Genomic DNA, 562,683 nt, shown 5'->3' on the forward strand with positions numbered 1-562,683 from the left:
ATCAGACCCTCTTTAAAGAAGAAGACTTTCTCCAGGCTCCCTTAGAACTGCTAAGGGGCAGGAGTGAGGGGACTTGTTGTCTACTTACGCTGGCCTTACCAGGAGGATTATACGCAGAAAACACTCAGAGATCCTTTGGTTCCAGGACTAGAATGGAGTGGATCTTCTTGGCAGAAGAAACTGCCTTTCCTTAGAGGACTTTTTTCTTTCTTTTTTTTTTTTTTTTCTTCTTCTTCTTTTTTTTTTTTTTTTGAGATGAGGTTTCACTATGTTGCCCAGGCTGACCTTGAACTCCTGTGCTCAGTCAAGCAATCCTCCTGCCTCAGTCTCCTGAGTTACTGAGACTACAGGCACATGTTGATGTTTACATCTGCAAATACGGAGGGATATTTAAAAGCCACACTCCTCTCTTCCCATAGAACAAAGGGTCTTCCCAGACCGGCCACAGTATGCCTTACCATTCCAGGGGCTGTACATTTTCTCTGAAATAGAATGTCACAAAGCAGCGCAGGATCCCAACCAGCCCTCCAGGTGCTGGACGGTGCCCCTGTTGGCAGTGATATCACCCAGGAAACAGGAGGCCTCAGTGAAAGGTTCCACAGTGAAAGATTCCACAATCTCTGAGCGGTGCTGTAGTGTCAGGGATTATTCCAGAATCCTCTCAAAGTGTTCATTGACATTCAGAACAAAAGGTCTGGAGATGATACCATAGGCTACGATTGTCTACCATTGATTAATTTTCTCGGGAAGCAGAGCTTTTGTTCTCTTTATGTCTCAATTTCTTTACCTGCCCGACTGTAGTTATGTTACATTTCTTTGTTTAATTCTCCAAGCCCCTGCTTAACAGATTGTTTTTCTAATGCTGAAATGCAGTCTGCAGAGACTAAAAGTTACATGGTGGACATATAATTTATCTAACTACCATAGTTTGATATCTCAAGGGTAAAATAAAATGCAACTATTTCCATCAAATGGAACTTAGGAATTCATGATAACTTTTGCTTTACCTTTTAAACACCTCTGAATAAATTATCAGTGTCTAGCTTTTTCCCCTCTCCCTGGGTCATCTTTTCCCTGGAGGCCGTTGCAGTCTCTGTGCAGAGAAAGGGCACAAGAGCACTCAGGCATTGGTGAGAGGGTTTCTGGCTCACCACTATCCTCTGCCTTCCTTTGGCATCGACTCACCCGAAACTTGGCATGTCTTCCTTTTAGTCATGTGTTGGCATCTACCATTCATGCTCCAAATCTCACCATGGCCTCTAGTCACCAGGCCCACATGCTCTCATTTTTTTGTTCCCAGTCTCTTTGGCCCTGAAGCCTGCAGTGCTTAGCTGCTTTCTGCTCCCCCTTTTGGGGAGTGAGGTGTGGGGGTCCCCTGAGCTGGCCACATCCTGGGCCCCTTGCTCTGCCCTTGTTGGTGCCTTTTCAGAAGAGGGCTTCTCAGATCTGCTTGCAGAGGCCCTGGCTAGCTCCCAGGGAGGGGAACCATCATTCTCACTGAGCCTAGTTCTCTTGAAGAATATGGGTTTTTATTGCCCCAATAAATAATGTAGAGTAGATGGCAAGGACAGGGTTTGAGACCCTCTCAAAGACCTTCTTTAATGTCAATCTTTTATAATTCTCTCTTCTCAGATGTACCAGGTCTTGGATTCTGTTACTTAAAATAGAAAGATGTCAAATATCCTCAAATTAATTTATAAATTTAGTACAATTCCAATAAAAAATATAGCTGTAGGTTGGGCGTAGTGGTGCACTCCTGCAATACCAATGGCTCAGGAAGCTGAGGCATGAGAATTGCAAGTTTAAAGCTGGCCTCAGCAATTTAGTAAGGCCCTAAGCAACTCAGTGAAACCCTGTCTCTAAATAAACTACAAAATAGGGCTGGAAATGTGGCTCAGTGGTCGTATGCCCCTGAGTTCAATCCCTAGTAACTACACACACACACACACACACACACACACACACACACACGTAAATTTGAGGGGGGAGAAACTTGATATGCTTATTCTAAAATGTATAGGGAAAAATAAGTTTCACCAGTAGCTAAATCAATCTTGAAATGGTAGAGCAAAAAGAGGGCTACTGCTTCTCAGATGCTGAGACACCTTACAAAGTGTCTGACTTTTGTTTGTTTGTTGCAGTACTAGTCATTGAACCCAGGGCCTTGTGCATGCTAGGAGAGAGCTCTACCACTGAGCTACATCCTCAACCTTTTAAAAAAATTTTTATTTTGAGAAGGGGTCTAAGTTGCCCAGACTGTTCCCAAACTTGCAATCCTCCTGCCTCAGCCTCTTGAGTAGCTGGGATTGTAAGTATGCACCATCATACCTGGCCAAAGTTGTTTTTCATGTGGCAGAGATATGGAATATAGAGTTCACAGGTGGACTCTGTTTACCTTTTGCTCCAATTTGGATCTATAATGCTCCCCTCAAAGCCTATGTATTGAAGGCTTGGATTACTAGCCAGTTGCATTATTGAGATTCCAAGGTTAAGGGTAGAATCTAGTGGGAGGAAGTTAGGTCACTGGGAGTGTGTCCTTGAAGGGAATGCTGGGACCCTGCCCCTTTCTCTTTCTGCTTTCTGTCCACCACAAAGTTAAGTCTCCTCTGCCACTTACTCCTACCAGGATGTACTGTGCTGCCACAGGCCCCAAAATAATAACCAAGTGACCATGGACTTATATCTCTAAAACTGTGAACTAAAACAAACTTTATAAGTTGATTTTCTCAGTTGATTTTCCCACTATCATTCTCTAAACAACCCATTCACCCCCTAGTAAACTGAGGTACCAACAGTTTAATGGGGGGGGGGTGAATGGGTTGCTTAGGGAATGATAGTGGGAAAAGAGGCAGGGAAAGAAAAGATGAAGGAAAATAAAGTTGAATCTCTACCTAAACAAATACAAAAGATATTTCCAACAGATTAGAAAGCTAACCACAAAAGATAAAATTATAAAGTTAATAGAAGAAAAGAGTTATAACCTGGGATGAATAAAAAAATTCTTAAAGGAGATTTTTAAAAGTACAAACTAGAAGGCAGGTTGATAGTTCTGATTACATCAAAATTAAGGGTTTCTGTTAGAAAGTGACACTAGAGTTGAATTAAATTTCAGAAATAGGCAACAGATTATGACGTCTGAAAGTGACAAAGGATCAATAATTAGAATATACAAAGAACTTTGGGCACTCAACAAGAAAAGACAGTATTCCAAAAGAAAAATGGGCAAAATATGCAAGCAGATAATTTACAAACAAGAAATGTAAAACCTAGCAAGAATAAGCAATAAACTGCAAATTAGGAATCAAAGAAATGCAAATTAAAGCAATGAGGACAGATCACCTTCCACTCTAAGGCTGTCTTTCTTGCCATAAGGCTATTATATAGCTTTTCGCCTGGGGAAGTTAGAAAGCTGGATAATGCCAAGTGCAGGCAGGCGTGTAGGGCTAAGAGCATCTTCCTGACACTGGTGGCAGACAGGTGGGAGAATGATCTGGCACAAGCTAATGAGGTAAAAAGTATAGGACACCTGATGGCCCAGCATTTCACCCAGATGCCTTAAAAAATCCTCACACAGGTCCATTGAAGGGATATATGTAGGAGTTGGGGGTCGATTCAGGATTTGTGGAGCTTGGCATTAAAATAATAATTTGGGGAACCCTGGTGTGATATTGTGATATTAATAAGAAGTATATATTTGGTCTTGGACACTGGTTTCTGGCTAAAACCCTAAGATCCTTAGAATCTCCTTAGGGACAAGTGTCTTTTTGTATGTGAATGAGATGACTGGTGGCTAGAGGGCCGCAGGGAGACTCAGGATGGGGGCTCCTCACTGGAAAAAGCAAGTCATGGTTAGAGGGTCACTCCCTTTCTGATCTCCAGGGAATGCAGAAGAGCTGAAAGTCAAACTGATCCCCAGCGGCCAATGACTTAATCAATTATATCTACATAATGACACTTTCATTAAAAAAAATATATTAAAAACTCCGAAGTGCAGAATTCAAATGAATGCCTGGATTGCAAAACAGGTGAAGGTGTCTGGAAAAGGCATGGGGGCTCCTGGCCCCTCCCCACACACCTTGACCTATGCATCGCTTCACCTAGTAGCCATCTTTAGCCTCTGATTTCCTTTGTAATAAATAGGTGACCTACGTAAAGTGTGCTGAGTTCTGTGTGTCACCCTAACAATTAGCCAGACCCAAGGAGGGACCATGGGAACCCCAATGTGTAACTGGCTGGTCAGTGTTGGCTTGTGATTGGCATCTGAAATGAGGGTCGGTCCTGTGGGACTGAGCATTCAACCTGTGGAATCTGATGCCGTTGCCATGTAGACAGAGTCAGAATTGAGTAAAATTAGAGGATACTAGCTGGTGTCTGCTGGAGAGTGGCTGTGTGAAGAAGGAAGCAACATCTGGGCAAAGAAATTGTTTTTTATTGTGTGAGCACAGCGGGATAAAGTAGTTGTTGTATCTGTTTAAGAAAAAGAATATAAATTATGAATAATATGAAATTAGGTACAGAGAGTTCCAAGGAGCTTATGCAAGTGAGGAGCCCCAAAGCTCAACTTTATCAGCCTCTTGGTGAATTTGCCTCTGCATGTGGCAAGGTCCACTGTGAGGTTGTATGTAGAGAGTCGAAAACCTCTAAGCCAATTTGGTTGTCATATCTCTTGGGCACTTTGGAGTAGATAATGGGTGACATTATTTCAGCATTTCCTTTAATAATAAGACATTCACCTAAACTTTACACACACACATCAAAAAAAAATGTGAGCTGGGGCATAGCTCAGAGGTAGAGCACATTCTTAGTATGATGTGCAAGGCCCTGGATTTAGTCCATAGCTCAAAACCAAACAACACACACACACACACACACACACACACACACACACACACTCCCACAGAGGCACAAACACACATACACAACAAAAAGCAAACAAAACCCCAATTTCCCATAATAGGAATAACTAACTCAAAAATCTCCGGTAGTGAAGGCTGGGGGCTGCTGGTATAAACTTACGAATGGATTTATTCAAAGTATAAGTCAGGAAGTCCCCATGCCTCTGGCATGGCAGGAACTTATTGAGAGAGAATATTTTGCAATACTTCCCAGTTTGTTTATTTTCAGACACGCCTGTCTACTGCGGAGGGCTTGAAGTAAGAAGCTGTGTGAGGTTTGCTGGGGTGTGCTGGGGCCTGCCCCACTGGGCTGAGGGTCAGCCTGTGCCCCTGGGCAGCACGCTAAGTTTACCTGCTTCAGCCAGTTTTCTGGGAGGTAACTGTCAGACTCTCTGTAATGAGAGAGAGTGGAAGCTGGAAATGCTGGGCTCCCCTGGGAAGCAAGGTACCTTGAGAAAATGAAGGAGCCAGAGGACCATCAGTCTCCACTAAGTGAAGCCAGCTCTAGCCATGGCTACTGCAGGTCAGAATATGCCACCTCCAAATACGCCACTTTGGCATGAAGATTATTTTGAGCTGAAGATGATTGAGAAACAGCAGGCAGCCAGGTGTGGCGGTGAATGCCTGAAATCCCAGCTCTTGAGGCCAGCCTAGACAATCAAGTGATGTCCTGTTTCAAAATAAAAATATAAAGGGCTGCGGATGTGGCTCAGTGGAGAGTGATTGTCTAGCATGTGTGAGGCCCTGGGTTTGACCCCCAGTGAAGGAAGGAAGGGAAGGAAAAGTGGAAGGAAGGGAGGAGGGGAGGGAGGGAAGGAGGAAGGAAAGAAGCAAACACATAAAAACTCTCTGCCCCTCTTCCCTAGGATTTGCCTAAAAGCTGGCTTGGACTCCTAACACCAGACTCTGATCATCCCAGAGACAGAAGGAGACAAACCTATATAACAAACTCATTAAAACAACTCTTCCCTTCCACGAGTTTCTCCCAAGTATCTACCTCCAGAAGCCTGAAGTCCTTTCCCTTTGTCAGGTCACTTCCCTACAAATTTATTGCTTTGTTAAGAGGCTATAAAAGCCCCAAGTTCGCCCCTGGAATTGCTGGTCACTGAGTCTCTCCTGTGTGTATGTGTGCTGACATGTCAAGAAACTGTTTTTCTCTTGTTTGTTTGTTTTTGTTTAGGCTCTTTTTGTGTTAGTATTATTTGCAAGGCCCCATCTTGAGAACCCAGGAGGCGGAGGGAAAGAGCCTTCTCCTGTTCTTCTTCCTTACATGAACGTAGGGCAGGAATCAGGCAGGGCAGGCAGGTGAAGGACGCCAGCTGCCGAGCAGGGACAGCCCACACCGATGAGCAGACAGGGACTTAGCTTCGTTTCAGTGACTGTGGCTGGTGTGTACCTGGCTTATTTGATACCCAGAATAGACCCATTTCTGTGAATCCTCATTTGTATGACAAAATTATCTTTAGTAATAATCATAAAATAGCACAGATAATAATGATATGATCAGAAAAGAAACATTCAGTGATCTTTTAAATTGAACTTCGTATGTAGAGTCATGCCAATAAGGAGTAAAAATAAAGAGAATGGATTATACTTTTATAACATATCTGTGATTTTTGAAAAAGGGAAAAAAAATCTATCTATCTGCTGCCATACAGGATGATAATATTACAGTTCATAGCAAATAAGAATAATAAGAGTAAACCAGGCACAAAGGCACAAGCCTATAATCCCAGCAGCTGGGGAGACTGAGGCAGGAGGATTGCAAGTCCAAAGCCAGCCTCAGCTATTTATTGAGGCCCTAAGCAACTCAGTGAGACCCTGTCTCTAAATCAAAAGGGCTGGGCATGTGACTCGGTGAACCCTAGGTTTAGTCCCTACTCTATCAAAAAAAAAAAAAAAAAAAAAAAAAGAAAGAAAGAAAGAAAGAAAAATAAGAGTAATTTCTATTTAAAAACTAGTCAAATGTTTATGTAAGAACTAAAATTTGTAGTTACCAATGGAAACAGAGGGGAAGTAGGGAGGGAGTGCTTAAAGGGTACAGAGTCTCCCCCGGAACAATGAAAATGTTTTGGAACCAAATAGAGGTGATGGTGGCACAACATCAAGAATGCACCGAATGCCTCTGAGTGCCCTTTAAAATGGGTAATTTTATGTCATGTGAATTTTACTTTAAAAAGGTTAAAGAAAAAGTATAGCTGGGAGTTCATGCTCTATTTCACTACTAAATTTCTGAATGCAAATGAAAACTCCAAGTGGTTACCTAGAGTGAAAGTAACTCAATTCCATGTCTTTCCTCTTGACCACTATTGTGTTCCTGTCTGCTTCAACTCTACTGTTGAAACACAGATATGTGAAGGCCCCAGGAGTTGGACAGATTACTGCCTTGGTGAAAACCCGGAAGGATTCTGACCTTTCTGGACTTTTCCTGCTGCAGTGAGACTGTGTGAGGTGAGGGTATGATTGGGAGTTCTGTGTAGAGAACAATGCACAGCAATGAAGAAAGAATACAGTTTGGAACTCTGAAGCATATGTATATTATTAGCTTAAAAATCACTATAGAAATTAGAATTTTAGACCCCAGAACCATTTTGTGAAAGAGGAATATTTTATCTCAGCCATTGTGCACAATCCACTATTGGTGGTGATAGTTAAAGGCAGCACTTCTGTCATCTCAGCAACTCAGAGGTAGAGGCAGGTGGATCTCAAGTTCAAGGCCAGCCTCAGCAACTTATCGAGGTCCTTAAGCAACTTAGCAAGACTCTGTCTTGAAATAAAAATATAATAATAAAAAGGACTGGGATGTAGCTCAGTGATAAAGTGCCCTCTGAGTTCAATCCCCAGAACCAAAAATAAGTGAAAACAAAACAAAACAAAATAAAAGCAGGTTTTTTCTCTTTCATTTTATAGACCTAGGGATGGAACCCAGGGCTTTCCACATGCTAGGGAAGCATTGAACCACACACTCCATATTTGGTTTTATCACTGCTTTTCAATTGTCTATGGTCAATGCTCTCCCTTACTGCCTGCACCTGTGACAGACTATGTCTCTGGTTCACACCCCTCACACACACCTTGAAGCACTACCAGTTGTGGGCATCTACCTGCAAAAGGGGACACCACTGAGTTGGTTGTACTACCCTTCAGGGAAGACATCACACTGTCCTTCCAACCTTTCCTGACATGACCGCCTTGGGAAGGTATGTTTAGAGAAGCCATGTTGGAACAGGTAGAAGAAAACAGTAGGGCCCCCTCCTTTTTATCAATGTCTCTCCTTGTGGCCTCAGTTACTTGTGGTCAATTGTGGTCTGAAAACATTAAGTGGAAAGTTCTAGAAATAAGCAATTCTTAAGTTTTAAATCATGTGTCATTCTAAGTAACATGATGGGATCTTCTGACAGCCTACTCTATCCTGCCTGAGACTCAAGTACACCTCTTTGTCTAGTGTATCCACACTGTATAGACTACTTGCCCTTTAGTCACTTTGTAGCTATTTCAGTTATAAGACTGTCTGCACAAGTATTGCAGGGCCTTTGTTCAAGTATCTCTTATGTTACTTCATAATGGTCCCAAAGGGCAAGAGTAGTGATGGCAGAATTTGGACATGACAAAGAGAAGCCATAAAGTGCTGCCTTTAAGTAAAAAAGAGAAAGTTCTTGATTTAATAAGGAAAGAAAAAATATTGTGTGCTGAGTTTGCTAGGGTCAATAGTAAGAACAAATATTCTGTCCATAAAATATCAAGGAGGATAAAGTTCATGCTAGTTTTGCTGTTCCTCTTGCAACTACAAACATTATCATCACTGTGCAGGATAAGTGTTTAGATAAGATGAAAAAGGAATTACATTTTTTATATATAAAAATAGTATATTTTATAGGGTTCAGTATTCTTCATGGTTTCAGGTAGCCACTGGGTCACCCTAGAATGTATCCCCACAGATAAAGGGGATCTAGTGTGGTACGCATCTCCACATTTACCCTTCCACGGGGCTACCTTAGAAAACCAAGCACCAGATAGTGGCAAGAGTTGGGGAGAGGGCACGTGACAGGTTTTTAGAGCCTATTCTTACCCTTTTCAGAGAGAGTTAAGTGGATCCCACTATAGAAAGGAGGATCCATGGAGACTGCCTGCAGTGGTCATCTGTCCTAGGGGGTCCATAGAATTACAATAGTATGATCCAGGGCACCAAGGAGGCTCCCCTGGCCATACTGGATGAGTTTAAGAGGCCCAGTGACAAGAAAGAACAGCATGCTTGCCCGTGCTCAAGACACAAACCCACCTTGTTGAAGGCTACCATAGTGTGTTGTGAGTCTGTGTGTGTGTGTGTGTGTGTGTGTGTGTAGGAGATAATTTGAGTATGTTGGGGGTGGCCACTGTTGCTTCACCTTCCTGGGCGCCTTCCAGGATCAGAGCACAGGTCTGGTAAGGAGCTTAACCTGCAACTGCTGATCAGGACTGGATTGTTAACCAGGGCTAGAGAAGTAGAGGCATCCTTTGGCATCTGTAGAGGGTTGGTTCCAGGAACGCCTCTGCCCCACTCCACCATCAGGGTCCCCAAATTCGTGGTTGCTCAAGTCCCTTGTGTAAAATGGTGCAGCAGTTGCATATGCACATGCTCCCAAGTCATCTAGAGTTTAATCCTAGTGCGGAGAAGATGAGGAGCCAGATCAGTCTTCAGATAGAACCATAGGGACTACCGTGAGGCATCCACCAGCACCTCACTAAGCATGTAGACAAGAACATCGTAAAAAAGATGACACCTAAGCTGTATCTAAAGGATGCTGCAGAAGGAGCCAGGCAGGAGGGCTGAGAAGAAGGCACCTAGCAGAGGGAAGAGCTTGTGCAAAGGTCCAGAGGTCCAAGAGAGCAGGAAAGAAATCTGCCATGTGTGGTTCCTGAGTGGGGTGTGGATAAGAGGCTGACTCGCACAGGGTTTGTAACCCCCACTGACTGGTGTGTTGAGGGAAAGAAGGAGCCATTGAAGGGGTTGAAATAGGGGTCTGCACTAGAGAAAGCAGGTTGGGGCAGAAAATACAGGTGAGAGGGTCATCATAAGCAAACCTTGGTTCAAAAATGGCTGGAGGAAAATTCTCAGATTTATTTCCTCTCTGCTCTATACTTTGAATTTTATTTTATGCAGCATATTTACTGGTATTTTTTCCTCAATCTAGATAACTGCTAAGTGTATGGTTTTTGCCAATATAAAAAGAATCTGTTCTGTGGCGCAAACCACTTGTCCTAGTAGCCCCCACCCATAGAAGTTTGCAAGATGTGCTGAATTTAGCCCTATGCTAAGTCTTATGGGCTAGTGACCATAAACTGAGGCTGAGGAAGAGAGTGGTTCCTTCCCTGCAGTCCTGAGAGAGGCGCAGGCAGCATTGCTTCCATGGGCCCGGCAGCTCTCTGGGTTGCTCAGAGGGCAAAGGGTCCTGCTGGGGCAGGATCATGATAAAGCAGTTTAAAAAGTGAGAGGGAAGGAAGGGATGATCTTAACTTCCTGCCGGTTCTGCACTGATGGTATTAGGCTTATGAGATGAAAAATAATTTTCCAGCCCACAAAACTCATATTCACTGAAAATAAGAAGAAAGAGAGAGAGAGAGAGAGAGAGAGAGAGAGAGAGAGAGAGAGAGAGAGAGAAAACAACTCACCTTGGCATTGCTTTAACAAACTTCAAGTAGACTCCACATCCCACTGGAACAATCTAGAATGCATGTGCTAATTTCTTCTATATTTCAGGTCACATTCTCTGGCAGCCCAGCCCCACTTGGCAATAACACATTTAAAGAGAAACTACTTGGTGCCTTAGGCTTGTCATAAAAAAAGGAATAAAATTTAAACAGGATTTGAACTTGTAAAGACATTGACATTGCTGGTTCAATTCAGATTGGCCCTCCTCCGAGTATTGTTCTCTACTCAAGAGTCACTGCTGGGAACCCATGGTAGCTGTCCAGTGTCGTCCAGATTCGGTTAGATAAACTTCCATTGCTCATCAGGGCTCTCCATAAGTTGTCTCTTGGATTTCCCCTCAGCCGGCTGTAAACTTTGAGTCCCGAGTTCTAGCTCAGTTTGTAATCTTACTGGAAGCCCTGTGCTTGTTTCCGTTTCTGCATTCTATTAGGATGTGTCTTTTGCAACATAAAGAATGCAAAACTAACGAAATGCATTTCTATTCTTACACTCTACTTTGCATTCTTGTTTATGAAATTTCCCCTCACTGCCTCCCTTCTTTTCCACCTGCCCAAATATGTCAATGATTCAGATTTGGATCTGCCCTATTATATTGGTGGCCTCCTCTTCTACTTACCAAACAAGACCTCAGGGCTGGTTAGGAGTCCAGCTCTCTCCTACTCAGCAATGGTGTCCTGACTCCAGGTAAGTTCTGATGAGTAAGGTGATTAGGGTCACCGTGACTGGTTGTGGTGAACAATTAATTATAGGGAAGAAGGTCTGCCTGGAGACCTCTGGCAAGGCTTCCTCTTATGAAGCTGTCCCCTTTCTTTCACTGATTCAGGACATTGCCACATGGGTGCTTCACTAGGAACCTGTGTAGCTAACTGCAATCAACTGGGAAACCAGCCTACAGACTAGAGTGGCTAAGAGGGAAGACGGAAAGTACCTGGGTTGAAACAAAGCATCCATCATTAGGTAACGTGATGCATTTCTTTTTTGTTTAAGCTAATTTGAGTTATGTTTTCTAACAGCCAAAGGTTTCCTAAGTGATCCAGGAGTTCCTAACCTAAGGTACACAGACTGTCAAGAGGTGTGGTTATAGAATTCAGAGGTCCATGAAAGTTACCTATTAACTGCAATTTAGCATTTCCTTCAATGATGAATATAGGCAACAGGCTTAGCAAATTAGCAGAACCCACGGCTTACAGGAAGTCATGGATAGAAAGCAAGGACATTTTCATATTATATTTTGGTTGTTAAAAGAATCTTGAACAGTATTTTCTTTCCCTATGAATGATGGTTCATGTTCTATTACTTGCATAAATTAAATCTCCTCCTGTAAGCTCTTTAATCGCCATGTGGCATCCATTTCCTTGTACCCAGTAGTACCTGTACAGCACTAGTCACCCAGTAGATGCTCAATAAATGCTTGTTGACTTGACTTTTCCTCTGAGCATGACCCTAAGGGAAGTGGCTTGCAAGGAGATGGTTGTCTCTTGTGGCATCAATTGACAGAGGCCACAAACATTCTACTTTTCCTTAATCTGATTTGCAGGCTCAAGGGCCTTATGAATTTCCCCAGAGCAAGATGTATTATAGTTGAGCAAAAGTTCAATGTTTAGGATAAAAAATATAGAAATAGGAGGGTTAAGACGGGAAGAAAAAATAAGAAATCTCCCTTTGGGGAGGTAAGGAGGAAGAGGTCTTCCTGAGAGCTAAAATCAACCTCCTCGTTTATGTAGGGATGCAAGGTCACTCAGGCCTTGTCCAGAGTCTAGCCCTACCTGTTTTCAAATGCTCACCTCCAGCTAGAAAAATAGGGAGGACCCTAGAAGAGGAGGCTAAGGATAAAACAGGCAAAAGGGAAGCTCCCTCTGCCTGTCCTCTGTTCACTAACAATAGGAGCCTCAGTAAGGATGATGTGCACAACTGACATGTGCTGTCCCCACGTTCCTGACCACAACCCAGTGAAGGGGTTACATTCACAAGTTCCAGATGAGGACACAGACCCAGAGAGGTCTAAACACACACCCATGATGGATTGGTCAGGGTTGTCCAGAGAAGCATAGCCTATAGGATCTGTCTCTCTGTCTCTTTCCATCTCCTACTGATGGTGTGAATGTGTGTAAGCATGCTTGGGTGTGGAGAGAGAGATTTATTATGAAGAATTTGCTCACTTGATGATGGAGGCTGAGAAGTCCCACCGTCTGCCACCTACACGCTGGAGACTCAGGAGAGCTGTTGGTACAATTCAGTCTGAGTCCAAAGGCCTGAGAACTAAGGGAGCTGATAGCATAAATCCCAGTCTTGGGGCAGGGTAAGAGGAGAATGGATTTCCCAGCTTCAGAAGTAGGGAACCTTGCTTCTGTTCTTTTTGAGGCACTTTAGTTTTGGATGTGACCCTTGAAATCTCTATTGTGATTCTATGAATAATTAGATGTCAGTGACCCTTATTCTAAGGGTTCTTTGTAAAAAAAAAATAAAATTAATTAATTTAAAGAAGGAAGTTGTATATATTTTATAGTCTGGGTACTGAATTTATTCAGCCCATCAATAAATGTTAATGATTAAAAAAAAAAGGAAAGGAGGAAACAAAAGAAGCCATCTATGAGTCCTCAGACTCAAATTCCAGAAGTAATGTTTAATCTGGGCACCCCGTGACCTGGTCAAGCTAAAACACAAAATTAACTATTACACCTAACTTGTACAGAGAATATCTCCAAAAAGAGCCATAACTCCTAGAGCCCTCCACAATGATGGTACAATCAGTAGGGTGTTGACTGAGGAAGGTTAGTATTCATAAAAAGCTAGCATCTAATGTACAGTTCAAGTTCAAATTTCCTCATTCTAATAATGACCTTCACGCATACACACATATATTTTAAACTTTCCTTTCAGCTAAGATCTAGTCAAGGACCACACATGGCATATAATTGTCACATCTCTTTAGTCAGTTTCCTAGCAGCAGCAGCAACAGCAGCAGCAGCAGCAGCAGCATTTTGGCCTAGCATTATAATGATATTTTGTAGAACATCCTTCAATTTGGATTTGCCTAATTGTTTCCTTATGATTTGATTCAGGTTAAACAACTTGGGGCAGGAATGTGGGTAATCCACTCTTTGACTAACTGAGAAGATAACCGGTGTTGACTGCTTCTGGATCCTTCTAAGTGTGAGGAGAGCCACAGAACCCATGTTCTTGGGGGCATCCTGTTTATGAGTGAGTTTCTCCAATACATACCAGTCTGGGGGATCCTGTGATTTTTGTACAAATTAGTGAAGCTACTTGTATCAAAACAGGCCCTTACTTTTCCAGACTCTTGACTGTCCTACATCACCCAGGCAGTGCCTGAACCTAGGGCCTGAGGTTGGGCTTGAGCGGCTGCCAGAGGATTGCTGTGGGTGGAGGCAGCAAGGGGCTGACAAATGCCCTTGCTGTTGTCACAACACCCAGAGAAAATTTCTCCTTCCTGCCTGGTGGCTCCCAGCCCTGGTCCTGGAAAGGCTCACTAGGGAGAGGAACGGGGCCAGGCACCTTTATCAGGTGGGCACAGGAGAAACGCAAAGATCCTTAGTGAGAATGGGCTGCTTTTCAGATCAAGGCCATGAAATCATAGAGACAGGAGAAGTAAATCCAGCAGCGGTAGTGTATACTTTGAGGATTTTGCTGTTGTTGGTTGTATGTTTGTCTTTGCTTATCAACATTCTGGAGCTTTAAGCAAAATTACAAAGGACTTATTACTGTTTGGCGCCTTTAAGCCTCTCTCTTTCTAAACTCCCATAGTTGTCCTCCCTTAGACCCCTAGAGCTCAAAACCCATCAGAACTGTTTCGGTTTCTTTGTTCACACTGAAGTATAAAGGGCTAACTACACTTTAAATAGTTATTTCTCTCTCTTTTTTTTTTCAATAGTTTTTAAATTGTTGATAGATCTTTATATATTTATTTATATATGGTGCTAAGAATTGAACCCAGTGCCTCACACATGCCAAGCAAGTGCCCTACTGCTGAGCCCCATCCCCAGCCCTTAAACAGTTATTTCTATAAAGATTCCTGTATTGGCATTTTTGCCAGGCTCAACCACCAATGAACGAGATGTGGCTTAAAATGGCTTTACATGTGCCAGATGGGGAAAATATATGAGTTTATGTATAGATGTTCCCTAAAATCCATTTACTTGTTCAATAAATATTTAATGAGGCCACTATAGCAATAAGGGATGTATATAAAAACAAGGGAGGAAAGAATTCACACAAATGGGGAAAATGTGGCATGGAACATTAAATGTCTTGCCTGAAATTACCAAATTTATTTCTTCCAATCAATCTATGAATAATTCAGATGTTTATTGATAATTTCATGATGTGCCTTTCACTATGCAAAGAACCATAGAAGATACTGAATTTGCAATCTCATTTTTGTAGCATGTACACATGAAGCAATCTAGCAATGAACTGAATATTTGTATGCCCCCCCCCGAAAAAAAAATTGATGCCAGCCCCCATTGTGATGGTATTTGGACATAGGACCTTTAGGCAGTAATTAGGGTTAGATGAGATCATGAGGGTCGGCCCTCATGTTGGGAATAGTGCTCTTATAAGAAGACAATCTGCTCTTTCTCCCTGAGGGTGCACAAAGAGGTCTTCTTTTGGCTTGTCGACAGTCATCATGATGTGTGATGGTGACTGTTTACAAGCCAAAAGATGACCTTTTTGTGCACACTCAGGGATTATCTTCAAGCCAGAAGAAGAGAACACAGAATGAAACCAACCTTGGTAGCACCTGACCTTGCACTTCTAGCCTCCTGAACTGTGAGAAATAAATTTCTGTCATTCAAGCCACCTGGTTTATGATTTTTTTGCTGTAGCGGCCTAAATTGACTAAAACACTAATGAAGCAAAATAATGAGAATTGTAAATTAAACTCTGATATAAAAGTTAGGAGTTTTAGTAAAGAAATAAAAGGCCTTAATATGGGATCTTTACTGCCTCTGCTCACACATCAGATACTGGCTTGGTTTTATTTTTGGAGGAGGCTGCATAATTTTTAAATACCCCAAACTACAAAAACTGTTGTTGCAAGCCTCTGTGTTCTCATTATCCAGACTTAAAAAGTTAGCAATTTTTAACTTTTGTTTCACATATAAGTTCTGTATAAAACAAGAACAGTATCTTAGATGAAGTTAAAGTTCTTCATGTTTCATTCCACAGCCTCATCCCAAAGGCTTCTTTTGTTCAATACAGTCCTTGTGAGATTCATTGGTGTGGTGTGAGGCAGTGATTTGTCCACTTTCAGGCTGAACGATGTTTTGCTGTGTGGCTGGACTAACCGTGTTCATCCATCCTATGACTGATTGACATTTGAGTTGTTTTCCTTTTTTTAGAAGGAGAGTCCACGGAGGCATTTTATTATACGTATGTTTTACATTCCTAGAAAAAGAATCCCAGGATTTTTCTTCCCCCTGTGTGTTTTCATCTTGCTTCTTTGTGATCCATGATGCAAGATGAGGTTGTCAATACAATGAAACCAAACTGATGGGATGGGAGCAGATTTTTCTGCCATTTTTCTAGGTCTTTGAGCTGCACATCAAATCTGGGGCTTATCACTTCACACTTATTTAACCAGCCTGTGATGTTGACAATTTTCCCAGCTCTGTGATCATCAGTGATTTCAAATTCGCCAATGTAACCATGCTTCATCAGCACAGTTAGAAACAGGACAATGACTTTGGAGAACAACCTAATAAGGACCTGGTGTTTGCTTCTCTTTTCAGCATTGTTGATGCTCTTGAGACCATCAGCCAGGACATTCATGCACACCATTATGGTGGCACAAAAAGATGGCGGAAAGAGCTGTTTTCCTTTTTTAACTATTACAAATAATCCAGCTAAGAATCCTTGTACATGTCTGTGGGTGACCAAATGGGCCATTTCTCTCAGGTAGGTAGCTTGGAATAAAACTATGGTATCACAGTGCATATATATGTTCAGCTGTAGTCAATAGTACCAGTTTTCTAGAGTAATGGTACCAGCCAGGCATGGTGGCACATACCTGTAATCCCAGTGAATTGGGAAGCTGAGGCAGGAGGATTGCAAGTTCAAGGCTGGCTTGAACAGTTTAGCAAGACCCTGTCTCAAAATAAAAAGTGGAAAAGACTGTGGACATAGCTCAGTGGTAGAGCATCCCTTCACTCTCCAGTGCCCCTATAAATAAATAAATTACATTAAATTAAATAAAGTTGTTGTATCAGTGGCTCCATATCTTTGCTAATACTCAGCAAACACCTTTTTAAAACTTTATCCTTTTGCTGGATATATAGAAATATCTCACTATGGTTTTAATTTCACTCTCTGATGTCTAAAGTGGCTCAGCCCCATTCATACATTATTAGCCATTCAACAGGGAGCTGACAATTGCCTGACCTTCCCTCATTTTTCTCTTATGTGATTTTTCTACTCGTTGATCTGTGGGACTTTATGTGGCTTAAATATAGAATATTTGTTTAAAATGTCACAACTTATCCCTTTCTGTGGTTTGTTCACTTAATGGTGTCTTGTTATAAACAGATTCCTAATTTTAGGTGGTTATCCAATTTATCCATCTTTTACAGTTAGTTCTTTACAATTGCCGATTAAGAAATCCTTGCCCATCCCAAGGATAGAAAATTATCCTTTTGTAGTTATCTAGAATCTTTATTGTTTTTTTTTCCCTTTCAGAATTAGATCCACCATCCACCTGCAACTGATTTTTGCATATGAAGTGAGACAGAGGACAAGTTTTGCTTATTCCCCATATAAACATCTCATTGACCTAACATTATTTATTGACACAACCTCTCTTTTTCTACCACTCTTCAGTGCCACCTATATTATAAACAAGTGTCCATTCCAGCATGTGTCTGTTTCCAGACTCTTCCTTCTGTTCTTTTGACCTGCTTGTCCTTGGGTCTTAACTGCACTACTGATTCATCCCCAAAAGTCTTGGGAAGCTGGGGTTTCTGCACATCAATTCCTAGTACTCACTAATTAAAGTTTGCTTCTGGGGACATTGACTCTCTAGGACTTCTACTCTTCTCCATCTGTGCACAAGCCAAGAACAGTTCTATGACAGGAAATGTCTTCAGGGCCTCCTTCTCCACTCACAAGTTTCTTGTGGGCAAAGGACTGATTGGTTATTGGCCAGATTCCTAAGGGATACAGTTCTTTGCCACTTAGGATTACTCAACATGGCCACTTGCAGTCAGCAAGAGAAAGGAAGGCCCTAGCAACAGCCACTCCATTTTATGGAACACATGTGCACAGAGTCACACTAACCTAGCTTTGTTGACTTCATTCCACTCATATCACAGGTCCCACACTACTGAAAGTGGAGGGCATCACACAGGAGTGAGGATAACAGGAGGCAGAAATCATAGAGGCTACCTTAAGCCTGCAATCTGCTACAGCAGGCCTGGGAACTAATCACCAAGTCATAGGTGATTAGTTTGATGCTGGCAAGACAACACCAGGGTCTGCCATGTGTGTCTGTCTCAAACCTCTCTTAAATTTCAGACTTGTATATCAACAGCCTGCCACATCTTCTCCCAGACAGCTAACAGGCATCTTGTTCTTAGTGTGTCCCACGCTGAACTTCATTCTACTCTAACGAACAGAAAACATCCCTCATTCTTCCTGTTGCAAAAACCCTAGCTCTGTCTTTGACACCTCTCTTTTTCTCATAACTGTTGGTTTTGTCCCCTTGATTTATCTAGAAACTGACCACTTTTTACCACCTCTCCTACCACCCCAACCTGCTCTGAGCCACTGTCATCCTTGGCCTTTTTATTTGTTCTATATCCCCTGTAGCCTGCCACCAGAAGGATTCTGCTTCCATATCAGTCCACGGCAGTTCTCAGCTCAAATAGCCTCCAGTGGTTTTTCCCAAGTTTCTCAGAGTTCAAGCCAAAGACCTTCCATGCTTGTATCCGGCCCCAGCCTCTCCCCCACCCCGCCTCCCCCATTCCCCCACCCCAGTTCCATGTACCTTTCTGCTTTGCTGCAGCATCAGAGGCAGCCTTGCTGTCCCCTGACCAAGCTAAGCACATTCCCATCTCAGGGGCTTTGCATTGGCTGTTCCCTCCAGAAAACACTCCCCGCCCTGAGAAACACACTGCTCGTACTTCCAGCTCCTTCTGATCTCAGCACAAATGTCCTTTTTATTAGTGAGGCCTTTTCTTCTCCAATATAAAACAGCAGTCTCCCTCCTTTCTCCACTTCATTTCCTTCTGTAAAATAATATGACAGATCACGGATGCATGTAAGAACATACTCCTTCTCTTCCCCCACTGGAGTGTGGTAGGTTCCATGAGGTTGGGGACATGGTCTCTTTTATTCACTACTGTATCTAGTCACAACCCAGAACAATGCTTCACATGTAGCTAATTCTCTATAAAAAACTGTTAAAGGAATGACTGCTACACCCCGAAAGAGACCTTAGAGGTCCTCTAGTCCAGTCTCAATTCAGAGAAGGGACCAGCTATTCCGAGTTGAGGGAGCACTTGAGCTGGGACAAGAGCCTAGGTCTCTTTTTCTCTCTGACTCATTGCTTTTCTTATTCCACTAATTCCTCTATATAGAGGAAAGTTCAACACCAGCAACTGATCACATTTAGTAAAGTAATAGGAAATTGTGCTGAAGGTGTTCCTGAAGATTTTGCCAAGTGAAACTATTCTGGTTTTTTTTAAAATTTATTAGTTTATTACCAAGCAAATGTCAACAGTGAGTAAAAGGGAACAAAGCTGGAGTTGTTATAACTGATGAAGGAGAAGATTATTGATCTGGTGAGTCATCGTCCTGTCCCAGGGAACAAAGGTCTGAACTGTCTTCACAGGTAAATGATTCTGGGGAAACAGCAACAACGACAACAATAACTCAGTTTTCTAGGAAAATAAAAAGTATTAAGTGATGCACAGTAAGAATTTAACAACAATAACTAGTAATAAAATGAGACAATTATTAAGAGAAAGAGAGAACTCAGTTTGTTCCTTGGATGAACAGGTGAGGAATGATCTTAACTCTTTCAATGGCATTTTCCACAATGTTCTTTACTGAGCAGTGGCTCCATGAACTACTTTTAAATAACCAGTGTCTGGCCTGTAAATCCCAGGAAGGGAGTCTCTCCTCTGTGCGTGGCTTGGGCTTTTTTTGTAGAGAGGGTGTATGTGGAGAAAGATGCCCCTTCCCCAATCTTTCTCCTATTCCTTCCCCTATCTCTTCTCTGACTCTCCTTTTTAACAAACACTGCTTTCCCAAAATAATTTAATTAAGCTAAAACAACTTCCTAGGTTCCTAGGTTGTTTCTCTCCTCACCTTGTTTTCAACTGCCTTTCTTACTCTGTACTCTGTTCAAACATATTTTCTGCAATAGACATTGAGATGGAATGCAAACTGAAAATAATAATGTAATTTTATTGGCATATTTCTATAATTTCTTCTGCAATATGTAGGTAGGAGTGGTGGACAGGTTTAACATGTCAAAAATAATTAATTTGGCTTTTAGTTGACAAATAAAAATTATATTTTTCATGTACAATATTTTGAAATATGCCTACATTGTAGAATTGCTAGATTAAGCTACTTAACATATTCGTTACCATATATACTCGCCATTTTTTATGGTGAGAGCACTTAAAATTTATTCTTAAAGATTTTCGAGAATATAATATACATTGCCCCTGATTATAATCACTATATTTCAAATCATCATGTTTCAAATTTGTAGGCAGAAGATGCCAGAAAGTTCTCTGTGAGTTTAAAATGTAGACACTATGATATGTATGATATATATGTAATATATTTCATATGTACATACATAAATGTACATTTGCTCTAATAATCACTCCAGGGGGCATGGATAGCCTTTGAAGGAACCAAATTAGGAAAGCACCATCTAGACATGATTATGGAAACATTATAACAATTGTTATAACGTCTATATGGGAGGGTGTATCAATTAGCATAAGTGATGTAAAGAAGGTTTTCCTTTAATTGGTAAAGAATGGTCCAGTTATGAGGTTAGATAGAAGACTGCACTAGGTCCCACCATCCTGGTATGGGAGAGCACACCTTTGCATTGAGTCCAGGAACCTCACACTTTGGGCAGTTCTCCAGGGCCAGAATCTATCTGTACGAGGGCTTTGCAATCTGATCCTACCAGAAGCCCATCTGAGCCACTGCCAGAATATTGTAATGTCTGCTTCCTTCTCATGCAAGGTGCTTATTAGTATGTGAGTGTGGGGACTTGACCGAGATGAAAGGAAAGTTTCCATGATGATTTCCATGCCTGTTTTCTAATAAAGTTTTGCAGGCTTGGCAGAAACTGACCTAAGACTAGTTTTCATCTAATAATGAACCACCTGGGGCCAAGGAGTTGGTAGAATGGAATGTAGAGTCTCTACCCTCCTCTAATGTCAGTTATTTGGCACAAGAACCTGATAATTACTGAACAATCAAATTGACTTAGGTCAATTCTCATCCCATATACTTGACCATATTTTATTTTTATTGCTCTTGGTGAAGAGGAAAAACAAATAGGTCCTAGTTGTTAGTGAAGGGTAGCAGATGTAAGATGGTCTCAAACTGGTCTTTTCATTGATTTAAGTTTTCTAACATTCTGGACTTCTTGATGCCTTTCAGATATAAAATGGTAGGACTTAGGTTTCCTAAGGTGATAACAGCTGTTTTTTTTTTTTTTTTTTTAAGAAATCTCTTAATAGTTAATGAAAGAAAGGACGGGGGAGTCTAGGCCAGAGAATCAAAATATCGTGTCTGCCGTGATTTTGGCATAGAGGCCATGGTACCTGAGGCCAGGGGGGAGTTATGGAAGGAAGAGAATGAGAGGAGCATTCTCTGCAGGACACCCCAAGAAGAGGGCCAAGAGCAGCCTCCTATATCAGTGGTTTGGGCTGAGGCAGAGTGGGTCCCAGAAAAGCAGTCATGACCCTGTTGAGGAAGTCAAGTTTCCTAAGGACTGACCAGACGCAGAAGGGCACAGTGAACTCTGTGCCGACTGACTTTATAATTTTAAGGAACCAGACAGCTCCAAAATGCAAAGAGATAAGTACCTTTGCCCTTATTCTGTTCCCTCCCATCCAGCCACAAAACTAAACACACACTCAGAGTCAGCGGGGAGGGAGGCCCGGTGTTCTGTCTTCTGATGTGTGTGAGTGTGGAGGGGGAGGCAGCTACAGACAGGTTTTGTCTTTCATTTTTTTTAGTTTGAAACATTTGGGGCCAGATGAATTAGCATAAAGCAAACATAATTATATTAACTTCAGAGATGGAAAATACCATGTATGTTAAATTCTATAACCTTTCATAAAGGAAATTATCTATGTTGATCTGATTGCACTTCTGATCTACTTGCTGTTGTTTAGAATAAAAATGTTGGTTGGTTTTATGATTCAGTACCTTTATTGGAAAATATTTTTAAATGGAAATTTTATATATATATAGTGAGTGTGGAGACTTGACCAAGATTAAAGGAAAGTTTCCATGATGATTTCCATGCCTGTTATATATATATATAAATACAAAATAAGTATATATATATATATATATATATATATATAGAGAGAGAGAGAGAGAGAGAGAGAGAGAGAGAGGCCGAGAGAGCATGGGATACTAAAATTCTGTAGTATAGAGCAAAATACCATGGTGATCATTAAAAGTCCCCTGACTTTAAAGATAAAGAAATTGGCATTGAGAAAAATGCTGTTTGAGAAAAAAATCGCACAGCTTAGCCAAGGTAGCATATTGGGTTGGTAATAAAGATTTATTTAGAACCTAAAATCTCATGAACATGTATTGCCCCAAGTACTTATTTTGCATGTAGATGATATCTATAGATAATAGGTGCCTATTCTGGTGGAGAGAATTTTAAATCTTTTTAAAAAGAAAAATTGTAGTATTAGTCATTTTTGACTATCAAATTTTTTGTCTCTCATTCTGATCATTCATTTACCATTATTAATCACCATCTACTTTATTATTTTCATACATTGATTCAACCTAGCTTGTGTCTAAATTTTCACAATTCTGGGTCATTTCATTTTAGGTGTTAGGGAAGACACTGAAGAATTGAGATCAAAGAATCTTGGTAAACATTTAATATAATCTCCTCATTTTAAAGATGAAGGTCAGTGCAGTGGCACATGCCTACAATCCCAGCTACTCAGAAGGCTAAAGCAGAAGAATTGCAAGTTCAAGGCCAGCCTCAGCAACTTAGTGAGTCCCTAAGCGAGTTAGTGAGATCATGAATCAAAATTTTTAAAAAAATTTCAAAGGGTTGGGGATGTTGCTCTGTGGTTAAGTGCCCCTAAATTCAATCCCCGGTACCAAAAAACAAAGAAAGACCAGCCTGGGCAACATAGTGAGACCCTGCCTCAAAAACAAATAAATGACACCACTTATTCAAGATTGCTGAGACAATTAGAAGCAAAGATAGATTTAGAACTCAAACCTTATGACTCTTGGGTTTGGGGTCCTTTACCCACACTACACTGCTCCCAATTTCCCTCTGTTCTATACTTTAGAATTCGAACTCTTCCTTTTCCTTTTGAGTGGATGTAGACTGCTTTAAATTGTGTGCATCAAGATGGACTGTTCATATCTTACCCCTTACCTTTTCTCCTCCTCTCACACCTTGTGGCATCTTTGGTGGGAATTAAAAGGAGATGGGAGGGGGCACATTTAATAAAAGCCAAGTAAGACAGTCAAACAAGAGTAATTCTGTTTTAGATTGGCTTGTAGATAATGCAGTCTGAGGAATCTGAAAGACACAAAAACAATAAGATAAGATACATGGTCCCAGGTGGGAGGACAGGACCCATAGGTACGGCAGAGAATAACAAGGGGATGCTAAAGGTAGAGTCATGAAGGAAAAACTTGAGAGAGAAAAGAGATCTTGTACCCAACAGAGGAAGCACCTGTGTGAATTGATAGGAGACTTAGTATTTTCTTTTAGGCTTCATGCAGTTGATCAAATATCCTAAAGGTTATATAAGATTACACATTGTACATGTATAGCTATAGGCCTAATCAAAGGGTACTTAAAAAAAATAACAGGAGGCCATTGTTCTGGTCCAAGCTCCTGATTAGACTAGGCTAAAAATCAAAATGGAGTCACTCATGCTAAGGTTCCAGTCACCAACATGAACCTAAGCTGTTCCTGTGAACTTCTGAGAAATCAGGATTAGTGATAACAGCAAAATTTCTCAAACAGACATCTCAATTGGCATGATACTGACATCCTCCACTTTAATTCTTATACAAAATAAAATACAAAATAAGTAATCTGAGTACAGTGGGATGCCCTGGGTAAATCCTCAGCACAAAAAAAAAAAAAAAAAAAAAAAGAAAAGAAAAAGTTTAACTAATTAATTATTTTCCTATTATTCTATCTCCCTGACCCAATCTTATAAGGATGGTAACTTTAAAATAACCAATCCAGACTGCACAGGCACTTCACAGAAGAAGAAATGCAAATGGTCAAAATACATGAAAAAAATGTTCAACATCTCTAGCAATTAGAGAAATGCAAATTAAAACTATACTGAGATTCCAACTCACTCCAATCAGAATGGCAATTATCAAGAATACAAGTAACAATGAATGTTGGCAAGGGTGTAGGGGGAAAGGTACACTCATACAATGCTGGTGGAACTGCAAATTGGTGCAACCACTCTGGAAAGTTTTCAAAAAACTCGAGATGGAACCACAGTTTGACCCAGTTATCTCACTCCTTGGTGTATACCCAAAGGACTTAAAATCAGAATACTATAGTGACACAGCTACATCAATGTTTATAGCAACTCAACTCACAATAGCTAAGCTATGGAACCAAACTAGGTGCTCTTCAACAGATGAATAGATAAAGAAAATGTGGTATATATACACAATGGAATATTACTTGGCCATAAAGAAGAATGAAATGATGGCATTTGCTGGTAAATGGATGGAACTAGGGAATATCATGCTAAGTGAAATAAGCCAGTCCCAAAAAACCAAAGGCCAGATGTTGTCTCTGATATGCAGATGCTAACACACAATAAGGGGGTGGGAATAGAAGTTCATTGGATTAGACAAAAAGGACGGAAGAGAAGGGAGAAGAGATGGGAATACGAAAGACTCTAGAATGAATCGTACATAACTTTCCTATGTTCATATATGAATACATGACCAGTGAAACTCCACATCAGGTACAACCACAGTGATGGGTCTAATTAGAATAAGTTATACTCCATGTCTGTATAATATGGCAAAATACACTCTACTTTCGTGTATATCTAAAAAGAACAAATTTTTAAATGTAATTTAAAAATCAAAATGACCAATCCACTTTTTGTTTCAGTTTCTGCTTTCTTCATCCCTTTTCAGTTGATAAAACCAACCCCTTCTGCTTTACCCATCAGAATACTTATTCTACTTTATGGAATGAGTGTTGTTCAATTCTAGAATTGAAAATAAGATCTTTCAAATACATAGCTGTAATTTTGCTCTTTGACAAGAGTACGTTGAAAATGTGGACAATACGGTTCTGCCATTTAGATCCCCTCCTGGCCAATCTCAGCAATCCTAAAACAGCTCTTACTGATATGCCAAGCTGACAGGAGACAGACAGACGTGGGTGATGGGAACTGGAGGTTAAAGGAAATAATTCTATAAAATGGGCCCATCGTGCTGAAGTCCACCTGCTTTCACTTTTAAAAAGCAATTTACCTGCAGCCCTGCCTGGCTTAAGTATGTAGGATATATTACATTCCTTAGCAAACTACCTGTTATCTGCAGGAGAGATGGGGGCTCTGAAATGCTTTTAAGAAGAAAACAAACTTACTCTGAAGGAGGGGACTTTTCGACCCTTGCACAGACCGTATCCCAGAACTCAGGGAGATGAGGATAATTCCCACTAACCATAAAATCAATAAGAATAGGTTCCAATTAGAACCAGTCAGCATGGGCCAATGACCTAGAGTTGTCATGGCAGTGGGGACTCGAAAGTCTGAAGTCATCCTGTTCTCATTCGAAAGTCAAGAGGTGCATCTGGGCGTGAATCTCTGGAAACTTCCCTGGGACCACACCCCCACCAAAAATATTAAGAGAGCAGAAGAGGCATGCTGCTGTCCCTCTCCTCTCTGAGAGGACCCACTCTCTCCCTTAAGAGAATCCCCTTTATTCCTGTCTTGTTCCTTCTAATGAACTCCTGTCTGTTCATCTGAGCGACATGTCTAAAATCTTTCTGGCATGATTGCAAGAATCCAGGTTTGAAGTAGAGGCCTCCAGGCTAACTCAGTTTCCTGGAAGGTCCCAGCGTTGTAACAGAGTTATTTCATAGGGTATCAACTTAAGAAGAGTCAAGGGAAATGCACAGGATGTGTAACTGGAGTGAAACTGTGGTACTTTTTTGTTTTGCTCAAGTCATGCCTGATTTCTGAACTGTTTCGACTGATATAAGCAGGATATGGTAATGTAGTAGAAAGGTTGGAGATTTGGGCCTCCAACAGATCTGATATCTAGGTACAGATCATTCTTTCCTAATTTAGGACAAGTTCTCTTTAGTGATACCAATTCAAAGTTTTCTAATTCTAAAATCATAGTAACAGTATTCTATGCTTTGTAGGGCAGTGGGGAGAATTCAGTAATACGGGTAATGCACTTAGACAGTGATTGACTTGCAGTTGTCAATAAATGGTGGTCTTTATCTTCATGGCACTACACAGGAAGGGAGATAAATGTCTGGAAGAAGAAAGGGCAGGAGTCTTTTTCTCATTTTTGAATGGAGGTGGGTGGGGGGAGAGCAGAGATCAGGTAGGAAAAATGAGGTGGTGGGAAGAAGGATGGAAGAAGACAGGAAAAGGATTGGAAAAAGTGAAAGGCTAAGATAGAGAAGAAAACAGGCCAAGCCTCCAGAAAGAAATGCCATGAGCAGGGATGGGGGTACATCTATCACCCCTCAGTGTGGTCTGTGCGCCAGCAGCCAAGGCATGGCCTGTGAGCTTGTTAGAAATGCAGACTCTCAAGGCCCTCCCCGACCTGAATCATCATTTGCATTTTAACAATATTCCCAGGTGATTCCTATATTCATTAAATCTGCAGAATTGATGGTATTTTTTTTTTCTCTCCTGGGGGTTGAGCAGATTCAAATCAACAGGAAGGCCTCTGGGGCTTTTTATTATGATCATTATGATTATCTCTAAATGTATCAGGAAGATTTCCTAACTGAGTGGGTAGGATCCAGGATGGGACACTTCTTTGGGATTTCTGACCTGGACAGAGGATCTTCAAGTCAGAGGCAGGCTGTGGGTTCTGAAGAGATTCTTGGAATTTCTCTCCTGGATCCAAGGTAACAGATGTGTAGGAACCAGGAGAGTTGGAGAGGTGAATGTTTTCCCTCTGTTGAGGAGACAGGAAGAGGTTTAGGATCGTCCTTCTAGACCCATCTGGCAAGGGAGGCAGGAGCCATGGCTGGCACTGGTGCCTACTTTACCTCTGGACAGTAGAAACACTTTTGCCCATGGCCTGTGTATAGGTCCTTCATCAGAGGTGCCTGGAACGACCGATGGAATAATGCCCCTGGGCAAGCCACTTGACTTCCCTGGCCTTGGGCCCTGACACACGACAAAGGTCTAGAATTGTCAGGTGAGGTACCCAGTGTTTCCCAGTGTCGTAGGGACTAGAATCGTGGCTTTCTGATGACTTTTTCTCCCAGACTGCCCTCCTAAGTCAGCAGTCAGCCGGGGGACCAAAATGGGAGAATGTCACTGTGGATGTGAAGAGCATGGCGTGGGACAGCACTCGCCCCGTCTGACAAGGACAGTTGCTGTTCAGTTCTGCCAGTGGCTGCGAGGGATTGGAGCCTACCACAGCCCACACCCGGCCTCAAGGAAAACAAAAAGTTCAGATCTTTATACTAAATATTCTGATTTTTAAAGGCTGACAGTGAATTCATTAAAAACAAACAAACAACAACAACAACAAAAATCCGCTGCTCATACAAGACAAATCTGAGGGCTGATACAGTTCACAGGCTGCCAGTATGTGACCTCTTCCCTTGAGTCTTTCAAAAGAGGAGGATTGAAATTTTTATCAAACAAGGCAAAAAAAAATTCTTGAATTTGCTGCTTGTCCCAACGTGGTAGGACCTGGTGATGCCTTCTCAAGGGAGATGAAAACACTTCTCAAAGGACACAGTTTGGATGAGACACTGTGACCGCACCTCTTCTATCACAGCTCCATGTGAAAATACAAACTCGTTCAACAAGCTGCACGTACTCGGGAGGGAAGCGCCTGTCATAATTAGTTGATTAATCACCGCCAGCCAGTCTCTTGTCGTGTGCTGATACATGAGTAAATGGATGTCCAGGGTATTGATCACATCCAGGCTAGGATTCCTCTGAGGCCATCCCCTGAAGGACATGGTGACCACAAAGGTCTGCCTCCAGTTACTGCCTTTTGCAAAATGATCACAGGGTGCCCAGCCGGGTGTAATCCAAGCACCTCTTCCTGCAGGCAGTGAGTGGTCACTGCTGAACTACGGTAGCTGTATTGCTTTCAGCCCTAATGGGGATCTTTACTGAAACAGAAACCTAATTCCATCTAGGTTAATAATATGCCCACTCAATCTTCCTTTCCAGAACTGGCATGATCTTGACACTTTCTGAGTGGGCCCTGGCAGTGATTCCTTCTTGCAGGTAGGTAGCTGATCAGATACTGCAGGGTTAGGAAAGACTTCCATTCTTACTCTAAGCCATTTTGATTTTTAAAAAATTTTTTGGTTGTGAAAATGCAGTAACTCTTATCTCTCATGCAGTGTTGTTAAAAATGTGGTGTAGACCCACAGTAGTTGGCATCTGTCTCCCCAGTGCACCAATCTGGTGCTTGGGAGTGGGAAGAGATGGTTTTTAGGTCTTGATCGGGGACTCCAGCAATTTACTCGCACTCTGCTCTTTCAATCCAGGCTCCTCTTTGTGATTAATGGATGTGGAAATAATTCATATGGGCCAAAATTGGATTTTGGGAATATGATGTTCTGGATGCAATTTCCCTCTTTCCCACCATAAACTCCAAAAGTTCTTACTCTTTGGAGTAACTGAGAGTTAGTAGCTGCTAACTCCTCTGAGTGGCTGAGTGAGGTCTTGTGCCACAGGGGTGTTCAATCAGCTTTTCATTACTGTAACAAAATTCCAAATCAAGTTAAAGAGAAAAAAGGTTTCTCTTAGCTGTCCATGGTTGGTTGCCCCACTGCTTTGGGGTCTGTGGTGAGGCAGTGCATCATGGCAGGAGTGTGTGACAGAGGCAGCTGTTCATCTCACAGCGATCAGAAAATGAAAGAGAGAACAAGGTCAGTGTCCTGATAGTCCCTTCAAGGGCACAACCCCAGTGATCTCTCTTCCTTTTGCTAGGTCTCATCTCTTATATGTTCTATACCTTCAAATAGCGCCACAGGCTGGGGACCAACTGTTTACCTTGTGAGCCTTTGGGGGGATATTCCATATCTAATTATGGCAAGTGCATTTCATTATTTGACAGATTGGGTGAGGTTTTTTTTTTCCTCCTAGAGGACTGGGCAAATGATTTGAGAATAATGAAGCACAGAAGTCATCAAATCCTTGAAAGAGTTGGGCTATCAAGGCTAAAGTCAATGCAGACCCAGTGTAGCTTTGCTGGTTTTCTTACCAAGGCCAAGCAAGCGCTGAATGGGGGACTGGGTACTCGATTCGGAAGCAGGGGCAGCGAGAAAAGGTGTGAGCAGAGTGCTGGCAGCTTCTGCAGCTCAGCCTGTGGGGACTGAGATCTCTTCACTTTTATCATCTATGCGCCCCACATCACTTAGAACACATAAACACTGTTCCCTGAGACCTAATGAGCCCACATGGGAAAATAACATCCCATTTACAAAGGGCCAGCAGCCAGAGTCAGGATAATCAATTAGAAAACACAAAACACATCCCAGCAAAATAGAGCTATAAGAGGAGTGTCTGAGTGGGGAAGGACAAAGAAGGATGGGCGCTTAAATGGAAAACCAGCAACATCTCTAATGGAGGGAGAGAAATAAACAAGAGTCCAAGGGTCTAAGGATGGGAGGAGGAAGAGAAAGGAAAATGATTCTAAAGGTCCCTTCTTGATGGAATGAAGGGGCAATCAGGAGGAAGCTGCAGCATCTCAGTGGGGAACTGGGGCTTATTGGTGGGGATGATGCTGGTTGGGTATCCCTTATCTGAAATGCTTGGGACCAGAAGTGTTTCGAATTTCAAAATGTCTTCATATTTTGGAATATTTACATATATATAAAGAAATATCTTGGGAATGGGCCCCAAGTCTACTCACAGCATTTATTTATGGTTTATAGACACCTATACAAATAGTTTGAAGATTTTTTTAAACAATATTCTTAGTGTCCCTGCATCTTGAATGTGACTGTCACCTGAGTTCAGATGTGCAATTTTCCTCTTGTGATGTCATATTGATACTCAAAAAGTTTCAGATTTTGGAGCATTTCAGATTTTAGATTTTCAGATTAGGGATGATGAACCTGCAGTTAGTATCATGTTTTCAAATTCTACGGGAGAAGTATGTGTCAGAATAGAACAAGGAAGGGAAAATTTGCTCAGTAACCAAAAAGAAAATAACAAAAGAGAGAAAAAAAACAGAACAAAAAATTACAGGAAAAAAGTAATTTGGAAGAATATAAATATCAATCATAAACAAAATGTGAGGACTGAATTCTTTAAAAGATAAACTATAAGTTTGGCTTAAAAATTAAAAAAAAACTGTATATGTAAGAAACACATCTAAAACATAGTTTTAAATTTTTCAGCCAGGCGTGGTGGTACACACGTGTAATCCCAGCAGCTCGGGAGGCTGAGGCGTGTGGATCTCAAGTTCAAAGACAGTCTCAGAAACTTATTGAGGCCTTAAGCAACTTAGTGAGACCCTGTCTCAATATAAAATATAAAAGGGGATGGGGATGTGGCTCAGTGGTAAAACACCCCTGGGTTCAATCCCTGGTACCAAAAAAAAAAAATTTTTTTTTTTTCAAAGTAAGGTTGAAAATCAAGAATAGGCCAATTCAAACAAAAAATTAAACACAAGTAGAAATATTACTACTTCTATTACATGTGATGGAATATTAGAGGAAAAGCATTATGAGAGGGTTATTATGTAACAGTAATATAAAAGACACTGTTTATTAAAAAACAAAACAAAACAAAACAAAACAAAAAACCACAGACCTGCAGGATGCATGCCTCTAATCCCAGTGACTCAAGAGGCTGAGGCAGGAGGATCACAAGTTCAAGGTCAGCCTCAGTAACTTAGCAAGACCCTGTCTCAAAATAAAAAATAAAAAGAGACCTGAATTTTAACACAGATAATTCCTGTTACTTAAACTACTCCAGAATACTCTAGTCTTAGTGGTAAAGTTCCCTGAGTTCAATTTCTAGTGACATAAAAAATAATAATAATAAAAAGTAAAAGCCTACAGGTAGCAAACAAAATAAAAGCCAAATCTAAAGCAAAAACAATCAGCAATACAATATATATAAAAAATATACATATACATATATCTCTCTATATATAAAATGGTAGGAGACTTTTATATATTCTCCCATGATTCAAAAATTTAGTAGATTAAAAAATAACTTAGAGGGAAATGAACAATATGATCAGTAAAATTGATTTAATAACTATATTTAGATATCCTATTCCTCAGACAATATACATTTTATACATTTTTTTGTGTGTTGATGAAACACTAAGCCTTGCCCCTGATAATACAGCAACAAAAAAACTCAATCCTGTATCAGTCAGGAAAAAAATATATATTTTCTTAAAGAGGTGAGATCTAACAGATCAACTGATTGTAAGTCAACAGAATTAGTTATATATTATAAAATGACAAAAATACTTATTTACATGGCAATCAAGAAATATTTACTAGACAGAAAATGGATCAAAAAGAAAATTTAAAGCAAAATTGCAAGCTACAGAGAGAAGAAAGGAACAGCTAAGACTAAACCTAGGGCACATAGTGAAAGCTTACTCAGAGGATAATTTATAGCTTTATATAAATTCATTTTTAAGGAAGAAAGATAAAAAATAAAGGAACTAAACATTCATCTTAAGATATTTGAAAAAGAGCAATAACCAAAGAGAAAAGGAAATTAACAAAGATACAAATTTACACAGAAAACTAAAAAAATAGAAAGGATAAATCAAAATGTGGCTCTTCAAAAGACTAATAAAATGGAAAAATATAACCAAAGTTTTCTAAGAAAAAAGAATAAGAGAAGAAAGCTATCCAAGGGTTGAAATGAGATAGGAGATAGAATACACATAAAAAGTAGAAGAATTTTTTATAATATCTTTATTTTATTTATTTTTATGTGGTGCTGAGGATCTAACCCAGCACCTCACATGTGCCACTCAAGTGCTCTACCACTGAGCCACAGCCCCAGCCCCAAATTAAAAGAATTTTAAGAGACTGCTACAAGAAACTTAGGAATAAGGTATGTGAAACCCTAATGAAAACAGATGATTTTTTTGTAGAACATAAATTAATAAACCGATGCAAGAAGTAGAAAACCTGAACAGGTCAATTGCTGCAGAAGTGACTGGAAATGCAATTAAAAATCTTCTCAGGTTGACTTTGTAACCATGTTTATCTGAACTTTAACACAGATAATTCCTGTTGCTCAAACTACTCTAAGCTATAGAAAAAGATGAAGGGCAACCATTTTGTGAACCAACAAAACTGTAATACTAAAACTTGATGAAAGAAGAATAGAGAATCAAAACTGAGCATAATGGTGCACACCTATAACCCCAGCTGCTCCAGAGGCTGAGGGAGGAGGATCGCAAGTTTAAAGCCAGCCTGGGCAACTTAATGAGGCCCTGTCTCAAAATAAAATGAAATAAAGGGCTGGAAGTAGGTCTCAGGGATAGAGTATTTGTCTAGCATATGAGAGGCCCTGGATTCAATCCCCAGCACAAAAAATAAAAAGAATAGATAATTATAAAGTAATCTTACTTATGAATGGATGCAAATTTGTAAATTAAATTTAACTTTGGTTAAATTTCACGTAGTGACAGAAATATTTACCACTATCTTCTCCCAAAACCATAATAAAACTACAGCAAAATTATTAAGGAGGCATAAAGCTGAAGGACAAAAGAAACAGGAGTGGCGGGGCTTAGTACACGTGAGGTCCTGGGTCCAATCCCCAGCCCCTTCCTCCACTACCACCCCCAAAAGAAGAAAAGCAGAAGAAGCAATGGCCCCACAATCTTGGTAGTTTGAAAACAGTCATACAAATGAAAACTGGCAGGGCAGACCATAGAAAGCCGGAATGCAGACCAGAAGTGAGTTCACCCCCAGAAAAGTTCAGAACTCACAGGAATCAAGTGAAAATGGGGGCTCCAAGAGGAGATAAAAACAGGAAAATTAACAACAACAAAAAAAATTCTATACAAGATTCAGAGTTGGGTGCTGTGGTGCACACCTGTAATCCCAGCAATTTGGGAGGTTGAGACAGGAGGATTAAAAGTTCAAGATCAGCCTCAGCAATTTAATGAGACCCTGTCCCAAAACAAAAAATAGATAGATAGATAGATAGATAGATAGATAGATAGATAGATAGATAGATAGATAGATAGATAGGGCTGGGGATGTGGCTCAGTGGAGAAGCACCCCTGGGTTCAATACTCAGTACCAAAAAAAAAAAAAGGCTCCCAACCTCAACCTCACTTTACAAATACAAAGTGGCCCTCTACTTTTTCTTGGCAGAAGACTCTGGAGAGGTAGAACTAGAGGGATGCTGGACCAGGCATGCTGAAGCAAGGAATCTAAATGAAAAATGGATATTAGGTGGAAGATTAATTACAGAAAGGTGGGGCCCTTGTTATCTTCTGTGCCTTACTTACTACTTTACTAGAAGCCATGTTTATGCCTCCACAGAGGGAAAGGAAGGAATTCTTGTGTGACCTGACCAACCCAGAAGAAAAAACCCCTAAATGTACTGACAGAAACCCTCAAGGAAACAGTGGTGCAGGGAGACCAACCATAAACAGGTTTCCCCACACTTGGCGGAACTCCCAGTGTGCTGTTTAGTGCATCACTTAAAACATAAGCAGACAACCAAGGATCACAGACATGTTAGGAAAGGTAATGTGTGTGTGTGTGTGTGTGTGTGTGTGTGTGTGTGTGTGAGAGAGAGAGAGAGAGAGAGAGAGAGAGAGAGAGAGAGAGAGAGAGAAGAAAAAAGAAGTTTGTAGAGGGGAAAAAGCAAAAAGTAACTGGGTATAATTATGCATGTCTATAATCCCAGCTTCTTGGGAGACAGAGGTAGGAGGATTGCAAGTCTGGGCAATATAGCAAGACCCTGACCCTGCCTCAGGAAAAATAAATAAATAAATAAAAGTTAAAAACAAAATAAAACAACACAACAACAACAACAACAAAAACATAGAAGGGTGAAGCCAGAGGATTGATAAGCTCAAGAGAGAGAGATTTTAGTGTGCTATGCTGCTGTCCCCACCAACTAGTGGAATTTTAACTATGTATGGCCCACACTCTAATCTAGGCAACACGGTGAGGCCTTAACTTTTAAAATAAATTTAAAAAGAAAGAAAAAAGAAAAAAAGCTGCCAAATTTTTTTTAAAGAGAAATCTTGGGGATTAAAAATGATAGTAGAAGAGAAAGATTTGTAGAAGAGTTGGAAGTATTATTATATTTAGCAAAGTTTAGGACTACTAGTTTAATTTGAATTTCAAACAAGTAACAAATTACTTTTGAATATAATATGTCCTATGCAAAACTTAGTTTGAAAGAAAAAATTTCCTGGGTAGCCTACTTCAGGGGGTGGGCAGGTACTGGGGTTTGAACTCAGAGGCACTCAACTACTGAGCCACATCCTCAGCCCTATTTTGTATTTTATTTAGAGACAGGGTCTCACTGAGTTGCTTAGCGCCTCACTTTTGCTGAGGATGGCTTTGAACTCAAGATCCTCCTGCCTCAGCCTTCAAAGCTGCTGTGATATAGGCATGTGCCACTGCCCCTGGTTTTTTTTTTTTTATCAGCACCCTACTTAGAAGATGAAATTGATAAAGAAAACATACTGAGAGAAAGCAAGACATACAATTCAAGAATCAGTTGAAGAAGACTAATGATAAGAAGTTCCAAAATAGAGAATAGAGGTAATAAATTATCAAGGAAATTTCCCCAAATGAAGAAGTCTATCCAGAGCCAAACTCAAAGGATAAAAATTCCCTGTCACAAAACGAAGCATTGTGAAATTACATGGCACTGATGACAAAATAATGAAAGATCAAGCCACATACAGAGAAATGAGAATGGTAAGATATCTCTGTAGGAAACATGGAGTGATGCCTTTTGAATTCTCAGAGAAAATTGCTTCCAATCTAGAATTCTATACCCAGCTAAACCGGCCATCAAATATGGAGACAGAATAAAATAAATAAATAAAAAACTTTTTTTCAGGCCTCAGGATCTTAAACTCTAACTTCCATAAGCCTTTTTGTTGAAGATATTCCATCAAAATATCAGAGTAAACCAAGAAAGAAGATAAGAACTGAGAAAGAGAGAGATATGAAGGAAATCTCTGAAAGAATGATAAAGGGGAAGATGACAATTGTACCACAGGCCAAGAGAATCACCAGTCCTGATTGGAGCAGTACAAAGGCTCCAAGTGGGATATCCATTCCAAAAAGAGAAATTTGATAGAGTATATGATGTCTGGAAGCATTGAAAAAATGAGATATTTTTAATTCTGTCAGGGAATTTGATTGTGAATTAGTGATAAATATAGAGGAAAATCAAGAAAGCAAAAACAAAAAAAAAGTGAGAAAATTATTATTGCTAGAGAAAAACCAAAAGTTGTACAGGAGGAAATTTAGTAGAAGTTCATTGCATGACTTAGTTGGGAATATTATTTACACAGTCGTAATAATGTAAACTGGATATTAATCAAACAAAAGTATGATATAACTACATGGCATGAGGAAGAGTATGAGTCCCTGGGGGCATGTGGGTGTCAGTGTGTGTATATGTAGGGTATGTGCAGGAAAAGAAGCCAAGTTCTATAATCCAAAAGTTTGTACATAATATCAAATACAGAAATATCAAGAAAGAGCAGAATAAGTACACCATTAAAGAAGAGAAAAGCAGGACTGGGATTGTGGCTCAGCGGTAGAGCGTTTGCCTAGCGTGTGCGATATCCTGGGTTTGATCCTCAGCTCTACATAAAAATAAATAAATAAAGCAAAGGTATTGTGTCCAACTACAACTAATAAATAAATAAATAAATAAATAAATAAAAAGGAATAGAAAAGCAAATATGTAGGGAGGAAGCAAGGACTACTATTAGGTGCTACACATTTTCTGGAAAATTTGACTTTTAAAAACTATTTACCTTAATAAAAATAAAATTAACCATTCTAAAAGATAACAAATTTTATTTTGAGCAATATACTCAAAGAATAGCAATCATGACCAATGCAGGATTTATTCTGGGAATTCCAAGATGAGCTAATATCAGAAAATCTATTGATATAATTTATTACATCAATGAACCAAATTTTGAAAAACTATCATATCAGTGTTGAAAATATTCTGTAGAAATTTTAATGTGTAATTATACATTTCTAAGTAAACTAGAAATAGAAGAACATTTATAAAATATATAGAAGACTACCAAAATTAAGAACAAACATTCCAAATGGCTGAAGGAGAACGGTAAGAGGATGTTCTTGAGGGGTATTAGCTTCTGCAACATGAGGAACCTTTTCCTGTGAAGTTATGAAATGTAAGCTCTATCTTTTCTGAAATTCCAAAATGTGAAGGGCCACATGTATTAGAATCACTTTTTAGAGTCCCAGGAATCTACGTTGCAAATAAGAGCTCCAGGTCATTCTGTCTTATATTATCATTGAGAATGCTGTTTAATACAATGGAAGTGACCAGAGTATTTGAACTGAGAAGCAACAGAATCAGATTTCCAAAGACCTTCTCCCCCCACCCCGCCCCCATTCTGCTCCAGTCTACCCTTCCCTGGGTCATTGCAATGGAGGCTCCATAGAGTTATTTTTATAAATCGACTGCACTGTTTCCTATGGAAGAGTTGGGTCATTTGGCTCTCATGCCAGAAAGTTAGTGGAAATGGCCCTGGTTCCTGGAGCATCATGCATTATCTGATTCACAGCAAGATAACATATTTCTGAGACAGGGAGAGGAATACATGCTGGGTCTCATTTGACAAATCTTGAAACTTGGATTTGAAAATGTGTTTGTTTGTTTGTTTGATTCTGTAATAACAAAACTTAAAATAGCTCTTAGAGGTAGTCAGTGCCAGTTTTGCAAATGCTGGAGAAAGGAAGTAGGATAAAGGAATTCCTCTGGGTGGATCTCAGAGCCTTCCTGGAGCCATTTTCTTTCAGACTTTGGTGACATCAGTCTAGAGAGGCAGATGGGCTTTCTGGAGAGATCCTGGGGAGTTAACAGCCAGAGGACTCTCAGCAAACTTAAAATAACATGAAAACCGGTCCTTCTCACAACCTGGGTCTAAAGAACAAAGGAAATGACTGAACAACCCACAGAAGCCTTCCCCAGCCCTGGGAGACTCTGAGCACAGAAACACAGTGCTTCTTAAAGTCAAGCATGCATAAGAATCATCTGGAAGGCTTGTAAAAATGCAGTTGCTGAACCCCTGGCCAACACTGCTGATGTTGTAGACTTGGTTTCAGCTTGAGGTTTTGCATTTCTAACAAGTACCCAAGCAATGGAGCTGCTGCTACTCAGTGGAACCATGTTTGGAGGACCACAGCCCTGCAGTAGGCAAAGAAAAACCTCTCATCAAGATCTTCTTTGCCTCGACCATGACCTTGTGACCCTTCTGAGGAATAAGAAAGAATGCCAGTGGGAAGGATGCTGGGGTCACACAGGTTTTCAGAGGTGTAGTAAAACAATTGGCTTGAGGCCAAGAAATAGACCTAGGGCTACTTGACTAGATGCTATGCACCTGTTTGTAGCACTCAAATCACAAACATCTCATGAGTGCCTATCATAATTACAGCTACCTGCTCTGACTTGAGCATAGTTTGTTCCCCAAAACTCATGCAAGACGTTTAACTCCACATTCATGTGTTAATTATACTAAGAGGATGGAAACTTAATCCAATGAGGGTGTCTAGAAGTGAGACCTTTGGTAGGTAATTACGATTACAGAAGGTCATTAGGATTGAATCCTGGTGGCTTTATTATAAAGAGGTAAAGGCCTTAGACACACAGATATGGACATGCCACTCTTATCTCTTCTATATGACGTTCTGTGCTGCCTTGGGACTTTGCCAGCAAGTTGACCATCACTAGATGTGCCCCTTAGACCTTGCATTTCTAGAACCATGAGCCCAAATGAACTAGAGATTGAATTCAGTGATGCTCTCTCACTGAGTTTCATCCCCAGCACATGTTATTTTTTAAAAATTTTGTGATAGCATCTTACAAAATTGTCCAGGCTGAACTCAAACATGTGATCCTCCTGTTTCAGCCTCCTAATAGCTGGGATTTCAGACATGTGCCCCCATGAGCGTTGCTAAAATGAGCCTGTATTCTTTATAAAGTATCCTATCTCAGGTATTTTGTTATAGTAACAAAAAGCTGACTAATACACTACCATTTATTGAATGCTGTCCATATGCCAAATACTTCATAAACATTTAATGTTCACAGCAGCCCAATCACTACCTCTACACTAATCTTGCTAACATATTCCCCATATTCCCAAAGGTTGACCCTTTGGCCTGTGTATCTGTCCTTTGGCCTGTGTATCTTTCCTTTGGCCTGTGTATCTTAAGTTCATGGCTGAGATCCCTGTAACAAAAGAAATATTAAGAAGAGAAAAGCATAAAATACTATTTAGCACAAGTTTTACATGACATGGGAGCCTTTGTTAGGAAATGAAGACCTGAAGGAATGGGTATTTTTTGTGTGCTAGGCTTGATGAAGAAGTGGGTAGTCATGGTGAAGTATGACTGGCCAATGTATAGTGTAATGATAATGGCCTTATGGTCACTTAGCTAGGCTTCTTTGTCTAGATTGCTCTCAGTGTCTCTGTTTCTTCAGAGATACGGGTGTTCCTTTCCTTTGAGTATAGGGGGTGTACCTCTTAAATGAGGGTCTTGGGACCTACTTCAGGGGAAGACCAGAAAATCCTTCCTAGGTTTTAGGACATGCTGCAAGGGAGTTGGGGGAAGGTAAGCTGACCTAAATGCTTCTTCTCTTTTGCCCCCATATTTTGAGGTAGTATGTCCTGAACCCCATCACCTGGAACATGCCTCTCCCATAGCTCTAAGGGCTTGGCATAAACACCCACTTGTCAGAGAATCCTTTCTGGCCACCCCACCCAGGATCTCAGCCACCATGGCCATACTTCCTGCCACACTTTGTGCTGTTTTCTCTCCTGGGCATTTGTCACAAACATTCTACATATTTTGCTTGGTTTGTTTATTATCTGTCTCCCTCGTCAGCACCCAAGTACAAGGACAAAGACTGTGTCATTGTTATGACATAGTCAGGTACATAGAGCCTAGATCTTTCTAGTATGCAGAATCAGTCATTAATGGGCAAAATAAACAAATGAAACTTTGAGAGGGTCGAGCCTTGTTTTGCAGGGACATTCAGAATTTGGTGACATGATGATTAGAGCCTATCAGTTAAAAAGCAACACATCTGGATTGGTTGAAGCTGCTTACATATATGGGGAAAAAATAAGTAGAAATTAAAACAGAGGATGAGAATTAGGGGCAGGGTTGGGAGCAGGCTGAAGGGAGAAGCAGCTCAATTGGGACACCACTTACTTTGGCCCTGGGGGCAATTCTCCCTCAAGGCCAAAGGTGGCTCTGAGCCAATGGGTGTGTCCCTTTGGCTCTTATTGGGCACAAAATACAGCTGCTGTAGTCAATACAGGGAGAATCCTGCCCAGCCCAGGCTCTGGAAAGCAGGATTCATTTCTGAAGCACAAAAAGTTTGTTGAAAGAGCAGCTTTCAAATAGTCAAACCATCTGACTCTGGAGGGAACTAGAACCAGGTGTCCACCAGGAGGTGGGGTCAAAGGGAGGAATCTGCATAGGCACCAGCTTCCAGCCAGCAACCAGACAATCCTGAGGCAAAAGGAAGGATCTAGACCTAGGGTTTAACTGTGCAAACAGACTTCTCGTTGGGTTGGCCCCATTATCTGACATAGTCCTTGCCACATGGAAAAATTAAACATTTCTTTTCTCAGCACCCGATTCTAACAGACAGCCTGGAGTGTTGACTACTTGGCAATGACATAAATTCATTTGTTAATGAACTCCAAGGACAGTCCACGTGTCCTGGCCAGCAAGGCCCGTCTCTTATTTGAACATAGAAAAAAAACCAGGGCTTGAGCTCTTGAGTTCATTGTGCACACACAGACAGGTGCTCTGTTATGCTTCTTAGTGCCATACCATGTGATGAGAGAAAAAAAAGGGATATAAAATAAAAACCAACAAACAGACTTCATCCACAGAGATCAACTGACCAGCCACGAGATTGAATCCAACTTAATGCTACAAACAGTAGTTGCAGAAATCAACCTAGACTAGGAAATCCTCTTTTCTAAATAAAGGCTGAGAAGAGAATGTGACGATTGCGCTTCCCAGGTTGAAGGTTCTCAAGACATGGAGTAGGGAAGTGATAAACCTTACTTCCTTCTCCAACAGGAAGCGAGAAGGATCTACTATGTGCTATTGAGTGAAGACTGTGCATTGTGTAACAGCAGTCCCAGGGCAAACTGTGGGGAGCCTAAAGAAGGAGGTGTCAGGCTAAGGCCTGGGTCAAGGGTAGTGGAACTGCTGATAAAGTTTACTTAACAAAGGATTTCTAGCATAATGCTAAGTGAAGTTAGCCAATCCCAAAAACCAAATGCTGAATTTTTTCTCTGATATATGGAGACTAATTCATAGTGGGGTTGAGAGGGAGAGCATGGGAGGGTTAGAGGAACTCTAGATGGGGCAGAGGGGTGGGAGGGATCATGGGGGTAGGAAAGATGGTGGAATGAGATGGACCTCATTACCCTAAGTACATCTATAAAGACACCAATGGTGTGAATATACTTTGTATACAACCAGAGATGAAAAATTGTGCTCTATATGTGTAATATGAACTGCAGTGCATTCTGCTGTCATATATAACAAGTTAGAATTAAAAAAAAAAAAGGTTTCTAGGTCAAATGTATTTGGGACCTATTGAGTTGAACCAAGTTAAACTCATCTGAGGACTGTGTTCTTTCATAGACTAATATGCACTGGGCATCTACAAAAGAGGATGAGGAATAAAGTGTTTCTCAAATATTTGACTACTTGTGCCTCTTTTTGGAGCACCCATATTAGAAAAAAAAAAGCTGCTCTAAACTCATTTATCCGCATGTACACGTGCTGGGGAAGAAGGCTGTGGTCTGTGTCCCATTTAATAGGTAAATTCATTAGGTTGGTAGGGAAAGGTTTGGTCACAAATGGATTAGCGAGTTCTTGAAATGGAAATTAGATTTAGGTCCCCTTCCAGACAAGACTCGAGGGTGACCTTCCTGGATACACCTCACAAAACTTCAAATCAGACCTGCTGTTAGATCCTCGTTTTATTTGTGTGTATTTGCTTTAAAGGGCTGTTTGCAACCTACCCAACTGATTTTATTGACCTCTAAAGGGTTGGAATCTGCAGTTTGGAAAACACCAAACTCTATCTAAACATAAGCATATTAAAATGTTTATACCCCTCTTTCCAAAAAATTCTGTGCTCATTATTTTATGAGATAAGAGAAGAGTAAAGTGGGAAGTAAAGGAGAAGGCTCCAGGCCATATTTTTCTTTTAGGAAAGGTAGTAAGTAGTTAGTACTGTACCTTCTTCATGAAGTACAGGATTCTAAGTAGTCCCTGGTTTGGAAAGAGAACAGGGAGAATTATGGTAAAAACTGTCATTAATATGCTGCTTTCAAATTTTACATGTAATTTCACATTCTAATCTTATTTTCATATGAACAATTCACTTCTAGTCCCTATGTTAGTTCTAATGGGGATCATAGATGAGTCCCCAGAAAATGGGATTGATAAGGTCTGCAGCACACCTGCAATGCCTCTAACAGGTATAGGGGAGGACAAATGTCTTTCTTTTCCATCTCAGGTTCATGGCTGAGGCTCCTATAACAAAAGACAGACTAACAAGAGAAAAGCATAAAGATTGAGCTGATATAAGTTTTGTGTGACACAGAAACATTCAGGAATAAAGACCCAAAGAAAGAAGGAAAGCTGTGTATTTTTATGCTAGGTTTGAGGAAGACGTGGAGAGTTGTGGAGCAGGATGATTGGACAACAGGGGTTTGGTGTACAGCTGATGAGCTGGGGAATTTAGCAAGGTCTGTGTGTTTGGCTTCTTCTCCATGCTGCTTATCTTCAGAGATGAGGATGTTCCTTTCCTTGGGGATAGGAGGGCATCTCTTGAATGAAGGTTTTAGGATGTGCTTCAGGGGCAAAGGGCGAGGGAGAGGTAAGAGAAGAGTGAGCTTCCTGCTTCTACTCTTTTCTCTCACATGCTCTGGTGCCATGTTTTGGGGTAGAGTGTTCCAACCCCATCAAAGACAGCTACAGGACAGATTGGTCTCCTATAGATGCTCTTTTCTTTGCTTCACCATGAGAGTCTAAATGTCAGCCCCCTGACCCTGAACCCGGGCTCAGTTGCTGACAGACAGGAGACTCCAGACTCAGGAATCCACAGTCTCCTGCTACATGAAGAAAAACAGGAAAAATTAATGTTAAAAAAATTTCTGTTAATACTTTTTTTACCACATCAGAAAATCCCTGGCCTTGACCTTGGGGTACAGTTTCTAAGACCAGTAAAAACCTCCTTCTTTTCTTACCCCTTTGGTGCACAAAAGAGCATGTCCAGAGCTTTTTTTTTTTTTTTAATCTAGCAATCAAATGTGATATTTTACAAAGTACTGTGGTTTTTCAAGCCTTCGTTTCAAAGGGTCTGGAAAATATTTGTATTTTCAGTTTTCCTTTTCCACTGTCTTCTCTTTTTGATTCACTTGGTTTCCTTTTGTGCATGTTGACTGTGGAGTTCCTCCTTATTGTCCCTTGGAGTAATCTGTGAAATATAAAATGCAGTCTTGTTTGGAAAATTAAAAGGAAAATATAAGGGCAGGTAATGGGGCTTGAGGAATAGCAGGGGGGACGTGGGGTGTCAGAGGCGCCCAAGGGACTGTAGTCCACTCAGAATGGTAAATGATTTGATGTAATTTCAAGACAGAAAAAAAAAGTGGATTTTACTGCCCTAAATCAATTTAACTGTTCAAATGATTATTTCTCCCCTGGTGTTTATAAAGATATGGAATGAAAGGAGGCAGACTCAAAAGAGTTTTCAGAAATTATTAAATCCACAAAGTCTGTTTGGATTGTGCCTGATGTTAGGAATCCTAACCGATCAATTTTACAGTCTGCACAAAATGGACAGGAGAGCGTTGTGGTATAGAGGGTGGCGTTGAACATGCATCTGTGATTCTGGCTCTGCCGCTGACTCTCCGGGTGACCACGGATGGGCAAGTCATCTACCCGGCCAAGCCTCAGTTGCTTTCTTTTTAAATGGGAATCATTCACAAATCTACTAACCACAAAGGGTTATTATCAGGATTTATTTAAGTAATGTACAAAACATTTACTAAAAAAGTCTGTTGTATGTGAACACTCAATATTTTGTTATGAAACTATATGAACAGAGTTGCTTTGTTTAAGCCAAGATTTGGGCCTTAGCAGAGAGTGTCATGAAAGCTATGTAAAACAGGCCAGTTTGGTAGGCTTTTTCTTTGACTCCCAAGCAAAGCAAATTTCAGTCTAGAAGAATTTGTCCTCAACAGGAGACCTTTGTGATGTTTAAAGATATTTTTGGTTGACATACTACAGATTCTCCTTGATTTATGATGGGATTACATCTCAATAACATGAGTTGAAAATATCATAAGTTTAAAAATGCATTTAATATACTTAATGTATTGAACATTGTAGGTTAGGAAAGGTAGTAAGTAGCTAGTACTGTAGAGCATGGGTTGCTTCCCCTCCTGATTGAATGGCTAACTGGGAGCTGTGGCTCACTGCTGCTGTCCAGCATCATGGGAGAGTATCATGCTGCATCATTATCATTAGCCTGGGAAAAGATCAAAGTTCAGAGTTTGAAATACGGTTTTCACTGAATGCATAAAGTCAAATCATAAGTCAAGCCATCTTAAGTCAGGGTCTGTTTGTAGTATGTGGGGGTGGATGTAGGGCTCTTGGCATCTAGTGGATACAGGTCTGAGATGCTGCTTAACATCCTATATCACGCAGGACTCTCCCCACAATAAAATGTTATTTGTCCCCAAATACCAATTGTGCAGAGGTTAAAAACAAACAAACAAAAAATTGACCAAGCATAATCCCTTTAATATCTTAGGTCCAGCAAATGCAGATATTATCCCAGAGGTTAGCACTAGAGTCAAAACCCTGACAATTAACCACAATCTATCCCAGGTTCTCAGTGTAAAGAGGAGTGGGTGGGAGCCCAGGAGGCCCACGAGAAAATGAGACCAATGAGAGCCTGGGTTCAACTCTGATGGATTTAGTTTGGTGGGTGAGAAAATAATCTGGGTCCTGAGATTAGAGCACAGATATGCTAACTCTAAGCGACATGTCTTGACATATTTATTAGTCAAGGAATGACTGAGGCCCATTTGAAAATAAATATACACCAGGGTGACCCTTCTGGAAAGGCTTGTTTTGATTCAAACCAATTCACTAAGTCGTGTTATGATTTTCCTGGATTTGTGCAAATCAAACCCAAAGATTTCCTGGATTCTTGTTGACAAAACCTCCCAAGAGGGAACAGGATCAGAAGGTCTTGGCAACTTCCTACCTTCAATTTGAGATCAAAGAATAATAAGACAAAAACAGAAAAATGGGCTGAGAAACGTTACCGTCAGGGTGTAGCCATTTCCCCTGTCATCCCATAAGCAGGTATGTGTCTCTCAATTAAATGGAAGATAGATTGTTCTGTTAGTGAGATGGAAAGCTATGCACTTGAGAGCCACTCCTTGCTTTTATCCAGCAAAGAGGACACAAGGCAGCAATTCAACATCCAGGGTGCAAATGGTAGCCCAGCAACCCTTTTCTACGAAGCCCCTGGGGCATCAGCCTGATTGTGTAAGAGCTAACCCTCAGCTCGGTGCAAGGAGGTTGGAGGACGGCATGCCTGACTGGAAGAGCTGAGTAGAAAATCCTTGCAAAATGGCACATTGACCTTCCCATGTCAAACCAGGAAGGCTGGAGTGCCACTTGAACTGCCATTAGCACTTATTTCTATTTATGAAATCCTCTTGAACTTTTTTTTTTCCAAATTTAAATCTCTGCTGGAGCTTCATAAAGCGTACATCTTCTCCAATGACAATTTAAATCTGGAAAAATTTCCAAAGGAAAGAAAAATTGAAGAAGCCTCTTGGTTTGGGGAGAGAATATAAGGAATATAGGACCTTGTCACTCTTCGAGTAGGCAGGTGTGAGCTTATGAAATAATGTCTCAGAATCTCCATAGGAAGTGAGTAAAAAGCACCCAGTTGTCCCATCTGAATGTTTTGCTACAGCTAAGAGTGCCAAAAACTTTGACTATAGGATCACCTTTGTGAAGCAGGGAAGTTCAAGCGATCTTCGTAATGTTGGTGAAAGTGGGTTCAATAAAATATTTTCAAAGCTAGAATGCTCCTCAGAGCACAGAAACTCTTGGTCATCAGAAATCATGAGCAAGCATATGACTTTAGAATAATCCCTATATTTTGAAGAGCTCCCCAGCGGACTATGATATCATAAAGACTCCTCTCTTCAAAGCACTTTGCCCCAGAAAAGGCTGTAACGGAACCTGGGGGTCAGTATGGCCAGAAAGAAATCAACCTGTGACACCCACATGAGCAAAAAGGGCAACAAGACAGAATATGCAGTGGTAGAGAGAGCCCTGGCCTGTGAACCTGAGGACCAGGCCAGCTTCCTCCTGCCTGTGTGATCTCAGATGTCTCCAGACCCTTTGAGAACTCAGTAAAATGAGGATGGATGATGGCATCTGCTGTGTGCTTCCCACTGGGCTGTGAACATTTGAGAGAGCTTCACGAATCGTTGACTCAACAACCAGTGTCTTACTGTTCTCGTCCAAAGGTAATGAGAGTTAGAATCAAATTGTATCCTATTAAGGAAATATGTTTATAACCAGATTACTTCCTGAGAACTTCATGTTTCCTGGCATGGTCTTTCATTTCTCTCCTAACATAAAATCTGTCAGGAAACCTGTGTTTTCCTGAGTAGAAAATTGCATAGCCAGTAAATATATTTTAAAACATTTTGTGATCTCCTTGGGTCATCCAGATGGGATCTTTGGGAGGGATTCCTAGACAGATTTTTTTTAAAAACTATAAGGGACAGAAACCCATTCAAATTAGTACAAACAAGACGGAGTTATTACAAAAACAAACCACAAAATATTTTTTTAAAACCCGGCAGGTCATCTCCCATGCGCCTCAATCAAAGTAGAGGCTCTCTTTGTGCAAATGCCACCACAAGCCCATAAATCATAAACCTAGCCCAATAGATGCCCCAAGCCCTCAAGTCTATCTGACCGTACTCTGCAGTTTCTGTGTCTCACTCTAATCTCTTTCCTTCTTCCTTCTTCCTCCCTACAGTACAAGTGCTATGCTGTTTTCTCCAGCTCAGCTTCCTTTTTAGCATGCAAAGTTCAGAGCAAACGTGTCACTAAAGCGGTAGAGTGACAAGCACTTTTGGAAGTGTCCTTATACAGAGCCAGATTTGGACGAGTGCTTAATCTCTCTGTGCCTCAGTTCCCTCATCTGCAAGGTGGAGATATTATTCCCAATCATAGTGCCTGGTCCATGATGCTGAACATTAGCCTTTATTATTATTAACGTTTGGGAGAATTTATAAAACTGAAAAAGAGCAAACATAGGATTGTATAGCCAAACTCAGTATTAAATGCTAAACTAAGATCATGTGTATTGAGTTTTTTAAGTAAATTTCCAGAGAAGGTGATTTGACCTAGGTTTTGAAGTAAGTGGTTTGAATAACTTGGTAGAGAGAGATGTTTTGATTTTCAATGGCTATGTAACAAATCATCCCAAAACTAGTGGCTTAAAACCATACTAATGATTTATTTACTCATAGTTTTCATTTGGGGAGGGCCTTGGCAGGGATGGCTGTCTCTGCTCCATGTGGCATCTACTGGTTGGACTGTCTAAAACCTCTTTACTTCATGCCTGACATGTCGGGTGGAGCTGGTCAGGAATCTGTATGTGCATGTGGCTCTTCCTTGGGCCTCACTTGGACTTTCTATCATCCTGCTTGTCACAGGCTGGTCAGCCTTCTTACAAAGTATCCAGCTTTCCCCAAATACAAAAGAAGCAGCTTCCAGACCTTCTCAGTGTTTGGGTTCAGAAGTCCCAGAATGTCTTTTCCACCAATTTGTATTGGTCAAAGTAATCACAGGACTAGTCCCAAGAGGAGGAATATGTTAGCTTTCCATCACTACAACGAAGAGATGAGATAATTTATAAAGAGAAAAGGCTTATTTTGGCTCACTGCTTTATAGGCTCAAATCTGTGATTGGTTGTCCTCATTTTTTAGGTATGTAGTGAGGCAGGACATCATGGTGGAAGTGCATGGTAGAACAAAGCTCCTCGCCTCATGGTTATAGAGCAAAGAGAAAGAAAGAAGAAGGAGCCAGGGCTGTATATACCTTCCAAGGGCGTACCCCCAATGACCTATACACCCCCTGGGCCTCATGTCTTGTGTGTTTGGATTCTTGTGTGTTGGGAGGTCCTACCACCTCCCAACAGCACCACTGTTAATACATGGGCCTTCTGGAACATTTGAAATTCAAACTATAGCAAAGGGACTGCAGAAGAGTATGAGTATCAGAAGCATGGTTCATTGGGGCCACCATGGCAAGAAGTTAGCACAGTCTTAGCCGCAGAAGATGGTAGATGCAAAAAACCCAAACAAACAAACAAAAAAGTCAAACACTAAAAACAAACCAGAATCAGCACAGATGGGCATGAGCATGAGAATTATGAAAAGAGACTGACTTAGTTGTTGTTTTGAAAGATAGGATAGAATCTGAGTGTTTATTTGGATCTAAAATAGTTCTGGGCTGGGGGTGTAGCTTGGTGATGGGACATTTGCCTAACATATGTATGGCCCTGGGTTTAAATCTCAGCAGTGAAGAAAGAAGAGAAATGAAAAGTTGTATCAGATACCACATAATATACAAAATTTCAAACTAAGGAGAAACAACACTGCCCTCCCGTCCCCCCCTTCCCAGTATCCCTGAAAATTTGAATAATTTCTTCCTTCAACTTCAGAGCAAATTCATTTGTTGAACTCACATCAGGATTTTTTATTTTATTTTATTTTAAAAAGCATAGATAGATATTTATTTAGGAAAGTAGATACATATACAAGGGAATCATGTCAGGATTTCAAATTGGCATATGACAGTGACAAAGTCTCTGAGTGGGATATTCAATAGGAAGTTTATTCCCAGGCCTGCTCTTGTCATCTCTCACTGTCAGCATTTTTCTTCTCCATTTCCCCATTTCCTGAAGCAGTAAAACCCTTAGTTTTCTATGAACTGATTATTTTTCATGTGAGTAGATCCAGAAAATTTCCCAAAGAAATGGCTTTGGCTTTGGCTTTGACTGATCTTGAGTATTTGTCTTATTCTGCTTTCTGTTGCTATAATAAAATACCTGAGACCACATACTTTGTAAAGAATAGTTTATTTGGCTCATGATTCTAGAATTTCAGAAGGCAAAGTATATAGTATATAGTTCTAGCATCTGGTAAGGCCCTTCTTACTACATGATACTTGGTGGAGGACCTCAAATGCTAGCAAGCTAGTTCAAGTTTCTTTCCCTTGTTACAAAATCTTTAGGGCAATGGTGGGGTGGGGGAGGGGGGAGTGTCCCACCCTGAAGCTATCAGTTAATCCTAATTACCTCCCAATGGCCCCACTTCTAAATACAATTAACTTCTAAACTAGGGGATTAGGTTTCCTGTATATGAACTTTTGGGGACATACTTAAATCAAAGCAGTATTGTTAGAGGAGCTATTCTCTGCTCTGTTGTGGGGTGTATGAGATTTTATATAGGGATGGGTCTGAGGTTGGTGTGGGAAGAGTGGTATATATTCATGGTGGTTTCATAGTTGGGATTTGCAATTTATACACCCATATATCTCTCTCCTGTCCCAGAAATGGAAGGTTCAGCCTTCCCTTCTGACATTCCTTCCTTCTAGCATGACCCCCATTTTATTAGCTTTCTTTCACTATAACAAATACCTGAGATAATGAACTTATGAAGAGAAAGGTTTATTTCGGCTCATAATTTTGGAGATTTTGGAATCCACAATCTATTGACCCTGTTACTATTGGGTCTGTTGTGAAGCAACACACCATGGTGGTAGCTCAAAGCAGGGCAAAACTATTCACCTGATGGCTGGGATGTGAAAGAGGGCGAGGAAGGAGCTAGGATCCCACTAACCCCTTCAGGGCTCACCTCCAATAACCTGAAGGCCTCCCACTAGGTCCCACCACCTCCCAATAGCGCCACCTGGAGGACCAAACCTTTAACACACAGACCTGCAGGAGACATTTAAAATCAAACTCTAGGCAGTTATTTTAATTAACCCAAAGGACTAGTCCAACTTCACATCTCCTTGCCAGAAACTGTGCTAGCATGGGGGAAAATGCCAAGAAACCAATCATAGTGAGCTGGAGCTGACCCTAAATTTAGAGCTGTGAGAAGTCCAAGGCTCCTTCCATCCACTAAGTCGCCTCTTCTTTAGCCCCTGTCTCCTGTTTGCCATTGTCTCTGCCTCCTCAGGGGACAGCTGTATCACTCTACTTGGACACTTAGCTCTTTGGAGATTCCATCCCCACTCTCTTTCTTCATTCCAACCCCCAGATTTCTCTGTGGTGCCTTCAAAAGGTGAGATGTTTGTTTCAAAAAGCACATGATTGCATTTTAAAGTAGTATGAGTTGCAGGGTTCGTTAATGAAGACATCCTACTTAACTAGAATGTGAGTTTGTTCATGGTTAATCCTCAGTGCCTGGCACAGAGTAGGAGCTCAGTTCACAGCTGTTGAATGATGCATGAATATCACCCTGCAAGTAATCGCACCCTGCTTGGTATTTTCTATTTGGTTTCCAAAGTTTGTCCTTTGGGACTTTTCTCCTATCACAGACTGTATCCAGGGAAAACAAGAGCTGAGTTTCTTAGAAACAGCTCTGACAACAGCCTCCCCCCACCCCACCTCCTCTGCCAGAAGTGGTGAGGCAGTAAACAGCTTTTATCAGAAAACTGGCACTTGGAAAATGTAAAAGCAATTAGGGATCTGTGAAATGCCTCAGGAGAGCATTATTAGGGAGTTAGAAGGGTGAGTACACACATATTGGACAAGACCTCTAAGACATAACCTTTTGGAAGACAGCATTGATTGTAAATAGTCAAGCTTTAAGTTTAATCGTTTGGCAGTTACTGAACTTTATATACATCCTTTTGTGTTTTGTAAGATGTTGGATTGAAGGGAATTATCAAGGGGAAAGTCTAGATATTTCTTCAGGGGGGCATTTTATGTGATTTTCTTCTGCTTTGTGGATTAATCTCCTCCAGCTGCCATAACAAAGTACCACATCCTGGGTGACTTAAACAACAGAAATTTAATTTTCTCACAGTTTGAGAGGTTGCAAGCCCAAGATGGAGGTGTTGGCAAGACTGAATTCCTCTGAGGCCTCTCTCCTTACATATGGCCACCTTCTCACTGCTTCTTCACCTGGTTGTCCCTCTTTGCGGGCTTACCTCTGGGGTTCCTCCTTAGGACACCAGTCCTATTGGATTAGGGTCCATCCAGATGATTTCATTTAACCTTACTTACCTCTCAAAGTCCCTTCAGCATAGGGATTTTAGAGAGCCACAATTGAGTCCATAATACTTACTGTTCGTGTTGGATAAAAAATAGCATCCTTTCTCCCCTGCATGTACTCTTTCTGCCAGTTTCTGGAATTGTTAAACCAGGAATGGGTTGCAAATAAGTGTGAGGACGTGCGGGGGACATCAGGAGGAAATGTGTGAACGTGCCTGCCATTGTAAGCATCTTTAGTCCAGTCATTTTGATTCTTTTCTTTTTCTGCTTGTCAGAAGATAAGAAATTAGTTTGGGGTGGGAGAAGACATTTATTTAACTATTAACATTCTTTTCAGAAATCTTGGTCATGTACTACTGTAAAAACCCAGTGGGAACTATCTATTGGTTTTATTTTCATTAGGCTGAATTAGTCTGAATTTTTTGGAAGCTCCTATTGAACATGCCTAGACATCTGTAAATATAAAAATATTAAGTTCATTAAAAGTAAACATTGCAGTATGGAAAAAAACAGTGGGGAGGTTACATTATAATATTTCCATCAAACTATAAGACAAGGAACCAGCCTGTGAGTTCTAGCTCCTCCCCAGTCTAGGAATGTATAATATTTCTAGTCTTTGGTCTTGGAAGGGTCTTATATACCATTAGAAACCAAAGCTATTGACAAAAGAGAGACTAGAGCAGGCTGTTATGTGACACATCAAACTTGCTAGGTCTAGGCTTGATTGCTGCATAGCTGGCTACTGGTGACCCTTAATTGACCCACAGAAATGACATGATGGACTTTGCTTTTCAACAGAAAGAGATCATGTCAGAACCTCTGATATACTAGTTCAATGATAGAGCCCTTGCCTAGCATGCACAAGGCCCTGGGTTCAATCAAAAAAATGGAATGAGACAGTGGATAGGACAGATGCTATTTTTTTATAAGTTTTCCTTCCTATATTATATACATTTTCTAAGGGACATACAATAGCCTAGAAGAATATATATTATAGAAACAGGTCATCCATGTTTTCTTGAAATGACAGGATTCCAGATGTCTTCTTTTAATCCACCTGAATTTTATAATTTTTTTAATAAAGAGATTGATATACTTAGTAATAATTTAAAAGTTCTCTTTTGTTCAAGGATGGGAGAATTTTCAATTAGCTATTTTAGTCTCTCATTTGTTCCCTAGTATTTGACAGGATAGACATACATTTATTCAATGAATTTGCTCATCAATGCCATAGATTAGAATTTAATGAATTATCTATGTCAATGTCACAGATGAAAATGACTGGAAGGGATGATATTGGCATAGCTGTGGGAAACATTTTCTGTGTCACTAGGGTTACAGGGGCTATGAATTTAGCTTCCAGGTCATGGTTAGACTTCTTTTTCTTTTCTTTTTTTTTTTGACACACAGCAGACTGAACCCAGGTCTCACATGTGCTAGGCAAGTGCTCTATCAACTGAGCTACATCCCCAGCCCCATATAGCTACACTTGCTAACATCTCACAAAAGGAAGAAACTTCCTGAGAGTTTAAAATTGATTGAATCTTATCAGCCAATATCTTTTATTTGAAATGCAATTGTTCTTACTTTCTTTCATTATGGGAACGGGAAATGGCATCAGTGAGAAGTGATATGGTATATTTTGGCCTTTTACGTCAAGAACTACTTAATAATCTAGTTTTGCAATCATTTTATCTATAATAAATGCTACAGTGACTGAGGCTTACATTTCCTTTTCAGGCTAGCTAAATACTTTTCTCATCAAATAATAGCAAATGAAATTATTTATTAAATTGAAGCAATTATTTAACATTATTTATAGAAAGTTATCAGGTTTTGCCTATTGACTTATTTACCTTGTGTTTTTGAGAACTGTGGGGGTTCTCCATAAAAAAGAACACATCTGAAAATGTCAGGGCAGTAAGTATATAATTTTCAATCAGATTTAACTTTTATAGAGGGCAGCTTTAATTCAATATTTTAAAACATTGTTTACTAAAAGGGAAAATAGCTTGAATTAAAATCAGAAAAAAATCTTAGACAATAAATTTACAAATTGTTCCTGAAAGCTTTACTTTAATTTCTATTTCATTCAAGTTCACGAAACTTCACCAATCTTATGTTGCAAAGGTATGCAAAAGTCTTTCTTATAACCACATGTTTGATTCTTTCACTTAATTTTTTTCCTTCACAGGAAATGTATTAATTTCCCCAAGTCCACTGAAAAAATAACAAAGCTAAACCTATATGTTCGTTCTTTCTCTCTCTCTCTCTCTCTTTCCTTCCCTCCTTCCTTCCTTCTTTCCATCTTTCTTGGTGGGAGACAGGGGGTAGATTAAACCCAGGAGCACTATACTAGTAAACTATATCCCTAGTCCTCTTTATTTTTTATTTTGAGACCCAGTCTCACTAAGTTGTTGAGGATCTTGCTAATTTGCTGAGATTGACCTTGAACTTGTGATCCTACTGCCTCAGTCTCTGGGTGGCTGGGTGCCACTGTGCCTGGCAATTTACAGATTTTTTTTAAATTTATATATGACAGTGGGATACATTACAATTCTTATTATACATATAGAGCACAATTTTTCATCTCTGGTTGTATACAAAGTATATTCACACCAATTCATGTCTTTATACATGACTTTGGATAATAATGATCATCACAGTCCACCATCATTTATAACCCCATTCTCCCTCTCTTCCCCTCCAATCCTTCTTCCCTATCTAGAGTTCATCTATTCCTCCCATGCTCCCTCTCCCTATCCCACTATGAATCAGCCTCCTTATATCAAAGAAAAACATGTGGCATTTGGTTTTTTGGGGATTGGCTAAAATGAGCCAAGGACCTGAACAGACACTTCTCAGAAGATGATATACAATCAATCAACAAATACATGAAAAAATGTTCATCATCACTAGCAATTAAAGAAATGCAAATCAAAACCACTCTAAGATTTCATCTTGCTCCAGTTAGCATGGCAGCTATTATGCATACAAACAACAATAAGTGTTGGTGAGGATGTGGGGAAAAAGGTATACTCATACACTGCTGGTGGGACTGCAAATTGGTGCAGCCAACATGGAAAGCAGTATGGAGATTTCTTGGAAAATTGGGAATGGAATTACCATTTGATCCAGCTATTCCTCTCCTCGGTCTATACCCAAAGGACTTAAAAACAGCATACTACAGGGACACAGCCACATCAATGTTTATAGCAGCACAATTCACAATAGCTAGACTGTGGAGCCAACCAAGATGCCCTTCAATAGACGAATGGGTAAAAAACAAAAACAAACAAAAAAAAAACGTGGCACATCTACACAATGGAATATTACTCAGCAATAAAAGAGAATAAAATCATTGAATTTGCAGGTAAATGGATGGAGTTAGAGAAGATAATTTACAGGTTTTTAATGCTGTTTTCTACTCTAGAACAATTTCTTTCTTTGGTGCTAAGCACATGCTCTACCATTGAACCACACTTTTATCTACAAAAAATATTAATTAACTTTATAAAAATAGTTTTATTCCATTTAAATAAATAAGTGGGTTTATTCATGTGTCAAGTACTTCATACAAGTATTATAATGTGTGTGTGTGTGTGTGTGTGTGTGTGTGTGTATTGCTGGCGATGGTAATAAGGTCAGTTGAATCCAGGGCTTCACACATGCTAAGTGAGTGCTCTACATCTGAGCTACACCCCAGTCCCAAGTGTTATACTTTTAATTGAGATGCTGTAACAAAATACCAAATACATTATATATACAAGGTAAACTTCCTGTTGTCACATGGCGCTTTTAGAGAATGACAGAGTCTTTTCTCTGGAAGGAACAGAGTTTGAGTACAAACTAAATAGTCTCTATTCTATGTTCTTAGACTCAGCTACTTAAAATCCTCTTTATTGGTGACTTATTGGGTTTCTATCTTAAGATTTTGAGTAAATGCAGCAAGTCCTAGGTCATCTAACTTCATTTTAAGCGGACTCCACTGTCCAGAACAAGCCAATGAGAAATGCCAATAACTCAGAAAAGTCTGGTAAGTTTAAACAATAATGTATGGAGGGGTAGAAAGGGCTGCCAAATGTCCTGCACAGAAATTCTGGTCAAATCTTATGAAGACAGCTATTATGCAGCTATTTTTACATGTCAACTGTAGTTAATGCTATCTGCAGCTTTCATTTATGGGTTTTTAAGTTTTTAAAAATAACTGCTTATCTTCAGAACAATTTTATACAATGTTACGAAAGATACAAATTCCATTTCTAGCTGATTTCACCTGCATTGTGTTTAGTTCTTTGGTTAATGTATTCTTTCTAACACTAAACATTTGCCTATACCAGTATTAGAGACAGTAATTAACATACTTTTAACAAATATAAATACAGATGTCGCCATGTAAGTTCTGGTTAGATGAACCAGTTAAACAATTATGTTTGCTATCTCTCCTTGAAGAAATAACTCTTAGATAACAGTGAAAGATTTAAATAGGCATAAAATCACAAAAACAAAAGGAATGGGAGAAAAAAATTAGGTAACATTAAAAAAACTGGAAGCTGGAAGCCTTTGCACTAAATGATTTGAGCAAGGTTTCTGAGCCTTGGTGCTACTGACATTTGGGGACATACACATTTTTTTCCCTATTCTTTTCTGCAGATGCATTATAGGATGGTTAGCAGCATGCTTGCCTGTACACTGAATGCCAATAGCACCCCCTTCCAAGTTGTAACAATCAAAAATGTTCCCAGTTACTGTGAAATGTTCCCTGGGGAAAAACTGCCCCTGTTAGAGAAGCACTAATTTAGGGAGTAAGAAAAATCATGAAGTATCCCTAGGGAAAGTCCAAAAGTAAGCTTATGCTGGTGAAATAACCTCCCCAAAGCTCAAGAACTAGAGAAAAAAAGAAAATAAGGCAGAAAATAAGACCGGCTAAAACTCTGTAGAAGAGGCAGGCTGAATCTTCTGTATCCCCTATGCTAAAGAGTCCTTCTTTGGAGAGGCTGAGTTTTGGGGACTCCAGACTTGAAGGCACAGTTGAGGGTACAGGTTCCACACTGAACATATTATATGGAAATCTAATGAGTGGGATCCCAGCTCCTTGTTCCACTCAGCTCTAAGAACATTGGTTCTCGGGTGCCTATTTTCCAGGTAGGAGACTGGCGCATTCTTCCAATTAAAAAAACAAAACAAACAAACAAACAAAAACTGACCAAATCACATAAAAGAAAAAAGATTTATTGTTATTCAAATTAAATGAATAAACAAAAGACCCTAAAACCCTAAAGTTCATGAATTATCTCTCCTTTCCTTCTCCAACACAGCTTCTAATCAAAGGTTTTCAGGGCCTCACATAATATGCAGACAGCCAGCCAAAGAGGGCCAAGTATGGGAGAAAGCCTCCAATAAAAAAGGAAAAAAAAAAAAAAAGAAGGAAGAATACATTTAGAGAGAAAAGCTAGGTATGGAAGCGCATGTTTGTATTCCCAGCGGCTTGAGAGGTTGAAGCAGGAGGATGGTGAGTTCAAAGCCAGCCTTAGCAAAAGTGAGGTACTAAGCAACTCAGTGAGACCCTGTCTTTAAATAAAATACAAAATAGAGCTGGGGATGTGGCTCAGTGGTTGAGTGCCTCTGAGTTCAATCCCCAGTAAGAAAAAAAAAAAATTAGAGGAAACAAAAATATTGTGGAGAGTTCATGAAAACTTCCAACAAGTTTCACATAAAGGTGTCCTTTCCGGATCTGGTTTCTATATACCCTTCTCCCCTGGGTGGGACAGAGAAGCAGCCTCTTGTGTTGCAAAAGAAAAAATCCTCAATGAAGAAGGAGGTCATGAAAAAGAACACAGGTGACAGACTGAATGGGTGTCCCCTGGCCAAACTGAGGGCAATTTGAGCATAAAAATAAATGGTAAGAGTATGACATTGTAATTCTTGATTAAAATTGGAATCCATGAGTCCACAATGGCATAAACAAATCAGACAAAGAGAAAGAGGTCATCAGTGGATACTATGTCCAGTGGGTAGAGGTTTGGTGAGGAACAGGTACCAGCAAAATCTCAAAATGTTCTCCATAAAATACCAGTCATTTACAAAGAGAGAATTGTTGACTTTACAGTGGGAAGAAATTGGCAGACTCAAAGTAACAAGTGATAAAGGTTAATATCACCAAAATGGATGGGTTGACATTATATACATGATGTGATGCACTAAGAAAAGGCACAGCATATTGTTGTGGAATTCCCTGCAAAATCTATGGCTCTAGACTGGTGATGGGGAAACATTGAACATTTAGGATGGTCAATCATTCTATGCAGTGAAAAGCGTGTACTCTGAAGATATTAGAGACAGGGAAAGACCGCAGAAACAATGACCTAATGATGCAATGTATGATTCCAAATAGGAGTCCTAAATCTTATAAGAAAAAGAGGCGTTGTTTGGGCAATTGGTAAAGTTTAAATGGGATCTGGCAAAGATACCACCGTTAGCACAGCTGTTATAATCAGAGCTCCTTCTTGGCTGAGTTTTTGTTTTCCTTGTTTTTGTTTGTTTCTTTGTTTTGTTTTGTTGTGCTAGGAATCAAACAGTGTGGGATATGTCAGTTTCAACTATCAGAGACCAGAAAAAGCTATGGATGGGTCTGCAGAGTCAAGGGACTCACTGTCACAAAGGCCAGAACTCCATTCCTTATTGAACTCCATTGCTCTGAGTCCAAGACGAGGCAGAACAGCATGGCGGCAGAAGGGTGTGGCGAGGGAGCACTGCGTCATTCATGGTGGCCAGAAAGTAGAAAAAGAGAGGGAGGGACGGGGCTGCAGGGAAGATGAACCTTTCCAGGCCATGCCCACAGTGACCACCTCCTTCAGCCATGCCCCACCTGCTTACAGTTACCACCCAGTTAGTCCTTTCTAACTATGGAGGACTGATTAGGTTACGGCTATCACAATCCCATCATTTCACCTCTGAACATTCCTGCATCAACACAGGAACCTGTGAAGGACACTGTATATCCAACCGTAATAACAACTCTCCGCAGGTCAAGCCGTTGGCCTGTCGTTCACACTCTACCACTCATTACAATAATTGTATCCATCTGGCTTCTGATGGTTAGGTACTAACCTGGACTCTATTTAGAGTAAGAGAAGGTGCAGATGGGGTGGGAGTGGGTGGGAGATGTCCTATGATCTTCATTACTATCAGGAGCCCAGTTGTGTAAAGACAGAACTTCATCCCTGGTCTACAGAGGGAAGTTTTCATAGAATTCTTAAGAGCCGATCTTGCCAGCTCGTTCCCTATGAATGGTCTATCCACTTTGACCTGCCTGCTTCTCTGAGCTTTGCTGTCTGTCTTTTACCATCTGCCAAGACAATTCTCAGAGTGGATCATTGCTTTCCCCTGGCTTCTTGGAGCTATCCTAACAATACAATTATACCATCTCCTGTGGACCCTTGTCACTCACTGAATAAATTCAATAAATAAACATTTCCAATAAACATTATCATTGAAAGTAATGCTTTGCCTGCCTTCATCCAATGCCCTCAGAAATCCTGTGCCATGTGTTTTCTCCTGGCTCCTGCCAGTATCTACTGCTGCAATTCCTTGTCCCTTTCCTCTCCAGTTAAGTATGTTGTGACTTCACCTAGGGATTGGCCTAGAGACCGGGATAGGAGGTTGGGACAGATCTGAGGGGCCACATGTTTTGTAGGGATATGGCCTCTGCATTGTCTTTCAGAAGAGGAGAGAACTGGCCCAAACTTCAGCAAGGATGTAGTGCTGGCTCAATTCTGCAGGCGCCTCAACCCAGATGCCACCATCCTATCATCAGCCTCTTATTCTTTGTCAACAGGGCCATGACCTGGGCATAGCAAACTTGCCTAATTTGAGAGATTAACCATTTTTGGAGCTACCCTCATGATAAGTTCTGAGTCTGGTTCTCAGCTTTCTCTGTATCTCTGTTACTGGAAAAAAGAGATTTATTCTGTATAACCAAAAAGGCCCTCTGGCTTTAACATTTAGCTTTGAAAGTTAATTAATCACTCTTTGTCTTTTATCTTTTTCCAAAATATCAGTTGAGCATAGCAATCGTCACTTTTATTATCCTTGTCGTTATTAATTCCTCCACATTGCTCTGCACCTTTTATGATACCCCAATTAGAGCATTTACTATCACCAAAGCAGGTTTAACATTTGTGTTGATGCCTTGTGCTCTCCCCCAACCTCTATTAATGGCATCTTCATTGCTGACAAGATGGCATGGGACACAGCTCCAAAATCCCATCTTACCATTGCATTCTAAGACCATTGCTGGTACCAGATTTTCATAGGTCGGATTCCTCAGCAAGAAAGATACTGGCAGGCAGGAGATTGACTAGGGAATACTCTGGGGGTCAGTACTCATAGTAGAAAAGGAAAGGCAAGGAAGCAGGACTGGGTAGAGAGAGAATGTGGCTGATTACACAGGGAGCTCAATAACTGGGCTCCTTCCAGAATTGTCCCCCACTGTAGCAAGGGTCTCCCCAGTTCCCTGTGTCCTACAGTCATTGATTGATGGCCACTCTGGGAAGGGGTCTTGACCATCTCTGATATTCCCAAGCAGGCAGATGATGGAGAACTACCTTTCAACAGCACTTCAGTGGCTGCGGGACCAGTCACTCAGGAGGGACTTGGTGGCTCATCCCAGTATCCACCATAGCATACGTGTAGTAACAGGAACACTCAATTTGATCTAACCAGAATGCATGCTGTGATTGGGAAAAGAAATGTGTGTGTTTGTTTGTGTATGAGGTCCAAGAGTATAAAAATGAAAATCTTCTTTTTACATGATTAGTTCTCAAATGTGGTTCCAAAAAGATATTAAAATAAAAATCTACTATGAAACAAGCTGCATAAATGTTGTAATTTACTCAGGCATTCCTGTCTTCCCTTTATGAACAACCCCACTTTTTTTACCCACCAAGAAAATGTTATATTTCTAAAATAGTTTTTTCCAATTAGATTTTAATAGCAAAGAAAAGCATTTTGCATTGAGTTTTTACATTTTTGTCTTTCTGGATGGAAGCTAAACTATCAATCCAGTGCTAGACCCCTGACAACCTTAGTGTCAGTGAAGATGAAAAGTATTTACTAGTTGTCTCTTTATTTTTTTAATTTAATAAACTTTTCCTTTTCCAAATGTGTAATCAGTTTGACTTGTTCCTGCACCTCCACCAGCAGCTGGGCACCTCCACCCTGATGTTTTCAGTGTAAATTACTTGAGCTTTGTGCTTCCAAACCAGTTTGATGAGTCCTTTAGTAAGAAGCTGCTGAGGGCTGCAGTGGGGACTGTGACACTTCTGTCTCTCAAGACAACAGCTGGGATTATAAGCTTATATTTGGAGTTTCCTTATAGGAATGGTCAGAAGTAGCTTTGTGGGTGAGTCACACAGATCCTTCTTGATGAACCTGTTGTGAACTTGGCCTTTGGTCTTCTTTTGGCCCAGATTTGTTCATTGAGTCTTTTTCTTGTCTTACTGTCCTGATTTGTTTCCTGATCCTTCTTGAGTGGGACTGTGAATCTTGGAGGACAGTTGTGACCACTGCAGCCTTGCTAAGATGTTGGGAAAAAAGCAGTTACCTCTTTTTTAAAAAAAAAATATATATATATATTTATTTATTTTAGTTTTAGGTGGACACAATATCTTCGTTTTATTTTCATGTGGTGCTGAGGATGGAACCCAGTGCCTCAAGCATACTAGGCAAGCACTCTACCACTGAGCCACAACCATAGCTTCTTTTAAAATAAGGAATAATAGTCAGTTTAAAACTGTTGGACGTCTTTCAAATTCTGTTCACATCTTCAGTTCTCATAGTAATTCGACAGTGTCAATAAAGCAGACATTATCCCATTTGGTGGATAAGGAAACTGAGGCTCAAAGGGGCTGTGCTTCAGAGATAAGATCTGTATATAAATACTGGACAATGATTCAATTAACAGAGTTCCTTTGTGTTTCAGTTAGTTGTCTAGAATCTTAAAACAACTGGTGATAAAATAAATCATTTATGGTAAATTGCATTAACAGGGAAGGTATTTATCCAAGTGTTTTCTAGGGTACTTTTTGTTAGAAAATAAGTTTGTTCTAGAATAATTTCATTTGGTTTCAAGAACTTTGTGTTAAACAGTTATTCTGCCTTTTAAAAGATTTAAATTGTTGGGCTGGAGTTGAAGCTCAGTGGCACAGCACTTGTCTAGCACGTGTGAGGCACTGGGTTTTATTCTCAGCACCATGTAAAAATATATAAAATGAAGATCCATTGACAATGAAATATTAAAAAAAATTTAAATTGTCAAACAGTGAATGGTGGAATTAGACAATTCCATTTATATTGGTAAATGCTATATGACTTTTGCTGGAGATTGTTTGGTATAAGTTTAGAACCTTTAAAGCAAAACAGAAGTGGTGAGGAAGATGGAGGAGGTGCCTGGGGCTCAGCAAGATCTTAGCAATGGTAGTCACAGAAAGCACCATCTACACATGTTCCTCAGTATCCACGGGGGACAGGTATCAGGATCCCCCAAAATTATGCTCAAGTCCTTCCTACAAAATGGCATGGTATTTGCACATAGCCTGTAAACTTTATCTCTATAATACCTAAAACAATGTAAATGCTATGCAAATAGTTATGCTGTATTGTTTAGGGAATGACAGGAAAGAAGTCTGTATACATTCACTACAGACACATTCTTTTTTCCAAATATTTTTGATATGTGATTGATTTAAACCATGTTTGATTGAATCTGGAACTCACGGATCCCAAAAGCTGATGGTATACTATATTCAGGGGAGAGCACTGGGAACAGTTGAGACCCACTCTGAGAAGCACTCCTCTATGGAGCATTCTCTGAACTCATTTAGCAATTTGTCATTTCACCCATTTTCGTTTTTTGCACTATAGGCTATTTTGGCCCCTTGCTTTTGCTATAAAACAAAGAACCCATTTTTTGTTTGCTTTCTTTTTTGTCTTCTTTAAATAATATAAAATTACATCTGAGCAAGCACTAAGTGCATTAATGTCAGATCTCCATTACGTGCTGAACACTTATTAAGTAGACTGCCAAATTCTAGCCTTCCAGACAAGTTTATTGCACTGAAGCCTGAAATCACTGCCCATAGGCTTTTAGCAGCTTATATAAAAAACTTAATGAACTTGGGGCAGGGGTAAAAATAAGGAAGATATATAATTTAAAAAATAATAAGTTTCAGGGTTTGGTTTTTAAAATAAACTATTTGACTTGTTTTAAAAATAGTTTATTCATATATATTGTGTAAATTCAATGGCACACAAAGTGATCGCTGAAAATCAAGTTTGCTTCCATGACATTATGATATATACTCCTTGGTTTTTGACCATGGTTCCCGGCTTATGGCTCCCTCCCCAAGACAACTGTGGGAACTAGAATTTCCCTTCCTCAAGGCAGGTCGTAGAAACTCTTTCCCCTAAGTAGTCTTGGAGCTCGCCATAAAGAAATTCTCTCATCTATCCTTGTCCAATGGTGGATCAGAAGAGAAACCACAGGGGTCCTGCCCCATTCCCTAGAGGAAGGGATGCTGCTGCCCAGAGGGACAATCTGAATAGACAGGCTTGCTGAGTCCCCACCCCCAGAATTCTCAGCAATCATTCCTATACAATGAAGTCTCCATAAGAACCCCAAACCAGAGGGTTCAGAGATTTCTGGACAGCTCAGCACTTGGAGGGTCCAGGAGGGAGGAGTGCCAAGCCCCTGCCCCCATTCTCTGCCTTATGTAACTAAGCCCTCAACTTGTAGGATTGGACTTGGTCTCTAGTGTCAGAACTGACTTGAAATGGAGGACACTCAGCTCGAGTCTGCTGCTGCTGAATTAATGGCTTGTTTGCTACGTGAGGAAAACTCCCATACATAATGACTCAGAAGTCTTTGTATTGTGGTGTGAGAGTAGAAGAAAAATAAGACACTGGTTTTCCCCAACACATCTTCTCACTATGCCCCAGAGCTACCAGTTTTCCTCTATAGAGGAAACAAATTCCTTGTATTTTCCTTTCCAGAGAAATCTTCTGCACAAGCCTGCACATAGATTCTACACAAATGTCAGCTTGCTACATCTACTTTTCTTCAATCCATATCAGAACATAATACAGCTACAAAATTTCTTTCCCAATGGCTAAATTGTATTAAATGGAAGGGACATGCCATAATGCACTAAATTATTAAAGTGCACTTAGTTTGTTTTTAATCTTTGTTTCAAGCAATGCTGTAACATCCAGTCTTGTGCCCCACAATGATATTTAGGGCAATGACAATCAAATATATGACAATAATCCCATAGTTATGTTGTCTAGTAATGTCATAACTATCTTAGTTTGATGATGTTTACAGAACAAAAAAAAAATTACCTAACAATGTATTTCTCACAACATCTCTGTTATTGACATGTAGATTTCTCTTATGTTTTAACCTTTGCTACACTGGAACTTATTTTGGAATAAGCAATGAGGTAGGGATCCAAAAAACTTTTCTACATGGCTACCAAGTTAGTAACAGAATAATTCATCTTTTACCACTGAATTGAAAGGCCTCTGTTACAACCAAAATTTGGGGGAGTTGGAGTAAACTTCTGAAATTTTTATTGCTTTATTTATGTCTGCCTGTGGAAATATTTTAATTATTATTGTCTTATAACATGTTTTAATATCTTTTAGGATATTTTCCCCTTATTATGATTATGATTTTTTAGAATTTTCCTGACTTTTACTATTTTTTTCATATGGCCTGTGCAAAATTGATTTAGATTACCTATTTCCCCTCAAATTTCAAGTGTACATCAAGGATTTGAAATGTGGCTAATGTTGCTAATGAACCAAATATTAAATTTTATTTATTTTAATTTATTTAAATAGCTAGATGTGGCTAATGTCTACTGTGTTAACAAGGTAACCCTAACAGGTTCTTGTTTGCATATGTATTGATTTCTGAACATGAATTTTGTAAGCAGCCAATTACTCAAGTTTTCTATTAATTGTAACTCTTTTAGTTAATTCTCTTGGCTCTTTCAGGCACAGGCACAGAATTATATAATCAGAAAGTGACAACTTAACCTCTTTCCTTCCAATGAACATAACTGTGTGTGTGTGTGTGTGCGCGCGCGCACGCATGCACTGGGGATTGAATCCAGGACCTTGCACAAGTTTGGAAAGTGCTCTACCACTGAGCTACACCACTGGACCTTTTAAATTTTTTATTTTTGGACAGAGCCTTCCTGCATGGCTCAGGCTGGCCTTGAACATGTGATCCTCCTGCCTCGGTCTCCAGAGTAGTTGGGATTATAGGCATGCACCACCAGCTCAGTCCCAATTAAAGCAACTTCTTTTTATTTATTTGTATCTTTTAGTCTGATTGAAACAGTGGTACATCAACAACTTCATGAGATTAATTAAATCATTCAACAAACATTAATTGCCTTTTAAATTTTAAGGGACTTGAAAGAGACAAAATAACTAAGAACTTTTTGTTGCCTTGAAGAATTTGTATGTAGTGTGGTAGATAGGATCATCTCAAAAGAAAATTTAATATAAGCCAGGTACGGTGATGCAGGCCTATAATCCCCACTACTCAAATGACTGAGGCAGGAGGATCATAAGTTCAAGACTAGGCTTGGCAATTTAGCAAAACCCTGTTCTCAAATAAAATAATAGAGTTCAGTGGTAGAGCACTTGGCTAGCACGGGTTCAATCACTAGTACTACAAAAAAGAAAATCAAAAAAATAGAGAGGTGTAATAGAGTGCGATAAAACCCATGACAGATATATGTAAGGTTAAGGTTCTTTGGGGAAGCAATGGCATAAGAGAGAAGAGTTCCTAAGTGGTGAGTGTGTGTGTGTGTGTGTGTGTGTGTGTGTGTGTGTGTGTGCGCGCGCTCGCGCAAAGGTGGAAAAAAAGGCAAGGATTTGACAAACTGATCTATATGTAAATATATTAGTATTTTTCTTTTTGCTTAGTCTTTATATGTGGTATAGACATTTGATAAAATATTTATACAAGATTGATCAAATATATTTTAAAATAATATTTATGCTTGGAAACACCTTACCACTGAGGCTCTATAAAAATAGTACATGAGGGGGCTGAGGATGTGGCTCAAGCCATAGTGCACTTGCCTGGCATGCGTGGGGCGCTGGGTTCCATCCTCAGCACCACATAAAAAATAAAAAAAGATGTTGTGTCCACCGAAAACTAAAAAATAAATATTAAAAAAATAGCACATTGTAAAAATAAAAGTGATATTTTAACTAATATTTCAAGATCCCTGCTTATAAGGATGGCAGTTAATTTAGCTGGTAGGTTAATTTCAAAGTTAATTTTATAGCAGTCTTAACTTTTCACTAGTAATTATTTCACACTGGAAATTCATTATGCCTCAAAACGTATGATCTTTTCTCAGTAAAAGTGCCTTCACACCAGGAGGCTTTATGTTTCATACAGAGTTGAAGGGATGAACTTAAATTTCCTTTGAAATACTTAGCTGTATTGTTTCTTCTAGAAGAAAAAATTCTAATTAATCATCTAGCAAAACAAAAAGCCAGTGTGCATTGAAACTCTTTGACACATGATGCTAAACCTCTCTTTTTCTAATATCATCTGGGTCATGATCATGAAGGCTCTAGTATTATAAAAACTCTAGGTTAAGATGTCAGTTTGCCAAGTGATTTACCAAATTATATACATACCTGTTTTTAAAATTAATTGCTTATAAACCATGTACCAATGGGCTAAGGCCTCGGTGTTCAGTGTATTTGGAAGATGGATGTATCACAATTGTTAGGGGTTGTAAATGTCCACCAAATAGAAGGCCGTGGACTGGATTGAAAATGGTATAATTCTGTCATATCTGTCAAATTTATCAAATGAATCCCACACACTTTCTTTATTTACTTTTTTTTTCAGTGCTGGGAATCAAATCCAGGGTCTTGGCACGGAGGACAAACATTCCACCACTGAGTTATATCCCAAGTTCTCACATTTCTTTACAGTGATCTTTCTAGGCTGGGTTGAATGTTGTTATTGTTTTCCCTGTCTGTAAGTTAAGGATTTTTTTCTTTTCTTGTTGGTACTGGGGATGGAATCCTGGATCTTATATATCCTAGGCAAGCACTTTGCCACTGAGTTACACATCCAGCCTCTTTCTCTGTAAATTGTGGATTTTCAATGGAACTAAATAAAATGCTTTATTTTTTTTACAGAAATATTATTTTTTCAGGAATTTCTGAACACTAGAGTACTTCTGAAGCACTCAGCTTCTACAGAGGGCTTACGCTAACATGTAACTGGAGTTGTGTCTGTGAGAAGGGTGAGGATACCAATGGATCTCACTTCCAGGCCCAAATTCTTCTTGTTCTTGTTCTACCTGTAACTCTTCCTTGATTTCTCCCTCAAGAAAGCAGACCAGTGGCAGAGCACTTGCCTGGAATGTATAAGGCCTTGCAAAACAAACAAATAATAAACAAAAGCAAAAGAAGAAAGACCAGCAAACAAAGAGACATAGGAAGGATGGTATTGGTGTGTTGGTCAGATAGGCACTATGCTATGCTTTATCAATATTCCCTCCCAAATTTCAGTGGCTTAAAACAAAAGCTTTTAATTGTTTTATTTCTTGAATGCTAGCTATCCATTGGATTGACAGAGAAGCTCTGTGAACTTTAGTGACTCAGGAACTTGGGCTAATGAGCAGCCACCATTTTGAACATTGCTGGAGACAAGAAAATTCTAAGGCATCAACCCAGACTTTTAACTCACAACACATGGGCTGGAACGAGGCCCAAGATCCCACCCTACCACTGAGGCTCTGAAAGTGGAGAGAACTCAAACTATCTGATAAAGGAAACCAATGATTACTATGATTGTATTGAAAATGCGGAAAGAGCAGTTTGGGCAAGAGCAGAGGTGACCTCAGCACAAATGGAACAATGAGAATGAAAAGAGAGCACAGTGTCCGTTGGTCTGTGCTATTCACACTTCCCCCTTCAAATCTTTTCCAATTCAATTCGATTTTATCAACATTTACTAAAAGCTTCAAAGTACAAAATACCTGCTTATGTAAAGGTGGAAGAAGCAAAACTGTGGATATCACTTTTCTTTTGGATGTTACACTCAGGCTACTTTGGGGTTAACTTAAGAAAAACCAACATAAATGGAACAGTGGCCTCCAAATCAAACTTAAGTAGGAATAAGCACTTGGATTATAAAAATAGTGTGGATAAGTATTGGGTTGATTGGTACTTGAAAAGTTAGATTCCTTCCTCATATCATTTACTAGCATATACTACAGATACATTTGGCATATGACATGAAAGGCAAGAGCCACAAAAGCAAAAATGGATCAATGAACTTCTTCCAAAGAAAAAACCTCTACCAGCTTTTAAGAAAAATCTTTATCTCACAGAATGAGAATAATTGCAAACCATATATCTGATAGGGGATTTATATTTAAAACACACACACAACGCCCACATTCCCCAACTTAAGATGGATTTACATCCTGATTAAAGTCACTGTAAATTGGAAATATTGTAACATGGAAACCTAACTTAAATCATAGTTAGCAACATAGTCCTTAAATCATGAACCTGCTTTCTCTTTCATCCTCTTATTTTTTGTGGTGCTCAGGATAGAATCTAAGTGCTCTACCACTAAATTATATCCTAGCCCAACTGGTTTGCTTTCTTGAATGGATGGTAAAGAAAGAGTTTCAGGTAGCATGAATAAATTGGGCCTGGAAGTGAGTTCACATCTTTCTCTTCACCCACCCTTCTCATAAGCATAATTTCAACTACATGTTAGGGGAAGCCTACCACTTGTATAGAAGTTAAGCGTTCCACACAGAAACACTCCAATGTTTGCATGGTGGAGTGGGAGCTGCAGCTCACTGCCACTGCCCACACTGCCCAGAATTGAGAGAGAGGAAGAGGGATGGGGACAGGGACAGGGGAGCAGGGGAGAGGGGGAGAGTGAGACAGCACAAGCTCAAGAGCATAGTTTCTATCGCTAGCTCCAGGAAAGTTCAAAATTAAAAAAATATTCAAAATCAAAATTTGGTCTATCATCTATTGAATGCATATCATCTTCACAGCATCATAACATTGAAAATCATTAAGAGGAATTATCCCAAGTTAGGAGCCATCTGTATTTAAAAACCTCTTAAATGCAATGGTAAAAAGACGACCCAATTTTAAAATGAGCAAAGGAATCTCTGAAGAATATAAATGTCTGGTAAGCACATGAAAAGATACTCAACTTCATTAGTCATTAGAGAAAAGCAAATCAAAACCACAGTGAGGTGCTACCCATACCCCCTGGGATGGGTAGAATCATAAAGCCAGACAAAAAAAAGTGTTGGCAAGGATGTCAACAAACTGGGAGTTTCATATATTATTGGTGGGAATGTATGATGCTACAGTTTGGCAATTCTTCAGAAAAACTAAATATATGGCCCAAGGGATATAGCTCAGTAATAGGGTGCTTGCATAAGGCTCTGAGTGCCATCCCCAGCACAGGAAAAAAAAAAAGAAAGAAAAGAATAAAGATACAGAGTTACCATGTGATCCAGCAATTCCACACCTAAGTACCTATCCAAGAAAATGAAAATGTATTCACAGAACACTTGTATACACATGTCTGTAGTGTTAGCAGCAAAGCCAGAGAAACTGCCTTATTCCAGCTGGCTGGATTCAGTTGCCCACCTGCATAAAAAACAAGCAAATGACGTAAAAGGAAAAATGAATTTAATGCAGTTTGGACAAAACTGGGGAGAAGATAATCAGTTTCCACTGGTCTTAAAAAAGTGGTTATAATTCATAAAAACAAAAGCTGGGAAATATACACATGTAGACTTAGCTAAGCTGTGTAATCAGAGAAGAGGTCACAGTTCCTGTTTTTCAACCTTTGCTGCCACCATCTATACTTGGTGGGCAAGTTTTTTTTTTTTTTTTAAATCTCCCATTGAGAAAATAACAACTAGTAAATTGTGGGAGCAAACAACTTGGGATTTTTAACTTCATTGGGGCATTGTTACAACAGCAGCATACTTTTAAAAAATATATTTATTTTTTAGCTTTAGGTGAACCCAATATCTTTATTTTATTTTTATGTGGTGCTGTGGTTCGAACTTACTGCCTCATGCATGTGAGGCAAGCACTCCACCACTGAGCCACAACCCCAGCCGAGCAGCATTATTCTTAATGATAAAAGCTTGGAAACAATCTAAATGCCAATCAACTGATGGTGAATAAACCCTAATATATGTCCACATTGGAATATTACTCAGCCATAAAAAATGAGAAATTGATATATGCCACAATGTGGATGAACCTGGAACAAATTGTGCTAAGCAAAATAAGCCAGGCACAGAAAGTCACATGCTGAATAATTCCATTTGTATAAAATTTCTGGAATAGGCAAATCCATAGACACAGAAAGTACATCAGAGGTTGCCAGGAACCGGGAGGAGAGGGGCATGGGGTGTGACTGTTGATGTGTATGGATCTTCTTTGTGGGGTAAGGGAAAAAGTTCTGGAATCTAGTGGTGATGGTTGGACAACTGCTAAGTCTAACACCAGTTTTATCAATAAAATACATATAACTACATCCATATATGCACAATGTTAATCAACACAGGAAGGTCTTTGGCATGGGTTCCTTCTGTACCCAGAGCTGTTAAATAAGCATATAAGAACTTAACTCAGAAACAATTCTTACAATGAACCTGATTTTAAAAAAGACCCTCAGCCAATTGCAGGCAACCAGTCAGCTAGTTCTGTATTAGGGATCTCCCTTCAGAACATACTCCAATAAAGTCGAAGCTCCACCATACCAAGCCCACATAAGGCAGAAGCCTCACTGGAGGCCATCAGGTAGGTGATTTCCCCATTTTGCTTCTGGGTTCAGCCTATGGAAACCCAGTGCTCTGCTGCAGGGTGGAGCCTTCCGGACCTCTTCTGGTTCCAAGTGCTGCTTGATTCATGAACTGTTCTTTTCTCAAATAAATTCGGTCAAATTTATTTTGTCTAACTAAGAAGTGATTTTCATCTTTCCTCTCTCTAATCTTTCATATCATGCCTTTGTAATTAGTAAAAGAAAACCCTGATAAAACAATTTAGATCAAATTCAAAAGCTGAAATCTTGCAATTCCCTAATCATTTTTAATGATATACAAAGTTATATATAGAATAAGCAAAACTAAATTGTGCTGGGAAAAATTTCTGGAAGAGGTGGTTTCCTCTAGAGGGACAAGGGAAGAGATTAATAGGAGAGGGCATTGGGAAATCTGCTGGGGTGACAGAATTGATAGGGCTTTGGGTTAACAGATGAGTGCATCTGCTAAAACTCAGGGAATGTACGTTTAAGATTTGTGCACTTTACTGTATATCAATTTCACATAAAACCCCATAAACTTATTGAATTCAAGTTAATAATAGGAATGCCATACTAGTTAGAAAAGTGTACTTTGAGGTACATATTTAAATAATAAAGTAGGTTAATGGATGAATAGAGGTACAGTTACATGATAAAGCAAATATTTTAAAATGTTAATAGTAGAATACAAGTGGTGGGTGTGTGGGTGTTCACTGCATTATATGTGAAACTTTTGAATAAAACATTGGGGAGAAAGAAACCCAATATAAAGACTTCATTATCTACCCCTTGATTCCCCAAACACCATCTTACTTAATTGCCTATTCTCCCTATTGGCATTTCCATTGGTTATAGAATTCATCTTCAGCACCTACAAATTATTCTTGCTTTCTTTCCCTTTTTATTAACGGTAACATCATTTATCAAGTTGTGAACATTTCCCGGGATAAAAATCATTCTTTACTCCCTTCTTTCTCCTGTATCCTCCAATCCAATTAAGCTCTATTTTTTTTCCTGATTTTCACTTTTAGTATCTCGTTTCTTTTACCATTAGCACTATCTAAATTCTGCACCAATTACCTGCATTCTAGTGGCTGTTTCCATGGAGAAATAAAGTAGTATCCTAAGAAAATAATTTGCACATAATTTTAAAAGACGTAGATTTTTTACATGCTTGCCTTTAGAATGGTTCTGATACTGTATTAGAATTAGAATATCCGGGATTCTTGGTAAGTCTTCAAATTCTGAATTCTAGCCTTACTTCCTTTTAGTTTGTATGCTAATGACTTGAAACCAGTTTTGGATAATTTAGATGTGTGAACTCACCACACAAAGCAGAATGATAAGCATTATGTATGATTAGCTTCTATAGATAGTCGGTCCTGCTAAGTGAACTTGCTATCATTGTCAGTTATCATTTTGGTGAGTAGATAACCTGCAGGCCCATCTTGCAACTAATTTATCTAGGAAGCCACACCAAGGAGTGAAATTGCTTACAATTAGATGTCCCCTGGGTAATTCATTAACTTCTTTTTCTTGATGGATACACAAGTGGGCCGTTGGTAACATCTACCTTACAATTTTCCCTTATTAAAATAATTACAGCTGAGATACAGTATTTGGGAGCCTTAATTATCTGACTGCATGTTGGAATGAAACTGATTTTTATGAGGAATAACAGCTCTGTCAAAAACATTTTCCTGTCAGGCACAGTTGCACACACCTGTAATCCCAGTGACTCAGGAGGCTGAGGCAGGAGGATCTTAAGTTCGAGTCCATCCTGAGCAACTTACTGAGACTATGTCTGAAAAGAAAATTAAAGGGCTGGGGTGGTAGAACACCCCTGGGTTCAATCCCCATTACAAATAAATAAATAAATAAAAAGTTCCCCACAGAAATATGGTGTGGCAATTTTTGAAGACACTTCCTTTTATCTTTTTGATAAACTTCCTATTTTCTTTTTGCAGCACTGGGGGTTAAACCCTTGCTCAAGCCAGGCAAATGCTCTACTGTTTGAGCCCAGCAGGGTCTATGTTCTTAAAGGAGCCAGTCAATCCCACGCTTCATTTGGTTGTCAGAGTCCAAGTGCTGTTGAAGACCTCCAGATCGGTAGCCTATTTTTTAAATCAAAAGTTCATGGAAAATACTTAAAAAAAAAAGTGCAGTCCTGCAGTTCTTTCAGATATTTTAAACTTTATCTTCAAAGGAAGCCAAATCACTGGGGAGGTTGGTCTCTAGAAAGGCATTTAGTAAATTACAGGAGCGTCATATGCCATTAGTTTACCATAAGATCTCTATAAGAAAATGAGTTAAATTCATGATTGCACGCACTGATGTACAGCTTCAAGTTATTGACTGCCTGTTTTGTCCGGGATCATGCCAGGTACTTTCCGAGCACCATTTAAATTTAATCTTACTCCATGGACGAGATGTTACCTTTATTTTACAGATGAAGATACTAAAGCTAAGTTACACAGCTCACAAATGGCAGTAATAGGATTCAAACTTGGGTTTGTCTGATTTTTAAATCTAGTGAGTTTACCCCAGTAGAAATGCCCCATTTTATCACACTACAGCCTTAGCATCTGCATAGGCACCTTCACAAGCGTTTTTGCTTTTCATCTTTTTCCTGGTTTTATAACCAAGAAGTATAAACTTCTTCCTCACCTTTACTATTGCTTTGCTTCACTGATTTCCTCCAACTGTTCACTTTTATACCTTCATAATAACATTTTAAAGAAACTGCCTAAAATCCTTGTGGATTTATATCCCATAGAAGTATAAAGAAAAGTAAATTTTAAAAGCCCCTATAAAACCCTGTAGTAATTACTTTTACCTAATGTTGGCTGGATTTTTCTTGTATTATTTACTTTTATCAAAATTTCAGTTTCTGTTCTAGTGTACATGCTGCTTCAGTTATGAACTAACAGAGGAAGGCCTTCTTTATTAAACTGCTTCTGATGTTTCTGAACACAGTGAATAAACTGTACCCAAGGCTTACTTAACATGCATTCAGCTTGGTACAGATAATTATATCTGAAGAAAAGAGAGGAGGTTAGAGTAATTAATAAATAAATGTTTATAATAAAAGCTAGTTTTAAGATTATAATTATTTGTCACTGGGTGCAGGGGGGCACATCTGTAATCCCAGAAACTATGGAGGCTGAGGAGGAGGACTGAAAGTTTGAGGCCCACCTTGGCAATTTAGCTAGACTCTGTCTCAAAATTAAAAATAAAATAAAAAGGCTGGAGATCTAGTTCAGTGGTAGAGGACCCCTGAGTTTAATCACCAGTAAAAAGAAAAAAAAAGGTATTTTACTTCCTGCTTCAAATGTGACAGAATGTGACAAAGCTTGCTGAGTCTACTGATTGAAAAAACTGGAACCAATCTTCTTCTTTTCACTGTCCTTCAAGTTATTCTAAAATTCTGAAGATACTTGCTTATGTCAGAAGTTACAGTTTATTTCCTAATAGAAACCTTTTTTTTAAAGAAACTCTTCTTCTGTACTATCCTGCCTTTTTCTAGATGGCCCAAGCTCATTGTCATAACAAAGGATGTGATGTCAAATAGGCATTCAAAGGGAACATTCCACCTCCTGGTTTCAAGTGATCTTCTTGGTAACAGTTCGCCTGGCTTGACAGGGAACACTGGTTTTCTCATTTGCTCCTCTGACTGTGTGGTATCAGAATGCCAAGTTCTGTGACTGCATCACATTTTTTTTACCCTGGCATAACTTTTCCTCTTTTCTGTTTGTCTGTTTCATTTGGTCTTATTAATAATATTCATCTTACACTTGAAGCCACCTTTACCTTCCAGAAGCACTCTGTTGCTGTCAATTTCAGGGGTTAATTAGGTGAAGCACAGAATTTTTGTCACTTGAATTTCCAGTGACTTAGCAAAATGAGGTCTACTAGATTTAGGGTCAAGATGGAGGAGAGACACAAATTAGGTATCTTTCATACTAGTTTGATATTATTACATGTGAACAGTAAATGTTGCACTTCCCTGTTTACAGATTCAAATCATCAGCTCAAGTTGAGATATGGGAACAACAGTAAATATTCTTTGAAGATTTTTCATTTCAAATTACACATACATTAAAAATAGATTGGGACAAAGATTATTTGTTTGCATTTTACATCATATTAACTCCTTCAACTAGATGGCTTCCTCAGTGTCTCAGGTAGACTGGCTCCAAGATCACCAGATTCCAAAACTCACAGATCTCAAGTGCCCAGGATCACCAGATTCCAAAATTCACAGATCTCAAGTGCCTTTATAAATGTCCAAGATGCTTATAATCGACACAAACCACCCTATGTATATTAAATCATCTTTAGATTATATGTCCTATCACTTTATTTGCATGGATTCATGAAGTACTCCATGCAAGCCAAAGCTTTCAAGTTCAGCGTTTTGGAACTTTCTAAAATTCTTTTTTTCTGAGTATTTTTGACCCATGGTTAGATTTACCTGGAGAGGAGGAACCCATGGATATGGAGAGCCAACTACAATGTAATTTTCTCTGTTATGGACTTCTTCTTTCAGGGATTTGGAGTCAAAATCAGTAATATAGAGAACCCAGCTTAAAAAGTGTGTGTGTATGTGTATCAGATCATTTGATAGTGGGAGGATCTCAAGGAGGGGAAAACTATTAATAAGAAGTTACAGGCAGATCAAATTCCTTTGATAAAACGTTCTAGTGGTTCTCTTATTTTTTTCCTCATGGACTTTATATTTAGAAAATAATTTTTCTTAATAAAGTGACTTTATTAAATAATTCCGTTTTCTACATTTATCAAAAAATATGTAAGTGCCAAGTCAGGAAGTCTGATCAACCTGAGATGACAGTAGTGTCCTAGCAAAAATAAAGATATCTAAAAATGAAGCTTCACAGTGAGTAGACATTGGTTTCCATTAGATTTGGACAAATACTGAATACAAATCTCCATTAAGTCTCTTTGGGCTCAAGAGAAATAGAGAAAATTTATAAAGACAGTCAAGAGGGTTAGGAAACTATGAGGAAGAGAGAATCTGGGTAAAGCAGGCTCTTGCCAGGGCCTCTTTGGCATCCTCACCAGATGATCTGCAAGTGTTTCAGATGATATGTTAACTTACACATTTTGAATCTCACTAAAACCATGCTCCGCCATTACCAACTTTCTAGTCCAATATGGTCTGATAGATTACAACAAATGTTTCTAAGACCTCAACAAGCTCAGGTGTGATCAGTAAATAGAATAAACTCAACACAGCACGGAGTTGTTCTGGCTCCTAAGCACAGGCTCTGGGATAGCAGAAGTAAAAATTTAACGGTAAGAAAGAAAGGGAAAAAAATTCTCAGTCACTTTAGTTCTATTCTTAGAGAAATAAACGGAGTGTCTGCACCTGGGGCTCCTCCCTAGAGAGGCATCCCCCAAAGTTTTGCATGACTCTGGGTCCTGGCGGGTTGCACTTCCTCCTCTGAGCAGAACTTCTCTCCCACCTGCTTTGTACAGTACTCAAAAGAGAATATATTGCTTGATTGCTTTTGTGTGGTTTTTAACGCTCCCTCAAGCAGCCTCTACTGCTTGAGGAGAGGTCATGTAGGTTATCTCTGGAGGTACAATTACCGTTTTTGTTAGTGCTTTAGTTATAAAGATACGTGTTTTGAGAGGTTTTTTCCTAAGCTTATTTTTACTATAAATTCTGTTCTTTTTAATGAACATTTTTGCAGAATGTATTGTTTTTCAGGAATATATATCTGGTGTTATAGTAGAAATCCTGTACTTTACACTTATCAGATATTTAATAAATGTAGACAGATTATTATAATTAATTAATTATATCAGAGGAATTTTAAAAATGATTCCAGGCAATGACTGTGTTGACAATGAACCTAATTACTAGAATCATTTGATTCTAGAATCATTTTATTCTCTTGAATTAGAATCTTTAAGTCATTTTAATTTGCATGATACATTTATTGTTACTGTTTCAGAGAAACAGAAGCTAACTTTTCATTTTCAAGGCTTAATGAACAATCATCCATGAGCTGCTGAAGTTGAATAACAGGAAACTGTACTTGTTTTTCAAACCATTTAGCGACTGAAAGAAGCTGCTGATCACAAAATGCACGTCCAATAAACTGCAGTCCTATTGGCAACCCTTGGCTTGAGAGGGCCATAGGGACATTCACTGCAGGTAATCCTGAGGAAAAGAAGAAACCCATTAGTTGATTAATTCTCCATCTTAAGAAACAGAGACATCTTCTATTTTCTAGTGCTAGGAGGTAAAAGCAGAATAAAGTTTAAAAAAATAAATACTATACTCTGTATTTTGCACAATGCTTTGTTTACTTAATAATGGGTCTTAGAAATCATTCTTTCAGTTTATAGAGACCTTCATTCCTTTTTTATACTTGTATAGGATTCCACTATGTGGTTTTGTCATAATTCAACCAGTCTTCTATGATTGGGCATTTAGGTTGTTTTTAATATTCAGCTATTTCATATAATGCCCCAGTATATAATAATTGTGTACATGCTTTTTGCTATTCTTGAAAGTTTCTTAGATAAAGAGGGATTGCTTCATCAAAGGATAAATGAATATGTTATTAGAAATCCCACTTCAAAGTAGCTGTTCCAATTTGAATTCCCATCACAAAAAATACATCTTCTTTGCCTATAGTCTTGCCAACAGAGTTTGTTGTTGAGCTTTGGAACTTTTTTCCCATCCATTAGATAAGAAAGTAGCTCAGGGTAGTCTGAATTTCAGGTTTGAAGCAGAAAAAGTACAAGATCACAGAATATCCTGTTATGCCATTAAAAAAGTTTTTAAAAAAATGGGAAAGGGTTTAAAGAACACCTATAACTTGAAGGGATCCCTATTGGCCAAATTTAGGACAATTCAAGTATCAAAAACAATGACAATAATTGTTTATAATACATTCAGTTTTTTAAAAAGAGGAAAGCTCTTATATAGAGAAATTTGCTAGTTAATAAATGGATGCTAAAACTGGGTTCAAGATTATCGGGGAAGAATATATTCACATGGTCCCAAGAGTATCACTTCATAAGTTGCTTACAAATCATAAAAGGAAAAACGTACCTTATCTACTTAACCAAGTGGGACAAAATGATAGTAACTCTTTCCTGATATGAAAAGTGTGTACTGTTTGTGCCCAAAATGTTTAACTTGACCCAATTAGAAAGAAACAATGTGACGAAATCCAGATTGTGAACGGAGTATCCTATAGGACAAGTAGACTAAACTCTTCAAAAAAACCCCAAAAAACTTATTAAGAGAAAACATTTTAAAGATGGGTAATTTCTCATTAAAAACTAAGCAGGACAGAAGAAAGTGGCATGACATTTTCTTGTGCCAATGGTAAGAACCAGTGAACCAGAATCCTATTCCTGCAAAAGAGTCTGCAAAAGTGAAAGGGAAATTAAGACATTTTTGCAAATCTGAGACAATCTGCTGCCATCAGGAACTATCTTAAAAGAATGGCTCAAACAATTTCTCTAAACAGGAAGAATGTGTTAAAAGAATCTTCATACTTTAGGAAGGAAGACTAATTGTAGACACCAGAAATGTGGGTAAATAAAATAGACTTTCCTTTTTCTTAAGTTTTCTACATGTTTGATGATTGAAAAAAAATTATAACAGAGCCTGATATAGTGTCAAAACATCAGACATGGGGTGGGTGATGCTCTAGATTTTAAAAAGATTATCGTAAACAAATACAATATGACCAGGGAAAAAACAATATATGAAATATTTTTTTGGTACAAGTAGGAAAATGTGAATAAGAAGTATAATCAGATTATTACTGAATTGTTAGTTTTCTGAGGTGTGTCAATGGAATTGTGGTTATGTATAATGTCTTTATTATTAGAAGATTCATGCTAACTTATTTAGGAGTGAATTGTCATAATATCTGAAACTTTCAAAATGATTCAGTTAAAAGGTGTGTGTGTGTGTGTGTGTGTGTATAGACAGAGAAAGAAAATGAGGTAAAATGTTAACAAGGATGAATCCTGGAGAATGGCATATCAATGTTCATTACATCATCATTTTTCACTTTTTGAAGGTTTTAGTATTTTCAACATAAAAGTTAAAAAATACAAAGTATATTGGTTCAGAAGGTGTGTGTGTGTTTGTGTGTGTATATGGTTGTGTGCATAAGAATGCATGCACACACACTTCTAAGTATTTCAGAAGGATAGGCTGTTTCTTTATGGGAACAATCTAGCTAGAACCTAAATCGAAGACCAGGGCACCTGCCTAAGAATTTGAAGAAAACCACAACACTCTTGAGGGACTCTCACCTGCCATGTTTACAGCCTGTGTAAAAATATCATCCTGGGCACTTCGTGTTCTGTTGTCTTCTTTGATAAACTCCAAGTATGATACTGCCTCACGCAGGGTGGTGGGGGTTAGCAAGACATCCACTCCAGAGTTAAAAACATTCACAAAATCATTGGCAATGAGGCGCCTCACCTTCTGTGCTTTGATGAAATAATTCTCATAGTTTCTGTGGGGGGAAAAAATGATACTTTAAGGACTTCATCATTTTTAAAAAATCAATTCTCTTATATTAGGCTTCTTAGAGAACCACTGGATTCTTGGCTTTTATGAGTGAGCATCATTAAGATTCTTAACACATAAAGATGAGTTTTGTTCAACTCTGCTGTTTCTTTGAAAATTTATACATCCGGCATTTAATTAATCAGAATTCACAACTAGGTGCAATTTCACACATATAATCACAAAATATCAGTACTTCCAGAGACATTGCTAAACAAGAACATTCATTTGGGGGTGAAGAAAATCAGGTGCATAGTCATTAAATAAATTTCCAAAAGTCAGAAAGCCAGGCAGTGGTAAAGCAGATAAGAACACAGGTCTCTAGAGGCTCACCCAAGCTTCTTTCTATTATAATGTCTCATTTCATCTATTGTAAAATGATTCATTATAAGGACTCTCAAATTTTTAAGATTCTTGTATGCTATCTGAATTGGACACTGGGAAACACACCTAGAAGGAAGGTTCTACGAACAAAAACTGGGAAAAGCATGCAGTGTTGAAATCCATGGATAGTGTAGTTAGAGAGTAAAGATATGAGATTCAAATAAACATGCTTAATTTACTGAAAGATTAGGATAAATGCTACATATAAAAGCGATCTTACGTCAAAAAGCAAAGAAAGGAAAGAAAACTTTTCAGATCCTTCTGAAGTTACTGAAGAAGGCTGACAAAAGAACTGTTTTAAACTTCAATTTCCTCTACTGTAAAAATGGATATAATATCTCCAGGCTCACCAAGGACCAAATAAAATGAGATAAAAATGTGAAATCTTTCTTACTCTAGAAAGATTTACAGAGTGCTGTAAAAATAAGATTCCTTACTATCTCCATCTGACTACAGTGTCTACAGAGCTATAAATACAGGTATCACATGGAATTTACACAATATTTGGGGCATGGTGGCACATGCCTACAATCCCAGCTATTAAGAGGCAAAGGCAACCTTAGCAATTCAGTGAGACCCTGTCTCAAAATGAAAAAGAAAAAGACTGGAGATACAGTGCCCCTGGGTTAAATCCACACTATATCAAACCAAATCAAACAAACTGCACAGCAACAACAAAGAGTTATTGTTTTAAATATTGTATTTGGGCTGGGGGTATAGCTCAGAGGTAGACTGCTTGCCTAGCATGTGCCTAGCAAGGCCCTGGATTTGAGCCCCAGCACCAACTCCAAGTACACACAAATTAACAGCATTCCCCAAACCCAAATTTTATAAAACTAATATTTTCTATTAATTTCCTTCCCATTTCATTTATTTATCTTTTTGGTACTGGGGATTGAACCAAGGGTGCTCAACCCCCACTGAGTCACAACCCCAGCCCCCCATTTTTTCTAAATTTTTAAATTTTGAGACAGGGTCTCACTAAGTCGCTAAGGCTGACTTTCAACTTGCCTCCTCCTGCCTCGGCCTCCTGAGCCTCTGGGATTACGAGTGTTTGTCAATGTTCCCAGGCCCTTCCTACTTTAAAAATGGTTGAAAAATAGAACTGCTTCCATACATGATAGAGTACAGGGATGAGATTTATCCTGTCTTCTTAACCCCAAAACTGAACAAAATATGTGAAACAACCATTTCCAGATATTAGACAAAAGGCATTTGGGAGAGAGTGCACTGAGAGGAGAGGCAAATGTTGTTTCCCCAGCCTAATGCCTGGAGGTACTTTTCAGGCCTTAGTCCAGAGAAGAAGGACATATACACAGACAAGGTGGATGAATCAGAAGTTCAAGGAGAAAAAGCCAGCAGCAATTTTCAAGGCAGTATTGAATTAGAGAGTGGCACACAGAGAGTGTAAGAGATGTGCTGAAAGATTCCCTCAAGTCTCTGGCCCAGTATTGGCCTGTGCATGAATAAGAAGACACCCACAAAGTTGAGGAAAGAATCACCAAAAAGCAGGAAGTCAAACAATTCCTAAGCTCAACAGAGCTGGAAATAGTGTGTGTTCTTAACAGCTAAAGTGGAAAGACCTCAAAATACACACAGCACCTGGGAAAATCTTCAGGATATTGCCTTAGAGTTAAATTAGCCCTACTCTAAAGGTTTTCTGGATTTACACTATTAGAGCTTAAAAGGAAGGCTTGAAAGGATCCAAAAGATTCCAAGTAACCACATCTTAACCTAAATACTGTTTAAAAGAAACAACAAAAACCTAGAACATGACAATGTAAAATTCAATGTCTAGTCATACAAAGAAGCAGAAGAAACATGATTCATAAGGAGGGGGGAAAATAGTTCATATAAAAAGGAATCTGAATAGAAATGACAGAAATGTTGGAAATAATAGCTGAGAACATAAAAAGGCATGTTCTATATGTTCAAGATGGTATAAGAAAACAAAATGATAGAGAAACTGAAGAACCAGGTGTGATGGTGCACGCCTATAACCCCAGTAGCTCAGGCGGAGGCAGGATGATCATGAGTTCAAAAACCAGCCTCAGTCACAGTGAGGTGCTAAGCAAATCAGTGAGACCCTGTCTCTAAATAACATACAAAATAGGGCTGGGGATGTGGGTCAGTGGTTGAGTGCCCCCGAGTTCAATCCCCAGTATCAAAAAAAAAAAAAAAAAAAAAAAAAAAGAAAGAAAGAAAGAAAGAAAAGAAAAGAAACTGAAGAGATAAAAAGACTGACTTGGAAATTCTAGTTCTAAAAAGTACAAAATATGAAATGAAAAATTACACCAGATGGAATTGACAGACTATTGATACTGCAGAAGAAAAGATCGGTGGATCTCAAAATTGTAATGGAAACTATCTAAAAGGAAGCACAGAGAGAAAAAGACTGGGGGGATAAGCCATGAGACAACACCAGCAGATTAACATACATATAAATGGTGTCCCAGAGGAGAGGACAGAAAAAATATATTAAGAAATAAGGGTCAAAATTTCCCCAAATTTATTAAAACTATAAACACACAGATCCAAAAAGTTCAAAGAACACCTAAGCAGAAGAAATATTCAAGAAACCACACCAAGGCACATCTTAAATTCCTAAAAACCAATGGTAAAGTGAAAATGTTAAAACTAATCAGAGGGACAAACAAAGTTACATTATACATAAGGAACTAAGATAAAAAAAAAAAATAAGACCTCTAGAGTGGAACAAAACCTTTAAAGTACTGAAGGAAAATGATGTCAATTTAGAATTTTATATCCAATAAAGTATCTTTCAAAAATTAAAGACAAAACAAAAACCTTAACATATAAAGCTGAAAGATTTCACTGATAGCAGGACTACACTGTAAGAAATGTTAAAGGAAGTTCTTTAGGCATAAATAAAATGATAACACAAGAAAATTTGGATACACAAAACAGAGGGAAAAGCACCAGAAATAATTATGTAGAAAAATAAAATGACCCTTGGCTGAGTGAAGGAGTATATGCCTGTAATCCTGGTGGCTCAGGCTGAGACAGGAGGATCATGAATTCAAAGCCAGCCTCGGCAACTTATCGAGGCTCTAAGCAACTTAAGGAGACCCTGTCTTTAAATAAAACACAAAAAGGTTTGGGGATGTGGCTAAGTGGTTAAATGCCCTTGGTACCAAAAAAGCAAAACAAAACAAAACAAACAGCCCTATTTTTCCTCATTTTTAAAAATATCTCTTTAAGATAAAAATTTATAGATTAATGAAAGAAGGCAGGAAAAGAGGTTAAGGGAAAGAAAGAACACATGGAATAAATAGAAGACAATAACAAGAAGTAGACTTAAATGTGGTTCAAAAGTAAATATTTATGCAAATAATAAAAAAAAAAGTTGGGCACAATGGTACACACCAGTAATCCCAGCTACCCCAAAAGCTGAGACAGAAGGATCTTAAGTTTGAGACCAGCCTGAAGACCCAATTTCAAAATGAAAAGGGGTGGAGGGTGTAGTTCAGTGACAGAGTGCTTGCCTAGCACGCACAAAGCTCTGGGTTTTATTCCCAGTACAGCAAAATAAATAAATAAATAAATCTGGGATTCCTAACTCACAGAAGTAAAAATGTTAAGACTTTTTCTATATCTTTCTTTCTTCTTTTTTTTTTTGAGAGAGAGAGAGAGAGAGAATTTTAATATTTATTTTTTAGTTTTTGGTGGACACAACATCTTTATTTTGTTTTTTTAATGTGGTGCTGAGGATCGAACCCAGCGCCCCGCACATGCCAGGCGAGCGTGTTACCGCCTGAGTCACATCCCCAGCCCAAGACTTTTTCTATTTCTGGACGTACAAGTTGACTTTTTAAGACAAAAAACAAGTGCCTCAAATACTATTTTTTCTATCACTCATGTTCACCTTTACCCACCCTACAAAACAAAAACAAAAAAACAAACACGTCAATCCAAGAAGCTACGGATACTATCAGTAATTCTTCCTTTTCTTAATAACCCCAGCTGGTATTCATGGAAGCAGCTTGCAAACTTCTCTCCTTCGATATTTTTTAATGCTTTTACAGTGACCTATGCAATCAATCAACTTTTGCCTTGATATTCAATATGATTCTAATCAGTAATACATGGCAAATGTAACATCTTTACCTTAATAAAGTCTCTGCTTAGAAAACTTCTTCACAATATTTCATTTTTCCTACTCCTAAGTCATTACAAATGTCTGGTCGATATGGAAAAGAGTCTTTTAATATGAGATATAATTAAGTAATTTGGAAAAAAAATGATCTTAACTTTGGTTTTGAGGGGATGCACAGATGAATAAAATGCTTTCTGCCCTTGAATACATAGAGAAAAATTTCAAAAAGCTACTCATTACAATAACCATTCTTGCTTATTCATATTTCTCACGTCCTCTAGACTCTATTGTGAATCCTATTCACAAGATCTTGAATAAACTTACATTAGAGAAAATTTAAGTAAGGGTCACGGTATTTTGGAATTCTTTTTTGAAGTAAACAGATAAATTTTTCAAGAGATCACACTGTAAGTCTACGTTTAAGTCTCTAACAATAAGCCAATGCACAATAACAGCCAGTAATGAGGCTAAAATCGGAGCTCAAACCAGAGCTTTCTGTTTAGTTTGTACCTATCATTTAGCTAGTGCATCAATTAAAAACATTTTTTTAAAAAAAATAACTAGGAACCAAAAGTGCCACAAGTAGTTCTTTTCTAATTCAAATCATAAGGAATTTATTTCTTTAGTAAATATTTTGGCTTATAAGACCTGACAGACATACTACTACCTTATTCTTCAGCTTTCAAGAGTGAGAAAAATGCTTAAACTCATTGTCTTACTCTTTTAATAAGAAAAAGTTTCCTGAGAGAATTCTTCCTCGAACTACATCATTGAACCCTTCTCTTCTGGTTGCAGCATACATGGCTTCAGTAGACACATTAATGTCACATCTGTGGCCTGAAAACAAAAACAAGATATACAATACTTGCAAAAGAAGTAAAGTTTTGGCTAAAAACTGGCAAAGATTCATACTTTTAAATACTGAAATTTAGGGAACATGACCTTACTAGTTCCTTTTCTCTATCAGTCACAGGACTGATCATGGAGGGAAAAGAAAATAACCAAGAAAGAAATTTCATTTGCTTCCTCCCTCAGCCATCCATTATCCAGTGTCCAAATATTTAATGAGCTCCTCCCCTGTTTCAGGCACTACATTAGATGAGTTTAACACATAAATACAAGATACTATCCCTTTAAGATATTTAAGTCCAGAGAAGTAAAATGAACATCCTGAGACATTTAAGATGAATAGAATATGTACAATGTTAAAATGATAAGGAAAAATGATTCACTGATTAATTTTCTGAATCATTAACACTATCTCAGGCAATAATTTTTTATTACTGTAAGTTAAATTTTCAAATTTCATAAGCTGGGATTGTAGGTACTGTGGTACATGCCTACAATCCCAGCTACTTGGAAGACTAAGGCAGGAAGATCGCAAGTTAAAAACCAGACTAGGCAAAGTACTGAGACCCTGTCTCAAAATAAAAAGGGCTGGGAAGGTAGCTCATTGATGAAGCATCCCTGGGTTCAATCCCTAGTACCCACCCTCCCCCCCAAAATAAAAAGCCCCACCCATCTTACCATATTCTAGCCCATCAAATCTTGCCATATTTGATGCCACTTCTGATGTGCACAATATATGGTAGCAGACAATTGAATAACAGGTGTGGGGCAGGGATACTTCTATTACTTTGGCTCCTTCAGATTCAAAGAGATCAGCAGCTTTGGACCAGAGAGATCGTACTTCACTTGATAATTCTGGTACAAGATATTCCTTACAAGAAAAAGCCAAGATACAGAAACTGGAGCACTGATAATAGTTTTATAAAAATTTGTATACCAGGACTTTTGGAAATTCCCTTGCAAAATGGATTATATTGCAGGCAGGTTGCTAGAAAGACCAAACTAAGATTGTTTAAAACATAATATTAAATATTATGAGCTGGATATAACAATTAAAAAATTGGAGATCTAGGGCTGGGGATGTGGCTCAAGCGGTAGCACGCTCGCCTGGCAAGTGTGCGGCCCGGTTCGATCCTCAGCACCACATACAAAGAAAGATGTTGTGTCTGCCGAAAACTAAAGAATAAATATTTAAAAATTCTCTCTCTCTCTCTCTCTCTCTCTCTCTTTAAAAAAAAATTGGAGATCTAGTTGGGGAACTCATATCTGTTAAATGTACATTATGTATCAGGTATGCAGCTAGATGCTTTTTGAAAGTTCTCTTTATGAATTTATGAAGGAAAAGTGTTGAAACTAGAAAAGTAACTTTCCTAATGTTATATAGCAGGTTAGTAGAGGATCCTAGGATTCTAAACTAGATCTCCTTCTAAAGCCTGTAAGTTCTCATTCTTTTAAAAGAAGGTCACTTGAATGGAAGACTTTAAAGAAAGTAGCATTTCTTAAAAGTATGGGTCTCACCTGGGGGCGAGTTTTGTCTCCTTTTCCCAACCAAGAAACATTTTATAATGTCTACAGACATTTTTGGTTGTTGTGTTGTGGTAGAGGTAAGGAATGTTATTTGGCATCTAGGGGTAAAGAGACCAGGGATGCTGCTAAACTCTCAATGTAAAGGATAGTTACCTACAACAAAAAATTATTCAGTCCCAAATACTAATTGTGCTGAGATTGAGAAATAGTTTTTAGTCTTCTGGGTAATTTATCTTTCTAAATAATTTTTGAAAGGTTTTTAGCATTACTATGTTGTTAGATTTTTTTTTAAAGGCCAGTAATTTAAAATTATCATATCCACAATATAATGACTTACTTAATTGTTACTGTAATAGGTATAGTAGTAGTAGGGATAATAATAATAGTAAAGATAACATTTAATAAGGTTTACTATATTGCAAGGCATGCCTTTGGGCTAAGTGTTTTACATTAGGGATTAGCATGGACTGTGAACCAGATGTGACCAGTCAGCTATTGTGTATGTGTGAGGCGGGAGGAGGGGATGGGGAGGAATGTTACTGGGAATTGATGCCAGGGTTGCTTTATCACTCAGCTATGTCCCCAGCACTTTTTACTTTTCATTTTGACACTAGGTCTAAGTTGTTGAGGGTCTCACTAAATTGCTGAGGCTGGACTCTAATTTATAATCCTCTTCCTCAGCCTCCAGAGTCTCTGGGATTATAGCTGCTATACCTGGCCAGTAAGCTAGTTTTGAAAATAAAATTTTATTAGAACCGAGTATGGTGGTACATTCCTGCAATCCCAGTGACTCAGGAGCTGAGGCAAGAGGACTCCAAGTTCAAAGCTGTCTGGGCAACTTAGTGAGACCCTGTCTCAAAATAAAATCACAAAGGGAAGGGGAGGCAGCTCAATGGTAGAATGCATGTCTAGTACATGTATAGTCTTGGATTCAATCCCTAGTATTGTAAAAAATAACAGAAGTTTTATTAGAATGTAGACATACTCTGTTTACATGTTTTCTATGGCTACTTTTTCACTATTTGTCTTCTTTTTTCTTTTCCATATCTGGCTTTGCTTTTTATTATAATAGCTGAGTTAAAAACACTCTCTAGTCCACAAAGCCTAAATTATTTATTATCAAGCTTTTGACAAAAAATGTTTATAGACCCTTGTTTTACATGATAATTTAATCCTCACAACTCTTTGAGGTCAATATGTTTATTATCCCGTTTTGCAAATGAAGAAATTGGATTTAAGTCATGTACTCAAGTCACATGGCTAATAAAAATGGCAATACAGGAATTCAAATCCAACCAATTGCCTCTCAAGTCTATGCTGTATATTTGACTTGACAGTTTTTATATGAAGTGATGAAAGAAACAAGTTACCTTTGGAATTCCGATACATAGCTTGCTTACATCTATCAAATTGGGAAGCACGAATGATTTCACAGGATCCTGTACTGTGGTAGAATCTTTGGGGTCATGTCCAGCCAGTATACCTGTAAGGAGAAACACTTATGAGTGACAGATATATTGTTTTACAGTAAAATAATTTCAAGTGATATGGAATCATATAAATACCCAACACAATTGCTGTATCATCCACATATCTGGTTAAGATTCCTGGCACATCCATCGAATTCACCAGAGGAATAAGACCGTGACGAGATACTAAGCCATAGCTTGGTTTGAAACCAACAAGCCCACAGTGGGCAGCAGGATTTCTGGTTGATCCTCCAGTATCTGATCCTAAAGCCCTGGAATTTAAATGGAAGAGTGACATATTTCTAGCTATATTTGGTATCTATCCTTTTAAAAGTATATTTTTACAGTGTCATTTCCCTTTATTATAAAAAGTAATACATACTCAGAGAATTAATAATGTGTAGAAATCTGTAAAGAAATAACTAAATATTCTGAAGCAAACACTGTTAATATTTTGGCATATTAACTTCAACTGTTTTAAAAAAACATTTTTTAAAATCATAGCTGAGATCATTCTGTAATCATAAGTTTCCATCTCTTTTTTTGCTTATCCTGAGCCTTTTACTATGTCATTAAAATTACTAATATTCCATCATATAAACTGATGATTACATGTTTTATCAAGTATTTTAAAGCACAACCTGCTATTGATACACATACAAATCTTATACCCTCCTTTGATGCTACTTCATATTTAAAATAAATCAAATTAAGGCAGTTTTATAACATGCTTCTACAACCTAAATTCAGATAGAGCCCTTTTCCTACCCTACCCTACGTAGAATCACAAATAGAGATCAAATTTATGTAAACATTTATGTCATTTCCAACTGAAATAATAACTATGTAACAAATGACTGTAATGAACATCTTGAAACATAAACATTTGCCCATATGTCTGATTAGTTTTAGGCTGGCTTCCAAGAAGCAGAGTTAACGGATAAAAAGGATCAGTTTCGTGTTGTACGTTTGTGATATATATGATCAAATTACTTCTCAGGAAGATTTTGTCAATTCATATTCTCAACTGGAGTGAATCCAATTGTTTTAATGTTTCAGTACCATCACTGAACACTAGTAGTTTAAAAATTTTTTGCTAACTTGATAACTAAAAATTTTATAAAAGCACATTACTGAATATTTTTTCACATTTACCTGTATTTGCATTTCCAACTATGAAAAAGGACTATTCATTCCTTTTTTTCCCTCCCATTTCTTGCAGTACTAGGGACTGAATCCTGTGGTATTCTACCACTAAGCTACATCCCCAGCCCTTTTTATTTTGAGACAGACAGGGCTTTTATTTTGCTAAACTCCAGAGGGTCCTCCTGCCTCAGCTTCCCAAGCAGCTAAGATTACAGGTGTGTGCCACTGTGCCCACTTGTACCTGTTCATTACTTTAGCCACTCACCTACAGAGTATGTACTCTTATTATTTAAAAACAAAAACCAAAAAACTACCCTTGAGGATATTATGCTAGGTGAAACAATCCAGTCACAGAAACACAAATACTGTATGATGCCATTTATACCAGGTACCTAGAGTAATCATTCTCACAGACAGCAAGTGGAAAGGTTGTTACCAGGGATTGGTAGGAGGGTTAAGGTTACAGAATTTCCATTTTGCAAGATGAAAAGGGTTTTTATTTGTCCATGACTGAACTGCACATTTAAAAATAGTTAAGATGGCATATCTTATATGCATTTTATCATAATTAAAGTGAAATTTTAAACAATTATATCAGAAAATGTTTTTCAGTAGAAAAATAGTACTTATAAAAATTAAAATATAATTATATGATAGAGAAAGTAAAATTTCTCTTACAACAGCCCCTATAATAGTCCTGTTACTACCTTTAACATACTTTTCTCCAGATACTTCCAGATAATAACTGATATCCATACTAGGTGATTATTATTTTAATTGAATCAGGGTCACACTGTACATACTATTCTGTAACTTATTTTTCACTTAACAATACATCTTGGATCACTTTCCATGTTACTACATATAGCCCTATCATTCTTTTTTAGAGGCTATGTATTATTCCAAGAATCTTTTTGTTTTAAAAACTATGATAAAAGAAACAAATCAAGAGGAGTTGGGGAACAAAACAGAATACTTTACAGTTTGGAACATTCAATCTGTAGTTATTTTTGGTCAGTGCTTCTACGGATTATATTTAAAGTCAAGCATTGGGCTAAGTGACATTCCTAACAATAACATGACACTTATGCTCTGCAGAAAATGGAATTTATATTTCCTTTCTCATCAAGTCCATTTAAGCCTTAAAATCAGACTGTTGCTTTCACAATTTTAAAAGATACATTCTCTTATTAGCACTCACTGATGGCTGTGTAAAAGTAAAACTTACATTTCCATAGGAATTATGTGTCAAAATGCCATCTTCTTAAAGCACATTCAGAAAGATGAACACTAAGTGGGCTGATGAGGATAGAAAAAAAGCACCTAATCCTGCAATTCTAACTTGTCAGAACTCTCATTAATATTAATGTAATGCTATAAAATTCCACAGAGATAAAATGAAATGGTTCTACTTGTTAACAAGATTTCAGGAAAACTAAATAAAAAAAATGGAAGAAGCTAAAGCTCTATAGTTAAAAAAATATAAATAATTTATTGAATGCAATGTTTGTGAAAGGACTTAATTTTAGTGGATAATTAAGGAGAGAGAAAATACATATAGTATTACTGAAGAAACACATTCAATTTGGTTAAACTGAGACTGGTAAAATAAATAGCAGCCATATTTTAGATGGTTAAGAAATGCTTTAAAAATGGGACTTAAAATGAAAATGGATGGATTCTTTACAAAATACAAAATATGACAAATAGAATCAGCTCTCAACAAAGTTAAAAAAATTTACCTAATGATATGTTTTGAATTCCAGATTTATGAAAATAATATTTTAAATATCCTATTGATATATATTAGGAACTTCTTCTCTTTTTAAAGTCAGATGTAGCTGAAGGATAAACCATTTCTAACAGGTCAGCAGCACTGAATTAAAGTAATGGAGTACCTAAATATTTCAAGGAGCAAAAATTAAAATAAATTATTTCAAAAATTAAATTCAATGTAGTCCATTTATACTCAATTCTTAATTCTGTAAGATCCATAAAATCCGGTTTTTAAGAAAACCCGGTATTATAGAGTTTAAATATTATCTTAAGTTAAAGTTAAATGTATAAAGAACACATAGTGTGAAATATAGTTGAGTATGTTCAAAAGATATAATTTTGATATATGATTTTTGAACACAAATAACTGACTGAAAAGAAATTCAAATGCCAGGGTATGAACTGCTCCATTGCTGGGTTTTGCATATGGTTTGTGATTTTTTGTATTTGGATGGGTTTTAAAGTACACATAAAAGCATCTTACGCAAAGCATGTGAACGCAGATACGGCAGCTGCGCTCCCGCCTGAGCTTCCTCCAGTTATTAGCCAATTTGAATCCTCACTCTCACCATGGGGATTCTGCTGCTGCTTTTCTCTGTATTGTTTTGAATAACTCCAGGGGTTTTTGACTGGTCCAAACACACCATCTGTGCTTCCAGATCTGAGGTGAAGAAGTGAAATGATTTACCTTAGTAGAAGTTCATTTTATGTGAAATTCTCATCTTCTGAGACAATTTTTTGTTTCTGATACTCACTGAGCTTTTAGTTATCCAGTGTGGCTTGAACTGGAAAAGTAAGAAGCCTGCTCAGATGTAGCTTTCACTATTACAGTTAAAGAGTTGGGAGATGGGAAAGGAGAACATCTGTGGTATAGAGAAAATTAGTGTGCTCAGAAAGAATTTTATCCCAGTTGATCCTCCCAATCAACTAAAAATGATTTCCCTTGTAAATTAAGGTTTTTCAGTTGAAAAGAGACATATTCAAATAGTTAAGAAGTCTTTTGAAGGGATCCCTCCATTAACAAGTTTTAAGAGACACATTATATATGGAATATTAACTTATTTTTAAACTAATCTTATTCTTAAATTACAAAAATAAATGTGAAACACCTGAACCCCTTACTCAGATGCACCTATTGTTAATATTTAGTCCCATTTGCTTTATCACTTGCACAGTCTGTGTATATGACATGTATTTGTCATACACACACATATTCACAAAATGTACATAAACACATTTTTTTTCCTGAACAACTTAGAGGTAATTTATAGATATTGTGACCTTGACCTTTAAATAGTCTAGTATGTATTTAGTATGCATTTTCTAAAAATAAGGACATTTTGTTATACAGTAACATTATAGTTATCAATCACAGTAAAATTCAGATCTATAATAATCTACTATATGTAATCCAACTTTGTCAGCTGATTTAAACTGTACTTTTAGCATTTTATCCCTTTCCAAGATCAAGTCTAGAGTCAGGTATTACATTTAATTGTCATTATCTCTTTAGCCTCTTTCAATTTTCTTTTTTTACTGGTGGTGGGGGGGAGAGCAGGTATCAGAGATTGATCTCCGGGGCCCTTGGCCACTGAGCCACATCCCCAACCCTACTTTGTATTTTATTTAGAGGCAGGGTCTCATTGAGTTGCTTAGCGAACCTCACTTTTGCTGAGTCTGGCTTTGAAGTCATGATCCTCCTGCCTCAGCCTCTTGAGCCCCTGGGATTACAGGTATGTACCACAGCACCTGGCCAGCCTCTTTCAATTTTCTTTTGTAAAGTCCTTTATCAGCCAATAGTCATTGAGTATTGAGTTGTTTCCAGTCTGGGACAATTATGAATAAAGCTACTATAGATACTGTATTTAAAGGTTCTATCTAGTGCTTTTGTGTACATAAAAATCTCTTGGGTAAATATGTAGGGCTGAGACCAGGGGGTCATATGGTAAGTATACATTCACTTTTACAATAAACTACTGAACTTTTCCAAAATGGTTATACATTTTGCCTTTCTTACCACCATATGAGAAATACAATTGCTCTGTATTCTTGCCAGTAATTGATATTGTCATTTTTATTAAGACATTCTAATAGGTGTATGTATCTCAGTGTAGTTTTAATTTGCCCCTAATAACTAATGACATTAAGAATTTTTTCATGCATTTGTGAGCTCTATATCAACTTCAATGAAATGTCTATTTAAATCTTTTGCCCATTTTGTAAAAAATTGAATTTTTTTCTTATTGTTGAGTTGGAAAAGGTGTTCTATAACTTGGATACTATTTCTTTCACAAACATACATTTGGAAGAGATTTTCCCTGTTGCTAATTTTTTTATTCTTTGGTGGAATATTTCAGAACAGAGGTTCTTAATGAACTAATTATTATTATTATTTTGTGTGCTCGGTATCAAACCCAGGGCCTTATGCAAGCACTGACCACTGAATAATATTCCAAAAACAGACGTTCTTAATTTTAATGAAGTCCAATTTATCAAATTTTTAAATAGATTTGGTCATTATGTGCCTTAAAAAAATCTTTGCATACCAAATTCATTCTATGAAGCCAGTAACACTCTGATATCAAAACCAGATAAGGACACATCAAGGAAAGAAAACTACAGACTAATATCCCTGATGAACTTAGATGCAAAAATTCTTAATGAAGCATTAGCAAATCATATTCAACAACATATTAAAAAGGTTGTATGTCATGACTAACTTGGTTTTATTCCAGGGTTGCAAGGATATGCAAATCAATAAATGTAATTACCATGTAAACAATAATCATAGTCATCTTAAGAGATGCAGAGATTTTTGGCTAAATTCAGCATCCTTCATGATAAAAACACTGAAGAAATTAGGGATAGAAGAAACTTACCTCCACATCATAAAGACTATATATGACAAACCCAAAGACAACATCATAGTGAATGGGGAAAATCTGAAAGCATTTCCTTTAAAAATCTGGAAAAAAGACAAGGTCCACTCTCACTACACTTCTATCCAATATACTACTAGAAATTCTAGTTAGAGCTATTAGGCAAGGGAAGAATATAAAAGGGATTAAAAAAAGGGCAGGAAGAAGTCAATTTATCACTGTTTATAGATGATATAGTCTTATAGTTAGGAGATCCAAAAAGCTCCACCAGGTGACTGCTAGAGCTAATAAACAAACTCAACAAAGTTGCACATTACAATCAACTCAAAGTAGATCAAGGACCTAGGAATTAGACCAGAGACCCTGTACCTAATAGAAGAAAAAGTAGGCCCAAATCTTCATCGAGTCGGATTAGGGTTTGACTTCCTTAACAAGACTCCTAAAGCTCAAGAAATAAAATCAAGAATCAATAAATGGGATGGATTCAAACTAAAAAGCTTCTTCTCAGCAAAATAAACAATCATTGAGTTGAAAAGAGAGACTACAGAAGAGAAGCAAATTTTTACCACACACACACATCAGATAGAGTAATAATCTCCAGAATATATAAAGAACTCAAAAAACTTAATATCAGAAAAACAAACAACTCAAAAAACTTAATATCAGAAAAACAAACAATCAATAAATGGGCTACGGAACTAAACAGACACTTTGCAGAAGAAGACATACAAGTGATCAACAAATATATGAAAAAATGTTCATCATCTTTAGTAATTACAGAAATGCAAATCAAAACTAAGATTTCATCTCACCTCAGTCAGAATGGTGGTTATCAAGAATACAGGCAATAATAAGTGTTGGAGACAATGTGGGGGAAAGGTACACTCATACATTGCTGTTGGACTGCAATTTGGTACAGCCACTTTGGAAAGCAGTGTGAAGATTCCTCAGAAAACTTGGAATGGAACCACCATTTGACCCAGCTATCACTCCATAGACTATACCCAAATGACTTAAAATCAGCATAGGATAGTGACATGCCTACACTAATGTTTACAGACGCTGAATTCACAATAGCTAAACTGTGGAACCAACCTAGATGCCCATCAATAGATGTATGGATAAAGAAACTGTGGTATATATACACAATGGAATATTACTCAGCATTAAAAGAAAATAAAATTATGGCATTTGCAGGTAAATGGATAGAGTTGGAGAATATTATGCTAAGTGATGTAAGTCAATCCAAAAAACTAAAGACTGAATGTTTTCTCTGATTAATGGATGTGAATCTATGGTGGGGGAGGATGGGAAGAATGGAGGAACTTTGGATTGGGCAAAGGGAGGGTGGGAAGTTGTTCTAGGGGTAGGAAAGATGGTGGAATGAGATGAACATCATTATCCTAGGTTCATGTAAGACTGCACAAATGGTGTGTCTCTATATCATGGACAACCAGAGAATTGAAATGTTGCGCTCCATTTGTGTACAATGAATTAAAATGCATGTACAAGTAAGTAGAATAAAAAAAGAAACAAACAAAAAAATCAACATACAAAAATTAATAGCTTTCCTATACACCAAAAATGAATCTGCTGATAAAGAAATCAGGAAACTCATTCCATTCACACTAGCCTTAAAACAGACAAATAGTAGAAAACAAAAAAACCCCAACAACCTAGGAATAATTCTAACCAAGGAGGTGAAAGACCACTACAAAACTATAGAATACTTAAGAAATTGAAAAAAAACATAAGATGGAAAGACCTTCCACATTCATGGATAGACAGTATCAATATTGTTAAAATAATCTACTATCAAAAGCAATTATAGAGATTCAATCCAATCCTCATCGAAATACCAATGCCATTCTTCACAGAACTAGAAAAAAATAACAGTACTTAAAAATTCATTCATACATAAAAGACCCAGAATATCTAAAGCAATTCTAAGCCAAAAAAAAAAAAAAAAAAGGCAGTGCTGGAGGCAATACAATACCTGACTTCAAATTATACTGAAGAAGTACAGTAACAAAAACTGCTTGGTACTGGCATAAAAATGGACACACAGATGAATGAAACAGAATAGAAGACAAATAGACAAACTCACACATCTACAGTCAGTCACCTGATCTTTGAAAAAGGTACCAAAAATATATATTAGAGAAAAGAATGCCTTTTAAACAATGGTGCTGTAATACTGGATATCCATATGTAGAAGAATGAGACTAGATCTTCATCTCTCATCCTACTTAAAAGTTAACTTAAAATGAATCAAAGATCTAAGAATTAGATCAGAAACTATGAAAGTCCTAGAAGAAAACAAAGGGTCCACACTCCAATATTTAGGTACAGGCAATGACTTTCTCAATAGGATCCCTAAAGCTCACGAAATAACCCCAAGAATTAATAAATAAAATGGCATCAAATTAAAAGCTTCAACACAGTGAAGGAAACAATTAAGAATGTGGAGAGAACCTAAGAATCAGAAAAAAAATCTTTACTAGCAACTTTTCTAACAGATGATTAATGTCTCAAAGAACTCAAAAAATACACACATACAAATACACAAATCCTTAATTAACCTAATTAGTAAGTGAGTAAACAAACTAAAGAGACATTTCTCAAAAGAATATAAATGGCCAATGAATACATGAAAAATGTTCAACATCTTTAGCAATTAAAATCACCCTAAGGCCAGACATGATGGTGCATGCCTATAATTCCAGCAACTAGGGAGGCCAAGGCAAGAGGATTGCAAGTTCAAGGCCAATCTCAGCAACTTAGTAAACCCAACAGTATAGCAAGACCCTGTCTCAAAGAATAAAAAGGGGTAGGGAGTTGGCTTAGTTGTTAAGTGCCCCTGGGTTCAATTCCCAGTACCAAAAACAAAACAAAACTTATACTAAGATTTCATCTTACTCCAGTTAGAATGGCAGCTATTAAGAATACAAACAAAAATAAATACTGGAGAGGATGTGGAGAAAAAGGAACACTTTTATGCTGTTAGTGGAATTACAAATTAGTAAAATCACTACGGAAATCAGTATGGTGGTTCCTTAAAAGACTAGGAATGGAACTACCATACCCCAGCTATACCACTCTTTTTATATTTATCCTGAAGAATTAAAGTCAGTATATTATTTCAATAGATGCATATATATGTTTATAGCACCACAGCTCACAATTGCCAAACTATGGAACCAGCCTAGGTGTCCATCAGGGGATCATGGATAAAGAAAATGTGTGTGTGTGTGTGTGTATGTGTATGGAGTTTTATTCAGCCATAAATCATAAATAAGAATGACATTATGTCATCTGTAGGAACTTAAGAACTTTTATGTTAAGTGAAATAAACCAAACTCAGAAAGTCAAGGGTGATGTTTTCTCTTATATGTGGAAGCAAGAGAGGAAAAAGTAAATTAAAGAATTGGGGGAAGGGGCTAGGGTGGCGTTGAATCTCAAAAAAAAAAAAAAAAAAAAAACCTAGCGAAAAACCAGAAGGGAGATCAGTAGAGTAAAGGAAAGGGTCCAGGAGGAGAGAGGAGATGAAGGAAAGAAACTATTGGGAAATCATATTGACCAATATATATTGTTATATTGTATATGTGATTATGTAATAATGAATCCCACCATTATTCATTATAGTTATAATGCACCAAAGAAATATATGAAAATGGTAAAAAATATATATTTTTTGCCTAACTCTAAGTCACAAAGATTTTCTCCCAAGTTTTCTTCTCTAAATTTTATAATTTTAGGTTTTACTTCCTATAGCCTCTTTTAACCTGGAGCTTTTCACAACCTTCGTTTTCATGATATGATGCTTTAATAGAATGCTTCTCATTATGGATTTGCCATATGTTTTCTTTTTTTTAAGTCAATTTGTATATTTTTTAAAAATATTTATTTATTTTTATTTTTTAAAGAGAGAAATTTTTTTTTAATATTTATTTTTTTTTTAGTTTTTCGGTGGACACAACATCTTTATTTTACTTTATTTTTAAAAATTATTTATTTATTTATTTATTTTTAGTCATACATGGCAGCAGAATGAATTTTGACATATAATACATACATGGAATGTACATACATCATGTGGTGCTGAGGATGGAACCCAGCACGCCACGTATGCCAGGCGAGTGCGCTACCGCTTGAGCCACATCCCCAGCCCCATATGTTTTCTTTTTTATCAGACTCACATTACACATTCTCAGTTGGAACATCATATAGGTGATGGTGTATCCTTAGAGAAGCATATCTGGAGACACACGAAGTCCACTTTGCCTTCACTCACAGTGTTTATTTTTGTTTGTATTCTTAATAGCTGCCATTCTAGTCAGCTGATAAAAGCAATGGCCTAAAAATCTATGTTAAAGTTTATTCCCATGGATTAGATCATTAAACATACATCTACTTAATAGCAAGAGGAAGCACTGTGAACACAATAGTCAAAGGTTCTGTTTCTATGAAACAGAGCACATAGAGCAAGCAAATATCACAAATGTGACAAGTATAATAAAAGGAGAAATGTACAGTGCTTTTGGTGAAAGACTGAATACTTTTCCCCCAAGATTAGGAACAAGGCAAGGCTCTTTTCACCACTTACATTCAATATCAAACCCAAGGTCCTAACCAGTCCAATAAGGGAAGTAAAAGAAATGAAAAGAAATAAAGCTATCTTTACTTATAGACTAGATGATAATCTACATAAAATATCCCAAAGAATCCACAAGGATCAACTAGAACTAATAAGTGAGCTTTAATATGGACATGAAGTCAATGGAGAAAAATCAATTATATATCTATGTATAGAAATAAACATTTAGATATTGAAAAATGCTTCACTTTTTATAGCATTAAAAAACATTAAAAACCTGGGGCTAAATTAAACTATATGCAAAACTTATATTAGAAGTCCACAAACACAATTCTAAGAAAAAGAAAACAAAATCACAATTAATGCAGAGATATACGGTGTTCATGGATTAAAAAATAAATATAAAGATGGTAATTCTTTCAAGTTGATCTAAAGTCAACACAATTCAAATATCATCAAACTTCTTTGCAGAAAGAAGCTGATTATAAAGCTTATATAGAAACAGAAAGGACCTAAAATAAGCAAAATGTTTTTGAAAAAGAACAAAGTTAGAGAATTCTTCACTGCCTAATTTCAAGACTTACTATAAAGCTACAATCATCAAAATGGTATGATATTTGAGTAAATATAGAAGAGTGCCCAGTAGACTTAGATGTGCTTGATTTCTGACCAAAAAAAAAAAAAAAAGTAATTTAATGAGGAAAGGATTATCTTTTTTTTTTAAACAAATAATGCAGTCATTATTGGATACCCATATATTAAAAACAACAACAACTTTATTTACACTATATACAAAAAATTAACTCAATGTGGATCACATGTCTAAACATAAGAGCTAAAATATAAAACTTCTATGAGAAAAATCTTTGTGATCATAGTTAGGTAAAGATTTCTTAGGACACATAAAATATGAATCATAAGAGAAAAAATTAATGAATTGGACTTGATCAAAATTAAGAACTTCTACTCTTTGAAAGGCATTTTCAGAGAATGAAAAGATAAGACAGATACTTGGACAATATAATTACAAATCACCTATTTGTAATGGACATAAATTCAAAACATATGAAAGACCTCTTATAATTCAATAAGATTTTAAAAATATAATTTAAAAAGTGGGCCAAAGTCTTGAGCAGATACTTCACTAAAAAATATATATGAATGGCAAAATAAACACATAAAAAATATTTAAAAGCATTATTCATCAGGGAAATGCAAACTAAAACTAAAATGAAATATTACTGTATACCTATTAGAAAACTGAATATAATTTCATAGTGGGACTAGGAAACTGGAATTAGAATCCTCATGAAATCATCTTACTAGTTTAGGTGCCTATATTAATGAAATTAAAAGTACAGATATACGAAAAACAAGAGAAGAAAATTTCAATTTTATTTACTTTACTTACCCCATAGCAAACTCATCTAAATTTGTTTTTCCCATTAGTAGAGCTCCCTGATCCAATAACTTCTGAACTACTGTAGCATTATAAGGTGGTATATAACCTGAAAAAGTTTAGTTATTTTATCATAAGAGAGAAAACAATGCACATGTAAATAAATCATATTCAAGAAACAAGATTTTAAACCACAATTAAACAATTAATATTGACATGGTGAATTATTCCTAATCTGAGTAGCAGTTGTGCTTTCTTCTAAGAGTTAATTTTTTTCTCCTGCTAACTGTACAAGTTTTCCAAAGACAATTGAGTATTCACTATTTTTATAATTTAAAAACATTGATTTTAACAGTAATACAACATATTGCATGGTAGAGATGTACTCAATTCATTTGAAAGTAATTTCAAACCATTATTTTACTTTGACTTGATGTTTTCTTCTTAGATATTATATCAGAAATTTTTATGTATCTTATCAGAAAGAGCTCCTTATTCTCAAATAAAATTTCTTCTACCTTTTGAAAAGCTCTAGTATATATTCCCAAACATCTAATAAGAGTCCACCTATTAGAAGACCCTGAGGCGTATTCCTTATAGAATATTATTTTTAGTGTGCAGTAGTCTGAATAACCTTTTTTTCTTTTTTTCCCCCTTCTAGGACCCAAAATATCTTAATAAACATGCTTCTTCTGACCTATTGAATTATAAACAATAAAACTAAGCATCACTATTCTGTGCTACAAGAGATGGAGGAGTCAGGAAACAAAAAATAACTTAGTGAGAAGATGCTAATGAATTTTCACATCATCCATAAAAGAGGGATAATGACAGCTCATACTTACCCCACATTTTCAATGAGCAGGAGATAGAGGTCATTTAGTGTGTTTGTGGTCAGTCACTGAATCTTCCTAAATAGGATTTCTAAAACTTTTAAAGTAGCATTCATTCATAAACTGGCCTGCCTCTAAAAAAATAATTCTGCATTGTGAAGGAGCAAATAGTAAAGAAGTAATAGACTATCCTAAGTATTTCTGTCAAAGATATAATTAGGTTATCTTGGTGCTTAGTATCTAAAATGCCTATTTCAATAAAATTATTAATGCTTCAATTATACTTTACCTTTTAACATATTTGATGCACATGTTGTCTCAATGCCAGATGTGCTAAAGTTGTCTTTTACTGCAATAGGTATTCCATCTAAATCTCCAAGTGATTGACCTGCATTAAAAAACCAACAGAGGCTTATGAGAGATAACAGTTCAAAATTTAAAGTTGTTTGTAATTTTTGGAAATAAAATTTCTTCAGAGATAAAATTTATGTTAGAAATTATTCCAGTTGGATATTACAAAGCATCACATACCCACTTACCTCATTTTATTATACTTCTCTAAATAAGAGTATGTTTTACGTTTATAGCTTCACTTGCCAAATGGAAACTGCTATATTCAATTAAACTCTTTCTCTGGTGCTAGACTTAAGCATAATTGGAAGTAGTTTACCTTTCTTATATCTTTTCTCTGATTCTTCAGCTTGCTTTAAGGCCACCTCTTCTGATACAGTTATATAAGCATTTAGAAACTTGGTCTTCTGGATAAGGGAGAGACATTTCCGACAGAGCTCTGTTGGTGTAATCTGGCCTTGTTTCAGTGCTGTAGAAACCTATCATACATACAATTCAAAAACCTGTTACTGAGTCTGTGGAAGTTCAGCTATTATACTGAAGGGGCAACAGAGTAGTTAAACATAAAATTTCAAAGTTAGGCTTTGGTTCAAAATCAAGAGAATCTATCAACCCTATTTTTAAGAGAATGAATGAAAAGTAACATGTTGGTCAGATTGAAGGATGAGTTAGGAAACATGGCATTCTCCTCCTCTCTTTTCCTAAGTTAGGCTTAAGCAAATGATAACAGTGTAGTTAAGTTAACCTAGACAGAAAGAGTCTGGGTGAAGATAACACCTAAAGGACTTAGTTAAAAGGGAAAGAAATGAGATAATTTTAAGTGGGGCTGATCTTCATTAGGACCACTTTTAGGAACTCTAGATTTGAGAAAATCAGTAAGGGAATTGGAAAAAAGAAGTGAAAACAAGGATGCTAATTAGCTATCACTGAGCATGAAGAGAATGAAATGTACATTGAATAGCTCTCCTGGGTCAAAACTGCAGGTGTTATATCTGAATATAAAATAAAGTCACTTTTAAATTTGTCATTTAAAAAAAAAAATCTCTCTCCTGGCACTTCTTTTATCTCTAATGGAAACTGGGCTTTCCCTTGAGGCCACAGCTTCCCCCATTTTCATGTATCATAGAATTTGATGGGGGAGAACAGAATGCAGGCAGGTGTCTTCCTAGTTCTTCAATTCCTTTCTCTTTCCCCTTCTTTCAAAAATCCCAAACTTATGTGAAACATATACCTTGGGGATTATATGACCCTCCACCCTCTTCCTCCTCCTATTGGCTTTCAATCATAGACAATTTTAGCACTCAGCTCTCTGTCATCTTAGTTACTATTGTTCCTACTGCTATTCTTGTTCAATTCAAACTTTAGGTCCTTGTATACTGACACCCAGCCTTTCTGTCCCTTGATCTCACTTTGCACAAGCTTCTCCTTTTCCTTATTACCCCAGTTACCCAGTTTGCTTAGTTATAGCTCAGACTACAGCATTATCCATAGCCATAAAATCTTTCAAACCTTAATTCTTGCCATCCCACACATTCTGCCCACTTAGCTCATTTATTTTACTACCCATGAAGCCAGCAAGGAAACAGTGACCTCAGTCTCACAATAAGGACATGGATCCTGTGGACAATCAGTGAGGTCAAATGAGGACCTACCTGCACACTGCTCCAGATGAAACCTCAGGCCTGGCCAATGTTTTTTTTTTGTTGTTGTTGTTTGTTTGTTTGTTTGTTTTTTTGGTACTGGGGTTGATTTTAGTCTTGTGATACTGAGCGAAGAACTCAGCTATTCCACATCTGGGTACCTGACCCACAAAACTGTTGGATAATAAGATTGTGATTTTAAATTGCAAAGTTTATTCTCATTTGTTTTGTATTCAGCAATAGAAAACTATTATATCTCCTTAGAAAAATTGAGAAATCTTCCTCAGGAATCATTCTTAAAAAGTATAGAAAGTAGAGTAAGGGAAAATTGTAAATACTTAGCATTTTTGTCCTGTAACAAACTTAAATTTAATAATAGTTATTTAACATTTCGATCTAGGCATCACCCAAGATGCTTTTTATTTCATCTTTACATTCACACTGAGGGGCTTATATTATTTTCTCCATCTTACAGATAAAGAACTGATTTCCTCTTGAGGTCACATAGCTAGAAAGAGGCAGAGCTGAGATTCAATCAAGGCCTGATCTTGTTTTCAAAATCCATGCTCTTAAAGGACTATAATACTTCTCTCTCTACACAAGGCATTGAAGTATTTATTTCTAACTGGATAACATTATTTTTAGAAATAACATCAGAGGTTCACTTAGGAAAGTACTGTCTTGATAAATACAGGTTTAAGAGAGCTTTTCAGGGCCGAGTGTCTAGTGGATGGGCACTCTTTCTCTCTTTTGACACGTTCTGTCTTCACTGCCCCATGCATGTCAAGGTCACCAGCAATGTGCACATTCCTAAATCTAGAAGTCAATGCTCAGTCCCATTTGACAGCATTTCTCAGCAGCATCAACACAAGGCACAGTTTCCTCCTTAGAACACTTCTCCACTTGTGTTCTGGCACTTGCCATATTGGTTTTCCTCCTACCTCTATGACCATTCCTTCAAGTTTTTTTTTTTCCCTTCTTCTTTTTTTCCATCAGCCGTTCTTTCTATTACTGACCTCTAAATGTTGGAAGTTTTAAAACTGAGTGCAGTGATGTATGCCTGTAATCCCAGCTGCTTGGAAGGCTGAGGCAGGAGGATCACAAGTTCAAAGCCAGGTTCAGCAACTTATCGAGGTTAGTCTAAGCAATTCAGTGAAACCCTGTCTCTAAATAGAATAAAAAAAAAAAAGGGCTAGGAATGTGGTTCACAGGTAAGTGCCTCTGAGTTCAATGCCGGAGAAGGAAGGAAGGAAGGAAGGAAGGGAGGGAGGGAGGGAGGGAGGAAGGAAGGAAGGGAGGGAGGGAGGGAGGGAGGGAAGGAGGGAGGGAGGGAGGAAGGAAGGACAGTTTTAGGCCTTCTTTAATTTTATACTGAACTTCCAAAGTGACATTATCTAGCCACACAGCTTAGTTATCTTCTATATTCTGACCAATTTATATCCTCATATCCAACCTGTTTCCTAGGAGAGCTCTAAATTTATCATCTACTAGCTGAAGTACCATCTTATGTATCTAGAAGCTATCTCAAAATTAACATCTCCAAAAAAGATCTTTTTTTCTTTCCTTCTGAGACAGGGTCTTACTAAATTGCCCAGGCTAGTCCTGAACTTGTGATCCTCTTGCTTTAGCCTCCCAGGTAGCTGGGATTACAGAAATGTGCCACCACACCCTGCTCTAAAAGAGAGCTCTTGAGAACATCTTCCTTCCAAATATACTGCCTTTTAAAGCCTTTCCAATCTTGATAAATGCTACCATTTTAGTCAATTGCCAGGCCCCAGGCCCCAAGTATTCTCTTTGATTCTTTTCTTTTCCTCAAACTCCACATTCAATTCACCAGCAAACCCTAACATAAAAAATAATACCTATTTAAATATCAGCCAGAGAAACCTTCCCTGACAGTTACGCTAAGTCATAAGCAAGCCAACTAGTTCTCCCCCTATAGCCTGCTTAATTTTTCTTCATAGTAAACTACCTGTAATTATGTAATTTACTTTTGAAAACTCTTACTTAATGCTTGTTTTCCTACCAAAAGATATGTAGGCTTCACAAAAGCAGGAGTTTCTGTCTAATGCTAACTCCCAGTTCCCAGAACCCAGAGGTACTCAATGAATGTTAGCTGAATAAATGAATAACTTGAGTTTAAAATTTGGAACCTATTCCCCTAGAGAACAATGATTAAATCTTCTTAATTAAAACCCAAGAAGTCAACTAAATATATAATTAATTAAGCTTTCAGATTAGTACAGCCTAGTATCTGACCCCTAGAAACACTGGGATTATGCCACAATAGAAAGGTAAAAGTGAGTCTTCTCCACCTCCTGAATGTACTAGAGTAAAATCTGCAAATGGGCATTTGACCTCCTTTTAGTACATCTTTCCAGTGCTCCTCTGTTATTGTAAGCTTCCACTTACACCTCCTAAATTGTCTCAGACATTCAGTGTTTAGCCCCTCATCCTAACTTCTTTCCCAGCAAATTTTCTCCTACTTCAATTGGTTGGTTATCTCAACAAGGGTATTACCTAAGGAGGGAAATGTGATTTAGAACAATGAAAGAAAAAATTGTATAACCCTTCTGGACATCTGTACTACTTAAAAGAGAATGTATACTGAATTAATTAGTCTCCAGTTGGTAGAATTCGGGGCATCATTATGAGAATATGGGAAAAAAATGAGTGGATAAAAGATACCTTGGGGAGAGGGAGAAGAAGATACTTTTTGGTCTGGGAAAATAACCACCAAATGTATTGCATATAGTAGGAATAAATAAATATTTGTTAAAATAGTGATTAAGTGATCATGCCAAGATAACCTTTTGGTCTTCCCTTGTGTTTGTTCTCCTAAATCGTTCATTTTTTCCCCCATAAGGCAAAAGTTATTTCTTACAATTACTCAACATCAGAAAGGGATCATGCGAAAAATAAGGTGCATATGAGGAGGGTGGGGGGACAGAAAAAGGAGACACCATAATTTTAAAGGTTTTATTTTATTTTAAAACAGTTTTGGGGTTTGTTTAAAGAACAAACTTGATCTTTACTGACAGCACTATATGTCAGATACAATTTCAGATGGTAAAATTATAATATCATTTTTGGGAAGAAATATTTATTATTTAAAATATGTGGATTTAAAAGTCTCCTAATTGATAGCTTTCTAAAAGGCTGCCAGCTAGCCTTTTTTTTTTTTTTTTTTTTGTGGCCAATCTTTCCACTCTCCCAGGGTGCCCAGAAGAAAAGAGACTGCTTAGGTGGAGATACCAAAGGAAAATGGAAGAGAGAATAGGTTCTGAATCTCAGAAATTGCCTGGAGAATCCTTTCCACACAGATCTGATTTAGAGTGAGAAACAGTTGTAGTTCTAACAAGGGCCCTAAGTGACTGTGATAGCAGTGGGATTCCGATAATTGTAAAAGTTAAGCTATCTGGGCCAGAAAACAAGGAGACCAGAATAAAAGTCATAACAGCAGGAATATGAGAACAAATTCTAGCCATATTTACAAGACGGAATTAACAAGACTTGGTGATTTCTTGGATGTTAAAGATGAAGAAGATTCTAATAAGCAATAGGATAAAAGATATTCTATTTAAAAGACTATATTAAGGATTCAGAAAGAGCAGGGGTTTTGTTTTGAAGATGGGGGTTGAAAAGCTATGGTACTGTTACAACTTGGGTTAAAATTAATTCGCTGATGAGATATTTGGAAGAGATGTGCAGAAGGCATTCACGAATACACTTTAGTGTTCAAAAATGATGTCCAGCTCATGGAGACTGAGGTAGGGAATCGTAGGTATCTTGGCGGTAGTTGAAGCCTAAAGAATAACTTTTTAAAAATGAAAAATCAACAATTATTCATTTTAATTCTGTAACCTACAAATTCGCTGCGCCCTTCAGCAGCAACTGCTTCTGTTGGGACACAAAGATTGAAGTGGACCAGCCAAATGCTCCTCATCTGGCAAAGCCCACTCTGAGAGACCCTGGGTCTGGGCTTGACCAAGACCTGAGCAAACTTCTAGTACAAAGAAGTCGATGGATGCACATTTCCACTCCATAATTCCGCGGGTGCAGACATCTTCCCTAGTGAGGTCCTCCCTCCAGAATGGGCAATGCACGTACAGCCTAAGGACCACAAAGTCTGGATACCCACATTCAATTCAAAGAAAGAAGGCGTCTAGCTGGAACAAGATCCTCAATCAGGCGCCGGGACTCCTTGTCCACCGAGTCCGCGAATATTTCCACCCTCCCGGGGTCCCCCCCTCCAAGGCCAATTCCACTCACTTCACGGAGGGTTCGGCCCAGCATGGTCTTCCCGCTCGGCCTGCCACCACAGGGGCCAGGTAACAGAAAGAAACAGAAGGTCAACAGCCGCCACCAGGGCTACTGGGCGCAGCCATCTTCGCTCGTCACGGTACTCTTCTACACCGAGCACTTCGATTGGTCGAATTGCAGCCCGGGGGAAATGATCTTCGCACGCGATTGGATGTCGCCACATGGCCTCCCTCCCGCGGCAAGGAGAGCCGGCAGGCAAGGAGAGTCCGGGCTAGGGTCGCGGCGGTGTTCGGGAAGTGTTGGTTTTACTTGGCATCAGGATTGTTGGCACTGTCTGCCCATTTCAGGACAGCATAGGGATCTAGGGAGGTTGCACATCTGCTTGTTTGCTATTTTCTTTGTGTTGCCTTTTAAAGGACTGTCCGTGGTTGGGGGAGGGAGGAGAATGGACAGAACACTGACTAGAACGTTACTGGAGCATTTCTGATGGGAAGAGCACGATAACGAGTCTGTATTCCTTCATTTGCTCCACTAGGTTAATTTCACTTTCGAGTGCTCAATTTTGAAATAGGTTAGTGTGTTTGGCAGAATTTGATTGAATTTAAGAGAGCTTGAACCACTTCAGTTGCATCTTATTGGAGCACAAAGCACACTGTTCACGATGGAAGTTTTGCGGACTTGTGTACTGAGAAGAAATGCATGTACTGCTGCCTGCTTCTGGAGAAGCAAAGCCGTACAAAAGCTTTCATTTAGGAAGATTAGTACTACCTCTCCAAGGAACACTGTCATGCCCGCTTGGGTGATTGATAAATATGGGAAGAATGAAGTGCTTCGCTTCACTCAGAACATGATGTTACCTATCATACACTACCCAAATGAAGTTATTATCAAAGTACATGCTGCGAGTGTAAATCCTATAGATGTTAATATGAGAAGTAAGTTTTGAAAAGACTTTTTCATCCTTTTTCAAAGCCAGAATTTCATTGCAGTTTTAAAAGATCTATTGCATTTGACTACATTTTGGTTAACACAAAGGAGTCATTTGGGTTTTTATTAATGCCTCTGCAAATAGTTTTACCAAAATTTTAAGAATCTCAATGGTAAGGATATACTTTAATCTTTTACAAAATACAAGTTTGTAAATTGGTACTTGTGAATTGTGTCTGCAGCAAACTTGCTGTTATACTTTCCTGGGAACTTTGTGGTAAACTGTGATCTATCAGAGGCTTCAGAGGTATGGTTATGTTTCCACATTAGTTCAGAATTTGCATTTTTTTGTAATTATTCCTGTCCTCTTTGCTCTCCCCTTACAACTTCCTTTATTGGTCCAGTAGACAAAGCAACAGATTGTATACAGGATATGGATATTTTATTCATTTCTACTGTTACTTTTCCCCCTCAACAGTGAAAATACACGTTCCTGTTTGCTCCTTTCTGAATCAAAATGTTGTCCTATTAATTTCTGCTGGGATGGGGCTGACAAAGCTTGGAAAGAACTATGTTCCTTTTTGTTTTTTATTTTGGTTCTGGGGATTGAACCCAGGGGCACTCTAACACTCCCAGGAATCCCCCTTCCCCACTTTAAAAAATTTTGAGACAGGGTTCTGCTAAATTGCTCAGGCTGAGCTAGAACTTGTGATCATTCTGCTTTGGCCTCCCAAGTAACTAGGATTACAGGTGTGGGCCACTGCACCTGGCACTATATTCCTTAAATACATACTATGTGTTGATTATATTTATTAGAGTGCGAAAGATTGTTTAGCATTTGTGAATTACTTTAACTTTGGAAGTTTTGACCAAAATGTTAGTCTTATGTGTCTTTTGAAAAAATTAAGAAACATCTTTTGTGATCATTAACCTCAGTGTAAATTATAGGGCATTAACTTCAGTGTTTTAAGTTAATGGCCATATCCAGTTTAATTTAACCAGGGACAGGTGTTTTGAGGGTAGACCTACAGTTTTTACATTCAACAGATTGCCTCATTAACAATTCTCGTATATGACCTATGTTTGATGAATTTAATTCTTTGTTTTTATGTAAATACAATTACAGAATTAAGATTAATGACACATAATCATTTTGTGGAATTTATAGAGTTGTGGAACTTATGAAACTGTTGAGACTTCATTTCTTTCTCCTCCTATGGAGAACTGGTGTGACGAGTAGCAATTCTCAAATTTTTTAGTTTCAGGATTACTCTGTGCTTAAAAATTACTGGACACTTAATGTTAACTATAGCTATAAATATTTACCTTATTGGAAATTAGAACAAAAATTTAAAATATTAACTTATTTAAAAAAACAGTAACATTATAAAATTAAATCAGGAGAAAATATAAAATGAAACAAAAATAACAAGGAGGAGACAAGTATGTGAAGCACTGAAACAGTAGTAGTTGATAGAGGTTATATTGAAAAGTAACTATTTCCCAAAATAAGCCAAAAAGTTAGTGAGAAGAGTAGCTTTGTTGTAAATTTCTGCATCTCTCTTTGCTGTCTGGTTTAATAAGATAGCTGGATTTTCATACATACTTTTGTAGTCAATCTGTTACAGTATGATATTTGAAGTAATGAAGAAAAAACAGCCCACAAAGATAGATTGCTGGAAAAAAAAAAAAGGAATCTCATAGATTCCTTGAAAAGACTGGGAACATAGTTCTGAATTAGGGAAATAAAGTCCAGATTCACTGGTGTTAGGTCATTTTATTCTAATTTTGAAAGCTGCTATTTTTAACTTAACTGTTTAGACCAGTGCTTTTCCAGTATGGTAACCACTAGTCAAATGTGACTGTTGAGCAGCTGAATATGGCTAGTCTGAATTAAGAGTGCAATCAGTATAAAAGACTTAGTGAAAAAAAGAGGAATGTAAAATGTCTCATTAAGAATTTTAAGTCAGGGGGCTGGAGTTGTGGCTCTGCAGTAGAGCACTCACCTAGCACGTACATGCAAGGCCCTGGGTTCAATCCTCAGCATCACATAAAAATAAATAGGTAAAGGTATGTGTCCAACTACAACTAAAAAATAAATATTAAAATAAAGAATTTTAAATCAAGGTTGGAGGTATAGCTCAGTGATAGAACAATTGCCTACCATGTGTGAGGACCTGGGTTCAATTCCCAGCATTCACTCTCCAAACCCCCAAAAGAATGGTATATTAATTACATGTTAACCCAGTAATATTTGCAACACTGATTTTGGTTGTTTCTCTTTACTTTTTGAATAGCCACTAGAAAATTTTTAATTATGCATATAGCGTGCATCTGATTTCTATGGACAACATAGATCTAGACAATGTGATGGGAGTAACTGTTACACATTTCTTTCGGTGACGAAATTTGGCCAAAGGCTTTGGAGTCTTAAAAGTATTTGTGGCTAGAAAGCTTTATTAAGAATGAATTGAAATGACTTGGTTATAATTGTCTCATTAAATTTACATTTGTTTTTGTTTTGAAATAATAATTGCTGTGACTATTTGGGCATGTTGTTTTACTTTATTCTTTTATTCTTTATTCTTTTTACTTTGGGCTTGAAGGTAATTTCATTTTGCAAGATGTGCATGCACACTTTGTTGTATACATATTTATTTCAGTACAATGCATCTGGACCTTTCTTAGCTGCTGTTTAATAAAATACTGTAACACATTTTACTTTTATATAGTATTCTTGAGACATCTTAGTGTTTTATGACTTGACTGAGTAATATTATTTGCAAGTTCTCCTCCTGCCCATGGATTTGTTTTGAGCAAGTGTTATTGTTGTTGCAGAAGATATCTGAAATGGTGGCTTGGGGAAATAAAATAATGAGTAGATGATTGTAAACTTTCAGAAGCAGTTATTTCCCTTGATAAGAAAGCAAGAGCCACGTCTGTTTTACTTTGAATGATGAAGACTGGCTGTTTTTCTGAAGATGGCCACTACAGTTAGACATAAAATAATAAGTCATGGAAATGGCTAAGGCAATGAATAATTTTAAAAATAGGAAAATAATACTACCAGCAGCATTATATTCACACTGTTTGTTTTTTTTCCCCCCAATAAAGTTTTTAGATGGGATTAAAGTCTTTGAAACTGATGACAGATTTAGGATTTTATAAATTGGCCAATTTCTCTGAATAAGTTGAACTTTTGTAGCGGGGTGGAACTCTGAAGGCCCACATTCATTTGTGTCATCAGTAGGTTCTTCTTTACTAACTGCCATCTAGCTGCATTCGGGGCCACTTTAGATAGTACCAGTGTGCTAGGGCTACTCACCTAATACATGGGCATACTAGGGTTACCAAGAAAACTCTAAAAACAACCTTGAGCTGCCAGCTCTGTACCTCAGAGAGGACCAAAACCTATCTGCAGCCCTGAAACAGCTAAACTTTGACATGGCTAATTGCCTGCTTCTGTTGCTCAAACCACATAAGTGTTCAGTGAGTAATTGTTGGTGTTTTAGCAGTGGAAAAGAAATGTAAGACAGAAAAAGAGAAGCATGCAGTATTTATGTCACATGTGAAGTTGTTGTTTTTCCCTCTGATAGTGTGCAATTCTACATAGCCAGTTGGCAGATGTGTAATGTTAGCACAATGGCCAGTAGCTAAGATATATTTGGAACTATCCCAACTTTCAAACACTTTCCTGCGTGTCTTGATTTTCATTAGGAAACCAGCTTCTGCAAACTGTGTACCTGTAAGGATCTGTCCCTGTATCTATTTTCCTTCCTGCTGTGATGAATTGTCATTGCTCCCAAGTCTAACCCTCTATTTGTGTTCTTGATGTCATCCCCTCACTTACTGGAGTTTCATTCCAGAATTGTCTCCTGCATCATCAGTTTTCCCCTTTCTACTGGATCATTCTAATTGGCATTCAAAATTGCTATAATTTCTCCCTTTTTAAAAAGAAAAAAAAAGTCACTGAAAAATCCTATCTCTGTTGCTCTGTCCAGCTACTCCTCCATTTTCCTGCTCTCCTTTATAAACACAACTATTTGAAAGAGTTGATTCTTCTCACTTGCTTCAATTCCTTGCTTCCCACTCCCTCTCAAGCATACAGTGTCACAGGAACTGCTTTTACCAAGGTCACCAAGGTCTCCATGTTGTTGGACAAAGTCTTGTTAAAGCCTCTAGCAGCTTCTGACCTTATTTGAAAATCTGTCTCTTCCCTGTCAGTAGAATTTGGCATCTTGAAAAGACCTTCTTCCCTTGGCTTTCAGGGCACCTCCTACTTTACCAGCCAAGTGTTCTCAGGATCCCTTGCTGGATGTTTCCCATAATTGAGATGTAATGTTGCCCCCAACCCCAGCTCTGGCCAGGAGTGGCCAAGGGGCAAGGGTAGACTTGGAGAGGGTTGGTGATTCTGCATACATGTTCTGTGGCAGGGAGAGGTATATGACACTGAGGGCATAGGGTTAGACAGGATACCTGTCTTGAAGAACCTAATATAAGAGGAATGTTCTCAGAAATAAGTGAGGCAGAAGAGAGGGTAACAGTTTTGTGTCTTAGAAAAGGTATTTTATAGATTGATGCTTTGTAATGAACTACATGGGATTATTGCAGATAGAATAGCCAATTTATTTGAACCAAAAATTATGATTGTTTGTAGTTTTATGTAGCTGATATTTATATAAATATTCTTAGAAATTAAGTAACCAACCTGACTTAATGTATCAGAATAGATGCAGCTTAGAGTCTCTGTTCCTTTTTAGGATCTCTGTACTTTTTCCAAAATTGTTTTTCTAGGAAGATTTTTTTTAGGAGATAGGGACTATCACTCTTAGACCAGTATCAGAGTTAAGTACTTTATAGCCATGCTTTGTGTGTTTGCTAAAATTTTTTGTGTCTACCAGTATCTTCTGTTTATTAACTTTTAATACTATTAATGTTTGTTGTCTTCACCAGACTTGGCACCAAATGTCTTTATTATTTACAAAGTGTATGAATGAATAAATGAATAAAGATACTACCTTCAAAGAGCAAAATATATAAAAAACAATACTAAAAATACTGAAGATAGTTTCAAAAGTTGAGTTTCGCTGGGTGTAGTGTCATTGCCTGTAATCCTAACAACTTGGGAGGCTGAGACAGGAGGATCATGAGTTCAAAGCCAACCTCAGCAAAAAGTGAGGTGGTCAGCAATTCAATGAAACCCTGTCTCCATATAAAATACAAAAAAGAGCTGGAATGTGGCTCAGTGGTCAAGTGCCCCTGAGTTTAATCCTCGGTACTACAAAACACAAACAAACTTGAGTTTCAAAGAAATTTTGAGTAATGGTGGCTTTAGTTTCATAAGCGATTGTGATTTTCCACCTGATTTTCTTTGAATGGAACAGCACTCATTGTTTTTATATTTTTTCATAATGATTGCAGAATATTATAAAGTTTTTGTTTCATAATCTTTATCTTGAGACTCTTAACATTTTACCTGGGTTGTTATCTTATGTTAGTTTTAAAATCATTCTGTCCTTAGTCTTGGAGAAAATTGATAAATTGTGTTTTGTAGGTGGTTATGGAGTGACAGCTTTAAATATGAAGCGTGATCCTTTACATATTAAAAGGGAAGGAGATGAATTTCCTCTTACTCTGGGCCGGGATGTCTCTGGTGTGGTGATGGAGTGCGGGCTTGATGTGAAGTATTTCAAGCCTGGAGATGAGGTAAGTTAATCCTTTTCTTCCTTATTTTTTATTACTTTTCTAAATGTGTATATTTTATTGTGCCTTTTTTAGAAGTATATTCTACACCATTGACTGGTTTTCTTCTCTTCAATAAATGTTCTGACCTTTGGCTGGAACCCTCATTTCCTTCGTTCTGTTGTTACATTTTTTTTTCCAAATAATGAAAAAATAGCTTGACTACTTGAGTTTTCTAAATTTTGTGCTTAAGAATCATAAGACTTCCAGTGGCTTGGGAGGCTGACGCAGGAGGAACGCAAGTTCAAAGCCAGCCTCAGTAAAAGCAAGGGGCTAAGCAACTCTGTGAGACCCTATCTCTAAATAAAATACAAAATAGGGCTGGGGATGTGGCTCAGTGGTTGAGTGCCCCCGAGTTAAATCCTTGGTACCGCCCTCCCCACAAAAGGAATCATAAGACTTGAAAACACATAGGATTGGGACTATTTTTCTTATAAAGTTTTTTCTTGAAAGAACCTCGAAATGACAATTACTATCTTCTGGATTCAGTGGTAAAATATCTGAAATTTGATGTGATCTGTCATCTGTCATGTTGAACATTTGTGCCAAGAAATTATAGCTAGTGATGTCCTGATTACTTTTCAAATGATAACTATTCCCTGTAAGATAGGTACAGGTAGGCCCAGGGTATAGGAAAAAAAAAGTCCCACACCTAGTAAGATTAGGGCCAGGGTTCAAATCCCAAAGATTGTGGACTCTCTAGAACTCTTAGTAGTCAGTCAACACTGCAGGATACACTGGCGCCTGCCTCCAGTGTGGTTTTACTTAATTCAGAATCGTACCAAGAAATTTATCACATGAAAATAAGTCCTTTGCTTGGAGATAGCTCCTATATCAAAGGGCAGATATGTATCAGGGAATACCTTCATGCAAAACTTTGATAAGAACATAACCATGTCTCCAGTGAAGCTGTGTGTCTGTGTGTATTTCAGGTCTGGGCCGCAGTTCCTCCTTGGAAACAAGGCACTTTCTCAGAATTTGTTGTGGTCAGTGGGAATGAGGTAACTCACCATCTCTGTCTGCAAAAGTGCCATTAGAAAGTTTAAACAAAGACTGACAAATATCTCTGCAATAATTGGTTGTTTTTCAGATTGGGTTCATGTTTTATGGGCAATTTTGAGAAAGTTAAAATAAACAATAGGAGTTTTTGAAAGATTGAAAAGTTCTTTGGTGTCATTTAATAACACTGCTTGCCAGAGCAGTTAGCTTTGCCTCATGGAACAGGGATTTGGAATGAGGTCTAGAACCCTGCTGTGCTTCTTTGTTCTTTGCAGTATAAATAGTTGAAACCAAATACACCCAGAGGGAATTTGGATTAATCATAAACAGAGGCATGGAAGTATCAAGCTGTTTTGAATATCTTTAAAAACAAGAGTCTAATCAAATATAATCAGAAGACCTGACAATTTGAATAGAGAGAAAAGGAGGAGTTAATGTTGAGAAAATTGGCTACAGAAGGGAGGTTAGAAGGGAAAAAGGGGGTGTTTGAGATTGGAAAAAGCCTAGAAAGATTACTTTGGGAGTAAGAGAAGCAGTCGGTTAGAATATGTTTACAAGGGTTCAAGGTTTATTTGGGATTATATCTGGATATGATCAGGACTAATGAGATTATTGCTTGTGGTCTTTTTATAAACAGTGAAGTAGCTATATCTAATCATGTAGCCTAAACATTATTAAACTGCCTCTGTGAGGCAGCTAGACAGCCATTGGGATAAGATGTTCAATAAACACTGAACCTGGAAGACTTTTCCAGCTTTACCTTTGCAAATAGTTGAATTTCTATGAAGGTCAGTATGCTTTATTGTGTTCATAGGTATGCAAGTCTTTGCTTATTTTTGACTGTTGTCTTCAAATCTAGGTCTCTCACAAACCCAAATCACTCACGCATACTCAAGCTGCCTCTTTGCCATATGTGGCTCTCACAGCCTGGTCTGCCATAAACAAGGTTGGCGGTCTGAATCACAAGAATTGTACAGGAAAACGGTAAGTGTCTTAACAGTGGCATCTCAGCTTCCCTTCTTTCCTGCTATTTGTAGTAAACCTGTCAGAAGAATTATTTACATGACTGGAGTGATGCTAACATTTCAAATAATTTCCAAAGAATTCTGTTTTGGTTTGTACTTTTTAAACCTCATTTTGTTGATTCTCAGTTATAAAATTTCCAATCAATTGGGAATTTTTAATCTGACCTACACAAATGGGCTTTAGGAGTCTGAACCTTTCAAAATAATACAGATTTTGTATGTGAACATCTGGGATAGACAGCCATAGCTTTTCAGATTCCTAAAAAGGTTAAGAATTACTCCATTGCTGAGAGTGGTGGTACATGCTTATAATCCCAGAAACTGAAGGTAAGGCCGGAGGATTGCAAGTTTGAGGCCAATCTCCGCAATCAAAATTAAAAATAAATGAATAATGAAAAGGAAGAGGGATGCAATTCAGTGATACAGTCCCCACCCAAGGAAAAAAAATCAAAAAAATGAAGAAAAAGAAACGAATTACCTCATATGTTTTTTGGAGAATGATGTCAAGATAGAGATTTTTTTTTTTTCCTATGTCTACTAAGAGTTGCTCCCACATTTGTATATTTCTAATCAGATATCAAGGGACAAAACACTATTGGATATTCTTGAGTTCTCTTGGGCTCAATGCTTAATGTCCCTCAGGTTCAGTCCTGATGCCGCAGTGACTTGAATGTATGCCTGTTTAAGTTAGAAAGAATACAGGGACAACTCAGTCTCAGAGTTGTCCCCACTGTCTGTGGTTTCACCTTTTGGAGTTTCAGTTACCTGTGGGTAATCATGATCTGAAAGGGTGAGTACAGTATGGAGAGAAAGAGAAAGGAGAGACCACACATTCACATAACTTTTATTATCATGTATTATTTCTTCTTCTTATAAGTTTTTACTAATTTCTTATTGTACCCAACTTATAAACTAAATTTTATCAAAGGTATGTATGTATGGGAAAAAACATAGTGAATGTAGGGTTCATTACTAGCTGTGAAACTGGTCTTGGAGATCAGGCATGGGTCCTTATTCCCCAGTGTTGAAGATTAAACACCTGAGAATGCAGAGGCAAGCACAGGAAGCAACTTTTATTTAAGAAAGTGACAGCAATAGACTTCTCCACAGAGAATGGGCCCCGGAGCTAGGTGTCTGTGGGAGGGGGTGGTCTTGTCTCTCTTATAGATCTCAGGACCTCCCTTTTAATCATGACCTGTTTTTTCTTCTCTGTATATATGCCTAAGGAGCACAGGGGTTAATCATTAGCAACCCAGTGTGCCAGGGAGTGTAATCTGGGGAATATAATCACAGGAGGGTAACTGTTAGCAATATTGTCTTTTCTTTGATAACCATTCCTCATCCTCTCCACTCAATCATTTATTACTATACCGACTACCTGACCTTTACCCTGTCTCAGCTGCAGATTCAGGCATCCCTTGGGATTTTGTAATATACCTCCTATGGATAAGCAAAGGACTATTGCATCTGAGTACATATAGATTGAGTTCATATCAATTCCCAATTTATAGCTGTGTGACCTATTCAGTTGATTTTTTTTAAATGAGTTTTGTGTTGAAAATTAAGTGAAATCACACACACAAAGCTGGTGGCACAGATAGTAAGAGGCATTTAGCAGGCCTGGCACAGTGGTACACACCTGTAATCTCAGGGACTCAGGAGGCTGAGGTAGAAGGGTCACAAGTTCAAGGCCAGCCTCAGCAATTTATCAAGGCCCTAAGCAACCCAGTGAGACCTTGTCTCAGAATAAAAAGTGGGTGATGCTAGGGATGTGACTCTGTGATAAAGCACCCCTAAGTTCAATCCCTAATACCCCCCCCCCCAAAAAAAAGAAGAGAAAGAAGGCGGCACTCAATAAATGGTGACTACTATTGTTAGCAAGGAGATTATATTGTTTTTGTATTTTAGAAAGTTGCTATCATAGAGAAAAACCAGTGTTTTTGTTTTTTTGTGAGAAAAGGAGGTACTAAGAAACATTTAATGATTTTAAGAAAAGAAAGAGCTATAGGTCAAATTATAATAAATTAAAATAATGTTCTTTTTGTTACTAAGGCTTGTGCAAGTAAGATAAATGAAGTCTGTGTCATTCTTATTCCTATTGTTATGAAATATTGAACTTTACATTTAATGTGTTGATAGAGCATTGAATTCAAAGAAAGTTTAAGCTGTATTCCAAAACATTGTGAGGTTATTCATCTAATGACTGCTACCATTGATCTTAAAATTCAAGGCAAATACTTATTCTAAAGGTCAACCTTGTTTATTTTTTAAACTTTTGTGGCCTTTTTTTGAAGTTGCCATCTTGGTCAAACACTTTGTTTAAATTAAATTTGTTTTGTCAGAGAATTTTCTAATGGTCCTTCTTAGTTAATAGTCCTACAAAAATTTCATTCCAGAGTTTTAGACAGGTTTTCTATGCCTGCATGGTTGTATACATACTCTGTTAGAGAATGCTTATTCCTTTTGCAGGTTCAGGGCTGTCTGGGTATTTTAGTATACTGTAAAAAATGATTTGGAGACAAAGTTCTAGCTGTTTTTCCTTGGATACATAGATGTGAACTCTTAATTTATTGCTAGCTTTGTGGGTAATTCTTTAGTACACTGTTATCGTCTGTTTAAACAGTAATGGTCTGAAACTGAGAAATTGGAGCCCTGGGTCCTGCTCTTCATTCTACCATTAGCTAACCAAATGACCACATGCTGTTCATGGTCACTTTGCAGTTTCCTCTTAGTTACTGAGTGTAGGACACTGTAGCTTTGGGCAGTAGATAATTTTATATATGTATTATATATGTATGTGTGTGTGTTTATTTATTTTATATTGTATTGGATCTGTTTATTGATTTAGTCACATGTTAGCCAAACTAGAGTGAAATCCATTGTAAAGCACCTCAGTAGTCCACACCATGAACTTCTGCATTCTCATCTGCATACTGACCTGTAGGATGCCTATGTCGTGAGCCATAGTCCTTTTAGACTGCTACAACAACACAAAAAATAAAAACAAAAACCATAAACTCATGGTTTATAAATAACAGAAATTTATTTCTCACAGTTCTTGAGGCTGGAAGGTTTAAGGTCAAGATGCTGACAGATTCAATCTGGTGAGGGCCAACTTTTTATTTCATCAAGAGTTTCATGTCCTCACATCCTAGAAGCGGCCAGAATCTCTTTGGAGTCTCTTTTGTAAGGGCACTAACCCCATTCATGAGGGCTTTACTGTATGACATAATCGCCTCCCCCAAAGGTACTCCCCCAATGACCTACTTCTTCTGTCACTGCCTATGTGCCTGCAGTTCCACCCTTTTAATCCACATTAGTGCATAAATCCACTGATCAGGTTATATCTCTCATAATCTAATCATTTCACCTCCAAAAATTTTTGCATTGTCTTACACATGAGCTTTTGGGGGCACCTCATATCTAAACTATTACAAGCTACATCCCCTCTCAAAATAGTTTTAATGAAGAATCTATTACCATCACTTGGGGATTAGGATTTCAATACCTGAATTTTGCAGGACAGAAACATTATAAATATTTAGACCATAGACTTGCACTTGGTGCTCTCAGAAATGTCAGTTAAATTTAAATTACTACCCATGGGTTATAATAATGGCCTCTCTCTCCAGTTGCTTATTTGTGAGACTCTCAAGCAATAAGAGCACTTTAAAATGTGTAAAAATACATGTGTGTATGGGGGGGTTACTAGGGATGGATCCTTAGACCTCTTATATGCTAGGCAAGTGCTCTATCACATAAGCTGTTTTAGCTAGCTTTTCTTGTTGTTGTTGTTGCTGTGGCAAAAAAGACTTGACAAGAACAAAGTAGGGGAGGAAAAGTGTATTTTGGCTTATGGTTTCAGAGGTTCAGTCTATGGTCAGCCAATTCCATAGCTCTGTGCTGGTGAAGCAAACTGTCATGATGGAAGAGCATGGCAGAGAAAAGCAGCTCATGACATGACAGCCAGGAACCAGAGAGCTCTGTTCACCAAAGACAAAAAGTAAACCCCAAAGGTACACCCCCAATGACCTACTTCTTCTGCCACACCCTATGTGCCTGCAGTTCCACCCTTTTAATCCACATCAATGGTAAATCCACTGATCAGGCTATATCTCTCATAATCTAATCATTTCACCTCTGAAAATTTTTGCATTGTCCTACACATGAGCTTTTGGGGGCACCTCATAGCTAAACTTTTACAAGCTACATCCCCTCTCAAAATAGTTTTAATGAAGAATTTATATAATGGGATTTTATATTACCAAAAACTCAGAGGTTCTAATGTCCAAAGTGGATTTTTTTCAATTTGATAATTCATTGTGATTGACGGAGCACATTTTGGCTTCTCTAAGCAATAATATTCTTTTCTGTTAGCTGTTAGCATTAAGGCTTGCTTTAGTTTGCACAAAGCAGGTCAGTGTTTGTTATTAAGGACTAATAGTCTATTCTTTTTCTAACCACCTAATTAAGGGGGAAAAAAAGCAAAATTAATAGTAACAAAACCACCCATCAATACCTTGAAAGATTATATAGGATTTCTTTGTTACTAACAGCTTTTTTAAAAAATTAAAACAAAACTTTCTAAGGATTCAGTGGTGTTTGCGTTTTCCTTCATTGTTATCTAATTATATTTCTGCACCAACTGAGTGTCAGTGAACCAAGGGGATGATTCAGTCTTGGTATTGCATGCTATTATCAACTTTGGCCACACTTGGGTGTCACCAGAAATGTCAAGTGAAAGTATTCCTTTTCTGTCAGCCCATCTATAGTTTCTTTATGATTTATTCATAGAAACACATATATAATTAGGGCTCTCAAGGTGAATAGAAAGTAGGTGATTTATCTCAGTGGTAGAGCACTTGCCTAGCATATGCAAGGCTGGAGGGGGAAATTAATAGAAAAAGAAATGTAAAATTGTTATACCTGATATTTTTTTGAATATGGTACAGTCTGATGGTTTTGTTGTTGTTATTGTTGTTTTTTTGTTTGTTTTTTTGTTTTTTTAGTGGTAATGTCCTGGGACTTGAATATTTCATGCTCTGCCTGCGAAAGTTGTACTTTTCATGCTCTGCCTAGGAAAGTTGTATACATTTGAAAATACAGTAAATTTAGGCACACTTTTCAGTTTCTTTCGTTCATTTTTTTTTTAATATACTGAGTATTGAAACCAGGGGCACTTTACCACTGAGCTACATGAGCTACATTCCTGGCACTTTTTATTTTTTACTTTGAGATTAGTTGCCCAAGCTGACCTTGAACTTGAAATCCTCCTGCCTCAACCTCCTGAGTCAAGTTGCCAGAATTAAAGGTATAGGCTCTGTGTCCAGCTTCAATTTTTTTTTTTTTTTTTTGAGATTAGACTCTACCATAGTGAAATTTTATCAGGTAAGTATAAATTGGGTATCTGATTAATTCTGTTTATACAGAATTAGATTGTACTCCACAGCAATAGCTTATATTGAAGTTAAAATTATTACCTGGTAATTCTAACGGCTTCCTTCTTTCAAATGCCTTTTCTTGCCCGTTTTTCAACTCACCACCCATGTGTTTCCCCCCACTCTGCTCCTGCCTCCTCTGTGAGCTTTGTTTTTATCTGCACCTGACTGGGTTGTATTATGAGAAGAGCAAGGCTGGAGTATTGCGATACAAATGCGTCTTCCTGAATTCTCCTCTGTTTTCCAGGGATCCTTCTGAAGAAATAATAGGAACCTCACTCCTGGACTTTTACTTTAAAAAAAAAAAATTAAGAGATTAGAAGCATTTACTCTTCAGCACCTTGTAATCTAGCTTTCAGCCTTGCCATGTAAGAGACAACAGTTCCCATGGGGTCATAGCAGACTAAGTGGCTAAACCCAGTGATGCTTAACCGTTTTTTATTTTAACTGATTACTCTGAAGTATCTGGCACTGTTGGCCACTTCCTTAATACTCACTTTTTCTGTGGTTTTAGGGACACCAGACTCCTTTAGTTTCTTTCTTGCCTTTTTGACCATTTCTTATTGTTTTTTAAAGGCATTCATCCTTCTAACCCTTTAAATGTGTTTTCACAGTGTTCTCGGACATTCCTCTATGTCTCCCAGGGTTATCTCATGCACTCCCAGCTTCTATTTAGAGTTCAGTAACTTGCAGATCTATTTATCTAACTCTAACCTGTCCACTGAGTTCTAGTTAGACATTCCATTTGAATGTCAAAATCAACTTGTAGAAAACAGAACTTAACCAAGTACCACCCTGACTCTTCCTTTATATTCCCTGTGTCATTTAAGTGTGATTTACCTTAAACCTGATATTATTTAAAGCAACCAAAACCTGATATTGTTCCTAAACACCACTCCCTCTTTTTCCTCTGCTCAACTCATTACTGTTCATGCCATGTAAAATTTAGGTTTGTTGTCAACTTTGGAACAATGACTTCCAGGTTTTTCTTTTAAATGAACTATAAGATTTCAAGGCATTTCGAGTTTTCTTGTGTAGCAAGTAAGCCAAAAAATACTACTGGATTTTACTTAAGAACACTTATTAACTAGTACATTGTTATGTTTTTCCTATGGTATTTTAGAACTTTTTAAGTGTTCTAACTGGAAGTATGTTTTGAAGACTGGCTTCTGGTCTGTACATCTCAAACCTTGTTTAATTTAATCTTGTTTGTTCTTCTTCACTACTCACATAATCCAGTGCTAAATGCAGTTATACTGGCCTTGTTTTATTGGTGCATTATAGTTGTACATAATGGTGGGATTGGTTGTTATATATTTGGGCATGTACACAATATAACAATATAATTTGACCAACTTGGTCTTATCTTAATAAAATATCATGAGGTTTAAGTAGGTTGATTTCACAAGAACTAGGAAATACTCTTAGATGGCATTTTAAAACCAGGACTGCTAGCAATAATTTAACTCTGTGCAAAGAGTGACTGTGAACCTTATCAGTGTTTCTCTCTAAGTGTAAAACAAATATACAATAGTCCCTCTTTATCCATCAGGGGATACATTGCAGGATGCCCTTGGAAGCCTGGAACCACAGACAGTTTTGAACCCTATATATACTGTGTCTTTTCCCATACATTTATACCTATGATAAAGTTTAATTTATAAAATAGGCACAGTTCAAGATCAACAGCAATACTAATAATAGAATAACTGTAAAATATACTTCAATAAGAGTTACTTAAAACAAATAAATTATTTACTTGTGTACTTTTGTATTTAATATTTCTCGGCCACAGTTAACTATGGGTGACTGAAATGCATGGATTTCAAGTTAGCTTCCCCTTAATCGAACCTAGTATCACCTGACAAGAGGGCAAGTATGTAGAGTGTAGGAGTGGAAAGAGAGCCATATTAACAGATTGTGATGGATATATCTTTTTTTTTTTTTGCAAAGTTTACAAAAGAATATGTCCATGAAACTATATTGCTAGGGTTCCTCCCAGGACCATGTGTAAGAAAAGGGCCTGAAGCTGTAGCTTCATTGGATCCATGATCAGTCCTTTGATCAGACTACTTCTCTCTCTGCCCTATTAGATCTGCCCTACTGTCACTCATCAAATGAATTTCTTCCCTCTAGCAATTTCTGTGTAATATTGAAGAAACTACTGATTTGGAATAGGTCCTGCTGCCTCTTCCTTTTGGAAAGATAAATTTCAGTACCTTGAAATTCTGAATAGATCTGAGATAATAGAACTGTTCTTATCCCGAGTTTGACATTCTTGGCCTGTTATAGGTTAGCTAAACCTTTAGAACCAACTACCCTGGGCACCTTGCCAAATGTATAAATAACTTTGTTTTCATGGGAAATGTGTTAAAATTCCAAATATCCTATTCACAAATGAACTCTCCTGTAAATTGGGGAAATGTCAATATGAATCACAGAGGCTTAGAAGAAGAGGTCATACAAATCCAGGCTACATTGGACACATTCGATTGATTTGTTTTATAGTTCCATTACTGTATTCATTGAAATTATGCTAACATACTTTCACTCATCTCTTCCCCCAGACTTAAAAGCTGAGAAATGAGATGCACTTTCAGCATCATTCTTATTTCTTAAAGACCATTTATTTCTACTAATGGAAGATTTAGCTGTATTTAAATCATCTTTGTTTCTAAACCATTAGGACAAAATAGATGGCAGTCTAATCTTTGCGATTGTCTTTTTTTCCCCTCCATAAATATATGGTCTAGGAAGAATCATGAAGATCATATGGTTCTGTTAAAAAGACAGAAAAATGAACTATAAGCTTAAATTGGCTGAAAGCACCAATTGTTTTTCATTGACTCTCAGATTATGCCTCTGTGGGCATCATGTCAGAGGTGAGGAATCCAAGGCCTAGGGGTTCCATTAGTGAGAGAGCTGAAACTAGAGCCTGAATCTCCAGAGAGCCAGCCCTGGCATTCAAGGATTTCTGGAGCCAAGCCAGAATGTGGAAATTTGAAAGGTGATTCCCTCCTGGTTCTTCTCCTATTTTGTGATGTCATATTTTTGTTTGTTTGTTTGTAAGGCAGTTGATAACCTGCCTCAGAAGATTATAATACTAAAAACTGTGATTTTAAAGGACTTAGGCTCCAAATGCTAAATAAAAAGTGTCTAAGACATGAAAAAGAAGCCAACATTGCTTTAGTACCTAAATGTTTGTTTAGGGAGAATTCAAAGAATAAATAGAAGTGTCAGAATAAGATGAAATTTAGGGTTTAAGAATGCATAGCAGTATAATAATGATTCACATTTTCCCCATTTTTTTCTATACCAGTCACTATGGCAGTCTCCACTAACTTCAAAGGAAGCTTTCTGTGTAGACTAGGAAATAAAAGAGGCATGTGATTAAACATCATGACAATTTTGAATTAGAGTGCTTTTTGCAAGTATAGTATTTCCTAGGTACTTTTAAAATATAAACCAACAAACAATACAGCACATTTTTACTCACTGTAACAAGTAGGCTTCTACTTCAATGACATTAGAGTGTTTAGTGTGACCATTATGCAAGCTAGGTAAAAGATGTCCCCATCTCCCCATCATCTCCCAGCAAGAGCTCTTTTTAAAATTTTTTTTTATTCTAATTTGTTATACATCATAGCAGAATGCATTACAATTTATAATATACATATAGAGCACAATTTTTCATATCTCTGGTTGTATACAAAGTATATTCACACCATTCGTGTCTTCATAGATGTACTTTGAATAATGATGTCCATCTCATTCCACCTTCATTTTCCAGCAATAGCTCTTAAGTGAAGGGCCATTGTGAGATGAGCTCTGAAAGAGCTTTGAAGAGTCCTTAGCCACAGGACTTCAAACCTTAGATGACGAATCAGTTTATTGCTGACTTAAAAATTTATTTTGCCCTCTGTCCTTTTGGGAACTTACTTTGTTCAAAAAAACTATGAGCCCTGGTTGACCCTGCCTAAAACTGAATTTGAAAGGACCAGAGAATGAAGCTTCCCCAAGGCTTCTTTATGAGAAAACAGCACTTCCTTGGGCCTGCCCCTTGCCTCTTCTGCACTTTGGGGGTGCCATCAGGTGGCAACATCAGGAATTGAAGCTGCTAATGCAGAACCACTCCCTCTTCTGCCAAGTCCTGCTGAGAAACATTTTGCTTTTTTATATCAGGAAATGAAGCTGCTTTGAATTAAAAGTTACGGCGGAAGAGCTGAACTGACAATAATGAAGCCAGAGATGTGTCTAGCAGTTAAGTCCTTAAATAGCCATTAAATTTGGTATCCTTTAATTCTAGCCTTCTCTGAGAGAGAACTAGAAATTAATTTCATGCTTTTCTTTACTGGAAGAAACTATAATGCAGACTTTCAAGTAGCCAGGTGACCCCTCATTCAAATGGTAAAATTTCATTCTTGCCCTGATTGTAGGAGATAGTGCTGACTGGATGCTTTTTAAAATCAAGAAACACCTGCTGAGGCATGTGCTAGAGTAGAGCCAGCGTGGGGCATCATAGAAGGTCCTTGAGTGCCTGCAGAAGAGCTTGGGAAGCAGAATGTTTGTGTGAGGTAACTGTATGGCAAATGCCAGGATTTGGTGCAGATATCAGATTGTGGATTCTACTAGAGGTATTGTAGAGGAAAACTGGCACTTGGGCCTTTAAGGGAAAAGACATCTTAGCAAGTAGTGAAGGCATTTTGGAACCTGGAGGAATGTGTCAATATGCATAGGGCTTAGGGTAAAGAGTGAGGGGACCAGGGTCATAGTGAAAGTAAAAGCAGAGATTTGAGATGGTTTGATTGTGAAGAACTTGAAGAAGAGTTTGACTAGCTACATTGCAATAAGAATGAGCAAAATTGAGAGGACTTGTTGGGTAAATGAATTTTTGTTGTATCTCTGAGGCAGTTTTATTGCATTTTCCCCCATGTAGGAAGTACTAAAGCTATAAATTGTGTGAATTGTAGGGTCTTAGAAGAGTGGATTTTCAGTGTCTTCTATACTTCATAATTGATAATTCTGTGAAATTGAAAGTAACTCTTCTAAAAGGAACATAATTTGCAAGGAGACTTCTTTTAATTGTATTCAATGCTATTAATTTCAAAGGAAAGAGCTGGCTTAGAAATTTTAGTAGTAACTTTTAAGATATAAAGGGTAATACTCATCTTTCTGTGATTGGGTAAGAAAGAAAAAAAATGAAATGAAGCTACAGTTGAGATTGTAGACAGCATGCATATTCCAAGATTAATGTACTTGCTAGAGATAGGTGGCAGAATTCTTTGTACTTTGTAATAGCCAAGACAAAAAGGAACTACAACTAACAGTTGTACAATTTATAGTGACAGATAAATAGTACAGATACTTCCATCAGTCTTCAGAAAAATATTTTTCTGTGGGTACTCAGAATTCTCATGAAGAATTTTCTCAACAATATTCCCTTAGCTAATATAGTGTCAAATACCATGCAGTTAATTTTATAATGTTCCTCAGCCACCATTGGTAGCATAGCACCAAAGTATAGTTCAGTAAATACTATTTTCTGGGCACCTGAAGCCTTACAGTTCAAGGGTAATTCTGTGAAACTGTAGCTTAATTCAAGAGTAAAATAGAAGCATATGTAAAGCACTGTTTTTTTTTTTTTTTTAGAGAGAGAGAGAGAGAGAGAGAGAATTTTAATATTTATTTTTTAGTTTTTGGCAGACACAACATCTTTGTTTGTATGTGGTGCTGAGAATCGAACCCAGGCCACACACATGCCAGGCGAGGGCACTACCGCTTGAGCCACATCCCCAGCCCTGAAGCAGTGATTTTTAACCACTGAATCTTTTATAGATCACAAACTTCTTTGAGAAACAGATGATAGGTGTAGATACCCCTCTTTGCCAATACATCTGTGCACCAAGTTTTCAGTGTTATTTTAGGAGATTTGCAGTTTTAAAGGGATCAGTATCTCACCCTTCTCCTGTATCCCCCACTCATTTATAAACTTGAGTAAACATTTCTGGTCTCAGGAGGCAGGGAGGCTACAGTGAGTAGACATGGTAAAAGCCTGGAGCACAGGTTGATTGCACTGATAGGACATGTTCATCTGCTTTAACAGGACGAATGAGATTATTTTTGTTTATGACAGTTCATGAGCTTGGCAGGACATGTCTGAACACAAGATGTTTATACCTCTTTGGCAAGAATGTGGTTAGGAATGTGATTTTTTTTTTTTTTTTATAGAAAGCAGCTAAGTCTAAAACTAAAAAGTGCCCAAATCTCCCTCTTGTAGAGGAAACTATGGTGATTTGGGCCAAGAAAAATTGTAAGGCAATGGTAACTTACTTTTCTCTTAATCTAAAAAAATTATTAATAATTTTGATATTTGGAATTCTTGACAAAAAGTTCATAAATTGTTTTGATCATATACAGCTTCTGGTTAATATAAAATAAAAATCCTTTTGTAATCTTGGGAAGCTAACTAACTTTATTTGCCTTGAGGATTGTCATTGAGCCAATTACATTTTGAAAATATTGATTTATCCAGTTATATCCACTAAAGATTCTCAATTGTGGCTTCTTTTTTGCTTTGCAGTATTTTAATCTTGGGAGCTTCAGGTGGAGTTGGTACTTTTGCAATCCAGGTAAAACAATTTTTTATTTTATTTTATTTATTGTGAATAGGAAAATTTTGTTTACATGAATTTGTAAATTTATAAATTCACATATTATAAAAAAATTACTTTCCCTTAAAAGGCAAGAAAAAGGTAGGTTTGGTAAATGTCCTGTAATTTTACTTGCTTTTCTAAGAGGAAAATGTTCTAATATGGTAGACAGTGTTAACTTGTCCACAGGTTTAAAGTGAGTGAGTGGGTGGTTATCTCATAGAATAAATAAAGAATTTTTATCAAGGAAGACCATGCACAGTGCAGGTAGATGGAAATTTGCAATTTAGTAGGAAATAGCCAATGCCCAAAACCAAGGCTGATTTCCAGTCAAATTTCTGCAGGATTTTTTGTAGAAATTGATGAGCTAATTCTAAAAATAGATAGAAACACGGTAGCCAAAATACTGTTAAGATGTCAACACTCTCTCTAAGTGATCTACTTATTCAATGCAATACCAATCAAAATACCATCTGTTTTTCTTGCATAAATGGACAACCCTATTCTGAAATGCATATAGAATTGTAAGGGACCTAAAATGCCAAACAATACTGAAAAAGAACAAAGAACACTCATACTTCCCAACTTCAAACTTACTACATAGCCACAGTAATCAAAACATGGAGTGCTAGCATAAGAAAAGACAGCAAAAGAAATAGAATCAAGCATCCCAAAATGAACCTATACATCTTAGACAATTTTTGGGGGGTGGGGGATACTGGGATTGAATCCAGGGAACTCTACCACTGAGCTATATCCCTAGCCTTTTATATTTTTTCTTTGAGACAAGGTCTTGTTAATTACCCAGGTTTGCCTTGAATTTGTGATCCCCCTGCCTCAGCCTCCTAAGTCTCTGGGATCGCAAGCCTGCACCACCTCACCCAACTTGATTTTTGACAAGGTTGACACGATCTTGTCAAAGGTAAAAATAGTCTCTTCATAAATACTGCTGGGGCAAATAGCTATCCACCTACCCTACCATATGTCATCTATACAAAAATAAAAATTAAAAAGTAGATAAAAGACCTAAATAAAAGAGCGAATACCACAAAACTCTTAAAAGAAAACAGTAGTAAATACCCAGCTCCTTAGATTTGGCAAAAGATTCTTAGATATGATACTGAAAGCACAGGCAATAGAGGGAAAAAGTGGGCAAATTGAACTTAATTAAATTAAAACTTTGGTACATCAAAGGGCACTAAGAAAGGGAAAAAGCAGTCCACAGAATTGTAGAAAAAATTTGCAAATCATTGATCTGGTAAAGGTTTACTATCTAGACTATATTTAAAAAACTTTAAAAACTCAATAAAAAGAATACAAACAACCCAATTTAAAATATAGAAAAAAAATTTGAAATTTTTGAAAGAATATATATAAATGGTCTATAAGCCCATGGAAAGATGCTCAATATCATTAGTCATCATGGAAATATAGATTAAAACTATTCTAGTACTAGAATGGTTGAAATTAAAACAAAAACAAAATGATAAATATTGGCAAGGATGTAGAGAAATTTGACCCTGTATTCATCAACTTTCTGTTAGTTAACATATATCTGAGACAATAAAGTTTCACAGAAAAAGTTTATTTTGGCTCAAGTTTTAGAGGTTTTATTCCTAATTGACTTGCCCTGTTGCTTTTGATCCTGTGGTGAAGCAGCACATCATGGTGGCAGCATGTAGTAAAACTTTTCCTCAAGGCTAAGACATGAAAAAGGAAGAAAGGAAGAAGAAGGAACCTGGGTCTCATGATCCCCTTCAAGACCACACCCCAGTGACTTGAAACTGTCTGTGAGGCCCCAGCTCTTAGAGTTTTCACCAGCTCCCAATAACATGAATCTGGGAATTAAGCCTTTAACACAGGATTGTTTAGGGGACATTCAAGATAAAAACTACAGTCAAGTGCAGTGGTACATGCCTATAATCCCAGGCATTCAGGAGGCTGAAACAGGAGGATCACTTGAGCCTAGGAATTCGAGGCCATCTTGGGCAACATGGTGAGATCCCATTTCAAAAAACAAACAAAAAATGTTAAACATCAAATTAATGTGTGATCCTTTCACTTCATTCACAGGTATATACCTGAGAGAAATGAAACATACTCTCAAGCAAAAACTTATATACCAATGTTCATAGATTATTCATAATAATGAAACAATGGAAATGGCTCTAAAGCTCTAATGTCTATCTACTGATTAGTGAATAAACAAAATGTGGCATATACATATAATGTATTGTACAGTCAAAAAAAGGAATGAAATTCTGATGTGTAATACTAACCTGAATGAACCTTGAAAACATTATGCTAAGTGAAAGAATCCCAATAAAAGGGCACATATTATGTGATATCGTTTATATCATATTTCTAGAATAGGCAAATCCATAGAAATGGAGAGCAGATGAGTTGTCTGGAGGAGGTGGGGAGATTGGGAATTACTGCTTAATAGGCATGAGGTTTACTTTGGAAGTGATAAAAATATTCTGGAATTAGTGGTGATGATTGTATAGCATCATGAATGTACTAGAAGCCACTGGTTTGAATACTTTGAAATGGTGACTTTATGAGCTTTATAAGCTTTATCTCAAAAAATAAGACAAAACAAATCAGTGCCCCAAGCCTCCAAGAATAGATTGGGGCTGAGTGGCTGTTGCTGTTGAGGTCAGATGTCCAACTGGCTTCCTCCTGTGGGAGGGAGCTTGATGCAGCCTCCCTTGGAATGGGGAAAGGGTCTTTTTCCAACATTAGACTTAGTAAGTGCCCTAGGAGGCTCTGCTGCATCCCTTTCAGGGAGGAATGCTTTCTGTGTACTCCTGAGCACCCTGATAGTGTTGTTACTTCTTAGGGAATAAGGGTGTTTTTATTGGAAGGCTCAGGAGTATGCTAGTTTTCTAGTTCTCAGTCTTAAACGATGTTTGCTTTGCAGTAATTTGTTAAGCTGTACCTTTTTATTCTATACATGTTTCTATGTATTTCAAAACAAAAATATTTAATAAAATGAAAAAAATGAGTAATAGAAGGCAGGTGCAGTGGCACATGCCTATAATCCCAGCAACTGGGGAGGCTAAGGCAGGAGCATTGCAAGTTCAAAGCCAATCTCAGCAACTTGGCAAGACCCTAAGCAATTTAGCAGGTTCCTGTGTCAAAAACTTAAAATTGTTTTAAAAAAGGGCTGGGGATGTGGCTCAGTGGTTAAGTGCCCCTGGGTTTAATCCCTGGTGCCAAAAAGAAAGAAAGAACAATAGAAAATATCACGGTTAAATCACATAAAGGGTATTATGGGGAAAATGAGAAAAAAGGATAGAATAACATATCTGCAGACAATGAAAGCACATCAAAAACATGTTCCCAACGCAGTTCAAAATGTAACTTACTACTTCAAAACAAGTTAAAGACATTAAGAATATGATACAACCATGAAAAAAAAGTAAATCAGAATTGGAAAAATTCATAATGAAACTATAAAGAATTCAGTGACAGGCACAATGCATAATATCCACATATAGATAAATAGAATGTAGAAAATGAATTACAAAAGAAAAAGCAGATTTAAGAAGAAAGTATCAAATATTGAAGACAGGCAAACAAGATTGATACATGGAAAAGCAAAGTACAGGAATAAAACAGCTGCTAAAACCTATAATTAGAGAAGCTCCTAAAATTAAATGATTGGAAACTATGTATTACATAGCCTCATCACTGCTCTAAGAATATGCACCACAATGAGTATTACTGGTGAAAGTTACAAGTAAACTTTCTGGCCTTTAAAAAAAAAAAGAAAAATATTCTTTAGACATCTGGAAAACAGCATATGAGTTATTAAAGAAATAAAATTAGACAATCATCAGACATTTTTTTTCCTTTTCCTTTTCTTTTTTTCTTGCTGTTCTGAGGGTCTAACCCAGTGCCTCTCGAATGAGAGGCAAGTGCTGTACCACCGAGTTATATCCCCAGGCCCTATCACCAGACTTTTTTTTAAAATTTAAATATTTTTTATTTTATTATTTTACTCAAATGGAGCACAGCGTTTTATTTCTCTGGTTGAACATGATGTAGTGTCATACCCTTCGTGCATTCATACATAGGGACAATAATGTCCATATCATTCTACCATCTCCCCCCCTACACTCCGCCTGACACCTCTCCTCCCTCCCCTCTACTCAATCCAAAGTTCCTCCCTTCTTCCTTTGCCTCCTATCCATTATGGGTCACATCCACTTATCAGAGAAGACATTTGGCCTTTGGTTTTTGGGGATTAGCTTACTTTGCATAGCATGATATTCTCTAATTCTGTCCATTTACCTGTAAATGCCATAATTGCATTCTTTTTTAAGGCTAGTAGTATTTCATTGTGTATATATATTACAGTTTCTTTATCTATTCATCTATTGAAGGGCATTTAGGCTGTTTCCACAGTTTAGCTATTGTATTGTCAGACTTTTTGATAGTAATACTTTATTTTTTTTTTAAAATGAAGTAACATATGTAAGATACTCCAAGAAAAGCAGAACAAGCATTTTGTATATAACAATACTGGCCTTCAGGGTAAAAAGGACAATTCAACATGCATCGACTTGGAAAATACTGTTCTTCTGATCCCTTTCTGAGGAACATGCTAGAGAATGAGCTTCTAATAGCAAATGATGAGAGAAACACTTTAAGGACTAGTGGCAAATGTTAAATGTAGAGTCATCTGTGGAACAAAACTAAATGGGGGCTTGGAAGGTCAGAGTATAGTGTGTGTTACAACTGTGTGCTTTGAAAAACAAATATAGTGCAACTATTTTTTTTAAAAGGGGAAAATAAGAAGAACATGTTAAAATTATTAGTACTATTATTCAGTACTGTTATTTGTGTAATATACAATTGAAAAAAATATAGAGTATATTTTATTATTTTTTAGATTTAATTCTCTCTCATATCCTATGTCTTTGAGAAGCAGAATTCTCAAAGGAGGTATAAAAGAAAGGAGATACAAATGTAACAGAAAAGAGGTTAAATAAAAGCTTTGTAGTCTCAAATTTGAATTATAAGTTTTAATATGAATCCAGGAGGTAGTTTATGTGCGTTTGTATGTAAAGCCATCTCTTGAAATATCATTTCTCATTAAAGGAATTAGGGCTTCTTGGAGAAATGGCAGAGTTCAGATCTAGGGCACAGATGTACAAGAATAAACCCAGAATATATTAAATAGCAAGGAAACTATCAAAGACTAGTCTGATCACCTCAGATGAATGAGCCAACTTGAAGAAATCCCCAAAGATGTGACAATTTGAGCTTTAAATAATAATAATTAAATTCATGAGATTATGATAATATTTCTTTTAAATGGTTACATTTAGAAGATGATAAAGAAGCAATTTATTATAAACAGAAAAATAAGGGGAAATAATTAAGCTTTTGTTCTGCCTCTTCTATATGAACTGTACAGCTGAGTAAACCCAGTAGCATATGAGGGGAGGTGTTTCTCTGTGAAATATTCCAACTACTAAGTGAAAAGAAAAGAATTTGAACCACACTGTTTTGCAGTCACTAATAAACAGATATAGATATTGAGCATTAATAACTGCTGAGATTATAAAAAGAGTAACAACCAGACGTGATGTGCCTTGTGTAGTTTTGCCAGACACTTTCCATGGTTTGAAACTGAATCTGATCCAGTCTCCAGATCCATCCGCCAAGTAGCAAAAAATACAGAAGACAGAGCAACATGCAGAACTGCCCTCTGAGCGTACAGTCAGATATTCCAGTGGCAAACTCTGCAAGTCAAATGGCCTGGATTTTTCTGTAGATAAAATGTAAGAAATCAAAGGGATAGAAGATAAGCCTATAATTTAAGAGAGATTTAAAAGGCATCACATTTTTAAAATGCACAAGACTAAACTATAGCAACTAGGAAATGCATATTTGGTTGCGAAAACTTTTTTAAAATGCAAGGAGTGATTACTGTTAAAATCAAGGTCATAACTTTTGAGAGAAGCAGATGAGGTAGTGGTTTATATTGGGAAAGGTCACTTTAAAAGAACTTTTAGAATGCTTGCTGTATTCCAGTTTCTTTTCTTTTCTCTTTTCCTCTCTCCCTTACCTCTGCTCCTGGCTTCCTGCCTCCTTCCCACCTTCTCCCCCACCCTCCTTCCTCCCCTTTTTTTTGTATTTAATAGGTATTTTTTGTATTTAACAAATGTTTAGTTAGTACTTTTGGGTGCCCTGACCTTTGGGTGCCCTGGAGTGGAGATTCACAGTTAACAAAACACAATTCTCTTATATTCAAGTGACCCTTAGCAATTTGTCTGAAGGAAACTCAGGAAATTGATACTCAGGACAAAGTTGAGAAAACAGCTGATCTGTTATGATCTGCAACTATCAGCACACAAATTTCTTGATGAACTTCAAGTAACCATTCTCAAATTAAAAACATAATTATATGATGCTATAGAAAATAATTAGAGGAGTTTTAGAGTAGGATGCTTTTTGGATACTTAATCCTGAATAACATTAAAATTTAACTTTCTTTTTTATTAAAATCTAGTTATTCCTTATTTTAAAAATTAAGTCATCTGCATTTTTAAAGCCTGGACACATTTATTTAGGTTTTCCTACTCCAGAGGAGATCCCTGATCTGTGTTTTAAATATAAAATAGCCATGTTTTCTTTCCCCTTAACAGTACCTTTTCAGATATTGCCAAGCATCTGATAGCTGATTACTTTGATACACTGATTTAAGACTGCATTAATACTTTTTGGAAATGCAAATGAAGAGGTGTTGTACATTAATTTTCTGAACACATTTAAAGTAGTCATTTTCTGAGGACATGCAATTTTTCATTTCAGCCATTTAACTTTATCATTGAAAATGCAAATTTTTAGGCGCTCATCTCTGTCTTTCCTGATCTTGGTGAGACACTGAGCTCTTCTCCAGGTGGATGGATAAAACTTTATGCCAACAAGGTGACTAGCTGTTTTGTTTAAATGAGATCTCTTTCTTGGGATTTTTCTTAGTAAACAAAAGTTAAATCATTTTCACTAATATTTGACAGATGACTTCCTATAGTTCTTGTTAAGTTGAAGTTCTTGAAGTTCCCTAGAGATTAGTGTGATATATGTATACATGGTGCCAACTTTTTTTTTTTTTAATGCAGTCCATTTTTCCACTCCCTTTGGCAGATAATGAAAGCGTGGAATGCTCATGTGACAGCAGTTTGCTCTCAAGATGCCAGTGAACTTGTGAGGAAGCTTGGGGCAGATGATGTAATTGATTACAAATCTGGAAGCGTGGAAGAACAGTTGAAATCCTTAAAACTGTATGTATTACAGCAATGTTCTCATTGGGAAGGTGGGCATAAGGCCCACTGATAATACAGGTCTCAGGTTATGTGATTGCCTCACAATCATATTGGAATCTTCGAGAAGAATCTGAAAACATTCTACATCATTAGACGTCATTTAGATGGGTTCCATTTTAATTCCAGAGGTTAATACAGCACAGTGACATGATGTGATGTGTACTGAGGAAGTTATTTTGCTTACATAGCCTTTTGCTAATTTTCAAGTTAATGTACTTTTATTGTTGGTTTACAAGAGGGCTGAAGGCAAAATTGGAAGTGTGTTCCCTTCTCTGGCATCTGTTGCTGCAGGAAGAATATAAAGTAGTACTCAAAAACACATGCTTAGCACTACATACACTTTAAGCATTCAATAAGGTTGTGAGAGCAATACTGGTAATAGAGCACTGTGGATGCCCTCAATGTGTCTGAATGCCAGGTTTGGTCTAGCCTGAGGGACCAAACAGGGCAGATTCAGGACACAAGCCCTATTGCTCTGACTATAGCTCCAGTTTATTAATCTGATCCTCATTAGCCCAGGCAAAGCTGAAGCTGATAGTGCAACCAGGAGTATTTGGAAAGCTAATAGGAGAATTTTACTGCTGCTATTTCACAGGCATCTCCTTTTTTAAAAACTAGTTTCCAGAAGCCAATTATTCTTGTACACATTGAATAGAAGTATATTTTCATAGATTAAAAAAAGAAAAGAAAGGAAAAGGGACTCTACCTGACACTGCCTAACCTTTCTCAGCCAATACCTCCAGCTCCAACAGCAATATGGCGCTGCTACTGGGAGCAGACAGCACACTGTTACTCCTTTTGCTCTTTATGAATCTATACTTGCCAGGCACCATTCTAAACACTGGGTACAGTGGTGAACAAGACACTTTCCTCTCTTTATAGAGCTTACATTCTGTTTGAGAAGGTTTTGGTCATTAGTACTCAGAGGAGAATTGATGCAGGGAAAGGGGAGGGTCAGTGATTGGAGAGGAGGTTGGCATAGGTGGAGTGGTTGAAGAATGCCTCTTTGAGGAAGCAACAGTTAGACAGAGGCTTCAGTGAACAAGCCATGGTACTAGGATTTTTTTTTTCTTTTTCTTTCTTTCTTTTTTTTTTTTTTTTTCCTTTTTTGGTGCTACTTGCTGCTATCTCCCTCTACCTGGAACTATAGTGCAGTAGCACATAATAGGTGCTTCATAATATTTTTTTAAATATATTTTTTAGTTGTAGATGGACACAATATCTTTATTTATTTATTTTTATGTGGTGCTGAAGATCAAACCCAGTACCTCAGACATGTGAGGCAAGTGCTCAACCACGCAGCCACAACCCCAGCCCCTTTGTAATTTTTTTTTTATTAATTATTGAGGGAATATAGAAGAACACTTGTTTCAACTAGAGTTAACAGCAGATAGTAAGCTCTTGCATAATAAGCAGGTGTGGCATGGTTGAGGACTCACAGCTACCCTCCTGATGTCAAAGTCTAAGCCCATGTGGAGGTGAGGATGTGACAGGTCTCCGAAACTGGGCTTCTGGACAGTGATAGTTCAGGTTACCTCATATCTGCCACTGCTAGAAGGAGCAGAATGACCCTGAGGCCACGGCCAACTCGTTCCCCACTATCTACTGTAAGTGTTAGACATGTCTGGAATTTGTTTCCAGAGAACCTGGTTGATGGAAGGCTGGAGGACACTCAATCTAGCCCCCCGGCGTGATGCTCCAGTTTCATCCTCAGTATCTCTGACAAGTTGCCATTTTCCTTTTGCTTGTGCTTTTTCAGTAGAGAAACCTCACTGTCTTATAAATGCAGGCCATTACTAGGACTACTACTACTTCTTTTCTTCCTCCTCTACCTCTTTTCCTCTCTCTTCCCTCTTCCCCTCCCCCTTCCTCCTGCTCCTCCAGCTTAAGTTAAATTGATCTTTATAACTTCTGCCTGAGAGTTTCAACTCTGAATTTACCTATAGTAATTTGTTCTTCCTTCTAAGTAGCAGCTTCTTAGAATTTTATAGCAAGAAGAGGCTTTGAAGTCCTTCAGTTTACCCCTATCATGCAGTTGAGAAAATGAGGGACAGAGGATTGATAATTTTTTTGCATGTTCAAAGTCATGCTGTGAATCCTAAGTGAGAGAGGTGGGTCTACAACTTGGCCTCCATAACTCCTTTTCAGACAGTGCTTGTTCTGTAATATCGGACTACCCTTAAATTTTCTTTTAATAGTCTCATACATTTATTTAATCAAAAGTTTGGAACAAAGTAGAAACTTTTCTTATGAGAAGAATGATCATCTGGTAAGGTCATTGTACATTTTATATCGGTTAATTTTTATTCGTCTTTCTTTAATTTAATCCCTTGAAAGACTCAAAAGTCTCAAAGTTGGCCAAAGCTGGTTTTAGAACCTTTGATGTTTAACTTTATCCAAACGAATTGGGAAGTGAAAAAAGATTTATCCAAGAGGAATTCATCAATTGATTTACTTAATTTATACACATGCATTCTCTAAATAGATCTTTATTTTCAAAAGTATTTAAAAGCTTTAGTGGGTTTTTATCCCTTTTAAGTAGAGTTTAGGGATTATAGCAGTTTTAGGTTAGATTTAAGCATTTGAATATCTGTCAGTTCTTTGGATTCCAGTATGATGATTTTTTTTGACATGTTAGAACAGAATTGAAGACAAGAAAGGCTGTTGAGATTTATGCATTCCCTTGATGCTGTACATAAAACCAAAATTCCAGAAGGTAAAGAGGATGCTTCTACAAGTGTTTCTGAAGATGGCAAGAATAAAATCAAATTGTTCTTATAGATGAGACCCTTTCAAGTACTTGTGTGCACTAAAGAATACTTTGGGCTGGGGATGTAGATCATTGGTAGAGTGCTTGCCTCATACTCCTGAGGCCCTGGATTCAATTCCCCAGTGCCACCAAAAACCAACCAAACAAAAAAGAATACTTTGACTTATAATGAATGGATTGCTTTGTGGTTTTTTTTTTTTTTTATAAAGCTTAGATCAGGGTTCCTCAACATTTAACAGTAAGTTCCTCAACTATTGATATTTAATTGATACATTTTTGGTGTGCGGTCTATTGAGTGCATTGTAGGAAGCAAAATCACTCCTGGTTCAGAAACACTTAGGTCATTCTAAAAGTATTAAAAAATGATATGATTTTGATGACAAAAGAAGGTTAGTCACATTCAGTTTTACTTTGGAGACAAGTCATCAATTCAGGGTGTGGCTTTGTCCTTTCTGTCAAAGGAGCCATCCTGGGCTAGTGACACAGTGCAGCATCGTTTGTGAACTGTCTCTGAGAAAAACTCTGTAGCCAACTTGTGATGCGAGTGAAGGGGATCAGAGCCTAGAGTGAAGACTGACAAGGGTGTTTTGATTTGATTTTTTCCCTCCAGGTTTGATTTTATCCTTGATAATGTTGGTGGATCTACTGAAATGTGGGCTCTCAATTTTCTCAAGAAATGGTCAGGAGCCACCTATGTGACTTTGGTAACTCCTTTCCTCCTGAACATGGACCAACTAGGCATAGCAGATGGCATGCTGCAGACAGGAGTCACCGTGGGCACCAAGACATTAAAGGTAGGAAAGAGTCTCGATGAGAGCAAGCAGAAACCTCAGGTGACTAGAAATTGGTTTGTCACCTGGCCCTCTCTTCTCTTGGTGACAGCATAGCGAAGAGACTGCCAGCATGGTCTCTGGAGTCACACTGACTAGTTTGAAATTCTGACTTTACTTAGTGGCTGTGCCACCCTGTACAAGTTACTTAATATTTCTAAGTCCAATATCTTCACCTGTAAAATGAGGCTAATGATTCTTCTACCTTACTGCATTGTTGTGAGGATTAGATGAGATAATCCATGTGAAGAATGTGGCATGATGCCTAATATATAAAAAGCTCTAATTAAATGTTAGCCTTGTTATTAGATGTTATTACCTTTCTTGATTTCATTGGCTAAACCATCTGCTTCCTTCCTGCCTGTACCTGATAGCCCTCTCCATTTCACCAGCATTAACACATATATCCTCTTATATGTAAAGGTGGAAACTTCATTAAAACCGCATATGGCTGCTGTTGGGATATATCACTGATTCCTAGCCTTCTGACCTTTAGAGGTCTTAGAGGCTTTTTTTTAAAATTTCAGAAACCTGAAGGAAATTATGCTGTAATTTCAGTGAGGCTACAAAGGCCAATGGAATGATCATGCTTTTGCAGGATTATGGCAATTTGTCCTAACACTGCATATCCCTGTGAATATGAAATTCTCCCTAATGGTGACATTATGAAAGTTTCTGGTACTCAGTTAGTCAGACTGACCATTGATAAGCCACTGTTACCAGGGCTGTTTGGAGTTATATAACTCACACTGAAGGTACCTGATGAGTGGGAGATTAGTATATATCAGCCTTGGTAATGGCACTGATTGATATCATAGCCTGTTGTCATCACAATTGGGACAAAGGCTTATGAGCTTTCAGATTATGAAATTTTGATAATTACAGATCATTGAATTAGTGTTGAAATAGAACACATGATAGAAAAAAATAAAGATAAATTCTACTCTTTTAATTAGACAGAATACTTCAGACTCAGGAAAAAGGCGGTCCTCCCACCCTGAAGTCTCCCCCAGTCCTTTAGTAGCTTCTTCATACTAGGAAATAGTTTAGCTTTTTAGGGGGGTAAAATTTAGGACTTTGGTTTCTTGAATTCTGTACATGAACTAAGTATTTAGAAGTAGTATTGAAAAGCTAGTTATGATAGAGCAAACCATAAAACAATTCATATGAAATATGTATGGGTCACAGAGATGAGCAATCCAAACTCTGCTTTCTGGTGTCCTCCATTTTGGCTTGATTCAGATAGCAGCCAGAAACAATGCCTCAGGATACTTTGTAGAAAGGAATCTTAACTGTCATTTATCTCGTCTTTCTCTTTGCACAAAGCCTAGACTTTCCAGTACTTTAAAGTACAAGTTTTCTGTAAGATTTCCCAGTTTGTACTCCAGTGAGACCTCTCTCACAAGTTAACATTCAGAGTTGTCCTCAGAGAGTAAAGCAGGTATTGCTTCCTTTGTTTTCTACTTTCCACCTGCTTGAAAGACAATAATGGTCATGCCAAGCAGTGTGTTTCCAACAGTTTCCACTGTCTTTCTGAGACTGTGCACAAAGCCTCACTGTCATCTTCCGGCTCTCCTACCTGGTTTACTTTCTGTCCTGTAAGGCCTGGGAAAAAACACACAACCCTTAACAGAATATAAAAATTCGGCTATTACAGGCCAAGTTTCACTTTGCAGAGTAACATGCTTGTAAAGAATTATAGATGTGGTAGTTGTGACCATTTCTGTTCCTTCTTTAATATCCTAAACAATTACCAGAATATTTTAATTATAGCCTATGAGGCCAGACCTTAGGGTGAAGTACTTGAATAGTCTCCTGAGGTTGTCATTAACTGGGCCCACTGTCAGCTTGGGCCATTTGCATTGCTTCTGCTATCTAGCCACATTAAGTATTCAGAGGCTGTTCCCCAGCCTCTCTCATGTCACAGCACACAGAAAATGATAGTATTTGAACAACATATTGAGGCTGCTCTGAGTTAAAAGCCACCTACTTAGAGACTTCTACTAGCCCAGGCTCTGTCATGTTACCCTGAGGATTAACAGGAGTCTGTATCTCATCACACCTATTATAGAGTAAGCTTGACTCTTCCTACCTGTTGTCCTGGGGTAGACATTTTGGTGACTCTTCACTCACAACTTTTCCAGATTGGATGATAAACTATGTAGTCACTCAACTGGTAAGCCACTGCCAGCACATTAGGTGGGAAGCTCTGCCTGGGCAGCAGCTTAGTTTAGTTTTTATTTTTTTCTTCCTACATTCTTAAACTTTGACTTGATATTGTCCCATTCTTTACTTTCAGTACTGAACAAATATTTATTGAACACCTTTTATGTGTCAGGCATTTTATATGCATCCTTTTTAAAAAAAAATTTTAGATGTTGATGGACATTTTATTCATTTAGTTATATGTGGTTCTGAGAATCAAACCCAGTGCCTCACATATGCTAGGCAGGTGCTCTATGATTGAGTTACAATCCTAGCTCCATTTTATATACATTCTTATTTTATCTTTCCTACAACCCTGTCAGCTAGGTGGTCGTGGTACTGATGCTCTATAGGCCAGGAAACTGACTGAAAGAGGTAGCTTGACTGAAATAACAGTAGTAGCTGAGCTAGAGTAGCAAGGAGTTCCATTGCACAGCCTCATGCTGTGGTGATTTATGCCATGCTGCGGGAATGTCAGACTGAGAGTGAGCTCAGTGAAATAGAAGTCCAAGCTCACCTAGCTGTTACAGGTCAATGCAAGGAGGGCAGCAGCATAGTACTGACTGACCCTCACTCCCTCAGCAGTTTGGTTGGACGGGTGCTTGAGATATCATAGAAAACCTCTGTTTATTTCTGTATTGGTAATGGACCACCTACCTCTGACATAAAGAATAACAGTTACAAGTGGTCATGGCAGTAACTTTGAACCTTCTCAGTGTAAGATTTTTGCTCATCTTGTCTCATAATAGATGGGATGACTTGGTATTTGCCATAACTGTAGGGAAAATCCAGCCGTGGTGTATGTGGAACTTTACATTTTGTTTTGCCTTTAAAACTGCCAAGTTCTTGTCAGAGCCAGGAAAAAAAGAATGCAATTGGGCTTTTTGTCTAAGATCATAGTTTTGTAATTCATTGCCCCTAGAGCATTATTGAATTTGGTAAAAATCTCTTCTGGTACTTCAGAGATCCTTTCAAACCTTATTAGAGAAAGCATAGAAGTCCCAGCCCCTAATTCTCCTTTCAGAAGCAATCCACTGTCAAAGACTATTTAGACTGTCATTTAAGGAATGCTTTCCTGTGCTTACTTGTTCATCAGTCACAGCTTAGAGAAGCCTAGGTTGACATGGACATCTCTGTTCATTTATTTCTTAAACATTTTGGAGCATTTGTTCTCTGTCAGTCACTGTGCTAAGGTATTAGGCATATAGCTCATGTGTCAGCAAGAAATGGGAAATTGGTTTGTCTTATACATCCAGAAAATGCCTTTACCTGAATTTGCATTTAGTCAGATTTTATCCTTTTTTATACCTGACATCTTTTTTTCCTTTTTAGCATTTCTGGCAAGGAGTCCATTATCGCTGGGCCTTTTTCATGCCCAGCGGTCCATGTCTAGATGAAATTGCAGAACTTGTGGATGCAGGAAAGGTAGGTGTATCAGTAAACCTTTTATTTGGAAACCTTTGTATTGGTGGAGCATTTCTGGGAGACCTGCCCACCAAGTCTCATCAATGGAATTCTTCAGAGGTAGGCTTGGCCAGGACTTACAGTGCCTTACATAGCCAAGTTTGTATCTTTGTCTCTATCATCCTGGAAATCACAGATGTAGACTGTTCAGTCTGGAAAAGAGTTTACCTATCTAGTTCACCCTCCTTGGCTTGCAGACAAAGAGACAGACTTATGGAGGTTACATAATTTTCCCAAAGACGCTTGGTTAGATAGTGGCAGAGTTGGGATTTACAGTGGATGTTGTTATTATTATTATTATTATTATTATTCTGGAAGTAGTCCTGAAAACATGGCACTTTGGGATGGCCATACCTGCACAAAGGTGAGAACACATCTGTGAGTTCAGTAGAACTGCTCATGGAACTGACTTAGTCTGAGGGCAGGTAAGCTGCTTTCCAGATGAGAAGGGGAATCTCAGTCCCAGCACAGCTGGATAAGAATTAGATCTCCCAGTCTCCTGATTCCCAAATTACTATAATAAAGTCCAGAGCAAATAAATAGTATGTCTGAGGTCAATGGCCAGGACACAGGTAGGGATTGATGAGGGTTGGGTTGTAGACAACTAGTATTCTCAGGCTACTAGTGTCTCCTTTGTGGAAAGGAACTGGTGCTTTGATGCTGGTTATCCCTTGCAGGGATCTTGGTAACTGAAAGTTTCCTAAGCTGACACCTGCTCATTTGGGCTCTTACACAGCCTTAACTGCCCTAACTTTCCATCACTGGAAGAATAACCCAGAAAATAGACTCATATTCTGGTGCTGATATTTGTGATTTTATTGAGAGATTGTATGGAATTATAGGATGGAGAACCTTGTATATCTTAGAGGGTTGCATGAGATCATAACTACAGTGATTCTCATTTTACCTGGTATTAGATAAGAATACTAGCTCAGGAGAAAAAAGGATATGCTCAGCTTGCTAAGTGGGAGCAGAACTCAGTGCTTTCTCCCCACCAATTCAACTACCTTCTCAGTGCTTGGGACTGATTTCGACTGGGTTTACATTGTCTTGTCCTAGTCATTTTATAGTAGCAGAGAAAGGGATTGGAGCAGGGCCAGCATTACCATCACATGATTTTCACTCTCACGCTTGGAAAACCCTCCTGAGAAGTGACACCCCTACTTAGAAATCTCTTGCTTCCCCTGCCTTTTCATGGATGTCTAGGTTTTCATGTGTGCTGAATAGAAACAGGGGCTCAGCATTATTGTGATTGTGTAAGTTCCTCTTTGTAGGGGTCTCTCGCATCCCATGGGGATGTTTGTTTCTAGGAAGAAAGAAATGAACTATCATCAAATAAATAAGTGCTTCATGTGACTGAGCCCATTATTAGAGAGGTCTCTATCTTCCAGAAGTCCATCATGTGATTGTGCCTGTCCTAATATCTGCTCCAAACTGTCCACATGCTTACCATTGCTCTTTTGTGTTCAAAATATTGTGACTCTCTCTACCTGGAAATTACTATTTACCCAACAAAGATGAGAGGTGCCTTGTATATATCTACCTATTAAGTTTGGCAGATAACTGGTAGAATGGCTGAAAGAGTACATGATAGAAAAAGATGTCCTTGAAATATCCTTAAGTGATGGTGGCCAAGTAGATATTCCTCTTGCCTTCAATCCTGCACTCTCCTACCCACAGGCTGTTGGGTTTAGGAGTTGTTTCTAACAGTGAAGGATTCTGGGACTGTGCAAGTTGAGAGGTGACGCCCGATGCCATAAAAGGTTGGCCATCCTTTTGTATTCCTGCTTCTCTGTGGTTGTGAGAAATCATTGTTTGTCTACCCTGGGAAATTGGGAAAAATAACAAAGCAGATTTTACATATGTGCAGTTAGTAGATATTTACTCTACTGGATAAAGACATTTAAGTTCTTCAAGCTTTGGCTGGGTGCTTAATGAGTCTAATTAGCAGGTGTCTGATAGAGGAGCGGTATTTCTTTTTTGATAGTGTAAAGTCACGAAACCACAGAGCCAGCTATTTTAAAATATGTTTACGTTTTTAGATAAAATATTTTTCCAGGATTCAAAAATCCAAGAAATAGGAAAACTTATTTCAAGTAATCATCCTTTGACTCCTGTCCATCAGTCACTGAGATTCTGTATGTCACACACAACCAGTGTCACATTTCTTATGTATTCCAAAGACATTCTGACTCCAACAGGAAAATTCCTCTCTCCCTTTCAAACACAAGTAGATAACATGTTGTTCTGCAACATTTTAACAACCTATTTTGAACTTTGTTTTACATTAGGATATAAATACTTTCTTCATTCTTTATAAACAGCCACATAGTATCCTTTGTACAGGTGTATTATCAATATCATTCCAGTCTTTTTGCAGATAATGCTTCAGTGGCTAATCCAGTATTTATGTTAATTACCTAATTGTGAGTATATCCATTTCTATTCATGAAAATGGAATTGTTGAGTCAAAAAAGCATATGCATTTATAATTTAATAGGTATTACAATAACCAGTTTTGAAAATCTAGTTTTTATATTTAGTGTCTGGAATTTTCCATGAGGCCTACCTTCCAGACTCCTTTTCTCTTTATTTACCTGTTGTCTTGCCCTCTTGCCGGTTTTATTTCATAAGAGAATTGTTTCTGGAAATATAAATACAATATGGCACTGGTCATTTATGACTTAAACTGTTCTGATTAAAAAGTAGTATCTGAGCTGGTGTGGTGGCACACACCTGTAATCCCAGTGGCTCGGGAGGCTGCGGCAGGAGGATCTTGAGTTCAAAGCCAGCCTCAGCAAAAGTGAGGTGCTAAGCAACTTAGTGAGACTCTGTCTCTAAATAAAATACAAAATAAGGCTGGGGATGTGACTCAGTAGTCAAGTGCCCCTAAGGTTAATTCCCGGCACCAAAAAAAAAGTATCTGGATTAACAAGTATTATGGTAGATTCTTGTTAGCTCTGTGTGCCCCAGTAAAAATGGAGAAAGCACAGAATTAATACCCATAATAATGAGCACTCTCCGTTCACAACAGTATCACCCTCACACTATTGTAAACACCAGCTGTGACTTTGCTTTCTCTCAGTAGCACTAGCTAAAATAAAATAAAGGCATGCTGTTCTTCTACAACTACAAAAAGCAAAAAAATTTAGTGATAACAGTTAAATAATAAATCCCTCATATAGCTTCAGTGTTTTCTGCTTGTGTACATAATCATCCAAATGTTATAAGGTGGAGTTTGAATTTATGGTATTTTATTATATCTTCTTGTGTTTCTCAGTATCCTTGAGGACTTTGAAGAGGTGATGAGACAGATTCATGAGACCATAGTCTGCTCCTGATAAGAACGACTGTGTTTTGAGGGAAAATATTTATACATATTTGCCTATTGCTTTCCTATTGCTATAACAAATTACCACAAACATGGTGGTTTAAAACAACACAAACTTAGTATATTACAGTTCTGAAGACCAGAAGTCAAAAATGGGTCAGCAGCACTGCGTTCTTCCTGCAGGTGGGCCGGAGGGGAGAAGCTGTTTCTTTTCCTTCCCCAGCTTCCGGGGGCTGCCCCTGCATTCCTTTACATATAGCTATATCAGTCTGACCTCTGCTTCTGCTTCTGTCATCATATTTCTTTCTTAACCCTCCTGCCTTCCTCCTACAAGGACACGGTGATTCCTTTGTGCTCACTTGAATAATCCATGATTCCCCTATTTGAGGAACCTTACCCATCTGTAAAGTCCATTTGCCATGTAAGGTAACATATTCACAGGTTTGGGGAATTGGAATGTGAATATTCTTGGGGACCATTATTCCACCTTCCACAAATATCTCCAAAGGATAGGAAAGGATTTTGAAATATTGCCCTGAGAAAGAAAACTAGATGCCCAGGGATAAAATATGGGGATATTTTTCATTTTACCCTTTTATCTTTTTATTTATCTCACTATGTTGCGCATGTTAGTCTTGAACTCCTGGACTCAAGTGATCTTCCCAGCTTATCCTTCCGCGTAATAGACTTGGAAACACCACACCTGGCTCCCTTTTACTTTTTATATTTGTGCATATATTCTTCATATATTTTCCCTTTATATATTTGTACATATATATTCTTCATAAAATTATTAAAGCCTTTTGATGCCATGCACTTAATGACTTAATGTTCACAGATCTCTTCAAAATTCTAGGTGACCAATCAAGTTTCTTGGTTGAGGAATGATACAGACTTTGTTTTATTTTAGCCAGTATCAGAAGAGTTTCTATGTAACTTATTTAAGTTCAATTCAGAATATTCACAAAGGGCCCCTAGAATTCTACTTCAGCCAATAGGGTGTGGAGAGATTGGTTGGCCACATAGAGTTACCCTTTGAACCGTGCTGTCCACTAGAACTTTCTGTAGTGATGGAAATGTTCTCTGTCTGCAGTCACCAGTCACACGTGACTATTGAGCACTGAAATGTGGCTAGTACAGCTGAGAGACTGAATTTTTCATTTCATTTGCTCACTTTTGGGGGTTTCTGGGGATTGAACTCAGGGGTGCTTTACCACTGAGCTACATCCCTAGCCTTTTTTATTTTTTATAAGACAGGGTCTCACTGAGTTGCCAAGACTGATCTTGAACTTGAAGTCCTCCTTCCTAAGTCTTCCAGATCACTGGGATTATAGGCTTGTGCCACTGTTCCCAACTTGTGATTAAGGAGCCATGTCTGTCAAGAGGCTACTGTATTGGGAAACTGACAGACTAAGAATGTGTGCTCGCGCTCGTGTGTGCGCGCGCGCGCGCGCTCTCTCTCTCTCTCTCTCTCTCTCTCTCTCTCTCTCTCTCTCTCTCTCTCTCTCTCTCTCTCTCTCTCTCGTGCCAGGATTGAAACCAAGGTCACTTAACCACTGAGCCATATCACCAGCCCTTTTTTTTATGTTTTATTTTAAGACAGAGTCTTACCTAGTTCTTAGGGCCTCCATAAATTGCTGAGGCTGGTCTTTAACTTGCAATCCTCCTGCCTCCTGCCCAAGTCTCTGGGACTACAGGCACACGCCACCACCCTTGGCAACACTGCCACTTTAGAGGTAAACATAACGAGTTCTGAGGTAGGTGATTTCCCAGGCCCTTCTTGAATGGCCTAATTTAGGAGAGGACTGTGTTTTAAGCTCTTAAGTTTCATGTTACAACTGGATTTTGCTCCATGGACAGTGTAATTATTAGAGATTGAATCCTAAGAACCATTAGAAGATGGTTAGCTTGCCAGATATGGCAAGTATCTCATGAATCTCTTAACCTTGATGCTTCTGAAGTTTTTCTGGTACTGCTGAAATTGTTTCTATGTATACTGAGTTTTTCCTCTTACCTTCTAACTGGAAGGAGTGTCTTTTCTTAGGGAAATACCTAGGGACAAGTATGGGTTATTTTCAAAACTCCCTTGGTGAGCACCCTTATCTGCCATCTCCTCCTATCTTACTACCTATCTTGCAGCTTTGAGTTTTCCATATGGGGGCAGGAAGTGTCTAAGAAATAGCAAATTGGAGCAAAACTCACCTCTTCCTTTTGTCCTCTTCTTATCTCAGGAGACTTAGTTAAAGTTGTCATCTTCCCCTTTACACCAACCAACCCTGGACACTGAGCCTATCACAGAGGTCAGGGCATACCTGTCCAAGAAGGGGTGCTGGGGCTGTGCCTGGTGCCCATCCACAGGTGTGTGGATTTTTTGACTCATACCAGGAGCCCTCAAGTCCTCCTTGGAGTCTGTCACCTGTCAACCTGTCCTCACACACTCCACCCTCAGATCTGCATCTTCTTTGCCTTGTGGAGGATGAGGCTGAAGGGTGAGAGAAAGAAGTAAGCAGAAAGACTTCCCAAACCACATCCATCCCATTTGACAATGAAATCAGGGGTCCCAGGTCATAATTTTGGCTCTGTTCCTGACAGCTCTGACTTCACATGTACTGCTCAGCCACTCACACGTCAGCTTCCTAATCTATCAAAACAGACTTGCTCAGATATTTAGATCCATTTTTGTTCTGATGTTTTATATTTCTTGTTGGGAAAATGGGAATGGAGGGAAACCCTCTTGCCTGCTGCTAGTGCTATCTATGCTATGTCCTCTGTCCACCAGCAATCCCGTTCTTGTGGTGGTGAAAAGTCCTCCTGAACCCTCCCTTCAGGGGGTGAAGAGGGTTTCTGCCTCAGATAGGAGGCTGGCCCAGCAGCTGGTAAGGCCATACTTAGTGAGATCCCCTTTGTCCCTGTTTTGTAGAAGAGGTATCAGGCAGCAGGTGCTAAATCTTGGGGTCTGTCTGGGCACAGCCTTTAAGGAAGGTAAAGTATACTCAGGAGACCCACAATTGGATCCAAGACTGATCAAGGGCTTCTGCAGTGGACATCTCCCAGTCGACTGTGAGCCCCCGGTGTCTATGTGGCGAGAAACCTGGTATTGAGGCTGCCTGCTTTATAACAGGGCTCCCTGTGCCAGGTGAACTATAGCAGTGTCATCACATAAATGTCCCCACTTTACTGTGGGTAACCTTTCTTTCCCCTCTCTGGATTTTAACTCTGATCCCTTTGTTCTTAACAAACAAGCATTGGCGATCTGATGTGAGGCTGTGCACAGACACTGTCTCATTATCCAGTTAATCTCCATTTGCTGTCACATATTCAGCCAACAGTGGCATTTGCCTGCCTATAATTCGAAAGCTTTTTTTTTTCATTGTCACTTATGGGAATTGCTGAATGACTCATTATGCCATGGTCAGCCCTCCTGGGTTATTTGCCACAATGGGCCTGACCAGCCAGATCAAAGTGTGCAGTCACTGCAAGCTGCCTGGGTCATCAGTTCAGCCTCTGTGGCTCTGGGCAGAGCTCTGAAGTGAACATGGCTCAATGGCTTGGGCAGCTCATTCTGGAGTGGAGCCTGTTTTGTGTTCCTGCTCTGCATTATTCCTAGCACTTAGAAGGCAGGTACTTAGTCAACATTTGCAGAATGGATGCATGTGTGTCTGATACAAGTTCAGAACCCTGAGAATAGGGCAGAAAGCAACAGCAATTTCACTGTAGTTGTATACACACATTTCCTGGGAAGCTTATTTAAAATGCACCATCCTCTTCCCTACCCCTAGAGATTCTGATTTTGTTTTTCTAACAGGAGACCTAGGACTGTGGAGTTTAAGCATGCATTCAGGTGGTTCCTTTTCCAGATAAACAGCATCCCCAAAACAACATCCCAGGTTCAGAAGGTTTCCTGAGGGACATACAGGAATCAACCTAAATGACTTCCCTCCTCTGACCAGAGAATACAAATAGGTTTCATCTAACATACCAGGCAGATCAGTTCTTAGTGGTTGTGGTGTTGAAGAAGGTTTTGAGGTCATGCTCAGCACCTTGGGGAATTATCAATTAGTGATGTCCTCCATAAGCAGATGGAAGTGTTGGCACATGTTCCACACATCTGTCATCCTGGTGGCCTAGACAAAGGATCTAGAGGCCACATTCTCAGCTGGCACAAGTAAAAAAGGCCAAGATGCAGGCTATGATGTCATTATTATCCTTGGCTTCCTTGCCCTTCCTTCTAGGTGTAGAGGTAGAAAGCTGCAGATGATAATGAAAAGTTCAGCAGGTAGTGGTGAGAGCAAAGATGATGCACCAGATTGAATCCTGCCTTATCACTTAGGTGTGGCTTTAGCAATTTATTTAATTCTGTGCCTTGATTTCTTCTTTCATAAAATGAGAATAATAGTAATACTTATCTCAGAAGGTGGTTATGGGTTTAAATGAGGTAAAAAATATAGGGAGCCCTTAGAAGAGTCCCTAGTATGTAGTAAGGACAGAACATACCAGCTATTGCTTTTATTTTGAGCTTATTGTGATTCATGGATACAGAAGATTTAGATCTTTGGAGAATATTTGGAGTTTGAGATGATTTTGGGGTATCTGGGTTCTACGAGTCATACCAGGGGGGATTGCACTGGTTGCATTTGAATGTCACAAGAACACGTCTTCTCTTGTAAAAATAAAATGGTTGTCAGTTGTATGAGTTGACTTGTGCCTCTGACAGCTTATTCCTGCCGCTGGAGTTATGGGAGGAAGGCCAGTGAAGTATGCAGTGGATACTTCTGCTTAAAGTTTTGAAAAGGAAGAGTATAATTTCATTTTTGTATGGGAAGAGGGTGTTACTTGGAACCTACTTTCAGAAGGAGGTTGCTGGCAGTAGTAATGGTATGTTGAAGAGAACCAGCAACACTCTAACCATCAGTGAGCTGGTTGCAATGGCTTTCCTGTAAATTCTAACCAACTGTGCCACTGTTTAGCAGAGCTTCCCAGGGCAACTATAACCTGGGACAGTTTCTCTCGAAGCTCAGAGAACTCACATAAGACTTCTGCTTCCCACATTTCGGTTTTCACCTAAGTAATATTTATTAAGCTCCTACTATATGCCTAGCATGATGCTAGGTGTTGGGGAGAAATGCAGAAGAGGTGGTTTATACCATAAGTGCTTTACACTCTGGTTGAGTGGACAGTCAAACATTAACAGTTTAAAAAAAAAAAAAAACCCTCTACTTAGTCTGCACTATCTGTAAGGGGACCCAGGGAATAGATAGAGCAAGGAGCTTGGGGCATCAGGCTCTTTTGGTATTTCCCTTACAGCGTGGCCTAGATGTGTTCTCGGCTATGACAAGTATAGCTCTGAGAAGGGCCCCCTGGTCCCTGGAAGCAGTTCAAAGGGAGAACACACTGCAGGCTAGGGGATGAGGAAATGGAGTGTGGGATCCGAGCTGTGTTCAGAAAATGGCAAGGAATCCATTTTGGTGAAGCATGGCATCTGCATGGGGCTGAGGTCCGGAGTAGTGGTCTTTGAATACCTGTCTTGGGGGCTGTTGCAGGGTCCTGAGTAGAAAAGCGACATGACAGCATAGAGCAGAAGTCAGATGGAGCAAGGTGGAGCTGGGTCACTTCAGAGAAAAGAGAGGCAATGAGGCAAGGGTGGAGGCAGCACATATGGCTGGGCATGAGCGCTTCACTTTGGCAAAATGGAGAGAGACCTGAGAAAGACCAGCCTTGAGGGATATTGTGAAGAAACTAATTAAAGATGTCCCCTGCCTGGAAAGATTTCAGTGTTCTGATCAGTCAGTCTCTTCTTGTATTTTACAGATTCGACCAGTTATTGAACAAACCTTTCCTTTTTCTCAAGTTCCGGAAGCTTTCCTAAAGGTGGAAAGAGGACATGCACGAGGAAAGACCGTAATTAATGTCATTTAAATAAATACTGTATGTGGTTTAGTGATTGTTGGCTTTCTTATTTGGTGAGTGCTTGTGGTCCATACTTTTTCTAGCCAACCCCCTCAAACATTTTTCCATATTAGGTTATAAGTTCCATGATAGGCTAAAAAAATAAATAAATAAAGACACTTTTTTTTTTTTTTGCCAATGACTTGCCAGTGGTTGATACAAACATCAGCACTTGGACTTATCTGTAGTCAGTGAGAATTGCATATTCTTTTTAAGCTGTTCTTTCACAGCACCTTTGCAGATTGCTATGGTACCTTCTCTTCTAGCAACTCAAACCTTGTTTTATTATGATAATGTTTTTAAGGTCCTAAAACTTGGAGTTTGTGAATGGATACCATCATGAAAAGTTATTAAAAAGCTTGCTCTGGACTGGGAGCATAGCTCAGTGATAAAGCACTTGCTTGGTGTGCATGAGGCCATCCCTAACATCACAAAATAAATAAGTTTGTTAATTGAATAAAATAAAAGCTGGTTTCTTCTTTAATTCATCAGTGAACACTTTCTAACTGGCTGCCTTGGTTTGGATTTGGATGTCCCCCAAAGACCATGTGTTGGAGCTTGGTCTGAGCTTGTGGTGTTACTGGGAGGCAGTGGAACCTTTAAGTGGTAGAACTAGTAGGAATAAGCTAGGTCACTGGGGGCATGCCCTTGGAGGAGATACTGGGATCCTGGTCCCTTCCTGCCTTCTTTGCTTCCTGGCTGACATGAAGTGAGTATTTTCTTTCACCATTTGCTTCCACCACGATGTGCTGCTTCACCACAGGCCCCAAAGCAACAAAGCCAACTGATGTGAACTGAAACCTCCAAAGCTGAGCCAAAATGAACATTTCCACCTTATAACTTGATTATCTCAGTTATTTGTTACAATAATAATCTAACACAGAAAATTGGTACCAAGAAGTGGGACCATTGCTATGACTATACTGATTTGATTCAGAAGCCTTTAGAATTTGTTTGCAGAGAAATTTAGAAAAGTTTAGAGAAGCAGATGATAGAAAGCCTAAAATGCTGTAAATGGAATTTAATGAGTGATTCTGGTGATGGCTCAGAAGGCTAGAATGCTGACAAGAATGCAGACAGTAAGACTGCTGATGAAGCTTCAGATATATGTAAGGACACTATTAGGAATTTGACCAGCAGCCATCTGGATTAAAAGTCTAGCAAGTTATATTTTGTCTGTTCCCTGAGACTTTGTGTAAGGCTGAATTTAAAGGTGACAGACTAGTTTATCTGGAGGAGGAAATTTCAAAGCAACATAGTATTCAGTTAGCAGCGCAGGTATTACTGGCTGATTTAGCCAAATTCACAGTGAGAATCAGGAGCAAAGAGGAGCAGTGTGGAAAAATTAGAAAAACCTGCAATTTGGCCAGAAAAGAAGCTCATTTCTGGGGGTGACAAGGAGGATACTAAAGAGATCAGCATAATTAAAAAGAAGTCAAGTACTTTGCACTTGGACAATAAGAAAGATTCCTTCAGGGCATCTCAGGAATTGATTAGTTTTTTGTTTTGAGGAGAGAGTCCTGGGGGCACTCTGCTTACACAGAGCTACCTAGGGAATTATCTCCCTGGGATTTGTTTCTTGTGTTTAGCCATAAAGGCACTCAGGACACTTTAGCAGTGGTTTAGACCAGTGGCTGTCATTGTCCTCATGATGCCGGTTTTGTAGATATGCAGAATGCAAGAGTTTCTGGGTCATTGAGCATTCTACCAAGATTTCAGAGGAAAGCCTCGGAGGCTGGGCAGTGTGTGGCAGGGTCAGAGTCCCTGCAGGGAGCTCTTAACAGGGAGATACAGGAAGCTTAAGAATGAAGCTGAAATCGTGATGGAGATCCCAGGAAGTTATAAATGCCAGGTACATGGAATACCTGTCAGGAAAGAGAGCCTAAGAGAGTGGTCATGTGGGTTGCAGCCAGTAAGGCTGTAGGGGTGGTGCTGTCCAAGCACTTTGGACCTCACATCACACCAACTGTCTTGGTAGATATGAAGCTATGGGATTTAATGTTTGCCATGCTGGGTTTCAGTCTTGGTGTGTTCCAGTCCTCCCTTTGTGTGCCCCTATTCCTCCCTATTGGAATGGAATATTTACTCTGTCCCATTGTACCCTAGAACTATATGTTCTTTTGATTCTTACGGGGGCTCACAGCTTAGAGATTGTCTTGAGTCTCAGAGGAGACTTTGGACTTGGATTTTTTTTTGTTTTTGTTTTGGTGGTGCTGGGGATTAAACCCAGGTCCTTGTGCATGAGAGGCAGGAACTCTACCAACTGAGCTATGCCCCTAGCCCTGGACTTGGATTTTTGATCAGTGGTGGAACTGTTCAGATTTTGAGAACTCTTAGAGATGGAAGGAATTCATTTTGCACTGTGAGGTGGAAATAAGTCTTTGGGGCTAGGGTGGAATGCTATAGTTTGAATCTGGAATGTTCTCCAAAGGCCCATGTATTGAAGACTTTGTCCCTTCAAAGTCTGTAGCCATCTTGGGAGGTGGTGGAACCTTTGGGACCTAGTGGAAGCAAAGTAAGTAGGTTATTGGAAGCATGGCCTTGGAAGGGTTATTGGGATCCTAGCCCCTTCTTACCTCCCTGTTTCCTGGCCTCCATCAGGTAAGCATCTTCCTTCACTGTGCCACCCCAATGTGCTCCTCACCACAGGCACAAAAGCAACGGATTCAACGGACCATGAACCAAAACTTCCAAAACCAGGAGCCAAAATAAACATTTCCTCCTTATAACTTGGGTATTTCAGGTATTTTGTCACAGTAACAGTAAGCTAATACACTTTTTTATTCCCTTGCTCTACTGTGGTTATCACAGACTTATTAGTTTTGAATCTGTTATTGTCATCTATAAAAATCTAGCCTGATTTGATTGCTTAATCTCTTAATATACAAAGGTAAGGCTAAAGTTTTTAACTTTCTTAAACCCTATTTTTCATAAGGGCTAGGTCTCTTAGCAATTGAAACATGCTTCTTCTCTGGGGATCTTTCTGGGGAAATTGCCACCATTCCAGTGGAGTCTAGTTGGCCATTATCTGACCTCACATGACTGCATTTAGGTACAATACACCAATACACCCATCGAAGCATGCACTTCAGAATCTCCATTAATGTGAGTGTTTTATATTGACTGTTGGACTCACCTCCATTATCAGGCCTTTGGTACTTGCTTTTAGTTTTTGATGCAGACTTGTTTTGAGAAGATTTCACTTTGTATTTTCCTGTTAGACACTTATTTGGTAGCATGTTGGATATGGGCTTTTCTCCAGAGTTGTCTTAGCACAAATTACTTCAAAAGAAAAAGATGTTTTTCTATTTGTAAAAACTAGCTGCTCTTAATTTCCACCTGGAGCAGTCTCAGCTCTTGTCCCTGAGGGCAGTAGTGAGGAGTTAGGTACTTGAGAGAGTAGATAGGCCAGGACCTCACTTGTTCTCTTATGCAGTTAAAGGTGGTCAGCAAAACCTTCCCTGCTGTCACACCAAGACCCTGAGCTGGCCTCATCCTACTCCGTGTCAGACATTTATTTCAAATTTTCTGACTGACCCTTAGAAGTGGTTAGATGAGGGCTTCTGAATGGACTGTATAAGATTTCATCAATATAGTTAACCAGAAACAAGTTTATTCAGAGAGATAAATTCAGCACAGGTTATTATAGAATATCTTACCCCACCATTCTGTAATGATATACACAAAATGCCTTCAATCAGACCTCTACATCTAAGAATGAGACCGACATCTTGGAGCTGTTGTACATGTGCAAACATTATTTTAAAACTGAAGGTAAATTATTCTAATGACCACAGTTGCCTACATACTTCAGGGAGGATCACATTTCAGAATTGGAAACACCTGAACTGATGAAATGGAAAGATTTGTTCTACTTGTAATAAGAGCACCGGTATTCAGGAACAAAGACAGGAAAAAAAAATAAAAGAGGAAGGATGTATTCAAGGAAACATTTAGCAGTTTAGTTCAAAACTAGAACCAACAGAGCAGCAAGGGAAACATTTCCTTTGCATTTTTGAATTGCTTATGGCATTCACAGGTGCTCAGAGCTGTAACCTATGGCCAACACCAGCCTTCAGGGTCTCTTCTCTTTTACTTTCTGGACATGAGTGCTGATCATTCCCTGCAGCTTTGCACACCTCTCTGTTACTAGATGGAAGTGATATTAGGGCTGCAGTACCCCCAGTACCTTCAGACCTGAGCCTGTCCCACTCAGTAGTGCCTGGAAGTTAGATTAGCAAAAATCTATAGAACATGGCTTCAGTACTTGCAGACCAGTAAGGTTAATAAATTAGGCCATGATAATACTGTTCCAGTAGCAGCTATCGGAAAGGCATTAAACATTCACTTGTGATATCTAGAGCAGCCCCTAGAATAATCCAAATTCTGCTAATAAATGTTAGCAGACATGGACATGAAGTTAATCAGTTTACTAATTTTTAAATATTAACTGAAAGAAAATAATATTTGTTTATACTTATAATGTCTCTGAACACATAAGGCTTTCGCTCTTTATTATCAAGCATAATTAATGGTTCCAGAAAACATTAAGGCCAAGGACCAAAGGTACAGGCCTAATAAAGCATGTTTCTCAGATGCTCAATAATCTTCTACCTTACAAACTTAGGCTTTTATCCTTCCCTTTAAAGTAGAAGGGATTTTTAAGTCCACAAAGTAAACTTGATCCTGTTCTCTCCATTACAATCTTTGGAAATAAATTTAAACATTCATAATCTTGAAGTCTTCCTATCACATCTTTAAACACCCCCAAAGCTGCTAGTGATGCAACCTGTTTAAGTAGCTACTGAGAGAAAATGAAAGGCAAGAAATGAAAGGAGGACAAAGTATTGGTTTAAAATTATTGCAGTCTTTTGAAAAGATGAGATGATTCTCCCAGCCACGGCAGTGTCATTCAAGATGGAAGAAGTCCATCCACTTTCCACTTGGCTCCTCCATCAGTATTGTCCTTTGTGTTTCTTAAATAAGGCAGCTGGAAAGACCTCCAGAAAGGTTCCCTCTGTATCCGTTGTTCTGGCTCATAGAACCATGGCTTCCCACACTTGTGTTAACTTCTCTTTGCTGGCTGTGTTGAGGATAATGTGATTCTGATCATACTGTGCACCCCCTGAAAGAAAGAAAAGAGGAAATATGCCCAGGGTGAAGGGGCAACAGCAGACACAATTTATACCAATACTCTAGAGCAAACACACAGGGCGTGAAACTGCGTGCTCCAAGGAAACAGCAGGAAGGAAGCCCTGAACTCCTGTGGGATGGGAGGCTCAACCTATCATAGGCCAGTCTAATGAAATTCATCATGGGGCCCCGGCAGCTTCCCATGGCATAGCCTACCTCATGGGGCTCCTTTTCTACCTGATTCTTAAAGGCCAGTGTATGGTCCCTCTTACCATGCCTGAAACTGGGGGCAACAGGGAAACATCTAGAGGGGGAAAAAAGCAAAGAGACACAGTGGAGTCAGTGGTGAGATCATGAATTTGAGCTCCTAGTGAGGAATAAACAGACCTACACTGGCAGAAAGGCAGTGGGAGTGGCTATCAGAGGCAACAGGTTTCTCGTGAATAATGAAAAAAATGGTGATATTAGGTCCAAGGGGAGGATTTAATGACACCCAGAAGTATACACGGAGACAGGAAGCACTCCCACCACTGGGAACTTGGCATACAAAAATACCCAGCAGTTAAAATGCTAAGTACCTTTGTACTGTAAAAGTAGTGTCATGAACCCCATAACTTTTCTTCACCAGAATGTCTACAAGAAGACTTTCCAAGGATACTTATTGGAAACTTTTGATACTTTGTTAAAACCACCTTCTTTCAATGGAGAAGTACCTTTTATACCCCTGATGGTGAAGTATCATTAACCCAATAAAGGCTTTCTGATTTTCTTTCCATTATGAAATAAACGTCCTTTCAGATACCTTATTTTATTTAGCATAAGCCTCTGCACCAAGGTGTAGTACCAGGGGCTTCAGGGAAATAAAAATCTGTGTGTCTGGTTGCAGGGTATTGAAATCATGCTTCATCATCAGGGCAAGAAGAAATAAACTTCTTCTCTCCCTTAAATCATTTGTAAAAGGTCTGAAAATTTATATGATAGACCAAGGCAGATGGGGAAGGAAGTCATCTCTTATACTTCTGTAAGAAATAGATTTGTCATCACTAATAGTCAAGAGCCTCTCCAGGTACGTGCAGCATGGAAGATAAGGTACAGGGGCAAGGTACCTTGGGCCTTTTGATATCCAAGTCAGAAGTAGGGACTAGTAAATCGTACACTCTCCACCAAGAAGCAACATGCCCCACTGAGGTTTCAGAAAGTAGTCAGGGCACAGGGCCTTCTCTTTTCAATCTTCAAGATTATAGAATTTGTCGTCGTTTTGTGATACTGGGGATCAAATCCAGGGGCTGAACTGCTAGAGTCCAAGATAAGAGTATCTTAATATACTTTTTATGTATATTATACCAATTCTAACTGGACTCATGAAGACTAGAAAGATCTTGAAAATAATCTGAGTCATTAATTTGCCCTTGGGAAGAATTTAATCATTCTAGACTTTTTTCTTCTCACTTTTTAGAAAATAGGTATATTTCAGGGCTAAGGGAAGAGCTCAGTGGTAAAGTGCTGGATTCGATATGTGAGGCCCTGGATTCAATTCCCAGCACCACAAAAATACAAGTAAAAATCAGGTAGATTTCTATTGGACTATGTGATACAGAAGATAGTGTGGGATGAGTAGAGAATATAAATGACTAAAACTGGAACACAAACACCTTTAAAAAAAAAAAAAACACATATTTGAGGACCGGAAGACACTGCGTGGGTTGTTTGTTTGTTTTAACTTACCTTCCCATACAACATGTATAAATGGTGTAAATGAGGCCACCTGTTGTCCTATCATATCTACACCACCTGTGTACTGAGATCACACACATGCCTGCCATGTGTGTGAAATGACTAAATATCCTAATTTTTCTAACATTTCCAATTCCATCACCTTTCTTTGTCTTCCCTGGGGGATTTTGAAGCTATCTTACATTGAGGAGTGCTAGTGCCACAGAGTTGATCAAATAAGAATAAAGGCCAATGACTCTTAGCCAGTTACATCTGAGTTCTTGGCAAATAGGATTGAGGAAGAGTAATTTGGAACAAATTTTCCATCCTCTAAAGAAATCAGTAATATTAACTTAAAACACATAACAATAGAAAGATATTGCCTGAAAGATATCCTTTCTACTTTGGTTCATTTTTAGTTTTTGTGATATACAGTTGTTTCATTCATCTACTAATAGTATAATCCTGCCAGACTTTTGATGTTTAAGTGCGCATGAATCGGCTTCCACTGTTACCATAAGATAAGTCCTGGAATAATACGGGCCTATCCAAACAACTTCCTCCCCAAACAGAAGCACAGAGGAAAGACACTTGATCTAGTAAGTGTTACAGCAATTTTAACAGGTTCTGGCAATTTGAATGGTTCTGGGGTAGCTCACGGAAACCACAGGCTCCTACTAAGTGCATGGAAGAGGACAGATGCGCTTATTATTTTCCTTGCATTGTGTGGTCAGTGCTCTACACCTCCCTGTCCAGAAGATGGCATCATTCTCCCACATGCTGAGAAATTTAAATTCAGTATAACAAGAAATTAAGTAATTATTGCAGCTGCCATACTACATATTGAGAGTTCACAAATATACAGGCCACTGTCCTTACTCATGAGGCACTTGACTAATGTATAACCTATTCTAGGGAAGGGGCTTTGAAGCCCTAGAGAGGAACCTCCTAGAGTCCCAAGTTCAGGTCAGAGCCAAGGCAGTGGTCACCATTCACTTTGGTATTCCACAGTTCAGCCGAGAGCCTGCCACCTGGTGGGTACCAGTGAATACTGGCTGTTGAAGGAACAAAAGGAGAAAAGGATTACTGGGACCTTAATCCTGGACATAGGGCATTGATGGCACCTGTAAAAAACATGAAGGTTTGCCTAGCCTTCTTTTGGGGACTAAATATATCTGAGTTTTTCTAACATTTCCAATTTTGTCACATTTCTTTGTCTTCTCTGGGGATTTTGAAGCTATTTTATATGGAATGAGGAGTGCCAGTGCCACAGAGTTGACCAAAATAAGAACAAAGGCCTGGGTCAGTGACTGTTAGCCAGTTTGAATTTTGAGTAATCTTCTCAAAATTGTAAAATGGGTATTTTTGCCTGTCTGCATAGTGAGAGAAATCTGTTATATCAAATGTGATATGAGGGATGTATGCTACATAGTAGCTCATTTTCTGAATGTGAGACTTATTTTCTCATATGCAAGGATCCTATGCACATTTTACATGATTTTCTTGTCCCCATCCAGCCTGCAAGCACATTGCTTAATTTGTGCTCAGCCTCTGCCTTCATTCAACTTGGTCTGTCTGCCTGTCTAAGCACCTTTCCAAATTCTCAAGTTCTTTGTGATTTTAATTCCACTGTTAAGTGGATTGGCCACTCTACCTACCTGGAGATCACAGGAATTGATAGGCACTTCTATCCCTAAGCAGTTACCAAAACCCCTGATAAAAAATGTTCTTGATAAGAAGCAAAATCAAGAATCAATAAATGAGATGGTATCAATCTAAAAAGCTTCACAGCAAAGGAAATAATCTACAGAATGGGAGGAAAATATTTGCTACCCGCACCTCAGATAGGTTGTTAATTTCCAGGATATACAAAGAACTCAAAATAGCAAAACAAAACAAAAAAACACCCCTCAAATAAACAAATAACCCAATCAATAAATGGGCAGATACTTCCTACAAGAAGAAATACGGATGGCCAACAAATATATGAAAAAATGTTCAACTACACTGAGATTTCATCTCACTCCAGTCAGAATACAATTATTGTGAATACAAGTAAGAACAAATTTGGCGAGGATGTGAGGGAAAAAGTACACTCATACATTGCTGGTAGAACTGCAAATTGGTGCAACCATTCTGGAAAGTAGTATGGATATGCCTCAAAAATCTAGGAATGGAACCACCATTTGAACCAGTTATCCCACTACTAGGCATCTATCCAAAGGAGTTAAAATCAGCATACTACAGTGACACAGCCACACCAATGTTTATAGCAGCTCAATTAACAATAGCTAAGCTATGAAACAAACCTAGGTGGCCCTCAACAGATGAATAAATAAAGAAAATGTGGTATATATACACAATGGAATATTACTCAGACATAAAAAGGACTTACTTTATGATATTTGCCAGTAAAGAGAAGGATCTGGAGATTACCATGCTAAGTGAAATAAGTCAATCCCCCCAAAATCAAAGATTGAATGTTCTCTCTGATATGTGGATGTTAACACACAACAAAGTGGGGAGGGGATGAATAGAAGTTCAGTGGATTAGACAAAGGGGAATAAAGGGAAGGAACAGGGTATAGGAATACGAAAGACAGTGGAATGAATCTAACATGACTTATGTCCATATATGAATCCATTACAGTGAATCTCCATATCACGTACATCCACAAGACTGGGATCCTAATTAGAACAAGATACATTCCATGTGTGTATAATATGTCAAATATACTCTACTGTCATGTATAACTAAGAATAACAAATAAGGGGGAAAAATTCATGTTGTATTTTCCATTGTCCAGAAGTGTCTTAAAAACCAGACTACAGTTGTTTTTTTTTTTTACTTTTACATCTTAGTTTTTAATAATGGCATTGGCCTACATCCCTGATTAAAGTAAAAATCGAACCAACTTCTAGTGGTTAGAATGGAGTACAGAGTAAAGTATGTTTACATTATCACTGGTTTACTGTGTAGCAAAACAATCATGCCAGCTCTCTTGATAGGAAATAGAAAAGTGCCCATTAATAATTTAAAACAAAATTGCCCCAGATGACATGAATACTTGGTCTTCATTTGCTTGTAAATGGCAACAACAGTAATTCTCTGAATTCCATTATAATATTAGGTCAGTTTTGTTTTCCATTTTTTTTTTTTTTTGAAGTACCATCAATGGTTCCCCTAGTTTGGTCCTCAGACCAGCAGCATCAGCAGCATCTGGAAACCTGTTAGAAAAGCAAATTCTTGGGTATCCCTCCAGATCTATAGAATCAGGAACTCGGAGGATGAGACCCAGCAGGTAATTCTATAACAGATATGCTTTGAGGACCACTGGCCCAACTCACTCTTCCAAGAAGCACCATCCGTTTACCCTGGATAAACGGTATTGAACACATGTTTTACTGAAATCATCCTCTGTTAATTCCTTTTGATCTTAGATCTTTTCCATGAAAGGCTACATGTATATACATGAGAACCATCAACTATACTATGATCACAGCCTTTTAGATTATTATTTTTATAATAAAAACAGGGTAGGGGTTGTATGTAGCTCAGTGATATAACACGTGCCTAGCATGCTTGGACCCTGGTTTCCATCCCTAGCACCTAAAAAAAAAAAAAAAAAAAAAAGGTTTGGATATGAGCCTGTATCCAGATCCAGCTCAGCACTCACAGGTGTGAGATCATGGCCAAAGTGACTAATGCCTCTGAGCCTTAGGATTTGGGGCTTAAAATGGGGAGAGAAAGAGGAGGGAGGAAGAGAACACAGACCTCTTAGGGCTGCTATGAAGCATGATCTCACAAGCTAATGTGTGTGACACGTTCAACACAATGGCTGGCACCTAGTAGGGGCTCTCTTACTATGATAGAGGTAAGGTGTTCTCCCAAAACTCCTGTGTGAATGCAGGAATGTTTGGAGGTAAAATGATTAGATTATGAGAGCTATGCCCTAATCAGCCCATCATAGTTTGACTGGGTGCTAACTGAAGGCAGGTGGAGCGTGGTTGGAGGAGGTGGATACTGGAGGAGGTATCCCAGAAGGTGTGTCTCTCCCCCACCCCTTCTCTCTCTGCTTCTTGGTCCCTCCCCTCCATGAGCTGAGCAGCTTTCCTCTACCGGGCCCTTCCCCCATGATGTACTGTTCACTAGGACCCAAAGCAATGGAGTCAGCCATCTATGAACTGAGACCTCACACACTGTGAGCCCCCCTAAAAAAACTTCCTCCTATAAGTTGTTCCTATCAGGTGTTTTGGTCATAGTGATGAAAAAGCTAACAAAAACACTTACCATTCATAATGTACTTATCATTTTCAGAGGAGATTTTTCCTTAACTGAAGCAAAGGTACATTATAATAAAGGAAATGATCCTTACCTTTGATATCTAAAACTAAATTGGGCTTCAGTTTGCTGTGGATCCTGCCATCTGGCTTCATGCACCAGAGCTGACTGTCAACACTCTGGTCGAGTGCCAGGCCCAGCTTTGAGCCAGATGTTACCAGGCTGCCCACGATTGTCAGGCAGCAGTCCTCTGCTATCTGTGTAGTGGAAAAAAACAAAGCATTAGAGAAGGAGACATATTCAAGTCTCACAGCAATTATTCCTCCAGTTAAAATGATTTTTTAAATTATCATAGTTCCTGACTTCATTTATCCCACATGAGGCCTTTTAGCTTTTAGCCAGAATAACTAGACTCAAACAACAACTATTTATGCCCTTTATTTCAGAGGACATGAGTAATGGAAAGTTCTCAATTCTCGTCCATCATAAAAAGACTTCTGCCCTTGACAAGACTCTGTATTAATCTTAAGATAAGTCTCAGGACATTGAAACTCCCCATTGTGATATTTTTCTCTGTTAGAAGTGACTGTGATCTGAAGCTGGGTCTGTAGCTCAATCTCTTCCCCTCACCCCCACCACACACACCTGCCTCTGCTTGGCTTGACCTTCTAGTATATGACTGTACTTCTAATGCTATAGGGGGAGTGGCTACAGGGCATTTTATCATTTTAATAAAATTGAAATTGCATTTATTAGCTTCTCTTGTCTTTCCTTCAGGAGAAATGTCTAAAATTTCCTAAATAGGCATGCTATCCACTATAAAAAGAGAAGAAACTACAAGCTCACTAGAGAGTGTTTTAATGCAAGGAGTTTAAGAGTCTTTCCCTGAAAAGAATTTACCCTCAATATATAAACATTGTATTACAGTCATAAGTTCACACACCACAGTGCTATAAAAGTAAATAAAAAGTTTTTCAAAAGCTCAGTAAAAGTGTACTATTCTAGGCTGGGGATGAAGCCCTGCTGGGTTCAATCCCCAGCACCTCAATCAATCAATCAATCTTTCAGTCAGTGCCTATTCAGTACCTATCAGTCAGTACCTAGTCTAATGTACCTATTCTATGTCCAGATAAAAGCGAAGGAGACATATTCAAGTCTCACAGCAATTATTCCTCCAGTTAAATGATTTTTAAAATTATCATAGTTCCTGACTTCATTTATCCCACATGAGGCCTTTTAGCTTTTAGCCAGAATAACTAGACTCAAACAACAACTATTTATGCCCTTTATTTCAGAGGACATGAGTAATGGAAAGTTCTCAATTCTCGTCCATCATAAAAAGACTTCTGCCCTTGACTGAGATCAGTTGTGACACTTTACTTATTTCATTTACCTAATGAATTAAAAGTTTTTTAAACAATATCACTGAAATGTTGTTAGAAATAACTGCTGGAAGCACTACTTTATTGCATTAAGATAATTCCAAGACAGAAATGGGTTTCTCTTCATGCTTCTATGCTACAGCTACTTCTGTTTCTCATGCCGCTGCTTCTGTGCGTGTCTAAACAGTGCTTCTGTTTTCGAAAGGCTGATTCTCCCTCAAGCATGGCAGATCCAATGAGCAAATGTGCTCCTCCCCATGATACTTTGTGCCTTCTGCTGACTCACGAACACCAAGTTTTTAAAATACCTGGAGCCAATAGTCAAGCCCATAAAGTTAAGGAGTAAAGAAGAGACCTACAATAGAAGCATGAACTTCTCTCGTAAAATCTGTCTACATTCAGCTTTTAAATGTCTATGGGGACAAGAGTGATGCAAGAGGGCGATGGGCCATCCTCCACTTCACGGCATGTGACCATTAGGAAATGGATCATGTGCACCCAGGGCCCTCTCTTCACCCTTCCTCCTGTACTGTGTGTTCTCCAAAACAGAAACAAACCAAGAGTGATTTTGGTTGATGCACTGGGGCCAGAGTTTACTTCTATAATAAGTAGATTAAGGAAAAGAGAAGAATAACAACCATTTCCTTTTTCTATTACAATATAAAAGCCGAGTATAAATAGAAATACTCTATCTTGGATCAGAACTAAATTTACCTCCCATTTTAGGTTCCTAAGACTGGTTCATCAGAGCTGAGAAATATTTTCATGAAAAAAACAAAAACAAAAACAAAAACAAAACACTTTCCAATTTATTTGGAAAGTGCTCATGACTCCAATCATGAGTAGTATCTACTTGAAGAAAGATCAAAGGCATGATAAAGGATGAATTACCTCCTGGCAAAGGTATTCTAGACCCCTGCCTAATCCAAAAAGCTCACCCTGCATTTGATGCATCCTTCTTGATAAATCCAAATCTGATCATCAGCACCAACATCTTCCATGACCTGTATTCTAAGAAGCTTCAAATCCTCTAAGTTGCCATTGGTTGACATGAATAACCCTGTTGCTTTGTTTCGAAGTCTGAAACAAATTCGTTTCTAGAAGACAAAAACCCCAGCAATAGTCACATACAAACTGTGCTGTTAGAAGCACTGAATAAGCATTAATATTTGGAAGAAGCCAAAGTGAAGTATGGATAAGGGATAATTATTATACTTGAGAGCCTCAGAGGTTTCAAGATTTTCTCAATGATAAGAGTTGTCAAAGTGCCGAGGGCAGGGAGCCTGCCTATGGACACACCAGAGCTTGGAACGTACCATGTCTGATGTTGGTAGCATTTCTGAAGCAGCCACACCTCATGTTGCCCAAATACTGAGCCTAAATACTGAGGGGGTGGGGGAGGAGCCAATTTCAAACTTTAGAAACTCAAAGTTGACTTGTACTTTCAAAAAAGAAAAAAATTTCAGAGAAGATTCTACACAGCAGGAAAAAGGAAAACATACCTGAACAAAGGGTCGTAGAGAACCTATTTGGCGACAGCCACTGAATTCATACCAACTAGGTACTTCTGCTGGTGACAATAGGAACTGTCGACCTCTGTAATTTCCATATTCATAAGTAATCCATCTGGGCGCGAGGGGAGAGGAAAGGAGATAACCATAGGAAATGGAAATTTTCTTTGACAATGGGCCCTAACAATTACATCTATTTTTAGAATGCTTTCTCAAATTCTGGACTGAACTTTATACTTTAAATATACATTAATAGGGGGATGAAACTATTTTCTAGAACACTTAAGTCAGCCTTTTTTTTTTTTTTGACAAATAGCAGATTTGGTAATAGGTAATCTTTTCCTCCAATAAAACAATGAAATAAAGATGATCTTTTTGTAGGACTCCACAGTCCTTCCTGAGAGTTGTTCTTAAAACATCCTCAGTTTTAGATCTTTATTTAAATAGTTAATATTTGCAAATTCTTAATATGAAGCATTAGTTAGTGTTAAAGATTAAATAAAAAATAAATTTTTGTTTAAAATGAGTAAAATCAATAAAAATGTTAAAAAGATACTCAGGTTTCTTCCCCCCAAATGCTGGAGCTGGCACACCAAAATGTTACTTTAGCCATCTTATCATAAAATATTTAATAGAACCTACTGAAAAAAAACACCCATAGTTCTGATTTTTAAAATAACTACAGTCCCCTCACCCCAACATTTGATGTATACAGGTAGACCATACCTGTTATTTTATAAATAAAAATGTACTACATTAATGATACTACTACTTTTTTTTTTTCTGATACTAGGGATGGAACCCAGGGGTGCTTAACTACTGAGCCATATCACTAGCCCTTTTTATTTTTTTTATTTTGAAACAGGGTCTCACTGACTTGTTTAGGGCTTGCTAAGTTGCTAAGGCTGGCTTTGAACTCATGATTCTCCTACTTCAGCCTTCCAATTTGCTGAAATTATAGGTATGTGCAGCAGTGCCAGGCTACTTATTCATTTGTATGTCCTGCTCAATTTCAAAATCAAAGTTAGAAAAAAAAAATCTTCCCATCTGTTAGTCACTTCTAGTCAAAGAAAAAGCTTAACCTTTAGCTTCCAAATCAAAGGACTTGGTCTTTCAAAGGAATAAGAAAAATCAGCTTTTCTTCTTTGCTAAAAAAGGTGCCCCATAAATTTGCTGAGCACTGTATGCAAAGCATTCCCCTGGGGACTTCAAGAGGTGTTAGAGACAAAGTCCTTATCTGAAGCTAAAAATTCAAATAAGGAGACAAAGATGGTTTACATATGGCTTTTCCGACCAAGAAAGGAAAAGCTATATGTCCATTCATTTAAGTAAGGAAGGAAAGAGGGAAATCTGACCAAGCTTAATTTTTATAGTCAGGCACAGAGAAACAAATACCACATGATCTCACTTCTTTGTGAAATCTAACACAGTTGAACTCTTAGAAGTAGACAGCAGAAAGGTAGTTACCACAGGCAGTGGGTGGAAGGCCCCAGGGTGAGACATTGCTCAATGGATACAAAGTTACAGTTAGGAACAGACAGGAGGAGTAAGTGTTGTTCTGCATAACAAGGTAACTATAATGAAGAATAATGTATGTTTCAAAATAGCTAAAAAAGGATTTTAAATAGATTTTCTCAGCAAAGAGAAATGATAAATATTTGAGGTGATAGATAAACTAATTAATATTATTTAGTCATCCCACAATGTATACATATGTCAAAATACCACTTTGTACCCCATAAGTAATACAATTATCAGTCAATTCAAAATATTTTAAAAACTTAATTTTAGGGTTGAGGTTGTGGCTCAGCAGTAGAGTGCTCGGTTAGCACATGTGAGGCCCTGGGTTCGATCCTCAGCACCACATAAAAGTGAATAAATAAGTAAAATAAAGGTATTGTGTCCATCTACAACTAATAAATAAATAAATATTTTTAAAACCCTAATTTTAAATATTATATTTTTTGCCTGGGGTGGTGGCACATGCCTGTAGTCCCAGCTACTCAGGATGTTGAGATGAGAGGATCACTTGAGCCCAGAAGTTCAGGACCGGCCTGGGCAACACAGTGAAACCATGTCTCTCTCTCTTTTTTAAAACTTTTTTTTTAAGTTGTAGATGGACACAATATCTTTGTTTTATTTATTTAGTTAGTTAGTCAGTTTTATGGTGTGCTGAGGATTGGACCAGTGCCTCATGCATGCGAGTCAAGGGCTCAACCACTGAACTACAACCCCAGCCCCAAGAGACCCTATCTCTTTAAGGGGGTAAAAAAATCTATTTTATTGGATTAACAAGTAGATAACTCACTTACATGCCACCAATAACCTGAACAGAGCGTATTTGTGTGTTAAATCCCAGGGATTGGAGATTAACTGTCTCTGCATTAAGTTCAATCTTTTTTCCTTTGAAGTTTTCTCTTTCATAAAGAATAATTGTTGGTTCAGAAAATTCCTGTTTGGAAACAAAAATAGTGTTCTGTTATTCATCTGTTAATAATTGGAAGCTTATGTGAAAATGATCTGAGTACAAGGACAAAGCACAAGACTGCCAGATGTGGCTGATTCATAAACTCCCTTTCCTGGGAAGCCTGGTGACTACATGCTACGAAGTGCAGGGAAAGGATAGAGGGGCTGCAAGTTTCCCCACTGCACATAAAGGCAGGTCCACGCCAATCATGTTAAGTAGCAGGGAAAAGATCCCAGCCAGAGAAATGGAGACATACGTGGAATATCAACACTTTTGACAGAATTTATTTTCACCCTAGCCTTTTTCAGTAGTATTCCTAGTTAAGGAGATGTCCCTTTGCAGCTATTTTCAAATGTTTTTGTTTCTCCTGTTAATAAGATTAGGATTCTATATACTCACGCTCCCAAATCTTCCTGTAGGATCATTGTCTGGAGGAAAGAAAACAGGATGGAAGCCCCAGTTTCAAACTGTTAATCATTTTAAAGAGAACAACAACACACAAGTTCACTGAATTTCAGAAAAATGAAACGTTGGAAGCTTATGTTTGTTTTCAAATTACAAACCCTTATGACCCTAGACTAAGCTCTAATGATAATACTCCTAAGATCATAAATGATACATCAAAAAAGTAGGTGGGGATTGCAATTATTTCCCCACCTGCTTAAAGTTCTGTGGCAAGGGTGCGGCACTTTACAGCTTCATTCATGTGGATATGTCCTGACATGTAGGAAAGATTTTGTCCACCCATCAACAGAGCAGATTAATACGTGGAGGTGGTTTGCATGTTCTAGGAATTAGGTTATATAAAACACACAAGGAGGAAACAAGACAAACATTGTAGTCATCTGACTACTTTGCATGTTTACTGCAATTTTCTCTAAAATGGCATGCCCAAAATGTTTCCAACACTCAATATTAATATCAAGAATCAATTAAACAATTCTGAAGTATTAAATTACAATTAAAAATATATAGGGCTGGGGATGCAGCTCAGTAGTAGAGTGTCTAGCCTGCAACAAGGCCCCAGGATTGATCCCAGCACCGCACATCCATAAAAATGTCTATTTTTACTAGGGGCAAAAATGTCTGTTCCCTCACAATCAAAATTTAAAAGGACATCACAGATGATATAGACACTTACAGGTAAGTGTCTGAGAGCTGTGAATATAAATGCCAAGCTCTGATTAAGGAATGGCATTTGAAAACCTCAAAATATATACTTGAAGATAGCCTTTAGAATTTTAGGCAAAAGTAACTATCAGAAAGTCTTATTCCATTACTTGTAAGCTAATGAATCTTACCTCATCATTCCATGTTTCACCAATACTATTTTCATGTCTCAATAGCATTTTGTTATTTAAACAGGCAGACATGGATAATAGAAAGCCGACTCACATGTTCTTCCTATCTTTAAAATCATCATGTACATATGTTTAAAGCTTTTTATGAGATCAGTTACCAAGAACTAAAAAAATTTTCCAGAACTGCAGACACACTTAGACTTAAATATCGGAAAATTATCTTACAGTTGTGTTGTTCTATTACTTGGACTATGTCAAAATGAAAAATTTCTGTCCAAAAGGGGGCACTATAACCTGGATTAACACTTACAAGTCATTTGAAAATTTCTCCTACAAGAGTCATAATAGTCTAAAAAACTACCAGGAATTTCTGCAAATCAGTAACAACTCTAAAAGATACAAAAAAATAAATAAGGAGGGGGACAAAGGCTATAAATTGGCAATTTACCAATCAGAATATGACAAATAAATTACATGAGCTACCAACCTAACAGTGATGTACAAATCAACCCAACAATGACACAATACTTCCTACCCATTCCATCAAACTGACATGAGAAAGAGAATACATAGTTGTGACAATGTGGGAAGCAGGAATCGGAGTGCCCCACCAGTGGGAAGAGGTGGATCTGGCAGCACCAAGTGAGACCCAGCACTTCCACTCCCTAATCATCCCCAAGAGACTCCCACATGTTCCAGCAGGATAAACATATGAGGATCCAATAAGTAACACAAGGTGTGGAATACATGTATAGTTAGCTAACAATCTACATGTACATATAGCAAAACGGATGGCTCTTGCAAATTTTAATGTTAAGTAGTTACATTTATAAGCACAAGAATTGTAGCATAAGGTTTATATAAATTGAAAGCCTAAATACAGACCTTTCAAAAACATACATTTTACAAGACTATCCAAGCTATATTCCAAAAACACATTAGAATGGGTGCCTGTGAAAGGGAGAAGGATAGAATTATGGTAGGAAGTAGGGAAAAACAACACAGGAGAGGGTCCTTAAATTATCCCGTAATGACAGTGGCCTGTGACTAACCTAACACCCTGCCCCAGAAGTCTGAGAAAACAGCAAACAATTTATACATTACAGACATATAAAGACATCAAAAGTGACAGGATGGAGAGCTCACTGCAACTGTTTTCTTGTCTCCAACGTTAATCCCTAAGTAAGTTCCAGATGCTGGTTTCCTGCTCTAATCATCAGCTATGTGGACCATACATTTCTGAAATCCTGTGTTCACACTGACATACTTACCACATCTATAAAACGAAGAGACTTGAAAGTTGCTCCAGGCAGGCATCCCATTGCAGAGAGACAAGGATAGTGGCCTTCTTCCAACACATACTGATTGCCGGAGAAGTTTTCTCCATCGTATGCAACCCAGCTACAGTAGGAAAACCACACACACAGGATGCAATTTGAGCATTTCTACTCAATAAGTCTGAATTTTAGAGGCAGACTGCCATACCATAAACATGAGGCTTATGGCCAACTTTTCTTTCTTCAAAAATATCTAAATATATTTACTTCATTTCATCTCATGACAAATTCATATTCATAAGTTATATAAATTATATAACTTATGAATATAATATATATATAATTCATATAAATTAACTTTGCATTTTGGAAACAAAACTTTCTTCTCTGTGCAATGACCTTTGGTTTTACTTCCCCACCTACCAGCCTTCCTTGCTTCTCTCATAGGGGACACCTATTCCCAGCTCATGCAGCTTCAAGCCTAGGAGTCCTCTGTTATAATTTTTCTTCAACCATCAAAGCTGTCAGTCACCAAGATATATTGATATCCTCCCAAAATTTCTCTTACACTTCCCTTTACTCTTTACCCTCATTTCTAATAGCTCTGGCCTGGGCCAGGACTCAAAAATATCATAGTGACTTAGATGAATCACTTGGCATCTCAAGGCCTCAAGATTATTGATAAAATGGTGATATATCAGGCTTCCCTAGAAGTTTCCCCCGCCCCCTTAAATTCTACAAATTGAGGAAAATTACATGTCAGGCATTTTCCTGATCTAGAGACACAGGAGAAAACAAAACAAGTCCCTACTCTCCTTAATTTATGCTTTACAAAGAGTAGAGACAGGCAACAAAAGCAGGTGTATGTCTGGCAGCACTACATGAAGAAAGTGGGGATAAGGAGGAGCCAGGTTGAGATGGAGCCATGTGCTAAGCAGCTCTGAAGCCTCACCATCAGTGTGTGTGTTTGAACAAGAAGCCAGTGCTCTTTCACTGTGAGATGCTAAGTGATATGGTAGTGTGGCTTATAGGATCAAAGGAACCATTACTATTATCATTAGACTTAATTCCTCATCAATTCTTATGCAGACTGCTCCAACATTTTCCTGACCAAGTTTCCCAGATCTTAGACCCTCCCCTTTGGTAAAACCATTGTTTTTCAGCTTGGCTCCTTGAGCCCAAGGCCTTTCCCATCTTGGGTTTCCTGTGGCATTCAGAGAAACTCTTATTGCCTAGGGGGAGTCTTTGCAGTGTGAGCTCACCCTCCCAGTCCAAGCTGGCTTGCTTCTTTCCAACAAGAGGCTCCAGCTAAGAGGGATGGTGTGTTCCTGGATCAGCATGAACACCAACCCCACCCCAACCAGGTACTTTTCTTCATCTGCCCAGTGTACAGAATGTGCCTATTGTATTACTGTCTGCCTATAAAACAATCTACTTTGTGAGGTACCTTGGAGATTATCTAGGGTCCAGCTCTCCTTTTATAGATGAGGGAGCAGGTATTTGGAGTATGGAATTTGACATGAATTCCTCGCACACTGAGGTGACCTTCAACTTCTCTAACCCACACTGATGTCCACATCCTCTGGCATCTAGCACTCAGATGCTGCAGAGTATACTTCTAAACTAAGATGGTGGTTTCATAGAGTGCCAGGCACCTGATGACTATTGCAAAATTGATTTGTGAATTGTATTTTATCCCAGTGGTCCCACTCTGCAACTCCATTGTTTTGCTTACCTGCCTCCTAAAACTCGGCAGGACTTGGTAGAAAATGAATCATCAATGTGATCTGTTGTTTCTTCAAATCTTTGACTCTGACCTTGAAACTGTGGTTCTGAAAACAAGTGAATCTTTGCAAAAGTAAACAGAACACACAAAATTATTTCCCTAAAACATGTTAACACATTCAGCTTTTGAATTGATGACCCAAAACTGACCTGCTAACTTGTTACAGTAAACTGGTGTGAACTTTACAAATCCTTTAATTTTCTACTACTGTATTAATGATCAATTAGAAACACGTTGGCTATACCATTCATGACTATTTAATTCAGCGGCATCAAAGGACAATCCAACAACAGAGGCAACTTTCTATAGAACACCCTATTGTTAACAAGCTATGAGGCATTTTAAAGCTTTATTGTGGCCAAAAGTAATTATTCATCTGTTCTAACATTAACAATAAACTGCATTTTGGAAATATATAGTATAGTTTTCCTCCCTCTCAATGGAAGATACTTGCTGACTTATTGGAATCATTCATATGCCAATAAAGGAAACTACAGTGATGTTTGTACCTCTGTAATTATGGCTGTCTGAACATTTCCATTAAAAAGCTTAAATAACAAATGCAACACTACAGTTGATTTGGGAGTCTGCAATCATCAAAAGGCTTGAGTGAGACCATATAAAATGTCTGTCTAATGCAGACACAGCAAATATGAAAATTCATTCTACCATTTATCATGATAACTATATGCTATTGTTTGAAATATTTATCTTAGTGTGTTAATGTAAACTGATTCAATGTAATGATATACATTTCAGCTTTACGTGATAATTTACATGATAAGAATATAAGAAAAATTTAGACATGGGTCAGTGCTACCAATTAAGCATTAAAGTTAACATCTTATTTTTAAAATACAACTGATGAATTATTGTATAATGGTGTATTAAGAATTGTAATGCAAAATAAATAAATAAATAGTACAATTGATGAACATAAAGCCCTAGGTTTAATCCCTAGCCAAAAAAAGAAAAAGAAAAGGAGGAAAGGAGTAGAGAGACAAGGATGAAAAGAAAATAAAAAATACAATTAGGTTTTCCAGCATAAAAATGGGTGAAATTAACAAAATGTCCCACATATCTGACACTTAACACATAAGTCAGCTTTTCAGTGAAAGATCCCTTAATTATTAAAAAAAAAAGAAAAGAAAGAAAACAAAACTGGAATATTTTTAAAAATTACCTGGTTTCGTCTCCTTGGGCCAGTGAAAGAATCCTAAAAATTTTAAAAAGGAAGAGAAAAGGAAATTAATAGAGCAGACATGTTGAAGAAATTTTCTCTTTCAGACCATTAGCAATTACTGTTAAAATAACCTCAGAATATTTCCTGTAGCAGTCAATAGTGAACCAGAAGATTACATTATGAAAATCCCAAATTGATACAAATATTTTTTAGTTCGTTGATAGATTTTTATTTTATTTATTTATATGTGGTGCTGAGAATCGAACCCAGTGCCTTACACATACCAGGCAAGTGCACTACTGGTGAGCCCCAGCCGCAGCCCCAGTTAAATATTCTTGTACAAACATATATAAGTCCTTACCAAACTTATGGGTTGGACAGAAGAGATCTTACAATTTTTGCCTCCCCAGTCCTCAAAACTGGTGTAAAAGCCTTTATCCAGAATATACTGTTCTCCAGTGAAGTCAGGATTTTCATAGGCTACCCATCTAAAGAAACAAAAACAGTGATCAGTTATCACTCCTATTTTACATATAAAACTGTCATATAAATATGGGTGAACAGGTATCATATGGAGACCTTCATTTGTTTTACCAATCAACAACCATAATATTTCTGAATCTCCATTAATCTTTAGGAATGGATTTGTCCACATGACAAATCAAAATGGTAGGCAAAATCTAAAAAGTCCTAGCTACTCAGGATGCTTAGGTGGGAGGATCACTTAAGCCCAGGAGTTCAAGACCAGCCTGGGCAAGACAGTGAGACTTCATGACCAAAAGACACACACAAAAAAAAGTATCTTTACATTAACTTTGTGATGTTCTTATTTATCAAATCCCTATTCCTTGAGGAAGCTCCAATAAGGGTATTTCTTTGGTATATATTGTATTTTCCTAATTCTCTTCTAAGGAAACAAACTGAACTTTCAAGAAGAACCTATTCCTTTTAATAAGCAAACAAAAATTCTTTTTGTTATCAACATTAAAATATTTCTGCAGAAAGATTTTAACAGGAAGTTATGTCCCTATTATACAATAAAACACATTAAAAAAGTTAAATGCTAAAAAAATGCAGCTAATTAAGATTTTGTTTCAAACATTATTTCCAGCATCATAGAATGGTATAATAAGCAAAACCAAACTCACAGAAATACTCCAATCTCTTGTGAATGTTTTCATTTGTTATCTTTTCAGTGATCTAAACTTGGAGAGAAAAATCAACAAAACTAACTATTCCTATGTTATTTCCTATCCAAAGATAAAGTCTTTGAAGGGAAAATGGTTTTTCAGTTCTGTTGTGTTCAAGAAAGATTTGGTGTCTACTCCTTAGTTAATTCATTGCTCTAATGAACATCCCATAATACAATATATTGTATTCAGAACTTTCCAAAGTGCTCTCACATCTAAGTTACACTTATCAAAGGAAGTACTGGTGTGCCCAATTTACAGATGGGAAAATCTAAAGACACAGAAAAGTTAATTCATTCATATACACTGAGTAAACCCAGACTGCCCTTTTGCCATGTGCCAGGAACTAGACTGGCACTAAGAATACAATGAAAAACACAAAATCCCTAAGTTCTTAGATGAGTAAGAAGCATGACAAGGAATTATTTGTTGCTGTTTGTTCTGAATGGAAAGTGACCTGTCCAAGCTGACACAACCAATTAGTGGCCAGAGCATGACCAAACCTACATCTCCTGAGGTTTACTGGGCTCTCTTTGCGTTGCCACCCACCTGTCATGTGTCTTGTGAAGTTTCCTTCCATTTACTATTCTATTAAAGCATTCCTAAAACAGTCTGTGTCGTTCATGCATAAATCAGATTCAGATTTTACCAAGGGCCAATTTAAACAAAAACATGAGCCCAGACATCGCCAGGAAATGAACAGCCACCAAGGAGAAAAAGAACGCTGCAGAAATCTCAACTAGTAGTTAAGTAGCTCCAACAGTTTACATTTGAACACTCACCTCTGGCCATCTGACGGGAACTGCTATAAACACCAATCCCAGTCTCTTTCAGAAAATATGGACACCCCATTTCTGAGCTTCCTTAGCAGTTTAAAAAACCTACTCTTTGTCATGATGAGTAACTAGAAGACCTTGTTCCAGCTGAGGTCAAGACATTAACTTTCAGGTGACTTTGAAGAGGCCCTTTAATCTTTGTGAAAGTTTGTGTTTTCCTTTATAGGTAAGGGAGTTGGCTGAGATCCCGGCACTGACCTGGTGAGGTCACAGGCACATGGGTACCTGTAGTACTGCCTCTGCACATGCAGCCTGTGGCTAACCACATGCTGAGCAGTGACAGTGACAGTAGCAGGGTGCTGTATGGTGTGTGTGTTGAGGGAGGGGGATGTCTGCTTAGCAAGGAGATTAAAAAAAAAAATAGGACTTTTAAAAAGGAAAAATTAAGTTAAAAAGTCATATCTCAAAAAAGGTGTTCCCAGAAGGGCCTTGTAACAAGTTAAAGAACAAAGGGCTAAAGGGCTTTTTATCCCACTTCAATGTATATAGAGAGAAAAAGCCAGTAAAGAGCAAGAGATGAGAGATAATGCTCCCGAGGTGAGTGGACAGCCACTAAGTGAGTCTGGGAGAAGCATCTCAATCCTTCTTTTTAAAATTTTTTTCCCCTTTATTCTTGAACTAACAAATATGGGTACTCCAGTTCCCTATAAAACTAAAACAAACTACAGGCAAGTAAACACACAACACCCAGTTAAGCCCATCTCATTCACCAAAGTTGAGACAGGAAAACAACTTATGAAGATGCTACATGAATTCAGACTGCTGCTGTTCTCCAAGATGCAGCCCCAACTGGATTCCATGAATTGTGTGTTACAGAGGGGGTCCTGGAGGAGGGAGAAGAAACCCAAATACACCATCTGAGGTGAGCATCTATTAATACTTGGGACTCAAGAAAACCCCATATTCAGGCTGGGGATGTGACTCAGTGGTAGAGGAATGTTTGCCTGCATGTATGAAGCCCTGGGTTCAATCCCCAGCACCACCAAAAAAAAAAAAAAAAAAAAAAAAAGATATGTAAGTATTATTATACTAATGAAACGAATGTTGCAGAGTTTCTGTTTTATTTTAGATTGTATGCCATAGTGGCCCAATTCAAACGTTTTCTGTACATGTGAATCAGGATGCTCTGTGTAAAGGCTGGCAAGGGCCGGGAGAGAGGCATGTACAAGTGCTAGCAGGTCCTGGCCTGGCAGTGTAATGGCTCAGAATTACCAAACCTGCCCTTCTGTGGTAGGCCAAAGGAAAAAGAATTTAAGATAATGGCCCAGTTATTTTTATCTATGCTCCAGAAAATTTCATTCTGCTCTTTATTTAAAAAAAAAAATTAGCCCAGTTTCCATTATTTGAGGAAGAGTATAGCTCAGACCTAGAAATTGATAAGCAAGAGTTGTGTAAAGGAGTTTCTTCTGATTTTCCAATAAGAAATGGAATGTAGTTCCTCAAAACCTCAACTCTGGTCTCATAAGCATGCTTCCTGAAGGCTGTTTCAGGAAGTTTCATCACAAGTTTGCTCCCCAGGGAATTTATTACCTGTGAGTTTCCTGGGAGATACTTTCACAGAACAAGAATTTCAAAAAATTTTTATTTTTTTTCCTATAACTAATAGAAATAAAGAACAAACTAAAGAAATAAAGAATCAGCTAAAATGCTTATTAACCAATAAAAATAAAGCTATTAAAAGTAAAACCAATTTTCTTTGAAACTAGTAAGACTGAATAGTCTTCCTCATCTTGGTATACCTTACCCTTCCCACCCTGCAAGGCCTAACTCCAGTCCAAACTCCTCGGGACCAGAAATTAATCTCTCTCTGCTGTGGAAAACATTTAATCTCCATCTCTTTTGTAGCAATAATTATATTTTATATAAATGCTATAACATTTGTAAGGATATAATATAATACTTTTGCACACAGTAGACCTTAATAAATATTTTTCAAGTGACAAAGGTGCATGAAATAATGAGGAGGCAGCTGGTCCTGGTAAGTATAGAAGCCCTGCTTTATCCAAAGAATTAAAAGGAAGTGGTGTGTGCGTGTGTACCTCTCTTCAGCTTCCCCCACACCAAAACTCAACGGCTGCAATGAGAAAAAAAGCCCAAGCCAGGAAATACAACTAGAAATGACTAATAATAGAAACATATAAAAGCCGCATTTTATAAAGGAAACCAATTCAAGTAAACAGGGGCTGGGTAAAAAGGAAAGAAGAATGGCTCAGGGCATAATAATTCTACCTGTGTTAACAGCATAATCTACATAGATGCATAATCTACATAAAAGGAAATGCTATCCAGCATTCTTTGACCTCCTTTGCTAGGTTGAATGACTGACTTATGACTAATCAACACACCAGATGAGTATCAAAATACACAACTGTTTTGCCAGACTGAATTGGTCTCTCTGTTTCCCACCTGACTAGCTGTAAAGGCAATCTAAAATACCACAGAGTCACAGCACCAATTCAAAGGATTTCTGCTATACATTTCAGATGTCATCTTTCATAGATGGTCAACTGTGATTCTAAAATACAAGGGCTCCAGGATAGGACACAACAGGACACATTTTCTAAGACTGCTAAGATCCAGAAGCAGCTGATATTATTCTGCAAGGCTGGCAACACAAGCAGGAACCTACACAAGAATCTAGTGAGCATTTCTAATAGCAAAAAGTACTGTACATTAGGAACATCTCAAATATGCAGGGCTATTGTGGGAGGCCCCATGAAATACAACAGGTTTGAGGCTAGACTGATGCAAATAAGTTATGTCACTCATGACACCAAAAACTTAACATCAGCTGGGGTGCACTGGCACATGCCTGCAATCGCAACTGCTCCAGAGGCTGAGGTAAGAGGATAATAAGTTCAAGGCCAGCATGGACAACTGAACAAACCCTGGCCTTAAGTTTTAAAAATTTAAAAAGGGGCTGGCAATGCAGCTCAGTGGTAGAACATTTCCCTAGCATTTCCTGGCTCACAGTCACTGGCAGGAGTCCGACCATTAACAATCCTCAGTACCACGAAAATTAAAAAACAAAAACCCTAACGTCAAACACTTTCAATAACAATGGTGTTAAATTATTTCATATAACCATTTATAACAAATTAGAACAGACATCAGCCTGGATTACAGGAATAATTTCGGGGGGGGGCTAGGGCTATAGTTCAGTGGTAGAAAGCTTGTCTAACATGCTCAATGCCCTGGGTTTATCCCAAACACTGGAAAAAAAGAATTCTACAACTCCCTACAATCACACCCGCTGTTTCTGCACATCTGGTATCTATCCTCACTTCTTATGTTCCAATAATTTCCTAAGTGGCTCCTGCAGGATGGAGGAGCCACCTACATCTCAGCTCTAGGGATCTGCACATCACACAGGCATGGCCATTGTGTGCATGTGATCCATGTTTGGGAAATCAGAGACAAACCTGGAACTTGTGAGGGAAAGAGAAAACCTTTCCACTGTGATCAATGAGTTGGGAAAATAAAAGCCAGATGTGACCAAAGGATGCCAGGTGACATGGACTTGCCTAGAAACAGAGCCAGCATAGAAAAAAGTTTAGGCAAGAGACAGAGACCAAATTCTGATGACAGTGTTTGATCCCCTACATCCAGCCATGCCTGAAGCAAAATCTTCTCTAGGACTTTTCAGTTTGCTAAGCCACAGAGTTCTATTTTTATCACTTGAGCCAACTGAGTTTGGCCCACAGTCACTGGCCTCTTGACTGGTCATCATTCAATAAAAACTTGATTTACCATTAATAAAGCATTGAATTGCTAACTCCAGGTAGATTGAAACAATTATTTTTATGACCAAATAATAATGAAGAAACCTTTGGGAGCAGGTGTAGGAACATGGGAAAACATTCGACTTTTGTTCCACCCTTGGGTTTTCAATGTTAGATTACTAATTATTTGATTTTCATCTTAAGAAATTAATGATATTTCCATGAAGATACCCTGAAGCTTACTCCAACATTTTATTACATGTTATAACAAGTTTTTGTTGTTGTTGTTGTTTGTTTATTTTGCAGTACTGGGGACTGATCCCATAGATGCTCTACCACTGAAGTACATGCCCACCCCTTTTCATTCTGAGAGAGGGTCATGCTAAGCTGTCATGGCTGGTCCTTTGGGGGCAATTTGCAATCCTCCTGCCTTAGCCTTCCAAGTGCCTGGGGTTACAGGTGTGCACCATGATGCTTGGCTATTAGAAATATTTCAAATCAGTTATGAAAAGGCATGGCAGTAAATATTAAGTGCCTGAGTTAAGGGTGAGCTGTTGATATATTTACTGAGTAGCCTATTCTGTGTCACAGTCTTATTAGTTTAACACAAACCAAGGCAGAACCCATGTTTAAGATCCCAAATGGATTAATTCACTTACACTCCACTCAGTACATTAATAGACTGTGTCTTCACTCCATATCCAGTCTCCTTTAAATTAGCAACAATTCCTAATACATCAATACTGGAACCTTTGGATCCAAAGTTTTTGTCACTGTACATTATCATGTGAGCATTTGAAAAATCCTGTTGAAAAAAATATATTCAAAATTTAAAGAGTAGCCATTTATTATTTAAAAAAAAATAAAACTAAGAACAAGCCATTAGCTTTCCTTCAACTTACCCCTAATATAGGTCGTAAGGACTGAAGCTCTCCATTATAACCTCCCCAGTCTTTCCAATCCTTGTATTCTCCTTCTTCTAGCAAATACTGATGACCCACAAATCCAGGCTTCTCATAGGCAACCCAACTGCAATTGAAAGAACAGGCATCGAGCAGTGATTTTCAGACATTTAAAACTGTCCTTATGCACACATCAGTTTAACTGACAAATACCTATAGTTTTAAAGCTAGATTACTAAAGTGCTCACTACTGGAATTCTCTAAAATTTAGGAGACTATGTTGAAGAACACAACCTAAGACACAAGCTCCTCAGAGGACTAAAAGGGTGTGAGGGTATTTGAGATTATTTCAGCTGACTCAAACGAACCCCAGCAAATAAAACTGGATAGGCTTTCCTAAAATAATAATTCAAATATTTTGAGTTTTTGGCTATTTTTAAGACTAGTTCCAGGGTATACATCTATAGTAAATGGGTAAGATCTAAAAATTACAAAAGATCACACAAATTAGAAAGCAAACTATAACAGTTCAGTATAATTTGGAGCATAATTCTAATAAACAAGTCTGCAGATTTAATTAGTCTGGATGGTCAATTCCAAGTGCGGGTCACAATGGGTGAGATACAGGCGTGGGTAAAGCCATTGAAATTCATCATGCCACAGAATTGGAAATAACACCTTTGGCAGGGAGGAGGACACATTTACTGCTTGTTTAAAGGAAAAAGAAATCCTTCCAGTGATGCCTGTCTACTTACATGCCTCTTAGAACTTTCATGGACCCCACTGATGTAAGGGGCAAGTGATCATCTCCAGTCACTTCTGTCTCATCAGTGACAATGCTACACAGGTCTGTTTCTAGTTCCATACATCTTCCTTCAAAGAAAGGCTTTTCATAAATAATAACCTACAACAGAAATAAGATAGACCAGTGATAATATAGTTTTTTTTTTAAAAAAAAAGCAGTAGGTCTCCCCACCTCTACCCACTGACCTGATGTGAAATAGCCCAGAACCAGAGCATAAAAGACAGTTTTTAAATCACTTGATTTTGTTCAATGTTGAGAACTGATATGTAGAACTTTGCTTAGGACAGACTGTTATAGTTTACTAATTTACTTAGGACAAACTTTGCTTGTTTGCTTAGAAATCAGAATTCTAAAGTTGCTTTGAATTTTTTTTTAAATCTATACCATCAAAGTATGTGGCATAGATGTGGGAAATAGGAATAACAGCATTTGGGAGTAGGGAGAACTTGTCTTGAAAAAGTTTCTTCTTGGCTAACTGGCAAGCAGCAACAGGCCCTGCAATTAGTAAATACAACCAAAAATTATACATTGAATGCAACCATCAACCTTTTGAACCAGGGCTCCACATACAGTTAATGATAATTGTGCCATTAGCAGTATTTTCCAGCCCGGAGGATGGCACGTGTAAGTTGGGACATCTTCCTTTGGGGGCAACTATGTGTGGCGAAGCTTTATAGGTGAAGTCACACAAGCATTATCTTCATGGAGGTGGAGTGGAATAACACATGCACACACGCTCATACACACTTACCTTCGGATCTGTTGGGAATTCAACTTTACGACCACCCTGAAAAGAAAAATAACAGAGAAAAAGGGTTTTTCATTGATTCCTTACCATTTTATATTACCCATAGAAAGTGAATCTCATCGTGTGATTACATTCCACTTTGTTTTAATGTATGTGAACTAGTGCTAAAATTACCAACAAAGCAATGAGGATACAGGAAGTCTACCTAGAACAGACTCACACAGTGGTCTGTATGTTCAAGGTGCACATAGAGTGTGTTTTTGTTTTTATTTAACTGACAAGATTTCTCATTAAGAAAAATCTGTATTTCTCATTTCTCTTGAAAAACAATCCTAAGATCTGTCATCTCGGGACCTAAACTCTCACAAGCATCAACCTTCACCTTCTGCACTCTTTGATCCTGCATGAAGTTCAGCCTTCTGCAGGATGCAGGCTGGGGTTTGCTGTCCCCACCACTCCCTGTGGTTGAACTCCCAGCCAGCCTCATTTTTATTTCTTGCCTGGCCATTGGAGGCATTTGATTTTGCAACCCACCACCTACAAAACTGTTAAAGTTATAAAATAAACTATTAGATTAAATATAAAAAATCCCAGCCAGGCATGGTGGCACACACTTATGTATAACCCCAACAACTTGGGAAGCAGAGACACGAGGTTCCCAAATTTGAGTCCCACCACAAGTGTTTAGTGAGCACCTACTACAACACGGCACACACCGTGTCCCATGAGGGGACAAGAGAGTCGCAGCCAAACCTATAGTCCCTCCCAAGCAGAAGAGACAAAGACCAATGCAAAATATAAGGATAAGGTAGAGGAAATACAAGGCTAAGGCAAATCTTTAGGAGGACATCCAGCCCCAGGCCCTCCCTGCCCAAGTGCCACCTAGCTGAGTCTCCTGTCATAACTGGCTTGTCCTCGGTGTCCTGCCCTTTCAGAACTCTGCATCCTGGCGCACACAGTGCATTCTCTGGCACCTCTATCTACAATAATCCTGCTCATGGTTTAAGACTCAATCTGATCTATCATAAAGCTTCCCCAATCATCCCCCTCCTCTGTCACATCAGCCACAAGTTGGAATTTTATTTGTCATTCCTCCTATTTTTTTTTTATTGGTTGTTCACAACATTACAAAGCTCTTGACATATCATATTTCATACATTAGATTGAAGTGGGTTATGAGCTCCCAATTTTACCCCAAATGCAGATTGCAGAATCACGCCGGTTACACATCCACAATTTTACATAATGCCCTATTAGTAATTGTTATATTCTTCTACCTTTCCTATCCCCTACTATCCCCCCTCCCCTTCCCTCCCATCTTCTCTCTCTACCCCATCTACTGTAATTCATTTCTCTCCTTGTTTATTTTCCCATTCCCCTCACAACCTCTTATATGTAATTTTGTATAGCAATGAGGGTCTCCCTTCATTTCCATGCAATTTCCCTTTTCTCTCCCTTTCCCTCCCATCTCATGTCTCTGTTTAATGTTAATCTTTTCTTCCTGCTCTTCCTCCCTGCTCTGTTCATAGTTGCTCTCATTATATCAAAGAAGACATTTAGTATTTGTTTTTTAGGGATTGGCTAGCTTTCCTCCTATTTTTTCATGCATGTTTAATCCTTCACTTTCTACACTAGGCTGGTACTTTGAGCACACATCTGCAGCTCTGCAAGGCTGAGGCTGCCTTGAAGGCAAAAGACAGTCTTCTCGACTTTTTAACCTGTAGCACCTAGGACATTATCATTTCTATTATTTCTATCCAGCAATGGGCCTCGTGCAGATGAAGCACTGGGTTTGATGTTCAGCACCACATAAAAATAAATAAATAAAATTAAATTATTGTATCCATTTACAACTAAGTGTGTGTGTGTGTGTGTATGTGTGTGTGTGTGTTTATTTAACTGACAAAATTTCTCATTAAGAAAAATTTGTATTTCTCGGGACTCAACTCTCATATACATACATATTTTGTAAAGCCCATTTGTTGCTTCAACATCACATCCTGTGAATTATCAATGTCAAGCTGACAGAGTCACTGCCTTCAAGAACACCACATTTGATTTTTACCATTTTCAGAGGCCGCATGGATCCAATGTAGGCTTCCTCTGTATCCCAGAAGGATAAGTCAGGGTATTCGCCCGGTTCCAAGACGAAAGGGACACCTTGAAATCCAGGTTCTTCATAAATCAGCCAACTAAATAAACACCAGGGAAGGAAAGAAAGACAACTTGTCATTTATTTCAGTGTTTCCTCTCTGATAAAAAAAGGGCTCCTGTGACAAGAGGGGAAAGGAACAGAGGATGTGGCCCCATATGACGACGGTTACACTTAGCTGCTAGAGTCAGGAGGAGCAAGCTGGGCTCCCCTTCCTCACCTCCTACATCTCTCCTTGGCTGGCTCTGCCTACTTATTTTTAATTCATATGATTAACTGCTTCTAACTGTAAACCTTTCTATTACTTCCAAGTAATAAAAGGAGTTCTCTTTTTGCACTGTATTTGGAGAGGCCCTCTTGGGAAATCTCAAGGCCTGTTTTAAAAGGAAACACCTCATTTGTAACCTAAGACTGAGGAGTGCCACCTAATCATTTTTCATGCTGTCAAAATTAATAATAGCTAACATCCTCTTCAAGCTCACAAGGAGTGCTGCCCAGAATTTCATCTAATCCTCACAAGAATGCTACCAGGGAGGAATATTTTTGTCCCCATTTTACAGATGAGATTAAGTAAATCACCCCAGGCCACACAGGGATGATCAAAGCTGACTCCAGAACCATGCTCCCAATCATTTTTTTATGGTATTTTTTTTTCTCATCGCAGAGAGTGCACCAAACATTCATTTACTCTTTTCATAGTTACTCAGGATCATCACCATGAGCATACTTAATGCATAGTGATGTCCCCGGAGGCTCTGAAGGTCTGCAGGGCTGCTTGTTCCCAGGCTGCAAAGCTTTTTGAGGTCTTGGTTCTGATTTTAATGACTGTGCAATACCACACCCTTCTACCAAGCTTGTCAGCTGTCACTTCTGCTTCAGTCAGGGAGCCAGCGGCCCCACCCTCCTCTCCTGTGCTAAAAGCAGGAAACCATAAAATCACGCCTATTAGAACTGCCTCTAAAGACTTCAAGGTCTGGTAAATTTGCTCATTCCAGGCAAGGTTCCGGGAAGGTGAGGCTGCTGGAGAAGTGACTTTCAGATGGAAGGTGTTAAGGTACACCCCCTTCGTGAGCCAAGACTTCTTGGAGATCACATAAACTCTCCAATCTGTTAGTGTGGTTAAAATGTCTGGCTGTGGTCCTCCACCATGTTATACGCCTCCCCCCACCCCCACAAGACACCATCAAAGGCAGGATGATCCTAAATGAAACCTTCTACCAGCAAATTGGGACTCTTAGCTTTTTTCTTCTTTGCAGTTGGGCCTAAGGCATGATTTTTAGTAATGGTTTCTGTTAAAGATTCCCTTGGGTAAATCAGTAACTTCTTTTAGACTCACTAATTACACAGGGATTTACAACTAGAATCCGACCCAAGACCTGTCAACACACACCAAGGAATGTTGGGAGGCCAGGGGAGGGTTTACTAGTGGGGATCAAAGCTAATCTACAGTGTTAGAAGTCAGGAAAAGAGCAGATGTGGAGGTGAGCAGGGCTGGGAGGGGGCAAGAATGGGGGAGCTTCTGACATGCTAGAATGTTCTACTTCTTGATCTGGTGATAGTTATACTTATGTATTCACTTTCTGAAAATTCACTTAGCTTATTCACTTATGTGTATCTTTTTGTACAAATGTTACACTTGAGAATAAATTAACTGAAGGAAAAAAGAGGCCTGTCTTTTGAATACCACTGTAATGCCACGAAACCACATGCAAACAGAGGCTAAGAAGGGGATACTTTCAACTTCCTTATGTTTAAAGCATGACAGTTAAGGATGCATTAAGTATTTTTGGAGTTCAAAGCTACATGTGGATTCTGTACCTTAACTAATAGGAGTTGGGCAATAAATTCTGTTATTATGCTAATAAGACAAAGCCTTCAGAGTTCAACTCCTTCACAAGTGAATGGGCTTAACTCTTCATAAACAGGATATATGGCTCATGAACCATTCTGAAATTCTGAAATGATATTTACCCAAGCATCTTTTTTACTAGGTCTTTCCTTATAGTATTTTTAAGTTCTGAAGGAATTTATTCGTCTAAAACTAAAATTTCATCTTCCTGGAAGCATGTGGGTAAGTCATATAACATTTATAGAAGGAAGGCAATTTGGGGTAGAGGGGAAATTGCTAAAGAAAAAAACAAAGATACAAACTGTTATATTTGAAAAGGCCACATTCTAAGGGCACTTCTTTGGCAAGGGAGCCTGCTGGATAACTCAAACAGACGTTTACAACACAGTGTGACTCATTCTGTGCCAACATGATACAGTATTCATGAGGTTATCAGGAAAGGGGGAAATTATCTTCAGGCAATGTTATTGCAGTCTCTAAAGGTACTCTTTCTCTTTTCCTGTGCACTTAGGTAATGAGATTTTGCCAATATACAGAAAGAAATACCATATACAGAAAGAAATACCACTTTATAGTTGTGCTTAAACTGTGCAACTATAAAGCATGAGCTTCTTTTTTAACAAACATAAATGTATGCAAATATATTAATGACAATACATATGAATATTGATGAAGAAATAACAATAGTCATGCATATGCATATGAAAAATATCTATGGGATTACTTTTTTAGAAATACCCTTTGAGTCATCTAAGAAAAAATTCAGTCCTGTCTTATCCACTTGTTCTTAAACAAGTTAACTTGAAAATACCACCTAGCAGGCAAAGCTGAACTTACAGCATTTATAGCTGGATCCTTAAGACATGGTTGAACATAAGTGATGGCCATTTATAGAAACCAACTATATACTTGAAAGATTAAATATGAACGTGCCAAGCTTCAGATTATTCAAAAGAAGATGGGCTATGAATCTCAAAGGAAAAAATGCATGTTCTCTAATACAGCTAACCTAAGTTCTTTAAAAAGTCAGTAGCAAGGGAAATAGAGATTAAAAGAGACTTACAGAGACAGGACAGTCAAACATATTAATATGAACTTTGACAGAATCCTGATTTTTAAAAAAGAATTTAGCCCTTATTTTTTATTTACTTACTTTTATGGTGCTCAGGATCAAACATAGTGCCTCACCCATGCTAGGCAAGTGCTCTACCACTGAGCTACAACCCCAGGCATGAATCCTGACTTTACAAAAATAAAACAACTCCTAAAAGATATTCCTGAGGCAATTGGGAAAATGTGTTTATGGGCACAGACTACATATCACAGACATGGTGCTAATTTTCTTAAGTATGACACAGATAGCTAGGCAGGAGAATGTGATTACAAAGAGATTCAGGCTGAAGCCAATACAGTGTAGGGACATGATAGCTGCCACTTATTGTCAAGGGCTCAGAAAAAAGATAACATGAATATGGCAAAATAATGAGAAGAAGATTAACATTAAACAGGGAGGAGAGGTGGGAGGGAAAGGGAGAGAGAAGGGAAACTGCATGGAAATGGAAGGAGACCCTCATTGTTATACAAAATTACATATAAGAGGAAGTGAGGGGGAAGGGAAAAAAACAAGGGAGAGAAATGAATTACAGTAGATGGGGTAGAGAGAGAAGATGGGAGGGGAGGGGAGGGGAGGGGGGATAATAGAGGATAGGAAAGGCAGCAGAATACAACAGTCACTAGTATGGCACTATGTAAAAACGTGGATGTGTAACCGATGGGATTCTGCAATCTGTATTTGGGGTAAAAATGGGAGTTCATAACTCACTTGAATCAAATGTATGAAATATGATATATCAAGAGCTATGTAATATTTTGAACAACTAATAATAATAATAAAAAAATATGGCAAAATATTACCCATCATTGAATCTAGGGGTGATATGTGGGTGTTTTTTGAACTGTTCTTTCTACTTTTATGTACGTTTGAAATCCTTTGTGAAAAAACAAAACAGCAACAACAAAAAAACCATTGGGCTCTGAGGGCTAGGGATGTAGCTTAGTGGTAAAGTACTTGCCACTAAGGCCTTGGGTTCCATCCTTAGTATTACCAAAACAGAAAAACTGAGCTTCAATATGGAATACTCCACAATGAATGATTACTGCACAGTAATGAAAAAGAACAAATTGACATACTCATCAACATAATCTTAGAAGAGTAAGGGTAATCTTAGGAGAGAGATTAGGTGCAAGAATCAGGGACTAGGACCAGGGTGGGTAACAATTTTCTGCCACAGTGCTGATAATGGTCTAAGTTATGAGCTGGCTGGTAGGCCCATTATTGGGCTCCATCACTTATACACACACACACACACACACACACACACACACACACACACACACATATAAATGTTTTCTGTTTATATCAAGTATTTCATAGTAAAAATACTCAAAGACTACCCAGGGAAAAACGTCCCCTTCACTTCATAATATCTGTTTTCTAGAACATGTTCTGCTAACAACTAACCCTATCCTAGAGAAGGAGACCAAAGCCTATCTTCCTTGCTTAAATGATGGCATTAGACCAGATGCTATATACCCTATGAAGTTCTAAAGTTTTCTGTTTTTATTAGAAACATGCCAAAAATAAGTGTGTGGGGGATGCATGTGTATATGTCTACATGGTATGTGGCTGTGTGTATATGGTGTATAGTGCATGTGTGTGCGTGTGTGTATGCACACAGCAAATGCTGTCAGTTTTACCTTTAAAATGCACCAAAATCTGCCCATTTCCTGCAAATCACATTATCTAAGCCACCATCACCTCTTGTCTCTATGATTACAATTGCTTCTTTACGAGTTTCTTTCTACTCTGCCTTTACAGTCTATTTGTACTCAGCAATCAGAGTAATCATTCTAAAATACAAAGTCCATCAAAATTCTCCAAGCATCACTGGCGCCACTTTGAGTAAATGTCAATTCCTTCCTAAGGCCTAATGGCTTGCCAGGACAGGAGGCCTTTTTCCTCACTCTCCTCCTAGCTTAGCACCTAGGCCTCTTAGCTTGCCCTGAAGGGCTCCCCCCACAAAAAGACTGTGCTTTCTGCCTAGGGCATCCCCTGTCCCTTCTCCTTCAGCTGACCCCATGCAGACTTTCTCACTTCCTTCAAGTCCCTGCTTAAATGTCACCAGAAACCTTTCTTCACTACCTTATCTAAAATGGCATTGCACCTGCCCTTCTCTGTAACATTTCCTGTAGCCCTCACCATCTGACACATTACACACTTATTTGTGTTTGTCTGGTCCTATTGAATGGATAGCTCCATGACAGAAGGGACATCCAATTGGAAGTCATACTCCCTATTAAGTTACCTAGAAGTTTTTTAGTTTCTAATTTCTGAGAAACAAAATTCAGACTCTATAATCTCTAATTTACCCAGTTTGTACTTTCTGCAAAATCAAATCATTATTCCAAGATAGGAACAAGAGTAAAAGAAGACTTTTAGTACTCAACAAGATGCAAACACCATGATGAAGGACTGCCTTACCATTCACTGAACAGATATTCTACATCACTTTACAGGAGAGACTACATATCCTACTAATAAAAACTTATGCATATTTGCTGAATATGTAAATATTTCTAAATAATATGCATTAACACTGAAATAATATATTATGCACATTAGAATACATAAACAAAAATAAAATCCTTTTTTTTCTTTCTCCACATTTTTTATTGGTGTATTATAGTTGTAAATAATGGTGGGATCTTTTGTTACATATTAGTACATACATACAACAAAAATAAAATGTTAAAAGTTTTGGTGGCTTTTTCTCCCTACATTCAGTGGCTGCCTTTCACATGCCTTGGGCTCTGCACTCCCCTTTATGTGAATTCTTTAGCTCATTTTTGTGGTATTTTAGGGATTGAACCTAGAGCCTCATGCATGCTCTGCTGCCTGAGCTACACCCCCAGCCCTATGTTCTCCACTTGAATTTTTTTCTCTTTTTTAAAAAATTTGTTCTTTTTAGATATACATGACAGTAGAGTAAATTTTGGCATATTATCCATACATGCAGTATATCTTATTCTAGTTAGGATCCCATTCTTGTGGTTGTACATGATGTGGAGATTCACTGGTTCATATGTGAATATAGGACAGTTATTTCCAATTCATTTCACTGTCTTTCCTATTCTCATCCCTTCTCCCTTCCCTTCATTTCCCCTTTGTCTAATCTACTGAACTTCTTTCTATTCTCCCTTCCCACTATCCTCTACTTTAGAGACCACATTCTTTACTGCTGCAGTCTGCACTTTTTATCCTAATTTCTCCCCTATCTGAGATAGTCCCATTTCCTTCAAAATATTCTTGCAGTTTCCTGTGATTTGTGACAACATCCTAGAGGCTTCTGACAGAATTGTGTGAAAATATGAAAGGAAGCGCCCCACATTTTGGCTTCCATCCCGCCTGAACTATTGGGGGTACATGCTTCAGATCACCACCTTTGAATTACCACGAAGGTATATCTGCTACTCAGCTTTGAATGCATCAGATTCCTCTGACATGAAGGAAAAAGGCCTATGTTAAAAATCCATTTTCCTTCACACTTCCTCTAATAAATTGTTATTGTTTATAAGAGAGGTGAATCATAGTAACACAGGTGCAAAACAATCAGGACTTCATGTATTGTATTAAAAATACCATTCAGTCAATAATTACTTAGCAAGAAAACAAATCAGAAACCAAATATTGCTAGTATTATCTCTGATAATACAGGCATAAAAAAGATTCATTAAAACTATATTTGAAATATAACACTTACGTGCCCCAATGCACTTTAATGGAACATGTCTTCTGCATGACACCAAATCCCTGCATTTCTTCCGTGTCATCAAAGTAGGAATTCTGGAGTCCTAACCCCTCTGGTTCAGTAAATAAGTCAATTTGACTAATTCTGTAATCCTGAAAAAATATATATACACACATATATGATATAGATACAACAATTACACCATGTATTTAACTCTACAGTACGCTTGTTATTCTCTCTCTCTCTCTTTCACTCTCTCTTTTATTTTTTGCAACCAATTAAAATAAGTTTAAATGTACACTTACATTTCATAGGGTGCCTGCCATTTTATCCCTATCCTATTTGTACCCACGACTTCATAATATGCCTCTTTCAGGGTAGACACGCTACTTTTAATCATATATCTTAACATTACATTAAAAAATTCAGAAATGCATTTTTTTAGCATTCTGGAACATCATTCTCACATCCTCTCTTGCTTTCCTTGGTAACAGGAGTTCTGGCTACTTTGCTTAAGAGGCAACTCTCCAAGTCCAGAGATCTTGGTCTATAGAATGGTTGCCCTTCTCTTCCTCAACTATTGTTTTGTGACCACAAAACCACTGGGGTAACTCTCCATGACTGTGACTAGACCGCTATATGTTGGTTTGGTCCAAAATGTAAAGCCAAAACCCACATTCATGGTGACTTATGAATCTCCACACTTAGGTTATTGTTCCATGCCCTGCATAGCCAGAGTCCATCAGATACTCTTCAAAGGGCCTCTCCTGGCAGAGTGTGCTAATCAAATATTTATCAAATCTCTTCTATGCTGCTGAGCTGTGTGAACTATAATACAGAAGAAAGAAAGCTCATGCATGCTTTGCTGCCTGAGCTACATCCCAGCCCTATGTTCTCCACTTTAATTTTTAGGGGGTCAGTTCAGGTGAGGCTCTTTTAAACATTACCAAAATGAGGAATTAATGAACTAAAATGGTAACTCTCTTGAATATATGATGTGTTTCATGTTTCAAGAAACCATGCACACAATCTCTTTAAAAAAAAAAATGAATTCCTGCCTTCCAACATGGTATAATTCAGAATGATTTAACCCAAGGGACTAAATCAGAAAATTAGAAACTGTTAAACAAAAAAGGTTCACACATCATTATTTAAAGTAGTAAAAAAGAAAACCCAGAAACAACTTTAAGATCCACTGAAAGAGGAAATAATAAATGATGACATCCAATTTATGTAGTAAATGATAAATAATATCATTTCAATGAGATACAACACAATATAAGCTAAACCTCAAATCACATAGCAACATGAAAAGCTTTCCTCTGCCAAAAATTGTTGATTGTTCTAATTTTGAAGCCTTTTATTGCACTTCATGACACCCATATCTATCATGCAAACTTGGAATTTTAATTTTCTTCTTGGAAGACCCAGGAATCATGTTTTTAAAAATTCCATGAGCCAAAAAGAATGATGTTGATTATACCTTGCTCAACAAATAAGAAATCAGAAATATTATGCAATCCATAAAGTGACTTCAAATATCTCAAATGACAGTTTTTAAATCCACATAAAACTCCAGAGTTGAACTATCAACTGAATTATTTTTAGATTACGTTTCCAAAATACAGTATCTGTAAACTACTCAAGGTAATCAGAAATCATGCAGTGGCCAAAAAGACTAAGTAAAGGGAAAAAAAATCTGTTCACATAGAACTTATTACAACCAGGTTACTACAAAAAGTCCATTTGAGAGATTGGAACTGGGGTTCAGGGGTGGAAGATTAGTCTTAAGACAAATTTGTCTTTGTTTATTGTGAAAAAAAATCTAACCAACTGAAAAGTCTTTCTAACTCATTTGAAATGTACAATACATTTATAGAACATTTATAAAGTACCAAATTTTCCCCAATCACTTATTTAATAAAATGAATACTTCCTCAAAGTAAGAATCAATAAACATTTATTCAATAAATGTTTGCTGAATGAATGACATTCAGATTTACCATAACCTACCTGGACCACATGTCGGATTGAACCAATCACTACAGGTTTATCAGATTCTGCCTCCTCATTTCTTTCCAAAATATCTTCTATACCCCAGAGACCAGAAAGTTCCAGTTCACCTTCTTCTAAGGGGATGGAATGTCCTTCAAAATTTGGTTTCTCATACAAAATCCAACTAAGAATAAAACACAGCAAAACCATTAGCTAGTTTTGGTGAGAGAGGTTTTAATTCTAAACTATTCTGGTGTGTGTGTGTGTGTGTGTGTGTGTGTGTGTGTGTGTGTGTGTAAAACTATTTATTATTATTACCATTATTATTATTATTATAATAATAATTATTATATCAGTGACCAATTCTCTAGCAACGAAAATGGCACATACTTTCCCTAAAACAAACTTTACTAGGTATAATGAAACCTTTGATGATTCAAGAACAGTATCAGGATCTTAGAGAAATTGTGGGTTATCACGATAAAATTACAGAGCTATCAATATTCTATGGAATCACTAGTTAGTGGAAATTTGCAAATGATATGTCAGATAAGTGGATGTTAACTGTGCTGGGTTTTTTTTTCCTTAGATGTGTAAAAATCATGTCTCTTAAAGAAATTTTAACATATATTGGGGTCAAATCAATGAATATTACTACAAAGGACCACATGCATACTAATGGGAAAAGCATCTTATAACTATTCTTCCCAATAACAGTCAAATGCTTCAAAAAACTACATGTGGATATATGACACTGCTGTTCTTAAGTGTTTATACTTTCAAGAAAAGAAATAAGCCAGCAAGCTGGGCACAGCGGCACACACCTATAATCCCAAGCAGTTTGGAAGGCTAAGGCAGGAGGATCAGGAGTTCAAAGCCAGCCTCAGCAAAAGCAAGGCACTAAGCAACTCAGTGAGACCCTGTCTCTAAATAAAACATAAAATAGGGCTGGGGATGTGGCTCAGTGGTTGAGTGTCTCTGTAACCCCCACACCCCCCCAAAAAAGAAAGAAGCCAACAAAATCTGCAAAAGAAAGAAAAAAAGCACTGTTTGATTAAAAACAAAACTTATGCAAAATTTGTTTTACTATAATTTTCAGTCTTCAAATTTAAGAATGAAAGAAAATTTATTTTTCTAATGTATTCATTCTAATGTATTTGTTGAATACATAGAGAAATATGTTAAAGTGTCTAAAATCCTAACAGGAAAGCTGTTATACGTTTAATCAAACAGAGGCCAAAAGAAAAGCTTACTAATTTTTAAACCATAGACTAGAGCTCTACCCTCTTTATTTCAAACAAGTTTATAAATAGGTACCAGAGATAAGTATGCCAGATCAGTGATTTTTTTTCAGTTGCTTTCTATTCAACTTCCTGTGCATTTGCAAAAGGCAATTAAAATGGTAAAACAATTTTAGAAACTGTCAAAATGTTTATATTCTCACCAGTCTCTTTATTTAATCAAAAATTATTTTTGTCAAAATTATAAATTAAACTTTAGTTAAATTACTGAACTGTCATGTATTTCTTAAAAGTCACATGTGGCCCAACAATATGACTAGTGTGTACATTTTGGGTTGGAGGGAGGGTCTGGAGATTGAATTCAGGGACACTCTGCCACTGAGCCATGCTCCCAGACCTTTTTATTTGATTTTGAGATAGGGTTTGGATAAGTTGCCCAGACTGGTCTCAAACTTGTGAACCTCTTGTCTCAGCCTCCAAGTTTCCTGAGATTATAGATGTGCACCACCACAGCCGACTGATCTTGCAATTCTTCACAACTTCATTTAAAACTCATCAGCTAAAAGTATATTATGGGCTCTGATGTACAATTAACCCAAAGCAATGTTGTGTGGGATTTGTGTTCTACTGCATGTTTTCTAAATTTTCTATAATAAACATGAATCACTCTTATAATCAGAAACATGTTTAACCATATTTCTTGAATACAAATTCTTTATCTTACTATACATACTATTTTCTGCATTGTACGTTGATAAAGACATAATAATAAATAACTACTGAGAACCAAAAAGATGCTTAAGAAGGTAAAACACAAGCTATACATCAGGAAGCCCAAGGGCCACTCTTACCATCCTCTAACGACTTTCACGAGTACTACTGGAGAGAGGCTCCAAGAACTGCAATCCTGAATATCCCTGAAAACTTCAATGCACTTCTCCGAGACATAGGGCTCACTGAATATCACCACCTACAAGAAAGTGGAAGTGGTAGCACTTTGCCTATCAGATCAAGATAAAAAATCTAGACTAGAAATAGAAAATAATCTTACCTTTCCAGGTCGGGGATTGAGTTTATTTTGACTACTTCCTCTCAGTGTCTGTAATGACATGAATAAAAACACAACAAATAATTACAACTTTACATAGCAGTCCTCTTTTTCCCACCTATAATTCTTTAAGTACGATCAAATTTACCTCATGGTTTAACAGTTTTGAAACATGTCCATCTTTATGCCAAACTTGTATTAAAACTCTTTTGAGTTTATATTATTAAGAGCTTCCCCTAGCCAGTTTGGTGGCACATGCCTGTAATTCCAGCAACTGAGGAGCTGAGGCAGAAGAATCACAAGTTCAAAACCAGCCTCAGCAACTAAGTGAGGTCCTAAGCAACACAGTGAGACCCTGTCTCTAAATGAAACATAAAATAGGGTTGGGGATGTGGCTCAGTGGTTAAACGCCTCTGGATTCAATCACTAATAACCCCCCCCAAAAAAAGAGCTTCCCCCAGCCCCAACTGTTTTTGCCATTTCAGGTTTTCTTCAATTAAATTTCTAGAATATTTCTACCAATGCTAGAAACTTAGGGCCCAAAAGTCACACCTATGTTTTATGTCAATTCACAGAATAAGAATCAACTGAGATTCAGATCATCTCCATGTAATCCCAGATACATAAAAAGAGATTGGAATGTACTAATCACTTATCTAGAAAGAGTTGAGTCAGTTTATGTGTTCAGACACTTTCTACCAGAATCTGTAAATATTGTGTTTTCATAGTAACATCTACTAGTTTAAATAAAAATGAGTATAGTGTATTTCATAGAGTACATTGCACATGGTATATTTAATACCCCCTTTCTGATGAACAGAATACCTTTTATATGACTTTGAAACTAATTATTTTCAAGACTATCTGACAAGACAAGTAAAACCAGAAACACAAAAGATAATAAAAATAGTAATTATACATGTAAAAATATTACAAAACATGAACTACTTTCAATGCTGACCAGAATGCCTCTTCTAGACTAGCCTTTGATCTGACTGCTCTTACATCATACCAAAGTGGGATCTGTCCACAAGATCACAAGAAACCCCACTGGAGCATTATTACAAATCAAAATAGCATATACTTATGTTTTTACATGCATACATTAGAAGTGGACAAAGGAAATACCTACAATTTAAAGCAAAATAATTCTATAGTCAACAAAGGACAGGACCTACAAAAAAACTTTTTTTTTTACAAAAATTATAAAAAGTCCTATGAAAAAACCCCAAAGCATTTGGTTTTTCCTTTTTACTCCATCTGATTAGATTTTCATAAGGAAATTTTATATATGGTGTTGTCAGACATGTCAGATTGTCAAACAACAGAAGTGATCTAAGAATAATTGTAAAAGAACAAAGTTACAATGAATGGGAAGTAGACTAGCAGAAATTTTGTTCTTGAGAGAAAGAGTTAAGAATCTTATGATTTCTCCAGTTTTTTTTTTTTTTTTTTTTTTTGTACCAGGTATTGAACTCGGGGGAACTTGGCCACTGAGTCACATCCCCAGCCTTATTTATTTTATTTTATTTTATTTTATTTAGAGACAGGAATGCGCTACCATGCCTGGCTAGGAATCTTATGATTTCTGACTGCTATAGGCAAATTCAGTTTTCAAAGTATGATCCAGATGTCCCTAGTAGGTTCCCAAGATCCTCTCAGGCTGTCCATGAAGTCAAAGCTATTTTCAAAATAACATGAGGCAATTACCCGTTTCCATCTCTCTTTTCTCAGAAGTGTACAGAAGAGTACAAGGCTCTGTGACATGTGACAATAGATTGCTTTGAAGGTTAAGGAAATGTGCATTTGTGTTTTCTGGTGTTTCAATTTTTCTCTCAATGTTAATTTCTAATATACTAAATTCTGATAGGCAGAAACCATATTTTATATAACTTTAAAATGTAAATGCATCCTAAGACCAAAAAGTCTGAAACCCACGGATTTACAAAATCACATGAAAGAAGGGATCTGTACCACTGTGGAAACCCATCTCTACATTTCACAAGAGCTTCCAAATCACAATCTCTGATGGGATTGTTGCAAAAGCCAACACAACACACTGAATCATCTTGCAGTGCCTTGGCCAGATGAGGAGAGAGCGAGGTGTCTTCTGCCTGGGCAGTCTGTGGTGGATCATGGTCCACGCTTGCCAGGTAGCTGGCTCACAGGTGGACCACAGAGATTCAGTTCCATTCCTGTTTATTCAGTTCCACTCTGGTTTCTAGGTGAAGAAAGCTGAGCTCTAAACCTGATATTCTGCCTTCCTCTTTCATTGTCCTCCCTCAACTTGAGTATCAAGCTTGGTGGCAAACGGCACAAATTCACCTGAAAAAACCGAGGAAAGAAAACAACCTCTGGGGACGGGGCTAGGGCTCAGCAGTAGCGCTCTTGCCTGGCATGTGTGAGGCACTGGGTTCGATTCTCAGCACCACATATAAATAAATGAAATAAACATCTATCAACAACTAAAAATTAAATAAAAAAATAAAATAACTTCTGGCTGGGATATTGCTCAGAATATATGTTTAGCATGCACAGGTTCTGGGTTTAATCGCATGCACACACACACACAGGCAAAAGGGGAAAAAAGAACTTCATACAGTCAGGTGAAGAAGATGGAGAAATCATAATTGTCCCTCAAAATCATATGTTGCTGTCCTCTCTATAATATTTAAGGAAAGATCTAACGTAAACCAAAAATTTTCTGCCCTAAAACTCTGCAGGAAAACATTTTTTTTCCTTGATGAAAACTTATTCCTAGTAAACAGAAAATGCTTTCTCAGCTATAGGGGATAAATATATTACTACTTATAGGAAGAATAAAAGTAAAATTTCACAATGTAAAAGAAGGAAGAAAGAAAGGCTTTTGTTGGCTGGGTAGGGCTTTCCCAATAGAGGAAGCTGCTTCACAAATCTTCAGAATTCTAAGAATAGTATGGAGCGTTTTTACACCGAAGAGGTAAGAAAAAAATGTCTTATCTGCCTCTGAATTTTCAAAGCTTTTTTTCTATACTTGTCATATTACAAGTTGCAAATTCATACGTGCCATAAAATATGTAGTTCACTTGCCCTCCTAGATCACGCAATGTCTTGAGAAAAGAGTCTTGGTACCTTTTTTTCTTGGGCCCTGACAATTCCTTCTACATAGAAGGGTTTCCAACAAAGGAATCAAAACACAGAATCAAAACTTCTGTGTCCGAGCATGACCATTTCTAAAGAACAACATGAACTGCTCATCATCCCTCTCTCCTCTAGCTTTATCAATACTCCAAATAAATGACACCATGTTGGTACTTACCGTGGCATCTGACAATGGCATTCCAGAAAAAGAAATGCCTGGGTCGTACAGGCTTGATTTGAAAAGACCCATGAAGTCGGTATCACTGTTTCCATGGTTTGGCAAGTTGGATTTAAGAACACTTTCAGTATGATTACCCTTTTCCATACCATCATTGTTTTTCAGTTTGGAAAATTCTGAAAATTTCGATTCTGGCAAGTGTAGATTGCTTCGTGAATTCAGGTCTTCTTTGTTTTCCTCTTTTGGCAGGTGTTTTTCCATGTGGCTTGGACTCTTCAGATCTGAATGAGATGCATTTGCCGAGTTGAAATTGAAGACCTTTAAGGAGTGGTGAGGTGGAAGACTTGGCTGCTCTTTGTCTAAGCCACAGGGCGGGGCACCTTCCTTCAGGGGCTGTACCACTGAAGACCGAGACAGAGAACTGTTCTGAGAAGTGCTGAAAGAAGTGGTCATACTGTTGACTGATGTCACAGAGGGAGAGAAGACTTTGTCTTGTGGCAAAGAAGATAACATGCTTGAGAAAAGCGCACTCTTTTCTAACCTTGATCTCTTAACTCCACCATTGGTAATGTCCCTGTTCTCTTTGTCATTTTTTTCTAAAGTGGGCTGAAGTTCACTTTTTCCATTAGTAGTGTTAGTGTGCAAAGACTTGAAGAGGACACTCTGCTCGGTGGATGCACGTTTGGGTCTCAGTTTGGATTTGGGGTCGAGGTTCTGCATCAAATGTAAAGCAGGTGACATTTCTGTCTGGCTTTCCTTCTTCTTCCCCAAACCGAAGGTGAACACGTTAGGGTCAAACACCTTTTCTAAATTGTCCTCATGAATAGGAGGCATAGCGAAGTGAGGGGCAGGGGAGTTTGGCATCCTGGTCTTCTTTTTCTTCTGAGGCACACAAATTGTGCTGTCCATATTTTTTATAATTTCCGTGAATTTTTCCATATCAGAGGAAGAATCGAATACACTATCATCACTACCAGCAGAAACATTCAAAAGACTGGTAGGGGTGTCCTTGCCATTCACCATGTTTTGATCTGGCATCGGAGGAGTTTCTGAATGATTCCTGCTGGTGGGAGAGTTGACGGGGCTACACTCAGCCACTGGGTGTTTTTGGCTGCCCTGACTTTCAGCCTGGACAGGCAGAGCTTTCTCGCACTCTGGTGGTGTGATGTGTGGGACAGATTTTGCCACATGTTCCTCTTTGCCATGAGTGCGTTTGGGTGATGTGCCCAGGACTTCCTCTTGCTGGGGAGCACAACTTGCAACGGAAACCACTTCAAGTTCATTATTGTGACAACTTGGCAACTGCACTTCTTTAACTTCAGAGTTTTCTGAAATGATCTGGGAGCTCACATCCTGAGGGCTCTCCACAGGAAGAACGAAGGACCTGACCTGGACAAGGACCTTGGATGGACATTCATTTACCACAGCTTCTGGGCTGGGCTTTGGGGAAGAAGGAGGGTTTCCTTCTCCTCCTCCAAGTTTGGACAGGGGAATTTTCTCACTGTGATGAGACAGGGGCAAAATACACCCATTATGGTTTTCTGATGCTTTTAGATCAGTGCAGGCAAAATTGCTCATGGGAGCTTGAGCACATTCGTCTTTGGGAACATCCACAGGCAGAGGAAGAGAAGGCTTCTTGAATGACTCATCCTGGGGCTGTGAGTCAGGCAGTGTACCCTGGGGCTTTGGAAGTGAATCTTTGGCATCAAGAACGGTGGGGGTGTCTTGTGCTGTATCAATCATATTTTCAAGTCCAGGTCTTTTGCTTTCAGCAGCCTCAGAGTTGTCCTCTCCTAAGAGCTTACGGTCCTTGACAGGAGTCACAGCAGCAACCACTGGTTCTGAAGAACAGCCAGCATCTGTTTGCACATCTGCTTTGTCATCTTGGTTAGACTGGGGACCAAGAGCTTGACCTTCGGTGGGCTCCCCTCCCATTTCTCTGGCTGCTGAGAGAATCCCTTCTTTAGGGAGAGTGACTTTGGTTTCTACCGAGGGTTCCTTCACCACCACACCATTATGGTGACTATTTGGCATTATTCTCTTTTCTGGTTGCTCCATTTCCTTGGCTTTTTTGGCTAAATTCAGCTTTGCTCTCCCAACAAATGTCTTATTAGAGGGAATGTTCCGTGTGCCTCGAATGTCAGTGTGTCTTGGACTACTGTTCACCCGTTTGTTTTCAAATAAGGAGATTTTGGTAGCAGTGTTTCCCTTATGAACTGGCTGGCTAAATGAGTTATGTTCATTTGCTAAACTGTCAGGATTCTTCGGGCTTTTCAGGTTTAGTTCCACGTGTTTGGGTTTGGCAGGGCTGTGAGAAAAAAGAAGTAGGGTAGTTACTGGCTCAGTTTTAAAAAGCAAACACACAAGCCATTTTATTAGAAAAGTATGAAAAGCCAATATCTTTCTGATAACATTTTTAATGAAAATTTTTAAGCAATGCTAAATATGCCATCATTTATTTTTAATGGATGTTTTGCTTGCATATTAAGAATGAAAAGATTACACAGTTAAGAAATCCTAAGGGTGAGGGGCTAACAAGTTTAATAAATGCCCATATATTAATGCTTGGCACTAGAGTCAGAAGATATTACAGGATCTGAAGAATAGTAGAACAAATTCAAGTGCTTAATGCATTCCTGTACCTAAAATACATAAATTATTTCCCCAAACATCAATGGCTTTTATCTTAATTCTCAAAAAAAACTCAAAAGATTAGATTATGAAAAAGTTCATCTATTATTGAAGTTTGTTCAATAGTATTTTGTTCCCATCCTTCTTTAATAAAAATTTTTATTACATTGTGTTCACTATAGGAAATTTGAAAAAGACTTTTATAATCATTCATAATCTTACCACTCAGAAGATACCCCTGTTAATATTTTAGTTCATTTCCCATCTTTTTATATACATAGTTAAGTATTTTTTAATAGAGCTGAAGTAATTCTGTTCATAGAGTTTGCTATCTTGTCTTTTTTTTAAAAAAAAAAGAAAGGAAGCTTCACCTTTCTGCATTAAAGTCCATTATACATTAACCATAATTTAGTTGTTATTTATTCAATTGTTGGTTTTGTTATCACTTACCAGGCAAAAGGGCTCCCTCTCTGTCACATTTCTTGGATATGACTACTCCCTAATGGAAATAATGGCTTTGGATGTACACAGTGCCTTCTTTCATAAAAACAAAATGTGCTCTGTTGGGCATGTGCTGGCTCTAGTTCTGGCTCTCACACTAATTATCTGTATGAACTTGGTCAAGTTACTTTACCTCTCTGGACTCTACCTTCTCTATCTTTAAAGAAAAAAATAATAACACCTAGATGGTTTAAACAGACTTGTTTTTATTTTCCCCTTGCATACAGTTGAAAGAATTCTTAAAGTCCTCTTTAAGTCCTTGACTGAGGTCAGTAGAGACTGCAGAACAGGGATGCCCACCTCCTTTCAACCAATCACTTCCTGCTTACCTGTTTTATATATTGCTTCTATATGGCTTTTCTAGAAGAAAGGTTTCCAAAGATTTTTTTTAAATTGCTATAGTGGTTTATAAAGTGGGAGAGAGAAATAATAACCACTAACAGTCACTGATTGCCAAGCACTTGAGAAATGCTTGGTTTACTTAATGTACAGCTTTGTATATTCTGTTTTAAGGTGAGGAAGTAGAGGCTTATCGAAGGTAAGTAACTTGCCTGAGGCTGCACAGCTAGTAATTGACAGAGCCAGGAAGCAGGTCTTCTGCTCCCAGACACCATACTCCCATCCACTATACATGCTGCTTCCTTTTCAGGGTCAGACTAGACTGGCCTGAATGACTGCTCCTCTTTCCATCTTTATCACTTAAGGAGTCAAAGAGTTATCAGGAGATCTATCAGATAAGTTGATTAGATAGTGTATTCTCATAGAACACAAAAGTGGAAAAGCACAGAAATTCTTTGCAGGTGGAACTTCCAGAAGGAACAGGCAGAATAACTCTGGGGGAGACACCTTATCCTTCTAGATAAAATGAGAAGTCTGGGCTAGTTGCCAGCAAGTCCTCCCCAAAAGAGAATTTGGATTTTGATTTTTAAACTTTTATTTAAATACTAAATTTTATATATACTCATAGCTTTCTTCCAGGCATTGCTTTCCCCATTGACTTCATAAAATAGTGAGGCTCTCTTATTTTTAGGCCCACATCTTAAATTTGAAAGCAAAATTTACTTATAAGCATCTCTTTAAAGATTAAATTGTAAAACCAGTGAGATGATTACAAAAAGTTTACAAATGCTATCTCAATCAATGAGGGAGAGCCACATAACAGGGAATATACATTTTTTAAAATTCCCACCAATCAGCTCAAGGAACAGTCCTCAAGTCAAACATCAAAGTGTACCTTTGCATGTAAATGGAAAACACCACAGGTTAGCCAACAGCTAAGGATAGGAAACATCTGCACATTAAAGATTTACACCAGATCAAAATACCTTTTACAACTAGACTTTCTGTGCTATTAAATTCTGCTACCAAGAGTCACTGCAATTAACCTAGTTCAGACTGATTAAAAGGAAGGCTCCCATAATTCATGTTGTAATGCCGTCATTAAAATGTGAGAGGGGAAAAGAATCTGAAGTCTAAAAAGTCAAAGTTATTCTAAGAGGAAAATTCTCCCTTCTTTTAAACTTAACATTTTAAGAATTTCAACATTCAGTATTTGGTACAGAACTTGAAAGAAGTAATTTCTCTAACCGTATAAAGAAGCATTCAGCTTCTTTATACTGTCATTATTTTTCAGGGAATATACAATGGTTTTTCTAACTCTTCAGTCTCAAATTGTTTTTTTAAATATAACCTGATTAACATCATTACTTGCAGTATAGCCACAGGAAGAATTAAAAGGGTCTGAGAACCCCTTTAATTTGACCCTCAAACAGAAATGGGTCAAAGGACTAGAAAGAATTATTAATTTTCCATCGCAATAGTTTACCAATTCACCAAGTGCGAGGCACTGTGCAGAACAAAATTAAATAAACCGAGTGGCAAAGAAAAGTTTTAGGTAGAAGCTAATCAATTCCGAGAGAAAGACAGTTGGTTTAGTTCAATAGAAAGCAACAAAGGAAGAAGAGTTCCATTGTAAGATCCACTTCCTGCTGTTTGTTCACCCTATTCCTAAACAGTATAACTTTTCTGGTTTTTTCACAGCTCTCTCCTGATTGGAAGACAGGTGAAGCGTCCTTAATCTAGTATACAACAACTTCTCTAAACTCACACTTAGGAGGTTTCAGTGTTGGGTCACACTGGTCTTCTGCAAATAATGAGCATCATTCACAGCTTATGTCTCCAACTCTACTGTTACAGAATAAATAGCTGACTATATCAAAGGTCTCTAAGTTGGCAGCTGGTAAGGTAGCTCATGTTATTCATTAAGCAAATCTTCCTCAAGTGTTTACCAGACTTTCTACTCCAAAGCTTACTTCTCTAAGAAATCAAACAGAATGAAACCATTCAAGAATGCTAATGTGAAAATACCCGCTCACTTAACAAATGTGTGAATGTAGGAAAAACTAGAGCACCGTAATCATTTTTCACCTGTGCTAACTGGAGTGCGGGATGGGAATGGGGGAAGTTTTACATCATATCCTGATCCTGCCCATCTATACAAATCACATTTACCCTCAAGGCACCAGCCTCAGTTCCTCCAAAAATCCCTCAGTGATTTTGTCCTCCCTTGCACTCCCCCAGCCTTCACAGCAACAACATGCATTTGGCAGTTTTATCAGATATCACCTCACGTTGTTTGATGTGTGTGCTTCTTTTGTGCCAGAGGAGGCCATAAATATTTCAAGGGTGGCATGCTGAATCATATTTATACTATTTTCCTCCCATAGTACCTAGAACAATACTCCGCACAGAAGGTACTCAAAAAATATTTGTTAAATCAATTAACTAACTACACATAGTTACAGTCTGTTGTTTTGTGCCTTCTCACTCAGTAAATTATTTTCCAGTAAGAACACTTTTTTCTTTGCTTCAGTAACTGAAAACTGATTTTCAACCTGGGAGCGAAAATAGTAGGCTCTCTAACATCAGAGAAAGAGGCAACCAAGATCCTTGTAATAGGAAATTGTTTTGTTGTTGTTTTTAAGAGCTTTAGGGCAATACACTAAGTTCCGCAGTGATACGCCATAAGTCAGAGCTACTGAATATATTAGTGTTTGCTCCATATATATTTCAAGAATGTCTTACAGGTATGCCCGTGTACATTTTGAATAAAGGCTATAATTAGCTCGTGTCACATCATTAAGTCTTATCTCCATTATTCACATAAACAGTGAGCCTCAAGGGATATCCTAATTTTTATATTAATTTAACTTAGAACTTATATTAATAAGAATTATTAAGATGTCTCCCCCATCTTCTTAAATCTTAACTCATGTTATTGATTAAGGACTGGGTCCTTTACTCTCAAAAGTTCAACGCAGAGGAGAAAATTCAGCACACAGACAATTCTTCCACAAATGCAAAGACCGTGAACTTCTCAGAGCTCCCCACCCCCAGCACGTCTGCAGACACACAACTCAGGACCAATTCCGCAGCTACTTACAGGGTCACTTTAGTGGTCACCGTCGACCTGCCCACACCGAAATGGTTCCTGGGCTTTAAGCCTTCGGCTTCCGAAGCTCCGGACGATCTGCCCAGGTCTTTGCTTCGGCCTCCCTCTGCCCGGCCATCGAAGTGGTTGGGGAACGGACCCCTCTTGTGCTCGGGCTTGATCTCTGGCAGCAGGGAGCTGCTCTTGACCGTGAGCTCACGAGGAATGACCCGGGCCGCCTCCTCCCCGCAGTCGGCCGCGGTGCTCTTGGCTACCGAGCTGGGGTCGGACGCCGGCGCCCTCTTGGGTGGGGACTCCTTGGCAGGAGACCGCGGGCCGCTGGCAGGCTGGCTGGGCACAGCCTCCGGAACGCGGCTCCTGCCCTTCCTCTTGGTGGGGGACGAAGCCGGGAGTGGGTGTTTGCTCCGGTCGGACTCCCCTCGAAGCTGCCCTTTGGGGCCAGGGCTGGGCTTGGACTCGGAGCCGGCAGCGGAGGCAACGCCCCCGTCGAGGGCCGCCCGCGGAGATTTCACTTTCTTTTCCGCAGAGACATTCTCGGTGGCCGCATGGAGCGCCACCTCGTCGTCGAACACCGCGTCGTCTTTCGCCGCGCTCTCGGGCAGAGTGGCGTCTGCGCCAGGAGAGTCGGTGGATTTCTGAGATTTCCTCCGCCTGCCCGATCTGCGACCGCTCGATCTCCTCTCCATGTCCTCAGAATCGCCGCAATCTTCGGCCCCGGGAGTAATCACCACAGGTTCTTCCACCTCCGACACCTCAGTCTTACTCAAATAGATATCCAAAGTCAACACTTTGGCGGGGTGGGCGCGATCGCCACGCGCGGCTGTGCCGCTGGCCTGCCCAGAGCTACTCCTATTCTCTGTGCTCTCGGGAGGACAGTCACCTGGCGGAGCAGATGCGCCTTCACCTGGCGGGATGCGCGTGTCTAGGCGCAGCAGGGAACTTTCTTGCGCACCCACTCTAGGGGCTTCCTCAAGTCCTCCGGCGGATTGCTCCCGGGTGGGCGACCCCGGCACACCCCTCGCACCTGAGGCAGTCTCCTGTTCACCTCCAGTGCCAGGCAAAGGGTCCGCCCCCAGACTGCGGGAGAGCGTCTCTGCGTGCTCTTGCCTAGAGGAATTCCCAGGTGTGGAATGCGGCTGCTTGGCATTGGTGGTGGCATCTGGGAAAGTCTCTCCCTCGACCTGCAGAGGTTCTAATTGGGGTGAATCACTTTCATGGCACTGCTGCACAGCCGCGGCACTGCTGCTTGAGCAAGGTGACGGTTCGGCATCAGAGGGGACTGCCTGGACACAACTCTCCGAATGCTCGCTGTCTGCCTCCAGAAAGGATCCCTCCTCGCTCCTGTCTGTCTGCTTTGGTTGGCTGCTCTGAGACTTACTCTTGTCGCTCTCGCTTTCAGGGAGTTTAGAAGAGGTTATATCTTTGGGAGAGACTGATTTGACACTTGGGCTGGTGGGGCTCTCTAACCCATTTCTGATACTCCTTTTCTTTCCTGACGTGAATAGAGTGCCAAGTTTCCCCAAAACAGGCTTCCTTCTGTTGTCTTCTGGTGGTTGTGCTCTGGACTGGAAAATAAAATGAAAGGGAAGAGAAAATATAAGAATCTGTTTTTTCCCCTTTAGTAGCATATTACAGAACTACTACAAGCTAAATGGAAGTAGAGTTTCTAATGGAAAATGCGAAAGTTGTGTCTTTGTTACGTTTTTTTCCAACAAAATTCTCATTTTACTTTTTGAATTTTTCTTAAAACACCATAAGTTTTTCGGCAGTACATTACTTAGATAGCATTTCCTTTTTTTTATATTCATGTTTTTTTAAAAAAATCGAAAGGTCCAAATAATCATATAGGCAAATGAAACAACTCTCAGTTTTCACTAGCTTGTTTTTTTTACCTCCTTCCTCAATAAAGATGCATTTTCAAAACAGCCATACTGTTTAGTGTATGCAGCAGCAGTACACTACTAAAGTATCTTAGGAAGTTTTTCCAGAACACCGTTCTTTATTTATTGGAGGGAGGAAGGGTTAAAAAAAAATCATAGCCCTTCTCCAGAAGGTTTAAAAAAAAAAAACTGGGTTCCACAGACTTGCAAAATGAAAACTTTAAGCAAACTTGAAATCAAGCACCTGGCCCCGCCCTTAGCAAATCAGCGGCGGGGAGAGGCGGGCGCTACCCTCCAATGGGAGATGCGCGCGAGCATTCAAACTCCCGCAGCGTCTACCCCACCGCCGGTCCCGCCTCTTCCGGGCTCAGTGGAAGGTTTCTCCCTCCTCCCTTTCCACCGCGGATAGTAAATAGGAGGGACTTTGTACCAAAAGGGCGCGAAACCTCCTCCATACACCTGTCCCCTTGCCAAAGGCACCGAGCTGCGCGCAGGGCTCTGCCCACTCAGCCCGCGCGCTCGGACCCGCCTCTCACACCCCGCGATGCCCCAGGTGCGCACTGGCTGCAGTCCCTGGGACCCGCCCTCCAAGGGAGAGGTCCGAGCCGCCTAACTATGCGCCTGGGTCCCAAGAAGCAGAAAAATCTGCGCTTCTAACATTTCCTGGAGCAAAACGGCCGGTACCAGGCGCCTCTGCCGGAAGCCTGGAGAAACCTCAGAACAAATAAACAAATTCGCCAGTGGGCGAGGCGCTCGCCTGGATTCGCCCGCGCTGGAAAGGCGGAGGTTGGTGGAGCCAAAGGGCGACCAAGGAGAGGAGGAGGCCGGCTGGGAAAGGGACTGGCGACCTTGGCTCCATAGGAGGGCAACCTGTGCCGGATAATCGCCCCTAGTGACACCGAGCTCTCAGGTGTGGTCACAATCACTTCAGAATTAACTCATACACTCAAAACCCAGATGGTAGCTGGTGAGACGGAAAAGATCACCTTTTCAGGAAGGTGAACTACATTGACTACAGGGAGATTTGTAAATCACCCTAAAGCAATTCCATTTCATTTGAGTTACAAGCAGCCAATGGAGTTTGAATATGGCGGGAAATTAAAAAACAAACAAACAAACAAAAAAAAAAACTGAGCATGCAATGAACAGGGTCAACAAGCAAATCTTCTAAGACAGTCCTGGCAGTGTAACATCCTGTAGTTGTGCTACCTACAGCCTAGTGAGGTAATGCTGTTACCTCACAGAGGGACGAGGGAAGAAAACTAGGAAGACCAAGAGACTGTAATACAGTGTATTTGTAGGAGCAATAAAGTCGGGAGTCAAAACCTAAGTCCCATAGATTTTTATTTTATCTTCCCATCAGCCCTTAAGGTAGGGAGTCTTTTTTTATGCCCATCTGCCAAGGTTACTTATCCCTGTCCATGGCACCATGTCCAGTAAAGTCTTTCTGACTCTGAATACAGAGTTCTTTGTTTTACTGCTGGACTGGCCATCAAACATCCTGAAGAAGTAGCTGGAGAAAATAGGTTTGAGTCTATTGGTTGAATTCCAGTCCCTGTCAAAATAAAACAGCTAAGTGTGTTACTCCATCCTGCCAATTATGTCGAAATTCATTTTTCCCATGCTGTGAAGGTGCCTAATCAGCATTAGAATTGGCATTTCCTCCCATTTTTAGCTGTTGTGTCTTCACAAAACTAGTTGCTTACTCTTCAACTCGTCTATAACTATTTGACTAACCCTTGGCCACCCCAGGGGCAGCCTGTTTATCGCTTGCCAGATTGTTCAGTTGAATTTTCTAGGTTTTTAGAAGTTTGTTTATACGCACATCTTCATAGCAACTTCATTCATAATGGCCCCAAACTAGAAACAACTCAAATGCCCATCAACTGATGAGTGGATACACAAATTGTGATACATCTATACACCAAGACTACTACTGGTCAATAAAAAGAAACAAACTTTTGAAACATGTTACTGAGATAGATTCACTCTCCTGGAAAAGAGAAAAAAAGACCCTTGGTAGAAGGAAACCTGGATCCATGAGCTTTGAAGGATAAGGAAAACAACAACCCCCAGAGGAAGAAGGGGAGCACTAACCCCCAGGGAGAAAAAGGAGGACAATGGGTCCCAGGGAGAGAAGGAAAACCATTGGCTCTGGACTTCTACCATTTCCCAGCAAAAATGGGCTTTGAACTTTCACAACTGTTCCCTCAGACTGTCCAACTGACGTATTCTGCTATGATTCAAGTCTAAATGAACCCTATAAAACTCAGGCCCCTCTTGTAACCAGTTGCCATTTTCCTCCTGAAAATGTGGCCCTCCAGTGCTTAATAATACATCACTGGTTTGTTCCCGTTTATTTTTGTTTTTGAGCATGACCAGTCATGCTTGTCTCTTTAGTTAGATGAACAAAACCTTCAGCATATGGCTGTACCAAGTCAACTAAAACAAAAACATCATTGAAATGCACCAGATTCAAAGACTTAACACAATGTGCCTACCACAGATTTATAGGTAGACTGCTTAACTGAAAAGAAACATTCTGAACTCCAAATATTAGCTGATTGACATGGGGTTTTTCAAAGTAGATTGCTTGAGAACCTGAACATTTCTTCCAAGGAAAATCATACACACAGTCACAGAGCTCAACCCTAGTGTGTCACTTGTCTTCTCTGCGAGACAAGGGGCACCCACACCCTGGCTTTCGGGTATGTATACCCTTGAGGTCCTCAAGTAAATCGTTGCTTGTGTCTTGCTTTTGACACATTCTGGAATTATTTTCAGCAATGTAAGTTAAGACTGCTGAGTTGAGGTCTCTTTGCCCTCTCCTCTAAAATACCTGTCTGGTGACATGACAACATGGATGAATTTCAAAAGCATTACTACACTAAGTGAAAGAAGCCAGACCTAAATGGCTGCATACTATATGGTTGCATTTATACATCTGTGACAATTCAAATCTAATATAAAATTATAGAAAGTAGATCAGTGGCTGCCTGGGATCATGGGTAGTAGGTGGATTGTGACTGGGAAGAGATAGAAAGGGAATGTGGGGCAGTGGAAATGTTCCATATCTTGATTGTAGTGATGATAACACATGAGTGCATATGTTTCAAAATTCGCCAAACTGTACACTTATAATAGGTTTACTGGTCAGGTGTTGTGGCACATGCCTATAGTCCCAAATACTTGGGAGGTTGAGGCAGGAGGATTAAAAGCCAGCCTGTGTAACTGAGTGAAACCCCATCTCTTTATTTAAAAAAGAAAACTGGTTGGAAAAACAGAGATCATATAATAGGCAACCTTAAATAACTGAATAACAATTTGTAAATAATCTGATAATAGCAGAGAGTCACTAAAGTTTTCTGAGCAGCAGATTAAGAACACCTTATATTGGATACCAACAGTGCCCTATAGAGGGCCAATGGATATCACTGTGGCTTTTATGACTGTAATCCTTGGTCATTGCCCCAGATAAAAACCTTTCATTGGAAAAAAAATAGTTGGAAATGGTGGCACATGCCTGTAATTCCAGCTATTCAGGAGCTGAGGCAGGAAGATTGCAAGTTTGAGGCCAGCCTCTGTCTCAAAACACAATTTAAAAGGATGGAGATGTAGTTCAGTGGTAGAGCATCCCTAGGTTCAATCACCAGTACTGCCAAAAAGTTGGGGGTGACGGGGGTGGGGTGGGATCAGTGATGGGGATGAAGCTCGGTGGTAGAGTACTTGTCTAGCAAAGTGCAAAGCCCTGGGTTCAATTCCCAATGCTACACACACACACACACACACACACACACACACACACACACACTATAATTTGTCATATAAAAATTATATCCATCAAGTTTGAAAAATAAAGCTTTCACTAAGAAATAGCAGAAACATAGTGTGTGGCACAGTCTGGCTTGGGTACATATTTCATGGTTCTTAACGTAGGGAAGTGGCCCTCAAATCATTTCAAGGATGAACCCATTTACAGAGAATTCAGTCTTCTCCCAAGGGAAAAGTGGATCTCCAGTAGCATGGTATCTCTGAACAGGATCATCTGAGCAGGGCTCACAGTGCCCCATTTCTCCTTAGTCACATCCTCTGGCAAAACCCCTTCCTGAACAGGATATACCTTTCTTTTCAAACAGGGATTGTTTGTTTCCACTGTTCACAGAGGAAGTGTGGCAGTTGAAGAATGAATTAGATGGCCTCATGATTGTCAAAAAGTGTACTTTATTGTTCTTTGGGGTTTTGTTGTTTTGTTCTTTTAGGTTACAAAAAGTGTTAGTAAGTATGAGCTTTTGGTTTTGGAGTATTAAACCTAAAATAGCAGGCCACAGACCCAGTACCGTCTCCCTCAACCTTGATGATACTGTATTAGAAAGGGGAGGGTTTTGCAAAGAGACCATCAGGGTCCGTCAGGCTGCTTCATGCTCCCCAGATCCCCTCCCAGCACTGCAATCTCCACTGGACCTGGGCAGGACCCTGACTGTTCTCAGGCTAAAAGCTTTCAGAGCCTATGCCATGCTGGGACTTCCTCTGTAGTTATCTTTTGACCATGTGCCTTTTGCTCACCTTAAGGCACACCTTAAGGCACACTATGCATAATCTATACTTGGCACCCTCGAATCCATCACCCATGCCCTACAGGATGGAAGCAATCTAACATAGAACTGTTTAAGAGATGGCCCAGGAGTTGTGTGCCAGATCTGTTCTAGAGTGTTCTTGTTGGCTAATATTAAATGTGGCTCATTAAAGGACATCATAAGCATTCTCCTAAGATGAAACTCCAGCAGTGTGTAGAGGCCCAGGCAGTACTGGCTGCAGTGCCATTCTGTGAATCTCAATCTTTTTGGTATCACAGCATCTGCTATCTGCAGATGCCACTTAGCGAACATTACCTTTATACTGTTGTGTATAATTTCAGAAATTTGTGCTACCTCTCCAATTTGTGAAGAACTAAAGGTTGGGACATACACATGCCAGGGTAAATTGTCAGTATGCTGCAGTATATCCACGATGTCTAGGAACACAGGCAAATCATATTTATTGTACTTTGGTGTTTTGTTGTTTTGTTCTTTTAGATTACAAATTGGAGTTATTGCTTCAAATTTAGAAGCATCAAAAGTCATGTTTGAAGGTTGAAGAAAAAATATGTTGAGCACATTATTTGAAAATTTAACTGTTTAAAAGGAGTTTTTTTTTATGTGTTCTCCTTTTTCCATTCCCTGGTAGAATGTAAGCCCAGTAATAACGAAAACTATCGTGTGCCTTCTCAATAGCAAGCACAGAGATTTCCAGCTAGAAGTGAACATCAAGGGTTTGCTGCTACTAAAGAATTAGGAGCATCCCTCTTTTCTTCCAAGGAGTTAACAACATTCATGGAGATAATTACAAACACAGGCCTATGCGAAATAGAATGAAAATCTTTTCTGCACAAGTTACTGTAGTCAAGAATTTGCAGTTTCTGCAAATTAGAATCTGCCCATGGGAAGATTCTGCACATTGATGTGGCTGCTGGCACACAAACTTTGACTTCTTTGGGTTCACTTCTGGCTCCCAGCCCAACTCTGACTTGAGAGAACAGATTCAGATCTGTATACATGTCCTCACCTGTGCATCCTTCTAGAATGTGGTCATCCATGTACAAAAGAACTCTTTTTAAAATATCAAGAGTTCACTTGTTGATTTCTGAAAGATACCTTAGTTCTTAACTTCAGTTTAGCCATGGCAAGGAATGTGTCAGATGGATATTGTTTTGAATGATGATTGACCATTTTGCTTTAAGACATTAGATTCACAACATATTTGGATGTAGACTCCGCCCCTCACCCTTTAGCAAGGGACTTTTTTTTTTTCTGAATAGATTTTAAAAATAGTTTTAGTGTGTAGCTTCAAAAATATAAGATTTTTATTTTATTTATTTTTTAATTCTGGGGACTGAATCCAGGGCCTTTTTCATGCCAATGCCACTGAGTTACAAACCCAGCTCTCAAAACTGAGGGATTTAAACTGCTTCACTCTTCACCTTTTAAAAGTAAGAACAGGGATTGGGGATGAAGCTCAGCTGTAGAGCGCTTGCCTAACATGTAAGAGGCCCTGGGTTCAATTTTTAGCACGAATGAATGAATGAATGAATGAATGAATGAATGAATGAATGAATAAAATAAAAACAAGGATTAGAGCCATGTGACAGCTAACAAAATAACAAAGATGGAGAGTGGGGGGTGCGGGGGGGGGGAGAAAGTTTAAAGCTGGGGTAGAAAACCTGATGCAGAGTTATGTTGGGAGAAAGAGAAACATAATAATGGGGGAAACTGACTCTTATTATACTTCCAAATACTTATTCTGAAAATGTTTAGAATTAAATTCAAAATTACATTTTCCCACAGCAAGCATATAGTTGAATATAATCTCAGTATCAGGAGCAACAGAGATAAAGTTAAATTTAAGGGAGTATCTAGATATGGATCTCTGATCCCACAGACCTCAATTCAGAATAGGCATCTAAAATCAACTACCCTCCCAACTCTCTGTTTTGTCTTATCCTTATCTCTGTGCTTGTGCTAATATAAATGGCTCACTCTCAATTTACACACACAATGCAAAGGACAAATAAAATATTCACATCAGCCTTGATCAATTAAGCACTGGAACTTGTCATTTTAATTTTAAAATAAATATTCTCTATTATATGTAATTCAGTTCCCTCTCTCAGAATATACTAGATAAAGTTTAGCTAATTGTATTCCTTCCTTTCTCCCCCTCCCTCCCCTCCCCCCCCTCTCTCTCTCATCTTACTATTTGCCCAGGCTGGTCTGGAACACCTGAGCTCAAGTGATCCTCATGCCTCAGCCTGGGAGTACCTGGGACTATACTTAGCCACTTCTTCATGATTCTGGAGACAGAACTAAGAATCTCTGTTGTTACATTTGTGCTATAATAGTACTTTCTTCCAAAGTTATTACTATGAGTGAAAACTAAGGCTTGTACTCAATGACCACAGTCTGTAACACTAATAAACAGTAACAAACAGGCCTTTTTTGAAAAGCACACAAATTTGCTACATTGACCATTTTTGATGGCCCAATTTCATATGGTGAAACAAGTAACACATTTAGGCCACTCTGGAACTCCATTATCACTCCTAACATTTATCACCTCTTGCCGGTGTCCACAACACCTCTGCTATTTTATTTTTGCATTAAAAAAGAAATCTATTCTCTGTGTTTTTTGTTGTATGACACATACTTCTCTACTTATACCTCAGTATGTTTGTTTTTACTCACACCTCAGTATGTTTGGGTTTTTTTCCCCAATGCTACCACTTCAGCCTGAACAACAATGACATCCCACTATGTAAAGTCAAAGGCATGCCATCAAGTGAAAGAATGGTGGCAGACCTTTTTCTTCTAACCTTTAGGTTTAATGGCATCCTACAAAAAAATAAACATTATTGAATATGAAAGCCATCATTTGTGAAAGTTCAATTTTTATTATTCCAAAGAGTTTATTTTAAAAAGCAAACTCCTGGTTTCAGATATTTTTAACAGTGTGAAACCTAATTGTTTAAGGTCACTCACACTTGATCAATCAGAAAGGAAGATAAAAAGGCTGGGAATGTAGCTCAGTGATATAGCACTTGCCTAGCATGTTCAAGGCCTAAGGGTTCAATCCCCAGTACCATACACACACACACACACACACACACAAAAAAAAAAAAAAAAAAATATTTGAATTGTGGGATCATTTACTCATTCATTCTGCTAATAATTGAGCATCTAAGGTAAGGTGCCAGTAGTTTCTCCTTACCTTATCATAAGGAGATAAATCATGGACCAAGGAATCTAAATAATTTTCCCATGATAAAGTCATGCTTTCTAAGTGTTAGCTCAGTAATTTTTCCCATTTTAGATTATATCATTAGAAAAATAAGACTTTACTAATATGAGATGATATCTGTACTACTCTATAGCTGCACCGATTGCACGGAGTGCATCACACCTCTGTGGCCTGCTGATGGAGACCTGGCCGTACAGTGGGTGGGACAGGGTAAACAGCAGCCAGCCTGTCCCGTGTTGCATCTCTGCTTTAGAATTCAGTTAACTGTGTAAACAGTGTGTGCTGGGTATTTTGCTGGCTCACCCTTCTCTGCCCTTACCTGTGTGCCAGGCCCCCGACCAGGAGGGAATGTAGAAACTGACCCCTTGCCCTTTGGTTTTGGTAAGGTTCAGCCAGGCGGGGTGCTGACAGGAGATCAGAGAGGGAGACTGGAATGAAATCAAGGTATTTCCCCAGAGTCCCCTCTCCTAGTTAGGCTCTGAGTGTGGCAGGCTTCTACCAGGCAGCCCTGGACTGCAGCTAGGGTCTCTTTCTGACTTCCAGTAATGACTTCCCTCTTGGTCCTTCAGGCCTAGGATGATAGAGTCTGAAGACACCTGCTAGGGGGTGCTTCACTGGTCTTTGTCTGCTATCCAACCAGATTTCTTAGGGCTGAAGCTTATATAACTCCGAGAGTTTGTTTTTGCTTTTGTTTTTTAAAAAAAGCACCTAAAATCCTGGAATACAGATTTAGGCACAGGGCCTCAGAAGATGTCATATGAGTGAAAAACTGTTGAGCTTAAGTGTAATTAACCACTTGTGGTTTCCTTAAAACCCTGCCCATAGCTCCTCATTACTTTCCTCAATTTCCCAAATTACTGTGCAATCTGCTTCCTGGGCTGGGACCCCAACCAACACTGTGTGCCTAATTATGAGAAACAAATAACCCAGAATGTTTCTCCACACATAAACTGAACAATTTCCCTAACACTTCCTTTTTCTCACAAAGATAACTATCAGGCTGAATTAATTTGCTTTATAATTAAGGTGTGTAATTCTTATCTGGTGATTCTTTTTTTTTCCCCTTATGTGTAATGTGTAACTATAAGGAAATAGAGGAATTTGAAATTTAGAGCAAATATTTTTCTTATTCTACCTCTGATGTGTGTATATCCTGATTAACATAATCAAATGACTACCAAGTTTCTAATTAAAGTTTATACAAACTAGAAAAGGAAAATGTACTCATTGGGAAGTAGTTAAATTAGTTTCTTTGTATTGACTCAGAACCTAAAAAGCATGTTATTTATGCAATTTTAAAATAATGATTTTTGCACAATAACTCAGATTAAGGATCTAGAATAATTACTTTTATATACTATAAGCCATGAGTGCATCTCAGAATCTGAATACTAAAGGACTCAGGACTTATCTTCAATTAAGTGATGCATGTATAAATGACATGGTAAGGAAAACCCAGGAATATTGGGGAGAAAAAGAAGGAGTGGCCAGGGAGAGGACTAAAACAGGATGCCTGCTTTCCCATCAGGCATGGATATTGGCCAAATTGGCAGCTCTGGGGACTGACTGAGACCAGAAAAAGAGAATGTATGAGGAGGGAGCAGAATGGGCAAGCCCCTCCAGCATAGCACTACTGACTCCAGGCTGCCTCTGTAACAGTTGGTGATCTCAAGACCTCCTAATTTAAAGTCAGTTTAACCACATTTCAAAGTACAGCAGAAAACAGTGGATTTATTTCTAGAAGATGGAGTAATTTTTGTATTTTGAATTAATATACACTGCCTAGGAATGTCCCTGTTTCCTGTAATTTTTTAGTAAGAATTATTGACTTTCTAGCAATGTTTTTCAAATGAAGAAGCGAACGCATGCTTTCATGAAGAGAACTCAGGAATATTACTAAATAAGGATCAAATCATTCATCCTCTCAAAAATTACACACCTGTCATACAGGGTATTGAGAAATTCATATAAAATGATACATGTGAACATACTTTGCAAAGTACACAATGTCCTGTGACAGTGATTATTAAGAGTCTGGGATTTTGTGGATGTTTTATAGCCCAAGTTAAAGTTACAGACACTAAGTAAATAACTAATAAGATCTGGTCACTAGATGAGATGGAGATAAAAATAGCAGCTGCATCTAGTACAGTTTCTATAAGAGTTAATGTGTCTGCAGAATGAGGTGTACTGTTGTTCATGAACACTCACCTTTAATGTGTCATGGCTGGAAAAAAGAAAGCAAACAAGTCTACTCTTTTGCTAACTTTAATTTTTTTTTCTTTTCTTTTTAATAGACCTTAATGTTAGCAGATAAGTGGTTAGGTTGAGTGAATTCCTTGAGCTCACCCTGTTCACCCTATGTTCACTTTCTATAACCTTATCTTCCTTTATTTTTTCTTTATTTCACTTATCATTACCCAAAATGTATTGCATGCTTATTTGTATACAGTATTTCTTTATTATTTTTTTTGTCTCTCTTCCCTTACAGACAACAATGTAGTCCTGTTCACCTCTGCATCCCCAACCCTCTATCAGTGATTGGTGCAAATAAGCCTCAATAAATATTTATTTACCAAATGAATACAAGGTCAATGATATTTTTCAGAAATATTTCACTCTCCCATCTATCAATAAGCAAGAGCCAGACAACAGTATATAGTGGAACACCTAGTAGTTGGGCGCAATCGTTTGTGACAAATCCTAAGGGCAATTTTCTGACAGGGACAAAGACCGATCTCTAGCCTTCTTCTCAACTGATTTCCCCAAACCAGTTTCTGAAATACTTGTCCTCTCAATTATCTTAAGGATCTAATAAGTTGTTTGTAAAACACCCAACACATTCTCTAGGGGAAGAGATAAGGAGAAGAGAAAGAAATTGCTGTAGTACGTATCTGGAACCTCCCTAAGACCCACATGTTAAAGGCACAGTCCCCAGCTTGGTGGGGACTAGGACTAGAATAGGTGGGGCCTAGTGAGAAGTCTTTGGGACATTAAGGGCATACCTTCAAAGGGAATTGTGAGACTCAGGTATTTAATTCTATCCCTCAAATTCTGCCACAAAGTGACTGACTAGCTTCATTTGGCCATGTGCACCCTACCCCGATGTACTGCCTCAACACTGGCCTAAAAATAGGTCCAACTGATCATGGGCTGGAGTCTTCAAGATGGTGAGCCATATAAACCTTTCCCTTTCTGACTGTCTCACATATTTTTAATAGTAACAGAAAGCTGACTAACACAGAAAGCAAAGTAAATATATATTCATATTTGAAAGTCAGAATGATGAATAAGTGCAATGAAAAAAATATAAATTATACTTAATGTTTCTACCCCAATACACCACTATTGCAATTTTTTTCTCCCTTTCTTTTCTAGGGCATTATACAACATCATTTTATACATACTAATTGGTATATTCTTCTTTCACTGAATTCATGTCATTAATACATGTCTATATTAATATTTTTAATGGTTGCATTGAATTCCATCCTGTCACTGTACCACAATTCCTGCAGTTGTTCATTTGTTACTTTTGATATATTGCAGGTTGCAGGAAACATTTGTAGATAGTATCTACATATAGCTTTAATTATTTCCATAGGATACATTCTTGCTTAGTAATCAAGGGAATGAAAAAGGAAAACCACAATAAAATACAGTTATATGACTAGATTGGGAAATTTTAACAGAATAATAATTCCAAATATTAGGGAGGCTGTGGAGAAACAGAAACTCTTATTCACTGGTGATCAGAATGAAAGTTGGCATACATGTTTTGGGCAACAGTTTAGCATTATCTACCAGGAATGAAAACATGCATTTATCCCATGAGCAGGAAATCCCACCCCTCACTATATCCCATTGAGCAGCAGGATCAGTCCTAATATTTAATTTCACTTATATCAAATTCAAGAGCAGAAAAACTAAATTGTATTGTCCTGGGATATAGTCATAGGTGGTATGACCACAAGGAAAAGCAGATATGTGGTTATCACAGCAGATATGTGGTTATCACAGTTAAAATAATGGATACTTCTTTGTGGTTTGAATCCTGAATTTCTTTAAAATTTTGTTATTTTTCCTGTCATGTATTTTTTTGCATTAACTTTTACTCTTTAAAATATTGCATTAAAATATTATGTATCTCGACTACTGAGTTTTTTGGTGCCTCCTTAAATTTTGCTTCTGAGGCAAGTGCCTCACTCCCCTCTCCCTAGTTCTGGCCTTGGTGGTGAGAGAGGAGTGTGATCAGAGACCCATGGGGGACTCATTAAAGGGACAGAAGTATCCTATTTCTTGACCTGTGTCTAGTCATATATTGCAGCTTACGTTATGATTATCCATTATACTCTATAATTATATTTATATTGTATATACTTTTATGGTTCAAACTGTATTTCACAAAAACTAGAAAACATGCATTTCTTTATTAAAAAATGTTTTTCTAAACTTTTTGTGTTTGGTGGGGAGGGGAATTGAATCCAGGGCTTGTGTATGCTAGGTAAGCACTCTACCACTGAGCTACATCCCCAGATCTTTTTAAATTTTTATTTTGAGACAGCATCTCAATAAGTTGCTCAAGCTGGCCTTGAATTTGTGATCCACCTGCCTCAGACTCCTGAGCAGCTGGGATTACAAGTGCTCTGCTTGGTAACATGCATTTCTTTGGTTGATCAAGGCATTGAACATGTTTTATATACTTATTGGCCTTTCATTCTTCTTCTTTTGTTGTATATTTCAGCTAATAGTTCTTATCAACCTACTATTTTGCCGGGTGCCTCATGACAATCCTGTGAGTGGGTAATTGTTATCCTCATTCCATATCTGAGAAAATGGCAGTGTGCAAAGAAATTCACCTAGGTTCACACACAGCTGGCCAGACTCAGAGATGCATTGCAATGTGTGTGTGCCATTTCTTTCCTAATTCCTGTTCTGTTTATTTTGGCAACATTGACACAAATACTCTCTTTCTCTCTCTCTCTCTCTCTCTCTCTCTCTCTCTCTCACACACACACACACACACACACACACACACACACACACTTAGACAAGATCAGAGAACAAGGAGGTAGGTCACATCAGACACAGAAAGAGCTGAGAAATGAAGCCTGCTGCAAAGGAAGGTAGAGCAGGAAGGGAGGAAGGTAAGGCACAGGTGCAAACAGACCCTGGGGGGTGAGGAGCAGCTCCTGCAGAGCCCAAAGTACCACACTGGAACTACCAAGCAGGGAGATTCTGACACTTTAACAGATTAGGTCTATAAAATTATGCTTCTAAGGGCTTTCATTTAACATCTCATATCTTTTTCCCCCTCCACTTCCTTTCTACCCTTAGGAAAATGGGCTTGTTTTTCCCTCCTATGGAATTGGGTTTTATTCTTTGCTTCCCCTGTGAGACTCTGTCTTGGGGCAGGTGGGATAGGGGTGGAAGTAGCAGAGATTGGGAGTGGGGAGACTGTGAGAAATCTGTGCCCTTTCAGTTTTGAAAAGTAAAACATTTCATCACCTTTCACCACTCTATTCCTGGCAGCAGCTAGAGCTGGGCTGCCTCCTCTCTGCCTCAGCTTGTGCGTTTGGATTGCATTTTGCAAACCCCACTCCTGTACAGGCTTGAGGCGGACAAGCCTGCACACCCAGGTTTTCCTGCACTACCCTCGTCCTCATTATGCCTGGAGACACAGGCAGCAGCTCTGCCCATTTCAACATTTTGAATTAAAATTCAAATGTCTTTCTCACTAGCCACTACACTATTAGTACCTACAGCATAATTACTAACACTGTATACCTTTCCGTGTACCTTTATTTCATAGCACAGAGAAACTCCAGGGAGAGACAACCTTCAAAATGATCAGCCTGGCTAGTATACCTCCTCCTGCAGGTCTCCCCACCCAAGCCCAACACTCTTTACCCCTGTTCCTAAGCTATCATTCAATCTATCTGCTTAGGACACATCTAGATATTAACAACTAGGCACTAATAAAATTATTGACCAAAACATCAAAATTTTACTTATTAAATCCGAAATGCTTTTGAAGGTTCATAGTCACAATGCTCTTGATCCTACATGTTTAATTATTTTTTAATTTGGCAAATAATTTTAAAAAGGCATTTAAAAACATGTTGTGAATTCTGTTAAGATTTCTAGGTACCAATCAAGAGCTCACACCTTCGTGTAGAGACTATTTATCAGTGTGGTTATTAAGCCATTGTGTCTGAAAGAGCAAATGATGGGGAAAGTGTTAAGGATTAAAGCTTGAATAGAGAAAATGAAGGCAATAACGCCCAACACTTACTCGGGGTTTTATATTTATGCCTCTGTGATCAAACTAGTGAAGCGAAGTTTAATATGTCTTATATAAACTTCTTTTTCTTAAAAGTTTACAAGATTGCTTTTTTCTCTTCACTTATTTTAATTCCCAGCACTTCTTGAATGATAGGGTTGTAAGAAGCTGAGTTGTTCCCATAAATTTCTGTGTCCTAATAAATCTCGTTTGGGGAAAGTATGTGCAATACATAATAACTCGTTATACAGCGGCCCGTGAGAGCAACAGGCAGCCAACGCCCACTGGAGAGCACATTTGAAAGATAACCTACATTTTAAAAGAATGTACTAGAGTTCCAAGTTCTGCTACCATGAAGAAAACTGAAAATCAACCCTTCTTCTCAAAACAATGTTTCTCCACTAGTTCCATCCTCCACCCCTGCCCCCAAGGGGCTGGATATCAGTTTGCCTTTAAAATTTGAAAAAGGGGTGGAGAGAGCCCAGCTGTTTTTAACTCAGAGAGGAAAAAAGGACTAAGTTCTTTATAGCACACTCAACAACAGGTCTATAAAACCGAACTTATTGGGATGGCGATGGAGCTAAGTCAAATGCATTTAACAAGAGTAGCTTGGTAATGATCACCTGTGGGATTTTAAAGAACGAGAACTAGCAAACAGCAGAGATGACAGGCAGGGTGTTCTCATTTCCACTTCAAGTCCAAGTCTCTGAGGGTGCTCAGCCTCCCACTCTATTTCCTCTATTCAAAAATTGCTTAAGATTTTTAAACCCAGAGAGTTTGCCAGATGTAGACAATAAATACATTGTGAATTCAGTGATGTTATTAATAGCAGTAATAGTACATAAATTCAAAAACAAGGTCTTAAGCAATAAAGAGATAACAAAACTTCGGTTCTTTCTTACCATGCTGTCGCTTCTTTTTGATTTCTATAGATACACCAAGAGGATATAAGAAGTAAAACGCAGTTCCGCCGGCATTACCAGTATGGATCTTCCTACTTCTCAGAACAGCCTGGCCTGGTTCTCAGCCTTATGGGGCTTAACTCTCGCCAGCTCATCTGCCAAGGAGCTGCTGTCTCCCCGAGTCAGAGCTGAAGGACAGATGCTGACTGTCATGTCAAAAGCGCTTTTAATAAGGGTGTGTTTGACTCAAGAGTTGAAAGGGTTAAAGAGGTGCGCCCTTTCTTGGGTGTGACACTAAACTAAAATTGCTGAAAAGACAACAGAGGAAGTAGTAGTAGGTGGTTCGGGGAAAGTTGTCCTGAATATATTAAATTAATATGAAAAAAGCCTGATTACAGGTGGATGGGAAGGAGGCATTTGGAAGGGTATCTTAGCTCTGATTTTCAATCTCTGGTGAAAAAGGTCAATTGTCTTTATTGCTGAGTTTCTGTTCTGTTTTGTTTTCATTTCACTTTTTATTTACTTCTGCTGTTTTCTCCTACCTAGGTATAAATTATATCCAACAAGCCATATCCCATGTAACATTACTTAAAAATGTGTGTCCATGTAACAGGAAAGGTGAAAATGATGTACATTTATTTCATCAGTACCCAAATAATGGACACCTATAATCATCAATCCATATAATTCTGTAATTGTAAATTATTATCCCATTTCTAGCTTGGTTATGTCTTGTAAATTTTCAGTATTCAGCAAAATTCTTTTGTTGAAGTTTTATTTTTCAACAAATAGTGACACTATTAATCGACCTCTTAATTACTTGGCTTTATTTCTAGGTGATATAAATTAGAAGAAAAAATGCTCTCCTGTTTCTTTTATCATGACCACCCTTATTAGGAACATTTATTAAGGGGCTGGTGTCGTGACTCAGGGGTAGAGTGCTTGCCAGGCAGGTATAAGGCATTTGGTTTGATTCTCAGCACCGCATATAAATAAATGAATAAAATAAAGGTCCATCAACATCTAATATTTTTTTTTTAAAAAAGAAACATTTATCAAGCACCTACAGGCTCATTGGTGTGAACATGCACTGATGATGATGTTCTTGATTATTATGATTATAATTGTGGCTGAAAGCATATAACACAAAACCTGCCCCTTAATGATTTTTAAGTGCTCAGTATTCACCATATTCATTGTTGTGCAAAAGCTCTCTAGAACTTTCTCATTTTGCAAAACTGAAGCTTTATGCCCATTAAGCAACTCCTCATTCTGCTCTGCCCCCAGCCCCTGGCAATCACCGTTCTCCTTTTCGTTTCTGAGTTTGACTGTTTCAGTCACCTTATAAACAGTATTCATCTTTGTGTGACTAACTTTTATCACTTATAGCACAACATCCTCGAGGTTCATACAACATGTATTGATTGCCAGCTCTCTGGCAGTCTCCCGTCGACTCAGGGTTCTCTGACATCAAGGAACTCACAGTTTGGGGTAAAAGGAAAGGAATGAAGACAGATATATGAAGACTATATAAGGAAATACTGTTGTTTAGAGGATGCTATGGGCCTATAATAACAGCTACCACTTACGGATGCCCTCTGTACAAAAAGTAGTTCTTCATTGGGGATGGGGGTGTCATTTAAACTAATACTTAAAATACACATACCCTAGGTCTAAGTGTTTGGTTTCTTCCCTTTTTTTTCTAAATAAGTATTATGGCTGATATATAAAACCTTTATAGTCTAATATTAATTGATTGACAATCAATTCTTTAGTAATCATTTATATTAAAAACATTTTCTGGCACTATGACTATTCAAGGACTTAACAACATAATCTGAAATAAGAATTCTTTCTCTTTCTCTCTCTCTCTCTTTTTTTTTTTTTTTTTTTTTTGAGATGGTGTCTCACTAAGTTGCTTAGGGCCTAGCTAAGTTGTGCTGAGGCTGGCTTTGAACTTGTAATCCTCCTGCCTTAACCTCCTGAACTGTGCCAATGCTCTGGCTTGAAAATAAGAATTCTTCTACTAACCTCCCTGGCACAGAAAAGATAGGAAACAGTTAATATCTTCCACGAGTACCTACCTGAACTCACTGTGTGAGGGATAGAGAATACAAGGTTTATTTTTACTTTTAGAAGCTTATAGACTTGTCTATAAAGCAACCACCTGTGTGCAGGCAGGCATATAATTAACTGCTAAAATATGTGCTGTAGACATTTGTGATGCTTTCAGAGTTCAAAGGGAAGGAGACCAGTGAGGGTGTGCAGCAAGGGTCCAGGAAGACAAAGGACCAACTCTGAAGGACAGACTTAACAAGGAACGGGGTAAGGGAAGGCACTCCAGGCCAGGGCAAAGCCTGAAGACAGGTAAGCCGTGGCCATGGGCATAAAGGCCTCACTGCAGTTAAGGGGCATGATGAAACCTGGTGGAATTAGTGAGGGGAAGGTGGAAGGTGGAATAAGGAAAGTAATGTCATCTGGGGAAGGCTGGAGAATATGGACTCTTCACAGGTTCATGAGCGGGGAAGTGACATGATTGGAAGGGATGCTGGTGGAAGACAACCATGGCAGCCTCTGGTGGACCCCATGGAAGGGGAGTTGGGGTTAGTGACCCGGAGTGACCACAAGTTGTGGAAATGGAAGGAAGAAAAGAAAATAATGTGGGAAAGTAGAGACTGAGAGAGAGTGAGGTGAACTCAAAGGAAACCATGATGCAGTTTTGCGGCCTGGAGAACCTCATGGAGCTCTAGCAGAGGGCTGGGAGACTGGCATGGGTCATGTGAACTTAAGGGACAGTTAATATTGCCAAGTAGAAATGTCCAAAAACCATGTAGGTTTCACTCTCAAAGTTATACGTCTATACTTAATCTGAACACTAAATCGGTCTCTTAGAAATCACAATTTTATAGGAAAAACAGAAGCGATGCTCCATAGATGGCATTATTGGCTCTATTATAGGGCAGCGAGTGCTACTTATTCCCTGTAAAAAACAAAAGATACATTTACTGTCTTGAGCCTCCTTCAGCATCTGACAGTTTGGATCAGCAGTTTGTCTTTATGTGTCCTTTACAGAGGTGGCTCCTGCTGAATGGGCTTTGTGGTCAGGATTTCACTAATAAGCTTAGGTAATGACTACTCTGAATGCCTGGACAGCATTTCTTCATTTTGTTTAAATAAAGTGTCTGAAGAAAGGCTACTTTTTGTGATTATCATAATGAATGAAATAAAAATAGCTAGACTGTAGTTCTGTTTTGCAACAAAGCAATAAAATCCTCTTGTAAGAGGAAACTTCCTTAATTTAATTATCACATGGAGGGGGCCGGGGTTATGGCTCAGCTGTAGAGCACCTGCCTGGCACGCGTGAGGCCCTGGGTTTGATCCTCAGCACTACATAAAAGTAAATAAATAAAATAAAGGTATTGTGTCCATCTACAAATATATATATATATATATATAGATAGATAGATAGATAGATAGATATAGATATATAGATATAGATAGCGCGCACACACACATATATGTATTTATTTATATAGTAAACAACAACAACACAACATGGTGATGAGAGGCAGCCGTACCAATCTTGTTTATTTCCAGGCTTACTCAAGGTGTTGCACTTTCTCATTAGTATACTTTTTTTTTTAAGTGCAAATTGAAAACTGATTACATATTCATTACTAGCATCAGGCTTTTCACAGAGGATAGAAAAAAGAAGGAGAATTCAGTATGCCCTTTTCTTCCCATCCCCTCAGCCAAATTCCCCACGGATGGATTCTAGCTGGGGACCTTCCTCACATGTTCACTGTTGCTGCGAGCCTTACTTATTTCTGCCTCTGACTGAGACTGGGTTTCTGCAAAGCCTAGGAATATGGCTAGGTGCAAAGAAAGGTACATTCGACAACCCCTGACTTTCTGCCCACATTTGCTAGCCCTGCCCATCCATATCATATGGGAAAAAGTCACATAGACATACTTCAGCTGGGAGTCCCTGGACCCCCCACCCCCGCCCTGCCTGTCCCCCAACAGAGGACACAATTTTAAGAGGAAATGATAACTGCAGAGTGAGCAGATTTATTAAACGGAGGACTCCTTTATAGTTGTTTTTTTAAAAATTCCTGCTGGAGGCATTAGTCCCTTCATAGAATACAAAATTATCTCAAAGTTCTTCTCCCCCACCACCTTTTTTTTTTTTTTTTTTGAAATGGGACCTCACTATGTTGTACAGGCTGGTCTGGAACCCCTGGGCGAAGGTGATCTTCCTGCCTCAGCCTCCCAAGTAGCTGGGACAAAAGGGACAGAGAATTTTAAAAGCATATACATTTATGTATTTAAAATAGGCTCAGTCAAATAGGAAGTAGAGAGCTTCAGTGAGACGGGGGTTCAGGGAAAGAATGGAAATTCAATCCATCAGTTTGAAGATTTATTATCTCTAGAAATAGTGAGAGATTGGGACTCAAAGTAAAAAGGCCAGTGAAAAATTCCTAGTCTGTGGAATGACCAAGCAGTGACAATGCTGTTTTCAATTCTCTACTGCACTGTGCTGAGCTGGTCAAAGTTCACTGTGTGTATACAACTGCACTAAGATGATGGTGCTTTGGGGAAATCAAGGAGGAGGCTGGTTCCAAGTATAGGGGGACTCCTGGCACAAGGAAGCACAGGAGAAGAGGTGAGGGGAGTGGTCCTCAGAGAGGAACCAGAGCCAGAGGTAATGGGGAGGACTCGGACCTTGATTTTGCATGTAAAATGGGGGCATCCATCTTTTTTTTATTTAGCTGTTGAAGTACAGGTGCTCTCATATGGCTAGAAGTCTTGGAGGACACCAGATATCTATATTACATTTTTATGAACAGTAGCCTTAGGGTTAATTATGTCCCATGAATTTTGCTAAGCACTTTACATTCATAAACTCATCAAATCTGAAGAGGAACAAATTATTGTCACCATTTTACAAATGAGGAAAGTTCAGGCAAGGAAGGCAAGCAATTTGTCCAAGGGCACAGGATTAATGAATAGTGCCCAGGTTCAAACCCAGGACTGCTGGACTCCAAACCACACAGTCTTCACCTCTTGTCTCTAACATCAGCTTTCGCCACCCCCTCTCCAGAAACCATTCTGTCTCTCTGTGGTCCCTGGTTTCTTCCCTTACAGCCTTCTTGGTATATTTCCCTGCCATAGATACCACGTCACATTCATTTTCAAATCAGATATTCAGCTTCCCTGAAGCTACAGGACTTATCTGAGGGCCACACAGGAAGAGGCAAGGCTAGGTGCTTGCTAGGGGCCCTGGTGACACCGATGGTTCTGAGATTGGGAGTGACCAAGATGGCTGCCAGAACCCCCTCACCCATATTCCTGACATTCCTGGGCTGTCTCAGTGCTAACTACTTCCTGCTTCAACTTGTACTCCCTTCAGTCTGTTTTACACGTGGCAGCTCAGGTGAGCATTTTAAAAGCAGAAGTCAGAATCCCTGGTGGCTTCCATTCAGTTCTGATTGAAATTCAAACTTCTTATAATGACCCTTAGCTTCTGTGTGACCTTGTCTACCTTCCTTGTCTACCTCTCTGCCTCAACTTGTCCTCCTCTTTGCCTCATTCACGTCCCTCCAGCCTCCAAGTTCTTTATCATTCCTACCATACCAAAGGCTGCTGCTCCTTCTTCTGGATGCTTCTCTCAGATATCCACCTCTCTTCAGTCAAGTCTCCCCAAGAGGCCTCTGTGCCCACACAGCCACCTAGACCAGGGCTCTCCTGTCCTCATCTCGACTCCCTTTTCTGTGCTATTCTTCCTCCTAGTACCCGTCTCTAGCTCACAGTCTAATGTGTACCTCTTGGTCACTTCTGTTTCCAGCTAAAATGGAAGCTCCTGAGAGCAGGGATTTTATCAGTATCCTTCATCCTAAATCCTTAGCACCTGACAGGTATAATAGCATTGCAGTCACACAGTAGGTGCTTCAGAACCACATACAGAATGAACAAGTGCAGTTCACAGACTTCTGTTAAAGGGAAAGGTTTCCAATATGGCCTGACTAGGAGAGAAGGTGTATCAGTTAGGTCCTGGGAGAAGGAAAGAACAGGAAAAGTGGAATGTTTGGATGAGAGGCTAGAGGGGCAAAGGAGCTGTACAAAAGGGATTACAGGTACATGATGGCATGTACCTGTAATCCCAGCAACTCAGGAGGCTGAAGCAGGAGGATTGCAAGTTTAAGGCCAGCCTCAACAACTCAACGAGGCCCTAAGCAACTTAGTGAGACCTTGTCTCAAAATAAAAAATTAAAAAAAAAGGGCTGAGGATATGGCTTAGTGATAAGTACCACTGGGTTCAATCCTTGGGACCCAAAAATAAAACTAAAAAATAAAATAAAAGGGGCCAAGTTATGCACAGGACTAAGGGATCTTCTTAAGAGTAGTGTCCTAACCTGAGACTAAAAACACAACTGAATGGCAAGGAGGGAACAGCTGCCAGAATAGGCACACAGAGGATAGTGCCAGGGGTTCTGGCAGGGGTGGAGGGACACAGCCAGCTGGCACTGTCCTGCAGGGAGGGATCCTAGAGAATGAATGCCTGGCCTTTTTTTCATTCCCTCTCTAACCTCCTGCCAAGACCCTGCTTCAATCCCAGCAGAGAGCCAGAGACCAGCCAGAAAGACCTTATCGATGTCCACGCAGGACATGGAATAGGATGGAGGACGGAATGGGGTCTGGAGGTGCAAAGGAAGGCGTCCAGGTGCGAATCTATGGGGGTAGGAGGAAGCTGATTAAGGAAAGGAAGAGTGGAGACCTGGGTCACCAAAATGACCAAAATGGAGTACTGCAGACATCTAGGAACTTTCTTTTCCCCTCACAGTATTGGAGATTAAATCCAAGGGTACTCTACCAAGCCATCTCCCCAGCCTTCATTTTCGGTTTTGTTTGAGATGGGGATCTCACTAAGTTGCTGAGGCTGTCCTGGAACTTGCAATCCTCCTGCCTCAGGCTCTCAAGTCTGAGACTACATGCATGCACCACCACACCCAGCAGCAGACACACAGGGACTTTATTTAAGAGATGTCAAGCGTGTCTAACCTCACCTCTCAAGACTTAATTCTATGTCCAATAAGGTTTTATAATTGTTCTCTTCATAAATTTAGTATGTCAGAGACATTGTAAGTTAAACTTTCACCTCCATCATAGCAGCCAAATTTCCTTTAGCACAAAATGCTCTTACTAACTCCCGGCTGCAGTGAGCAATTCTAGTTTGGTCACAGGTCAGCCAGGCCCTCTTCTGGCCTGTATCATGTTTGTCTGCCATGCTGTCCTAAACAACCACTTAGCCTAAAGGGTATGAACTTTAAACTTCTCTTAAACTCTGCAGTCAGTTCTGCAATGATGTCTTCCTTAGCATCATGCCATTCAGAAAACAGACTGCATTTCTAGCAAAAAGGATGATTGCCCCTGTCTCACCTTCTATGACACCTATGGCACAAGCAACCAATAAATAAATAAATAAATAAATAAATAAATAAATAATTGAAATTACTTATAGAAATTGACCATGCTGATACTTGACCTTGGCCTTCCAGCTTCCAGAACTGTGAGAACCAAATGTCCTGTTTTGTAAGTTACCCTTCTATGTTATAGCAGCCCAAGCTGACCAAGACACTCAGAAATCCCACTCCTAGGTACATACCCAAAAGGACTGAAAGTATCTGCCCACAGAAAAATGTATGTATGAATATTGGTGGCAGATTTATTTACAAGAGTCAAAATACACCAGCAACACAAACGCTCATCAGCTGATGAATGGAAAAACAAAACGTGGCATTATTGGTCATCATAGGAAACGAAGCACTGAGACACGCCACAACAGGGAAGAACCGTGACAACATCTTGCTCAGTGAAAGTGCCAGACACAAAACAATAAACATAATGTTTACTTCCATTTATGTCATAAATCCAGAATAGGCAAATCCACAGAGACAGAGAGAGTAGATGGGTGGTTGCCAGGTGCTGGGGGAAGGACTGAATGGAGGGTAACTACAGAATTTCTTTGGGGGATGACAAAAAGATTCTGGAATGAGATCGTAGTGGTGGTTGCAAAACCGTGTCAATATCCTAAAACCCACTGAATTATACACTTCAAACAGTAAACTTTATGGCATATGAATTAGACTTGACTTATAAAATGGATGATGAATGATAATGAGGTGAGGCCATTCTAGCCCCCTTATTTCACCACCCCAAGGAAACTGATGAAAGTAATTTTAAAAATCTGAGGTTATAAGAAAATCTATGGTGTCCTGGGACAATGCAAAGACCAAATCTATTAAAGTAGCAGGGGAGTCCTCTTCACTATTATTTTAGGGGCAGTTGTAGAAAAGGAAGTAGAAAGAGAAATATGGGAAGACTGAGGTCTCTAACAAGGGGCAAAAGGCCTCATATTCTCAGGGGTCCCAGACACAAATTTGTAATGCTAAATGACATTAAAGATTCAGGTACAATGTATTGATTTCACAGTGGTACAACGAGGCAATGGCAGGAATTTTTGTTAAATATAAAATCACATCTCATGTATAAATGAACATTTTTTAGTACAAATACACAACATACAAAATTACATTGAATTTGTGTGTTGAGAATATTCATTTGTTAAACATGGAGATTGAGAATTTTTATCAGCATTTTCATGGCTCTATTGTATTCTATTCTTCAGTGCTCTCACTTGGAAAAATAGAAACAGGAATTGTATATATCTCACCATAATTTTTTCTTACAACTTCAGATTTTTTTTATTGCTTTCATCAGTTTCCTTGGGGTGATGTAATAAGGAGTCTAGAATGACCTTACCTCATTAATGTTCATCATCCATTTTACAAGGATTAAACAAGTTATTATTTGTATTCAGAATAGTGCCTAGTGTGTACGCAATAATGTATGTATAAGCTTTTGCTATTAATATTCTCTACCATTTCTCCAAATCAAACATTATAAGATACTGAGGAGGTATTGTGAATTGAATGTTTCTAAATGTGTTTCTAAATGTAGTCTTCTCAACTCTCACGTTGAAACCGTACCCTGAAATATGATTTAGTAGGATGAGAGACCTTTGGGATGTGATTAGGTATTGAGGGTGGAGCCCTCATGCATGAGATTAGGGCCTTTATAAGTGTCACAAAAGAGCTTGCTTCCCTTCTCTGGTCTCTGCCAAGTGAAGAAACAAGAAGTTAGCCACATACCACCCAATTGAGGCCCTCACAAGAACCCAACCAAATTGGTATCCTGCTCTCACACATTCAGCTCTCAGATGTATGAGAAATAAGTGTCTGCTGTTTATGAGTGACTGACTGTGGTACTTTGTTTTAGCAGCCTGAACTTTGACAGCAGGGGATGTAAAAATCTCTCTCTAAACATATGTAACAGAAATGAGTGCTGTGTGGCTCAGTGATAGAGCACTTACCTAGCATAAGTGAAGAGCTGGGTTCCATCTCCAGCACCAGGGGAAAAAAAGAAATTCTCTCTGTTCATTTTGAGCTAAGCTCTCAAAGGGTTAAGGCAGGTTCAAATTAGGGGTCTAGCTTGAAGAGGTGGCTTGGACCCAAGAAATGCACAAATGAGAAAAGAAGTATTTCTAGATTTTAAGAGAAGGAAGTCTGAGGTCGATACAGAATGTAGTGAAATCCATATAACATATTAGAGCTTTTTCTATGTTGATGTTGTCCCCCTTCTTTTGGAAAATGAGAAGAAGAAAATGAACATGCAATCATTGAATAGGTGTAAAAGACCTTGGAGACTCATTTAATTGGTGGAAATGATTTTTAAATAATATATATGCTCTTGATAGTATAGCCCATGAGAATTGTGTTCATTCATTCATGGAAACATTTATTGAGCATCTTACAAGTTTTCTCTTGTCACAGGTTTACTTCTACCAAGAGGCACGTACTGATTAGACTAAGCCTCCTTTAACTGTAAGTGTGGAAAGGCATGGCCTCCTCAGTGACTCAGTCCATTCAGACTACTGTATCAGTGTCCCAGATCAAGTGGCTTATAAATAACCAAAATTTATTTCTCACGGTTTGGGTGGATGGGAAGTTCAAGGACAAGTGCCGGCAGACTCATCTGGTGAAGGCCTGCTTCCTCACCATCTTCTCACTGTGTGCTCACATGGTAGAAGGAACTACATAGTTCTTGGGGTCTTCTATTTTGTAAGCAATAATCTCTTTCATGAAGACTCCATCCTCATGACCCCATAACCTCCCTAAGGCCTCACTTTCTAATACGATCACATTGTGAGGTTGATTTTAACATAGGATTTGGGAGGGACACAGACATTAGTGTATATCACTGTCGTTAGTATTCCAAGTAGAAGGTATGTGAAGCTTCCATGTACTCTATAGCAATGGTATGTATGGGGTACAAAATGCATTTGACTTGAACACACTTTCCATTGATTTGTGCTCTGCCAAATGTTACACTGCCCTTAGCAGATGTATGAGAGGCACAACCCAAGCCTTCAGGCATTATCCTATATGGCAATTACTTTCAGCGGAGGACTTCAAAATTGAGCAGGCACATCAACTTCTAGATTGTAGCCGTCATCAGTCTCAGCCTAAACCACAGTTTAACTGGCTACGAACATAATTGGAATTAAGGTTTAGAAGGAAAGATAAGACAGATCTAATCTGCACACAAGAGCAAAACATATACACACTCATTATCTCATTGTAATTTTTGTGCACCCTCATTATTGAAGAGCTTTCATGTGGTGCACAGATCTAACCTAATAAGGCAGCATATGAAGGATTATCCCACATTCCTCTAAAGCTACAGGAGCAGTGGTGAGATGGATGCCCTTCCACAGCTGTCTCACCCAGTGGTGAGATGGATGCCCTTCCACAGCTGTCTCACAGCTGCATCCCAGTTCCAGGGCACCGTCTGGCATCCAGCAGATGGAGGGCTCTGTGCCAGCAAGACCAAGAGCTGTGCTCTCCTCCTTTGTACAGGGATGGGAACTTCTGCCTAGCCATCCTGTGCCTGGGCACACACTTTCTGAATGGTCACATACAGCTTCCTACTCTGGATCAACCAGGGAGAGTGAAAAGCCCTTTTTGTGGTTTGAGATCCTTCAGAAAGGAAGAAAACCTACATACCACTTCTGATGAGCCACACAAAAATGGTTCCCAATAGAACAAACTTGAAGGAAGGCTACCAAAGGACCCATTGTCATATCCCTCCCTCTTTTTCAGTTTTTTTGGTTAATCTTTAGTCACAGCTCATCTCACCAGGGGTAACTGAGGAAGATGCTTTGCTAGTTTGCTAAAGGTCAAATAAATGAAGCTTAATTTGAGATGATATGAAGTAATTCCTTAACTATGACCAATGTCAATTTGTTATCTAAAAGGAAGGAGCCTGAATTGGACTAGTCTTGGAAACCTTGACTCCTTGCTTCAACTGCCCTTACATTCTAGTTCCTCAAATTACAGCCCAACTTTCGCCAGTAAACACCCTTCAAGTCAATGTTCAGTATCCACTGAAAACACAAAGGGAACTTGTGAAAAGATCCACTTCCTTCATTTGCTTCTTCCTGCACTTCAGTATTCCATTGAACATTTCTCCTTAAAACTGGATATGTGTGGGGCTGGGGATGTGGCTCAAGCAGTAGGGCGCTCGCCTGGCATGCCCAGGGGGCTGGATTCGATCCTCAGCACCACATAAAATAAAATAAAGATGTTGTGTCCACTGAAAATTAAATATTAAAAAATTCTCTCTCTCTCAAAAAAAAAAAAAAGTGTATATGTGAACGCCACGCTAAGTGAAATAAGCCAGACTCAGAAAATCAAGGGTCAAATGTTTTCTCTCATATGTGGAAGCTAGAGTGAAATAAGGGGTTGGGGGCAGCTGGATATCATAAGAATAGAGAAATCAGTGGAATAGAAGGAGACTGAATGGGAGGGGGAAGAACATGAAAGGGGAGTAAGTGGGGAATGAATTCAACAAAAGTACACTATGCGTATGTATAAATGTACCATGATGAATTCCACCTTCATGTATATCTATAGAGCACCAATTGAAAATAAAGAAAAGAATGACCAGTAGAGTAGAGGAAGGGGAATTGGGGGAGGGAGAAGGGAAGGGAAGGAGGAAGCACTAGGGATTGAAATGGAGCAAATTAAATTCCAATCATATATGATTATGTCATATTATGTCCACACATATATGTCATACATTATGACCACTATTACGTACAACTACAATGCACTAATACAAGCCAAAAAAGTGAGTAGGAACCTTAAACAGACATAAATAAATAATCACATTGATTAAAATGAAAATATGATGGGGCAGTGATTGGAACAATGTCATTTTTGTGGCTTTGAAATTACAATGGGATCAACACCGCAAAACATCACCACAATAGCTTAAAAGACATTGAAGAAGAAATGCTGGGTCCACATAATTATGCTGATGGCTCTTTATGCCTTGACAGAGCTAAATTCATAATTAAATATCTCTTTCTTTGCTTCGTTCAATAATGACAATGCTATACCAAATGCTTATGGTGGGTGGTATTCTAAGTGCTTCACATGTAATAAACACATTGAATCCTCATGCTGACCTGATGAGGCTGATGAGCATTTGAAGTAGAAAGAAACCCAAGAATGCTTATCTATCCAATGGTAGCTTGAATTTGTACCTGAGCAGGTGGGATTCAAAATCCATGCTTTTAACCAATTCATCATACTTTCAGACTTTTCAAAGGTGCTTGTGGTTCTGCATAAGGAACTAACCTCACTTTATGTCCCTCCCACAGACAGTCCCTAAGAAATTCATAATAGGACCCAGTACCCTTAAAAAAAATTACAAAAGGAGATGGGTACGGTGGCAAATGCCTAAAATCCCAGCGACTCTAGAAGCTGAGGCAGGAGGATCACAAGTTCAAAGCCAGCCTCAGCAATTTAGCAAGGCCCTAAATAACTCAGTGAGATTCTGTCTTTAAATAAATTATAAAAGGGTCCAGGAATGTGGCTCAGTATTTCAGTGCCCCTGATTCAATCCCCAGTATCAAAAAACCCAAAAGGAACATCGTCCATTAGATGATGTTCTATAAGGTAGCCTATTTTAAGTGTGATTCACAGAAGGAAGGGAGATATAATTTCACACACTGAATGACCTAGTAAACTTGATACTCAATCAACATTGAAAAAGAAAAAAACTTCCATCTCAAGTTTCCCATGAATTAATCACTCATAAGTCCATTGCTGCATCATCCTCGGGTGTCACAGCCGCCGGGAAATTTAAGCAAAGAGTCTGACTCAAGGTGTGTGTGGCAATCCATAGTATTAAATGATCTTTTGGTGTTAGATCTAACTTACATAATCGTAGAATGGTGGAGATGAGAGGGGCCTGGCAGCTTCTGAACTTACTGTGCTTAAGTGATCCTGCCCAAGAAGGATGAATGAGATGCCCCAGGTCCTCAATCCAGGCAGCAGAAGGAGCATCATGAGATGATGATCACAGACTTTCCAGTGTTGGATGCCTTTCTGCACTTTGCATACTGCTCACCCACCCCTGTGGTTTTTTAAAAATGTGTTCTTTTTAAATATACAAGAAGTAGAGTGTATTTTGACACATTGTGTATAAATGGAGTATACACAATAAGGATATTGTGTATAAGGATCCCATTGTTATGGTTGTACATGATGTGGGATTACATTGGTCATGTGTTCATATATAAGGACAGAAAAGTTATGTCCCTGTGACTTTTTTTTTTAATACAAAAGTAACATGTTGGGCTGGGTGCAGGTAGCTCAGTGGTAGATCACTTGCCTAGCATGTGTAAGGCCCTGGGTTTTCTATCCCCAGCACTGCAAATAAGAAAGTTGCATATAATTTTATTGTGGTTAGTGAAATCTACTTAGCCCAGCCCTAAGTTCATTAAAAAAAAAAAAAAACTAAAATGTTCTCATGACCTGGGATTAAGGACACTTTCTTATTCTCTGTATAGACAAAGTTAACATAGTTATATTTACTAGTTGAATTTTGGAACTATATTTGACCTACTTGAAATAGGAGTTCAGTGGTGCTTACCTGTTCTTCATTGAGAGAAGCAGACAGGTAGCATCATAAAACACTAAAGCACCAGGGAACAGGAAACAGGAGTGTGGAAAGTGGAAAATGAGCATTCTTTTTTATCTTGTGTAGGAACTCATTTTCTATCATTCCACTATATTTCATCATTAATCACTTGGTCCCTGTGGAAATGGTTGGGGATATCTCTGAAAAACAGACAGCCGGGCCCTGTGGCACATGCCTATAGTCTCAGCAGCTTGGGAGGCAGGAGGATTGTAAGTTCAAAGCCATGCTCAGCAGCTTAGTAGGACCCTAAGCAAATCAGCAAGACCCTGTCTCTAAATAAAATATAAAAAAGGGCTGGGGATGTGGCTCAGTGGGTAAGTGCCCCTGGGTTCAATCCCCAGTACCAAAACAAACAAACAATCAAACAAAACAGAAGATGTTTCAAGTTCTGGGAACAAGGAAATGTCAGATTTTTGGCCTCCTCTCCAGTCCAGGTGCTCAGAACCTCCTCTGCCCGCCTGCCTCTTGTCTCCCTCACCAGTCACTATATACAAAAACCTTTCTATATCATAGGTTTTATTCCATCACCTATTTCTTTAAAAACATTTAGTGACTGTCCACTCTGTTCAAGAGAAAGCCCACACTTTCATAACCCTGAGCAGAATAGCACTGTTCCTCTTTGTAGTCATCCCGCCTCCATGTGCCTGTGCCAACTGTCCACTAACCAAATTCGAATGTTCTCAGTTCCACAAGCACACCACCTGCTTGCCTGTCTCCTTATCTTTGCTCATGGGGTTTTTCCTCTAGAATGTCGCCTCACCCTCTGTGCAATCCAACTCTGATTCACACGGCAGGGTCCAGCCTGGAGGCTTCCTGCATAGCCCAAGTGTACTGACATTCTCTTAAAGCACTCATTATTGGTAATGCGGATTTCTCATTTGCTGGTCATTTTTCCATGTACATTTCTCCTACATTCTCATTTGTTTTATAATTTCCTTTAGAGCAGGATACATTGCTTAGACTAAAAAACATTTCCAGTATGCCTTAAAAACATAAAGAATTAAGTATCAGACAATGGATTATTTGACAACTCTCCCCAAACTCTCCTTGAAGAGCTGACACTTAAAACACTTGAGATAATTTTTTAATAATTATTCTAAAAATCTAAAAGCTCATGAATAAATCTTTAAGAAAGGGCTTTTACCTATAATTCATGGTGAGATTCAAAGATAACTGGTTATAGTGTATTTATTAATCAATTAAGAGAATTAAGAAAATGGGAATAAATAAACTCACTTTTTTGGTTTTGTTTTTTAAAAACCTACCTAAGTTTGTCTCAACATTAAAGACAAAAAGACAAGAATATAACTGGAGGCTCACACACCACATGTTTAAGTATTTTGACGTTATGAATCAAGCTCACAAACTATTAAATAATGTTCTAATATTCTGCCTTTTAAAAAAATGCATCTTTGAAATGACCTGAAGCTCAAGTTTACCTTCTCTTCCCTCTCTTGCCTCCATTCTATATGACCAGTGGCCTCCAAAATTACCCAGGACATCTCAGCCTGCACATCTGAATGTGTTCCCTGCATAGGGCCTCCCCTTGGCCACCTGTTGGGCCTAGTTATATCTCCTGGCCCCAGGGTCTGCCCCCAGAGAGACAAAAGAAGAGACTTTAGAATTATACCAGAAACTATGTAACTTCTAGAAGAAAAGTTAGGGCCAATACTCCAGGACATAGACACAGGCAACAACTTTCCCAATAGGAACCCTAAAGTGTTAATAAATCATATTAAAAAGCTGCACAGGAAAGGAAATAACAAAGTGAGAAGAGAGAGCCTACAGAATGGGAGAGAATCTTTTCTAACTATTTTTCTGATAGGGGATTAATATCCAGAATATGTAAAGAACTAAAAAAACTTGACACCAAAAAACCAAATAACTGAATTAATTAATGGGCGGATGAACTAAATAGACACTTCTCAAAAGAAGAAATACAAATGATAAAAAAATATGGCTATAAAAAGATGTTCGACATCTTACTAAAGTAATTAGGAAAATGCAAATCAAAACTGCATTGAGATTTCATCTCAATCCAAACAACAATAAGTGCTGGAGAGGATTCAGAGAAAAAGGAACACTTTTACATTGTTGGGATTGTAAATTAATACAACCACTAAGGAAATGAGCACGAAGATTCTTCCAAAGACTAGGACTGGAACCACTATATGACCCAGCTATAATTTTGTCATATGATACTGATACATACATACTCATGTTTATGGTAGCATGAGTCACAATAATCAAACTATGGAACCAATCTAGGTGTCCATCAATAGATGATGGATAAAGAAAATGTTTTATATATATATATATATGAATTTTATTTATTTCTAAGGAAGAAATAAACTAATTATATGTTGTTTGCAGGAAAATGGGTGGGACTTAAGAACATTATGTTAAGTGAAATAAGCCAAACTCAGAATATCATGGGTAGTATGTTTTCTCTTATATGTAGAAGCTAAAGAGGAAAAAGGAAAATAAAGTGTGTGTTGAGGGGTAGATCTCATGAAAAGTGAAGGGAGACCATAGAGTATAGGAAGGAGATGGAGAAGGAGAGAGTAACCACTGGGGAACAATATTGACCAAATTACATTGTAATATCATGGACATGTATGGGTGTGTAGCAATGAATCCCAACATTATAACTATAAAGCACCAATAAAAAATGTGGAAAAAATCTGACAACACAAAAAATCTGACAACTCAAAAAATCTGACAACTCAAAAAATCTGACAACTCAAAAAATCTGACAACTCAGACTTAGGTGACATTTTCAAGAAGCTCAGTTCAGATAGCTTCCCACCCCAAATGAGAAATCATGTGATGTCTTTCCCCTCTATTTATCCCTGCTATCCCACCCTCCTCCCAACATGTCCCTCTCCTCCAGTTCCCAAACACACCAAGCAGAGAACTGTCTCTCTTCACATAGAAAACCACAAAGATCAGGTGAAGTTCTGCAAGCACAACATGTCTTTGGATTATTTCCATTTGGTTGTCTTCAATGGTAATGAATATTGACTCAATGGTCCAGGAAACCCAAGTTCAGGCTGAGAGTCAGGAATTCCAGAACTCATTATTGAGCCCAGCAACATAGTGCTTAGAGTCTAGGCACTAACATCTTTGCTTTTCCTGATTTGCAAAGCAAGGATAATGATACCCAACTCAGGGCTGGAGTATGGGTTAATTAATGATTGTATGATGCTAAGTATAAGGAGGCTTCGTGGCACAGGCAGGTAACATGCCTTGTAGGAGTGATACATATTAATAATATTGTATTAGACCCCAGCACAGCTATGTCAATCACTCTGAGGAATGTGGTCTAAGCAGAACTCCTTTATTTCATTTTATGATTATATACTAGCTTTTAGGTTCCTGCTCTAAATTCATCTTTATAATAATACAGAAATTGTTTATTTATTTTCCTCCATTAGTTCTGTAAAGGAAGGGCAGGCTGTGAGTTATTTTGAATTCTGGGTGTGTCACAGTGTTGCTTTTACCAAGCTATTTATTGGACAGACTGGAAAGGAGAGGACTGCACCCATGCCTTGGGCCTAAGGGGAAGAGAGAAGCAAGAAGCTCCCTTGTGCCCGAGGAAAAGTCAGGACTTGGCCTGGCTGCCTGAGTGCTCAGCACACCCTCACCCCAACACGGGTGACAGCTTACTGTCTCTACATCACCAGACTTTGTAGACCTTGGTGCAGAATTGCCCAAACTGTACTTTACAAAACTGCCTTCAAACAAAAAATACTGACTTTCTGCTATATAAGATAGCTACAAGGAAAGTCTTTTTTTTTTCTTTTAATTCTATCAACTGGAGCAGTGAATGAAAAAAAAATTATACTATAGCAGAACAAGAAAACTTTAGGACTTGACTTTTAAGAGACCTCGAAGGATTAGTTAATCCTGACAGTTACAAAACTAGAAAAGAGAAGCAATTGTCCCCTACTTACTGTGTCAAATTCAAATTAATACATTAATGCAAGTTTGAGGCCAGCCTCAGCAATTTAGCGAGACCCTGTCTTGAAATAAAATGAAAAGAACTGGGGATGTAGCTTGGTAGTAAAGTGCCCCTGGGTTCAATGCCCAGTAGAAAACGAGGGAAGGAAGGAAGGAAGGGAGGGAGGGAAGGAAGAAAGAACGAAATCAAACCAAATTTTAAAAATTGAACTCGAGGGCTGGGGCTGGGGCTGGGGCTGGGGCTCAGTGGCAGAGCGCTTGACTAGCATGCATGAGGCACTCACTGGGTTCGATCCTTGGCACCACATAAAAATAAACAAATAAAAAAAAGGCATCTGTCCATCTACAACTACAAAAATAAAATAAAATAAACTGAACTCAAATGCCTGAGTGTTAAGAAGTTTTTGAGAAATAAAATAATTAAGGATATGAAGTTGAAAGCATAAGATACAGAGAAAGCCACTTATTCATTCACTCCATAAACATTTACAAGCACCTAGTACATGCCAGACATTGTGCTAGGAAGAGAGATATAGCAGGGAACAAAAGAGACAAGAATCCCTGCTTCGTGGAGTAGATGTCGTAGGAGAGGACACGGATAATAAACAAGCAAACAAGCCAGCAGGGGAACAGGATATAATGATATGTGCTGTGCAGGTAACTCATGTAGGTGGAGGTGATAGTGTCTGAGTGACCTTTCTGCAGAGGTGACATTTAGGCTAAGATGTGAAGGACCAGCAGGAATCCTGCCTCTGAGGACCCGGGTAAGTGTATTCTAGGCCCCACAAACGGGTCATGCTACATTCCTGAGGCAGGGAAGAGCTCAAGCAATTGCTTCAGGATGGGGGTGAGCAGTGGGAGATGGGGCAGTGAGTCAGGGAGGGGCATGGTCCATTCACAAAGGTCCTGTAAACCCGTGTGCAGCCCCTTTTCAGATTTTATTTAGAGATAGGGTGCCACTGAGTTGCTTAGGGCCTCCCTACGTTGCTGAGGCTGGCTTTGAATTCACCATCTTCCTGCCTCAGCCCCCTGAGCAGCTGGGATTACAGGCGTGCACCACAGCTCAGACTGGAGATTTCTAAGAGTGGTGGGGAACCCTTAGGAGAGTTATAAGCAGAAGAGTAATAGGATCTGATTCATACAGGAAAAGATGATTCTGGCCTCTCTCTATAGAAAACTGTAACGAGGAAAAGGACAAAAGAAAGGGGGCAGAGAGAATGAATCTGGCCAAATTATATTGTTACACTGTGTGTATGTTTGACTATGTAACAACGAGGAGTCCCAACATGATACACAACTGTAGTGCACCAATAAAATATATGGGGAAAAGAAGAGTGGGGAGCAGAGAAACCAGCTAGGGGACTATCACAGTTAGTAGTTACGTCTTTGTCCTGGAATCAGTATTTGCTCATTCTTGGGAAAACTAATGACAAATGATCATTTTGTGTGTTTTATTTCATATGTCATTGGGAAAATAAAAAGACATAATTTTTTAAAAGGACATTCCAGAACATGTTGAAAAAGTAGTCATAGCCAAACATTACTTTGCACAATCTGGATTATAGATTTATGGCATTTAGTTCTTCCTGGGCCTTTTGACAGTCAAAGTTACCTGTTGATTTCCTTCCATACTTGTGTTAATGGTTGTTCCCAAACTACAATCTTCTCAATCACAAATTCTCCCCCAGACCTAATTTTCTTTTTTGGGGGGGCGGGGGAGGAGTATACCAGGCATCGAACCCAGGGGCACTTAACCACTTAGCCATAGCCCCAGTCCTTTCTATGTTTGATTTTGAGCAGGGCCTCTCTAAGTTGCTGAGGCTGACTTTGAACTTTTGATCCTCCTGCTTCAGCCTCCCAAGTAGCTGGAATTACAGACATGTGTCACTGTGCCAGGCTCTAGACCCAATTTGGGGGAATCACTTTATCTCTCACTCCATAAATAATGTGACTCTGCAGCATGAATTTCTTGTGCCAACTTCACATTCTGAACTTCCTCTTAGTGTAGCAAGAAGTATACTCTCCAAAATGTTTACCTATCTGTGCTCAAAATCCTCTTCTCAACCAATGTGCATCTTCCCAACTATTCCCTCATTCTGAAGTGTTTTTTAGTATAGTCCCATCTCCTTTTTGCTCCTTTCTGCTTCTACAACTGCCTAATTTCTTAACAAGTCACCCTTCTTCCCTTACCTTTGGCAGCCGCTAGCCTTCTCCTCCTAGGCTTTGCCTCTCCTTGGACTTGTAAACAAATTTTGGGCTCCCTCTCCAGTTGTACTGCCCACCTGCCTATCCTTCAAACACTGTACAAATTCAGCAATGTTTTTCTTCTTGCCAAATCCAATATCCCTTTCACCTATTTCTTGAATTTCCTCATCTGGGTTTTGTTTTCTACTTGTGTGAATATTATTTTTCTCTTTTTAGGTTCCATCATTCATTATAAGTCTCTCATCATTTATTCAACACTTAATAGACAACCTCCAGTTCTACGGGATTCTGTAAGATCCCTCACTGCCATTCTTTCTTTACCTGTCCACAATCTCTTATGAAGAGCTCCATGAAACCACAAGTATTTTTTTTTTAATCTTCAGATTTTAGAAAGATAGTGTCTACTTGTAGCATTATACACTGATTTTGTGGTGGCAAAATGTAGCTATTCACCGTAAGTGGAATAATTAAAGACAACAAATTGCCTCTTATCAGCGCAAGTCAGATTTTGTAGCCAAATTTTAGTACCCTCCTCCCCCATATTGATGATTGAACTCAGGGATGCTCTACCATTGAGCTACATCCCCAGCCACAAAACAAAACAAAACAAAAAAAACCCCAAAAAACTCAACAGGATTTCACTAGGTGTCCAAGGTTGGCCTTGAATTTGCCCAAGCTGGCCTCTAACTGAACTTGCAATCTTCCTGCTTCTGCCTTCTGAGTCGCTGGGATTATTAGGCATGTGCCACAATGCCCAGCTGCCAAATAAGTTTTGATGTTAATTTGCCCCAAACAAAAACCTTTGAAAAATCTTCAGCTCCTAATTTGTTCTGCTGATATTCCAAATCTATTTCTCTGTCCTGCTCTCTTGTCTCTGTGTGTGTACTTTGTCTTTCTAAAACTTTCTAGCTAGTTTTCAAGTCATTGCTTCAATGCCAACATTTACTAAAACAAACATACATATAAACAAACAAACAAAAAACTAGATATCCCCCTGAAAACAGTTTCTTTTCTGAAGAATTTCATTGGTTACCCTTCAAAAGTAAAATCTTTTTGGGGTTGGGGGCAGGACCAGGGATTGAATTCAGGGGCATTTAAGCACTGAGCCATACTCCCAGCCCTTTTTAAAAAATATTTATTTAGAGACAGAATCTTGTTGAGTTGCTTAGGGCCTTGCTAAGTTGCCGAGGCTGGCTTTGAACTCACAATCCTCTTGCCTCAGCCTCCTGAGCTGCTGGGATTACAGGCATGCACCACAGTGCCGGGCCAGAAGTAAAATCTTAATATCTTTTGGTTCCATTCATTTTTGCTTGCATGATGCATGTGATCTATCATCCAATCTTTTGGCTTCATTCCATTCAACAAACTCTGTCTCAATTCAAGCTTGTATTGCTTAATCAGCCACCAGGGCAGTTTCTGGAATTCTGTCCCTATCTACTTTCAAATTTATTATTATTCAATCCTTCCATCATGTCAGGAAGACCAATGCCACTGTCTCTGAAATATTTCATTTATTGTGAAATACCTATTTTTGCTCAAGACTTTATAAAAATTTTTCTGCTTGAATTTAATGACTGGCCCCCACCCAAGGCTCCTGAAAAAAAAATTCTACTTCCTAAGCTTCCTTCCTGAACTTTTCTCTCCAGCCAAACACATTCTTCTTAGGTTACTTTATCCTTTCATGTGTTCCAAGTGACACCTGGATCCTGATACCTTTCTTAAGTATAAGATAGAACAATGTAGTATTAAATGCTACTGATACATTGTATCTTATTTTGTTGGTAATTTATATAACTGAATTAGCCAGTGTGGTTCCAGGAAACGCCTTCATTCTTTCCTATTTTTGCTAAAGGAAGAAACTCCCAAGGTACCTCATTAACAAGTAAGAAATGAATAAATAAATAGGACATCTACTGAATAAGGAACAAAGGATAAGCCATTGGCAGAATGTTAGCATTAAAATTGCAGAAGCACTAGGGATTTCTGGTGTTTTGAATGAATGCTGAGCACATAGATATCTAAATCTCTTCCTTTATTTTATGTACTTGACATTCTTGCACTTCTTTCATTTTCTCCTGTAATCCCCTCAGTAATTCTTTCACTGCTATTTATGCTATAAAAATACATATGACTCCATTTAGTTCTTCAGGTGAGAGTCAATGAATATTTACTCACAATCTTGAAAACATTTGCTATTTCAAATATCGTTTTTTAAAAAGATGAAGCTAGAGAAGACAACTCATTGCAAGATCAGCTAACAAGAGAGAAAGCTCAACATATGAACTTACTCAACAACTCCCTATCCCAGAAATTCCTGCTTGGATGTCACTCTATTCCATGACTTTACAAATGGCTATAAGGCAGTTATAAATGTAGATATTTAAGGTTGCTAATGTACAGATAAAAATAAAAATGCAAAACAATTCATTAAATTTAAGAGTGATTCTAAAACTAAGGGAAAGAAAAATCCAACAGACATAGCTAGGTCACCTGTAAAGAATATGTACAAAATATAATAGATAAGTTAGACAGGTAAAAAAAAATAGAGCAAAAAAAGAACTGTATGGGGAAATGATATAAATAACAAGTTAGTGATAATCAACAACGTGATAAAATTCTATTTATTTATTTGGTGGGCCTCGCACATAGTAGGCAAATGCTCTACCACTGAGCTACAACTTCAGCCCTTAAGATTTCTTTTAAAATGTAAAATAATAAAGAGATGAGTTAGTAAAACTGTTCCATAAGAAAATAAGAGGTAGAAGAATATTATTCATTATACATAAGCTAGTATAGTTGTTTTCATTTTTTTCAGTACTATAATTTTTTATTCGATAAAAATCTAAAGATTTCAGTCACATGTCAAAACTGATATGAGCAAGCATCTCTTATCCTGGAAAACATGATGTGAAGCTCACAGGCTCAAGCTCCTTTTCGATCCAGCTCCCTCTTTCCTCTTGCTGCAGTCTCTGATGCACCTGCCTGGAAGCCAAGGGCTCCACGATGGCGGGGAGGGGGCTATCTACTCTAACTCCCCTCTAACTCCCATCCTCTAATTTCCTGATACAAAAGCTGACACCTAGAATGGACAAATGACTTAAAACAGCACAAATGGTCTACAGAAGAGCCAAAATCAGAGCTCTGATCATTAGCTATGTTCAATGCTTTATAATTCTTTTTTTTTTCAGTCTTTGTAATAATCTGAGTTGAGTGTCTTTTACATGCCAGGAACGTGGTAGGTATAATAAGACACATGTTCCCTGCTCTAAAGAAGCTAACTGACTAGGAGAGCTGTAATTTCTAAATAACAATATGGTGAAATTACTTGGGATATTATAAAATTCCATAAGAAAATGGAAGATTTCAGACAACACCAAATGGGAACTCAGGAAAACTCTTGAAATAGGATATTAAATTAGAATTTCAAAGATAAATAAATGTTAGGACTAGTACAGTTTAAAAATAAAATAGAGGCTGGGCATGGTAGCACACACACCTGTAATTCCCGCTGCCTAGGAGGTTGAAGCATGAAGATTGTAAGATTGAGGCCAGCCTGAGCAATTTTGCAAGACCCTTCCTCAAAATAAAAAAAAAAAAAAGGTTGATATGTAGCTCCATGGTAGAGTACCCTGGGTTCAATCTCTAAGACCACACACATTTCAAAAAACAGAGGAGAAGAAAGCCAAAGAAGGTGTTTTTTTTTTTTAAAAAAACATTTAAAAAAATTTATAATATATTATTATTTTGTAAAATATCTGAAAAAAAAACCTTTTGAATTAACATATACATTCTGGTGAAGCATTACCTAACTCCCTAACCTTCTGGAAGTTAACACTTAGAAGAAGTATTGATATTCTTTTCAGTTATTTTAGGCAAAGGTTAGGAGAGAATCCAATGGCACTCATTTGAATAGCATCATAATTAATAGGGAGATGTTTTAAATTAAAAGTTCTAAAATTCTAGCATCAATATCAAAACAGTCCCTACTTCTCTCATTTTTTTTTGAGGGGGGGCTGCAGGTCAAACCCAGGGGCCTGCATACACTAAGCAAACACTCCACAACAGAGCTACATTCCCAGCCCTCTCTCACTTTTTAAGTTGGGCAATCTTTGTTTTAAGATTCTAATAAAGCAAAATCAAAGAGTAGAAATGTTCCTCATTATTTAGGGTTCCTATTTGGCTCATCTTGGTGGACAGCATATTAACTTTCATGTTTCTAAGATCTTTATTCAAAGGCAAGCAGGGCATTAGGTTAGACAGGTCTGATGTGTACCAAATCACACAGGTGGCCTTGGAATTACTCCTGTTGGTTTCATTTATTATAAGAACTGAGATTTCTCATGATCACAAGTTGTCACAAAGGCTCTAAGCATTTAAGTTAGAGTTATGGGCATGTCTTCTAATCACAAATTTTACTCCCCCCGCCCCCAGTTCTTCTGGACATTTTCTTCTATGTTGCTGGTTGAAAATCATTAAAAATATCCCCTGGTGGCTGATAATTAACCAATAATTAGAAAAGAACATGAATATTGACATTTGGGCTTTTCTGTACATGGTACTTGACTAAAGCTTCGAAAAAAGAGTGTCGTCAGGCACATAGGCAGAGGGAAATCAAACCAAGAAGAAATGATGGTCAAATCAATAGTCATGAGAATAAACAGAATAGTTAAGATACTAAATCCCTTGAATACAAGAAACAACTAAAAGGGTCTAAATGATGCAGTCAACAAACTGTCAATACCAAATGCTTTATTCCACCTTCAACTGTCACTTCCCCATTTAGATAATTTTCAAAAGTGTGTTTATGTATATCTGCCTAAACACACGCAAGAACATGCAAACATATATACATTCTGAAATCAATTACCTTTTTGGCTAAATTATGGGTTAGATTCTAATCAGTACCCTGAGAGGAAAAAATAAATAAAAGGAATAGAAGTTTACAGGGATGCTTTTTCCTGAGAGCACATTACAAACAAGGCTGACACACATTCTACACATTCCATCCAATAGTTTCAAAGATATTGTGCACAGGACAAAGCAAATATATGGTATTACAGGTAAAGAGGGATGAACAGGCATCAAAGGTGTGTTCAGGCTGGTGGTGATGGACACCTCACATTGTGCAGAGTGGCAAGGAGATTTAACACTAAAACAACACACTGGTTTTACAAACAGAGTCTAAGATAATGAGAAACCATCAGGATGAAGAACTTGGTTTACTTCTCAACCTTAGGACCTGTCAAATCTGGTATATGAAAGGTAATTCTGAGCTGTTGATTGGGAATTTGAAAGTAATCATTCTCTTCTCAAGGCATCTTTTAAAAAAATATTTATTTATTTATGCATCTTTAGTTTTAGGTGGACACATTATTTTGTTTTTATATGGTCTTGAGGATCGAACCCAGTGCCTCACGCATGCTAGGCGAGCACACTACCACTGAGCCATAACCCCAGCCCCTCAAGGCATCTTTATGTTATTTATTATCATCTAATTCATTGCCAAAGTCGGTATACTGCAAATAAGCCTAGGCCAAAGGAAAGTGGCTTTTGAGAGAAGTTTGGTTGTTTTCCTAACACTGGAAGTTCCAAGAAGCCTTATCTAGAAAGGGCTAAATTGTGGAGAGCAGTAACCAGCAGGAACTGTATTATCTGACATTTACTCTGTTGATTAAATGCTAAACAATGGTGAGGGGTGCTTAATGAGGGGGGAGAGAGCTAAATGAATATACTAACAGACAGTGGTCAGGATACTCTCAAGTATATGATACTGAAATAGTCAATAGGTTATCTAAAATAGTAATAGACACTGATCCACAATCAGATTCAACATTATTACAGAGATATTGGAAAGATATCAATGACTCAGAAGGATTTTCTCAGCAATGACTTACCTCAAGATCCCGGTCATAGTACCTGTTTCTGGAATTTTCGTATCTATTCCGGGTGTCAGCACACCTACGCCGAGAGTCGAGGCTCCTGCTGCGGTTGTTGGCACACCCATTACACCTGCCACAGCCACAGCCACAGCAGTTTCGACCCCCCATCGAGGTGCTGGATTGGATCAGCCTTCAGATTCTCTCCAAAAGAGAATAGTAAGTATTGTAGAAGGCAAGTAGTATCCCCAGCTACATAAGCAGCCAGAATAGCCTTCCAATGGTCCCAAATGGGCACAGCCAGGGACCTGTGTTCTTGACAAAAGAAGGAACCCTCAACAAGGGATTTCTGATCAAAAGAAATATTCTATTATAATGAGGAAAGACCCTCATCAATTCAAAAGAAGACAAACCCTGACTTTCTCATCTCTCCAGCCAAAATGATGCAAAGAGCCTCTCCTGATGGACTCAGGAAAGCAAATGAGCATCACTGTGGCTAGTGACTCCTCTTTATTATGGGGATGATGTCACTAGAGCTTTAATTTTCTCCCGATTGCATGAGCTAGTAGGAATTCAGCTTGAAATTTAAGGATGTCAGAGAACAATAACAATAATTACCACTTACGTACAGCTTTGTATTTGCCCTGTGGTTTAGAATCATTAGCGATTCCTTACAACAACTAGGCATGCTGGTCACCACCTAGGTGTTCCTGGAGGAGAGGGACCTGTCTCCACTGGAACTGGACACACAATCCTAATTTAATTATTTTCAGTCCCTGATGGTTTAAGTCTAAGAAAGTTGTGGATAATTTTAGTTTTATATGCAAGAAATTAATTTGAATATAAAGGAAGTGAAACTAGGGTGAGTAAGGAGGAGACTTTCAGTTTTTCTTCTGAGACCTTCATTTACTCCCTCTGAGTAGAGTGACCATAATATTAAGTCAGAGTTCTATTCGTGCTCCCTCTCTCCTCTGATACCCCTTCTAGAGTAAAGGCAGAGAAGCATTCTCAGTATTGGGCATCTCTCTCTCTCTCACTTAACCTCTTGTCTCCCATACATACACAACAAATTTAAAGGTGATTGAATAACAGAGAGTTAAGGTGTAATTCAGGAGACAAGAAGAATACAAAGAAGATGAAATAGGCCAGGTGTGGTGGTGCACGTCTGTAATCCCAGCAGCACAGGAGGCTGAGACAGGAGGATCGAGAGTTCAAAGCCAGCCTCAGCAAAAGCACAGCACTAAGCAACTCGGTGAGACGCTGTCTCTAAATAAAATACAAAATAGGGCTGGGAACGTGGCTCAGTGTTCAAATGCCCCTGAGTTCAATCCCTAGTAACCCCCCCTCCCAAAAAAGATGAAATAATCCATATGAAAACAGAACTTTTATCTACTCTAAATACCAATAATTATACTTTATCAGAATACCTTCAGCAATACAATCCAAAGTAAAAACCCACAGAATAGAAAGATAATTCACACACACACACACACACACACACACACACACACACACACACAGCCAATAAGCATAAAAAAGAGTTCAACCTCATTCTTAAAAGAAGAACTGCAAATTTAAATAACAGGGTGCCAACAGATTGGCACAAGAAAAAGACGGACTACAGATAGCATTCATGAAGTGACAGGAGAGTAGGTTCAGTCATTCACCATTGGGATCCTTAAGCCGATAAAACCTTTTTTATGAACAAGTTGATAATATCTACAACATTCTAAAATATGTATACTTTTAATTCAGCAATTCTACTTTTAGGGAATTCAGTCCACAGAAATAAATGATCTAAAAAAAACATAGAGACAGTGTTGTTTATGAAAGGAAAAAAGTAGAAACAACTTATATGTGTATAATTAAAGACTGGAAAACAATGATAGTGTATCTATCATATTATATATATGGGATACTATTTTAGCAATTGAATAAAGGCATAATTATAGATACTAAATAGAATTGATAGTCACAAAGATTTTCTTTTCCTTCTTTTTAAATTTTTTTTGGGGGTAATAGGGATTGAACCCAGGGGTGCCTAACCACTGTACCACATACCCAGCCTTTTTCAGTTTTTATTTTGAGACAGGGTCTCACTAAGTTGCCTAGGGCCTCACTAAGTTTCTGGGCTGGACTTGAACATGTGATCCTCCTGCTTTAGCCTCTCAAGTCGATGGGACTATAGGTGTGTGTTACTGAGTCTGGATAAATGTTTTTTTTATATTGGAATATTGTATACAGTGTATAATCCTTTCTAGTTTAAAATCAAAATGAAACAACAACAAAAACCCACAAATGGACTGTTTCTGCTTATGTAGATGCACAGGAATAAAGCACTAAAGGACAGATACAAACTAGTTACCTCTCAGGCTGTGGAGAGATTTAAATCTTTATTTTGTATGTTTCAATATAGTTGGACCATTTTTTGCAGCAAATATAATAATTAGAAGAAAAACAATAATAGAAAGTCTTCTAGTTTGAGTTAGCACAGGAAATGGGCTAGCTGATATATGTTTATATTCTTATTCATACATATGTAAATAATCAGCACCCATAATCACTACTTCAAAGGAAGACAACATGTGGACTTGAGAAGGAAGGAAAATCAAATCAATCCCTAAAATCTCCTTTTCATCCTGGTGACCTCCAAGTGGAAAGTATCACTGGTCGATACAGATAACCTGGATTTTTCCAAAGCCTGCTGTACATAGGCTATCAACCTTTTTTTTTCTTAGAAGATCAGATAGCTAGCCTTTGAGAAAAACAACTTGGATACCAAATCCTACTGTTTATAATGCTTATACTCAGTTCACCAAAACAATATCCTGCAGCACACACGATGCCCAACCACAACACTTCCTATGTATGCAAAGGCAGCTCTGCTGCAGCCATGTCAGGCTTTTTCAGAGACAAAGAAGTGCTCCCTGTTTTCACCTGGATCTTGGCAATCCCACAGCAAAGTGCTGGAGGAGAAGGGTGTGGTCATAGTCGCAAACCGCCACATTCTTTTTCTGGGGCCCACGCACCGCTTATTTATGTACACGTGTATTTGTTGAGATATTTTGCTCTACCTGTGAAAACCTAAACAAAAATAATATTCACACTGGAGCTGAAATTGTGCCCATTGTTTTCTTCTAAAAACAAACAGACACACAAAAAAAACTGAACAAATGTATCTCATTCATGCAAAATTTATAAATCATGTTCTTATCTATAAATGCCTACTGACCCTGGGGCCTCCTAATCTAATAAGAGTCTAGCGGGAATAGAGACATAAATCAACATAATAAATGCTGAGTTCCAGGCACCCTCAAGGTAACTGGCAGGGTATTGAGGGAAGAACAATTTTGGGGGGTGGGGCGGGCAGAGATCACAAAGAAAAAACTATCTGGACAAGATCTTAAAGGATGAGTAGAAGTCTGCAAGTATGCAAAAAGTAGAAGAAAGTTTTTAATTTTTATTTTGAGACAGGGTCTTGCTAAGTTGCTAAGGCTGGCCTGAAAACTGCAATCCTTCTGCCTCAGCCTCCCAAGTTGCTGGGATTCCAGGTGTGCACCACCACACCTGACACATGGAAAAATAAAGTGGAAGGACTTTTTGCCTTTACACTTTCTAATGTGTGTAAAGGCAATAGAACTATTAAGAAAACGGGAACAAAAATAGCCCTTCTAGATAAGCAATCAGGACTATTACAATTTATAACAAAGCAGATAATTGTAAAACTATGCATGCATACCTCAACCATTTTTTTTAAGGTTGATGTGATTTTTATACCTTTATTTATTTATTTATTTTTATGTGGTGTTGAGGATCAAACTCAGCACCTCACACATGCTAGGTGAGCACTCTACCACAGAGCCATAGCCTAAGCCCCTACCTTAACCATTTCAATTTAACTTTAATCACAATATGGTTCAAATTGCTTCTCCGTCTTCAAGAAATGTTTTGAATAGTCAATACTTTCAGAGAGCTCAAAAATGAAAATCTGAAAAAGTCCACAGTAAAAAGCTTGTATCTCTGATTTGTGTCCTCTACACCATCACAGACATTAGGTTACTAGTTCTTTGTTGTTGTTATTTAAGTTGTAAATGGACACAATACCTTTATTTTGCTTATTTATTTTATGTGGTGCTGAGGATCAAATCCATTGCCTCACTCATATGAGGCAAGAGCTCTACTATTGGGACACAACCCCAGCCCCAGGTTACTAGTTCTTAATGTATACTTCCATACTTTCTTAATGTAACTACAAAAAAAATGTATGTTTTATTTCCCTGCCTTTTTATACAAAATATAAAATGCTTACACATTTCTTTCTCTCTTTTTTCCCTTCTCTCCAACAATGTATTCAGTAGAGATAGAGCTCAGAGGCTCCTGCCACACAGACATTTATGGCTGAGATATTGAAGCCAGGTACTGGACCTATCTATGATGACAGGACAGTGGAGTGAGATGAAGGCAAGATTTGACTGAATGAAAGCAGTCATTCAGGACAAGGTAGGCCAAAGAGCTCAGCCATCTCTGATCACAACATTAGAAGGTACAGATAATTTAAAATGAAGTCCTAACAGGAAAATGGAATGTTGTGTTGGCTGTCCAGAAGGATGGTGCCCATAAGTCCTAGAAATAAAAGTCACCATGAGGAATGTTGAACCTTATTTAATAAATGCTTCAGTCTCAGCACTAGGGTTGGGATTGGACTTCAGGAGGTTCTACTTCTTACAGGATGATTTTAGAACTGTCCTTGGTTAGATTAGCAGTGTGGGTGACTAAGAGACAGTGTGGGAACCTCTTGATCAATGGTGTGGTACAGAGTCCTGGGACAGCCCATCAGTGGAGAGGATATACCCTATGACCCGTGAGATAAGGCAGGGATGGGGCAGGACTAATGAGTCTGAGGCTTCTTAAGTGCTTTATATTTGAATGCACTTTGTTCAAAGAAATGAGATGTGGTTGGGTATTGGACATTCAGTGATAAACCAGGGGACCTATGTGTAGTAGCTATGAAGAAAGAAAAAAGAGAAAGAGAAATAATGAGAGTAGGAAGGGAAATAGAGGAATAAAACACCTCTCATAGGAGTCAACTACAGGCTGGGGATACAGCTCAGTGGCATAGCACATGCTTAGCATGGGTGAGGTCCTAGTTCCAATCTGAAGAAGAAGAAGGAGGAGGAGGAGAAAGAGGAGGAGGAGGAGGAGGAGGAGGAGAAGAAGGAACAATTATAAGGGAAACATGAAAAATGAAATTATTAGAAAATGTTTATGTCTTCTGCTATCTCTAAAATGCTTGTCAAGTTGAATTGTTACACTTATGGACTAAACTAGAACAACCAGGCTAGAAACTGGAGAACACACCTCTTGGAGATTAATTGGGCAATGTTAATGTTGGCAAACTCGATGGTAGTAGGACCATCTTGGAGATAGCTGAGAATAAAGCAGATTTAGGAGCATCCCAATCTCAAGAGTGAGACTGGAGATTCACAGATGTCTCCCACATCACAGGGCAGAAATACACCACAGAAGACTGAGATGTAGACAAGTGACTTCTGTAAAGTGTGACACTAGTGGCAACATCTCTCTTTACCACAGAGTCTAGTTACTTGCAAGGTTCTGGGGATTGATCCCAGGGCCTTGTGCTGCTAGGCAGACACTCTACCACTAAATCACATCCCCAGCCCTTACTTTTGTCTTTTGTCTTTGAGGGGAGGAGGGCTTACCTGTCTTTTAAAATATACACTTATACACACACACACACACACACACACACACACACACATACACACACACTTGTAGAAAATGAAAAATAGAGACATTTTATCCAGGCATCAAGAGGGAAAAGGTCCAAATGGCTAAAGCAAAAATAGGGTTTTTGCTTGAATTAATCAAATAATTGCCATTTATTCTATTGTGGATCCACAAAGATTGAAAATTTGACAATTTCACTTATAATCACTACAGTCACATACAATTTTCTAGATCAAAATAAGTGATTAGAACTGAAGAGGGATTAAAAGATTTTTATGCTAGAAATCATTGAAATTCTCATTAAGATAATTCCACTCTTTGAAGATGCTACATTTTAATTATTAATACAGTGCTCAGTATGCTTGTTTATCTTTTTAAAGACATGCTTTAATTAATAGAGAGTATTCCTTCATGTCCTGGAAATACCTCCAGAGTGGAATTAAGATATTTTCATTACCAAAATGAATTAAACAATAAATGTAGCAGAGTAAGTACATATATGAAAATAAATATAATGAAATACAAAATAATCTACAATATTAATTCTTTCTTATATGCAAAGAGTTATTCAATTCATGTTTTCCATACATGATACATTATGTATTTTCATTTAATGAAATCACTTCTTTATGCTTTTCTCTCATATGAAATAAAATAGAAATAAATAGAAATAGAAATAAAATACTTAGCCAGATTAGAGGTGTACACTTCTAATCCCAGCTAATCAGTAAACTGAGGAGGAGGATCTCAAGTTTTTGGTCAGCTGGACCTTATTTCAATGTAAAATTTAAAAGGCTGGAAATGTAGCTCTTTCCTAGCACGCATGAGGTCCTGGGTTCAATCCAGGAAGGGAAAAAAAGGGGGGAGAAAAAAAGAAATATAAAAAATAAATACATCTTCTAATCTAAAATTGACTAAATATTTAACACAACCACTTAAAGGAAAAATTATTTTGTGTAAATAAATTTATAATCCCTGATAACTTTTCCTATCTATGACTTAAATTCTGGTAACATTCTGATTTGTAGTTATACTTTTTTTCCTAGTTGTTGTATTCAAGAGACAATATTATCTTTGTAATTATAAATCCTATTTCTGTTTACACAAGCAAGTATATTAAATGTCTTCTCATTTTAATGGAATGATTCTATATACTATTATCATCTTCAAAGAATGCTGTTACAACATGTTAAAATTAGAAAAAAAAATAGATAAACAAATACAGTAACAGAACAGATATAAAGAGCAGGTAAAGTCTGATTGTTTGGGGAAATGTTAATTATTTAACTTTAATGCAAAAAAATTGAATATTAATTTTAATAGATAGGTGTAACTCAGAGGACTAGATCAATTCAAAGAAGAATCTTAGACCAATTTGTGGCTTTCTGCCCAGGAAGGAAGGCCGCAAGTGGCCCCTAAAAACTGTCTCAGCAGATCTGAGCTTTCCAGAAAATGATCAGGTTCACTGGGAACAGTGGACTAAAAGAAGGGTAGTTTGGAAGGTATGGATAGTTTCCTGGCACCTTGGCACTCATCATAGTTACGAACCAGGATTTAAGCAGAATCAACTTTTGTTTCTTAGTAATATTGGCCACGGTGGTGATTTGGGGGGATCTGGCGCTGCTGAACTAATTGCCCAGTTGCCCCTGCCAGCCAGGATATTAAGAAATATGCAATGGCCAACATACCAGTGGGGACTTCTCACTTCTCCAGCCCTGGAATGACAGCAGAGGGGAAAAGGTGAAGAGAGTCAGGTATCAAGAGAAAGAGTGAGGGAAAGGGACAGGTGGAGGGATGCCGGAGGGGGTGGAAGTGAGGGCAGGGCCGGAGAGGAGACAACAGGCAAACCCAGAAGCGACCTCAAAGCCAGTTCTTCCTGTTGCCGGTATGTAGACCATCCCCGAGGGGGAGGGTGTGAAAGCAGCCTAGATAGTAGGGGCAGTTTCTGGCTGACCTATTCCAGGTGACTCTGGGAGTCAGGGTAGCCTGAACACCCTCCACCTTTGTCACTTCTTTCATGGAGTCCTGCCCTTCTCTATCTGCTCTGGCTCCTTCCTGCACTGGGATCCCGGTTCATCTCTGTGTAGCTTCAAGCCTCTGCCATTTCCAGGTGTTTGACTCACAGATTCAACCCACCGGTGGCTGGTTTCGTTGCTATGGGCCTGTGGTGTGGCAGAGCATCATGGCAGAGAGGGATGCTGCTCACCTCATGGTGGCAGGAGAGCAGAGAGAAAGGAAGAGGCCTGGGATGAAATAGTGCTCCCCCAAGGACCCACCCCCTCCAACTAGGTTCTACCTTATGGAGTTTCCATCACCTCCCAGTAAAATGCATTCAGCTATGAATCCCTGAATATATTAATCCAGTGATGGGGTCCAAGCCCTCATGATCCAGTCACTCCCCCAAAGTCCCACCTCTGAACAATGCTACGTTGAGGACCAAGGCTTCAATACATGAGACTTTGGAGAATGTTCTAGACCCAAACCTGTAAAGGTAAAATTTCTAAGCTGATTCTAAGCTGCAAAAGTCTGAGTTAAAGTGTAAAAGACTGGGCTAAAAAGTAAAGACTAGGTATTGTTAAAATTCTTCTGCTACCTCCGGAACCTGTAATCTCTGTAGCTGTTAGGACAATACCTGAACTGCCCAGTAAATATTTCTCCTGGTCCCCTGGTTGTTTAATAGCTAAGGGCTCCAGGTAGCATGGCACGTAAGCATCTAGGCTCCAAAACCAATCAGTTTAAATTTGTACCCGCTTAGAAATGACCAATCACCCCTGCCCTGATTGTTCCCGCCCATGAATGTACTAATCCCGTCTCAGAGTTGTTGTTCAATTTCCCCGCGCCTCATGATGATTTGTTCTGATGTATGCAAAGCCTACCACCCTCTCCAGAAAGTGTACTTAAGCTCTGCTTGACCTCTGCTCTGGGCTCTGGGCTGTTCTCCCTTCTTGAGTGAGCATGGAGCCCCAGCGTGCTGGAATGGATCCCCAATAAATCCCCTTTTGCCAATTGCATGGAGCCAGTCTCTTGTGTGGTCTCTCCCTCTGACGCTTCGCCAGTCTCCTTTAACAAACCATAGCACAAGGTATACTTACTGGCCTCCCCTTCCCCCGCTCCCTGACCTCTAGGCTCAGCCTCAGAGTCACTCCTGTGCATGACACAGCAACCAGGGTTGTTGGCTGTAGCCAGGGAGGATGACTCCGGGCTGAGACTGAACCCACATTGGTAGTGTGAAGAAGAGACTGTGGGTGCCTGTGGCTATACTGACAAACAAGGCAGGGGGTACTGCAGACCCTTGGTTGCCACTCTCCTCAGGGATTTTAATTTTTACCCCAATTCTGAATGCTGCCACAAATTACTTCTTGCTTTTCAGCAAATAACAGGAAATTTAATTGCACCATACCTACTGAGTTATTTTATTTTTCCTAAATGATAAAAGGAATAGTTATTAAAGGACAAATATAAGAATTAACTTGAAACCCTAGCAAGGGCCTGTGACTGGGTTTATCAAGGTTTTTCCCTCCCAGTTTTAAACTACTTCTTATAAAGAGAGAAGAATATAATAAATCAATTTGAAAGTAAATATAAAGTGCAGGAAGGCAGGTTTTTAAATTTTTTTATTTTAAATTTTATTTTTTTATTTCAACATTTTATAAAATTTAATTTCCCATTTTTAATGCTGTCCTTGAGATTATGCAATTTTAGTTAGAAAGCATTCTGTATTGGAATTTCCCTATCCACTTTCATCAGGTTCTATTGAAACATAAAATATGAGCTAATAACCTTACCATGTCTTTTTTCTTGCTTCCCATTACTAAATAATTTTCTAAAAACTATTTTTTCATTTTGGTGCTGGGGACTGAACCCCACTGCCTTGCACATGCTAAGCACACATTCTTGCAGTGAGCTGCACCCCAAGCCTAATTTTCATTTTTTAATTGTGGAAAAATAACATAAAATTTACCATCTTAACTATTTTTAACTGTATAGATCAATAGTCTTAAGTATATTCCTATCATGCTACTGATACCTACAACTCTTTCATCTTACACTAAGTAATTTTTTTAACTCAATAAATAGCATTACTAAAGCAAATGTCTTTTGCATGCATGGGGGATTTCTTTCATAACAAAATACCTTTCACTACTAACCCTTGTTGATCTTATAAGCTGAAGAATAAAGATGTTAACCTTCAAAGCTTGGCAGCTCTCCCTCCCCCTGTAACTAGGAAATCCTCCTCCTCTCCGGCAGACAGGTGAGCGCGCGAGTCAATGAATGCAGATCATATGAAATGCACTGCTCCACCTCCACTTGGGGAGAGCTTTTCTTTTAAGGCAGTAGAGTTAAATCAGAATCAGATGTTTCTGTGCAAACATCTAGATACTTAGAAGTAAACACTGATAATAACATTTTTACATGTGTTATATATAATAGGAAGAAATGTAAATGCTTTTTATGGGAAAGAACCACTAATTCCAAATATTGATGTGGTATTACTTCATGTGCCTTCAAGTTAGAGCATAGCTTGTATGGAAAAGTACATAGTAGTTAAAGGGCACTCAGGATAGTGAGAAAGAAGGCGGGTGGGGTGGTGCAGCAAAGTGCAGATTGAACTCATCCATTGGTATATATGAAATAAATCTTATTGCTGATATATAATAAATATATAATAAAAGTGTTATCTTATAATAGTCTTATTATGTATAAATAAATTCTTTTTTTCTCTGTCTTTTTAGTACCAGGGATTGAACTGAGGGACACTTAACCACTGCGCTACATTCCTAACCCTTTTTATTTTATTTTATTTTGAGACAGGATCTCACAGGTTACTCACAGTCTCATTAAATTGCTAAAGCTGGCTCTGAACTTGCGATCCTCCTGCCTCAGCCTCCTGATCAACTGGGATTACAGGCATGTGCAACCACACCCAGCTTGTATAAATAAATTTTATAATAATTGTACTATAGATTATCAAATATACTAAATTATATAATAATATTACATAATATTTATTTTATATATGAGTATACTTTATATATATACATACATATGCATATATATAAAATATTCCTTTTCAGTACATGTTTTTTCACTCAGGGGTTATCTTATAGTACTTTAATTTTTTAAAGTGTTTGTTTCTGGGGAGCAAAATATTGGAAATGAAGTCTTACCTTTTTAAACAGCCCAGATTCTATAGGTGAGGGACCAGCCATTTCACTGGCAGTGTGCAATGTAAGTTCCCGGGACTCCTGTTGGCTTTCATCAGGTATATTCCAAGCTCTATAAAAACAGTAGAAATAGTTATGTCATTGGCATACAGCGTGCACCGCCATGCCTGGCTTCTAATAGATGGTTGGTTGCTTACCCCAAAACTATTTCCTTTATTGAAACCCCCATCAACCTCTCCCCCCACACATTTCTTTTTGCTAATAACTGATTTTGTTCAGAAACCCATCCTTCGTGCGTCAGAGGAAACTCTGTCCAGCCCTCGTAGTCAACCATGATTGGTCTAATTTCGAGATCTGTTCCTCATACCAGTGACTGATTTAAGCATATGCCCATGCTTGTCTCTCTTGCTGACATCACCACATTGATGCCTGGGTCCCTGACCCTCTGGTGTTCATACTTTGCTCCACTATCTGGTGCAATTTTGACCAATGAGACGTGAGGGACAATTGCTGGATGAATCCTGGAAAAGTCTCTATCTTAAAAGATGATTTACAGGAAGAAACAGGTTCTCTTCCCTGAAGGCTTGCGTCATGCCTGCGCATACTGAGTATGATGGCCATCTATGGCCATGAGTGGCATTGGCCTAAGGAGAATAGTCTAAGGAGAAAGCAGGACGGAGATCTGATGGCAACTTGAACCTTTGAATACATTGTTGAGGGATTGAATTAAGCTGTCCTAAACTGCCCTGCACCTAAAGTTCTTGCTGTGTTAGATAGTAAATGCCCTATTCTTTAAGGCACTTGGAGTTGAGCATCATAACTGAATGCAATTGAGCATCATAACTGAAGCAATGGTTGATAGATTTTTGTTGTTGTTGTTCTGGGGATTAAACTCAGGGTGCTCTACCATTGAACTTTATCCCAGGCCATTTTAAAGATTTTATATTTTGAGACAGATACTTGCTATGTTGCCCAGGCTGATCTAGAATTTGTAATCATCTGCCTTGGCCTCTGGAGTTGCTGGGATTATAGGTGTGTGCCACCATGCCCGGCTTGATAATTTTTTTAAAGACCAATATAATTAAGGCTGGAATAAAGATACTGGAGCAAGATCAAGGGCTTCACCTTTTTCTTTTTCTCCATTCTTTTTCTTTCTTTTTTGTCAGTCCTGGGAATCAAACCTTAGTCCTCACACATGCTGGGCAGGTATGAGCTACATTCCCAAGCCTAAATTCAAGGCTTCGAACAAGAATGCCAATGAAGTAGAAAGAGAATTAAAAATTGAAGACCTCAATGTTTCACAGGAGAAACCGAATATTTTATGGAATATCTACAATGAGCCAAGGCAGAAAAAGATAAAGAGGGGAAAGTACTAACGTTTCAAGGCAAGGAGATACAAATCAACATGGTAATATCACAAAGGGAGTTATGGATAAGCACTATTTGGAGAATTCTATCTTCTGTATCTTTATTTTAAAAAATACTATTCTTGCCAATTGTGGTGGTATATGCCTGTTACCCCAGTGACTTGGGAGGTTGACACAGGAGGATCACAGTGTAAGGTCAGCCTCAGCAATAATTAGGGAAACCTGAAGCAACTTAGAGAGATCTTGTCTCAAAAAACCAACAAGCAAACAAAAAAACAAACAAACAAAAAAAACAAGCCACAACAAATGAAACCAAAACAAAACTAAACAAAAAAACAGGCTGGAGATGTAGTTCATAGAGATGATGATAGAGTACTCCTGTGTTCAATCCCCAGTACCAAGAAACCAAATCAAAACAACAAAACCCAATACAACATCTTTGCATTATATAAAACATGAAGATACGTTAACAGCAATATGCTATATTTTGTCTTTCTCCAAATTTTGTACTATAAGAGGAATACTTACACAGAGTAAAAATAATTTGGACAGTATAGATGAGAATTAAAATAAAAAAGCTACACAATTTCATTCTTCCTAAGTAACCACTCTTAAGAGCTCACTTCTTGAAACATTTTATATCCTAAATAAGCACTCAAGGGAATTTAGGTAACAATTGAGAAGTACCTTAATGTTGGAAGGTATTATAGACCCACCATGGATATATCTATTTTCCTTCTTTCTTTTCTTGTTTTTTTTGGGGGGGGATGGGTGGGGGTGGTGGGAGGGTGAGGTATTGAACCCAGAAGCGCTTAAGTTACATTCCCTGTGACCCTCCTGCCTCAGCCTCCCCAGCTATGGGGATTATAGGCATGCGTCATGGCACCTGGCATTAAAATCTATTTTTGTTCATTGTTCCACTAACCCTAAACCACAATGTTCATCCGTCTTTCCACCCACAGATGTGCCAAGAGAAACAGTAAGCAAGAGAAGACCCTTTGAACTTGAAAGTTTATTCCAACCACTGTGGACTTATACATTTTAAAAGTAAATGTGTGTGTGTGTGTGTGTGTGTGTGTGTGTGTGTGTGTGTAGACTGCCATTCTTAATATTTTTTCTTTTTGAAAAAAAAAATGTGACCATTGAATAATTCAAGAGACTGCAGAGATGAAAGGGATCCACATGGGCTTCCTAAGCTTTATCGTGGAGATGGGCACTTAGAAAAGGAGTCCTCTTCCTACTAGATATTTCCACACTGAATGATTGGACAGGGTGCTCTTTCTGCACATTTTACTTACTGTGATTCAACCCCTACGTCTATTTTAGGATCTTCTTGCCTGCAAATATTGCCAAGTCCAACCCAGAGAAGCATGATAAAACCAAAATCTATTAATACATATAAAACAAGAAGAGGGATTGAACTGGTTTAATCAGTTTATTCAGTTGCTGATGAATTCAGTGGTGGCTCTGGTTCGAGATATCACATAAAGGTAGGATAATTCCAGAGGATATATCTTGTTTAGAAGTGATTCAAAATCTTCCCTAGAAGCCATTGCTTGTCATGAAGCCACTTTTTGTCATGCCTATGCCAAACCAGTCACTGGACCTATTCTTTTGAGGCTGGGGTCCCAAGGACCCTGCTGTCCTAAGAGTGGGCACCTGAAAAAACTGGGCTTCCATTAAGAAAGAAGGAACAGGGAACAGGTGGAAATGCTGGTGTGTCCTGACTCCTTCCTAGATCTGTCTTGAAACATGTTCCCCACATTTTCTACACTGTTAGTGGAGGTGGAGTTGATACATAGAGATGATTGAATTGGAGTTGTCAAAGTAGATTTTTATGACTTTGAAATCATAGCATATTGAATCATGCTTACCCGCCTGACTTACAGAGTAAACAAGACTCGCCTCTATCCAAGGGACATTTCTTATGCTTTTCATTTTCTGAGATGGGAAAGTACAGATGACACTGGGGGTTGGTTTACTTCATCAGTGGTCAGAGAGTTCCAGGGAAGGTCCTTGCTTCACCATGATTCTGAGATAAGAAATGCCATGGGCGGTGTATTCAGTAACCCTTAGCCTGCCTTTGAGGGAGATGAATGCCAAGGTCTTGGCTAACTTCCCTTTCCTAGTGACCCAGATTCTGGCAGTGCTGCCGGGCACCTGGTCACAGCTGCCATTATTTCTGTTTGTTCCAGGACTTGGTTGGCAGGTGAGGCAAGGCCAAGAGATGCGTGGGCTGAGAGCACATCACAAGCAGAACTCAGTTTCAGGAGAGCCAAGGGGCTCAGGCCACTTCTGAGCATTTGCTTTTATTTTTTTCCTTTTCCTTTCTTTTCTTTTTGTTTTGTTTTGTTTGGTACTGGGGATCAAACCCAGGGGCATTCTACCACTGAGCCATACCTCCAGCCTTTTTTATGCTTTTCTTTTGAGACAAGGTCTCACTAAGTGGCTTAGGGTCTTGCTAAGTTGCTGAGGCTGGGTTTGAACTTGTGATCCTCCTGCCTTGGCCTCCTGAGTTACTGGGATTACAGGCATGTGACACTATGCCTGGCCCCATGAGTATTTTCTTCTTTCTCTTTAGAGTGTCAGTTACAGAAATCCTACTCACAGCAAACTTATTGGACAAATTTGTCTCCTGAAACCAGCCTTCTTGTTGTATCACACAGAAAGTATGGGCTTATAGTCTGGAGGGTCTTCCATTGTGTCAGACATGAAAGTACAGAAAGAGAACAACCCAATGCCTCAAGAATATAAGGTCTAGTAGACCTAGAGGTTCACCAAGTGGGCAGCAATATTTTCAGTTCTGATTAATAGTTTCCATATGGAATCAAACATGGTTAATTCTTCTTAATCTAAAAGCCCACCTTATTAAATGTTTGCAACAATAAAGGCCAGTTGGAAAGTTTGTTAATTTTTTATTTTCCAGAGGGTAAACTTTAATTTCACTGCCAGTAGGCCATAGGTGGTCATAAGAAAAAGCTAAGGATGATTCCCTGTTTAGAAATTTAAGATTTATAAATGTAGGCAATTTCCTTTGAAAATAGTCACTACTGGTCACTTATTAAGAATAACAACCTCTTGGGTTAATAAAATCCCTAAATGCTTCCAATTACACTGAAGTCTAGCAGAGGATAAAATTCACTAATTTGCTAATTATAACCTTTTGTAATTCCCTGTTTAAGCACAGATATATTATGCTGTCAGAATGAGACCCAGGGTTAAACACTTGATTTTGCTCAGACTTATTTAAGTAGAACATCTGCCAGTTCATTTAATTATTCTTTATGTTTCCTTTTTATTTGGTTTACTTTAAAAAGCCAAATTGCCTTTCTCCCTGGAGAATAATTTGGTAGCAAAATAAATGGCAAGATTATTTTCTCTTTCCTAAGTTTAAAGAGTCACATGGTTATTCTTGGGCAAAACCAAACACTGTGAGGCCTGAAGCTTCTACAATGTGGTGGGTCCTCTTTAAGAGAAAACAAAAACAAAATATCTTACTTTTCCAAAATTGACAGTGCTGAGGTCTCTCTGAAGGCTTTGGAAGTGTTCTACACTTGGACTTCATTTATTTCCTATATATCTGCTTTGGGTTTTCCTACTGTTGGTTGACCCCACCAAGTTATTCCTTAAGCATTTTAACATGTTTGGCTCAGGGTAAAACAAGTTAAATGACTTTCTTTAGCCCATAATTCTTGTTTCAGTGATAATATACATGTCAAATAATTAAATAAGGCAAAAAAGAAAAGGATCAGGCTTAACTATCAGATATAAAGTGATGCTGTACTGCCACCTATTGTCTACCCAAAGAATTATTACATGCATTCCTGAGCTTCAAAGTTCGAAAGTTTGCACTTGATTATTTCCTAGGAAGCTTAAAACACCACTCTTCTGAATTAAGGCATTGGTTGCAAGGTTACGTAAGCTTTTTTCTGGATACAAAAGAAGGAGGAAATTTAATTCACTAACAAACTGCACAGATAGCAAGCTTAGCATTTCTTTACCATCACTGTCGAGTGGTGACGTGACCATTACTGTGCAGCCTCCCTGCTGTTGACTCGAGACTCTGTATGAGATCATGGGCACATACCATCAGGTAAACCTAGACCTAAAAAGGGCCCTACTGATGCCTGGTACAGTCATCTTACTGTAGAGTTCCAGATACCATCCCTGAGTCACTAGTCACCTGGTGACTATGCCCAGGCTCAAAATGAGGCATCAAATGACACTCAGAAGATAGACCATGGGAATCTGACAAATTTCAAAACAACAAACTATTTCCTCTGGAAAGTCAAGGGTTTTGTGTTTAATAGAGTAGGTTCTTCTTTCAGAAGGAACGCTATCTTCCAATTTGTATTTTTCTCCGCTGATTAAAAGATGAAACACACAATATTAACCCTAGGGATTTCAGAGGCTTGCTAGACTGGCCATTAGCTATGCTATCTTGGGTTAGTTACTTGACTTCTCTAAGATGAATTTCCTCATTTGGGGCTATAATTTCAGTAATACAAAATGTTTTGTCAAGTACTGGCATATAGTAAGTGCTCACTAAGTCTCAGCTATTTTTATTATGCATGTCTGAATGTCAGTTGATATTTCCTGAGTAGCTTACAAGGTATCATGTGGATGGCACTTTGAACTAGCGTATTTTTCAGCCTCAAATATGAAATGATACAGAAATGAGAATATCTCAGTTGGAAGATGTCTTAGAAATAATCTAGAGACCAAACTTTCTTGTTTTGAGATGAGTTCATTGAGGCCCAGTGACAGTCATTGTCCAAGGCCATATGGCAGAGATAGGAGTAGAGAACTCACTTGACAAATTGCTGAGACTAATTTCAGATTCTCAGTAGATGAGTTTTATGTTCACAAAATCCCCGCTGGATGGAAAAATAAAAACAATTTTCCAGGCTCATTCACGTTTTAAAAATTCAAACATCCTCAACGTTTTAGCAATATAAAGAACACTGCTCTGTTGATACCAAGTGTTTAGTGTCCAAAAAATGGCAACAGAATGCCAAAAGTCTGCCGTCTAGTGGTTGTACAAGAATATCAATCTCCTGGTCCTTGTGTTGTTCTACCAAGCAATGCTCCCTAGTGCAACCAGCCTCTACTCTCTGATCATATCCATTTTCCTGGGCATGTTGATTTTTAAATGGTGACTTGAAGGCCTGGCAGCCATCTCTCATAGCACTGAGTGCATAAATTTCCAAATTCCCCTAATATCTCACCAGTACAATGCAGATCATCTTTTCTCCAACCAAGGCTGGGGACCTTTGCCCTAGAACTCCTATTTGGTGAAATCTGAGCTTTGGGGTGCTTCAGAGTCTGTGAAACTTACCCAAACTATCTCAGGACTGGTAAGATGAAATTTTTGGTCTGGGATCACTCTACATGATTAACAAACTAAAGAACCTACCCAGCAGCAGGCTGGGCTCAACAAGGTGTTGCTTTCTTAGCACTAATCCCAGAGGAAGGAATGATCCTATTCTAGGCAACAGCAGAGAGAAGCAGAGGCCAAGGACCACACAACACAGGAACCATTGCCTGAGCCCCAGGAGAATTAAGGAATGCAGAGAGGTCTGAGGCTCGAGGAGGGGATCAGGTTTACCAAGAGTCTCGGGTTTCATGCATGATTTTACATGCTCTCATTTAGAGGAGCTGAAGATCATGGTTCGTTTTGAGCTTCTATTTGTAACATTCAAGTTGAACAAGTTCAGTTTACAGTTGTCAAAATACAAAAGAAAGATTTCAATTGATGGAATTTTCCTTTTAAGGTTCTTAAATTCCTATAATCTAATGGCAGAGAATAAAGAATGGCACTTTCCTTTTGACAGCATATATTCTCCCCCACAAAAGCCAAGTTCATATATAACAAACTAACAATGCAAGGGAGAGTGTTTTAAATTGCTATCCTTGCTGAGCTGGGCTTGGTGGCGCATGCCTGTAATCCCAACAACTGTGGAGACTGAGGCAGGAAGATTGCAAATTCCAGGCCAGCCTCAGCAATTTAGCAATGTCCTGTCTCAAAATAAAAACAAACAAACAAAAAAGGGCTGGGGCTGGGGTTGTAGCTTAGTGGTAGATTGCTTGCCTAGCATATGTGAGGCACTGGGTTCAATCCTCAGCACCACCTAAAAATAAATAAATAAAATAAAGGTATTGCATCCATCTGCAACTAAAAAATATATATTTTTAAAAAAGGGCTGTTTGTGTAGTTCAGTGATAAAGTGCCCCTAGGTTCAGTCCCATCCACAGTACTACATCATATATATATATATATGAAATTTATACATATAATTTATGTATATAAATTATTTATATATAAATTGCTATCCTTTGTAACACAACACTCCTAAGGATGATACTACCATGGAGCAGACAAGAAGAAAGAAGCCCAACAGAACCTGGTTATAGGTACAGGGAAGAAAGATAAGCCTTCAATAACCAGTGGCATTTTGAGGCATTATCCCTGAGCCCACCTGCTCCAATCAACCCACCTCTGATCACTGTCAAGAGACTTTTGTCATCACACGTGAGCTTGCTTTGAGGGACAGAACAAGATTCAGCTGCACCAGAACTCTTTGCTAGACGCATTACCGGGAGGCTGAGAAGCATGTTAGCTACTGTCTTCCTTCACGTCCTATCTTTGGGGAGTGAAGGGAGAAATACCTTGCATTCTTAAAGTTCCAAGCAAAGGTCTTCTTTTCCCTATCAGCTGATTTTCATGACAAGTTTTTTTCATGACCATGTAGCTGATAGTAAGAACCAATTTTAGTAATTCCAGAACTATGTGAATATATGCTTCTGCAAAGCAGTTTTTCTGGCCTTATCACACTATCATGCCTTTAGTTTTCTGATCTTTACCTGTTTGCATTTTTTGGTTGGATATAACCTACTGCATATCCTTTAGAGGAGCAAGTGAAACAGTGGCAGTTATAGAGACATGAAATCTGTGGCTCACCAGGGTGACATCTATTTCCCCTTGTCTATTCCAGCCACCACTCTCCTGGTTTCTGACTTCAGAATGACCTCAGTTTTGTTTCCAGCTATTCTCTGCCATCAGGTCTCTCTTGCAGTCTCTAACCCAATCTCGCTTTGCCAAGGATGGATCTTTCTGGTATACTCTCCTATGAAAACCTTCAGACGACTCAGCACTGATTAAAGTCCTAATTTCATAGTCTAGTATTGAAGTGCTTCCATCTTTTGGTTCCAGTCTGTCTCTTCAAACATAGCTCCCTGACCCACCCTATGTTCCAGGCAGTTTAGCCTCATTGACGGCTTTTACTCTCATCTCCTGGAGTGAACTTCTTACAGAGCTCCCGGTAAGGAAGTTTTCCTTTGTTTCTTCTGTGACATCTAACAATCTCTGTCCCATCGTAGATACTCAGCAAGGGTTTCCTAGCAAATACAAAGCTCTTTCTGCAAAGATGGTTTGATTCATGACTTCAGCAGCTGCTTGGAGAGCCTACTGCTACTTATTGATTGCTTCAAATAATGTCAATAGAAAGCTCTGTTTCAAAAGCACCTCCTCTTAACCACCGTGGTTCCATGCTGGGTGCTCTGTCTGTTACTATTTCCCAGAAGTCTATGTGATGTTGACTGCTTTGAAGTTGACTTTATAGCATATTTAATATGCATCATCTGTTTTGTTTACCTTTGCCCCACCCGAGCTCACTAGTCCAAGACAACTCATGTCAATGACAATCAATTAATAAGAGTCTCTGAAACTCCAGTGCCTCTAAAAACTTGTCACTAAATTCATTTGCTTTTCAGGTACTCAAAGAATTATCTTCATCAAACATTGATACTCTGTGGCTTTTCTAGAGGCAATAAAGTTTCAAGAGGAACTGTGTTACTGTTCCTCTATCAAAATTGTTTAGCATCTTACTATGTTTTCTGAACTCACAAATATCTACTTTTCTTACAAATCAGATGCTCAACATTGTTACAGCTGCAATTCAGAGGTTTAAAAGCGCTGCTCAAAATATTCTCTCATTATGATTGTCTATAAATCTTAGAAACATAGAAGTGAGAATTGTCTTTAAATGTTACTTATAAGACATCTAAAACATTTCACACATCAATAGGATGCTCATGATAAAAGAAAAGTTTTTACTATAATGTGAAAATAAAGAAGTTATTTTAAAATATGAGAGGAACTTTCTTTTTTCTTAGTTTTTAAGTAATTCTTATGGAGATTAGCTTTTGCATTAATTTTCTTGATTTTTCAACATGTTTAACTTACTCAGTTTCAAAATACCGGCTACTTGTTCAATGATTAGTGTAAAATGATCAGTAATTAGCACATAATTCATAATTGCCTGATTCACATCTTGATTCTCCCACCGCAACAGGTGGGCAAATTCCACAAGGGACCAGAATTGTTTAAGTGAAATATTTTTTTTTTTTGCAGTGATTAGAATTGTCATTATATTGCTGATGAATGAGTCCCATCAGTGTCTTTAACCGGTACTAATGTTACAAAAGAAAACTCTAATTAAAAATCACTTCTAACATTTCTAATTAGAAATCACTTCTACTTAAAAATCATTGGGTATCAGGGGCACATCAAGAAACAAATCTGATGACTAAAGATGATGGAAAGACTATGAAGATGAATCTGAGAGTGATATTTGTTATCCCAACTCCCGTGAATAAAATTCTTTCTGGTACAGAGGCAAGACAAGATGACCACAGTGTCTCCACTCTCTATCTAGTGCAAGAAAGTTGTCCTTACAGAGATGCTGGCAACAAGCTCTAAATGTCAGCCTTAAATTTCCACTCTGTGGATCCTCCCCAAGTGCTCTAAGCCCATCCTCTTCTCTCTCCAAATTCATTTCTCCTCAGAGAGATTGGCCTGCCCTTCCCTTATCTCCAACTTGCTTCATTATTCTTTGCTTAGGCTTCCTATTAATTCTTTCCCTGCTTCTCTTGCTGTCTTTGGCTATCAAATCCCATTAAGTCTAATTTCAAAACTCAGTTTTTCCAACACTTGCCTGATTGTAAGGAATTTTATGTTTGCTTGCCCCTTAGCTATCCAGTTTATACTAAGGAAGTCCTAATACAAGGAAGGTTGTGTTCCAAAACTTTTTTTTTAAAGAAACTTATTTATTATATTATAAATAAAATGTTATAAATGATGGTTTGATTCTGAGACAATCCCTTGAAAGTAATTTCATGCAGCTGAAATATACCACAGTGACGTGTGTGTATAAATATATTCATATATATCATTATGAATCATAGCCATTTCAATATTGGTTTCAAAGCAATAAAATAGTCTGAGAAATGGTATATATTTTTCTTGAGTGAAAATTATTCTTCTTTAGATAAGAGATTATTAAGAAAAATTGGTTCAATTCGAAAGAGATGATGGATGAAGAACTTTTCAGAGAATATAATGTAAGTTTCTAGTGCTTTCATTGTTACCAGAGGTTGCTTATTATGATTTCTATTCTCACATTTGAAACCTGGTTTTCCCTTTCCTTCATACAAATGTGTCACTAGCTTTACTCTTAGGCTTTACAGCTTTCAACTAAGTGATGGATGTTCATAGTGGAATGAATGAAGAAACAAAAAATGTAAAGAAAAAGGAAGAGGTAGTGAGGGGAAAAGAGAGATGTTCTTTGGCCAAGACTAGAAAGGAGAGGAAAGTGTCCCAAATAGGGGAGGATGTGTTCAGGAGGAAGAAAAGTTCCCACATGTGGCAATGATGTAGCTGCAGGATAGCTGGGGGCAGAAGAGGCAGCACAGCACCTGCACAGCTCTCCAAGAGGACAGCCTCGGCCTCCCACTCGCCCCAGGCTGAGCGCCCAGGTTACCAGGCTCAGCACAGGCCTCTGTACATGAAGCTCCCCCCACCCCCATTTTTTTCTTCAGTCTTGAGGATTGGACCCAGGCTTGCACAAGCTATGCAAGCACTCTATTGCTGAGCTATATCTCCATTCCTTTTTAAAAAAATTTTGGGACAGAGTCTTGCTAAGTTGCCCAGGATGGCCTCAAATTTTCAGTTCTCCTGCCACAGCCTCCTGAGTTGCCGGGATCACAGGTGTGTGATCTGCACCTGGCACACACAGCTGTTTATGTAGAAAGTACGGAAGGGCATGCACAGTGCAGGTAAGGGAAAGTACCCTCATAAAGTATCATTTTTGTAGTTAATAAGGCAACTTCCTGTGACTCCATCAAATATAATTTGGTAAGTATTCATATCAGATTTCCTGTGAAATATATATCAGTTTCTCCAGTCAATTATAGGTTTTTGGGGGAACCAAGATCCATATCATCTTCTATCCCTATTACCTGTACTCAAAAAGTATAAAATAAATGCTTTTATTTATTTTGATTGGGAATGATACAAAACAAGTTTTTTCTTGTGCCACTGGCTGATTGAGAATCTGAGTTTCTAGCACCAGGTGGGAGTTGAGTCACTAAACCACAAAGCATTCTGTCCCAAGAAAATATTTATTTTGTTCAACAGGATTTTAAATGAGGGAGTGTTATCTCATTAGATGGAATGAGGACCCGTGAGTCAGCGTCTCTGTGCACACAGCAGACCTTTATTTCTGTACTCATGATTAAGGAAGGGACTTTCACAATATTTGTGAAAATTGGGCACAGTCTAACAGGAAGAGCGGGCTGTGCTCATTTTTACTTAAAAATAGTCTTCATATTGTTTTTATAACAAAAATGTATAAATGTTGCCAATAATCCAAAAAGAAAATAAACTTTAAAAAAATAAACAGGAGAATAATTGTCTATATGAAAAAGCTTCTAAAAATGAGCAATTCATGAAGTCAAGAAGGAGATATATAAATTCAATTTAGATTTTTCATTTCAGATATTGTTTAAGATGGAAAAAAAAGAAGATATTGGCATTTCTCCAGTTTTGGGAACTATTTTTCATCGAAAAAAAAATGAAAATTTTATTATCAAATTAATTTCCTAACCTGTCGTCCTTTCTTCCTTTAAAGGAAGAAAATAAGTCTTAGAGTTCTCCATTTAGGACATACTCAAAGTGTTTGTTTCTTGTTACCAAATCTAACAGATACACCTTATATCACTAAACTTTAAACATGAGAAAATGATAATTTCTATTAATTTATTTTGAAAGCAGAAACGAGTTGATGTCAAACTATTTTGTGGATAATTCCAATGCATTACTATTTTATTCTTTCACTTCCCTATCAAATAATTGATCTATTCTACTAAAAGAAAAGGAAGATATCAACCAACCTAATGAAACAACAGGTAAAACTTTGGATTCCACACTTAAAATGGAAGCAAACTACTGAGAATGTAAAACACATCTGGATTTACTATTTATCTGATCACAAGATCAGCTGCACAGACACCGAGGGAAGAAGACCTTGTGGTATCAGAGGGGGAGATCCGAGGGATGACTCTGCAGTCCAGGGAGAACACAAGGATTTGTTGGTAATTCTCAGAAACCTGGAGTCAAGGAGGCATCCTTCCCCAGAGCCTGCGAAGGGACAAAATCCTGCCCCCACCTTGGTGTTGCGCTTCTAGCCTCCAGAACTGTGAGAGAAATAAATTTATGTTGTTTTAAGCCCAACAAATTTATGGAAAGTTTTTAGGGGCAGCTCTAGGAAAGTAACACATGGTGCTATTCCAGTGAGATGCACGTGCATTTTAAAAGCAGACTTAGCAACAGGGTAATATTTAATGCAAAGAGAGGAAATATCAGGTACTGCTGGCATCAATAATAACTTAGAGGAGGAGATATTTTTAGGGCAGTGGATCTTCTGACTACCATTTTTGGTGGGAGAGGGGAACCAGGGATTGAACTGAGGGCCATTTGGCCACTAAGCCACATCCCCAGCCCTATTTTGTATTTTATTTAGAGGCAAGGTCTCACTGAGTTGCTTAGTGCCTCACATTTGCTGAGGCTGGTTTTGAACTCATGATCTTCCTGCCTCAGCCTGCTGAGCCTCTGGGATTACAGGCATGCTCCACCCGGCCTGGCTACCTTTAAATAATGCTTGGGCATATGCTAGTCTCCTCTCTGAAGGTATAGGTGAGGCTCCAAATAAAGCACCTTTACTAAGCCCTTTGGAGGGAAGAAGGAAATAAAAAGATGTGCATGCACTTTGCCATCCAGGGTCTCCCAAAGACACCAAAAGTCCCTGGATAAAAAATGTTGGCTTAGGAAGTAAGAAACTAAAATAAAATCAAGAATTGGTATTTTGAATCTCTACATTAAACAGTGTATTTCTATACCACTCAGTTCTTTAAATTCTAGCCAGTTACACCTTATATCATAGTTAATTTCTTGTGGCTAAAAGAATTAAGTATGGAAACATCAAATCATAAAGAAGATTATAAGTCATATTAGGGCATATTAGAACATAATGCAGCACGGAAAAGATAATGCAATGGAAGAAAGAAAAACAAAAATATTGGTAATGTCATATGCAAAAATTTAAAAATTTCCCCTAAATTAAAAAAAATAAAGACAATAACAAACAAGAAAACATTTTCAACAAATATACCTGACAATTGGCTAAAAGCCTAACAAGACAAGGAGAACATACAAATATATAAGAAAAATAGTAGCAAACTCAATGAAATGGCAAGGAAAATGAATAATTTTCAAAGGAAGAAATAGTAAATGAAATCTTTCCAACCTCACTAGAAATTAAAATGAGAGTAAAAACAAGATACAATTTAAAAATTGATTGTGTTCAGTGCTTTTACAAAATACTGAGGAGTCGATTATTACTTGTTATAGCCTTTTAGTAAGCAATTTATCAATACTTACCAAGAGACTTAAAATGCTAATATACCAATACTCTGTAATTCTATTTCCTGAGATGATTCTAAGCAAATAATTAAAGGAGCATTTCAAGATTTATTTACAACAATTCTTGTGGCAGTGTTATTTCTGATAGGAAAATCTACAAACTACCCATGCAGTCAATGATTACATTATTACATACAGGTAAAGCTTCTGATATGATTTTTTTCATAAAGCAGAATAAGAAATTGTACACCAACTATATTACATATTCAAGAATATACTGAAAGGATATACACTAAACCTTTCAGAGATGAAAGCAGTCATATCTGGCTAGTTGGGTCATGAAGGATTTATATTCTTTTCTGTATTTCCAAAATTGACATACACTCTGTTCTAATAAGAAAAATATCCAATAAAAAGTTTTAAAACTCCTAATAGGCTCCTCAGGGAAGTTTAAATAAGGATTTTGAGTGGCAGTGGTAGAAGGTAAGACCCTGATGAATGAAACAGACCTTTTCACATAATCCAATAAAATATTAATGCAAAGATTTTGCTTGCCAGTCTCGATTTCTTTTTCCCAATTCCTTAGGCCAATAATTTCCAACTTCAATCTTAGAATACTTCAGGTTATTGTCAATTATCTCAGGAAAACCTGTAATTTTTTTCTTGACTGGTTTCCAAGCCACCATTTGTTTTTAAATTTTGCAAAACAAACAAAAAAAACAAAAAACAACAACAACAACAACAAAAAACAAGGCTTGAGGGAATCTACCCCCAATCAAGACCTATTTTGACATTTGTCAGAGAACCAAAAATCAATCATTGAAAATAATTTTTTGGTGGTGGGGACTAGATTGAGTTGGGGACAGGAGAGTACAGAAATTGAAAGGAGAGGTTTATTTCCTACTGATAATTTCATAATCATTTCTTTTTTTAATATTGTTTAGTTGTCAATGGATCTTTATTTTATTTATTTATATGTGGTGCTGAGAATCGAACCCAGTGCCTCACACATGCCAGGCAAGCACTTTATCACTGAGCCACAACCCCAGCCCCTCATTTCTTATTCTTAAAAAGGGGACAGGTAACTCATAATGAAAGGGTATCTGATTCCATTCATTGTTTCATTTTTCAGTCCTCAGTATTCTTTTCATTTTTCCTATAGCTCTGTTTTGTGCTCCATCCATATTTCATAGAGGAAATTAATGAATCCCTAAATTGAAATTGGTGGAAATTTACAAGTAAATCTTTCCTCTTCCACATGACCCTGGATAAAATCTTCTGATCTAATATTCTATCATTTTGTTTGTTTGTTTTTGTTTTTTAACCTCGGAAGCTGGCAAACTGTAGCTTGCTAGCCAGCTCTGGCACATCCATGGTTTTTGTAAATAGGGTTTACTGGGAGGACCACACAGTAATTGTAACACAGAAGTGATGCTTTACTGCTGTAATGGCAGAGTTGAGCAGTTCCAAGACACTGTATGATTGACAGTGCCTAAAATAGTGACTGTCTGGTCCTTTTCAGAAAAAGTTTGCTGACCCCTGTTTTAGTTTACAAATTCCTGCAAGCTTGCTTGGCACAGTGTTTCTTTTCATACTTCTAAAACTTTCACTGAGGAGGAATAAGCATCCCTGAACAGTAACTATTACCCAGTAACTATTACCAGATAAACACAATAGAACATCAAGCTCAAGTTAGCCAAGTCTGGACAAATTCGAAGACAGGAAAAAATTACCCACGGTCTTAGATACAGATCAAAAATCTTAATACTTCTTAAATTGACTTAAATTTCTTGACAATATCTATCCACCAAAATGTCACATATAATTCTCACCTTTCAGTATTTATACTCTCATACAGAAGTGATGATATTCTCATTTCCTACAACTTTGTAATAAGGCTGTGCACTTCTCCACCCCACCTCCATTTGCTGTGAAGGAAGCCAGCTTCCACTTCATCTGTGGAGAGGCCACATGACAAGGATCTGAGGTACCCAATCTATAGACACTGAGGAACTGAGCCCTCCAGATTAACAGCCTTGTGATTGAACTTGGAAGTGGATCCCAGCCCAGTCAAACCTTCAGATGATTGCAGCCCTGCTTGACAGCTTCATGGCATTCTAAGTGACAGTCTGGACAGCTGCTCCTGAATTCCTGACCCGTTATAACTGTGAGATGCTAAATATTTGTTGTTTTAAATCAATCAATGTTGGAATAATTTATTACATGGCAGTAGATAGCTAATGTTCTTACCTCTTCCATCACTTATGCATCCCAATTTCTACCTTTTAAAAGTAATCTGCACAAGGACTGTCAGATACATGTGTTTTCTTGAAGTGGACCTATATATTAGATCTGGTGACAGTATGAATCTCATGGACTTCAAACAAATAGGAGACTTTATACTATAAAAACTCAAGTCTTGGGCTGGGGCTGTAGCTCAGTGGCAGAGCACTTGCCTAGTATGTGTGAGGCACTGGGTTCGATCCTTAGCAGCACATAAAAATAAACAAATAAAATAAAGGCATTCTGTCCATCTACAACTACAAAACAAAAATTCAACAACAACAACAACAAAAAAAAAACCTCAAGGCTTATCTGAGCCATTAAATCATATTAGGGACTGCACTGAACAAGAGCTATGCACACACCTTAAGTCCTGAGTAAAGAGGTACTGGACTGGTATTGCACCCATTGCAATTCAAGTGGACTTTTCCTCCACTGGGATAAGAAAGGTGCGGCTCTGGGAGTGGGCATCACCTGATGGGGTTGAATTACACCCACCTGTTTGTTATAATCCTACCCTCTGCCTTTTTGGATAGAATGTTCCATGGATTAGCTCCCCCATTAATAAAACCCAGGTTTGAGGCATCCTCCCTGTTTCTTGCCTGCCTTGCTTCCTTTGTGGAATCTGGGTCAGAGGGGCCATCCCAGAACCCAAAGAAAAAGGTATTTCTCTGTGTCATTATTTTGCGTCAGTCCAGTTCACCTGGAGTGACCCTGACTAGTTGAGTCATGTTTTGTGACAAAAGCAGGTCTTAATCATTTCACTCTATTGCTGTAATAACTCTAGTCAAAGATTTAAATGACTGAAATGAATGTACACACTAGGAAGAACACGACATTTACCTCAGGAGGACTGCAAAACCCACCAGGACCTCAACAACCAAACCCCAAAGTTCTGGGAAACTGGAAGTCAGACTTCTCAGTCCACTTTAGGCTTCCAAACAGCTTTTGGTTTCCTTTCTCTTTCACTTTAGCCAAAAGAGGTGAACAGTATTGACAATCTCTTACATTTATAAAGCCCCGAATAATCTGAAAGGTAATGCTTTATGTACATCCCCTCTTTATCCTCATGGCAACTCTGAGTTTCAGGTTTAAGTAAGAGTCATTTTATTTTATGTAAAAATAAAGAGGAGGGAGATTATTATCATAAGAATAGAAAATAGCAGTTGGGCATGGCATGCCTCTAATCCCAGCAACCCAGGAGATTGAAGCAGGAGGATCACAAGTTCAATGCCAGCCTCAGCAACTTAGTGAGGCCCTGCTTCCAAACAAAATAAAAAGGAATGGGAATGCAGTTCAGTCGTAGAGGGTTGGCCTAGCATGTGGGAGACCATGGGTTCAAATCCTCCCATACACCACATACACAGAGAGAGAGAGAGAGAGAGAGAGAGAGAGAGAGAGAGAGAGAGAGAGAGAGAGAGCGCAAGAGAATAGAAAAGAGCATCTAATCATTTTTGTGAAGTATTAGATGTTTTTCAGAGAATATGTATCTCTGGGCACACTCACCAGAATAACTTCTGTTTGGATGACAGTATATGGCACCTTGAACTCATTTGTTGAAGCCCTCTAGCACCCTTTGAATTTCCCAAGAACACACTAACTCCCTGGAGGTTGAGTAATGGATATCCTTCACCTTTGCACTGATGGCTAGTAGTACAAGAAATTCACATCAGAGACACTCACTAAATGTCTGAAAAGGGAAAGAGGAAGAAAGAAAAGAAGGGTCGTGAAGTATAATATCGATTTCTTGTTTCCTTCAAGCTACAAAACCTATGGTATCACAAAGTATTTAAGAGAAAGGAGAAGGAAGGGAAATAGAAATACTGGGAATTGATATTGGCAAATTATTTTGCTATATTGTGTGCATGTACAAATGTACACAAATCCCATCTTTATGTATATTTATAATACTTTACTTAAAAATACAAAGAAAAAAAACCCAAAGTGTGATTTCTCTTGATGGACCTCCTTTCATTTAAAATATCTGAAGTGGGCAAAATCATGTGGAAATTAGTGAAAGTACAAAAGTAGAGTAGAAAAACTCTTTGAATTAATGGTGATTCATTTCCCAAGGAATCTAGGTAATAAGGTACAATAAGAGACTCTGGTTATTTGAATGTTTTGCCTTCAAAGAGATACAAGAGACAAGAGGCATTTAGAAGGGAGCAGTGATCTCTGCCACATTAGAATACATATTCTGGTCCATTAAGAACGTACTCAGCACTCAGAGCAATTTTTCCTATAAAACAGGGACAGCCCACAAGCATATATAATCTAATTGATGCCTAAGAAAATAGTGTCAAGAATCCCCCATGTCAACACATCCTGTGAGTGACAAACTCATCATGTCACTTGCACCTGCTGACAACATTGGCCCTAGGAGGCCAGAATGGACTCAGTCCAGCGCTTAGCCTTGATGGAACTCGCAGGAGCCCACCAACTTGCTGTCTTGTGGGTGCGTTAGGATACAGAAACATGCCAAATGATCCCCTTTCACACTTTCACAACAAAAGTCCCATGACAAAAATATTGATCAAGAGCAAAAATAAAACATGCTGCAAAACAGTGTGGGCATTTCTGCACAAATCTTCCCGCTTTTGGTATGAGCTGCCCACCTACAGCTAGAAAGATTAAGTCAATAAAATGGAGCCCCATACTGTTTTTTCAGATTTGGGATATTTGTTCAACTGGAACAAGTAATTTGTTTGTCCACATGGGTCTATAATCTTCTCATTTTAGAGTCTACCTTCTCATTTTAGAGTCTATTCCCAAAATAGTTTCAAATCTGAACATTTTGGTTTATTTATTTTTTAATTTTAATTTTTATTTATTTCTTTATTTTTTGTGGTGCTGGGGATGGAACCAAAGGCTTCATGTGACTAGCCCTCAATGGTTTAGTTTAGGAAGACTGTAAAAAAAGTATCTTAATTGAACCAAAGACTAAAGTTTCTACCTAAGAATGAATGCATATAATATTTAGGCAGATTGTTGATTTTTAAGAGAGAGATTTACTTCAAAATCAGGTTTGGGGCTAGAGGTGGAACTAAGTGGTAAAGTACTATTTTAGCATGCACTGGGACTGGGTTCTATCTCCAACACTGAAATGAATGATGATGATGACAAAGCAGGATTTAGCCAGGTGCAGTGGCATGCATCTGTAGTTCCAGCAACTCAGAAGCCTGAGGCAGGAGGATTGCTTGAATCCACTAGTACTAGACCAGCTTGAGTAACATAGCAAGACCTCATCTCAAAACAAAACAAAACCAAACAAACAAAAATCCAAGTGGTGTATTTGAAGGCTACAGGCAGAGGACTATGTGAACACACTGTTAGGATGCTGTGGTAGCAAGTTTCCCAAGATGGCCCTGACAATTCCCCCTCCTCTACCTCATGCCTATTCTGCATGCTGTTCCTCAATCCAGCAATAAGTTGTATTTCTGTATTGAGTCACCTCATTAGAAGTGCAGATACCTTGCTAGAAAGGCCACATGGAGACAGAAAGGCCATGGGACTGTGTGGGGAGAAATTTAGATTCCAGTTAACTGCAAGAACTAAGGTCCCAGACCTTCTACCCCAGTTGACTTATTCTGGCCAGCTCCCAGCCGTTCAACCCACCTCCATTCAATGAGTATACAGGCATGAAACTAAGGAGCCATCGTGGTGGTTCCTACAATAGCAGATATCTTATGGAGGAGAGTCAAGCTGATCTACTTGCCCTGCATAAGTTCCAGTTGCACAGAATCATTCAAACCATAAGTGATTGTTATTTAAAGTCACAAATATGGGGATCAATATTGTGCAGCCATAGATAACAGAAACAAGCTGAAGCCACATAGCCTTGAGCTAAAATCTATTTTTTTATAAGTATAATCCCACTTGGTCATTTCTTGAGGAAATCATCCACAGAGGCCATAATTACTTCAATTTATTAGATGGGATCTGAAATATGAATAGGAATACTTTAGAAAAAATAGTCAAGTGGCAGGAAGATTTTAAAAATAATATGTAATATATTTCCTAATTGATATCTTATTATTTGAAATGAATAGGCAGTAGGAGAGGTGAAAGAGACTCAACAGAGTAGTATTAAGCATTTTGATAATTCTAGTTTAATATTAATAACTACTTTTTTTGGCACTGAGGATTGAATTTAGGGGCACTCGATCACTGAGCCACATCCCAGCCCTATTTTGTATTTTATTTAGAGACAGGTTCTCACTGAGTTGCTTTGGGATATTTGTTCAACTGGAGGCTAGAGGTGGAACTAAGTGGTAAAGTACTATTTTAGCATGCACTGGGCTGGCTTGTTGCTGAGGCTGGCTTTGAACTAGTGATCCTGCCTCAGCCTCTTTAGTCACTGGGATTACAGGTGTGTGACCCCACAACCAGCTAATAACTACTTTCTATTGGGTAATTACTGCATCCCATGCACCATACCAAGTGCTTTACATCTTGGCCTTGTACATTCCTCACAATTAACCAATGAGATAGAAATTATTACTGGTATTTTATACAGATGAGGAAGCTGAAGCTCAAAGAGATTACTTTTCTTTAACTGGGAGCTCCATCTTTAATATAAAATAGTTTTACTATTCAGTAATTTTCATATTTAGAAAGGATGTATCCCACAGTAATAGCAGGTAACATTAAAAGCCACATCTTGGTTCCAAGTGGCTCAAAGTACTTTGCATCTTCTTGCATTTAAACTATTGTATTTAGTCAATCTCATGTTATATAACTCTAGAAAAAGTTTTCCCATAAAGTTGGGCATCTGCCTTTTTTTTTTTTTATCTGCTGGTCCCTACGAGTGTTTGCTATATAAAAAGAAGAACCGAGGCACAGCCGTCTTATCACAATGATTTATCCATATCAGCCTTCCTGTGAACTCCAGCTGATGTATCCTCTACCTCTGTTGGCCCTGCCTGTCCCACATATTTTCCCTTCTTCTTAAAACATACACTCTCTGCCTCACAAAGAATCATCAACCTTTCACTACTCAGAGAAGGTATAAGCCTGGTTAGCATGGCTGAAAGTGGAGATATATTCCAACACAGAGATCAAAAATGGAAGAAACTGACAGAAACACAAGTTTGCCAAGGAATAAAGATTCTAGGTTGCTAACTCTGCCAGCCCTACACATTAGTTTTTCTATTACAAAGACTCTAATATATGTAAAAATGTCCATAAAGAGAAGCCATTCTAATACCAGGTGCCTGGCTAGTTTGGATTGTTTCTAGAACCTCAAAGACCAATTTGCATTCACAAAAGATCAAAGAAGGAATACTCTGATCATCTGATAAAAAGGTGGAGTAGCCGTCACACCTGGGAACACCTGATCTGCTACTCCACAAAGGTCCTTCGCTGGCTTTAGCTTTGCCAAGCTGCTCTAGAATTTAGGGTGATGATTCGATGCCTGGAGAAGACGATGAACTGGAGGTCTAATGTGCTTGCCTTATGCTAAGGTTTCCTACAGGTCCTTGGAGTAAAAGGAGACTCTATTTGGTATCAAAAGATCTTATATAAAATGCCATCTCTGCCATGTCTAACTGTGTCACATTGGGCAAGATACTTAATTTACCTGATTTTGAGATTCATTGCCTGTAAAATAAGGATGATGATAACACACCACATGTATAAAATTCAAGTGGGACAGTACTTGTGAAAGCACTTTGTAAACTACAAACCTCATTACAAATTTTAATTGTTATCAAGTCTTTCACTTTATAGGAACATGATACTATTATAAATGACATGTGTGTACTAGTTTCAAATTTCTAAAGAAAATATACTATATATTGTTGGGCATTGTATTTATTGTTTACATCAGACACCTGAAATGCCAGAAGAGTGAAAATATTTAGTCGTCAGTGCCTGTCAATTTATAATACACATTGTGCCATTTAATAGAAATAGTAATTCATTCAACAACAAAACTTTTGAGTGACTTGCCACAGTGAAGGAGTTTACATTTTAAATGAGAGAGACATAGAATAACACAACAGGAAGTGGGCAAAGAGGATAAAGTGGTGGAAGGTACTATTTTAAGGGGTATCAGGGCAGGTCTTTCTGAAGGATTTTTTTAAAAAATTTGTTTTAGTTGTATGCAGACACAATATCTTTATTTTATTTATTTATTTTTATGTGGTACTGAGGATTGAACCCAGTGCCTTATGCGTGCTAGACAAGTGCTCCACCTCAGCCCTGAAGGATAATATTTGAAGAGAGACAAATAACATGAGGTGGTGAGCCAAGCGCACATCTAGGGGAAGACCATTACCACAGAAGGGACAGCAAGCTCAGAAGCCTGAGCTTGACGTGGTCAGCGGAGTCACAAGGGCCAGTGTGTCTGGAGGGGCTGAGCTAGGCAGACAGAGGCAGCAGCAATAAGGGACCAGGTCACAGGCCACGTGGCTTCGATTTCATTCTGAGTATGTATAATGGGAAGCACTGGAAGGTTTTGAGCTAGGAAATGGGACAGGATTTCAGGAAACCTTTATAGAGAACAGACTGTAAGGCAGAGCAAGAGTGAAAAGAGGAAGACCAGGCAGGAGGGCTCTCAAGAATCCCAGCTAGAGATGACAGACTGGGATGATAGTAGTGGTGAACATGCTAAGTGGGCAGATTCTGGACAGATTTTAATGGTGGGGTGTGAGAGAAAGAAAGCTGAAAAGGATGATTCTAAGATTTTTGTCCTGCATTGTTGGGTTATTAAGATTTACTGAGGTGGACGTGGTGAAGCATGCCTATAATCCCAGGGGTTTGAGAGGCCGAGGCAGGAGGATTGTTGGTTTAAAGCCAGCCTCAGCAACTAAGTGACTAAGTAACTCTCAGAGACCCTGTCTTTAAATAAAATACAAAAAAGGGCTAGGGGTGTGGCTCAGTGGTTAAGTGCCCCTGAATTCAATCCCTGGTACAGAGAGAGAGAGAGAGAAAGAGAGAGAGAGAGAGATGTTTACTGAGATGGGGACTAATGTGGAAGGAGCAAGTTTGGATTGAAGTGAATCATGAGCTGCTTTGGGATGTGTTAGTTAGAAAGGCACATTAGACATTCCGATGGAGATGCTGAGAAGGCTGTTAGATATATGATTCTGGGAAGTTGATCTCAGAGATATAAACACAGGACTCATCAGCATGCAGATAGACAGCTGCCTACAAAAAACTACAGAGAGAGAAGTGGACCCCAAGGGCTGGAACTTCAGGCCCTCCATCATTTAAAGAAGGAATAACAGTGAAAGAGGCAGAAAGATTTCTCAGAAAAAGGAGAAAAGAGTTTAGTATTATCGGAAGCCAGTGAGGGGAGGCCCGGAGGCAAAAAGACGTGGCATGCCAGGAAGTGACTGAGAGCCTGGGGCAAAGGACAGACCTAACCGAGATGTTCCCTTGTGTGTGGAAGGGATTCACTTAGGTGACACTAGGCCCTTCTCCTCACCCTGCCTCTGTGGAGACAGTGTTCTCTGGTTGGTGAATTTGGGCAGAGTTAACTAGGCCTGCTTGGTTCACCCCTTCCTCTTGGGAGCCCTTTACTTGTAGAGAGCTGGCAAGCTTCTCTGCTTCCTTGTTAGACTCTACCCCATGAGGATGCCTTAGCTTTCCTGATCTGCACAGAACCCAGACAGGAAAACCGTGTTATTGATTAGGCACCCCTCAGAGACCTCAAGGGCCTTACAGAAAGTGATGCAGATGAGCAGAACTCGGGAAGGACTATAGGGAAAAAAGCAGGATGAGAGGAAGTGGAGATAGCAAGTATAAACAATGATTTTGTGGGGCTTTTTTTGTAAAGGGAATCTGAGAAGTGATGGGATGTCAGGTGGAGGAAAATGTGTGGATTTGTTTTTTTTTTTTAGATGATATTACAACAAATCTGTATGCTGATAGGAATGACTGAGCAAAGAGGAAAAGAATAATGAAGTGGGAGAGAAAGAGGTTATTCTAAGGGTAAAAATCCTGGAGCAGTAAGAAGGGAAGAGATCTAGAGCACAAGGGGAAAGCTTGACTTTAGATCTGAGCACAGACGGTCATGGTAATGGGAAAAAGAGGAAGATATGGGTGCAGACGAAGTGAAGGTGGCAGTGGAATCCTGTGGGATTTCTAATGATTGGTTCTATTTTCTTGGAATAAAAAAAAAGTCATCAGCTGAGCAAGGGTGGGATTTAAAGACATTAAAAAAAAAGTGAAGATATGGTAGAATAAAGGCCTTAAGGAAATACAGTAGAATTGCCAGGTCTAGCCTCGGGCTCACTTGGCATAAATGATCATAAATTTAAAATGAAAGCAATAGCTGGATGCTGTGGCACATGCCCATGGTCTCAGCTACTCAGGAAGCAGAGGTGAGATCACTTGAACCTAGGGGTTCAAGCCCAGCCTGAGCAATATAGTGAGATTCCAGCACAGTAGTAAATTTCTAGTCACATTCAGTTAGAAAACATTTAGTTAGAGAACTGTATTTGTCAATATTGGGGCTTCTCTGCAGGTGAATGTAAGATAGGAGGCAAGGAAACTGAGGTTATATGCAAAGGACTGAGAATATATACATATATAAATATATGTATATATATATATATATATATATATATATATATATATATATATATATATTTTTTTTTTTAACACTGGAGGCAGTTAGCTGAAACAATAAAGCAAAATACAAGGAGTCAGTTAAACTGAGGTTTTTGGAGATGACGAAATTGGTGATAATGAAAAGATCCAGGGCACAACAGCGCCTAGAGGTAAGAATGGAAGCAAACTGAGAAGCAGGGGTGAAAGGTGGGCCATTTTCCTGCATATTAAAATCACCAAGAGCAATGCCTATGACAGTGCTGGAAAGAGAATAGGTGGGCCAGGTGTTGAAATCTTCATCCAAAGAAGGGGAAGTGATCGGGGGGGCTTGCAGGATGCCAACGGTGGCCTGTGCCCAAGGGGCTAAGGGGGCTGGTGGAAACATGGTCTGGAAAGTACAATGAGGTGCAAGGAAAAACCTCCTCCTTCACAGGGTGCAAGATAGAACTGTGCCAGAAGAGACAGCTAAGGCTGGTGATGGGGAACAGCAGGTAGGTAACATCCTCAGGGCAGGATCAGGTAGTAGGTGCATCAGAGAGTTTGGGGCATTTTCCTGATGATGCATGCCAAGTTCCACAGGACACAGCGGAAGGACCTGGGAATAGGACAGAGTTGGGAGTGACTAGAGAGCATTGAGTGAGGACCTCAAGGAGAAGGACTGTCCCCAGCGGCTGGACTTGTGGTGCTGAGACAGGCAGGCTTGTAGGGCCTGACAGCATTTGTCTTGACGGTATCTGAAGGGAGGTGGGGAATCAGTGCTCAGTGGAGCCTCCTGTTGCCACTGATCATATGGGCCATGTACAGGGAAGTGAGGATGAGGAAGAGTGTTATAAGCCCTGGGGCATTGTTAGGGTTTTTTGTTTTGTTTTGTTTTTAATATTTTTAGTTGTAGATGGAGACAATACCTTTATTTTATTTATTTATATGTGGTGCTGAGGATGGAACCCAGTGCCTCATACTTGCCAGGCAAGTTCTCTATCACTGAGCCACAACCCCAGCCCCATTGTTAGGTTTTTTTACAGAAACAAATACTGTTAATATCTTTTATAATTTTATTTGGATGCTCAAAAAAAAGCCAATTAATTAATTGTCCTTCAAAGAGGGTACAAAGTAGAAGAAAAAGACAATTCCGTGTGTGTTTCATACTATGTGCTCCTAGAAAAGTTGTTTGGACATGAAATTTTATAAATCAAATTTTATTTATAGCTTGATGATTAAAGGAAGTTAAATCACATTAAAGCAGAGAATCATTTGCATTGCAAATAGTCTTGTGCTTTGCTCCTAAAATTTACTTTTTGTGTATTAGTTTTTCTTAGACACATGAGTCAGCACAGAGAAGGAGGAGGCGGGACAACAAGGTAAAAATGAACTAAATCTTGGGAAACTTCACTAGAGCCAAACTGGCATCAGTCTGGAGCTTCAGTGCACCTCTTCTATTGGCATAAATAGCACAGATGCTACTTATATCTGTAGTTGTAACACAAGTGAAAACGTTTCTGTGGCTGGAAGTTTTGCATGGAAATTGCTGTATGAATCAAACTTTAACTTAGAGAATTAATCCAAGAAAGATAAAGGAAGAAGTTGAAATGACTGGACAGTGGCTGGGAGATAACTTAGCAATATAAATGGGGTTTGAAAAAAATCTTATTGGTGAAAAATGCCAACCGAGCCTGCATAGGCAGTGGCCACAGGATTGAAATGGGGTTTGGGAGAGACAGACAGGACCCACCCGTTGCATTGGTCACTCGGCAAAGGGAACGAACTGTCACCATTTGCATGGGATACCACCATGGCGGAGAACTGACGTCACCAAAACGGGCGGAGGAGATAAATTCACTGAAACCAGCGGCAGTAGGTGTGTAACCCCCTAGCCATCCCTCTCCACACAGTGGGGAAACCTTAAGGGCCCCTCCCCCTCCCAGCTCTCCTGTGAGCGTGATAGCCAGACCAAAGGAATCAGGAGTGGCGCGGGACTCCCGGCTATCGCTCCCACCAGTGCTGACAACTGAGGTCCCTTGCACGAGCTACTGGGGGCATGGTTACCGGAGGGCAAGCAAATTCGCTGGGGCTTCTCAGCCCCAAGTTCTACAAACTTAGGGTCTGAGGGTATGGCAAACAGGGAGAGTGTGACCAGGTGTTCATGAAAACAGAGCTCCCAGGAGCAGAAGACCTGGCGTGTAGCCAGTATTCTGGTGAGCATCACCAGTGAGCGGGGCCTGGCTTGAGGAAAAGAGGGGAAGTGTCTAGACACAAGAGAAGGCCCTAGGCACCCAGGATTGGAGACCCACCCAGTCTGGGAGGAAGAGCTGCTGCACAGTGATTGGTTCCCGCCTATTGAGAGGATAAGCTTGGCCCAGTGGGCACAGCTCCACCTACTGGAAGAGAAGTTAATCAAACTCTAAGACTGCATTTAATTTTTTTTTCTTTTCTTTTTTTTTAATTTGTTTTTTTTTCATTTTCTTTTTTTGTTGTGGTTGTTTTGTAAATTTTTTTTTAATTTCTTTAAATTTTTTTAAAATTTTTTATTATTTTTATTTTATTTTTTAAATTTTAATTTTAATTTTTAATTATTATTTGTCTTTTCATTTCTTTTCAATTCTCTTATTCCCCCTTCCTTGAATTCTACCTGCTTACTCTCATTCTCTTTAGTGACTTCTTCCCTTCCCTTCTAATACCTTTTCTCCCAAGCATCAAATAAATTTATAGGAGTAAACAGTAACTCAGCAGTCAAACAGAACAAAAAGTAACATAAGCAGCATGAAAAAGCAAGGAAGAAAAGGAGTACAAACAATGCAGGACAGCCTAAATATTCAGGAGGACATAGGGGGATCAGAAAAATAGTCTTATAAGGAACTCAAGGAATACCTTAGACAGATGGAATGGAACCTTAAAGAGGATACGAGACAGAAAATTCAAACAGTGAAAGAATACATTGAAAATGATTTACATAAACAGATAAAAGAAGAAGTTAAGCATCTTTATCAGGAGATAGAGATTATAAAAAAAATCAAACAATAATTCTAGAAATGAAAGAAACTATGAACCAAATTAAAAACTCAAATGAGAGTATCACTAACAGAGTGGAGCAAGTAGAAGCCAGAACGTCAGATAATGAAGACAAAATATATCATCTTAAAAAGAATCTAGCCAACTCAGAAAGACTGGTTAAAAATCACAAGAAAAACATCCAAGAGATATGGGATAACATAAAAAAAACAAATTTAAGAGTCATTGGGATAGAGGAAGGCACAGAGATTCAAACCAAGGGAATGAGTAACCTGCTGAATGAAATAATTACAGAAAACTTTCCAGAAATAAAAAAAGGAAACGAATATACAAATTGTAGATGCATACAGGACACCGAGCACACAAAATCACAGTAGACCAATGCCAAGACAAATTGTTATGAAGATATCCAATATACAAAACAAAGAGAAAATATTAAAAGCTACAAGAGAAAGGAGGCAGATTACATTCAGGGGTAAACCAATAAGGTTAACAACAGATTTTTCATCACAGACGCTGAAAGCAAGAAGATCCTGGAACAATGTATTTCAAACACTGAAAGACAATGGATGCCAACCAAGAATTCTGTATTCAGCAAAATTAAGCTTCAGGTATGACAACAAAATAAAAATCTTTCATGATAAACAAAAGCTAAAAGAATTTGCAGCCAGAAAACCAGCATTGCAAAGTGTCTTGAACAAAACACTATACGAGGAAGAAATGAAAAACAATAACCAAAACCATCAGTGGGAAGTGCCTCGGTAAAGACAGAGGACGAGAGGAAAGCTAATCATGGAGAAACAAACTAAATTAGAAAAAAAAAGATAAATAACCAAACATGGCTGGAAGTACAAACCATATATCAATAGTAACTCTAAACGTTAATGGCTTAAACTCTCCAATAAAGCGACATAGGCTGGTAACATGGATTAAAAAAACAAATCCAACAATATACTGCCTCCAAGAGACACATCTGATTGGAAAAGACATACACAGGCTGAAGGTGAAATGTTGGGAAAAAATATACCACGCACACGGTCCTTGTAAGCAAGCAGGGGTGGCCATCCTCATATCTAATAAACTCGACTTCAAGACTAAGTTAATCAAAAGGGATAAGGAAGGACATTATATACTGATAAAAGGAACCATTCACCAACAAGACATAACAATTATCACTATTTATGCACCAAAAAATGGTGCTGTGACGTTCATAAAACAAATTCTCCTCAAGTTCAAGAATCAAATAGACCACAACACAATAATTATGGGTGACTTCAACACACCTCTCTCACCATTGGACAGATCCTCCAAACAAAAGTTGAATAAAGAAACTATAGAACTCAATATCACAATCAATAACCTAGACTTAACTGACATATATAGAATATATCAACCATCATCAAGTGGATATACTTTTTTCTCAGCAGCACATGGATCCTTCTCAAAAATAGACCATATGTTATGCCATAGGGCAACCCTCAGTAAATATAAAGGGTTGGAGATAATACCATGCATTTTATCTGATTATAATGGAATGAAACTGGAAATCAATGATAAAAGAAGAAAGGAAAAAATCCTACATCACATGGAAAATGAACAATATGTTACTGAATGATCAATGGGTTACAGAAGACATAAAGGAGGAAATCAAAAAATTCTTAGAGATAAATGAAAATACAGACACAACATATCGGAATCTATGGAACACAATGAAAGCAGTTTTAAGAGGGAAATTCATCGCCTGGAGGTCATTCCTCAAAAAAAGGAAAAAACCAACAAATAAATGAGCTCACACTTCATCTCAAAGCCCTAGAAAAGGAAGAGCAAAACAACAGCAAATGTAGCAGAAGGCAAGAAATAATTAAAATCAGAGGGGAAATCAACGAAATTGAAACAAAAGAAACTATTGAAAAAACTAACAAAACTAAAAGTTGGTTCTTCGAAAAAATAAATAAGATCGACAGACCCTTAGCCATGCTAACAAAGAGAAGAAGAGAGAGAACTCAAATTACTAACATACGGGATGATAAAGGCAATATCACAACAGATGCTACAGAAATACAGAAGACAATTAGAAATTATTTTGAAAACCTATATTCCAATAAAATAGAAGATAGTGAAGACATCGATAAATTTCTTAAGTCATATGATTTGCCCAGACTGAGTCAGGAGGATACACACAATTTGAACAGACCAATATCAATGGATGAAATTGAAGAAGCAATCAAAAGACTACCAACCAAGAAGCCCAGGACCGGATGGGTATACAGCAGAGTTTTACAAAACCTTTAAAGAAGAATTAATACCAATACTTTTCAAGTTATTTCAGGAAATAGAAAAAGAGGGAGCTCTTCCAAATTCATTCAATGAGGCCAACATCACCCTGATTCCTAAACCAGACAAAGACACTTCAAAGAAAGAAAACTACAGACCAATATCTCTAATGAACCTGGATGCAAAAATCCTCAATAAAATTCCGGCAAATTGGATACAAAGGCACATCAAAAAAATTGTGCACCATGATCAAGTGGGATTCATCCCTGGGATGCAAGGATGGTTCAATATACGAAAATCAATAAATGTTATTCACCACATCAATAGACTCAAAGATAAGAACCATATGATCATCTCGATAGATGCAGAAAAAGCATTCAACAAAGTACAGCATCCCTTTATGTTCAAAACATTAGAAAAACTAGGGATAACAGGAACTTACCTCGACATTGTAAAAGCTATCTATGCTAAGCCTCAGGTTAGCATCATTCTGAATGGAGAAAAATTGAAGGCATTCCCCCTAAAATCTGGAGCAAGACAGGGATGCCCTCTATCACCACTTCTATTCAATATAGTTCTTGAAACACTGGCCAGAGCAATTACAGATGAAAGAAATTAAAGGCATAAAAATAGGAAAAGAACTTAAATTATCCTATTTGCGGGAGACATGATTCTATACCTAGAAGACCCAAAAGAGTCTACAAAAAAACTACTAGAACTAATAAATGAATTCAGAAAAGTGGCAGGATATAAAATCAACACGCATAAATCAAAGGCATTTCTGTATATCAGCGACAAAACTTCTGAAACGGAAATGAGGAATAACACTCCATTCACAATATCCTCAAAAAAATAAAATACTTTGGAATCAACCTAACAAAAGAGGTGAAAGATTTATACAATTAAAACTTCAGAACCCTAAAGAGAGAAGTAGAAGAAGATCTTAGAAGATGGAAAAATATACCCTGTTCATGGATAGGCAGAACTAACATCATCAAAATGGCAATATTACCAAAAGTTCTCTATAGGTTTAATGCAATGCCAATCAAAATCCCAAAAGCATTTCTTGTAGAAATAGATAAAGCAATCATGAAATTTATATGGAAAAATAAAAGACTCAGAATAGCAAAAGCAATTCTAAGCAGGAAGTGTGAATCTGGAGGTATAGCGATACCAGATTTCAAACTATATTACAGAGCAATAGTAACAAAAACAGCATGGTACTGGTACCAAAACAGGCGGGTGGACCAATGGTACAGAATAGAAGACACAGAGACTAATCCTCAAAGTTAAAACTATCTTATATTTGATAAAGGGGCTAAAAGCATGCAATGGAGGAAGGATAGCACCTTCAACAAATGGTGTTGGGAAAACTGGAAATTCATATGCAACAAAATGAAACTGAATCCCTTTCTCTCTCCATGCACAAAAGTTTACTCAAAATGGATCAAGGAGCTAGATATCAAATCAGAGACTGCATCTGATAGAAGAAAAAGTTGGCTCTGATCTACATATTGTGGGGTCAGGCTCCAAATTCCTTAATAGGACACCCATAGCTCAAGAGTTAATAACAAGAATCAATAAATGGGACCTACTTAAACTAAAAAGTTTTTTAACAGCAAGAGAAACAATAAGAGAGGTAAATAGGGAGCCTACATCCTGGGAACAAGTTTTTACGCCTCACACTTCAGATAGAGCCCTAATATCCAGAGTATACAAAGAACTCAAAAAATTAGACATTAAGATAACAAATAACCCAATCAACAAATGGGCCAAGGACCTGAACAGACACTTCTCAGAGGAGGACATACAATCAATCAACAAGTACATGAAAAAATGCTCACCATCTCTAGCAGTCAGAGAAATGCAAATCAAAATCACCCTAAGTTACCATCTCACTCCAGTAAGATTGGCAGCCATTATGAAGTCAAACAACAACAAGTGCTGGTGAGGATGTGGGGAAAAGGGTACTCTTGTACATTGCGGGTGGGACTGCAAACTGGTGTGGCCAATTTGGAAAGCAGTATGGAGATTCCTGGGAAAGCTGGGAATGGAACCACCATTTGACCCAGCTATTGCCCTTCTCAGACTACTCCCTGAAGACCTTAAAAGAGCGTACTACAGGGATACTGCCACATTGATGTTCATAGCAGCACAATTCACAATAGCTAGACTGTGGAACCAACCCAGATGCCCTTCAATAGATGAATGGATAAAAAAAAAATGTGGCACATATATACCATGGAGTATTACGCAGCACTAAAAAATGACAAAATCATGGAATTTGCAGGGAAATGGATGGCACTAGAGCAGATTATGCTTAGTGAAGCTAGCCAATCCCTAAAAAACAAATACCAAATGTCTTCTTTGATATAATGAGAGCAACTAAGAACAGAGCAGGGAGGACGAGCAGGAAGAAAAGATTAACATTAAACAGAGACATGAAATGGGAGGGAAAGGGAGAGAAAAGGGAAATTGCATGGAAATGAAGAGAGACCCTCATTGCTATACAAAATTACATATAAGAGGTTGTGAGGGGAATGGGAAAATAAACAATGAGAGTAATAAATTACAGTAGATGGGGTAGAGCGAGAAGATGGGAGGAGAGGGGAGGGGGGACAGTAGAGGATAGGAAAGGTAGCAGAATACAAAAGTTACTAATAGGGCATCATGTAAAATTGTGGATGTGTAACCGACACGATTCTGCAGTCTGCATTTGGGGTAAAAATTTGGAGTTTATAACCCACTTGAATCTAATGTATGAAATATGATATGTCAAGAGCTTTGTAATGTTGTGAACAACCAATAAAAAAGAAAAAAGAAAAAATCTTATTGGTAAAATCAATCAACTCTAGCACTTTGATGAGTCAAGCTTCTTTCAGTCTGCAGGTGATATCAGTCCCTCTCCTTATTTCAACCTGACTATGATTTTCTAAGGTCAACTCGTTATTTTCTTGAGATCAAGGGGTCATTGAAAGATAAGTGTAGGGCTGATGTTGTAGCTAAAAGAGTGTTTGTCTAGCATGCTCAAAGATCTAGGTTTGAGCCCCCAGTACCAGGAAAAAGAAAAAAAAGTAAATGCATTCTTTCCACCCATCAGGAAGTCATTATATCAAGGCAGCAAATTACCAAATGGCATCCTGGTAGCCTGTAAGACTTTGATGAATTTATCCACAGGAATGATTCACGGCCAGGGTGTTTTAATCACCATCTATCTCTGAAGGCTTTAAAAAAGCAGATACTTTTGGGCTGGGGTTGTGGCTCAGAGGTAGAATACTTGCCTAGCATGCATGAGGCACTGGGTTTGACTCTCAGCACCACATAAAAATAAGATAAAGGTATTGTGTCCACCTACAACTAAAAAATAAATGTTCTTAAAAATAATTTTTAAAAAGCAAATACTTTTAACAGGATTGTCATTTAGAAGTAATGACACTTCATCTAAAAGGCAACTCCTAAAAAAGCGTGCTAATTGAGTCACTTAGGTTTAACCACCTAATCTCTGTGCTCCCAAGGTACCTTCTTGACAACATTATCACATCCTTATCTAGCTGCTGATTCAGTCCCATTACTTGAAAAGAATCCCTTAAGGGCAAGGACCATCTTTCATCATCCCTAAAATAAACACTGTGGAATGGGTGAAGGCATGCAAATCACAGTGTCAGAAGAATGAATGAAATACACACTGAAAACATTTTTGTAGTTGTAGGTGGACAGCATACATTTATTTTGTTTACTTTTATGTGGTGCTGAGGATCGAACCCAGTGCCTCACACGTGCGAGGCAAGCACTCTGTAACTGAGCTACAGCCCTCACCCCACATTTATTCTTGTTTAAACAAAATAAAACTCTGCCTACTAGAATCTTGACAATGCTGCCACTTAAAGAGTTTCGTTTGCTAATGTTTCCCAAATGATATTCAAAATAATCTTTCAAAAAGCAATGGGTGCTTCTAAAGGAATTCCAAACTTCTACATTATTGAAAAAGAAAGGAGTGGAATAGAGAAGAAATAGGTGAGAATATCAAAGGGAAAAAAAAAGGAGCATGATTATTGGAGAAAAGGACAATTTTTTTTTGGCAATACCTTTATTTTATTTATTTATGTGGTGCTGAAGTTCAAACCCAGTGCCTCACACATACTAGGCAAACACTCTACCACTGAACCATAGCTCCCAGGACAATTATTTTTAAAAAAGGTTACTTCAATTTTGAAGTCACAAAGATACGGTTTGAAACACTAATATATTAGGCAGCCACTGTGGTGAATGCATATAATTGCGGCTTCTCAGGAGGCTGAGGCAGGAAGATCCTGAGTTAAAGCCTGAGCAACCTGGGGAGACCCCATCTCAAAATAACAGTAATGATGTTGATGGGACGGCTAATTAGGGGCCACACTGTGAGGATACTCGTTATGTGAGATGTCCCCCAGAAGCTCACATGTGAGACAGTGCAAGGTGGTTCAGAGGGGGAAAAAATGAGGTTGTGAGACTTTTAACCCAATTAGTGAATTAGTCCACTGACGGGATTAATTGAGTGGTAACCGAAGTGGAAGGGTGTGGCTGGAGGAGATGGGAACTGGGGAGTGGCTTTGGGGTATATATTTGTATCTGGAAAATGGAGACTTTTTCTCTGCTTCCTGAACATCACGTGAGCTACTTCCTTCCACCACACTCTCCTGCCATGATGTTCTGCCTCACTTTGAGCCCTGAGGAATAGAGCTGGCCTTCTGTGAACTAAGGTTTTAGAAACCATCTGCCGTCAAATAAACCTTTGTCCTCAACAATTGTGCTGGTTGGGTCCTTTAGTCCCAGCAGTGAAAAAGCTGAATAAAATAGTACCTAAACAAAATTTACCTAGTTTTATATATATATTTTAGATGGAAACAATACATTTGTTTATTTATTTATTTATGTGGTGCTGAGGATCGAACCCAGTGCCTCATATATGCAAGGCAAGTGTTCTGCCACTGAGCCACAATCCCAGCCCCCTAGTTTCTTCTTTAAAAATATTGATACAATTTTCACAAGTCACGTAAACAGCGACATCATATTTGCAAATAGGAGAGATGAGTATTAAACATGAAATAAGAAAAGCCCAATATTTTTTTCATTTTGGATTCAGTTATGATATTTGATAGTCTAGAAATAGACAATTGACTCAGTTAGGAATAATGTTAAAAAATATTTAACAACCACTTAGACCCTAAATACTGCACATAATGAGATATTCTACAGCTATTAACATTTTTGAAAATTAATTTCATTGACTATATGAATATATTTTCAGTAGAAGAGGAAAAAAATATATATATATAATTCCATTTTTTAGAAGTATAAAACATTCACATAAGCAATAAAAAACTAGGGAGGAAAACTCTGGCAAAATGTTTTAAAATGTTTCGAAGGCTATCTCTGAAGAATGGAATTTTTTTTCTTTTTGCATTTCTGTACTTGGAAAAGTTGCTAACAGGAAAAAATTTTTAATTAAAAAGAATAAAAATAAAAATGTCTGAATCACTGACGTTTCCTACCTTCCCCTAACAGAAAGAGAGGGGGGGGGAGAGAGAGAGAGAGAGAGAGAGAGAGAGAGAGAGAGAGAGAGAATATGAATCTCGTTGTGACACTGCAGGCTCCCCTTGTTTTCCTCTCATTATTAAACCTGTAAAAATCTGTCATTCACACTTACCGTGTGCATTTCCTCAGCATGTATCCCCACAGTTCTGACCCTACCATGCTTTAGAAACCCAACTCACAAGTGTTTCCAATAACCTATAAATTATCAAACTCAGTGCTTGATCTTCATTCTTCTTTTTTAAACCATTGAATGGTACATTTCACTTATGTATTTTGCGTTACTGGGGATTGCACCCAGGGCCTCACACGTAGTAGGCAAGCCCTTTACCAACGACTATATTCCCAGTCCTTTGTCCTTCTTGAAATCCCTGTTGTCGGTTACTCTGCAAATACTTCCTTCTCAAAATTCTTTTCTCCCACTGCCTCCAAGAAGCTGAGGTGCTGGTTCCCTGCCTCTTTTACTGACACAGTCTGAATTTTCATGCTCTCACCCTACTTCCACTCCCCATCTCCAAATTGGGTTTTTCAAGTCTCTGTGACCTTCTCTTTTTCATCCTCCCCTCTGATGTCAGCCTCTGCCTTGTCTCACCCTCAGGTTCCCCTTGAACATCTTGGGTTGGGCAACATGAATTGTGAACACAAAAATTGGACATGTACTTAAGTCAGACAGTATCGAGCCATCTGTCATTCGACAAACATTTATTGGGATTCCTCCAGTGCAAGAAATACAGAAAATACCAGAAATTCAAAACCAGAATCTCTGTACAAAAACAGGGTGCAATGGCACAGGCCTGTAATTACAGAGATTTGGGAGGCTGACTTAGAAGAATCACAAGTTTGAGGCCAGTCTGAGGAACTTAGCAAGATCCTGACTCAAAAAATAAAAAAGGGCTGTGGATGTAACTCAGTGGTAGAGCACCCCTGGGTTCAATCCCCAGTACCCAAACAAGACAAAATAGAACGTAACGAAAGAGAAGTTACCAGGTGCTTACTTAACGTGAAGACCCAGTTCTAATGCACTGTGGGGCCTGCTGTAGCAGAAGAGGGAGGTGCCAATCCTAATGAGAAGAATGAAAATTGCCAGGTGACATCAAGGCCTAGAATGCTGAAAGGAAGCTTAATGCTGGGTGGATGCTAAATGTGGACAAGATGAAAGAAGGCACCTGAAACCAAGGAATGAGCCCACGGATTAACAGCACAAGACACTCTCCCACCTGAAGTAGGGTTCAACTCATATTCTATGTGCCACTTTCTGCTTTTCTTCATAAGCAATCCTACTCTCTCAGGTCAGCTCTACCTGTCCTAAAACCACTTTGGACCCAAACTCATAAGGAATATATCCACAGATACAGGCCTCAACCATCTTGAATTGAATCACATTAAAAAAAACAAAAACAAAAACAAAAGTGTGTTTTCCACTACTCTATTTCCTTCACTTCAAAAAACAATCTTATACCATGTTTTGTCAAGGGTACAACAAAGGTAATTTATCACCCAGACTTGAAACCTTGAAATTGCATTCTATACTTCTGCCCCTGGCCTATACCCTGTCAATGGCTAACTGGTAGTGATTCTTCTTCCATTATTGTGCTCACATATGACTCATATTTTCCATTGCCTCCTAAACTCAGGATCTTATATCTTGAGGCCTGAATAATGGTCATCATCTTTCTACTCACCTGCCCTGGCCTCTGGTGCATGCACTCCATCTCTGCGGGAGGTTGCAGTTTCCCTGAGAGGGATGACTTCCTGTTTCTATTCCAGCACAGACTCACTCTCTCAGAAGCTTCTTCAGATCTCTCCTTTCAGTACACATGCCCATGGCTCTTACCATCCTCACTGCTCAGCTGACACACTGCCTTATACTAACTCCTCCTATTTGTCATTACTAGAAAATGAGGCTTTTCCCATAGTGAATGTACTAGAAAAAGGAAACTTAACCAAAACTAACTTTACACAAATAAAATAATAATAAACATTTTTGACAGAAGTTTTTGCCAAGTGAATGATGTGCTTCTTTGACCAGAGAGTGTGCTGAATGTGACATGATAAAACTACTACCCTGCACAGCTGTACACACACAGCTGGGCCCAGCTGGAAAGACTTCTGGTGGGGATCATCCCTTCTTGCAAGTTGATGTTAAAGGTTCTCATCTACTAGATTGAGGAAGGACTGCAGCATAAACCAGCAAGCTTATTAGATTTGTGACCTCATGGACACATAATCCTAATTCCATATGGTCTAGCATAGGGAAAGGAATAGAACTTCATGACAGCAATCTCTGCTGCTTACAAGATTTTTCTTTCCTGCCTTGAGATTTCTGATTATAAGCCAGAGCTGAGCTTGCCAGAAGCTCTTCTGAGTCAGTGGTATAACAAGACATCTCTGGGCTTAACTTTTCCAGAGTGACCATCTTGTCACTTTAACTCTTAGAAGAGCTAGAGTTAACTAATTTCTTTTTTTTTCTCTTGATACAACACTTACCCAATCCATGTAATAAATGTCTACTGAATCCACAATTATGAACCCAAGTCTTTTCAAACAGGTTGGAAAAATAGTTGGAAGTCGATGGTCAGGATGTTAAGACTCAAAAATGAAAAGTTCATCTGGTTCCTTCCTGGATGCCGCAGTCTCTTCCCTGCTCTTCAAAATTTCAGCCGCAGTTTGTACTCTACTTCTTAACTATGTTTTAAAATTTTTAATCAAAAAATTTTTTTCTAAGAATATAAACCCCATCATTTTTTTTCCTCTGTTGAATAAAGTGAAACAAAATGCAAAATAATCTAGAAGCATAAATGAATTAGAAATTAAAATCCCCATCATGCTATATCTAGATATAAAAATTACACATTTTTAGTGTCTTTGCACTCTTGCACTCATGCACACAGATACACACAGGTTCTACAATGAGAGCAAGATTAGGCTATACACTGTTGTTTTTAATTATTAACAATGTATCACCACTTTCTTCTGTATTAAATAAACACATACACATTTGATGAATACTATAGTAAATGCTTGATTGAAGGGCTTTTAGGATTTTTTTTTCGCTTTTATAAATTGCTGAAATAAACATTCATTTCTTTATTCAAATATTTATAATTTTCCTCCTTTTTTTCCAAAATTTTGGCTGAAGCCCCACATTTAAGAACAAAGAGCTACACATTCTGAAGAACAGTATCAGAGAGATCTGTGGCTGACATACTCAAATACAGCAGAACCAGTCTAGCAACTATCAACCCCCGTCTTTTACCTCAGGCTTATATAAAATAAAACTAGAAGTTTGCAAGGAGACAGAGCACCATCACAGTGAAGCTTATCCTTGAGGGTCCTTCCCCTCCCTATGGGGGAAGTAAGTGCTTCTCTGTCCCCAGCAGCAAACCTAGTGAGTGAAGATCCAAGTAAACCCAAAGTAGAACTTAGGAATGCCTGTAGCAAAGAAAGAGAGCATTTTCTCCCCTTATGCATCTCTCTCTCTCTCTCTCCCTCCCTCCCTCCCTCCCTCTCTTCTTCTCTCTCTTTCTGCACTTTGGGCCCTAGAACTGCCATGGGTCCTCAGCAATTTGCCACATAAACCCTGAAGTTTAGGGACATCCATGGACAGAGAACAGAACTGGCTTCCTGCCAGGAGAATTCTGAAAGCTAAGGGACCATGAAAAGGGACAGCTGAGGGAACACAGATTAAAATCCAAGGAGTTTTCCAGATGGACACTGGAAATGTCCCCTGCTGCCAGGCCCCCTGCCCCCCTGAGACTCCTGGCTGCTCAGGCAAAGGGCGCTTGGCATCAGGAAGCCATGGAGGAAACAGCCAGAGGTAGAGCTAGGGAAGGGATCCTAGGAGCCTAGTCACATCACTGTTCATATCAGGGAATGTGGCAGGGTGATGGCACCTGTGGAAGCACATGTAGGTGCTTTCAAGGATCCACAAAAGCACCCCCAAGAGAGACAGCCAGCACTTAGGTGCTTATCACATAAAGAGCTCTCTCCAAGAGAGGATAGTCATACTGCATCAGCTAAATAGACAGACTTCTGCCCTTGCTCCTCCAACCCTACCTCCCCCTATTCAATGTTGAGGGTGAAAGTGGAAGAGAGCCCTGGGTATTCTTTAATACAAACAGGCCTTTTAAAAAAGCATTTGTTATGCAGAATTATGTCATCCACTGTTTTTTATGTGCTGCTGCTGCTGCTGCTGCTGATAGCCATTTCCTGAAAACAATTAAATACATTTAAAATGTATGAACGTATATCTAAATGAGAAATTTGATGCTATTTAAAAAGTTGAAATCAGGGCTGGAGGTGTAGCATTCAAGATGTGAACTTTCTAATAGTGGAGGAAATGTTGAGGGGCATTTATCACTTTCTTTGCAGGCAAAACAAAACAAAAAACAAACAAAAACCCAGAAATAGTCTAAAACTATTTTGAGGGGTAATTTCCAACTCATGTGGCTTTAAAATTTAAAGTGCATTTACAGATCTTATCAACCTGCTCTGAGAGTGGACTCTTCCTTATTACTTTGTCAAAGAGAAAGGGAAATGTGAAAAAAAATAAAGCATTTTAAATTTGTTCTCCACAACCAGTGGCTTTCTGGGTAGAAGAGAAAGACTTGATATTCTACTACTAATTCTTGGGGGAAAAAAAATCTAAGAAAGGAAGTAATTCCAGGCTCCGGAGGAGCAGAGAGCAGTAGAGGAGCTTCACTTGATCCAAGCCTGTGGTGGCAATCCATGCCAACACAGAGGTCAGAGAACCTTCCCAGTTTGTGGAGTTTCCTCTTCACCAAAAGAGCAAACCAGGTACACTGCTCAGCATACAAAGGAGTTCCAACCAAGTTTATGATGTGAGAATCCTTTCCATTCAAAGAGGGGTTTGGAAAGAAAATTTTCACTATCTCAAATAAATGGAGTCTTTGAAATTTACAAAAGAAGGTCACAAAACGGAGTTTGTTATTCCTTTTTTTTCACAAATCTTTCTTTCCATTGTACTTTTCTATTCTGGTGACTGATACTAAGGTTTCCTGGGACTCTTAGTGGCACTTGAGGAAGGGGCACATAACTGTTATTTTTGGAAAATGTTAGCAAGTCCCAAACAAAAATTCTTAGGCAAAACAGTACACAGAGGATGGAGAGAAACCAGGAGCTTTTTGTACTGAGAGGTGGCAGTGACAAGACAGAGACTCTGACATATTTTCCTTCTCTGCAACAAGCTTCCCAATAGCTTGTGAAGTCTAGAATCATACAGCCACACCATGGTCTCTCCAATAGTGTGTGGCTTCTTTTACCAGCAGGGCTGAAAGAACTTTCAGAATCCTTAAACACAGGGCTTTTGTAATGGGTCAAATCCAAAGTTGGATGAAGCAATTTTTAAATTCAGTTGCTTGTTTTGGAAAAAAAAAGTAATTTGCACTGACTGTGGTGGACATCTGTATACTTTTGCTGTTTATTTTGTCCAGAATTTTCTCTGCCTTTCTTCTAGTTATAGCGTGTTGGTTTCTGTTTGGGGAATCACTCTAACTGTGTGGTTCTGCTGGGATTGAATTAATGCCCAATTCTAGGGGTGGGCATGACCACTGTGCCCAAGTGGTAGCATGCACTCACTTCACCATATGGACAGGTAGCCTAAACCACCACAAGATACAATCGCAAATCTTTTCTGGAGCAACTGAGAAAAAAAAAAAGTCTCTTTTTGCAGGAGTTGCTAACTCTTGAGGTGATGAAAGTCTAAAACTGAGGGAGGTCATGTCAAGGCTAAGAGTGTTAGCATATTCCCTGAGAATATTGTCTTCGCAGAAAAAGACAGAGCCAAGACATGAAAGACATGATAAAGGACTTGAACTTCTGGATCCAACCATTCTTATAGCCAGAACTACCTTGAACTTTTCAGGTCTGTGAGTCATTAAAGTTAATTTTGTTTCCCGTTTGTAGGATTTGAGTTGGATTTCCATACTTGAAATCGGGAGAATCACGAGCAACAAAAAATGTCTAGCTGACTTTGAGATGGACAGAGCGAAGGCAGTTCTTCAGCTCGGAGGGTTTCATGAGTCCTCTGGTAGGAGATGGGCCACATAAAAAGCACTGATATTTGGTATTTCTTGTGGTTCAGAATTGAAGGTAAAATGAGGAATGATCATCCGTGTTTTATTTTCTTTAACATTTACCGACTCACATTAGGTAAAAGCAAACAAAGACAGATGTCCCTGATCATAATGGCAGGGCTTGCACTTTCTAGTTCCTATCAGTAGCCAAGTGCTCTAGACATCATAACCTGGCAACAATGACACCACACCCTTCAGCAACAATCCAAGTCACCCTACCCATATGTGGGATGAAATAATAATGCAACAACATTCATTCGTTTTTTCAACAAAGTCAAATTTTAAAGTAATAGGTAGGGTTTAAGTGAGATGATAAAATGAGGAAATTTAAGAGACCACTCTCCTCCCACTCCAAATACAGAGAAAATCTGGATCAATTTATCATACAATATTTAAAATCAATAATTACCCTCAAAAGCAAGGAAGAATTTTAAGGGACCAAAAAAGAAAAAGAAACTCCAGTTATCAGCATAAACAGCAAGAAGTCACCTGGCATAATGCTGGAGCCAAGTACACCCAGTGGAGAGATTTTTTGTTGTTTCTTTTTTTTTTTTTTTTTTTTTTTTGTGGTATTAAACCCATGGCTTCATGCACGCTAGTCATGTGCTCTACCACTGAGCCACATCTCCAGTCCTGCTATATATTTATATGGTGGGCAGTGCAGTGTGGTCTGTTTATACCAGTGTCACCACAAACACACCACATGGTCACATTAGGCAATAAGTTTTCAGCTTCCTTATAATCTTAGGGCACCACCATCTTATACATGGTCCCAAACATGTCTTTGACCAAATTGTCCTCATTCCTGCAGACAGGTATATGGATCTGGCTAAAAAACTAAGGTAAATTTCAAGATTATCAAGTCCTGATGAAACAAACCAATAGGCAATTACTGAGCTGCCTCTTAGGTATGCCTCCACAGATGAGGGCATACATGGGACTCCCATGGAAATCAACCCCTAATAAAGACAAGTTCATATCAGATAACTTTTCCCAGTCAAAAGCAGGTCAACAGTTCAGTAGCTCATGGGAGAGCATTTGCCCAGCATGTACAAGGCCCTGGGACTGATCTCCCAATTGCAGGGAAAGGAAAAAAAAAAAGTAGGTCAACATTTGGTGAACATTTTGTTAGGGCCCCCCAGAGCCAATTCCCAGCAATTTTTGTATAAAGCATATTTCAAGCAGATTTTATTACCTCCTGTCAACATTCACAGATGCTTTCTGATTACATATATTACTTATTAACTACATTTTATCTAAAAACATTTTTTACCTCATTCTTAAGATTAAAATCAATCTCCCAGGGTTTTGCATTTTTATAATGAATACACTTCCTAATTTTTGTTTCCATTCTTTTTGCCAAGATATTAGTAAAGATATAACGTGCCTGAGGTTTGGGTGTTTAGATATAAGTGTTCATTTTATAAAATAGAGTAACAATTGTTTTTGAAGAACCAATTCATACCCTTCGATTTTAACTCTTAATACTAAGTCATTTAAACAGTATTAGGAGCAGAGCTCTTAGAATTCTAACACAGAAATGGAATACCTGCTGAAATGCTGTTACCATCTTAGGATCCCAATTCTTTTTTCATGCATATGTACGAAGGAGCCCAGTTCAGTGGGAAGATCACCAGATGGGGTGGTAGGAGGCCCGGAATCCAGCCCTTGTCTGCTTCTTCCTAGGATGCTCACCTTGCAGCAAGTTACCTCCCCACTTCAGTTTCTAGATTTATAGGATGGTGATAACATCACCACACTTCCAAGCCTCATATAACTTGTGAAAAGTGCCGACTGGAGAATCTGAAGGGAAGCATGGACATCTAGGCATGAGTCCTCTGATAAGACTCCCATATGACCTTGAGAAAGATTACATAACTCTGATACTTTTCACCTAGATTCTAGATTCTATGATGACATTCTACTGTGAATTCCCTTGGTCAAACTCCTAGAGTCTCACCAGATTTCTACCAGATTTTTTCTTTTCTTTTTTTTTTAGTATACCAGAGGTTGAACCCAGGGGCACTTAACCACTGAGCCACATCCCCCAGTCTTTTTTAGGTTTTTAATTTTGAGACAGGTTCTCACTAAATTGCTTAGGGCCTTGCTAAAAAATCCTGAGCTGCTGGGGTTCCTGGCACATGCCATCACTCCTGGCTGCAAATTGTGTTGTTTTTTTGTTTGTTTGTTTGTTTTGTTTTTTAATTTTTTTTGTTAGTTTGCTTTGCAGTGCTAGGGAATTGAACCCAAGATCTTGCCCATGTTAGACAAGAGTTCTACTACCCAGTCCTTGCACATTGTTGTTGTTTGGGACTGGGGTATAATCCAGGAGCACTTAACCACTGAGCCACATCTTGAGCCCTTTTTGTTGAGACAAGGTCTCACGAAATTGCTGAGGCTGGCTGGATGTGATCCTCCTGCCTCAGCCTTCAGGGTTGCTGGCATTATAAGCATATGTCACCATGCCTGACTTACACATTGTGAACATATTTTGACCCTTCTTAGATCACCTATCATTACTGTTCTCTATAAATTTATGCACATAACTTTCATCGTTAGACTATCCATTCCCCCATAGGAGTGTTTTCAAGCTAAACTTGGTCACAAGTTTTGATCATACTGGTTTTGACCGCAGAACAGAAAATAATGGAGCACATCCCATTTAGGTCCATCATCATTCATAAAAAAAAAAAATCATTTCAGGTGTATGTGGATATATGTGTTTTTCTAGGTTGCAAAATGAGTTTCTTGGGATGGAAAGAACTAGAAAAATATGGGCTATATGCTACAGAACAAATCCAATCATGTCACACCTTGCTTAAAATCCTTTAATGGTTTCCCATTGCTGAGGGAAAAGTCCACCATCTTTAATGTGGGCAAAGGACTTTGAAAGGCCCTGACTTTCTCTCAGACTCATTTTATGACATGCTACCTCTTGTTCTCTGTGTCCCAGACAAAATGGAAACTTTTCAATTTCTCCTTCAACGACCATGTTTTGGCTAAAAATGTACTGCATACCAGATGATGTCCTAGGTGCCTGAGACAGCCCTGTGAACAAGACTGACTGATGCCCTGCCTCACAGAGCAGTCCCTGCCCCCAAGTGTAGCCTTCTACTGTCCACTTCTGGACACACTTGTCACCCTGCCCAAGTTTTTATCCCTACAGTCCCTCCTGTAGCCCACATACCTGGAGCTCATGACCACTCCTTCAGGCCATAGGTGAAAGGGTCAGTTATTTCCCAACATGTTGCCATTATTCGCTGAATGATCCTGAGTTTCCAAGAATCATTCATGGTATCACTAGTGACAGAAAATATAACTGAAAAATTCTCAGAATCTCATTTTTTATTGGGGGAAGCAAACAGAGGTTAACCTCTCTTTATAGCAGATAAGACATACAAACTATAAGTGTATTCCAAAGCATTCATCAGCTCTTATTTAAAGGTTTCTTGTTACAAATGAATCCAATATTTCTTCCACTGTGGCGTCTGAATACTTTCTCTGATATGTGGATGCTAATACACAAGAAGGGTGGGGGAGGGAAAATAGAAGTTCACTACATTAGACAAAGGGGAATGAAGGGAAGGGAGGAGGGATGGGAATAGGAAAGAAAGTAGAATGAGTCAAACATAACTTTCCTATGTTCATACATGAGCACATAACCAGTTAAACTCCACATCATGTACAGCTGCAACAATGGGAAGTTATACTTCATGTATGTATGATATCTGGTATGATATCTGTTATGTATATGTAAAAAGAATAAATTTTTAAAAAATGAATCTGGGGCTGAGGTTGTGGCTCAGTGGTAGATAGAGCACTAGCCTGGCATGTGTGAGGCCCTGGGTTCAATCCTCAGCAATGCATAGAAGTTAATTAATTAATTAAAGGTCCATTGACGAAAAAAAAAATAAAAAAGAACTCAACTCTATTATTTGCTCTGCAGGTTAAGAAGAGATAAGTAGGGGAGCTGGGAATATAGCTCAGTAGGTACAGTGCTTGCCTTGCATACAAAAGGCCCTGGGTTCAATCCCCAGCACCACAAAAAAAGAAAAAAAAAAAAAGAAAGAGAGAGAGAAGGAGATCTTCACAATTTTAGACTTCATGTCAAGAAAAAAAAAATGCAACTCTTCTTATCTGAAAACTAATTATAACCAGGAGGTCATTAGGTTGGCTAGGAGCTTAGAGGAAGAAAGTAGTTCTCACCAGTCATGGCCTCGTCAAAGCACAGCACTAGTCCATGGACCATCATCTCAACTAGTTAACGAGAAAGAGGCTCCTCCAAGCCCCATGCACCTGAATACAGATTCCTCTGTTTAAACTCTCTTCCTCTCATCCTCCTCTAACTGACTAGGTCCTTCCCCTACTTTGTGGCCCAGCCCATATGCCTCCTTTGTGAAATCCTTGACTTTTCTTTAAAGGACCGGTCACCCTTCTCTGTCTTCGTAAACACTGCAGGTGGTGTACTTTTTGTAAGCCATTAAAGATAGGTCTGCCTATCCTACTAGATAATGAGTTCTGTGTGGTCAGGAATTAGATCATATTCCATTTTGCATTTCTATTTCTGGTTCTTTGTACAGTACCTGGCACTTGCTAGGGTTTATTCTGTGCTTTAAACACAATTATTGAATATTTACAGAGCGTACTGGAAAGGGGCTCTCCTAATCATTCAGTTTCCTACAACATCAAGGTAAACCTTTCCATGACTATCTCAAATATTCTGCCCACTCTCAAGCTTCTCCTGTTAGACCTGTTTCTATTACTATCCTTCTGTCATAATTTTTCTCCATCCATTGCCAAGATCCAATAAATAAAATAAGACATGGAGAAAATACAAATACAATTACACTAATATAAAATATACAATGTTTTATATAGTTTATAAATATTACATATATTATATGTATTATATATTTTACAAATATATAAAAAGTATATTGCCTCAAGTAAGATTGACAGTGGCTATTACTATAAGCTCAGGTGAACATATTTTGGGGGGGCGGGATACTAAGGATGGAACTCAGGGGCATTTGACTACTAAGCCACATCCCCCAGCCCTATTTTGTATTTTATTTAGAGAAAGGGTCTCACTGAGTTGCTTAGTACCTCACTTTTGCTGAGGCTGGCTTTGAACTCTCAATCCTCTTGCTTCAGCTTCCTAAGAGGCTGGGATTACAGGTGTGCACCACCGTGCCCAGCTGAACATATATAATTAATATAGCATTTTAAAGGACAGATCTGGATAATCCAGACATTTGTTATGACAAATAAAATTTCTTTCCAAACCAAAAAAGAGTACTATAAGTTTACCTCTCTGATCTAGATGGTGGTTAAATTTCCTACCATGTCTAGCTGGTTGTAGCAGGATATGCCTATGTAATCCCAGCAACTTGGGAGGCTAATAGGAGGAACACAAATTCAAGGCCAATTTCAGAACTCAATGAAACACTGCCTCAAAAATAAATAAATAAATAAATAAATGACTGGGGGTGTTGCTCAGTGATAGAATGTTCAGTACCACACACACAAAATAATAATAATAAAAATAATTTTGCTATGTCTGTATTATAAATCCATAAAGTTATTCTAATGGATCCTCTCAGCAAATTCAAAACTATAACAGAGACATAAACTTCACTCTTTACGTTCTTGGTATTTAATGACTGAGATACAACAAAAGTATGAAATAAGTAAGTTGTAAAATTGGGGTGAATTGTTTTTTGGCCTGAAAAGTTAGATAGGAAAAGTAAAAGTATGAGACAAATACTAACATACCATTGCAAGGCAAAACACTGAAATTCCTTTAAGACAGACTGCAAAAACTGACTGCAAGGTTGGACCTATTGACTCATGTTAGGATTCTCTATATTCAAAATTATCAAAGTGCTGACCCAAAGGTTTCATTTTCCTGAAGTGAAAAGGTTTAACAGGAAGTGGTAAGGTGATTCATCAGGCTTCTTCAGTTATTTTTCAAATGTCTAGACCCTGGTTGGAATTAAGTTGGGTATTGCCAAATATTCAAATAAGTTCATTGGATCCTTCTATAATGCAAAATAAACTGGCTCTCTTGGCAAAATTCCTCACTGAAAAGGTTTAATGGAAAGGTGAATTATAGATCTTAAAAGGACTCAACTGGAAAAAATAAATCCTAAAGGAATGTTTAACCAGAGAACTAACTCCTAGTTAGTTCTTCATTTATTCCCCCCAATAAATCTTTATGAGAAATAGACCATATGCCCTGTATCATGCTAGGCACTAAGACTGTTTCCATTAAGCAACTTACATTCTGCTGGGTGTAATGGCCCATTACTGTAATACCAGTGACTTGAGAGGCCGAGACAGGAGAATCACAAGTTCAAGGCCAACCTTAGCTACTGAGTAAGATCCTGAGCAACTTAGTGAGATTCTATTTCAAAATAAAAAATAAAAAGGACAAATGATGTGGTTCAGTGGTAAAAGCATCTCTGGGATCAATACTCAGTTTAAAAAAAAAAGAGGAACCGGGCATGGTGGCATATACCTGTAATCCCAGCAATTTGGGAGGCTGAGGCAGGAGAGTTGCAAGTTTGAAACCAGCCTCAGCAACCGAACAAGGCTATAAGCAACTTAGCAACTGTCTCAATAAATAAATAAATAAATAAAAAGGGCTGGGTAAGTGCCTTGGTGGTTAAGAGTACCTTAGTTCAATCCCCAGTACCAAAAAAAGAAAGAAAGAAAAGAAACATATTCTGGTAGAGAAAAGGGATGTGTAAAGAAACAAATGAAAGAAAGCATTATAGGAGATGTGACAGAGAGATTCAGAAGAATTGACAAAAAGAAGGAAAGGGGTCTATTGTGCTCTGAGCAAACTAAGATTTCGTAGAAGAGTTAACACTAAAATTACAACATTCTAGCACCTGAGAAGTAGGAGAAGAAAATGAATGAAAAAGAGTTTAAGATGAGTCAGGCATATACCTTTGATCCTATAAATTCAGGAGGCTGAGTTAGGAGGAACCTAAGTTTGAGGCCAGCCCTGGACAACTTAGTAAGTCTCTGGCTCAAAATTAAAAATAAAATAAAAAGGACTGGGATGTAGCTCAGTGGCAAAGAGCCCCTGATTCAATACCCAGTACTGGAAAAGAGAGAGAGAGAGGGGTGGAGGAGGGAATGTGAATGAGTTCAAGATGGCTTAGTCTTCAGAAAAAACATCACCCATCAGAAGTCTTTGAATATTTGAGGATATTTTAGTTCAAAAAAATGTATTTCCTATATATTCTATAGGAAACAGATTTTTACTGGCATTTGCTACAATGGCTTCTGAATTCACTGATTATTAGTTTGTTTGATTTAAAAAAAAATATTGTCACTTCATTTTCTCAGCTTATTATATATACTGTGTGCCACATACCAAGCAAAGCACTAACGATAAAAAGATGGTACTTGCCATCATGCCCGTAATTAGGCCTGAGAATCTTTAAAACCTGGGAAGGTGGGCAAGGGTTCAATCCATATGTTGGCTTCAAAGCTTGCTAGAAAATACAATGAAAGAAAAGTACTATCATACTCAATACAACTCAGCTTTTGGGTACTTATGGACAAAGCCCAAGATGGGCACCTCTCATGATCACTCTCTGAGTGCTGGAGAATGTAAGAGTATGTAAATTTGATATAGAGACGTCAATATCTGAAGCTTGCACTGACACAGAGATACAGCAGCTCAATGCCCACAGGTGTACCAGCAAAGGGCAAAAGCTGGATTTCCTGGAATCATACAGGCAGTGAGTGACTATTACACTTTATCTCTAGTTAATCCTTTGTTACAAACATTCCAAAGACAGAGATTATCCCTCGGTGTTCTGAGAATCAGGGCTGTTACACCCCACTGATTTCACAGAGGCAGATTCACAGTAGCCTTTCACTGACCCTAAACATCTCACAATGGTCTGACTCCTGAACTGGGTACCTGGATCCCGCCCTTTCCTTTAACAGAGATGAGAGGCCTAAAGCTGAGGATTAGGGAAAGATTATGCCGGAACACTGAACTGAATCAAGCTCATTTAAGTGCCCAACCCTTATAACTCTTAAATTCTTTTTTGAGGTAATTTCTGAAACAATGGTTCTAAATTCTCTTAGAGTGTATAGTTACACTCCTAGTAAAAATAAAACAGTTTCAACTGTGCTGGATGAATAAATTCAGGAGCGCGAATGCACAGCATGGTGACTGTAATTAATACTACTGTACTGTATATGTGAGTTTGCTCAGAGAGCTGATCTTCAATGTTCTTTCTCGTGAGGAAAAAAAGATAAACTTGTGAAGTGATGGTTACGTTAATTAGCTTGATTGTGGCAATTATTTCCCAATGTATGTGTGTATCAATAAACCATTGTATACATTAAATACATATAATTATTCTATGCTAATTTGACCTCAATAAAGGTAAAGGAAATAAAAAATATCAGGAGAAAATCAACTGGGAAAAATATAGCTGTTAAATACTATAACCTCAAGTAATATCACAGCAACTTTTGTTTGAATGTTTTTGCTTACCATGATATAATCAATCAAAATGTCAGTGTTTCAATCATGGGAGTAGCCCTGAGGTCTTGTTTTTCTGGCAGAACAAGGTGTCACTAAGTCCACAGCCTGATCATTTGGTCAAGAGGCAATACCATCAGACCTGACCTTTCCCATTACACATGCTAAGGGTGGCATGCCAGAGATTTGGGATATTGGTTTTTCTTTCACTGGTGCTAAAAGTGTCAGAAAGCACAGATGTGTCTGCCTTGAAATGCTAGAAATGAACTATCACATCCCAGCAAAAGTTGTAGAATTCGCAACTAGACTCTCTGCTAGAAGCTGGCCAAGTCATGCACATAGATGATGGTTCTGTGAATCCTTGACGTTTAAATATGGAAGAATTCTGACATGCTCTTTGCTTCCCACTGAGTTTATGAGCTCATTCGGTGTTCACTTTGAAACAGAGGTCAAAATTCTGTTTGGAAGGGCTGCATGGAGTCTGATAAGTGGTTGAAACCCTTTTACTGGAACTCACAAGAAGAACAATTTAGAAAATCCTCAACTGCAGTAGAAAGTTACCCAAGACCAGAAGCATTTTGTTCAGATGTTAAATAAAGCAGTTCAAGGAGCTGCTCAGAGAAAGGAGGTGGAAGTGGTCCTAGGAACTCGTAGAAAAGGAGCTATGGAAAGGTTAAAGGCAGGGATTTCCTGAAGGAAGTATGATTCCTGTGTATTTTGCTTATAAGCAAAATGAAAATTTGTCTGGCCATTTTCTCCTCCAGCAAAATTGTGATGGAGACTAAAAGGAATGTTCTTGTATCTCACATTTCACACGAGTTCACCATTATGCTGTTTTATATCATTTACACTGTTTTACATGATTACACTGGATTGTCTGGCATGATTCGGCTCCTATCCACAATACTTGCTCTGTGGAGGTAGATTGTCGAGGATGGGAAGAGCGGGATCTAGGATATATGGACAGTGCATCTGCTTCAATTAGGAGATTCCACAGATCCACACAATGTGTGAAATATACAGTCCCAAATCAGCTTTTGCAGATCTTTGTTTCTCCTGTAAAACAGTAGGGAACTTTTCCTAGGTTTCACACTTTATAGTGTACTAGATCCAGAAATTTAGTGTAATTTTGTAATGTAATGTAATGTAAAGTAATGCCCTATTTCTCTTTCAAACTCAGGGCCTTGCAGTTGCCTGGCAAGCACTAAGCTATATACTGCAGCCTCCCTTTCCTGCTTTTTATTGCTTTTGATTAACAGTGGTTTGAGAAAGTATTTTTGCTGTCCAGAATTTAGGGTCTGTTTCATGGCACCATTGGATAATGGCTTTGTGAAATTGAAAAAACTGGGAGAATAACTGTAACAGAAATGCCAAATTACTGATGCTTATTGTTACTTCATATAAAAATAAAACTGATGTATAAGGAAGTCCATTCTTTCCTGTTAAATTCTTGGTGTGGGGGAGGGGAGAAAGGGAACTTTTTCTTAAAATGAAAATAATTGCTGCTATTTTAAAATTTGTTGATCATGGATCATGAGGTCTTTTTAACATGATCTGAAAAACTGTGAAAGTATAAGCAGAGTTATTTTCCTGTTTATACATCTTGGTTTATTTGGAGAAACAAAATTGGTAGGTGTCTAATTACTGCTTACTTCATTGCTATACTGCAAGGAAAGTTTTAAAACAATCATTCTATGTTTTATGTATCCCTTGGTGAAATTAACACTTTGGGGGCCAATGGAGAAATGGAGCATTCACTCTCCATCTGTCTCCCCCTTTCCTCAACAGAATGAGACTATCAGTAAGTTAAAATCCTGCCTTTTTAAGAAATTCACAAAATGCTGATTTGGTTCAAAATTAATGCAAAAGTTTTAAAAATGGGTTCCTGATACTAGTAAATTATTTTACTTATTAGATAAGAAATGTTTTTCTATTAAAGTCATTAGTATCATATTACTTTCAAAAAAAAAAAGGTCAACAGAACTTTGATCCAGCATCTTTTAATATGTTGGAAAAACTGGCAAAATCTTTCAGAAAGGTTGGGAGATGTGGTTAGAAAAATACTTTGAAAACTATTCAATTAAGATATCTCAGGGCTGGAGTTGTAGCTCAGTGGGAGCACTTGCCTAGGATGTATGGGGCACTGGGTTCAATTCTCAGCACCGCATATAAATAAATCAAAAAAAGATCCATCAACAACTAAAAAATATTTAAATATATACGTATACATATACATATAAAATATATCTCATGGCATATTTAAAAATAAAATCTTTAAGGGATGGGGAGGTGATAGGTCAGTAATTGTGTACTTGCCTAGCATGCGTGGGGTCCTGAGTTCCATCCCCAGCACTACAAAAGAAACAAGAAAAATCTTTTTTAAAAATTTTAAGAGGTGAATAATACCAAATGTGGTGATGAGATGGGAAAATGATAAATACACACTTGAAAAGAATTTCATATACTCTATTAAGATTAAAACTATACATCCTATTATCCAGAACGTCTGATAAAAACCCTAGAGAAGCTTTTTATACATGAGCTATAAAGGGAAATGGACAAGGGTGTTCATTGCCACATCATTTGCACATCTGAAGAGGAGGCAATTCCATTAAGCTAGATCTTTCCTCTTACACATGTTAAGAGCAGCAATGGTAGAGATTTTAGCTGCTGGTTTTTCTGTCTCTGTGCTAAAGTTGTCAAAGAAGATAAATGAGTCTCTCATGAACTGCAAAAAAAATGAAATTAAATATCACTTGAAAAGCTATAGAGTTCTTCGTAAAGGTGTGTAAAGTCATCCAGATAAATGATAATGCTGTTTGATGTTAAAATATGAAAGAATTGTGATATGATGGATTTATGATTTCATTTAATGTCCATACTAAAACAAGGTGGTTTTTTCATATGTGATATAAATGAGAAAAATTAGGAAAATCTAAATCTTCATAATATGAAACTGGATAAATGATGGAATGGCATAAACTTTAAATCTCTATTGTAATTAAACAAACTAGATCTACCTCTATCATTGATGAATCTCAGAAAACGTTAAATATTTTTAAAAATAGATTGAAAAAGGATAGATAAAAGCAATATGATATTATGTACATTGATTTAAAATATTTAGAACAATAGTGTATATCACTTATGAGCAAATACATAAGAAATGAAAGCATTAAAACATGAGTTGGAAGAATATACACCAATTTCAGTTAAACTGTAACAGAGAAAGAGGGAGTTTTATGTTCTGGATATGAAGTGTCTCCCCAAAGCTCCTGTGTTAAAGCAGGAATATTGAGAAGTAAAATGCTTAGACTGTAACACCTGTTACGTAATCAGTCCTTCCTACTTTGAATGGACTGAAGGTGGTAATTAGAGGCAGGTGGGGCATGGCTGAAGGAGGTGGGTCACTGAGGCAGTCCTTCCCCAATCTCTGGCTCTCTGTTTTCAGACCCCTCCAAGAGCTGAGCAGCTTTCCTCTTCTGCTCCTTCCCCTATGATGTGTTGACTCACCTTGGGCCCAGAGCAATGAAGTCGATGAACTGTCTGTCTCTGAATCCATGAGCCCCAAATAAACTTTCCCTCCGCTAAGTTGTTCTTGTGTGGTATTTTGGTCACAGCAATACGAAAGCTGACTAAAAACAGGGAGGTAAATGAAATGGATGGAAGTAAACTTCTAATAAGCTGTTATCATTTTTTTCTTCAAAAGAGAGACATATGGCAAATCGTTCATAGAAAAATATTTTAAAATCATGTATAAGATGCATATTGAATAATATAACAATTTTGTTTTTTTTTAAAAAAAGATACATGCCAGGAGCACTAGCACAGCCCTGGAATCCCAGTGGCTCAGTAGGCTAAGGCAGGAGGATCACAAGTTCAAAGCCAGCATCAGCAATTTAGCAAGGGTATAAGCAACTTAGGGAGACCCTGTCTCAAAAATAAATAAATTACTTAAAAGGGGTAGGATGTGGCTCAGTGGGTGAGTGTCGTTGGGTTCAATCCCTGGCACCATAAAATAAAATAAAGACATAGATGTGTATTAGCACTGTATGGATACCCATGCGCCATCCTGACTTGTTTAAAGACTCTAACACCCATACAGTGCTAATACTGTGGTGTTCCAAAAGTTCAAAGGTGATCCCATATTTAGTGTACTCTTAAGACTATGTTATAATAAGTAATAATTTTTAATATCTATAACAAAAACAACTCAAGAAGATAAACTCTTTAGGTTCACTCTTATAGGTGTTGACCTAAGTAATTCCTTTCAAATTGTCCTTTACTAATCACCAGGTATATACTTAGTTATACTTAATGTTCCAGTAAGACCTCAAGTACTTCTGTACTTTCCTGTTGAAGTCTATCTCAAAAAGAACACTTTTAAGTGTTAAAATTAATTCCTGCTATGTTCATTCAACACATGATTGTTATATGCTCTTTAAGGTGGTACACTAACAATTAAGAAATTCTTTTATTCCTGTGAAAAATTTAGCCTGCCAGTTTTTAAAAATACATATCTACTTCTTAATTTATCATCTATCAGCAGAAATTTCATGGTTCACCAACTCTAATGCACTGCACACATCCTGTTAAGAAATGCACAACTGATTTGTTTAAAAACTGATTTACTTTCATAAGCAAACATATTTAGGAAACAACTGTAAAAATCATTTTATTTCTTCTTTGCTAGATAGGGTACTTTAGCAATGCTAGGAATAAAAATCAAAAAGTCCTGATGTTCAACTTTCCTAGGATTCAGCCTTTCTTGAAGGGCTTAAACAGCAATTTTAAGAAAATCTTGCAAGAATATTCCAGATGTGAAAAAAGTATGTTTTGCAATAACTTTTGATTTTCTTGCTAAATGAACATGACACAGAAAATACAGATATTGAGACTGGGGGGTAGGTCATTGGTAAAGTGCTGAGTTAGATCCCAGCACTACAGAGAGAGACAGAGAAGGAGGGAGGGAGGGAGGGAGGGAGGGAGGGGGAGAGAGAGAGAGAGAGAGAGAGAGAGAGAGAGAGAGAAATTATAAATATTAAGTAAACAATTAAGGGGTCACAGAACATCCATGAGTGTAAGACACTATCATGTATGCAAGAAAGAATAAACAGTGGAAAACATGTATGTTCCTTCAGACTTCTTGGAAAATTTCAGGGTAAAGAGGGCCAAAAAGGATAAATGATGTTAGAGACATTTATTTTCAAGTCATATTCAGAGATGTCAAAGAAATATGGATGAACTGGAAATGAGACTGTTCCAGGCACATTTAAATCCCAATATTGGCTACAAACCCTTCCATTTGATTTCTGATAAAAGTGCTACTGATCAGTAGTTAAGTAACCAGAAAAAGACTAGAAGGAAGAGGAAAAGCAGGAGAATAAGAAGGAGGCATTGTAATAAGTAATCACAAATGGAATAAGTAGGCAATAAAGAATCATAATCTTTAAAACTCAGAGCAGTGGTCATGGACAAAATGGTTTGCCTAGATGAGAACTACACATCATCCATCCCTGCACAAATGGCTCATTCATTGGAGGTGCCACCTGCAGTGTGAGCTCAGGGAAGGTCAGGAGAGTTGGGACCATGGGGAGCAGGAAGAACACCCAGGGACCTGTAGTTACAGGTTACACCTGACTGCTCTCTGGTGCATTCATGTTGCAGTCCTGTAACAATAATGAGACAACACAGATACATGCTTGCTGTTCTTATTGTAAGGGCTTCAGAGAGACGCCCACCATTCTCCCTGGACTGCTACAGAACACTGGTCCCTGTCAGCAGGCATTTCCTTCCTCAGGGCTCCCCTTCAGAACTCTAATGAGCTGGCCCAACATCAGTAATAAGTTAGAAGCCATCAGTGTGTTCCAGGGCTAAACATCTGTGAATAAACAAGGTTCTAGGACAGACATTTTATTTTGAAATTCCCAAACTGAAGATCCAATCTAGACAAAATTTCAATCACTGAAATATTAAACACCACTGCAGAAGTAACAGCAGTAAACATAATTGTTAGCCACAGACAAAGACAGTGGGAAAACCCTACAGTCTGCTAGTGTTCAGCAAAAGAATGACAATTATAACACTAATTTTCATAGATATTTCAATAGACTTAACTAGTTAGAATTTGGAGGGCTAGAATTATTCTGCATAGCATCTTTTTTTAAAAAAAAAAACAGGTCTTTTTTAAAAGAAGTTTAAAAAAATTTTGGGCTCTGTAAGTATCAAATTATTTTATACCATAAACATTTTAAAATTCCAAGTGTTCTGTAAATTTTTCTTGCTTTCTCAAAAAAGACAGTTTAACTGGGGGGATGACCATTATGAATGATTTTCTCGGTCAAGACAATGAGCAAAAATGAAACTGTGGAAATTAAACTATGCTACATGTGGAGTTTGAATATTCTGAAGGTCATCCATATAATAATACCAATAAGATTCATATATAATTAAAAAGAACAAATAAAAAATTTTAAAAGAATAATAAATCCTTAAAAAAAGGATTCATATGTAATAATAATGAGACCTTTTTCTTTCTCTCTTATAAAAAATTCTACCTCTTAGGTTTCTAAGAATTCATACAAGAATCCCAAGAGCAATAAAATATCTTAATATGCAATTATTCCAATCATTAAATGCACAGTATCAATGTCTGTATTATACTCACTTTGCATAGACCAAGAGACATTGAAATATCACTCAAATAATGCCTTTATGCTGAAAGGCAAAGACACATTCCTGATTTGGGCGGGATGGGGGGGGTAACAACAAAAACAAACTTCATTTAATTTCTTTCTCTTCAAATTCTCACGGGTCTTAGCAGGGATATCCTTTTACAGAACAGTGTAGCATATTTGTGAACAAGCTTATTGTCATAATGCCTTTACCTTCATCTTCCTATTTTATTTTACAGAGAAAAATTAATCTTCTATAAATGTATTATGCTTCATTTAATTTTCAAAATTGTATAACTGAAGGTCTAGAGATATAACTCAGTGGTAGAGTGCTTGCCTAGAATGTACCAGGTCCAGTACTGAAAAACAAAACAAAACAAAAAAACCAAACATGGTCATACTCCCTCCATGTGGGCTCCTGTGCCCTTTCTTTCCTATGTCCTACACTCCACTCTCTATTACTGTCCTGTCCTCCTGATTCTTATTTGCTTCCCCTTGACCTCCCTAAGTCCCACCTCTACTCTTGCCTCTTTACTCTGATTATTCACCCTCTTATGCTTTGGTCCTGACATGAGAGAGATGATGAGATATTAGACAATAAAAAAATATTAGATCAAGGAGAGCACTTGCCTGGCACATGCATTCAAAAGGATGGGGTAGATTTCCTATTTTATTATTGTGTGTATGTGACAAGGGCTGGGGAACAGGCTTGAAGAGTACAGAGAAGTGCTAAGCGAGGTGCTAAGCAACTCAGTGAGACCCTGTCTCTAAATAAAAATACAAAATAGGGCTGGGGATGTGGCTCAGTGGTCGAGTGCCCCTGAGTTCAATCACCAGGACTCAAAAAACAACAACAAAAAAGAATGTTCATAGAAACTTTATTCATATTAGTGAAAAACTGAGAATAACTCAAACATCCAGCAATGATAGAATGCATAAAATAAACTAAAACAGACCCATACAATAGAATATTATACAACAGTAACTATTGCTATACAAAATATCTTGACTCTTACAGACATAATATTGAGTGAGAGAAGTCGGGCGCATACCATATGACTCCAATGATATAAAAATAAAAAGAACAAAATTTATCTATGGCAAATAGAGGTCAGAATAGTATCTGTTTTCATGACTGGGTGGGGAGGTAACAAAAGGGAGTGTTCTGGGGTGACAACGATGTTCTATATTTTGTCTGAGTTGTGATTATACATGTGTATCTGTATGTAAAAATTAATCTGTACACTCAATATTTTTGAATTTTCTCTGTGTAAGCTAGACTACAATTAGAAAAGGAAAAGAAGGGGAAAGGAATAGAAAAGGAAAAGAGGGAGGGAGGGGGGAAGGAGATCAGATCTATCATATCATGCGGCTGCTTTGGACAATAGGGTTTAATAAGGAAGCACCAAAAATTATGGTAATCTTTTTAATATTTTCTACTTTGTTACCAAGTCCTCGAAATCCAGTATTTTCAAACAATACAACATTTGTTCTTTGGTATGTCTGATCAGAACACAGTTTCCTTTATAGGTTCATTTCATAAATGATTCATCTTAATGCTATTTGCGCTTGAACAATAACAGGCTTCATGGTTAAAATTAAACTGTTCACCTAGACCTAGGGATTATTTCCAATTAAAATTTGTTACAGGCATAAGAAAATAATAATTGCTCAAACCATATTTACTCAAATATGTATCCTCTTCCAAAGGAGTGAGCACCTAAATTATTTTCAAAGATATTATGATATAAAGTCAGTGTGGAATATCAGCTGAAAAAGCAAAATGTCACAATACTATATAAACTTGCCTTTCATTTCAGGAGTAAACTAGATTAAAATACATGTAAAAATATAAAATGTGATAAAAATGTTTCATGTTATATAAACTATTCCAAAAGCCTCAATCATCTCTCTTACATACAAAAATTTCAATCTAATATATGTTTCAAATTCCTAGTTAAGAAAGAAAACCTATATTTCATGTCTGAGACAAAGATAAATAATTACTATTGCAAAGATTAAAAAAAACCATGAGAGCCTGCAGTGTAGCTCAGTGGGAGAGCACTTGCCTGGCACATGCTAGGCCCTGGTGCTAGGGGAAAGGTTAGCTCTGGTTCCATTCTTAATACTACCAGGATTTTTAGGGCTGGAGGTCTAGCTCAGTGGTAGAGTGCTTACCTAGCATGCATCAGGGAGAGATCTGTTTTTCCATAATGCCTTAAAATTTGAAGCAACTGATTTGTTTATTTCATAGTATACTTTTGGTATTGTTGTTTTGTTTTTATGATGCTAAGGTTGGAACCTAGGGCCTCATGCTTGCTAGGCAAGTGCTCTACCCCTAGCACTCAGCTACACCAGAAGTCCCTATTTCATAGTATATTTGTTTTCCTTTTTTCTTCTTCTTTTTTTATAGTATATTTTTGAAAGACAGTATATTAACCAGGCATGGTGGCCATACCTGTAATCCCAGATACTTGGGAGACAGGAGGAACACAAATTCAAGAGTAGCCTTGGCAACCTTAGTGAGACCCTGTCTCAAAATTTTAAATAATAAAGGACAAGGACATGGCTCAGTGGTACAATGCTTGTCTAATATGTGTGACACTCTGACTTAATACCCAGCACCACACACACACACACACACACACACACATAAAGTATATTGCAATATTGCAATAAATGCCTTCCAACTAAGCCAAATCATAGGTGCTCACTTTAATTTTATACCTAGGCCCAGGGCCAGGCAGGCCACTCTCATTCTCCCGTCACTTTCTGTGACCACAAAGCACTGAACAAATGGCAGTCATTTTAAGATGATCATGATATGGAATTAAAGGATGGAATATTTTTGTTGTGTATGTGTGTGTTGTGTGTACATATAATAATTAGATAAAAAAGACAGATGGTTCATTCTCTCAAATGAGCAAAATATTTGAACAGGTACCTCACAAAAAAGACATCATTCTTGGATAGGCAGCAGAAATATTGTAAAAATGGCCATACTACCAAAAGTGCTATACAGATTTAATGTGATTCCTATTAAAATTTCAGTGGTGTTCTTCATAGAAATAGAAAAAAAACCGTCATGAAATTCATTCAGAAATATAAGAGGCAGCAAATAGCCAAAGCAATCCTCAGCGAGAAAACTGAAGCAGGAGGCATCACAATAACAGATCTTAAGTTATATTATAGAGCTAGAGTAAAAACAGCATGGTATTGGCACCAAAACAGACATGTAGACCAATGGTACAGAATAGAAGACACAGAGACAAACTACATAAATACAGTAGACAAACTACATAAATACATAAATATCTCATACTAGACAAAGGTACCATAAACACACATTGAAGAAAAGATAGCCCCTTCAAAAAATGGTGATAGGAAAACTAGAAATCCATATATATCAAAATGAAATTGAACCCCTATCTTTCTCCCCGCACAAAACTCAACTCAAAGTGCATCAAGGACCTACGCATTAGATCAGAAACCCTGAACCCACTAGAAGAAAAAATAGGCCCAAATTTCCATTACGTCAGCATAGGAACTGAGTTCCTCAACAAGACTCTAAAGCACAATAAGGAAAATCAAGAATCAATAAATGGGATGGAATCAAACTAAAACCTTCTTCACAGTCAAGGAAACAATCAAGAACCTACAGAAGAGAGAGCCTACAGAATGGAAGAAAATCTTTGTAACCTGCACCTCAAATACAGCATTAATTTCCGGGATATATAAAGAACTCAAGCTTAACACCAAAAAACAAATAACCCAATCGATAAATGTGCAAAAGAATTGAACAGATACTTCACAGAAGAAATACAATTGGTCAACAAATATACTAAAAAAATTTAACATTTCTAGACATTAGAGAAATGCAAATTAAAACTACACTGATATTTCACTTCACTCCAGTCAGAATGACATTATCAAGAATACAAGTAACAATAAATGTTGGCAAAGATGTGGGGGGGAAAGGTACATTCATACATTGCTGACAGGATTACAAATTGGTGCAACCACTGTGGAAAACAGTATGGAGATTCCTTAGAAAACTTGGAATGGAACCTCCATTTGATTCAGTTATCCCACTCCTTGGCATGCACCCAAAGGACTTAAAAATCAGAATATTATAGTGATGTGGTCATATCAGTGTTTACAGCAGTTCAATTAACAATAGCTAAGCTATAGAACCAACCTAAGTGCCCTTCAACAGAGGAATGGATAAAGAAAATGTAGTATATATACACAACAGAATATTACTTGCCATAAAGAAGAATGAAATTATGGCAATTTCCAGTAAATGGATGGAACTGGAGAATACCATGCTAAGTGAAACAAGCCAAACCCAAAAAACTAAAGACCAAATATTCTCTCTGATACCTTAATGCTGACTTACAGTAGGCAGAGAGCATGGGGAAGGATAGAAGTTCACTGGATTAGACAAAGGAGAACGAAAGGAATGAAGGGGGGATAGGAAAGATAGTAGAATGAATGAGACAAAACCTTCCTAATTTCATATATGAATAAATGACCAGTGTAACTCCATGTCCTGTACAACCACAATCACGGAAAGATATACTTCATGTATGTATAATATGCCAAATACATTCTACTGTCATGTATAATGAAAAAGAACAAATAAAAAATTTTTAAAAAGGATATCAAATGTCCAATAAGTTTATGAAGGTGTCAAAAGTGTCCAGCATCTTGGTTATTAGCATAATATAAATTAAATCCGTGATCAACCATCACTACACAGCAGAATGACTAAGTTAGAAGGACTGATAAAAAATAAAAAATAATAAAGTAAATAGCCATTATATAAGCATATGAAGCAATATCTAAATCCCCAGTAATCAAGTAAATACAAATCACATAGCAAAAAGTACTCTTAACCTAAGAAATAGAAAAGATTTTTTTAAATTATAAAAGTTATCAATAAAATTGTGAGGGAAAACTTGGGAAAGGAATTTTTAAATCCAAGTATAACTTCAGTAGTGAGCTGAGGATAAACAGGTGAGAAGAAACACAAACTAGACTTTGGAAATTTAAAAAGTTAATGAAAATGGTACTGAATTTGTGCTAGTGTTTATTTCTCTGCTTATATACTGTCTTTCTTAAAAGCTTAAAAATTACTAAATGTTCCTAGCTATCAAAATAAAGAGTTTTGTTTTTCTTTTAAAATGAACAATACTATAAAAAGTACAGGTATTTCTCTTAGTTAACCCTCTAGTATGAATCTAGTGTTTGTACAAGATGGCTATAACCAAAATACTGTTTCTTATATAGATAGCACCTCGGTCTAATTGTCAGTAAGGTACATAAAAAGAACTCCTTCGGAAATAAACTTGTCAAGGGGCTGGGGATGTGGCTCAAGCGGTAGCACACTTGCCTGGTATGCGCGGGGCGCTGGGTTCCATCCTCAACACCACTTTAAAATAAAGATGTTGTGTCCACCGAAAACTAAAAAATAAATATTAAAAAATTCTCTCTCTTGAAAGAAAGAAAGAAAGAAAACTTGTCGAAAAAAAAAAAAAAAGAAAGAGAAATAAACGTCACACTGGACCTGTAAAGTAAAAAAAACGTGTAATTGACAGGGTCAGATGATATTTTTCTTTGCACACTGATGGTTGGTGCCAGATATTACTGTTGTACTCTAGAATTGATCCCCCCCCCATTTTTAAAGAGGATTGTACTTACAATGAAAAAAATTTAAGAGACATAAAATTACTTATTTGAAATATATTTCAATCATGAGAGACCGCTCTTAAATTGCTACATAAGAAGGAGGCAATTCAGTGAAACATTTGACAAAAATTCACACAGAATATTTAGGTTCTGGCAATGTGGCAGCAGGAGCATGAGTTTAACATCCCCATCATCCAAACAACATCTATTCAGAATAAAAGAGAATGCTAGTAATAATAATGATGAGACAATAGGCATAAAGCAGATACATGGTCATCATTCCAGTGCAGGCAGGCCCCTGAAATTATTAGCCTACCAAAGAATAAAAGTTACTGATGGTCGGGGTTGTGGCTCATTGGTAGAGCACTTGCCTCACACGTGTGGGGCACTAGGTTCAATCCTCAGCATCATATAAATAAATAAAATAAAGGTATTGTGTCCATCTATGATGAAAATTTTTAAAAAGAAAAAAGATCACTGATGATCTTTAGAGCACCTAAGAATTCATCGCTAACATTCATGGATGTTACAAAGTGGGAAGAAGGTATCTTGAGCTACTTTTATGGATCTTAGTGGTGATAACCCCATAATTTCCCATGACCACAAGAATCTAAAAAGTTACTCAATCTTATACCAAATGCAGGGTACCAAAGGCATGTCCTGGAAAACAAGAACAACAAAAAACATTTCCTATCCTAATTCAATCAATTGGATTAAACTAAGTGTTGAATTGAGCAGAATTTTGCCTGGAATTGAGCAGAATTTTGTATAGAAAGCTTTTTTAAAAAACTGAATAAATATCAATGTCCTTATCTAAAAAGCTTTGGGGTAGAGATATGGCAAGAACAAAAGTAACTAAAACCTGATGAAAAGACAGAGAAGAGGAGGAGAATAAGGAGGAGGGCAGAAGGAGGAGAAGTCAGGAGAGGGAAGGAGCCTGTAGGGTGGCTGTGAATAAAGCAGAATACACCGCTGCTGTAGGCTTAGGGCCTTATGTGGGAAGTGGAGCCTCTTCTTTCTTTCCTGTGCCTGAAAGGCAGGTGTCAAGATGCTCTTTAGCCTCTTTTTCTTTCCTCACTTCTTCCTGGAGTTAAAGTCACAATATCTCTTTCCATTCAGAGTTAAAACAGTTTGCAATTCCAATAATTAATCTCACTGTGGAAACTGGGATAATGCAACACATTCTGTAAATCACTATAATTTTCTATTGCCATTTTATAGATTTGTACACCAGTTGCTAGATTGCATTGTATTGGTCCCTGAAGAATTGCTTTAACTAAATTATATTCCAAGTCAATGTCATGGTTTATAAAGCATTCCCAAGAATGTGTTATTTAGTCCATTTTAAAAACTTACCACTGGGGGTGTTGGCACACGCCTGTAATCCCAGTGACTGAGACAGGAAGTTTGAAGCCGGCCTCAGCAACTTAGAGAACTTAGAGAGAGCTCCTTAGTAATTTAGTGAGACCCTGTCCCAAAATAAAAAATAAAAAGGATAGGGATGTGTCTCAGTTATAAAAGTATATCTGGGTTCAATTTCCAGTCACCCCCTTCCCCCCAAAAAAAAGAACTTATCAATAACACTGTTCTTTCCATCATAAAACTCTTAAGTTGAAGATACTTCAGATATAATTCTGATTGGACTACAAAGAAGTGTTATAATTCTCTTGATGGGTCTGTGTTTATCTTAAGGAGGGAACTGTAAGAAACCATTTCTAATTTTGCTAAGAGTATGAATAAATGTACAGCCAAATCTGAGACCCAGTCCTTCCAGTGGTGGACCCTTATAATTCTGCTTTATTCCTTATTCAAAGGGATTCCACCTTTATTTTTTCTTTCTTGTTTTACTACACGTGTAAATCATGCATACTACTTTGTCCTATTTCATGTCTCCCTGTAAGTCCCTTGAAATCTTTAAATTAAAAAAAAATCCTTAGATTAAAAAAAAAACTTACAAGAATAACAAGGAAAGGGGAAAGAGGAGATAAAAGTAGAGTAATTGTCTCCAAATTTCAATTTTATTTAAATCAATGTCAGAATCAACCCATCTCATCTTTGTCTCCTTTAAAGAGGGAGGTGTTCCATGTGGCTTCTAAGGGCGCCCCCTACAGGGTCAATAGGTCTCAAAGGGGTCTCTGTGGCCTTGTTTTGGGTCAGTTTAAACCCATGCTGTTTCCCACACTAAACAAAGTGACATTGACCATCCCCCATTAGCAGGAGGTGCTCTGCAAGTCACTCCTGTAGAGGAGCCATGCTAAGCTCACACTGGCTCTCACCTGGTTCCCATATGGCAACAATGCATCCCTTCAGGCCGACTTGCCTGGTTAGAAATGCAGGCTATGAACAAGGAAGCATTTTTTTTTTTCCTTGTGTAATGCTGACCAGCCACACACAGGAATGAGAACCACAATTACACGACTTCCCTAGCCCTGTGTATTAATCATGCAAACTCACCAGCCCGGATAGTCATCGACTATGTGACACGTAGGTCACATATGAAAAACTGTAGGAGGAAGTTACCTGTGGCAAACTTGCCAAATATAAACTGTAGATGTGGAAATAAAGAAGTGATCAGAGGAAAAACATGTGTGACAAATCACATGATACCTTCATAAAAGGGCCTTGTTAGAAATCCACTCATACCAGCACGTTTTGTCTTTTTTACTTTATGATCTTCTTTAGGAAATGAAGCCCTGCCTTCCAAAACTATTCTCATTATTCTAGTCTGTGCAAGTTTCATTTACTTATTGACTTTTAAGGATTGAGACTTCACACATCTGCAGTATGGGTTCTGTAGTAAATGATTTGTTTTCATCATTGATACAAATGATGGGATATGGCTTCAAATATTTATAAGAAGCATAAACAAATATAGGAAAATGAATATTTAACTGAAGAGAGCTGGGTTTGGGCCCTAGCTCAGCTGCCACGCAGCCATGTGCCCTTGGGAAGTCCCTCTTAGGATTTCAGTTTCCTAATCCCAAGTGAGCTTCATCTGAAGTTCTCCAACTACAGTGGCCACCTAGGAAGTTGATTAAGATGCAGAGTCATGGGCTTTATTGCAGACATACTCAATGTGAATTTCTCTAGAAATTCTAGGGAATTTGCTTTTTTCCTCAGGTGCTTTTCCTAAGTTGCTTTTTCTATCAAAAAATAAAAACTAAAAAAACAAAGCATATCCCCTAGTAGATTCACCAGATCCTCCTAGATTTTGATTTGGATATTTAAGCAATACATTTTGAGAAACACTGGACTAGGTGACTCTTTATATACTTTCTAAAAATCCATACAACTGGTTCCATGACCAGGCTAAGTTGAATTCACAACATCTTTTCCAAAAAAGAGCTACTTCAAGAGTCTATCTGTCCTCTTGATTTCCTGTATGCCTTTCATGGACACAGAGACATTAAAAAAAAAAAAAAAAAAAGATTGGATTGCAAGATTTCCTATTAGTTCAATTGGGTATCAATTATTTTATTTACTTAGCAGCAATAACATTATGATGCTTTAATTATATTTTTATTTTACAATGCGGCTAACTAAGGATAGTGATTCATCAGATCATATTATTGTTCATAATACTTTTGATCATAATTACAAGTACACTGATTATCAAGGTCTTCTGTTAGCTTTTGCATAGCACAGTACAGAAACCACCACCAAACTCTTAGCTCTTCATTCTGACATAACTATTAAAAAAATCTGGATAATTACAAAAATATGAAATGAGAAGCTATTCTAACAGAGATGACATATAAAGAGTTGCTGATAGAAAGACCATTTTTTAAAAGCCAAATCCACCTAGAAAGCAATAGAGAGTTTTCACAAAACTCTGATAATATCAAGGCTTAAAAATTGAATGCCAAACATTCTATACCAAAGCCTAGATATTTTGAAATCTGTCAAGGTTGCTGCTGACACCTGATCTGATTCTTCATAGAATCTGATAAGAAATTCTGTACCTCCTAACATGCTTTTAACAACACTTTAGAGAATTTGCTTTTTTCCTATGAGAGAGAGAGAGAGAGAGAGAGAGAGAGAGAGAGAGAGAGAGAGAGAGATATTCTATAAAACAAAGCACATTCTCTATGTAAATTCACCATTTGCAACATGAAGTAGAGTCCTAATGGCTGCTACTCCCTTTAAAGTTCTATGTCCCTGGTGTGGCCAGCAGTGAGGACTTGCAATTTTGACAACCAACTGCTCATTCACTGTCAACATGCCTTTTTTTTTGCAATGCCCAGGGCCAGCCTCCTAGATCAAAAAAGCTAGTAGTCACTTCTCCTCCCTGGCTGCTACATGCCATTGTGCTTACAGGCGCTGAGGTACACTGCTCCTTGCTTCCTGTGGCCCTCTTCAGCATCTCAGTGATGTTTTCTTCTAGAAATGAATGCATATCTATCTTCACTTGTCACTCTCCAGTGCAGTAGTTTGGATGTACTGCTCTGACTATCCTGCTGTAATAGGATAGCAGCTGCTATCCGTGCCCCACCCATCTTTTCTCAATATATTGTAGCCTAGGATATCTGGACTTCTGACCACTGGGGGCTTTCTGACTAGCAGGAGCCCACATGACCCAAGGCAGGAAACGCCAGCAAGATAATGCCCCATAGGAACAGCCAGTGATTGGTAGAATTCTGTGTCTTCATATCCCAGGACCTCTCCCACAGAGACAGCATAGCTTTGAATTCTACAGCCATGTACAGAAATTCCCAAAGGGATTAACCTACATTTACCAACAGTTTGAATTGGCAGATTTCAAATTACCGGGAATTGGCCCGGTAATTCCCCCTTTATGGTTGGCTGTCTCATGTCCTTACTCCCTCTAAGTATGTCCTGGATTATTGACATCCCTGTCACAGAGTCTGCTTTCAGGAGAACCCACCTAAGATATCAATTTCTAGTAAGGATCTTTCAGCAAAATTCTTTTTCTTTGGACATGGCTTTTTGTGAGTGACTGACATGCAAATGTCTTTGTTAGTCTCCTTCAAACTCCCCAACAACACGCTGGGATCTCTCAACAAATAGAATATAAAATCTGAAAAGAGATCAATAAAAACTTTTCATCCTTCCACTGGCTCCTTTTTGATAGTTGAGGGAACTGAGCTCCAGAGAGATGACATGATTTATTTAAGGTAATGCAACTGGAAAATGGATGAACCAAGAACAGAATTTAGATTTTTTTGTCTATAAGCTCAGTGCTGAAAATACCATGTCTCAAACATGTAAAAAAGTATACTATTTTATAAAGTAAAAAAGACACATTAAGACACATTATTACTACATAGAAGACAGATGTAGAAATTCTTTTTTTTTTTTTTTTTGAGAGACCATATCTTGCTACATTTCCCAGTCTGGTTTTCAACTAGCAATCTTCCTGCATTAGTCTCCCAAGTTGCTGGAATTACAGCTGCTGTGCCCAACTCTAAAATTTTATTTTTAATTTTAATTTTAATTTTTTTTGTCATTAGTAAGACCTTCTAGGCTGCAAATGGAGTGTTTAAACTATCTCAATTTCTATTCTATGATCCTATGCTGAGTTAGTTAAATGGTGATCAAACATAAAGAACTCAAATATATGTATCCAGAGAGATTCCTCAAAACAGCATTTATATGATCTACTCCATGTATGTATCTAAATTAAATGTATAACATTTGCAGTTTTCTTCATTTCCCTTTTGTAATCACCCATAATGTGCAACCAGAAGTAGAAGCTTTAACCTTGCCACTTTACCTCAAGACTTTGATGGCTCTACTTTCCACCAAAGGGCATCCTATGGAAAGGTGCGGAGGTGGGGGGGTGAGGGGGTGGATATCTACTTGTCATAAGAACCAACTCAATTTTCATGTGTATTAGCTATTGCTGTTTGTTGTACTTACAAAGGGACAAACTTTCCTGTAAAAATTATAAACTCAAGTATGTAATTTAGAGGACTTTAACACTAGAACAAATCTTATAATGAAAAACCAATTTCACCTTCCTATTATAAACCAAGAATCTAAGTCCCAGAAAAGTCAAATGATTTTGCTGGGCTAAGAGCTAGTAAGTAGAAATTCAAGGCTTCAGATTTCTGATCAAGTTTTTTCCTCAAATCATTGTTATTAATCCTCTTTTCTGAATTCATCAACATTACTGGTACATAAATGAAATCCAAAGACTGCAAAGACTGCAATAGAAATAGCTGGCATCACCTGATCACACACTGGTGCTAATAAACCGTCAGACTCACTGAGGTGGCTAGTTCCATGCGCTTTGATCCACCACCAAGCTCTGATGCCTCAGGGCACTTGGATTTCACCTACTCTGGGTTTCTGTCCCACACCATAACCTGGCATTTGAGCTCCAGGATCTCTTGGGAATTCAAGAATTCAAGATCTCTTGGGAATTTGACCCTTTCAAATCATAAGTTCAGTATTTGAATTTTCTGAATATATTGTTTTCAATGCTACTCAAAATTTCCACATAAGGGGAAATAAAAGATGCATGTTAGGACTTGAACATAAACAGCTCTAATCAGAAAGGTGTCTGGTGGGGTAACAACTTCTGGGGTTTTCTTCCACTGAAGTAGTACAAGTCAGAACAATGTCTTTGATTATCAAACTCCAAATATGGAAAAGCCCTCAAGTCAAATGCCTTTCACAAAAACATAAAGTAAGTAAGAGTTAGACTGAGGATTCAGTCTATGGCCATCCTTTGCTACTAACAAAAATCTAGTAGTCACTAATTAGAATAAATTTTTTTAAAAAAATCTAGTAGTGAGGCAAGGTGGTAAAAACCAGTAATCCCAGCTACTGAGAAGGCTGAAGCAGGAGGATGACAAGTTCAAGGCCAGCCTGGGCAACTTAATCAACCCCTTTCTTAAAATAAAAACAATAAAAAAAGGGCTGGGGATGTAGCTCCATGGTAGAGTACTTTCCTAGCATGCATGAGGCCCTGGCTCAACCCCTAAGAATGCAAGGAGAAAAAAATCTATTCTTTCCTACACATAAAATTTTCTTAAACATGTTATGTTAAATTTTAATATTTGCAACAGTGTGATCTTTATGATCAATATCTTGCCTTACCAATCAATAAATCATTTTCAATTCCATATTTTACTTCATCTTTTGACCATGTTAAGTTAAAAAAGGGAAGAGGGAGAAGTAGAAGAGGAGGACAAGGAGAAAAAAGAGGAGGAAAGACATTGCAATAAACCAGTAAAGCAAAAAAAAAAAAAAAAAAAAAAAAAAAAACATTTGTTTTCTCTCCCTACTTTAGTGGGGCATTTTGTGGACCTATAGTGAAAGGAGAACTGGCTAAAATTCTAGAGTCCTGGGACACACTCCTGATCCCCATTAAACAGCTTCAGATCTCAGTTGCTTAATTTGTGAAATGAAGACAACCAGTTCTGACTACCCCTCAGAATCATTTGGGGAGACCATGAGATTCCTCTGTGAGATACATTGTCTGCAAGATGAAGGCAACCTGGTGGAGGTGGCTGAGAAGGAAATACATGCAGGCACCTACAGCTGGTTTAATCCCCTAGGCAGCTGGAAAAGTGAAAGACAAAGGGGAGTGGGGAAGAATGCTGGAGGGACCAACAGTAACAGCATTCCCAGGCCCCCACACTTTGCACAGAGAGATAAATGGGATTGTACTGTGCTAGCTTCAGACCCGAATTCCAGATAGGAACTGGGAAGGAATGACCAGAGAGGAGATTAGGATGGAGAAAATGTAGGGACATGTGAATCCTGCCCATCTACCCACTCACTTTAAAAAATGTTTTATCTTTTGCAGAGTTGGGGATTAAACCCAGAGCCTCCTCCATGCTAGGCAAGCGCTCTACCACTGAGCTCCATCTCCAGCCCATTATTCACTCACTTCGGAACAGAGAAAAGAACAGAGCCCATGTGGTGGAGCACACCTATAGCTTATTCAGGAGGCTGAGGCAGGAGGATGACTTGAGTCCAGATATTTGAGACCAGCCTGAACAACAAAAGGAGACTCCACCGAAAAAAGGGAGGGAGGAGGGGAGGAGGGAGGGAGAAAAAGAGGGAGAGAAAAAGAGAACAAACAAGTTTTCCAGAAAGTAATCCAGGAGAGCCCATCTAAGGCCTGAGCCAGGGGTTATGGGGCTTCGCAGTGCCTCAGGCCTCCAGCTTCCCAACCACCCTTTTCTGTTTCAAAGGAGCCTCTCATCAGCCTGGTTAGGGACCAGGCAGCTGGTAGCATCAAATTTCACTGAAGAATACCCTGAGGCACAAAGAGTTTAGGTGATTTGCCCAAAGTAACCTAGTTCATAACCAAGAAATCTAACATTAAAACCCAAGTCCTGGAATAAGCTTCTATAGTCTACATGCATCAGGAACCCTGTCCTTGATGACCTCCTCACCACAGAAGACATGAACATTTGATTTTAAAGATCTGTAAAGTATTAACAGCCCAGTAAGTTTGATGACTGCTTTGGCATTAGTTCTGGAAAATCATACACTGAGCTTTAGATCCGAAGCAAAATGGAATGAGGTTAACTGCTTGCCACAGGCATTGTGTCCTGTTTTAGGACTAAGAAGAACGTTGCTGATATGGGGGAAATGCCCACAATTCAGGCTCAGCACACAAAATCCTGAAAGTTCTTTCCATAAGGGAGAAGTCGTGTGTAAACATGCACATAAAGAAGTGTATACAGAGGACTTGCTATGTCAATACACAAACTGCCCAAGAAAGGGAAGAAAAGCAGAAGGGATTAGCCACACAAGCCCCCAAAGAAAAGGGAAATGAAACAATTGAACCAATAACATCCAAATGAAAGGAGAGAACTGAGAGCCCTTGGCAGGGCAGGTCTCCTTGACTTTTAAGTGCAGGTGTTTACCAAAGTGGGAGGATTTGCTGTTCCCTTTTCTCCTTCTGGTTCCATTAGATTTTGCTCATGTCTCTATAAGAGTACTTTGATTCAATTTGTATCATTTCTTTTTTTTTTTAACTAACACCAGCTCAGAACCAACTAATTTAGCTCCTCTACCCAATTCTATCCTTCTGCAGTACAAAGCCTCAAACCTAAAATATAATGAAAAGAGTATTATTACACTTAAGATTTGGATTATGTCTGTCAGGATCTCAGCAGGGAACAGATGGTACCCACAAAAGAGCAACTGGGAGTGTTTAAAGAAATGACTATCTACAAGATATGAGCAGGTAAGGAAAACTAAAAAGTTTTTTCCTCCCCCACAGCAGGAAGTCACTACTACCTATAGGTACAGAGGCCAGAGGAGGGAGAGGTATTGGCAAGTTCTGTTGCTATCAAGGAGGTCAACCCATCAGGAGCTGTGGCCTTCAGCCTGACCTCCCTCTCCTGCCCTCTTCCTTCTATTGGCCAAAGTTAACTAAAAGGCAGAGGGACAGACCATGGCCTTCCCAGTCTATAAGTACAGTTCTCTGGGCACAGTGGAGGCTGGAAAATGGCTCTGGAAGAACAAGCAGAGAATATCCAGAGACTGAGGTTTAATGTGTGAATTAAGGTTTTATGTTTTTAGAGATTTTCACTGGAGCATTAATCATAATGATGAAAAACTAGAAAGAACCTGAATGTTCAGCAATAAAGGAATAAATAAGAAAGCTATTTTACATGTTTTAATTAAGTGGGAAGATGCTTATGATACAATGTTAAGTGAAAAACGAGATGCAAAAGGCATCTAAATTTCTGCCTTTGTAATTCTTTTTCTGTTTTTTTTTTTTGGGGGGGGGGTGCATCAGGAATTGATCCCAAGGGCACTTTACCACTAAGCTACATCCCTAGCCCTTTTTATTTTTTATTTTGAGACAAGGTCTCATTAAGTTGCTGTGAGTTTTTGCTCAATTGCTAAGATTAATCTTGAACTTGTGATCTTCCTGCCTCAGCCTCCAGAGTTGCTGGGATTACCACATGGTATGGCCGTCACCCCTGTAATTTCATCTCTAATGCTCAATTATACAAAAATACACACAGAAAGAAACACTGTTAGTAGTGTAATCCATAGATAGTAAGGTTAGGGATTTTTATAACTATACAGCAAAGGGGCCAAAATAGTTAAGGCAAATGGAGACTACATCAATAAGTAAAATTAGAGTCTCAATTATAAAAGAATAGGGGATTGTTCACCAATTTGACCACTTGAAAGAATTGGATAGGGCATTAAAAAAATAATGCCAACCAATCAATCTTGAGAAAGATAAAATGATACTTCAGGACCTGGAATCCAACTCTTGGAAGAAACAAATGAATAGACAACATGTTTCTCTGTTACTTTCCATAGTTCATAGCATATTTTTCCCAAACTCCCCTCCCACACAGAAGTCTTTAAATAAGGTATATATATATATATATATATGTCTGTATTATTATCTTTACAAACTTTAATCACTAAGATGATTATGCCTCCTTTACCTCAATATATTGTTCAAAATGAAACCAATTCTAAATCATACAACAAAGATTATTGTCTTAAAATAACACAAAACTTCCAGGCATATTTTGGATTTATTTCTCTCTGATCCCTGCTTTGCTGGTGTGAGCATATGTGTAATTTATCAAATACGTTATTTAGCCTTGAGTACCTATATAAGGGAAGTACCAAGTTCTAGAAAGCATGTGTGTGGATATGCATATATTTATGTATAGACACACACATACATATCTCTACCTTCTTATTTTGTTTTTGTGCTACTGAGGATTGAATCCAGGGGTGCTTTACCACTGAGCTATACCCTCAGCCCTTATTTAATTTTTACATTGAGAAAGGGTCTCACTAAGTTGCTCAGGCTGTCCTTGAACTTGCTATTCTCCTGCCTTACCCTCCAGAGTCACTAGGATTACAGGTATGTGCCACAGCGTCTGGCTATCTCCTCTTTGGTAAAGATCAAAATGGAGCCATCAATTTAGAGAATTTGGAGGCATATATCTGATGGTGAATATATGCTCTAACATCAACTGCTCTCTGGAACTCCTTTAGCAGTTAACAAACAACATTAAGAGTTCTTGAGAATTGTAAATCCTTCATCCCCTGTGGTGTTTATGCTTCTTTTTCTGATCTCAGCCCATCTTGCACAAGTTTGAGCATTTTCTCTTCTTTCCTATAATGGCAAGTGCAGTAACTTTCCCTTATTTTAATGGTGACTATTGCAGTCTCTCTGGAGGACAGGACAGCAAGACTTTTCCAACAACAGAGCTTGAACTGGTTGGCCAGCTCACACCCCAGGGCCTCCCACACAGTGCTATCATAGTGTTTCTTCAGTAGAAAGGTTACACCAGCGCAGTTTCACCCTCATATTTACTAACCTTCCTGAACAGGACTGACATGGTCACGGAAGACCATCTATCAAAAACACTTTGAAGAAAGGTACCATCTGCTCAGTTACTCGAGTCACAAATGAGGAGAAAACCTGACACTTCGATGACCACTATCACTGGATAATTGCTTTTAAAATTGGAGAAAGTCTATAATAAGAGTGTCTGGCTTAAGATAAAGAAGCAAATTTCCAATTGTTCTCTTGAAGTTGAACAACAGTACTAATAACTACAATCACGTATGCTTTAAAATAACTACCTTAAATCTAAATATAAGAGCATATATATTTCCAGTTTAGTATAAGGTAAAAAGCGCTTCTGTGACCTACAGTGAGTTAAGTTAGTTTTGGTCTCTAATGATATTCATAGAAATCAATGAGCATTCTTAAGTAAAACTGTAAGTCTCTCAAATACATAGAGGACAAAATAAAATTCAATTTTGAGAGAAATAGGCACTAAAGACAAATTTACTAGCTCCTATAAAGATAAAGATTATTTAAAGGATTTTCATAATCCTTTACACTGTAGAGCTCTACATCTTTCAAGTCACAGTATTTCCTACAAATCTGGAGTTTGGGTCATTGGCAGGTTCTTTCCTCTTTCGGGCTGTGGTTAATCCTGTGCATCCCTCTACACACTCTGAATCATCCCGAATGTAATAAGGCTGTGGTTTTTAGACTAGATGGGAAATTGGGTGCAACAAGTTTAGTCAATACTCCTATTCTCAAGTTGCATTCTTGGGAAAATCATCCTTCAGGTGTTACCAGGTAAACAAGAGTGCACCCAAGGCATGTGAATTCTTTGTTATCCTTCTGAGAGAGCAATATTTTTTGCTCTCTATTATTATTCTCTACAATGTGATCAGGAGGGTCCAGACAATCAATTAGGAAAATTCACCTTCCTGGTGGTGATAGTCCCGAGAGTGAACAGATTTCTTCTGGATGCTTCTGTTCTTTAGTTAACTAACTCCCATGCAGGCACTCACACCCTCTACTAACTACTCATTTAGTAGGCTTTGGTTTTCTCATGGTGTAGAGGAAATAGTACAAGTTTTGTGTCAGGAAGAATTGGGTTCAAATTTTACTCTGACCATTATGTTAAATGAAATAAGCCAGACTCAGAAAATCAAGGGTCATATGTTTTCTCTCGTATATGGAAACTAGAGAGAAAAAAGAAGGGGAAGAAGTAGAGGGCTTTTTGGGGGGACTCATGAAAACAGAAGGGAGACCAGTGAAGTAGAGAAATGAAACTAGGGGAAGGGAGAAGGGCAGGGATTGGAGGATGAAATAGATTAAATTATGTTATGTGCATGAATGAATATGTCTCAACAAATCCCACTATTATGTATAATTATAATACACCAATAAAAAATAATAAAGACAAAAATATTGCTCTCTCATACACTAGCTAAGTCATCTATTCAGGTTCTGTTGTCTTGATTATAAATGTGGAGGTAAGACAATACATTTTGCAGAACAATTTTGAAGATTAAATGAGATACACTGAATATAAGAGCAACTGTCATATAATAAGTACTCAATAATTGACATACTCCTTGTCCAATTTATTTTCAATTAAATTTCCTTATATTTTTTAAATTTGATTGAGATTGTGGATCATGTGGCTGAAAAGAACTTTCTTCTTCCATTAACCTTATGTAAACATAACCAAATCCAACTGACCATCACTTTTGGTCTTTGTTGATCAGTTATTGAATGGCATTAGGATATAAATTTGTGTTCCTTTTTGTTTAACTTCTGCAGACTTTGTAAATTAATGGAATTGTAGCCAAGGTATGCTTACACACAGAGAAAGGCAACCAGGAACTCTGTGTAAGCAAGAAGTGAGGCATAAATTCCTGAGGGAAAAAAATTCTCTTGTAGGAAAAAAAAGATACATGAAGAGAAAAGAGACACATCCTGTCTGCATCTTCAACAACTGCCAGATACATCTAGGACCGGTTGGTTGTCCCCTTATGGATATATATATATATATATACACACACACACACACACACACACACATTATATGTATGTATTTAAGAAAGTTTTTAATAGAAGTGAAATAAGAGGGAAGGGCAAAATTAAGGGCTCACAATGAACTTTTTATGAGGAGATTAGGACAATCAGAATGCCAAGTAGTAGAAGTCGAAACTTTGAGAAAATGCCAGACATTCTGTCACGCTTTGTTTTATCTTAAAAAAATATATATATCAAATCTTGGTTTAGACTAGCTTGTTTAAACATGTTTATGGACACACACAGGAATATAGATTGCTCTTGTTTCAATCCAAAGTATAGTCCAATGAAGGATTCCTGATCAATAATTAAATCTAAAAACTTGTTTTGAATAGCCAGGACTAAAAGAATAGTTTTGTGACCCCACCCTTGCAGTAACTATATTTTCTTGTTTTATAGATAATAACCACCACTTCGTTCACGGGAGCTAAATAGTGGGGAATCAAGCCAATATTTGTAAGGCTGTAGAGCCAAGAATGGCTGGCACGGCATGGGTGAGCCTTCAGTGCACAGGCTTGAAATGTGTCAGCTCCTTGGTTTGTACATGACGCACAGATAAAGGAGACGCTGTATTTCAACATGAATGTCAACAGTTGCTTCATCTATCCAATCTTCTAATAGCAGATGCAAAAGTAATCAAGCTGTGCTTTCATGGGATATTTATGAATCCATCAGTATTATGAAAACATTTGAATGACAAATCATAAATAAAATATATTACATGTCACAGCACTGCCATCACTACAAGCCCCATAAAGGGAGCTCTTGCATACAATATGGTATAATATAGACAGGCTCCATAATTTTAAGTGGCATTTTATTGCTTTACAATATGGCTTGTTCAAGGTTTATATTTGTTGTAAAACATGAATTAAGTTATTTTGGTTTATTTATTTAGGCAGTGGGTAAAGTAATAATTATAGCAGAAACTCTGAAAGTATCCAGTATGTCAGTAACCAGAATATAGTGTAGACATCAGCTACATAATTAGTAACTCAAACTAGGGATGGGTCTCACAGTTGTTGGTTATGGAACTAGGGGAAGAATTCCAGAGCACAGTCATCAAAAGGTTAGGTGAGTAAAAGCTGATATAGGCCAGGAGTGAAGATATAGACTTTAATCCAAGAGAATTTAGGAGAACAGATGAACAGAAATCAGAAACCTGAATTTTAGCCTGCTTGCTCTATCTGCATTACCTTCTGTGAACTCCAGTTTTCTCATCCACAAAATTAGAGTGTGGGTTTATTTATGTATCAAGTGTAATAAACATCAATAGCAATTCTAATCCTTGAACTGTAAGGTCAACCTTTGGTGGAACCTGCTTTCATTGCTAGGGAATCCTCAAGGATAAATAGGGGAGAGAATCTAAAGCAGCCAGGAGCAGCTTTCTGCATCAACTCTTAAAGCAACTTGAGAACTTCTTTTTTTTTTTTTTTTTTGCCAGGGATCGAACTCACTGAGCCACATCCCCAGCCCTTTTTAAAATATTTTATTTAGAGATAGGGTCTTGCTAAGTTGCTTAGGACTCCACTAAATTGCTGAGGCTGGCTTTGAATTCATGATCTTACTGCCTCAGCCTCTGGAGCTGCTGGGATTACAAGCATGTACCACCATACCCAGCAAGGTTTTTTCTTTTTTTTCTTTTTTAATGGTACTGGGATTGTATCACTGAGCTACATCTCCCAGCCCTTTTAAATTTTTTATCTATTTATCTACTATTTATTTATTTTTTGAGACAGGGTCTCACTATGTTCTACAGGCTGGCTTTGAACCTAAGACCCTCTTGCCTCCGTCTCCCAAGTTTGTAAACTTGGGCAAGCATGTGCTGCCGCATTGAGCTCAACTTGAGAAATTCTGATTTCCCTACCTAAACCAAGCAGCAACTGGAAATGTAAAGGACCACCTTGCATTCTACTGCCTGTGTCTGACTCCAAGAAGAAAGATGGTACAAACTAGGCCCACCTCTTAATATGCTGTTTCCTGACAACTAAGGCAGAAGCCCCAGACTCAGGATCTAGACATGATACCCCCATTTATAACATGCACTTTTGAATTTCCACTTTAGGATCTCTTTGTCTTTTTATCATACTCATATGTCTTGGAAAGTATATATTTTTCTCTCCACTACTTAACATAGAAATTATCTAGCACTAAATATTAACTTGATTTCCTATATATATTTGAATTTCTGCTTGGAAGCTCCAGAGCCTAAATCTCCTCACTATGGGAAAATAAAAGAAGCAGCATTAACTACAGTAATTAACTTGTGGTGATTAACCACAAGGACCCAAGATCCCTATTTGATCAAACTATTATATCATTTTGTGCCTCATTTTAGGTCCAAAATGGAATAATGATAATACCTACTTCTCAGGGATGTTATGAATGTACTGAATTAATATTTATAAAGTGCTTAGAATAATGCCTGATACACACAGTGTATATTAAACTACTTCTATCAATCAAATCTTGATGAAAAGCAACGTTTCCAAAGACATGGCTTGAAGTAGTTTTTATAAATCAAATGCTTCCTCTATTTTCTTATCTTATATAAATGCATATTATTTTGACTCTGCACCTCAATTGCAAAATAAAGACCTACTCAGCTAAAGAATTTCAAAGGACTACCAGAAGCTTTATGCTACTGTTTATTAACTAATTTGAAAAAATTAAAGGAGTATTACATTTGGTGTTTTTACATAACTGTTGGTCAAATCTCTTACTTGAACTATAAATATTGCCTTTGGGATACCATAACCCTGTTGTTTGATGACTGAGACTCAGTTAGGGTCACTGGCTTGACATGGCGTGCAACCATAATAAGCATCAACAGCTGCCAACTTATTTTGCTCCAAAATATTTTGCCAAGCTTAACAACAACTTACTTTCACTCATCATTTATGGAAAAGTAAGAAACAGAAGGCCCTTATTAATTCTGTTTTTCATTTCTCTGTCTTAGCTATACATTCAAAATGGACTTGGCTGTAACTTGGTGGTGAGAGATGTTGGGGGATACTATGAAAGGACTTTGGATTCTTTGCTTCACTTGCATGGTCTTGGAGATTCCTGGTAACTTATCAGAATGATCCCCTAGTCTTAAGGGGTCTCTGTTGTTGTTTCACTTCCACTAACCAGCCCAATCCCAGAGATGCACAGTGCTGGAAAGACAATACTAGGCAGGTACTCACCATTTAGAGTGAGGACTTCTTATAAATCTGAATCCTTACAGCATTTGGATGAGGTATTTTAGTTAGCCAGCACAGCTCTATATGGAGGGAGTCACAAATGGACTGGTAAGACTCATATACAATTGATTGGATTTTCTTGCCAACTCTCAAGTGTGACAATCACACATACTTTACCTTGAAAATCTACTTTGGGATTTTGAATTCACACTTCAGTGTCCTCTGGGTAAAAGTCCAGAATTTATTTCTCTAAACTGAGTGTATGAAAAGACATGTGTTGATGTGCCAGGCAATTTGATATGACTTTATAGGTAGTTCATAAGTACGGAATCCAGGTGCTTGCATATGCTAAGCACTTGCTCTACCACTGAGTTACGCCCCTTCCTGTGACAGGTTGCTTTTAAGGAAGAACATCTTGCTTAAAGAGTATAGGTAATGCTGGACTTTCCTTGTCAGCAATTCCAGAATCATTTTGACAAAAGAAGGAGGAGACAACATTTTAGCCTTGTAACCTAAAGAATAATCCTTTCTGGATTCACAGATCCATCTAAAGAATTCCAAGAATCATTCATTTCCAGTCTATAATTCTAGTATCAATATTGTGTTCACCTATAATTACAGCCAACTTTTAAGAAGCAGTTTTCCACATTTCAAGTCCAATCTTTATTTCTAGTTTCCAAAATGTGAAAGAGGAGTTGAGAAAATATAATCACAGGCTCTAGATGTTTTAAGGAACTGGAGAAAATTATGTATGCATAATCCTGAATACATGATTCTGTTTTAAACGCCACTATGAAAAGAAGTTTCCATAGTTTTTCTTTTGGCCTGGAGTTGAATATAGTTTAAGATGATTATAACCTCAAGAAGATTTAGAGTCTTTGATGATTTCTATATCAGAGAATAAAATTTCTCATTAATTATTCAATATGAATAAAATGTCTCCATGATAGAAAAACAATTCTGCTTCTTCAAGATAATCCTCCTTTGTGCATTGAGTTAACTCTTCTATTTCCAAATAGAAGGAGCACCCTATGCTCCTTTATTTATTTTCATCCACACACCCCACCCTCCATTAAACTACAATTTTAGAAGCAGGGATCACCTTTAATTTCATTGTTCTATTTTCCAGTGTTTGATACATAATAAGTGGTTAGTGTTCATAACTATATAAAAAAAAGTCTCTTTAAAATTCAGTTCACCTTTCAATAAGATACAGGGGCTAGGGTGTTGTTCAGTGGTATAGCCCGTGCTTAGCATGCATGAGACCCTGGGTTCAATCTCAGCATCAAAAGAAAGGAAAAAAAATCCCAATGGGAATTTATGCCATAGAAAAACTCATCACTAATCCTAGCAAAGCGTTTCTGAAGATAAGATTGTATTGCTTTTTATAAATAGGATCTCTAAGTCTTCTATACAATAAATTCAATATGAAATGGAGACTAAATGATTACTTGATAAAGTTTTTCAAGGTAGACAGAAAAATTATACAATTCAAGCTTCAAATGATCTTCTCCTTTTGACCAGATAAAGCTTTTTGAAAAAAATAAATCACTTTTCCTCTGCATAGACATTTCTGAAATATAAATGACCCAATGGGTCATTTATATTTTATGAACTTAAACTTTAAGATAGATACATGCCTTTAATCTTCATAGAAAGACCGTCATTTTTCTTTACTTTCTTTCCTTTTTTTTTTTAAAGATAGAGATTTGCTCTGTTGCCCAGGCTAGGCTCAAATTCATGATCCTCTAGCCTAAACCTCACCAAGTAACTAGGATTATAGGTGTGAGTGACCCTGCCTTGAGAAAATGGGTATTTCAAATGAATATTAGGATCTAAAAATGATCTAATATATTTATTATATCAAATTGCTCAGGGACAAATAAGTCAGAAATTCACTCTCTCAGCTTACAAATTAGATTTATAATCAAAAGTCAAAAAAAGACGGGCTGGGCTTGTAGCTCAGTGGTAGAACACCTGCCTAGAATTTGGGAGGCCCTGGGTTAGATCTCCAGTAAAGAAAAAAAAAAAATCAAAGTTCTAAGGGTCTCCAAAAGGGCTTATGACAAAAGGGTTTATCACCACTCATTCATGGACTAAATAGAATGATTCAAATGCAGAAAAAGAAAATGGATATATTGGTATAATGACAGAGACAAGTGGCAAAGAATTATTCCATCCTAAAATGATTATTCCAAAATCATCTCAGGAGAGGTTCCTTTTTTAATATTTATTTTCTGTAGTTGAAGTTGGACATAATAGCTTTATTTTATTTTTCTATTTATATGTGGTGCTAAGGATTGAACCCAGGGCCTTACACATGCAAGCTGAGCCATAATCCCAGTCTCAGGAGAGGTTCCTTTTAAAATTTCAAGAATAAAGTTTGTCTTCGTTGTTCTAATTTTATATATATATAGTATGTATATTATATATACATATATAAAACATATTTAATTATATTATATATTAAATATATGTATGTAAGTTATATATGAATTTTCTTTTTGGTTAGCTGAACACCAAGAGAATAAACATCATTTTATTGCTTAAGTGGTCCTTTTGTTTTTAGAAGTAGAATTCAGCTTTATTATTCTTTTTTTCCATTTTAATTTAATATATATGACAGCAGAATGCATTACAATTCATATTACACATATAGAGCATGCCCACATAGTAAGACTTTTAAGTCACTAAATGCATGAAAGGCCTCCCTCATATGGACTAACACAGGCATCCATATACTCAAAGGTACTTCAAAATTTAACAGAGCTGGTTACACCTTTCAGGCTTCTGAAGTTGTTTGACTTCATTTACAAAGTAATGATGCACTTATCAAAGCTACTCTCCTTACAAACAAGGCAACAATAATTATAACCTTCACTGCCACCATCACTCCTGCTACCAACCACCACCTTTTCTAAAAAGCTTCTGTTTTTGGTTTTATTCTAAAATGTTTTTGCATTTGAACATCAAATTCTCCATTTCATATTCACAAGAGCCCCACAGAGTCAGTGTGTTGTCTATTGTCTATATTTTACAATATAAGGGACTCTCTATCAATCACCTGCCAGGTCCAGTGCTGGGTGCTTTACATGTAGAATACCCAATTTCATAGGTCTCTGTAGAAGAAGTATGATTACTTCCATCCTACAGGTGAAGAAGCCAAGGCTTACAGAGGTTAAAAAAAAAATTCAAATGGCAGACACTGGGCTAGGGGTGGAGGTCAGTGGTAAATGGCTTACCTCCTTTGCCTGTCATGCAAGAACCTGGGTTCAATCCCCACCAAGACAAAACAAAACAACAACCACACACACACACACACACACACACACACACACACATACACATATAATTAACATTTAGAGGTCACAGAGCATGAAACTAAAGGTAAAGCAATAAAATAACTCCTCCAGATCATGGCTAGTGATAAAGCTAAATCAAAATTTCTCATTTATCAGTGGTGAAATAAAATAAACCTAAAATTATAACTGTTGCCTTTGGCATATGAGAAATAACTCAGTGTTAATCAGTTTAACATTAGATAAAACAAAAACAGACTTATCTAACTGAGCTCAGTGGCACAGGCCTGTAATCCCAGCTACTCAGGACGCTGAGGCAAGAGGATTGCAAGTTCAAGGCCAGTCTTGGCAAATTAGTGAGAGTATCTCAAAATAAAATGTAAAAGAAAGGGCTAGAGATGTAGCTGAGAAGCAGAATTCTCCTGACTTCAATCACCAGTGTATCAAAACAAAAAAGACTTAGTTAAGTCCTCCCCCTCCACCCCCAGTGTTTGGGAGATAAACCAGGGCCTTCCTATGTTAGGAAAGTGCTTCACCACGGAGTCACACCTCCAGCCCTCCAGAGCTCATTTCTAATCAAAATAACACAGGGTACACAGGGTGCCTTAAATAGAGAAAATACAAAGGAAGCAACATTTCAACATGTCTCAGAAAAGAAATACATATGCTGGAGGGTTTTGGGGGTTTTTTCCCACTATACAGCTTTCCCTCTACATTTATGGATTCAACCAATCATGGATAGGAAATATTTGGATCGTGAGTTAAACAAACCTCTTTTTATTCATTTAAAATAACTGTTTGTTTGTTTGAATATGTATAGACCTTTTTCCTTGTCATTATTCCCTAAATAATAGAGCATAACAACAATTTACATTGTATTGGGTACTATAAGTTATCTAGAGATGATTTAAAGTATACCAGAAGATGTAAGCAGATTATATTGCAATTACTACATCATTTTATATAAGGGACTCAAACATCTTTGGATTCTGGTATCCACTGGGGTTCTGGAACAAATCCCCCATAGATACCAAAGGACAACTATATTGAGTTTTACTTTGTGCCCAGAAATGCAATAAAACTTTAACATTGACTAACATCAAATTCTCCATTTCATATTCACAAGAGCCCCACAGAGTCAGTGTGTTGTCTATTATCTTTATTTTACAAAGACAGAAACCAATATTCAGAGAGGAAAAGTAACTTGCCTAAGTCACACAGCCAGGACATGAATTCATTTTTGTTTTACCTAAAAATTTGCAATAGAAATCATATATGCTCAGCAAATAATTGTGGCCACCTGGCTGTCACCTCCTCAAATAGAGAAAAAGGTCACAGTGAGTGCTGCATATTCCATCTGGATCTACAAGTCCTGGACAGATGAATGAACAGGGTTCAAGAAGGCCACACTGGCCAAAGATTGAGCAAAAACCTAAGTGAGCTGTAACCACTCTCTTCAGATTACAACCAGGTACACTTTCTCAGAAGTACGAGATATCTGTAAAGGTGATATAACTAGAAAACCCCCAAGACAGACCAGTATGTTTAGTTTTTAGAACACTTATTAGTGCAAAATTCATCATAGTTTTGAAGGGAAGAATGAAGTGATTCAAGACTGAACCAAAATACATACAAGAAATCAAGAAGAGAAACAAAAGTTTCTATTTTGAGTTTTACTCTAAAACGTTTTTGCTTTTGAATAAATTATCTAGAGCTGTGTATTATTATATTTTGATAGATAGGAAATGCTGAGATTAGGTCAGGTAAGAGAAACTGCCATGAAAGTCCTTAAAATATTTACTGATGTAATGGGAAAAGTACTTCAATCTTGAGTACCACATTATTAAGTTGCATATTTTGTTAGAAATTTCAATCCATAACAAGGCACAGTAAGCATTTGAATAGATAAAAAGTGTGTTTAGTACAACCAATTGTCACTGTGTATGATTTCATATGAGAAAATATCAAGTGTCTTCTCTCTTATCACCCCTCCCCCATTCAGACGGCCCTGAGCCACTGGTGGTTCTTCCCAAGCATGGACCTCCTGTGAGTGTTGGTGATGCACACAGTGCAGCCTCTGCCTGGGACTCCTTGCTCCTCCCCTTTTCCAGTTAAGCCTCTTCACCCAATCTCCCAGGAAACCTCCCTGGAACCCTTCTGCACTGTCATCTGGCATAGCATTTAGCCACTGTTTACTTTTTGGTCTCCATATGAGAGTAAGAATTTTTTGATGACTAAGAATCCTTATTGTCTTCTTTTTCTTCTTTATTTGGTAGTGGGGATTAAACCCAAGGATACTTTACCACTGAGCTACAACCCTAACCTTTTTTATTTTTATTCTTTGTTTTGAGACAGGGCCCCCCTAAATTGCTGAGGGTCACACAAAGTTGTCCAGGCTGGCCTGGAACTTGCAATCCTTCTGTCTCAAGCTGGTCACTGGGATTACAGGTGAGCACCACGGGTGCCGGGATGTTTGTTTGCTTGTTTGTTAAGAGATCGGGGTCTGGCTATTTTGCCCAGGCTGGCCTTAAACTTCTGTCTTCCTGCCTCAGCTTTCCAAGTAGCTGGGTTTGGGTTTTTGTTCTTTTTGTTGTTGTTGTTTTGTTTTTTGTTTGTTTGTTTACAGACCGGTGCCATCTAGTTATTTTTTTAATATCCCACCATTTAGCTAAGATTCTCAATAAAAATTTTATTAAATGAGTGAAAATAGACTGCACAATTAATACTTTTTAAGGAATAAAAGAAATACATGTCTAAAATGCCCATTTTGCGCAAGCAAATTTATTCTCACACTCATTGTTCATAAGATGTATTTTTAAACACCTACAGGGTTCACTGGGTATGGCTAAACATCCAGCACTAAAAACACTTTATACCTCCTGAGCTGAGGATTTATGTAGCTCATTGGTAGAGCACTTGCCTAGTATTCTTTTTTTTTTTTTTTTTTTTAAAGAGAGAGTGAGAGAGGGGGACAGAGAGAGAGAGAATTTTAACATTTATTTATTTTTTTCTTAGTTCTCGGCGGACACAACATCTTTGTTGGTATGTGGTGCTGCTGAGGATCGAACCTGGGCCGCACGCATGCTAGGCGAGCGCGATACCGCTTGAGCCACATCCCCAGCCCCTTGCCTAGTATTCTTGAGACTCCATTTGGGTTTGATTTTCAGCAGCACAACAACACAAAAAAGAAATGTACACCTGGGGCTGGGGTTGTGACTCAGAGTTAGAGCGCTTGCCTGGCATGTGTGAGGCACTGGGTTCCAAACTCAGCATCACATAAATTAATTAATTAATGAAAGGTATTGTGTCCATCTACAACGAAAAATATATTTTTTTATAAAAAGAAGAAGAAATGTATAACTCCAAGTCATGAAAATAATTGAATATTTTCAACCAAACCATCAATTCTGGTACAACTGGCCAGTTATACATATAGAATAAAACTACCAGAAAAATCAATGTAATAATTAAAAAGCACAATAGTAATCACACTTAGTATAATTAGATGCCCCCTAGTTTTGTCAGGGACTCTAATGGGGACCAGTCATTTACCCTTCAATCTCAGTTTCTTTATCTACCAAAAAAAACAAAAAAAGGGTGACTATCCCTGTCACTTCCTTCTTTATTCAGATCTTGTGAGGATAATGGAAGCATAATATCTCTAGAATGTAAATCTTTACAATAAAGGTATGATTATTTTAAAAAAAATATGACCTCATCCCCGCGGTACGATTCCTAGCATCATTCATTGTGGTCAGAACCCTTCACCCGCCCCCTTTCTCCCTAGCAGGTTGAAATGAACACTTTTGCATAAGATCTTGGCCAGTCTAGATAAAGATCGCATGGGTGGGCACAAGTTCTTCTCTCTGGTGCTTGGTCTGACTTACAAGGCGCCGGGGAACATATCCCTGGCAGCAGTCAGGATTGCGCTGCCCGGACCCGTTTACACTTCTGGAGGGTGAAGCCGACCCCGGGCTTTCTCAGGTTCTGAGCCGGGGTAGTAGAAACTGGCGGTGAAGAGAACCCAAGAGTACAGCAGGACCAGGTGAGGGAAGGAGAGGAGACTGGAGGGCTTCAGCGAGGAACTTACCTGGCCTCGCCGATGGGCGCCGGAGGCGGGTGCGGAACAAACACTCCACAGTCAGACCGAGGAGGCTGCTGCTTCTTTTTGGAGCGCCAGATGTGGAAAGTGGCGTGCTTCTTGGGGGCCTTGGACGGGCTGGACTCCCTGGGATCTCCTTGAGGTGGTAGTGACAGTGGCATCTTCTCGTCAGCCTGCTCTCCCGACTGCCCGGACACTGTCCTCTCCCCCGCGCAGCCCTTGTGGAAGAACATACCTTGGGCGCCAGCTCTCCCGCCTTCCCCAGAGCACCGTCGGACCCCGCCCCCTCGGCAGAAGGTTAAAGGCAGAGGGCAGGGCGAGCAGCGCAGCAGCGGGAGCTCTCCGGGTGGAGGTGACTGCACGACAGTGACACAACTTCCCGATGCGGCGCTGGCCGCGAGGGGCGCGAGCCCAGGTGAGGCGCGCGGAGGGAACCCCAGGTAGGGCCAACACCCCCCACGGTCCCCGACCGCAGGGCAGCGACACCTACTGGACATCCTGGGAACCGCGTCTCATGCCGCGGCTCCCCGCTGAGAGCCAGCACCCAATTGGGTTTCAATAAAGCCTCAGGTGCAGTTCCCAAATATCGCCCGCGGAGTTGTTGTCTGCTCCTGCCTAAGCCAGGCTGGCAGAGTGAGTGACAGCTCAGCCATGAGCCCGACCTGGAGAAGGATGAGAGAGGCACAACCCTTGCTGGACCGCCCAACAATTAGCGCTCTTCCGCTCAGGCCTTTGGGTGGCGTGGGCAGTATGTCCTGGGTGTTCAGGTTTGTAAACAAGAGTACCAGCTCCTTTTCTCTCTCCTTCAGAGTCTGAATCGTTAATTTGTACTCTCGTCTCATAAAGCACTAAAGGATAAAATCCAGAAGGACATTAACCGTATTCTCCAGTTCCCAGAGGACTCAATAGATCCTTTGCAGTGAATGAAATGTCAGTCCCACAAGGTACCTGTCACTTGCTTCACTATCAATGACTTTCTTTTCTCAATTTTACAATTTTTATTAAATAGCAAACGCAACTAATACCCAATCAAAGGAAGTACACGAACAATTATTTGTGGCATCGTTACAATCTAAAGAGCTCAAGGACCATCTCTTAAAAAGTCAATGCAGTACAAGTCCCTCCATATAGTAATAGCCTCTTTCTTTTTCTCTTTGAATATCCAACCTGTTCAATTCTTTCACTTATTCCTTCAAGGAATTCATTTCTGTTTATTTTCTGTACATTTTTTATCAAGATAAACCTGTATAGGGTAAAACAGGCACAAATTATAAGTACACAACTCAAATTTTTGAATATTAATTTGGTTAGGCGGAAAAATGTTTTCAATGATGGATAGCTGACATTGTCCTACAAAATCTTTCTGTATATGGCTTTTGTAACACAATAAAAATATAGATTATCTTCAAAACTTCAGAAATCTCTTGCCTACCCACTTCCAGCACCCTCCTCTCCCCTCCTGTACCAATTAGCCATTACTCCAACCTCTTAATTTGGCTCTCCTGGAACTTCATTTCAATGGAATCACAATATCTATTCCTCTGTGTTTGGTTTCTTTTGCTCAGTATTAGTTTGTGAAAATCATCCATATTGGTGCTTGTAGCAGCTTTTTATTTTAAAAAATTATTACATAGTATTTCATGATATAAAAATGCCACAATTCATTTATCTGTTCTACTGTGGATGGACATTTATTGTTTTCATATTGGAACTATTATAAATAAAGCTGACATGATTCTTAGACATAAGCATTCATTTCTTTGGGGGGAGGGTGAGTGTGTTTGTGTGTGTCTGTGTGTGTGTCCTCATCCAGGAGTTCAATCTTTGGCATAAGTTCAGTTCTAGAGAATTTTTTCAACCAGTTTTCCAGAATGGCTTTTTGACACTTTATATTCATTCTACTGAAGTTTCCAGTTTTTTTACATCTTCATCAAGATATGATAATCTTTTCAGGACATTTTAATGAGAATGTGGTGGTATCCCATTGTTTTTTAAATTTATATTTGCTCAAGAAGCATTAATTGAATTCATTGAGTATTATATGTGCCAGGCCCTGGCTTGAAGAGGGGGCACCAATGAATACATAGGTGATACACACCAAAGGGTAGGAGAGTCAGTAGAGGTATGTACAAGGCATTATGGGTACCTTGGGAAGAAAGGAGGGAAATGGTCAGTAATGATGTATTACAAAGGTAGCTGAAACTTTGAGGGCAAAGAGAATTGCAAGAAAAGAGTCAGAGAAGGGGGAAAGTAAATAGAGAAAAAAAGGGGGGATGAAATAGAAGAAATCTTAGGCACCCTTGCTCAAATATTTGCACATTCAGTAATTTAGTCTTTCATTCTTGAGTCTTCCAAGCAGAATTCCTTACCCTGCTCCTTTTTTGTGCCACCAATGATTCAGTTACAAATATCTGTTATTAAACTCTTGACATTGCATTGAAATTATTTGTTTTCATATCTGTATCTCCTAGTAGCCTAACAGAAATTTAAGTATGCAAAAAATAGACTCATTCAGAATTCTTTAAGCAGTAACTTAATTTTTTTTTTCTTTTTGATACTGGGGATTGATCCCAGGATCCTTTTACCACTGAGCTACATCTCAGTCCTGTTTTTTTTTTTAGATGTGGATGGACCTTTATTTTATTTATTTATTTTTATGCAGTGCTAAGAATCTAACCCAGTGCCTCACACATGCTATGCAAGTGCTCTACCTCTGAGCCACAACCCCAGCCTCTCCTCAGTCCTTCATACATATGTATGTATGTATGTATTTGTGTGTGTATATATATATATATATTGAGACAGGGTCTTACTAAGTTGATTAGGGTCTTGCTAAGTTGTTGAGGCTGGCCTTGAACTTGTTATCCTGCCTCAACCTTCCAAGTCTCTGAAATTGCAAGTGTGCATCACCACACTGAGTTAAGCAGTAACTTAATTTATTAAGGGATTTTAGGTGGTTCATAAATATCTGAGAGAGCCAAAGAGTCGGACTCTGGAATTCAAATATTCCCTGCCACCCCCAAAAGCTGATCTGGCAAATACTAATCTCATCGTCTCTCAACACTAGGAGCTACTTATCAGCAGCTCTGCCAGTAGCTACCCCAAGAATCAAAGGCTTGTCCAACCTGATCTTGTTAGAATGTTAGCCTCCTGCCTCAACCCCTGGCAAACATATTGCTCATTTCTGATTAGAAGAATCTTGGTCATTTAACTGCTTCTTAGCTACAAGAGAAATCTAGGTCTTCTGGGTTCTGCCTCAGAGAAATGAAATTCAAAGGGCTAAAAATTTGCCAACATAACACAGGTATTCAAAAGAGGCTATATAGCCTGAAGTGTGAACAATGGCCACTGCTGGAGGAAAGGACAAGGGGGAATGGGAACACAGAGGTGACTAACTCTATCTCAATGGTTCAGGGAAGTCATCACCAGGGAGGTGACAGATTTATGAGCCGTAGCTGATGACTAGGAATTTACCAGATGGAGAAGAGAGGGCGGATAGTCTAGGAAGAGTAAACAACATGGGTCAAGGCCCAGAATTGTGAAAGGACAAGAGCAGTTGGTAGGGAATATTCAGAAGCTCAGTGAAGTGGAAGAAAAGAAGTATGAGGTGAGGCAACATGGCAGAAGATGAGACTGGTAAAATCAGGTGGGGCCAGGTTGCTAAGCACTTGGTAAGGCATACTTTTAGGGAGTTAGGACTTAGCTTTGTAGGCAATAGGGACTGCCATAGTTTGGATCTAAAGTGTCCCCCAGAGGTCAAGGTGATAAAGACTTGGTCCCGAGTGTAGTACTATTAGGAGGAGGTGAAACCTCCTCCATCCTAAAGGGAAGTCTTCAGGTCCTTGGGAATGTGCCCTTGAAAAGAAAACTGGGACCCCAGCCATTCCTCCTCTTCCTCTTCCTCTTCCTCTGCTTCCTCTTCCTGTCTGTCCTTCTCTCTTGCTTCCTGGCCAGGAGGTGAGTAGTTCTGCTCTGCCATGCACTCCCACTATGATGTGATACCTTGCCAAAGACCCAGAAATGATGGAGCCAACTGCCATGAACCAGAACTTCCAAAACTGTGAACCCAAACAAGCCTTTTCCCCTTATAAGCCGGTTATCTCAGGTGTGTTATAATGATGGAAAATTGACTCACACAGAACCCTGCTTACATTTTTAAGAACTCACATGAACAATGGGTTTTATAAAGCACCCTAGATGGAGTGAATTTGGCAGAAATCCTATGGAGACCTAACATTTAAGGGACTTTTAGGCAAGAGAGAACCTACATACAGAGCAGCTAAAGAGGTAGGAAGACATTTGAGGCAAAACATAGCTCTTTGTCCCAGGTCTTTGCCAAGATTTTGCTCCTGTGGGGTCTACTATCTTATAATATCTTTTTTGTTCCTTTCCCTCTATCCAGCAATCTGGGGTCCATTTCAGGTCTTTCCTTGTCCTCCAAGTGGCCAACCAGCCCCTTCTTACACTATTTTTTCTTTATCTAACTTTCTATTATGTTTTTATCTTGAATTTAAGCTGACATTGTGATAGATGTAAAAATACCCACAATTCTCTACTTTTCCCACAAAGAAGCAGAGCCTATATTTTCTCAGTCATTGAATCTGGGTTGGTCCTAAGACTAATTTTGGCAAATGAAACATTAGCAAAAGTAATGCCAATAGAACTTGAAAGTGTTTGCACATTAATCTTACTTTCCTTTTCTAGGAATCTTGCTATATTCCTTGAGTATCCAGCTGGATGATAAGAGATGCATAGCCAATTTACCCCATCACCCCTGGCCAATGACAAACAGCTATTTGAAATAAGAGTGAGGCCATTTGGGACAGTCCAGCCCTCAGCTAAGCCACAAATGAGTCCAGGCACCTAAAAAGGACAATTTGGGATCATCTAAGGTTGTCTCAGACCAGAACATCCCAATAGAATCATGAATTAATTAAATGCTGTTATTTAAAGGCACTAGGTTTTGCTTGTTTGTGTGTTTGTTTAAAAATATTTGTTAAAAAGAATAGCAATGGTCAAGTATAGTAAATGAAAGCTAACAAAATTTTGAACACTTTTTGTTTCTTTTTTATTTATTTACTTTTAGTTGTAGATGGACACAATACCTTTATATTGTTTTTTAGTGTTTATGTGGTGCTGGGCATTGAACCCAGTTCCTCACATGTGCTAGGCAAGTACTCTACCACTGAGCCACAAACCCAGCCCAGACCTTCTATTTCTTAACCTTTGAAATATTCAATGAATGGAGGCAATGGAAAATCATGAACTACAACATAAAGATTCAATTATATTCAAGCTACTTAATAAGAAAATGTATCTTAGCCTACATATGTATGCTAGCACAAAGTGTTGCAAAATAAATTTAAAATTTATTTCAAAAAACAGAACATGGAATTCTTGAACTGCTCTGAATGTCATGGACATTTTTGTAGAGCTCATACTATTTTAGGAAGATGGTCTTCTATCAAGCCACTAAGTTTTGGGGTGGTTTACTATGCATAAATGACGTTAGGAAACTAATGTGGGAACTGTAGGATTAAAATTAGTTCTCTTCTGCTATATTATTAAGGTTAAGTCATATTCTTGAAGGCTCCAAGATACAAATTAGCTGTCTTTGTAAGCTGATTGTTTGAAATATAAAATACATTGTCCCAGATAAAAACATCTATGAGTGTCCTACTTCATTGGCCAGTCTACAGAAGTAAATTTAACATATAATGAAGCACAAATAACTTATCTGCAATGAAAGGCCATAGAACATAATTATAATTACTGCCTAAAGAACTGCCACCACAATTTGTAAAACAGTTTCTATGAGACAGTATATCATGTGGTAAGAAAGGAAAGGAGTAAGGCCAGAAACTCATGCTCCTGTTCATTCTTCATTACTTGGAAGCATAGGACAGAGGTGACTGGAAAAATTGGGACCTTAGACACTCAGGTACACACTCATTCCCTTTTTCCTGGACCCCCAGGTCTCTCTTTATAGATTAGAATTTTTAGATATGGGGGCCAGCCATGCTGTAGATCCCAAGATCACTGGACTTAAAAATCCAGCTGTATGGATCATCTGTGTTTGATCACTTATTTCTCCCCCAAATATTTTATTTTAAAAAAAATTCATGTAGAAGTTGCAAGAATAGAATAGTGAAAGAAATTCTGCTTCTGATCATAATGGAGTAACTGGAACAGAGTTCATCTTCCATTATAAACAATTGGGAACTAGAACAAATAAATGAAAGAAAAAACCTTTCCCATATGGGGGCAGTGAGCAGCACAGGATTATGATCCACAATAAATAGAAAAGAAATAAGGTTGGTACTATAATTGCCCTTGTTTTGTGTCTGAAGGTACTTTCTGCAATGCATCAAGAGGTGGATGATTCTAAGAAGAATGACGAAATCTTGATGAGTTGATGAGACACAGATTGGATTTTGAGGAGGTTGACATGGTTGGTTGTTGGGCAGAGAATTTCTGAAAGATTTACATAGATGAGAAAAATAAGAAATATGTGTAGGGGGCTCCTTGATTCTGTGGCTGAATACTAATCTATGCATATGTAAGGTGAAACTCCACAGAGTGTGCACAGAGTAAAGAGCAGTCAAGTAAAGAGCAGTCAGTGGAAAAATTCCTGGAGCCCCCACAAGACTCTGACCAGCCAGAGTCATGAGTCCAATATTATTGGAAATTCAATGGAGATCACCTGAGGGCCAACCATCAATAGAAGAGCTAACCTAACCCAGAACAAAGGATATTTAAAATTTGCTCTTAAAAAAAGAAGTTTAGCTAGGTGTGGTTGTGCACACCTGGAATCCCAGCTACTCCAGAGGCTGAGGCAGGAGGTCGGGGGTTGGGGGAGGTGGCAGGGAGAAAAGACAAAAGAGGGAGAAAAAGGAAATCTTAAAAGAAAGGAAGAGAACAGGAAAGCAGGAGAAATATGGAGGGAGAGAGACAAGTGGAGATTTATGGCGAGAGAACAATAGAGCTTGGGAAAAAAATTGAAGAAACATGGCAAAAAAATTCTAAATTTGCTAAATACTATAAGTCCATAGATCCAGCACAGTAGAATAAACAAAATAAAACCATATTATATTTTTCTGAAAAGCAATGATAAAAATAAAAAAAATTAAAGTTTGGAAAAACAAAAACAAAACAACAAACACCCCACATTTCCTGTGGATGGTAGAAATAAGAGTAAATCCTTTTTAATTTTCTCAGCCAGGAAATACATGAACTAGAAGACAATGGAACATCTTTAAAGTACTAAAAGGAAAAAAAAAAAACGAGTCAAAGTAAATCCAGTAAAAGTATTTTTGAAAATGAAGACAAAGCCAGGCATTGTGGTGCATGCCTTATAATCCCAGCTGGTTGGAGGCTGAGGCATGAGGATCCCAAATTCAGGGCCAACCTCAGCAATTTAGCAAGACCCTGTCTCAAAGAATAAGAATTTAAAAAGAGGCTTGGGATGTATCTTAGTGGTAGAGCACCTCTGAGTTCAATCCCTAGTACCACACACACACACACACAAAAAAAAAATTATTCACATAAACAAAAATCTGAGGGAGTATGTCACAGTAGACCTGCACTACAATGAATTTGGAAATGTTAAAGGAAGCTGTTCAGCTAAAGGACAGTGATAATAGACAGAAACTCAGATCTACATGAAAGAATGAAAAGTGCTACACATGACAAATATATAGGTAATTACAAAGACTTTGTTCTCATGCTTAATTTTTTAAAAAAGATCACAGCTTAAAGTAAAAATAATAATAATGCCTCAAGGTATTGATAACGTACTTAAAAGTAAAATATGTGATAACAATAGCAGAAAGAAAGAGAGATGAGAAACAGAAGTATAAAAATAGAGAACAGAACAATGAACAGCCACAATGTCCTCAGTCCCAATTTATCAACTGTTAAAAATATGCCAGTTTATTATCTATCTATAATCCAGCATTATTTTTGCTGAATTACTTAAAGCAATATGTGGATATCAGGGCACTTTAGCCATCAATACTTCAATCTGAGTCTCTGTAAGTACAGGGATAATCTCCTCTGGAACCACAATACAACTGCTATACTCAGAAAGTTTAACATGAGCCTGGCACAGAGGTGTGCACCTGCAGTCCCACTTACTTAAGAGCCTGAGGTAGGAGGATCCTTTAAATTTGAGGTTACCCTGGGCAAGACAATGAGATAATGTTTTACACACACACACACAATCTATGTTGGTACAATATCATCATCTAATATGAAGACCGTGTACCAATAGTCCCAATTATCCATAGACCTCTTTCTCCCTCCCTTTCTTCCTTCCTTCCTTTTTTTCATTTTGAACCCAGGAGCACTCTACCACTGAGTCTTATTACATTGCCAAAGGCTGCCTTTGAGCTTGCTAGCCTTCTGCCAGCCTCTGAAGTTGCTGGGATTACAAATGTGCATCACTCTACTGGCAGGCACATGCATTGATTCTCAAAATTGAGAATACCAGAAGGAAGTTCACCATCTTTTCTATTATGTATTTATGTATGTATTTATTTATTTGGCATAGGGAATCGAATTCAGGAGAACTTAACAACTGAGTCACATCCTTAGCTCCCCCACTTTTTTTTGAGATAGGGTTTGCTAAATTGCCGAGAGCCTCTCTACATTGCTGAGACTGGTTTTGAATTTTCAACCCTCCTGCCTCATCTTCCAAAGCTGCTGGGATTACAAGTATATTTCACCTTCTTATCTGCACAACAAAATACAACTCTTGGCTTTATTTTGCTTTTTCTCATTTCTGCAAAATTTTACATCAGACATTTTTGTGTGTGAATGTTTCCAAGGCAGGTGACCATCTGTGTTTGTTATTGTTACTCTTAGTATTTATTTGTGTAATTCTTGGATTAAATCCATCTCCCCCCACAAGACTGTTTGATAAGGGCAGAAATTGTTTTTCCCTAGCAAAATGTACTCCTAGAACCTAGCAAGTGATAGATATTCATGTAATAGATATTCAACAAATATTTATGGAATGAATGAATACAGTGTTTAATTTGGGGGAATGGCTATATTCACTCCCTGAATCTCAAAGAACAGGACCCTTGGTGGGCATATAATACATCCTTGTTCACTAAAGCAATATCCAACACGGAAACTGGAAGTAAACTTTCACTGATCCTTTTGCACTTTCCTTGGATATTTAAAGAGCAGAAGAGGGTGGATGTGCTGGCTCATGCCTATAATCCCAGCAACTCAGGAGACTGGGGCAAGAGGTTTACAATTTCAAGGCCAGCCTTAGCAATTTAGCAAGGCCTTAAGCAACTCAGAAAGGCCCTGTCTCTAACAAAATATAAAAAAGAGCTGGAGATGTGGTTCAGTGGTCAAATGCTCCTGGTTCAATCGCCAGTACCAAATCTAACTAACTAACTAACTAACTAATTAAGAAAGGCTAGGGATATAGCCCAGTAGAAGAGCATCCCTGGGTTCAATTCCCAATACCAAAAAAAAAAAAAAAAAAAGGAAAAGAAAAAGAGAGGATTATAGGGAATAATAGATTTGCTCTTCAATTCACTGCCTGTAATGTTGAAATTTAGTTACTAGGGAGAACTTTTACTGTGACAATAGAAGAATTAATTTTTCTTAATTTTAAGAGACTCATATAAAACTATCATTTATTAGGTACTTATTAAGTATCATGCCTGTGCTAAATACTTCCATGCATTTTAAATTTTGCTATTTTACTATTACTTTTGTGTGTGGTGTATCCCCAGCCCTATTTTATTCTTTAAAGTCTGGTTTATTGAGGTATACTTGACTTCCAGAAAAATTCATGCTTTTTAAATTGTCCTGTTCTGTGCATCTTGACAAATGCATGTAATTGTGTCATTATCAACATAATCACGATAGCTAATATTTCTGTCACTCCAAAATTTCCTTTATGTCCCTTTGTAAGTATTACTTATTCCTCCAGACTACCTTTTATGGAGAGAAAAAAAATGATATTAAAAGTGACTGAGTAATTTAGTGAGGGTTAAATAGTTACTAAATGCCAGAGCTTGGACTCTAAGGTCTGCTTGACTCCAAATACCATGGTTTCAGTGGCTTCACCATACATTGTTATTCTGTAATATTACATTTATTCAACATTGAATTTCCCATTTTGTTACACATTGAAATGGCTGGGGAGCCACGAAAATGGAAGAAAATGAAAATGAACCCTTAAAAACACTAATAAGAAAAGGGCTGAGGATATAGCTCATTTGGTAGAATGCTTGCCACACACACAAGGCCATGAGTTCAATCCCTAGCACCACACACACACACACACACAAAAACAAAACAAAACAAAACAAAAAAACAAACCTAAGAAAAGAGTAAATGAATTATAAAATAGATTATATGTCAATTTAGAGGTATGTGCTCCATATTTTATAATATTAAAAACCAGTAAAACTTTAGTTAATTCATATGGTAATAAATATTTTGGTGGCTTGTGACTTTTACCTTTTCTTCACAACCGCAGAACCTATTAGCTATAGAACTATCCTGGGATAAAATTTGAGCATTGCTGAATGCCTGACATGTTAGACCCAAATGATCATTATCCTCAACTACATTACTTTTGAGTTTTACAGATAAAATTATAATCTGCATTATGATTGTGTTGGTCAGCTTTGTGTTACTGTAACATAATACCTGAGATAGTCTACTTAAAAAAGAAAACGTACATTTTGGTTTGCAGTTTTGGGGATTTTAGGCAATGGTTGGTTGGCCCCATTGTCTTGGGCCTATGGTGAGAGAACACATCACAGAAGGTATCACACAGAAGAGGAAGCTGCTTACCTCACGGCAGCCAGGAAGCATAGAGATAGAAATGGGCTAGATTCTCACTGTGTTCTTCAAGGGGATGCCCCAATTTACCTCCTACTACATGCCACCTCTTAAAGATTCTACCATCTCCTAATAGTGCCATGGGCTGGGGACCCAACCTTGAATATATTGATCTTTGGGGGACACTTATCCAAACCATAGTAATGATTTAATTGAGTTATGACATAATAGTAGGTTTATTTGAACCTGTAACCTGGTTCTGGTCTGTTCTTTCTGGCTTCTAAAAACCTCTCTACCAACTGTTGCAGAACTGAACAAATAGCATAAGCAGCATAAGCCAGAGGGTCAAACTTACCTTTCACGCCTCTTTAACATAGTTAACTATCACACCCTTACATGCAGTCTGCCTTTTAGCCGATCCAAGCTGTAGAGAATAACTAATTATTCTAGTTAATGCCTAAAACTTCTCTTGTTAGAAATATATGTGTCAAGCATCCTCAAAACATGTATTTCATCAAAGAAATTAAAGCCAAAAGATTAAAAACGTGTGCAATTTCCATTGTACAATCTAAAGGCAAATATGTTGTTTGAGCTAATCATACATATTTTACACAAATCTTTTTACCTAGATGTTTGCTTTTTGTCACATAATTTAGTGGTTCTCCTACTAAGTTCAGTCAAACCCTATGGCTCCTGGTGATTCTATCATTACAAACATAATCAACATTAACCAACTCTGAGTTCTATGAAACACATGCTAAAAATGTTCTCCTTATTGGTATATCATTAATATTAACACTTTGCAAATTTGAATGCCTAGAGAGAGTTCATGGGTTAATTATAGATAGTCCTCACCACATAAATAGAGCCTGTATACATAGTTTAAGATTTCTCAATATGAAGACACTGTATTAGAATGATCTTGTAACATGTTCATGCTGTTATATTTAATGGTTGCAAATTTATCCTTTGAGAGCAATTTTGTTTTAAACACAGTCAAGAGTCATCTAAGGCCAAATATGGTAAACAAAGTAGATGATCCAACATATGTATTTCTTTCAGGGGAGTGGATGATAATTATCTTTATTTATAAAGTAATGTGAATCTGGGCTGGGTGGTAGAGCACTTGCCTAGCGTGTGTAAGGCACTGGGTTCAATTCTCAACACCAAATATGAATAAAATAACGGTTCATCAACACCTAAAAAAAAGTAATGTGAATCATTTCTCTCTCTCTCTCTCTCTCTCTCTCTCTCTCTCTCTCTCTCTCTCTCTCTCTCTCCCCGTCTCTCTCTCTCTTTCTCTTTTTTCTTTCTTTTTTAAATGGTAGTGGAGATTGCACCCAAGACTATTCTACCACGGAGTTACTGAACTACATTCCTGTACCGTCTTATTTTCCATTAGCTTGCTGAGGCTGGCCTTAAATTTGGCAATCCATCTGTCTCAGTCTCCCAAGTAGCAAATAGTTGGGATTACATGCATGTGCCACCTTACCCAGTTTGTTTCTTTAACTGACTTTAAAGGCAATTACAAAAGAGTTTTGTTGATGCTTGAGTGAATACATTATTGTTCAACAAGTATGCAATCTTCTGGAATTCCAACTCTGAAGAAGTATAACATTTTATGTTTCATTATGTTTAAAAACAAGTCACTTTATTTTAAGTAACATCTTTCAATTAATAGTATATCATGTACATGCTAATATATCAAATGGTTGCAAGCTCATTAACCATTCAGTTAACAGTGTCACTATAAAGTTAATTCAAGGCTTTAAATCAAGAGATTCATATTAACTATGAGGAAAATTTAGCAAAGGACATACAAAACCTGTAATATAGGGTACCTTCCCAATGTTCTATATTGATCATAATGGAATAAACATCAATATATGTATCCTGAGAATTGCCAGACCCTTATAAATTGTTCCAAACTGATGTTATCCAGACATACCTTCCTATGTTCAACCTCATGAATTAATTATATATTACTACATTATTCATTCATATTTGTTATGTTGTAAAAAAGAATTTGAGGATCATGAGTTAAATACAGATAACATATAAGCAATGGATGATGTGAATTGCTTTTCCTACTCAGAAACATGGGATGTTATTTCATATACTGCCATAACAGCATAATAAAAGCATCTTAAGTTTTTAATCAGCCAGCTTCAAATACTGCTTAACTTAAAAGAAGGCTAAGACCCCCAAAGTTGCATCTCACTCTCAAGATAGCCTGCATTCTCCCTCAAATATGTACTTCTCACTTTTCTAAATAAATCTCTGCTTGTGCACCTCAAAAAAAAATAGAGAGAAAAAGAAAAAAGAAACTTTACTGGTAATTAGGAGTTAACCCTGGAATTTTTAATAAATACATCTTTGACTCAATCAACAAGCAATTCTAAGTGCTACATGAGACCTAAAACATCTTTTAGAAGTTCAAAATCTAGTTAGATATATAAGACTAATAACTATCAAGTGATTCAAGGACAAAATCAAAAAGTTGCTGAAATGTGAATTTTATCATTAATCACTGGCTTAATAATATGATACATTTTATCACAAATTTTATGTTTGTCTTGTTTCTTGCCTACATCTTCGTCCACTATTACTTCTCCTTTCTTCCTAGCTTGGCCTAAGTAACTAATCAGAATGACATCCACACCTGAATTACCAAGACATTGAAATTGCATTGATGAGGTCCTGTCCTGAAACTAAAGTATGATACATCTACATGCCACACAAGTTAAGCATTGCCTACACATAGCAAATTGAAAACATTATATAATGCTTTCAGGTGAGTGAGGATTTTGCAAGAGAGAACCTAATTATTAAATGAAGAAATGAAAATAACCTGTCTTCTAATTTGCAATGCTTATTAAGTTGTATTAATTATATATTACTACATTATTCATTCATATTTGTCATATTGTAAAAAAGAATTTGAGGAATGTCAGTTAAATATAGATAACACATAAGCAATGAATGATGTGCATATTTTTGTGTGGACACTAATTTTCAATTCCTTTGGGTAACTATCAAGGATTATGTTTGCTAGGTCATATGAGAAGGTCATGTTTAGTTTTTTTAAAAACTGCCAAACTGTCCTTTAAAGTGACTGTTCCATTTTGCATTCTCATCATCAATGAATGAGAGTTCATGAGCCAACTTCTCACCAGCATGTGGTATCATCAGTGAGTAAACTCCTTTTTGCGTATCTTGGTCTTAGTTAACCACATAACACTAAATATTTTAGTTTCCTCCTATCCCACTCCACATCCCCCTCCCCAACAACTTACTTAATCCAATCAGTCATGACAGTTCACTGATATGACTCTCAAATATTTTTCCTTTCCATCCCTCATTTTTATCCACTGTCATTGTCTTTCTCTTTATTTTCCAGTTGCTTTAATAGCTTTTCAGTTGTTATCATTGCCTCCAGAGACTTTGCTGGTCAAGTACTCTTCACACTGCAGTCTATGGAAACTTCCAAAACTACAGAGCTGAGCATATCACATCCTCAAATTGAGACCACTAAATGATACCTCTGTGGGTATAGCAGGAGCTTTTGAAACTTTTCAACATGACCCACAGGAAAAAATAAATTACATATCATTCAAGATAATCATGTGTATGCATAATATGCATAACTGATATAAACAAACTTACCCTTATTATTTGTGATATACTCTATTTTCTATTCTATTCTTCCTATTTATTCTATAAAATTCTATTTTGCACAAGAAATTATTGCCAAGAACTAAGTTGGTCTCACAATCCAGTAACAGATGATAAGAAACAGTTGGAAAAGTCTAGAGATCTAGAAGATGAAATGCAAACTCGTTACTTTGGTTTTTTCCTAATATAACCCCAGACAATAATTCTGGCTTCATTCGCCATTCATCTCACCAATAAGTATCCACTGAATGTCCACTCTGTGTCAGGCATTATGTGGAAAATTAAATAGTGAGTGAAGGCTTAGTGAGTACTGAAAAAGAAGAGGTATCTCCTGGAAAACAGACCTGTAGAAGTCTATTTTTATTTGATGATAAAAAGAAAATAAATTCAGACCATTAAGGCCACACATAGAGAGTGTATTTGGACCACTGTTGGGAGAAGTAGAGATGGCTTCCAAGAGGAAGAGACTCCTAAACTGACACCTAACAGATAGATAGGAGTTAATTGGAAAAAAAGCAGTGGTGAGAGACAGGGTTGCAGAGGAAATAGGTTGTTTATTGGTCCAGAGGCAAAGGAGGGCATGGTCTTTTTTGTAGAATGGAAAGTGGTTGCCTGTGGCTGGAGGCCCAGAGCATATGGGGATACAGTAGGAGATAAAGATGGAGAGGTGATGAATGTCCTAGGAAGATACTGAAAGATGCATTTGCTCTTTGAGGCCAGAAGTGATCCCTGATCACATCTCAGGGATCCCAAAGGCACTGCACAGATGCCTCAGGGACTGCAGGGAGAGGAAGATAAAGGTTGTGGGGGTCTGGTTCGCCTTATTACCTTCAACCTGAGTAGCTGTGGCACAATCATCTTGGCGTTGAACATAAAGCAGTGTGGGAGGAAATGTGGAAGGTGGAGGGCAGGAGGGTGCAACTGACAGGTATCCTAAAGTAGCAAAGTGGCAGTAACAGAGTAGGAGGACAAATTGGGCACAGTTGTGCACACCTGTAATCTCAGCAACCTGAGAGGCTCATATAGGAGGATCACAAGTTCAAGGTCAGTCTGGGTAACTTAGTGAAACTCTCAGCAACTTAGCAAGTGTCTGTCTCAAAAAATAAAAAGAACTAGAAATGTGTTCAGCGGTAAAGTACCCCTGGGTTCAATTCCCAACACCCCCCCCCGCGTCCCTCCCCCCAAAGTTAACCTTGGCCTGTGTGTGGTAGTGATATGACTAATGGAAAAAAAAAATACCAAGATAAGAGCCGGCTGTGGAATCAGATCCAGGAGGTGAGCATACGAAAGATGATGATGATGATAAATAAGCAGGCTTGTCAAAAATTTAGCACTTATTCCATGGTGACATTTTAAAAATGTAATCTGAATACCTTAATTAAAAAGAAAATTAGGTGTTTTAAACCTTATTGCTTATTTCTAAAATTCAGAGAGAACTTTTGGGAACACACCAACTCTGCCAATTCTGCCAATTAAAAAAAAGCATCCCATAGAAAGCCCCTCAGCTTGATAGTTATTGATGAAAGTCCCTATTAAATTTGTTAAATTTTATTAGTACACTTTGTACTAATAAATTTATTAGTACATTAGTAGTGATTTATTAGTACATTTTGAAGTAAAAAAAAATCATCTAAACATCTTGCTCTAAGTAACTAAATGTGAATTACATTTAAAAATTTTTTTTTATTTAGAAAATACACATTGCTGGGCTGAGAATGTAAGTTAGTCGCACAGTGCTTGCCTAGCTTATGTGGGTTCAATCCCCAGCACTACAAAGCAACAATACACAGCTGGAGCCAGGGCAGGGACAGACACCTTCCAGTTACTCAGGAAGCAAAGATAGAAGGATCATTTGAGTCAAGTGTTAGAAACCAGCACTGGCAGTATTAGCAAGACCTTCTCTCAAAAACAAAAAGCAACCCCCCCCCCCAAAAAAAAACCCTTATTGCTGCTGGGGGTAGAACTCAGGGGTAGAGTGTTTTGCTTAGCATGCAAAAATCCCTAGTACTGCAAAAACAAAAACAAAAAACACTGCTCCCTAAAATGACACAGAAGAAACTTAAATGCATATTACTAAGTGAAAGAAATTAGTCTGAAAAGGCTATGGTTTCCACTTTTCACATCAAATACATATAATACTAGAATGATAGATACATGCCATTATACATTTTTCTGAATGTATAGAATGTATGATACTAGCAGTAAATCATAATGTAAGCTATGGGCAATGGTTGATGATAGTGTTCAGCACAGGTTCAATTTAATAAATGCATCACAGTGGTGAAGGGATGTCAATAGTGGGGGTGGTTGTGGGGAGAAACAGAGGAGGTAGAAACTCTCAGTACGTTTTGCTCAATTTTTCTGAGATCCTAAAACTACTGTAAAAAAAATAAAGTCTATACCAAGTTTAGAATATAATACCTTAAAAGAATGGATTATATTTTTGAAAAAGAATCCATGTTGCTATGGTTTTTAATACCTAAGGCATAAATATAATAACTACTAATGAACTCTGAAAAGAAATGCTTTTTTAAAAAGTAGCATTTCAGTCATTACTTTGGCTTGTTTTGAAATTTTATTACACTTTTTCTCTGGACTACTCCTGCCTTGTGTTCTTACTAAATCTCTTATGTGATGTTGTTTGCCAGTCTACACTGTAAGCAACTCTATACTGTGACTTGGATTCCTGTGTATTTCCTGCAGCCCTGGGGAGGGGGATTTCCAGCAGAAGAACAGGGCAACCCAGAGAGAAACCAAGGAGTTAGATGGGAGATGAAGCTGGAAAACTAGATTGGAATTAAATCAAGAAATGTGAATTTTGTACTATAGGAAACGAGGACTTGGTTTTTGTACAAACGGATTAGGGATATAATGTGAGCTGTACTAAAGAAGACAGTTCTGGCAGCAAGTTTTACAATGGATTAGTATGGGAAAGGAGAGGCAGAGAGTCTAATGAAGGACATTAAAAAAAAAAAAAAGCCTTCCTTTTTTGAGAGCTCAGTACGTGCCAAGCTCTGTGATCAATGTTTCATTATCCCACTTAAACGTCCCAAGTCCAAGTGGCAGGTGCCATATTATCCTTATTTTTATTTGAGGAAAATGAAGATGTGGAGGCTTGGAGAAGTGTTAAATGACAACTCTTGAGATCAAGGAATTTCTAAAATAAAAGTTTATTGAGCCTTTGAAGGTACTAGCCAGAAAAAGGACAAGCTCCTCAGAAAATCTCTGCAATTACCAGCAGCAAAGATAGATAGCAGTGGTCATTGAACCTAATAAGCCAGAGTATTTTATAATAATCATTTGGGGGAAGGAAGGTTTACCCTGAATTTATATGGGTTATAGATAAGAGAGGTCGTAATGCCCTGAGGAAAGCTTTGGGCTAGAAAGCCAGTTTATAAGGAAAAGCACTTGTTGCTTTTGGACTGGTGGGGTTTATAGTGTGGAAAATTTGTACAGAAACAGCCGAGGTGGTAACTGTGATGGGATCTAAATCAAGTTTCCAACATAAACATTCTTTTTGTTGGTTTTGCTGGCAACCGTTAACTGATTAATTTCCCTATCTCTTTCCCCATCCATCCTCTGGCCCTTGGAATTAGTTTTAGGACATCTCAGATTTTTTTCCTTTAACATAAAAACAATCTAAAAGCTAGGTTCTTGGACATCCATTCAGTTGTACAGGCCCTGGCACTTGATTTAAGACTCTGCTCATGCCATCTTGAAATTCTTCATTTTTAAACCAAGGGTCTTTGTTTTTGTTTTGTACTGGGCATGGCAAATTATATAGCCAGTCCTCTTAAGATAATTTTCCCAATGGTCACCCAGGAAATTGATGTCAAAGCAGAGATTTAAGGGTCCATGTTTTCAGCTACTCGGTAATGCTTCATAGCCCATGATCTGAGAGCAAACCAGTATGATAATACAAAGAAGTGGGATTTTTTTTTAAATCAGCATTGGGAGTTGAACGTAGCGGGACTCTACTATTGAGCTGCATCCCTTGCCCTTTTGATTTTTAGACAGGGTCTTGATAAGTTCCTGAGGTTGGTATTAAACTTGTGATGTGTAACCTCAGCCTCCAGAGCCACCAGGGTTACAGGTGTGTGCCACTGTACCTGGCAGAGGGAATGGATTTTAAAGAGAATATCAAAGTCAACATTGACCAAGTTTTAGAAAGTTTTTGTTTCCTTTTAAACTAAATAGTTTTGTTGAAGCCCAGTGTGGTTGGCCCATGTCTACAATCCCAGTGGCTTGGGAGGCTGAGGCAGGAGGATTGTGAGTTCAAAGCCAGCGTCAGCAAAAGTGAGGTACTCAGTGAGAACCTGTCTCTCAATACAAAATAGGGCTGGGATGTGGTTCAGAGGTTGAGTGTCCCTGAGAATGTAAGTTAGTCGCACAGTGCTTGCCTAGCTTATGTGGGTTCAATCCCCAGCACTACAAAGCAACAATACACAGCTGAAGCCAGGGCAGGGACATGCACTTTCCAGTTACTCAGGAAGCAAAGATAGAAGGATCATTTGAGTCAAGTGTTAGAAACCAGCACTGGCAGTATTAGCAAGACCTTCTCTCAAAAACAAAAAGCAAAAAACAAAACAAAACAAAAAGCCTGGTGTTCAATCCCTGATATCCCCACTACCCCCGCCCCGGCCGCCAAAAAAATTTTAAAAAAGTTTTGTTGGAGAACATCTTCAGAATGTCACAAATCTCTTAAAATAAGCAGAGGTTTCCTACTGGGGAACACTGCCTATTACTTCATTGAGGGTGCTGTTGACTGGTCTTGCTGGCTGGGTAGACTGTGACACCTGGTGACAATAACATGTTATTGCAAGTATTTATTTTGCTGTTTTAGGAATTAGTCTTTTAAATTTAGTGCATTTAAATTCTACACTTCTCAGATTTCCCCCCATTTCACTAAAAGGACAGACTGAAAAACTACATGATTGATTTGGGGGGGAAAGGAAAACTGGGGATTAACCCAACGCCTCACACATGCTAGGCAAGTGCTCTACCACTAAGCTAAATCTCCAGCCCTTTTCTAAGTTTTGCTAAATTACCCATTTTGGCCTTGAACTTGCAAACTTCCTGTCTTAGCCTCCCAAGTAGCTGAGATTATAGGTATGTACCATCACACCAGCCGTCCTAGTTCTAAATAAAATCTAGAGAACAATGAAATAATCTGATATGAAGATGATTTTTATAATATTGATTTATAGAATGCAAAATTAGGACAGAATTGTGTAATAGTTATGAATGCATCAGTGTCCCCTCTTATCTGGGCGATACATTTCAAGAGCCCCAGTTGATGCCTGAAAATGTTGATTGTATCAAACACTGTGTATACTCTTGATGTTTCCTTCACATACATACCTATAATAATATGTGATTTAAAAATTAGGCACAGAAATATTAACAATAATTAATAAAATAGAAATTTATAATAATATAATAAATATAATAATATATTAATAATATTAATATTAATAATAACAATATAATAAAAGCTATATGAATGTGCTTTCACTCTCTCTCTCAAAATATCTTATTTTACTTTCCTCTTTTCACTTAAAGTTAAAGACCTCTATGGCTTCTCTTTGGCATATTGCCAGGAACACTACTCTTGCACTTTGGAGCCATTAAGTAAAATAAGAGTTACTTGAACAGAAGTGCTATGATAGGGCTACAATTGACCTGATAAATCTAAGCAGGTACTAAGTGCCTAATAGGCAGATAATATATATATATATATATATTGTTGCTTTAGCTTTTTTGCTACTGGGATTTAAAAACCTGACCAGAACAACTATTGAGGAAGAAAAGTTTGAAGGCTCATGATTTCAGAGGTCTTAGTCTACAGAAGGCTGGCTCCATTCCTCAGGGCTTGAGGTAAGGCAGAACATCATGGAGAAAAGTGTGGCAGAGGGAAGCAGCTCACATAATGATCAGTAAGCAGAGAGAGAGAGAGAGAGAGAGAGAGAGAGAGAGAGAGAGAGAGAGAGAGGTCTCCACTTGCCAGATACAAATATAGACCCTAAAGCCACATCCCCAATGACCCACCTCCTCCAGCCACACTGCATCTGCCTTTAGCCACTACTTAATCCCATCCGGTGATTAATTCATTGATTGAGTTAAGGCTCTCATAGCACAATCATTTCTTTGAACATTCTTACATTGCTTCACCCATGAGTTTTTGGGGGACACCACATACAAACCATAACAATGTGGGTACAATGGATGGAGAGATGATTCAGTCATGTCCCATGCAGTATGGAGCAGGATATCATGAGCTTTCATTATGCTGCTTATAATGGCATAGAACTCAAAACTCATGAATTGTTTATTTCTGGAATTTTTCAAGTAATTTCTTTGGACTATTGTTAATAACAGGTACCTGAAACCAAGGAAAGTGAAATCATGAATAAGGGAGGATCTCTGCATGCATATTTCAAAGACTACTTGGTATATTCCTGTAATTCACTCCCATACATAAAGAAGTAAGTAAAGTGTTCAGTAATTAGAATCATATAGTTAGAGTATGATAACATAATATTTTCAGTAGAAATCTACATGTTAACTATAGTAGTGATAGATTGCACATAGTATTATGTTTACTTATTAATTCACATAGTAGTCATAGGAAATTGTTTCAAATTGTGTTTTACAATAAAAATATACATACACATATTCATGTGTGAATTTATAATTGGAAATTCCTTTGTTTAAGATCTATTTTCACTTTATGAAGTATGTAATAATGAGAGCTCAAGAAATGCTTAAATGGACTAGATCAGTGGCTTATGCCTGTAATTCAAGTAACTCGGTAGAATGAGGCAGGAGGATTGCAAATTTAAGGCCCGCCTCAGCAACTTAGGAAGACCCTGTCTCAAAATAAAAAATAAAAAAGTGCTAGGAATGTAGCTCAGTGGTAGAACATCCCAAGGTTCAATCCACAATACCACAAAAAAAGTAAGATCTGGGCTGGAGATGTGGCTCAAGCGGTAGCGCACTCGCCTGGCATGTGTGTGGCCCAGGTTAGATCCTCAGCACCACATACAAACAAAGATGTTGTGTCCGCCGAGAACTAAAAAAAAGAATATTAAAAAAATCTCTCTCTCTCCCTCTCATTCTCTCTTAAAAAAAAGTAAGATCTTTGAACCATATTTTAATCATAATCACAATCAAACGAGTGTTAAATTCTTTAGTTCAGCACATGCTAGACTAGTTGTTTTGGCTTTTTGCAACTACATTGATAGTTTACACACACACACAAAAAAAACTGAGGTAGGCAGTGTTTTTGAAATACTAAGTGCTATAGAGGGTTAAGCTCTAATGCCTCTAGTGTTTAGATGGGACCATGCATGGGGACAGTGAGAGGAACATGGTCAGCCTAAAAGCAGACAGCTCATGTTTGCCACGTGGGAATGTGGGCTCAGTGTTGCCAGATTCCAGTATAAGACAGAAATCCATTGTGTGTGTGTGTGTGTGTGTGTGTGTGTGTGTGTAAAACGTAACTTTTGGGGTGTGTGTGGTTAAAAATGTTTTAAAGGCCAAAGAGAACATCTCTACCACTTTTGCTAACCAACCAAAGTTATTTTGATCATGTACAACTCTCAGGTTCTTTTCCATCAATAATTATAGCAAATGAAGTAATCGAGGTTGGTGAAGGTTAATAAGTTCCCTTCATCTGAATATGAGGTGATAATGGAGATCAATTTTATACCAGATTCTGATTCATATGCAGGCACAGTTCATACAACCTGCTCTGTAAGTCTGATAAAACTCCAGCTGTCTGCCCATTTGGCACTCTCATTATTTCCTTGCAGAAAGGTTCACTTAGGCAGATGTAGCATCGTTCCTAAGGCTAAATTCCATAACTCAATGAAATTATAAGACATTAGAAAACTTAGGGATCAAGATGCAGGTTTTAAGGATTCCTAATCTGTTCATGCAAGGGTGTCATAAATCTCTAAAATGTTTAGGTCAATTCACTTATTTTAAATATTGTTAATTTTATAAGTGAGATCCATTTCTAACATTTACAATACTTTATTTTTGGTAGTAAAGGGGATTCAACCCAGGGCCTCAAATGTGCTTGGCAAGAACTCTACCACTGAGCTACATCCCCAGCCCTTTATTGTACTTTCGAACAAGCCCCAAATTGATACCCATCTCTAATATTTACTATGTTAAATAGCACACTATGAGATGTGGATGAAGATGGTGATAACAGGCATCTTTACAACAACTGCTTCTGGAGTGTGGTCTTTTGGATGTATTGCTGTCTGAATGTCTCTGCCAACATGGATTTCTCGGTTTGGGTAATTAGAAGTGAAGCGCAACATACATAATATTATATTGTGTATGTTAAATAGGCTGAAGTATATTAAAACAATCATAGGAATGGTTTAGTTCCAACATGTGGAACTCGGTCTTCAGGCTTTGATGTACAGCATTGTGTCCCTGCTTTCTAGGAGTTTTCAAATAGGGGAGAGGCACCATTTGAATAGGACTTACAGAAGGATGGAGGATGATTGTGTCTGGGAATATATTACAGAGTGTGCTGCCAGATGGAAGAAGCAGTGAGGTCTTCCTACACATAGATCATAAAACTGGCACCAACTGAAACAGGATATAGTTGTGCTGGAGACCTTAAACTGCTAGGTTGATGCTGGAGTTCCTCTGCTAATAGCAAGCCATCTCAATTCCTTTCAACTTTCCTAGCTGATTTTATCTTTTGGGAAAAAAAAACTCTTTATAAAAGTATTTTCATAGAAAAATAATAAAGATGCATTGTCATTGATTGGGAGAAAACATATATCAACAAAAGAAAATGACAGAACAACCAAAGAATTTCTCTTATTTCTAAAGTTTTGGACAAGAAGCATAATTAACAGATAGGGAAAAAGTACAACCATTCAATGGGGACACTAATAACTGGATGACATCCAGAGGAGAGTTATGGCAAGTGGGCCTATAAAGAATGGCAGAAAGAACCAATGATGTTTATCCCTAAGTGGGATATGGGCACAAGAACAATGATTTCATATCTGAAATGTCTTTAGGAAGCAGGATTAGGGGCTGGGCTTGTGGCTCAGTGGTAGAATGCTTGCTTTGCATGTGTGAGGCACTGGGTTCCATCCTCAGCACCACATAAAAGAATACATAGAATAAATAAATTAAATAAAGTTTTTTAAAAAGCAGGATTAGATGTTTCTGTTGTAGAGTGTAGATGAGAGAAGGGCAAAGAAGGACCAAGGTAGAAAGGAAGAAAATAAATCAACTAATTAAAGTTACAGGTAGCTTTATATAGATCAATGTAATCATTCTTCACTTATTCACTTATTAGGTTTCTCCATATATAGTTCCCCTCCCAATATTCAATTAGGAAAAATTTCAAACACACAGCAAAGTTGAAAGAGCCTGAATTCAGGGCCTTGCACATGCTAGGCAAATTGCTCTACCTTTGAGCTACATCCCCAGTCTTTTTTTTGTGTGTGTGGTACTAGGGATTGAACCCAGGGGTGCTTAAGGGCTGAGTCACACTCCCAACCCTTTATTTTGAGACAGGGTCTCACTGAGTTGCCGAGGCTACCTTTGAACATGCAGTCCTCCTGCCTCAGCCTCCCTGGTCATTGGAATAGATATGGGCCACCACACCTGGATCACTCTCAGTCTTAAGTCTGTATTACTTATTGTTGTTGTTTTATAATGTCATACTTGGGTTTGAACTGAGGGGTGTTCTATCACTGAGTACATCCCTGGCCCTTTTAATTTTTTAATTGGAGACAGGGTCTCTCTAAATTGCCCAGGCGTGCCTCAAATTTACAATCCTCCTGCCTCAGCCTCCCAAGCAGCTGGAATTACAGGTGTGCTCCATCATGCAAGGTGTTCCCCCCCCCAACAGTCTGTTTTGTTACCCAGGTTGGGTTTCAACTCCAGGTCCTCCCACCTAGCCTTCTGAATAGCTGGAATTATAGTTGTGGGCCACTGTATCTGATCTACCATAACATTTTATTATCCTTAAGCGCATATTTAGTCTACCTCTCTGAACCCCTCTTATTTTTGTATACATTTCAAAGTAAACTCCATATCATTTGTCTGCCACTTGGAAGGTGATACACCTTAATCCCAGGATCTCTGTTACAGAGGTTAATGACTGAATGGGATATTTGAGAGAAAATTTCTACTTTAGGTAGGTGAAGTGGAACAGAATTGGCTTTCACACTTTTCTAGCATCCTAAGAAATACATTGCAGCTGGGTGTGGAGGCACATGCCTGTAATTCTAGCTAATCAGGAAGCTGAGGCAGGAGGACTGCAAACTCAAAGGCAGCCTGAGCAATTTCAACCCTGACTTAAATAAAAATACAAAGGGTTGGAGTTATAACTCAATAGTAGAACACTACTGGTGTCATTCCCCAGTACCAGGGAGGAAAAAAGAGAGATACAAGAAATATATTTCATATTCCTATTTCAATGTATGCCACATACCTATTGAGGTAAATATTTCAAGGAAACAATATTTACCTTTTATATATGTGAAACAGGCTAATATTTCCTATGTTATCTCATTTTAACGGATGCTAGTCATGTTCCATTAACTTGATGACCCACCAATGGAGTAATTAACTATTTGAAAATCATTGTGCACATCGGTCTCCAAGATGATTTTTTCTTTCTTTCTTTCTTTTTTTTTTTTTTTTTTTTAAAGAATCCTGTATCAGCCAGCTTGAAGGTTTAGGCTTAGCATCTGTGATCCCAGAAACTTGGGGGTTGGGAGATGCAGAGGCAGGAGGATCACAAGTTCCAGGTTAGCCTCAGCAAGTTAGGGAGGCCCTGAGAAATTCCCAGATTCAATTCCCAGTTAAAAAAAAAAAAAAGAAAGAAAGAAAGAAAGAAAGAAAGAAAGAAATCTACTGCCAAGGTTTTCCTTATCTTCCCAAGTATCAGGAATCTGTTTTGAGTCTCAGCCACTATTTATTTAGTATGCGTGGCATAATGGCATGTATAATTAACAGAAATAAAAACCCTAAGGCTTCTGGATGGATCCAGTTCAAATGCTCTTTAGGAGTAAGCTTACTATTTTGCTTGTTATTTTCAGAAACAGGAAGATAAAGATATGCACTCTTGGAGAGGTGGGAGGATTCAGTACTCACGCAGTCTCCTGTTAAATGCAGCTATTAATGCCTGCCATGGTTCTAACAAAATTGAAAATCAAACAAAAAAATGGATGTAAAAGCAGTTTGAAAGGTACGTTTTAGTTATACTATTTTGTGATTCCAGGAAGAGAGGAATGTTGTGATCAAGCTTTAGGATGGCAAATTTTGCTTTTATGGAACTGTTACATTAACCTCCTCAAACAACCAGAACTACGTTTCAGCGCCAGACTCCAGATACAAGGAGAATCCAGTGAACTCTGTCCCAAGACGACGCATCTCTAGCTCTGCGCATGCTCAAGAGCAGCTCCGCCTCTTCGCGGGTTGGGTCGAATCCAGAGGGCGGGGTGCGGGCCACGTGGGGTCCAGTGACGTCATCTCCAGGCGCCGAGGGTGACTGGACTTGCGGTGGGCTTCCAGGGCTCCCCCGCGCTGCCGGTTGTGTTAGCTGGATTCGGGAGGGCGGAAGTACAGCTGGGCTCGGCTCCGACCTTCGCGACGTGCTTTCTGCGGCTGCGCGGGCTCTCAGGACTCTTTGCTCCCGCGTATCTGCAGGACAGTGTGTCAGGCAGGCAGAGCCCGGTGCCGAGCGTCCTTACCGGTGCGGCAAGCCGGAGAAAAGCCGGCGCTTCGGGTAGGGAATGTGTGTATGTCCCATGGTGAGGGAATGCCTGGGGGAGGAGGTTTGGGACGGGGGCCGGTGGATGAGGTAAGAAGGGGTGAGTGTCTGGCGAGAGGAGTGCTCCTGGGCGGCGATGGCGGGTGAAGGTGTTCCTCCCGGCAGAGGTGGGGTTGGCGAGGCACCGCTCCCGGTGCCCTTAGGCCGGCCTGTGCGGTCCCTGTTCAGGAGTTATGTCTGTTCTTTACTAAGGTAGGAAGCTTAGGCTCGGATCGCAGGCTCAAGAGTTTTGTTCAGGACCTGTATTTTTCGTGGAGCACTCTAAACCATAATTCACAGGATCGTTGGATTCTGTCCGAACTAGGTATTTCCTGCAGGCAATTTATCTTTTCATTGGCATTCCATAAACCTAATTTTAGTAATAGGCAATTTTCTGTTGGTAAAGTACTTTGGCATACTTTAGTTATACTTTACTTGTTTTCAAATCATACCTGAACTTGAGGAACCTCGGAAACTGTATTGGTTCTAGATTTTTCTGAGGGGTGAGGAAGCATAGCATGTCTTCAGAACCCAGAGACTTATGAAAAAAACAGATGAACTTCCAAGACCTTCCAGAATTCACCTGATAAATCCGAGCCTTGAGATTGAGTCCGTGAATCTGAACTGAATTATTTGAGAGTTTCTAGCAGGGTTGTTGTTTGAATTATGGATTTAAAAATAAGGATGTTAGACTGTGGCAGTTGAGAGGAATTTTAGAATTTTACAACGAATTTAGATGTATGCTTTGCTCTCTGAAGATATGCTAGTTAAAACTGGGGGAAAAGAGAAAAATGGGACGGTATGGATATGGGGTTTTAGTTATTCGCTGTACTGAGGATTGAGCCCAGGGTCTTTGCTCTTTGCCACTGGGCTGTGTCTCCAGTCCTATATATATTTTGAAACAAATCTCTTAAGTTGCCCAGGCTGGCCTTGAATTTGGGATCACAGGTGTACCACCATGCCCTGGGTGGATGTGGGCTTTTAGAACAGTGTACACACATATCAAGTTGGGGTTTGATTTATTTCACAAATACAGAGTACTTGGTATAGGCCAGGCTCTGGATGAAACAGTAAACAAAACAGTAAGAATCCCTGCCATTGTGAAATTCACTTTGGGAAAGATGTTGATACAAAATTAAAGTATGTGTCAGGTTGTGGGAAGTCCTAGAGAAAAGATAAATCAATGAAAGAAAGTGGGTAAGCTAGTGATATGGGTAGGTCCCAGTGGTGGCCATAGATAGGATATTTATGGGAAAACCAAAAAGTGATAGAGATGTCATGTGGAAAAGTCATCAGAGCTACCACAGAGTCCTGAAGCTGGAGCATACCAAATGGTTTGGCTGGAAAAGAATGAGTAAGGGGGAAGGAATAGTAGATACACAGGTAGGTGAGGCAAGATTATATAGGGCCTGTGGGACTGTGTAAGAACTTCAATGTTTGAGAACTGAAATTCTTTATTTTTTTGATACCAGGGTTGGAACTCTGAGGTGCTTCAACACTGAGCCACATGCCCAGTCTATTTTTTTGTTGAGGCGGATTTTGAACTTGCAGTTCTTTTGTCTCTGCCTTCCCAGCCACTGGAATCACAGTTTTGTGTCACCACTCCCAGCAAGAACTTCAGTGTTTGAATGAGATAATTTTTGCTTTCCATCAGATGGGTTTGAGTAAGGAGAAAATTGACCTACCTTTTGTTTAAAAGGGCCTTTTGTTTAAAAGGGCCTGATTGCTGTGTTGCTTGTATGCAGCAAGTCAGAAATAACGAAAGCTGTTCTTAGGCCATTGCATTTATCCAGATTAAATGCCAAGGTGACTTGGATCAGGGTGGTAATAGTAGAGGAGGTTGGAAATGACCAGATTCTGACTTATTTCTAAGCTAGAGCTGTCAGATATGAAATAATGACTAAGGTAACACAAAGATTTGTGGCCTGAGCAACTATACAAGTACCACATAGTGAAATGGGAAGACCATAGATTAATGGGGGAAAGGAGGGACAAAGGTCTGAAATCATTTTCATTTTTTTTGGGGGGGGTACCAGGGATTGAACTCAGGGGCACTCAACCCCTGAGTCACATCCCCAGCCCTATTTGTGTATTTTATTTAGATATAGGGTCTCACTGAGTTGCTTAGTGTCTTACCATTGCTAAGGACAGCCACTGGGATTACAGTTGTGCGCCACCATGCCTGGCTCCCATTTTCAGTTTTGAACATAGGAAATGTCAGTGTAGAGTAGAGTATATGTGTGAAACAGATTCAGAACAAAAATGAGAACTAAAGGTTTATAAATGGACTGTAAGGCTAGGAGAAAGATCTCTAAGAGAGTGGTTCTAGGACTGAACCCTGGAGCATTTCCAACATTTGGAAGAGGTTTACAAAATCCCCCACCCAGAATGAGGCCTTTAAATAAAATTACTCAGAATCACTGATCCACAGTACAGGATAAAAGGAAATAGAAACCAAGGTAATTAACTGAGAGAGAATGAGGCAAGAGATTTGGAAATTTGAGGGAGGAGGAAGTATGGAGTAGAGATGTAGGAGAGTCAGGGGCTCTGATGTCTATATACCTGTAATCCTAGAGACTTGGGAGGCTGAGTCAGAGGATTTCAAGTTTGAGGTCAGCCAAGGCAACTTAGTGAGACCCTGTCTCAAAATAAATGAAATGGGCAGGGGATATAGCTCAGTGGTAGAGTGCCCCTGGGTTCAATCCCCAGTACCACTGCCACCAAAAAAAAAAAAAAAAGACTGGGGAAATGGAGGAACACTAGGCAGTACTCAGGATTCATGTTTGAGGTTAGTGTTTGTAAATTTATTTATTTTTTGATGATAATGGAGATCAAATCTAGAGGTGCTTACCCACTGAACTATACTATACGTTCAACTCCTTTTATTTCATTTTATTTTGAGACAGGATCTCACTAAGTTGCTGAGATTGGCTTTGAACTTGGGTCCTCCTGCCTCAGCCTTGAGTTGCTGCATTTACATACCTGTGCTACTGCACTCTGCTTAGTATGGGATCCAGCACAGACTATCAGTTTTAGTTGTTTTAAAAACTTAAGATAGCCAGCATTTGATGTTTAAAGTAATTTCAAGGTATTTGGGGACTTTATCAGCAAAAATAGCTCCCGGTAAGCTGAGTGTGGTGGCCTGCTCCTGTAATCCCAGCCACTTAGGAGGCTGAGATGGGAGGATCTAAAATTTGAGGCCAGCTTCAGCAGTTTAGTGAGACCCTGCCTCAAAATATAAAGTAAAAGGGATTAGGGATGTAGTTCAGTGCTAGAGTTCAATCCCTGGTATAAATAAATAAGTAAATAATAGATAAATGCTGCAGTATTAATTGCATTTTATCTTACTGTTCCATTTGTCAGATGACTAATTGGTAAACATATATCTATTGGCACTTACTCATTCCCAAGCCCTGAACTAGATGTATACATAGGCAGTCAAACAGCTCTGTCCCCTCAAGAATTTTATTTCTAGTAGTTTGCATCATTGGTTGGGATTTTTATGCCTTCTGAGTTGAATGAATGGTGATAATGGTAGGGTATAGAGGGAAAACTTTCTCAAATAAAGAAATTTGTGAAATTTATTTTTGAAATTTGCATAATTTAAAGTGTGTCCTGATTTAGAGAGAGTTTACCTAAATTTATGTCTTTTTCCCTGTCCTTTAGCAAAAATTGCAAAACCTGTTATGGGGTAAGAGATAGATAGGATAAACAAATATTGGTGTGCTTGGTAGTACATACTATTAATGAAATAATGAGACCAGTGAATGCTCAAGGGAAGCCTTTCCTAGTTGCAGATATTAAGCTGACTCTTAAAAGTTTGATGAAGTTGTTCAGAAGGGGATTAAAGAGTTGGCCAAAAGAAGAGGGGAAGAATGTTCCAGCATAGAGGCCATAGAAACTTGAGGAAACCATGTACATAGTGGTTGGATGCACCATTTGAGTGGGAAACCGTTTGTATAAAAGTACATCATTTATTGAATGGTTACAATAAACTAAACACCTAGGCCCTGTGGAAATTAGAATTGACTTCATTTTACATATGAGTTTTAGGGAGGGTGGGTTTGTTGTTTGAGGACATAAAACTGGAAGGTGGAAGTCAAGGTTTAAACACATGTTAGTCTGATATCAAAGCCCCTTTGCTAATTTGCTGTGTCAGCATTTAAATGTTCTCTTTGTCCTTTTTCTCTCAATCATTTTTCACCAATAATTAATTCTTCCTTGAAAAGATCACCAATTCACTCACCATTCTAGGTTAAACACTCTTTATGCCTTAGTTGTTGGCTAGCCACTAACTTGAAGCTCTACTGAGCACTGTTAGTAGATAATCACTTTTACTTCATCATTATCAAATCTTGCAGGCTCTATGGCCTGGAGGATGAAATTGAGATCTTCATAATCTTCCATGTGGTGTGCTTCATGATGTAGTCTCAAGGAATAATAATAGTTTGCATTTCTTAGCACTTACTCTATGTTCATTACTATATCAGCCACCTTGTAGATTTTTTTCTTAGAACTTTGTAACTTGGGTATTGTCAATTACATTTCATTGATAAAGGAAATGGAGAGTAGGGAAGTGACTTGCCTAAGATCATATGTGATATGTAAACACTAGTGTCAACTTTTATTATCTACTATTCTTTCTGACAAAAAAATTTCATAAAAAGTTGCCATGTGTATTGCTTTTTCCTATTTCCTGTCTTTATTGATGCTATTTTGCCCTGCTTAAAATACAGACAACAATTTTCTACTTAATATGTTTCAGCTAAGGACTTTTCAGCTTTATGATGGTGTTTCACTAGAAACTGTTCTTGGAAGTGTGAATGTTGTCGATTTTTTTTTTTTTTTCTTTTCTGTTACCCGATGTGGTATCCTGCCTTGTTATGCCTGGCTGTAAGCTCTAGCTCCCAGTCAGCTATAGGATCACTAGGGTAGACAACCTATATTCAGCAGTATACTGTTTTGCTATACTGTGATTTGTAGTATGTTAGATGTTACAACCAACTTAAGATAAATCTAATTTATGATGTGTGTATGGGGAATGTGTGTCCCCATCATAAGTTGAACAGCATCTGAATTTGTCTTCCTTTCTGTTCATATTCTTTTAAGTTCTATATACTTTATAAAGTTCTTTGACCACTACAGGATACATAAGCATTTAACTCCCCTTCTTCATTATGAAAGCTTTCAAAAAGTAACATTTAATTATACCATAGACATATGGATGTTTTAGGGTTGGAAGGAATGTTGGCAATGAGGGTATGAAGGAAAATATGAGATTAGGAAATTTGGGTCTTGCTGCCAGTTTTGGCTCTCTCATTTATTTATTTCATTATTAATCAGTGTTTGGAATTAAACCCAAAGCCAAGTGTGTGTTAGGCAAGCACTCTACCACTGAACTATGTTTATATATATATATATATATATATATATATATATATACACACACACACACACACATATGTATATATATGTGTGTATATATATATGTATATATATAGTTATAGATGTACACAATACCTTTATTTATTTATCTTTTTATATGGTGCTGAAGATTGAACCTAGGGCCTCACATGTGCCAGGCGAGTGCTCTACCACTGAACCCCAACCCCAACCCTGAGCTGTGTTTTATTTTATCCAGATTGGCTTTGAACTTGGGATCTTCTTGCCTCAGCCTCCTAAGTAGATAGGATTGCAGGCATGTGCTACCATACTTGGCTGATTGCCATTTATTAGCCACAAAGTTTCAGAAAAATAATTTAACTCTCCCTCTCAAATTCATCATTTGTGAAATGGGAATGTTTACAATCGATTACCTGACTTTTATTATCATTTATCTGACTTGCTTACATCATTTGTGGGGATGGTTCTGGTTGGTTCTGTAACATTCACTTTCTAACATTCAAATTTAGTATATGTTTTTGGGCACATATTATAGTAGAGATACTACTCTAAGTATCAAGGATAAATGAGTGAAATATGATCCTTTTCACTAAGGAAATGCATTACTGTCTATTGGAGGAGACATATAAAATAAATAACCTTTAATATAAACTTATAACTGCTAAAATAGAGAAAAAGTAAAGATTCAGTGAAGAAAAGGAGAATTTTACCTGAGACATGCATAGAAGGAAGGTTATTTTGAGCTGGTCCTAAAGGATGTCTAAGTTAGAAGACAAAGTAGGAAGTCTGCTGTAGGGTAAAGGGAATATCATTGTGGACAAGGTATGGAAAGGACATGAAAATGCTTGGTATGTTGGCTAGATTTGGAAATTTATAATACCTTCTGAGCAAAGACTGAAGTTTTAAAAAGCTGTTGTTATTTCATATTCCCCAGCATATGCCATAAAGCTGTGTATATCAATCATTTATTGGCTTTATCCTGAAGGCTATTAGCAGCGTTCAATGCATAATTATTAGCTATAGCTTTTCTTTTCCTCCTTTCTTTTTTGGTACTGGGGATTGACCCCAGTCCTTTTTATTTTTATTTTGAGACAAGGTTTTGCTTAGTTGACGAGGGTCTTGCTTCTTGAGAGACTGGCCACAAACTTGAAATGCTCCTGCCTCAGTCTCCCAAGGCCTTGGGATTATAGGTATGTGCAACCATGCTGGGCTAGCTTTCCTTTCTAATTCCTGTTTGTTATATAATGCTTTTGATTATTCTTAGTTGTTAAAATCTTATATATTTTTATATTTTATATATATATATGTGTGTGTGTATATATATATTTTATATTTATGTGTGTATATATATATATATATATATATATATTTTTTTTTTTTTTTTCCCCCCCAGTTCTAGAATTGAACCCAGGGCCTCAGGTGTGGAAGCACCAGACCCTGTATCACTGAAATATATCCCACTGCCTCTTAAAGTCTTTAAATATTTTAGACTTTAATTGTGTGTCTGTGTGTGTGTGTATGTATGTATGTGTGTGTGTGTGTAATGTAGTCCTTATCTAATGTGGTAAATGCTGTTTTCCATATTACAGGTTGAAAAAAATAGAAGTGACTTACTTGAGGTCACATTATAAATGGTAGGATGTTTTAGTCAGCTTTTGTGTTGCTGTATCCAAAATACCTGAGAAGAATAACTTAGATGAGGAAAAGTTTATTTGGGGCTCATGGTTTCAGAGCCGACTTCATTGCTCTGGGCCCGGGAAGAGGTACCACATCATGGCAGAAGGGCCCAGCAGAGGAAAGCTGCTCAGCTCATGGGAGTGAGAGTAGGGGCAGGAGGGTCAGGAAACAGAGAGTGGGGGGGAGAACCAAAGAGAAGATGCACCTTTCCTGAGCATCCTCCCAGTGGCCACTCCTCTAGCCCGCTGCATCTGCCTACAGTTTTCACTTAGTCCATTCAAACTAGGATTAGAATTGGGTCACAGCTCTCATAATCTAATCATTTAACTCTTAATATTTCTGCATTAACAAGAGCTTTTAGGGGACATCTCATGTCCAAACCATAACACAGAGCTAGGTTTTGAATCCAGGCTTTCTGATGTCCCATTTTTCATTTTCAGTCCCTAAACTATAGTGGTTATTCAGAGGGAAATTTTGTTTTTCTGCTTCTGGTTACAAAAAGATTGTTGAGCTCATCCTCTAATTTTTTTCATTTATCATCAAATTTTTTGTACATTTTTAGTTAACTAGCCTAGAGACATACTTTCTTATTCATTGTAGATGATCATGTATTAATATTGAAAGATTAAGGTTTTATAGATTTGAGTCTGCATATTTTGAGGCAGTAAGTAGCCTTGTTTGCTGAGTTTGTTTTGCAAATTTGTATCATGTCTACCACATTACACTTTAAGCTGTCTTGGTTCATATTTACCCTTGAGGTCATATAAGAAATATATGAAATATGTGGGCGGGGGATGTGGCTCAAGCGGGAGCGCGCTCGCCTGGCATGCGTGCGGCCCAGGTTCGATCCTCAGCACCACATACCAACAAAGATGTTGTGTCCGCCGAGAACTAAAAAAAATAAATATTAAAAATTCTCTCTTTCTCTCTCTCACTCTCCTCTCTCACTCTCTCTTAAAAAAAAAAAAAGAAATATATATGTAACAAATAATGGTATGTGGGAAATACATTTCCAATTTTATTTTTCTCTGTATTTTTGTATCTAAAACCCAACTATAGAACTTTGGTAAACTGTTGGAACATAAGACTAAATCACAAGTCTGTTGAGATTTTCTCCCTTTCTTGTAATTTTTGGAGAGAGACTCTCAGAAACAGAAGAAAACATTGTCATTTCTTTTTACTGTTCTGACAAATGAAAGAGTCATAGATGAGAATGACATGAAAAGAAACAACAGAATTGTTAAGTGTTCAGGCACCCTAGACTGGAGAGAAGGAAGCCATATTGACATGAATAATATTTTGGTTATGGCTCAAATGGTGTCCTGGAATCAGGTTATTATTTCTTGAGAAGGCCAGTGCCTGATGAAAAAGAAAGAACCTGAAGAGATGCCTTTACTTAAGTTATCATTCCCTCTAAGTTTGAGTTGTCTTAAATTATATTTTCTACCTGTTTTTTAGAAGAAAAGAGCATCACATTATTGATAATGACTTTTGATCTTTAAAATTGTAATTAAATTGAGTAGGGAATATAGTTCAGTGTATAGTGCTTGCCTATCATGCACAAGGCCCTGGGTTCAATCTCCAGCATTGCAAAACACAAAAGAAAAACAAAAATTAAAATTCAGTCTTTTAGTAAAGAAATGTTGCCTTATATTGTTGTTCTCCTTGTGAACAGGCGGGGAATATCAGTTGTAGCTGTTTTTTGGCTGTTATCATGGTTGTGGAAACCACTGTTTACTTCCTTTTATCTAATTCAATTTTAGATTTACTTATTTGCCATAACCTAGATTTCATTAATTCCTACCACTTGTAAATTTCTTTTAAAAGAGTAAATTATTAATGTAGTCAGGTAGTAGTGAGGTTTTTCCTATATTCAGTAAATTATTTTTGTGTGATTTGTAAAATTGGAAAATTTCTGATTATGGAAATTCAATATTTGAATTTAAAACTGATCACTGTTGAACTACATGAAATTTACATATATGTATCATTTGCTTAAAATAGGTACTTGTGGACATATTTTAGTAATAGTTAAAGTACTGATATGCTGAAAAGAATACTGGATTTAAAATTTTTTTTGGTACTGGGGGGTTGAATTCAAGGGAGCTTTACTGTGGAGCTACATCCTGAGTCCTTTTTATTTTTTATTCTGAGACAGGGTCTTGCTAAGTTTCTGAAGCTGACCTTAAATTTGTAATCCTTCTGCCTCTGCCTCCCAAGTTACTGGGATTACAGGTGTGCCCCACCATACCAGGGCAGAATCATTTTAAGTACCAGAGTTCTTACTTGATATAACTGTTACCTGGAATTTTTATTTTGGGCAGGTTTTTTTTCTGTCTTTTTTAGTTATTTGTCTGTAGGTGATATTGCATTCAACTGACCCCCAACTTTTCTAACTAATTAACTTGTGGTTGTCTTAACACAGTTGGCATTGGTCTTGAATAGCATAGTATTAATATTAATTGATATTTGTTCATATATCATTTTTTTTTGCAGTGCTGGGATTGCATATATTTATTTAGAAGTTTTTCACAGGATACATTATGATAAATTGTGAATTGTCTATGAAAGATGAGAGGAAGATAGGAAATTTTATTTGAATGAGTATATTGAATATTGGTATCCAGGTGCCACCTATTGAGTTATTCTAAGTGTTTATTATCAACTGTATTATTTCAGTGTTTATTTATGCAGTGTATTATGGTGTTGGTTAATTGTGGAATATTACCACTGATGGACACTAGGATATTACAGAGATCGCAAATCATTCCCTTCTACCATACTAGGATATTTCCAGGTTTAATGCTATATTTGTGGTATAGGAAGTATTATGAGCTCAGAATAGAACTAATTACTATTTCACTGGGGCAGAGGATTGTGAGTTTGGTGAGGATAGGATTTGAATAGGTGAGCATACTAGGCTAGGGAAATGGTAGGACACAGAGCAAGATGTTTAGGGGGCTACTTTTGCTAGAGAGCTTATAAAAGGAAGTATAGTAAATAAAACTGGAGATAGTTGTGGGACCAGAAAGGGGGTCAGATGAAATTTAGAATGGGGAATAAGTTTATATGCAGATTTTTTTCCAAGATGAGGAAGTATTTTTTTCAGGAAGAATGATAGAATGATAGTATCTGGAGTAGGAGAGGTTAAATATATTGCATAGGGCAGGTGTAATTGTGAGAATGAGCCTATGGAGTTGGTTATCAGGAATCATAGGGCATAGGTGAAAAGTCCTCTTTAGGTAAACAATAAGACTTTCTGGGCTTGAAATGATGATGTTAGTATAACTTTCATGTTGACTCTGGTTCATTATTGGAATATATAATGAACATACTTGCATGTGATTTCTTTTTCCTTGGGGGAAAAAAATTGAACCCAGGAACACTCAACCACTGAGCCACATCCCCACTCCTGTTTTGTATTTTATTTAGAGACAGGGTCTCAATGAGTTGCTTAGCACCTATTCTTGCTGAGACTGACTTTGAACTCAGAATCTTCCTGCATTAGCCTCTGAGCCACTAGGATTACAAGTGTTTGCCACCATGCCCAGCTCACATGAGTTTTGAATTGGTTACTTCTGTGAATCTTTATTTTTTTTTTTAATATTTATTTAGTTGTAGATGAACATACAGTATATTTATTTTTATGTAGTGCATCACTTTACCACTGAGCTACAGCCCCAGCCCCTGTGTGAATCTTTTAAATAAACAATACCACTCATTTAGAATTTATTGTACTTATTGTTTACATTCATTCTAAAGAATGCTGACCTCACTTTAAAAAAAAGTTTATGGAAAGGAGATGGACTCTTGTCATGTTGCTCAGGCTGATCCCAAACTCCTAGACTTGAGCAACCCTTCTGCCTCAGCCTCCTGTACTAGCCTCCTGAGTTGCTGGGATTATAGGCTTGTGCCACTGTGTCCAGCTCAGTCATGCAGGGTTTTTTTTTTTTTTTTTTTGGCATGAATATTTTTTGGGGCATGCGTTTTTTCTATTTTTTTTGTAGCACGTTCATGTATTCTCCCAAGGATCTGACTAATGCTATTCATTTTAATTTCAGTTTGGCTTTGGTTGAATAAAGAATTTAGCCTATATGTACTGCTTTAACCACTGGAAGAATGACAGATGACAAAGATGTGCTCCGAGATGTGTGGTTTGGACGAATTCCCACTTGCTTCACTCTGTATCAAGATGAGATAACTGAAAGGGAAGCAGAACCATACTATGTAAGTATGTTGACGGTGGCAAATGGAATAGTTAACTTTGTTCATTTTTGTAAATAAAGTTTTAAGAACCTGGAGGCTGTCATCTAACATTTTATATAAAACTAAACCATATTTTGCAAAAAAAGTTAGAAAACAAAGATAAGCAAAAAGAATGAAATACAAAATCACTTTTAATTCTGTCACCCAGAGTATAAAACCATTGTTGATACAATGTGATGCCTTCTTGACTTTCTTTTGTTTGTGACTTATGACAGTGGAATCATATTAGGAGTGTAGCTCAGTGGTTCAATTCCTAGCATCATATACATAGTCTTTTTTCTCTCATATATATATGTGTATCTATCTATATCATAGTGGGATCATAAACTATGCTATTTTTAGTAGGAAACTATTTTGAAATAATAGGTTCAGATTGGATTCTTTGTGTTATATGTTCGCTAAGCTAATATATGTTAAGCTAACATATGATACTTATTTAATAATATATTGGGGGTTATAATGTAGCAAAACAGAAGGTGTGTATTCGGCATGCATGAAGCCTTGGTTCAATCTCCATCATCCTTTCTGCAAAATATATATATGGAATATCAGTTGTCACATACAGACTTGTAGATTTGGGTTAATGGATTACTTGTTTTAAAAATGAGTTTTATACTGGGTATGGTGATGCATACCTGTAAGCTCAATGACTTGGGAGGCTGAGGCAAGGGGATCCCAGGTTTGATGCCAGCCTGAGCAATTTAGCAAGACCTGTCTTAAATTTGTTTTTTAAAAAAATTGTTTTTAAAGGGTTGGGAACATAGCTCAGGTGATGGATGTAGCTTAGTAGTAGTGTTTCTTGTACCTCAAAATTCTATGGTATGTGCTGGTAGTCCTAATTACTTAAGAACCTGAGGTTTGAGGGTCATGAGTTCAAGGGTGGCCTAGGCAACATGAGGATACCCCATCTTAACAACAACAACAAAACAACCAAATAAAACCCCCATGAATTTCAAGTATCTTCTGATTTTAGTGTGAACTTTTTTCTTTTTTGTCTTTGTATAGTAACAGACAACTTATGTGTCTGTCAATTAGAGATAATATCCTACCTATTTAATAAAGAGACACAAATACGCAGATTTCAATTACTCTGGTTTTTTTCTTTTTGGGTCTCAGGTACATATATTGTTATTTTTTACTAGGAGAAGATATGGAAAAGAGGAAATATATGTGGGGTGATCAGTTTTTCTTCTGTTTCACTTGAATGAAGCTTGCCCTGTGCTTATCCCCTTGCCTGTCTGAGAGGCAGCACTACTCCTCACCCTACTCTAGCTACTCAGATTGCTGGAAGAAACTCCTTATGGAGACTGATCTGTTACTTTTTGGGTGTAGGAACATGCCTCTCTGCATCCTCAGCATCTGTCATGGGATGTGTAAATGGCAGGTACTTATGTTTAAAACCTCCCCAGACTCTGGGATTCTGGTTGAAATCTTCTTTTTGAATTTTCTTACTAGAAATGATGTTTTTAAAAAAGGTAGGTAATCTTGTTGCTGACATACATACATTTAAGTAATGTTAACTTTGGAAATCTCAACAGTTTTGTGTCTTTAGCAAAACTTATAACTAAATGTGGTTATAATTTATTTGTAGAAAAAAGTTCCTTTATTAGATTTTTTAAAAAATATTTTCTATTTCTCCTGAGGCAAGAGGATCCCTAGTTTAGGATTTGACAAAAGCCAAATCCCTCAATTGGGATTATATTCTTTAATATTTAATATTTTTATTTTTTGAGGCATGGTCTCACTGAATTGTGCAGGTATCCTTGAACTTGCAATCCTTCTGCCTCAACCTCCCAAGGTTCTGGGATTGCAGCTGTGTGCCACCATGCCTGGCCCATTAGTCCTTTTACCTTTCTGTAGTTAACTGTGCCTGTTCTTTTCTACTGTGACAATTTTTCTGAGCCGTGACGTCATTCTTTTTATTTAACTTGTTATCTCACTGTCTATGATAGGCCTCTATTCAGCCACTAAATGTGCAAAACCTGTCTGCATTAACGTGAACTTTTTTTCTCATTCTCTTTGTGTCTGTTGTGTTGCCTCCCACCTCCAACCCCCAAACCCCTACCCCCTGGGCTCTGCTGGGAATATTGAACCCAGGACCTCATGCCTGCTACTACATAAGTGCTTACTACTGAGCCATGTCACTGGTCTTTTTTCCTAGGATGCTGTCTCCTACCTTCTCAGGAAACTGAGGTGTCTCACATTCTTCACCTTTTACTTCCAACTTCTTATCCATTTGTTTCCTCACAGTATTCATATTGGCATAAATTCTTCCTGTCCTAAAATAACAATGTCTGTGACCCTCTCTTCCTCTCAACTTCTTGCTGTCCCTTTACAGGTAGGCTTCTTGAAAAGATTATTTATACTCATTGTCTCCTTCCTACCACTTAGTTCACTGTAATCACATTTTGATACTATTGCAACAAAAACGTTTTTATCAAAGTCAATAATGATTTTTTTCTACCCAACATGGAGTTTTTTTGAATTTATATTTGTTTATCTTTGAGTAGTATTTGATATTGTTGTTAGCTATTTTCTCTACCTTGTGAAACTGTCTTTCTTGATCTTTAGTGTTCCTGGTTTTTCTTTAGCCTTTGTTTTTTTACTTGTTCCTTAATGTTGATACATATTAGGGTTCTGTCTTCTCTTTTTTCACTACTTTTCTCATTTAAAGCTCTTGTTCATTTTTATGTCTTTGTCAAGCATTTGCATTTTTTATACCCCACCTATTTTTGTTTTTTACTTTTATTTTTATTTTTTTTTGTGTGTGGGGATACTGGGGATTCAACCCAGGCGAATTTTCCTGTTGAGCTACATCCCCAGTCCTTTTTGTTTTGAGACAGGGTCTCACTGAGTTGCTGAGGGTCTTGCTAAATTGCTGAGGCTGGTTTCCTGACTTACTAGGATTATAAATGCACTACCATGTCTGGACAACTCCTCTGGACCTATGTATACAAAATGTTGAGAGATCCTTATTATGCCGCAGTCTGGCTGGCCACAATTCACGAGCCACTTATCAAGCAGAAATGAACTTTATTTTTAGAACACACGCCAGACCACAGAGCTCCTCAGGAAACCCCTCAGAGCCCAACTGCCACCACCGGCTTCCCACAAGCCTCTCAACCTCCCTCCCTCCTCCTGTTCTTGAGGCCGATTGGCTGGGTCGCATGGGCGGAGCCAAAAAAGTCCCCCAATGAGCAGCTCCGTGGTCTGAAAGGGCAGGGAAACAGCCCAATGAGCATCACCACAGAGGAGCCAATCAGCTGGCAGCTGGAAGTTTGCTGGGGCTCCTTCAGCTGTGGCTCTCAACATACTTAGATATGTTTAAGGAACCCAAAGTGTGTTTGAAACTGAACTCATAGTCTTTATCCCTGGAGCACCCAGTCATCTGCCATGATTCCCTTCATATTTTGGCAAGTAGTCTTATCATTCATCTAATTATTCTTACCAGAAACCTGGTGAGATTTCATGAAAGGATTCATCCTTTCATGGTTCTTCTCTGATATCCCTTATGTTTGGTCAGTGACTTAGTATCTTCCAAACTTATGATTTTCTTCATCCTCACAGCTATAGCTTAGTTCAAGCACCACTTAAAATGGGTGGATTGTGTAGCAGTGACCAGTTTCCCTGCTTTAGTCTTTCCTTCTTCATTTTCTAGGCTGCAGTTGGAGTGATCTTTTTAAAACACGGATCTTGTCTTATAAGTTATTCATTGAAAGCTCTTAAAGGCTTTATATCATCTCTCAGATCCTTAGTATAGTTTACAAGGTTCTCCATAATCTGGCCTCTTTATTCTAATATACTATTCTGTTCCAACTCTACATTTCTGTTATATTCAAGTTCTTAAACACTCGAATGTGCCCATCTTTGTTTCTGCATTCACTCCATGCCTTTTGTCTTTCAGTGTCCTTTATCTGCAAAGAGCAGAAGTATCTTCTACCCATATACACACTCATGCATCCATATCTACCTTTGTTTCATTCCTAATTGTCTTTTATTCTTGCCTTAAAATATGCTCCTTGTCAAGCTTCCTGAGTCCCTAAGTTGGGTTAAAGTCCTTTGCTATTTGCTGTCGTGACATTCTCTATTTCTTAATTGCATTCATCTCTTGTAATTTTATATTTAGTATGTTTTCCTTTTTTAGCCTGTATACTCCAGAAGGACTTTCTGTCTCACTAGTGCCTTTTCTGTATTGCTTAGTGTGATATTTATACACATTGGAGTAGAATAGAATTTTGGTATATTTTACTTCTGTTATTATCATCGATAAGTCTTAAGTTTGGTAACTGAAAATTGTTTAAATAGAATAGAACTTAATGTATTGGAGGCTGAGGCAGGATGATCACCAGTTCAAGGTTAGTCTTTTTTGAGACTCTGTCTCAAAAAATTAAAAAACAACAACAAACCAGTAGAAGCTAGGGATGTAGCTTAATGGTAATGTGCCCCTGGATTTGATTCCTCTGCCCCCCCAAAAGTCTTGACTACCCTTTCCAGATATATAAATATTCCATACAACTGTATAAAACAAGCATTTATTCCTTTTAAATTATATAGACAAAAATGAATTAGTGTTAAAGTCATTGAGTATTTTATACCAGTGCTAAGTGAGGAATAAGACATAGTACATTCCATGGTAGTTAATAATTTCATCAGATGTGATTAATCCTTTTCAAATTAGAAGAACCTAAAAAACCATCGAAGATGTGCTAAGTGAAATAAACCACCACCACCAAAAAAAAAAAAAGAAATACTGTATGATTCCACTTTTATGACATACTTAGAGTAGTTACATTCAAAGAGAAATAAAGTAGAATCATAGTAGTTACCAGGAACTGTGGGAAGGAGGATTGGGGAGTTATTGTGTAATGCTCAACTTCCTTTTGGAATAATGAAAAGCAAAGTTTTTAGAAATGGATGTGATGATTGCACAATGTACTTTATGCTACTGAATTATTCACTTAAAAATTGTAGGATAATAAGTTTTATGGTAGATGTATTTTACCACATTAAGGAACTTGAAATAAGCAAATGAAACATCACCTAAGCAAAACAAGAGAGAATTTTTTTTTTCTTTTTTTAAGTTATTGTTGCTTGGGATCAAATCCAGGACCTTGAGCAAGCCAGGCAAGATCTCTACTACTGAGCTACACTCCTAGCCCAACTATGAGTCTGGAGATCCAAGGCAGGATGATGTAATTCCTTTTCTTTTTCTTTGCTTTTTTGTAAGTAAATATTTTCTAGATAAATTGTATCTGTGTGTATAATAGGTAGTCATTCTTAAGAGTTCTTTCTTAGTGTTGCTGTGGATATTTATGTTAGTTATAGATTATCCCCACAGGTCAATGTGGATCAGAAGATTGCAACTTTATTTTACTATGAGTTTTCCCCTAAAAATGGGTATTGTTTTTAATTATTAGTTTTGGTTCTTTGTTCTACTTGCCCTTTGGTAACTCTGATTCCTTTAGAAAATACTTATTGTAGGTACTAGTTAGTACAGTGGAAATGCAACATTGAATAAAACAAACAAAAATCCCTTTCTTACTCTTTTTTCCTTATTGGAATTCTTTGTGAATTCTTGAGCAACCTTGAACCTTAGGAATATAATATAACACTCAGCAAAGTCTCTTTAGTCATAATATGTCTTCCATCTTATCATCTTCAATGGGTTATTATTATTTTCTGTGGAATACATTATTACTATAGTTCTGGAATCTTATTAGACTAATTGACTATACTCCTTATTTTAAAATAAATCTAATTTACTGTGCTGTTTTGATTTTTTTTTTGAGAGAGAGAGAGATTGCCACAACACATCTGTATTAATTCTGTCATTTCCAAAGACTCCAATGAATCTTGTCTCCTATTTATTTAATAGCATATTCTTTTGGCAAGTTATTTATGTAAAATAGAAGTGATAATACTCCTTTTAAAAAATATCTAGTGTTTTTCCTTATATATACTATTTTCTGTTTTTTTCTTCACTGATCCATCATTCCAACCCCTATGCTGGTGATTGAACTCTGGGCCTCATGAATGCTAGAGAAGTGCTGTACCACCGAGCTATATCTCTAGACCATTGGTTATTTCTTTATAAAGGATTCATTTTGATGAATCTGTAATACTATCCAACAGCACATTTATAGTATTCAATGCCTTCCATTCTGTACTAGAGCATACCAACTATCTCTTTCCTACATTACTGCACACTGTACTTCCTAGGACACTGTCATGGTCTCCTACCTAATTAAAGCCTGCTATCTTGAGTTTCAAGGATTAAATGTCAATTGCTTCAATAGGAATATTTCTTTGTATATACTTGCCAACCCATTAGTTCTACTTTTTGTATTGATCAAAAGATATCACCTTGGTAGCCATTATGAAAGATGGGACACAGACTCCTAAAAGCATCTGAGTAACAACACAATTTTAGCAGCAAAAGAAGGCAGATTAGTAAAGCATGAAATAGTTAAGAGTGTCTATTGCAAAAGAGGAAAAGCATGTGTTTTTTTTTGCCATTCTCCCCCCCTTTTTTTATATCTGTGTTTTTTTTTTTTTTAATAAAAATCATAACCAGTTTTGATCCTGCATCCTGTTCCTGGTGGAAAACAGATTTTCTTAAAACTATTCTATTTAAGGCTTTTTCCAACATTCTTTCTGAAATATTTTTTTCCAGTGCTAGGGATTAAACCCAGGGGTAATCTATCACTGTCCTACACCCTCAGCCCATTTTATTTTTTGAGACAGACTCTTGCTAAGTTGCTCAGATTTGCCTTCAACTTTCAATCCTCCTGCTTCAGCTTCCTGAATAGCTGGGATGAGAGGCTATTGTGAAGTCCTGGTTGATAAGTCAAAGCATACTTTAGGACTGAGTTGATTATCTTTTCAGAATTGTTTAATTAAGGTGAATCATTTTAATTTTTAAGTCAAATTTGACAGAACTATTAAATATCCTAAATAGTATATCTAATTGCATTGTATTTTTATGTGTTACAGAAAGATTGTAGATAGATTTGCATTCATAATTATAGGAATATATGTGATAAGCTATACTTAAAAGTAATGATGCCATAAAAAATAATCAAACATCTTAACCTAGCCTTTAATTTTCCATAAAAACCAGTAGGTTTTATGTGAGATATTCAAAATAATGGAAAGCGTAGAATCTAGCTGTTTTTCCTTAATATTAAAAAACTATTGTTTTTAAATACATATTAAGTAAATATGGTTTTACAAATTTTCATTTCAGTTGCTTTTGCCAAGAGTAAGTTATTTGACGTTGGTAACTGACAAGGTGAAAAAGCACTTTCAGAAGGTTATGAGACAAGAAGACATTAGTGAGATATGGTTTGAATATGAAGGCACACCCCTGAAATGGTGAGTGGATTTTTCTGCGTTATTAAGCATTAAGTATATGGTAACTTAAAAAAGGTATAGTGCCCTGAAATGGTTATAAAAAATAGTTCTCTAAAGAAAGAAGTACTATCCTAGATTAGTGATCATAAGTGAAGTTTAAACCATTGTTATATATTGTGTTAAATATTTCTGCCTTTTGTTTGGATGCATGGATGACTGGACAGTTTCATCTATGTTTAATATATTATTATATGTTAATATATTTGATTAAGGGTAGGTTTTTTAAAAATATTTTTTAAAATTGTAGATGGACACAATATCTTTTTTTTTTATGTGGTGCTGAGGATGGAACCCAGTGCCTCACACATGCAAGGCAAGCATTCAACCAAGAGCTACAACCTCAACCTGGGTAGAGTTTTTTTGTTGTTGTTGTTTGGGGTTGTTTTGCAGACATAAAATTTCCCTATAAACAAATCATCTCTCTGAAATAATTCAATTTTGTTTCTGTCTCCAAAATCTTTATAACGGTTTTTATATACATATGATTAGTTAAGTGACATTTTTCAAACTGACTGCCAAATTTAGGTGACATTGTACCATAAGCACATCTTTGTGAGGCTTAGATTATTTGAAATGTATTTAGTTCCTTGTAATGTAAAAATAACTTTGATATTATGTCATTTTCATGAAAGATATTGAAAGTAAATTTTAAAATTGGGCTTATCTGTGTGCTCCTATTTTTTTTGTACTTTTATCAGGGGTTTTCTTCATGTTACTTTCAAAACTATTAATGAGCTGGATGGGGTGATAAATTGCTGTTACCCAGTGAGTGGGAAAGGTGAGGCAGGAGAATTGCAAGTTCAAGATCAGCAACTTAGTGAGATCTTGTCTCAAAATAAAAAATTAAAAAAACTGGAAAAGTAGCTCGGTGGTAAAGTACCCCTGGGTTCAATCCCCAGTACGCCCTCAAAAAAAGAAAAAAAAAAAAAGGCCTAGAGAAAAAAATGCCTAGAGAAATTACAGAAAAAAAATTAAAAAATAGTTCACGGTATATAGCTGTTTAAATGATGCTATTTGTATGCAGTTGAATGAAAAAATTAAGACTAAGACAAGATTTAAGTGGAATTTGAAAAATACAAATAGGTTAAAAATGGAGTTGGCTCCCAGTCTGGGAATGTTAAAATGTGTATTTGACAGAGACTTAAGAAAAATAAAAGGAAGGTAATTAGGTAGTAGTTTTGTTAAGTGCAGCTAATGTGAATCCAAGGACCACTGTTAGCAAGGTGTGAACTTTTGGAATTCACCTTGTACTGATGAAATCCTGAATTTGAAATTTTTGATTAATGGTTTAGAAACATGTAAGGTGGCATTTTGTTTTGAGTTGTGGGTCAAGTCTCACCTTTTTTAGATGTTATAAGAAAGAATGATAAAGTAGTCCTACAGCATTCTTTTTTTTTTTTTAAGTAAAACAACACTGATTTTCATGATCATATACTAGACTCATGACTTCTTGAAACCTTGGGAAACATTAATTTAAAACTTGTGATTGCTGAGAAGTCATGGCTAACTCTGGTAGCATATATAAAGCAGTGTTTTCTGTTTTGTTTCTTAGAAGAATTGGAGGTTTTGGAATGGGAAGGTAGATTGAAAGGAGTGTAATAGGAGCAATGGTCAGGAGAGTAACAGGGAAAGGCAGGAGGAGGAAAGATTGGTATAACTAGAAATAGGATACATCTAGATGCTTGACAGTTCTAACTATGTTTTAGTAGACATTTAAATTGTATTGCTTTATATGTATTATAAGATTATAAGAATTTGTGTAACCAACATCTTTTCAGTAAATTTTATCAGGATAGTTTCTCAAGAGGGTTGTTCTTTACACTTTGAAATGGATTTTTTTTCTTTTTTTTCCCCTCCAGTATGGGGGATTGACAGTTTAATATATTTTTATATGTTAATATATTTGATTATGGGTAGGTTTTTTAAAAAAATATGCTTAAGCCATGGGCGGTAGTACACGTTTGTAATCCCAGCAGCTCAGGAGGTTGAGGCAGGAGGATTGTTAGTTCAGAGATGGCCTCAGCAAAAGCAAGGCACTAAGCAACTCAGACCCTGTCTCTAAATAAAATACAAAATAGGGCTAGGATGTGGCTCAGTGGTCGAGTGCCCCTGAGTTCAATCCCTAGTACCCAGAAAAAAAAAAAAAAAGTGTTTAACCTAAGCCACATCCCCAGCACCTCTCCCCACTTAAAAAAAAAATTCCATGCAGGGTCTTACTAAGTTGCTTAGGGTGTTGCTAAGTTACTGAGCCTGGCTTTGAACTTCTAATCCTCTTACCTCAGCCTCCCAAGTCTCTGAGGTTACAGGTGTGTGCCATTGCATCCACTTTAAAATGGATAAGTCTTTGTTGTGGTGCTACCTTATACATTATAAGATGTTTAGCCACAGCTCTTCTGGCCTCTTCCCACAAGAGGTCGAGTGCCCCTGAGTTCAATCCCTGGTACCCAGAAAGTGTAGCCTGTACACTTCCCAGTCATGATAAAAAATGTTGCCAGATGTTTTAGGGCAGGGACAAAACTGCCCCTGATTGAGAAACTGGAAAATTTGGGGAACCTCAGTTTATCTAAAGTAAATTAATCAGTTTTTTCAAAGTCATCATCTTTCAGCTGGTGTTTTATTCTATCTTGTGTGGTTATTTTATATTCAATATTGTTTATTTCTTATAGACTTGTATTCTAGATAAGATATCAATAAATAATGTTTGGATCCATTTTTCCCTTTTACTGCAGTACAATGATTTTGGTTTAAATATACCATGTTCTTACTTTTTGCCTTCTGAAATCTTTTATTAAAGATTGAAATTGTTCCCTTTTAAAGAGCTTGTGTGAGAGTAATTGTATTTAAGTATTTTCATTTTAGTTTTTTGGGGTGTTAACTTTTTATTTTTGATTAAAAATAATTATGTCATACTATAAATTCATTATTTAATATTTTATGGGTCTTTTCTTTTGGTATTTTTAAGTATTCCATATATATGAGAAGTGAAAGACTTTTCTGAGCCAAGTCTTGATCTTTTCTGTTTTTGCTTCCAACAGTGGCAATTTCCTCCTGTGTTAAATCTTCCTGAAAATGGTTTATCAATGTAAGAATCTGTGTGGTATTAAAGTAGCAGGTTTCTTAGAACAGAATGATACTGAGAATTTCATTCATTGTTTTACACTGAAGCTTTGTGAAACTTGGACTTTTGAGACTAGGTGTATCTTAAGAGTAGAACAGAATTTATTTGAGTAGGGTGATAATGTCTTTCTTATACCCTATTGTTTGGAGTTTTAAATTGACTCAGGTAGGAAAGTTACGAGTGGAGATCAACCATCAGTTTAGGTAATTCATAAAAGGGAGAAAGTGCATAAACTGATAATTGTTCTCCCTTTATGACTTTATCCCTGAAAGTGTCCCCTAATTTAATTACTTAATCCTGTCCTTTCATGTAAAGTGGCAGTTCTCAATTGTAAGGGGGAAAATAAATCCTAAAAAAACTAAAGTTCTAGAAAAATAATGATTTTTATTGTACTCAGATGGTAAGATTACACTTTCTCTTCCTATAGGTGGGCCAAAGTCAAGAGTGTTAGCAATATGATTTTTAAATACTTGGTTTTAAAGATTATTTTGGAAATACTGTGTAAAGTTGAATTAGCATTAATCCATAATAGTGGAACAAAGTATTCTTAAAGTAGATTTTGTTTTCATGCATTGTTTTGTGTCCTTACCTCGCTTTCTTCCTAACTTGCTGAGAATTTTTGTTATGGATATATGTTGGATTTTTGTTAAACTTTCTGAGCCAGATGCAAGTTGAGTATCCTTTATCAGAAATGCTTGAGATCAGAAGTGTTTCAGATGATGAAATTTTTTGGATTTTGGATTTTGGAAAATTTGTATTTACATTTTGGATATTGGGGATGAGATCCAAGTCTAAACACAGAATTTCTTTTTGAAGTACACCACACATGGCCCGAGGGTGATTTTATGCACTTGTTTTTAGTGCACCTGCATTTTGTGTGTGTGTGTGTGTGTGTGTGTGTGTGTGTGTGTGTAGTTCTGGGTGTTCAAACCCAGGATTTCACGCATGTTAAGTCTGTGTTCTACCACTGTACTACATCCCCAGCCTCAGTGCACCTGCATTTTATTGTGATCCATCACTCCAGTTCAGATGTGGTATTTTCCCTTAAGGGTGTCATGTTGATGCTCAAAAGTAGCAGATTAGAGCATTTATAATTTTCAGATTAGGAATGCTCAGCCTGAATTTCTTTAGCTTGTGTCTATTTATAGATTATATTCATGATTTTTGATGCTGGACTAGTACTGCATACCTTTGATAAATCCCACTTGATTGTGTTATGTAACTAATTTTATTCATCATTGGATTTTTGTTTGTTAATATTTTATTGAAGATTTTTGTACTTTAAATTTGTAGGAGAGATTATGGTTTTCTAATTTTGTACTGCCTTTTTTATTATTTATATATGACAGTGGATTGCATTACAATTCTTATACTTATAGACCACAAATTTTCATATCTCTGGTTATATACATAGTATATTCACACCAATTCATGTCTTCATACCTGTACTTTGGATATAATGATCATCACATTCCACCAAATTAATAACCCCATGCCCCCTCCCTTCTCCTCCAACCCCTCTGTCCTATCTAGAGTTTGTCTATTCCTCCCATGCTCCCTCTCCCTATCCCACTATGAATCAGCCTCCTTATATCAAAGAAAACATTTGGCATTTGTTTTTTTGGCATTGGCTAACTTCACTTAGCATTATCTTCTCTAATCCCATCCATTTACTTGCAAATGCCATGATTTTATTCTCTTTTATTTCTGAGTTATATGCCATTGTGTATATATACCACAGTTTCTTTATCCATTCATCTATTGAAGGGCATGTAGGTTTGTTCCACAGTTTAACTATTGTGAATTGTGCTGCTGTAAACATTAATGTGGCTGTGTCCCTGTAGTATGCTGTTTTTAAGTCCTTAGAGTATAGACCGAGGAGAGGGATAGCTGGGTCAAATGGTGGGTCCGTTCCCAATTTTCCCAGAAATCTGCATACTGCTTTCCATATTGGCTGCACCAATTTGAAGTCCCACCAGCAGTGTATGAGTGTACCTTTTTCTCACCAACGCTTACTGTTGTGTTCTTATTTTGTATTAAGATAATACTGGACTTAAATGATTTGAGATGTGTTCTGTCCTGCAAATTTTGGAAAAGGCTGTAAAACGGCATTAGTCCTTTTTAAGTGTTTCATAGAAATCTCTAGTGAAATCATCTGGGCTAGGAGTCCAGGACTGTGCCCCTCACCCCCAGCTTTAATAACAGATTCAATTTCCTTGACATATATAGTTCTATTGAGCTTGTCTGTTTCATCTTTTTTTTTTTTTAAGATTGGTTTGTTCTAAATTGAATTTTACGAATATAAACTTACTCACTGTAAAATATTTCTTTATTTTAATGAATGTAAGATCTGTAGTGACAGCTCATCTTTTCTCTCTCCTTCCTTCCTTCCCTCCTTCCTTCCTTCCCTCCTTCCTTCCTTCCCTCCTTCCTTCCTTCCTTCCTTCCTTCCTTCCTTCCTTCCTTCCTTCCTTCCTTCCTTCCTCCCTCCCTCCCTCCCTCCCTCCCTCCCTCCCTCTCTCCCTCCCTCTCAGGGCCTGAACACAATGCTAGGTACTCTACCACTGAGTGACATCCCCAGTACTTTTTTGTTTTGTTGCTGCTGTTGTTTTTATTTTATTTTGAAATAAGGCCTCATTGAGTTGCCTCTGCTGGCCTTGAACTTGTGATTTCCCTGTCTCAGCCTCCTAAGTAGCTGGGATTACATATATGAGCCATTGTGCAGACTTCCACTTTTTTTCATTCTTGATATTGGTAATTTGTGCCTTCTGCCTTTCTTTTTTATCAGCTTTACTCATGGCTTTTTAATTTTGTTTATTTACTTTGAGAACCAACCTTTTATTTTGTTGATTTTTTTTTATTTTTAATTTCATTGATTTCTGTTATTTGTAATTTTCTTCCTTTTGCTTTTTTTTTTTGTGCTTATTTCCCTTATTCTGTAGTTTCTTTCACTTGTTTTTGCATTGCTGGATAGGAACCTAGAGCTCCATGAATGTAGGAACTTAGGTAATTAATTTGGGAGGGCATTCCAGGGATTGAACTCCGAGACACTCAACCACTGAGCCATATCCCCAGTCCTTTCTTGTATATGAGTTGCCTAGTGCCTTGCTTTTGCTGAAGCTGGCTTTGAACTCACAATCTTTCTGTCTCAACTTTCTGAGCCACCAGGATTACAGTGTGTGTCACTGCACCTGGCTTGCTTTATATATATATATATATATATATATATATATATATATATATATAAAACTGGGGCTCCGGTAAGTAAAATTACTTTCTCAAATAAGCAAATTTGACCCATTTTTCAAGAATCTCAGTTCAGGCTTCTTTTCACCTGCTGTTGCTCTTATTAAAAAAAAAAAAAAATCCCCATTCTATCTGTTCTCTCTAATTGATTGTGTTAATTTGTTCTAATTATAATAGAAAAAGGCTTAAAAAGTGTTATACTTATGAATACTCAGGAAATATGTTGTTGATTTGTAGAGTTCTTCTAAGGAGACTTCATCTGATTAGAGCTTTAACTTCTTTAGGGGTTGTTTTGTTTTGTTTTTCCTTCAGTGTTGGGTATAGAACCCAGGATCTCATGTATTCTAGGCAAGCACTCTATTACTGGGTAACATCCGTAGTCCCCCAGTCCTTTCACTTTAAAACAATTACATGGGGGGTAGAAAGTGTTGATGTAACTCAAGATATAAAAATCTCTTCTTGAAGACTGAGTTGGTAAGTCAGCAGAGGGTGCTGTAACATTATATTTTTAAGGGGTGAAGTTTCTTGTTGCCACAATTTATAATTCGTATTTGTTCGTTTCATATAGCAATTATTTTAAGAGAACAATTATTGGATTTTTTGAAAGAATAATTTGTTAGTAAACCTTGATGGTTTAGGGCTTACACCTTCAAGTGCAAAATTTAGGAAAAAGTTTCTCTTTTTGCTATTAAAAAAATATCTTTAAATGGGAAATTTTATTTTGTGTAAACTAACTTATTTTTAGTATGGATTGTAAAAAGTGAGAAGTTGAAACTATTTTTTGAATGGCAAAATAAAGGAAATAGTTGATATTGATTTTAAACATATACATAGTAGAGTGAGCATTTAGTATTAGAACGGTGATTTCAAGAATAAATTTTAACAAAATGCTCTAGTGAAAACAGAATTTTTCTCTGGAAAGTGTAGTAACTTCAGGATTTTGATCACAAATACTCTGGACTTTTCTGTTATTTCCAATCTTTTCAGTTATTTATTTTTTGTTTTGCATTTTGTCTTTATCTGTTCCAGTCAATTTTGTAAGATTGTGAATTTCTTGAAATTTATAAATTATTGCATTAACTAGATCTTTGGAGTGTGGCTTCCATGGCCTTTTGGTATGCTCTTGGTTATTTTTGTACTTCTTTATACATGAAATATTGAAATTTACTGCTATTCTAAATCTGGTTATATTCATTGACACTTATAGAGTAAGACAATTTGCTTGTAATCATTAAATTCTTGAAGTTTGCAATTGTAGTTATACCCCTTTTTATTCAATGAAAAGTAATTATGTTTCCAGTGATTCACATGTAGCAATTTTTCAATAGAATACATTCATTTCAGTGAAATAGACCCAGGTGGTGGTTCTCTATTAGAGGGATGATCCATTCAGTACTGAAGACTGTTTTCCATCAGGAAAAGCAATTGAGGTGTCCTAAGTGAGCCACTTGTGAGTGGAGTCCTTTTTCTGCCTTGCTATCTGAATGAACTCCTATCCATTATATATAATGAGCATATTTGTTATTACTACGTTGTGTACTAATCTGTATGTGTGTATGTATATATGTGTCAGTTGTGAAGCAAAGAAACATCAACATATATTTATTTTGAGAATTAAGTTTGGGAAAGACCAGAGAAGTATAAAGGGAGCTGGGGATGTGACAGCACTCACCTGGCATGCGCAGGGCGCGCTGGGTTCGATCCTCAGCACCACATAAAATAAAGATGTTTAGTCCACTGAAAACTGAAAAATAAATATTAAAAAATTCTCCCCCCCCATCCCCTCTCTTAAAAAAAAAAAAAGTATAAAGAGAAAGAGGCCAGATGTGGTGGTGTATGCCTCCAGCTACTTGGGATGCTGTTACAGGAGTATCCAAGTTGAGGACAGCCTGGGCAACTTAGCCTCTGTCTCAAAGTAAAAAGGGCTTGGGATGTGGCTCAGTGGTAGATCATTGTCCATCATGGGTAAACCTCTGAATTCAGTCCCCATTGCAAGGGGAAAAGGAGAGAGGGGGAAGAGGCAGTGTGAAAATAGTTAACACTATATATTCAATGCAGTCATTTTCTATAGGGCAATAGTTTGAGCTGTTAGCTAGTATGTTTTCTTTTGGGATGTAATACAAGTTCAAATCCTTCCATTTCTTTTTCTGTTAAATTTAGGTTAGATGTCAAGAGCAACAACATAACAGCCAAATGGCTATATTATGATTTACTTACAGTTATGGCTTATGTGGTTTCTGTGTTGTGTATTAGGAGCTTTTAGACAAATTCTATAGAATATCTGTCTAAAGAAGTTGTGCAAATTAGAATTTTTTAAATCCTTGATGCAAATCAGATTATATTATTGGAGAAATTCAGTAATTTTGATTTTTTTGCCAGATTTTTTCTTTTATGATTTTTCCTGAATATTAATAGATCCATCAGAAACAAAGAATCTGGAAATCTGTTAATTCAGATAGTATTTTTAGAGATAATGTCCTTCCATTTAAACCATTCTTAGATAAATATTGCATTGAACCACATGAATAATAATTTGATGATACATAAGTAGATGGTTTTTTTATTCTTAAGTTTTTCTGGTTCAATTTTATTTTAAGAATTACTACAGGATAACTTATATTATTTAGAATGTTTTTAAGTTAATTTATATGTATTTCACCATAATACTTAACATTTCTATCATAATCCTGAGCGTAATAGGAAAATCATCATTACCTCCTGGGACCAGTGATCGTTTAAAGAAACATTTACCTAAGTCATTTTAAAATATAATTTAGAGGAACCGGGATTATGGCTCAGTGGTAGAGTACTTACTAGCATATGTGAGGCACTGGGTTCAATCCTCAGTACCACATAAAAATAAATAAGTAAAATAAAGGTATTGTGTCCATCTATAACTAAAAATATTAAAAAATAATTGAGAGTAGTTAGAATAAAAGAATAGTATATAACAAGTCTTAGCAATTTTGCCGTGCATTTATATTCAGCAACTTTGGATTTTTAAATATTTTTCCTGGTTTTTAAAGTAACTGAAATGGCATTGTCTTCTGAATGGAACTCAGTGCAACAAGTTTGCTCATTAGTTGTCAGACATTCAAATAAGATCCTAAAAAGTTCTAGCTTATCATTACTTCCTATTCTTATACTTAATAGCAATACTTGAAGACATTTTTTGTTGTTGTTGTGCTGGGGGGTGTAACTAAGGACTTTGTGCATGTTAGGCAAACATTCTGTACATCCTCAGCCCTAGACATTTTAAAATTTTTTGGCAGCTCATAATTTTGTTTTAGGATATTTTCTTTTTCGTATTGTTAATGCCAGTTAGAATAATCAGTCCTTTATTTTTTTCGTATCTATATCAGCATATTCCATCAGTTATCTTTGAATACAAATCTACTGTTAGCACTTACCCCATCAAGTCAAACAGATTGTGCAAATGGCATAAAAGATGAAAGAATTTATTATTACACATCCTTTTAGTTAAATGGAGTTGTTAGGTTTTTGTCTAAAATATTTTTGTGATGAATTACTAAGTTGATAAGAATACCATATGTTTCTTCTGATTTAGAAATGTGTTATTCATCTAGTAGTTTTGAGTTCTGCAGAATTTATCCTAGGATATCATCATCTAACAATTCATATGAAATGTCTCTTAGATGACCTGTTTTCCTATATCATTAAAAGTCCATAGTACTGCTATTTCTTTGCTTTCATCTTCTGATTTGTGCATTAATTGTGAAATATCTTTCCTTGACAAGTTTCTTTGCTTTACTATTGTAAGTGGAAAATGAGAAAGCTTAAATATTCATTTTTTTTTTTTTTGTCAATGATAGCTAAAAGCAGACTCCAAAGATGGGGTCTGCATTCTTATTTTATGCTTTCTTGAAAGATGATGCAGTATTTTAGGCAATAGAGTTAGAAAATGGAGGAAGGGTTCATTATTATATCTTTCTCCCAAGCATCCCATTTTTTCAAATTCTTATTATTTTAGTCTTTTTAAATATAGTTGGATATAATTGTTGAATGATAATAAAATAATTTCTAGGATGTGAAATAGCAAAATGTTATAAGAGATCACTAAATTCTATAATATATCTTGGATTTATAAAAGCACCCAGTGAATAGATATAGTGTTTACTAGATGGAATGAGTTGTTATTTTTTTTAAACAAGGTGTTTTTTCGGTACTGGGGATTGAAATCACTGCTTCAGCACATGTTAGACAAGCTCTTGCTACATCCTCATCTTTTTTTTGGTGGGGGGGTGGTTTACTGAGGAATGAATTTAGGGGCATTCGACCACTGAGTCACATCCCCAATCCTATTTTGTATTTTATTTAGAGACAGGGTCTCACTGAGTTGCGTTGTGCTTTGCTTTTTGCTGAGGCTGGCTTTGAACTCATGGTCCTCCTGTCTAGGCCTCCCTTAGCCCACTGGGATTACAGGTGTGTGCCACTATGCCTGGCAGCTACATCTCCATCTTTAAGTGAGTTTTTCCTCGTCTTTTGAAGTCCATTAAGAGGAATAGAATAGCAGTAAGAAGGGATAAAATATCAATCATTAAAATTTTTAGAACTACATGAAAAGGAAACTTATAACTTAAAATTGGGTCCATTGGATCTTAACTGAGTTAAAGATTCTGTGGATCTTTATTGATTTATATATTTATCAGCCTCATATTGTCCACTATGTTTGATATTCTGTGAATTTACAGTGTTCTTTTAAAATATCAAGAGTAAAAAATATAATTACAAATCATAAGTTTAACTTATATTTTCTCCCAAATATTTATTTTAAAAAGATTTGATTTTTATGACATAACTTGCTTTTAAGTCATGGTTAATTTTAGAATTTGCTTACAATTACTTTTGGAAATGGCAGGGAACAGGTAAAACAACATTGGATTTCTACTTAGTTTATGACATCTCAGGTGTACTTTATCTTATAGACCATCTATGTAATTTACTTACAGGTATTTCTGTATTAATTCTATTTGTAGCACTATTGAAAATTGGGTAAGAAGAATACATCACTTTTGAAATTTTAAGTCTTTATTTTAAATGTCAAGTAAATTTTATTAAGTGCTCATATTCATATTTTTTCTTTTTTTTAACAGATTTTTTCCATCCATCTATCTACTTATTTATTTATTTGTTGTTGATGGACATTTATCTATCTATCTATCTATCTATCTATCTATCTATCTATCTATCTATCTATCTATTTATGGTTCTGAGTGCTGAGAATAGAACCCAGTGCCTCACATATGCTAGGCAAGCGCTCTACCACTGAGCTACAACTCCACCGCCACATTCATTCTTAACTCTTTGCAGCTACCTGAGACATGTTTAAAAAAAACAAAAAGGATTGAATACTTACTTACAAAGGGTCTATTTTGTAAACATGCAGTGCATTATTTAAAGCTTGTTTTTTTTTCTTCCAATTTTTAAGTTTTTGGTACTATTAGGGATGAAACCCAGGGCTTGATGTATGCTGGCCAGTTGCTTTACCACTGAGCTACTTCCCTAACCTTTGTACAATTTTAATAGTTCAAAGGGAATAATCAGAATTTGATAGACTCTACAACTTGTCTGTAGTGCAGTATTTTTGGTATTTTGATTTTATTTTTTGGCAGATACAACATTTTTGCTGGTTTCAGTTTTCTTTAGTATATTTCTGATTGTCAAGGATTAGTGTTAGATGCTAACTTTTGGATAAAGAGCGGTTTTAAGGTTTAAAAGGAATAACAGAAGTCTAAAACTACCACATTTTTTCCTAATAAATTATTCATTCTAAATTTATTCTATGTAAATATATGATCTCTAGTAACTGATGATTGTTTCATAATTATATAGAAGTAAGCAAACATAAATGACACTAGCTTTTTTTGGGAGAGTGGTGGGGCAGTGCTAGGGATAGATCCTAGGTCCTTGTCTTAGCACTATACCACTGAGATGCCTATAATATTTGAATGTTGATCATTTACTCATTTAGGGGGAGATTACATATATTTTCAGATTTTTAGCTCATAAATCTAGAAGTAACATATCAGTACTTTATAGAAATAAAACCAGGAAGGTATATAGTTATCTTTTTGCCTTTGTTGGGAGTATAATTTAATTCTGATTTACTAATTAAGTTACCTCAGTTTATGCTGATGACTTAAAATATTTTTGTCCTCTGAAATCGGCCAGGTTTGTAGTATTCACATTTGTCTATTGCAAAGTAATTTGTTTCACTGAGTGAGGTTTATATGTTAGGAAACATTCTCTTATTTAGGAAGTCAAAACTTTAGTTTTAAGAAAATGTTAAAATTAGGCTTAAGAAGAATATTCCATGCTTTGGGAAAATGTTGACATTATCATGTGAGAAAAACAGGGTATAGTGTATTTTGTAAAGAATTCTGAATCTATATTTAGATACAAATGCTTAGGTAAAAGACTGGAAATTTTGTGTGCTATACTGTTAATTGGAATAACCATTGAATAAGTGGTTTGCATGTTTCTTAGGTGCTTGTATGGGTTCTTAGAGTTTTCTAAAATTTTAAGTTGTTGTAAAACTTTAAAAAATATTTCAACTTGCCCATTATGTACACTGGAATAACAATTTGTTATTACCCTACAGTAACACACAGTGCACACAGTTGGTAAAGAATCCCTTCCTGTAATCCTATCATGTACATTGAGTTTTATGGGGAAAATTACTTGATGCCTGGAAAGTATATTGGCCTGTGGCTGTAACTATAAATGTTACCTTCTTGTGATTGGTCAAAAGCCCATGATATTTGGTGGTAAAAACAAGTTCTGTAAATTTATTTTGGAGTTGTAGTTAACCACTTTACATATTTATTCTCTCTTAAAATATACTCTTTCATTTTTAGGCATTATCCAATTGGTTTGCTATTTGATCTTCTTGCATCAAGTTCAGCTCTTCCTTGGAACATCACAGTACATTTTAAGGTATAGTTTAAATAGCATTTCCCATTTCTCCCACTTGCAATACTTAATAAATAGAGCAGTTGCTAAGTTGCTTAGTTGCTAAGCTTCCATTAGTGTTTGCTGTAAAATATTTTTCAATTTCTTCCTAACTTTTGGCTGATCCACTTAAAGTTTTAATGATAAGTAGCCCCCCACTTTTTAAATTAGAGCTAAATCTACTATTTTGAAAATTTATAATAGTTTTTAAAAATTTATGTTTTATTTTAAAAATCAAATAGAATAAAATTCCTGAGCATAGATGTGCACAAGGCTAGGAAGGAGGACAGCCTAATGCTTTTGAGTAGTTCTAAGACTAATGTGATTGAATGAGGAGAAGAGTTAGATGAAAGTCCAAAGATTTGATGTATCTCTCTTTTGAGAAATGTTCATTCCTGTAGTGTTTAAGACCAGGATAAATTTTGTATGATATGCTTTAGTGTCACTGTATTACAGACACATTCCACCATTCTTCTGCTCTACCCTCCAGTTCATTTGCAAACACTGTTGAAGAATTGAAAATACTTTTAATTGCTCATGGACAGTAATTCTCAAATGCAGTGGGTAACAGAGGGGAGGCATAGAGTTTGAGAAAGTCACTTAGGTGTCTGATTTGCTTTCTTGAAGGGGTACCAATTCAAAGTCAATGCCCATCCATTCTTCCTATGATGCTTTTCCTTGCCGTTTTATTGTAATGAGTGTGGGTCACTAGAGCTTCATATTTCTGTGTATGTACACTAATGTGCATTGCACAGTACTATGTTATTATAGCTCACGGTTGCTGTAAAACCTTATAGTTAGTTGGAGCATGTGATTCTAATATGTGTGAATTTTAGTTCCCATGATATATTGAGAGCAAGAACTGCATGTACACACAGCAATTTACATTTAGAGTAGTGTGAAAATAACACTTCTTCAAATATATTAAGGCTAGAGGTTATGTATTAACAAGTCTTTCCTGTTAATGCTGGAAAATAAGAGCACAGTATTTAGATTGTTTACTTTAGTGTGAGTATATGTTTGGGTATGAGAGAGAGAGAGAGAGAGAGAGAGAGAGAGAGAGAGAGAGAGAGAGGGGTATCCTAAAAGACTTTGAAATGTAAGTTAAAATATATTGTGGCTATCTGTTAATTAATTCTTTTGGTAAATATTGAGATTCTTCTCTGAGCCAGCCAGTCTCTGTTCTAGGAGCTTGGGATACATAGAATGATGGAGTGACATTCAAAAACTCAAGCATTTTAGGTACTTAGTGGTACTACATAAGTTATTGGTTGAATGAGTCAGTGGATTATAATGATAGGAAAAGAAAGATTAAGGCGTGTTTGCATTGGTATAGTGAAGTGAGTCTAGAAGCAATGTGAGAACCCCTGGGGTTGGGGGGATGTTCCCTGAAATCCTTTCAGGAGATCCATTAGGTAAAATCTATTCCCATGATAATATTGAAAATTATTTGCCCTTTCTACATTTGCACTGATCTGCAAAAACAGTGGTGGTTAAAACTGCTGGGGGCCTAAGCATAAAGCCAAGCAGTGTACCAAGTTACTAGTGGTCATTCTGTTCTTCAGGACTATCTACTTACAGTAAAAAGAATACTTGTTCACCTAACACTGTTCTGGATAAAGTGTTTTGTTTTGTTTTGTTTTGTTTTTGTTTTTTCCGGGGGAGGGGGGTGGTCCTGGGAATTGAATCCAGGGTGTTGCACATCCTAGACAGATATTCTACCACTGAGCTATTAGGTGCAATTCAAAATTATTACTTATTATTAATCTTGATTCTTAAGTACATGTGTTTTTAATACCTTTTGTGATGAAATGGGTAGTATACATAAAGCACTTTTTTGGGAAGACAAATATGGTTGTCTTAGAGAAAAGTATGTGTCCCCTACATGATTTGATTTCCAGTTGAACTAGCCATATTTTTCTTAGGTTATCTGACACACTTTGGGTGCTAGTGATTAAAAAAACTTCAAAGTGAAAACTATAATTTTAGAAAACACGAATCTGCCATTATGAGTGTGACAGCCTCTTTCTGGAAGAATTTTCTAATGAGACTGATGGTAGTTTTAACATACAGTTTGTAAAAAAAAAAAAAAAAGAAAAGAAAAAAATTCATGGAGTGAAATGTGTCAACATTTGGAGATCTACATAACTCAGTGAATAAACATTTTCCAGATGAGCAATATACAATGTTACAAAATTATGCCTTGTGTAAAATGACCCATTCAAACTGAAAGGTTAGAATAAAGAATTTTAATGTATAAATGGTCACTGGTATGGTTTTAGATTACACATCAGTATTATAATCAACTGCACTTTTGGAATTAGTTATAGTATTGAAGAATACTCACAGATTTGAAAAGGATACCAAAATATAATTTTTTACCAATCATATGTCTTTATGAGCCTGGATTTTCTTTATAAATTTCAACAAAGTGACATATTGCAAAATATTGAATATAGAAGCCAATGAGATAGTTCATCTGTCTTCTATTAAGACATTAAAGATATTTGTAAAAAATGCACAATAATACCACTCATCTCCCCAGTTTTTTGTTTGTTTTGTTTTTTCATTCTGGAAAACAGTTATTTTTAATGAAGATAATATTTTTTTCACTAACATGATGGATTAATTTTGGTTATTTTAAATGAGTTAATATTTTTAAATATCTCTAGAATCATGTAAATATGATAATAATGTAATCATTAAAAATAAGCTCTCTTTTGGCCAGTTTTCTTCCAAATAGGAAGGTTTATTACAGAAATCAAATTGAAGACTCTTTAAACTACTAAGAAAATTACATAGGATGGTTTAAGTTTGCTGACACCACAGCTTTCAGCTTTCAGCTACTTGAGCCTTTCTTTCAGCTATGTGAGTCTTTCTGATCCTAGTCAGTGTTGGAGGAAAATTATTGCCCCGATTCCCGCCCCACTCAAATACTGTGTACTGAGTTCCTTTATGCATTATATTATGATCTAGCTTACCCCAAAGATTGTCTACAGGTATTTAATCAATACCTTGTACTAATTTTGTAGGCCTCCTACTTTGTACTATCCTGGCACTTTTAGCTGATTATAATGAAATTTAAAGGGCTAATTTGGAGGTAGGAAATCAATGCTTTTAGTGAGAAAACTGTTTTTTTCCCCTTTTTTAAGTTTCTAGAAGATAGTTTACTTTCTTTCAACATATTGTGTTTATTAACAATTTATATTAGTTAGTGGTTAGTGTTCCAGCATTTATTTCATCTTTTATGATGTGGTCATGAATGTGCTAAGTGATATTTGTATTTAAATCAGACTTGTTAGAGTTTTATTTAACAGTTGATTTCAAATTTCAAAAATCTTGATTAGATTTTGTGTAGTACTAAATCCTACAAGAGACCCTAGTGCCTCTGATGTGATCAATCAGATAAACTGATTCTTGAAAAACAAACAAAAACCTGCTGAAAACTTTGCAACCGTGTGTTTTCTATTTTTTAAGCCAACTTTGATGCTTGTGATTTGAATAGATTTATAGTATTTATCATGATTATGTTTTACTGTCTATAGTAATGTTTTGGGAACTTTAACAAGCTTTCAAATTACCTCTGTATCAAAGTGCAGATTGTGATTCTGTAGGTTTAGGGTGGATACAGAGGTGCTGTATTTCTAACAAGCTTACAGGTAATGTGATATTATTGGTCTACCAGACTGCATGTTAAGTAACAAGAGTTTAGAGAATACTGCAGATATAAAAGTGAATAATAATTGTCTACAGAACCAAAGGGTTTTACGGATGAGTCAGAATGTGTTTTTATACGAATTTATGAATTCTGAGAAAAATACTATATGATTATAAAATGTTAACTGCTTTAAAATGTGCATATTTGGTTATTTCTTTCACTGTTTTCCAAAATAGGAGTGAAAATTATACTTCTTCAATCTTTTCTAATTTTAATGATTTTTTAAAAATTTCTGAACTCATTTAGCCTACTAAGAAAATTTTCTCATTTCTGTCTTCTTGGTTTTTTATAGAAACATTCAGACCTGTATTAGAAAAGTTGAGAGTAGTTCAGTTAACAACTTGTTAACATTTTGCCATTTTTGCTTTGCTTTACTTCTCTGTATCCACCCCCTTCCCCCCTTTGATTTTTCCTCCCTCAGTTCTATAGGCATGCTGCTTGTAAATCTGCATTAATGCAAAAGAATCCTTTCAGTGTGTGGAATTTTTCAAAAGGGTGTTAGTGTGATTTGAGAATTTAGTGATATCAGGTGAGGATATCCAGCTCTTTGAAATGCCTAGTTCTATCTGTAATGTAAATGCAGTTTGTTACTCTATGGGGGTGGGGGGATTAAAAAAAAAAAAAACAACCCTTGGTTTTTTTCTTTCTTTCCTGGTAAAATGGTGCTGATTTGCTTTTAAAAAGAGCAGATATAATTTTGAATTTATTAAGGGCAAGAGCTCACATTTACTAAGCAAATGAGGAAGTACTAATATGCTAAACTCCACTGAATGTTGTGAATACCAAAAGTTAGATATGCCAGACCATCCTGTTGTGCTTAAACAGACACTGCTGCTGGTTCTGGCTGTTCTTGAGAGTGCTCATATGACCGACCACACCTGATTTCTGATGAACAGTTTTTTTGCTATGCCAGAACTCACTTGTCTTAGTGAAAAAATGTATCATATCTTTGCTTCTATTCTCTGTTGATGACATAGGTGTGAGGTAGCTTTCCATGTTCTTCAGTGTACTTTTGGCTTCTCTCTTGCTTCTGCACTGCTTGTGCTTTCCAGCAATAAATATTTGTGGTTGCTTTAGAGTATCTCTCAATAGTATGTTGTTTTAGTTATCTATTACTGTTTGACAGACTACAGGTTGAAAATTCCTTGTCCAAAAAGCTTGGAACAAGAATTCTTTCAGATATTGGGTTTTTGTTTTGTTTTTTTGGAATATTTGTGTAGACATTACAATTTGAGCATTGTTAATTCAAGAAATCCAAAATATGTCAAAATCTGAACATTTTTTTCTTATGTTGGTGTTCAAGAGTTTCGGATTTTGGATTTCAGATTAGTGATGTTCAGTCTATGCTACAAATCTAACAGCGTAAAATACACAGTTTCTGTGGATCAGGAGTGTAGGCATGATTTTACTCAGTCTTCCACATAAGTCTTAGACAAGGCTGCTTTTAAGATATTGACTGGGCTGCAATCTCATTTGAAAGCTTGATTTAGGAAGAATCTGCTTTCAGGCTTGTTCAGAGTAAACCACATTTTCTTGTGTTACAGGATTGAGGGCCCTGTCTTTGCGATGCCTATTAGCTGCCAGTTGCACTCAGCACTTTGAGACTACTTCAATTTTCTTATCATATTCACTTTTCTAACCTGGCCACAGCTTGTCTAAAGATAGTCTAGCAGCATGGCAGAATTTTATGTAACATGATTTGGTCACAGGATTAAGATCTTATCATCTTTCCCATATTCCTTGGGATTGAAGCAAGTTACAGTTTTGTGCACTCTCAGGGGAAAAGGATTATAGAGTGAACACCACGAAGTGTTGATCATGGAGGTTCATACAAACTATGAAATTAGGTTTATTTAGTCACTCATATATTAATCAAATATGTAGTGAAGTTAATATCGGCTTTTAGCTTTGGCAGAGTAACTAGTATTTTTTTTTCTTTAACTGTAACTATAAAACATGACAAAATACATTAAGTAGAGCTACTTTTAGGTACTGAATATTAGAGAGCAAACAAAGCAAGCCCCATGGTTAGTTCATCTTTGTGCTTTGGGACAGTATTCTGACTGTGTCATAAGGAGCAGAATTGAAGCACAAAGCAAGGGAGTTCTACTGAACTGAAGATGCAGAGATTGGAGTATTGGGTTTCTGAAGTAATTGGAACTTGCTAGGAAGGGTATCAGTAAGAAGGAACTAAGGTGTGTGTGTGTGGGGTGGGGGTTCCCAAAGGTACTTGGTTGAGGGCTGGGCTACACCTACATAGATGATTGCAAGGCCTAGTAGAGAGTAGTTGTTATGGGGTTAAGAGGAGAACTAGATGCTGGGAGTTCTACAGTGGTAAGAAATATTGGATTCCAGATTGTCCAGAATATATATACATCAAGATAACACACTGAACATTTATCTGAAATCCCAGAATTTGAAATTAAGTATTATACTTCAGGTCAGGGATTGGCAAACCATGGATTGTATGTCAAATCTGGCCTCTGACCCCCCGCCCTCCCTTTTTCTTTTGTCTTCTTTTGACTTGGTACTGCAGATTGAACTCAGGGACACTCTTACTACTGAGATACATCCACATTCCCCACCCCCACCCTTTTTTGAGACCACGTCTCACTAAATGGTCCAAACTGGGCTTTAACTTGTGATCCATCATCTTGCCTTAGCCTCATGAATCATTGGAGTTATAGGTATACCACCACAGCTAGCTGGCCTACTGATAGTTTTTGCATGGCCTATGACATAGGGGTAGTATTTATGTTTAAATGTTTGGGAAAAAATTAAGAATAAAATTTTGTGACCATAAAGAAGTTTCAGTAACCATAAATAAAGATGCATTGAAATGCGGTCATCTATGAAAGTTTATACAGTATTATCTGTGGCTTCTATGGGGCTATAACAGCAGAGTTGAGTATTTGCAGTTGAAAGGTATGGCCTATTCATGACAAATTCTCTACAGAAAGTTTAACAACCTCTGTTGTAGAGTAAGAGTTGTTCTAGACCTGCCCTAATAAAGCCTTAAACTAAGCCATTTTAAGCTTAGTTTAAGCCTAAACTAAGCTATCAAGAACAAAACTCAGTAGCTTAAAAGAAACAGATAAGCTGGAATCCTTATACCATATTCACAATGCCCAATACACAATCAGCAATTACTTGCCTGGCAAATAAACAGCAATATGTCATGTATAATGAGTGAAGGAAAATTTGCTTCAATAAAATTGACCCTTAGATAAGCCCACAACAACAGAGCCTCTGGGATAACACCATATAGTCTAACATACATGTAATTGGAGTTCATGGAGATGAGAGGGGTGAGAGAATGGGCTAAAGAACAAAAAATTGGGGGGGGGAATTTTAATGACTTAATGAAAGGTTTATATTCTTAAATTGAAAGAAAGAAAGAAAAAACACAACCAAAGGCAGCACATAAAATTCTATGTGTTGGGACTGTAGCTCAGTTGTATAGCATTTGTTTAGAATACTTGAGGCCCTCCATGAGTTTAATCACCAGCATGAAGGTGTCGAATGTATATGTATACTTATTATGTGTGTATGTGGCGTAAGTTATATAAGAACAACAACCATCCTTTTTTATAAACAAGGAAAGACTGAAAATTTATAAAAATAAGATACTATAATCTTTGGATAATGGAATTAAGGGTGAATTCATTCTTTCAGGGTAGTTTTCGGCATTTTCAAAACCATTATAAATATACACATATCTTTCTATAAAACTTCTAGAACAGAAATACCATTTTACACGATATATATTCTTTACTAGAATTTTGGAAAATACAGAAACAAAATTTTCTAGAGAAATAATAGACTAATTTCTCAAAGTTACAGTAATTAAGGCTGTTGGGAACCTACATAATTGGGAAAATATTTACAAATTGTATATCTAATAAGTGTATAGACTACAGTATAAAGAACTTTTATAACTCAAGAATAAAAAGATAAATAAACAAGTGAAAAATGGCCAAAGGATTTGCATAGGCATTTCTTCAAAGAAGATGTAAAATTGGCCAGTAAATATATGAAGAGATGCTTAGCATAATTAGCCATTGGGGAAATACAAAAACAAAACAACAACAATGAAAACTTTACAGTGATTTATCCCTACACATCCTAGATTGATCATAATTTTAAAAGTTGGATAATAATATGTTGAAGAGGGTGTGTCCTCATTGCAACCTTCTTTCATTATTGATGGGAAAGTAAAGTAAGTACATCCACCAAGCTGTGTAGCAGTCCTCAGAAGTTTAAACAGACTTAATGTGTGATGCAGCATTCCACTCCTAATAATGTACACAAGAGAATGGAAAATAAACCAACACCAAAACTTGTACATGGATATTCATAACTTCATTATTTATAATAAGCAAAAACTGGAAGCAACTCAAATGCCCATTATTGATTGATGAATGGATGAACAATATATATCATATAATCTGTAATATAATTATTTCATAATAGGAATGTATTACAAATGTTCTCTACAACCTTGAAAACATAATGTTAAATGAAAGAAGGAAGACAAAAAACTGCATGGTGTATAATTCATTTCTATTAAATGTCCAGTGTAGTGAAATCCATAGAGATAGTACATTAATTGCTTTTCAGCATTTAGAAGGACAGCATGGAAACAGTGCTAATGGGTGTGGGGTTGTTTTCTTTATGGGATGATGAAAATGTTACGCCACTAGGTAAGTACTGATTGCGTGACCATGTGAATATAATGAAAACCACTCAAATCCTACTTCTTTAAAAAGGTGAATCTTAAGAAGTGAGTTATGTCAGTTTTTTAAATAAAAGTCTTTATTAATAAAGTACATTGCAATTATACATAATTGTGGGGTCCATTTGACACAGTCACACATGCATGGAATATGATTTACTCCATTTCTGTCCACAGTGTTTTCTCTTTACCCTCCTTCCTTCCCCTGTTCTCCTTCTTCTACTTCCCTGGCTTTTCATCTATTATTTTTTTTTCTTCTTTCAATTGATAGTTTATAGATATACATAACCTGTGCTATATTCATATATAAAGACATAGCATAATTTGTCAAATTCATTCCTCAGTTCTTTCCTTTTCTGTCCATCCTTCTGCCCCCTCAATACCCTTCCTCTACATTTATGTCCACTCTATTTTCATGGCATCTACCTTTATCCCCTTTTTCCTTACACTGCTCTAGCTTCCATGTATGAGAGAAGACACTTGACCCTTAAATTTATGAGTCTGGCTTATTTTACTTAGCATGATGTTCTCTGTTTACCAGCAAATGGCATAATTTTGTTCTTCTTTATGGCCGAGTAAAACTCCATTGTGTATATATTCCACATTTTCTTTATCCATTCATCTGTTGATGGGCATCTGGGCTGATGTCATAACTTGGCTGTTATGAATTGTACTGCCATCGACTTTGGTGTGCCCTTATCACTATAGTATGCTGACTTTAGTTCTTTTGGATAAATTCCAAGGAGTGAGACAGCTGGATCAAATGGTGCTTCTATTGGTTTTTAGAGGAATCTCCATCTAGTGCTTTCCAAAGTAGTTGTACTAATTTGCAATCCCACCAACAAAGTATGAGTGTACCTTTTCCCCCACATTCTTGCCAGCATTTATTATTTGTTTTCTTGATGATTCCTATTCTAACTGGAGTGAGATGAAGTCTCATTATAGTTTTGATTTGCATTTTCCTGGTTGTTGAGGGTGTTGAACATTTTTTCATGTATTTATTGGTCATTTGTATTTCTACTTTTGAGAAATGTCTGCTCAGTTCTTTTGGCCATTTATTGATTAGGTTATTTGTGGGGTTTTTTTTTTGTGTGTGTGTAGTGTGTATATATTTATTCTGGATATGAATCTTCTATCAAAAGAGTAGGTGGCAAGGATTTTCTCCCATTATGTATGCTTTCTCTTCATGTTCTTGTTTCCTTTGCTCTGTGCAGAAACTTTTTAATTTGATGCCATTCCCACTTATTGATTCTTGGTTTTTGTTTTTGAGTTTTCAGGGTCTTGTTAAGAAAGTGGGTGCCTGCACAGTGTTGACCCTATGCTTTCTTCTAACTGTTGCAGCGTTTCTGATGTAATTCCTATATCTTTGATCCACTTTGGTTTAACTTTTATGCAAGATGAGAGAGAGGGATCTAGTTTTATTCTTCTATATGTAAATTCAGTTTTCCCAGCACCATTTGTTAAAAAGGTTCTTTGACATTTTTGGCACCTTTGTTCAGTATGAGATGAATGTAACTATGTGGGTTTGTCTCTGTGTTTTCTATCCTATTCCATTGGTTCTCATATCTATTTTGATGCTAATACCATGCTGGTTTTGTTACTATAGCTCTATAGTATAATTTGGGGTCAGGTTGTTTTTGTTTGTTTGTTTTCCTTTGATACCCGGGTGTTTAACTGCTGAGGCTGGTTTTGAACTACAGTCTTCCTGCCTCAGTCTCCCAAACTGCTGGGATTATAGGTATGTGCCACCACAACTGGAGGAGATCAGGTATTGTGATGCCTCCAGCATCACTCTTCTTGTTTAGTATTGCATTGGCTATTCTGGGTTTTTTTATTCTTCCAATGAATTTTAAGACTATTTTTCCTAGTTCTTTGAAGACTGTTTTAGGTATTTGGTTGAGATTGTGTTGAATCTGTATAGTGTTGTGGTAATATAGGCATTTTGACAATATTAATTCTGCCTACCTAAGAACATGGGAAGTCTTTCCATCTTCTAAAGTATTCTTCAATTTTTTTTTCTTCAGTGTTCTTTAGTTTTCATTGTAGAGGTCTTTTACCTCCTTGGTTAGATTTATTCCCAAATATTTTATTTTCTTGAGGTTATTTTGGACACGAGAGTTTCCTGATTTCTTTCTCAGCAGATTTATTATTGGAAAATAGGAAAACTGTTGGTTAATGGGTAGTGATCTTGTGTTCTGATACTTTGCTGAATTTATTTATCAGCTCTAAAAGTGTTTTTATGGAGTTTTTGGGTCTTCTAGATATAGGAACATGTCATCAACAGATAATTTTTCCCTTTCCTGTTTGTATCACTTGAATTTCTTTTCCTTAATTGTTCTGGCTAGAGTTTGAAGAAGTATGTTGAGTAGTACTGGTGAATAATGGTTAATAATTTGGCAAGATAATTCTCTAGTAAGTGTCCTAGAAAATAAACTCCAAGGAGGACAAATATTTAGAAAATCACACCTATACACATTGTAACCCAACTGCTGGAAACCAGTTATAAGTAGAAAATGGTAAAAGTAGCCAGAGAAAAATAAGAGGACATAAAAAGGAACAATGCAAATGATGACTGGTTTCTTATCAAAAACAGTGAAGGTCAAAAGACAGTAGAATAACATCTTAAAATACCATTAAAAAATAATAGTAAAAGGTCTGGGTTTGTGGCTCAGTGGTAGAGTGCTTGCCTAGCATATGTGAGGCACTGCATTAAACACACACAAACACACACACACACACACAGCTAAATAAACAAAATAACGGTACTGTGAATATCTGTAACTAAAAATATTTTAAAAAATATATTGGTAAGAATGAAACATTGGAAATGGTAAATAGTAAATGTAAAGATTATTTCTTTTAATTTCTTTAAAGGAGAAAAGCTGTTTAAAGCAAGAATAATTATAATGAAGGGTTGATGGTATATCAACCATCAACTTTACATAAGTAAAAAATATCAATTTTACATAAGCAAAATTATCTGAGCATAGTCATTCAAAGAATAGGGACACTAAATTGTTTGTTAACTTTGGCTCAAAAAAGATAGCACAAGGAAAACAACAATATTTCAAACTGAATGATAATGAAAATACAATGTATTAAAGTTGATGGCATTCACCTAAATCAGTGCTTGAGGGAATGAAAAGCTGTAATTTTTTATAACAAAAAACAATATGATGATATCAAGATGGAAGATTGGATATAATTACTGTAGATGGTAAAGCCATTAAAGGATAGTAGGAAATAAGAGTAACATTATGCCAATAAATGTGACAAATGGAAACATTCAAACTAAAACTGAGACAAGAAATTACAGAAATTAATAACATCTTCATCTGTAAAGGAACTGGATTTATAATTTTAAAAACCTCACAAAATAAAACTCTGTGAGTAATAGTGTATTGATGAATTCTCTAGAGCAAGCTTTTTGCAGTAAAGAGAAAAGAGAACATTTCCCTGCTGTGTTAGAGGCTGGAATAACTCTGATACTAAAAATTATTGGAGAAATTACAAGGAAAGTTTAGATCACTAGTCCTCATCAACATAGATACGGAAGCCCTCAAAAAAATAACTAGACAGTTGAATCTATTCATACATAAAAAGCATAATACAAACTGTGGCTGAATTGAGTTTATCCCAAGAATACAAGATTGAGTTAACATTCAAGTGTCAATCAGTGTAATTTATTAAATTGACAGGATAAAGAAAAATAACATTACAAAAATAATAGACATGGGGCAAGGAGATAAGCATTGACTGAATTCAATACTCATTTGTTAACAAATCCCTTACCAAACTTAGAAATAAAAGAAATTTTCTTCAGTTTGACAAAGGGTATATAAGAAAAGCCTATAACAAATCATGCTAACTAATGATTTTTCTTTCTTTTTTTTTATTGGTTGTTCAAAACATTACAAAGCTCACGATATATCATCTTTCATACATTTGACTCAATTGGGTTATGAACTCCCATTTTTACCCCAAATACAAATTGCAGAATCACATCAGTTACACACTCAACGTTTTTACATAATGCCATATTAGTGACTGTTGTATTCTATTACCTTTCCTATCCCCTACTATCCCCCCTCCCCTCCCCTCCCATCTTCCCTCTCTACCTCATCTGCTGTTGTTCAGTTCTCTCCCTTGTTTACCTCCCCCCTTTCTCCTCACAACCTCTTATATGTAATTTTGTGTAACATTGAGGGTCTCCTACCATTTCCATATGCTTTCCCTTCTCTCTCCCTTTCTCTTCCCACACTCGACTCTGTTTAATGTTAATCTTTTCCTCATGCTCTTCCTCCCTGTTCTGTTCTTAGTTGCTCTCTTTATATCAAAGAAGACATTTGGCATTTGTTTTTTAAGGATTGGCTAGCTTCGCTTAGCATAATCTGTTCTAATGCCATCCATTTCCCTGCAAATTCTATGATTTTGTCATTTTTTTAGTGCTGCTTAATACTCCATTGTGTATAGATGCCACATTTTTTTAATCCATTAATCTATTGAAGGGCATCTAGGTTGGTTCCACAGTCTAGCTATTGTGAATTGTGCCGCTGTGATCATTGATGTGGCAGTATCCCTATAGTACACTCTTTTAAGATCCTCAGGGAATAGTCCGAGAAGGGCGATAGCTGGGTCAAATGGTGGATCCATTCCCAGCTTTCCCAGGAATCTCCATACAGCTTTCCAAATTGGCCGCACCAATTTGCAGTCCCACCAGCAGTGTACAAGTGTACCCTTTCCCCACATCCTCGCCAACACTTATTGTTGTTTGACTTCGTAATGGCTACCAATCTTACTGGAGTGAGATGGTATCTTAGGGTGGTTTTGATTTGCATTTCTCTGACTGCTAGAGATGGTGAGCATTCTTTCATATACTTGTTGATTGATTGTATGTCCTCCTCTGTGAAGTGTCTATTCAGGTCCTTGGCCCATTTGTTGACTGGGTTATTTGTTATCTTATTGTTTAATTTTTTGAGTTCTTTGTATATTCTGGATATTAGGGCTCTATCTGAAGTGTGAGGGGTAAAAATTTGTTCCCAGGATGTAGGCTCTCTATTTACCTCTCTTATTGTTTCTCTTGCTGAGAAAAAACTTTTTAGTTTAAGTAAGTCCCATTTGTTGATTCTTGTTATTAACTCTTGTGATATGGGTGTTCTATTAAGGAATTTGGAGCTCGACCCCACAGTATGTAGATCGTAGCCAACTTTTTCTTCTATCAGACGCAGTGTCTCTGATTTGGTATCTAGCTCCTTGATCCATTTTGAGTTAACTTTTGTGCATGGCGAGAGAAAGGGATTCAGTTTCATTTTGTTGCATATGGATTTCGAATTTTCCCAGCACCATTTGTTGAAGATGCTATCCTTCCTCCATTGCATGCTTTTAGCCCCTTTATCAAATATAAGAAAGTTGTACTTTTGTGGATTGGTTTCTGTGTCCTCTATTCTGTACCATTGGTCCACCTGCCTGTTTTGGTACCAGTACTACACTGTCTTTGTTACTATTGCTTTGTAGTACAGTTTGAACTCTGGTATCGCTGTACCTCCAGATTCACACTTCCTGCTTAGAATTGCTTTTGCCATTCTGGGTCTTTTGTTTTTCCATATGAATTTCATGATTGCTTTATCTATTTCTACAAGAAATGCTGTTGGGATTTTGATTGGCATCGCATTAAACCTGTAGAGAACTTTGGGTAATATCGCCATTTTGATGATGTTAGTTCTGCCTATCCATGAACAGGGTACATTTTTCCATCTTCTAAGATCTTCTATCTCTCTCTTTAGGGTTCTGTAGTTTTCATTGTATAAATCTTTCACCTCTTTTGTTAGGTTGATTCCCAAGTATCTTATTTTCTTTGAGGATATTGTGAATGGTGTGGTTTTCCTCATTTCCATTTCAGAAGTTTTGTTGCTGATATACAGGAATGCCTTTGATTTATGCGTGTTGATTTTATATCCTGACACTTTGCTGAATTCATTTATTAACTCTAGCAGTTTCTTTGTAGACCCTTTTGGGTCTGCTAAATATATTATCATGTCATCCGCAAATAGCGGTAATTTAAGTTCTTCCTTTCCTATTTTTATGCCTTTAATTTCTTTTGTCTGTCTAATTGCTCTGGCTAGTATTTCAAGAACTAAATTGAATAGAAGTGGTGATAGTGGGCATCCATGTCTTGTTCCAGATTTTAGAGGGAATGCCTTCAGTTTTTCTCCATTTAGGATGATGCTAACCTGAAATTTAGCATATATAGCTTTTACCATGTTGAGGTAAGTTCCTGTTATCCCTAGTTTTTCTAGTGTTTTGAACATAAAGGGATGCTGTACTTTGTCGAGTGCTTTTTCTGCATCTATCGAGATGATCATATGGTTCTTGTCTTTAATTGATGTGGTGGATTACATTTATTGATTTCCGTATATTGAACCAGCCTTGCATCCCAGGGATGAATCCTACTTGATCATGATGCACAATTTTTTGATATGCTTTTGTATTTGATTCACCAGGATTTTATTGAGAATTTTTGCATCTAAGTTCATTAGAGATATTGGTCTTTGGTTTTCTTTCTTTGAAGTTTCTTTGTCTGGTTTCTTTGTGATGTTGGCCTCATAGAATGAATTTGGAAGAACTCCTTCTTCTTTTTCTATTTCTTGAAATAGCTTGAAAAGTATTGGTATTAATTCTTCTTTGAAGGTTTTGTAGAACTCCGCTGTATACCCATCTGGTCCAGGGCTTTTTTTGGTTGGTAGTCTTTTGATGGCTTCTTCTATTTCTTCTTTTGTTATTGGTCTGTTTAAATTGTGTGTGTCTTCCTGACTCAATCTGGGCAGATCATATGACTTAAGAAATTTATCGATATCTTCACTGTCTTCTATTTTATTGGAATATAGGGTTTCAAAATACTTTCTAATTATCTTTTGTATTTCTGTAGTGTCTTTTGTGATATTGCCTTTTTCATCCTGTATGTTAGTAATTTGAGTTCTCTCTCTTGTTCTCTTCATTAGCATGGCTAAGGGCCTGTCGATTTTATTTATTTTTTCAAAAAACCAACTTTTAGTTTTTCAAATTTTTCAATGGCTTTTTTTGTTTCAATTTCGTTGATTTCTGCTCTAATTTTAATAATTTCCTGTCTTCTACTACATTTGCTGTTGTTTTGCTCTTCCTTTTCTAGGTTTTTGAGGTGTAGCGTGAGTTCATTTATTTGTTGTTGTTTTTTTGTTTTTTTGAGAAAAGAACTCCAAGAAATGAATTTCCCTCTAAAACTGCTTTCATTGTGTCCCATAGATTCCGGTATGTTGTGTCTGTATTGTCATTTGTCTCTAAGAATTTTTTTTATCTCCTCCTTTATGTCTTCTGTAACCCATTGATCATTCAGTAACATATTGTTCATTTTCCATGTGATGTAGAATTTTTCCTTCCTTCTTTTATCATTGATTTCCAATTTCATTCCATTATGATTAGATATGGTGCATGGTATTATCTCCACACCTTTATATTTACTAAGAGTTGCCCTATGGCATAATTTATGGTCTATCTTTGAGTAGGATCCCTGTGCTGCTGAGAAGAACATGTAACCACTTGATGATGGTTGATATATTCTATATATGTCGGTGAAGTCTAGGTTATTAATTGTGCTATTGAGTTCTATAGTTTCTTTATTCAGCTTTTGTCTAGAGGATCTGTCTAATGGCGAGAGCGGTGTGTTGAAGTCACCCATAATTATTGTGTTGTAGTCTATTTGACTCTTGAACTTGAGGAGAGTTTGTTTTATGAATGTTGCAGCACCATTGTTTGGTGCATACAAATTGATAATTGTTATGTCTTTTGGTGGATGTTCCTTTTAACAGTATATAGTGTCCTTCTTTATCCCTTTTGATTAACTTAGGTTTGAAGTTGATTTTATTCGATATGAGTATGGCCACTCCTGCTTGCTTCTGAGGGCCATGTGAGTGATATGATTTTTCCCAACCTTTTACCTTCAGCCTTTGTATGTCTTTTCCTATCATGTGAGTCTCCTGAAGGCAGCATATTGTTGGATTTGTTTTTTTGATCCAGTTTACTAGCCTATGTCTCTTGATTGGTGAGTTTAGGCCATTAACATTTAAGGTTACAATTGAAATATGATTTGTACTTCCAGTCATGATTATTTATTTATTTATTTTACTTTGGCTAATTTTTACTTTTTGGTTATTTTCCTCCCCCTTTACCTGAGATACCTCCTGCTGTTAGTTTTGGGCACGATTTTTCAATTCCTCTTCTTGTAGTATTTTGCTCAAAATGCTTTGCAGTGCTGGTTTTCTGGCTGCGAATTCTTTTAGCTTTTGTTTATCGTGGAAGATTTTAAGTTCATTGTCAAATCTGAAGCTTAATTTTGCTGGATATAGTATTCTTGGTTGGAATCCATTATTTTTCAGCATTTGAAATACATTGTTCCAGGATCTTCTCGCTTTCAAAGTCTGTGATGAAAAATCAGTCATTTACCTAATTGGTTTACCCCTGAATGTAATCTGCCTCCTTTCTCTCGTAGCTTTTAATATTATCTCCTTGTTCTGTATGTTGGCTGTCTTCATAATTATATGTCTTGGAGTTGGTCTATTACGATTTTGAATGTTTGGGGTCCTGTAGGCTTCCAGGATTTGGCAATCCATTCCATCTTTCATCTCTGGGAAGTTTTCTAGAATTATTTCATTTAATAGGTTGTCCATTTCTTTGGTTTGATTCTCTATGCCTTCTTCTATCCCGATGACTCTCAAATTTGTTTTTTTTTTATGACATCCCATATCTCTTGAATAGATTGCTCGTGGGATTTAAGCATCTTTTCTGTGTTGACTATATTCTTTTCAAGTTGATGTTCTGATGTTCTGACTTCTACTTGATCTAGTCTATTTGTAATATTCTCGTTTGAGTTTTTAATTTGGTTTCTAGTTTCCTGCATTTCTAGGATTACTCTTTGGTTTTTAAGATCTCTATCTCCTGGTAAAGCTCGTTCTTTGCCATTTGAATTTGTTTGTTTAATTCATTTTCTTTTTTCTTTTTTTTTTTTTTAATATTTATTTCTTAGTTCTTGGCGGACACAACATCTTTGTTGGTATGTGGTGCTGGGGATCGAACCCGGGCCGCATGCACGCCAGACCAGTGCGCTACCGCCTGAGCCACATTCCCAGCCCCATTTTCAAAATATACTTTTATTGCTTGGACTTGCTGTCTCATGTCTTCTCTAATATTCCTTTCCATCTGAGTTAGGTATGCCTTGAGTTCTTTCCCTATCCATGTTTCTGATGCTTCTAGGTCCTCCTGTATATTTAAGTTGTCCTGCATTGTTTGTACTCCTTTTTTCCCTTGTTTTTTCATGATGTTCACGTTACTTTCCAGCTCTATTTGATTGCTGTGTTTATGTTCTCTGCTATAGATTTGTTTTGGTTTTGTATATCTCTGTTGTCTCTCCTTTGTGTTGGTAGACTATGCCTGCTAAAGTGAATTCCGCTGGGAATGAATTCCGCCGGCAGAGCTCCAGTGACGTCACCTCTCTGCTATGGCGGGCCCTAGGCTCCTTGCCAGGGTTCCGAATGGGGTGGTGGGACTGGACTGTGGTTGGTTTCAGCTCCCAGTCGCCGGCAGCGGTCTCCAGCCGGCCAGTCGCGCTGGCGACCAGCGGGCGATGGGTCGCCGGTGGGCGGGAGGACTCCAACCTCCCAGTTTCGTGGGCAGCCGGCCAGCTGTCACCGGTGGGTGGGTGGTCTCCAGCCGCCCAGTCGCACGGGCAGCGGGTGGGCTGTTTCCGCGGGGCGTGTGGTCTCCAGCCTCCCAGTCGAGAAGGCCTGGTCTCTAGTCCCCTGGTTTCTCCTGTTAGTCCTGGTTTCTCCTGCTAGACCAGATTTCCCCTGAGTGATGCCTCTTGGCAGTTCAAACTGTACTCTGGGCCTGCCGTTTGTTGGGTGTGGAGGGTGGCTATTGGGAACCCCGGCACTCTATTGTTTTGATTTTTTTCACTTGCCCCTCCCCCTGAGCTGGCAAGACAGGTTTCGTGTGTCCTCCCCCCCCCCCATTTTATGCGAATTCCCCCGTATGGGAGATGAGCTGAGTAACACGCAACTGTTTTATTGTTGCAATCTGTCGGAGAGTGGCGGTGATTACTTCAGCTCTCCAAGATGGTGGCCGCTGGTTTCCTTGGTGGAGTTTCCATTGTGGGGGATAGAACTGTACCACTTCCTTCCCCGTCTGAAATCCCGAACTCAGCCGGGGGCTCAGTGAGGGCTCAGCCGGCAGGATTCCACAGAATCCGCAGCAATGTTTCTCCCTGCTTGCTGGCCGCTTCTCGGCGACGCCCTGCCGTCTGTAGCCGCAGGGCGGGCCGCGCGGATCAGTCAGCCCGGATCTCCAGTCGCACAGTTGGCTCATGTTTGAGACTCAATTACCGGACCTCGGTACTGGAAATCCTTCCTCTAGGTTTTGGTGCACCCCCATTTTGCTGTAAGTTCCTAACAAGATAGTTTTTTTGTCGTAGTTCTAACTTGTTATTCACCTGCACAGTGGCGCAGTACACAGGGTGTGATGCACTCTATTCGAGGCCATCTTCAGACTTGACTAATGGTTTTTCAATGTTTCAGCCTAAGATGAAGAAAATGGCAAGGACATCTGGTCCCTCTAGTTTCATAGACATTCTGCTATAATGCAATATATTTTTCCTCAATCATTGTGCTGTCAAAAATTGAGGAATAAAAACCATGGGACTTATAGGGAAAGGGGATAGGGCACTGCATCCAACAACTTTTTGTGACAAAAAGACAGAAACCTGGTAAGATCCATAGCACAGTCTTATACATATTAAAAGGTTAAGCAATATGTAAACACTATAATAAATATGGCATTTTAAATTGAAAAAGATTAGAAGTTTGCTTGTTGAAATGGACATTGGAAGAGTTGAAGCTTGCCAATTGTTAGTTACGTGGATTCAGACAGAAAATTGTAACACCTTATGTGGATGACTGTGGTTCCTAACATGAAGTAGTGGGTCCATTTCTGTGTGTGTGTGTGTGTGTGTGTGTGTGTGTGTGTGTGTTCTGTATTCCTATGCAGTTTGGTTTATCTGGGTGCAATTTTCCTACTATTATGGACATTATTTTATTTAAGTACACACAATTCACATTGCATTCAGCTTGTTTCCTAATGTATCAGTTGCTTTGGAACAAGTATAAAAGACTTGACCAGAAACTTTGCAGAACAACATATGTATTACCAACAAGCACATGAAAAGGCACTGAACATTTTTAGTCATTAGGGAAAAAGGTAAATTAAAACACAATGAGATGTTACTTTACATTCAATAGAGTGACTAAAATGAAAAAGACTGACACCAAGTACTAAGTTTGAGGACATGGAGTAACCAGAACTGTCATAATTTGCTGATGAGAGTTTAAAATTGTTCTGTCACTTTGAAAAACAGTTTGGCAGTTTTTAAATGATGTTAAATATACACTTAGACTGTATCATCCTGCATTTCTGTTTCTAAATGTTTATTCAAGAAAGATGAAAAGGCAGTATCTACAAAGAGACTGTGTATATTAATGTTCATAGTAGTTTTATTAATAATAGTTCAAACCTGGAAACAATCCTAATATCTTTTAAGAGATCTTTGGGTAAACACATTGTGAAACGTTCATTCAATGGCATGCTACTCAGCAACAAAAAGGACCCAATTACTGATGTGCAGTAACATGAATGATTCTCAAAAGCATTATGCTAAGTGAAAGATGATAGATTATAGAACACTACATGTCTGGTTTTATTTATATGACTTTTTTTTTAACAGACTAAACTAATCTCTGGTGTTACAGATCATATCAGTGATTGGGTGGGAAGGAGGGAAATGAATGCAAGAGGTACAAAATAACTTTTGGCAGAGTGGGAAGAGAGGGTCAATGGTAATATTCTATTACCTGGTTTGGGATAAAGCTCTACTGTGTTCTTAAATTCCTGTGTTTCATTGTATATGAATTATATCCCGGTGAAGGTTTTAAAAATTATTGAGACTGGATGCAGTAGTGGATGCCTTTGTTCCCAGCAAGCCCGAGGCAGGAGGATTGCAACTTTGAGGCTAGTCTCAGCAACTTGGTGAGACCCTGTCTCAAAATAAAAAATAAAAAGGGCTGGGAATGTAGTTCTGTGGTAAAGCATCTCTGGGTTCAGTCCTCAGCAACACACACACTCACTCTCACACACACACCTATTGAGAGAGGTGAGAACATTCATGGCCTCTGTCTTGTGAACTTTCAGGGCACTGTCACCCAAGAATATGCCAATAGACATTATAATACTACCAAATAAATGTCATAATAGAGTCAAGGATAAGGATATTGTTAACCTTAACCCTGGCTTAGAGAAAGGGCAAGATTTCTGGAGGAAGTGATGTAGAAGCTGTGTCTGAAGACCAAGGAGGGGTTTTTTTTTGGGGGGGGGTAGGAGGCAGTTGTAAAAGTGGTTAGGTGATACATGGAAAAAGAATGTTCTAGGCAGAGGAAATAGTGTGAGAACACAGATATAGCTGAAAGAACTCAAAGAATGTTGAAGGAAATGAGATAAAATCATTGGAGCTGGAGTGTGGGGTTAGTGTGTAGAAGGAATAGGGTGAAATGGTAATGAGAAATTATGCCAGATAGGTTAACAGAGACCAGAGTAATTTAGAATCTTGAAGACTTTAGAATCAGTTTGATTTTATCCTAAAACTAGGACCATGTGAAATGAGAACATTAGGTTTGCATTTTAGGACAATCACTCTGATTATAAAAAATGATTTGTGGGTAAGACTGTAGGAGTAGGGCCCAGTTAAAGAGATTTTTTTAGAAACCACCAATAGATCTTAGTCTGGTCAAAGAAAACGGCAGTGGGGATGTTGAAAGTGAGTAAATTACAGATCTATTTAGAATGTAAACTAAACAGAGCTAGATTAGAAATGGAAGAGAAATCATTGGTTTATTTTTGAATTTGTTGAATTTTACATGTTTTTGTGGAACATTCTACTAGATTTGTATGTGTCTGAAGATGGAATAAGGTAATCTTATTCAGAGTGAGCATATGGAATGAAAAAGTGAAGAAGTCCTAGGCTAGAAATTGAAAAGGGAATGTGCTTAAGAGGTTAAGAATACATAAGAGAAAAATGAGAAGTGGCAGTAACAAGAATCTTGTAGATGACTGCTTCATGTAGAATAGTCATAGGTGTTAGATATTTAGTGAGTGCTTAAAACAGATAAAGATCAAAAGGTGTAATTGTTGACCTTGGAGAGAGCAGTTGCAGTGGAGTGCTTAAGGGTAATAATCATATTGTGGTAGATTCATAAGAGGTAAAGGACCTTGGTGAGTTTAAAGGTTGAATGTAAAGGGGAGATGAGATAGAAGGCTGTAGCCAAAGAGAACTTGAAGTTGAGGGAACCGGTTTGGTTTTTGTTTGGGGTAGCTGTTACTATGTTCAAGATAAAAGAACACTGTTAGGAACCAGTCATTAAGAGAGAAAAATCACTGGAGATAACTATGGAAAGGGAAAGGATTAATTAATTGGGCCAGGTTCCAAAGGTTCAACAAATGGGATCTGGGAAACAGGAAGAGAGATATCCCATAGATTTTTAACAGGAGGAAAAGAGATGGTTGATTATAGGTAATTGTGTAGATTGTATCTTGGTAGAATTAGAAAATTAAGAAATATTAACAGGTTTTGGTGTATTGATTTTTAGCATTGTTTCAATTAACTTAGCTTCTTTTTAATAATACACTCTTTTAAAGTAAACTTTAAAAATGTTACCTCATTTTTCTGTCTAAATGTTGAACCAACTTTTAGAGATCACTCAGTAATAACATTGCTATGCTTTGGCAACTTCAGCTTGTTTAATCAGATGTTGGATTTTTCAGAGTTGACAAGGAAAATGCATTTTTGGCTTTGCTTTATTGTTTTAACAGAGTACCCTGTGTCTGCCGTGTTCCTAATAAGTTGAATGCCTTTTTTCTTTCTTTTAACATTATTCATTCTCTCTAATGCATCTGGACACATTCCAAACAGTCTGGATTAATATTTTAATTAAACAATACAAGTAATAATATCTAAGTAAATGAGACTTTTCAGATTACTTTTGTAAAAGTGATATTAAATTTGATTTATTGTGGGTCTGACTTGGAAGATTAATGAAAGAGAGTAAACATGATGTCTGAGTTACCACCTTTATCTAGAAGAATTTGTTTGAATTGAAAATAAATGCACTTATATACAATGGCTAATGCACGTTAGAAAAGATTAGAAATGTAATGAATCAAGGGTCTGTTTTTAGTTTCATTGTGAAGTTTTTTAAAAGACTTTCCATTCCCATCTCAAGCTAATCATAGAAAGAGGAGCATTTCATGAGTAGAAGCTGTGGCGCTTAAGCTAAAACATCTATCACTTTCTTCTTTGCCACAATCAATTTAACTGCCTTCGCTGCTTAAGCAGACCTCTCCTTTTTCTGCTATTGCTCTTATTTCCCTTAACTTCATATAATTTATGACCTCAATGCCTTCCTATATAGAGAGGTGGACATTCTGTTAAGGGTATACACAAAATATCTGCACACTCTCGAAAGAACTTTCTTTTGCTATAAAGTGTGTTTATTTATAGTTGTAAGCTATCATTTATAGTTGTGAGACATTCTTTAAGCATAGGGAGTGTGGTGATGAGTAGCTAGGCTAAGCAAAAGTTACCCCCAATGGTGTTTTATTCAAGGCTTCTCCAACCACTGTTTTGAGAGATCTAACTGCTTCCCCCTCCCATAATCAACTTGTACATAAAATTTTAAGAAATATATGAGTAGTACTTAAATAGGCAAAAAATTTTTTTCCTTTGGAATAAGACCATTTATATATTCAGCCACTCATTTATAATATCAAACTATAAGCAATAGGCTAGAGAATGAATGATATCTAAAAGATAATTTTAGAGTTTACTTTTATTTTTATTTGTATGTTTTGTGGTTCTGGAGATCTATCCACGCTCTCAGACATAGTAGCAAGTGTACTACATTGAGCTCCATTCCCAACTCAAGGCTCAGTTTTTAAAATGACAAATAAAAATTGTATCTTTGTTTTGAAATTGAAAAACATTTTTAAATTTGTAGATTAATTATACCAAAATTAACATTTTCTAGAAATTATTAAAAATTGTGTCTTATGTTTATAATACACTGAACTTCTTTTCTAATTCGGTGACTTTAGGTTTTAGGGGTTGCTTTATAGACTAGGAATGGAAAGCAATTGAACTTAAATAGAAATACCTACCTAAATAGAAATAATAATGCTGATTACTTTGAATGTAATGGTCGATACACATGTAATATATCAAGTGAAGTCACAGAATGTGACTTTAGCCATTTTACTTTAAGAACAACTTTTAAACAATTTTATTGAGGTAACTGATGAATAGTAAACTCAACATACAGTATATACTTTAATAAAAGTTTATACCATACTTTATATATTCACTTGTTGATTATTTGGGCTATTAAAATAAAGTTGTTGTGAACATTTATGTACAAGTCTTTGTATAGGAATATACTTTAATTTCTCTTAAATACATAGTTGTAAAATGACTGGTTCAGATGGTAGGTGTGTGGTTACCCTTTTTAAGGACTATCAACCTTTTTTAAATTGGTAGAAGAACTACCAACTTCTCCAAACTAGTTGCACTATTTTACATTCCCATCATTGGTATGAGGGAGTCCCATTCTACATCCTTTCAACTCTTGATGTGGTTAGTTGAAAAGCTGTTTTTTAAATTATTGCACTCCTTTTCTGTGTTATTACAAATATATGTAAGAATTATTTGGGAAAAGTACAAAATGTCACAAATAGCTAATGATTTTAAAGTTAAATTAAAGAAGTATTTGTGGTTATTGTGAAGGTAAATATTGGAAAATTCAGGGATACAGTTCTCTTTATAAAGGCAAAATTGTGGTGTGTATATCTGTTTTTATATGTTTTTTTTTTCCCCTTTGATAGAGTTTTCCAGAGAAAGACCTTCTGCACTGTCCATCTAAGGATGCAATTGAAGCTCATTTTATGTCTTGTGTGAAAGAAGCTGATGCTTTAAAGCATAAAAGTCAAGTAATCAATGAAATGCAGAAAAAAGATCATAAGCAGCTTTGGATGGGACTACAAAATGGTAACTATAGCAGTTTTTAATTTCAGAGTACCACTTTATAAAAGATGATAAAACCATAACCATGTAAACAAGTGATATATTTTAGAATTGGTGGTTCAAGTTAATTCTAGCCTTCATGCCCAAATTTTCACAGTGGCTACTTTTAGTCATACCTTATGTTATACCCTCCCAATATTCCTCTGCTCATGAATTCTCTAGCACTAGACTTAAATACTTAAGTCACTTATTCTGTGACTTAAGACAACATAAACTTTGTTTTAGCTTCTGAAGAAAATGCCATTACTGGTAGTATTTCTTCTTCATTCCTTAGGTATTACCCTTTTGGGATCACAGCTGGAAACTGTGGATGTGTTTACCATGATACCCTCTACTTGGGCACAGATCCAACTTCAGTCTATGCTTTCTCAGAACAGCAGACTTTCTTTATGCTTGCATTACTGTGTCTGCTATTCTCTGTGATTTATAAAATACCTTCACAGAAGTAGATGAGAGGAGCTCAAGAAGTAGAGAGATAAAGCTCATCTCTGTGTTCTCCATCTTTTGGAGTTCATAGATCCTTAATATTGCCTGTGTTGATTTCCTTCTACTGCCTTCACAGGGTTGGTTTAAATGTACTCCTTACTTCACATGATTCCTGTATTTCAGTTACTGTGATTCAATTAGATAATACTAGTTCACTGACCTTATAGTTCAAATTTCAGTTACCATGGTATATTAACTATAATTAGTTACGTAAAGTACAAATTTTATTGCTGGCTGTTTAGTCCAAGAATCATTACATAACAGTGGATGTGTTCATGATCAGTGACAAATCATATTGCTTTTTACATTGTCTGTCAGTGATTTGTCACTATGCATTAGTTATTCATGTTGTCCATAGATAGCAAAGCATGCAGATATAATGTTTCCTTGTTTCCAACAATAAGCCCATGTAACATTTTATAAACAAAAAAGAGGGAATTGGCAAGTGAACATAAATGTAGCCAAAAAACTGTGTATTGGAAACTAGAAGGTAACTGGGTAGTAGCTGGCTCTGGAAAAGTTGAGATAGCTGCCTTTGAAGAGACTGGATATGCAGCCAGAGGAACTAAATGAGGTGAACTCATTAGCATAAATAAGGAAAGTAGATTTGACATAAAGGATGAAGGAGTTCCAGAATAAATGATGTTGTTGATGTTCATATTAAAGGAACACTCAGAGATAGCCCATGATACTGAAAATACAAATGATAAAATGGTGAAAGTTGATTACAACATAGAAATACTCCAGTTCACCCAGGCTTAGGAATAAATAAAACATTCTAATCAATGTTTCTAATATCTTAAAATTACAATATAATAATAATTTTTATTTTTAATTTTTCTATATAAATTTATAATAGTTATTTTACATTTTGACAATAAATCTTAAAGATCATGCAGTAATTGTAGTTTTTTTCATTAACTAAGATTACTTTGTGGGGCTAGGGGTGTGGCTCAGTGGAAGTGCGCTTGCCTGGCATGTGTGAGACACTGGGTTCAATTCTCAGCACCACATATAAATAAATAAAATAAAGGTCTGTCACCAACTAAAAAAAATATTAAAAAAATAAAAGATTATTTTGCACAGTTTCAGTGTGCATGATCACATTTTCAGTGCAAACTACAATGCAATTAGAATATTCTGTACTGTGTCTATCTTTGGTAGTTATTTTTGGCTAAGAAATTAATAATATAAATTTTTCATGGCAGTAACAACTGTATTATTACAATGTCAAGAGGTACTTGTAATTATTAAGTATTTATTAAAATTTATGCAAAATTCAGAGCATTATGTAAACCTCATATAAGGTACATCTGTATTGTATGTACTGTAAGTTATATTTCCTTGTTTCTTTGTTTTATTGCTCCTTAGTTTCATGTTTATATGTCAGGTATTTTTCAATACCTGGCAGGCACTGGACTTAGTTTTTTTTTTTTTGTTTATTTTTGGTGTGCTGGGGATGGAACCCAGGGTATTTAGCATGCTAAGCAGACACTCTACCAACTGAGCTATATCCCTAGCCCCCCAAAATTCTTAATAAATTAAAATAGTCTACAAAACACCTTTTTGTTTCTGGCTAACTAAACAGTAATTGATATTTTAGAAGACTTAATGAACAAGAAGGTAGCTTAAATGGGGGGAAGCTGGGGATCATATAAAGAGAAGGGAATTGAGAATAATTTGATCTCAGAATTGAAGTAAATGAATGGACAGAAAAGTCTTTGTTCTTGAAATATACTCTGTCTTGAGTCTGCTAAAAAGAGTTCAGGGATTCAGGAGAGAGTTCTAAAAATGATTGAAATGTTTAAGTTGGTACATTGGAGAATTGAGTGTAGAGGAAAATCCTTAAGAGTGATCAAAAGAACAAGAGTTGTCTCAAGGTTGTGGAGGTAGCTCAATAGTACACTGTTTGCTTAGCATGTTCTAGGCCCTGGGTTTGATCTCCAGCGCTGCCAAAAATAAAAAAATAAAAAGGTTGTCTTAATTCAACTAAGCTCTACTAGTAGTTCTTAAGTCATTCAACTCCTTTGAATTTCGGTTTTTTCATCTGTGTTACAAGATAAGATCTGCCTTCTAGGTATCTGTAAATTATGTAAAAGCCTTTCTTTGAAAGAAAGTAAAGCTGTCTCAGTAAAAGAATTACTAGTATTATTATTGTTGTTGTTGTTACTGCTGCTACTGGAGATTTCACCCAGGGCCTTGCTCATGCTAAGCTTACGTTGTTAACACAGCACTACATCCAAATCCCTCAATAAAAAGAATTATTTAGAAGTTACTTTGAGACCTAAGACAAGGTGGGTAAACTGTAGATATGTGACAAATGCCAGTTTTCTTAAATTAAGATTTCCTAGAATCCAGCTATAAACATTCTGTACCTACGTTTATGCTACAATAGCAGAATTAAATAGTTGTGACAGGTTATGTGGCCCACAAGCTTAATGTATTATTACTGGTCCTTTTAAGAAAATTTAGTGAAGCCACAGTAGCCTCATCAAACCCACAGCAAATATTTATCATTGACTTAAACCATGAATCAAAAGATCACATGCTCAGAACTTGGGAAAACAATAATCAGACATAGACTGACAACTGACATTTTTGCTATTGTTTAGGCATCAAATTTCTTTTCTATATTTCTGTCTTAGGTTATATTCTTTCTTCAGTGTGACTATTATAAAGTTAACTTTACTAAATTAGACTATTAAATTAATTTTAAAATGGAGTTTAATTAGATCTAACTTAATGGTGTTTGGTTATACATACTTTATTTCTGTTTGTTCAGAGCTGGAAGTTATTTTTGTGAGTATTATACTTGGTTTCATTTGTGGTAATTAAGACTGAACTTACACTACTCAGAGACCATTGAGAGGTATGCCGTGGTACTGGAGTCCTTTTTATTTATTTTATGTTTCTTTAAAATTAAGATATTTTAGCTGGGTAAATGTTAACTTATAAAAAAATATATTGTGGGTAAAATGCTGAAAGGTAAATTGTTAAAAGGTGTGTTTTCCATTCTGTTATTCTGTTTGGAGTACTCTTCCTTTTTTGTCTGTTTAACTTCTACGTGTCTTTTGACATTCATGTCTGTTATCACTTTCTATATGAAGCATTCTTTCCATTTTTTTCCTTGAATATTTATTGACCGCTTAACATGTGCCTGATACTATGCTAAGAGCTAGTTATCATCCAGCACCCATGGAACAAACATGGCCAGAGAGCTTACACATAAGTGGAAACAGAATTTCTTATGCTTTCATGCTGTCCTGACTCTTCATTTAAATGCATTTCTCCTTTTGTATTTTGTCACATTCTGTATTGTTATATGTATTATGTATTCTACTAAGCATTATACTCCTGGTTGGAGTAGATCTTATTTTTTATCCCTATCCTGTAGTCTGGTCTTATAGAGAAAGTCAGTAATGACTGAGTGACTCCTTTATTTTATTTCTTTCTGATGCTACCAGGAATAATATTAACAGCTTTACATAATAGTGTAATATTAGTATAAAAGAGAGGAAGTACGTTGTTTGCATTTATTTATGGAAATGGATTTTATGTTTAAGATTTTTTTCTCCAACAGAAGTTTCTATTTGTGAAAGATATGTCTCCTTTTTGTTAGTATAATTGTAAACTTGTCAAAATTGAGACAACAGATGGTAAGTTTATTTCATTCAGAATTGCACCTGTACAGCATAATGACTAAACAGAAATTTAAATGATTTTTTTTTCAAATGCTAATTTTAATTTCGAAGCTCTCTGTGAAGGAGAAATAAGAAAAGCTTATGAAACCAAGAAAACTCATTTAAGGCATACTGTGCCTTTCAGTGTTTTTTATGAGTTTTCATTTTAGATTTTAAAATATTTAACCTCTCTGAAACAGTTAATAACCACAAAAGAAGAAAAGAAAGAAAGAAAGGAAAGTGGCATTTTTATATATGAGGCAGTTGTCACTACATATACAGGCTATTTATTTTCTATTAAATGTCATATTTTTCTTATAATCTGGAGATTTGAGGAAATCACTAAAAAGTATTCATAATACATGACTTTGTTTTTAGGCCTGCCTTTTCTTCTGAGTGTATATTACTATCCATAAAGTATTTTAAAAAGACAATAAATTCAGTTGATTTACAAATTAAAGGCAAGGGTTTACTATAAACATGTGGTTAGTCTTCTTAGCACTTTTTTGGCTGGGGGAGGGGATTGAACATAGGGTCTCATACATGCTAGGCAAGCAGTCTATCACTAAGATACATCCCAAACCCATTTTGTTTTGTTTTGAGACAGGGTCTCACAAAGTTGCTCAGATTGGCCTTAAACTTGAAGTCCTCCTGCTTCAACCTCCCAAATAACTGAGATTACAGGCATAGGCCAGCACACCAGCTAGTTACTTGATTTTTTTAGAGACATCACTTGATAGCATGTCATTTTAAATTAAAAACTGTTTTCTAAGAGGAAATAGTGATTACGTATAACAAGTTCTATAATATTTTGAAAATGCATTTGATTTGTAGGTAATGTAAAAGATAAGTGCAGTGGTTCCAGCTCTTTGTAGTCTTGTATGATAAAGACAGATGGGTTGTAATTTCATCTCTTTGTTTTTATTAGTGGTGTATATATATACAGTTGAGTAAGAATTGAAATGAGATTTTCTGGGTCAGAAGTAGAGCACTGGCTCTCATCTATTCATTGTTTTATCTTTTATCACTTTTGTGATTGTGGCAGGTCATTTTTCTTTATAAGCTGGAATGGTCTTATAGATGCTAAGGTAGTAATAGTTCATGGGACTAAAATTTCAAGAACTGTAAAGCAGTAATCACGTGATAGATTTTTTTCCTGTTGATTCCAGATGGACTTCCTAGATGAAAGTTGTTGTTGGTTTTTCTCTATTCTTCTCTTTTTACTAAGCAGGATATAGGTAGAAAGTAAGAGATAACTTTACAGAAATAACATAATACCATAAGAAACGGTACTATAAAACCTCTGTTTTGGTATAAAAATTCTTAAACTTAATGAACCCACTACCTATCTGTATCTTGAAACTTCCAGTTTTCCCATTTTGTTAGCATCACATACTGTCATAGGTATAGGTGCAAAGGAAGAACTGCCAATAGGAAACATAAGTGCTCTTCTTGAACCTTTTGTCTCAGTGCAAGAAAATAGTGTAATAAATCTCTGTATATCAGTCGGGCCTCAGCAATTTCCAATATATAGCTTCTTTCATTTTATCTTTGACTTCTACTTCTCATCATTCCCCTACTTTTGAGTTTTTAGAAATTTTTCTTTTTTTCCCATTATATTGCGCATAGATTTTTATTCTTTACAGATTTTTAAAAAATGGTATTTAATCAAGTATTAGAAATGATTCATGCCCAGGCAGTGGCAGTATGGATTAGCTAACCAATAATAGAGCCTATGATGAGACAGGCACTGTTCTAGCACATGAAACACTAGAGTAAGACAGGTGTAGTCCTTTCCCTCAGAATTTATAGTCTAGTGGAGGGCAGGTCAGATGTTAAACAGATTGCTGTTTAAATAATATTAAATTTACAATTGGAGTTGTAGAGGAAAGAATATAGACAAGAGGGTTGTGATGAAAATATCCCAGACTTGGCATGATGTAGGCTGGATTCAGAAGTAAGGAACTTATTAAGTTCTGGAAGCGGAATGAAGACTATTCTGACAGGAGCATGATGATCCGGAGAGTAGCAAGAAGATAATACCAAACATTAAACAAAGGCTCTATCCAGGGCCATATAGGCCATTGTAATGTCATTGAACTAATGGTGGGAAATAGGACGGAATGGTAGAAAGACACTGATTTTAAGCAGGTCTAAAAGAGAATCAGACATTCCTTATGAAAACATCCCTTCACAAACAATATGGGTAATGGTTTTGTAGGGAGCAAATATGTATTTGTAAGACCAGTGTCTGTTCAGTCTAAACCATTATTGCCTCTGAAAGTTATTTGGACTGTATATGGTAAGCTTGAGTAGAAAGTAGTACAGGATATGACAAATAATTTTTGATGTTACTAAGAATTTGTATTTGGTTTAAGGTAGTGAGTAATAGAATGAGAACTGTTGAGGTTGATTCCCAGCCATTTTAGAAACTATTGAGTATACCTAAGTACTTGGATCCAGTTCACATAAAAATATACTAGCCTCTGAACACTATAATAAAAAGGAGGATACTTTAGAGATGGATATTTTAAATTTTATGATAAATTTTTAATTACTATTTTATTTTCTAAGTGTTCTTTGCTAGAGATTGAAATCAAGCTTACCAGTTAATAAAATCCATTCATATTTTTAAGTTGAAACATTTATGTCTCTTATGACCTTGGGCACCTGTTTCATTGTTTTTCAGAACTATTGGCACTAGTTTGGTAATCCTATCTTGAAGTTTTTGGGGTTTTTTTTTTTTTTTTCCTGTCCCATTTATCCAGAGACCTGCACTAAAAATTCTTATGCCTCTGTTTTGGTTATCTTTCTATGGTACTATGTTATTTCTGTAAAGTTATCCATTACCTTCTACCTGTGTAATAGCCTCATGTCTTTATGTATCTCTCAGCCTATGAGAGCATTATTTTCACTTCAACTGTGTATTTTCATCTTTTTCTCTGAGAAAATTATTGTTGGAAAAAGTAGAAGAAGAAAAAATAAATGAAGTAGTTGTGTCTTCTTAATATGACACTGTTTTTGCCAGTAATGTTCTTTACCTATTCTTTCTTTCATTGTCAGATATAGTTTATTAAGTTAATTTTATTTTCCATATTTTTATGAGCCTCATCTCATGTTGCCTTCCTACCATTCTTCCCTCATGTATTTCTGCTGTAAATTGGTTCATTCTATGGGTGTTATTTTAATGTTAATTAGTTGACAGGTTGTTATTGATTACCTGTCTACTATATGATTTGGGCTTTAGGTATTGGAGACACAGCAGTGTGAAAAATAAGCATAAAGTCTCATAGTTACCTAAATTAAATTCTAGTTGGGGAGGCATACAATAAACACATATATAAGTATATATTATGTGTCATATGATGACAGTTGCATTGGGAAGAAAAAGTAGGGTAAGATGAGAGAGAACTGTACTGGGAGAGAGCATTGCTATTTTAAATAGGATGGCCAGGGAAGTCTTCACTGATATGATGTTATTAAGTGAAGACCTGAAGCAGTTTAGGGTATCTCACTTTTATTTATCAGAGGTTAATGGCCTTGTAGCCAGAGGAAACAAAAAGGGCAAGGGCAGCAAAATGAGGACATGCTGAACACTTTCTGAGAACATAATCCTGTGGGTAGCTTTTAAAAGTGCAGATAACATGATTTTTCTTACCTTTCTCTTCCATTGCATTTGTCATATTCTCCTCTACCTGGAAAGCCAGTGTATAGTGGTGTCCCACCACTTTTTTTTTTTTAATAATAATATCCGGTTTTAGAAAAACTTGTCTATATCTAGTTTTTTTTGCTTTTAATAAGCTTCGTGGGATCCAAAGCATTGTTTTAGCAATTAGTTTTATACTATTTTGAAAGAAGTAAATAAGATGTTAAGAATAGTGCCTTTTAGGAATGGGACATATTTACATTAAGATGATTAGAGAAGACCTGTTTGAGAAAAATGATATTTAAGTTGAAATCTGAATGATAAGAATGAGCCAATTGTATTAGAAAATTATATGTTTTAAAAACATGAGGTAATGATGTTCGTCTCATTCCACTGTCTTTCCTACCCCATGCCCCCTCCCTTCACCTCTATCCCCCTTGTTCATGAAGACACGAATGGTGTGACTCTACTTTGTGTACAACCAGATATGAAAAATTGTACTCTATATGTATAATATGACATATATATGTCTATGTCATATACACAAATTAGAATTTTTTAAAAATGAGGTAAAAAAGAGTCTGGTTTTAGTCTTTATTTGTTCAGGTTGTTGTATTTGTATAGGTTTGGTGGCTTAATAAACATAATTTTTACATGTCTGAAGGCTGAGGAGTTAAGATCGGGGCATTTGGAGATTTCATGTCTGGACCTAATTATTTCTTAAAGGTCCTATCACTGATTACTATCATAATGAATGTTTAGGATTTTACGTAATTTATGGGGAGGGCATGAACATTTGATATATAAGAAGTGGGTTTTTAGAAATTGAAAGAAGACCAGTATGTCTTAGATGTGTGACCAGAGAGGGATGGAAGGGTAGCTTGAGGTGTATTGGAGGAAAGGAATGAACCAGATTATGTAGAGTCTTGTAGACCAAGGGAAAGAATTTGTGTTTTAAAGGGTAGTGGGAAGCCATTGTAGGTTTTGGAGCAGAGGACAGGTAAGACACAGAATGAAATAAAAATACTTCACTGCTAAATGTAGAGTGGAATGGAAACAGCCAAAAAAAGAAGTAAAGAGGCTCTGGTAGTATTCCAGGTATAAGAACATGGTATAGCAGAGCATGGCATACCTGTAATCTTAGCCACTGGGGAGGTTGAGGCAGGAAGATTGTAAGTTAAGGTCAGTATAGGCAACTTATTATGACATTCTGTCTCAAAAATAAGAAAGAGTGCTGGGGATGTAGCTCAGTGGTAGAGCACTTGCCTAGCATGTGCTAGGCCTTGGGTCCAGTTCCTACTACCAGAAAAACTAAAAAATGAGTTTTTATTGTGAAGGTAGAATTGATAGAACCTATTGTTAGGTCTGATGTAGAGGTTGGGAGTGCAAGAATTATTCCTGTGATCTAGTTTGGGTAATTATATAGATGGTGCTATACGTTCTGAATGGAATATTTCAGAATAGGTATGGGGCAGGAAACAAAGCTGATTTGAGAGGTCATCTTTGTGGCTACAAGTTTGAGATGTTTATGAGCCATCTACATGAAAATATACTAAGTTAGATATTGGTAGAGGTAAATATAAGTGGGCAACAGTAGGTGGAGGAGGCTTAATAGATTGGAATCTAATGCTCCCACTTTTAATTTCATATTGTTTATTTTTACAGTGCCATCTTTTTTATATCAGCTTTGAAAATATGCAGTCATTGTGTTCCAGTGACAAGGCAGTGAAATATGGAATAATCCCGTTTTTTTCTGGGTGGTTGGAAGTTCTGTTTATACTAACCATTCTGTGTTTTTCTTTCTATATACAGCTGAGCTAATAAGTCATATTCATTACTTTCTTGCCTGCAATACTTTTTGTTTGCAGGTCAGTGAATAGGTTCAGTCTGAAGCTATGTGTGTGGCATTTAAGAATCTACAACTTTGTGAGAAAGTTGTGTAAAGCATATTTTGTAATCTTCTTGAGCATTCAATTAAATTTTACTATGGAACAAACAAGCTTTTGTTTTAAATCAGTCTTTTGGTGTTCTCCTTTCTATAATTAAAAATAATGGTGGGGATGTTAAATTTTATTTGTTTGTAATACAAAGCCATAAAGATAATTTGCTAGGCTTCCAGAGAAAGATTGCTTTTGAAATCACATGATTTAAATGAATAAATAAATTTTGTAGTATTTTGGATTATAACCTCTTTCAGTTGTCTTGGTAGTTGGCAGTGAATATTGTGGATGATAAAACTTGGTGAAACAGTGTGGTGGCATATAACTGTAATCCCAGTAGTTCAGGAAACAAGGCAGGAGGTTATCAAGTTTGAGGCCAGCTTCAGCAATTTAGTAAGACCCTAAGGAACTTAGCAAGATGTGTCTCAAAATTAAAAAAAAAAATAAAAAATTCTAAAGGGCTGGGTTTGGAGCTCAGTGGTAAAGTACTCCTGGATTCAATCCTCAGTACAAAAAATATAAAAAGCAGAGGAAAAAAAATATTACTTGGTGAAACATGTACCTCTACCCTTGTCTTCCCCCCCCCCCCCAGTACTGGGGATTGAACTCAGGGGCACTCTATCACTGAGCTATATCTCTAGTCCCTTTTATATTTTATTTTGATACGGGGTCTTGCTAAATTGCTTATGGCCTCACTAAGTTGCTGAGGCTAGTTTCAAACTTTTGATCCTCTTGCCCCATGCTCCTGAAAACACTGAGATTACAGGTGTGTCCACCACTGTGCCTGGCAAGTTTTACATTTCTTAAATGACATTTTTTGTTTTGGAACTTTAAAAGTAGTTCATGGGTTTTTTGTTTGTTTTTGTGGTGCTGGGGACTGAACCCAGAGCCTTGTGCATGTTAGCCAAGTGCATACTACCTGTGAGCCACATTGCCAGCCCTTGTGTTTCTCTAAAAGAACAAAAAGTTCTGGTGTACTTACTTTTCTAATCTTTGTCTTTTCCCCCCCATTAGTTCCTTCTTTTCTTTAGTGCAGGGTCTCTTAAAGTATAGACCATTGGCCAGAATCATCCACTGGGAGCTGACATAATTGTAACCTAGACCAACTGAATCAGAAACTCCACTGCTCTGGAACAGGCTATCTCAACCATGGCACTATTGCCATTTTGGACAGACTTTGATTTGGCTGCGGAGGTGGAAAGGTTGTCCTGTCCAGTGTATCATGGTATGATGTTCAACAACACTCCTATTCACTGGATGCCAGTAGCATTGTATCCCACTCCTCAATCCCCAATCCCTAATTGTGATCAAAAAAAAAAAAAAAAGTCTCCAGACATTACCAAATATCTTGAGAACTACTGCTCTACAGAGAGAAGTGATATAGAGTCAATGGATAAAAACCTCTATTGGAATATTAAATACCTTTAACTTATTCCAGGTTTCATGCTGATTACTTTACTACAATATATATGCATTATCACTGCCTTTACAGCAGTTATACAAAATGTAGTTCAAAGTTCAAAGCCTCATTTATGAAGTTTCTCATCTATTTCAGTAGCTTAGTACTTGGACTTGTATGTCCAGTTGTTATAATGATTCATTTGGCTGAATTTGGAACCATATTCTTTTTCAACCCAAAGGCATATGACAGTTAAACAGATTAAACAGTTGCATAACTATCTCTTATATGTAAATTTAGGCTTATAATTTCTTGTAAAATTAACCATGTTTGTTTCTGGGAGGCGAGTATTTTATTTTTGCTGAGGTGACTGTTAAAAGACAAATGAATCAATAAGTGACCTGTTATTGTAGTAAGATCAGTATTGCTTGCGTTTTTGAAGTAGTACTGTACTACTTCATTATTACGTAATATATATTTTCCTTTTTATTTTCATCTCTTCCAGCTCACTTGGTTTTGTTCTGCATATCTTAACAATACTTTCTTCCCTCTCTCCTACCTGTTATTTAAATTTACTAGTCTCTGCCCCATGCCTTTCTTTCTTTCTTTCTTTCTTTCTTTCTTTCTTTCTTTCTTTCTTTCTTTCTTTCTTTCTTTCTTTCTTTCTTTCTTTATTTATTTATTTATAGTAAGTTCTGGATTATTAGATATACAACATTGTATTGTATATCAATTTTATATCAACAATTAGTGGTTAATGTTAGGTTAATGTGTTAACCAACCCTAGCTATAATATGCTTTTTTGATGGGGGGGCAGATAAAAGACCTAGAAATTATTGTTGCTCAGAATTTTACAGTTTCCCACTCCTACTTGCAACTCTGTGACATCTCATTTACTCGTCTCTACCTTTGTAGGGTGCTCCTGATTAGTGGCTGTAGTGATGATAATCTGATTTCTACATATTAATGATGTTTCCTGAACCCCCCAAATCAGTGCTAGTTTCTTACTGCTCATTGCATACCTTCTCTCTTTTACTACTCTAGGAACTATGGAAGAATCAGAGGCCCTTTTGTGTGAAAATTACATTTAGATATTATAAAACTACCTATGCCAATATGTTAATTGACAAAGAATTGCAAAGTTTTGAAACACTAGACTACTGGAAAAACATCCATTTTTAAAGGAGCACAATAAACAAGTCTGTTAATACAAAATGCAGCATGATTAGTAAAATCCTGATCATTATCTTCAAAGTGGCTTTCTACTTATGAAGCATTTTTTCCCATAAGGTCTCTTTAAGATCCAAACTATCCTTGAGTTCTTGGAGCTTTTTACATTTTAACTTTTTTCTATCTTTCACATTATTAGAAGGACATGAAAGTAGCTCAAACAATGCTTCTAATCAGTTAGGAAATATCACTGTGTCATATTCAGAGTGTTAAGATTTTGTGAACTTCCTTAATCTTGTATCTTGGTTTTGTTAGTATCTTCTTATATTTTCTTCTACAGATATATTTTTCTATGTTTGCTTTTCATAGATGTTTTTAGAACAATTTTAAAATTCAAAAACACTATTAACATTTCTTTTACATGATTCTTGTTTGTTTTTTGGTTTTGTTCATTTGTAATAACTGAAGATTGAATCCAGGGCACTCTACCACTGAGCTACATACACTCCCAACACTTTTTATTTTTCTTTTGAGGCATAGTCTTAAGTTGCTGAGGCTAGCCTCGAACTTGCAATCTCAAGTAGGTGGGATTACAGGTATGCACCAAGAGATTAAAAATATTAATATTTGTGTGCCTGGGATACGAGGAGCAGAAGAGATGACACTGAGTGGAAATGCAGGAATTGAGAAAAGAGATGACTTCTTAGGTTTTAGTTAAAAGGGAAAGGCTTTATACTTATAATAGAAGCCCCCACCCATATTTTTTTAAATTTATTTTCAGATGTTATGTTCAGAAAAATACAATATGAGATTCAAATATTTGAGTTGCAGATGAATAATAAGGGAAACACTGGTAGGATAATTATATCAGTTATAACTAGAAGGAACTGAACTCATTTTTTAAAAAATAATTTTTGCAGTTCAATGGATCAAACTGAGGACATCATGCATTTGGCAGGTGTTTTATCACTGAGCTGTGCTTGCAGCCCAGTATATTTGTAAAAAATGCTGATTAATCCACAATAAGTTCATTATAAGAAGTAATAAAATGTTATTGTTAAAATTCTGTGTGGGCCCTATTTTGAGATATATGTGATTTTTAAGGACCCAGCTTTTTTCCCAGTGAACATAAAAAGAAGTTTGTAGAAAATGCCACTAAAATTTTCTGTGATACATTAGCATTTTTCATGTAGCCACCATGGGCAGATTTGATAAGATGGATTCCAGATAGAACAAAATTTATCTAGAGATTATACCAATTACTAAATTTCTCATGGTTTCCCAGTCCTGGATAGTTTTACATGTTATCTAATAATCCTTTATAAGAATTAGATAAATGTTGCCACTTCTGAAAATGAGGAAATGAACTCAGCTAGTAAGAATCAGTACCAGAAATTTGAACCTCTGTCGCTTCTGATTCTAAGGTAAATCTATTTTTTCATTACATCTTGGAGGTCATTAACTCTGGATATATGTTAGAGTCCTGTTGGTGAGCTTTCCAAAGGTACAGATGCCAGAGAATTAGATACCCATTCACATGAGGAGGGTCTTGCGCTTTGGGTTGGTTTGTTTGGTTTTGGCACTGGTTATTGACCCCAGGGGTGCATTCTTTCTTTCTTTTTCTTTTTTTTTTTTTTTTTTTTTTTTTTTGAGGCAAGGCCTTGCTATGTTGCCCATGCTGATCTTGAACTGCTTCCTCCTGCCTCAGTCTCCTGAGCTGCTGGGATTCAGGGTTGGGGGGGGGGTGCTACTGCATCCAGCTACATATTTATATTTTTATTTTTAGAAGCTCTGCTTATGATCCTGGTGAGCAGCTAAGTTTGAGAAATGTTGTATTGAGTACTGCATCTCCAGTGACCACTGGTGAACCTTTGTTTGAAACTTTTGTTATTTGTCAGTGGTTAATTATCAGTAGTACTTTGTAATTCACATTTTATCACCAGAAGCATAGGACATTTGTATTTGAACAATGAGAAAATATCTTCCATAATAAACATTGGAAAGGTGACAGTGAACATGATATTGGATGTCTTTTTACTTTTAGTTCTTCCAAAAATTATAATAGATTTTTTTCTTTTTATAATTACTTTGGTGTGCTTTTTTGAGTAAAGTAAAAATGAAGTTGATTAGTTACTCAGTGTGTGGCACTCTGTATCAGAAGGTGATTCGGCTAAGAGGAAGGACATTTTCTTACTTTACAATAGCTTTGAAAAGTTATAAAGCAGAATATTGTTTTAAGTATTGATTTAAAAAGGAATATAGGTAAATAATTAGTCCTGCCCTACTGTTTTCATATATATATATATATGAAATCTCATTTTGGCAAGCAAGTTATAATAAATGTTGTCTTTTGGATTAAAATTTTAACATTAGTGAATGAAATAACAGAATAAGTTTCTTTTGTATTGTGAAATTTTTGAGTTTCTACTCATACAAGTTTGAAATAAACTCTTTAATTGTATTTTGAGCTGCCTTTAAAATAAACCCAGTTATTGGGGTTGACTTTGGAATACATTTAAAGATGTTGTAATCTGCGCTTATAGTTTATTGGCTGTTATCAATTAAAATTTATACTCTGCTTTTTTCAGTCCTTAGTAAGATTAATTTTATTTGTTTTCAGCAATAGTTTTTAAACATTTACAGTTTTCATAGGTAACTAATTTTTATTTTATTTATGTTATGCTGTAATAAAGCATAACAGTAATGAACCCCTCATCTTCTCAGATTAAAAAGAAACCTTTCACCCTGTCCTATGAATCTCTTCTGTACTCATAAACACACACACACACACACACACAAACACATGCACTTTTTTGGGGGGTGGTGGAGATCATGCTAGTGATTGAACTCAGAGCCTTGAGCATGCACTCTGTTGTTGAGATACATCCTCAACTTCCCCTAATATTGTAAGACGTGTTTAAGAAATGGATGGGTTGGGGTGGAGTGATTATCTTGTCTTAAGGATAGTAGATGAGGAACTCAGATTAGCTTGCCACAACTGGAGGCCTCCCAAGATGTTGGCTTAGATTTTCTCGGACCATCATTTCTATTCCCACTACCTTTTATGAATTTCAACTGGAAATAAAGCAGTTGCAGTTGATAAAATGTATATGCAACTAAATTGTATCCACAGAGTGAGAAGATCGAAACTATGGTATTTGAAAGAGTTAGAGAAAAGGCAAAACAAGACATAAAGGCTTGTAAAATGTTGCAATTGGGTTGTATTAAAACTCCGTTCTCCCCAAAATGACTCACAGTGACTGTAATATAACTCCAGCAGGCAACATTCATGTAGAATTTGGTATTTCCTGGCCCTAAGCCTGGCTGAACACTAGGTATCTTAGGGTTTGGACAGGACCATTTTTCCATATTGGTGTTCACATTTTACTTATATAATCTAGGATGCACAGTGGTGCCTTGTTGAATCTGAGGCAGCCTAAAAGATAATGATAATAGCAAACAGTATGTAGCACTTTGTATCTATTAACCCATTTATTTTTTTCAGTAGAATTATGAATATTTTATTAGTATTTTCCCTTTATAGACAAAGAAATTGTATGAAGTTTCAAAAATACCATATTCAGTAGCTCACACAAATAGTAAATGGCAAAGCTGTGGCATAGGTACTGTGGTTCCACAGGTTTTGTTTTTTTTTTTTTTTTGTTGTTGTTGTTGTTAGCTATGGCACATTTGAAATTCCCACTTTCGGTTTCCATTTGCCTAAATTATGCATTCATTTTGGTATTTTATCAATAAAAAACATTGAATATGTACTATGTGCCTTAAACTTTCTAGGGCTGAAGATACAGAAGACAAGATTCTTGCTCCCATAGAACTTATCTATGGTAGTGAGACAGTAAGTAATTAAGCATGGAAATAGGGTAATTTCACATAATGATAAGTGTTTAGAAGAAAATAGCCTAATGGTATAGAGAATGATTGAAGAGTGGGGCTACTTTTACTGGGATTATGAAATAATTTGAGGAGACAACACTTGTGTTGAGACTTAAATAATCAGAGGGAAGGAGCTATGTAAGAGAAGAGAAGATATTCCAGACTTGCAAAACTGTGAGATGAGAATACCTTGGCATTTTTCTAGGACATACACGTGTGCACACACACATCCACACACAAAATAGTGTGACTTGGAGTTCAGTAAGTAAGCAAGATACTATCTTAGTAAGTTGGAAGGTGGGTCTTGAGATCTCAGAGGAATGCATGAGCAATAAATATCCTTCCAAAGGGATAGGAAGTGGCCAGTAGGAGTCAGTATTTTATTTCTGACAGTATTTATTGTTTCCTGTGTGCAGAATTGGGCAGGCATCTGTCTGTCCCAGTTGTAGGCAATAAGAGGATGCAGTGATTTTTGTTTCATTTTGTTTTGTTTTTAATGATTTTTGTACTTAAAATAAGTACATTTTCAAGTCCATCATGACATATTATTCTTTATGACCCATTAGAGAAATGTTTGAAAAATTTATTCATTAGTGATATAATTTGGTTTGTTTAAAAAGAACACTTTAGATGCTGGGACGAAGAGACATATGGAAACAAAAAGACCAATTATGAAGCTGCTGCAGTTGTTGAAATGAGGATTGTGATTTAGATGAAAGCAGTAGCAATATTTAGATGAAAGCAGTAGCAAATTGATAATATTTAGAGTATAGATTAATTGTACTCTAAATATTATCAATTACTGTTCTTGATGCTCATTTCCCTGGACTGTAGCTCTTGTTTTACAGGACAAAGGAATAAATGTCTTCTCTCAGTTTATCCTCAGGCATCAATAGCCTATGTCAAATTTTCCTGAGACCTGTGTTTCATTGCACTTTTGATTCCCTTAACCACAAATTCCTCTGAGTCCAATCCTACTGCCAAGATGTATTTATGTACAGGATTAAAGATATTCTCCTCCAAGACTGGCACTTCTCAATCTGCCAATCCAGTGCTCTTGAAATGGGTTGCATTGTATCATGAAATAACTCTTGATGAATTTTCAGGGGCCTTAAATACTTTTCAGAGCTACTTTGCCTTAGAAGTTTTCCTCAGATATATCTGTTACTTTAAACTCTGTGCAGTAGTGCCAGTCTTTTCTGGCTCATATATAAATGTGTGGGTGTAGTTCTGTTGAGCAGCATCTAAGTACTGATGGATGTGCCAAGAGAAAGAGAATGCTCCTTGTCCCTAGTTCACCTCAGCTGCCTGGTTAGATGTAATTCTCTTAATTTGACTTGACTCAGAAGACAAATGAGCTTGAAGATATACCTCACTTATTTAACATCTGTTTTTGACAGCCTACCAGTAATTACTATTTATTCCCTTTTCTCTTCTGCTATTTTGCCTTACAAAGATTTTTAACATATTGCATGTGAAGAAATTAATTCAAATAAGTCTATATTTGGATATGTTTTCTGATACATATCTTGAAAACTTCTGGTTAAAGCACTACATATATTACACAACAACTTGTATTGTTGATTTGAATAATCCAGGTGGTAGATGCAAAATCTTATGAGGAGTGGATTCCCTTCCTAGTGATTTTTAAACTATTTGGTTTTCTTCTCAAAGAACAGCTTAGAGTCAGTCTTTTATATCCTGACATAGTGACATTTATTTGGGGTGCTGTAACTGTTGTCTTTGGCATTATAAATACTCAAGACTAGTAAGTGAATACAATGTGTATGTATATAGGAGTCATCTCATCCTTTTCCTATGAGTTGCCCACAAACTGAACTAAGATTTTGTAATAATTCCTGAAGTCTGCCAATGTGCACTCCTTGTCTTCCATGGGGATTTCAAGCACATTTTGGCACATGAGTGTTGAAAATAATTTTGCCTGAAGTTCTTTCTTCCCATAAAGCTTAAGTAGAAGAATCCTTCAAAGTTTTTTTTTTTTCCCATGTAAGGAACAGAGAATAAAAGTCTAATGTACCTTGAGATAATCTGAAATTCTTTTTTGTTTGTTTGTTTGCTTTTGTTTTTATGGTGCTGGGGACAAATCAGGTCACATGCATGCTAGACAAGCACTCTATCACTGATCCTGGTTATTTTTTCTGTATTAAATTTTTTTTTCCAAGATCAATATAAAAGCTTAATGCAGTAGAAAATGAGGAACAGTTCATGGCCACTAGGATTTTTGAGGAATTCTATTTTTAATCCTTTTAAAAAACAGATGGCAATGTTTTTGGTGTGTGTGTGGGGGGGTATTCCTGGGGATTTAACACACAGGCACTTTACCATGGAGCCACATCCCCAGTCCTTTTTATGTTTTACTTTGAAACAGCATCTCACTAAGTTGCTGAGGGTCTCACTAAGTTGCTGAGGTTAGCCTCAAACTTGTAATCCTCCTGCCTTAGCCTCCCAAGCCACTTGGATTACAGGCATGTGCCACTGGGCCTGGCTTAGAGGTAATATTTGTACAGAACAGTCCTTCAATTTTATAATCCTTGCATTAATAGCATTCTTGAATTTCAAAAAGAAAACTATCAGTTATATTGCTAGTAAGTCTGATAAAGTGTATTTGTTCTTCTTTCTCCTATTATATGAGTAATCTAAACAAATGCTAGTTTATATCTGTTCCTACCTAGTTTTTTTTAATTGTGTTTTGCAGGAGAACTAAATAAATTTGGAAGTTGTTGAAATTGATGTGCATATTTAATACATGCATAGTTGTATGTGGTTAAAAAATGAATAGCCAAAGATCATTATGGTATAAGTACTGTATGTTCTTAATGGCTGAAGAAACAAATGACTAATTTTATGACTTAATTATAATAATGAATAGTATAGTTTCAATATTTAAACTATTGCTTGAAAGCAGTTCAGTATATTCTTAATTCATTAATATTTAGGAAAATAGTAAAATTTTTGTTCTTAAACTTTATTGATTAAAGTAGATACTGATATTATGAAGTCCAGTTTGAAAGGCAATTGGTTATATACACAATTTTAGAACTAATTTTCTTTAACTGCTATCTGTATCTTACTTGATAATAAACAAGTAATAAAAGTTAATTTATTCTTAGTGTGCTTTTCATATTGCTTAGAAAATGCCTAAAATTTTTATATGGGATTATAACCTTTTATAAGAAGATTAAAAACTGATACAAGTACGGATCCTTTATCATGTCTTTCTTCTTTTGAAACATAGTTGTCTGTCTGGGTCCAATCAGGAGATAGAAACTACACATTGGGTTGAACAGGGTAAGTTTTGTAAAGAATGATTAAACCCTGATAAAAGAGTGACTTTAAGACATGGGAAAGTATATATGGTACCTAGGACTGGTAGAGAAAGGACAAACTTCAATAGGCCCCTTCCTTAAGGCTGGGATTCAGATCTCAGTGGGGAAAGGTATAATTCAACCTACCAAATTAAAGGGTACCATTGTACTATGGTCAGAGGTAGTTCATAGGCAGCTGGGTAATATAGCATGTAGAGGGGGAGCAACCCTTTGAGCCACCTGTATGCCTCTGCAGGCAGGAAGTCTTGAGAGGGTTGAATTTTGTGTTGAGAGGGAAGATTATTGCTAGGCAGGGCCTATACTTCAGGTCCTTGAGAAGACTGCACATCTGGACATGTGTGTGAGGCAGCCTTCACTTGATGTTCTTATCTCAGTACCACTGATCCACTATGCAGTAGTTGGAAACTACAGAACTGCCTTTTGCCCTATAATCTCCTTTGAACACTCATTGCTGAGAAACCTTCAAGTAGTTGTTTCTGTAGAGAATCTCAAAATATTTGTGTCCATGTGGGACTGTATATGTTGAAATGAGAATTTGAAACTGAAGATTATTAAATTTGTAACTGTCATAGTCAAGTTTCCATTCGTCCTTTCCCCAGTTTTTGTACTTTCTTGCAGTACATATTTGCAACCTCTTTTGACTAATTACTTTTCTGCATCTTTTATTGTTTGTGATTGTTTTTCTTCTTTTAGCACTATTGACATCTGGGGTCAGGAAATTGTATTGGGAGGCTGTCCTGTGTATTATGGTAGGTTTAGCAGCATCTCTGGCTCTATCCCTAAATGCTAATCACACGTACATCTCCTCCGGCCTGTATATAGTTCACATTGTGTTTTGTTTTGCTTTTTGGTACCAAGGATTGAACCCAAGGATGTTTAGCTACTGACATCTCCCCAATCTTTAAAAAAAATTTTTTTTCCTCAAATTTTGAGACAGAGTCTCCCTATGTTGCTTAGAGCCTTGCTAAGTTGCTGAGGCTGGTTTCAAATCTGCAATCCTCCTGCGTTAGCCTCCCAAGCTGCTAAGTTTATAGGCGTGCACCCACCACACTGAGCTCCACAGCAAAAAGGTCTCCAAATGTTAAGAAAATCCTTTAGAAGTCAGCATTTTCCTTGGTTGAAAACTTACTGTAGCCTGTGTTGTTCTCTCTTTTAGAAGCAGTTTTAATATCTGTTTTAATGAGGGTTTGCTAGTGTTTTTTTTTAAACAGGCTCAGTTTTAATAGAGAAGGAATCTTAATTATGAAACATTTTTAGAAGAGGCATTAGAAACTAACACCTTGTAAAAAATATCTTATGTGAATTAAGGTGGAATTTTAAGTGGATTTTGTTTCTAATAACCTTGATATTTGGTTGCAGGGCTAGGATTAGAGAATTCCATTTTTTAAAATGAAATATTATATTGGTAGTGTTTTACTATATTCATTCTTTGATTCAAGAGCTTATGCTCTGCCTTTACCATGCAAGGTGCTAGAGATTAAATGACAGTACACTGAGTGAAATTTTTCAAGTATGCATGAAGAATCATTTAGTTGTCACATTCTTGCCTTGATTCTTTTTTTTAAGATTTTTTAAAACATAGATACAATATCTTTATTTTTTTAATGTGATGCTGAAGATTATACCCAGTACCTCACAAGTACGAACCCTAGCCTCTTGCCTTGATTCTTGATGGTAAAACAAAACATGTTTTAAACATTAAAATATAATTTCTTCCTTTATAAAATGACCGTGTTAAAGGTGCTGCTCTTAGCTTTAAGGTATAGTTTTGCAACTGGGGTGGTATTTGAATCAGAAGATCCACATTCTGGCCTTGTTCCTTATTAAGCATCTTCATCATTTGTGAAACTGTCCTTGATTAACTGGATTCAAAATCCCTAACCTACAATTTCTAATATGTCATGAGTAGTTCCCCAGGTTAGAGTTGAAGATGAGACCAGGGAAGGCCTAAAAGCCAGTCATAGTCTTCTAGCACTTATGTTCTGGGTACAAGAAGAAACAATTTTACTTTTATATAGTTATGAAAGCTTAAGCAATTAAGATTGCTTGTAGATTAATTGGAGACAAGTCTAGCAGTAGAGTAAGGACTCAAACAGTGAGTTGGCCTAAAATTCTTGACTTCTTTACCTGCTTTACAGAGATTTGGCCATGATAAAAATTTCTGACTATGGAAAACATTTTATTGTAAGGATTCTAAAAAGGAATTGCTTAAGAAATAGTATACAGAATCAGAGAAAAGTTTGTAGTTACATGTTGGATGAGGGGCTTGTATCCAGAATATATGAAGATTGCTTAGAACTTAATAGCAAAAGAACACAATTTAAAATGGAGTAAAGGATTTAATAGATATTTTTCTAAAGAAGAATATACTACTGGTCAATAAACACATGACAAGATGCTTAGCATTATTTGTTGTTAGGAAAGTACAATTCAAACCCATAGTGAGATACTATTTTATACTCACTTTGATGACAGAGTATGAAATAACAGAAATTACAGTGTTGGCAGGAATGTGGATAAATTGGAACCCTCATTCATTACTTGGGGGAATGTAGAGTGGTTCAGTCATTATGGAAAACAGGTTGGCAGTTCCTCAAAACATAGCAGTTAAACAGAACTTCCATAAGATGTAGCACTTTCATTCCAAGGTAAATATCCCAAAGAACTGGAAATGCATGCTCACACAAAAATTGTACGGGAACATTTTTTGTTGTGTTTTGTTTTCCCATCTCACGATCCTCCTGCCTTAGCCTACCAAGCCAGTCCACCATATCTGGTACATTAATGTTCTTAATAATAATATTTCTAATACCCAAATGTTCAAAAAAACTCAGATATTCTTCAGGTGATTGATAAAATCTTGTAACTCCATGTGATGGAATGGTTTTGGGGCACAAAAACAAATGAGGTTCTGATATATGCTATAGGAAAAATGAACAATATGTTGCATGGAAAAAAAATGAAAAGACCACATATTGTGTGATCCACTTATATAAAATATTCTGAACTCTATTGAGAAATCACTGAATTCTAAACATTAGAGGGTAAACAGTATGGCATGCACATTATGTCTCAGAAATGTTTTAATGAACCTAAATAATAAAAAAGATTAATCAGTATGAGATTATGCTATACAATAGACATTTCACAAGTACAGTTATTTTTAATTTTTTCTGTACTGGAGATTGAACCCAGAGATGTTTTACTACTAAGCTACATCCCCAGACCTTTTTTTCCTTTGAGACAGAGTCTCACTAAGTTACCCAAGCTGGCCTTGAACTTGGAATCATCCTGCCTCAGCCTGCTGAATAATTGGGATTTGTAAGTGTGTACCAGTATGCCTAGCACCAAGTTCAGTGTTTGGCTTTGTTTCTGTATGCACATTCTGGCTAACGTTTAGTTTACTTAAGCTTGTCCGTTTATAGTTGAACAGATGGAGTGAGATCAGGAGAGTCAAATTATCTTTCCATACCTGGCCATCATAACACAAATAGTCACATATCTGTTAAAGGTTTTTCTTATAAGAAAAAATGTAAATAGGAAGAGGAAAAATGATGTAGAAAATTTAACTTTATATCTTTATGTTTAATTATGGAAAGATAAGATTAGTTAATTATAGTTTCTTGAAATTTCTAGGAGATATTCATGTCTTCATGTGAGATATTCCATTAGAATGTTCATTTTAATAACACAATTTATATAATTTCAGACAGATTTGACCAATTTTGGGCCATCAATCGGAAACTTATGGAGTATCCTGCAGAAGAAAATGGATTTCGTTATATCCCTTTTAGAATATATCAGGTAAGAAGTAACATTTTGAAAAATACTAAGTTGTGAAAGCCTCAGACATCTTACTTCTTGAAGCAGTCCTGGTCCAAAAATCTTTTGTGTAGTATCTGAAAGTTTGTTTTTCAGCTCTGACTTTTGGTGGCAATTATATTAGAGATTGACTTGTGTGCAGTTACTACTCATTATTCAAAGTTTTTATATTTACAGAATTACCTACTTGCTAAAATTTATCAGTGACCCCTAAGTCAGTACTTGAAACACTTTGCAATTTTACAAGATGTGCAGTGGAGTTAAAAATATGATTTGCCTGATGTGCATGTTCCAAGCTGACGTTAAACAAAGCAACACTTTGTCTTCTTGTTCACCTTTCATAGTATAAACAAGAGTCCTTTTCATAGTCTGTTCAGTTCATTTTTTTTCCTGTTCCTTTTGGGGGTATGGGAGGGGTTTTTTTTTTTTTTTGGTGGTGGTGGTGATTTTTCTGCTGTATAGAATGCACAGTGTAGTTTTTGTTTTTGTTTTTTAATATTTTGTTGTTATTGTTATAGATGGACACAATATCTTTATTTTATTTTTCTGTGGTGCTGAGGTTCAAACCCAGTGTGCCAGGCAAGCGCTCTACCACTGAGCCACAACCCCAAACCCGTGGTGTAGTTTTTAAACAGAAATGTACTTAAAGCAAGATTATATATTAGGTGATGAATATGTCGTAACAAAAGCTCTCAGAAACGTAACATTATTTCTCTTAGGTCCAGTAGTTCAGTATTTGCTAATTCAGTGTTTTAAGTCACTTTTTATAGAATATAACTATTACAAATGAAAGGATTGCATTCATTTTATATGGTGAATTCTTGGAATTGTACAACAAAATAGACAGTAAGTAGCTTTGCAGGTCTTCATTACAGCAAATATATAGGAGGTAAAGAACTATAATATTTTGTATAGCACTTAAAAATTCAGTGTGCTTGGGATATAATATAGCAAATACTAAATACTTGTTGAGGGCCTGGGGTTGCAACTCAGTGGTTGAATGTTTGCCTAACATGTGAGGTCATAGGTGTGATCCCCAGCACCACCAAAAAATATATAAATAAATTATTGAGTTAATGATTTTCTAGAAAGCAAATTACCTGCTATCATGGGAAATCATTTAAGAACAGAGAGTCTGCTCTAGTTAAGTCATCACATAACTATATTCAAAGAGGAAGACCAATCACCTGATTAAAAATTAGCAAATAAAGCCTCAGAATACTGAAGGAATAAAGTACCTTTTTATTCAATGCTGCAGGTATAATTTCCAAGGGGTTGATACTTTTCTTGAAGTCAGGGTTGCTATGTTCCTAGTTTGGGTCCAGCATCTAGTAAAGTACCCAGCATGTGAATTTTTAACTTGGTAAATCATTTATTGTTGATCTTCTTTTCATTTTATTCTATCATAATCTCCATATTAACTTACCTTAAGGCATTTCCACAGCCTAACAAAGTATTTTATTTATGGAATTTAGTTGAACAAAATATGTAACTTTAAATGACTTTAAAGACATTTTCAAAAGAAGAATTCCAAAATTGTTTTCAGATTTGTACTTCCCAGCACTTAGAAGTATATTGTTCAATTCTGGTGTTTACATTTAATGATACTGTATTTTCTTTATGTAATTACTTTGAGTTCCTATAGGGATAGTATATTATATTAATGCTTAATGTAGGGATTATTATTGTCAGAATAATAGTGCAGATATACAGAAGAGAGGTCTTCCTTTTTGGTATATCATTGTATTCTGGTGGAAAATTGTCAGTTCGTAACTCTTACTCTTTTTTATTATAATGCAGAAAGAAGTGGAGAATGGGGTTAGGAGGAAAAAGAAAATGTGTATATATAGCAAAAAATGGTTTTTATAAAAATTCCATAATTAGTTAAGTGGGAAGGTAGAGAATTCTCAAAATTTGCCTTACAAAACCTGGCTGCCAGAAGGGGATCAGTGCTTCTTGCCTGATCTTTCCTGTGTCAAGACAGTTGGGCATTTTGTCCTTAAAAGAAAGAGACTGAAGTTTTTAAGTGACCTACATAAGTTTCCTTTTGGCTTTATACCCAAGTGTGTTGTGTAACATGAATATAACAATTTAAGTCTTCTAGTTTTTACTAATTTATCATATCCTGACTTTCTTCATTTCCCTATTTTACATTTTATTTTATTTTGGTTTTTGGGTACCAGGAATTGAACCCAGAGGCACTTAACCACTGAACATATTCAGCCCTTTTTAAATTTTTATTTTGAAACAGGATCTCTCTAATTTGCCAAGGGTGGTTTGAATTTGCAGTCCTCCTGCCACTGGGATTACAGGCGTGTGCCACCACTCTCGGCCCTGTTTTATGTTTTTAAATATCCATGCATGTTCTGACCAAAGAGAGATGAAGTCCTGTTTTCTTTCTTTCTTTTTGATTATATGATCTCTAGTTAACATTAGATTTCTGTTGCTAACCTTTGATTAGTTTATATGTTTGCGATATTTTGTTTTTGAGTCTAGCTTTTTATTTATATGGTATTTCGATTATTATCTTTTATTTAATATTTACTACTGTAGTCTTTGAGATCTTTAGTTAGTAAAGAAGATGTAAAGAAACCCTGAAAATCCATGTTATTAATATACAAATGAAGGGAATAATTTTCACTAAAATACTTATTTTACTCTGCAGAATCCTAATAGAATTCCTGTACAGCAAGGAGTGAGCAAGGGACCCTGAGCATGCTTGAGAGAGGCCCATTTTATCATGTTGAAGTCTCAAATCTGTCTTAGGAGGTAGGAATCATTATCTCATTTCTAAAAAATGAGGAAATGGAAGGTCAGCGACCTTTATATCTCTTGCTCATTATCACACAAATGAAAGAATCTAAACTTAGTTCTGATTTGTGAACTTTTTGTTGTTGTTGTTGTACTAAGGATTCAATCCAGGGTTGCTCTTCTACTGAGCTACTTACTCAGCCCTTTTAATTTTTTTTTTAAGTCAAGTCCTCGCTAATTGTTGAGACTGGCCTCAAACTTGCAGTTTTACTACTTTAGCCTCCAAATAGCTGGGGTTAAAGGTGATCTCCACCATGTCTAGCTTATCATAATTTTCCTTTATATATTATGACAAAAAGTAAAGTTCACCTTACATTGATAGGAAACTAGAACTTTGGCAGTGTTCTTTAAAGATTGGCTTTTGTAAAGATTATGTAGAACTACTTATTTTTCATCTGGAAAATGTTTATTTATAGGCTCAAAATGATTATAACCAAGTGACAGAATTATAGTGGTAAAAGTTAAATTCCTCTAGAAACTATCTAGAGATGTTGCAGACCATGTTTCTGTCATTTACATAACAGTTTGGTTTGGTATGTGAGTTTCAGGTTTGTGTTCCTGAAATCCAGGTGCTTTAGTATTAGCCAGTATTCTAGAAATGAGGTTAATGGCAGGAAGTGTTACAGAAATGTAACCAATATGTTATTTATGATAGCACATTTAAATAGATGGTGATTAATGAGAGTATCTGTCAGAAAGATTTGTAAAATGACCATAAATTCCTTAGATATTGGTATTTCTTTTATAGAATGAACTTAACCTATTGTTTCAGTTTTTTTAAGAAGGAACAGATTCATAAATGTTATCCTGGCAATATATTTTGAGTAAAAAGTTTTCTCTGATTTGCCTTATGAGTTTATTTATTCACAAATATTTGTATTTCCATGCCCTGTGCAATACACAGGGAAGTCAAGTGGTGGTTAATATTATATATATCATTCCTGAGAGGTTGAAAGAAACTAATCAACTTCAGTATACAGATATAAACTGCAACTGTGATTTCTGTGAATAGATACGTAGTGTAATAAAATTCTAATGCTCCTGGGGGAATTTGGGAAGACAGAGGAGGCTGATTTGAGGAAACCTTATGTTTCTTAGGGTAGGCAGAAAGTCTGGAGAAGAACATTGTAGGCAAAGGGGACTTTGAGACAGAGGACCTCTTGAGCATCAGGAGTTGTGGGGAAAGAGGCTGCAAAGGTACAGATTAGACCATATTACCATGTTTTCTGGAAGGAATGGAAAAATCTTAAGATAAATTTTAATAATTTGAATATCCATTCATACTTATTCAACAAAGATCATTATGCCATCTCCTCTCTTCTCCATGTTGTTTTTGAGGTTATACACAAATTTAGGGACTCTTCTTAGGATCCACCTAACAATGTTATTTTCAGTTTTAAAAAAAAACACAAAGCTGATTAACGGTGTTTGTTTCCTCTTACATGATTAGATGGTTCCCACTTATCCTTAGAAGAAGTTCTTCATCAGTTATGTAATAGTACAAAAAGTGGAATTTTGAGTTTAGATTTGTTCTCTTTCATAATCATCAGAGCTCTCTGTTCTTTATCATTTACTATTTTATGTTCATTTGTCATTAAACCGCCATTAATATTTTAATTTGATCAGGTTTACTGGCTATTTTTACTTTTACGAATCTATTTACTTTCTATTGTGATGTGCTAAGATATATTTAAGATTCTAAATATTTAGCAATTTCAGAGGGGAAAAAGTATATTTCTAAAAATGGAAACTAGTATGTCAGGGATTAACTGGGCACTTCCTAAACTGAAGAAGAAGTCAAATTTTAGGCTCTGTTTTTTTTCCCCCAGAAATATTAATTTATTAATATTGAAATGTGAGAACAGTAGAAATGTGTGGCAAATTATGGCCATGTCTTTAGGATTCCTCCTCCAATATTATAGCAGTGGTAGTGAGAAATTATAACTCTAATCTTCTGTTATTTTACATTTTGATTAATACCTTGCAATAACATCTAACAGAAAAGCCAAAGACCAATAGGAGGTTCATATTAGTTACTTAGTAAACCAAATATTGATGCTTTCAGTTTTAGTTTTTGATTATTTCAAAAAAACACATTGTATAATTTGTAATATACTTTGTACAGAGATTTTAAATATGTTTAGGAGAATATAATACTAATATTCTCTGTTCTACATATAATTATATATTACTTGGTTTAAAAATAATTTAAATTTTTTCCATAAGAAAAAAAATTTTAATCTGGTAACATAAAAATCTACAGTCCCACTTCACCCTGCCCTAGTCCTCAGGATTGGTCCTAGGAACTCTGTGAAAGCTAGACAGACATCCTACCACTGAGTTACATCTCTACCCCTTTTTCCTTTTTTTGAGGCAGTATGTTTCTAAGTCATCCACGCCGTCCTTGAATTTGTAATCACCCTGCTTTGGCCTCCCAAGTAGCTGGGATTACAGTTGTATGCCACCATACCAGGCAAACTTGATACTCTTTTAGCATTTACCTATTGTCCCATTCTGGTTTTTTCTATAAATTTTACTACATCAAGTACTTCATGTAAGGGGAATCTTACATTACTTTTTTTTTTGACTTGCTTATTTCATTTGACATAATGTTTTCTAGGTTCCTGTAGGCTCATTAGAATTTTCTTCTTTCCTCCCTTCCTTGTTTTCAGTGCTGGGAATTGAACTCAGGACCTGTGCATGCTGGACAAGTGCTCTTCCACTGAATCACACCTTAATTACTAGAATTTCCTTTTCTTAAGGTTCAATAATCTGTTGTATGAATATAAAAAATTTTGTTTGTGCGTTCATCTACCTGAGTTGCCTCTACCTTTTGACTCTTGTAAATAACTGTGAGCATGGACGTTTCCTGTTCTTGAGAAAAACAGAATCAACAATATGTATGTATTATCTTTACACATGTGCACAGAGAGGGAGAGAGAGATTTTTAAGGAATTACCTCACATGATTGTGGAGACTTGGTGAGTCCAGCATTTGATCAATCAGGGATAAGTTAGCAGACTGGGGAGATTCAGTTTAGAGATACAATTGAGTTCCAAGGCTGCCTGCTACTTGCATTCCTTCTTGCCTCCAGGAGATGGTCTTTGTTTTATTAAAGCCTTCAATTGATAACATACTCACATTGGAGATTATAATCTGCTGTAGTGAAAATGCACCCATTTTTAAAATTTAATGCAATTTTTGTCGTATTTGGATCGAATCCAAGGCCTTGCACTTGCTAGAGAAGTTCTTTACCTCTGGGCCACAAACTCGGCCATGAAGGTTCACCAATTTAAATGCTTGTCTTCTTCCAAAGAAACATTAAAAAAAAAAAAAAAAGTTTGACCAATATCTGGGCACTTCTTTTGGGTATTTGCATATAGGCAGAGTTTTTGGATCATATGGTGGTTTTTTTAATTTTTATTTGTTATTTTCTGTGTGTGTGGGTGTGTTTTTAAGGAGTGGCCATTTTAACCTTGGTAGATGTGGGCTATAATCCCTGATGAAGGTGTGAACTTTTTAATGTGCTTGTTATTGTAAATCTTCTTAAGAACAACATCTTTTCAAGACATTTTTGTTGCTGCTTTTTGGATGGGAGGGAGCATATTGAGCTATACTGTCTAATTTGTTCTTTCAATGACTAAAACATTCACTATTTGGATGTACTGTAATGTGTTCCATATTTTTACTGATGAGTTTTCTCTTTATTTCCAGTTTTTACCGCTATAAACAGGGCTTTAGTAAATAGCATTATGTTTTCTTTCACATAGGAAATTAACACTCAAGAATGGTTTCAGCGTTGTAAGGTAGAGACTTTTATTTATGTATTTATTTATTTATTTTTGTGGTGCTGGAGATTGAATCCAGGGCCTTATGCAGGCGAGGAAAACACTCTACTAACCAAACTGTATCCCCAGCCCATAAAGTGAAGACTTTTACATATAATAAGTTTGCTATATTATTTTCCAAATACATAATGAAGTTAAATTTCCAACAAAAATATGGGGTGTGCTTCTCCTCTTACCTCTCCCTCAATAGAGCATCAATGACTTTTTTCTTCAGTTAGTTTCTCACACTGAATGAATTTATAAATGTTCGTAACCCTTGTTAGCTGTTTGGATTTGTTTTTATGTTAAGTTTTAAAATCCTTTTGCCAAATATGCCCTTTTTCTTAGTGGTATATGGATTTTTTTCTCTTAAGAAGATCCCTTTTGGGCTGGGGTTATGACTTAGCGGTAGAGCGCTCACCTAACACAAGGCCCTGGGTTCGATCCTCAGCACCACATAAAAATAAATAAACAAAATAAAGGTATTGTGTACAACTAAAAAATAAATATTAAAAAAAAAAGAAGATCCCTTTCCAGAACATAATATATGAGATAGGGTTCTTTCTAGCTTTATTTTCATCCAAATAACAACTGATTGTTATCTAAACAAGAGTTAGCAGACTTTTTCTTTAGAGGAGCAGAGAGTAAACATTTTCAGTTTTGTGGACCAGATGGTCTCTTTTGCAACTGTGTGACCCTGTGGCACGAAAGCATCCATAGTTTGCTAATGATAAGCATGACTGTCCCAGTAAAACTTCAAAAACAGTTGAAGGGCACATTTTAGTTTGTGGGCCATAGGTTGTTCACTCCAAAAATAATCTATCGTTTTTTATACTGGCTAAGCTGTCCACTTCTGCTTAATATTAAAGTAGTTTGACTACTGGAATCTGTTTCTTTATGCTATACTACATCTTTTTCGGTATATTTAACATTTTTTAAGTTTAATTTTTATTTTACTTTTAGTGTTTTGATTTTTGCTGCAGCAATTGATTTCTTTCCCTGTTTATATTTTTCTGTCGTTATTCTCATTCATAGAGAGCGGGTACCAGGGATGGTATTCATGGGAACTTTACCACTGAGCCACATCCCCAGCCCTATTTTGTATTTTGTTTAAGAACAAGGTTTCACTGAGTTGCTGAGTGTCTTGCTTTTGCTGAGGCTGGCTTTGAATTCACAATTTTCCTGCCTCAGCCTCCCCAGCCACTGGGATTACAGGAATGTGCCTGGCTTCATTCATTTTTCCACATGGCTTTTAAAATTGTTTTATTCAAGACCCCATCATGTCCTTTTTAATTATAAGCAGAAATTAGTTAACTTTAATTTTCCTTTTGTTATAATTTGCTTTACATTATCTTCCATACAAAATACATTTATCATATTAGAATTTTGTTTGTTATATTTGTGTTATGTTCTTTTACGTATAGATTTGAAGGTTTTATTCAGATAGGCCCTGTGTCGTGAAATTCATTGTCTAGATGTTTTTTGTAGATTTTTTAAAAATTTAAAAATCATTCAATTTCTGTGTATTAATGGCATCACCTAAACAAACAAAAATGCCTCATTTTTTTACCATTTCTTTTCTTGTTTTATTGCATTGATAAGACCTTTGAATTTAATGATGGTGGAATGTGATGATCATTATTATCCAAAGTGCACATATCAAGACACGAGTTGGTGTGATTTACTTTGTATACAATCAGAGATATGAAAAATTGTGCTCTATCAAGAATTGAAATGCATTCTACTGTCGTATATAAATAAAAAATTAATTAAAAAACATGACAATACCATTGAATAATGATGTCAGACATTTCTGTTCAGTTTTTGGAATTAATGGAGTTAGTTCTAATTTTTAATGTTTCATCATAATTTTATTCTAGAATGTTTATTAGAAACGAAGGCTAAATTATTTGCTAGCTTGAGATTGCTATTTTTCCTTTTTGTCCTTTAAATTTAGTACTCTGTTTTTAGTCCATTGATACTGACCCTCCCTTTACTGAGGGTCATTATCCTGTTGTTATAATACCCTCATATTCACCAAGATACTGTTCTTTTACTGCTTTTCCTCCCCCAGAAGATGAAACTTTAGAATACTTTCCTTTCTTACTCTTCCCCAGTATTCCACTTGCAGAGACATGAACTTGTGTGCTCCCCAGGCCTAGGTTTTGCTGCAGTTTAGTATCTTCAGTTTTAGGCCAATTTTAGATTTTCCTCTGCAGATTTTATCTCCTATTTCAAGGATACCTACTTAGAATTTATATTTGGTATCTGAAAATATTCTAGGTGTCATTTTCTGAAAGGGTCTTGGTAGAAATCTGTGTATTCCCTGGTCTTCTCTTTCTATCTCAAAAGTAGAAAGAATTCAGCCTCTTAAATTCTGCTTTTCCTCAGGTTTTGGTGATTCACATGCACAAGTTCACCCAGAAAGAACACTGCAGAGGTTTCCAGCTCTCTCTAGATTAGACTCTGCCCTAACCTCAACAGCTGCCTAAATAAAGAGAACTGATGTATGGGATAGGAGATGAAATTAGAAAAAATGTTAAAGGGGAATATAATAAGCTTCTCCCAAATTCCCAAGTATATTGTCAATTGTTTTTCAGTCAAAGAATTATATAGCAGTAACTCTTGGGAAAGGTATCTTTGATACTTAATTCACACCATACCAATCTCAGTAGCATATTAAGATATATGTTGGGAATCTGGGTTTAAAATATGATTTGTATCTCATATGTAAAGAATGATAACAAAGTGTGAAGTGATTGCTCAGTTCTTAAAAGTAGTTTATTTCTGATCTGAGCGAAGATAACTGACATGTTGAAGAAAAGTCATTCATTTTCATGTTTTTGTAATAATAGTAATCACAAATTATGAAGTTAATTTTATTTCCTGTCAGAGTGCTTTACATATTAAACATGCAAGAAGTCTTCTTTAGTATACATAGAGAAGAAGCAAAGTCTCTGTGCTATGCTTATATCTTCATTTACTTCACATTGCCTTTCACATAATAAAGGCTGCATAAAAATACAAAGTATATGTACAAAACTAAGGAAGTCCTAACCACTTGTGAGAGTGGTTATTCTGGGCTCATAATGTAATGTATTATAACATTCATACCATATATTCTTTTTGTAAAATTTTGGGCTGAATTATGAGATAATCATACTCATTTTCTACTATTGCTCTCAAGTTATAAACAACACAATATGGGATATAAAATAATTTTTAAAAATCACTTCATATTTTATATTGGTAAACATTCTGCAAAATACTTCTATATCACCTTATTTAATCTTAAGAACATCTTTATTGGATAGACAAAGGAATCTCTCTTTTTTTTTGGTAGCAATTACTGATGAAAGACAATTAGGTAGTGGAGTACAGTCTATAGTGAAGATCTTTCTCAATAATACTTATGGCATATGCATATAATTAAGGAATATATTCTTTGCAAGATGAAAAATATGTTTACTGAGGCTTTAGTGGTAAATAAGATTAATGTTTTTGGAAAATTTTTGATGGATTGGTGTTTAATCTTTAAAAATTTGGTAGAAGGCACCAGTGATACCATCTGGTCCCACAAGTTTATTTCCAGGGAATTATTTTTTATTTGGGGCATTTTGGGGTTGAACCCAGACCTTTTACTCGTTAATCACGAGCTTTTCCAGTGAACTGTATTCCCCCCCCCCCCGCAAAGTGTGTATTTGTTTTAATTACTATTTCAGTTATTAAAACAAATACAAATACCTATAAGGTATTTTCAGATTTTGTATTTTTATTGAGTTGTGGGGAGACAGAGAGAGATGACCCCTTCTTTTTATTTCTGATTTTAGTAAATTTTTTTTATTTTTATTTTTTGGTTACCACTGAACTAAAATCTCTGCCTCCCCTCTACTTTGTTTTTGTTTGTTCTTTTGGAGACAGGACCTCTAAGTTGCCTGAGTTGGCCATGCATTTATGATCCTCCTCTCAGCTTTCCAAGGTAGCTGGAATTATAATAGGTACCCACCACCAAACCAGGCTTGATTTTAGTAATAGGAATGTTCTTTTCTCTATGGTCATTCTAGCAAATATTTGGTCAATTCAGTTGATTTTTCACATAACATATTTTGGTTTTGTTTATTCTCCCCACATACAATTTTTCTGTTCTCTATTCAAATTAATATTATTTTTTTCGTTCTTATTTTGTTCTTTTTGTATTTTGTTAAATTGGAAAGCTGCTTATTGAGATTTTTTGTTGTTGTTTGGTTGGTTTTTTGTTTTGTTTTTTGTATAGGGGATTGAACCCAGAGGTGCTTTACTACTGAGCCACATCCCCAAAGCTTTTCATTTTTAAAAAATTTTGATTCCGGCTCTCACTTAAGTTTCTTAGGGTCTTGCTGAGTTGTTCAAGATAGCCTTGAACTTGCAATCCTCTAGCCACAATCTCCCAAGTTGTTGGGATTACAGACATGCACCACCATGCCTGGCAAGATCTTGTTTTAAAAAATGTAGCCATTTTCCTCATCAAAATTGCTTTTTATCTCCTTTACATTTCCCTGTAAACACTATTTTCACTTCATTTATTAATTCTTTGTATATTGTTTCATTTTCAGCCTTCTTTCAATTTCTCTTGATTTCTGCTTTGATTCCTTTATTATTTAGGAATGTAATGTTCAATTTCCACATAATTTGTGAATTTACCAAATTTCCTTCTGTTTTTGATTTCTAATTTCCTCCCATTATGCTCAAAGAATGTAGTTTGCAAGATTGAATATAATTAAGTTTTCTGAGACTTGTTTTATTGTCCTAACATATACTCTTTCTTGGAACATGTTTTGTGAGAAGAAGGTATATTGTGTAATTGCTGAGTGAGTTTTTAACAGTATCTGTTACGTCTAGGTGGTTTATAGATTTGTACAATCCTTTAGTTTCCTTGTGGACCTTCTGTGTAGTTTTTTGTTTGTTTGTTTTGGTACTGGGATTGAACTCAGAGACGCTTAATCACTGAACCACATCCTCAGCCCTTTTTATATTTTATTTAGCGATAGGGTCTCACTAAAATACTGAGGCTGACTTTTAACTTGCTATCCTCTGTCTACGGCCATACCACCTTGAACCGCCTGATCTCATTTGAACATTCGATCTTCTCACCTCAGCCTCACGAGCTGCTGGGATTACAGGCGACTGCTATGAATTATTTTAACATCAATGGTGATGGTTTGTCATTCTTCCCATATTTTATTTTGTGACCAGTGGAACATACCTCATGTATAGCTCACTGCATTTATCACTGTGTTTCTGATCTTAGCAGAGTGATCTCCACTCAAAGTCACTTCTAAAATATTCACATAATCTCCTGTTTTAGTTTTGTATTCCTCTTTACCACTTTCCTTGAATTTACTAGGCTCAGTATCTTGATAGAATTTTAGTTCATTTTTTTTTTCAAATTGTACATTCTAACATACCAGAACCATTTGCTTGTAACCCCATCTTGCCATTTTCACTCATGTCCTCTACCTCCTAACTGAACTATTTTAATTGTTCTTAGTAGATTTTTCTACCTTATTTCTTTCCCTCCAGTCTATTGATTTTTACACTGATGTTAATTCCATATTACATATAGCTTTAGACATCATATGCTGTTATCCAAGTTCCCATTGTTTTCTTACTCGGTTGACTCTTCAGAATAGCCATCACTCTCAGAGTGCTTCTAAACTCATCTAGAATATCACCTGTTAATCAGTTTTTCTTGATCTTTTCACATGTGTCACCAGCTGTTCGTTCTATGTTATTCCTTCTCTAAGCTCTTTTAAAACACTTACTTCTTTCTGCCTTTGCTATGACAGATGTAAATACAGAATATTAAAGCCGTAGAAGCTGGAGGAATCCTCTGACTCCTTAATTTTGAAATAAGACAACTTGGCACAAAACTGACTTGTCAGCTTGATATTTTATAGTTCTGAACTTGGGTCTAGGATCTTCATTCTGGCTCTTTTTCTATCAAGTATCATAAGATAAAGACATTTTCCAGTATTTCATCATGGTTTTATTGAAGTAGATGTCATTTCTTTGAAAGCAACTGACTGAATTCACCAAGGGCAAGATCTGTTTCATTTACATCTTTATAGACAGTTGTTTGGGACTATTTCCTAATATAATGATTGGATTAAGAAAAGTAATTTTCTTTAGTGTTACTGCTTTTAATGTAAAATTTGAATGACATTCTCTATCAGTATATCTTTAAAAAGAAATAGGTAAGTTGAGACCTGTAGGGGGCAGCCTAACACAGCAAGTTTGGGATGCCCTGACTAATAAGCTACTAGTCTTTGTTTTAAACTTAAATTGCTTTCTATGAGAAATTTTGAAAAATAAAAGTAACTTAATTACAAATATGTGGCAGGTATATTAAACAACTGTCATATACAGGGATGGTAGCAATTTGATGTAGATGATTTTCTGGTTTAATTTTAGAGCACTGGATGATAGCAAATGTTATTACTATTTAAGCTTTTAAAGAGCTTTAACATTTTGATTTGTCTAATAATTTCAAAATAATCTGATGTCAAATATTATATATGATTTATAGATAGAGAAATGAAGATGGGCCAAGTTTTATTGTTATTTGAAACTACTAGAGTTATCATTAAATGAAGTTCAACATTCTCTCATCACTAACTTATTGCACCAAGCTATAATTATTGTTTCACTGAATATTTGCAAGATTAAAAATTGTTAATAATTAAAGCAAACTGTAAGTGAATAACAGTAACATTTATTTTGTACTTTATTGAAAGCCAAATACTGTTTTAAATATTTTGCATGTATTTATTCATTTGATCCTTACTATTATATGCTGTTACTGTCCCCTTATAAAGGTGCATAATTGACATATCCATTGGTCATTGAACATTTTCTAGGCTCATCCACCTAGTAACTGTGAGAGCCAGGATTTGAACCCAGTCAACACTGCCTGGCTCTACAGGCCACTCTTTCATATATAGCTAAAATTCATTACTTCTGTATTCTTAGCCCCATTCTATCATGACTTTCCATTTTAGATTGTATTCCAGTTTTCACACATACCTGACTTCTTATTTACTCTTCCCATTGTTTAGCTTCCTACTTTCTGTCCATTTTCTTCTATTAGAGAAAATACATGGACAGAAAGCAAAAAAATGTAACATCCTCCTTTTGTGTGAAGATTTTGAAACTTAATGCTAAATTTGTGGGGTGGTTTGCTTGCTTGCTTTCACAGAAAATTCTTTCTGTAATTATCAGTTTTTTAGTGATTATATCAAAACATGAACCTTCAGATTTAGAAATAATTTTAACTTTGTTCCTCATACTTATACATATAGTATGTATAAATGGTAATTTTAAAACCAACATAATTAATACCTCATTTTATAAGAGCTTGTAAATGAGGTGATTTTTATTATTTCACTAAAAATGAGGAGTTTTAGCCCTCTCAATAAAGAAAATTTTGGTTATAACAAGAAACTTACATTTTTATTTAAAGACTTATATTTTATGTTTTATTTTAAGGTTATATTTACATCTAACATATGTAAAAATAAACCTTACTGTCAATTATAGGTATGTGTTTTCTTTCTTTTTCTCATTTCCCACCCTTCTTAGTGCTGTGGATCAAACACAGGGCTGTACCACTGAGCCATTCCCCAGGCCTCTTTTTCACATTTTGTTAATTTCTTTCTTTCCTTTTTTCTTTTTTTTTTTTTTTTGTGAATTTCATCTCTCTTAAAACTTTTTTGAAAATATAAGTAAATATAGCAAAAATAAGTCAGACTCCAATGGTCAGTTTTGAAATTCAATAGAAGCTTATAATGTAAGATGACTTAAAAATGTTACAACTATTGTAAATAGAGCCGTTCCATAGCTAATTGTTGAGTGGTATTTATATCATAAGAAAGAGATGAGTGTATAATTCTTTTGAGTTTACTCCCTGATTATTATTAAGCATCTCATATTACAATCAATGTTAGATTTTCTTGAAGAATTGTCAATCTTGGTAATAAATGCCAGAGATAAATTGTACTTTCATCTCGCTGCTACTTTGATTGACTTCAGTCCTCCCATTTTTCACTGACCAACGTGGTCTTCATTTTCCCAGTTTACTGCTGGCTTAATGTGATGCTGGCAGTAGCAAACCTATCCTTATTCCCTGTCCAAAGAATGTTTATTTCTTCAACCTTACCATTCAGAAAGATCAGTAAGGCCTAAATTGGCTTGTGTCACTCTTGCATTTTCCTCCCGCTTTTTTGGCTGCTGAGGATTTAACCAGAGGTGCTTAACCACTGAGACACATCCCCAGCCCTTTATATGTTTTATTTTGAGACTGTTTTATTTTGAGACAGGATCTCTCTAAGTTGCTTAGAACCTCAGCTTAAAGTCACTGGGATTACAGGTGTGTACCACCATGCCCAACTCATTTTTCTTTCCGTCCATTTTCTATCCACAGAGAATGCCAACATTCAGAATGATGCCTTTTAGGGTGATCATTCAACCTACAGACAGTTTCACAGTATCAGAATCTGCTTAATCATATATTTATTCCAATAGTGAAAACTAATTCTTTCCCTGTTCTTCTCTTAAATTATTTTCATATAATATGCCAGAACACATAGCACCTGTCTGTTAAAGAACAGAATTACTGGGCTTTGATTCTTAGTAGTGGTTCCTCCTTTTGGGTAAATATGAAAATTGCTTTTGGTCTAATTACTCATACTTTAAAAACAACTACTTACTATTAATTCCAAGTAGGTTACATATGTGGTTATCATTTAAGAATATTAGAAAAATCAAGTTTGAAAGGGAAAGACTAATATTCCTATTTTTTCTGACATGAGCTTGGACAGTTTTGTTCATATTTCATGTCAGGGTGTGATGCTCTCTTTCAAGTATGTACCAAAGTTGTGAAGCCATACCTGTTTCTTGTGTTTTATTTTAGTTTTTCAAATTTTAGGGTCTTGAGGAATTTTATGATACTTCGTAGTATGGTCCGTGGAGATTATTTATAATAGTAAGTGCGGAGCTGTTTACATTGCTACACATAGATGTAGGTATTGACATATACATTCTTGAAACATTCAAGTCATTACCTGGGCAGGTTGCTTGTTTGCAAATTAATTTTGATGTGCTAAAGTCTCAGTTATTAAAGTCTAATGTAAACATTCGTTTATATTATCTAACTTCCATGATTTAAAAACATTTTACAGAATATATTCTGTCTTAAACAGGATCTATTTCTCAAATGGTCTACTTAAACAAAGACTATCAATGTGAATGAGGGTAGATTCTAGTTCAGAGAGCCACTATTTGAGAGTATTGGATATAGGGATTAGAAAAGTAGAGAAAGAACATTGAAATGATGAGTCTGATTATAATTAAGTTCAACAGGATTGGATATGGATTTAAAAAACATTTGAGAGGACTTTATGTCTGTCTTGGGTGTGATCCTTTCATGAAAATCACCTGTCTGCATATATATGTTGTGACACAATTATATGCACAACACAAATTAATTCAAACTGTATTAGTTGTGAAATTATATGAATTAGGGTTTCAAATGATTGTTGAATTCCCTTGTGAGTGATCTGTGTATTAGATATGTGGCTGAGTTAATGTGTATGAAATGTTGAGAAGTCAAATTAATGTTACTTATTATTGAACTTCATTTAGTCATCCTTTACACCGTATTGAATTTGTCTTCTTCATTTGAAATGTAGAAAATTAATATATATTAAGAAGTAACATTTTTTCAAACCCACATACCTAGGAATCCAATGTCATCCTTATTCTTAACATTTTATCTAAGTTTTTCGAAGCATAATAAGAAGAAGCATAGTTTACCTTCCTTATACAAAAAGAAAGAATTTATTCTGCTAGTTTAAATAATGTGTTTCAATAGGTCTTCCTGTCCTAACCTTTTAGTCTTTCCTTCTCTTTTCTTTTCCTCCTTCCTCTTATTCTTTTCCCACCTTTCTGGCCCATATTTTCTTTCTTGTGAAACTATTCTTCCCTGCTTCTCTAACCTGAAAAGTGTTTTTATTACATAGTAAAGCATTTCCTATTTTAATTAGTCTTGAAGTTTACTTTTAAAAGCAGAGCTCTGGTAAAAGAAAAATACCTCTATTAGCTTACATTTAAAATCCTTTTCATCATGATGAGGGTAATTATCTGTTACTTCTAAGAAGTAAGCCATAGCTAATTTCTGACTCTGTGTACATGTTTAAAGTAACTTAGAATCAGCTTGGGACAGTTCTGATGTCTGCTTAGGTAATGTAGCATCCATATTCTTCACTAGGTGTTCATTTTAGCTACAGATGCTTCATATAAAACAGGGTAGAGTAGCTTTCAAAAGGATCTACACATCAAAGTGTAACTTGAACTCTGTTTTTTTACATTGTTTGAGGATGCTTAAGGGAGTAGAACTCACAAATTTGTTTTCCCCACCATGCATTATCCTTTTAAAGTTTATAATACTTTTCACTTACATATTTTCTGTATCATACCACATTTAATTGAATAGCCTTATTTCTTTGCAATGGTTTAACAATGTTCACAATTAAATATTAGTGTAATTCATGTTTTGTCTAACAAAGGAGGTTTCTTTAACTACAGTTAATTCTGGGAAATGATGATGCCACTTTTGAAGCCTTAAATGAAATTCTTTGAATAACGTATCATATTTATATTACAATACTACACTCTTTTACTCATTTCTGTAGTTGTTTGATAATTATTCATGACGTAAAATTTGCCAACTTTTAATACCTGGTTCCTGAGAGTATTTAAAATAAATGCTGTGATTGTAGCTGTTAGCCACAATGTATCCTCTTTTGCTAGTGAATTCTTTGATAGAGAATGTCTCTTATTCTGGTTCTTTCCAGTCTCCTTTTTATTTCTCATAGGGATAAACAGTCGCTAAAATTATACAAGAATTAATCTTTGATGTATTTGATTCTCTGAGAAGCCTATTGAAAGGTCACCTCTTAAATATACTAAATAACAAAATATTCATGTATTTTAAACTTGCATTATGGGAAAGAAACCTGTGATTTGACTTGCTGATTTGGCAGTTTGGGGTTATTAGATTTAATACCATCAACTTAGTTTGGATTGTCTGTACAGTCCCTTCTTCATATGATGTATTACAAAAAAAAATTTGAATGTGTGTGTGGGGGAATAGGAGCTTATATTGTAAATAATAAAGTTCTTAGAATAGGCCATGTAAGTAATAAAGACATTGTACTCTGATATTCATTCTGTAAACACTAATCTGCATTTATAGCATTTTTATTTTTTCATACCCAATTCTAATTCTGGATTCTAATTCCAGAATTTGCAAGAAGTATTCCCTCTTACTGTTCAGTTCCCTCCTCCCATTTAGGTCCCAGCAGTGTGGGTTGGAATCCAGAGATCCCAAGATTCCTAAGCTTGGAAGGAAGAAAGAAGGAATTCTTTAGCTACCCTCACTGGTTATGGTGGTACCAGGGCAGCTCAGAAACTACAGTGAATCCTTAATATGGGTAGCAGTTTATCAGTAAGGACATTTCAAATGATCCAGAGATTTCAGCAAATTTTCCCTTTTTTATATACCCATTTTTAAACTTTATATATTTATTTATTTATGTTTTTAATGTGGTGCTGAGGATCTAACCCAGTGTCTCACGCGTGCTAGGCAAGTGCTCTACTACTGAGCTACAGTCCCAGCCCCCTCCATTTTTTTTAACTAGCATTTTGTAATTTAAAAAAAAATTTTTTTTGCTTTATTTTAATTATTAGAAAATGAATATTATATGGGTATTGGTAAACAAGACAGGGTTCCTTTAATTCCCACAGACAACTTAAAATTGCTATGATGCTATACAATTTGGGGAGAGAAATACCTGGTTTTTTGAGTCAATGAGGATAGAAATATTTCTCTGGTGTTATTTTGTGACTGTTGACCTCCTTTGTTTGTTTTTATTTACATTTTTCATTTTTGAAATATAATGATTATTTTTAAATAACTCACATGTAAAACAAACTTATGGTATGATATATAGCTATAAATAAAACATGAAGTTTCAGCCATCACTCCGGAAGGACTCCTTCTATCATTCATATGAGGATTTTTTTTTTTTTTTTTAGCAAAAACCAACAGCTTAATCTAATCCCAATATTATAAAGGTCTCTCTTAAAGAATATTATGCAGTGATTTTTTTTTTGCTTTTACAACTTTAATGTTTTTGAAGCATATTGACTTTTATCTTATTAAAAATTTGTTTACTGAACTTTCATATTTTAAATAGGGATCAGGATGTGTAAGTGAAAACATCACAATAGATGTTCTTATATATTTAGGTTTGTTTTTAAATGCCTGCCTTTTTCTCTCCACAGAAGACTTGAAGTAGCTAAGAATACATACAAATGCGATTATAACTTTGGTGTGTGCTTTCAAAGTTTAAAATTATTATAAAGCCAAATATTCTTCTACACCGAACATTATATCTGGTTGAAACAATACCAATGTATTTTCTTTTTTAACGTCACCATAAATTTCAAGCTTAAATCCAACTTCATTCTAAGCCACCAAAGTATCTTATATATGCTCAGGTTTTACCTTTGTATCAGTATAACTACAAAATATTTTGGAGAATTCTTATGTAAGGATCTTTTCCCTGGGCTTTTCAGAATGACTTTGTGGATGACAATTTTGTGCTTCACTTTATACCTGATAGAAGTTATAATAACTCAGCCCAGTTTTTTCTCTTTAAATTGTTTTCCATACCTTTGGAAGTAGCACCATATGAATCTTATTAACCTCAGTAAGCAATTAAATGAAAAAAAAAATCTTGCTAAATTGAATTTGGTAGCACTGAAATCAAATAGGCTATGCAGTGATTTTTAGAATATTCACAGTTGTGTACCCATCAGCACTACAAGATTGCAGAGCATTTTCATCACTCCTAGAAAAAATTCTATTGCCATTACTATTCATTCATAATTTCCCTCTCTCTCCAGCCCCTTAAAACTATGAATTATTTTCTGTATTTGTCCATTCTGGACATTTCAGATAATTAGAATCACATAATATGACCCTTTGTGTCTAGATTCCTTCACTTGCATAATATTTGCACAATTTCTCCATGTTTTGGAATGTATCCATACTTCATTCCTTCTTACAGCCCGGTAAAACTTCATTGTATGGTGATCTCACATTTTGTTTTTCCATTCATCAACTGATAAACATTTGCTTTCATATTTTAAGTATCAGGATGTGTAAGTGAAAACATCACAATAGATGTTCTTATATATTTAGGTTTGTTTTTAAATGCCTACCTTTAAATATGAAATAAAATATGAAAACATTGTTTTGCTTTTTGACTATTATGAATATATGTTCAGTGAACATGTAGAAGTTTTCAGTGGACATATTTTCAGTAGATTTATTTCTTGGATAGATATTTAGGTGGAGAATGCTGGGTTGTTGGTAATTTTGTGTTTCACCTTTTGAAATATTGTTAACCTATTTTCCCAAGTAGTCGCACCATTTTTACGTTTTACATACAGTAATGAATGAAGGTTTTAACATCCTTTCCAACACTTATTTTCTGTCATTTTAATTATAGCAATCTTAATGAGTATGAAGGGGTATATCATTTTGGTTTTGATTTGCATTTCTCTAATGACTAATGAAACTAAGTATCTTTTCATGTGTTGTAACAGGTCATTTGTGTATCTACTAATGAGAAATGTCTTCAAATCCTTTTTCTCATTTTTAAGTTGGGTTATCTCTTTATGTTGAGCTTTAAGAATTCTTTATATATTTTGGATATTTGTCTCATCAGATATATGGTTTGCGAATGTTTTTTTTTTCCCCCTGTAGATTTTTATTTTCTTCATGATGTCATTTGAAGAAGCAAAGTTTTTAATTTCCATCAAGTTCAGTTCCATTTTTTGTTGTTGTTGTTGCTTGTGCTTTTAGGTTGTCACAGCTAAGAAAGCCATTTAGTTATCCAAGGCCACAAAGATTTCCTCCTGTGTTTTATTCTAAGTTTTATAGTTATACTACATTACTTTTTCACATATTATTCATAGTAGACAAGTGCTATGTTTTTTAAATTCCTTGATCTGCTAATTGTATCAACCATGACATTTGTATCACTTGCCTTCATATGCTATTTTAGAAAATTATTGTGTCAGAAACAAAACAATAGATACTTCCATGTCATAAATTTTAGTGTGCACTATATAAATCCCTTAGAGGAGGCACAGAAGAATATGTTCTTTGCAGAGTTTCACTAGATCCTGGCCTGAATTTAGACCTACTTTTCTTCTCAGAAGGATACTTGACTGGACATCAGAACAGAATTTTGCTTCTGAGGTCAGCACAGCTGGTTTTATTCCAACTTTCTTCTTGCTAGTTTGATATCTTTATTTGTACAAATTTCTTAATTATTTAAGTATACTATAAGATATGTTCATATACAAAAGTACTCTTTGACTCTTAAGAAGAAAACAATTTCATTATTCTTGTATTAGTCTAAATTTTTAGTGTGATTTTCAATAAAATTAGCAAATATTTTAAACCTGTTATATAAAATGAAATTTCAGCTGTGATTGTCAGTAGGACTTTGAAGTCTTTTGGGAAAAATCTTAGAAGAATGAGCATAATTATTACTAAAAATCATCAGTCTTGCCCCTTTATATGTGTCTTCTTCTTTGGCCATTCTACTGATAAATTTTATGTAAAAAATCTTAAAACAGTTTAACTTTTTCTGTATAAATAGTCTTATAAACAATATCAAATTGATCTTGATCCTAAGGTAGATAAATAGTATTTTTCTGTTACACATGTTACTTAATGAACAGATATACGGAGGATGCCCTTTGTATTTATGTTACAAAATATATTTAGCATTGTCTAGACTAAATTATAATAAATACAATAATTTATATAAGACAAAATACAAACTTCAAACTAGATGTGTGAATATAATTCTGATGGGTTCTTTTTATGTAATCATAGTCTCATTTAAGACACTATTACTCTAGAGATTAAATACATGTCCTTGACTGTAAAAATGACAGCTTCTCTAATGTTAATTGTTAGTTTTTAGTGTTGTCGGGAATATTAAAAATAAGCTTCAGACTCTCCTAGCATAACTAGTGCTTATTTTCAAGTCTCCTTATTTTCCTCCATAAAGTGATCCAGACTCCCTCCAGCTCTCCTCCCAGTTCCCTCACTTTGAATCATCATACTGTTTATATAAAGGTCTTAAAGCATAATTTTTAAGTGGTCTGTTCTTTTTATTTAATGAGGTAGTGTAATTGTCTGTATTATTAAGCAAATTTTAATGTGAGGCCTTTTTTGAAAAGCATGTGATGCCAAATTTGACATGCATGATTATGTCTCAAGCCAAATATGCATGTGACAATTTGAAGCATGTATCAGATATCATTGGTAATGCCTACTGCATGTCCTGTGTAAACCCCAGTTTTCTTTGTATCAAATATTATTGTTCTAATTAGCAAAATATTAATGGAAACTGATGGTTGAATACTAATTGTTTTTCATTCTCTCGGTAATTCGCTCTGTAACAACTAAATACTATTAACTTTCTTTGGTTACACATTTAACAGTGTTTTTAAAGAGGAATGAAAAGAAATAACCATATATTAACTATCTGTTGCATTAGAATTTTATATATTATATCATTTAATTTTCACAGCAATCATTTAAAGATATAATTTTTCCCCATTCTTCAGATTAAGAAACAAACTCCTAGAGTTGAGTATAATTTGCCCTGGGCATACAGTAAGTCAGTCATATTGGTACTTGAGATTCCAACCAAGCTTTTGTTCATTCCACTACATTTGAAATTCTGATCTCCCTATGCCATGGTCTTTAGCCCACATTTTTCTTATCCACTGATTTCTCTTAAGTATTGTTACATTCTAGCTGCCTTCTGAGTACTAAAATGGCCTAAGTCTTTCTCCATTTAAAAAAAAAAAAATCTGTTTCAAGTTGTAGCTTGAAGATTGCTCTATATTGCCTCCTTTGTTCTCATCCTCTTTTTAGAAATTCCTCACTGTTAATTTTACATTCTACTACAGTTAGTGTATTTTACTTTATACTTACTGGTGTATCTTGTATTCTTAGAAAACAAAGTTATACAACTGGTTATAATTTGTTTCTTCTTTTGCTTTTATTGCCTGAGAAGTCCAGAGTTGTTTGTTTTATTTTCTGGGGTGCTGGAGATGGAACCCAGGGTCTCTGAGCTGTACTCCCAGCCTTCAGAGTTAAATTTTGTACTCTAGCTTTACAACATTCTCTCAGCATTTGCTGTATTTCTGTTATCCGTTACCACTGTATTTTTAAACAAAATTAGGAAACAATATTCATGTGTAGGGGGTGGTGCTTACACTCAAACCCTGTACTTCATGCATGCTAGGCAAGTGCTCTATTACTTGAGGTAGAACCCCAGCCCTACAAATAAATTCCTTACTGAAGTTTTGTTTATATTGCAGTATCTGTAAAGACTCTTAATGGAATGTTAGCAACTATGTGTGATTCACTGAAGTTACCTATTATATTAAAATTTTTGTTGTTGTTGTTTTCATTTTTCTTTTCTTTCTTTCTTTCTTTTTTTTTTCTTGGCTAAAGATCCAAAAAACATTAATAGTAAATTTGCCTTATTATTACTTAGTTACATTATTTTAAATAATGGTGTCAAGTAAAAATATACTGACTGGATGTGAGTCCAGTTTTGATGGGATTTTCAATTATAAAGCCTAGTTTTTCTAATGCCTTACCATTGATTTTATGCTACTGATAACATATAATATAGCCATTTTTGTAACTTATTCCTTTTCTAGATTTAATTCTTAAATTGCATATCAATCTGATTACATTCTGAGACACTGGCTGATTCCAGTTGTAGTTTAATAGCTGACTTCTTTCAAATATACCTGCAAATCTTACAAATAAAATCCTCTGATATATTTAAGCAACCTGTGTAAATTATCAAATAAATTTTACTTATACATTTAGTAAATCAATCAGCCTGTTTCAAAGAACTTTAAAGCAGAATATAAAATTTGTCATTATCTGATTTTTTTTTTAAAGTTTTTTTCTCTCTCATAACCAGTTTTCACTGTTTCAGTGAATTCAGTCTCCTGTTGCTCTCTAATAGAATTCTTCCTTCTCTGTATGGTCTCTAACTCCTTAGTCAGTGAGCCTTTTATGTACCTTTCTTGCTGTAAATTCTCTCTTTTTTTGCAAATTGTCATTTTGATAAATGACAATTTGTAATTCATACAAATTGAATTACAAATTGTCATGACATTTCTAAAAATCATACTATATCATGATAAGATATATATGAGCAAAACAACAATTAGCACTAATGCTAACATATTAAGAGTTAACTACATAATGAATATGTTTTGTAATCATCCTTTTGTTTTATAAGTTAGTACATAGTCCATATTAATATTGAATAAGCTTCCATTGAATGTTAAGTCATGTTTAATAAAAACAGTAACTGTATATTGAACATTTAGTATGTGCTAGACATTGTTTAAATAATGCCTTGCCTTACTCTTTACCAAGAACCTTTGAGGTATGTACTGTTAACATCCACTAATTTTTGTTTTAGATAACTCTGGTAGGTGTGTAGTAATATCAGATACATTATGGTTTTATTTGCATTTTCTTAGCAGGCACTCATGTGTTAAACATATTTTCATGTGCTTATTTACTATCTCTATATCCTCTAGTAAAATTTCTGCTTGTGTCTTTTGCCCATGCTCTAATTAGATTGTTGTTGTTTTAACTATTGAATTTTTAGCATGTTTTGTAAACTGTAGGTTTAAGACCTGTGTTGGAAATGTGATTTGTAGATTTTCTCCTCTCAGTCTGAGGCTTGACCTTTTTTAAAATTTTATAAATTATTTTTTAAAATTTTTGTCAGGGTCTTGCTTATTTAGTTGCCCAGGCTGCCTTCAAACTAGCATCTTCCGTCCTCAGCCTCCCTAGTAACTAGGATTATAGCATGTACACTATGCCTGGCTGTAGCTTGTCTTTTAATCTTCTTTAGGCCTTTTTATAGAGGAAAAGTTTGTTTATTTTTTTAAATGAAGTCTAGCTTATTGGTATTTTCTTTCATGGGTCATGACTTTGGGGTTAAGTTCAAGACTAGCTTTGAATCAAAGTCCCAAAATGACTTTGCCTTTGCCCTCTTGCATATAAATAAATATTAAACTATAAGCTTCTGAATTTTATTACTCTGGGGTTTTTGGTATCCATATAAATGAATTTTAAGAAAAGAAATTGAAGGTAAAAGGAAATAAAAACTAAATATACTAAGTTTGGATAATAGTAAATCAAATGTGCACTGCAGCATTCTAAAATTGTGGTCCTGGTCGTTGGTTGGTTGGTGGTATGTTTTTTTGTGTGGTGGTGGTACTGGGGATTGAACAGGGGCACTGGACCACTGAGCCACATCCCCAGCCCTATTTTGTATTTGAGACAATGTCTCATTGAGTTGCCTAGCACCTCAAATTTGCTGAGGCTGGCTGTGAACTCACCATCCTTCTGTCTCAGTCTCTGGAGCTGCTGGGAGTACAGGCGTGCACCACCGTGCCTAGCTGGTCATTGGTGTTTTAAGTTCCAAATTACTATGTGCCATGATCATGTTGTGCATTTTATTATTTAAAAAACTACAATGTAGGCGTCATCTCCTTTAGTACACATCTTATTTGTGTTCGTATGTGTGTGATTATTTTTATTTTTTCAGTTAAGGAAATGGAGATTTAGAAAAGTAATTGTGCTCATGTTTTCATAACAAATGATAGAAACAGGACTTGAAGCCAATTCTTTCTGGTTTTAAGTTTTTACTCCCTTAAGAAGAAAGAGCCTTGCATTTTTTATTGGAGTATATGCCTTACGTTTCACATAAGACTTGAACTTGATCTATATGATTTATAAGTTTGTACTATGGTTGTGCCTCTTATTGTCAATGCATTTTCTAATTTCCAGCTTATTAGAATAAATAAACATATGTTGTTACCCACATTAATGTTGGTTAACCTACTTGACTATATTTGGAATAGGCTTTTCCTTGCATTTATTCTGTAATAAATGCAAGCAGCATTTTGCTGAAAGTATTTTTGGTTACCGTCTACAGAGCTTTTCCTCTACCAAACAAAATACTTGTTTTAAAAAACTGTTGAAGGTTACACCTGCTCAGGTTTAGGAGAGAGTGGGAAAAGGAAAGATACAGAGAAACAGCAGGGTTAGAGGGCAGTGTCTGTTTTTTAACATGTAACTAAGATTACTTAACCTTTCCTGTCAAGTATATTGTTTTCAGGCAATTTTATCATAGCCAAGCCATCTTACTATTCTGTAAATAATTAGGATTCGTATGAGATTTTCAACTTTTTGAAGAGATTTCTTTGGCTTTGTTTTTCTTTCAGGTTGGACTAAAGGAGGTGCATTTTGAGGCTTTTTTTTTTTTTTTCTCTTTAAATTGGCATGCATTTCTGCCACTGTCTTTCCCATTGTCTCAGTCCTGGTTGTCATCACATGGACTTGCTTTATCAGCTGGCCTCTCACCAGTCATTCTGATTTTACCTCTTAACCAAATCATCATCCACAGTACTGCTTTCATGAGCCTTCAGAAAAAGTCTCTTTCATCATGCCACTTCCTTTGCTAAAAAGTCTTTAAAGCATCTTCATGGTCTGGAAGATAGAAATTCAAAGTGGATTGTAGATATTTTAAATTATTACTGTGTTTCTCTATTCATTTCTTTTTCCTCTCAACTCCCCTAACCCTTATTATCTTTATTATATAATTAACCAGTTGCCTGAACATATTATTCTTGGTTTCAACTTGTATCAAAAACTATAGGCTTCTTAAACTATCAATCATATTTTTAATCCCTATAGACTTCAGTTAATGAAGTGAATTGAAGTATAATCAATGCATATTATCAAGATTTTTAGTTTATGTCAGCACTTAAAGCTAGTTGGTTTTTTTTAAAGCTAAATCTATAACACTTATGTCAGAGAGATTGAGATGTATCTCTTTGATTAAACCAAACCAAAAAAAACCACACACACACAAACCTTTGTATTTTTATGATTGTTTTACTCCAGGAAACTTAAAATTTAAACTTACCATTTTAAAAGTAACAGTAAAGAGGAAAAGGATTTTTAAAAAATATTTATTTTGTGCTTGACACGATTCCTTACTTATTCCTACAACAAACTCAAGAAATATGCAAAATAATGGTGAAAGGAACTTAGTGGGAGATCATAGAGCTCATAAACAACAGTGTTCTTCATAATCCCTGACCAATTCCAGAGCCTCTGTACTCTGGGTCATGATGAGGCCTTCATTGTCACAGTTGAGGAAAAGAAAACCATTTTAAACATGGATAAAACTGGAATGATTAGCAATATATTATGACAGTGATTATCATTATTATACTATAGAATATTGGTATTTGGTATGATTCCCCAGTTATCAAAAAATTCTTTTATAATGCATTTTTTAGAAATTTTCTTCTCCAGTGTAGTATTCAGCCAGGCTTTATTTTTGCATTTTTGCATTATCTCTTATAATACTCCTTTTTTAAAAGTTACTGACACAAACCACTTTTGTCCATATCTTCTTGTTTTATATTGTTTTGTTTTTTAATGCCTTATTTTTTTGGCCTGTTGTTTTTAGAATGTTCCATTTCCTGAATTTGCCTGATTATTTCTGGAACATTAGATTTATATAAATTTATATCATTAAACATGTTTCCCAGTGATACCATATCTGTGATTTTGTGTACTTCTGGTTATACCATATTACAAGATACCTAGTAGCAACATAAAATTTAATATCTTTTAATTTATAGGGAGTAGCAGCAAAAATTTAATTGCTTGGATTATCTTTTCCTTTTTCAAATAGACAACAACTGAACGCCCTTTCATTCAGAAACTGTTTCGTCCTGTGGCTGCAGATGGACAGCCACATACACTGGGTGATCTCCTCAAAGAAGTTTGTCCTTCTGCAATTGCTCCTGAAGGTAATGTAATTAGCAACATTAAAACACTTCATTTTCTGTTTTAAATTCTCTTTAAATTTTAATTAATTAATTTGTTTGTTTGTTAGTTTATTTTGGTGCCAGAGATTGAATGCAGAGGGGTTTATCCACTGAGCCACATTCCCAGCCTATTTTGTTTTTTATTTTGAGACAGGATCTCACAGAGTTTCCTAGGGCCTCCCTAAGTTACTGAGGCTGACTTTGAACTTTTGATCCTCCTTTCTCAGCCTCCCAAGCCACTGGGATTACAAGCATGCTCTGCCATGCTCTGATAAATCCCTTTTTTAATGAAGTAAAATAAGCATACTTAACACTAGTTATTTCAGGAAGAAATTTTCAGTATCTTGTAGGGGGATATTGCTTGTAACAGAAACACTTGCAGTGAAACCACTGATTCTCTTTAGCAAAATAAAATACATTGTTTTAAAATTGCCCTCTTACCACATCTCTGATTTGAGTTCTGGTAGATTTGAAAGGGGGGAAAAATATACACACACATAGAGTTTAATATCCCTTATCTGAAATGATTGGCACCAAAAGTGTTTGAATTTTTCCCCCTGATTTTAGATATTTGCATAAATATAATGAGATATCTTGAGGGTAAAACCTATGATTAAACATCAAATTCATTTATGTTTCATTATTATTCCTATAAACAGCCTGAAGGCTGTTTTTATTATATTTTTCTTGTGCATGTATTTTGACTGACTGTTACATATGGGCAGGTATGAAATTTTCGACTTGTGCTGTTAATATTCTTGCTCAAAACATTTTGGGTTTTGGCATTATGAATGCTCATTTTATACATGATATTCTGGTTTGGGTTTTTTTTTTTTTTTCCTTTTTTCCTTCACCTAATCATTATTGCATTCGCTATTGATTACATTTGTTTATTTGTTTGTTTGATTTTATGTGGTGATGTGGTGCCAGGGATCGAACCTTGTGCCTCATGCATGTGCTTTATACCACTGAGCCACAACCTGCGCCCTAATTACATTTATTTTAAAAAGAGAAATTTTCAGTAGCCTATTCTGCATGAAATTTTATTTTTTATATAGCAAAGAAAGTGTAACTTGATATTTTAAATCCTGGTTGGAAAGAGATAATATTTTAGTAAATATAAAAGTAATACTTGAAAATGTTGCTTTTATTATTAATATATTTTAAGTTGGGGGATTGCAAGGTTATTTACATGTTGTTTAACTGTCCACACAGTTCAAGAATCTAAGTAAGTGGTTTTTGTAAGAAGTAGAATTAGAAACAGTGGGATTGGGGAGAATGTTGATATTCCACCTAAATGACCCTACAAAAAAATGTGGAGTTCAGTATATGTCATCCTCTCTGTGAGTGTAACATTAGTCAAGTATGCTTACCTAACTGGCATTTCTATGTATATTTAGCACTTCTTAAAAAGGGTCAATGGGAAGGAGAAAGAAGGAGCGTCTGAAATGCCATCAGAATTCCTACCAGAAGGGATTAAAGAAATAGACCCGTGATCACTCCTGAAAATTATTGATATAGTAGAGAATTCATTCATTTTAAAAATTATGAATATATTTTTTAGAAGTGTTAATATAACATTTGTTTTCACTAATGTTACATTTTTACTGGTTTATATATCCAGTGTTTCTGATGGTCTCTTATACACAGCCTCATATCTCTAATACTAGAATTCTTTCTCTGTACTATTTTCACCTCAAATCATTATTTATAATTAAATCATGTAGTGGTTAACTTTAAGTTGGTTATAATAATACCTTAGAATATTATTTCATCTTTACTACTGATTGACTTTTCACTATTTCAGTTAAATCATTATTTTTGGGTTCAGTTCAGTGACTTTTTTTTTTTCAGTGACTTTTTTAATACAATACAGGAGTTGTATAAACATTGCCACATAGTGGTTTTAGAACACTTCCATGTCCTCCAAATGTTCTCTTGTACTTATTTTCAGCTAATCTGTGCTGTGTTTACCATTGGTCTGCTTTCTGTTTCTAAAATTTACCTTTTTTGGATATTTCATATAAATGGAACTGTAAAGTATGTTGTCTTTTGCAACTTAGCATAATTTTTTGAGTTTCATCCATTTTGTGTTCAGTGTGTTTTTATGTGTTTATAAATAATCTCTGATGAAATGTCTGTTCAAATCCTTTTCTCAATTTTTCATTTGTTTTATTACTGAATTCTGAGAGTTATTTACATTTTCTGGATACAAAGTTCTTTATCAGAACTATGTAGGTTTTGTTTTCATCTATGACTTATCTTTTTTCTTTTGCAGAGTAAAAATATTTAATTTTGGTAAAGTCTTATTTATCTTGCTTTTGAAGCTTATTTTATTTGTTAATCTAATAGGTAATACATTTATAAAATTCCAAGATAAAAAAAATGCATATGTGAAGGAATTCAGTGAAAAAATTCCCCTCCCCAACTTTTTTTTAATAATTTTTTTTAGTTATATATGGACACAATATCTTTATTTTGTTTATTTATTTTTATGTGGTGCTGAGAATAAAACCAAAAGCCTCACATGTGTGGGGCAAGCGAACTACCACTGAGCTACAACCCCATACCCGCTTCCCAACTTTTATATACCAAACTCTTTAACATTTCCCCTCACTGGAGACAATCAGTGTTGCCATTTTCCTGTACATCTTTATTTTGAATTTAGTTTATAAGAATTTGTGGAAACTTTCATTGATTTGGGAATAATCTTAACTGTTCTAGTTCATTTTTCCAAGTTTCAAGGGAGTTTGCTTTTAATCTGCTTGGTGTCTATTTTAGTATATTCTTGAGGACTTGGGAATATAAACTAGTTTTTCCCATGTGAGGTATAATTAAGAGATTAATAATATTTATTGCTGATTTAGATGAGACCCATAGTGATATTTTAAAGAATATTAGGGAAAAATACTTTTATTAATTAAGAGTAATTGAAATTGAAACTTAAGTTTAATATTTAAATGCTACTTTATTGTGTTTTCCTATTTCTTTTAAAACAATCTGCTTTCAAAAATGGGTCACTTTAGGGCTGCAGATAGAGCTCAGTTGGTAGAGTGCTTGCCTTGCATGCACATGGCCTGGATTAAATCCCGAGTAAACCCCCCCCCAAACACACACACACACACACACAGATCATTTAAAATTTATTTCTGTATAATTCTTGATTATTGGGACCATTACAGTGAAACTCAAAAACCTTAGAAGAAAAATGTTCTATAATGATCTATTATTACCCAACCAGTGCAGTTGTCAGCATACACAGAATGATCTGTAATGCTTAGTGAGGATGGTATAAGGGATTCTCTCTTGATAAACTAGTGTTATGTTTAAGATGTAAATTTAACAGTTCTTTTTAATCCAGGACAGGGGACTTACTTAAAATTTTATTTTGTTTCTTTGGTTAACTATGAATTTATAATTTCAATTCACTTTTATTTCATGATTACCTATTTCTAGATGTTACGTGTATTTGAGTAGCGGAAACTTATTAGAGAAGGGTGGAAAGAAATTAGGAGTTAATTTTGCATTTGACATCATTGAATAGTCATAGTAGGGCCTTCTATTTTTCAGTCTCTTAATTTTTCATCTCTTGGCTCATTAGAAAATTAGGTTTAGAATTCAGATCTTCACCTTCTGGACTGTTGGTTTTTTTACTTTACTGTGGTTGCCCATTTTCATTTTCTCTTCTTTTTTAAAAAAATACTTTTAGATTTTAGTTGAAAATATCATTTGAAAATACTTAGCTGTTCATTGTGTGATTTTTGTTTAATACCTAAATGTTATCTGCTATTCTCCTTTAAAGATATTGTTATTCCCTGAGTAATTTTAGGAACCTGAACTTCTACTGTGTTTATTTTGTTTTGTTAGCATTTCTGTATATAATTCTATCCACTCTTTATGTTGAATTTATTAAAATGGTAACTGTAAACATCAGTCATATAAATGAAATCAGTCTGATGCCCCTTATCAGAATGTGTTTTTCATGCTCACTTTTGCCATTCCTTCACCCAGGCCAAAGAGTATATATAAGATTAACACAACCTTACACAAAAATGGCACAGGAACATGTGAAGCTATTTATTCTTTAAAAGATTCTTATTCTCTCCTATGTTTCTAGTCTTCCCTGTCTGTATATCCTTTTCTAAGGAACAGTGTGATTTCCTTTGTATTATTTGAAGATGGGGCAGTGAGGTAGCTGATTTTAATCCACACACCTACCTCTTAAACTGTTTATTCTAAAATTGGTACTAAAACAACCTAGTACTTGTCTTTATATAGTGGGATTATGAGCAAGCAGAAGGAAAAACAAAACTGCTTCCTTAAAACTTGACTTGGTAAATTTTGTATGAGTACAGTTCTTTTTTTGGAAAAAATTTTTTTTTTTTAACAAAACTATAAGGAACAAACATACACCAGTTATAAAACCTTGAAGGCTATGAAGGCTCATGGCAAAACAGTGCTTTAGGTGAGTCCCTTGTAAACATCTCCCCCCGAAACTGTAAAGTGTTCATTTTGTTTGAAGGACTCAGACTTCGCTGAAATGACAAATAATACCTAAACTTTTAAGGTTCTTTTAATGGTATGTTTCATTCCAAGAGGGAAAAATATTTTTCCTTACACCCATAGTTTCTCTTTAGAAAAATTTATCTTTGCCTCTTCCTTTTCTCACTTCATGGATATTTTTAGAAAGTAATTGTCATTTAAAAGCCTGTGGAGAATCTTCAGAAATACCAAGTCACTGTTTTAGTAAAGAACTGGTTCAGTGCACCTGTAATATTATAAAATGTATTTTGACACACCTGCACTCTAGTTGAAAGCGAAAGACTTTAAAATTGGGTGTGTGTGGATAAGAACTGACGATCATCACATGATAAAAAGAGAAAGTACTTGTAAAAGTTATGTGGCACCATTGTCTACTACAACCTACAAGAAGTGATTCAGCTGTGAAGGAATTTTTTTTTATTTCATCATATAAAAGTATCATGTACTAATATTTATGAAGACGTGCTTTAGGTCATTGTTCTCATGAAGTAAGTCATGACGAATTGCTTTGTGTGTTTCTTTTTTGATTTGCAAGTGGCTAGGGGAGTTAGCCAAGTTACAGGTAAGAGGAAATAACCAAAGGTGAGCTCAGGTAAATTGTTTTTGTGGTTTCAGCTGTAATTAAAATGACTCAGATCTAAGCCTCTGTACCAGACCTGAGGTGAGATATTTCTTTCTTTGTTCATTATGAAAAACATATATTAAAATATCAGTAACAAAAATTAAAAATCATAGCACTTTGTTTTTATTTTGGAGATTACAAAAGATATAAACTTTGTCTAATCATATTTCATTTCCCAGACTTCTAATATATATGTGTAAGCTAGGATTATCAAATGTTCATTCTCTCTCTCTCTTTTTTTTTTTTAGTTGTTGGTAGACCTTTGTTTTTATTTATTTATATGAGGTGCTGAAAATCAAACCCAGTGCCTCACACATGCCAGGCAAGTGCGATACCGCTGAGTGATACCACCACAGCCCCTTCATTCTCATTTTTTTAAAATATATTTTAAGGTTCCATTGATCAGTTCTCTGTAAGTATTGGGCTGCTCTTAACCTTATTTTATATTTGATGTTGGACAAGTAGAGCACATGTGTAGGAAAGACTTGTGTTCATGGCAAATTAGTAATTGTACCCAATATCTTTCCCAACAAGAAATACAGTCCTGTAACCACTTGGTTTCCCCTTTCCATTTTTGGCCTTCTTCCTAAGAATGTATTTACTCCTTTCCCAACTGCAGTTTGACTTTTGGTTTCCATTTAATGTTAAAAACTCAGTATTCATTTTCTTTACGTTGTATATACTATCTTGTGCCCTGGGGATACTAAGATATGTAAATCATATAATACACTCCCCAGCAATTCAAAGGTTTGGTGTAATTGCAGTGGATAGAAAGATGTACAGTTGTAATATGTTCAGGATTATGGATATTCAAAACATATTAGGAACCACCTAGAAATCTTAAATGAAAGATGAGCAGAAATTAGATGAGAAGGAGAAGGGATCAGGTCACATATGCCCACTGTAGAATCCCTCATCAGCTAATCAGCTGCTGGTTGCTGGCAGGTAATATGTGGGCTAAAATGTCCATACTCTGTTTGCTGAGGGAGAAATGTTTTTCAGTCTTTCCCCCATTTACAGCATGAAGTATTTGATAAGATCAGAAATGTTGGTACTGAGGGAACTAAGTGAAGCTGAGGCTGGGAAATTAGAATGCCTTATTTAGGCAGTTTAACTTAAAACTAAAATTACTTTAATTTTAATATGTTTTATGAGAAACCACAGAATTGTAAAAAAAAAAGTGGCATGTTCATATTTTTTCTCCTTTGCTGTGTATGATTAGATTGTGTGATGAAGTGAGCCAAATGTTGTGATTGATTAATTTACATATAGAAAGCAGTTAGGAAAACAACATGTAAATCTCATGGTCACCTTACAAGGTAGAGCCTCCATGTGTTCAGATAGTATTAAAGCTAGTTGTTTGATGTCTTAGGGTTGTCAGTCATCTGCATGGTGACTCTGAACCCCCAGACGAATTGGCATTTCAGTTTGCAGACTCATGCCATAGAAACATAGGACTGCAGTTCCCCAAACCTCCTCAGGTTGAATGTTTATGATAAACTAATAATTTTTATAATTTCACTAGTGCTTTTTGCATTCATTTAGAATTTGAATTAAATGAATAGTGTCTTTCTATATCTTCATATGGTTTGAGTTGGGAAATTGTTTTTAATGAATCCAGATTACTCAGTTTATCAAACAAGGATGTTGCCTGTTAACTGTCTCATAATTTGGTTATAGAATTAAATAAACCAAAGGTATTATTGCTGTTAGCCTTCACAGTCCTATTTTTTCCCAAGGTTTTAATATTTGTTTTGTTTTGTTTGTATCTTCCAACTTTTTAAAATTTTTTTTAACAAATAAGAGAAATATGCAAGTCAAGTTTTAAGGAAGTTTTGTTTTTGTTCGTAATTCCACTATACAAAATAGTAGTTGGTAATATGGATCTATGATGAATTCTAAATGTGAGCCAATATTGAAGCTACTTATAGAGATAGAATATCTGAAGTTATGGCAAGAGTTACATGCCATTGATTTATTTCTTTAGAAGTTAACTTCTGAACATAATTAGAAATACTAGAACTGTGGTTCTGGTAAAAAAGGAAGACACTTATTTCACTCAAGTATCTCTAGTCATTGCATCTTCTTTATTCAGCTTAACTATCATTATATAACTTGTTAAAATATAAAAACTATTTTAGGCAAGAGGCCATCAGGAGACTATGGCATGCTATTGGTACAAAGGAAAGTTTTTCATTGAGAAGACTATAATTAGCTTATCATTCATTTATTTAGTGCTGTTGCTATTCTCATGTAACACTGGAAGGTATATTTGTAAATGCACTGATATAGTGTGACCCCAACACCAAACTGGTTCACTTGGCTATAATGAAAGCCTTCCCTTTTGGCTCAGCACTTTCTGGATCTTACTCTTCTTGGTCCTCATTGATGTGAGTCACAGTGGGAATTCTGAAAGTTTTCAAATATACCCCTTTAGGAGCAAAGATCTGCTAGAGTCATGTTTAACTTTTTTAGGTTAGCTTAAACTGGGTAATTAAGTTTTCTCTTAAATTTGTCATAAATTCTAAACTTAAATGAGTCAAGTTCTTTGCCTTGATTACTTCATTCTTTCTTCATCTCTGTGCTTTTCCCCTCACACATGCACCATTGGCTATTCTTGGTGATACAGAATCTCTTAATTTAAGCCCATTTATGTGTCTTTTCTAAAATCAAAGAAATAGAAATGATTATTTTAATTCTCCATTAATGGAGGTGATGAGATTACTGGACCTAACAAAAGATGCCTCTGATTTTCCCTCAATTATTGTTCTCTATCTTAATCTCAAGCTAAGTGAAATAACCTACCTTTCCCAAAAGTAGGTAACAAAACTTTTCATGACTACTATTCCATCTTTAGCAACAAAAAGCAAAATTCTCTTGCCAAAATAATATATGTAAACAAGTAAAAACAAGTCATCACTTCATTAAAATAAATTTTGTGGGACTTCATTCTGGCCACATATAGTATGATGGCCAGCTGTGCCTTCTAGCTACTCAGGTGACTAAGGCAGGAAAATCACAATTTTAGGGCCATCCAGGGCAACCTAGTGATAAAATTCCTAAAGAGCTGAGAATGTAACTCAGAAGTAGAGTATTTGTCTAGCATTTTCTAGATCTTATATGCAATCCCCTGTTTGCAATCCCTAGTACCAGAAAAATAGCACAGTTATTACCTATACTTTAAATAAAACAATCAGCTTTGTACTTATTCTATAATTCATATTTGACAAATATTAATGGTCCCTGTCATACAGAGCTGGAATTACTGAGTCATTTTGTGAAAGCAAATCCAAAACACTTTGAACCTATGATTTCAAAGTTTTATTAATTTTTTTTTTAGTAGCTAAGGCTTAACATCTATTACCTTATTTTTGTTTTGCCAGAAGGCTTTTCATGAGTTTATTAAAATGGTCTTATAATCACTTAATACAGTCTTTTATTTACAATTATAATTAACCATATGTGTTTTTAAAAACTGGTTTATGTTCTCCTCACTAAGAAATATGATTACAAGCAAAAGTCAATATAAGAATTAATTAGACATATTTTGAAATTCTTGTTTAAAAATAATTCAAGATTAATATTAAGTCAAGATTCTGGAAATATTTTGGGCAAAAATAAGATTTTATACATGAAAAAAGATATGTGAAATATATTTACTGGTATATGTGTTCATTAAACCTGTACAGCTAAGTGAATATAGATCCGGAAGAAGTTAATGTAAGTATTTTTAAATGGGTTTGTAGTTCTCTGATAAACAGCACTCTCCTTCTGTTTGTGATCATAGGATAAAAGCTCTGTAAGCTTGTATATGTTCATTTTTACTGCTACATCATGTAGTGTGCTCTTAAGATTGAGATCTCATTCCCCAGGAAGCATTTCTGTCTAAGATTAATTGCCCTTTTAAAATCAGTGTTTGATGTATTCCTCTGGCTATATCCTGGCTTGGTTTAACCCCCTTTGACCTGACCTCACTGACTATTACCTCCATGGCTGAGTCAAAATCCTTCAGCATGATGTATGCACTTCAGATTTCAGCCTGTGGTTTTTCATGTCAATGGATTCAATTAGTTGGCATTTTACTAATGAACGTATCAGAGGTTAAAGAATTTGTCAGCTAGAACAAAATCGTTCAGACTAGTGGTGATCAAAAAGCTCATCTCTTTGTTTAAAATTCTTTCAGAAGTATTAAATACTTTTCAGAAGCTTTAATTTACTCCTAAATCATAAAATATAGATATAAAGCCACAATACTAACTTAATGGTTATATCATTTGACTAGCTATTTTCCATATTTAAGTATGAACTTTAATAAAAAATTATCTAATTAAACTGAAATTCTCCTATTAAAAGCTTCTGTCCCTTGAAGATATCCATTTCTTTAGCCTCCTTTAAATTGAGATTTCATTGATCTATTTATTAATTATAAGAAGAAAACCTAAGCATCTCACTAGAAATCAAGTAACTCTTTTTAAAAGAGCTTTAGGTTATATTCCTTGTTGAAATACACTTAGAAATGAGGATAAAATGCAGGGATAAAAGCTTATTAGCCATTGGCAATAGAAATCTCTTGACAGGCAAATCATCACATTGTGTAAATTCTCAAATAATAATGTACATAAAATGTGTGTCATAAATATTTTAAAAGTTTTTTCTCCTATATGAATGTTTTTTGTATTTTTTAAAAGAATCTTTCTTAAAGTCTTTTAAATAGTATAACTTTAAGAAATAGTATAACTATAGTACTGAATTTAAACATTGAGCACTATGAAATTAATCCAGAGGGTTTACATTGCTTTCAGATTTTTTTCAAGTATTATTTATTATAATCATTGACTGGTTTTGTTGTCTTTTTGTCAACAGTGAAATTGAATCTATAATTTGTATATACACACACACACACACACATATATATATATATATATATATATATATATATATATATATATATGGTTTTAAAAGAATTAACTTACTCCTGTAACTGTAAATTTAAGAAGAGAATTGTAGACTCCTTGCCTTTTGGTAGCAAATCGTGACCTTCTTAAAACTTGTCTTCTGTCCTCATTTCCTTGATAAATAATATTTTTGACACCCTGGAAGGTGTGGTAAAGAGAATCAGTTACTGAATATCTACCATGCTCAGGCCCTGTAATAGACTCTACCAGGTTCTTTGCTTGCGTATCCCATACAGCCTTAGAGATTAGGATTTGAAACTATCAGTCTGTGATTAGACCTCTTTTCTTCCTCATTTATATTGTATATTACTGTATTCGTTGTATTACCTATATGTAGGCAACAATTTTATGTATAGGTAAGATTTTGCTGATATTTTAAGTTAGTAATTTTCATTAATGACCTGTATATATCATGTGATATACTTATTGTAAATTAATTCCTGATTTTTATTTAATTATTCTTGTTTCTATGTGTGATTCCTATCATTCTACTCATATAACCAAAATATGTCTGAATTTACTTTTATTCAAATGAAATAATTCTAAAATTGTTCACTTTAAAATAGGTGCTTTTTTTTAAAGGGCTATGTGGACACTCTACAAAATAATGAAATATCCTATTTAAAATTGTCATAGAATACAAAGAATGTCTAAAAGAAAAAAAAACGATTGCAGATTAAAGGAAAGTAGAGAAATAAAAATTGAATGCAATGTGAGAGTTCTTCTGTGTTTGTGTATCACCCAAAATTCATACATTGGAAACTTAATCCCAAATACAAATGTGCTGGAGAGGTCAGTCCTTTAAAAGGAACAGATTGACCCTGCTATAAAGGGCTTGCAGGAATGGGTTCTCTCTCTTGCTCTTCTACCTTCTACCATAGGAAGACATAGCACAGAAGCCCACACCAGTGCCAGCACCTGGAACTTCAGTTTCCCAGCCATCAAAACTATAAGAAATAAATTTCTGCCAGGCACAGTGGCGCACGCCTGTAATCCTAGCTGCTTGGGAGGCTGAGGCAGGAGGACTGCGAGTTCAAAGCCACCCTCAGCAATGGCAAGGCACTAAGCAACTCAGTGAGACCCTGTCTCTAAATAAAATACAAAATAGGGCTAGGGATGTGGGTCAGTGGTCGAGTGCCCCTGAGTTCAATCTCTGGTACCAAAAAAAAAAAAAGGAAAGAACTTTCTGTTTCTCACTAATTACCCCAGTCTTATATACTTTGTTAAAGCAACACAATGCAGTAAGACAATACTAGACTGAATTTGAGGGAAAAATATATATTACTGAGATGTTTGGTTAAAATTTGAATATGGACTACTTAATAGTATTATATTATCTCTTAATATAGATAACTGTAGTGTGATTGTGTTAAGTAAAATCTATTAGAAAATATTCACTATAAATTTGAAATTATATCAAAGTTACTCCTAACAAATGACATGTATTAAATAAATAGAACTAGTTTACTAGATTACTATCTGAAATGTTTGTCTAATTTAAAATGTGTTAAATTAACTTTAAAAATAAAAAAACCCAGAGTGATGCTCACCTGAAATCCCAGCAACTTTAGAGACTAGAGCAGGAGGATTGCAAGTTCAAGGCCAGCCTCAATAGTTTAGCAAGATCCTATCTCAAAAATAAAAATGGAGGGGATAAAGCTCAGTGTTTGGGAGCCCCTAGATTTATTCCCCAGTACTGCAAAATATATATTATGTAAAATAGCCCAAGTAGAGACTGGAGTTGTAGCTTGGTAGTGATCCTTGCCCAGTGTGCCCTGTACCACGAAAAAATCAAAACAAAACAATTAAAAAAAAAAAAAAAAGCCCTAACTAGGAGAGAAATACAGTAACATTTGTTCTCCTGAGTCATTTACTTTGTAGTGACATGTTTCTCATTCCAGGTACTAAGTTGTAGATCCCCATTTTGAAACAAAGACATATTTACCAAAAACATAGTTTACTTTAGCAGTAGCAAGTGTTTCCTTTATATTGTTTAGAAAAAAATTAAATATACATTGTTTATTGTTCGTTTTTGTTAGTTCAGATATTGCCAAATTGTCTGGTCGTGCTTTTTTAATATTATGGTGGTATGAATTAAGGTGGTAGTATATATACTGCTTGGTTTACCTGGAAATGTCATTTACTTTTTGTTGTTTTAATAACCAAAGCAGTCTTTACAAGTTAAGCTCTTCTACATAGTAAGTAAAGGTAGCTATCGGAAACCATTCTTGGCTGGGCATGGTGGTCCATGCCTATAATCCCATTTACTTGGGAGGCTGAGGCAGGAGGATCACGAGTTCTTGGGCAACTTAGTGAGACCCTGTCTCAAAATGCAAAGAAATTGTGGATGTAGTTTGTTGGTAGAGCACCTTTGGTTTTAATCCTCAGTACCTCCACCAAAAAAAAAAAAAAAAAAAAAATCTCAACTGTTTTCAAAACAATTTGAACTGAACTGTATATTTCTACCAGCAACAAAATTGTCCAAGGTGTGAAAACATTTTTCTCTAGCCAGGATTTTTTTTTTTTGAAACATTTTAAGCAAATAGAAGGGTTGAAAGAATAGTATAATAAATACCCATATATCTAGTACATCTGTTAGAAAATGTTTATTGAGTAATTATTATGGACAGGCACTGTACTAGCCAGTTGAGGCTGCAGTGGTGAGTAAGAGAAACTTAGTAGATTCAAGGGAACTGCTATCCCATTCTAAGAATCCCACTGCTTACAATTATGTTGAGGGAAGTCAGAAAACAGAAAAGATAAATACAGGAGAAATATTTGGACATATGTAGATAGTGACAAAATGTATTTCACATCCTAAACTGTTCTGTTTAGGGATATGACAATAAAGTTAGTCTTTTGCCTTTCTACCACACTGCATCAGTGGATTTTATGGAATATTTTATTTGCTTTCTTTTAAATGTTCCTTTGGGCACAGTGTTTTGGATATTGAATTGCTGCTTGTATCTTCTGTTTGAGAAGTTCTAAAGGTGACTGGCTTAAGAAAAAAAAAACTTTACACTTTAAGAACTTTTACACCACTACTCTTTCATTTTTTGACTCAGTGCTAAGTAGGAGGAAGATTCTGAGAATATTGAAATAGTTCAAAGAAGCATATATTAAGAATATAAAGAGAACTATACCAAAAAAGTTTTCAAATGTTCTAAGAAAGATTTAATACAGTAAAATCTTGGCAATCTAGAACTTGCAAAGAATGAATCATTCTAAATAATTGAGGGCTTGTCTGTTTAAATGCTAATTTTAAAAAGGTCTTCCCAAAGTACTAATAATATACATTCTGTAGTATCCTGTATCAAGCTTAATTTTTATTTATAGATGACCCATGCCATTATTATCAAAACCAATCATATTAATGCTGTGATCATAACTGTAAAAAAGTATCTAACAAAGTCTGCTAGAAAAATCGAAATGATTAAAGCATTTTTAAGACTAGTGGCATACAAGGTGATATGTTTTCCTAAAATTGAGTTAAACTATAACACAGTGCCTTGGGGGTTTGTTTATATTGTTTATTTGGTTGTATTTAGAATTGGTGGCGTATTTGTTAGGTTTTTATTTTTGTATTCTTATTTTGTCAACTCTTATGTTTTTGTGTCCTCTATTAGACTGTCACTTCCTAGGACTGTGCTACCTCTAATAGGAAGTCTAAATATTTCTTTAAAAAGACCTTGTTTCAGGTACCAACCAAGCCATTATTAGCACACATCCTCTTGCTTCTTTTGCCCAACATAATAGTACTAGGATTGGAAAGTCATTTTGTGTAAAGCAGAAGGGAAAAGTGGAGTATTCCTCCCTCATTGAGTTCCATGAATTCCCCTTTTTTAATTTTGCCTTCTATCTCCAGGAAGCTGAGAGATTTTGTGTCTTTTTTTAAATTAATATTTTTATTTATATATGACAGCGGAATGTATTACAATTCTTATTACACATATAGAGCACAATTTTTTTTATCTCTTGTTGCATACAAAGTATATTCACATCAATTTGTGTCTCCATACATGTACTTTGGATAATGATGTCCATCACATTCCACCATCATTTCTAACCCCATCCCCCCTCCCCTCCCTTCCCACCCTTCTGCCCTATCTAGAGTTCATCTATTCCTCCCATGCTCCCTCTCCCTACCCCACTATGTGACATTGTGTTTTGAAGGGACCAAAAGCAGACTCAACAAGAGTTATGTTAAAAGAGTAAAAGAAAGCTTCTTAGTTTTTTTTTCTTTTTGTTTGTTGGGATTTTTTCTTCTTTTCCTTGGAGGAGTTTGGAGTTTTCTTTCTTTGTTTTCCTTTTATAATAGAGTGTTTCTGTTTCTGATTATTATGAAAACAAAAATATAATCTTATATTTAAGTAGAAATAAAATTTGAATTTATAAGAAAATCGATTCCTATGTCCTTTAAAAAAAATACCTTTGTTTTACTAATCTATTTATTTTATGTCGTGCTGAGGATCAAATCCAGGGCCTCATGTGTGCAAGGCAAGTGCTCTACCACTGAGCTCCAACCCCCATTCCTGTATCCTTTAATTAGTGAATGGGTATTAACAAAAATCAATCAGGTTTCATGACTCTTTAAGACAGGAATCCCCCAGTCAGACTCTTAGTTCCTTCTGATTAAAACTTTAACTGTTGTTCTAATATTGTCTCTAACACTTCTTGACTTATACTTGGACACTTTACTGAAAATCATCCAAAGCTCCTGTCTGTTTTATTCAATATCTGAAATGCTGATCTCATTTCTTGATGATTTCTAGTCACATTTGTTTTACATTTTTAAAATATACATGGACAGACTGCATGTACTTGTCATTTTTAATCCCCATATGTAATTTTTAATGTGTAACTACAATAATTTGGTCAGTGAGTATTTTCTGTTTTCTCCACTATAGTTTCACTAACGTCAGTCTTAGGTAAGCACAGTAATTAAGAAAGAATGAATACTTTCACATATAGCAACAGAATTTTTATCAGAATTCATTGTAACCCTCAGGTTTCTGTTTTGGGTGATACATATTGCAACATGTGAACTTTCTCCATGTCTGCATTTCCTGTTAAGGGGACAAAACAGGTTTAAAATCTATTTAATTCACTAAAGATTTGGAAAAAGCAACAGATTATTTTTTCTTCATTGGTTTTGACTCCTATTGATTATTGTTGGATTTCTTTCTTGGAATAGATGGGGAAAGAAGGAATCAAGTGATGATTCATGGAATTGAGCCAATGTTGGAAACACCTCTGCAGTGGCTAAGTGAACATCTGAGTTATCCGGATAATTTTCTTCATATTAGCATCATCCCCAAACAAACAGAGTGAAGCACCGACTCCTGGTCTGGAAGGAATTGCCCTGAAACAGGATTTATCAGAGCATGTCACTCTTTGATTCAATCAGGTTTGGTGGAGGCAACCTGACCAGAAACGCTTTGCTGCTGCAAGCCAAGCAGGAAAGAGATTCCATGTCAGATAAGGCAATTGGGCTGGTCTTGCTTTGCATCACCACTGCTTTCCTCCACTGCCGTCATTAAACCTCAGCTTCAACGTGAAAGACTTAACAGGGCCATTGCAGGTCTTCTGTTTTCTTGTAAAATATAATGAAGCTGAAACCTTTGGCCTGAGGAGACAATGGAAATATGTGCCACTCAGTTTGTATTTCTGATTAACAAATAAACAGGGGTATTTCCTAAGGTGACCATGATTGAACTTTAGCTCAACAGAATGGAAACATTGGTTGAATTTTCAAGAGAATTAGACTTAAGAAAGTAAAAGAGAAATTCTGTTATCAATAACTTGCAGTAATTTTTTGTAAAAGATCAAATTACAGTAAACCCATCTTTCCTTAATGAAAATTTCCTATGTTTACAGTCTGTCTCTTGGTATGCAAACAATCTTGTACTTTGATAATGAACAGTGAGAGATTTTTAAATAAAGCCTCAAAATATGTTTTGTCGTTTAATAACATACAGTTTTGTCACTTTTCATGTACTTTCTGATTCCCATACAGTAAATCACTTTTTATTCTGTTTCCATTTTTTCATTGGCATGGGGTGGATACAGGGCATAGGATAACTTGTCTCAGGAGCTATCATAGAACTATTGCTGCCTATTTTAAAACCTGTGTTCTCTATCACTGAAGCTATAAACAATGTTAAATGTTTATCTTTGCTGTTTGGTTTATCAGTGTAAACCTGTCAAATCATAGTACGCTAAGCATCTGTATGAAATAATTTTGCATATTTGGAAAAATCTATTCCGTTTCATCATCTTGTTTTTCTTGGGCTTCAGGACTAATATTTGACTGTGGTCCCCTGGCAGCCAATCTTTGAAGTCTGAAGATTACCTATCTCTTGACTGCAGTAGCTTTTCCTTAACTTTACCAAAAATATCCAGATGTTACTGGAGTTCGCATCCACTATAAGGAAAGTTTGCTGCACTTTGTTATAGGCTGCTGGGATTCTACCAACTAAACATATTTGTGTATTACCATTGATTTCTTGTGAGTAGCTTGCTGTCCATATTGAATGTCAATGCATTTGAGTACGCTGAAAGACACGTATTATCATACAAGAATGGTTTTAGATTACCCAATAAAAATGAATGCTTTTCTTATAAAAAAAATTATATGATTGTTCAAATGGGATCCTGCTAGTGCTTATTGTTTTCTTTTTCCTTTTGTGATTTTTACTGCTTTTTAGTAAATTTATTCACAGAATGAGATAAAGTTGACTGGCCAAAGATCAAATATTCTGGAATAGAAATTATAAGGCACAATCAAAAAGAATAACAAGAGGTATCAATTGCAGAAAAATAGACAAAGAAATGACAGATGTAAATAAAATGAGAAGTGCCATATTAGGAAGGGCAGGAAAAAAAATACCAATGTTTGAGTTATGTAAGGAAAAAAAAATCCACTAACTTGTATTTTTGTAAAAGAGGTTGGTCTGAATATGATTGTTCACATTAAAAGTGTTTGTTCGTCTATTCATTTGGGGATTTTCCCCCTTGCTGTTTTGACAGACTGAAGTGAGCTTCACTGAGCAAAAGGATCAGAATGCCAGGGAGTGCTAAGTGATGGTAAAATGTGGTAAGAATGGTAAACCATAGTAGTTTTCCACAGATGAGGCCAGTGTGAGATATTTGCAGTGGACTCCAGTAAGCTACTGGCCTTTACTTCCAGATATGAAAGTAAATTTCATCAAGCCATTTCCCATTTTTGTGTAGTTGTTCATTATAACACCAGCATCATAACATTATTCTATAATCCCAGATAAGTCTACCCTCCAATGCCCCCAGAAGAAGAATAAAGTGAAAACTAGTGCTGGCTTAAATGTCTACTTTTTCCTCTTAAATATTTGACTATTTATGTTTGATGTTTTATTAAAAAATTTAGTAAATGTTGTGTATGTGTTTATTTCTAGAAGTTAGAAATGAAATTTATATAAAACATTGATCATTGAAGAAACTAAAAACTATTGGCATTATCAACTAAAAAGGAAGAGATTCAGACTAATAAACCATTGCTTATCCTTCATTATGTTAATATTCATTTAGATGGCCTCAGTTCTGACCTTGGACAAAGTTGAATTGATTAGCACTATGACTTCGTTGTGTATCTAAATACTTGCAGTGACTTGTTCATAATTCAACAAAATTGACCTAATGATATTTATATAAGCCACATTCCAGTCAGAGTATGTGGGAGATCATCCACGAAATGGCTAGTCTTATGTTAATCACTTTGAATGGAAAATAAATTGATCATTTTCTAAGATAACTATATATATAAAAGATTTGACATTGAGTGACAATAATTTTTAATGGTTATCTTTCTGGGTATTTCTTTTAATAGACTATTTTCAGGTAACTCTTTCTTCCTTTCAATTTTCAGAAATTTGGTTTGTATGGGTCATGCCAGAAAATGACAGCCCCACCTTTTATTTACTACACTGTTGCTATTTAGATGTGAATTGGGTTTCCTGTTACATGAGCCACATAATTCAAATACAATTGTAAAATCTTGGGATATGATGGGGAAAATCAAATGTGACCATATTTAGGAAAATTTGGACCCATTCATAGATAATCACTGGGATGGCATCAGTTCCCATACCTGTTTGTCTCTTTAGTTGTCATCCTCTCGAGTTTTCTAAATATATTCTCCTGATCTGAAAGTATTAAAAATTACAGAGGTGGTAGAGAGAAAAAGGGATAAGCATGCCTCTTTTCAGATGAGTTGAAGTTAAATGACACTGTGTACTTAGAGGTTCATTGAACTTTATGATGGTGCTGAAGTGATACGCATGCATAGGAATTGCACTTCACATTTTTGTCTTTTGGTCTTTCTCAAGCTGGCGATATTGGAGGAGTGCTCCCTTAAGCTGGGCATAGAGACCGAGCTGCAGTTCCCTGTGGGTTTTATAATCTGAGGATAAACAACCCGTATTCTGTATTGTGTTGCGAAGCTATGATATTTGATAGTATTCACATTATTTTCAGCTTCCTAATCTACTGAGTCGGTTTGTATAAAAATTTGTACATTGGTATAAAAATTCATTAACTGTGTAGCCTCAGAACAAAAGGATCCTTCAGATCCTCTCAAATACTGTAAACTTAATTCTCCAAACATTAGCAAATATAGCACCACTATGAAATCTAGTAGGCATAATACAGTCGCTGTAGAATGAAAGAATCAATTTGTAGGTCCTTTAGGTAGCTCATTAAGTAGTATGTTTTTAAATACTGAACCATTTTTGTTAATTTAGAATGTGTGAGAATGGTAGTGAATTAAAGACAAATCGGTATTTAGGGATGTCACTGTGCTTTGACATAACTTTTGATTGCTCTGAAAGTGAGTAGTTTCACTTCTGTAGCTTCCCTACCTCTAAATCATAAGGATACAACCAGGCCTTTTCCTTTGTTTTCCTTGGTTCTTGGTGGAGAATTTAGCAGATAGTTGGTGCTTAAGAAATGTGTATAAGAAGAAAAATGAACAATTAATGGCATTTTAAAATTGGTCTTATGTTAAAATTACCAGCTATTAAAAATAGTAAAAGCCATGTCATTTAGAAATCAATATACAAAGTTCAGTTAGTTCAGGTTGGCATCACTGATGAAGACATGCTTACTCAAACTGGCTACTTTCAGTAGGAACCACTGTGGACCAGATCCTTGCGTCAGTCCACATTCATTTTAGTTGTAGTGTAGACCGCAGCACATATCTTCTGTTTCAACATCACTCTAATTTAAGCAGCCCCTCAAGTTTGAGCTATTCTCACCAAGCATCTGGAGGTATTTATTAATTCTGACCTTTTCATAAATGAGTAGTTAGGTCTTGATTTTGCTTCTAAGACTCTGAAAATGAGAGTTGTTTGATCCATCATTTCCCAATCTTTCTTGACTATACAGTCTTTTTCTCCCCTAATCTCAAAACATCCTATTGAACTGTAATTGGGAAAGAGGATAAATCTTATTCTTCTCTTTCTAGTTATTTGAAAGAAGCTCCCAAGCTTCTGACTCATCTCCAGTTTGTAGTCTTGTCTGTTTCTGCATCCAGATGTGTCCCATTTTGTTAGTTTTGTCACTCTTGAAATTCATCTAGCAATATCTGCCAAGTAATCAGTGGCTGGAGGAAAAAACCTTCCCAATTCTTGGATGAGACTTCTGTATTTGTGTGTGTGATGGTGGGGATCAAACTCAGGACCTCATCACTGAGCTGCATCTCCTGCCTCAAAGGTTAGGTATAAGAGTATAAATCAAATGTGAATATTTATTCTCAGGGAGTCACCATAAAACTAGCCAACAGAGCCCTGGGGCTGAAACAAGACATTTTGTGAATATCACCAAAAGCCCCAGTTGGAGCACAGCTAAAGTCAAGTAGAAGGGGTCTGACTTCACACGTGAGTGGCCCTGTGGCACTGGCACATGCAGCCAAGATTTCTGATTTCTAGCTAGATACTGTAGTGATTTGGAATATGATGACTGTCTTTTTGAGTTGTCTAGTGCATATTTTTCAAACATGTTGGTGGAAGCTATATATAAGTTGGTTTTGATGTTCATTTTATTCAACTATTGGGTTTTAGGTTTGTTTTACAGATATAATAATTTACTGACATAAATTATATGATCTCTGTGATTTTGTGCAGGGCTAGGGAAATTTTTCATCCCATGACTACCAGCCTTTTTCTGGGTATACCTACTTAACCACATCCCCCTTAAAATGTTGGTAGTTCATTCTCAATGCCTGCTAGACTTACTTTTGTCATTATTTTAGAATTTGTTATATAATATGAAATATCAACCTATCTTGAGGTCTCTGACTGTAAGGATGCTGGTAATCACCATTCTAGATGGAACAAAGCCCATGTTATTCTTAGTGAAGAACATTTAAAAAATCTTAGTAAAACCAATGCTAATTGCTAGTCATGTTTTAGGCATATTCTTGATTTTATAGTTTTCTGTGTGATATGCTTATTCAACATTTATTAAGCAAATAGGGTTGGATGTTTTAGAAAGAAAAAGATGATCTCTGACCTTAAGATACCTCTATAAGAGGAGAGAAATGGGTTGGGATATATACAGCATAAAATTTGGGAACTTCAACCAGAAAGGTACAAAAAAAGAACTGAGAAAATAGAGCTGAGAGATGATTTACTTTGAGCTAACTTAGATAATACCTTGCTTGACTTCAGTATCATTTGAAGTTGGTCACATTGTGCTTCATTTTTCAAATACTTTCTTCACTGGATGCCATAGCATCCTAGTTTTCCTCTTACCCCCGTTGATTCTTGTATATATATATATATATATATATATATATATATATATATAGTCAATGGATATTTCATTTATTTATGTGTGGTGCTGAGGATTAAACCCAGGACCTCACACATGCCAGGCAAGTGCTCTACCACTGAGCTACTACTCCACACCCCACCGCTCCACCCCTGTTGATTCTTAATTCCTAAATGTTGAAATATCCAGGGCTTAGGCTTTGTTACTTTTTCTTTAACTGCACTTAGTATTTAAGCTCATCACACAGTTTTTAACACCTTGCGTGTGTTCTCTCCAATATTAACCTCTTCTGGGCTCCAAATGTGAATAAATCAGCCTCCTACTTGACAACTGTGTCATATATGTAATAATTCAATTTGAGGGATCAAAGCAGGACTCTTGTCTTTTTACCCTCAAACTTGTATCTCTTCCATTCTTTTCTGTTTAATAAATGTTACCCAAGAGTCAAGTTTTAGTTCCTTTCTCACCCATTCTATATCCATCAATAATTCCTGATGAGTCTACCTGATTCCATCTGTTTACCACATTTCCTGCTGCTCTGGCTAAGCAATCAGCCATCATCTCACCTGAACTATTACAGTAGCCTCCTCTTGGTCTCCCTGCCCCATTCATGCTCCCCTTCAGTCTTCAACATATAGTGTATTTTTTTTTAATTAGTTGCACATGATAGTAGAATTCATCTCTGGATTTATATATTTGTTAATGGCTATGTAACTAACCATCATTGAATGCTTATAGCGTCCTAGACACTGTTTTAAGTGTTTTTCAAGTGTTATTTCAAAACTATATGAGACAGATACTAATATTATCCCCATGGAGAAACAGGCGTGGAACAATTCGGTAACTTTCCCAGCATGATGAAGAAAGTGACAGAGCAGGTCACACCCAGGCAGAATGGGTCCAGAGTACTCCCCTCACTTCCTGCAGGTGGCTTGACTTACTTTTGGTCTCAAAACAGACTTAGTTCATTCCACATGGGGAGGAATGCTCTTCTCTTTGTCCCCATATCTCTAACAGTGTCTAGGACAGCACAGAGGCTTATTGAATATTCATTGAATGAATCTGTTTTCACAAGTGAGCGGGTTAGGAAAAGCTTGCTTAAAGAAGTGGCTTTGGACTGATCTTAAAGGGAAAGAAAATAAATTGACAGAACCGCATGAACAAAAGTTCAGAGGGCAGGTTGTCTAGCCGGGCTGGCACTTAAGTCACTCATAGGAGAAGGGGGAATTTGATAGAAAAGATTGATTCTAACAAGATTATAGAGAACCTTGACTAGCAGGAGATGAACTCTTATTCAATATACAGGAAGAGCTGCTGAACATTCATAGTAGTTATATCAGAGCAATCATTCAGGGTGCCAAGTGGTGGCAGTGTATGGGGAGGTTTGGAACAAGCTTAGTCTAGGAGACAATTGAGAGAAAGACCCTGTAATTGATAATCCAGTGGTAGCATAGCAGCAGAATGCTTTTTTTTTTTTTAAACTAGAACTTTACTCAAACATCCAGGAAAATGGCAAAGAGAAGCTTCTCAGGAGCAGGACAGCCTCGTCAAAAGTTGGTCTGCCAGACCCCTTTGCCTGCTATCACAGCCATTCAAACCTATGAGTTCTTAGTCCTCAGACAGCTGAACACCTCTGACCTGGATCTGTTGGAAAAAAGTGTGATGAATTTCCAACCAAAAGAAAATAGTGTTAAAAGTAGAAAGGGACATGGAAGAGAAAATAGGAAATAACAATATGAAAGAATTGAGAGGAAGAAGTCTAAGGTGATGCAAAATCTACGAAACTGGGAAATTCATTTCCCAAATTAGAATGTAGGGGCTGGGGTTGTGGCTCAGTGGTAGAGCGCTTGCCTAGCACAGGTGCAACGCTGGGTTTGATTCTCAGCACTACATAAAAATAAATAAAATAAAGGTATTATGTCCGATTACAATGAAAAATAAATAAAAGATAGTTGGAGAAAACAGTTGTGATGTGCATAGTTTTGAAGCAGAATTAAGAATTCAAATTTGAGATGTTAAGACACCCTGGTTCTCAGTGATGCCCACCTATGCTTATCATCTATGGGGCTGCTTGCAAAACTAATTCTCCACCCTTTCCTGCCAATCATTTCAGTTTGTTTGAGCAGGGACCAGGTATCAAGATTTGTTTACCACCACACAAGTGGTTCTAATTGGCATCCCACCTTGAAGAGTCACTACAAAAAGATCCTTGTATAGAGTCCTTCAGTGAGCACTGTCAGCCCATGAATTAGACCGCAGCCCATAAGAGAGATCAAGGCTGGAAATAGGTGTGGTGCCTGCCTGAGATGTGAGTTTGGTGTGACATTGAATCAATCACATTCACACCAGATGCTTCTCTCCATCCTCCCTGAAGAGTACCTTGTTTGCGTCGCTAACATTGCTTGCCTATTACCACAGCCTCGTGACTGGAGTCCCTACATCCACGTCTTTCCCTTCTATGCTCTTTTCCCTCTGGCAGCCAGAAAAAAATCATTGAAATTTTCAGGTTATGTTCACTTTCTCCTTTGCTTGAAGTCTATTATTATTATTATTATTATTATTATTATTATTATTATTATTATTATCATCATTATTTTATTCTGGGGATTGAACTCAGTGGTACTTGACCACTGAGCTAGATCCCCAGCCCCAGCCCAATTTTGTATATTATTTAGGAGCAGGGTCTTACTGAGTTGCTTAGTGCCTCGCTTGTGCTGAGGATGGTTTTAAACTCATGATCCTCCTGCCCCAGCCTCCTGAGCCACTGGGATTATAGGCATGTGCCACCATGCATTGCTGCTTGAGATCTTGACATGACTTCCTAATGCCTTTAGGATGAAGTTCCAAATCCTTGTCACAATAAAGGGTTTGCATGTTTTAACCTCTCCCTACTAGACTTTTTCTAATTTTCTTCCTTTTCCCTATCCTCAAAAGTATGAAGCTCTCAATAAAAATTCTGGTCTTTACTCTTTCTTCTCCCTTAAATGTGTGTCCTCCCCACCATTTCTGATTAATTCTTACCCACCCTTTCTCTCAATTCCTCAATTCCCTCTCCAACTGGCCAACCTTTTCCTGGTAGGGTCGCTAGATATGCTGATATAAATACAAGACACTCCGTTAAAGCTGAAATATTTTTTTTAGTGTAACATATCCCGTGCAGTATCTGGGTCATATTCATACCAAAAAGAATTTGCCATTTATCTGAAATTAACTTTTTAACTGGAAGTCCTCTGTTTTATCTGGAAATGTGCCTAAACTAGATTTAGTTATACTTTCCTCTAACTCACTCCAACTTGTATTAATTGTTCCATACCTGTGTTTCTTAGTGAGCTATAAGCTCTGTGAGGGCAGGGACTGGATTTTCTTTGTTCAGCAACCCCTAACACAATGGAAGGGCATATTATAGATGCTTGATTAATGTTTATTAGATGAATTAAAGCAATATGAGACCATCAAGTTCTAGAGAAGATAGTGCTGAAGATACTAAGAAGTTTCTTGCATGCAGGTGACTTTGTAGTGGGAGTTGGGGAGGAGCAACAGATAGAAAAGGTGTAGAATAGAAAATAAAGGGACCTTAGGCTAGTCTGAGAGGACTGCCCTTGCGTGGGTGACAAAAAAACAGGAAGAAGGGCCAAGCCTAGAGACAATAGAGCCAAAGAAGAAAATTCACAAACTACACAGGGAGGTAACAGGGACCAGGACTTTGAGTTTGGCCAATAAGTGCTTTGGATATTTAAGAGAGTTGTTTTGGGTCTGAGCTTTCAGGTTGCTGAGAACTCTTGAGAAATTTAGTGATGAAAGAGAGAGAGATAAGATTGTAACTGAGTCCTTAATGTAGTGCAGAGAAATGTGTGCATATTTTACTTGTCAGGGAGACCTATCCTTGGTGAAAAGGAAAGAACTAATGGGAAATGAGAGTGATTATCCTTGGGGAGAAGGATGAATGGATTAAGAAGAAGAATGTTTTCACAAGTTAGGAGCATGTGGGTTGTGGCAGTCATTCTTGTTGTTCTAAAACAAAACAAGTCACATTGCCCTTCTGTTGCCTGATTATACACCGTCTGCTAAGGAGTAAAACCTGAATTTGAACTACTTTCTAAGCCTAGAGCTTCTTCTATTTAATGGGCATGTTTGAATGCACATTTTGATTGATTGGTGGGATGGAGCCTGAGGTTCTACTCCTTTTTTTTTTTTTAAGTTGTCAATGGGTCTTTATTTATATGTGGTGCTGATAATCGAACCATGTGCTTCATACATGCTGGGCATGGCACTCTACCACTGAGCTACGACCCTAGCCCTTGGTCTTAGTTCTTCTGATTTCCATGAAACTTTTTTTTTTTTAAACAACAGTTGAATATAAAAGCTTTATATTTGACTTAACTTTACAGTAAATTCCACATAAGAAAAACTAAACCTCCTTTCAGTTAGCTGAATTGTGATTGAAATACATTCTTGTATTAATAACTCAAAACTCTTAGGTTACCTGAAGTATTAGTCTCTCAATACCAAGCAAGGGATTATCTTTGGAATTTAAAACTAGATTGCCTTGGAATGTGAAAAAATAGAAAACTGCTTAAAAATAGAATGTGATCTTGATGAAATACTTATTGGTAGTGAATTACTAATCAGTTATTTGAGGATGTATTGTTGGTTGATTCAAAGGGACTTGAGAAATATTCTTTTTGAACATTTTGTGGGTGTTAGTATGATTCATTATTAATGGTTTAGAAATGCTTTCAAAGTGTTTACATTTAATAAATGCTTTTTACAGAAAAACACGTGTAATTCAGGTATGCTATTTACAAAATAATTGTAGGATTTTTTTCAATTAACTTCTAATTTAGAATGTATAAACTGCAACAAATATCTTCCTCGTTCAATCCCATCAGCACTTCATGTGAAATCTCATTTGAAGATGACATTAAATCAAGAACTTCACAGGCTGAATCCCCATTGCCTCCCCATGTGCTAGGTCCCACAGAAAGCAAAAGGCTCACAAAGAATCCAAGCATAAATTTTTAGAGAGAATTTATTTTAACCTGCAGCCAAAATTCAAAAATTGTCTTCCTCTACATTCATTCTTTGTAATTTTTTCATTTCAAACATGTAGTACCTGTACAAGATTCAAAGTTTTCGCAAGTAAACCATGGATCTCTCTCTCCTGGCCCCACTTTTGTGCTTCCTCCATAGCACTCCCCTCTGTTAACCAGGTTCTTCTGTATACTTAGGGAACTGCTGGCATTTGGGACATATGTGTATTCCTGGGCACATGCACACACACCACACACATAGATAGGGTTGTGATACTATACTTGATGTTCTATGTGCCTTTTTCCACTATATATATCTGAAATTATATATGTTCTTATTGATAACTGTATAATTGAGTATGGTTTTCCATAGTTTTTTTTCCCCAAAGTTTGAATTTTTTTCATTAACATAAAAGTGAATATGTTTAACATTTAGGACCAATTAAGTAGGAATGTCTATAGATGCCTATGGGGCAATTCAGCCTCCCTCTAAACTGTCTCCTTACACTTTCAGAGGCCATATGGAAAGCTTTGAAGTCTTTGCCAACTTCATTCAGCTCTACAGTGCTGTCAGCCCCTTCTGGGTTTCATGAGACCCTAGAAAAGAGCTTGGGAGAAGATACCATTTACTCCTGGTTGTCACCAAATCTATTGACAAGAGATGTTTCAAAGAACTAAGTTTATGTCCTAACACTTCCATATGTATGGGTGAACATTAGTGCCATTCAAAACCATCCTAACATCTGCATGTTTTCCAGAAGGTCTCTAATGATGCAGACATAATCAGCCTTTAAAATATGCAAATTGAGTAGATACCTGGGAGGCCTAACATAACAAAAATGGTTCTGATGTTCAATGGTTCTGGTGGTCGGCATCCCTTGTCTGTATTCGGTCTATGACACATACGTTTAAACATTTGCTGTATTTCTGGCTCAGTTCTAGGTACGAAAGAGAAATTAAAAGGTCTCTGTTTTCATGGAGCTCACATTCAGTGGGAAATATCCAATACCACCTTACCAAAACCAACCAGCCCTTGACGTTCTCATTAACATTTTCTCTCAGATCTTTCCCTCCTCTCACCTGGCCTCCCACACCTTACCCTTTCACATCAACCTGTAAACCTGGGTGCCCTTCCTTGTCTATATTCATCTTCCAAGTGTTTTTAAATGTTTGTTGTGCCCAACAAGATTTGAAGTGCTTGGTGGGTACTCCATAAAACCAACTGAATGAAGCCTTGTTCTTGGCAAAAAGGCTATGCCTGGGCTGGGGTTGTGGCTCCAGTGGTAGAGTGCTTGCCTTGCATGTGTCAGGCCCTGGGTTCGATCCTCAGCACCACATAAAAAATGAGTAAATAAAAAAAAAAGATATTGTGTCCATCTACAACTAAAAAAGGGTTTTTTAAAGTAACCTTTTATTTCAGAACAGTTTTATATTCGCAGAAAAGGGGCAAAGATAGTGCAGAAAGTTCCCCCATACTTCTCACCCAGTTGTTCCTATTGCCAGCACCTTAAATTTACTGTGGTATACTTGTCAGAATTAATAAACCCATATTGACACAATTGACACATTTTTTTATTAACTAAAGGCTACATTTTATTATAGGGATGCAGGGAATTAAATTCTACCTTCTCAAGGGTAGTGTCTTTGTAAATAATTTGAAATTATTCTGTAAGAAAGATTTATCTCTTCTTCCCCAATTACTTATTTAGAAGAACATTTATATTGCATACACTTTCATGGCTATGTAATGGTTTGGGTTATAACCTAATTGTAGGTTATTGATTTTGATGCTCAAATTGTTCTAGCTTTGGCCATTGGGAGCTTTCAGGTTGGCTCCTGTGGCCCTTTGACATACTTCCATCCTTTCGGGTTTTATTTTTAACAGTTTTTTACTTTCTGGCACAACATGGCTTTTTTTTCCTTCTTTTTTTTTTTTCTTTGCATCAACCATAAAAGCAGACATTTCTCCAAGGAATCCTGATTCTTTTTATTGGGAAGGATTATTTCCAAATCCAGGCCTCAGCAACACATACCTACCCACCCACTCACTTAGTCAATGAGTATTTATTTATATTCTACTCTAATGCTAATCATTGAATCAGGTGGTAGATATACAATGGGGAACAAAGCAGACAAAGTCCCTGCTTTCAAAAGCTAACCATGTGGTTTGTGAGATAGACAATGAGCAAGTCTCCACAAAGAAGTACATAATTATAACTTTGATAGATTCTCTAAAGGAAGGGACAACTGGCTGAGATTATAAATAACACAAGTTAGGAGCCTGGTTTAAATTAGTCAGGTGGTTGGAGAAAGCCCCTGAGCAGCTGACATTTAGGTAGAAAACTGGAAGATGAGAAAGAGCCAGCTATTTAAAGAGCAGAAAGAGTAGTGTTTCCAAACAGTGAGTTAGTAGATCAAGACGAGCTTTTTTATTTTATTTTTTTTAATTTAATTTTTTTTTACACAATACCTTTATTTATTTATCTTTATGTGGTGCTGAGGATTGAACCCAGGGCCTCACACATGCTAGGCAAGCGATTTCCCACTGAGCCACAACCCTAGCCCATGGACGAGCTTTTTTTTTAAAGAAAGGAATAGAAAATATCACAAGTATTATCTTTACAAAACTTTTGTTTATGTATAGGGTATGTGTTTTTGTATTTACTGGATCATGATAAAGAATGCAATTTTTAATAGGAATTGTGATAAAAAATAAAAACTCCAGAAGCCACTATTTGAAGCAAAAAATAAGAACAGATTGACAGCTGGAAAAAAAGAAGAAGGAAAAAATACGAACATGATGACATGCTGGAGGATCTGAAAGGAAGCCAGTGTGTTGTGAGGAATGAACACAGGATGAGAAGAGGCTCAGCAGGGCCCAGGAGGCCTCTTGGTATTTAAATGGAGAAATGATAGGAAGTCATTGGAAGGTTTTAAACAAGGAAATGTTGGTGTTTGGGGAAGATCTTTTAGGCTTCTATGTGAGAATGGAAGAAGAGAGAAAAATCATGGGGCAGTCAGCAAGAAGACTTACAGAGGTCCAAAGAAGAGAAACTAGATCACTAGAATGTGTGGCTCACATTCCATTGTCATTCTTGTGCTCCCAACCACTGGAACACAGCAGACCTTCAATATATATTTTGTTGAATGAAGAAATCGCATGATTGTAGTAAACATGGAGAGAAATGAGCTGGCACATTTGAAAATAGCAAGTCTTGCTGACTAATTGGGTGGAGAAATTGAACAGGGAAAGGAGACCACCTTTACACATCTGAACCCGCCATGCTCATTCATGCTTTCTTTCTCACTGTTGCACTAGAGAGGGTTATTATGAGGTTCTTTTAACTGTTTAGACTGTATTTCTACCTCTGTGCTTAGTCATACTGGCCAAAAGTGGAAATAACAGAATTTTTCAAGAGAAACTGAGATTGAGTAGAATCACAAAAACCAGTTCTCTTCGCAGATTTTCAAAACTTTTTTATTTTATAAACTTTTGATGCCAAATGTCTGAACTTTTGTGAGAGTCAACTACTGGCAAATAAAAGTTCCTCAGAGCAGTCCCCAAATTCCTTGGGATTCAACAGAGAGCTGGTCAGCTACATGGCTGTGTTCCAAAGAACCATTTCTGCCCAGTTTTACACTATTTTCAACATACTGTGACAAAATCCTTTCTTGAAACTACTTTTCTTGTCATTGCTAATGTCCAGCATCTGTAGCTAGTTGCCCACTCCCCATTGGGTTTCCTCAACAAAGGGCAGTATCTTTGGTCACTGTGGTGGGACTTGGAAAAGCACTGAAGAAGCCAGACTTTAGGAAAGAAGACGGTGAGTCCTTTCTGGAAAGTCAGGCGGGACCAGGTTATGAGTGTGCTCCAGAAATGCTAATGGATTTTTTGAAGGATTGGTCATTTTGGTCAAATGAGCTTTATGTTATTAACTGAGAAGCCAAACAGCAATCAGATGTTACTGAGAGTGGCACCAGCTGTTTTCATTGGTTAAGCACTCCTGTGTGATAGAAAATCAAACTTGAACTGGCTTAAGCAAATCAAGGGCTTGGTTTGACTCATATCCTGATAACTCCAGAGATTGATCTAGAATTTAAACGCTCTTCATGATACCAGCACCATGTCTGTTTTGTTCATGAAGTACTACCTCTTCTGTGTCCTGGCTTGATTCTTAGGCTGGCATTTTGGTGGCACAAAAAAAAAAAGGCCTAGGGAATTTTGGACTTTATGTTCTCCAGTATACCATTTGCAAAAAGAGGGATTGTTGCCTCTGATGTTACAAGAGAGGATAAAAGCAGCTTTTTTACAGAAGCAATGTTTCCCAGAAGCAAATGTTTCCTCAAATCTCATTGGCGTGAATTGAGTCATATGCCCATCTTTGAGCCAATTACCTGGATGATGGGTACTCCGATTGGCTTAACCACCCCAAGGTGCTATATATATATCCACTTATTAGAGAAAGGGCAGGAAGTAGGGAAGAGGTGGTTCCCTCAAAGAAAATCCTGGGTGCTATGACAGGAGAAGGGGGAAATGGATGCTGGGGAGGCAACCTCTGAATGTTTCCTACATCAGCATCATTATTATTATGGTAAAGACCAAATTAGAGGCAATGCAGATATAAATAAGAACCCTGGATCTACCTATTTCTTAGCTATGTCACCTCTTCAAGTCCCAATTTTCTTAAACTGAAAAACATGCAAATGATAATACCTTAGAGAAGGTCAAATTCATTCATTAAAATATATGTGTGTGTGTGTGTGTGTGTGTATGAGTATGTAAGTTTATATATTTAAAAAAATAGAAATCAAATATGAAGTACTTTTTGTTGTATTTTCTTAAAGGGCCAAATGGAGTCAGTCCTGTTAGTCAAGATGGAGCCCACATTTCTACTTAGCAGGACACCAAGTGGAAGGAAGACTTCCCTGGCCACAACGAGTGTTAGGCAAGTTAGGGCCTGTCTCGTGTCTTCATTGCAAGAAAGAAGTTTCACTGGTTCTGAACCAACCTTAAGCAGCAGGTGTTCAGGACTGGGGTGTTAAAAGTTTCAGCTTTGATTTTTCTATGAAATTGTTCGGGTTATTAAAATGTTGGCCCTATTCTCTTGTTTAAGAACTGGTTTCATTTCTAATGACACAGCACCATCATGCCATTCCTTGATTTAGTCACGAGAACCAAAACTAATGTGTGGCTAGTTTCATGTCATTTTTATAGCAGTTAGTACAGAGAACAACAGGCTCTTGTGAAAACAGATGTACTTGCTATCTATTTCTCTATCTGCTGCCTCCCAGACTCAAAAACCTATTTCTGACATGATTTGGTCCTCTGGTGTGGGCCTTGTGGGAGAGGCTCCATACAGCACAAGAACCTGGCTATTCTTCCCAGTGCAGAACCTTCTTAAAAGAAAAAAGAGTGCCATCCCCCAAATCTTAGAATTGTAAGAGTGTCAGAAATAATTCTTGGGCATTATTGTCTCTTATAAAAAGGCAGGAGGGTTCTTTGTTTGATGAGCCTCTAAAAGCTTAAAGGCCTTATAGTATTGCATGAGAATGTGAGCATATATTGATCTTTCTGAAAGAAGCATTGCCTTAATAATAATGCTAAATCTCTTATAATAACAACACAGTGTCTTCACAAAAGCCTTATCATTTGCAGTGTTTCTATAAGCAAGTTAGATAAGGCATGTTTACAGATGAAGAAACAGAACCTGGAATCTTAACATGGCTTCAGAGAGAGTGTTACAGAATTTAATTAGTGTCTTGGACTAACTTCCGTTTAATTGCTTTATCTCCCTGTGTCTGAGTTTCCTTATGTATAAAATGCAAACAATAATAATGATAACAATAAATACCTCATGGGATAATAGTGAAGATTATATGAATTAATATGAAAAGTCCTTTAAAAAGTACCTTGTGCAGGCACAGTGTCACATGCCTACAGTCTCAGCAACTCAGGATGCTGAAGCAGGAGGATGGTAAGTTTGAGACCAGCTTCAGCAACTTAGCAATTTAGTGAGACCCTATCTAAAAAGGGCTGAGAATGTGATATGACTCAGTGGCTAAGTGCCCTTGGGTTCAATCCCCAGTACTAAAAAAAATAAAAGCAACTGGCACAGAGTTTGCCCTCCATTAATTTAGTTATCATCAATGTCACCATTCATTTGTTTTCAGTTTTCTCAAGTTGAATGCCCTTGCTTTTTTGACACACAGCCTACCTCCGTTCTCAGTTATTCATCTGACCTTTTTTTTTGGGGGGGGGGGCTCAGTACGGGATTGAACTGAGGCACTTGACCACTGAGCCACATCCCCAGCCCTATTTTGTATATTATTTAGAGACAGGGTCTCACTGAGTTGCTTAGCCTCTTGCTTTTGCTGAAGCTAGCTTTGAATTTGCCGTCATCTTGCCTCAGCCTCCTGGCCCCTGAGATTAAAAGGCATGGGCCACTGTGCCTGGCTATTCATGTGATCTTTGATCTCAAGCTGTCCTCCAATGTCTATCTCTGTCCAAACTAACAGACTAAGGTTTGCTTCATGCCAGCTAGCTGGCCTCCTCCAGAATCATCTAACCAGTCTTTCCTCATTGGCTTTCAATGCTAAATATGACTTCTAGTGGTACTAATTAAAAAAAAAATACTAGGGATCTTGAATATAGTGTCTAGGTAAACCTCACTCTCCCGGAAGATTGATTTGGCAGTCATGCATCTTGTTCTTTGCTTTGATTTGGACTTGGGCTATGCTGTTGTCAGCCCTTACTGGGCCTTCTTGGTCCAGTTTTAAATTTTGCATCTTATTTAACCAAATAATTTAACTTAATTTCTGTGTTCTTTACAATTTCCATAAATGATATTGTCAGAAAGCCTTTCTGGGGCTTGGGCTGTAGCTCAGTGGCAGAGTGCTTGCCTAGCATGTGTGAGGCACTGGGTTCGATCCTTAGCAACATTTAAAATAAACAAAATAAAAGGTATTGTGTCCCTATACAAGAAGGAAGGAAGGAAGGAAGGAAGGAAGGAAGGAAGGAAGGAAGGAAAGAAAGAGGAAGGAAGGAAGGAAGGAAGAAAGAAAGGCTTTCTGCATTTCTTTTTTTTTTTTTTTTTTTTTTGATTCTCTTACCCATTCTCTTTACCAGTATTCTCTTACTGGTCGTCTGAGCCATCCAAATAATATTGCTACTATTTAGTGCTCTGTGTATATTCCTCTTATTCCCTCCCCTAGATTGTAAATTTCTTGATGCCAAAAGTTGGAGTTTCTGTTTCTTTGTATCACCCACAAGTTTACAGGCAGAGCCTATTTGGGAATTAACTCATGAGAGAGCTCTGACTATATATATGGTTCTCTCTGGTCTTTTCCCTCTACTTAGATCCCCTTTATTTTCTCTAAATAGTCTCACAGGGCCTTTCTGCCTAAATTTTGGTAGGACTTCAGCAAGCAGAGACAGATGTCAAGGTCAGGGACTAACCACGCTATTCTGTATTTGGGATTTGGAGGGTGATATACATACCCAGGAGTGTTCTTGAACCCAGTCTTGAACACCCTCTGTTGGTATATGTGCTGCTAGATTACCTACCATTTCCTTCTCTTCACATCATTGTATTTCCCTTGGTCTCATCTCATTTTTTTTTCTTCTACCCATTATCTCATTCACTGGCTTTTCCCTAATTCCCTTCCAAACCACCCTTCCCCTGACCTCTCTTCATGCCTTGGCTGTTAACCTTGCTTGATCCTTCTGCATGTCTCACTTTGGTTTCTGTTCCCTCTTATTCTTTTTCTTTCACTTTCCCCCACCCACCAGTCATTTTTAACAGTGTCATCATGACTTACAGTGTGGGAACATGGTACTTGCTGTCTCCCACATTACACAGCCACCCCTGGATTTCATGTGACCAGCATTCCTTCCCTGAACCACTTGGGTAGGACAGAAGCTCCACCACTGCCAGATACCAGAGTGCAGCTCTCACAGTGAGTCCTGCTTCCTGCCCACTGCAGGAAGTGAGGGTAGGGCAGAAGATGGAGGCCACAGAGAGCACCCAAGCCTCTTGGCGATGCTGCTGGGCAGTGTGAGCCTGGGCGTAGCCCTAGACACCACTCAGAACAGCTTCACTCTGTGAAAGCGCGAAACGGGGAGGGTTCACTGAAAGGAATGGCATGGGCTGCGGGGAAGAGGTGGGGTAGCACGTCTGACTGAGACCAGGGAGGTTTCTAGTGCTGACATGACTGGGCCTCCTAATCCACAAAACTCAGCTGAAACACCCAAGCCCAGTGAACAACAGGGTCCCAGTCATAAGCAGAAAACACTCTTCCCTTTTTTCTCCCTCAGCCTCACACATGCAGGCTTGTGCAATCTGTTCTTATGTAAAGGTTTGCAAAATGGTCCAAAAGAAGGTCAGGTCTGGGATTTCTTAGACACACCTCCATTTCCCAGGGTCAGCCATCAGCCAAGACAGCTGGAACAACCTGGACTGCAGAGTACGAGTGGGAGGAGGATGTCAAGGCTGCTAGGAACAGGGCCTTCTAGGGCTCAGTTGCAGAGAGCAAGCAATGTTCTTATTTCAAACACGCAAACCGGATTTGGTCAAAGACTCTCCCTGAGAGGCAGCTGCCCTTTGAAGCTGTGGACAGGGCTGGAAATAAAGCTCTTGTCTGAGAAAGAGTAGGTTTCTACCAGACCATTCTATTTCCTGCTGGTTGCTGCAAGTGACCCTTTGGCAGCAGCCCCAGGGGTGCCTGCCATCCCCAGTGCGCAGCTGCAGCAGAGTGAAAGTGGGCCCTGAGCTCTGCCAGCTGCCTGGGGCTCTGCAGGCGTGTCCTGCTCTTGCCTGCTTTCGGGAGCCATCTGTGAGCCCGGCTCACAAGCCAGGTAGAACACACTGGCTGAGGAAAAGTGTGAGCCAGGGCTCTTGGCATTTTTTCAAATCCCAGAAAGGAAGCACACCTAAACCCAACACCCCTCTTTCTTGTCCTTCAGGTGTAGGTGGTTAAAGCCCACCTACTATGGTTTGTATATGCCCCCCAAAAGGCATGTGTTGGAAGTTACACCCCACCTCCCTGTGTTGGGAGGTGGGGCCTGAGGGAGATGACTAGGTCATGAGGGCAGAGTGAGTGGATTAATGGCATCATCGCTGGAATGGGTTCTCATAACAGGGGGAGTTCCAGCACCCATTACTTTCCCTCTCTTTCCCCTTCTGCCATGGGATGATGCAGCAGGAAAGCCCTTGCCAGATGACAGCCCCTCAGTCTTGGAATTCTAAACCTCCAGAACTATGAGCCAGTAAATTCCTGTTCATTATAAAGTACCCATTGTGTGGTATTCTAGTAGAGCAGCACAAAACCCATGGGTGCATCCCACCCATAACACAGGCAGGGAAGCATGTGGGGTCAGAGATCTTGAATTTGCCCACATTGCCCAGTATACAGTGTTAAGAATGCACTTAATATTTATAGATCATTTTGACATGTAAATAAGCCCTAGCCAAGGTAAAGGAAAGGACAATGGGAATTTTATCAATTAGGATCAAGAATGAAGAATGAGGGCTGGGGATATGGCTCAAGTGGTTTCGTGCTCGCCTAGTATACGTGAGGCACTGGGTTCGATTCTCAGCACCAGGTAACAATTAAAAAAATAAAGATGGTGTGTCCACCTAAAAACTAAAATATAAATATTTTTAAAAAAAGAATGAAGAATGAAAAATTTTAAAGAATGATTTTTATAAGATATTAGCCTCAGTTGGCATCAGCCAATGAGCAACCAATCTCCTATTTCTGACTGTTTTATTTTAAAACTTAATATTTTACAGTGTTACCCAGCTAGTCAGGTGTGGTAGTGCAAGGATCTTAAAGACATTTTTTTCAGTTAATTTTGAAAGTTCACAGAGCAGGACTTCCTGAGTCCTTTGTTACTAGAATTACAGATACACAGATGATCCATAGAGATGTCACAAGCATACATGAATAGTTTATATATAAATAGAAATATTTATAGGCATACAGGATTGCAAGTTCAAGGTCAACCTGGGCAACTTACAGAGATCCTATTTCATAAAAATAGGGGTGGGGAGACTGGGGTTGTGGCTCAGTGGTAGAGCGCTCGCCTAGCAAGCGCAGGGTTCTGGTTTTGATCCTCAACACCACATAAAAATAAATAAACAAAATAAAGGTATTGTATACAACAAAAAAATAAATATTTTTTTAAAAAGGGTGGGGGTGCTGGGATGTAGCTCTGTGCTAGAGCACCCCTGGAGCTCTATGTTATTATTATAAAATAATGATGATGAAAATAATAATGTGTAATGTTACACATACCAAATATCTTGAATACATTTTCAACCAATTTTGAAAGTTCACAGAGCAGGACTTCCTGATCCTTTGACCTTTGCACTGCAGATACATAGATGATCCATAGAGATGCAACTAGGAAAAAATATCTAAATTTCTATTTATATTTATGTTTTAATCTGAAAAACAAGAAAGAGGACTGGGATGTAACTCAGTGATAGAGTGCTTGGAAGCATGCAGGAGGCTATTGGTTTCACTCCCAGCACCTGAAAAAAGGTGTTCACTACAACTGTAGATTTGTCTACTGAAAATAGAACTAAAAAATAAGAATAAAAATTTTAAAATTAAGCATTAATATTAACAGTTGTAGTAATAAACATGCCAAATATTTATTATACATGGTCACAAGTATAGTCATATAGAAATAGAAATATGATGGGGACACAGACTCAGTTTTTTTGAATTAGAATTTATGATCAAAAATGTTTGGTGGGACTTCTACTTCTGACCCATATGAAATAATAGAGAGCAAATTTACTTCCTGCCTGGAAAAGAGAAAACCTCAAGAAAAACAGACAAAATATATGAAATAATAGTTTTCACAACACTAGACATCAGGTGGTGAAGAGAAGTGATCTTTGAGAACCAGGAAATAAATGAAGTGGTCCTACACTTGCCCCAGCTTCCTCCACTGAGTTCACCTTATTTAATAAACAGTTATATGTACTTAAAAAATACTGGTGACTTGGGGGAGTGGGTGTTGGAGATTAGGGTGATTTTTATACTAGACTACAAAATACTTGAGGACAGCAGCCACATCTTGTTCACTGAATGTCCCAGGACCTCACACAGAAGTTGTTATATGGTAGTTGCTAAATAAACATTTGTTGAATGAATAACTGAGGCTCTCCAGGAGAACAGAGATGATGGAATGTTGAAACCAAATGCACCTCATAGTTATCTAGTTCATTTCCTCATAATATAAATGAGGAAATTGAGGTCCAAGGCAGTGCAATAACTTGCCTGAAGTCACAAGCCCCTTAGTGGTAGAGTTAGTGGGAATATTTTTCCTGTAAACCAATGCTTGCATTAAGCAAGTCAGTAAACCAGAGCCTCAAGCTGCACAAGTGCCTTTCTTTGAAAGGTAATTGCTACAGAGCAATGGGAATTGTACTGTGTTCAGGAACAAAAATATGTGCCAAAAATTACTGTGGGCAAAACCACTGCTATAGTTTGGATCTGGAATGTCACTCAAAGGCCCATGAGTTAAAGTCTTGGTTCCCAGGATGGTGCTATTAGGAAGTGGCAGGGCCTAGTGGGAGCATGGTGGGGGTGTGCCTTTGAGAGGATAATAGAGCCCCAGCCCATCCCCTTCCACTTTCTCTCTCACTTTCTGGCCATGAGGTGAACAGCTGTATTGTGCCATGTGTCCCCTGCTGTGCTATGCTGCCTCACTATAGGGCCAAATGTAACAGGGCCAATCAATCATGGATGAAACCTTCAAAACTGTTAGCCAAAATAACCTTTTTCTCTTCATAAGTATATTGTCTCAGGTATTTATCACAGTAACAGAAAGCCGAGTAACACAGTTGCCCAGAGTTGAAGATATGGCCAGACCCTGGTCAGTTCTAAAAAGATGCTGAAAGAACTCCAGGCTGAGCAGAGAGGCCAAAGGAACATCATTCCGAACATGAGCCCTGGTTGTCTGGTGATTCCTGGAGACCCTGCAGAAGAACTTGAGCTCTGTATCAGGGCAAGCCTGTCCACTAAGAAACTCCAGAAGACCTGGGCCATCCAGAGTGATCATGGCCTCAAGGACTTCTCCGAGCCAGCTGGGACTTCCCAGGATAGTCCTGCAGGCCCTGCATCTGTCCTGGGAGCTGAGGAAGGGTGAGCAGTTCATGTGGGAATTCTACAGGGATCTTGTCAGGCCACGAGCACCTTCAGGCAACAAGATGTGACCTGGCACAGAAGGACCTTCCTACCCAGGATTGAAGGAATCCTAACCCTGTGCTCCCATGAGGTTAGAACAGAGTCCCAAGGATGGGTTTGATGGCTTTCTGAGGTTTGGTGCATCATAAAGCAGTCCTGGCTCTATCACTTCTCTGCCAGGGTTTATGCTGGCTTCAGCTGGAAATCGAACTTGTCATCACATCCCTTCCTTTTGAGTTTCTCCTCAGTTTGAATCAGTCCTTGAAAAGCATCTTAGCACTTACTAAATATTTTGTTGGATCTGGAAAATTCTAGGGACATGGCAAAGATAGCCTGATCTTGCTTGAGAGTTTTAAGCCTGATCTAGGCCCTGTGTGATCTAAGGAATGAACTTATGCCTACTTAGAGATTCCCTCAACTACTACCCGAAGTAGCTCCATAGCACCCATGGATTAGAAGCAGATGCTTAGCTCTTGTTTCAAGGACCTTATAGCTGCCTCACAGTTTATTACAGTTTTCACAGTGACATTTGGGCTTCACTGAAAAAAATGAATGACAGGGTCTGAAAGCGAATGGTGATTTAAATGTGACCTGTGGAAACTTCTTTACCCTGGAAACCCCAGGAAAGTTCCTGTAGAAAGGAATCTAGCACAAGGTTGTGTATCTTAAAGGACGTCTTCTAAACAAGAACTGCTATTTGATTCACAACAGAGTTGGATGTGAATTTTCTTAGGCCCAGGGCCTGGGTTGGGGGTCTCTGAACAAGCCCAACTCAGGAACAGGCCCCAACAGACTACACGACACTGGGGCTCTGCTCCTCCTCTGCAGTGATTCGTTAATTCAAGTTACAGGCAGAAGCCACTTTGCAGAGTCTTGGAAGGGAAAAAGGCATAATCCTGGCAGCACAGTGTTTTCTATGCACTAATTAGAAAAAGCAGAAGCAAAATTATTGTTAGTCTCCATTTTACACAGATCAGGAAACAAAGGCATTGAGAGAACATTTCAGGTGCTGACAGTCACAGGGTGAGTCAGTAATAAACCTGGACCCAAGATGTAAACTTGGTACCTGATGAGCCAGAATTGGCTCTGCCGTGGACTCTATGATCTCAGGGGAAATGCTTCCTGCTTTATCCTAAGCAAGAGTTCTTTGTGAGACCCCCATCTCATGGATCTTACCCTAAGCCTGTCTGCTCAACAGCCAAAGCCCCTGCCTGCCTCTGCCTGTTCCCAACACCACCCTTGGCTTTCAGTCTGTGCAGCTTCATCTGTCCTCTTTGGACTCATCTGTCTTCTGTGGACTCCACACTTGTCCCAGTACATAAGCCAAGGTGGTCCCTTCTGCCCTTGGCATTGGCCATGTCCACCTCTATCTTTCCCACACACAATGAATCAGAACACAGTCCTGACTTGGGGCTCCCAGGCATGTCTCCTTCCTTCCTGCTTCTGCTGCCCACACTAGTCTCTGGGTCCTTCAGGTTCAATAGCTTCTTCATCCCTTCCCTGCACCCTCTTCATCATCTCTATTCTCTGCTTAGAAAACCCTCCCCTTTCCTTACCATGGAGTCTCTAGGAATTCCAGGCTCCTCCCAACTTTTCAAGAACTAAGCTTTCCCCACTCATTGTGAGAATGTCTCTCTACACTTTTTAGAGAAATATAGTGGCCTCTTCAACCACCATTCCTCCACAAAATTGGATTGTCCTAAACTCTCTCACCAGTCCCTGAAATTTATATTTAAGGCAATATAAATGTGAAGATGGTAGGCAGAATTTGAAGATGGACCCAATATTTCCTGTGTTGCCGCATGTATTTACATCCCATGCATAGGATGGACTTTACTCCCAGGACTAGGTCGTTTTATGGCACATCGCACCTTAAGAAGAAGAGATTATTGTGGCAGGACTGACCTGGTCATAATGGGAAACTTAGTCCTATGGGAACTTCAGTCCTATGACCTCAGGGAACTGGATTCTGCTGACAAGCAAGAGCTAAAAATGGACCAGTTCCCTAATGCTTGCTTCCAGATAAGAACTCATCAGGACAACACCTTGATTTCAGCATCGTAAGACCAGAAGAGAAGAGCCAGCCACACTGTTTCAGACTTCTGACTTTGAGAACTGGAAACTAATATGTGTGTGTTGTTTCAAGGCATTCTGCTGGTGGTAATTTGTAATGCACCAATAAAAAGCTAATACAGGTAAATATTTAATCACACTGGAGTTTTAGACTTTTAAAAAATATTTATCCTGATACCAGAGTTTTAGATGAGGGCTACAGCCACAGCTGTGTGGATTGTTAGACGGCGGAATTCAGCAGGAGGAGCTAAGGACACCTGGCTCACTCTGAATATAATTCAGCAGCAAGAGGGGTTGGGTCTCTGAGGCAAAGGTGAGCTTGGCCTTTCTGTACTCAGGAGAGTGTAATCAGGTCATCAGACCAGCACATAAAGAGCTCATATACAGGGAGGAGATGATATGGAACAGAATGCTGGGTAAAGATCAAGAGAAGGGAAATGGTACCCAAAAGTGAAATCAAACCCTCATGGAAGAGGTGGTATCTGGTGTGAGCCTTGAAGGCTAAGTATGGTTTTACTTCAGAGTCAAAGGCAGGAAATTAAGAGTAAATTAGAGAAACAGTGCATTGCTCAATTGCACAGGATGTAGGACACTTGATAACATCAGGACTAGTATGGGTTAGGATGGAAATATATTTTGGGTCCACAGTGTGAAGGTTGTTGAATCACAGCACTAATTTTAGGTGATGTGGCAATAAGTGAAAGGCTGCAAAACGTTTGGAGGTTGGGGCAGGTTAGAATTAAGGTGTATTGAAAGTGGAGGATGGTTCAAAATGAAGGCAGGCAAGAGATGAACATTATTTGCAGACCATGAGACAGAATAAGCAAAAATTACTCAGAGCCTGCATGGTGTTTCTGGCAGTGTGTACCAAAAAAAAAAAAAAAAAAAAAAAAGGCGGGGGGGATGTTGGGTGGGGAGAGAAAAAGTCCAGACTTCTCTGTTCATCCCAGTAGTTAAGATGAGTTGCATGTCTGTTCTAGCCAATAATGGTACCAAGTGCTGCCAAAAAGGCTAAAGTCAATACAGTTAAGAATAACTGTAATGGTAGGCAATACATGCTAAGTCCTATGAAAGGTGTAGGGCCAAAGAACTACAGGGAGAAAAAGTACCAGCTGCAGTCACAGAGGCTTATAGATGACAAATTTTTAAAAAGAATCACCAAGTGCCCTGGCACACACCACAGTCTAGATACTCTGGAAGCTGAGGTGGGAGAATCACTGTAGCCCAAGGAGTCCCAGACCAGTCTGGGCAACATAGCGAGAGCCCATCTCAAAGAAAACATCACTGGACTGGGGGTGTAGCTCAGTGGTAGAGCATTTGCCTAATATGTCCAAGGCTCTGGGTTCAGTCCCCAACACAGAAAAAGAAACAGATAAGTTAAAAAGGAGTCTATGCATTTCTGCTCTGAACTCCCAGTAAAACTTGACTTCATTCTGTGTACATGCACATGCATAGGAACACATGCACGTGCTCGCTTTGCAACAGCCTGCAGACTCCAGCTCAAATGATTTCCTTAGTGACAAGCATGGAGAAACAGTTGTCCCTGCCAGTGCTTAGTTGGGTTGTTCTTGAAGACAGCTTGGTAGCCATAAAACAGTCCTCTGGGCTATTCTTTAGACATTGGCTTCCTTTGCCTCCATCCCTGACTGCCCGAGCTCTGGTTGTTTCTTCCTAATCATGATTTTATAGGGTAAGAGGCATACAACATTGTCTTTGTTCAACCATCACCAGACTAGTCAAGGGCAGACTAGGCCAACAGGGCTGTTCCTCCTTCCCGCTCAGTTCTGGGTAAGCACACATCTTCCACCCTTACTTTAAAGGCAGACAATTTGTTTTTATCATTTGCCAACACAGCTGAGGATGATTATTAATTAATCAAAAACACTGACTTTTAACTTCCCACGCTCTCCAGAGATGCTCCAGTGACAGCTTGCATCTGGACTTCAGAGCTGTTTAGATAGAAGTGGGCACCATGCAGCAAAGACTTGTTTTTTCTGGTTTATTCTTCTTAAAACATAACTCTAGTTTAATCCCATTTAGCCAGTAAACTTGATTTTTAAGGTGGTCTCATTTTGTGGGGTTTCTGTTGGTCCTTTTATAGAGCTTCCTTTGAAATCAGAAATGCTGTGTCAGGGTTTCACAAAAAGGAAAATAAGTTCAGAGCACATTTTCTGCTCATCAAAAGCTTGAACCAAAGCACACCACCAGCAGTATGTTTCCATGAATAATGAAACACCGTTGTCTTACTCTGCTTGCCATCTTATGTTCTGGTACTACCCTCCAAATTCAAGGTCTCAGCAATGAATACTGAACAGTTTCTGAGAGCAAGTTTGAAATGTTACCTTTGAAGGATCACAACAAGCCGGATGCAGTGGTGCATGCCTGTAATCCCAGTGTAGGCCCTAGAGGCTGAGACAGGAGGATTGCCAGTTCAAAGCCAGTCTTATCAATACTTAGCAAGGCTCTCAGCAACTCAGCCAGACCCTGTCTCTAATAAAATTCAAAAGGGGCTGGGGATATAGCTCAGTTGTTAAGTGCCCCTGGGTTCAATTCCCAGTACCAAAAACAAACAAAAAAGAAAGAAAGAAAGATCACAAAGGATTGTCTGATTCAGATGATCTTGCCTGAGGTTTAAGCAACCAAATCCTTTTCCTCCCTCTCTAAGATGGAGCTTCTGGGCAGCCGCCCTCACTTCTGCACTTTATCTTTGTGGCCATACAGTGGTTTTCAGTGCAAAAAGAAAGGGGAGCCCAGATACAGCTCGCCTCAAATTACACTTCAAAGCTGAGTGACTACTCTCTAAAGTCAGATGGGGTATGTGGTGCTGGCTTCACCGCCTGGCAAAGGCTAGAATAAAAACCCAATGCCTTTGGAGGCTGCTCACACTGCTAAAGGATCTGAAGCAAAACCAAACTCAAGAGGAAAGAATGCTGTACTTCCATTTGGTCCAGGACCCTATCTTCAGAATCAGTACTCCTGAGAGGAGTACTTTGTTTTATAAATGCAGTGATCTAAACTTTGAAGAAGTGCAAGTGAGACGTTATCTTACTAAGGCCATGCATGGCTTCTCGTCCTGGTCTCTTCAACTGCACCCACCCCCAACTTCTTCAAGTCAACTCCTGAAGCTGGGTAGCTCATGCTCAAACTGCCCAAGCTTTTGTTTCCTCTCTGCCCTCCTGCCACCTGACTCCCCCTACCACATTAACCCTCCAGCAGTGGGGTTGTTCATTAGCTTCTCTACTGGAGGTATGGAAGGGAAGTAAAAAGAGATAAACTCCACTTGTCACAGTCCTTGTGCCTCTAGTCAACAGCTCTTGGTAAAAGGCAGAAGAGGAAGCTATTGGCCAAGATAAGAGTTTAGATAAGATTTGGGGATTATAATAAAATTCACTTATTCACCATTACCCTCCCAATCACCTGAGGACCATGGGGGGTTATCTTTTTCATGAAGTTGAGAGTAAAATTCCTCAGTCATTTCTAAAACAGGTCCAAATAACCTGATGAGCTAAAACAGCTACTTGGTGACATAAAAGTGTTGTAGCATCTCAGAACCTACTCCATTGTTTAACTCTCTGAAGCCAACTGCATCTGAAAGTGGGAGACTCTTACTATCTCTAGTGGTTAGGAAAAGAATTTAACTCATTCTCAGGTTAATCTCTGCAATACTTCTGAATGAATGGGTGGGAAAAAGCAAATTAAATCCGTAAGTTGTGGTCTTTGTTCCAAGTATAGAAAATAATTTAAACTAATTTAAGTCCCCCAAAGTCACATATTAGAGATACAGCAGGTGGATCTCATGTAACCCAAGGGTGAGACAGACCTAGAACACTTTCGGGATTCTTGTCCCTGTCTTTGGTTTTCTAATGGATCCATCTTCTTTACTCTTCTCATTTGATACATAGTCCTTTTTCCTGACCTCTCTTTTTCTTCCAGAACAGGATAAGGGAGTCACAGCTGACCCAGGTCCTACAGTCCCACTTTCACAGGGTCAATCACAAAATAAAAGAGATACTTTGTTTTTGTTTTTTGGTACCAGGGATTGAACCCAGGAGTTCTTAACCACTGAGCCATATCCCTAGCCCTTTTTATATTTTATTTAGATATAAAATGGGTTGTAACAGAGATTCACTTTATGCTTTGACTATATCCATTGTGGCTTAGATGTTTTTTCTTTTTCCTGAACTTCTCCTCCCTGATCTTCTTTTCCCTAAACTTCTCCCTGATCTTCTTTTCCCTAACCATCTCCTTCCTGATCTCCCCCCATCTTTTCCCTGAGCTTTTCCTTCCTAATTTCTCCTCTAATCACATTTTCTCTGAATCACCCCCTGTTCTAATGGATGGGCAGAATCACAGCCTTTGGGACAGGAGTCCCCTGTATTTCTCCTTTGCTAGCAAAGCAATAAACCTTCTTTTCCTTTTTTCTCAAAACCGTGTCCTCACTAATGGACTGGCATCAGGGACAAGAATGAAGATTTTGGCAATAGGTCTCAACCAAGTTGCTTAGGGCCTCACTGTAATCCTGCCTCAGCTGCTGGGATTATAGACAAGCACCACCATGCCCAGCTGATAACTTTCTTCTGGTACAGTTTAAAATTCTCAAGAGACCATCTGATTGGCCTGCTCAAGAATCTGCCCGTGACCGGATCCAGCTCAGGTGGGACGGTAGGATCAGGAGTCTGGATATGGCTCCTAGGCAGAGAGGTAGTGAGTGCTCAGGGTGTGTGTGAAATGTTGTAGAACTAGTCTGGATAAGTCTAAAAAAGTATAATGATGCATGAAATAAAGCAAGTTACAGAAAAATACATACCAGATGACATGACTTATATAAAGTTCCCAAATACACTAAAGTGGACAATACCTTATTTAAGCAACTGTCTCTATGATACGACTATAAAGAGAATGATAAGGTAAATTCAGGAGGTTGGCTGTGTGTGAAGTGAGGAAGGAAAACATGTTCAAGAGCAGAAACAGCTTCACTCATTGTTAAGGTTCTGTTTGTTAAACTGAGTGCTGGTCTTGATGGCATTCATTTTATTGTTATTTAATCTAAATTTATGCACTCCTTTTGTTTATGTGATATGTTTTATAATTTTTAAAACATAAGTGAATGCCATTAATCACCAGTTCCATCTAATGAAACCATTTCTCTGGCCCGGGTGATGTAAATGTGGTATGATGCACACTCGGTGGGGAGGGCAATAGTAATTTTGTTCATCAAATGATCTTCTGCTTTCTGTCCATGTGGCAACCATCCTGAACAGGAAAAATGTTGACACTTGGACAGAGAGTACCTGAGGTACAACCATGCTTTTTCTGAATCCTATGGCCTAATGTCAAGCTACAGAAGTTATTATATCTCCTTCCAGCTCAAACACCCCCACCATCTGCACCTACAAAAGCTAATTGCTGGGGCTGGGGTTGTGGCTCAGTGGTAGAGTGCTTACCTTGCACATGCAAGGCCTTGGGTTCGATCCTCAGCACCACATAAAAATAAATAAATAAAGTTAAAAAAAAAAAAGCTAACTGCTTGGCACTGCCATCAAACATGGTTACAAACTGTTTGGCAGTTTCTTAAAAGGCTAATCATGGAGTTACCACATGACCAGCAATTCTACTTTCAATTATATATCCAGAAGAACTGAAGGCAAAGCCTCAAACAGATACACTGCATTTGTACACAATTTCAAATAGGAGCAATATGCACTATAGCCAAAAGGTAGATACAGCCCAGGATGAATGATACACAAAATGTGATACATCCATGCAATGCAGTGTTAACTGCCCATAAAATGAAATGACATTGCAAAATATGCAATAACATGCTAAGTGAAATAAGCCAGATGCAAAAGAACAGATATTGAATGATCATATATATATATATGAGGTACAGGGAACAGGCAAATTCATAGAAACAGAAAGTACAATGGCAGTTATCAAGAGATGGAAAGAGAGAAAGGAGAGTTATTGTCTCATAGGTGCAGAGTTTTTGTTGATGATGAAAAAGTTTGGGTTATAACTAGTTATATGACTATATGATATTGTGAATATGCTCAATACCACTAAATTGTACATGTAAGATTGTTAAAATGATAAATATGAGACATATTTTACCACAATTGAAAAGATACAATTACAGAGCATTATGAGGACACATACCTGGATGAAGGAAAATGGTATGGGGAAGGCAGATGAATGTATAGTGTCCCCTTTCCTTTCTGAGATTTCTTCCGTAGTTATTCCTGTTAATTCCCCAAAAAGTATCTTAACATGAGTTTATTTCCTATCCCGTTCTACAAGCTACAAACATCATTTCCATCTTGATTGAAATGTTCCATTTCAATGCAAGAGAATGAGAACATTTGAGCATCTACCTCAAGGAGTTTGGTGTTGTAGCATCCAGTCTGAGTGGAAAGAAGTCCATGCACTTAGGGCTAAATAAGCCCCTGGCTTTCCCCTAGCCTGGACATGGAGGTGGACCAAGGAGGTGGGATTACGAGGCCAAGAAGGTGTTAGGAATGTGCAGCATACTTCACAGGTGTGGCAGCAACTTCACCTGCTTTCTAGACTGGTGAATGATGGACCTGGTGGCCCATTGTCCTTCAGTGTTTCAGAGGAAGATAAGGAAAAGATTCTTTCTTCTCCTTCTCCACTTCCTCCTCCTCTTCCTCCTTATCTCCTTCTCCTTCCTCTCCAGTCCTTCTTGTTCTTCTTTTTACCTTTCTTTTAAAACTTACAGGTAACCTCCTAGGACAGCTGGTCTACCCTGGCCATGCGTCAGTGAGGGACAGCCAGGAAAAAATGGTGGTGAGGAAGGCCAGTAGTCTGTGAGGGGCGATACCTACTTGAAGTTTCTTTTTCTGCTCTGAGATCACCTTATGTTATGCTGGAGCCCTTAGTAGATGCTGCTAAGCCATTGCTTGTGTCTGCTTTAGGGACCCAAAAGGAGTCTTGGAGATGGCAACACGGAGACAGATCATGAAGCACTAACCAGGAGGGGCATGATATGCAGCCAGCCCAACATCCTTCTATCAGTATTCTTATTGCCCTCCCCACTTGTCTACATCTTTATTTTCTATGGATCTTGGAGGTTTCTTTTTAGTTACACAGTTATTCTTTGCTCCTCCTGAGACTCTTAATGATGCAGAGTATATTGGAAGGCATTTAGTCAAATGTGATGTTCAAGTCAAGAGGCACCGGGCTTGTAGGATTTGCCAGATGTTTTTGACAGTGAGGTTCTCACTGGCTTAACATACTCTCTGCTCCTGTCTGTGTTGGCTTCCTCTCCCAGCTGAGTGAGCTCCCGAGGACAATTACCATAAGCTTTCTGAATAGCTGGAGATACTCAGTTAATAGGAGAGCCATATTTTCCCCCTTTCCTTTTTTCTTTGCAGGAGTGCGGATGGAACCCAGGGCCTCACACATGCAAGGCAAGTGCTCTACCACTGAGCCACATCCTCAGCCCCCACATTTGCTTTTCAGTTCCTAAAAGCAAAGTTGTCACTTAGTATCAAGGGACAAACTAGAGTTTTATGAGAGTATGGTGTTAGTATTTATGGCAAAATGTTGGCTGTTAAAATCCTACACATAAGGTGGTAGACACCTGTTTCTTTTACTTTGTAACCTTTTCCTCTTCTTTTGTTAACAGCACCCTAATTTGGCAGGGATCTTCTACTGTACTTGAGCCCCGTGGTCTGGAGGGGCCACTTCTGTACTCTTCTTCCAAGATTTCAGCCTTGACAATAAGGACACCACTTCCTACCACAGTAACCTTAGGGACATGGAGTCCAGGGGCCAGTCACAATCAACCCTGTAACTTCATGCCCATGCAGCTGGCAGAGAAGAGCTGTGCACCTGCAAGGAGGTAGAGAAGGGTTGCTCCCTAGAGGAAGTCAGCCTGAACTTATGTGGTCGACATCACCCCCATACAGGAGTTCTGACCAAGGACAACACTGGGCTGAGATGGAGAGGTTCAGGTGCTAGTGACATTGTTTATTCACAGGGATCCAGTGGTATCTGAAGCTACCCTACACTACTTTAAGGTACTTAAAATGGAGTTTCTTCCTCTAACAACCAAAAGTTGCTAGAGTAAGGTTATCTTTTTAATGACTGCTCTACAAATTATCTTCCCGGAAAAGAAAATGGGCTTTCTAATTGTATTTTGTCTGTACTCGAATCTATCAGTTATTACCTATGAGTGGAATCCTTCAAATGAGGTAATATTTGGAGCTTTAAGTTAATGCTAGTTTGGATAATACTCAAGTAATAATTGGCAAGGTAAACAGAAAAAAAAAAGTGAATTCCCATGTAGCGTTTAAGTTGTAGAGAAGATATCTGAGCACAGTGGCACATGTCTATAACCCCAGCTACTTGGGTGGCTGAGGCAGGAGGATCACAATTTCAAGACCAACCTGGGCAACTTAGGGAAACCCAGTCTCAAAAATAAAAAATAAAAAGGGCTGGAAATATAGATGTTAGAGTGCCCACATAGTTCGTGTGAGACTCAATCCTCAATACTGAAAAAAAAAATGTGAGAAAAACACCTTCAGTTCTTAGCATAGAAGAATTTGAGCAATAAACCAACCTCTTAGATCAAACCACAGAAATGAAGAGGCAAAGAAATACTGATTGCATTTATACTGGGATTACAGTTAGGAATAGTCTTTCCTTACCCAGAGGACATAGCACTGCCAATTCTCACTGGGGTTTAGGGACTGCCCATTGGTGGTAGGTGATAGGCTCACTGTGGACTGAAAGACCAACACCACATTTCACTTATCATTTCCCCCTGAACTCCTGGAGATATCTCTCTCTCTCTCTCTCTTTTTTTTTTTTTTTTTACTTTTCAGTGAATGTGTGTAATTTTGTTGTTCATGAGTCTTTGATGACAGGCAGGTGTGGTCCAAGCCTCAGGGAGAGAAGGAAGCCTAAATTTCAACTTTAGGCATGATACTGTCCTTGTGTGGCCTTGAAAAAGCTTCTTAACCTCTTGGCCTCAGTTTCCCTGTCTGGAAAATAAGGCTCACAATCCAGACTTAGATGCCTTATTGGGCTGCTGTGTGCATTAATTATTGTTTATAGTGCAAGTGGAAGTTGAGCTGTGTTAATTATTATTATCATTCCTGGGTCTTCCAGCCAAGTTTAAGCCAAGCCCTCACCTTGCTTTTAGTTCCTGTGATCTGACAAGATACAGCCCAAGGCCATGAGGAGGGCCTCAAATCAAAGGCTAATCAGCAGATCACACATGTCGCACTTGGGTGAGGCTAGGGGACTGGAGGCCGCTGCCACTGCAAGCCTTTGGCTCTAGGGTCTGAGGCAGCCCAGAGCCCACGGGCTTTATTAAAGCTCCTTCTATCAGAGCAAGAGTTCTAAAGCTGCTGCCACACTCCTGTCCCTAGCCTCTTTGTGTACCTGCCATTTAATTTACTAAGAAGTCTGGAGATCAATAAGAGGAGCTCACCCTGTCATTAGCCGATGCCCTAAATTGCAAGTTACAGGTGGAGGAGCTTCAGAAGTGTTGTGATCGCTCATGAAGAAAGATGACTAACGCTTTCTTCTGGTCACTTATGTGGCTTATGATTTTGGTTTCTACTCTCCAAGTACAACAGTTATCAGATTGCCATGTGTCTAGGTCGTGACAATCAGTATGTCCAGTTTTATTTAATATATTTATGGGTTCTGTCACTTCACATGCTCAAGTTGCTTAGTTGTGTTTTTCCCAACATAACTTAAAGCTCAGGAGACCGGCAAGGGAGGGAAACCCCACCTCATCTCACTAATCACCATCTCTATCAACATCAGGATCACTGTTGAGTGTCTAGGGACACCATGGGTTTAACCCTTTGTAGCAAGCTTAATCTCTGTGTATCCAGTGCAAGTTGGATAAACAATTTTAGCAGGTTTGGATTTGGGCTATAAGCAGAACCCTATAGTTTAGATAAAAACAAAATCAAAATACACCAAAATCTCCCAAAGCAGGGGAGTTAATCTTCTATGGAAGGTTTAAAGCCAAGGGTCCAGGGCTCAGGTGCAACCTATTCACATTAGCTCACTATGCAGGGCCCAGGGCAGTCAGTTTTCAGGGAAATCCGGAGACCCTGTGAGAGACACCACCCTCATCCTCACAGTAAATTAAAGCCAGCTGTCCAAGGGCAGATCCCATCCCAGCCTGTGTGCTGAACATCCCCTTCCAGGACTGTGCCTAGAGGTCTCTGCCCTGACGGTAACTGCTGCCGGAGCCCAGTCCTCTCTGGCATACTTGGCCCCCATCCCCCCCAGGCTCCGCAGTCCCCCCCCCCCCCCCCCCCCCCCCCCCCCCCCCCCCCCCCCCCGGCAAACAAGCAAGTCCTGCCTGGCTCTTTTGTCTGCTCAGCACAGCAGGCAGAGTCGGGGTGGTGGTGAGTGCTAGTTAACTAATTAATGATTGTAAAGCACTTTGAAAACATAAAGAACTAGATAAATGCCAAGTATTGTTGCTATTAATGATGAGGAGGCTGTTTAGTCATCCTTTGCCCTGAACTCAGCTTATTGCCCCCACTGTGGCCGCGGGCTGATTTGTGAACTAGGATGAGAACTCTCCTCCTCCCTGCAGGCGCTGTTTCACACTGAGTCAGTGACCAAGGTGAAGGGCAGGGGCCAGGAAACCTCCTCTCCTCATCTCCCACCTGCTCTCAAAGCTCTGCTTGCTTTGCGGCTGTCAGGCCAACATTTACCGAAAGCGGGGTCTGAAACTGCCTCTCTGTTTCCCATTCACCTGTTTAGTAAGTGCACTTGCGTTCACTTGAGTTCTTGATTATGGTGATTAGACAGCCATCCCTAGCTGGGGACAGGATGGAGCTCAAGGTGAAGCCCTGCTTTCCATTTAGTGGATGGACTCACATGGATGATAATGATCTCTTTACATGTTTTTGTAGGGCTTTATTTTTCTTCTAAATCCTTCCACATTTGTGTTTTTTTCCTTTGATATAGTAACTGTTGGTTGGGGAAGACAGGTGGTGTTGTCCCCATTTTACAGATGGAGAACCTGAGGTGCAGAGTATTATATGTAAGGCCCCAGGGCATTTACAGTCTGGCTACAGGGCCAGGCCTTACCCCAGCTCTCCTGAGCAGTGCCCTCTGAGGTATGAGGTGGCTGCGGTAGACCCCAGGTCCCTAGCATGCTGCACAAGGAAATGTTAAACACCTCCATCAGCTCCAGCAGGACAAATACTTCTAGGGCAGCCTTGTCTCTGAATAGTCACTGACTGAAAGCCCCGGCTACTGGGTAGCATTTACAAGTGCTGCAAGTACTGCTTGAGGCTTGTGATCATAGAATTTACATCCTATAGAAAAACAGGGCCAGAAAAACTTTAGAGTCCACCCATGTAACCACCACCACCCCCACCACCACCCCTTCACAGATAATGAAACTGAGATCCAGAGAAGCCAGAGTACCCATCAGTGATGACAGAGCCTGTTCGGGTGAGGGCTGATGTGCACTTTCCCCTCTCGCAGGCTTCTTGCTCAACAGCCGTCCATAGCTCAGCATCCAGTTCTCGATTGCCAGATGGTGAGATCCTCGTGTTCTTTGTACTTTTCCGCATTTTTCCAAAATTTCTTCATTGAATGTTTTCCAAGATTTCTTTTGAAATAAAGTACAGAAGTTATCAGAAAACAGACCATTGTTGCATAAATATGTATATAAGTGGAAATGTGGAGAACTATATTTCTCTTCCCCAAACTCACCACTCTCACTTGGGTAACTGTTGATAGTCTTCAAAGGAAGCCATTTGAGGGTTCAGACTTTGCTGGTTTTCTTTGCCAATTTTGGTTTCCAAAAAGGAGGTATCCTAACAGACCTACAGCTTGGTTCTAGGTCTAAAATCCCAAGGTGGAGCTGTGGGGCCTGAGGGTGGGGAAGTGGGTTAGCCTGAATTTACTCCTGGGTGGTGGGAGGGGTAGGGAGCTGCCTCCCCCCCCCATAGGGAGGACCCCTGCTGCTGTGATGACAAGACACCAGGCCTCAGAAACCTTTTTAAGGGTTCTTCAATGACTATGAAATCCAACTATTACTCTCTTAATATCACACACTGCACTCCCTTGACCAAGTCCTGTGGCCTCATGCTGTGGCCTGAGGTGCTATGAGATTTCTTTTGTTAAGCAGTGAGTTTATGATGTGGCTACGTGTTTAAAAACTGCAACTTCAGAACACGTCAAAATTCAAACATGCATCCAAAATGTTGCCCTGACCGGAGCAGAGCTCCCCGGCCCAGCAGTCCCGGCACAGAGCTCTCGCCCCTCCTGTCCCCTTCTCAGTTCACAAACAGCCCCTTGAGCTGCCACTGCTGTTCCTCCCCTGGTGGGGCCATGGCTTTGCCCACAGGGCACAGCCAGGAGATGTGATTCTTTTCATTGACTTTTGAGAAGATATTTTATCCCCAGGAATTCTGGGGTATGTGGAGAAGGCAGTGACGAAACAGCACTCAGGGGAGACCAGGCTGAAGCAGCCAGAGGCATCAGATCCACTGGTCAAGTGGAAAACAAACCCAATGTGGTCTGGAAAAATTAAAATCTCCATTGAGTTCTCTGGTAGGAGCATAGAAATTCATATGACCCTGTGATAAAAGAGGAAAATTAACTTCCCAAAGCTAGAATCATTGCCTACTGTAGACAGTCCTCTCTCCCTTGGCACACTTGACACTATTGTAATGTCTTTCATTTAATTGTTGTATCAACCCAGGAGCTCATTTTACAGAAGAGGAAACTAAGGCACAGAGAGGAGGAGAGGCTTGCCCAAGGACACACAGCTAGTAAGTGGTGAGACTGGGATTTGAACTGTGTTCCTGGCTCCAAAGCCTGTGTTTGTCCCCTTGGGTATTTAGAGACCACTGCCTGGCCAAAGTCTCTTTAATCTCATCAGCCTTTGCAATTTGAGAGCTGAGTGAAATGGAAATGGTTCAGGAATCCCTCTTAAGCCTGAAAGAATTGCTCAAGAGCCGTAGGACGTGTGTCTCTGGCAGGCTGTTTTTGCACATCGAATCATGGGATTTCTAGCTAGGGATGGTGCCCTTGGTACAGAGAAGCAAACCCACCCAGGAGCTTTGCTGATGGAAAAGCAGGACCTAGCTAGGTGTCTTTGTGCAGCCCTAGAGCTCTGAAGAAAGCCGGGCATTCTTGGCAGGGTCAGAGCCAAGTTCAGAATCATTTTAGTCACCTGTGATTTGAACACCTCACACCCTTTCTACTTCCATCCAAATGCCTCCACACGCTATAGGGATGTAGCCAGCCTCACTTTACGAGCATAAGGGCAGAGGTGCTGGGAGAAGGGGATTTCTGGAACACCTCTTCCGTGCATGCTTGAGTCTCTGTAGGCTTTGTGCCTTTGCTACCTTTACCTGACTTCACCCCCATCACCGCTCCTGCCCGGGCACTTTCGGTCAACCGAAAATGCTGCCCCGCATAGTCTAAGTGAAGCATTGTGCACTCAGCCCTGAGTGTTGGTCCTGTTCACACCTGCTTCATCAATGTGAGGATATTCCTGTCCCCAGAAGAGTGACTTGGGTGGAGTGTGACGAGCAGGGAAGCTAGGAGCTGAAGAGAAGCACCGTGCTCGCAGTAGTACTGAGCTCTAGAAAGCCTGTCATCTGGCCGCCTCAAAGCACCTGTGGACAGTAATTACTCCTCACAACACCTCTGCTTGGGAGGTAAGTGTGATTGGCTTGTTTTTATAGATTGGGACAAGGAGGTGCAGAGCTATTAAATGACTTTCTTCAGTTGGCACAACCCTCAAAGAGCCAGGACTGGATCCTGGGGCAATTCTACTTCTAAAGTGGGGAAGAGCAGAGCGTAACACTAGGCTCACTGAGCAGAAGTCAGGCTCTTGTCCCCGGGTCCCCTTTCCCTCCCCATCACACTCCTTCCCCAGTGAATACTAAAGGTGGCTGCTAGCAGGTGGGTTTCAAGAAGAGTCTCGAAGACTCAAGAAGTCAAAGGGAGGGTAAGGAGTAGAAGAGAAAGAGTGAAAACAATAAATAGCCCAGGAGGAGGTTAGAGGTTCTCTCTGACTTCCTGTAAGTATGATCCTACCAGCCACATGTGAGAGAAACCAAATGTCATGCGAAGCAGTGAAATTATCACCTTCAAGAGGTGGGGCCCTGAGGCAAAAGGTCAGAATAATCCTTTTTCTAGCAAAGCTGAAATCCTTATACTATTTTTAGAAACTCCTAGAATTTGCCACGTCACCATGGTATGATAAAAGCCAAAGAATTAAGTTCATCATCAGGAGGGCAATGTCACACTTCTCTCCACCTTAGCTGATGGCTTCTGAGAAGTTTATGTAGAACAGATGTTAGCAAAGTGAATCACACTTTGAACACACTGGGACTCCTCAAAGTTAAAGGACTCGGGTGGACAATCAAGGCAAATGGCTGACATTACCCCACCTGTGAAGCTCAAGGTTAGACTAGTGGTTAGGGGTGTGGGCTTTGAAGTCAAGCAGACCTGAGCTCCAAACCCAGCTCCTCCTCCCACCAAAGCCATCTTACCTAGACAAGTGGCTTGACCTCTTTGAGCTTAGTTTCCTCATGTGCCAATTAGGGCTTGTCATGCCCTCCCTCCCAGGGTGGTTGTAAGAGTTATGTGTGATCACATTCATTCCTCGTTAGCATTCAACAAACAGCAGCTACTATTATGTTCTTTAGTTTTACATACTGGATTTTATTATTATTATTATTATTATTAAAAGGATATCTCTTCTAGATGATGGGGAGGATGATTGGAACATTTAGTTTCCTTAGGACTCTAAAATATGTCCTCTGAGCCAGTTGTGGGCATCTTCCAAGTCTATGAAACATGACCAACTTTGTTTGGCCTAGAAGGCCCTTGTTCTTCTGTTTTTCAGTTCCCCTGGGATGAGCACAACTCAAGATCACAGCCAGTACAGTCTCAAGCTGATCCATCTTGATGCCCAGCTTCTTCCTATCAGCATTATTTCCCCTATGATGGATGGATGGCCTGAAGCAATGACCAAACCTTTTTCAGTACCTACTTGAGAATCTGGTAAATATTATAGCCCACTCCCTCTCAAAAAGGCCCACACATACCAAGTTTATACCATGGCTGATTGCTTTTCACAATAGTAATAGTCTACAAAGTCACCAGAAACACAGAATTAGCAAATACTGAGCCACAGCTCCCAGGGTTGACACAGGGTTAGATTCCTATGAGTCTGTGGTCACCACATTTTGGTCAACTGATCCATATATAACCGAATTGATGAACTTAATTCTGGGTATGTTTCTATGCAAGGACTCCTTATTTTGTATATATTATTGATTCATTAGCATAGAACTCACAGCCAAAAGCACTTTAACTCATACCTGAGTGAAGCTTATTGAACTAATACCTGTATTTTCTCTGTGAGATATATCATACCCTTCTTGCACTTACGAACATTCAAGCATTTCAGCACTATACTTAAGGATCATTGCCAACAATGAAATCAATAACAAAGAGGTAAAAAACCATGACATTGGACAATTCACTTGTTTACAGTCTGAGAGCAGAAACAAAAAGGCCGAGTGTCTCCTGTTCAACCTCAGCTGGGAACACGCATATGGGGTGACTCAAATTTTTTGCTGCCCTGCACATATGCATCTCTATAAATGACTGTGCAACTCCACAAGTATTGATTTTGGGGTTGTAAATAAATTTTAGTGAGTAGGTAAATTTGCATATATGGAATGTGCAAATAATGAGGACCAACTGTATATATTCTGGGAATCAAAGTCCATATAAGCCAATGCTTTGGGAATTGGGGAAAAATGAGGTATTTTATCGTTTGCAACTCACGGGGATTTCTCTAAAATAAGAATGAGTAAAATATGCTTTTGTGAAAGAATGGGCTTCTACCAGGTGTTTCCTTTTTTTTTTTTTTTTTTAATTTTATGCTTCTGGATTTTGCTCAAGGTCTAATGATTACCGAGGCATCTAAAAAAAAAATGAGCTTTTTTTTTTTTTTTTTTAGTAAAAAGTAAGAAGAATAGAGCCAGGCACAGTGGCACAGGCCTGTAATCCCAGAGGCTCCAGAGGCTGAGGCAGGAGGATTATGAGTTCAAAGCCAGCCTCAGCAATGGCAAGGCACTAAGCAATTCAGTGAGACCCTGTCTCTAAATAAAATACAAAATAGGGCTGGGGATGTGGCTCAGTGGTCTAGTGCCCCCGAGTTCAATCTCTGGTACCAAAAAAAAAAAAAGTAAGAATACTTGGTGCTTTCTTACATTTATTATTATTAACAGTAAAATATTTAGCTTTTCCAAACAAGTTTGATTTTAACTATGAGAAAAAAAATACACCTAAGCATAAACTTTGGAAGGAAACATGAAAAAGCAAAAACCGTTGTTGTGATGGCAGAATATGAATTATTTTTTTCTTTATACACGTGTTCTTCAATGTTGATGCTATATGATCTCAGACATAAATAAACTTAAGAAAAATCTTCAATTAAAACAATATGTCTGGGAGTAGAAAAATGGCCAATGAAAATATTTAAATAAAGGAGAATTAGTAATCTTCCATCATCTCTTCCTTGGAAATCTATCCACACTGGCTAAAAAAAAAAGATTGAGCTCATCTCGCCCATCATTTCTGTTCCGCAGGATTCTGCGGACCGTGCCGTTCCTCTGCAGGGTGGATTTTAACATTCTAAGCACTTTAGGTGCCTCCATTCTTTTATACACATGATGCTAAGACCAAAAAGTAGAAAACTGTATCAAATACCAAAGGCACAGGTAACTAGTGTATCACCAGGGCGACTCTGGCAGCATGTGATTTTATACAACTTACCAAACAATGCGTGATTTTATGAAAATTACCATGGAGAAGGTCCAGAGAAAATTGCCAGTAGGCATGTAAACAAAATGGGTTCTAATAAAGTGGATTGGATTCAGGTGTGGTCTACGGCCTTTGGGCACCAAATATGGTGCAATTCATAGGCCCAAATGCCCTAGTAAGATTCCTCCTGAAAGCCTCAGCAATAAGCCAATGCAGGTTTTTGTTGTTGTGTTGTTGCTGTTGTTTTTGTTTTTGTTATTTTTTGTACCAAACATTGAACCAAGGGGTGCCATATCTCCAGCCCTTCAAACTTTTTATTTCAAGACAGGGTCTCACTAAGTTGCCTAGGGCCTTGGCAAGTTGCTGAGGCTGGCCTTGAACTTGCAAGCCTCTGCCTTAGCTTTCCAAATCACTGGGATTACAGGTTTCTACCACCACACCTGGCCCAATCCAGATTTTATTGAGCACATTTTATATACCAGGCTGGATCACATGTGGCAGTTACTAAGAAAAATCAGACCTAATCCCTGGCTTCAAGCCATAGCCTGCTTGGAAAGACAGGATTCAGTCACCAAAGAAGCACACACTGCATGACAAAACTATGGAAACAAGACATTGAGTTTCTACTGGTGTTTTTCCTCCTGGGTGACTGAGAGATGCCACCTTTCTGTTGGTATCAAGTTTTGACTTGAGGGTAAAAATCATGTATTGAGTTTTAGATATGTCAAGTGAGGCATTGGTGGGAGAACCATGTGGCCATGACCCACCGTGTTTTAGTTCCAATTCAGGATTCAAGCGTAATTCATGGTTGCAAGTGCTGAGCCTTCATGTTGGGATGCAGACAACCCAGGCCATACTGCCATTAGACTGTCCCCACAGGGTAGGTGCCTAAAGGTAAGAGCACCAGAAACTCCTGGTAAAATTCCGGCCTCAGCCTGGCCTGGCACATAGAGCCAGAGCAGGACTTGAGCTGAGAGGCGGCTGACACCACTTGGGGTATATTGTTCTGTTTCCTGGCAGAGATTATTGGTGGCAAAATATCAAAGATGGATAAACTCTCCCGTGCCATGTAGTCAGTGCTTTTTCAATTCCATGTTTGTGTGGTCCTGGCATGGTGACTGGGGAAGGAAGGAGAGGACTACTTCTGGCATGCTGGCCCCTGGAGAGACCTATGGGTGCTTGACCTCTCGGTGCCCCGTGTGGGTATCGCTCTATATCTGTTTACCTCAAAGCAAAGGGGTTGTGAGCAATGGCTAATAAAAAGAGCTATTCAACAACTAGCAGTTTACATAATCACAACCATAACAAAAACAATAATAGTAATAATATGTCCAGGAAAAACAACAGTTCTCTGAAAATTTGAGAGTAGGTTCCTGAGGCGGGAATCAACTGCCCCATAATCATCTTTACTCAAGCTGCTTTTTAATAGAAGGTAATAACCAGAAATGAAACCATCATCATAATGTATTCCATGTCATAAAAAATAATCATTGGCTGGGCCAGGCTCCCCGGAGCAGGCTTCCTCTGCCCTGCATCTTCTGGCCAGCTGCAGACTTCTTGTGCACCGCAGCAGAGGAGCGCCCATCTTCTGTGTGCGGGTTTGCAGATTGGAGCAGCGAGAGCCCATTAAGCCCATACATATTGTCCCTGCTTCCGGGCCGTGGAGAGGCTTTGAACTCCAGGAGTGGGCCATTTCCTCTGTGGGAGAGAAATGCGTGGGGAGACCCAGGATGAACACATTTCCCTCCTGTTTGTTTACCATATGTGTGTGGCTTCTAAGCAATCTGCCCAGGATGTTAAGTGGGTAACAGCCCGGGTGGGCCTCTGTGCAGGCTCCCAGTACTACAAGACTTGAGAACCTCTGTCGGGCTCCCAAGAAGCTGATTGCATGGTCATTTTCCAACCTGAAAGCCTAGCAATGTGTGATTTCCTTGGAAATCAGCCCCCAAATGAACAGCTACCCAAACCTACCAGCTGTCTGAATGTGCTATTGGCCCAGCTGGCACTGAGGGAACCGAATGAGCCATGCCCTGCCAGGGCTGTGCTGTGTGTCATCTTGACAATTTGTAGCCTGACATTGGACCTGCAGTCTCTCTGTACCCCTGGTCAATACCTCATGACCCTGGAACTCTACTTTCATTTAAGAAGGCATAATTCTAAAGCATCATTTCACACTGTGGCCTTTGACAAGGAAATTCCTCCTGAGTGGCAGCGGGCGAATCTTGTGGTCGCGAGGAATGATACAGCACTTTTACCTGTGTCAGGCTCCCTGGCTGGACCTGTGAAATCTGGGAAGGATCCCAATTCTCTTTAAGAAACAGCAGCCGAGTGTGGTGGCCCTGCCCTGCATTACTCAGAGTCTCAGGGTTGATTCATTTCGTACAGAGAATGGAGGAACCAGGCAGCCACCCTCTGTTACACACCTCTTTGTCACATTTAATCACTTAGGATCATCTGGCATAATTTGAATTGTTTTACAAGGTGCTATTTCAAATTTTATTTATGAAAGCTCGAGGGAAGACCAGAGGCCTCACAGCTGGAGTGGGGTATGGGGAGCTTCAACCACCTGTCGACTCCCTTCTTGTAGCCTCTGTGGTTCCGGAGCCCCCAGGTCTGCCCTTCCCCTTGGGTTGTTCAGTGGCATTCCTTTCATCTCTCAGAGGAATCTGTCTAGTGCGGTTGGTGGCTCCTTCCCTCCTTGGCAGGCCTCTTGCGATGAAGGGAGACAGGATCATCTCTAAGGAAGCCCAGCAGTCGGTAATCCTTCCCTGCCAGCAAATCCCCCCTCACCTGCCTGTTTCCTCTTCCTCTCTGCCTTTTGCCTGGGCCTGTCGCTTTTCTTCCTTGATTGCCCACAGTTCTGATAGCATGGCTTAGATTCAAAAGACCTCACAGAATCTCTGAATGTCAGAATGGAAAAGGGGCTATTGCTGTTTTTATTTTATTTTTTCCCCTCTTTGCTTAGCTCTCAACACTTCCTTGTTCATTGCAGACCTTCTCTACAAGAAGGGCATTTATTCCACCAAGTTGGCTCCAGGAGGGAAGGGACTAGACATTTCCTCAATTTTGCTTCCCAGTACTAAATGCCTCTGGTAATGGCCAGCAAGGGTCCTCTCTGGGTAGCTGGCCCGCAGGTGTGTTCCCAGCTAAGTGATGCACCTGTGTCTTCCCAGAGGGACTCAACCTGCCCTGTCCACTGTGGCAGCCACCAGCCACACTTGCATCATGGCTGCTTCAAACTGAGACGTAAAATATATACCAGGTTTCTAAACGCTAGAACAACAACAAAAATTTTTATGTTGAAATGATAGTTGAGAGGGGCTGGGGATATAGCTCAGTTGGTAGAGTATTTGCCTCACATGCACATGGCCCTGGGTTCAATCCCAGCAACAACAACAAAAAAAAAAAAAAAAAAAAGAAAGAAAGAAAGAAATGACAGTTGAGATATCTTGGGTTAAATAAAATATATCTTTAAGATCATTTTGCCCATTTCATTGGAGTTTTTTAATATGATTATTGAAAACTTTGATATGATAGCTGTGTCTTTGATATTTCCATGGGACGGGCTCGTGTAGGGTAAGACACCAGCCTCTACTTTGCAGGGCTCCTGGGACTCCATTGCCACCCCTTGGCCTTGCCTTTATTTCCTTTCCTACTTTTCTCTTCTTTTTGAGATGGGCTCTTTCTATGTTGCCCAGGCTGACCTTGAACTTCTGGACTCAAGCAATTGTCCTGTTCAGCCACACTCCACCAGGCCTGGGCCCCCTTATTCTTTTCAAAATTGCTCCAGAAAATGACCTTCAAGGGCTGATTTCTACCCAAACAATGAAGATGGGACCAACGGGGAAATTAAAAAAACAAAACAAAACAACCTCCTATCTGATTATCTTGTATTACAGATCCCTGGGAACTGTGCTTCTTTAATCTGTTATTGCTATCAATGTGGTGGCTCCAAGAGAATGTTTAGAAATGTTGCTATTATTAGACCAAAACTTAGTAATAACCATGAGAACCATGTATGGACCAAGCTTGTGTAAAATAGACCATTAGTTCATGGCACTATAGCATGTGCTTGAAAAATTAGCTTTTCTAGAAACTAAATGACACATGAAGCCATGAAGGAGTCAACGGAGAGGGGCTGCAAAGCCAAGCAGTGTTTAACTTTTAACCCACCTTAACTCTTTTTTTTAAAATATAGCCTTATTTTGTTTATTTATTTTTATGTAGTGCTGAGAATTGAACCTAGTGCCTCACACATGCTAGGCGAGTGCTCTACCACTGAGCCACAACCCCAGCACCCCCCACCTTAACTCTTAACCCTGAGTGGACAAGCACAGGCACCCATGGGTGCATGTAAAAATGCCTCTAGATGGGCCTGTGTATCCCATTTCTTTGTATTAAGACACAGCTCCAGTGCATTCTGCCTTCTAATGCACAAGTGGCTGAAAATCCACCTGTGGGCCTCATGACCCCAAGAACTAACTGTTCCCTGGGCCGCTCAGATAGCAGTTCCATCTGTCAGGCCTTTGCTGCTGGAGCAGCTCCTTGGGTCCCCCTGTCTTCAGATCCTTCATCGGCCTCACTGCACCTTACTGTTCCTGAAACCTGGACACCTCCACTGACTGTCCTGCTCAGAAACTTTCCTGAGTCTCTGTTGTCTAAAGAATTAACCCAAACTCCCGAGGACCTGAGGCCCTCATTAGTCTGGCCTTGGTTTCCTTCTCTTCCTTGATTCCCACCACTCTGCAAATGATTCGGTGCAGCTCACGGTCAGTCATTCAGAGACCTGGATTAAAGATGATGATTTGTCCTGAGCTTTAGTAGGCCCTGGAGATAGAACCAGACACCATTCCTACCTACTCTCTGGTAGGGAAATAATTACAAAAACAATTGTTCTTGGGGCTGGGGATGTGGCTCAAGCAGTAATGCGCTCGCCTGGCATGTGCAGGGCGCTGGGTTCGATCCTCAGCACTACATAAAAAATAAATAAATAAAATAAAGATGTTGTGTCTACTGAAAACTGAAAAATAATTATTAAAAATTCGCTCTCTCTCTTCTCTCTCTCTCGCTCTCTCTCTCTCTCTCTCTCTCTCTCTCTCTCTCTTTTAAAAAAAATATTAAAAACAATTGTTCTCATGGTAACTGCAATGAAGAAGTATAGAGACCTGGAGAAGCATTAGCCTGCTTGCCCTAAACCTTTCTTCATTTTGTTTTGTTTCGCAGTACTAGGGATTAAATCCAGAGAAACTCTACCACTGAGCTACATCTCCAGCCTTTATTATTTTTTTATTTGAGACAGGATCTCACTAAGTCACCCAGGCTGGCCTTGAACTTTCGATCCTCCTGCCTCAGCCTCCTGAGTTACTGGAATGACAGGCCTGCACCACCATGCCGGTTGCCAGGCTTGCCTTAAGCCTTTAATCTCCACCTTGAGTGATGCTCCTTGACAGAGCCAGGTGGTCCCCTCCCCAGAAGAACCAACCTCACGATTCATACGTGATGGGTGGCCAGGGAATTCTTGGCAGAGATGACTGGTGACAAAATGTCAAAAGTAGACAGGCTCTTCCAAACCATGTTGCCAGTGCTTTTTCAATTCTGTGCCCAGCAGGAAAGGGCGGGAGAGTGTGAGGGTGGGGGTCTCACCACCCCTGCCGGGCTTTGCACAAAGCACACAGCTCGGGACCCTGCATGTGAGTGTTATCCAGTGCTGTAGAGAAGGCCAGCACTGATGCTCTGATCTTCACAGATGCTTTTTAAATCACAATAGGACTTAACTCAGTAGGGTACTTTGAGGAGCAACACCATTTTTTTCCTTTGTGAAATATTTAGATCCTCTGGCAAGACTCTCCCCCCAAAGGAGGGAGGGCACTGAAAGAGAATTGGTAGTGTCTCCCCTTCCGGTGGCTCTGACACCACCCAGAAGGTGTCTTGGCAGTAGTGTGTCACCAGGGGGAGTGTGGTGGGTGGCTGTTTGAAGCCACGGTGTCCTGCCCTCTGGTTGTCAGCCAAGGAGCAGGAGAAGCAGGAATCAAGGTGATGCAGCATTACATCACCATGTCCCTGAGGAGTTTCTGTGGAACCAGAGTGGTTGAATTTCTTGCTAGCTGCTATGAGGTGTTCAGGAGAGCAAGGACCTTAGGAAATTCTAAGTTGTGTTTTCTTCGTTAAGCTGGGCTTGCTGCACAATGCAGCAGTTTTAAAGAGAAGTCCTCAGACTACTACCAGATCACCTGGGAGTCCTGTACCTCACCCTGGATCTCCAAAACAGGGTTCTCTGAGGTGAGACCCAGAAACCGGCACTCTACCTAAGCTCCCTGAGGGACACTTGTACAAACTCACCCACATTGGAGAGCCCTGTTGAGGGTGACCAGCCTGATCCTTCCCTCCACTTCTGCCTGTCTTTTCCCTCACTCTCATTCTTGCCTCCTGACCCACTTTCCCTGTTCCCCAAGTGTATTATCTGCCACCCAAATTGCCCACCCTGCCATCACCCCAAACGTTCTAGAAATGTTGAAGGTGCTGATGGGGAGCTTACCTGCAATAGGGACCAAGAAACAGAGAGGAGACTGTAGGTCCCAGGCTGGAAGAACCCAAGTCAACCTCAACTGAGTGTCATCAGTGACACAGGGCTCTCAGATCACACACACACACACACACACACACACACACACACACACGCACACTGATAACACAGAGATATACACACAGACATACACACAGAGACACACAGACATACAAATACACTGTCCACTGAGCCTCAACTTCCACTGCTCTGACTTATGCCAGGAAGAAAGGCTGAGCTCAGATGCCAGCTACAGGTTCCTAACCAGGGCAGTTCTCTCCCAAGCCAGGTAGACCCAAGTCAGGGTGACCAGTTCAAATTCCTCCTGGTTCCTGGTAGGTTCTCATGGTCAGAGAGAGTGGGCATGAAGCACCTGCCTTTTTATCAGAAGACATCAGCCAGGTCCACATCACATCACCAGAGATGTTCTTATGATATCAAACCTCAACAAATTAACAGTCAAGGGCTCAGTCTCTTTCCTCTGGCATTTCTGATAATATGTCCAGTCCCTGCTGCAGGGATTTCCCATAATAGGCAGAGAGGGGCCATCTTTGTTAAGCCAGGAAAAAAAAAGTCCCACCATGTTTTCCTTATAGAACAAAAGTAAAAGTTCCACCCAAGTGATTCTTCCTAAGGTGATAGGAACTGTCATGGCTGCTCATAATAGAGGTGGCTGGAACTTTTAGAGTGACACCCTCTCTCAACGAAAGAGAATGAAATAAAGTAAAGTTCTTCCTTATCAGTCACTCTGCTTTTTTAAAAAAAATATTTTTTTAGTTGTAGATGGACACAATACATTTATTTTATTTATTTTTATGTAGTGCTGAGGATCGAACCAGTGCCTCACATGTGCTAGGAAAGACTCTACCCCTGAGCTACAACCCCAGCCCCACCCTGCTTTTTATAGTTAAATAATTGAATTCCTAAATATTTTCCTCACTGCTAACAAATGAGGTGATTTTAGCCATTTACTTTAAATGCTGAAAGAGCTTTCTACCTTATCTTTCTTCCATTCCCACATCCTAATTACTGGTAACAAAAAATGTTTCGATTCTCAGCAAAAGAAACAATCAGTGAGGTGAATAGAGAGCCTACTGCTTGGGAGCAAATTTTTACCACTTGCACATCAGATAGAGCACTAATCTCTAGGGTACATAGAGAACTCAACAAGCAAAACAACAAATAACCCAATCAATAAATGAGCCAAGGAACTGAACAGACACTTCTCAGAAGGTGATTTACAATCAATCAACAAATATATGAAAAAATGTACAACATCTCCAGCAATTAGAGAAATGCAAACCAAAACTACTCTAAGATTTCATCTCACTCCAGTCAGAATGGCAGCTATTATGAAGACAAACAACAATAAGTGTTGGTGAGGATGTGGGGAAAAAGGTACTCTCATACACTGCTGGTGGGACTGCAAGTTGGTGCAGCCAATCTGGAAAGCAGTAGGGAGATTCCTTGGAAATCTGGGAATGGAGCCACCATTTGACCCAGCTATTCCTCTTCTCGGACTATTCCTAAGGACCTAAAAACAGTATACTACAGGGACACAGCCACATCAATGTTTATAGCAGCACAATTCACAATAGCTAAACTGTGGAACCAACCTAGATGCCCTTTAATAGATGAATGGATAAAGAAACTGTGGTACATATACATAATGTAATATCACTCAGCAATAAAAGAGAATAAAATCATGGCATTTGCAGGTAATTGTATGGAGTTGGAGAAAATAATGCTAAATGAAGTTAGTCAAACCCAAAAAAACAAAATGCCGAATATTTTCTCTGATATAAAGAGGCTGATTCATAGTGGGGAGGGGAAGCATGGGAAGCTTAGACGAACTCTAGATAGGGCAAAGGGGAGGAAAGGGAAGGGACAGGGCAAGGGGTGTAAAAATGTTGGTGGAATGAGATGGACATCATTACCCTAAGTACATGTATGAAGACACAATGGTGTGAATATACCTTGTGTACAACCAAAAATATGAAAAATTGTGCTCTATATGTGTAATATGAATTATAATGCATTCTACTATTATATATAACAAATTAGATTAAAAAGAAAATTTTTTAAAAGTTTCAAATATAAATTTTTCCTAAGACAGTCTTAAATACTACCTGGGATAATCCTAGATGATACTGTGAATCTAACTTTTTTATCTCATGACATTTTGGTCCCTTTCTCTATTTCAGTGCCCTATCCACCCCCAGTGTACAGGGCTGTTGGCCATCCCTTCCAAGACTTCTGTTCCAGGACAAAATCATTTGATAAAAAAAAAAAAAACAACTTAATCTGGTTGAGCACAGTGGTGCACACCTATAATCCCGCAACTCAGGAGGTGAAGGCAGGAGGATCACAAGTTCAAGGTCAGCCTCAGCAACTTAGTGAGATCACCCCGTCTCAAAATAAAAAATATATATTTAAAAAAAACTAGAGATACACTTAAGTGGCAAAATCCCAGTACCAAAATAAACAAAACGACAAAAATAGCTGGGCGAGGTGGCACACACCTGTAATCCCAGCAGTTTGGGAGGCTGAGGCAGGAGCATCATGAGTTCAAAGCCAGCCTCAGCAATGGTGAGGTGCTAAGCACTCAGTGAGACCCTGTCTCTAAATAAAATACACAACAGGGCTGGGGATGTGGCTCAGTGGTCGAATTCCCCTGAGTTCAATCCCCAGTACAAAAAAAAAAAGAAAGTCAACAACCCTCAAAACCAAACTTATTGTGATAAAACTAACTCTGAATAAGGCTAAGGAATTTTAATATATTCATCTGATGTGTGTGTGTGTGTGTGTGTGTGTGTCCAAGAAAGAGAGGAAAAAGAATTGCATCAAGAATGAATCACTAATGGTGGCCTTCCTCTTCCGTGGAGTAAAGAGATTTTGACATCCTTCTCATCACACCTCATAGTTGGAAGTCTGGTTGCTCTGCTATACTGGAGGCCAGCCCCAAATATTTCAAGGCTGCTGGAAATTTTAAATAGAAGGAGTTTCATATAGGCACACTAAGGCATACTGTAGAAGACAGAAAAAATATTGATAACAGTGTAAGCTGAGTGATGAGTGAATGGAAACTCTTCATGCCATTGCCCCTGCCTTTGTGAATGCTTAAGAATTTCCATCAGAGTATGTTTAGAAGTGCTCTTTAACCAAAAACTAGGATGGTAACAACTTTGGAATTTTTGAATGCATGTAGATTGGAAGAGTGAGGAAAAAGATTCTATGGAATCTGAAATACGTTGCTTTATTTGTTCAGTTCAGAACTAACAGGTTCATTTTGACCACAGGGAATTAACTTAAATCATCACACAAAAATGGGCCCAAATCCAGTTCCTTTCTCTCTAGTAAAATTTCATTTTTTATAATTCAGGAAGTAAAGTACCATTATGCAAAAAGGGAGGGATCTTTGTACACAGTCCAGTGCTCCAAAGAGATTACGAGACTTTTTGTGCATGCAAACTAACCGTGGTCCCAGGCTGGCTCCAGCTCTTGCCAGAATCAGTCATGAAACCTGCCCTAGCAGAAATGCAGGGTCCTCTGAGATAGTCACACACACATGCCTCACAGACTCATGAAGTTAGTACTGATCATTGTTTCATAATCTGAGAACCTGTCACTCTGTGATATAAAATCATAGTCATCAGAACCAAGTTTAATAGAGGATGGTGTGCCTTATCTCTAGGATAACGTGCAAGCAATTACATGAAGCAAAACTTGGTCATCCAGAAATTTTAGGGGAATGAGTCATTTTTACTCTGGGTATTACTGATGTCTCTCAGGGAAAAAACAAAAAACAACAAAACAAAACAAAAAACTAACAACCAACTTTAGCCACGGTGTGCAGGAATTCCTTTAAAAGTTGCAGACTTCTTCATCAGTTGGTCACAGTCTGTCCTTGTCTTGGTGGTACAGAGCTTGTTTTTCAATGTCAGGAAGCTGTGCTCCCGGGCTGCGGTCTCCTATACCTTTGTGCCTTTGTAAAGCTCCTGTTCATCTACTTGGGCATCAGCTGCCTCTGCTACCCACTCTCGGGAGGCTGGTTGCCAGCCTCTTTCTTCGGCTCTGCGTTTTGATTTGTTGTTTCCATTATCCTGGGGACTAGAAGCAGATCCCTTGCTCTTTTAGAATCGTGTATAAAGAAGAAGTAAAGTCCAAACAACCCTAGATGAGTGGCTCAACTAGCGAGCCATAGGCTGGGTTTTAGCATGGATCTTATGAAACACTGGCTGGTGGATCAGAGGCTGTGTTGTGAAAGGATAAGTTCTTATCAAAACAATGAATGATTTGGTGCCTATGACATTTCTGCGTTCTATTTTGAACTCCATGTTGCTTTTGCCATTTATCAAAGAGTTTCTCATGTCAGATTTTATCACAGGAAACAATGGTTCAACTCAAGATGCCAAATTGTTGAAAGGAGTGAATATCCACAGATCCAAAGTACATAGATGAATTATTTGTAAATTTAGGGGTGTGTGTGTGTGTGTGTGTGTGTGTGTGTGTGTGTGTGTGTTTTAGTTGGTCAAGGGATGACTAGGTGCATAGAGGTAGGAGAGCAGAGAGTAGCATTAAGAGCCAGGCCATTAAGAGCTACAGCACTTGCCTAGAGTGAATGAGGCAACCCTGAATTTCTGGGTTGTATCCCCAGAACCATGGGGATCAGAACAATTTCCCCTATCCTTTTCTTCTACTTCAGGGAAAAGAAAAAACAAAACAAAAGTAATACAGTAAATAAGAATAATTTTATTATGTAATAATTTTTTACTTATTAAAAATTTTAAATGTTTTATTTCAAAGTATTTTTTATTTTACTAACTAATCAATTCACTACTAAGTAGTAGAATATAAAAATGGAGGATAGAAGCCACAGAGGTACTTTGTAGCTTTGTGTCTATTTGTAAAAGAACACAATCTTTCCTAAAACAGAAACTTAATGTATTTACAAATCATTACGTGCCAACATCTGACACATAAATAAGCAGAAAATAGAAAGGAAGAGGGATAGGATGGTGAAAACGTCATGGGAATAGAACCACCCAGAAGGCAGTTCAAAGGTGACTTGTGCAGTAGGGAATACTCCTGCCCTCTGAGACACTTTCTTACTGTATATAGAAAAGTCCTACAGGGAAGAAGTAAAAATGAAAGTAATCAGGGTCAGACCCGGGCCAGGACTCCTTGAGGGAACAGTGAGCTTGGTGGACTTTTTCTTTAGTTTTATGATCTCATGAAAAGCAAATTCGCCTGCGAGGAAGTGCAGCCTCGAGTTGTTAATTAAACACTTACTTGGTAAATGAAAGGACAAAGCCTGAAGATGTGACATAATTAATCTAGTGGCGTGGTCCCCCACATCCCCAACTGTTGGTTGAGTCATTTCCAAAGACAGACAGATGGCAGCACCCCTGGGCTGGTATCTTTCTATCCATCAAGACCTGGGGCTCTGGACATGGGTAGAGCTTTTGAAGCCTTCAGTAAAAACCAAACAACGGTCAAGAAAAGTCAAGAAGCAAGAAAGTCCCTTGCTTCTACCTAAGAACACAGAGGCCCTCTTCTTGCTGCTCAGCTTCTGGGCTTCCATGTCAAAACATGAAAAACCAAGATGGTTGGTGGTTTTCGTTGTAAACATTCAGCTCCAAACAAATAGCTCCATTTGTTAAGCAGTTGGATGATCTGTTTTGACTCATGCTGCCTAGGTGGTGGAAATCCCACTGAAAACAGCAGGAGGAATTAGATGAGACTAAATGAAGTCAGGTGTCTGTGGAAATGGGTGGGAAGACGCAGTGACTCATGGCGGGACTAAGATAAGCGGATGCTTGTCCTTATGAGCTCCAAGTGGTCCAGAGTCCATTCTGAAGTCATTGTAAGACAGGAAGTTCATTTTGGTAAATAGAAAGTAAATCTCATCAGAGCTACACAGAGGAGACTTCCGGCAAGACACTACAGGTAGGCACCCAGGAATGATGAAGCATGTGCTGGCCCACACCATGGCCCGATGCCTACAGACTGGACTTGCTCACGTAGACATGGGGCATTCACATGAAGAGCAAAATGAGAAGTGAGGTCAAGGCAAAGAAGATTTTGGCCTTTATTACATTTTTAAAAAATGTTGTACAGGTACAATGTTGCACACCTATAATCCCAAAGCTACCTGGGAGGCTGAGGCAGAAGGGTCACTACTTCAAGCCAACCTGAGCAACTTTGTGAGACCCGTTCTCAAAATTCAATAGAAAAAGAAAGAGGGCTGTGATGGAGCACCCATGGATTCAATCCCTAGTACTAAAAATAATAAGAGTACCAAAATAATAATTAGTCCAATTAGTGAGGTTTTATAGTATTTTTTTTCTTTAGCAAAAAGGATTAAAAGTTATCAATTTTTCCTACTGCCTTCCTTTTATCTTAGTTTCCAGATCTGAGACTAAAGAAGGTTTTATAGACCCCCATCCCTGATAAATGATATGAGATACCCTTGGGGATGGAGACATTTTATGTGGAAATTTCTAGGTTGAACTGGATCCATCCATGGGTGGAAAGGTTTGGGTACCATGAAGGGCACCCATCCTGGCTGTTGGCTGGGAGGCATATGTGATAATTTACCTTCTCTCTAGCAGGAGAGAGCACTTCCTGGTCCTCTACTCCAGCCCACAAACCTGTCTCAGCCACCTATCTTTCAGGGAGGTCCCAAGGCTGACGTATTAAGCTTGCCTTCGTGGAGTTCTATCAGTTTGGGAGTAACTGTCACATCCACTATACCACGCCCACTGAAAATCCAGGGGGACTGGGATAGTGTGGTAGTGTTATAAAGGGCACCAAACACAGAGTTAGAAGACCTAGTTATAGTCCCTGCTTTATACGTGAGGGCTGGTGCGCAAGAGCAGACCTCTGTTCCCCATGGGCCTGACTCTAAGATGAAGGAGCTGGGGGAAGTCTCCAGGGTTCTCCTGCCTCTGAGATTCTCCTAGTCTATGATGTGCTATCATCAATGGTAGCAAAGATCTGATAGACTGCCATACCCTCTAGGGATGTGCCAGGAGGCATTTAGAACTGAGAAGACATGACCCATCTTATGAGAGAAGCCAGGACTGTTCAGTCCCTTTCTTGGCCACAGGTGTCCAGGTAATAGGACACCCAGCAGCACTATAGTCAGCACAGGTTCTTAGGGAAGGAGCGAAGCATCTTCCATTGCTCCCTGTGTTCCTCCAATCCTTTCCCGATTGAATAGTCAACTTGAAATGGGCCATAAAGCTCCACATCAGATAGCGTGATGTTATCAAACCCCCTCAGTCCTGCTTTTCATCTCAGAAGCATTGGATTGGAACTGACTCCTAGACACAGTAGGTAGGAAACACCTACTCCTACCCCTTCCTCCACTAGAACTATTTCAAAATCTCTTGCAAAGAATTTACTCCACTTTTGGGCTAGGGTTGTAGTTCAGTGGTAGAGCGCTTGCCTAGCACGTGTGAGGTACTAGGTTTGATCCTTTGCACTGCATAAAAACAAACACATAAATAAAGTAAAATAAAATAAAAGTATTATGTCCATCCACAACTAAAAAAATTTTTTTAATCTCCTTTTTGTTTTTTTGTACTGAGGATTAAACTCAGAGGCACTTTACCACTGAGCTAAATCTCTCTTTTTTTTTTTTTTTTTTGAGACAGGATCTCACTAAATTGATGAGGCTGGCTTTGAACTTTCCATTCCTCTTGCCTAGTCTCTGGAGTTGCTGGGATGACAGGCATGCACTACCAGGCCTGGATAAGAATGCACCCCATGTTTTATACCTTTGTGAAAATAATTTCTCCATTTGTCTCTCATTTAATGTTTACCAACCCTCAATGTTGAGATCTGACCAGAGAATTAGGACACATTTCAAATTTACTTAATTTTTTTAAAAAAATATTTTTTAGTTTTTTTAGGTAGACACAATATTTTTATTTTTATTTTTATATGGTGCTGAGGATCGAACCCAGTGCCTCACACATGCAAAGATCTACCACTTGAGCCACAACCCCAGCCCCCAATTTTTTGATAATATATATACCTGATACAAAATTCAAAAGATTAAAAAGGATATTCAAGGTAAATTATAAGTCTTTCTCCCACCCTGTACCTTAGCCTCTTATCTCTTCTCTATAGGCATCCATGTTTTCCAGATTCTTGCATATTTGTTTAAAGATATTCAGTGCAGGAGTTGGCAGTATAGTTCAGTGGTAGAGTGCTTGCATGGCACACACAAGGTCCTGAGTTCAATCCCTAATGCTCCCTCACCAAAAAAAAGATGATTTAATGCATATATAGAATGCTGGTGTATACCTGTTTCTCCCTTCTCAAATGGCAACACCGGTACTATCTATTGTATGCTTGCTTTTATTCTCTTAAAGCTCTAAGGAGTATTTCAAATTGTAGCACATGTAGAGTTGCCTTGTTCTTTTTTAATAGTAGCATGTTATACATTGTATAGATGATCATGATTTATGTAGTCTATTAATAGACATTTAGATGTTTTGCAAAATGTTTTTATAGTAGAGCTGCAGTGAATGTCCTTGTACACATGACAATATCTTGTCGTGTACTATCTTGTGTGGTTCGTTTCATTCTTGTGTGCAAATGTCTATCTTTTCAATTAGATTGTGAGGTCCTAGAGAACTGGGGCATTGTGCTACCCTATAACTCCAAAATGAAATGCAGCATTACACACATATTTTGGGTCTCATAAATATTGAAGAACTAATTAAAACTTCTCAATTGTGCCATTGATACTCTAGAGAGAGGCAAATGACATCTGAAAGGTTAAATGATCTGTCTAAATCGTAGAGAACTAGCCAAAGAAGCAACAATAAAATAAAATAGATAAAAATAAGGCAGATATTCAGACTATGCTACCAAAGTAGGCCATTTTCCCAGTGTTTACATGTACTCTCAGAAGAGAGAACCCCGCTTACTAGCCAAGAAAGGGGAGTGAACAACTCCTCTGGAAAAATCGTCGTCTTGGCAGACGTCAAGACAGGCAGATGTCCTCATCTTTTGGAATTTATTGAGTAAGTGTCGATTCCAGTTCACACAACGGTGTCCCAGTGACCTGGAAAAGTTGGAGTTAAGTGTGGCCCGAAATGCCTGACTGGTGGGCAGGGAGACATTTTCTCTCAAGTAGGAGTCTCGCTCAGCCCAGAGGAGAATAAAAAAGAAGGAAGAGAGGAAGAAGGAGGGGAAACCCGGAAGAGGAAAAGCATACTCTGACTATATGGCAGCCCTGGAAGAAATCAGGAAAAAGGGGAAATGAGTAGATGCCTTTAATTGTCCTGCATCAGCTGTCATCGGTGATATACGAAGAGAATGCTCCTTTGTTAACAAACAAGGAGGGTGTTGTTATCGTGATGTTTAATGAACACTCATTATAACCTGGTAGTATGAAATGTGTGGTCTGATTGGTTGATCTCAAAACAATTATGTCGACATCTCATAGCTTCAAGATCATGCAGCTCTGCAGTTTCGCAACCCATTACCCCTTAAAAACAAAATAGTTTTTCATGCACATAAATATTATATTAATCTTTATGAATCTTTTTCAGGATTTCCAAGAGCCCGCCTAGAGTGACTCTAGTGTCGAAACACTCTCTCTCTCTCTCTCTCTCTCTCTCTCTATATATATATATATATATATATTTTTTTTTTTTTTTTTGAGTTAGTAAATTTCCTTTGCCCTCAAGAGAAAGGAAGGGGAATAGTGCTGGATTGCTTGTTTTCTTTGCTCTTTCTTTTTCTTTAGTGACCTGAAGGAGCAGACCCATTTAGTCTAGTCAAGGAAGAATACCCTCATTCACTCTCATACCCACTCCTCAACCAATACAGGCCTGGTCATCAGGTTTATGGGTTGGAAAACAACAAGCAAACACCACCATCGGATAGGAAGTGTGGATGTCACACAGCACTGAAATGCAAGAGTCATTTGAAGAGCATAATTATCCAAGGTGGCACTTTGATGAGGGGATGGAGGTTGACACTCCTAAGCTTGAGTAAAGTGCCCTGGAATCTGAGTGGCTATTGAAATAGTCCACATTTTAAGTCCCTGCCTCACGCCAAAGTGCTGGCAGCTCTCTCACAACAAGGCCCACCTGGGCACCTGCAGCCCAGCCCCATGTGGCAGGGAACCATGTGCTGAGTCATCAGTTCCTCCCAAACTCTGAGCCAAGAACTACAGGGCAAGGCTACCTTGCTTCCTTTGCCACCTTAACCAAAACACTGAGCCGGACAGAGTGGCTAGAAGGGAGTGCCACCAGCTGATGTTTTATTAAGATTTTTTAATGTCAATACATCCTTATTAAAATGAGCAGCAAACTTTCCACTTACTGATTTGTAGAAATGGACTTAGAGGTGATCCGATTTAACTGCTGCATCTGAAAGATGTGGTAACAGTTATAGAGAGGTTACATGTCTTGCTAAAGTCACTCAACTGGCTAAGCCAGGAATAAGCCCAGTTTTCTTGCTCACCTGCTCTGCAACATCCCCCAGTACAGAGCTCTTTGCATTTTGTGACACCAACCCCCCCACCCCTGCCAGCCCTTGCCACTGTTGTGGAGTGCGAGCTGTTGAAATAAAACAGTGATTGGTTAAAATGATTTTATGTGTTCTTAAGAGAAGCTGGGATGGTTGAAGATACAATCTGGGACATTTCAACAGAGAATTTTTGTTGTTGTTGTTGTTTCTTTTTGGTACCAGGAATTGAACCCAGGGGCATTTAACCACAGAGCCACATTCACAATCCTTTTCCTTTATTTTTTTTAAATTTTATTTAGAGACAGAGTCTCACTGAATTGCTTAGTTCCTCCTTTTTGCAAAGGCTGGCTTTGAACTTTCGATCCTCCTGTCTCAGCCTCCTGAGCCACTGGGATTTACAGGTGTGCACCATTGGCCCACCCCCAAAGAATAGTTCATGTAATTTTAAAGGCAAAAACAACTTAGAATTTTGTTTCTTTATGGCCCTATCCAGAAACTCAGGTTTCTGAAGAGCTACATAGAAATGATACCATAGTCCTGTTTCAAGAAACCAATCAACTGTTCTTAAAATAATCCACTGATTTGTTATAACTCAGCTTTCCCTTTTTCAAAAAAATTTTAATTTTTATTTACTTATTTTTTACAACTCAGTTGTTCATGATGGGACATAGCTAGACTTAACAATCATCACTTTTGTTGATATCTGTTCCAATATTGCTTCATGGGGCTAATACATATATAACAAGTGGAATATGGAATTTTCTATTAGACATCTGGAATCTGATATAGTCAGAATGTATACTGGTTTTACTCAAATATACTTTTTTGAACCAAAGATGAACAAACACCTATAAAAGGCTACAAAATCAAAGCCAGGTATTAGTGTTTTTAATTAAATTTTATCCCTCATAGAAGATATTTGTCTAATTTATTTTAAAAGAGGTCAATAGCATTAATCAAATTATACTTTGCCTCTTCCTCTTGAGGAAAGTAGTTCTTTGAGGTCAAGGTCTTGGTCTTGCTCATACCTCACGTTCAGATCAGCCAGACCCAATATGTGAAGAATAGTAGGTGAACATTACATGTACCTTGAATGAACAAATGTGAGAACAAATGGGTAAAAGTGCTGGATTTATCTTTCATTATTAGAAATGAAACCCCAATTGAGACAAAAATAAGAGACTCTCGAGATCCACTTAGATCAACCTATTTGATGAAAGGATTGGAAAACAAGAGGAACAGGGAGGATTTCCTAAGCCTCTCTTTTTCTTGTGAGGGGAAAGGGTCAGAAGGACGCAAGACTATGTGAACTGCATTTTGTGGATCTTCCCCAGACGCTCTAACTTGATAGTACACAATAAAGCATAGGCTTCAGTAGGCATTTAAAACTATATTTTTCTTGAAAAATCTGTATGTTTTATGGACTAAGGCCACTCTATGGGGGTGGAGAAAGTGGTGGCCACAATATAGGAAGGTCCTGTAGAAGTTACCAGGGTACAACCAGCTCTGGTCACAGTTCCTAGCTATGTGATCTGAGGCAAGCTATTGTGGGACATTTTCTATGTGCTTAGGACTCAGGTTTTTTCCTGAATTAACTAATTTGTTTGACCTTCCTAGGCTGCTTCTTCCTTATACATAAAATGGAAAAATGAGCTTATCTCAAAGGGTATTTGTGAGGATAAAAATGAGATAATGGCTGGGACAGACTAGTGACTTATACAGGATAAACCAAATGCGAGGCATTATTTTCATAATTATTGTATTACAGAAGCACCAGAAGCTGTATTTAAGTTCATTTTTACTTTCTGTTTCTTCTACTGGAACGATGCCATTTAAAATGAGTACTACAGAGGAGAAATAGGCATGAGTCATACGTCATATGTTCTTTGGAACCTTAATCTCTTGCTCTTTTCATTTATCTTATGAAGGAAATGAACCAAAGAAGGAAAAACCGAGGCAAGAGTGAGAGAAGATAAAAATTACTCTAAGAAGTGCCCAGCTAATTTCTAGAAAGCTTTATCTGCAAATAATATGGTCAAACAGTTCAGTGTATTTCAAAAGGTCTGCGAGGCTATTGGCGTGTGCTTTGGAATATTCCTGTATTCTATTTCCCAAGCCTTCTGCTCTCAAGAGTAAGAAGTACCCTGACACTGTAGATGCCTGGAAGCTTCCTTCTGGTCTGGGCGGGACTAGCCTCTTCTGAAAAACAAGCCAACTTCATTCTGGGCCTCAAAGCTTGAACGGTGTCATTTACAGACTGTGTCACTCTGTAAATGACCAGAGACATTCCAGAGTTCATGACTGTTGTGTAACAACAACACTTCAAGGGTGGCTGCAGGCACGAGGCACAACACGCCCCAGTGTGTGGTGAATGTGGAGGAACCACTCCCCTGGAATGTGCCATTGCCTTCCTCTCCGTCCCCATCAACCAAGCGTGCTGGGGGCGGGAGCAGGACAGACTGGAGGGACGACTCTATTTTCAGGGAATGACAAATTGATTGTGCTGATTGGGTGAGAGTACTTACCTGTCCCAGCTCTGGTTGCGGGGACATCCTCCAGGGAGGATTTGTTTAGTAGTGATTTGTAGGAGGAAGTGTCGCAGAGCAACAAGAACCCAAACAACATGCTACCAAAGAGGACTTTGACCAAGCCTTGACGAGAAAAGCCTCCTTCCCAGGTCCCTACAGCCACCAAGTTGCTGGAGAGGACATTCTATTCCACTGAGAGAGAGAAGGAGACAAGATGGCAGCTCTAAATTACATGGGCAATAGCCCAGGAGGCTTGTAAACATTTGAGGAGTTGATTGTTATTTTCATTCCTGACGGGTTTGGTGGTGCAAATAACAGCCCCATAAACTGCTGAAGCCTGGCTAGAGTGCTGAGGACATGCATTTGTGACCATGAGTGACAGCAAGGGATGAATATTCATGACAGAGTGAGTCCAAACTGCTCCTGCAAGCAGGTCAGTTGGTGTGTGAACTCAAAACAGCCCCTGGATGGAAATCAAGTTTATAGACTTAACTAAAGAAAAGGACTCATGGTTACAAGCATGATCCAGAAATGCCATTAGGGGAGCTGAGGGGAAGGGGAGCGAGGGATCTTTGTTCAATAGGTATGGAGTTTCAGTTTTGCAAGATGAAGAAGTTCTAGAGATCTGTGGCACAATAAGGTGCATATAGTTGACACCACTGCACTATACACACTTAAAAATGGTCAAGATGGTACATTTTATATTAATATGTGTGTGTTTTACTACAATATAAATAAGGAGGAAAAAGAAAAGGACTGTCACAACAGAGTCTGCCCTAAAATAGCTCAAGTCAAATATATAGCTATGCTCCAAACTCCTCATTATTCACCCAGGACCCATAGGTACAGTGCTAAGGAGGCAGGTATTAAGATATGCTCAGGCTCCACAGAGGTCATTGTGGCCATTCTTTGGGCTTCCCAGAACCTCCAAGCACTTGAAGGGAAGCATCTTCTCTTTCTGTTGCTTGATGTCTGTCCCTCACCCTAAGGTGATCAGGACTACACAAAAGATACATTTTGCGGCTGAGGACTGAAGAGTGTGTCTAGGCCAGAGAGGCCAGCTTAAGGATCTCTCCTCTCCCCTCTCCCCTCATGCCCCTTCCCGGCCCCCAACACCTTCTACCCCCACAGGCATCAGCAAAAGGGACTTTCCCTCTCTAACCACCAGGGTCTCCAGTGGTGAGCAAAGACGATGACAAAGGACATAATGCGGTTTCTGCTCAGTTAGAAGCACAGGAAAAACTTTCAAACAGCCCTTAGAAGGGAGAAAAAAACCAAGTACGGAAGGAAGTCTGCACCTTCAGCACAGACACTACCCTGCTTTTTTCTTTTTCTTTAATTTTTTTTTCCTCCCTGTCTGTTGGAGAAGCCCAGCAAGTGCCCCCTGGTCCTTAGCCGAGCTCCCAGAGAATCTCTACTAGAAAATGCTCATTTTCCTTCCACCACTTTCAGACGCATTTCTCTGATGTAAACAAGATTCAGACCTGGATTTAAAAGATCCTTCTCTCACTTCTAAGTGATAGAGCCAGTTTTAGAAGATTCCTTCCTTCCTTCCTTTTCTTTTTCTTTTTTTTTTCCAGCCAACCCTTTTAATAGCACATCATTCTTCAGGCTATAGATGAGCAATAATATATTACATTATTATACTCAAGTTGGAGGAAGGGTTGGAACAGCTGTAACCTATCTAAGATGGGCTGAATGGTCTGCTTTGGATAATGTAATTTTCAGTCTGGAATCCACGTGTAGGTCAAAACTAAAAGAGACAAAAACTAGCAATTTGAAGCAAAACTGCTATAAATCTCCTAGGGTTTCTGTTGGTTGCAAAAGCTGTATAGCAGGTGGGCATACAGCAAGTCTTCAGATGATCCTTAGAGGAGCCGTGACTTTTGGGATTCCATTGCTTAGGAACAAAAAGGTAGACCAGACTGCTCTTCATCAATTTTCATCTCTGCTTCTAGGAACATTGGTTAACTGTATATGGACAATATTTAAACAAGAGAACATGCCTCCTTTAACTCAGGAGCAATAGTTGTTTTTTTTTTTTTTTAATGTGCATTTGAAACAGAAAATATGTTTCCTCTGCTTTGTAGAGAACACACAAACTCCATGCTCTAAAGTGAAATGAACTTTAAAGCCAGTTTACTCAAAACAGCATCTGACTCTTGCAATCACCTCAGGCCTTCTACCTGAGGACCATGCTGCCCTTCAATAGCAGTTGAGGATACTGTAAGGCACGCTTTAATGGGGATGGGATTAAGATCGCACCTCAGTTTCCTCTTTGGGACACTGTTGACCTGAGGCTAACAGAGACCTGCTGAAGCCAGACACCTATCCTTCTACTAAAGCACCAGGCAATGCAAACTTCAGGTGTTCGGGGAATTGGCCACCCCCAAAGGGATGGAAACCTCTCAATGAAAGGAATCTGGAATGAGCTCAGCTTCAGAGACAGTGGTTGTGTGGAGTTAGAAGTGAGATGGATTCAGAATAATGGCAGGCCACAGCTGGCCACAATTCTCCAGAACTCCCCATCTCCTCCTTCTTTACTGACATGTCTGTAGAACTAGTTAACAGTTAAGCTCCTGACAAAGCAAAAGACAGTAATTTAATGCTATAAAACTTGGCAGTTTTGGCAAGCCTGCCCAGGTATGATAGCAGAAACTCCTTTGGGTCCTGCCCAGCTGGGCAATAGTAGCATTGTCTCATCTGCTAATGCAGGAAGCAGAGTTTGTTTCCAGTTCCAGCATGAACTTGCTAGGAGTCTCGGACATTTCCCTTGACTTTCCTTTCCTTGATTTCCCTATTTCTGGGCTGGAGATACTCAAAACCCAATGCTATCCACTTCCTGCATGAAAAACCTCAGGGAGGAAAGCATATTGCTTTTAACTTTCCTGCCAGTGCAAGGCCAGGATCCTCCTGTGGCAACAGCAAGAACAGATACCAAGTTCTCCATGGGCTCTCAGGAAAACCTCAGTCCCATTGGCCAATGGACAGAACTATAGCCTTATCCTGGTTATTAAAAATGAGATGTGTTCATTAGACTTGATCTCATCCTTTGATTGTACACCAGCTGTGTGCACAGTTCATTCAGCACCTCCATGGGTCATCTGGGTCAAAGGCTGCCCTGGGCTGGCACTCCCAGTCTCTGGGACACCTGCCTCCCAGATTCTGTCACAGAGATGAGGGTTGCCCAGGGAGGGCAACAGAAATGAAGGGCACAGAAAGCACTTCCATGCAACTTACCTTGGGATTTGTGAGCACCCATTTACCACCTCCCTTCTGCTAAAGCAGATAATCAAAAGTTAGCTGTGTGCATAGACAGAATTGTGTTCTCCACTTCAGATATGGAGGGTGCCACCTTGCAGCTTGGGAACTGGCTTTTACCATTGGCACCAGCCATCCTTCATGATACTGGGCCTATCTTCTGGTGGGTGGCAGGACACTTCCGTTCATCATCCTCTTCCTGGAGGCTCAGAGGACCGCAGAGTCACACTGGTAGAACTGGTCCATTTCCTAGTGCTCCCTGCACTTCCTGAAGTACGCAAAGGGGTGGAGGGACAGCTATGATTGGCATTTTACTTGCTCCGCCTGAGCCTGCTGAGCTCCTGAGAAGGGTAATCTGTCAGCTGTCAGCACAGAAGAGACTCAAGGACCATCATGTCCTTATGGGACACATCGCCAGGAATGACAAGGAGCACTGAGTATCAAAACACATGGTCACTTTCAGAAAAAAACAGGCAAGAACTTCAAGCCTCATGAAATTCCCGGCTTCTCCTCACCTTCCCCTGGCCCTCGCCCCTTGATTTGTCTATGCTGCATGTGTACCCCCCAGGACAGATATCACCTGCCTTGTGGAGTCAGCAGGGCGGAGGGGTGACCAAGTCATGTTTTCTGGGTTCAGGGTGGTAAAGGGCCCACACGCGTCTGTGATGGGGGGTAATCACAATGAAACTGAACACTCAAGTAGAAAGCAGAGTCCGCCCACAGGAACTGCTGCGAACCAACTGCTGCAACGTGGCTTAGCGCGGACCCGCTGCTCGGGTCAGCCTCGGCTTCCACGCGCTTGTGATTCAGTAATAACTGGAAGCACAATTGCTTTTTCACTCACTATTTTTTAACGGTTTATTCATAAAGCAATTTTTCACTTTTCACTTATTTTCAGCCCCTTTCACATCTCTCTACTCACAGCTTCTGCCTCGGCTTCACCTTTCCCTCGCCCTTCCTCCCCCCTTCAGCTTAATTTTTCTTTATTCCCTTTTTTAAACCTTGAACCGTTAAAATGGTATAAAGGTCTTGAGTGCTTTGCTAACCGAAATGTTTCCTTTCAACGTCTCCTTAGGGTCTCTTTCTTGGGTTTTCATTCTCTTCCTTAAGCTGCTGGTATTTCTGTCCCCTGGTCTTTTGGGGACAAGAAATTTAAATCTTTCTCACTTGTCATGAAAGTATGCCTTTGCTTAAAAAAAAAAGTCAAAGAAGAAAAACCAAAAACCCATTAAATTAAACACCGTAGCATTCATAGTACTTAAGTCTAGCAGGGGTTTGATTTAAGCACAACCCATTATTTCCATTAAAAGAACCTTGATTCCTTTCAGATGAGTATATTCCTGGGGAAAGTGCTTGGTTCTCACAAATTAGCAGGACCTTTACAAGCTCACTCTCTTTCACCAAAAGAAGCCACAATAGTCATTTCCATGCAAGCTCACTCCTCATTCCCCCCCCCTTTTGACATTTGCTCTCTAATTGCAAATATCTGCCTATAGCAATGATCAGAGTTCCAAGGAAAGCAAACCAAACGAATATAAGAGAAAATAATGGAATCTCAACTCACTACAAGTGTGATACTTCCAAAAGAGCAGGAAGACAACCCAGCAATGGTTCTTCATTTTAAGGATCAGGAAATGGAGGACCAGGGAGTTTCCAGGGCTTTCTTGAGAGCATGCAGTTGACAAGAGACGAGATTGAGCCAGGACTAGATCTGAGCTTCTAATCTCCTGGTTCACTGTGTTTTCTGTATGAGTGGAAGCTCATCATCTCAGGTCCCATCTTGGGTGCGTTTTTACACTCTGGCCCTCTGAGCCCTGGAAGAAGAAATAAGTGACCCCATTATTGATCCTCAGTTGGTTAGTGTCACAGCACCTCACTCTCCAGGTTATCAGTATTAAAACCAGGGAGGCAAGAAACAGTAATGTGTCAGGGCACAGTGATGTGTCTCACTGCCTCTGGCTGTGTGGATGGGAACCGGCATTCAAGGGATGCTGATTGGAAGGAGAACAGGCAGAGGGGCCCCTTCTCTTCCCAAGAAATAACTACCATGAAAGAGCACTGGCCTGCAAGCCACTTTTACACAGTGACAGGTGCAGTGCTAGGAGAGGATGGTACCATGTCTCATTTTCCATCCTTTTTCAGAAACCCTGGAAACTCCAGTGTGGAATACCATTCAAAATATTTAACAAAATCTACAGTGGCTGGTCACTGCTATTTGGGAGGCCAGGATAGAGGAATGGTAAGTTTGAGGCCAGCCTGGACCACTTAATGAGACCCTGTCTCAAAATTAAAAGAAAAAAAGGTTGAGGATGTAGCTCAGTGTCCAAGGACCTGGGTGCAATCCTTAGTACCATAAACAAAATGGAACACAGCCAAAATATACAGCAGAGTCTGTTTCACAGTATCATGGATTCTTCCTTAGGATTAGGCAGGCTCTCCATGTTTCTCTAGATACATGCAAAGCAGTTCCTATGGGGCCTCAGGGACATTAAGAAACCTCTACAAAAACATCAAAGGGAATATTAAGAAGTCCTCCACAAAAATCTTGTGTATTTCTCATCCCAGGTACATGATAATGGATAAGGTTGATGGAAAATATTTGAATGTACACCCAGAAAGGATCTGTCACATTATCTTGTCCATTCTGTGCTTTCAAACAAGCTGACACCAAGCAAGGAGATTCTGCTCCTCTGGGAAGGAGCCTAGTATGCTAAAACCATAAAGGCAGTGAGTCTTCTCAATTTAAACTCTAGTCCCTTTTGCCCTGATTGAATTCCATTTCCATTGTTCTGCTCCTCACCAGCAAAGGAGAACAGCTGGTTATTGTCATCCACAACTGAATCCCTCAGATGCCTAAAGATGAGGAGTTTTGCCAGAATTCCATGAGATCAACCCCCTTTTGTTAACATGCTGGAGAGTTTCTTACCAAAATCACCCACTGATACTTTTCTGTCACTTCCTCTTTCTTGACGGAGGTAGAAAAAAAAACTACAAGATGACTACATTTACCTTTAGACTGAATAAAACCTCCGATGTTCTTCCTCTTCTTCTCCTCTACTTTTTTTGGCAGTACTGGTGCTTGAACCCAGGAACACTCAGCCACTGAGCTACATCTTGCTAAGTTACTGAGGCTAGCCTCCAACTTGCAATCCTCCTGTCTTGGCCTTAGCCTCTGGGATTACAGACATGTACCACCACGTCTGGCAAAAAACTTCTAAACTTCAGAGAGAAGGAAAAGTGCACAAGGCCACCTCTGGTTCCGTATTTGTCAAACCTGGAAGAGCAAACTAGGAGAGGGTTTGTTAATTTATACTATTCTATGAAACTCTGTGATGAAGAGAGATTATTTGCATAAATCTGGTTTTAAAAATAACTCTTTGGAATCTGGCTGCAGTTTTTTGCCTGAAGAACATGATTAAGGCTGTATTGAGATTAAAATCACTTCTCAACTTATTTAAGGAGCAGCTGTCAGCAGCATTTTGAGCAGTTGGACTTGGGGGTTTTGAGGTGTTGAAGCTTGAAAAGGGATGTGATGACAGTGAGCGCCAAAGAGGCAGGCAGTGGCCAGACTGCTCTCATTCCTTTTGGCTGGAAGTTAATAATGACAAGGACATGTTATGGCCGAAGGACTGCATGGTGTCTCAAAGGAAACAGGTGTCTTCTGGACTGGTTGAGTGAGCACATTCTTTCTAACTTTCTTCCTTACCTTCAAGTCTTGCAGCCGCCCTGTGTGGTGCAGCCTGCCTTCCTAGACCAGATAATCCTGGAGGTCTGGTTTTACATTAAAACCTCACACCATGTGTCGCTCAATATTTTCATTCCCCTGTTCTGGCCTTTCCTCATTATCTTTTAGAGAAGGCTCTGTGCAGGTGTGTACGTGCACGTGCGCGTGTGAGTGCACACACACACACACACACTCAAACACGAATAAGTTCTTCACTATACCAACTTGGGGGTCCTAAAGTGATCTCATTTCTCCCAAGAGGAAAAAAATATCTATCAAGGTGCGCATAAAGCCTATGATACTGTATTTATAACTTTTCTATATTGCCTCATGGTGTGGAACTCTAGTCATCATTTCTTCATTTGTTTAGTTAAGGAAAATTTCAGAGAAGGGTGACTTCTTCAGTCTTGCTTTGCCCCACAAGCAGCTGTGTAAAGCCTCAATCCAGCAGTATGGACTTCGGCAGGTGGACTCGGACTCATAGAGAACATTGTCTTTCCATGTAGTGTTTCATTAAACAGCCAAGTTCATCCACCAGTGTTCTCGAGATATGTAACTCCCAAGCAAAAGAGATGTGATTTGCCAAGTAAAGAATGGTGATTTATGGTAATAGCTGTTACACTCTGGATCTTATTTGGCTTCGTTTTGAAAAATTATTACCACAATGGTTCTGTAGGATTTAGGAGTATAACCAGCACCATTTGGCTCATTTATGACATTAGGGTTCTGGTTTTCTTAACTCCACAGTTACATGTTGGCAGCATTTCAAATTCTTGGCACAGATGTTTAAGTGAATTTGAGGAAGAAATATTAAAAACAAAATAAAACACCAGGCAGTTTTAAGTATCCAAATGTAAGAAGGAGCATTATTTTCTTAACATGCAGTTAGCATGGAACCATGAACTTGGTAATGGATATAATGGGAAGCATGAAAACCATTTGCAAAGGGCTTTTAGCTTCCCCAGCGCCCCCACCACCACCACTGAGGACACTATCCCAAATGCATTTCCTATCCATATCTACCAGATAGGGATTCAAATTTAGTTGT

General features: G+C 37.9%; 5 protein-coding genes and 1 long non-coding RNA gene across 12 annotated transcripts; 3 read left to right on the forward strand and 3 right to left on the reverse strand.

Annotated features, from left to right (window-relative positions):
• Positions 1-16,035: 16,035 nt before the first annotated feature.
• LOC101954364 (small ribosomal subunit protein uS8) lies at positions 16,036-16,386 on the reverse strand. The gene has a single exon (XM_040283705.2). It carries the CDS (start codon positions 16,384-16,386, stop codon positions 16,036-16,038), a length of 351 nt encoding a protein of 116 aa, XP_040139639.2.
• Positions 16,387-75,483: 59,097 nt separating this feature from the next.
• Qrsl1 (glutaminyl-tRNA amidotransferase subunit QRSL1) lies at positions 75,484-105,510 on the reverse strand. Of its 3 annotated transcripts, XM_078019546.1 has the most exons (12): positions 105,352-105,508; positions 101,092-101,253; positions 99,759-99,918; positions 99,378-99,476; positions 98,268-98,364; positions 89,865-90,041; positions 86,555-86,730; positions 86,360-86,472; positions 84,141-84,333; positions 83,333-83,450; positions 77,854-78,059; positions 75,484-75,730 (listed from the first exon to the last, which is right to left on the reverse strand). In XM_078019546.1, exons 4-12 carry the CDS (start codon positions 99,385-99,387, stop codon positions 75,510-75,512), a joined length of 1,311 nt encoding a protein of 436 aa, XP_077875672.1. In that variant the 5' UTR covers positions 99,388-99,476; positions 99,759-99,918; positions 101,092-101,253; positions 105,352-105,508; the 3' UTR covers positions 75,484-75,509. The 3 variants fall into 3 exon arrangements, with proteins under 3 accessions (XP_077875672.1, XP_005330192.1, XP_077875673.1); XM_005330135.4 differs by lacking the exon at positions 101,092-101,253 and having other exon boundaries at positions 105,352-105,510; XM_078019547.1 differs by lacking the exons at positions 99,759-99,918; positions 101,092-101,253 and having other exon boundaries at positions 105,352-105,503.
• Positions 105,511-105,546: 36 nt separating this feature from the next.
• Rtn4ip1 (reticulon 4 interacting protein 1) lies at positions 105,547-150,004 on the forward strand. Its single transcript, XM_005330134.5, has 9 exons — positions 105,547-106,277; positions 111,824-111,975; positions 112,944-113,012; positions 113,870-113,994; positions 126,054-126,102; positions 133,285-133,421; positions 136,844-137,027; positions 140,601-140,693; positions 149,872-150,004. The coding sequence occupies exons 1-9, from the start codon at positions 106,004-106,006 to the stop codon at positions 149,977-149,979; spliced, it is 1,191 nt and encodes a 396-aa protein (XP_005330191.1). The 5' UTR covers positions 105,547-106,003; the 3' UTR covers positions 149,980-150,004.
• Positions 150,005-153,600: 3,596 nt separating this feature from the next.
• On the reverse strand, positions 153,601-344,232 carry Crybg1 (crystallin beta-gamma domain containing 1). The gene is made up of 22 exons (XM_078019548.1): positions 343,869-344,232; positions 257,188-257,296; positions 203,212-204,785; positions 196,638-198,945; positions 193,343-193,390; positions 193,143-193,261; positions 191,069-191,234; positions 189,068-189,207; positions 182,312-182,438; positions 180,250-180,285; positions 179,449-179,597; positions 178,694-178,820; positions 178,451-178,596; positions 172,405-172,531; positions 172,044-172,076; positions 170,810-170,922; positions 169,069-169,198; positions 166,342-166,481; positions 164,021-164,144; positions 163,457-163,615; positions 161,231-161,393; positions 153,601-155,134 (listed from the first exon to the last, which is right to left on the reverse strand). Exons 1-22 carry the CDS (start codon positions 344,111-344,113, stop codon positions 155,046-155,048), a joined length of 6,372 nt encoding a protein of 2,123 aa, XP_077875674.1. The 5' UTR covers positions 344,114-344,232; the 3' UTR covers positions 153,601-155,045.
• LOC144365866 (uncharacterized) lies at positions 217,985-221,137 on the forward strand. Its single transcript, XR_013424597.1, has 2 exons — positions 217,985-218,077; positions 220,146-221,137. It is a non-coding gene; the product is annotated as an uncharacterized LOC144365866 (long non-coding RNA).
• Positions 344,233-369,882: 25,650 nt separating the features above from the next.
• Positions 369,883-495,556, forward strand: Atg5 (autophagy related 5). 5 transcript variants are annotated; one of them, XM_078019549.1, is made up of 8 exons: positions 369,883-370,149; positions 381,315-381,480; positions 388,766-388,893; positions 402,175-402,253; positions 426,727-426,889; positions 450,201-450,291; positions 477,896-478,013; positions 493,345-495,556. In XM_078019549.1, the coding sequence occupies exons 2-8, from the start codon at positions 381,373-381,375 to the stop codon at positions 493,366-493,368; spliced, it is 711 nt and encodes a 236-aa protein (XP_077875675.1). In that variant the 5' UTR covers positions 369,883-370,149; positions 381,315-381,372; the 3' UTR covers positions 493,369-495,556. The 5 variants fall into 5 exon arrangements, with proteins under 5 accessions (XP_077875675.1, XP_005330190.1, XP_013216176.1 ...); XM_005330133.5 differs by having other exon boundaries at positions 369,884-370,149; positions 450,197-450,291; XM_013360722.4 differs by lacking the exons at positions 369,883-370,149; positions 381,315-381,480 and adding an exon at positions 386,601-386,711 and having other exon boundaries at positions 450,197-450,291.
• Positions 495,557-562,683: the final 67,127 nt, after the last annotated feature.

The sequence above is a fragment of the Ictidomys tridecemlineatus genome, chromosome 8, assembly GCF_052094955.1.
Source record: "Ictidomys tridecemlineatus isolate mIctTri1 chromosome 8, mIctTri1.hap1, whole genome shotgun sequence".
Classification (NCBI taxonomy): domain Eukaryota; kingdom Metazoa; phylum Chordata; class Mammalia; order Rodentia; family Sciuridae; genus Ictidomys; species Ictidomys tridecemlineatus.

What these genes read in the sequence shown, in the direction of transcription:
- LOC101954364 (XM_040283705.2), bottom strand. Translation starts at nt 16,386, where the DNA reads ATGGTGTGCATGAATGTCCTGGCTGATGGTCTCAAGAGCATCAACAAT.
- Qrsl1 (XM_005330135.4), bottom strand. Translation starts at nt 105,375, where the DNA reads ATGCTGGGCCGAACCCTCCGTGAA. An exon ending in TGGGCCGAACCCTCCGTGAA is followed by an intron (nt 99,919 to 105,351) that starts GTGAGTGGAATT and finishes TATGTATGATAG; the next exon opens with GTTTCTACAGCACTGAAACA. An exon ending in ACAGGCTGTAAACATGGCAG is followed by an intron (nt 75,731 to 77,853) that starts GTGAGAGTCCCT and finishes TCTTTTCCTCAG; the next exon opens with GATTACCTGCAGTGAATGTC.
- Rtn4ip1 (XM_005330134.5), top strand. Translation starts at nt 106,004, where the DNA reads ATGGAAGTTTTGCGGACTTGTGTACTGAGAAGAAATGCATGTACTGCT. An exon ending in AAGAATTGTACAGGAAAACG is followed by an intron (nt 113,995 to 126,053) that starts GTAAGTGTCTTA and finishes TTTGCTTTGCAG; the next exon opens with TATTTTAATCTTGGGAGCTT. An exon ending in TGGGCACCAAGACATTAAAG is followed by an intron (nt 137,028 to 140,600) that starts GTAGGAAAGAGT and finishes TTTCCTTTTTAG; the next exon opens with CATTTCTGGCAAGGAGTCCA.
- Crybg1 (XM_078019548.1), bottom strand. Translation starts at nt 344,113, where the DNA reads ATGTTCTTCCACAAGGGCTGCGCGGGGGAGAGGACAGTGTCCGGGCAG. An exon ending in CAATCCGACATGTGGTCCAG is followed by an intron (nt 189,208 to 191,068) that starts GTAGGTTATGGT and finishes ATATTTTTTCAG; the next exon opens with GATTACAGAATTAGTCAAAT. An exon ending in CCTTACGACCTATATTAGGG is followed by an intron (nt 178,597 to 178,693) that starts GTAAGTTGAAGG and finishes TTTTTTCAACAG; the next exon opens with GATTTTTCAAATGCTCACAT.
- Atg5 (XM_005330133.5), top strand. Translation starts at nt 381,373, where the DNA reads ATGACAGATGACAAAGATGTGCTCCGAGATGTGTGGTTTGGACGAATT. An exon ending in ACATCACAGTACATTTTAAG is followed by an intron (nt 402,254 to 426,726) that starts GTATAGTTTAAA and finishes CCCCTTTGATAG; the next exon opens with AGTTTTCCAGAGAAAGACCT. An exon ending in TTGGATGGGACTACAAAATG is followed by an intron (nt 426,890 to 450,196) that starts GTAACTATAGCA and finishes ATATAATTTCAG; the next exon opens with ACAGATTTGACCAATTTTGG.